At 50.5% G+C, this 569,997-nt stretch overlaps 12 protein-coding genes and 1 non-coding gene across 45 annotated transcripts; 3 read left to right on the forward strand and 10 right to left on the reverse strand.

Annotated features, from left to right (window-relative positions):
• The first annotated feature begins 8,694 nt into the window (after positions 1–8,694).
• Positions 8,695–30,114, forward strand: LOC102460612 (lysosomal dipeptide transporter MFSD1-like). The gene is made up of 13 exons (XM_075898981.2): positions 8,695–8,851; positions 14,713–14,813; positions 16,527–16,636; positions 16,732–16,787; positions 17,705–17,848; positions 19,238–19,396; positions 20,271–20,386; positions 21,012–21,112; positions 23,406–23,517; positions 24,188–24,325; positions 25,314–25,453; positions 27,003–27,114; positions 28,305–30,114. The coding sequence occupies exons 1-13, from the start codon at positions 8,833–8,835 to the stop codon at positions 28,413–28,415; spliced, it is 1,419 nt and encodes a 472-aa protein (XP_075755096.1). The 5' UTR covers positions 8,695–8,832; the 3' UTR covers positions 28,416–30,114.
• Positions 30,115–31,741: 1,627 nt separating this feature from the next.
• JPT2 (Jupiter microtubule associated homolog 2) lies at positions 31,742–40,254 on the reverse strand. 2 transcript variants are annotated; one of them, XM_089782180.1, is made up of 5 exons: positions 40,077–40,254; positions 38,658–38,831; positions 36,457–36,599; positions 36,164–36,212; positions 31,742–34,215 (listed from the first exon to the last, which is right to left on the reverse strand). In XM_089782180.1, the coding sequence occupies exons 1-5, from the start codon at positions 40,237–40,239 to the stop codon at positions 34,043–34,045; spliced, it is 702 nt and encodes a 233-aa protein (XP_089638306.1). In that variant the 5' UTR covers positions 40,240–40,254; the 3' UTR covers positions 31,742–34,042. The 2 variants fall into 2 exon arrangements, with proteins under 2 accessions (XP_089638306.1, XP_075755097.1); XM_075898982.2 differs by having other exon boundaries at positions 38,658–38,806; positions 40,077–40,236.
• A 12,872-nt stretch (positions 40,255–53,126) lies between these two features.
• CRAMP1 (cramped chromatin regulator 1) lies at positions 53,127–136,734 on the reverse strand. Of its 9 annotated transcripts, none has more exons than XM_075898992.2 (22): positions 136,324–136,734; positions 134,276–134,344; positions 133,470–133,819; positions 119,333–119,526; positions 118,398–118,551; positions 114,651–114,734; positions 112,728–112,776; positions 104,193–104,278; positions 102,920–103,043; positions 102,229–102,310; positions 96,360–97,622; positions 91,779–91,953; positions 89,640–89,821; positions 77,790–77,864; positions 73,774–73,855; positions 71,361–71,465; positions 69,732–69,910; positions 68,961–69,041; positions 66,538–66,775; positions 59,641–59,805; positions 58,795–58,940; positions 53,127–57,649 (listed from the first exon to the last, which is right to left on the reverse strand). In XM_075898992.2, the coding sequence occupies exons 2-22, from the start codon at positions 134,323–134,325 to the stop codon at positions 57,485–57,487; spliced, it is 4,029 nt and encodes a 1,342-aa protein (XP_075755107.2). In that variant the 5' UTR covers positions 134,326–134,344; positions 136,324–136,734; the 3' UTR covers positions 53,127–57,484. The 9 variants fall into 9 exon arrangements, with proteins under 9 accessions (XP_075755107.2, XP_075755106.2, XP_075755109.2 ...); XM_075898991.2 differs by having other exon boundaries at positions 134,276–134,347; XM_075898994.2 differs by lacking the exon at positions 134,276–134,344.
• Positions 136,735–136,977: 243 nt separating this feature from the next.
• Positions 136,978–351,120, forward strand: IFT140 (intraflagellar transport 140). 5 transcript variants are annotated; one of them, XM_075898985.2, is made up of 30 exons: positions 136,978–137,130; positions 162,578–162,757; positions 168,196–168,417; positions 177,231–177,352; positions 181,428–181,570; positions 194,940–195,115; positions 200,994–201,085; positions 207,932–208,038; positions 208,547–208,695; positions 213,283–213,486; positions 215,018–215,090; positions 219,190–219,281; positions 224,922–225,049; positions 234,619–234,736; positions 239,390–239,520; positions 245,641–245,794; positions 251,423–251,554; positions 255,283–255,482; positions 332,187–332,364; positions 341,467–341,657; positions 343,345–343,440; positions 343,918–344,050; positions 344,136–344,279; positions 344,670–344,798; positions 346,623–346,805; positions 347,244–347,450; positions 347,857–348,069; positions 348,152–348,318; positions 349,044–349,185; positions 350,647–351,120. In XM_075898985.2, exons 2-30 carry the CDS (start codon positions 162,611–162,613, stop codon positions 350,848–350,850), a joined length of 4,377 nt encoding a protein of 1,458 aa, XP_075755100.2. In that variant the 5' UTR covers positions 136,978–137,130; positions 162,578–162,610; the 3' UTR covers positions 350,851–351,120. The 5 variants fall into 5 exon arrangements, with proteins under 5 accessions (XP_075755100.2, XP_075755102.2, XP_075755099.2 ...); XM_075898987.2 differs by lacking the exon at positions 136,978–137,130 and adding an exon at positions 138,595–138,767; XM_075898984.2 differs by lacking the exon at positions 136,978–137,130 and adding an exon at positions 155,354–155,508.
• On the reverse strand, positions 257,625–307,636 carry TMEM204 (transmembrane protein 204). The gene is made up of 3 exons (XM_006130026.3): positions 306,471–307,636; positions 271,596–271,751; positions 257,625–259,119 (listed from the first exon to the last, which is right to left on the reverse strand). Exons 1-3 carry the CDS (start codon positions 306,748–306,750, stop codon positions 258,875–258,877), a joined length of 681 nt encoding a protein of 226 aa, XP_006130088.1. The 5' UTR covers positions 306,751–307,636; the 3' UTR covers positions 257,625–258,874.
• LOC112546937 (U2 spliceosomal RNA) lies at positions 273,681–273,879 on the forward strand. Its single transcript, XR_003090662.1, has one exon. It is a non-coding gene; the product is annotated as a U2 spliceosomal RNA (small nuclear RNA).
• On the reverse strand, positions 351,071–398,346 carry TELO2 (telomere maintenance 2). 4 transcript variants are annotated; one of them, XM_075898997.2, is made up of 21 exons: positions 398,217–398,346; positions 392,408–392,754; positions 390,561–390,838; positions 390,363–390,431; positions 387,843–387,990; positions 387,389–387,491; positions 386,400–386,468; positions 384,291–384,432; positions 382,452–382,588; positions 376,783–376,856; positions 375,594–375,701; positions 371,400–371,488; positions 370,506–370,597; positions 369,621–369,737; positions 368,985–369,056; positions 368,288–368,458; positions 367,530–367,621; positions 356,644–356,743; positions 355,957–356,021; positions 355,368–355,483; positions 351,071–352,932 (listed from the first exon to the last, which is right to left on the reverse strand). In XM_075898997.2, exons 2-21 carry the CDS (start codon positions 392,737–392,739, stop codon positions 352,844–352,846), a joined length of 2,463 nt encoding a protein of 820 aa, XP_075755112.2. In that variant the 5' UTR covers positions 392,740–392,754; positions 398,217–398,346; the 3' UTR covers positions 351,071–352,843. The 4 variants fall into 4 exon arrangements, with proteins under 4 accessions (XP_075755112.2, XP_075755110.2, XP_075755111.2 ...); XM_075898995.2 differs by having other exon boundaries at positions 375,594–375,704; XM_075898996.2 differs by having other exon boundaries at positions 375,594–375,704; positions 392,408–392,858; positions 398,217–398,307.
• A 14,856-nt stretch (positions 398,347–413,202) lies between these two features.
• On the reverse strand, positions 413,203–427,104 carry RNPS1 (RNA binding protein with serine rich domain 1). 2 transcript variants are annotated; one of them, XM_075898998.2, is made up of 8 exons: positions 426,954–427,104; positions 424,561–424,752; positions 424,094–424,249; positions 420,700–420,891; positions 418,976–419,078; positions 417,608–417,761; positions 416,731–416,872; positions 413,203–414,418 (listed from the first exon to the last, which is right to left on the reverse strand). In XM_075898998.2, exons 2-8 carry the CDS (start codon positions 424,629–424,631, stop codon positions 414,313–414,315), a joined length of 924 nt encoding a protein of 307 aa, XP_075755113.1. In that variant the 5' UTR covers positions 424,632–424,752; positions 426,954–427,104; the 3' UTR covers positions 413,203–414,312. The 2 variants fall into 2 exon arrangements, with proteins under 2 accessions (XP_075755113.1, XP_006121782.1); XM_006121720.5 differs by lacking the exon at positions 426,954–427,104 and adding an exon at positions 426,443–426,744.
• A 9,817-nt stretch (positions 427,105–436,921) lies between these two features.
• LOC106731912 (uncharacterized) lies at positions 436,922–483,071 on the reverse strand. 7 transcript variants are annotated; one of them, XM_075899002.2, is made up of 15 exons: positions 482,457–483,071; positions 473,795–473,858; positions 468,950–470,083; positions 464,899–465,115; positions 461,697–461,854; positions 460,324–460,425; positions 458,826–459,023; positions 457,558–458,108; positions 456,466–456,730; positions 445,409–445,607; positions 445,189–445,331; positions 443,804–443,917; positions 442,314–442,520; positions 438,331–438,424; positions 436,922–437,196 (listed from the first exon to the last, which is right to left on the reverse strand). In XM_075899002.2, exons 3-15 carry the CDS (start codon positions 469,827–469,829, stop codon positions 437,133–437,135), a joined length of 3,192 nt encoding a protein of 1,063 aa, XP_075755117.2. In that variant the 5' UTR covers positions 469,830–470,083; positions 473,795–473,858; positions 482,457–483,071; the 3' UTR covers positions 436,922–437,132. The 7 variants fall into 7 exon arrangements, with proteins under 7 accessions (XP_075755117.2, XP_075755118.2, XP_075755119.2 ...); XM_075899003.2 differs by lacking the exon at positions 482,457–483,071 and adding an exon at positions 481,937–482,443; XM_075899004.2 differs by lacking the exon at positions 482,457–483,071 and adding an exon at positions 476,420–480,632.
• Positions 483,072–486,186: 3,115 nt separating this feature from the next.
• On the reverse strand, positions 486,187–505,294 carry LOC149523532 (uncharacterized). 2 transcript variants are annotated; one of them, XM_089782193.1, is made up of 5 exons: positions 503,589–505,294; positions 495,542–495,590; positions 492,558–492,643; positions 489,951–490,001; positions 486,187–487,045 (listed from the first exon to the last, which is right to left on the reverse strand). In XM_089782193.1, exons 1-4 carry the CDS (start codon positions 503,955–503,957, stop codon positions 489,996–489,998), a joined length of 510 nt encoding a protein of 169 aa, XP_089638319.1. In that variant the 5' UTR covers positions 503,958–505,294; the 3' UTR covers positions 486,187–487,045; positions 489,951–489,995. The 2 variants fall into 2 exon arrangements, with proteins under 2 accessions (XP_089638319.1, XP_089638318.1); XM_089782192.1 differs by having other exon boundaries at positions 486,190–487,045; positions 492,558–492,648; positions 503,589–504,351.
• On the reverse strand, positions 504,381–516,373 carry C15H8orf33 (chromosome 15 C8orf33 homolog). 5 transcript variants are annotated; one of them, XM_075899013.2, is made up of 8 exons: positions 516,141–516,373; positions 513,091–513,154; positions 511,500–511,590; positions 509,612–509,749; positions 508,348–509,051; positions 507,311–507,401; positions 506,965–507,111; positions 504,381–506,815 (listed from the first exon to the last, which is right to left on the reverse strand). In XM_075899013.2, the coding sequence occupies exons 2-8, from the start codon at positions 513,097–513,099 to the stop codon at positions 506,601–506,603; spliced, it is 1,395 nt and encodes a 464-aa protein (XP_075755128.2). In that variant the 5' UTR covers positions 513,100–513,154; positions 516,141–516,373; the 3' UTR covers positions 504,381–506,600. The 5 variants fall into 5 exon arrangements, with proteins under 5 accessions (XP_075755128.2, XP_075755130.2, XP_075755129.2 ...); XM_075899015.2 differs by lacking the exon at positions 516,141–516,373 and adding an exon at positions 513,788–514,032; XM_075899014.2 differs by lacking the exon at positions 516,141–516,373 and adding an exon at positions 513,433–514,032.
• A 1,538-nt stretch (positions 516,374–517,911) lies between these two features.
• On the reverse strand, positions 517,912–535,762 carry AMDHD2 (amidohydrolase domain containing 2). 5 transcript variants are annotated; one of them, XM_075899010.2, is made up of 12 exons: positions 535,620–535,762; positions 532,151–532,296; positions 530,152–530,288; positions 529,144–529,283; positions 528,807–528,861; positions 526,510–526,722; positions 522,037–522,125; positions 521,547–521,691; positions 520,806–520,913; positions 520,272–520,340; positions 519,659–519,760; positions 517,912–519,402 (listed from the first exon to the last, which is right to left on the reverse strand). In XM_075899010.2, the coding sequence occupies exons 2-12, from the start codon at positions 532,231–532,233 to the stop codon at positions 519,314–519,316; spliced, it is 1,230 nt and encodes a 409-aa protein (XP_075755125.2). In that variant the 5' UTR covers positions 532,234–532,296; positions 535,620–535,762; the 3' UTR covers positions 517,912–519,313. The 5 variants fall into 5 exon arrangements, with proteins under 5 accessions (XP_075755125.2, XP_075755124.2, XP_075755127.2 ...); XM_075899009.2 differs by lacking the exon at positions 535,620–535,762 and adding an exon at positions 534,427–534,449; XM_075899012.2 differs by lacking the exon at positions 535,620–535,762 and adding an exon at positions 533,993–534,118.
• A 5,048-nt stretch (positions 535,763–540,810) lies between these two features.
• ATP6V0C (ATPase H+ transporting V0 subunit c) lies at positions 540,811–557,148 on the reverse strand. Its single transcript, XM_075899018.2, has 3 exons — positions 556,941–557,148; positions 543,306–543,489; positions 540,811–541,629 (listed from the first exon to the last, which is right to left on the reverse strand). Exons 1-3 carry the CDS (start codon positions 557,014–557,016, stop codon positions 541,425–541,427), a joined length of 465 nt encoding a protein of 154 aa, XP_075755133.1. The 5' UTR covers positions 557,017–557,148; the 3' UTR covers positions 540,811–541,424.
• Positions 557,149–569,997: the final 12,849 nt, after the last annotated feature.

Consider the following 569,997-nt stretch of genomic DNA (forward strand, 5'->3'; position numbering starts at 1 on the left):
CCAGCAGTCTTGCACGGCATGCACCGGTGACGCCATGAACCCAGTGGGGGCGGGGGTCAGGTGACGTCAGTGAGGAACACCGGGGGGCGGGGCCACCGGATGCAGCTGCACTCAACGGTAATTCAAACAGCGGCCAGACCCCACAGAAGGGGAGGAGGAGAGTTGAACGCAGCAAGGGGAGGAGGAAGGCGCCGCGCGGAGGGTCGCCACAAACTCCAAAACCAGATGGACTAGACACTGACTGGTGCTGGACCAGGTGCCTCAGCGGAGAGGAGGACGTGGCCCAAGACCGGGTCTGGAGACGATGGGACATCATTAGAAACCACAGGGGTTGGTGAGTTACGGGGAAGCTCCCCACCAACCAGACAGCAAAGCCTATTCGCTGCCTTTAGGGTCCTGGGTCGGGACCCGGAGCGGGGGCAGGCCCGGGACCCCCTCCATCTCCGCTAACGCCGGGCCAGGTGAGTCCCGCCAGACGCGGGGGACTCTGTTAGACTACTAGCGAACTGTTAACAGGAGGAGTTTGGAAAGGGGGGAAGCACGGGGTTTAGCAAGGGTTGTAAGGGTGGCCAACCACAGGTGCCCCTGATGATGATAGGGCTGTAAGCCTGAGGGGGAACCCGCCACGTAACACCAACCTAGTTCTCCCCTATCCCCCCCACAACTTGAGCACACTGCTTCTTGTTCTGTTCTCTGCCACCACTGAGAATAGCTTAGCTCCATCCTCCTTGGAACCCCACTCATGGCTCCCCTCATGGACTGGCTCCACCTACCACCCCATGCTGCTGCCTCTGATACAGAGGCAGCAGTGCAGGGTTGCAGGGGGCTTCCCATCAGTGGGGCCAGGAGTTCACTGGCTGCCGGCCCCGCACTCGGAGAGTATTTTATAACCATGTAACCAATAAAACTTTTTACAGCTACATGATTAGTAAAACAAATGTTATCTAACATCCCTATTAAAAGCTTCAGGGGATGGCCGAGTTAGTCTGTACAGGATAAACTTAAAGAACAACAAATGGTCTGGTAGCACTTTAAAGACTAACAAAACATGTAGATGGTATCATGGGCTTTTGTGGGCAAAGCCTACTTCTTCAGATGACCGGAGTTTTGGGTTTAGGATGTGCAGACCCAAAATAAATAGGGGAGAAGGAAAAAAAGAAGGAGGCGGGAAACAAGGAGCATAGCGTATGAACATATCAAAGAGAGAAACAAGTAGGCAGAATTGGTGAGCTATATGCACCTGAAGATTGGATAGTTAAAAAGAAGGGTTAGGGTCAAAGGATAGCAATTAGATAGAAAGGGTACTAACACTGTGCCCATGAAAGCTCATGTTACCATCTACATGTTTTGTTAGTTTATAAAGTGCTACCAGACCATTTGTTGTTCTTTAAGTTTATCCCTATTAAAGAACACCCTTATCAACTGTGAGGTAGGGTTGCCAAATGGTTTCACAAAAAATACCGAACCCAAAAAAAAACACTCCAGGAGAAAATTCTGTTGAGCAAAAAAAAAAAAAAAAGGACTAGACCCAAAATTCAGTCACAGTTCCGTTAATTCCCGGGCCACTCCCCCTTCCTTCCACCCCAGCATGTCCCAAAAGACCTTCCATCAGGCAGCCAAGCCAGGCCTCAGGAAGAATAGAAAATACTGGACATTTTAGATATCTGGCATTTTCTGAATTTTTTTAACCAGACGGAAGGCACAAATACCGGGCTGTCTGGTTCAATACCAAACACCTGGCAACCCTAGCTGGAGGATGTGGGAGGATTGCTTATTCCAATACCACCGAGGTATAAAACCAGGCATGGATTTTCCTGAGAAGACTGCATTTATAAACAACCTTCCCCCAGAAAATTTAAGGTGGTTCAACAGCTGTAGCTCTTGAATTTTCCTCCCTTTTAGCCATTCAGAGACAGACATGAACAGCGTGAATTACCAGGGAAAAGAGCTCATGGTAGTGTCAGGCCCAGACTATACTACTATTACATTACACTGGTGTACACTTCTACCACATGATTCTGTTCAATATCTTCATCAATATTTTAGATGATGGCATAAAGAGTATGTTTATAAATTTTGTAGATGATACCAAGCTGGGAGGGGTTGCAACTGCTTTGGAGGATAGGGTCATAATAATCAAAATGATCCAGACAAACAGGAGAAGGATCTGAGGTAAATACAATGATGTTTAGTAAGGACAAATACAAAGTACTCCACTTAGGAAGGAACAAACAGTTTCACACAGAATAGGAAGCGACTGTCTAGGAAGGAGTACAAAAGAAAGGAATTTAGGGTCATAGTGGATCACAAGCTAAATATGAATCAACAGTGTGACACTGTTGCAAAAAAAAAAGCAAACATGATTCTGGGATGCGTTAACAAGAGTTTTGTGAGCAAGCCACAAGAAGTCATTCTTCCACTCTACTCTGTGCTGATTAGGCCTCAGCTGGAATATTTATCCAATTCTGGGCACCACATTTCAGGAAACATGGAGAAATTGGAGAGGGTGCAGAGAGGAGCAACAACAATGATTAAATGTCTAGAACACATGAGCTATGAGGGAAGACTGAAAGAACTGGGTTTGTTTAGTTTGGAAAAGAGGACGGAGACAGGACTTGATAGCACTTTTAAGTATCTACAAAGGTGTCACAAGGAGGAGGGAGAAAAATTATTCTCTTTCACCCTTATGCATGGGTTCCATTGTTTGAGAACAAAAAAATGATCTTAACCAATTTTGGGGTGCTGAGTTCAAAAATTATATCCATTTTTGCCCATGATGTACAGATTTTCTGAAAACCGGAGTCTGCTTTTTAAAAAAATTCTATTATGTGTTATACATTATATGCTGTGACTTATTTTCAAGAACTTAAATGCAAAAGTACCAGAAATTGACTGAATTAGTCAAAATTAATGCTATCTAGCTTAATTTAATGTACACCAATACTGATAATGTTGGAGGCAATACTGAGTATCAACCAGAACATGCTAGAAATGAGCCACAACTTTTCACCCAAAGTGAATTGAATGACTTGGTGAGAGACCTGGATCTGCCTAAAGATTCTGCTGAGGTTTTGGGATCCAGTCTTCAAGCAAAGAATTTGCTTTCCCCTGGGACAAGTTTTGCTTGGTACAGGAACTGCGAGAAAAAGTTTGTTCCATACTTTTCTACTGATGGTCTGTCAGTATACTGCAATAACATTGCCGGATTAATAGAAAGCTTGGGGACAGCTTACCAACAAGGTGACTAAAGACTGTTTATTGACTCTTCAAAGACAAGCCTAAAAGGTGTTCTACTCCATAGTGGCAATCAATATGCCTCTGTGCCTATTGCCCATTCTGTTCACTTAAGAGAAACCTATAAAAATCTTGAGCTTCTCCTTGAAAAGGTGCGTTATCCAGAGTATGAATGGACTGTATGTGGAGATCTGAAGGTGCTGTGTATGCTGCTTGGTCATCAGGCTGGTTACACAAAAATGCCATGTTTTTTATGCAAATGGGATAGCAGAGCAAGAGATCTGCATTGGGTAAGGAAACAGTGGCCACCAAGAGAGAGTCTGACTCCTGGCTCCAAGAATATAATTAATGAAAAACTGATTGAGCCCAACAAGGTATGCTACCTCCACTCCACATCAAGCTAGATTTGATGAAACAATTTGTGAAAGCAATAAACAAGAACAGTGACTGTTTCAAGTACATTTGCAACAAGTTCCCAGCTTTGAGTTACCAAAAAGTTAAGGAGGGTGTCTTTGTGGGTCCTCAGATCAGGAAACTGATTCTTGACACTAACTTTAAAGAAACCATGAATGACACAGAGAAAGACACTTGGGTGGCCTTCACAGAATCATACAATACTAGGACTGGAAGGGACCTCAAGAGGTCATTGAGTCCAGTCCCCTGCCCTCATGGCAGGACCAAATACCGTCTAGACCATCCCTAATAGACATTTATCTAACCTACTCTTAATATCTCCAGAGATGGGGATTCCACAACTTCCCTGGGCAATTTATTCCAGTGTTTGACTACCCTGACAGTTAGGAACTTTTTCCTAATGTCCAACCTAAACCTCCCTTGCTGCAGTTTAAGCCCATTGTTTCTCGTTCTATTCTCAGAGGCCAAGATGAACACGTTTTCTCCCTCCCATTTTATAAATGTCTTATAAAACTTCTTAGGGAATAACAAAGATTCTGATTTTAAAAACATTGTTGGCAACATGCTAAACAAATTTGAAAGACTTGGATGCAACATGAGCTTGAAAGTTCATTTTTTGCACTCCCATCTGGATTATTTTCCTGAAAATCTTGGAAGTGTCAGTGAAGAGCAAGGGGGAAGATTTCATCAGGATATCAAGATGATGGAAAAGAGATATCAAGGATGCTGGGAGGTTAATATGATAGCTGATTACTGCTGGTCCCTGAAAAGAGAGACCGAGGGTGAAATGCATAAAAAGTTGTCAAAAAAGCATCGATTCAGTCGCATCTAATCATTTAAAATTACTCAGTTGTTAAAGTTCACACTTTGCCCCCTTTATTCTTTAAACAAGAACACACAACAGACCTTCTAAAAGAACTATAACTTACTATTTACCAAGTTTTTAATACATAAGGTGGAATAAAAAGCATGAAAAATTTCAATTTTTTTCTTTTTGATTTGTGAAAAATCCTTACGTGATAGAGCAAAATGGATGCCATTTTTTAAATCAGCATAGCAAAATTATGTAAAGTCACCAATTTTTATCAAAACAACTGAAACTCTGTTGAAATTTGCAGACCAGTGATAGGTCAAGAAGCAATGGGCTTAAATTGCAGAAAGGGAGGTTTAGGTTGGACATTAGGAAAAACTTCCTGTCAGGGTGGTTAAGCACTGCAATAAATTACCTAGGGAGGTTGTGGCATCTCCATAATTGGAGATACTTAAGAATAGGTTAGACAAACATCTATCAGAGAGGATCTAGATGGCACTTGGTCCTGCCATGAAGGCAGGGGACTGGACTTAATGACTTCTCGCAGTCCCTTCCAGTTCTAATATTCTATTATTCTATGAGGTTAGGTCAATGATAGATGCATTGGTTGATTTTATAACAAATGAATCTGTATCACCAAGCTCCTTCTGCTGACCTTAAGGCCTTTTAAAGTTGACCTCAGTACTCCAACTTGATGAGAGAAGTAGTGCCAAATTCAACTTTTTGGAGTGGAATTTGGTGCAAAAAAAGCACTATCCAAGTCAACATTCAGGAAAAGCCCCAGGAACTTTTGAATTTCATTTCCTGTTTGGCAGCATGGCAAGCCCTACAGCACACCTGACCATGAATGCCTAGCATCACAAATGAGCTCCAGCATGGAGCGTGCAGGAGATCCTGGATCTGATTGCTGTGTAGGGAGAGGAATCTGTGCAGGCAGAACACCGAAGTAGTGGAAGAAATTCTGATATCTATTCAAAAATCACACAGAGCATGGCAGAAAAGGATATAGCAGTGACACCCAACAGTGCCCCATGAAAATAAAGGAGCACAGGCAGGCAAACCAGAAGACAAAGGAGGCAAATGGTCAGTCCAGACATGATGCTTCTATGAGCAGCTGCATGGGATTTTAGGGGGGACCCTACCCCTGTCCCAAAGCTGTCAGTGGCTATCTCTCAAGCGACTCTTCAGGCAGTCCCAAGCAACAACAAGGAGGACATTGTAGATGAGGAAGAGGAGGAGGAGAAGAATGCTCACCAGGCAAGCAGAGGATCCAGTCTCACTGACAGTCAGGACCTTTTTCTAACTTTGGAGCCAATCCCTTCCCCGGAACTAATGTTGCCAGACCCTGATGGCAAGGAGGGCGTTTCTGGCGAGTTGAAATGTGTAATCATGCTACAGTGGTTAAATGTAATTGTGTTCAATCTTTTTTATCTGCCCTGAGCAGTTGGGATAACAGCAGGAGCTCCCTGGAAAAATTTGTAAGGCTGTGTCTACATTGGCACGATCTTGTGCAAGTACTCTGACATTCTAATGTATGAAATCAGTGCTTCTTGCGCAAGAACTCTGACGCTCCCGCTCAGGAATAAGCCCTCTTGTGCAACTGTTCTTGCTCAAGAAGCCAGTGTAGAGAGGCAACATGAAATTCTTGCACAAGAAAGCCCTATGGTTAAAATGGCCATCAGAGCTTTCTTGCGTAAGAGAGCATCTACACTGGCATGGATGCTCTTGCGCAAAAGCACATCTCTTGTGCAAAAGCACATGCCAGTGTAGACGCTCTCTTCTGGAAGAGTTTTTGCACAAGAACTCTTCCACAAAAGAGATCTTGCGCAAGATCATGCCAGTGTAGACGTAGCCTAAATGTATGCAGAGATGGATCGGGAATCCTCCCTACACATTTGTAGAAAGCTCTCATCAAGGTATTTTCAGTCCTTCTCAGGTTTCTGAGGGGGACTGCTTTATTCCGTCCCCTATGGGACACCTTGCCATGCCAAGCCACCAGTAAGTAATCTGGCATCACTGCAGCACAAAACATAGCAGCATAAAGTCCAGGTTCTGGTCACATTCATTCAGCATCCACTCCCTATCGCGCTCTGTGATTCAGAGAAGACTGATATTGTGTCTAATACCTTGGCTGAAATGGGTGAAGTTCTGCAATTTAAAGCACTGAGACAAACCAACTCCATGATGAAAGGAATACAGGAAAACTGTAATTTACAAAATGGGCCTAATCTGAAAAAAATTATTGTGAAAAGGACATTCGGAAGTTCTATATTTGTTATCTTTCAGTGTATTAGATCAAATCCATTCCCCCTACAAGATGTGTTTCTAATCGTCCATCCAAATTCAACCTAGTATCTGACAATCCAGCTGAATTCTTTTCTTCTCAAACGTACTCCTCATGAGTAAAGATTCTGTTGACCAATTTCCCTCCTTAGTGACTGTTATTCCCCCATTAAATTATATTCTCAGTCATACATGTGTAATCCCTTTAAAACTGTAAATGATTAGGAGTTAGTAACCAATTCTGTTGATGAGACAACAAACAACAACAACGACGACAAAAGGAAGAGCTGTAATAGAGATCTTTCTCCAAAAGCCGTGCTGCCTATGCTGGAATAACAGAAGTTAAAAGCAGTAAAAATTATTTTGTCACTAAACTCAGAAACACACAAAGACATATCAGTTAAATAAGAAGATATGTCTCTTTTCAGATTAGAGGAACATTTTAAAATAGAGAGTAATATACTGATTTTATTGGAGGTTTCATTGATAGAATATACTAATAAAAAATACTGCACCTACTCATCTTTTCCATACATCCACCACACTAGAAAGAAATCTGGTCGGTGAAGCTGTCACACTAGGTATCTTTGGCTACTTTTACCAGTCTGATGGATTTGTGTGCCTTCTTTAAAGCTTATATCAGATTGTTGATATTACATCAATTATTTGCCAGTTTCTTTATGGTGACTCTAGTGTTACTAAATGCTTCCTATTTTCTGGATTGCTTTGTTTCTTAGGTTCTCTTGATTTTTCCTTTTCTATTACACAATGGTAGTGACAAACAGCCTCTTTGATTTTCTCCAGGGGGTGAAAGTAACTTAAGTTTCTTACAGGGACTGTCAAATTGCACCCCCTGGGTGTTGGGGGGGGGGGGTACAACATGACAGTAATGATAAGAAATTTAAGTGTGGGGTGCTTAAGTCAGATAGATGTGGTGGGAGGGTAGCAGGAAACGGGGCTTTGGGGTGAGGGGCAGCTTAGGGCAGGAAGTGTGCAAGAGTCAGAGTTGGAGGTTGTGGCGGGTTCAAGAGTCAGGGTAGGGAATTGGGAGTGTGGGGCTGTAGGAGTCAGGGATGGGGTGTAGGGACTCAGGGCAGAGAGTTGAAGGGTTGGGAGTCAGGGCAGGGAGCGTGGGGGGCACATGAATCACAGCTGGGGAGTTCAGGAGTCAGAGCAGGTGGCTGGGAGTGTGGGGTGCTAGGCAGGGATGTGGGAGTAGTCAGGGGTTTAGTGCAGAGGGCTAGGTAGGTGCAGGGCGAAATTGGGGGGGTGGGAAGGGCACCATTTTGGTACTGGGGGGACATACGGGGATGCTGCTGCTTCTTCCCTTCCCCATTTCCGTGCTACCGGTGTGAGGCTCCCAGGAGATCACCCAGGTCGCCCTGCTTGGGGGAAGGGTGGGGGAGGGTCTGGGGTGGAAGGGGGTTGTCCCATCCTGCAATAGGGCGGGCCCATTGAAAGTGAGGGATGGGGATGGGGGGACAGGACCCAGTGAAAGTGGGAGATGGGGATGGAGGGCAGGGGGGACCCAGTGAAAGTGGGGTGTGGGGATTGGGGGCGGGGCCAGACCCAGTGAAAGTGGGGAGTGGGGGTTGGGGGCGGGGCCGGACCCAGTGAAAGTGGGGGGTGGGGATTGGGGGCGGGGCCAGACCCAGTGAAAGTGGGGTGTGGGGATTGGGGGCGGGGCCAGACCCAGTGAAAGTGGGGAGTGGGGGTTGGGGGCGGGGCCGGACCCAGTGAAAGTGGGGGGTGGGGATTGGGGGCGGGGCCAGACCCAGTGAAAGTGGGGGGTGGGGATTGGGGGCGGGGCCAGACCCAGTGAAAGTGGGGTGTGGGGATTGGGGGCGGGGCCAGACCCAGTGAAAGTGGGGAGTGGGGGTTGGGGGCGGGGCCGGACCCAGTGAAAGTGGGGGGTGGGGATTGGGGGCGGGGCAGCCTGGCAAGGCCCCTGAGGCGGCGCGGAGTCACGTGGGACCCCTTTCCCCGCCCGCCGCCCCACGCTTTGCGGCAGCTCGCCGCTCCCAGCGTGCCTTGCGCTGCCACAGCCGGCCTGCCCTCGCGGTGCGTGCTGGGAGCGCAGGGCCCGAGCCATGGTGACGGCGGAGAGAGGTGAGCGCCGGGGCGGGGGAAGGGAAAGAATGCATCACGCGACCAGTCCCTCTCACGTGACTGAGGCGTCACGTGGCTGTTTCCCAGGGAGCCCGGAGCCTTTGGCGCGTGCTGCGAATTCCCGGCTCTGCCCCCCCCCGGCCCAAACCGCCCCTCTGGGCGGGTGCCTGGTCCGCCCGCACGATTGGCCCCGCCCCCCAGTGTCCGCCGGGGGGCGGGGCCACGCAGCGGAAACCTGCGCCAGCGAGTGCACCTCGGCGCCTGGCAACGGCTCGCGGGCCCGTCGGCGGCTGGTGAATGGACGCGACCCAGACTCGGGCGGGGCCATTCTGCCCTAGTCCGACCCTGCGCAGCGCGGGCCAAGGACCCCCCGCCCCCTCTCGCCGGGAGCTCGCACACTGTGAAGGCCCCAAGAGGCAGAGACTCCAGCTGTGACCTGTGCCCCACGCCACGGAGCAAGGGAAAAACCGCCAGCGCCTCCGCCGACCTGCCCTGGACGGACACTCCTCCCCCACCCAAACACGGCGTCAGCTGAACCCTGAGCGTGTGGGCGACTCACCCCAGACACCCAGAAAGTTCCCTATAGCGACTCCTGTCATCCCTCCATTGGCCTGTTCCCACTGACAGTGAATGGTCAATTAGTTACCAAGAGCATGTTATTTCATCCAACCATCCCCTTATCATAGAACCACAGAGCTGGAAGAGACCTCACAAGGTCAAGTCCAGCCCCCTGCTCTAGGCAGGACCAATTCCAACTAAATCAACCCGGCCAGGGCTGTGTCAAGCCGAGACTTAAACACCTCTAGGGATGGAGACTCCACTGCTTCCCTAGGGAACCCATCCCAGTGCTTCACCACACTCCTAGTGAAATAGTTTTTCCTAATATCCAACCTGGACCTCTCCCACCACAACTTGAGACCTTTGCTCCTTGTTCTGCCATCTGTCACTACTGAGAACAGCCTCTCTCCATCCTCTTTGGAACCTCCCTTCAGGAAGTTGGAGGCTGCTATCAAATCCCCCCTCACTCTTTGCTTCTGCAGACTAAACAGATCCAAGTCCCTCAGCCTCTCCTCGTAGGTCATATGCTCCAGCCCCCTAATCATTTTGGTTGCCCTCTGCTGGACCCTCTCCAATGCGTCCGCATCCTTCTTGTAGTGGGGGGCCCAGAACTGGACACAATTCTCCAGATGTGGCCTCACCAAAGCCGAATAAAGGGGTAATAATGATCTCTCTGGATCTGCTGGCAATGCTCCTCTTAATGCATCCTAATATGCCATTAGCCTTCTTGGCTACAAGGGCACACTGTTGACTCATATCTAGCTTCTCATCCACTGTAACCCCCAGGTCCTTTTCTGCAGAACTACTACTTAGCTGGTTGGTCCCCAGCCTGTAACTATGCTTGGGATTCTTCCGTCCCAAGTGCAGGACTCTACACTTGTCTTTGTTGAATCTCATGAGATTTCTAGTGGCCCAATCTTCCAATTTGTCTAAGTCACTCTGAACCCTATCTCTGCCCTTAAACGTATCTACCTCTCCCCCCAGCTTAGTGTCATCTGCAAACTTGCTGAGGGTGCAATCCATCCCCTCATCCAGGTCATTAATAAAGATATTGAACAATACCGGCCCTAGAACCGAACCTTGGGGCACTCCACTAGAAACCGACCGCCATCCTGACATCGAACCGTTGATCACTACCTGCTGGGCCTGGCCTTCTAGCCATCTTTCTATCCATCTTACTGTCCATTTATCCAATCCACATTCCCTTAACTTTCTGGCAAGAATATTGTGGGAGACCGTATCAAAAGCCTTGCTAAAGTCAAGGTATATAACATCCACTGACTTTCCCATGAACACTGAGCCAGTTACCTCATCATAGAAGCTAATCAGATTGGTCAGGCACGACTTGCCCTTTGTGAATCCATGCTGACTATTCCTGATCACTTTCCTCTCATCCAAGTGTCTCAAAATGGATTCCTTTAGGATCCCTTCCATGATTTTTCCAAGAACCGAGGTAAAACTGACCGGCCTATAGTTCCCTGGATCGTCCTTCTTCCCTTTTTTGAAGATGGGCACTACATTTGCCTTTTTCCAATCATCCGGGATTGCTCCCGATCTCCACAACTTTTCAAAGATAATGGCCAAAGGCTCCTCAATGACATTTGCCAACTCCCTCAGTACCCTCAGGTGCATTAAGTCCGGACCCATGGATTTGTGTACGTTTAGCTTTTCTAAATAGTTCCTAACCTGTTCTTTACCCACCAAGGGCTGTCCATCTTCATCCCATCTTGCGTCACTTAGCACAGAAGTCCAGGAGCCGACCTTGTCTGTGAATACAGAGGCAAAGAAAGCATTGAGTACTTCAGCTTTCCCCGCATCATCTGTCACTAGGTTACCCCCTTCATCCACTAGGGGCTTGCACACCCTCTCTGATCACCTTCTTCTTGTTGACATGCCTGTAGAAACCTTTCTTGTTATCCTTCACATCCTTAGCCAGTCGCAACTCCATTTGCGCTTTTGTCTTCCTGATAACTCCCCTGCATTCTCGAACTATACATTTAAACTCCTCTCTAGTCATTTGTCCAAGTTTCCACTTTCTGTAAGCTTCCTTTTTGTGCTTAAGTTCACCAAGGATTTCCCCTGTATGCCAATCCGGTCTCCTACTAGGTTTGCCTCTCTTGCTACGCGTCGGGATGGTTTCTTTCTGTGCCTTCAATAAGGCTTCTTTAAAATACTGCCGGCTGTCCTGGACTCCTTTCCCCTTCATGTTAACATCCCAGGGAATTCTGCCCATCAGATCTCTGGGGGAGTCAAAATCTGCTTTTTTGAAGTCCAAGGTGTGTATTTTACTACTCTCTTTCCTTCCTTTGGTCAGGATCCTGAAATCTACCATCTCATGATCACTGCTTCCCAGGTTGTCACCCACCTCTACGTCCCCTATTAGTTCCTCCCTGTTTGTGAGGAGAAGGTCAAGCTGCGCACGGCCCCTGGTCGGTTCCTTCAGCACTTGTACCAAGAAGTTATCCCCAACATTCTCCAAAAACTTCCTGGATTGCCTGTGTACTGCCGTATTGGTTTCCCAACAGATGTCAGGGTGATTAAAGTCCCCCACGAGAACCAGGGCCTGCGATCTGGAAGCTTCGCTCAGTTGTCCGAAGAAAGCCTCATCTACCTCATCCACCTGGTTCGGTGGCCTGTAGCAAACACCAACCACAACATCACTGCTGTTTGCTCCTTTAAACCTGACCCATAGACTTTCAACAAGTTTTTCTCCCTCTTTATACTGGAGTTCAGAGCAATCATAGTGCTCTCTTACATATAATGCAACTCCTCCTCCTTTTCTCCCCTGCCTGTTGTTCCTGAACAGTCTATACCCTTCCATGACAGCGCTCCAGTCATGCGAGTCATCCCACCAAGTCTCTGTTATCCCAATTAAATCATATTTCTTGGTCTGGGCCAGGGCCTCCAGTTCTTCCTGTTTGTTGCCCAGGCTTCTCGCATTGGTGTACAAACACTTCAGGTAACCAGTTGATTGTCCTATCTTCTCCATTCGAAACTGGGGTCCTCCTTTCTCGCTCCTTGCTCTATGCATTTCTTCACGGTATCCGACTTTCCCATTCCCCTCAGGGTTTTGGTCACCATCCCCCGACGAACCTAGTTTAAAGCCCTCCTCACTAGGTTTGCAAGCCTGCCCGCGAAGATGCTCCTTCCTCTCTTCGTTAGGTGGATCCCATCTCTTCCTAACAATCCTTGCACCCGGAACAGTCCCATGGTCGAAGAAAGCAAAGCCCTCTCTGCGACACCATCTGCGCAACCACGCATTTACGTCCTCAATTCGACGATCCCTGCCCAGTCCTTTCCCTTCAACAGGGAGGATGGAGGAGAATACCACTTGCGCTCCAAATTCTTGGATCCTTCTTCCCAGCGCTACATAATCCGCAGCAACCCGCTCAAGGTCATTCTTGGCCGTATCATTAGTTCCTACATGGAGAAGCAGGAAGGGGTAGCGATCTGAAGGTTTGATCAGCTTGCTAAGCCTCTCAGTGACATCCCGAATGCGAGCTCCTGGCAAGCAGCACACCTCTCGAGATTCCAGGTCTGGATAGCAGAGGGATGGCTCAGTCCCTCTTAGGAGGGAGTCCCCGACCACCACCACCCGTCGTTTCCTTTTGGGGGTGGTGGCCGTGGAACCCCCATCCCTAGGACTACGCATCCCATGCCTTTCAGTAGATGGTGTTCCCTTCTGGTTTCTTCCTTGTGAGGTCCCTTCCAGAGCTTTCAGCACTGCAGAGCCTGTGGAGAGAGCTTGAAAGCGATTGCTTACCTCTATAGCATCGGGGGAATCCCGTGCTGGCCTTTTTCCCCTTCTAGAAGTTACATGCTGCCAGTTCTCTTCTTGGTCACGTACTGCCCTCTCTGGCTCCTCTGCCTGCCGTGCTTGAAGGATTAATTGCTGCCTTCTATCGAGGAAGTCTTCATCCTCTCTGATCAAGCGTAAGGTCGACACTTGGGCCTCCAGTCCTCTAATTTTTTCTTCCAAAATCTCGACCAGCTTGCACTTCGTGCAGTTGAAATCCATTCTCTCTTCCGGGAGGAAGACAAACATGGCACACGCCGTGCAGGTAACAACAGCAGACCCATCATCAACCATCGCTGCTGTCCTGTTCACAAGCTCCTTGGTTGCTTGCCCACTGCCTTATAAAGCCCCTCCCCCTACCAAGGCTCAGCCAATCATGCGCGTGTTTCGCTCGCTCCCTGCCCGTTACCGCTCGCTGCCACTTGGATAGGCTGTGTTTGAAACGGAATGTGTGAAGACCATCCTCCGCTTGTAGCAGGCCCCTCTGCCAGTGGAGAGGCAGGTAGAGGAGGGACCAGTTTGACTGGAAGAGGGTTGGGTAAGACTGTAAGAGCAGAAGGAGCAGTTTGGCTTCCAAACCCTTCCTGAGGCAGGAACTCAGTCACCCCACTTCTCATGCCTTTCACTGCAGATATCTGCCCCTGCCTTCCTCAGATTCCACTAAGATCAAGTCAAGCTGTTGCGAGAGAGCTGATGCTCAGTAGGGATGACAATGTGTAGTCGAGTACCTGATTAACAGATAAACCTATGTTTACTGGTTAATCTTATTGACTATATGCATACCCCCAGCCTTGCTGCCTCTGTAGTCTGCTTGTTTGTGCCATGGTATTGTGGGAGCTATAATTGTCTATTAATTCTGCAGGTGGGAGTCTTAACAGTTTGTGGATAAAATTAGAGCTTCTTGAGGTAGATTGGTACAGATATAGTAACTTACTTAAATTTCCAGATAATTTTACACATGCTTCACCATACTATCAATACTAAACAGAATTACATAAACCAGGTTTCAGTGACTAGTATGTCAGGTCTAGCATAGTCTAAAATGAATATTATTTGTCTAACACTATAGATGTGCACAATATTTTACTAAACAAATATAGAGAGATTTCCCTGCCCCAAAGAGCTGGTCTGTGCAACCCAACCTTTACCTTTTAGTGGAGACTCACTGAAATTAATTAGTCCTGGTACAGGAGTTTGGGTCCCCATCCATGCAGATCCAGTTGTGGGGAAAGGGCTTAAAAGAACAGGAGAAATCAACACAGGGATACAAAGTAACATCTCACAATTTGTAGTGCTAGTAGATATGTCTATGATTTAAAATAATATTTTAAGTTATTAATGGATCAAGCTGACACCAGTCTTGTCATTGAAAAACTTTTGAATTCTAAATATATTGTGTGTGTGTGTGTGTGTGTGTGTGTAAGTAAAAATCACAAGAATAGCCCCAACTTTGTCAATGTGAGGATATGTTATAACCTAGACAATAACAACTTTGTCCACTTTGCAGCTTATTACAGGTTCCTAGTGCTTTTCTTCAACTGCCTCTTGACTTTTGGCTCTTATTTCTGCTTTGATATTCCCAGTGTCCTTCAGGAGCAATTTCAAGGGGTAAGTAACTAAGTCACAAGGGGAAATATAATTTTTGCAAGGCCACCTTGACTGAAGTCAAAGTGGGGGCCTGAAAAGTGGTGTATAACTAAAAAAGCTGAGATTCCCCATCACAACAGAAAATTTTAAAACCTATTCTAATCCAAATAACCAAGAACCTGAGATGTTATGCTGTGAAAAGGTCTGTTGCCCATGATACACGCCTAGAAAGACGGATTCCCCATGTCCAGACTGTGAGAGTACAGCAGAGTAATATGTGTAAAGCAAATGCAAGCAGTTGAAGGAACAATTGCTATTGTTGGTGATTTATGTATATGTTACAGGTTAATATCTTTCCCATGCTCAGTCACTAAGTGGTATAGGTTGTTAGTATTAGTATCTGCAGGACCATAGATGTTCACAGTGCTTTGCAAATAATAGGTCTCTGTTGTAGATTTTAAAATATAAATTCCTGATTGTCAGGAAGCCTAGAAATCCATTTGCTGAAAAAAATGTAAATTCCATGTTTTTCACAGAGAACTTTTAGTATTTACATTTTGTGAAAAAATAAGAACATATATAGTGGGAATCTGATTATCCAATCTAATTGGTACCATGGCCAGACTGAATAATAAAAAATTCAGTTAATCTGGAGGAAGGGTGGGGCTTGGGTTGCCATCTTAAAACTTGCGAATACATCAGTAAACACTGTGTTTAGCTGGCACCTATAGATGTACTGTAAGTAGGGAAACTAAAATTCAGCGTTTAATTTTAAAGTATGGATTTTTATAGAGAGAATGTTGAGGGGTTTTATATCATGGAAAGATAGGATCCTTGCTGATGGAATATGTTCAGTCACTAGGAAAAGACTGGGTATACTCATGTGTACCATCTGTTGATAGATCCAAGATATATGATTAGCTAAAGTTCACTGACCTTCCTAGGTTATAGAACTGGGCATGTGACTTTCAGAAGACCTGCACAAAATTCTTACAAACTCAGATAGTAAAGACTTTGCAGGAGTCCCCAAACTAAGCCAGGTTCAGAGAAATTGTGTGCATACTATTGCTACTGTTTTGTGGTGATGGCATTGAACTAGGGTTTAGGAGAACTGGTTCTAATTCCTCAAACCTTTTTGTAGGTAGCAGCTGGAATGAGCTCATTATTGAAGCGTCATTAGTTTTATAAAAGCTGTTGCACAACACTTTCTGATACCTTTATTTAGTAACAGATATTTGAATTACAGATTATTAAAATAAACAGACCAAGTGCATTTTGCAATGCAGTATCCTCACCTTTATCTCTGATTTAGATCTAGTGGTGTATTTGTAAGAGGTGCTGAGCTTCCACGGGTCCTATCAAAGTCTACAAATGTCAAACCACAGTATTTCCAATGAGTTTCCCTGTTGTCATTGGGAGATAGCTAGGTTCTGCTGTAGTCTCTTATGATCTCTTGTAGATTGTTGCAGCTCCTTTGTCTTTGAGAACATTTTAATTACTGTCATATCCTCAAGATGGATAAGCTATACACACAAGGCCACTGAAAAGCTTTAAATTTCCTCTGTCAGGTTGGGAAGTGGAGGGGGGAAGTGAGTCTAGAAAAGAAGTCAAAACCAGGTTCTCATACCTATTGAGTCCCTCCACCAAAAAATGTTTTGGCTAATTATTGTATAATGCAAATGAGACCTCTATTACTGATGGAATATGGATTCTTTATGTTGACTTGTTACACAGAACCTAACCTGCCCCAATGGAACCCAGCATAATGGCACATTGGCTTGTGTAGAAGGTCTGGGGATGACTCCTGCAGAGTACAACCTGCTGTATGCAATTTATGCCTGGACGTGAGTCATCCTTCTTCTTTTTAGGGGTGGCATCATGTGCACTCGGCATAGGGGGTGAAGGGAGTAAAACCAAATGTTTATGGTATTCTCCATAGGAATGCACTGGTGGTGATTCTGGCTGGATTCCTGATTGATAAACTGGGAAATCGCTGTAAGTCCCAATTATTTCCTTATAGTGGCTCTTACTTCTTGCATAGAAGTTACCTTTCTACCTATTCCTTCAGTGGAAAGAGGCTGGCGTGCTGTTGTGTTCATTATGGTCCTGCGGCATGAAGCAATGGGATCAACCAAACGAGCAAACAAAAAATGGTTTTTCCTGTGGTATGGAGATAAGATGGGTATTAAAAGGCTGCTCCATAGAATTATAAGCATCAAGGATCTCTGCTGTAAAAATTTGCACAGTTCCTCCTTTGGCCTGATGCCTGATAGTGGATCACTAGAATTGAGTATGACGCACAAAAGTTGAGTAAATATTATCGCCTGACACATAATAAAAGGGAAGACAGGTAAGTTCAGAGCTGGCAGCGATCTGTTATCTAGAAGTGATGTGAATACCTGGTAGATTTGAATCCTTCTCCTCTACGTGGCCTTCCCTTTGGTATTTGTTACCATGATGTCTAAGCTCCACACCACAGTAAAGAATGCAGCTGTGGCCATTCCTCCGTGCGGTAGGCTAGCATTCTTGTCTCTGGTTTTGCAGATGAGGACATTGGCCAAGTAACTTCACCTCTATGCCAAAGTCAGTGGCAGAACTGCAGTAGGATTTAGGAGTATGGAGCTTATAGGTTTGTGGTTGAGTCACGTAACATTCCTCTGCCTTGGTCTCCACATGTCTAAAACATGGTAATATTTCTGTCCTCTGCAAAGTGACCTAAGACCCATCAATAAAAGGCACTATATATCAGTATAATAATGTCTCAGAGCTGATCTGATGGGAGACCCAAGGATTTACCTGTTCTGGGATAAAAAGTCAGAGCCCCTCTCAAATTTACCTATTGCACAATAGTTTTCTCTGTTCTGTTGCCTTTATTTCAATGCATCCCTTTGTTTTTCTGTTTCCCTCCCTAGTTGGTGTCTTTTTTTTCTCTTTCTTGACTGTCTTGGGATCGTGCATATTCGCTCTGGGCTCTCACTTCAAGGGAACTCCATACCTTCTGCCACTGATGCTGACGGGACGGTTGCTGTTTGGATCTGGAAATGGATCACTTACCAGTAAGGAATCTGATATCGCCTCTCCCAATTAGACCCCAGAAATGGGAGAGAGGACAAATGGGATTTTTGCCTCTGGGTCTTTGCTCCTGTAGTCAGACTTTCACCTGCTTTGTGCATCAGGAACCAGGCCTGAGTGGTGGTGATGAGGTGGAAGTATTGGGTCTGCTTGCTAAGAGTTGCAGAGCTTTCATCTGCCCTTCTAATGTTAAGAACTAGGGCCATCCAGCAATTAAAAAATTTAATTGTGCGATTAATTGTGTGCACCTCCCCTTTGAAATGCTGCCTCAGTGCTGCATGGAGCCTGGGATCAGATAGAGTTCCCAGCTGACCCTGGGCTCCATGCAGCACTGCCCCTTGGAAGCGCCACAGTGGCGCATCAAAGGGGCAGTGCAATATGGAGCCCAGGATCAGCTGGAGTGCTCGGCTAATCCCAGGCTCCGCGTTGCTCTGCCCCTTTGATGCGCCATCCCCAGCTGACCCCAAGCTCTATGGCTGCTCCTTTAAAACGCTGCCTCCGGTGTTTCGAAGGGGCAGCTGCTGTGGAGACTGGGGGCAGCTGGGGACTGCCCAGCTGATCTTGGGCTCCGCGCAGCAGCAGAACCCGGGGTCAATTGGGAGCACCCAGCTTATCCTGGGCTTCCTGTGGCAGTGGAACCCAGGATCAGCTGGAGAGTCCCCAGCTGGCCCCAGGTTCTGCTGCTGGGAGAAGCCCAGGATCAGCTGGAGTCCCCAGCTGGCCCTGGGCTCCGCACTGCATTTCTCCAGAACCTGGGATCAGCTGGGCTTCACTGCCCCTTTGAAACACGTGGAGGTGGGGTTTCTAAGTGGCAGCTGCTACACAGCTGATCCCTGGTTCAGCTGTGAGGCGGCTGCTCCTTTGAAATGCTGCTTCTGCGCGTTTCAAAGGGGCAGTGGAGCCCGGGGTCAGCTGGGGAGTCCCTAGCTGCTCCCAGGCTCCGTGTTGCACTGCAGCAGCACTTCAAAGGGGCAGTGCAGGATTAAGACCTGCAATTAATGAGTTAAAAAACTTAATGTGTTAATCCTGGACAGCGTTAATCGCAGGCGTTAATGCATGTCAATTGACAGCCCTATTAAGAACTATTGTTTTAACCAACCTTTGCCCCCTTCTGGGAGTAGCAGCTGCAATACCAATGCTACAAAGCCACTTAACCTCCGCCTGTTGCAGCAGTGGTAAGGACGATCCCGAAAGGATGCTAAATTAACACACTGTATCTCTGCCTCAGATATCCAAGAGTCTCTGACACTGTTACCGTCTGGCCCATAGAGCATGGATTGGGAAGTGCCCCTGGTTTGTGTGCATAATGCTCTGTTTGGTTTCCATGCACCTGTAAATTTAGCCCTTTCTCCTCTGTTTCCATTCCTTTCAAGTTGTGCAAAATCGCATCACTGCCTTCTGGTTCAAGGGGAAGGAACTAGCCTTGGCATTTGGACTGACCCTCTCCTTCTCCCGGCTTGGGAGTGTCCTCAACTTCTTCTTCACCCAGCAGTTTGAAATCCACTTTGGTATCCAATGGACTCTCTGGGGCGGTGAGCTTTTTCATCTGGCTTCTACTTCACCTGCCTGTAGGCCCAAGATAAAATAGCCAAATGATACAGTCTAACTCTGGTAAAGAATACAGATAGGTAAGAGAGTGAACCTGGTGAATGACAGATGGGCTGTGTGTTTACAGGTAGTGTTTCCTTGATCTCCTCTTCTTTGGGGATGCAGTAAAAGATGCTTCATTGCTGCTTGAAGCGTCCTTCTAAAACTGCTGCATTTGCATCTAGGTTTGTTTGCAGCCTTTTTGTGAAATTACAGTTCCTGCAGGCATTTGTGAGTAGTATTGTGTGTATGTATACTTCCTCTGAATCAGTAGAGTAAAACTGAATTACTTGCATATGTGTACACCCCCTCTGCCACGTTCTGGATTGGCTATTCACTCTGAGCGATTCCCACCAATTTGATGATAGTTTTGTCTGTATACAGATCTTAACCAGAGTCAAATGTACAGATTTAGGACTTAACTTTAAGAAAAAGTGTGTTTACGCTTGCATGTGTGCAGGGGATGTGGGATTTTCATGGCGGTGGTTTTGGTGCGTTTCTGCTCTTACCTGCATGTTGCTGGAGTGGTTTTTCCTTTTTGTATTGACAAATGGAATCCCTGTGTAGTGGATGTCGTGATCTAGGGTCATAATATTGCCTAGGTCAATGGTTCTCAAACTTTAGCAACGTAAGGACTCCTGGTTTGAGTTAAAATTTTACGTGGACACCCAAGCCAGCTTCTAATTTTCATCAGGGTCATTGCCATAAAAGGGTGGGGATGTAAGATGTCAATAAGCGGAAATATTATGACTCATGCAGAGGGCTCTGTTCAGCTTTTCCTATTCCAGGGAAATCCTAAAGTCTCTTCCATGTTTTCAGGTACCCTGCTGTGTATCTTGGGTTTTATTTCAGCCATCACAGTCAGTGTGCTGGACAAAGTGGGCATGAAGCAGCTTGGCTTGGATGGGGTTATCCAGCAAGAGTCCAAGAAAGTGGTATGTGGCATACAGACAGACTTTTCCTCCAAAACCTTGAGGGCGGGCATGGGCTAATGAAATGTTGTTGTCTCTGCTGAGTTTGTTTTGGGAGACTGAAGTTTGCAATAGCAGTAGCTGATCTTAGTCAGAAGAGGGAGCCAATCCATGTATCCAGGTCTTATATGGTAAGTCTCCATCTAAGTCTCTGAGAATTTTGCAGCTGCAAATGACAAGGGATCATGAAAATTAAACTAAACAGAATAAATGTCGCTAGTCTCAGAGACCAGAGCCAGCACTCTGAGCACAAGGGGTTAGCAAACATTCACCTGATTTCATTGGGCAAGTTGCTTGTGCGATTTACAGAATAATTTGGTGAGAACTGGTCCATCTTCCTGCCAACGCAGAGATAGTTTCTGTGCAAGACTCTCCACCCAGTACTTCATTCATACTGCCAGAAAAGGGTGGGATGTAGGTGTGGAGGGGGCAGAGCAAATGCTGGGACTTGGAGAGGTGAATGTGCAACCTTTCAGACTCCTGTCACCAGCTGACCCCTCTCATGGAATGGAAGAAGAAGAAGAAAACATCATTATGAAGTTGGAGGTAGTTTGTATCCTAATAATCTAGGGGGCTTTTCTCTTTGCAGCGTGTTCAGGATGTCCGGCGACTGCCACTTCGCTACTGGCTCCTAGTCCTCACAATCATGTTCTTCTACAATGGAGTCTTCCCTTTTGTGGCAGATGCCAGGTACTGACCCAAACGTTAGCCCTGGTGCTGGTCACTGTTCTGAGCACTGGAGCTTCGGTATGGAGATAACTATGTCCATGTGCCTCTCCACTGAGCTAGCAGGTTCAGGGGAAAGGAGAGGTTTCCAAGCAGCTTGTTCACTGTTGGCTTTGTTGAGCACGAAGCCAGAAAGGGAACAGAGCCCTCCCCCAGGCAAAGTGCTTAACATTGAGCTGTAGACTTCAGAGTCCTTTGGCCGTGTTATACAGCCATCTGTGAGATGATGATGTGAAGTATGGGAAACCTTAAGGGAACTTGGAGTCTTCCAAAAATTCAAAGATTAGAGAAGTTCAGAATCGGGTTTCCTGCAAATTAATTGTTCTCCCCTATCCTGGCTGGGATAATGCATCTGACTGGCACCTGAAAGACTCATGAAGTTCATCTAGAAGGAAGTGTCCGGTTTCTGGGGCCAGGGATTCTGTGCTACCTTACTCCGTTTGACTAAAACACTTATTGAAGTGGCAGGGTCAAAAGGAGGGAGGAATGGAGGGCTCCTGTGGGGTCAGATTCAAGGACACTGATGCTATAAAGTGTTTCCTGGCTAAACAACTCAGAACCGCTGCAGCCTTCCCAAGGTGCCTCCCAAGACTGCCACACGTGAGCAGCCACCTGGAAGGTGGCCAGCAAGCCAGTATCTTAAGGAATAGATTAAAACCACTGTGCATGGCAGTTCCTGCAGCACACTGCAGTTTCCCAAATGTACTGCAGTTAGAGTAGCAGCCTGGGTCGAGAGACCTGGCTTCTGTCATGGCTCTGCCACAGACTCTATGCGACCTTGGGGCAAGTGGTTTTCCTCTGTGTTCCCGATGTTGCAAATGACTCTACTGTTACTTTTCTCACAGGAGGCTTGCAGAACTTGACAATGGCAAAGTTTTTCCCAAGTTTTTGGATCCTTGGGAGTATTTTATATTTATAAATATAAACGGCTCAGCAGTTTGGTGTGGGGCGGTGTCCTTACAGGCTTGCTGCAGCATTTAACAAGCAACTTCCTAATATTAAAACCTAGTGAAAGCAAAATGCACAGTACTGGGATCTTTGGGGTTCTCTTGACAGTCCCTGAAATGGGCTCTCTGGCCAGCTGTCATCAGCTTGCCTTACCTAGAAATGGCCACCCCCCAAGGCCTGATTCCTGCAGTGCTATGTCCCCACATTCTGCCCTGGAGCAATGCTCCACATTGCCTCAGGGACAAGGAGTGAGTCATGTTTGAAATATCTCTTTTGGCAGATTAATTCCAGGCTTGTTTCCAAAACAAGAATGGTTCAGTGCCGCTAGTGTCATTGATTACCTGAGTCAATTTCAATAATTTTGCAGGGACAGCCTTTTGCTGCCCCAGAGCTACAAAATAAAATCAGCTCTTCTCAAAATAATTCTAGCCACTTAAAAGCAACCAGCTAAAATCTAAGTGACCAGAGGATTTCCAAATAAATTAAGTATAAGAGGGGTAGCCGTGTTAGTCTGGATCTGCAAATGTGACAAGGAGTCCTTATAGACTAACAGATGTATTGGAGCATAAGCTTTCGTGGGCAAAGACCCACTTCATCAGATGCATGACAAATAAATTAGTGTGTCTCAGCTGCTGAGCAGTGGCTTTCCACTAGCAACCTGAGCACCCTACAAGGATTTTAAAAACATTGGGTTTGCGCCATGTTTGTGCTTTAACACTATATGGAACTTGAAAGTCTTGTTTCCTGCTGTAGTGAGATTGGGACCTGTCTTCTCTGCTTTTATTATATATCCCCTTGGAGCAGCAGAGAACTGGAGTGGGAGATTTCCAAGTCCTTAATCAGAAGGTTGAAGTTAAGTGCTGATCCTTCTGTCCTCATTGTTTTGAGTGAATGTATCTAAAAAATTTACATCCATCTTGCCCTTTCTGTTTCAGGGCTATGAAATCTTCTCTCCCTCCATGGAGCCCAACTGGGAAAACACTGTTTATGGAATTTCCAAGATGTATATTTCCCTCCCCATCCTCTCAAAGTTTCAGGCCTCCTTTTATCCATCATAAAGGAAGGAAGGGCACAACCTTGCCCCCTCCCATCATAGCAGACTTGTCTGTTTAGACACCTCTTTAAAAAAAAAAAAAAAATGAGACTGCAGAACTATTGGCCAGACTAACTTGAGTTTATGCTTTGACAAGTTCTCCAGTTAAAAACGCTGGGTCCAGATGTCTGTGTTCAGACTTGCTTTGTGCTAATATAATTAGAACAGAATACTAATTGTGTAACTTTTTTTGGTCCCCCATAATTTTATTTTTAGCAAATTTATCCAGGATAAGTACGCTGGCTACAGTCAGCAGGAAGCCGCTTACGTTGCTGGGGCGGTGTATGACAGCTCCCTTGTTCTTTCTGCAGCAGTTGGCATATTAATTGTGAGTATCCAGTACTTAGCACATCATCAGCTACATGGTGGATTGTCTGCTGATGTCCCAGGGCTTTGTACAACTAATGTTTTGTGCATCTCTTACGGTGATTGGGTGCAAGAAATGGGGACCTGTTTAAAATCAGAGGTCTGGAGCTCTGGGTCGTTTGTGATGCCGGGGGTTAACAGTTCTGGAACTCTTCTGGATTAGGTCAGAAGTGAAATCAATTTTATTTCTGATCCCCTAGGTCCTGTTGTAGAATTACCATGAATATTCATGAGACGCCCAAGGTAAAGCAAGAGGGATGTTGCAGGTCACAATGGAGGGGCACAGCAGAGCTTTGGAAGAACCAACTCATTCTGTGTCTGATTTATCAGTCCCTCTCTCCCCCATAAGCACTACAATGCAACATGCTGGTTTAAAACTTAAACCTTGGAGTTTCAAATTTTCCTTTGTCCCAAATGCCATTACTTGCTGTCAGGCACAACAGTGTCTTCAGTCCCTCTCAGTACATGGGGGAAACTGGGAATACTTTGCAGGTGGTACTTTTCAGTAACATACTCTCCTAAATTAGTATTTACCAGCAGGCATTGCTCAGCTGTGTGCATTGAGAAGGAACAGTCTCGAGCCCTGTGGAAACAGTGGGGGTCTCACAGTAAATCTCCTGTTTGTCCATCAGGATTATGTAGGACTGAGAGGTGTGTTTGCAGTTGGGTGTGCGGTGCTGACGCTGCCAGTGTTTGCTCTCCTGGCATTTACGTTTGTTCCTCCGCTTGTCTCTACCGTCTGGCTGGGCATCACTTACTCCTTTGCTGCTGTAAGTATGGAGAAGCCACTGCATTAGTTGGTTGCTTTACAGTTCTGCTCCCTCCTCAGTTTTCTCCACACATTTCCATTTTACAATACCCAAGGCTATGTCTACATTGGCAAGATTTTGTGCAAATACTTTTAACACAAGAGTTTTTGCGTTAAAGTATTTGCTCAAGAGTGCGTCTACACTGGCATGTGCTTTTGCGCAAAAGCATCCGTGCCAGTGTAGACGCTCTCTTGCACAAGAAAGCTCTGGTGGCCATTTTAGCCATTGGGCTTTCTTGCGCAAGAAATTCATGTTGCCTGTCTACACTGGCCTCTTGCGCAAGAACAGTTGTGCAAAAGGGCTTATTCCTGAGCGGGAGCATCATAGTTCATGCGCAAGAGGCACTGATTTCTCGCATTAGAACGTCAGTGTTCTTGCGCAAGAACTCCTCGCCAGTGTAGACAGGCAGCATGTTTTTGCGCAAAATCATGCCAATGTAGACACAGCCAAGGGCTAAATATTGGCCATGTGTAATGGCTGCATTCTGAGGGCTTTGGATTACAAAGCCTAAAGGGTGTAGTCAGCCCCCCCCGATATTACCCAGAACAGCTCAAGGAACCCATTGTGGCATGGTCTGTGGGAAGCATCAGCTGTTAAGCAAGTATTGTCCTTTAATGACATCTTTTGAGCAGGGTCCACAGTACGTACCTGCCTATGTCAGTTATTTCAGCTCCTTTACTGAGCAGTTTAACTGAATTGTGTTTGCTTTAAGCTGACTGGAGTAGCTGGAGAGGAAAGATGTAGGCACTGCTATCACCCATTTATTGTTACCCTCTTGTGTGATAATGGTGGAAAGTGTAAACTCCTCCATAAGGCATCTAGATGTGTAATGGGACAATCAGCTAATGGCCTAAAGCTGGGCTGGAATTGTTAGAATCTGATAGAAGCTGTCTTGGCAGCAAATTTTTCCTATTTTAACATCAGCCCATTTTATTACTCCTTACAACAGGCGAGTCTGTGGCCATCCATACCTCTTGTGGTTCCCCAGGCAACATTAGGGACAGCTATGGGGCTTGCAACCTCTGTGCAGATGATTGGAATTGGCCTCTCCAATCTGATTGTTGGACACATTCTGGGAACCAAGTCCAGGTGAGAAGCAGGACCTTGTCTCCTCAGCAAAAGCCCACCATAAGTGTGATGGGGGCCGAACTGAGAGTGGAAAGCCAGTTTTGTTTGTGGCCTAAACCAAGCATGGTTTCAGGACCAGACGCCAACATCATGTGCTGCATTTTATCTAGATGTTACCTATGGAGCCCTGCAAATCCACAGATAACTGCTTCCTATCCATGGGTCATTTTTGTGGGTAGTGAAGCAGGTATGGATACAACCGCACAGGGCTGTACTGACTAGCAGCACCTGGCCTGCGTCATCCAGCTCTGACCGGCAGGGGTGGGGGCGGGGGGGGGGGGCAGCATGCTCAGGGCTGACAGCTAGCAGCCAGTGCAGGGGTGGACAATAAATTTTTGCAGGGGGGCCCACTCAATTTTGGTAAGTGATCATGAGTTGCAGTTTTATATCAATGGAAGGGGTGCAGGGCCTGGACCAAAGTTGGGGTGTAGAAGGGAGCTCTAGGCAGGGGACTGGAGTGTGAGTCAGTTTGGGTGCAGAAGGGGATTCTGAGCTGTGGCAGGGATACAGGGTCTGCGAGGGAGTTCTGACCTGGGGCAGGAGGCTGGGGCACAGAAAGGGGTGCAAAGTGCAGACTTCGGCCATGTCTAGGAGGCACTTACCATAGGCAGCTCTAGGCCTGCAGTGCAGAACTCAGGCAGGCTTCACACCGTAGTGGCCTTGTGCCACTCAGTGGCCAGCTCTCTGCTCAAAGTGGCAGAATCTCTGCATGCCCATTTGGGGGGGGAGAGAGAGACAGACAGTGGGTCTTTGGGTGCCTGGCTTCTGGCCAGTGGGAAGTGGGAGGATGGTGCTAGGGCCAGGGGCAGTGAGCAAACACCACTGCCTCATCCTTCTGCCCCTCCCCCCCCGCCCAAGAGGTGCACAGAAACTGTTAATGCTTCCAGGAACAGCATGGCTGGGGTCATCTGGGCATTGGGACTTCTAGCATCCCTAAAGCGCTTGGTGGGCCAGATCTGGCTTATGGGTCATATTTTGCCTATCTGAGTCAGTGTCTGGGACCTGGAGAATAGGGCAGGGCTGTCCAGCACCCACTTGCCATGCCCTTCACATTCAGCAGCTTTGGCATTTTATGCAGTGCTAGTGTGTCTACCAGGGCTCAGCCTGCCAGTGTTGGCTGTGCTCCCAGTCCTCCAGCTCATGGGTAGCAGGGTCACCCCCCCCTCCCCCCCCGATTCAACAAGCACTGCTGTTCCCTTGGTCCCCATCACCAACCCCATCTCCTTGAGATCCCATCCTTGCCCCTTACCCTCAGTCCCTGCCCTCATACTGCCTCTTCCCTGCAAGATCTTGTCCTCCCCTCCCCCCATCTCTGCTGCCTCCCTGCCCCCACTTGCTCATGTCTGCTAGCCCTTGTGAAATGCTTGTGGATGCAGATAAAAGGCTAACGGATTGCAGGTTGATCCTGGCAGATGAGGATGCATATATTTGTATCAGCAGAGGGCTCTGGTTAAATAGTGAGGAAACATTCTCACATGTTCTTTGATTATTCATCTTTTGGACTCAACAGTGAACTGAAGATCCCACTCTGGCGCTGGCAGCAGATGATGGTCTTCATGCTGGCAAACACCGTTGCATGTATTATGGCCTCTGTCTGCCTCAACGTGGTGGATAAGCAACAGGTAGCAATATACTTTCATTACCCTCCTACATCTAGGGCCGTGGTCCCCAACACGGCGCCCGCGGGGGCATTTCAATGCGCCCGCCAGGTGCTCGGGGCTGGCCTGGCCCTGGGCACATGGGCGCTTGCAGGGGGAGCACACTTGGCGGGGGGAGCACTCGGCGGCAGGGGGGCGCGCCAGCCCCAGGCGCGCAGCGGGGGGGAGCGCCGGCCCCGGGCACGCGGCGGGAGGGGGGGAGCGCCGGCCCCGCGGCACTCGGCGGGAGGGGAGGGAAGCGCCGGCCCCGGGCGCGTGGCCCTTGGACGGGGCCCCGCCCCTGGGCGTGCGGCTGGGGGGGGCCCACCCCGGGGCGTGCAGCAAGGGGGGGGGCCGGGCCACCCCCTGGGTGCGCAAGTGTCCCCGCCCCCTGGCGGGCAAACGGCCACGCCCCCTGGCGCCCGACAACCTCAGAAGGTTGGGGACCACTGATCTAGGGCAAGATGACTTGGACACTAGGAGCTAGGTCTAGACTGGCATGATTTTCTGCAAAAGCATTTTTTGCGGAAAAGCATCCGTGCAAATCTAGATGCACTTTTGCGCAGAAAAGCCCCGCTCGCCTTTTTCACGATCGGAGCTTTTTTGCGCAAAACAAATCTGAGCTGTCTACACTGGCCCTTTTGCCCAAAAGGACTTTTGCCCAAATGGGAGCAGCATAGTATTTCCGCAAGAAGCACTGATTTCTTACATGAGATCGTCAGAGTTCTTGCGGAAATTCAAGGGGCCAGTATAGACAACTGGCAAGTTTTTAAAAACTTGCCAGTCTAGACACAGCCTAGGTATCTTCTACAAGAAGTGCATTGGGCTAGGTCATAGGTGTAAACTTAGCTCTCAACATCTTGGTTTGGAAGGGACCTTGAGTAGTGCATAGTATAAATAAGAAAGGGGTTTCCACCCACACTGGAGAGTACTGTTGAAGTGGTCATCATAGAATCTATTTTGTTTTCCCTGAGTTGCCATTCTACCTTTTAAAAGGTAGGTGTGGCAATGGTGCAAACCACCAGTATCACATACGCCGGTGGCCTAATCCCACATTCCTTCCCCCTAAGGTGGGTTATACAAAATACTGAAGACTCAAATCTGCTGAGGTTCTCTAGAAGCAACACACATTCTCTAGTAAACCTACTTGTTTGTCTGTTTCTCTGAATTGCTAGGGTGGGACTCTGAACAGATCAACGAAGCGCTCATCTGCAGCAGAGGTCAGGCAGCCTGTGGACACAGCACCACTCCTGGATGAAGTGGGAGATGAAGGGTCCATCAACTAGGAAGCATAAGGAGAGCCGCTGGTGGATCCTCCAGTGACAGTATAGCGGTTCCTCTGATGGTGTAATTTGTTAGGATTTTTTTACAAGGATAACCTTGTAAAAACAAGCTAATGTATGAAGGAAATTATGCACATGAAGGGAAAGTTGTTCGTTCCTGGTGTCTGGAACAAATCTGCCATATGTGACTGAGTCAGTGCTTATGGTGCACTTTTTTAAATGGATATTACAGTATGTAGTCTAAACTCAATCCAGCTGCTGTTTGTTCTTAGCAACTATACACTATCTTATTCACTTAATACATTTATCATGATGGATCTCTGTATGGTATTTCACTAATATCACTGCACCTTCACAAAAAGCTCCTGCTGCAAGGGTGTGAATAGGTTGAGTACCCTTCCATTTCAGTGGTAACTGCTATTGATTGTCAGTGCCTTCTCAGATTCATTATGTGCAAAATAAGAGTGCCCCTGGGTCTTGCTTATTTTAAATTAGCATGACTACTTAGCAAAATAATATGTAGTTCCACTATTTTTTTTAATTAACTCCAAGTTGCAATATTCAGATAGTCATGTTACACCTTTAACTGTTTACTGAAAATAGTACAAACCCACCCTTAATCTGCTCTTAAACAAGCAACTGTCAAATGCACAGCGATCCTTGACTAAAATAATCAACTTTTACTGTGCAGTATGTTATTAAATAGAACTGAAAGCAAACACTAATTACTGCAGAGTAAACTTACTAATGTAAGAACATTATTTGATCTGAGGAAGTGGGTCTGGCCCATGAAAGCTCATCACCTAAAGACTAACAAGATGGTTTATTAAAGTGCTACATAGTCCTGTTTAATGTAAGAACAAAAAGTGCACTGAGTCCAATCAAGTACCCTTTTCTCATGTAATTGTTACAGGGGAGACACCCTCTAGTATAGCAAATTTTGTTGCATTGACATCTGAACTAGGATACATTTTTATGTAGCAATTCCATCCTGGCTTGTTAGTATGTGTAAGCTCATTTGAAGTTACTCTGGCTTAGGGGAAGGGTTGGACTTGAGGAACACAAGTGACTAAGGCAAGTGAAAGGCTTTTTATAAATGGAGAGGGAAAAGCTATAACGTGGCTCCACTTCTATCACCGATTAGCGGAAAAGTTTTGTTAAAAGCATTTGCGGAAAAACATGCCAGTGTAGACATAGCCCAAGGCTCCACACTGCAGAGATTTTTCCAGGATACCAGAGATATCCCATGTAGTAAGATGAAGGCCTAAACCATAAGCCCATGTAGCAGAGGCCTGGCACAAACAGGACTGAGTATGCAAAACACTAATTGGTTCTAGGTACCAACTGCAGAACAATCATTGGTACCAGCCATAAATGGAAAGCACATGTCACTAGCTCATTTAAAAAAAAAAAAAAAAAAAAAAAACCTTGGTACCCACTGCTCTCAGATACAGACCCAGGTTCAGGAAAGGATCTAAAATGACAGCACAATGGATAGAGTGATCTAATTACACCACAAGGTACTGGGTGATGGGAGTTCTCAGAGGCAGGGGCAGCAGAAGTCTTTGGGGGTAACCTAGGGGGCAGTGGAAGTTTCCCACCCATTGAGTCATTCCATTGCTATAGGGTTCATGTGTAGTGGTTCAGCAGAGTCTGACAACTATTACTGTACTTCACTTAATAAAACTGGCCTTGCACCTTTGATCCTTATCTGGTTTGTGGTCTTTGGGGACTCCCTGGGGGTCTGCTGTGGAGACTAAGTGTGCAAGTTGACATGCAAGCAGCCTTCTGGTAATCATCATCAACAGAGTCAGAGTCCTGTGAGGACACCTGGGAAGTAAATCCTGATCCCCTCCTGAATAACTGCATCCCAGAAAAGCTATGATGCATCCAAAGAATGCGTCTGCTTTTTCAGAACAAGTTCCAAAAAAAGCAGATGCATTCTTTCAGCATCCCTCTATTCCTCATTGCATGAGGAAGAAGGGATGTTCTGAAAGGCAGTTTTTCCAAAATTTGGCCCCATGTAGACCCGTCAAGTTTAGGAAAAGCCTCTCATCCCCACCCCCCAGAAATTGCAAACCACAATTTGCATCTTTCTGACTTTTCTCTAGTGTAGACATAGCCTTATTGATTGAGGGAGACAGTGAGTAACTTTTCCTTCTTTATTTATTCCTATAGCACAAGAACTAAGGCTCACCCAATGCAATAGGTAGCTGGTTTAAAATAAAAGGAAATATTTCTTCACGCACCAGTCAACCTGTGAAACTCCTTGGCAAATGTTGGGAAGACCAGGACTGTAATAGGGTTCAAAAAAGAAGAACTAGATAAATTAATGGAGGATAGGTCCATCAATGGCTATTAGCTAGGATGGGCAAGAATGGGTGACGGGATTGATCACTGAGGCTGCATCTACACTACGAGTTTTCTTGTCAAAAAATATGCTAATGAGGGACTCATCTGCACGAGTCAAGATCTCATTCACGTATTTTCTGCTAATCCATTTTTGTGCAAAAAAGTAGTGTGGACATTTCCTTTTGTGCAAAACCATCTTTTTCCGCAAGATCCGGTATCCTTGGCCACTGCAACAGGCACAGGTGGAGGAGGCCTGCATGTCCCCTGGCTCGGGGACAAACTCTGAAACATAGTAGAGAGCTGTCCTGTCTGTTCTCCGCCCCTGCCAGCCCACTGGCATTATAGTTGTCCCTGTCCCCATCCCCATCCCCATCCCCATCCCCGGTCCTTCCATAGAATAATTCCCTCTTCTCAGACTCCTCCCTTTCCATTTTATGAAAAGCAGTCAGATTCCACCCCCCCCATTCTCCTGCACGACCAAACCCAGCCCTTGCTTTAAGTTATGAGAGGTTGGTAGTACCATTTTAAGAGTTCTTGGACAGACTCAGATGGCCAGACAGATGCACAGTTTTATAATATGTAACTGTGGTCATGCATTTACCTTAGTCATTGATGGTAATGTATGGCTTACCTCCACTGTTTGTACTCAATTTTCTACCAGTGTATTAATTTTAATATTTAAATCTTATTTCATAAGTGCACAGTCTCTTACCTAAAAGGTGTTCCACCAAGCGATGAAGTAGTAGAGCTTGGTCTTACCAGCAGTATTTAGATGAAGTTCAGTTTGAAGTTGAAATATGGATCCCTCATTGTTTACAGCATTCCAGCTATGCACAAAGCAATACCTTTGAGAGAGTGCCTGCATTTTTCACCTTAAGTCACAATTTCTCTCAAACTGCCACGCTAACTAATTTACCTGGAGTTGGATGTGTCATGGTCTCAGAGTATCTAGTCTACAGAACAAAAACAGCTAAATATACAAGGAGAGTTTTATGCCCTTACATTTGTTCCAATAAAGAAAAGGCTACAAGTATGAATTTTCACAAATACGAATCAATGTGTAGAGACAAGTGTAGACACTCAGTAGCAAAGTAATTAAAGGCAACATCAGACAATTTTAAGGTTTATGGAAAAGGAGACAAGACAGCAGAAAAAAACTCATCTAAAAAGACACTGTTGGAAGCTGCTGCACTTTCATTCTTTATCCATTATAGAGGATGCTAGTGCAAATTTTGATTCCAGGCCTGCTCCAGGATAACTGCTTCTCTAACAAGGAGGCAAGCCTGCCACCCCATTTAAGAGGATAAAGCACCTTTACAGTTAGCTAGGGTAGGAAGGAGAAGTGTTTGAGAAACCTTATTGTATTACACAAGAAATGTTATAGAATTTGATCACAGGCTAAAGTGTTTTTTAGAGACCAAACAGTAACTTATTTACAGGAGTACCCAGCTACACACAGTGAAATAACAAAATACTGTGATTTATTGAGAAGTTCATGATTTATCAATTAACACAAAGTTCCATTCCCTTTCTGCCCCTGTTAAAAATGAAGTGTCCTTATCAACTCAGACTTGAGACACTGATCAAAGGATGTAATCCAATGAGGTAACTGCTAGCCAATACCATGAAGACAAGTCCACTGTAGTTTAGACTTCACTGGAAAGTGCTGTTCAAAACAAGCCTTGTACAAATCACACTGATACTTCAGCTCCAGTTAGTCTGTAAGATACCAAGCTTTGAGTCTAAGCTCACTGACTTGCCCAAACAAACCCTTCAAAACGAAGCCAGGGCAGAAGAGTGGGCTTGGGGAATGAATTCAGACACTCTACCACCACCAGCTGCTGGGTCTCCTGGACTGGATTGTGAATATACTCTAGCCCATAGATGGCCAACAGGCTGGGAGTTTGAAACCCGACTTATTAACTGAACCAGATAAGCAAGAGAGGAACAGCAGCTAGGAGCTGTTTTAGATTTGTATCCCCGCAATATAACAGATGTATTGGGATTAACCTCCCTCAGTATCGATCATCATTCTCTTACAACAGAGAGCCAAGCCTCTTGTGGGACAGAGGCACAGCAGGTATTAAGATTTCTGCCACATCCACCCTGTAAAAAGGGGATTTTCACTTCTGTAAGCTAAACAGCATCTTTGACAGGCACTTCAACAGTTACTATGACCTCTAACCTATTGTAGCACCTAGCCAAGACACAGAATAGTTTGTCACAAACAGTTTTCAATGAACCTGGGTTAGAACAGGGACTGGTACATGGAGCCATTCTGTAGAAAAGGACACTTGATCTTTGGTGTTCCTGAACTGCTCTGTGTAATCAGTGCTTTTTTTTAACCTATTACAAGTGACCAACAGCCTAAGCATCTAGTGTTATCAACTACTGACACTTTGGATATACTTGAGGAAAGTCCAGTCAGATTTAGCAACTGAAATTTGAGAACCCTCTTTCAACCACAGCCATCCCCCAACCCCACATACTCAATTATAGGAAACAATGTACATTTCTGGAAACAATTCATAACAGTCAGTGTGTCAGAAGAGTACTGCAATAATCCTTAGAGTGTCCCAAGCAGATGAACAGGACTAGAGCCTCAAGACAGCTATACCAGTATGTGTGGACAGTCCAAGTTGCTCATCCTTTACTACCAAGCAATAACTGAGGCAGTCAAAGGCAACCACGGCTAACAGAGGAGGTTTCACTAACAAAGTCAGCACAGAAACAAAAACACAAATCTACTGTACTATGGAGGATACAAGTGGAACAGTCCATTATTTCTGCAGGACAGCAGGAGGAAAAACCCTGCAAAAACTAAAGCATCTGTAACATGAGGCTGGTGATAGAACATTAAAGCTGGCTAACTAGAAATCTGAGGTGGCTGTCAAATCTAATTTTACACTACTGTAGTTTGTCAAAGTTCTTTAATTGTGTGTGCACCCAAGTCCAAATGCTTCGGTCCAAGAGTCTGAGCTACTAACCGGCTGCAAGCTTAACAGTATTTTTAAATGCTCACCATAAAGGGACACTCCTCTTGCATCTATTTGAGCTGTCCTGCAGAACTCTGCACTGTCTAGCACCTAAGTCTTTAGTTATTTCCATAAGCACCATAACTAAGAGGTTTTACAGTAGACTTGAACATCAGGGTGTTCTCGCTTTAGATTAGGTGAGTCAAAGTTCTCATCCTCCTGCCTAAAGCATCTGTCGCCAAACAAGTAATTGAAAACAAACTCAAGTTTCTGTGCTGACTCCATTAGTGAAAGTCAATGTTCCTAATAGAATGCAATGCTGGATTTGCCACCAGGGGGATTGAGGACTTTGTTGTGTGACCGTGGCCTTGGCCCCAGTCTGGGCTCATGATCATCTATCTTGGGGCCTGGCTCTTCTTTCCCAAGATCTCTCTTCTCACCTCTGTCTTCCATCTGTGGTTTGCTGATTTCTGTAGCTGTATGACAACAAGGGACGTTAGACCAGTTACACTGCCATGCAGTAACATTGCCTCATAAGAACAACTCACATTATGCTCTCACCAAGCAGCTAGTAATGGAGCAATAATGCATTCTGGGAAAATGAGTTACTCCTCAGCTACCATTGAGGAAGGCCAGAATGGCACATTATGAATGGGAGAGAAGGAGGAACAGCTTACCACATGCTGTATATCTTAATTGCAAATTTCTTCACTTAAAGATCATTCCACTCAAGATTCAGATACATTAGGGGGGTGTGTAGTCTACATGGCTTCGTCGACAGAACCATGTAGATGAGTTTACTAGACATAGCAAAATGAAGTGGCGATTTAAATAATTGCTGCTTCATTTACATGAAAATGACCGCCGTGCTGTGCCGATCAGCTGATTGTCGGCACAGCGCTGTAGTCTAGACAGGGATCAGCCGACCCCAGCACCCTTTGTCGTCAGATCCTGCAAGCATAAAGGATCTGACAACAAAGGGTGCTGCAGCGCTGTGCCAACAATCAGCTGATTGGCACAGCACGAGCCATTTTGATGTAAATGAAGCAGCGATTATTTAAATCGCCACTTCATTTTGCTATGTCTAGTAAACTCATCTACATGGCTCCGTTGACAGAGCCATGCAGTCTAGACACACCCTACCAGAACAACTGCTGCCTGAGACAAAGCTACAGAAATGGGAGTTACGTCTGAATTTCTTCAGTTAACTTGTCCTTGCTGCTTCAGAATAGCTCTCACATTTTAAAAATTTGGGCTTAAGTACAAAAAAAAAAAAGTCGCCTATACAAACAAGCAGCCCATCTAGGAGACACTTCCCATATCTAGATATCAGCCTAGCATAGGGCCCTCTTCCAATACTTTAGCTAAAGGGAAGCAGTTTAATAGAAGAGATTAGGTGGCTACTTCAGGGTCACATCCAATCCTATTTGCTATCATTGGAACTCATACTAAAAGTCGAACTGCCCAGTTTGAAGTTCTATAGCCATGACTGTTGCCCTGAAAACCAGCATTAGTCTTGTTTATTCTTCCTGTTTGCACAGAAATACTAGAACTGGAAGAGACCTTAAGAGGTCAACAAGTCCAGTCCCCTGCCCTCATGGCAGGATCCAGTACCATCTAGACCAAGGGTTCCCAACCTTTTTCGGTCCCTGTACCCCCTTGGCTTTTAGTAAACCTTCCCATACCCCCTATTCAATATGAAAGGAAATAAATTCTAGACTCTAGAATCCACAACTTTTTTCACTATCACTACTACTTTTGGAATATTTCAATTAGGATAATCAAGTTATTTACCAAATATTCCTCGTACCCCCTTGACAAGCTTCTCGTACCCCCTGGGGGTATGCGTACCCCAGGCTGGGAACCCCTGATCTAGACCCTACCTGATAGAGGTCTATCTAACCTGCTCTTAATATCTCCAGAGATGGAGATTCTACAACCTCCCTAGGCAACTTATTCTAGTGTTTAACCATCCTGACAGGAAGTTTTTACTAATGTCCAACCTAACCCTCCCTTGTTGCAGTTTAAACCCATTGCTTCTTGGTCTATCCTCGGAGGCAATGGAGAACAATTTTTCCTCCCTCCTCGTGACCCCCTTTTAGATACCTGAAAATGGTTATCATATCCCCTCTCAGTCTTCTTTCCAAACTAAACAAGCCCAATTCTTTCTTTCAGTCTTCCTTCATAGGTCATGTTTTCTAGACCTTTAATCATTCTTGTTGCTCTTTGCTGGACCTTCTCCAATTTCTCCACAACTTTCTTGAAATGTGGTGCCCAGAACTGGACACAATACTCTAACTGAGGCCTAATCAGTGCAGAGTAGAGCAGAAGAATTACTTCTCGTGTGTTGCTCATAAAACTCCTCATACACAGGCCAAATTATTCTGCACATCATCTCAGAGAAAAAGGTTTCTCTTGCCTTACCTTTCAGTTCTTTGGGTGCATCTCCTCCCTCTTGTAAGACAATGTGATCCTACAATAAAATCAAGACTGCTTTTTAGGGCTTCAGAGGATATAGATCAACTGCTACTCCACATCAAGATATTTGACTAGAAGAGGGTTGTGGAGGGAGAGCTGATTAATTTTGGGCTGTGAGGCATAATGTAGAATTAACATACTGCACAGCACAAAAGAGCCTTGTTCAGAACATTACTTCTACCCGAAGATAGTAAACTATTTTTCTCTAAACCATTTCATAGGCACCGCATTACAAATACCTTGGGTTTGTTTGGGTGTGCTCGGACAGGGCTGGTGGGTACTGGAGATCCAAAGATATCACTTGTCTTCCCACCAGGTGGATTCATGCGCTGACGAGACTGGACAGGGTTAGGATCCTCGAAAATACCACTTCCTTTTCCCCCTGCAAGATAACTAAGTTACTTGGAAAATGGTTTTAACATTTTGTACTGTGTCCTCCTAACTTTGTTCAGAACTTTTTTTAAAATCTGATCTTAAAGAGAGTCAAATAGCCAAGTTTGAGGTTTTCAGTATCACTAACTGAATCAGTACATTCAGTCCAGAAACCCTAGAACTTTGCTTACTATAATATCCTGAAGATACTTAAGACTTTTGTCACCATGACTCAGAAAACGTTTTGATTTACAGCTGAAGAAGTTTCTTTGTAGGTCATCATTTCAGCTGGAAAAGTCTCTTGCATGGACCCTCCAACTATTGGCCCCCAATACAACATGGTGGCCACATTAAGGAAGAGACCTCTAATTCTCTACTAGGATTGGACAACATGGTGATACCATGTCTATGCCATAACTTTGGCTAGAAAATTGCAGGCCTGAGTTCCTATTAGTAGTTAAGTGTATAATCTCGAGCACTTAAACCTCAATGGGTTATTAAACAGGAAGGGCTGAAAAGTGGCCTATGGTTTTAGGAATTTTTTGTAAAAGCCAAGAGATTTAGGGAAGTTCAATGTAGTAATCTAATTTTACATACTCTTCTAATTCAGGCTTTGTTCAATTCTGTGAAGTAACTTCACTTCAAATGGTATGTTTCTACAATTAACAGACCAATATGGCAGCTAAAAATAGCTATTTATGTAATGCCCCATATTTTCATACTGGCAAGCTTATCACCACTAAAAATATCCATATAACAAAAATTTACACTAAATGTGTAAGAATCATCATCCTTGAATATGTTTACACAGTACAATATCAGTTCCATTTCAAGCTTAAAAAAAGACTATGACAAGGTTTTTGCGACATGACATGTTGCTACCTAGAAACAAAAATAAAAAAGCGACTAAAGCTCACATTAGTTTTGGTCAATGTTTTAAATTTCCCCAATCCCTATATTTAGCAAGGTCAGACGGATGGGCTCATCTGGAGAAAAAGTACTGTATTTACAGCACAAATTCAGGTTACAGCTTAAACACAGCACTCATGATTGAGTGCTCTCTGATTCAGAGCAGATGGGTTTACTGCAGAAGTTCAAACAACTAGCAGCAATGTATAGTTTACAGGGACAGTAACTTTGAAAAAACTCTTACAAAGGACACCACAGGATTTGGTAACACTGGGTGGATAACCCAAACCAATTAGAACTTCTGAACACACTGCCTCTGCATTGGACACTGTCCAACCCTCTAGCAGTGATCTTATGGGGGATGTGTCAGAGAGCCCTGGATACTTAATGAATATGAATGCTTATGAAAATGCACAACTCGAAGATGCTTTATGCAAAATGCATTATGCAACATATCAATGTTAAGTTATAATCTGCAGAATCTATTTTTTGCATGTATCATTCTAACTTGTATGTGAAGTTAGGAGTATGAAGTGTGAATCTAGTTTTAATTCGGACTCTGCTAATTAGGGCCATTCAGGATACTTTAGGAACACAGTGGCTCAGTACTCAACCCAACAACCTGTGAATAGTCTTGTTTGTCCTGTGAGCCTAAACTGTGATTGGTCCCATGGTTGTGATCGTGACACCTACTACTGGACTTCATGTTGCATGTGGTACTTTTCCATGGGGATGGGGCATGCTAAATAAAGGGTCCTGGCCCAGGGGATTAAGAGGCAGTCTATTTAAGGCATGGAAAGTAGTCAGTTTGTGTTTTCAGCTGACCTCGGAAACTGCCTTGCCCACCCTAACATTTATTTGGGGTTTTGGTCCTCTGGGGTCTGCGTTTCTAGATATTGAGCTCTTATAGCAGATCCTCCCAGAGTTGAACTGATTCAGCATTAGGGGAGCACCAAACCCTAACTCTGCTTTGTCTAGGGGAGACCAGAGCTTCTGGCCCAGCAATATATAGTGGCAGGGAACCCCAGAGAGCAGGAAAGCAGGCATCAGTAGCTTGATCAGCATACTAGAGGATAACCCCAAGGGGATTTCTGTGATCCAACCCAGAATCAGCTACATCTCTTCTCAGTGGTTTCCCTGAGGAAACTGGTGTTCTCACCTGGAGGGTTTGTTCTTTTTGGAAAGTTCTGAGGTTCCTCAGCTGCTCCAAAGATGCTAGATGTCATCCTGTGTGGTCTGCTGGAAGATGAAACTTCTTCTGTGCTCCCAAACAGATTACTAGAGCCTCCTCCAGGGGGTTTCAATACTCTGTATTGCAGAATATTACCACATACTGACAGGTGTTAAGTCATTTGAAGTCTTCTGCATTCAATTTCAGGACAATGCAAAAGACTATTTTCATTTGGACTGTTTTCTTTGCAGCCATAAAAGATAAACACTTTTTAAAAAGGGAAAGCTTGCTTTCTGAAGAACCTGAATCTGCCATAGGCGCCAATACTGCAGATAGGCTGGAGCTGGTCTACTGGCTGGTAGCACAAGTCACCTAAAGGAACAAGTTTAACTCTCTGTACTGTTGTACTCATTGTAAAACCTTTAAGTGTTGTTCTTTTAAGTACATTAAGGAGGGGACAAAGCAGGACATGTTGGTTTTTACTCTTTGTAGGACTCAAGGAAGTAGTCCAAAACATTAGTGCCTTTGAAGTTAAATAATCTGAATGATGCGATGAAGTTTGAATACCCAGGCTCACTTCCAAGTAACTAGCTATTCTGTTCAAATACAACTGAAAATTATAACTGAACATTAAAGAGTTAGAGCTTGCTTCCTATAGAAGGTGGCAGGTCTGATCAGTCTGTTAATTTGTTGTATTATGCTGTATGTACTTCCACTGAGATGACTAGTAAGCAGTCAACCAAAAAACCCAAACCAAACCAAACATGTCAGCACATTTGGCTTTTAAGAGATAACCTTGAAAGGGAACAGCATTCAACGGCTGCAGCATTCAGGAGAATTGTATCGGCTCCATTTCCCTTGCGCACACTCCCGCAACACCGCAAGCTCTTTGAATGGGAGCTGCCCTCGCACGGGCTGTCGAGCATCCTGCGCTGGCAGGAGCCCGCAGCGTACGGAAGCGCTGGTTAGCGCGGGCCACGCGCTCCGACGCTGTGTGCGCAGCGGGCAGGTCGGCCCGAGCAGCGGCGGTACGCGAAGGGTCTGGCCGCTCGGGGCGTGTCGCTCCCTCCCCCACAGTCAACCCGCCACCCTGCAGTGGCTCCCGCGGGCCCGGGCTCTGCCTACAAACCGCGGGCAGGGCAGCCAATCCGGGGCCCCGGCTCGTGCCGCGAGGGGGCCGGGCCCGCCCGGATGTGAGGGGTCGATCAGCGGCCCGGGCCCAGCAGCGCGGTGCCGCCAGGGCCCCGAGGCAGAGCACGGTGCCGCCGCCCAGACGGCACGGGGGGGGGGCCCGCCCCGGCGGCTCTGAGGGGAAGGGCGGCGCCCCCGGAGCGCGCCCCGAACAAAGCCCCGCGCGGGGGAGGGGAGTCGGGGCCCAGCCCCGGCCTGAGGCGGCCGCCCGGGTACCTGGAGCTGGGCTTGGCGGGCTCGGCCTCCGGCCCCTGGAACATGACGGCGGCGGCCAAGGCCTCGCGCGCTGCTGACTCGATCCGGGGCCCCCGCGCGCTGGGTGAGCTTGGCCTGGCCACCCACACAACAGGTAGCGGCCCGACCCGCCCTGCAAGCCCATTGGATGGCGTACTCGCCAATCACGTCGTGTAGCCTATGACACGCAGCGCACTCCCACAAAGACCCGCCCAGTGGCCGGAGAGGGAAGCTTTAAAACGCCCGCTCCATGAGTCAGGCTACGCCCTGACCATTGGAGCAATCAGCTGCCATTCAGCAAACGCTTCGTGACCATTGGCCAAAAGGTAGAGGGAGGCGCAGTAGGGCAAGCCTTGCTCTTAAAGGGGACAACCTCTATGCCTAAGCCCCGCCCCCAGTCTGCGTCTTCCCCCCCGCCCCTCCCCCTTGTGGAGGTAGCGGCTCCTGCGCCAGGAGCACCCTGGGGCTGGCGCAGCGGCGCGGGCCGAGGGTCCCACCTGCCTCCCTGGCCTCAAACCTGACCCAGCCCCTTGGGCCTGGTCTCATGACTTGTTAAACGCGGGGTTGTCATCCCGCCCCAAGGCTGGGGGCGGGGCTTTTGAAAGTGGGGAGCACCTGGCAGCGCCCCAGGGCCAGACCCCTTCCACTTAGTGCTCCCAGGATCACTTTAAACCTCCCCACGAGCGATCTACCGCCCCCCCTTCTCCTCCTGTCCATCACTTGCTGGCCCCAGCCCTTACCTACACACTGTGATAAACCGTTTATTTTTAAATTGTGATATATAAAATTAAAATCACGTGTTTATAGTTATGAAATAAATGGTCTGTTTTTTATTCATGCTATTTACATCTAAAATGAAGCATTTATAATTATACATTTTGTGGGGACAGAGTTCTGCAGCTGGGGGCAGGGGAGAGGGACCAGGATTCTGCAGCAGGGGACAGGGTGCCAGTGGGGACAGAGTTCGGGAAGCAGGGATGGGAGTGGGGACAGAGCTTTGTAGCTGGGTACAGGAGAGTGGGGACAGAGTTCTGTAGCTGGCAACAGGGGAGTGGAGTCTGGGGAGCAGGGACAGGGTGCCAGTGGCAGCAGAGTCACCTCCATCTGCCTCCTCCCAGGATTCTCTCTCCCGCCCCCCCCGGGAAGCCAGCACATGCCTCCTCTGGGCCCCCCGCGGCGCAGGGAAACCCCAAGCGTGCATGACCTGGGGCTAACCCCCACCTCCGCGGCGGGGCTAAACCCCCGCGGGGGCCTGCACCAGGGGCAATCCCCACCCCTTCCACAGCAGGGGCAACCCCCGCAGGCGCCTGCCCTGGGGTCAAACCCCCCTCCCATAGCATGGCACAGCACGGCCAACTCTCTCCCATCCCGCAGCGCGGCCAAACCCCGGGCCCGACTCCCGCAGCCCAGGGACATCCCTGCGCCCAACTCACCCCTCCGCACTCCTCCTCTAGGGCCAACCCCCCCTCCCCCAGCACGCAACAGAGGTGTAGGAGGGGGAGCAGCCAGCACGCTTCCAGAACCCCCGGCAGTGATGCGAGCTTCAGAGAGGACTTCTGTCCACTCTGCGGGAAGCCAGCACTACACTAGAGGTAGGTAGTGGGGCTTCTCCGGGGTGGAGGGAAAAGGGGGGGGGGGGGAGTTGCCCGAACGCCTCGCGATTGACTGGTCGAGGCCTCACGATTGACCAGTCGATTGCGATCAACGGGTTGGTGACCACAGATGGACAAGAATGACTATCCTCACTGAAGCAAAGTAGCTCCCTTGGCTTTGCACTGCAGAGGCAACTACTGCGTCACTCTTGAAATTGTTGGGAATAGTGTAATGCTTTGCAAAGATGTAGTTAGAGGACCATGTGGCCACTCAACAGCTGTCACATAGGAAAACTCCCTTGAGAAAGGGCAGTAGCAGCACCTACAGCCTGTTAGAATGGACTCTTGGTGTCACTAGTAGCGGCTTGTTCTGCACCAAATAGCAATGTACTATGCCCTGAACAATGAGTTTGGAGATGCATTGTGCAGAGAGAGACTCGCCTTTAGAACAATCGGCCACTGAAATCAACAGTTGTTGAGATTTCCAGCAAGGTCGTGTCCTATCGATGTAGAAAACCAGTGCCCTGCGCACATCTAATATGTGAAGTGTAGCGTCATGTTGGGAGGAGGGTGGCTTAGGATAGAAGGTTGGGAGGATGATAAACTCAGCCTTTCACATCAACGAGCCTATTTTTGGCAAGAAGGATGGTTGAGGGTGGAGTATAATCCCGATTTGTAAATACTATATAGGGAAGTGTAGCACAGAGCATGGCAAGCTCCCCCACCCAGCATGCAGATATTATCGCTAACAAGAAGGCAACCTGTCTAGTTTATAGCAACAGAGGGCAGGCTGCCAAGAGCTCTAAGAGTGGTCGTGTTAGGGCATCCAAGACAAATTCTAAATTCCATGGATGAGACGGTTCTCTACGTGGTGGGTGGAGATTAGCCATCCCTTTCACGAACCTAATGATTAGGGGAACGAATACAGAATAGCCCTCTACTGGCTGTAAGAAAGCGCTGATTGCAGCAAGGTGAACCTTGAGAGAAACCAGCGCTAGGTTGGAATGTTTTAAATGCTGGATGTAGTCGAGAATGCGATGAATGGGAGCAGAAGTCAGATCTAGACTGTTATCAGTGCACCAGGAACGAAACATACGCCACTTGTGCAGGTAAGTAGTCCGAGTGGTGGATCTTCTACTCTGGAGCAGGACATGTTTAACATCCTGGGAACAGATCATTTCCGAGTCTCGGAACCACGATGTGAGGTGAAGGTGATCAGGTTTAGGGTGCTAGTGTTCCCTAGTCCTGGGTCAAAAGGTTGGGTAGGTGATAGGGTGGGTGAGGAGACATGCGAAAAAGATAAGGGAGCCATGTCTGATGCAGCCAAAAGGGAGCTATGAGAATTACTGTTGCATTGGCCCTGGAGATCTTTTAAGACTCTCGGTATCATAGGATTTGGGGGAAAGGCATAAAGCAGATGAGCACTCCAGTTGAGGAGGAATGAGTCGCCCAGGAATCTTTGTCCAATGCTTGCTCTCAGGGCCGGCCCGAGCCCTTTTGGCACCCTGCCCCCGGGGCGCACGGCGCATGCGCAGCCCCGCCCCCAGGGAGCATGGCACATGCGCGGCCTGGCCATCGCTGCTGGCGCACGCGCCGAGCCGTACAGGATCCCACGGCCATGGGGGGGAACGGCGCTGCTGGCATCCCGCGCCCCTTACAGCTGCCATCAGGTGTCCCCCATCGGTTGGCGTCCCGGGCAGCTGCCTGGCTCGCCCATGCTTCAGTCCGGCCCTGCTCACTCTGGAATAGTAGTACGGGCATTTCGTATTTTGATATGTGGTGAATAGATCTATAGTCGGGAACCCCCAGATACAGAAGACATCTTGCAGCACCCAATAACGTAGCTCCTACTCGTGGTTCGTAGCAAAATACCTGCTGAACGCATCGGCAGTGATATTGTCTTTGCCAGGTAGGTATGATGCTAAAATCGTTATGTCAAGGCGGATACACCAGTTCCATAGGCGTATTGCCTCTGCACAGAGGGAGCACGATCGATAGACGCCGTCATGTTGTCGGGAAGGAACCTGATGGTGCGGCCTCAGATAAGGGTAAGAAAATGCTTGCATGCATTGAAGACTGCTCTCAATTCTAGGGGGTTGATCCAGTGGGAGGTTTCTCCTATGGATCAGTGGCTCTGAACAAGATGACTGTTGAGATGTGCTCCCCAACCTACCTACCAAGGATGTGTCATTCATAATTTGCATTGTGGGTTGAGGTCAATGGAAAGGAATGCCTTTTAACATGTTGGCAGGGATGGTTCACCCACTCAAGGACTTCACTTTTGATAATACTGTGATTGTCCTGTGAACAACTTGTTTGCTAGGAATGTAGACTGAAACTATCCAGTGCTGAAGCCTGGCATGCACTACAACATATATGGTAGCTGCCATGTGCCCCATGCGTTGAAGGCAGGTAAATACGGAAATTGTGGGGCTCGTGGAGAGGACCTACCAGATCCTAAATAGCCCAAAATCTGTTTAAAGGCAGGTAACTCGGGCAGTAGTTGAATCTAGATGTGCACCGATGAATTACCAAGATTGTTGCAGTCTCATGGATGATTTTGGGAAATTGCTTATGAGGGCAAGGGCTTCAAAGACTGCCCACATCATGTTGGTAGATTGAAGCGCATCATCAAAAAATGGCTCCTTTATCAAATAGTTGTCGAAATAATGGAAGATAATGATCCTGGCTCGGAGGAGGTGGGCCGCTACGACCACAAGTGTCTTTGAAAACACTCTGGGTGCCAAAGACACGCTGAAAGGTAGAACTCAGTATTGAAAGTGTTTGGTTCGGACTACGAATCTCAGGAAGTGCCTGTGTGCTAGATGAACTGTGACATGGAAGTAGGTGTCCTGCAGGTTGAGGGACAGAAACCAATCTCCACTGTCAAGAGCTGGGATAATGGATACTAAGGTCACCATTTTGAATCTCTGTTTTCTAAGGTGTCAGTTGAATCAATGGAGATCTAGGAACAGTCTCCATCCACCCAACTTTTTCTGGGTAAGAAAATAATAGGAATAAAATCCCTTCCCCTTGTACTCTTCAGGTATTCTTTCCACTGTTCCAATGGTAAGGAGACATAGGACCTCGTCTCAATAGAGACTTGTGAGAAGGGTCCGTGAAGGAGGACTGGAAAGATGGAGAAGGAGGAGGGAACTGAAGGGGATCGAGTAACCCAATGTTATTAACTCAAGAACCCATCGATTGGTGATAATGGTGGCCCATTGTTTTTGGAATGGTTGTAATCAGTGATGGAATAACCGAGCCTCTTCGCATTGATGACCAGATAGCGGGACGGCTTGCAGACCCTCAACCAACACATCAAACTTGCTGCCGATTGTTCTGCTGGTTGAACGTCTTGTTCTGTGGGCGTTGTTTTTGCAGATGTTGTCTAGGACGGTGCTGGTCGGTGGCCCCTATATTGAGGGGCCAAGTAAGGAATGGGTCTGTGTCTCTGGTATGGAGTGCAGCGCTTGCATCTGTATGAGGGCATGTACATACTCAATGTTCTTAAAGTAGTTCTCAAGTCCTTACTGGTATGAAGGACCTCATCCGTTTTCTCTGCAAAGAAAAACCGTGAGGCAGTGTACCCTTTCTGCACTACAGATTTTAGGATTTGGCCTTTGTTGTCCGGAAGGTGTTCTATCAGTGTGGTCAATTTTGTGTAATTATCGAAATTATGGTTTGCGAGGAGGACCACAGTTAGCCATCCTCAGTGTTAAAGTAGCTGAGGAATATACTTTTCTACCAAAAAGGTCTAATTTTTTACTTCAGAGGGGTAGCCGAGTTAGTCTGTAACAGGAAAAACTTTAAAAAAGAACAAATAGTCTAGTAACACTTTATAGACTAACAAAACATGTAGATGGTATCATGAGCTATAGAAGTGGGTTGTGCCCACGAAAGCTCATCATACCATCTACAAGTTTTTCCTTTTTAATTTTTTACTGTCTTTCTCGCTGGTATTGTTCCTATATTGTGGGTTCTTGGCCCTCTGCTGTGCCGCATCAACCACGAGAGAGTTGGGTTGAGGGGGCGTGAAGAGGAAATCCATTCCCTTGGCAGGCACAAAATATTTCTTATCAGCCTTTTTGTTAGTTGCTGGTACTGAGGCTTGAGTCTGCCATATATCATCCACCCCTTCTAAGATTTGCCGTGCCCCTTGACGAGGCTCTTTGGACTTTTTTGGGATGGCTGTAGATTTTTTTTAAAGTCGGTGTTGTATCTCAGTGAACTGGACCTCCTGACAGTCCGCCACTTGTTGAAAAAGGTCCTGGAATTGACGGAGCTCATCGGATGGTGATGAGTCCCCAGGGATTACCACCTCTGTCAGATGAGGACGAGGATGGATCAGTTGGCGAAAGCTCCTGTAGCTGCTTATGGTCCGAGAGCTGACCTTCCTCAGACTCGATGTCCCCAAGACATCGTATACAAATAGGAGTGCCCATCCAACGCAGGCATGGGCTCCCTGCAGGAGTCACATTTTTTGAAACCTGTCAATCCCAGCATGGTTGCCTGTTTTCTTTCTATCCATATCTATCTATAAATAGTTGTTTTTTTTAAAACACTGTAAAACTGTTGACCTTACTGCTAAACTTAACTAAGAACTATTAAGAGAACAACAACTATCTAACAACTAAGAAGTAATTTAACATTTGACAGGATCTGAGGAGAAGAAGCTCACTCAGTCTGTGACCCAAGGATGGTTAGGAGGAACTGGCAGGAGCTGGACCGCCCACTCTAAGAAATGGGTGCATGAGTGATGCACAGGGCTTGACAAACTATGTAATCTACTCGACCATGGCAAGTAGATTACAACCCGGAAGAGCCAGGTTTGGGCATGCGCAGATCGCTGGACAGTGCGGCTGGCGGGCGGGGCTCGCTGCAGCTCGGTGAGCCCTGGTGATGTGCATGTGCGGTCTGGCAGACCACTGCTGAAAAATCTCTGATCTGCAGCACCAAGACAAGCCCGACACCTACAGTGGAGCACCCTTGGGGACACTACTTGAAGAAGAACCTGTTCTTTCTCCACCGAGGGCTGCCCACCTCCTTCCCATAGCAAAGGCACCAGAAAGGACTGAATATGTTGCATTCCAAAGAGAGAAGGCTGGGGTGCAACGGAACGTTCTGTAGAGAGGCACAGAAATCCTGGCTGCAGAAGTTGAGCAGAACTTTATTATAGTAAAATGTATTGAGGCAGCTTCACTTCTTAAAATATCACCCTATACAAACCAATACCAAGGTTTTACAAATACACAGGAGAACAATTTCTGAGTAAAGAAAGAGGCAGTTGCTCACCTCATTTAGTGGCTGGGCAAGTTTTGAAGAAGGGGAGGCCTTCAGGATGTCAGTTTATGCTTTGTTTTAGGCAGCTCTGCCAGAGACATGTCCCCTTTTGAATAGGTCTTAGAAGGATTTGAAGTTATCTCCTGTAGTACAGGGTGTGGGCATTATAGTCTCAGCTGGTGATGACAGGTGTGTAGGAAATATGCTATTGTCCTCTTGTACATTCTCCAAGCCCTCTGTCCTCTTGGGGTGTATCCAGAGCACAGTTCTTGCCTCTGGGGATCCATTGCCTGTGAAGTAGCAGATAGTTGCATTCTATTGAGGGCCCCTGGATCTCAGCCTGGCCAAACAGTAGGAAGGGGAATAGGCAGCATCCATGGGAAGGCTGCCAGACTTGTCCTGGCACCTGAAGTGGTTGAGGCTGTGTAATAGGTTTGAGGAGTGAATGATGGGGCGAGAAGCAGATCTTGTTGTCATCTTCATCACTTGAAAAGGGCAGGACAGGGCTAGTCAGTGTTATTAGTCTGCTAGGCCCTTGATACATAGGAGTATCGTTGGTACCGAAAAGCGGAGTGCTTGGTACTAAGGATATGGCAGAGGCCGCATGGGAAGTAAGTGGCCTCAGTACAGAGATGCTTGGTGCCGTTGTCGGTACCAGCACATAAGTTTGCAAGGAAGGTTCCTTTGGTGCTGGGGGTGCTTTTTACCATTAGGGCATTTTTGTGGAACATGAAGACCTGCAAGGCACCACAGCCACCTGATATTGGTATCGAGAGCCTGCAAGGGCGGCATTTTTTAAAATCTGGAGAGTCTGGCATGGTGGAAATCCCATGAGGGGAAAAGGGTTAACAAAAGACCTGGGGAATAAGGAAATTTTATCTGGAAATATGTAGCAAAGGAGAATTGCTGCATTCTGACATACACCAAAGGTGGCAGAGAAGGAATTGAGGGATGGTTGAGGATGTTTGTCTGTTACCCCTGGCAGAGGTGAAAGACAGCACGGTACGCACATCACCATGCAGAGTACCACTACTGGAAATCTTGATTATAAGTGCAGGAGACAAACTCCTACAGTGGAACACCCACAGGGACACTCCTCAAAGAAGAATTGATAGTCACTTTTGAGAGTGGAACTGCACATTAATATCATCTGGAATTGGCTCCATTTAATGCAAGCTAGATGCTGCCGCCCGTGGCTTCCTGGAAAGAGCTTCTCAAATCAGTAGACTCCATGCAAAACTAAGCAGTTCTTATCTTACTATATATTTTATAAATATGCATCTGTTTGTCCGAGAGTCCGTTTGTTCAAGAATTCCTCCTAAATGGTTAAGACCTAGGACCATCAAAGTTGGTATGCAGGTTCCTCTTATCATAATTTAAAGCAAGTCGACTAGTTGATAAGAACTTCCGCATTCCGCCTTTGAAATGTACAAGAGCCCCAACATTTCAAAGTTGGCCGCTGCTGTGTCCCTGTCCCCTCCCACAGAGCTGGAGCTGTGGGGAACCAGCTTTTAAGCTGGCTCCCTCCTGCACCCTCTTCCTCATCCCTCCCCCTTGCTGCCTCTTTGTGATAGAGGCAGCAAGGGGGGAGGGGGAAGCAACTAGCTGACTAGTGTGTTGACTATCCGCTCAGCTTTTGCTGATCGGATAGTCGACTAGTCGCTTACATCCCTAGGTAATTCTGGGTGCTCTGTGGTACAGTTACACCCACAAATGACCACGGGGAAGAGGGGTCCGCAAGTGCCCCAGCAAACAGCCACTGGCTGGCAACATGGCCCCCGCCACCTCCAGGGAGCAGCTGGCGGCCACCCCCCATCTTCCCTGAACCCCGCTCCTCCCAACCCCCCTGCCCTGACTCCTGTACCTCCACACCCTGCACCACTCAACCCCCAACCCTGACAATTGCACCCCCACCAGCCCTCTACCCTGAGCATCTCACTTCCCCAAGCCCCTGACTCCTGAACCCACCCCACGCCAGCAGCCCTCTGCCCTGAAGGACCTGAGCAATGCCAGATAAGTCTTCTAGTAACTTATAAAGAGTGCAAACTATGCCATTACATTTTTTCTCTTGTCTCTGGAACACTAAATGTGAGGGAAAACAGGGAGGAAGGAGAGAGAACATTGGATAAAGATTAACATTTATTAATAATTAGGGCTTGATGAGCTCATCTCTGGCCTCGGATTCAGAAATCATACAACCTTCATTCAAGTTTTGCCAAGAAGTAACATGGTCATACCAACATCCCTGGAAATGGAGTGGATTGTACCTCTCGTAGTTTTTAATACTGATGCAGTTTGTGGAGGTGATAGGCCTTAGAATCATAGAACCAGAGCTGGAAGAGACCTCAGAAGGTCATCAAGTCCAGCCCCCTGCTCTAGGCAGGACCAATCCCAACTAAATCAACTCGGCCAGGGCTTTGTCAAGCCCAGACTTAAACACCTCTAGGGATGGAGACATGCAGCGTGACCAAGCTGCTCATTGTACCTCCAATTTTAAGAAAACAGCAGAATGGTAGGATGCTCTGGGCTTCAGCAGACACAGCTTTAAAACAGAAGTAGCCAGACTGTCAGTTTCCAGAGGCTCTCTAGCCAGGCTCCAATGAGCTCATGAAAGTTCAGGAAGCCAAGGCTTGCACTGCATTTTTAACCAAAACCCCCACATTTGGCTGGATGTTAAATTACAGTAGTTTAAATGTAGTTGAGGACCTTTGTAAACAATATATTTCAAGAAATGAATTCATAAGCTGTCCAATTGCTACATTTATTTTGGAGGGAAGGAGAAAATGAACTACACACTCCCTATATCTGCAACAGCCTCTATCTCTGTCCCTCTTCCAGTCCTGACATTGTACTTCAGTCCTGACTTACTGCATCCCCTGCTCCTATCATGCTAGCCTCACGCAATGTAGGTGGTAAGGACAGAAATGAAGGAAGGCATGACAAGATTTGGTCTCATCTTTGACATAGGGAGTAAAGGAGTCAAGCCTGGGTCACAAGCAAGATGGTGGAGAAAACAACTGAGGTGGAAAAATGAGCTTAGGCTTGGCCGTACGTTGCTCTGGTAGAATGTACTTGATCAGCTTGTGGACTGATAGTCTTGCTAATGTATACCAGGGCTTGGTGCAGTCTAGTTCATGCTGAATGCAAATTGGATTGTAAATGCCTTTCTTCTGATTCCCCCAAAATACAAGAAGCCAGTGGTCTTATGGCCAAATTCAGACATGCCTTTTGTGATGTACATTAGATCCCCCATATACATTATAGTGATGCATAAAAGAGATTAAGCAAATTTGTGCTAAAATGGGTTGCACGGTGATCAACTTTCATCAGTTAGTTCTTACAGAGAAGAGGCCTTCCTACAAAACATAGGATCTTCCTTCCACTTGTCAGGTGAAAAAAGTGAAGTGAAACAGCAGAGGGGAACTCCAAGGCTACATCTACACTGGCCCCTTTTCCGGAAGGGGCATGTAAATTTCACTAGTCGTCGTAGGGAAATCCGCGGGGGATTTAAATATCCCCCGCGGCATTTAAATAAAAATGTCCGCCGCTTTTTTCCGGCTTTTAAAAAAGCCGGAAAAGAGCGTCTAGACTGGCCCCGATCCTCCGGAAAAAGTGCCCTTTTCCGGAGGCTCTTATTCTTACTTTGAAGTAAGAATAAGAGCCTCCGGAAAAGGGCACTTTTTCCCGGAGGATCGGGGCCAGTCTAGACGCTCTTTTCCGGCTTTTTTAAAAGCCGGAAAAAAGCGGCGGACATTTTTATTTAAATGCCGCGGGGGATATTTAAATCCCCCGCGGATTTCCCTACGACGACTAGTGAAATTTACATGCCCCTTCCGGGAAAAAGTGCCCTTTTCCGGAGGCTCTTATTCTTACTTCAAAGTAAGAATAAGAGCCTCCGGAAAAGGGCACTTTTTCCGGAGGATCGGGGCCAGTCTAGACGCTCTTTTCCGGCTTTTTTAAAAGCTGGAAAAAAGCGACGGACATTTTTATTTAAATGCCGCGGGGGATATTTAAATCCCCCGCGGATTTCCCTACGACGACTAGTGAAATTTACATGCCCCTTCCGGGAAAAAGTGCCCTTTTCCGGAGGCTCTTATTCTTACTTCAAAGTAAGAATAAGAGCCTCCGGAAAAGGGCACTTTTTCCGGAGGATCGGGGCCAGTCTAGACGCTCTTTTCCGGCTTTTTTAAAAGCCGGAAAAAAGCGGCGGACATTTTTATTTAAATGCCGCGGGGGATATTTAAATCCCCCGCGGATTTCCCTACGACGACTAGTGAAATTTACATGCCCCTTCCGGAAAAGGGGCCAGTGTAGACGTAGCCCAAGATTGAGTTACTGTAAAGAATAGTTTTAGAAGCACTCTGCTGCCTCCCCCCACAAATGTCAAGAGCAAATCCACTGAAAGATCCTCCTTACCTACTCACCCTAAATGCACACCAAAAAGGCATACCTAGAATTCCTTCAGTTGCAGCTTAGACTAAGTTTTTCTCTGGCCATTAGATGATCACAGGCTTAAAAGTTCAATCCTATCACTGCTTTTGTAAGCAGCATTTGACAGTGTTGGCAGGAGAATAACTGTCACAAGGAACCTTGTTTCATAAAATGTAATTGTATCTAGGCAATAAATCACAGGCAATTTTGTTGCTAAGATACTAGAAGAAGTTTTGATGAAAGCTTGTACCTGGGGATCACTTTAATGGAAGATCTTCCGTCCTCATCTTCCTGAGCACTGCCCTAGGCTTTTGTTATTTTTCTCCATTGTAAAACAACATTCAGGTTCACTTACTACACAGGCTTCATGGTTTATGACACACTACCTTAAAGATAGCTATCCCTCTTCTCTTCTTTCTCTGTAATACGTAATGGAGGGGCTTCTTTGGAAGAAAAAGAAGTATTAACAAAAAATACAAAATTATTAGGTTTTATTTATATTCTCTGCCACTCCTTCCCCCTGCCCCTCCTCAAAAAAAAATCAAATCTAGAGCTTTTGGAAGTTTTGTTCAGATGGCACAAAACCAAATACCTCAATTGCAGGACTCTAAACTGTAAAACTGAATAAGTACAGGCATGACATTAAGAATATAAGAATGACTAGGGTTAAGAGCAACAAGAAATGTGTTATAGGGAGTTTGAACTTTTTTGTAGAATGGAATGTATCTTAAGGTACTTTTATACTGGGACAGGCAGGAAAATTATTCCAAATTAACCACGTTAAACCACATTAAGACTCTACATGGACACTCGCCTGACATTAAAATCCTTTTAATTCAGTTCAACTTAATTCCTGTGAATTAACTAAACCAAATTAAGACCATTGTAATTCCAAATGAGTGCCTACACAACTGTTAATGTCACTGAATGAATGTACTTTAGATTTACAACTTTATTTAATCTGGATTAATTTACCTAAATTCCTCAGTCTAGATGAACCCTTAGTGATCCAGATACTTGACCTACTCCCTTTTCCAGCTGAACATTCCACCACCTCTCTCATTTATCCAGCTTTGTTTATCACCACAGGGCAACTACAACGATTGCTTATATGTAGGAAAAGTAATAGTATGAAGGTAACTTTCAACTATGATGTAGAGCAGCTGGAAAAAGGGGACAGGATTATGTGACCAGACGGCTCCTTGAAGCCTCTAGTTGTCCATATAACTCAGGTAAGGACCAATGTTGCTAAGACTGATGAGAGTGGGGAGGGGAGTTGTAAGATACTGATCTCACCCTGATCTTCTAGACAGAAGGGGTGAAAAATTGTAGCCACACCAAAATCAATAGGAATTTCACTTCAATGGAGCCAGGAATTCACCCCAAGAATTTAAATTTTGAGGACAAATCTCAATTACATTGTCTCCAATGGGTAGAGCCTATCTACCTTGCACGGATACAAAATTTGTATCTGCATCTGCAAAAATGAGCCACAGATATCTACTTTATATCTGCAGGTATCTTCACATTTGCAGGGTTCTAGACACAAAATTTGTAGCTGCATCCATATTCGCAAAAATGAGCTGTGGCTAGACATGGATATAAAGTGTGGCTATAACCCTAATAGGAGCACCAGTCACTACAAAGTAAATACTGTTAAAAACTCAAAAAACCTTAATAGACTACAAGGCAGAAACTGTACATGTAACAAATATCTGAACACCTGTTAGACCAAGTATTAGTATGTATTTATGCACAATAAAAACAGCTTTACAAGTTGAATTGGAAATTTAAACAGAAGTTTAACAGCTTTTGTATATTATATTAAATAAACAAAACACCTTTTTCCAAAATTGGTAAAGAATAAATAATATAATTTACAATATGATACAAAAAATAATCAGTAGGGACAGTCATTCTGCTTTATACATACACTATATATGTATATTTATAATCTATAAAACAAATTCACATCTCAAACAAGCCAAAAACCTTAGATGATATGGCTTAACTATTATTAAAAGAAACAGCAATAAATTTTGCTGCCAAACCAAAAGCTCTAAAGCCAGTTATCATGTTCCAGTAACAAATGATAACTTATTGCCGTAGTGCTTGCCAAGGTTTCACTTATTTAATATTTATAAACCATTGTGAACTCAGGAGATTTAAAGGTTGAAAAGGTTTAAAAAGTGCAGCACTTTCCTTATAAATGCATTGGAATTTTGAGTGTAAAAAAATGCAACAGTAATTTCCACTGCGGGATTGGCAGAGTCAGTAGAGGAGCTTTCCTGGCAGATTAGGTGTGGTCCAAGCTATATAATTTAATTTAGAAATATAAATAAGGAGGGTGCCAAGGAAAAGTTAAACGATGCCATTTTAAAAACCAATTAAAATTCCTATGCTTGGTGGATTTAGTGATAAAAGGACAGAATGAATTGTTTGGCTGAGCAGAATCTAACACTCTAGTAGCTGGCCCATCACTAAGTACACAACACGCAGAAAGAGGTGGCTGTAGTATTGCTTTATACCCAGATTACGATGACAAATTTATGTTTATATTCCCTTAGGGGAATATAAGGAAGCCAGTTACATCATTTCATGTACGCTCATAGACTTGGCACCCAAACAACTGAAGTTAAAAAGAAAGACCCTAAACGCTCAGTCAGAGCACAAGCTTTCTAGGAACTAACACAACAAAAAAATGGAGGTTTTCAATGTCCATTCTCACCTCCAGCCTCCTCACAGTGCCTTGTACAGGTCTGAAGATAAGTGTTACTTGCCTGAAACAATCCTGCTTGCAGTTGACTAGCAAGTCACTTGAACATCTGTTCTGGAGAAGATTATAGTCACCAAAGTTGTTCTGATACAGCACAATTCAAATTTTATTTTCCTACTTTGAACCTGAAGAAGTCCAGCATACTCTGGGGCATCTGCTAGCAATCTGCCAATTCCTACAGAAAGCCTTCTTCCACTGTGTGCTACAAAGCAATTTTGCCAAGTTACTAATGTCTGTATTGATCTGAATTTATCATTATATCCAAGTTTTTCATCAGGGAAAACTTTGAAACGAGAAACTTCGATTTAGTTGGGTTTTGCTATTATAATGTAATACACAGGGTATCCAACATTCCTGAATCAGAGATCAGATAGAGCAGGTGGGAATATTCTGTACACTGGAAATATCAGAAAGAGGGGAGGGAAGGAGGTGGCCATGGAGAAAGTAGAGGATGTTCAAATATGTGTTTATAAGAATTTTTTAAAAGGTTAACCAAATTTTTACCATAGAATTTCTGGGTGCTGAATGATGGCTCTGCCTATTCTATGCATCTGCCTCCCTACCTACCACCTAGCACTCCTGTTCTGTCTTGAGAAGGTCAGAATATTAAAATGTGCTGGCTTCATAGATTATAAGCAATACCCACTATATGAGCTTCTTTCTCTAATGGTTGTTTTTCTTGTAGCAAGGCATATGGGCTACAGACAGCTCCCTGCATTCTGGTGACAGACTCATAAACAGATCTGGGTGAAATCCTATTATCAATAGCTGTTTTGGGGACATGGAGGAAGACTGCAGTAATCAAATATATTTGCCAGCATAAGGCTAACCTCTCACCATTTAAGAAATGAAAACCAACTAGAGATTCAGATTTGTTGCATCTGACTAAAACTTGTCATGTGTCCTTCTAAATGTTACTATGTTTAGATAATCCATTATAATCCATCTATACTAGGAAGCCTCAGTTTTGCTAACATGGGTTAGCAGAAGTATTTCTGGAGAAAACAGACAGAACTACTAATGTGGGTAGTCAAAACTAGGAATTGGTGCTTTAAGAAAGACTGGACTGAAAGACATCTGAACTACAATAATCACTGGAAAGATTAAAACAGTATAATTAATGGAAATACTAGTTTCTACCAAGTGTGAACCCTTCAGAAATAAATATGCATGACTAAGTGTATGTTTGTCTGGAAACCTCAAATATGCTTGTATTCTAGAACTGTGAGAAGCCCTACAATTTGTAAATGGCTTCTGGAATACATATTCTGAGAGGATAGGTTCCAGGTGACCCAAAGCTAAAGCAGGGAATTAGCTTATTAATATGAAAACTGTCCCCTCTTAGCGTGCTGACCCATGGCTTGCTAGTAATGTAGATGTGAGTCCCTGAAGGAATACCCAGTTATACCAATGTTGTGTCTAACTGGGCAGGTGGCTCCCACATCCAAGAGGAGAATGAAGCAACCAGACACCAGGCATCCTGCAACATGAACCAAACAAGTGTCCTCCAAATCTTGCCACCCATTAGAGAAGGAGATAAACAATCCTGTTCTGGATCATCAAGTATGATCATCAGAAAACTGGTTAAATTTTATCTTAAAGCACAAGGCAAAGAATATACCAACCAATATAAAAAAAGTCTAATGGGGTAAGGGTAAAACGACAGGGAACACTGTATATCCAACCAGTGCTTTGTGGGCAACACTGTCACAAGACTCCCAGTCAAATGTTTTGTAGGAGTAAGTAAGTAAAGCCACATCCAGAGCATAGTGCATTTTAAGAAAAAGAAGCCCTCGTAATGGCCTTAAGGATAGACGGTTTGTGTGTTATTCATATACACACAGTGTGTGTGTGTGTGTGTCTGTGTGTTTGTGTAAAAAAATATAAAAGTTTGAGGTTTATATAGGACTGACTCCTACGACAGCTTCAGAGCTACTTAAAATAGTCAAGATGAATCTTTTTACTGGGGGGTACAGATAAATGCTTTAAACACAAGCAAGTAAAAGTATCCTTCTTAAGACTGATGGGAAAAGATCTGGAAGAAGGAAGTATCCTGAGCAATTAGAAGAAAAAGAAAAGCCAACTGTAAAGGAAGTAACGTTACTAGAACGCCTTTGGACGTGCTGAAATCAGGACCTGGGTCTTTCAGGCATTAAAATGCAATACAACAGAAACATATAACAGTGCCAGAGAGGGATGACAGTGAGAAACGATGTTCTGGGGTACTACCGAGCACCCAGAATTAGCTAGGCAAGGACAGAGTGGAGAGTTCAGTTGAAGTTGAGACTGGATACCTCTCCTCCTCATTTGCAAGGCAAGATGGATTTCAACAATCTGAGTTTTAAAATATTTGTACCTTTAAATGAACATTATTCTTTTGTATCTCACTGCCCATAAGAATCCTCAATGAGATGATTGATCTGGTTTATGTGGAGAAAGATGGGGATATATGGGTTTCCTAACAAAAAACTACCAAGACAAAGATTTAAGAGTGATTCCAGGGAGACTCCTTTCTGCAATGTTTCCTCTCTTGATAAGTAACCATCTCTTTAGGGAAAACACTCTCATAGGTGGTGGTGTGTGTGTGTGTCACTGTCCAATGCAATGAAAAATACTGTCAGCCTGCTAAAAAGAGTAGATACAATCAGAAGAATGGTGGCTGTGACAGAGTAGGATTTACAAAAAACAAAAAACAAGAATGCAGGCATCTACCTGTCTGGAATGTTCATAAAACAAGGAGTAGCCAAAGAAACAATGTATAAAATGGCAACACCAGCATTGCAGAATAATGGTGCCTTTCAGGGGAGTGCAAGAAACTTCAGTTTGACTGATATGACAATCGTGCAGAGCAGGATGTTTCAGAATGCGAATAGGAGGAGGATTTCGGTCTCCCTCCACCCCTCAGTCTCAACATGGATTGCAAATCATGGGAAGCTGATCATCATGCAAAAAACAAGATTCACATTGAAGAAGTTTCCAGCCATATTCTTGCCTAAGCTTCTTGCCTAGGCCATGCCAAAGTACAAATCCCGGACCATCTCAAACTCATTTATTCACCATCTCATATCACTGATGCAGACACATCACTCCCTGTAATAATGTTCCACATTGTTCCCCAACATATTGCACATTCTAGGACTTGTAGATATTTGTTCAGACCTCTAAAGACAACGCTGTTCTTCTAGAAAGGTGGGCACTGGTTGAGGGCATTTGGACATCATTTGCATATCCTCCACTTGCCTCCCAAATCCAGTACAATAAGTTCCACTAAGATGAACAGTCTCCACCAGCCTACTGGTCTCTTATGCTCACTGTGAGAGATCACCAATTGGGGGGCCACCGCCTCCTCCATCAAAGAGGATTTCCCTACGAGTTGGCTCAGGTATTGATAGCTCCTGGGCAAGATCGTTGAAACGAGAGATGTAATCTATGCTGTTCTCATTCATCATGCAAGCCAGCTGGGAATCCACAACCTAGAAGATGGATATGAAGAAAGAAACCCACAGGTCAGCAGAGGTTTGTCACATTCATCTAGGTTGGAGAGTAACACTTGTCTGTGACTGCTAAGGGGTCAGATGATACAAGCGGAGATCAGGGACACATAGGAAGATACAAGGTCTTCACCTCCATTTTATCTGTTCCAATGCAGCTCAACTTGGCAGTTACCTGCTGGCTCCATGAAATGAACTACTAGCCTCAATCCAATTTTAATGATGTGTCCACCTTACAAAAAATTCCAGAGTTATATGTTTGTGGCCACCTTAGCAAGAGCCTAAGAGGGAATGGGGCGTCCCAACGAAACCTTGACAACTGAACCTCTGGATCAGCAACAAGGGACAGTGGCAGAGCGATATGGGGGGGGGGGAGGTATGCCTTCACAGCTTCTGCCTGCACTGTACCTGTTCTCGACATAAACAAGATTTCCCTCTCCATAGCCCTTGATAACAGGCCTTTCAGAACCATATTTTCGTTAAGACTGTTATTAAACTGTGGTGGCTGGCTTCCTACCCCCCACCCCACCCTGTGACATCTTGCTTAAAGTAACAGCTCACATACTGCGTTAACCAGGTGACTGCACTAGGTCAGTTGCATTCTATTCTACAAGCTCTGTGTTAACATGCTTTGGAGGCTTGATTCACTCCAGCAAGAGCTGGCAAAACCTTTAGGGACAGAAAGTTGGACTGGAAGTTGCAGTGGCATAAGGTACTCAGTCCCTCACTTCCCTATCCAGAGCAGAGCATAGTTATAATAGTCAGGGATGTATACTGAGTCAGCATCAACCAGCTGCAGCTCTATGGACCTCAGTGGAGCACAGCTGGATGAGAGGAGTCGAGAGCATAGCATCTATAAAACAGACCTGATCTCCATCAGCCATCAAGGCAGGAGTCATAAGGTTGCTCACAAGAGTCCCACATGAACTGCTGTGTGGAACATACCACCAGGTCATTCTACATCTACTGTGTAAACTAGTTGCTCTGCTCTGTTGCATGTAAGCCTGGTGTCTTCTGTAAGTGTCCCAGGGAGTTATAATGAGTAACATGAACAATACTATTGAAAAGTGAAATTAAATGGTGATTGTTTAAGTGCAAACACAGACTGATGTGATCTGACCACATACCTCTGCTACGTCTGCCAGAGAGCGAGACACAAAAGAATCCCGTGAGTTTCCATCCAGCAGGCTGGGTCCCAATAAGGAAGTGCCACTGGCAGTACCAGCAGGAGTCGGCAACATTTTCCGGCCCTTTTCAGGGGAGATGAAACTTGCTACAGAAGGGAAATGCAAAGTCAGTGCATTGAAATTGTACATCTGAAGAGTAGGAGAAGGGGTACATGGAAACCTAGCACCAAGAGATCTAAGAGCATCTCTCTCCTCTACCTCCTCAAAATAATAAGTCACTAGCAGGAGCAGCATCAGCAGGCTGCCAAATGGAACCACCTCTGCCCAGAAGAGGGAAAACACACACGACACTGGAGACACTAGCCATACATAATTTTTAACTCAAAAACCCCCACAATTCTCTCACCTCATTAGAATTATGCACTATGTATACAACAACACTTATAAGCTTCAAACAGAAGACCTGGTGGCACCATTTTGCTGTTTTAGCAGAACACTGAAAATGTTTCAACCTAAAAGATGGGTCTGACTTGCAAAACCAAGCAGGCTACAAAAACGTTTCAGTTACTCGCTCCAGAGTGTATGCTGTGGCCCCATGCCAGCTGAGTAACTTCTGTTTCAGGAGCAGGGTTCCTAATTTGGGCTGCATGAAACTGAGGCCATCTAGGGATAACAGGTCTTTAGAGAGGAAGATGGAAAGCAAAGCAAAAAGTCTTCTGAAGACCTACTTAGTTTACTCTCTTCAAGGAATCATTCCAAGTCAAGGGACTGGGGGACAGATGAAGAGAAGCTCCTTAGAAAAGGAAGGACCTTTCCTCCTTCAAAGGTCTGTGTACTGACACTTACAAAACAGGCTGCTGAGAGATGAGTCGGTAGAGTCATTGGGGTACCACTGTGGATCATGGCTTGGAGAGGCAATCCAGTTCTGCTGAGGACTGCTGGAGGGGGATGGAAGACTTTTGGAGCTGTCACTACCATTCAGTTTTGCAGGGGAGAGAGAAACACCTTCACCTGTAAACCAATGCAATGAATCATTGACTGGGTCAGTTCTGTGAAGCTACTAGGACAACTTCAAGTACCTTGGAGTGTTCAACACATTCTCATGCAACTGGAGGTCAGGCACCACCTAATATACTTAGAAGCACTGCCACTGTACGGAGAATCAACCTACACCAAACTATTCTGAACTACAATGGCGCTACTCAGATGAGTAAGGGGAGCCCGGTTTAATCCTAAATCAACTAATTTTAAGGATACTGTCTGGCTGATAAAAGAATTTAGCTCTGGTGTATTGCAGTTTCCTGATGGAAGAGTGTGATCATAGAACACTAGAACTGGAAGGGACCTTGAGAGGCCATTAAATCCAGTTCCCTGCACTCATGGAAGAACCTGCACCATCTAGATCACCCCGACAGGTGTCTGTCCAAACTGCTCTTAAATCTCTCCAGTGATGGAGATTCCACAACCTCCCTAGGCAGTGTATTCCAGTGTTTAGGAAACACTTCCTAATTATCAGGGTGGTTAATGTCCATCCTAAGCCTCCCATGCTGCAATTTAAGCCCATTGCTTCTTGTTCTATCCTCAGAGGCCAAGGAGAACAAATTTCTCCCTCCTCGTAACACCCTTTTAGATACTTGAAAACTGCTATCATGTTTCCTTCTCAGTCTTCTTTTCTAAACTAAACAAGCCCAGTTCTTTTAGTCTTCCCTTATAACTCATGTTTTCTAGGCTGTTAATAACTTTTGTTGCTCTTCTCCAATGTTTTCACATCTCTCCTGAAATGTGGTGCCCAGAACTGGACACAATACCCCAACTCAGGCCTGATCAGCAGAGTAGAGTGCAAGAATTACTCGTCAGGTCTTGCTCATAACACTCCTGTTAATGCATTCCAGAATCATGTTTGCTTTTTTTGCAACAGTGTCACACTACTGGCTCATATTTAGCTTGTGGTCCACTATGATCCCTAAATCCCTCTCTGCAGGACTCCTTCCTAGACAATCGCTTCCCACTCTGTATGTGTGAAATGGATTATTCTTTCCTAAGAGGAGCACTTTGCATTTGTGCTTATTAAACTTCATCCTGTTTACCTCAGACCATTTCTCCATTTTGTCCAGATCCTTTTGAATTTTGACCCTATCCTCCAAAGCAGTTGCAACCCCTCCCAGCTCGGTATCTTCTGCAAACTTAATAAGCGTACTCTCTATGCCTTCATTTAAATTGCTGATGAAGATATTGAACAGAACCAGTCCCAAAACAGACCCCTGCAGAACTCCTCGTTATGCCCTTCCAGCACAATTGTGAACTGTTAATAACTACTCTGAGAACGGCTATCTAGCCAGTTATACACCCATCTTATAGTAGCCCCAACTAGACTGGGGAGGGATAGCTCAGTGGTTTGAGCATTGGCCTGCTAAACCCAGAGTTGTGAGCTCAATCCTTGAGGAGGGGATTTGGGGCAAAAATTTGCAGGGATGGTACTTGGTCCTGCTGTGAAAGCAGGGGACTGGACTCAATGACCTTTCAAGGTCCCTTCCAGTTCTAGGAGATAGGCAATCTCTATTATTATTATATTGCATTTCCCTAGCTTATTGATAAGAAGGTCATGCAAGACCATATCAAATGCCTTACTAAAAGTGTAGGTATACCACGTTCACCACTTCTCCCTTATCCACAAGAATTGTTATTCTATCAAAGAAAGCTATCAGATTGGTTTGACATGATTTTTTTCTTTACAAACCCATGCTGGATGTTACCTACCACCTTATTATCTTCTAGCTGTTTGCAAATGATTTCCTTAATTAGTTGCTCCATTATCTTTCCTGGCACAGAAGTTAAACTGACTGGTCTGTAGTTTCCTGGGTTGTTCTTAGTTCCCTTTTTATAGATGGGCACTATGCTTGCCCTTTTCCAGTCTTCTGTAAGATCTCCTGGTTAAGCCAAATTAGCCTCTTACTATACTTTCTATCTTTTCTACGCAGTGGAATAGTTTGCTTTTGGGCCCTTAATAATGTCCCTTTGAAAAACTGCAATTCTCTTCAGTTGTTTTTCCTCTTAGTCTTGCTTCCCATGGGACCTTACCTATTAGCTCTCTGGAGTTTACTAAAATCTACTTTCCTGAAATCCATCATCTCTATTTTGCTGTTCTCCCTTCTACCATTCTTTAGAATCATGAACTCCACGATTTCACCCAAGCTGCCTTCCACTTTCAAATTTTCAACCAGTTCCTCCCTATTTGTTAAAATCAAATCTAGAACAGCTTTCCCCCAGTAGCTTTCTCAACCTTCTGAAATAAAAAATTGTCTCCAATGCTGTCCAAGAACTTAATGAATAATCTGTGCCTGCTGTGTTAGTTTCCCAACATATGTCTAGATAGTTGAAGTGCCCCATCACCACCAATACATGTGCTTCAGACGATTTTGTTAGTTGTTTAAAAAAAGCCTCATCTACCTCTTCTGTCTGGGTAGGTGGTCTGTAGTAGATCCCTTGTTTTTTTAACCCTTTTAACCTAACCCAGAGATTCTCAACAAGTCTGTCTCCTTTGTCCATCTCCACTTCAGCCCAAGTGTATACATTTGTAATATAAGGCAACACCTCCTCCCTTTTTTCCTCTCCCTATCCTTCCTGAGCAAGTTGTACCCTTCTATACCAATATTGCAATTGTGTGTATTATCCCACCAAGTTTCTGTGATACCAGCTATGTCATAGTTGTGTTTGTTTATTAGCACTTCAAGTTCTTCCTGCTTCTTTCCCATACTCCTTGCATTTGTATACAGGCATCCAAGATACTGATTTGATTTTGCCCCCCAGTTCTGCCTTGCCCCCCTCCTTTATCTCTGCTATTATAGCCCATGCTCCCTCCCATTTCTAACCCATCTCCCAGGTCTCCATGTTTTTCACTTACCTGTGGGCTTTGGTCACCTGCCCACACTGAACCTAGTTTAAAGCCCTAGTTTAAACTGATAACCGAAGGTAGGGATCTGGAAGGCCTAATTTAGCTCACACTTAATTGGACCAGGTATGACAACATTTCTGTGGGAAAAGGAGATAAGATGAAACTACTGTCCATGCTCATTTAAAGAAACTGCAAGCAAACTGCAAATATAGTGCCTTTAGAGGACAATTGGTCAACTGGCTAAGTGACACAGATTCACCACAGTGTGAAAGATCATTTGATGCTGTATCCTACTATGGATAATTAGGTGTCTGGACACTATTATTGACTGCCAGGTAACAGGAGACCTAATCCTCTCCTACATGTCCAATATGAAAGGATTCTGATGTGCTTCTGGGCTAGCCAGACATCTGGAAAAGAACACTTAGTTGCTCAGAATTCAGATCCACAACTTAAAAAAAAAAATTATTCCCTAAGATTGACAATGATTTTTGAAAATGTATATTTTTTTGTGTAAAGAATAATTTTTAGATACTTACACTGTCACAACATAAAACAAATTCGCAAATGAGAAACAAAATAATTATTCTACCTAATGCAACACTTTAAAAGTGAATGACAAATCTGAACAAGTAGAGTTAATGTCAGATTTATTTATGAGCCAAGAACTGGGTAGGTGCTTAGTCCTGAGGGATATTGTGACTGATTTGTTTTACAACTGCTTTCCCCCCCGCCCATACATGCTGCAACTTCATAGTTTGCTTAGTAGAGCTCAGTTATATTATTAGGCTCCTTACAACCCAATTCTGGTATCTGCGATATCCAAAATTTGAGTTTTGTACTCCGACACTGACTTTTTGTGGGGTATTGGACAACTCAAATTAGTCTGAGAAAGAGTGATATGATGGGCCTTTATGTTCATTACACATCAACATTTCTAGATCAAATTTGCTCAGCTAACCAGCAAAAGGATGTTTTTAAACGGTCAATCCTACAAAGCCATCCTGGGAAATGGCTTTTTCTTTCTTCTGCAACCTTACTGATTCTAAAGATTCTATAGGTCAGACTATGCAATCCCATTGACCTTTACTAGCAAAGCAATTGATACAGTCTTGCATGACCTTCTCATTAATAAACTAGGAAAATACAACCTAGATGGGGCTACTATAAGCTGTGTGCATAACTGGTTGGATAACCATTCCAAGAGAGCAGTTATGGTTCCCAGGTCCCAGAGGGGCAGCCGTGTTAGTCTGTCAATGCCTGCAAAAACTAGGAGTTCTGTAGAACCTTAAAGACTAGCAGATTTATTTGGGTATAAGCTTTCCTGGGTAAAAAACACTTTGTCAGATGCACAATCATCCTGGAAGAACGTGATAAATGGGGTTCTTCAGGGATCAATTTTGGGACCAGTTCTGTTCTTTATCTTCATCAACAATTTAGATAATGGCATAGAGCAGTGGTCCTCAACCATTTGGGGTTGCCGGGCGCCAGGGGGCTCTCCCCCCCAAGCGCCGCGCGCCCGGCGCTGGCGCTCTCCCCCCCAAGCGCCGCGCGCCCGGCGCTGGCGCTCTCCCCCCCAAGCGCCGCGCGCCCGGCGCTGGCGCTCTCCCCCCCAAGCGCCGCGCGCCCGGCGCTGGCGCTCTCCCCCCCAAGCGCCGCGCGCCCGGGGCCGGCGCTCTCCCCCCCAAGCGCCGCGCGCCCGGGGCCGGCGCTGGCGCTCTCTCCCAAGCGCCGCGCGCCCGGGGCCGGCGCTCTCTCCCTCCCCTCCCCCAAGCGCCGTGTTGGGGACCACGGGCATAGAGAGTACATTTATAAAGTTTGCAGATGATTCCAATCTGGAAGTGGTTACAAATGCTTTGGAGGATAGGGTCACAATGAGCTGGACAAACTGGAGAAATGGTATGAGGTAGACAGGATGAAATTCAACAAGGACAAATGCAAAGTGCTACACTTGGGAGGGAACAATCAGTTTCACACATACAAAATGGGAAATGATTGTCTTGGAAGGAGAACTGCAGAAAGGGATGTAGGAGTCTAGTGGACCACAAGCTAAATATGAGTCAACAGTGTGACACTAGCAAAAAACCACAAACATAATTCTGGGATGTATTAAGAGGAGTGTTGTAAAGAAGACATGAGAAGTAATTCTTCCGCTCTACTCTATGCTGATTAGACCTCAACTGGAGTATTATGTCCAGCTCTGGGCACCACACTCCAGGAAAGATGTGGACAAAACGGAAAAGGTCCAGAGAAGAGCAACAAAAATTATTAAAGGTCCAGAAAAATGACCTATGAGGGATGACTGAAAGAACTGGATGTGTTTAGTCTTGAAAATAGAAGATGAAGGGGGACATGACATAGCTTTAAAATACCTAAAAGGTGTTTACAAGGAGGAGGGAGAAAAAATTCTCAACTTCTGACAATAGAATAAGAAGCAATGGGTTCAAATTGCAACAAGGGAGTTTCAGGTTGGACGTTAAGAAAACACTTCCTGTCAGGGTGGTTAAGCATTGGAATGAATTGCCTAGGAAGGCTGTGGAATCTCCATCATTAGAGATTTTTAAGAGCGGGTTAGACAGGCATCTGTCAAGGATGGTCTAGATGGAGCTTGGTCCTGCCATGAGGGCAGGGGACTAGACTTGATGACATCTCAAGATTCCTTTTAGTTCTAGGATTACTGATGAAGATGCCGATGCACAGAACCCAGTCAGTCTCAGATCTCAAGGTCAATTTGCAGGCCTGACAATTAAAACAATTTTTTTTCTGGCAAACTAAGCAAATTATGCCTGGAAATACTGAGACACAAACACAGAATCAGAAGTGCAGGACTAAAGGGACCTCAACAGATCATCTAATCAGTCCCCTGCCCTCAAGGCAAGGCTACATAATAACTAGACCACTCCTGGCAGGTGTCTGTCTAACATAAAACACCAGAACATTATTTTTATGGAGTAATATTTTAGAGCAAAACTTCACTTTAATGAACCTCTCTCAGTGCCCCCCCTTCCCCATATGTGAAATGGGGATAAATGTTCCCTTTATTACTTTTAAGAAATTCTTTACACATGGAAGTCCCTGTATAAAACTACTGGGGCCATGTCTCTATAGTGTTAAATGAAGGACAGGATGAGAATGCCAGGCCATAATGCTAACACTTATGTTGGCAAAACTTTTGTCGCTCAGCAGTGTGAAAACACACACCTCGGAGCACATAAGTTTTCCCAGCATAAGCGCTTGTGTGCACAGTGCTGTGTTTGCAGGAGATGCTCTTGTGCTGACACAGCCATCACCGCTCATTAAGCTGGCTTTTATTATGCTGTCTGGAGAGCTCTCTCCTATTAGCCTCAACACACCTACAAGAGTGTTCTTCAAGTGGCACAGTTGCATTGGTACAGCTGTGCTGGTATAAGCATAGACATCGTCTACGTTAAAAAATCATTTCCTATGAAAATCCTGGTATCACTGGCCAAAAGGCTGCCTTAAGGAATAATATGCAAAGGGCCATATTCCATCCTCATGTATGTGTACAGAGCTACCACTGAACTCAGCAGGGAGATGAGAGAAAAGATTTTGGTCCTTACTATTTAATAAGCTACTGCAGAATTGTTCAGTAAGTTCAGAAAGCTACCAAAGCTCTTAGCTAGGCCAGCAACACCTTAACTTAAATTAGCATATATTTAAAATGCACAGACTAAGAAAAAGGGGAACTACACAATCTAACTTCTCAAAGGATATCAAGTCCACGAAGATGTCTCCTAACAAGGGTTTTTCCTGATATTCAGAAGATGCTGCAGTTAATATCATTTTTCTAACTTTAGTAATGAGAACACTTTATCGTGATTTAGTCTTACTGTATTGACCAGAGCTGATAGCGATTTCAATGATAGAGTCACTTATTTGCGAGGCAGGCTCTCCCTGAGAAAGCACATCTTCAGGTGGTCCAGGCAGAGAGATATCCAGCAGAGCGGAGACGTTGGGAGGAGACAGATGGGTACTGGAGGCCTGTGATGGAAGAAGCGGTGGGGTAGAAAGACCATTCTGGAGAGGTGTCTTGGACAGTTCTGACAGAGAAAGGACTGATGTGTCCTGCTGTAAGAGTCAGAGAATGGACTAGTCATTAGTTTGCATACAACTTGGACACTTATAAAAGTTACAACAGCGAGATCATGCATTGCAGAGATCTTGAGCATTGGGTTGAAAGAAAAACAGCTGGATGCAAAGAAAGCAGGATAAAACCAAAGTAGAAGACTCCTAGAATACTAGGAAGATCTGCAGGTTCTATATTCTGGACATGGATCAAAGATTTAAAACCACACAGAAGGATAGCCCATAAGCACTCCCATCCCACTACACAGCCCATACCCTCCCTCGACAGCCTGACAAAGTTGGTCTTTGCATCACACCCAGATGCAACTGATTTCAAGTAGAGCACTTCCAAAACTTTTCTACAACTGTAACCAGCAAGAGAGTTAGTAAGAGGAGTCTGGTTATTCTACAAGACCATTCGTAACAACAGAATACCGAATCAGGCTTTGTCAGCTGAGAAATGCAGCTGCTTGAAGACCACCCCTGATTTAATAAGACTTATTTTTCTCGACATCTAGATCCAGCGTCAGAGTGGCTTCCCCTTAGTAACATACACCCAGACGGATGGGAATAATCATGTTAGTACAATAAGTAAGTGGAATAGAGCATAGCCTGATAAGTGGAAATAAAAAGATCCATGCCCTGAATTTCAAGTAGCAATTTTTCCCTAAGTACAAGCTCCTTTACTCATCCCACTGGTTTATATACATTGGGAGGACGACTTCCACAGCCAGGAGTGTCTAGTCCAATAGTGAGCCCTCCACCTTCTTCCTCTAAAATAACTGGAGTTCCACCATCAAGTGCTCCCATACATGTCCCTGAAAAGATCTCAATCTCATGCATTAGCCAGTCTGGTCTGAAGTTATGAAATTAACACGATAAAGTTCTTGCTTCTGCAGTTAGCCACGACAGACACAAAACAAAGTGCTGCTCTTAAAGAGATATTGGTCACTCAACTGGTACTATTATCAACATTGTCATGTTGTTGGATAAGATTGTTTCTCCAGTGATGCAGTGACGGCATTCCCAGAATGCCTACTTTACTACTGGGGGAGTTCTGTACCCCTGCATAATACAGAATTTCCGTAGAATTAATGTTCTGTGCAGAATTTCATTTCCCCCCATAGAACTGATGCTGCATAACTGCTGGCATCCACTATGGGCTGCTGTGTCGAGCAGAACCTGGCTCTCCAGCTCACAAATACAGAACACTTTCCATGGGAGAGGAGTTAGGACTGAAGGGTTCAGGGCAGCTGTGGTTCCCAGCATCTTCTGAAGAAGGTAGGTAGTGTGCAGGAACTCCATACAAGCCTAGGACCCAATATCAGGCTGTTTCTCTCTCTGGATTCCTGGGCTCTGGTGCGTAAGGGGTGAAGGTGTCTAGCTTGGAGAATGCCCTGTGGGTGGGCTCTGGGAAGTAAGGGATGTAGGTGTCTGAAACCAGAAGGACAGAGCTTTTCCCCAAGATGTGCCCATCTGCATGTGTGACACACCTAGACTGAGGGGCACACAACAAAACGTAACAGAAAAATAAGAATGGAGGGGTTGTAAGGATTTCTTTAACTGTCTACTTACTGGAGGAATATTTTGTATTTTGTTACAGGCATACTTAATGACTGGTAATATAAAAGACCAACTAGATTGATTATGTTGTTATTCTAACAAAATATGCAGAATTTTAAAATATTGTGCATAGCATTTTTAATTCTTTGGTGCAGAATTCCCCCGGGAGTTGAGTTATTTCAGTACCTGGAGTCTACTTTCCCTTCAGATGTTTAAAATAGACTGGAGCAGTATAAAGATACTTTTCTGCCTTGCTGAACTCCTCAACTGTACAGTCACTGTGTAAGCACGGCATTAAACAAGATCTATTTGCTCTTCAGAGATCAGTGCTTATCAGTTTCACTCAGCTCTTCTGCTCTCATAGCAGCATAAAATCACAATAGAAGCAGTTATCCACAGCAACCTGTGAGACTTCCATTCCAGCACAGTAACAATCAAGAAAGACCATTACCCTGAGGAGTGTAGGAAGAGCTATATAACCTGCAGGCTATTTCTACAAGAATAGTTAAAAAAAGGGACAAGAAGAAAAGCAGGCCTTGGAATATGAACCCTTAAATAATGCTTGTGTGAAGAATATCTCCGCTATAAGCTTCACCAGCTGCTCTTTCATCAGTTCATACTGTACCTGGAAGCCCTCAGGGACCACCTCCTGCTCATGCTGTGCGGGCAGATTAACGAAAGGAACCCGACACCCGTTACTTGAACCCTAGAAGTGCAACAGGGACTACGTGAGTCACACTTATACAGCAACTACAGCAAACGTAGCAAAGCTACAAGAGACAAACACATCTGTTCAGCCTTGCCACAATATGCCCCTAATCTTCACTTCTAAGATGGGATCTCAGGGATACAGCACTCTCACTATCTCCCTGGGATAGTGGTAAACACTGGCACCTGTTCTAGGTATGGATAAGGAAACAATAAGGGCTGTCACAACTCCCACTTACGAGGTGATCTCTCGATGCATCTGGAGCCAGAACACAGGCACTCACTCAGGAGATCCAACATTCAGTCACATTAGGAGAAAGCTGCTCTCTACCAGCACTTTCTTGCTTTGCCCACAATTCCGTACTCAATGCATCTTTCTCAAATGGTGCCTGGCCTCTTGGTTTTAGATTGCTGGAGTGAGTGACAATTCAAATTTCATGACTGCAAGCCTCCCTACAGGATGGAAACCTAATTTCCAACACAGCAGTGCCTATTTTCCCGAATTCTCTCCATCACATCCTGAACACCACCCACCCACCCTGGGTTAGCCGTGCGTTAAAAAGTGCATCCACCCAATAAGCCCCACGAGGAAGATGACCACAGATTCACAATTAATACAGGTGCTGGCTTTTTACACAAAACAACAAAGATGCTGTCATAGCTTTCAGTCTATTTGAGAGATACGAACCCCTACTGTGGTGATGGAGCCTCCATTTTCATCTGCCCCATCCAACTCCTGCCCCGTGACAACTGCAGCCACACAGTCTGGTGACAGCGGAGACACACCTGACAAGCCCTCAGAATCCAGAGCAGGCAGGGGGCTGCCAGGGATAATACCAGCACTTTTAGCTGCCAAGTCAATAGCACCTTTGGTAAGATAGAGAGAAAAAGATATTAGAGATTTTTTTCTTTCATTGACTGCCCATCTCAATTCCTCTCCAGAGAGTTTTATAGGAGGATCATTCCAGGTAGCTAAATCTTAACATAAGCATAGAGATGCAGGATTGCTAACACTAGGTCAGATCCTGAAGATGGGCTGGTGTCCATATTTAGGAGGGGCAGCATTTTTAGCAACATATTTATCATTTTTCTGCTCTCCCTCCTTAAAGGCATTCCTAGTGCATTGTACTGCATTTCAATGGAGTTTAAAAGAGGCATCCCTATTTTTCTCCACAAATGTTCCTAGTGGTATTTAAATGTCAGAAACTATTGGAGCATCTGATTTTAAATTCTGCAGTAATGCAGATGGTCATGTAATTTCTTGCACGTGCCTATTGTTTGAGAGAGGTGCTATAAAACCAACACAACAGTCTCATCTAGTATCTTGCTTCTGACTGCAGCTTAGGTTTGATATTTCTCTTGAAGGAAAAACCCATAATGCACCTGGCCAGCTTGGTTATTCTGCATGAGGGAGGAAGATTTCTCCATATTAGCTGATCAGCTTATTCTCTGAAGGATAAGGTTGTGCTTTGAATTTTAACTATCACAGGTCACAGTATTAGGGAACTGAAGCTTATCCAGCTGTTTCACAACACTTGACTGTCTTTCTGTGGCAGAGAATTCCCCAGTACAACTGCTCATAATACGGAACAGGATTCCTGGTTGCATTTCCTCACTTTACTAGTTCATTTAATTAAGTGACCTGTTCTTTTGTTCTGGGGTAGCGTAGAAAAGGAGGGATTGGTGATCTCCCCTCCCTGCCCAGTATTCCATATCCTCCAAGACAGGATTTACTAGGCTTCTATTAGTCAGAGGTCACAACACCTTTTACCAAAAGGGCTTAGAACAGAATGTAACATATACTTATGCAGAGCTGAACCTGAGCTACCACATTTGTATTTTAACTTTCCCCAAAGATCAGGGGGTTCATGATGTTGGGTCTGGTTCAAATCCATAGGTACATCCTCCTGCCAAGTGTTGGGATTTGGACATGGTATGTGATGCTAGTTTGAACTGTGTCATCACTGCCCACTCCCCTTCCCTATAGCAAAGGCACCAACAGCTTATACCTGAATGCAGTAAACCAGGGGTGGAGAACCTCACCGCATCTGTCCCCCGGCTTGCCTGGATCTGGCCCGTGAGGCTCAGGGATCCCCCTCCCACAGGACTGGAGCGTACAAAATATATTAGTCTGGGCCCCTCTAGGCTCTGGTGTGCGAGGGGAATGAGGGGAGTGTCTTTCTCCTTCTTAGTCAGGAGCTTCTCACTGGTATGCAGCCCCCGACTCATTTTTCTGTAGGCCAGCGGCCCTCAACTCACAAAAGGTTCCCACCCCTACAAAAAACAGAATACACCACTTTTTGGAGAGCAGACTTACTGGACAGATGGTTGGTAGCTTGTGCTGGAAGAACCTTGGGCACAATGGGTCGAGAAACGGCAGCTTTAGTCAGTGAAGACTGGATTGGCCGAAATGACCCTCTCCCTAAAGAGTGCAGAATTGAATAAATCTCAGAATCAGCCAAAACTGGACCTTCTCCTTAAACCAAACCAAAGCACAGTTAAGTGGGAGCAATACCAACAAGTAAGAGGCAGGGTAAATTCTAAGAAGCTTCCAAACTAAGTTAACACTGAAATTAGTGATGAAATAAAGACTTCAAATAGTAATAGCACAAATCATCAGCAATTCATTGCAAGACCAGGCAATGGCAATGCTGCATGTAGCCACAGTTACGTGCCATTATTTTCAATTAAAACAAGCTTGAGGTTCTAATGCTGATTTTGAGATGCCAATGGGATGCAAAGTAACTTGGGGCAATGGTCTAGGCAAGAAGAGGACAGAGGGAAAGGCCAAATGGCAGACAAAACACTGGTCTAGGGATGTTAAATTGTGAGTAATTGACTAATCAAATAGTTGATGCATTTTGCATCAACTATTTGATTGGCTGATAAGGCGCCTCCACCTTACGGCTGTTGCTACACTTCAAAGGCGAAAGTGTTGCATGGAGCCTGGGGTCAGGATCCATGCGGCATTTCAAAGCAGCAATGCCGCATGGAGCCCAGGATCAGCTGGGAAGTCCCCTGCTGATCCTGGGCTCCACACAGTGCTGCCACTTTGAAACACTTCATGCAGCCTGGGGACACCCCAGTTGGCTCTGGGCTGTACACACTGTTTCAAAGTGGCAGTGCCAGGGTCTGGCCCCAGGCTCCACCTGGGGCTGCTGCTTTGAAGTACTCCCACCTCTCCCCCCGCTTGCTGCCTCTTTCTGATAGAGGCAGCAAATTGGGGGGGGGGAGAGCGGCATGACTAGTCGACTATCCTATAAGCTCATGCTTATTGAATAGTCACAGAATCATAGAACACTACAACTGGAAGGGACCTGGAGAGCTCATTGAGTCTAGTCCCCTGCCCTCACGCCATGACCCAGTACAGTCTAGACCGTTCCTGATAGAAATCTATCTAACCTGCACTTAAATATCTCCAGAGATGGAGATTCCACAACCTCCCTAGTCAATTTATTCCAATGTTTAACCACCCTGACAGACAGGAAGTTTTTCCTAATGTCCAACCTAAACCTTCCTTGCTGCAGTTTAAGCCCGTTGCTTCTTGGCCTCTGAGGATAAGACAAGGAGAACAATTTTTCTCCCTACTCCTTCTAACACCCTTTTAGATACTTGAAAACTGCTATCATGTCCCCTCTCAGTCTTCTCCTTTCCAAACTAAACAAGCCCAATTCCTTCAGTCTTCCTTCATAGGTCATGTTCTTTAGACCTTTCATCATTCTTGTTGTTTTCTCTGGACCTTCTCAAATTTCTCCGCAACTTTCTTGAAATGTGGTGCCCAGAATTGGACACAATACTCCAATTGAGGCCAAAAAAGTGCAGAGTAAAGTGGAAGAATGACTTCGTGTGTCTTGCTCAACGCTCCTGTTAATGCATCCCAAATGTTTGCTTTTTTTGCAACAGCGTCACACTATTGGCTCATATTTAGCTCGTGGTCCACTATGACCCCTATATCCCTTTCTGCAGTACTCCTTCCTAGACGTTCTGTATGTGTGAAACTGATTGTTCCTTCATAAGTGGATCACTTTGCATTTGTCGTTATTAAACTTCATCCTATTTACCTCAGACCATTTCTTCAGTTTGTCCAGATCATTTTGAATTATGGCCCTGTCCTCCAAAGCAGATGCAACCCCTCCCAGCTTGGTATCATCCTCAAACTTAATAAGCGTACTCCCCATGCCAGTATCTAAATAGTTGATTAAGATATTGAATGGAACCAGTTCCGTAAGAGCCCCACTTGTTATGCCCTTCCAGCAGGATTGTGAACTGTTATTAACTACTCTCTGAGAACGGTTATCCAGCCAGTTATGTACCCATAACTGTCGACTAGTCCTTCACATCCCTACACTGGTCAATGAATGTTTTACCATATGAAATTCATAGAACACCCTGACACTAGAAAAAGTGTAACAAAGTTGTCTACAACTATTCTTTAAGGAAAAGAATTCCTGGCTCAGTATTTCAACCCATAAATTCTGTATCGTTAGGTAGAACTCCATGGAACTGGGTGTTGGAGAGAGGAAGAAAAACTGTGAATTTATTACACCCATTAGCCAGTCAACCCCATGGGACATGACTAAACTGGTGATGACTTGTGGTTTTGAAAAATCTTTTTTAATTATTCCCTTACTTCTCATCACATACAATGGTAGGAGAGCCTTTCTAATTCAGCAACATCAACATTATCCACTATGGATCTTCATTTTGTAATGCAGAAAGGGCAGACTTACCTGTTATGGAAGAGTTGGATAAGATAGAGAAGGAGCAGACATGCTGGGACGGATTTCCTGATGGCCTGGGGAGCAGTGTTCTCTGCATGGGTAGATAACAGATGAAAGTTCATTTAAAAACACAATAGGGTGAGTTGGTGCCCTTTGCAGCTGTGATGTCTTACAGAATAAGGAGCTGAATGTCCAGACAGCAGAGACTGTGAGGGCACCTGCCTGTTAGAAACCGCAAGAACCAGTCCCTCTTTTGTTTAAGGGGGAATGTAAGTTACACTTCGTTTTCAGCAACACTACATGACATTGAACTTTTATCTGGACAACATCCAGAGACAGAAATTAAACTGAGCTCCCCTCTCACTGAGGTGCAGCAGTCTCCTAGTCCCCATAGTATTTAACTGTAGTGCTGTCTTTAAGCATGGGCACAAGCTTTCATGTGGGACTTGATCCCCTGTCATGGCTATTAACTAAAAGATATTGAACAATGAAGGAAACCACATTCAGAAATTTTAAAGGATTAATTGTATAGAACAGAACAACTCCCTGATGCTGGTAAAATGGCAATTTCTTAGTCACAGGAGACCTCGAAGGCAGAGGGCAGATGCTCTCTTCTCGTCCCTTACATATAGCTAAGGAAACTAAAAATCCTCTGGTCACATGCTAGCATTTTATAAGACTTTTTCAAACAAATGCCAAATAATATTTCTATTTCCTTATACTTTGTTGTTCTTGCCAGCTATATCAGCCCTGAATCTAACCCCGCCCCTCCAAGCTGCACTTTTACAATAATTTTTCTTTTTGGGCTGGGATTTGCAGAGAGCTTTAAGGAGGCCAATGGTACCCACCTACCAGTGAAATTTGGAAGGAGCGGGACACCTTGAACCTTTCGGCCCCACTGTAAATTCCAACCTTCATTTTTAAATTAGCAACTCCTTTGAACTAATTTGTTTTTATATTGGTCTAAATTGCCTCTCCTGATTCTGTAGACATTTCAAAAACAGTCAGTGAGAAGACAAACTGAAAATCTTGTTGCAAAAAGGAATGAGACATCAGAATTCCAAATGTACACAAAAGATCCAAGTCTGCAGGTACAAAGCAGAATTCCAGCTAGGATATTTCATTTGTTCCAAATTTTCTTCCAGACAATATTTTTGCTTTCCCAACCTCCCTTCCATGTGGCTTCACTATACTGTACACTCACTATATTGTTACTGCAGTTGCTGTTGCAGGAATGTAACTAGTCTGGTTATTTAGGAGGCCAAATGAGAAAGTTACTTATCTTGTGCAGTAATGATGGTTCTTCAAGATGTATCCCCTTAGAGGTGCTCTACTGTAGGTATGTATGTGCCCCTATGCTTCTAATCAGAGATTCTTGTTATCAGTGTCTGTTTGGTCTGCACGTGCACTCTCCCCTCATGCTCTGCCTTAAGGCTAATTAGCACTGTGCAGATGAACCCCCTGAGGTCCTTCTCTATTCCAAAAGCAGAGGGGAGGAGAGCAGGTTGCTGAGCACCCATAGGGACACACATTGCAAAGAACCATAATTACTGCACAAGGTGAGAAACTTTCTCCTCGAGTGTCCCTATGGATATTCCACTCTAAGTGACACCTGAGCAGTATCCCCAGGGGAGGCTGAGGCTCTGTAGTAGAGCTTGTTATGGACAATATGAAGCCAAAGATGGTGTCAGCAAGAGTCTCCAGTAATCGCAGTGTTCTGTGAACATATGAGGAGATGCCCAAGTTGCTGCAGCTTTTGCTATCCAAAGTACTTACACTCACCTTAAATATATTTTGTCAGGGAAAATGCTGGGAGGCAAGATTTCCAATACCAGTATGGCCCAGTGGAAACCCTCCCCCGATTCTAGTTAATAGGGAAGTCACTGCTGAGACAGTGCCCACACCTGACATGCTGATGTATGTTTTAATTAAAAAATGGGAAAGTAACGTGAGTGCCCAAAAGTCACTCTGGAACAAAGGATTGCTTTAGTGCAAGCACCTCCCCCCCCCCCCCAAAAAAAAACCCCAAGCATATTTTGTTTACTGACAGTAGCTCCATGGTAATAAAAGGCAAACTGGTTATTAAATACACAGTCATTAACCTGGAGGAAGAGGTTAATCCAGGGGTCTCTGGATCATGAGTCAGCACAGCATGCTGAGGTTCACCCTATACAACATGGACCTAAATGAGTACAAAGGCTTCCCCAGACACATGAATATGTATGTGTACACACACGTAAACACACACACGTACACACACAGATAGTTATAGAGAGATGCTGATAACGATGTGTGTGTGAAATATGTATGTATGAATGGCAAAGAAATGAATGGAAAGCAGCTGATGGAAAAGACACTACCTATCTATATGTGGGATGCAAACAGCTGTAAGCAATTGAAAATGTGACACGTAAAAGCACATAGCAAAGGATCAGGTGCCAAAACCACCTGGAACAATTGAGCACGACAATATGAGATAGCCCTTATTACCAGGAGCCAGAGAAAGCAGGCCAACAAAAGTACTTCTCATTCGCCAGTTGATACAACTGGCTATTCTAAACACACTCCAGGAAAAAGGGAAATATAAGAATTAATTAATGTAGAGCACCAATTTATGCATGAAGGAATAGAGGAGACTTTGAGAAGCCAAATGGGAGTGTCTTTGTCCAGCATAGGGGGCAGTGGAAAGACCCACCAGTGATTAAGCTGTGTCCACTGTTATGAACACACGTGTTAGAGGTCCACTAAAGTCTGCAGGATACTAGTACCGTGCTTCATTAACAATAACCCTGGCGGGCATCTTTGCTACTAAACCAAGTCTTGTGGTCATACTGGGTAAAAATTTCTGAGGCAGGCTATTATATTCTGTTAAGAACCCCTATTCTAAATTTCAAGTCTGGAACAGGCACACAAACACCTATACCAAAGGCACAGTACATGAAAGTTACCTCCCTCCCCCCCACTTAGCCCATCGGAGGAAGGTCATCATAAAGATAACTACCTCGATAATTACATCCCAGAGAAAGGCCCTAAGAGTGAGGGGACAGGACATAACACAGTCAATGATGCTAAGAACAAATGCGCAATTATCATGTACCCTTACTGCCTGTGCTTTATCCTCTAGGTGCAACATCAATGGATCACATCCATGCAAAGATACCTTCCTGACACTAACAGACATATCACCACTTAACACATAATTAACAACTGATGTCTGCTTTGTTTAAGTACTTGTTTAACTTGATATAAGGTATTCTGTAAGCGGAATACACTATGTAACCTTTAGATTGCTTTTATTTTGCCTCACGGTTAGCACCTATCCATGGGGTCCAGGATCTCCCCCCTCCCACACACACACACACTTCATCCGCCCATCAGCATCTTATATAATCCATTGTAACCTATTGTCTGGCAGTGTTCACCAAGCCTAACAAGCAAAGTGACACTCCACCAGTGTGTGTGAGATAAACCCTCCTGCCTGCTTCATACACAGTGTCCAGATTCTGTTCCAACAGTCTCATTCGGCAGTTCACTCGAGGTCTGCTGTACCAGCTCCTTACGTAGAGCTGGGATGGTGTAAGGGAGAACACTCAAACATCCATCAACATCTGACAAACCGCATAAGGTAAACATAGCAGACGGTATACAGTGCAGACACAGCCTAAAAATGACTCCGATAAAGGCTTTCTAAAGATCTGTAATATCTGTAAACGGATGGCTAAATACTGCATCTCTAGCCGGGACGGGTAGGTAGGTAGGAAGGCAGGCTTGTGCAGCAGCACTACTGAGGAGACAGGACACGATACCAATGATCTCCAAGCAGAAACAGGGATGCACATACACCAACAGTGGAGTACCCAGAGGGACGTGACTTGAAGAATTCTTGTTCTACGACCCTTCTGTTTTATTTCCCCAGAGGACATGAGGGATGAAGCTAGAATTTTTAGAAAAAAATAGTCTATCAAATTCACTGATGGTTTACTCAGCAAGCAAACAAATTCCAAACTCAAGACAATTTCTCTGACCTGTACCACTAATGGCTTCCGCAGGTGCCTGTTCCGCAATCTCCTTGGTTTTGGCAAAAAGTAGTCTGACTGCATCTGGAGGAGGAGAGGAGAAAGAGGGAGAGAAGGAAACTTGTTACAGTGTTTTGACCACCCAGTCATGAAAAATTCCTCCCTAAACTCTGCTGATGAATAAACTATTTATTAAAGACACCAGAAACAAACAAACAAAAATACCAGCTCTTTATCAAAACACCCAAGTCAGAGGCTGGGAATGGGCAACAGGATAGATCTTGATGGTTACCTGTTCTGTTTATTCCCTCTGAAGTACCTGGCATTGGACACTGTCAGAAGACAGGATACTGAATCAGATGGACTTTTGGTCTGACCCAGTGTGGCTATTCTTCTGTTTCAAATCATCTTAAGGTTCTTCACGCCATAACTATTTGCAGATCATATACCTCCCCCATATTTGAGGAACATAGAATATACATTTTTTCAATAAATGTCTATTATTGTAACTGCAGCCTGCTCAAAATTAAGACTCCATAGTTCAGTGGAACTTGACCCTCATTGAATACGTTTGATTTCCTTAATCTAGAAATTAATACTTTAAGTTCATCTACCACTTCTCAGCATTGGGGCCACTTGGTCCAACAGAGAGTATTAGACTGGGAATCAGGAGATCTGGGTTTCATTCCTGAAATTGCTACACTGACCTGCTGTGTGACTGAGGGCAAGTCACCTCACTTCTACATGCTTCTGCTTCCGCTCCCCCTCCCATGGTTGATCTGTATTGTCCATTTACACTGTAATTAATTTGGGGCAGGCCCAGGCTCACCATATGTTTATACAAGGCCTAGCACAACGGGGCCCGGATGTCTTTTAGGGACTCAAGGAACTACTCCAGTAATGTTTTCTGCCAGTAACACTCATTTTATAAACTGACCAACACATTATTTTACCAGCTCTATGAGGAGGAAGCTCACTCCCAAAGGTAAAGATTTACTAACTACTCATCTACCATGGTTTGGGAGGAGGAAGTTACTTACCTGTAACTGGAGATTCTTGTAGATGTACCTGTATCACACTGTGGAATCAGGCATTTGGAGTAAGCATTTTAAAGTCGTGCCTGTGGGTCCATGCACACAAGCCTATTTGCCTCGTGCTTTTGTCTGAGGTGACAAAGGGCAGAGCAGATTATATCTCCAGTTCCTTCTCCAACGTGAGCGTTAGTAGAGGGGAAGGAGGGTGGAAAGTGGAAAACAGATGGACACCACACATCTCAAAGAAGCTCAGTTAGAGGTAAGTAATCTCCTCTTCAGGTGATGACCCAATGGCGGATGACTGACAAGTAGTACCTAAGTAAGAGGAGCTTGAGGACTGTAGGATCATGTGGAGAACCACCATGCCAATGGAGCATCTGCCACCAAGTCCTTCATCAACGTGGAGTGTGTGGAAAATGTGTGGACAGAACCCCACGTGGCTGCTCTAAATATGTCTGTGAGACATCCTCAAGGGATGCTGTGGTTGTTCCTTCAGCTCTAGTGGAGTGAGTTTGTACCCTCATGGGAGAAAGTAGATTCTACAGCTGATAGTAAAACTTAATGCGGCTGGAAATCCATCTGCAGATGGCCTGTCCCACGATTCTTCCTGCTACCCCAACAAACAGTCTAGGGGACTTCTTGACTATTTTTGTTCTCTGTAAGTAAAAGGTCAAAGCCTATCAGATGGTGAAGGGAGACAGCATTTGTGGGTTGTGGGCATAAAACAGATAGATGAATGTATTGGTTAATACAAAAATGAGAGACCACCTTTGGTGAAAATAAAATGTCAGGTGTAGGTTAAGGTTGACCTTATGGAATACTATACATAGCAGGTCTGTCATCATACTTTTGAGTTCATCAACCCTTCTCAGTAAAGTGATAGCACAAAGACAGGTGACCTTCATGGAGAGGAGGAACATTAAGCAGGATGCCACTGGTTCAAAGGGGTGGGTTGTTAATAATGAAAATGCCAGATTCAAGTTCCACTGAGGTGTGATAATTTGCAGAGTGGGAAGGTTCTGAGGAGGCCTTTCCAAAAATCTGTCAGGCAGTGGGTGTGTAAAAATGGAGTAACCGTCTGTTGGAGGATGGAGCACATCAACTGCCACTAGGCAGACTTACAAGCAGCTGAGAGTAAGAAGCAGATTAGAATGTAGCCCAGGATTAGGGGAATCTCAGCAGCTTTTGGAATCACCATCTTTATGCTGTGCCAAAGAAGAAAAACACTTTCACACTTTGCCTAGTAATGTTGTCTAATGGAGTCTTTTGTACTGTTAGAGAAAATGGCTTGCAGTGCTGAGGTATATAGCATACCGGAGAGAGGGCGACAGACCCTGCACCACAGGCTCTTGTGTAAGTTCCATGGCCATGGGATAAGAGGGATGGTCCTTTCATGGATTGAGAACTGGTTAAAAGACAGGAAACAAAGGGTAGGAATAAATGGTAAATTTTCAGAGTGGAGAGGGGTAACTAGTGGTGTCCCCCAAGGGTCAGTCCTGGGACCAATCCTTTTCAACTTATTCATAAATGATCTGGAGAAAGGGGTAAGCAGTGAGGTGGTAAAGCTTGCGGATGATACTAAACTGTTTAGGACAGTCAAGACAGAAGCAGACTGTGAGGGACTCCAAAAAGATCTCACCAAACTGAGTGATTGGGCAACAAAATGGCAAGTGAAATTTAATGTGGATAAGTGTAAAGTAATGCACATCGGGAAAAATAACCCCAACTAGACGTACAGTATGATGGGGGCTAATTTGGCTATGACAAATCAGGAAAGAGATCTTGGAGTTATCGTGGCTAGTTCTCTGAAAACTTCCACACAGTGTGCAGCAGCAGTCAAAAAGGCAAATAGGATGCTAGGAATTATTAAGAAAAGGATAGAAAATAAGACCCAGAATATCTTACTGCCCCTGTATAAAACTATGGTACGCCCACATTTTGAATATTGTGTACAGATGTGGTCTCCTCACCTCAAAAAATATATTTTGGCCTTGGAAAGGGTTCAGAAAAGGGCAGCTAAAATGATTAGGGGTTTGGAATGGGTCCCATATGAAGAGAGGTTAAAGCGACTGGGACTTTTCAGTTTGGAAAAGAGGAGACCGAGGGGGGATTTGACAGAGGTCTATAAAATCATGAGTGGTGTGGAGAGGGTGGATAAAGAAAAGTTATTTATTAGTTCCCTAAATAGAAGAACTAGAGGACACCAAATGAAATTAATGGGGAGCAGGTTTAAAACTAATAAAAGAAAGTTCTTCTTCACACAGCATGTAGTCAACCTGTAGAACTCCTTTCCAGAGAAGGCTGTAAAGGCTAGGACTATAACAGAGTTTAAAGAGAAGCTAGATAATTTCATGGAGGTTAGGTCCATAAAAGGCTACTAGCCAGGGGATAGAAATGGTGTCCTTGGCCTCTGTTTTTTAGAGGCTGGGAAAGGATGGCAGGAGACAAATCACTTGATCATTGGCTTTGGTCCACTCTCTCTGGGGCACCTGATGCTGGCCACTGTCAGCAGACAGGCTTCTGGGCTAGATGGACCTTTGGTCTGACCCCAGTACAGCCGTTCTTATGGGTACAGCTGAAGAAAAATGGAAACACTACCTACAGTGAGAGCATCTTCCAGGCTGCAGAGACAGCACTAGTGGTAATTGATGACCAAGAATGATCATGGGCAGGAGGCTCAGTTTGAAATTCTGGGCATAATCTGGTACTTGGATGAGGTGTGGAGAGACGGAGAAGTCACTGGCCTCTATTCTGAACTGTTAAAACTACAATTAAAGGCATTAGAGCTGCATCAAAAATGAGGAGACTGGAAGTTCCAACCCAGACTATGTGATGGTGAGAATCAACTGGTGATGTGGTCAATCTATCCTCCCTTTTATCGCCTCGAACAGAAGCATGAGATGAGTAAGGGTGCATGTGCAGACCAACAGACACTGCTTTCCTATTCTCTCATTCTGAGTGCATGTGTAACCCAAAGTGGAATACAACAGAGAATATCACTCAAAAAAGAGCAAGAAGTTATTGACACAACTAAACCTGATGGGACATTTCAGACATCAAACAAAGATTGATATCAATTAGTTTTTCCTACACATAAGACATAACTTTGGCTTCAACTGGTGAACTTTAATCAGCTAAGTGCCAGTAAGATGGCATTCTGGCTTTTAAGATGATGTAGCTTTGAAGCTACTCAATCACCTTAGAAGCTTCTTTCAGTGGAATATCAGGTCTGAACACTGCTAGAAGCATTTTTTTCTTAAGGAAGATGGTTCTTTTAAATATTCAAATCAGTTGTTTTTGGACCAGCAGGATTTTAAACTCTTACTAGCTGGGTCAGACTCCAGCATGCTATGCTTTTGGTCAGTGATCTCTGTAAGAGGCCATGCCTGCCTGAAGTGTGATTCTGCAAAGGTCTGTCTCAATTCCTCTTCTTCCAGGGCTCTTTAAACCCCCTGCACATTCACTCGTGGCTAACACCATCTTTGCATGGGATTGGTTCAATATGGGAAGGTTACTCACCTGGTACAGTAACTGGAGTTCTTTGAGATGATAGTCTCTGTGGGTGCTCCACTTTTAGGTGTGCCAGCACCACTGCACCTCTTGTCGAAGACTTTTGGACCGCAGTGCCCCGGTCGGCTGTGCATGCAGAACGCCAGCATGCAACATTTTTAAACGACTAGCCCACATGTGCAACCAACTGCCTCCTCAGTTCCTTCTCTGACCTGGATGTAGTTGGATTCTTAGCAGAGGGGAGGCGGGTGAGTAGTGGAGCACCCATGGGGACAACCATCTCGAAGAACTCCAGTTACTGCACCAGGTGGGTAACCTTCCCTTCTTCAAGGAGTGTCCTCGTGGGTGAGCCACCTTCAGGTGATTATGAAGCAGTAGTTGTGCTGGGTGGTGGGCCTTTTGGTGGATGTGTCTCGGTAACTGCAAGTATGTCCTGCCGACATGCATATCAGCATCTGCAAACAACTGGATGGTGTAGTGTTGTGTGAAGGTGTGTGCTGAGCCCCATGTGACTGCTTTGCAGATTTCTTCTGTTGGCACATCCCGGAAGAACGCTGTTGATGTGGCCATTGCGCTCTACGGTGGACGGAGGCTCCTTCTGGAATACAGTATAGGCTAGAGTATACAGCCCAAGATCCATTTGGACAGCTTCAAAACTGGGAACCCTTTAGACCTCTCTGTAGAGGACACAGAGTTGTGGAGTTTTGCAAAAGGATTCCATGCATTGTGAGTAGAAGGAGACAGCCCTTCAGATGTTGAGGGTGTATAATGCCCTTTCTCTGTGGTCCTTATGGGGTTCCGGGAAGAAAATTGGTAAGTATATGGGTTCATTACAGTGGAATGGGGTAAGTACTTTTGGGAGAAATTTGGGATGAGTACAAAGGACCTTATGAAATACTGTAACGGGGGTTAACTCACCCACTCTTTTTGCGGAGGTAATTGCAACCAAAAAAGCAATCTTCATTGATAGATGTAGAAGGGAACAGGTAGCTAGTGGTTTGAAGGTCTTGCCTATTAGCGCCCTAAGTACAAGGTTATGGTCCCACATGGGAGTTGGGTCTCTTCTTGGTGGGAACATACTGTGTTGGCCCTGGAGAAATCTTTTAATGGATGAGTGAGTAAAGGCGGAATGACCCTGTAGAGAAGGATGTAGAGCCGCGAGGGCAGCAAGGTGTACCTTAATGGAGCTTAGTGACAGTCCGGTTTAATGTAAGTGTAATAGGTAACTAAGTATATGCGAAACTCCAGCCTTTATTGGAGTGTGGTTCTGTTTTGAGCACCACACAGTAAAATGGTTCCATTTTTGTTTATATGTTTTCTTGGTTGCAGGTGGGAGTTCATCAGGATTTGCTGTACTGCCTTGGGATACTGCATTTCCACAGGGGTCAGCCAACTAACATCCACGTGTGAAGACGGATTGTGTGGACAGCTGAGTGGTGGATCTGCCACTTCTGTTGTGTGACCAGGAATTGGACTGGAGGACGTATGGCGGACATACAATCATCTGCAACAGGTAAGGATACCAGATTTATCTGGGCCAACTCATGGCTATGAGTTTGACTTTCAGGACAGTGTGCTGAATAAGTGGAAAAAGGTGGGAATGAAGGGAGGATGGGTGCTTCCCATTTTACACTGAACACATCCCCTAACGAGTGGGGGCTTATGCTTGCTCTGGTATGGGCACTGTGTGTTTTTGTGGGTGGGAAACAGGTCCACCACTGGGAATCCTGTTTCAGTATCGTGGGGTTGATTCCCACTTGTGATTCTCTGGGAAGTTTCTGCCAGGACATGGTCTTTGCCTGGAAGGTAGGTTGCAATCAGGCTTATGTTTCGCAGAACATGCCATTCCCACAATCAGACCATTTCCTGGAAGAGCTGGTAAGATCAGGATCCCCCCATCAACTGATATACATTGTGATGACATTGTCTGTAAGTATCTGTATTGTTTTGCTCTGAATTAGTGGGAGGAAATGTATGCAAGCAGTGTACTGCCCTGAGTCCGAGCAAGATGATGTGTTTGTGGGCCTCCTCCTTGTTCCATTCGGCTTGGATGACGTGCTTGCCCAAATGGGCTCCCCAACCTGTTAACGAGACATCCGTAGTGACTGCCAATGTTGCTGGGGGTTGCTAGAATGAGACCCCTTTGCACACATTGTGATGTAGTGCCCACCATGCAAGTGTGGTCTTTATTTTGCTTGGCATGGTAAGGCGTTTGTTTATATGGTGTATATACAGCCTATATACTGTCCTTAGCCAGGCCTGAAGTGGCCTCATGTGAAGTCGGGCATGCAACATCATGAATGTGGCTGCAGCCATATGTCCCGGGAGTTGTAGGCAGTGGCAGGCTGTTACACAGGGACTGGTCTGTGCCAAGGATACCAGGTCCTCGATTGCTATGAACCTGTGTTCCAGGAAGGCTAATGCCTTCTTGCAGTCCAAGTGCGCTCCGATGAATTCTAACGTTTGTCTCAAAGTCAACACGCACTTTGCTACATTTATCTGGAGGCTCAGAGTGACGAACAGTTTCTGGTGACTGTTACTGCCTGTTCCGTGTTGCTCACAGGCTGTCATGGAGGTATGGACATCACCATATTCCTATTTTCCTTAAGGTGGGCAGCCACCATCACCAGTATCTTTGAGAAGACATGGGGCTGTTGAGAACCCAAAGGCTAACACTTTGTATTGGAAGCATAGGTCCCTTATAGTGAACCGTGAGAATCGTCTATGGGATGGATGTATTGAAATATGAAAGTATGTGTCCTGAATGTCTAGCGTACACAACCAAACTCTTTTCAAAGGCAGGAATGATGGTGGCGATGGTTACAAAGATGTATTTTTAATATCTCTACCTCTAAACTTTACAACTTAGCAGAAAGACTTGTAGGATGCCACTATCTCTTCTTCAAAGCTCTTTCACTCTTCTGTTTATTTTTTTTCCCAACTTGTAAGCCTTACAATATTTGCAACAGTACCACCTTGCATGTGGAGACAGGTACCAAGGTGAAAATATAGAAAATGGGACTGCTGTCCTGACTTTGTAGTCCATATTTGTATCCAAATCAGTGAAAGCTTTTCTTTTTAATTTTAATCAAAATTGCCATGGAATTTCTAGTCTGCTGCACAAGTTGGTAAATTGGGGAAGGTTCAGAGAAAAGCCCCTAGATTGATTTAAGGTTTTTAAAAACATGCCTCACAGTGATAGACTTAAGGAATAGAATCCCTTCCTCATGTGTTCTGGTGATACCCCTGCTATGGCTCCTGGCTGTAAGAGGTGTTGCACCTCTTGTATGAACACATGCTCATAAGAGGGGTCCCTGAAAGGGGATGGGGAGAGGAGTTGGAGGTGGGGAATGGGAAGGGAATGGGATGGAGTAATCAGTTTTGATAATTTCCACCCTGCAGAATAAAATGCAGTTAGTCTGCTACCAAATGTTGTGGAGGATTTGGATTGCTGCATTGGAAATATTGGGGCTAATCCTTGACCAGACCTCGGTCTGCCTTGGGCGTTGGTGTCTGTTGTCATAATCAGGGCTTGCTGAGCGGCTCTTCCGGGGTGTAATCTACTCACCACGGGCGAGTAGATTACACTATTTGTCGAGCCCTGGTCATAATATCTTGGCTATTGGTTAAACGGAGTTGGCTTGTACCTCTGTGTGTATGACCTTCCCTGATTTCTTTTGTTCACAGGCACGTGTATGGAGTGACGCATTGGTGGATTCTGCATAGAGTTTGGGGAGGGCCTTGACTGACTCCTCCTCAAACAGGAGGCCCTCAACCATGGCTTGCACTTCCCTTGGGAACCCTGACAGATGGAGCCACGAGGCATGGCTCATTACGATTGCTGAGGCTAGAGACCTTGACGCTGTGTCCACAGAATTTAGAGTGGCCTGGAGAGCAGTTCTGGATATCAATGATTCTTCGTTGATATTTGCCTTAAACCAGCATTTCCCAAACTATGGGCCATGGCCCAGTACCAGGCCGCGGGAAAAAAAATACTGGGCCTCAGCGTGGCTGCCAGGAGGGGAGCGGGGTGGGCTGGGAGGAGGTGTGTGTATGGGGGAAACTGGCTGCCGGGAAGCAGGGTTGTCTGGCAGAGGCCAGGAAGGGGGCAGGTGGCCAGCGGAAGCAGGGCTGGATGGGGAGAAGGGGGTCTGGCCAGGGGAGATTGGGAGGAGAAGTGGGGGAGAATCAGCCGGCTGGGAGGGGAAGATGGGGGAGGAGGGACTGGCCGGTGGAAGCAGGGCTGGACAGGGGCAACAGGGCTGGACAGAGGAGATTGGGAGGAGAAGCAGGGGAGAAGCGAATAGGCCAGCGGGAAGCAGGACCGACCTGGGCACACGGGTGAGTCCGGCCCCGGTGATTCCATTTTGTGGCCCCCCCCCCCCCCGCCATGACCTCCCTTGAGTAGTTGTGAACTGCTTGGCTGGTAGACACACTCACGCAGCTTTAGCACATCTACCAGCCAGGCAGTTCACAGCTACGGACTGATACACCTAATAATAATAAAACGTACCTAATTAGAAAATCCCGACATTTTATATGTCCGGTATTTTCTCAATTTGTTTCCCCTACAGAATCCTCAAATTCCAGACTGTCCGGTACAAAAACAGACACCTGGCAACCCTACCCCTCCTTGCACCCTCCCTCCTAGCCAAATACCCTACCCCCAATCTGCTCCTGCTCCCGCCTCCTGGAGTGCCCATGCAGCGCCTTGTCCCCCAAGCCCAGGTCCAGGCTGGGCGGAGGATGCAGTCGGGTGAAACACTGAAAATTTATTCATTTTTAATTCTTTTTTTTTTATATGTGTTAATATTTTTGGGCTGCAAAAAACAGTACTGGAAAAAAAAAAAACAGGTTTCAACTAAAGTAAAAAGTTTGGGAAACCCTGGTCTAGCCAGCTTTCTGTCCATGTTACAGTCCATTTATCCAATCCATATTCCCTTAACTTGCTGGCAAAAATATTGTGGGTGACTGTATCAAAAGCTTTGCTAAAGCTGTCACTGGGGACTTTGGGAGGACCAGAAACAACTTATTTGACTATTCATTTGCTTAATGAATATACAAATATGCAAATGGATGTTACTGGTCCTCCAAAAGCTCGTGAATGGATTTACTGGTCCCTGTGTCAAAAAGTTTGGGAACCCCTGCCTTAAGTTGTTTTTGTCATCAGGAAGGCACTCAAAAACTGAAAGCTGATCAAATGTGTCTTGTGTATTTAGTGAGGAGGGCGAAATAGCTCACGATTCTGAGTTGAAGGCTGGTTGATGAGTACGCCCTTCTGCCCATCAGATCCAGCTTCTTCCCATCTTTGTCATAAGGGACTGTACGCATGGCCTACTGCTTGCCTCTCTGACTGACCACATCCACAACCAATGAGTTTGGTGTGGGGTGTGAGAAGAAGAAATCGTCGCCCTGTGGGGCTCCAGAGTACTTGCGGACTGATCTTTTGGAATTTGGGGAAACTGTTGTTGGCATTTGCCATATGGTTTTGGCAGGATCCAGGAGTGTTTCGCTCATCGGGATTGCTAGCTTATCCAGCATGCCTCTCCTCATGCTGGATATTTGCCAGCTTATGTTGAGTCTCAGGCTTAGCTGACCGGGATCTCTCCAGTGTGTCTGCCACACGTTAAAGTCACTGAAAGGATTTGAAATCACCCCGAGTTCGGTGGTGGGGACATAATTGTATCGTCTGGAGATGAGGGTTAAATGTGTGTAGGCAGGGGTGAATCAGCTGTTTGCTCTGCCCCCGTGATGTCCACCTCCTCTTCCTCCTCTGAGAAACATGACCGATCAGGTGACTGGGCAGGGGGGGACCTGTGGTTTAGGAGCTGTTGGTAGGTGCTGGGGTTGTTGTGTTCTATATGCTGCCCCCAGATCCCAGTACAGCAGTTGGGCAGTATGGGTAACAGTAGCCATTGTGGCTGTTGCCACTGCTGAATCTTCTGTGTGGGCTTAGGGGAGGAACTCCTAGGGATATGTATCTGGAACAATTTGTTGTCATCACTGTCATTCAGTAAAGGTGGTGCCAAAGCAGGCATTATAGAGAAACTGAACCTTGGAGTATTTGGGGTGCCATCTCTCCGAAAGAACGACATTTCCGGTACCGACGCTACAGTTACCTCTGCTGGGGTGGTAAATCGAGGTAGCGGAGGCGGGAAGAGCGGGATGGGCACTGTTGACATTTGCATCATTGGCACAGCAGTGAGGACTGCGGCAGTGACAGCTGTTTGCTATGTGCATTCACATGCTTGTTCGATGCCAGAAGCCCTGTAGGCGGCTGCATTGCAGTGCTCAGTGCTGGGGCTGAGCGTGGTCTTGCCAGTACCGTGTGTGCTTGCTGGTGCCAGCATAGAGCTTTTGTGCTTTGGCTCAGGGTGGACTTTCTCCTTGGGGTCGCAGCTTTTCTCGGTGCCGGCCCCATTTCCTGCCTGTTTCTCTGGTGCCATAGGTGGAATTGGCACAGACACAGACTTTTTATTTTAACAATGCTTCCTTGCTGGAGCGTCCGACCCCGAGAAAGAATGGGACCTCTTTTTGGGCATCTGAGCCCTTTCCTAGTCCCTGTCTATATGTGGTTTAATGACGAAGAATAATTTTTTTTTTTACTATAGTAATGAACTCAATTATGCTAATAAACTAATAACCAACTATAAACTCTAAGAAGTAATAAGGTAAAATTGAGGGCAACTGCTCTGCTGCGACTGAAGCCAGCGGCAGTCAGAAAAGAAAGGAGGGGGCGTTTGGCTAGCAGGATAGCCGTTTCAAATGTTGCACACCACGTGCACAGCCGACCGGGACATCGCTGTCAAAAGTCTCTGACAAGAGGCACAGCGGCGCTGGCACACCTAACGGGTGGCACACCCCTGAAGAAACAGTTCACAACAATCCTTCAAGTCCATTACCACAACACAAAAGTTCATCTTTAGCTAGCTCTGGGGCTCTTCTGTCCCAGTCTGCTCTCTCCCAAGTAACCACTCCCTACCCTTCCTCGCTGGAGCTCAGCGAGCTTCAATTCTCTCCTTCTCTGGATCAGAAAAATCATCAACAACCCCTCATTGGATTCAATTGGCTCTCCCCTGTTCACTCAGTTTCTTGCAGGCACCTCCTGCTCCCCATAACCTCTGCCACAGCTTCCTCTGACTGCTCCCTTACCTGTGTTGACTCATTTGTGGGTAGCCCAACTTCCCCTGCAGCTGTCTCCTCCCTTATAAAGCCAGATGCTGTCCCTTACGCCCAGCTGGGCAATAGGTAATCAGGTGCACTGGACCCTGTTTCCTCTTGAAGGTGCTAGTCATCTTGCAACTGTTTCACTTACACTGATTGTGTCCAAGTGTTGTCGGAAGGTCAGTTCTGCTTCCTTACTAGGCAAAAACAGCTTTCCATGTCGGCTATTGGGTGGTAGAGTCGTGGGAACTGCAAAGAGCCCACCGTCTGCATCAGCTCCTCCAGAACTCGAGGGACCAGCTGCCAAGAGAGGTCTAGAGAGGTTTCTCACACCTGGAAGATTTCAATTAATAATTTAATAAAATAAAAACTAAGCAAATTATATTCAGTAGATGGAGAACAGGACTGGGAGTCAAGATTATATTCCTGGTTCTGCTATTAACTCACTGTGTGGCCTGGGAAACTCACAACCTTTGTGTTTTAGTCTCCCCAGCCATACAAGAGGGATACATTTATCTACTTCACAGGGATATTACCACACATTCATTTGCTTTGAGTTCCTTAGATGAAAGGAGTTAACAAAAAGCAACACAAATACAGACACTGACATCTATGGATCTGATTCAGCGTTTCACACAACTCTGCTGAGAAGTGTATCTTTTTTTATCTCCTGAAACAGTTGAGTGCAGGTTTCCCCAATAGTAAATGTATTCATTAGCAAAAGAAATGTAATGTAAATATGGATTCAGTGTCCAAAAACTCTGTATGGTTTATTTCTGATTCAGATTGATACTGTATTTGTAAAATCTAAAGTATGAAAAATAATTGAGTAGCAAGGTAAATACAAAGGTTCAGTCCCCATGTAAGGTTCTGATGACAGTAAACTGAGACACCAATGCTCAGCTCACTATTCCCAGCAGTATGAGGCAAAACATTTTTGCATAATTGAATAAGGTTATCACGATTTAGCGAGATTTTTCATTTTTTTGAAAATTAAATTAAATGAAAAATATCTTCGTTTGGGCAACAATGCAGTGTCACAATCCAAGCAAACAGTCAATTTTGAAAACACACATGCTCTGCAATCCAATACTGCTAATGTGCTATGACCACTGGAAAGTGTGAAATTTATGTTGTGCATATCAAAGCAGGTCTCTATATAACAGATTATTATAATGCATAGCACATTACTTAAAGATGCTTTGAAAAAACATTAGTCCTGATTTACCTAGTTTGTAATGAATACATTTTCTACATTTAACAAATGCAGACACTCAGATATACATGAGATAAAAGCCTAAGGCCAGATTTTAAAAGATCAGCACCCAGTAAATTCAGCCCTTTTAAAAACATAGCTACACTTGTGGATGCTGAATTATCCTAATAAATCTATTTCAAAATTTTGAAGAGCTACTGAGCAATACTTTCCATTGACTACAATGAAATGTTTTTAAAAAGACCAAATCAATTCACAGTCATCTGGCTAAGGCCACACAATAAGTCAGTGGCAGTGATGGGATTGTGTTCAGTTAACTAGGTCACACAAACTTTTCTATAAAATCACCCAGAGGTTTTGGTTACAAACCACAAGAGGAAAGCCCAAATGTTTTATGATGCTATGAGTTACCTATTTTTATTTAGAGTTAAACAAAATTGGTGGCAAAGTATTTTCTCACATAAAGTAGGAAAAAGGGGTGTCAAATGTACTGCTACCAAATTTAAATTTGTTTAAACTTTCTAGTTCACCCTGTATCTCATCTACTGCTCTGCCCTCTTTTCCTGCCGTGTAAAATCCCTTCTCTCTTCATCCTGGCATCTTTTGCTGCTGCTGTGAAGCTGTCTGTTACTCAAGGCTTTCAATTTCTCAGTGTGCATAAGTTGGCTTTTAAATTTAGCTTTTGCAATAGAAAATACAACTCAATTTAGCTATAAAAAATCATTAGAAGCCAGAAAAACGCAATATAAAAAGCTCTGTGAGAAACAACAGCTAGGAGGCTCATTTCTAAAAATGTGACCATTTGTTTTCCAGCTGCCATTCTACTACAGACTTTTAATAGCACTTATGCATGGATGGGAGGGTGTTTAATTGTGACTGTAAGTGTATACTAACAAAGTTGAAATCCATACCACTGAAAATACAGTGGAAAATGTCACGGCAGTCTCTGGAAGTCCTGGAAACTTCGATAATCTTAGCCTTAATTATGGACGGTTTCCTTTGAAGGATGGAAAACTGGGGTAGTGACTTGGACCGAAGGTATGATCCACTGAAGTCACTCGCATGGGTGCTAACCTGAGGAGCTGGAACTAACACTGGGAGACAAGGTCTTGTTGCGAAGGGCAGTTTGGTTCCGGGTACAGCCTGGACTCCTGGTGCTGATGGCAATCACCTTCCCAGGAGGAGTCAGTGATTGCTCTTCGTGAGCAGGCTTTATAGGGGATGTGGCGACAGAGTTCATCTCAGGGATCTGAAAAACAAGTATAGTTGTTCAAAAGGCTGCCAGAGCGTCACAAAATTCTGTGTTTAACAAATCTGCTCCCTAGGAACTTAAAATCTTATCAATTATAGCGGGACTGATCATCAGGTTTCTGCACACCATATATGAAACTATTACTGTGTTAGAATTATGTTGGCATTTAATAGGCCAGCTCTTTGGGATCTTGTCAGTAAAGGACACAGTGGTGGAAGACGTTTTTGTAGCTTAAAGAAAGTGTCTGCTTTTAGGTTCAGTAGCAAATCCTGACAACTTAACGACATAATCTAGTTGCATCCTTTGGGTGCAAAGATATACAAACAACAAAATTTGATTGTAAAGTGAGCTATTCTGACTTAGCAGCAAAGGTGATCTGTTAGGAAAAGAAACGGGCAGCATTTCAGATGTCAGATTATATCATAATAAATACCAGACACAGATGACATGGCTCTCTGCAAACGTTCCAGGCATACACAGTTTATTTCACTATAAAAGTTGATGTTTGCTAGCAAAGGCTGTCTTTAAAGTCTGTATTGTAGCCACACGCATACAATTATCTCCCACATGTAAACATAATGCAATTTGTTACGGTTTGTTTTATGTTGATAATCTTCATTTAAAGGAAAAAAATCACAGCAGGTAACCATTCAGGCTTGGTTACATACAGTCTTGTGAAATGGGGCAATCAATGCATCTTTTGTTAAAGCAGATTTTTATCTTTCACCACAACAGCATGGATTAGCCACACAAGCCATGCTGAATTACAGTTTGAATCAGTGATGGCTCAGCTGCTCTTGAAATTCACAGCATCTCACCTGCTATTGGTAAGAAGCTGCTCTGGTGGGAGCCAGCTGAGGTGCTCCGCTATCGGCACTGTAGCGTGGCTTATTGTACACTCCCCCAGCCGGGCTCCTGCTGCAAGCTGGCACTGGCAGCCCCACACGTGTGAAGAGGGGCAGCTAAGGGGACACTCAAGGGGAAGTGACGCACTCCCAGCAGGGCTCCTGGTGCGGCTGTGCCTGCCCTGCTGCCCCTGTTTTGCTGGCCGTACTGTTTGTGGGGTGCACCGCTGCCAGCCTCCCCGGAGAAGGGGAAAGGAGCAGCAGGCCAGAAGGTCTCTTGGACCACCACAGTTTCCTACAGCAGTGCCAAGGCACAGCTGGCCCACAACTCCCTTGTGGCAGTGCAGTGAATAGGAGCAGCCACACAGGAACCTATCCACCAGCCAAGTAAGATAGCCCAGCAGCAACCAGACTGCCAGTCTCCCCCACTACACGACTCCCCCACCCATTTCCCTGACTCCTTTTGCCCCTCCCCACATACTCCTGCCCTATTTCCTTGTACCTCTCCTCACACCCCCCAGCTCCCTGACCTGACTCCTGCACCCCTCCCAACACACCTCAGCCTTCTCCCCTGAGCTCCTCACACACCCGACTCCTGCATCCCCACCTATACCCTCTACCCCTCGCCATCCACACACACTTAAATTTCTTACAGGTACTGTTGTATTGCAATCCCCCAATTCCTTGCTTTGAACCCCCCCCCCCCCCCAAAGGTGGGTAGCGACACAATAGTACTGTAAAAAATTGAAGTTACATTCATTCTGGTCACAGCTGACAAACTTGATCTCCAGTGGAACTCAAGTGCCTCCTAACAGAAATATTTTACCTTCTCTATAGCTATATGATGAGCTGCAACAGATTTAAAAGAAAAAAAAACTATAAGGAGTTTCCAGATATATAATCATGGTGATTCAAAAGTAGGCATTCTGTGAGATAATGTTTGTCATCTCCCCAAAATACAGTCAATATGAGAATGTTTACTTTTTACTGTCAGCCATCGTCCTCTAAACTGGCTCATGTCAAACAAAGAAATGGGTGCATCTAGCCTTTTAAGTTTTATTATTTGAAAGGCTTGCTGGTTTTTCCAGGATCATTCCCTACCTTGATAAAGATATGAATGAAGCTGAAATGTCAGGAATGTACTGACGCTTCAGAGGGGTAGCTGAGTTAGTCTGTACAGATACACTTAAAAAACAACAAAACAGTCTGGTAGCACTTTAAAGACTAACAAAACATGTGGATGGTATCATGAGTTTTCATGGGCACAGAAGAAGTGGGCTGTGCCCACGAAAGCTCATGATACCATCTACATGTTTTATTAGTCTTTAAAGTGCTACCAGACTATTTGTTGTTTTTAGGAATGTACTTGCAAGTTAATGTCTAAAGCTTCTCTTGGCTGTTTTTAAGAGGTTGTTCCTCTTTCTACTCTGCATCTTCTCAATTTCATAATGAATGTGGCTCTCCTAGATGTCACATGTCTCTAGGTGTGAAGCTTTTATCACTAACAGCTAGGAGAAGAGAGTGTAAGGTGCCAGACCACAGTCAAACCAAAATTAAAGGGCACTAGAAGAGATTAGGGGTTTGGAATGGTTGCCATATGAGGAGAGAATAAGACGACTGGGACTTTTCAATTTAGAAAAGAGACTAAGCGAGGACATGATTTTATAGACCTCTATCATGACTTATTTTTCCTTCTTTCTAGAATGGTCCTACCCTGTCATGAGTTGTCTTCTTGCTTCTAGTGTATTTGTGGAGTGTCTTCTTGTTACTCTTTACATCTTTATCTAGTTTGAAATTGTTTTGTGCTTTGGCCTTTCTAATTTTGCCCTTACATCCTTGTGTTGTTTAAATTCATCCTTTGTAATTTGACTTAGTTTCCATTTTTGTAGGACTCCATTTTTTAGATTATTCACAATTCCAGATTATTCAGAATGATTAGGGATTTGGAACAGGTCCCTTATAAAGAGATATAAAAAAAGGCTGGGACTTTTCATCTTAGAAAAGAGGAGACTAAGGGGGGATATGATAAAGGTCTATAAAATCATGACTGGTGGGGAAAAAGTGAATACGAAAAAGTTATTTACATGTTCCCAAACCAAAAGAACTAGGGGTCACCAAATGAAATTAAAGGGTAACTGATTCAAAACAAGCAAAAGTAAGTTTTTCTTCACACAGCGCAGTCAACCTGTGGAACTCCTTGCCAATGGTTGTTGAAGACCAGGACTCATGGAGGTTAGGTCCATCAATGGCTATTAGCCAGGATGGATAGGGGTATCATCGTTAGTCTCTGTTTGCCAGAAGCTGGGAATGGGCGATAGGGGAGGGATCATCTGATGATGCCCTGTTCTGTTCATTCCCCCTGGGACACCTGGCATTGGCCACTGTCAGAAGACAGGACACTGAGCTAGATGGACTTTTGGTCTGACTCGGTATGGCCGTTCTTATGTGATAGTATAAATCTACAGTCACAATTCCACCAGGAATCAGAGTTCAGGGAAGAGCTGCTCAGGAACACAATCAGCAAAAACCCTTCTGTCTAATGAGTTTTGGCTGATAGGATCAGGTCTGCACCATGGTGGAGAGGCTGGGATTCTCCTCCTCAGACTTAGGAAGTTAGAACCAGATGTGAGTTCTTAAAAAAAGAAGAGAACCAAGTCTCCACCAGCAAGCAAAGCTCAAAAGACTACCCACGATCCAGCACAAATGATGAACATGCTGTTTAATTTGAAATTACTATATAAACACTACCTCTAATGCAAGTCTACTCAGCCATACTTGTTGTGTTCCACTCCCTTCCTGTGCATCACCACAATCATTTATTAAGCTTCAATCAGCTGCATCAATGAAAAGAACAGGAGGGATGGTCATCAGATGGCAGACTTTGCCCTGTAAAATCTTTACCACTGGTGGATGACGGACAAGTAAGGAACACAGACTGATTCAAGCCCAACGTTAGAGCCACAGGCTGGCAGCTGAGAAAAATCTTTTTCACATGTAAACTGAGTATATTTATTCAAGAGTCACTGAGATACAAATACATACAGCCACTATAGGGAATCACTTGCAGGGTTCACTGCTAGACAAGTTGCTTTCTATATCAATTTGGAATCAGAAGCATTTATCATCATTTTTACCAAAGCAGCAGAACGGTGGATCTGCCTGGCTCAGCCACCCAAGAGAAATCAATTTAATTTCATATACTTGGAAAAGTCAAATTAACAATAGTAATCAAGGGTTTATAGGTCTTCCTAATGGATTAATCCTAAAATGACTTAGCTTGCCACTAATCTCATGACTTAGCTGCTACAACAGCCATAATAAATATTTATCAACTTCTGAAGCTGGACACATGGAATATACTGTTAAAAGTTAGAACAAGACAAAACCCAGTAGCTGCAGCATATAGTGGAAGGAGTCTAATGCTGTTGCAAGTTGACTGGGAAGGTTTTCAGATAGAAGTCTCTAAGATCTTCATAAGGCTTACCATGGAAACAATAGGAACGAGCAATTGTCTACAAAATCAAGTGTCATGCTTAGGCATCAAGGCTAGTTACTTACTGGTTTGGGGTTGACTTCAGTGGAGATGAGTTTTAAAAGGCAGTTGAGGAGTCTTTGCTTCTGAAAGGTGGAAGATATGGGTACAGCACTGGGTTCAGATGTTTCCTCCCTAGAATCCTGGGTTTCTGGCCCTAACACAGCTAGCCAGTCATATTCCAGCTGCAGTTTGTTTGGCTTGCCCATCATGAGGTAGACTTCAGCCAATGTAAGGCTCTCAGAGGTTCGCAGACTCCACCCCTCCTCTCTGACCTGTTGAGCAAGCCGGCTTGGGTCATCCTTGAGAGGCTTTGCCGAAGGTTGTCCCTGAGGTGGATGCAGAAATGAAGGGCTCAGCTTCTCTTGAGTCTCCTCCACTACTGCATCTTGTAAATCCTTAGTAAGACCATCATGTTGCAATCCCTGGTTGTGGCTAGCTTGAGTTTCAAAGCTGGGCAGGCTACTGCCAGGCGATGCTATTCCACCTCTTGTCAGCTGTGCAGAACAAGGATCAGCTGCCTCTGCACTCTCAGATGGAAAAGTCACTGGAGAGGCACTTTCAGCTGAGTCAACAGGGTCTTTCTCTTGCAGTTTGTCTGTGCAAAAACATTTCTCTGGGACAATCAGATCCTGACAGGACTTCATATACCGAGGGAATGGATCAAGCAGAGAGAGTTCCTCCAGGTCAGGGATCTTGCTGCAAACACAAGCTGGGCTGCATGACGGTAGCTTGGTTTCCTGGTCACTGGCTTGGGTCTCCTCACCCTCGGCACGGAAAGCCATGGGGATCAGCTTCTCCAGACTCCCTCCTGGGTCCTGAAGTCCAGAAGGTGATTTTTCAAGAGAGTTTGTGATACTGAAACAAAGAGGGCCTTCTGTCAAGCCATTCTCTGGGGAGACATCTCCGGAGCATGCAGACACTTCCGCCGTAGGCTGAGAGGTTCTGCCTGGCTCTGTAGTGCTCTCTGTCCTTGTGCCACTCTTCCCCTCAGATCCCCGAGGATACTTTAGCTGCCCTCTGGCTGTCCCCTGCCCACTCTGTATGCCTAGGATTTGGGCAGGAGGCAATAAGTGAGCATCTTTTGTGTTCTGTTTGCATTTGCCAGTTTCCTGCCAATGCACTGTGCAGAACGCCTTGGAGTGGACCACTCTGGACACCTCTGGGAGAAGGGTGAGTGTGCAGTTCTCCCCGGGGAAGAGATGAAGCATCATTTTTTCCTCTGAGAGATTGCTTCTTGCTTCTGAATCTCTGCAGTCCTGAAGCTGCCGTTCTTCTAGTGTTTTACGCTACATATATTTGGTCAGAGATTACAACCATTTTATGTTACACAGATTAGCTGCAGTATCAGCCGCACATACCACAAAATGAATATCTGGCAGCCCAATTTGTAGTTTAAGAAATTAATCGCTATCTATCTCTGATTGGAGAGCTGCTTATGTTCTGTAATAAAGATTTATACCTGTACATGTTGAGAAGGGACTATACCTAAAAGATCACAATTTTTCCATGAACAGCAAGATGATCCTATATTTTAGGACAAGGTCATCAGTTTCAGCTTTCTAATTTAAGGTCACAAGGGACAATTCTCATAGTTTAGTCTGACCTCTTCCATAACACAGGCTATTGGATTTACATGAACTAATTCTTGTTTGGATTAGAGCACATCTTGTAGAAAAACAGCCATTCTTGATCTAAAAATTGTCAATGATGGAGAACCTACCATAGTTTTTAGCAAGTTGGCCCAACAGTTAATTGCTCTCACTTTTAAAATGTTAAGCTTCAACTTTTAGCCACTGGATCTTGTTATACCCTTGACTATTAGACTGAAGAGCCCTCTATTATCTAATTTCTGTTATTCATGTAGGAAGTTACACAGTGTGATCAAATCACCTCTTACCTTCTCTTTGATAAGCTAAATATACCGGGTTCCTTAAGTCTATCACTGTGAGGCATGTTTTTAAAAACCTTAAATCAATCTAGGGGCTTTTCTCTGAACCTTCCCCAATTTACCAACTTGTGCAGCAGTCTAGAAATTCCATGGCAATTTTGATTAAAATTAAAAAGAAAAGCTTTCACTGATTTGGATACAAAAATGGACTACAAAGTCAGGACAGCAGTCCTATGTTCTATATTTTCACCTTGGTACCTGTCTCCACACACAAGCTGCTACTATGCAAATATTGTAAGGCTTTACAAGTTGAGAAAAAAATAAACAGAAGAGTGAAAGAACTATGAAGAAGTGATAGTGGCATCCTACAAGTCTTTCTGCTAAGTTGTAAAGTTGAGAGGTAGAGATATTAAAAATACATCTTTGTAACAAATTCTGGGGCTTTGTGATGGGATTAACAAGGGCCTGAGAAGTTAACTGATATCACCTGTGAGAGGGAGCGCCAGGGTCAGTTAAGAGCGAAGCTCAGCTGGGACTGCAACATAAATCCTGGAGGCTGAAAGTAGAAGGGCCGAGCAGAGGAAAAGAGGGGCAGGCCTACCTTGGGAAGTCCTCAGAGAAACATCCTGGAGCAAGGAGTCTGACAAGAGACTAGAAGGGACAAAGTAGCCACAGGGACTACAGTAAGCACCTCGGTAAATCCAGAAACTGGGAAGTCTAATTGAGGTTGCGTAGGAAGGTCTCCATGGAAACAGCAATGGGGATGGGGGCTGAGTTGATATGGACTGCTGGGTAGAGGGGGTACCCAGGCCACAACATGGTGTAGAGGACAGGCCTGGGCTTCCCTGACAACACTGGTATAGTGGCCCTCAGCCCCAAACTGGAGTTGAACACTGTTTAGAGAAGGCATTTGAACAGGGGTCTTGTTGGACTTTGCAACTCAAAGGGTGATCTCAATTTGCCAGAAGAGAGACTGCAGCAGAACAAGTGGAACAGGCCACCCTATGTCCTGAGAGCAACTCTCTCAGATCTAGACACGAAGAGGTGGCAGCAATTGGGAACCTCATTACAAGGCTTATACAAGAGAAAGTTACTCACCTTGTGCAGCAACAAGGCTTGTTTGATGTATTCCCCCCTCCCCTCCACTGATGCTCCCCTATAGGCAATCACATGTCCCTAATCGGTGATTATTTTAGATAGCAGTGTCTTTCTGGCCTGTACATGCTCTGTCTCTCATGGCCTGCTTCAAGGCTATCTAGTGCTGTGCAGCTGTGGACTGAGGTGCTCCTTCCGCATTTGTATCCTGGGCCTCTTGTGCTGTAGCACATAACAGCACTATGACGGTGGATACTGAGAAGGTTGTGACCTGCAATGTAACCGAGAGCAATGTCTCCTCTTGTATCCTACAGTATAGATTCCCAGGGAGCATAGCATGGCCTGGGAATCCTTTAGGACATGAAGAGAGGTGTCAGTCTTGTCAGCAAAGAGGTTGGGCCCTTTGAAGGAAAGATCTCAACTATAATCTGTACCTCTTTGAGCAACCTGCCTCATCATCACTTCTCTGGGGACTGAGCAGTTCACTGTATCTGTCATGTCCAGTACAGTCAGTAGTGCAGGTCTGGCCACTAACTCCCACAAATGCCTGAAAGTGCTCTTTTTGCACCTCTTGTTTGGTGAATGCACTGAGTTTTCCATAATTAATAAAATCGTATTTGGCCATGACAGCTTGGTAATGTGTGATCCTGAACTGCAATGTCACTTCCTTCCAAAGAGAGCTAGCCTTTTCCAATCTCAATTATATGGAGTTGGCTTGCGGTGATGTTGGCTGCTGCATGCATTAATTACTTCTACTATGATCGAAATGAGTTGAGGATTTGAAAACAGAAAGTCTGCCTCTTTGGGAGGGACATAATATTTTTTATCAGGGGGGTGGCCGTGTTAGTCTGGATCTGCAAAAGCGACAAGGAGTCCTGTGGCACCTTATAGACTAACAGATGTATTGGAGCATAAGCTTTCATGGATAAAGACCTACTTTGTCAGATGTAGCTGACGAAGTGGGGTTTGCCCACGAAAGCTTATGTTCCAATACATCTGTTAGTCTATAAGGTGCCACAGGACTCCTTGTCAATAATATTTTCTGTTGGCTCTCTCGGAGATTTGGGCAATGGAAGTTGGTGTCTGCAAAATGACTTTGGCGGGATCCACGCTGGTGAGGTGTATCTGCTTCCTCTTACAGGACAAATTACAGCTCATCTGCCACCCACTCAGTAAAATCTTGAAAATTCTTAAAATCAGCAGCTACTGACGGAAGGGATGAATTACAGCCTCATGTGGTGAAGATGAGATGTTTTCTGGAGAGGAAGCTTTTTCTTGTCTGTCAAAAGTTTCCTCCCCCTCTAGCTCAAGGGCTCTAGATAGAGAAGTTATAGGAAAGTGACTGGCTGACTCTCTTGAAGAGACAATGGACGCCCACAAAGGAACCCAGGACAGCCACTGCATCAGAGTGAGGAGGACCCAAGTATTGCGAGGATGGGCCGTGATGAGAGACCAGGGAAAAACATTCTCTTGGTCATGGGGAGGCTTGTCCCTGGGCAAAGGTAATGCTCACCAGGGTCTTGACAGTAAATAGCTCGGTGCCTGGGGTGACTCCAGACATCAAGATCTGCTCGGTCCCAGGGTCATGTACTGAGTAACAGGTACTGTGGACATCAGTGACCTCCTGGTCTCAAGGGTACCTGAACTCTTGAAGTGCTGTTGCCTCACTTGGTAATGTGGAGGACTATCCAAGTTGCCAGTAACGATGGTGGAATTCTCCAAGGATGGGAACTCTGCCACACTTAGTGCTGGTGCTTTACTCAGTGCTGCTCCCTAGGAAGTGGTGCAGACTTTGTTGATCTCTGGAGGGGGTGCTATGCTGCCCCAGAGATTGAGCCCCAGCATCTCTAGGCAGTTTGGATAATCTCATAACAAAGGTGCCCTGAGGCTTCTGGGCTTCAGAGACACTGGTAGTGAGGTGGCCAAGAACACGGGTATTGTTGATTTTCCTCCCATGATTCTACCCCATGGAAGCTGAAGGTTCCAGCGATGATGTGTGTCCTAGAGAAGATCCAGCTGGCAGCTGATATGCACTGTTCATCAGGAGGAGTTTTAATTTTGGCTGCTGGCTTTTTCAAGACCTCACCATGAGCTGCTGACAGAGGATGCACTTTTATGGGATGCATGATTCTTCCAGACACTTAAAAACAGTAAGAGTGCTCATTTCTGACTAGGATCACTTCTTTGCAGGAGGGGAACCTCCTGAAACTGGGGAGCTAGACATGTCCCCAGGATAGGCCTATCACTCTGGCAAAGTGAGGAATCCAAAAGCTGGTTCCTCTTCTTTCTTAAACAGAGAAGTTAGAAAGTTTAAACCACTACACACTGCTAAAAAAGACAGGAAACATAAAAGTTATTTTCGTTTGTTTTTTTTAAATCTCAGTGGGATAAATGGAAACTCTAGCTATTAAGGGAAACAAAGGCAGTAGCATAAATAATAATAGTTTTAACGACACAGAGAAAGACGTTCCAACCACACACTCTGAGACCAGAGGTGGCTGAGAAAGCACTTGGGATGGTATTTGCCTTTGCAATGCTAGACAGACTTTAGGCGGACCACGAGGAAGAATGCATGGACATTGATACCTTAAATCTACAATTGGGGCTCATATCCTTCTACAGTGGAGCACCTGTAAGGACACTACTTGAAGAATACAAGAACTATGTTACATGTGGATTCAGGATAGGACAGAAAAGTTGAAGGAAAAGGAGAATGCTACTAACTTGCCTACTACAGATTTTTTTCACCTCACTGGCTCAGATATTGTTCCCTTACCTTTAATAAAACACAGTAATGTTCCAGTAATGGAAATTTGAGAGAGACTGGGGAGGTTTGAATAGCAAGAGAATTGCCCCAAACAACATACACGAGCAGACAAACAATTCTGCTCTAAACAGGAAAAGGATACAATGCGCACTTCATGGAGAGCCCACTTCTGTTTCAGGAACTCAATGAGGCTGGAGACCTTCCGATGTAACTCCACTATCATTCTGCACAGGAGAGAAACAATGCAAGAAAACTGAGAACACAGCAGAAACTCAAAGCACAACCAGCTGCCAATACAAAATCAAGGAGAGAAATTGGACCGGCACAGCATAAACCCATCTAGATATTTGTATAAGTTTACAACAGGCTACACAAAAAGCATTAGCAAAGATAATACAAACTAACATTTCATACCGACAAAATAAGAAAGCAAACAAATGTTCAGTAATATTGGGTTGTGACACTTACATTTTTAGGTCTGATTTTATAAACAAATAATTTTTAAGTGAGCTGGGGCTACACAAGACATATCAGACTCCTGAAAGGGGTATAGTATTCTGGAAAGGTTGAGAACCACTGCACTACAGTCAAGCATTTTTGCAGACAAGCACAAATGCTTTCAGGATCAGCAGATTTAACCATGATGGCTCTGGACTGATTATTAGTAAATATTGTGATTTAACTCTTTGAAACCCTGTTGGCAGATAGAATGGTACCAGTAGAGGATAAATCCTCAACGGAGAGTGAATGAAGCTGGAAAAATTCCTTGTACCACACCCATGAATTTCCTCCCTTCATTCTCAACATATAAGACCCATCTTGCCCTTGGGTACCTGAGCCGTGGATTCTGGGCAAGGCTCTGTACCCGAGCCCATGCATGATTATTTCGTGGCTGTAACTCCACAGGGACCCTCAGAGGAAGACGCACTGGCTTCTGATCCTCCTCATCACTAATGCCTAAGGGAAGAAGGAGAGCAAAACAACAGATCAAAGCAGACAGATGTTCCTGACACGTGCAACTCTGTCAGAATTGAGCTAAATGTTCAGTCACATTAATTCAAAATTATACGTGGGGAAAGCATCATAAGAGCACCTGCAAGGCTCATATTCACCTGCAAAACCTTCTTCTTCAGATTACCTCCAGTTCTGATACACCACTTATCTTTGGACACTGAAATTGTATGACAGCTGACAGCTGATTAAGTAGTGTGATGTCAAAAAACAGATGGCTGAAAACTGACAAGTGTGATCGTTCAGATCTTTAAACTTGCATTTAATATTGCTCACGGATGAAAGCGTGCACTATAGTGAGGTAGAAAGAGTAAAGAATATATGAAATGTTCAATGCGAAGCAACATGCTGTTCATTTGCCGGCTCCGGGATGAAGACAGCCATCCACACAAAGAACAGCCTGAGTAAAAGTCAGCTTTGTGCCTTAAGACTGCACTAGATCCAAGGCCACGTGATCCAATGATAAAAAATCATTAGCTGACCCTTTCCCACAAGATGAGTCAGGGCCACTGCCCCCTGCCTGTGGGACTGGCACATTGGCAGCTCCATGCAGTGATCGCGTGTCCTTCTCCTATCAGCCACTGCCCCGTTGCGCTATGCGCACACTGTGGAACAAGAGGTGCTGCAACTCTTTGGTGCAGCCACTCTGCAGCACATCTAGTACAGCAGCTGGCAGGAGCAGGATACTCAAGCCATTTCACTGACCCTATGAGGAGAGGTAGCCTGACCTTGAGTGGGGCAGGTTGTTTTCTGATCTGACCAAAACCCGACACATAGTCTGGTCCTTTCAGGTTTATCAGGTTGCAGGGCTCTCAGCTGGAGATGCAAAACAAAGAGATTCTCTCCAAAACAGCAACTTCCTGTCCAGTTTCTCTATGCACTGCAAGCAGCCAGCATCAGATCTCATTATCTATGGAAGTGGATGTTTCTCAAAGCTGTATCACTGGTGAGGAAAATGAATGGGGCAGCTAGAGAACAGAAACATCCTGTATCCCAAAGGAACCTGAAATAGCATGAACTCCCTTGCCAGAGGGGTACATTCAAAAACTCCCCACTGCCACTCACTCTCCTGAGCATCTGCTGCAACATACATACCATCTGGGTCACAAAGTTTCTTCAATGCCCTGCACATTGGAGCTTTGATTCGAAGGTTTCTCCCTTTGTAGCGAACAGTTGTGGCCCTGAGTACATTTGAAAGAGAAATATTTATAGGCACCACGAGCAAAGCAACATCTATACAGTTCAGTGAAAAAGTTGGATACAAAGAATCCTCCATGACTGGGCAGGAATGCAAGGGGTTGCTGAGCAGGAATCGAGGCTTACAAGGGCATGACAAGGCCTTTGCCAGAAGTGACTCTTGTACCCCTGCACTACTAGACTCACAGGAAGCGCAATACACGAGGCTGCCCATTGAGTGAGGGACCCTATATGAGAAACAGGTTTTAATTCTGTGTCCCATTGGCCAGAGATGATCCTCAGAGCCAGCCTCTCTCATTCTGGGGTGGCCATACAAGACCACTGTTGTGTCTGACTCTTCCCCCCACCCTCCCACCCCAAACAATTGCACCACTATGCACAGAGCCTGCCGGAAGATTCTGAAGCATCTCAGAGGATTCTTTGCATGCTCTGAAATCTAAAGGCCATCCTCAAGCTCCTCCCTATCGTAAATGAAGCCGAGCTGCTTGTGCTGGTGTCTGTGAACAGTAAATATTTACAATATGGGCAGACTGTCTTTTGGCTCCAACACCACATCAATATGCATAAGTCTCTGGAGAGGTAAGATGGCAATGTCTGTTTCCCGAATGGGACAAGTGTTGCTTTTAAACCTCTTTCTCCACTCCCTGTAGGCTGACCAGTCCTCTGGTTACAGGCACATGATGCAGGGCTGACAGCCCTGAGCAGCAGATGGTAGTAACCAGAAGTGGAATCCAGATGTGGAAAGGCTGGCTGAACTGAAGACCCTGCAGACTGTGAGGGGAAGCAAAGGAGTGCTGGAGACTGCCCCTATAGCAAGAGCCACCTTCGAAAGATGGCCCTGCAGAGTGTTCCTAAACTAGGCTGCTAACATGGGGGCTGTGGAAACTAAGCAGGACTAGGGGTGATGCCACAGGTCAAATAATGAAGTAGATCCAGATGTCTGAACCGTTAAGCTGCAGGCCTCTCCAGATTCAGAAACTTCAGAGCTGACAGGGTAGATTTTCCTTTGACTCAGTTGTCAGAAGACAGGAGAACTCTTTTTGTACTGGCATCTGTTGATAGAACTTTGTGATAGAAAAGCGGTGATGACTGATTCCTCAAAAAACAAACCCTCTCAAATGAAATAAAAACCCTTTCTTGCTTGAAACAAAAGCTACTTGCTAAGCTGCAGAACAGTGCTTCCTATCCTCGGTCTGCTACAAAGCGGTCAGCCACGGGGCCTTCTCCAACACACAGGGGCTGCTATTCCTCCCACTGATGCACTGTACTTTAACTGCTATAAACAGAGCATTGCTGCCCTTTCTTAGATTAACCAAAACCTGGAATTGTTTGGAGCCTCCTCTTAATTCCAGAGCCTGTTTCTGGCAGGGACCGATCCCTGATGCCTCAGACCTGGCTGTTTCTGTCATGCAGCAGTTGAAGAATGAGATTCCTTCCTGACCTCTGCAGCAGAGATTGTGCCCCCCCACCCACAACTTGAGTTTTGATCCCCTTATCCTTGCTACAGATATTACTGATCATGAAGTTGAGGGGTCCTCTTGAAAAATCAACCTCCTGTAGATTTACATAAGAACGGCCAGGCTGGGTCCGACCAAAGGCCCATCCAGCCCAGTGTCCTGTCTGCCCACAGTGGCCAATGCCAGGTGCCCCAGAGGGAGGGAACCGAACAGGGAATGATCAAGCGATCTCCCTCCTGCCATCCATCTCCACCCTCTGACACACAGAGGCTGGGGACACCGTTCCTTACCCATCCTGGCTAATAGCCATCAATGGACTTAACCTCCATGAATGTATCTAGTTCTCTTAACCCCTGTTATAGTCCTAGCCTCCTCAGGCAAGGAGTTCCACAGATTGACTATGCACTGTGCAAAGAAGAATGTCGTTTTATTTGTTTTAAACATGCTGTCCATTAATTTCATTTGGTGGCCTCTAGTTCTTCTATTATGGGAACAAGTAAATAACTTTCCTTTCCTTATTCACTTTCTCCACACCACTCATGATTTTATAGACCTCTATCATATCCCCCCTTAGTCTACTCTTTTCCAAACTGAAAAGTCCCAGTCTCTTTAATCTCTCCTCATAAGAGACCTGTTCCAAACCCCTAATCATTAAATACAAACAAGGACAGAACTGGCATGAATGAACATCATTCACAAGGACTGAAATCATACTCTCTCTCACTGTCCTCTAGGAAGATAACAAACCCAGATGAGAATGCTTCTAACAGACTGTTTTGCCTGAGTTTAGCTAGCGAACATTTTGTTTTGGGCAAGCATAGAACCACCTCCTTGTGTCAGACTCATCAGATATGAGGAGTATGATGTGTATGATGTCAAGTACCCACTTTTCCACTACAGACTCAAGTTTCAAATTTCCACTGGTGTTTGAGGACCTACAAAGGTTTACAAATATTTGTGATAGTCACAGTCCTGCCAGGAATATCACAGCATTGAGAATTCTATCCTAAGCTATGCTGTGTGGAATGGGAAATGAGTTTGGAAAGATCTAGTCTGCAGTCAACAAAAAGTTCTCGAGATCTGTCATCTTTGTTCAATATTTATTATTTGTCCTTCCCTCAAAATAGCAATAACAAAAACTTAAATGAATTGCAAGGTTGTCTACTTTTATAGTAACTCTTACAAATGTCCTTGCATTCTGATACTTTGTAACCTTCTAAAGCACTAATTTATAGGAGATTCACAATGCTTCCAGCAACAGAAATACACCAAAGTCCTGTCTATGCTAGGTAAAAAGGTATCACAACTAGGAATGTTAGTGGCTAGCTGGATAACCATGTAACTGATAAGCAATTGCTTACCGGTTAACCGCAACAACCCCCACTCCGTGCACTCTGCATTTAAAACTTGAGCTGGCAGGCTAGCTCCGATATAGAGGCAGCAGCACCACGCGGCAGGGGAAAAGCCAGTCCGTGCAGGGAGCCGGTTTAAAAATCAGCTCCTGCCTGCCTCCCTGCACTGGTGCCTCTATCAGAGGCAGCAGCACAAAAGTGGCAGGCAGCAGCTGGCATGTGCAGAAAGCCAGCTTTTAAACCAGTTCCCCATGCATACCAGCTCCCACGGAACCGCCTCTCCCCACACGTAAATACTGACATTTTCAGTGGTTACATATTTACCTAAATAAACGCATTTTAACATCCCTAGTTTTTTGCAAAGGGAAATCATTCCTCACCAATCTACTAGAATTCTTTTTTTTTGGGAGAGGGCGTCAACAAAGTATGTGGAAAAAAGGGAACCAGTGGATATAGTGTATTTAGATTTTCAGAAAGTCTTTGACAAGGTCCCTCAGCAAAGGCTCTTAAGCAAAGTAAGCTGTTAAGCGATAAGAGGGAAGATCCTCTCGTGGATTGATAACTAGCTAAAAAGGAACAAAAGGTCAGTTTTCAGAATGGAGAAGTAACTAGTGATGTCCCTCAGGAGTCCATACATATTCATAAATAATCTGAAGATGGAGTAAACAGTGAAGTGGCAAAATTTGCAGATGATATGAAATTGCTCGATATTTAAGCCTAAAGCAGACTGTCGTGAGTTTCAAAACGATCTCACAAAACTAGGCGACTGGGCAACAAAATGGCAGATGAATTTTCATGTTGATAAATGCAAAGCAATGCATATTGGAAAATAAAATCCCAATTAAATTTATAAAATGATGGGAACTAAATCAGTTATCTCTCAAGAGAGATCTTGAAGTCATTGTGGATAGTTCTCTGAAAAACACTCACTCAATGTACAGCAGTCATCAAAAAAGCAAACAATGTTAGAAATAATTTGTAAAATAATAATAAAACAGAGAATATTATACTGCCTCTATTTAAATCCATGGTATGCCCACATCTTGAATACTGCATGTGGATGTGGCCACCTAATCTTAAAAAAAAAAAAAAAAAAAAAGATATTTTGGCATTGGAAAAAGTTCAGAAAAGGGCAACAAAAATTATGAGCGGGGAATGGCTGCTATATGAGAAGAGATTATGGAGACTGGGACTTTTCAGCTTGGAAAAAGAGATGACTAAGGGGGAGGGGGATAGGATAAATGTCTAGAAAATCATGACTGATGTGGAGATAGTGAATAAGGAAAAGTTATTTACTTGTTCCCATAATACAAGAACTAGGGGCCACCACATGAAATTAATAGGCAGCAGGTTTAAAAACAAACAATAGGAAGTATTTCTTCACATAAAGCACAATCATGTGGAATTCCTTGTCAAAGGACATTGTGAACACAAGGACTTTAATAGGGCACAAAAAAGAGCTAGATAAATACATGGAGGTCCATCAATGGCTATTAGCCCAGATGGGCAGAGATGGTGTCCCTGGCCTCGGTCTGTCAGAAGCCGAGAATGGGCAACAGGGAGTGGATCATCTGATGACTGCCTGTTCTGTTTCATCCCCTGTGGAGCACCTGGCATTGGTCTCCGTCAGAAGACTAGATACTGGGCTAGACAGAGCTTTGATCTGACCCAGTACAGCCTTTCTTATGCTTTTATGTACAGTGGAAAACCATCAGCAGCATCACATCTGCACTTACAACCTGATCCAACTAAACACAGTGGAAAGTCTCCAACTAAATTTAACAAATTATGGATGAGACTAAGATTTTTGTCACTGAATCAGTGACTTCCAGAGACATCAATGACATTTTCCACTTCAGTGTTGGTGTGGAAAGCGCTGCCTACAGCTGCCTACCCACTATGGATGACTCCTGGAAATACCAGCTGTAGTCCCAGAGTTCTGAGTAGCCACAAGCCACAGATCAGAGGCAGATGAGTATCCAAAAGTCACCTACTTCAGGACAGGCCCAAGAAGTAAAACAGAACTTCACTGGTTATCACCTAGAGCCCCCAGCACATCACTGAATCTACAAACTATCCAGGAAAACAATCCTTCACTAATCGACGTTTGGGGACAAGCCAGTCCACACCTACAGACAGCTCCTCAACCTGAAGCAAATACCAGCACATACATACACCACCACAGAAACCTCTCTCTGCAACAAACCCTGTTGCCAATACTGTCCACATCTATCTACACAAGTGACACCATAACACAACCTAACCACATGAGCCACACCATCAGGGGCTTATCCACCTGCACTTCTGCTAACGTGATCTATGCCATCAAGTGCCAGCAATGCCCCTCTGCCATGTATACTGGCCAAATCAAACAGTATCTGCGCAAAAGGATAAATGGACATAAATCAGAGATTAAGAAAGGTAACACACATAATCCTGTAGGAGAACACTTTAACCTCCCTGGACATTCAGTAATAGATTTAAAAGTAGCCATCCTTCTGGAAAAAAAAAAATCAAAACCCCATTACAAAGGGAAACAGCTGAACTCCAATTCATCTGCAAATTCAGTACAACTAAATTTAACACACACACACTACAAAGGCAATTTCCCCTCTCTTGATATTCACATCTCCTCATCAGCTTCTGTGAATGAGCCACATCCACCCAGACTTGGTTAGCCTCATTAACACTAGTCCTACATTTGATAAGTAAATTCTCTCATTATATTTTTATACCTTTGCCTCTAATTTCCACTCCAATTCATCTAATCAAGTGAGATTTACCATGAAAGCTTATGCCCTAAATAAATCTGAAAATCAGATGTAAAAGTGCAGAAATAACAGAGATAGGGCAAATAAATTAATAGAATAAATCAAGAATGAAGGAACTAAGATAAAGGAAAAACTTTTGGCAGCACTACTGTTGGAGGAACACATCAAATTACTCTTTGTATTTCATGGGCTACCACAGTTTAGAAGCAAGAAATCAAATTATGATCCACTAAAACTACGTATTTACCTAGGTAGCTAATTTCTAAAGATGAGACACCTGCAAATTCATCATGTCTGTACCACAGAGCTTACTCAACACAGCCTGTGGGCCCTGCTGTACTGGATACTATTTCATGACATGAGCACTGAAAATGTTTATTCTTCACCCCTCTTTAAAATGAAAGATGAGCTAGATGAGCTCTCCTCCAAGTTTACATGTCCTGCTGTGTCAGAATAATTCTTCTTACTCCCTTTTCAGTAAGGCACGAGATCTTAAAAAAAAAAAAAATCTAGGAAGGAGTCCAATAATCACTTATAGCAACTTTCAACTAGTGTAAAATTAAATATGGCTGAAGAAGCCCGCTTCCTAATTAAAACATATGGCACAGCAGGGATAGGGAGAGGAGTAGTTTAATTAATTGAAAACAACATGACAGATGAATGAGTATCAAAACAGCAACCGCCTGTAACTCAAGCAGTTAGCTTAAAAATATGCTCTTCCTGCTTTCTTCTTGATTTCTTTTAACCACTGTTGTTTCCAAACCTAACAAAGAATTGAATATTTAAAAACTGACATTCCACAAAGATTAAGAACCTTTAATACAGGCTGAACTTCTCCAATCTGGCACTGTCTAGTCAGGTAACATCTGTGGTCTGACATGATTTTAGACAGACGGGTGTCCAATAAACACAGGTGTGGCCAAGTTTCCTGTAGTCCCATAAAGTTTCTTTACAGCCACCAGTCCTGGTTTTCAGTGTTCTGAGTGGCTATTTAGCTCTAATTTACCCTTAAAAATATCTTCTAACATCCCAGTAAGCAGCAGAAGTGCTGGTAATGCTGCTAGACAATGTTAACCTCCTACAGTCAGGCAAATTCTGATTAGGCACCAGTTAGGTCCCAAGGGTGCCAGACTAGAGTGATTCAACCTGTATTCATTCACATCCACAGCATTTCCCATCTGCTGAAACAGAATTTGTGGTGTTTTGGGCTTTCTTCAGTATAGATTCCCATTTGACTCAGGTATTGACAAATTAATTGAGAGTTATCAAACATGACTTAAGTATATCGACTCTAATCCTACAATATATTCAAGCACTCAATGCCCAGCAAAATCAAAGGGAGCTGAATCTCAGCACTTTGCAACATTATTCCTACACCAAACAAAGCAACCCTCTGGGCTCGTCTACACTGGCCCCTTTTCCGGCAGGGGCATGTTAATTTCAGCTATCGTAGTAGGGAAATCCGCGGGGGATTTAAATATCCCCCACGGCATTTAAATAAAAATGTCCGCCGCTTTTTTCCGGCTTTTAGAAAAGCCGGAAAAGAGCGTCTACACTGGCCCCGATCCTCCGGAAAAAGCGCCCTTTTCCGGAGGCTCTTATTCCTACTTTGAAGGAATTTATTACATTGTAGGGGCTGTAATTTGATTTAATATTCTGAAAAATATGAAATAATTTTGTTTCATATTTTTCCCTCCCTTTTTCAGGGAGGCACCAAGGCAGGGTCCCCTAATGTGGATGCGCTATCTTGATTTAGAGCCCCAGGAGGCACTAGGGAAGAATAACTTTAGAATGGCCCTAGTGAGGAGCTATTTTGACATAGCAGCAATGGAGCATCCACACACACCCTCTTCCAAAAGAGCTTTTTCAGAAGGAGTAGGAATAAGAGCCTCCGGAAAAGGGCGCTTTTTCCGGAGGATCGGGGCCAGTGTAGACGCTCTTTTCCGGCTTTTCTAAAAGCCGGAAAAAAGCGGCGGACATTTTTATTTAAATGCCGTGGGGGATATTTAAATCCCCCGCAGATTTCCCTACTACGATAGCTGAAATTAACATGCCCCTGCCGGAAAAGGGGCCAGTATAGACGTAGCCTCTCTGTTTAACTCAGACTACAAGCAAAATTAAAAATGTCTTATTCATTCTATTAACATTATCTCTAATTATTTGAGTTCTCTGATTTGTCAGAGTCTCTATATGTATTACTATTGATGGCGTTTATTTTGTTTTAAATTTCTCTCAGTTTAGACACAGAACTTCCATTTACCCACGTATATAGCTCCTATTACCACACAATTTCTAACACATTTAACATCTGCACACTGCTCTGTGTGGGTACTTGACGCACACAGAAATTAGGGGTGCGTCTACACTGCACCGTTTTTCCTGAATAATGGACGTTATTATGCAAAAACAATACTAGTGTCCACACAGCAATTGCTTTATTTAGAAAGAAAATCGAAATAACGGAGGACTTTTCCCGATGTTGCCAAACCTCGTTCCACGAGGAATAACACCTTCTGAAAAAGCTCTTTTGGAAGAGGGTGTGTGTGGATGCTCCATTGCTGCTATGTCGAAATAGCTCCTCACTAGGGCCATTCTAAAGTTATTCTTCCCTAGTGCCTCCTGGGGCTCTAAATCAAGATAGCGCATCCACATTAGGGGACCCTGCCTTGGTGCCTCCCTGAAAAAGGGAGGGAAAAATATGAAACAAAATTATTTCATATTTTTCAGAATATTAAATCAAATTACAGCCCCTACAATGTAATAAATGCTCCATGCACTGGACCGTGAACTTAGCAATCAAGCTGCTTTATGGTCCAATTTTATTATTTGGGGAAAAAAAAAAATCTTACTTACCCAATTTGAATGAGCTCATTAAGTTTTGTTGCATTTTTATCATCCATACCTTTAAATGAAAAAGAAAACAAAATATAATATGTTACAATTAAATAACCGGACACAAATGATAATCATGCCTGTTCACCTTATAGTTTATGATTTTGTATTAATAAAAAGCATCTTCCCATTGTAACATAATAATACCAGAGATACAATGTAAAGTTCCTGAACAGGTTCTATTCATATGCTTCAGGACAGTACAATTCAGTTTAAGACACGTAGGGTTTATACACATTCTGCTGTATTAATTACATTTCAGTCACAGATTAAAAGACCAAAGTTCATCAGTTCTATGTTTCTGGGTGTGGATCTGATACTGCAGTATTGACAGCAAAGCTTTCTATTCTTCATGTTCTGAATCTGTTGCTAAGTAGCATAGCACTGTACAGAAGCCTGAAGCCTTCACAGGTTTGGATGCAGTAAAAGAAAAAACACACATACACCCACATCCTCTGCAATGTACTACACATTTTGGAATGCCCATTGTGATAACTTGATTTATATTCTCTAAAGGTAGCAAATCCTTGTTCTATTTGCTGAAGAATTGACCTTTCCCCAACACTGCTGGAAATTATTCCTGACATGCTTTCATCCTTCCATGGCACCTGCAATTTCTGGGATTTCCAAAGGAAAGGGAAATAAGCTGATTCCAGCAAGCAGCAGAGCAGACCTGGGAGGGGGAGCTTGCTACTCAGGTCTATTGGACAAGCAGAAAGAGAATTTTCATGGTGATAGTGAAGATGGTACATAAGAGGATGCAAAAATTATTAGATAATACTACAGATGTGTAGACAACATGCACAAGTCACCAAGATGACTAGGTGACACTACTTCCAGTCACTGCCAAGCTGAGGTCAGCTGATGCTCCTTGTCACAGAATGAGGAGAAGAGGGAGATACACTGTTGGTGTTTTCTACTGACAATGCAACCTGCCCTGCCTTTGTCATGAAGATCATCAACATTGCTCTTCAAGATGAATGAATACACTGAAGATCCTACCAGAACAACGTGAGTGTGAACAGTCCAAACTGTCCAATTCATGAGACAATACAGTAAAATCCCCAAGTGAGGAGAGAATATAGTAAAAAGCCCCCAGATGCAGCACTATACAGCAAGAATTTAAATGATCCACTGATGATGCCTTCTTGGTTGTTTATGTTATAAATAATCCAACCTTTACAAGGACATAAAAGTTAAGAATATGCTACATTTAATTCCCATATCCCACGAGCAAAGCCATACATGTAGATGCTGTACCATTCCTGTTAGGGCACTGGCCCCATACAAAATGCTTGGGACTAGACTGAATGAAACACTTGGACAAACTAGAGTAGATTGCAAAAGTTGGTTGATTTAGAAGGAATGTTACCGAACATAATGTAAGATTTATTAATTTTCAGTATTTTGTTATATAAATATTTAAGGCCTGATTCAGAGACTAGCACCATCCCAGACTGATTTTGAAGGAACAAATAATGGAAGATTCACATGATACAGTTTACATCTTCAATTATTTGATTTGCAGGAACAACCAGGTAGCCAGATGTATAAATTAAACATATTTCACCTACAAAACAGTAGATGGTTTTAAAAAAAAAAAAAATCAGGCCTGTGTTTTCTGTATTGTCTACAGAAAGAAGGCTAAATAGAGCTGTTAAAGAAAAAAGGAAATCCCATGTGACTGGACAAAAAAATTCTCATAGAAAAACAAACACACACTCCTTAAGAAAGCTTCATGGCAAACATCTGTACCCAGATATAATGGGCAGACATTCTGAAAGCCATCAAAGCACATCAGAGCCCTGAAGGAAGAACTCCATGATTCTACAATTGGAAAACACCCAACAATAAATTTCCATCGTAGAAGACATTTATACTCACAGCCCCCAATCTTCTTCCTTAGTTCCCCATAACAGACTAAGCCATAAAGCTCCAGGGAGGATTTTTTCAGGCCTTGAGAAAACACTGCAAAAGAAAAGAAGTGCCAAGTGAGATATACGAGACACAGAGGCTATGTCTAAACTACACGAGGGATGTAAATCAGATGTTTCGAAAGCGCAAATGAAGCAGGGATTTAAATATTTAAATCCCCACTTCATTTGCACTTTCGAAAAGTCTAATTTACATCCCTCTGCCGACAGGGGTGTAGTTTAGATGTAGCCAGAGAGAAAGAACCCTCACTGCAGATATGCCATGAGTCACAATATACCATGTATCTTTCCAACAAAAACACCCTCAATGAAAGGCACAAAAATCCACATATTTAATGAATACACAAAGATCTCTCTGCAGATAGCACTAAGTCCAATTTCACTGTAATGCCAAGTCACAGGAGTGTATACTTCAAAACTGTGGTTTTATGTCTGGGAAACCCAACATTTTTATATAGGATCAAAACAGATTTCACAGAATTTTAACAAACAGTCTTTCAGCAAAATAAGCTCATGTTAGCTGTGACAATTTGCTATTACTCCACAACTCTATCATCACATTATGGCTACAGTCAAATTCAGTTTCAAGACACACTGCTGTCTTCTGGAAAATCCAAACGTGTTCAGTGACTGACTGACTGACACACACACAATCTGTAATATACAAGTACATCTTGACATTTTATATATGTATATTTTCTAATTCTTGGGCAATATGCAGGATTTTTTCTTCCAAAAAGAAAATACATTAGTGTTTGCATTTTACTTGTATTGTGGTAGCATATATTCATGGCTGGTGGTAAAAATATCCTTTGGCATACAAGTCAGATAAAGAAATATTTACATCCTATGCTGCAGTAAGTACTGCATTTTTCTTTGATTTACAGCCTACCAATAACTCTAAAATTCAGCCATATGCATTTTCACCAGTACTCAAAAATTTAGCCACATGCTTCACAGATTCTTAAGCCTCTACCACAAGCAACTAAGATGGCTTTATGCCTTGTAGAGTTAGGGATATTACCTTCATTTATTCGTTTCTGCTTACCCAGCCCAAAACTGACCATCTATCTTGGAAGGACTTCTGAAGTTATATGGAGATAGGTTTCTTCCAATGCTGGATTTGCAGGGTCATTAAACTAAACTGTGGCCATCTTCTGTATATAGAGAGAACACTCAAAGAATATCTATGCTAACTGTGCTTTACAAATGGAAATCCTCTTCAACATCCTAATCTTAGGGAGAAGAACAATCAATTTTTAAAAGAGATTTTACTACGGAGCATTTATTTATATGTTTCTTCTGCTTTCCCCAGAAGCATGTTTTAACACATGCTATAGAACATTTGGAATTGGTCATCAGCACTGAAAGTCTTACGTTTCTCTCAGACAAGCACATTTCATTAGCAAGAGTGGTTATACTGGTAAAAATTAATGGGATGAACTAGAGATGTTAAATTTAGATTATTTGGCTAACTGAATTGTCAATGCAATTTGTATCAATTGTTCAATTTGTCAATAAGGGCACCTCCACCTTTGAAGTGTAGCAACAGTCCCAGGGCTGTTGCTACATTTTGAAGGCAAAAGCTCTGCGGGGAGCATGGAGCCAGCAGGGGGACTCAAGCAGTTCCCACTGACCCTATGCGTCACGCAGTGTTTCAAAGTGGTAGTGCAGCATGGAGCCCGGAGTCAGCAGGGGAGCTGACTCCAGGCTCTGTGCAGCACTACTGCTTTGAAGCACTCCTTCCTCTTTCCCCCCCTTGCTGCCTCTTTCAGATAGAGGCAGCGGTGGGGCAGGGGGAACCACTAGTCGACTAGCGTGCCGAGTATCCGCTAAGCATTTGCTTATCAGATAGTCGACTAGTCATTCACATCCTTAGGATGAACTGATTGCGGGGACTATCGCAAAAGTTAAAGAATTGTTTAAGGGCAAATGTATTTAGCCACCTTCTAGATAGAACAATACACAACTAGATTACAGGATCAGTTGGCTATGACAGCTAAGGGGACCTGTACTTGCTGCTCAACTTGCTAAGAGGCACTCCTGATTAGTTCTTTTGAATATTGGAAGATACTACATTTTAATGGAATTCACACACTGTGATACAGATTTTTTTTTATATCCATCATTTAGACAAGGTTATTTGCAGCAGTCCTGGATCCTGGTATTTGTCTACACTTACGTTTAAAGCACAGTCATAACAGCGCTCTACGTAAACCACCTCTGAGGGGCATAGCTAACAGCGCTGGGAGTGTGGCTCCCAGACTTGTGGCCTGGTTCACACTGGCTCTTTACAGTGCTGTAACTTGCTGTGCTCAGGGAGATATTTTTTCATACCCCTGAGCCAGAAAGTGACAACACTGCATAAAGTGTCAGTTTCACCTTTACAAAGTACATATAATTCAAGTGAATTCATAAAACATTCCCCTCAGCACAGCAAGTTACAGCACTGTAAAGAGCCAGTGTGAACCAGGCTACAATGCTGGGAGCCATGCTCCCAGTCTCCCAGCACTAGTCAAGATGACAGACTCGCTACTCATCTAGATGATGGACTTAAAAAAAAAAATCTAATTCCACTAAAATGTAGTATCTTCTAACACTCAGGACTTCAGCACTAATTACCATGACAAGCAGTTTCCCCACTACTGTCCAACAAGGAGGGAGAGAACATACAATGCTTAGGATTCTTGCATTGTTGATTCACTGAAATAAAGTAACTTAGAGGTATATTAAATGGATGAGTGCAAGAAAAGTTGAATTTTTCAGTAATATATTAACATGAGAGATGTAAAATCCCATTTAATCAATTAACAGGTGAAATGTAATGCTTAACTGGCCCCTGGCCCACAGTATGGCCCAGCAGCCTGGCACGGACCACTCCCCAAGGCATGCTGGGCCTGGCTAGGCTGGAGATGAAGGTCTGCTTCAGCCCAGCCAGGCCCACCACACTGCGGCTGCTCTACCCCAGGTCTGGTCGGGTCCACCTTACTATGGATGGGAGGCTGCTCCAGCTAGGCCACCAGTAACTAGTTATTGGTAAGCACCACTCTTAACAGGAGATGCTTTCCAGGTAATGGTTAACTGTTACCCAGGAGCAGCTGCCATGGGCACAGAGCTGCTCCAGCCCTGCATGTCGCTGGAGCACACTACCTCTGTTTAATCAGCTAACTGGTTAAACTTAACATTTAATTAGTTAACTAAACAGGATATTACATCCCTAGTTAACACGCAGACAATTTTCTTCTTACTGGATTTTGCTTGGCTCAAGAATTTGGGATTACTGATGTCATGTCTAGCTACAATGCTCTGCCTGGCTAACATCCATGTTGAACCCTTGGAATGGTGACATGCAGAATATGTTGGAAGATACAGCTCTTATCTTTTTGCTGTTTAAGGTCAATAGTTAGGTGGTCATTTATTATACTTGTGTGGGTTCAGTAACAGAGGAATGGTCTTATTTTGCAGATAGCTGTTGGAAAATATTTTGTTTTAAATTTGTGAGTGAGCCTACTTGTGGCCTTGACAAAAACAGTACAAAGTATTCAGTGATATCTTAAGAGTACATGATATTTATTTCTCTTCATCATTTCTTGTGCACTCAGACCATATAAAAAGACAGAACTCCAACTCCCACAAGAAGGAAGACTCATTCCAGAACCTCAGCTGGCCATGGAATCCACTTCCTCTGCATACTCACCATTATCAAAATCAATATATTTAGAGATCTTGTGCCAGGTGCGGTAGTAGAAGTGCCGGACCTGCTCTTTGTTCTTCACCATACTTGCTGGTTTGCCTTTCTTCTTGTACTTCAGGGCAATATTGTTCTGAATAGCTTCAAAGTCCTTCCCGTGCTGAAAAAGTACAAGATTCAGTAAAGCTCTATATTAAAGAATTGAGATTATGTTGCTGCTTTGCAGCAAAATTATATATACTTTATTTCTGACGGTTGGAATAGGGGCAACATATGTATTTTTCCCCACTGCAAACAATTTACATCACTGTTAAATTGTGTTTTTATAACAAACGTTTTATAAATGCAAATAAAATACAAAACATCATATGATTTAATTTTAGCTGCTTCTGTGTTTATTATGGAATGCTCACATCTACTAAGAAGTTCCTGCTGAGAATTTAACATTTTGCTTTTCCAGGTAGAATAAAGGTGGAATAAAATAGAGAAATGGCCCTAGCAATGTCAAGGAATGGTGCAACTTTGTCGATTATATCAGGAGGCAGACAACTTTATTTTGACAGACAACCTTAAACATGTGCATATTCTATGGACAAGGTAAGAGAATGAGGTTGGGGGGGTTGAATGCATATAGTAAACATATTTATTTTTCAGGTTCCATAGTGCCTGATACTTTTAAGTAGATAGCTTTGGTTCTCTCTCAGTGCAAGATAGATAGATTTGTCTTCTCAAGGTCCCTTCCAGTCCGATCTTTTTCACATGCATTATGCAGCCAGCATGCTCACCTGTATACACGATGTGTGTGCATACAAAATCAATCTGAAATATCATCCTCTACAAACTCCCAAATCAAGCTTTCATTTGAACAAAACTAAGCCAGTCAAGCATGAGCCCCATAAGAAGTACCCAGACCACCTGCCTGCCCTTCTTCTTCCACACACCTCATAAAGTCCTTCAAAGAAGGTATTCTTGTCCTCTGTGCTCCATGATTCCCATTGACGTCTGACCTTTTTTCCTTCCTCCTTCTCCCCACTTGAGGTCCCCAAATTTCTTGTGGCAGTCTTAGAAGTCCCAGCAGGAGTGCTGGGAGGAATTCCTGATGTACTACAGGATGAGGTCCCTCCATTATCTATACCTTTAGATAACAAAACAGAATTTAGAAGCATTGCAAGAGGTCACATATAAAGGGGAAAAATCATAGAGAATTAAAAAAAAAAAGTCCGATTTTTTGATTGTATGATGTTTTGCAAGGATTTCACCTATAACACACAAGGCGGATGAGTTGCTGAAAGTTATGAAAAGCAGCAGTACCTCTCAGTGGGAAGGTCAGCAGGCAAACATAAGGTAGGCTAGAGTGGGTCAATTATTCATTTCCAGAGATACAGAAGATAATCTCACCAATCTCTCTCCAGAGATATTATCAGAATGATGCAAGTTGCAGTCCCTATACTGGCAGTCCCTAAACTGGAATACAATAGAAGTACATATACACTGCATAGCCAAAAAAAATGTAAACACAATATTGAATGCTGCTGTGCACATGAGTAAACTATTGAACTAAGAGCTGCAAGAGCGGAACTTAAAACAAACTCAATTGATTAAAAAAGGGCACAAGTAAGCAACCACATTATTTAGTAGAGCGGAATTCTAAATAATTCCATCTTCTCTATACAGTCTCTTCTGAACTCTTCCATTGGAGTGAAGAGGAGGTGTGATTCAAAGCAGGGAAGTGTTTTTTTGAATGCAGTCCTCTTTTTACCTTCTGAATTAATTTTTTTTTAGATGTCCAACTATACCAGTTGTCACCAACCAGTAGATTGGGATCTACTGGTAGATCTTGGAGTCTCAGACAGGGGATCCGGACTGGTTTGGCCAAGAGGCTATCAAGTGCCTGCACATCAGCTGTCTTTCTCCCGTCCCCTCCCAACCCAAGACTGCTGCACACTTCTTGCCCTTTGCTTGGAGCTGTCCCCTCAGAAGCCTCCTGCTTGCTGTGCAGGGCAGGGCAGAAGAGGGGTGCTGATGTCAAGGTGTCCCCTTCCACTCTGTATTTTTTCTCACCAGAGCAGAGAGGGGACACAACAGGACTTGGGATGGCGTTTGCTGGCTGCTTTTGGGAGTGGTGCAGGGCCAGGGTTGGGGTGAGCCTGCCTTAGCCCCACTGCACCACCACCCAGGAGCCACCTGAGGTAAGCAGAGTCCAGCTGGAGCCCACATCCTGAAACCCTACCCCAGTCATGAACCTACTTCTGCACCCCAAGCCTTTGCCCTAGCCGAGTACCCGTGCATCCAAACACCCTCCCAGAGCCTGCACCCAGAACCTGAACCCCCTCCAGCATCCCAAGTGCCTGACCCAAGTTCAGCTCAGAGCCCCTCTTGCACTTGCAATCTCTTAATCCAAGACCAGAGCCTGCACCCCCACCCTCTGCCCCAGCCTGGTGAAAGTGAGGGAGGATGGGAGAAGGAGGAAGGGAGAATGGGGGAGGAAAGGAGGGAGGATGGAGTGAGCAGGGGCACAAAGGCGCACAAAGGAGGCTGCACACGGGTATTTGGGTGTGAGGGAGATCTTGGATTGCACTTAAATTCAAAAAGTGATCTCCTGCTTAAAAAGGTTGAAGATCCCTGATCTATACTCAATACCCATATCTCAAAAATCAATGGCCAGACACAGATTTATCAAGGGTTTTCTACAGGCCATACAGCATGTTTGGTATCTAAAACATTCATTTCATTACATGAAAAGCAAAATGAATGAAGTCTAAGCATCTAAAGACGCCAATAAAATGAAACTATTTTTCAGAAATTAAATCAGTTTTAATATAATACTTATTTGCATGAAACAACATGAAAGTGATTATTCTACTGAGGGTCTCTTTCCTATGCGCATTTAGAAACTTCATTCGTTTAGCTACTAAATAGTATGATATTTAATTCAAAGTTGCTTCACCCTTTCTTTCTCATATCATGTTTGGAATAGCTAGGCTCTCTGAAATTATAGGTTCTAGTCCTGGAAAGGTCAACACCTCCTTTTATCTTCGGAAAGCAGATACATTTCATATAGTATATCATGGGAGTTTCTCTTGGGTAAGACCTTTGAGACAGAAGGCCAAACAAAACTAGAGATGAAGGATAAAACACTCATGTTTTGGCTCCGTTTACTCATTTTGTTAGTCCAGGGATCCCTATACATTGTTAAGCCTGGTAGCACTGGTACATCAGACTTCAGTGACTGGTGCTTTGGCCCCCACTCCCAAGCTTCATTATGTTCCCTGTGGCTGCATCACTGAGCCTGACTCTATCAACTGTGCAAATTTAAACCACTCTAAATACTGGACTGTTGGTAAAACCTAGTACTTAGCTTGGTAAACAAATACATGGAAATGAAAAGGTCAGGACTCATTGGGCTGAATAGGACTAAATTTTTAGTATTCCATCTGGCCTTCAGAAAAGTGAACCAGTTCCCTCATGCGTGGCTTGAGTTTTATTTTCATAATGTTTGTGCTTTGATTGTTAGAACACAGATGTTCTACCTAGAAGCATGAAGACTGAAAACTTGCTAAAATATTGCCCTAAAAATTGAAGGACTGAAATGCAAAAGCCTAATATGCATGTTACCAACAATGGAACCCTGCCTACATCAGATAAAGTAGGTGAGTCAGAGAGAACCCTGGTATCTAACAAAGGCTAGTCACCACCAGCTTTTCCATCCAGGTTCTAAACAGCAGCTTAGTGTTCGGTCTCCAACAGCCCCAATGGCACCTTTTAGAAGTCAGAAAATTCACAGCTTCAGCAGATACCACATACAAAGGGCCACTCTCCAATAGAGACTCAGAGGGGTAGCCATATTAGTCTGTAACTTAAGCAATCCTGTGGTGCCTTAGAGACTAACAAATATATTATGAGTTTTCATGGGTAAAACCCACTCCAACTCATCTGATGAACTGGGTTTTACAAATATAGCATGAGCTTTTGTGGGTAAGTCTTTATGGTACCACAGAACTGCTTGTAAAATAGTTAATCTCCCCTATATCAGCCTAACGGACCATGCATTAGATTAGGCTCCACTTATCTGCATTCTCCAGGCCAATATTAAAAAGAGTAGAGTGAGCAAAATGACATTTTCACTTGTCAGCTGCCAACTTGAATGTCTACCATGTATCTGCTGGAAAGGAATGTGACGTTTACTGTTACTTGCATAGAACAAGGGCAAAATTAAGAGTTAAATATGCTCGTCTCCATTTCCTAAAGTATATCTATTGAATACCATCTTCTAAGGCATGTCAAAAGATTCTTTCTGAATAGTCTTTTTAGATGTTTTGTCCTTTTGCCATAGCAATCAGTAACACTAGGACTGCATTTAAAACTTTTTTCAAAAAGTACCTCTTAGCTGAAGGATTGCATTAGAAAGACTCGAAGGAAATTTCTTCTTGGCTCTAGGATTGAGTGTTAGCCATTGAATTAGTTTTTAACATTTGCACAGTTGCATAGCAAAATACTTCTCCCTAAGCATGTAAGTAATGTGTAACCGTTTGAGTTTCAGAAAGGTTACAACAGCACCCTGCTATGTGCATAGCAATATTTTTCTTGTTGAAGAGCAACCAAATGCAAGACATGTGTTCAAACCTTTTCCATCCCTGTTCTCTAAACAAATCCTATGGTTAAATAGCAGTCAACAATGGCCAGATACAACACAACACACTGCAGTCGACCCATCAAAAAGGCATGTACATTAGGAATTCAGCAAATCTTCCTGACCTCTGGGGAAACCCTCCAAAGCTGCAGCCTGGATCTGATTCGCTTTCTGCCCAGAGAGGGAAAAGCAGCTCCAGCTAGGAACAGGATAAAAGACAGGCATGGCTGATGCTTCAGTTTGAGTATTTGCCCGGTAATGGGAAAACCAGTTCATGGCCTGTTTGCCTTCTGCAGCAAATGGCATAGGCTTCTCACAAGTACAACTCCATGACAGCACTATCCCATGGAAATGTTCACACTGCATTTTTAATGCTGAAACCTGACACTTCAAGACAGTCAAATAGCCAATAAAGATGAAGCCTAATTGTGGGCTTCTTCCATCTCCCCTATAATACATAACCAAATTACGCAGCTGAACTTGTTCAAGTATGCCTAATTCCAACTGCTTACAGGGATCTATACACAAAGAATGTGTTTAGAAGCTTCAGAGGGGAGCAGAGTTAGTCTGTACAGGATAAACTTAAACAACAACAGTCTGGTAGCACTTTATAGACTAACAAAACATTTAGATGGTCTCGTGAGCTTTTGTGGGCACACCCAACTTCTTCATCTGAAGATGAAAACTCCGGTCATCTGAAGAAGTTGGCTGTGCCCACGAAAGCTAATGAAACCATCTACACGTTTTGTTAGTCTATAAAGTGCTACCAGACCATTCGTTGTTTTTTTTAAGTTTAATGTGTTGAGAAGCATTCTCTACCCAGCAGTACATATTTTAGTAAATGCAGAGACATACACAGTCTGACATGGTACATTTACACACACTGTACAGAAGTTTAAATAAATGTTGGTTGAGGCTCCCACCCACAGTATGTAAGTATTCACTTGTTCGCACATTAAAAGAAAGGGTTAAGAAGAGGTTTGCATTTAGACACACTAGGCATACAACTGAGTACTCATTTCTACTATGCAAAATTACTTGGAAAGTTTAAGATATGATAGAAGTATGGTTAAGCTTGTATGAACACTTCGACTATAAGGTCTTTCACTTACACACACCTCTTACAGGATTTTATAATATGGCTGGGGGAAATGTAATCAGACAGAAATACTTGGTATACAATGTTCAGCCTGGAAAAAACTTTTTTTGTTTTAAACAGGCAAAATTTAACACAGAATTTTACACACAAAGTTAGGATTTAGGGGCATACTGTGTGTTAACCAACCTGAGGCACAGTATATTTTTAAAATATTGTTAGATAGCATTCCTTATTATTATAATTAAGGATATTATTTATTCATGGATTCTCTGACTCCATGACTTCAGCTTCTGCAGTGACTGGTAGGGATGGATCCTGGACAGTGCACAGTACATCCGCAATTGTGGCAGGAGCAGAGGCTGTGCACCCCCATAGTTTTGGCTGGGGCTGTGTGTCCCTCATCCCCCTTGGCTTTGGTTGCCACCAGGCTTTGCCCCCACCTCTGCAAAGCTGCAGCAGGGCTGTGTACCCCCTAAGACAGAAGGCCTGGGGCTGTGAGTCTTCCTGTTTCCCATACAGTGGGGCTCAGGCTCTCAATCCCAACCCAAGGAATTCCACTTTACATTCCTTTCCCCTTAGACCCTTCTCCCCCCATTACATTTAGTACAAGTGCTGAACAGGTCACGGCTCCTGTGAAGTTTTGTTGATTGCTTGTCACCTGGCCGACTTACTAAAAATAACTGACAAAATCTTAACCACAGTTACAGTATTTAACACACAAGAGTTGTATCCTTACGTGGAAAAATACAGTTCCCATCAGTGCTCCCTCTAAGCTGTATAGCAGCCACGCCCCTTACTGGCAGACACCAAATGCAACTCAGCACTTTGGTACTGCTGTCTGACTGTCAAACTAAATTTGAAAGCCAATTTTCAAAGCTTAAGGATTTAAAAAAACCACAAAAACCAAGTTTTTCAAAAAGGTTTGCTGTTTGATTGAGTGCAGATCACAGTTAATCAGTGACTTAATGCATTGCTATAGCACATACAACTACGTCTACACTGCAGAGCTATTTCGGCATACCAGAAGTATCCAAAAATAGCTATTCCATTTCTATTGAAGCAGCCCGTTATTTTGAAATTGACATAACAGGCATCACTGAAACCTGGTGGAATGACATAGTAGTCATCACTGAAGCCTGGTGGAATGAGGAAAATCTGTGGGACACAATCATACCGGGATATAAAATATATCGAAAAGATAGAGCAGGCCAGTTGGGTGGCGGAGTGACACTGTATGTGAAAGATAATGTAATAAAATGAAATAAATGTAATAAAAATATTAAATGAATCAACATGTTCAATAGAATCGCTATGGATAGTAATTCCATGCTCCAATAATAAGAAATTAGCAGTAGGGATATATTACCGACCACCTGACCAGGATAGCGATACTGACATTGAAATGCTGAGGGAGATTAGAGAGGCTACCAAATTAAAGAACTCTGTAATAATGGGGGATTTTAATTATTCCCATATTGACTGGATACATGTCACCTCAGGAAGAGAAGCAGAGATAAAATTTCTCAACAGCTTAAATGACTGCTTCTTGGAGCAGCTGGTACAGGAACCCACAAGGGGAGAGGCAATTCTCGATTTAGTCCTGAGTGGAGTGCAGGATCAGGTCCAGGAGATAACCATTGCAGGACCGCTTGGGAATAGTGACCATAATATAATAACATTTAACATTCCTGTGGTGGGAAGAACACCTCAGCAGTCCAGCACTCTGGCATTTAATTTCAAAAAGGGGAATTACGCAAAAATGAGGAGGTTAGTTAAACAGAAATTAAAAGGCACAGTGACTAGAGCCAAATCCCTGCAAGCTGCATGGAAACTTTTTAAAGACACCATAATAGAGGCCCAACTTAAATGTATGCCCCAAATTAAAAAACATAGCAAGAGACCTAAAAAAGAGTCACCATGACTTAACCACTATGTAAAAGAAGCAGTGAGGGACAAAAAGGCATCTTTTAAGAAGTGGAAGTCCAATCCTAGTGAGATAAAGAGAAAGGAACATAAACACTGTCAAATCAAGTGTAAAAACATAATAAGAGCAAAAAAAGAAATAACAAAATGTTTTTTAAGTACATTAGAAGCAGGAAGCCTACTAAAAAAACCTGTGGGTCCCCTATACGATCAAGATATAAAAGGAGCAATCAAGGATGATATAGCCATTGCAGATAAACTAAATGACTTCTTGGCTTCAGTCTTCACGGCTGAGGACGTTAGGGAGATTCCCAAATCTGCACCGTCCTTTGTGGGTGATGAATCTGGGGAACTGTCCCGCATTGAAGTGTCATTTGAGGAGGTTTTGGAACAAATAGAAAAACTTAATGTTAACAAATCTCCGGGACTGGATGGCATTCACCCAAGGGTTCTAAAAGAACTCAAATGGAAAACTGCTAAACTATTATCTGTGGTTTGTAACCTATCCTTTAAATCGGCTTCCGTACCTAATGACTAGAAGGTAGCCAACGTGACACCAATATTTAAAAAAGGCTCTCGAGCCGATCCTGGCAATTACAGACCGGTAAGTCTAACTTCAGTACCGGGCAAATTAGTCGAAACAATAGTAAAGAATAAAATTGTGATGATCTGGAGAAAGGGGTAAGCAGCGAGGTGGTAAAGTTTGTGGACGATACCAAACTGTTTAGGATAGTCAACACAGAAGCAGACTGTGAGGGACTCCAAAAAGATCTCACCAAACTGAGTGATTGGGCAACAAAATGGCAAGTGAAATTTAATGTGGATAAATGTAAAGTAATGCACATCGGGAAGAATAACCCCAACTATACGTACAGTATGATGGGGGCTAATTTGGCTATGACAAATCAGGAAAGAGATCTTGGAGTTATCGTGGCTAGTTCTCTGAAAACTTCCACACAGTGTGCAGCGGCAATGAAAAAGGCAAATAGGATGCTAGGAATTATTAAGAAAGGGATAGAAAATAAAACACAGAATATCTTACTGCCCCTGTATAAAACTATGGTACACTCACATCTTGAATACTGTGTACAGATATGGTCTCCTCTCCTCAAAAAAATATATTTTGGCCTTGGAAAGGGTTCAGAAAAGGGAAACTAAAATGATTAGGGGGTTGGAACGGGTCCCATATGAAGAGAGGTTAAAGCGACTGGGACTTTTCAGTTTGGAAAAGAGGAGAGTGAGGGAGAATATAATAGAGGTATATAAAATCATGAGTGGTGTGGAGAAGGCGGATAAAGAAAAGTTATTTATTAGTTCCCATAATAGAAGAACTAGAGGACGCCAAATGAAATTAATGGGGAGCAGGTTTAAAACTAATAAAAGAAAGTTCTTCTTCACACAGCGTGTAGTCAACCTGTGGAACTCCTTTCCAGAGGAGGCTGTGAAGCCTAGGACTATAACAGAGTTTAAAGAGAAGCTAGATAATGTCATGGAGGTTAGGTCCATAAAAGGCTATTAGCCAGGGGATAGAAATGGTGCCCCTGGCCTCTGTCTGTCAGAGGCTGGCGAAGGATGGCAGGAGACAAATTGCTTGATCGTTGTCTTCGGTCCACCCTCTCTGGGGCACCTGGTGCTGGCCACTGTCGGGAGACAGGATACTGGGCTAGATGGACCTTTGGTCTGACCCAGTATGGCCGTTCTTATGTTTTTATGAAATAGATTTTGAAATAGTGGGCGGCTTATTCCAATGTCCCAGTAACCCTCGTTCCATGAGGGTTAAGAGGCATTTCCAAATAGCGAGTTATTTCAAAATTTGGCACTGCGTAGACCAATGCTACTCAACACACAGCCTATGGGCCGCATTCAGCCTGCGGCCTGTTTGTTTGCAGCCCCCGGTGTGAGCTCAACACGCAGCCTGCAAGTGAGATGCTTTGAACATGGCCTCCACTGGGAACACACTCCATAATGGCGAGTCAATATAATGGTTTTCGGTTACTATGCGTTTTAGTAGTTAGTAGGTAAATACTGCATTTTATTAATATCAGCAGAACTGACTTAAATGGGGCCTGCGTGTTGCGTAGTCTTGCCTTAATCGTTGTATTCATGCCTGTCAGTGTGAAAGAAGCTATTTGCATATATATTTGCAGGTACATGCAACCACACTTAAGTTGAGGACCTCGGGATGTGCTGCAAATATCACTGGGGCCCTCAAGGCTTCCAAAGTTGAGTAGCCCTGGTGTAGACAGTGCCAAATTATGAAATAAACTACTTTGAAATACACTTGAAATGCGCTATGCAAATTGTGTAGCGCAAGTTGCATAGCTTATTTCGAGCTAAGGATGCTGTCTAGACACACCCACATAGACCTGAGAATCAATTTGGGGTTCCTCTTTCTAGTGAATTTTACATGCTCAGCTACAGAAGAATATTTAACAAGATGGAGCATTTTAATTCAATTAACTCCTTCAGTTGAATAATTCTGACTCACTATAACTATTACTCGGAAAGCAAGAAACACCATTAATCCATTAGGACTGCAAGATTTGTGGCTAAATTTGGAATACTAGTGGTGCAGAATACTTCCAAACTTCTGGAAGAAGCTTCTATCTTGGGGTGACACATCAGAGGGCTATTTTCTCCTTACATATGTTCATTCTCTCAACAGACGAATGAAGTACGGGAAAGAAAAATCCATTAAGTTTGCCTCAAAATATAGCTGCAACAGTTAGCAGAAACCAAAATGCACTTCATATTTACTTTTGCCAAGATGGTCACAAAAGAGTTATATTATATAATCTGATACAAAGTAATTCATTAAGTACATTGTGTGTAAGCGAAAAAGTGGATAGGAAGGAGAAATTTCCAGCCAGTCCCCGAGTTGCGAACGATCAACTTATGGTTCACAGTTACGACCAAAACTGTTGTAAATGGCAGACCCCGAGTTACAAACGCGAACCACGTTTATGAACAGAGTGGTCGCATGTAACTCAATGGGGTCCGACTTATGAACAAACCAAGTTACGACCAATTGCTTGGTCCGTAACTGGTTGGTAAGTTGGAGAGAGGCTGTATTTCAAATTGCAGGCACTCAGGGTATGTCTACACTACAAAAAAATTTGTTTTCAGAAAAATTGAACTTTTTTCAGCATTGGTAATCCTCATTCTAGGAGGAAGAAGTCTTTTTCTGAAAGAGCTCTTTTGGAAAAAGGCATTTGTGGACGGGGAAGAGGGAGTTCTTTCGAAAGAAGAGGAAAAAGAAAAAAAGCACAGGTGCCCTAGTGGCCACTCTGTCCACAGTAATCGCAGTTTAAATGCGAGATAGCGTCCATTCAGCGTGGACGCTATCTTTCAAAAAAGCAGATCACTTTTTTGATGCACTTTTGCTGTGTGGACACTCTCTTTCAGAAGAAGTTTTTTCAGAAGATCTCTTCCAGAAAAGCTTCTTCCGAAAGAAGCCTATAGACAAGAGCTACAGCCCAAGAATCCAACTGGAAATATATTTCTATTTATTTTAAAGTCTAAAAAATTTCAACAAGATTTACCCTCTGCTAAATATGATCCAAGAAAGGATGGATAAAAGTTTCCTAAACTTCACAGATTCCTCTTCAAACTATAAAACTATTTTTAATCACTTTCAATTATAAATATAAGCTGAATATTTATATAACTGGTGTAATAAAATTACACACACAAACAGCACAAATTGCTACAAATAAAACTGTTTTGTTTTTACAACAGACACAAAAGCACATCACTTATGAGTAATTCATAACAAATAAACAATGACACCCAACCAATGCAGTGTGATGAGCTACTATTGAAAAGAAATTAAATGCACCATAGCTAATTTCCCTCCTGACACCTCCTTCTCCTCCACATCCTCAAGTGAGATTTCTACAGATTCTGGAAGGAGCTCCACTTTAAGAATATTCTGAAAAATAATCATGAGCGTATTATTGGAAAATCATAACACATGGTGGATTTCTGAGATGGTCCAATCCAAAGGTACCTGTAGAACAGCCAGAGCAGTCATCTGGCAGCAACATGTCAATGGAAAAGCTTGAGTTCTCACAACAGATCCAAAGAATTGAGGAAGTCTATATGAGTACTATGACAAAAGCGCAAGCTGATGACTAACATGCTCAGATCATAATTTGGGAGGTGATAGAAGGAAGAAGGATCTGGATATGGGATGAGAAATGAGATAAAGAAAACAGAGTTAAAAACTACTGCTCTAAAAGTCTCCTCCCTTCACTTTGTTTCCTGGAGGAACCTCACACAGTGTGGTATTTCACTTAGAATGTACACCCCTTTAAATTCTGATTACAAGACATTCCATTATCACAGAGAGGATTTAGACAAACCAGTAAAATGTTTCAGAGCCTACATCTTTGGATGTAAAGATTTCAAATTTGGAAGCATCCCACATTCCAAAGCTCCATTCTCTAACATTCTGACAGATACGCCAGCCATATCAGAACCACCACCTCCAATGCCTTCACAGCAAAACTAGCTAAGTGGAGTTCTAGCTGCTCTCAACTTGAAATGCATTATTGACCGTACTCAATGATTTAATATAATTCCTCAAAATACAGGCAGTCCCCGGGTTACGTACAAGATAGGGACTGTAGGTTTGTTCTTAAGTTGAATTTGTATGTAAGTCGGAACTGGCGTCCAGATTCAGCCGCTGCTGAAACTGACCAGCGACTGACTACAGGAAGCCCGAGGCAGAGTTGCTCTGCCCCGGGCTTCCTGGAATCAGCCGCTGATCAGTTTCAACAGCGGCTGAATTTGGATGCCTGGGACAGAGCAGCTGGGGCGCTGCCGGGTAGGTCCCCGCAGTGCCGCACCTCAGTGCTGCGGGGACCAACCCTGCAGCACCCCAGCTGCTCTACCCCAGGTGTCCCCTAGTCAGCCGCTGCTGAAACTGATCAGCGGTTGATTCCAGGAAGCCCGGGGCAGAGCAACTCTGCCTCGGGCTTCCTGTAGTCAGCCGCTGGTCAGTTTCAGCAGCGGCTGACTTGGGGACGCCTGGGTCAGAGAAGCTGGGGTGCTGCCGGGTTGGTCCCGTAGCGCTGAGGAGCGGCACTGCGGAACCAACCCGGCAGCGCCCCAGCTGCTCTACCCCAGGCGTCGTCGGCGAGAAAAGCCTGGTCTGCTGGGGGGGGGGGAGGGGGCGCACTAGCTGCGCTCCCCCCCCCCAGCAGACCAGGGAGACATGGGTGGCGGGACCGCTGAGACGCGCCGCGGTCCCACCCGCATCCTCCACGGCTTTGCTCCATGTCTCCCTGGTCTGCTGGGGAGCAGCTCCCCCCAGCAGACCAGGGAGACAGGGAGCAAAGCCTCGGAGGACGCCGGCAGCGGGACAGCCGCGGCGCGTCTGGGCTGTCCCGCTGCCCGCGTGCTCCGCGGCTTTGCTCCGTGTCTCCCTGGTCTGCTGGGGGGAACTCCCCCCCCCAGCAGACCAGGGAGACACAGAGCAGCTTTTCTTGCCCTGGAGGACGCGGGCGGTGGGACCGCGGCGCATCTGGGCACCCCGCCGCTCGCATCCTCCGGGGTGAGAAAAGCCCCATTCGTAACTGCGGATCCGACATAAGTCGGATCCGCGTAACTCGGGGACTGCCTGTATGGACAAAAATAAAGTCAGGTATGGCAATTTGTTTCTCTAATTACCAAAAAGATTGTAGTCATTGGATTATACTGTACACACTTTTCCTTTGTTAATTTCAGTATATGAATCTTAAAGCAAATGGAAGCTTCAAGGGGTAGCCAAATTAGTCTGAACACGATAAACTTAAAAAACAACAGTCTGGTAGCACTTTATAGACTAACAAAACATGTAGATGGTATCATGAGCTTTCATGGGCATAGCCCACTTCTTCAGATGACCAGAGTGTTGAGTTTAGGATTTCCAGACCTAAAATACATGTGGGGGGCAGGGGGGGGGGTGGAAGAGGATGGGGGCGTGAAACAAGAAGCAGAGGGTATGTAAATATCATACGGAAAACCAAACAGGCAAATAAATGGAGTTTGCTTGCTGGTTTAGGGCAAGGCTCTTTTAAAAATGTATGTATTTAATATACAGTACATCCAAATACATACAAACACATGCCTACCATGCTGATTATGGAACATATACACAACAGAGATAAAACACATTAATACCACTCACAATCCTTAAAATAATTAGCAGCATCTCAAGTGATTTTCTGTTTATTTTGTCGGTTTAAATACATTAGGTAGAGAATTATCTAGATTTCTCAATACTGGATACTACAACCCACACTGAAGATTTTGCTGGGGATTTAACTGAAATGTATTTACTAACCTATAAAAAAGTACTTTGTAAACTTTACAAAAATATTTGTCTCTCAACGTATTTAATGTTTTGTTTAAATACATCTAAAGGGACATGCTACCTTACAAAGTTGTATTTATTTTTAATACAAAGCTAATATTTGTTCTCAGCATTTTTACCTACTGTATACTATATGAAGATTCAGTACTTGGGAAAGAAGAGATACAGTGACCTCAAACATATTTAAGAAGTACTGAAGTATTTTTACGGATAGATGTAAAAATTTCTTACTGAAATAAAAGGTTTAAGAACTAGAAACATTACTTATCCTCAAAATAATGAAAAATATTTAAATATTGTTGCTCAAAGTATACTAAAATTATATCCAAGTATCACTCAACTACAGTCAGGTGTCCACCAGAAAGCAGTTTGCACATAACAGTACCAAGTCTCTCAAATATCCTTCTCCATCTATCTAAAGAAGCCATGGCTCTGATAAAATCATCCATGGAACATAACCCCTTCAATTAATTATTTTACTTAACATGTAAGTGTCCAGGACATTTCTGAACTGGTAACACATTAGCAAAGGATGCTGCACAGAACCTAGGGCAACATGGTTAGACACGTTTACAGTATGTACATTTCAGACATGTCTCACAAATCATCCTGTGGGAGATAGAGAGCAACCCCTCTCAGATATTCTCATGCTAACATCTAATATTCTGTTTCAGCCCAAAGCTAGTAATTCTGTGTATAATCCCTGATTACCCATCTTGCCACATGCTAATTTACTAGCCAAAATAGAGTATTTTTACTGAGGATTAGAAGATAATAAATACAAGAGTTACATATCCTCTTTGATATTAAATTGAGAGGAAAAATATTCATGCACACATCCAAAGTGCCTATTTTTGCAAGTGTAAACATGAGAGTGGGCAGCATTCAAGCTGAAGCCTTGGGACACAAAGAGGAATTCAGCTACTACAAGACAGACAACAAAACAAAACAACACACATCACAGAAGATGGCATCTGTAGGACAAAACGGTCAGAATTTGAAAATGCAAGTGACACCCTCCCCCCACCCTTGCCCTGTATATGTTTTAGGGGTGACAGTATACAGTACCTTTTCCTTTTGCAGTAGTGCTGCTGCTATTGCCAACAGAGCAGGATGCCTGAGAATCCTTCCTTAACCTCTTGCTCTGAGGTCTGACACTGGACCTCAGAAAATGATGCTGGTCCTGGCTGTGGGAGGGCTGAAGAGAGGACGGCTCTTGGTGTAAACTGGGGCTGGATGAGGGGTTATTAGTGTTGTTGTTAATAATCTTATCTTCTTTCTTTGTGCTGCTCCTGCTTGGAGCTGCCTCTCCTCTTCCTGCCCCTTCTTCTTCTTCCAGGGACTCCTCATCTCCTGCTCGCTTGCCTAGCTTTTTCACCCCTTCCTCCCCGCTGCTGTCTCCCAGCTTCACTGTCATCCTGTTGGGGAGGAGAGAAAGAAAAGAGGGGGGCACAAAGTCAAACCACAGACCCCACTAGAGAGGGAAGAAAATCCAAGGGCTGAGAGGGGAGAAGTTTAGCTGCAGAAATTCCTCTCAACATGGCCGCCGTTGTTTGTTACTAAATCCCCTTTCGTTTGCTGTCCCGACCCAACAACCTGTGCCGAGGGGTGGGAGGGGGAAAGCCCCATAAGAAACCTCCCAAATCACCCCAAAAGAGAGCCAGGCTCCCCCGGCAGACCCCTGGCACCTTGCTGAAGGGATTAGGAGCGCCTTTGGCAGGGAAATTGCCAAGCCAAACTCAGCGTTTGGAAGCGCTCGACAGGCGCAGACACACACACAGAGAAAACCAGCCACCAAAATACCCCAGCGGAACAGGGAGAGCTCAGAGCAGGGACGGGGCCCCTAAAAGTGACTCGCCCCCACCCCATCCTACCCATTGTGCTGTTCCTCTGGCCCAGGGGGGCTCTTCTTTCTCCTCACCATGGAGCCGAGGTGATCCGACCTGCTGAGGGGGGGAAATTCATATTCCTAGATGCAGCAGCAGCTTCTCCTCCTATCGTCTCTCACTCTCTCTCTCTCTGACTCTCTCTGGGGCTGGGACTGGCCAAGGCTACAAAGATTTCCAACTCCCCCCACCCACCTCCAAATTATTATGCACCTTTCTGCTTTATCCTAAACTGGAACTTTTTCCCCGGGAAGGTGGCAGATCGTCAAGTACACAATGAGCCCAACAGCTCTAGTATCTTTGCAAAGGAGCATCGCTTTGGGGCTGATCTCCTGTCAACGTTTGCATTTTTAAAAAAGGCACTCCAGGAGAGGATTTCGCTTTCCAAAGCCATGAACTTTGCTTGCTACGTCACCAACTTCCAGGATTTTACACTGATTGCAAACCCCCACCACAATAAAAAAAAGAAACACAAAATATCCAGATCCAAATATTTGGTGCCGTTTTTCAAACCCCTCACTCCCCGAAAAGCGTGCACCTCAAAGAGATTCTGCAACCGCTTTGCCAAGTAAAAAGTTTAAGCACATTATTTTGTTACAAGTCCACTTATGTGGGCTTTGCTGCCATCGAAATGCATATTATTTTATTATGGGACTGTAAATTTGACACTTGGACCCACAGTAGCTGTTAGCCTGACCACTGGCTTTGCTTCACAAAACTTATCAGTTATTTTTTTAAATTCAGTGGAAAATACCACGCTACGCACAAAAGGCTTCAGACTAATATTAATCACTGAGACGGTTAGCGGATGATTTAATTTCTACAACACGGAAAATATTACAGACACTATCTAAAAACAAGACAACACCTTTCAAGAACGACGCCATACTAAAAAAATGCAACAAGCTATCAACAGCAATGCAATTGTCTTATCTAACAAAACCAGAATTCACAATTCTGCTTCAATTAAGAAGAAAAACCAACTACCAACAAATGTATACAATTCCAAGTAACAACAGGACTAAAACATTTCTCACTCACTGAACTGAATAAAGAAAATGCAAACACGAATATAATGCATTTTTAAAAGGAGTCTGTCGACTTCATAACCTTTAGAAAGTAGGGTAATTTTGTTTTAAAGGGGCGACACTAAAGTACAGTTTTCTCTATGTATTAAATTAAGCATTTCTATTTACTAGTGTAAAATTATTTTACATCTGAGGTGAACTACTCATACAGGTCGTTAACCCCTTAATACACATTAAAATGTGATAAGCGATCCACTTGACAAACCACCCTAACTACGGGCAACAAGGCAATTCAGCTTTGTTCTGAAAAACTTTAACTACTAAAAGGACTAGGAGTGTATGATATTTAAGGGGAGTTTCAATCCCTTTGGTTGAAAGAGGGTAGTTTACAGGGCGTGATCACAAATTAACAGCATACATGCTTCGATAGCCATGACAACAGGAAAGAAAACGTACCATCCCCACGCAGAACAAAATCTGCCTAAGGAAGGACTGTGTAACGCCTACTGAATTATCAGGAAGAGCATATGTCACTGCAACCCTACTTTCTAAAATGTGATCTATAAAGTGTTTTAGTTAAAACCTCTGACGCTTACCATAACTGCAACTCTCCTCCCAACTCGCCCACCCAGCTGTTGTCGCGTAACTCTCTTCTCCGCATTACACCTGTTTCTTCTTTTTCTCTAAGACACCAACATCTTGACACCTTTATAGCTTTTGCTTCCCCACAGCTTCGTGCTCGGTAAAACCCCCACTCTCCTCTACAGACGCTTTTCTTCTTCCCCACAAGCTACTGACTAGACCAGCGCGTTGTAATAAGGCCCTGGTCCGCGGGTCGCCCGTCCGCCTCAGACTAGAGAACCAGCGGCAGATCCTGCAGGCACCACGGGGCAAAACGCCGCTCCACGCAGACGCCAAACAAAGGGGCAAAGTTTCGCCTCTTCCCCTGCTGCAGACCTGCCCCCGCCCCGAGCGCACTAGCGGCCCCTTCTCCCCACGGAGCGTTACCTGAAGCATCAACGCCCCGCTGCAGCCTCGGCGCCCCAGGTTTCCCGGCTGCGCTCCTGGCTCCTGCAGCCCCAGGTGCCGGCACTTGCGCCCCAAATCCGCCAGCTCGTGCAGCCGCCTCGCGACCCCCCAGCCCTTCGGTCCCAGTTGCCCCCGCCCCTGCGCTGCGTCTCGGCAGCCCCTGCCGCCCGGGCTCCCCACTTGGCGGCCTCTGCCCCGGCCGGCGCCCCGAGACCCCTCCCCTCAGCCTTGAGCGCGCCGCGCACGGGGCCTGGCAACGGGCCGCGGTCCCACTTGCTCGGAGCCCTGAGGCCGGCGGCAGCGGGGGAACCTGGCGAGCAGGCGCGGGCCCAGCTGAGCGCGCGTCAGCCCGCCCCCCAGACCCCAAACAAATCTCCCCATTGGCCGGCGGCTAACGGGCGCGAGGCGAGAGGATGGGCTGCGGCCGCAACGCCGGCCAACCAGAGAGCGGCGCGCGGACGGTGACGCAACCCCAACGCAAAGGGAGAGAAGGGATCTGGCCAGCCTAGGCTGGGATAGAGCGGGCGCTAATCGAGAGGCGTTGATTGGCCGAGAGTGGGCCAATGGTAATATTCGAGGGCGCGGCCTGAGCATGGGTCCAGGAAGCGGTGTGGCCTGAGTGACTGGCGCTTCCCAGCATGCAGCGTCGCGTGTGCCGCTGCTAGGTCCTGCGCCGTACAGCCAGCCGGGTATAGGCCGCGGGCTGTCACGTGACAGCGGGACCCAATCCTGGCCGGAAGCAGCCGTTGCCTCAGCCCTGGCCAGGAGAGAGGGCTGGAGACTGAGGTAGCGCGTGCTCCTGAGTCCCTGGCGGGCCCCGCCCCCGGGGATGTGGGAACGAGCCGCCTCCAGCCTTTGTGGGGCAAGGCGGGAGCGCCGCAGCCCGGGGCCGGGATCCTGTCGGTTCGATGCGGGGGGGGGGGGGGGTTGTGCGAAGCGTGTTGTGTTGTCACGTCTGCCTCCTGTGCGTGGCGTCACTGCAGTGAGCTCCCAGCCCGCCTCCCGCCGGGAGCCCCTCTCCTCAGGGGGCCGGGCCGGGGTGAGAGCGGCGAGTCCTATGGCCGCCCCCCTCCGCCGGGCCAGCGCTCAGTCCGCCCCCCTTGCCTGCGCACGGCAGGGTAGGGCCATAGGACTCGCCGCCCGGGCCAGCGCTCAGTCCGCCCCCCTTGCCTGCGCGCGGCAGGGCCGGGCCATAGGACTCGCCGCCCGGGCCAGCGCTCAGTCCGCCCCCCTTGCCTGCGCGCGGCAGGGCAGGGCCATAGGACTCGCCGCCCAGGCCAGCGCTCAGTCCCCCCCCCTCGCCTGCGCGGGGCAGGGCAGGGCCATAGGACTCGCCGCCCGGGCCAGCGCTCAGTCCCCCCCCCTTGCCTGCGCGGGGCAGGGCAGGGCCATAGGACTCGCCGCCCGGGCCAGCGCTCAGTCCGCCCCCCTTGCCTGCGCACGGCAGGGCCGGGCCATAGGACTCGCCGCCCGGGCCAGCGCTCAGTCCGCCCCCCTTGCCTGCGCGGGGCAGGGCAGGGCCATAGGACTCGCCGCCCAGGCCAGCGCGCAGTCCGCTCCCCCTTGCCTGCGCACGGCAGGGCAGGGCCATAGGACTCGCCGCCCGGGCCAGCGCTCAGTCCGCCCCCCCTTGCCTGCGCACGGCAGGGTAGGGCCATAGGACTCGCCGCCCGGGCCAGCGCTCAGTCCGCCCCCCTTGCCTGCGCGCGGCAGGGCAGGGCCATAGGACTCGCCGCCCGGGCCAGCGCGCAGTCCGCTCCCCCCCTTGCCTGCGCGCGGCAGGGCCGGGCCATAGGACTCGCCGCCCGGGCCAGCGCTCAGTCCGCCCCCCCTTGCCTGCGCACGGCAGGGTAGGGCCATAGGACTCGCCGCCCGGGCCAGCGCTCAGTCCGCTCCCCCTTGCCTGCGCACGGCAGGGTAGGGCCATAGGACTCGCCGCCCGGGCCAGCGCGCAGTCCGCTCCCCCTTGCCTGCGCACGACAGGGCAGGGCCATAGGACTTGCCGCCCAGGCCAGCGCTCAGTCCGCTCCCCCTTGCCTGCGCACGGCAGGGTAGGGCCATAGGACTCGCCGCCCGGGCCAGCGCGCAGTCCGCTCCCCCTTGCCTGCGCACGGCAGGGCAGGGCCATAGGACTCGCCGCCCAGGCCAGCGCTCAGTCTGCTCCCCCTTGCCTGCGCACGGCAGGGCAGGGCCATAGGACTCGCCGCCCCGGCCAGCGCTCAGTCCGCTCCCCCTTGCCTGCGCACGCTGCGCAGCGTTTCCAGGTGACCGGCGAGACGCCCAGGCATGACGTGACGTGACGTCACGGCCCGGGACTTTAAAAGTGTCTGGTGCCGCATGGGGTCGGCCTAGCTTCCAGTTCGGAGTCTGGGGACTTCTGGGGCCGAGCGCAGACTCCAGCCCCGCTAAGTGGAAGGCAGAAGGTACGGCAGGGCAGGGGGAAAACTAGGGGGAAGGTGTGTGGGGGAAGGGGCTTGTGCAGAGGGGAGAGGGAAGATACAAATGCCAGGGAGCCAAGTGCAGACAATGAGGAAAAGGGCAGAAGGGGAGGTGTCAGTGGGAGGGGGGAGAGGGTGATGCTAGGAGAGGAGAGGGTAAGGGCATTAGGGTCTGGAGGGGGAGGTGCTGGGAGAAGGCTTGGAAGGAGGGGTGGGCATGAAAAAGGTGGGGAGGGAGCAAGTCGTGTGAGGGCACAGAGGGGCTTGAGGGAAATGGGGGCAGAGAGTGGTGAGGGGGTGGGCATCAGGAAAAAAGGGGGCAGGGTCAATAAGGGAAGGGGGAGGCACCAGGAGGGTGCAGGGCTAAGGAAAGATGCAGATGCCAGGGGATTCTGGGGGTGAAGCAGAAGGACAGACACCTGCAGGGGAGGGACCAGCACCAGAAGAGAAAGGCAGGGCAGGTGTGTAGAGGGAGGTGTTAGAAGAGGGGATGAGGAAGGGTAGCTCACCTGATCAGAGTGGGACTACTCGAGGAGTGGGCACAGGAGGTGGAGGGGGGCAGGTCGCAGGAGGGCTGAGGGCAGTGAGAAGATGATGGAGCAAGGAGAGGAGACAGGGCAGCAGAGAGAAAAGATAAAGATTTTAAAATATTTATTAATAACTTGGTATGCTGCCCACGGCCAGTTTGCGCCCCGCGGTGCAGTTTGGGTTTCTGTGGGGATCAACACGTGGCTGGCAAATGGGAGCCAAAACAAAAAAGTAGTCAGTGTAATGATCTTCTGTTGATATGCTTTTTAGTAGTTAAATTCCTGGACTGTCATTGCTCATGAAAAGTGCTGTCACATGGGTAGAAATCGGGTAAATATTGCATTTTATTAATATCAGCAGAGCTGACTTAAATGGGGTCTGTGTGTTGTGAAGTCTTGCCTTAATCTTTGTATTCATGCCTGTCAGTGTGAGAGAAGCTGTTTGTATAGATTTGCTTGCATATGTAACCACACTTAAGTTGAGGCCCTCAGCATGTTCTGTAAGTATCAGTGTGGCCCCTGGGGCTTCCAAAGTTGTGTTGCCCTAGCTCATCCCTGACAGGTGTCTGTCTAACCTGGTCTTAAATATCTCCAGTGATGGAGATTCCGAAATCTCCCTAGGCAATTTATTCCAGTGTTTAACCACCCTGACAGACAGGAAGTTTTTCCTAATGTCCAACCTAAACCTCCCTTGCTGCAATTTAAGCCCATTGCTTCTCATCCTAACCTCAGAGGCGAAGGAGAACAATTTTTCTTCCTCCTCCTTATGATACTCTTTTAGATACTTGAAAGCTGCTCTCATGTCCCTTTTCAGTCTTCTCTTTTCCAAGGTAAACAAGGCCAGTTCCTTCAGCCTTGCCTCGTAGCTCATGTTCTCTAGACCGTTCAACATTTGTGTTGATCTTCTCTGGACTTTCTCCAGTTTCCCCATGTTTCCTGAAATGTGGCGTCCAGAACTAGACATGATACTCCAGCTGGGGACTAATGTAGATGGCTCATTCCCTCCCTAGGGGACATGAGACTGGGCGGGATAAGTTCCAATCCTCCTGTTTATTCTTTTTCTAAGCCAGGAGGGCACAGTAGTTCTGATGGGGGCTCTGCAGGAAGGCAGCTCGCACTGCCCCCTGCCTGAAACCTTGTGCAGGTGTTAAACAGCTGTCTAGCCCACCCTAGAGGTGACCGCATTTCAGCGTGTCTGAAGCAACACAGCACCAGCAATGGACAGGAGAATGGCTCCTGGGCATGGCTTGCTCATGACTGCTTCAGTCCCATTGGATGGACCTCTGTCTCTTTTCTTCCCCTCCCCCGCTTTGCAATGGGGCTGTAGACTGTGGGGGAAGAGGGGTGGAGGCAGGCAGAGGTGTCTCCCTGCAGCAGATGTAGACACTTCTCTGTATTAATCATTCTCTCATTGAAGTTTTTAGCTTTGTATTGAGTCCTTTTACATGGAAACTTTGTATTAAGTCTTGGTAGAATAGTCCCTAGGACAAGTGAGGCAGAGACTGTCCCTGTGGGGTGAATTAAGTGGGAATGTATAAGGCGGAAGGTGAGCACCTCTGGGCAGTTGCAAAGTTTGGAGAGGAGGTGGAAGCCAGATACAAGATCAGTAGGCCCATTGAAAGGAGACTGGATCTGTGGATGCCTTGGGGGTCAGCAGCAAGGGCCTGCTTTGGGAAGCCCCTTCTTTGGAGGTGAATGTGGCAGCATTGAGACACCACCCAGAAACCGGTGCCACAGACACTAACTGCAGATTCATGGGATGGCTCTCACAGATCTTGCACATGCATAAGATGATAGATCTGCAGGAGGATGGGCAGTGGCATAGCGAGGGGGCTGGAGAGGTCAATTGCCCTTGGGCACCATGCTAGTGAGGCTCCAGTTTAATCCCATTCTGCTCCCTCCATTATCCCTTCAGCTCACGTGCTCCTACTCCGCCTGCCACAGGCAGCTGGAGCCTCCTCCCTGCCTCTCTGCTCCAAGCCCAACCCTCCTCCATCTCAACTGGAGGGTTAGTGCATGCAGGAGCCCGGCCCCAAACTGTAGGGGGTAGGGGAAGATGCGGTAGAAGTTCCCCTCAGCTGTGCACCAGGTTTGGAGCCGTGCCACATGGCAGCAGGGGGGTGCAAATTTTTCCTTTGTCCCCGGGCGCATAACACCCTCACTATGCCTCTGCAGGCACATAAATGCCTGTGTGCTTGATATTTTTATCATTAAATGAGATCCTGAGTATGCCAGTGGATAGTTGGGGTTCCCCTATTCACCCCTTTGCTATAGTCCCTTGTTTCTAAAGCCCTGGTCACTAACTGGTAGAGCACAATCTGATGGTCAGTCGCGGCATCTCCATAGGTTAGTCTTAAGTTCCCTCTGCACTGTATGCCTGTGCGGCTGTGCACAATACGTTTTAGATCTGCCCTCCTCTTTTGTGTAGCAGTACCCATTCAACAGAAGGTGGTGGCTTGGAGGGATCTGCTGGGGCAGCATCAGAGGGCTGAACATCCCGGCCAGCTGGGCTGGATCAAAGAGGGGCAGTTGCCTGGCCAGCTGGCCATGGCAATCAGCCTGTTGAGGCTGGGCCACACTCCAGCTGGTCAAGCAACTGCCCCTCTTTGCTCCAGCCCAAAGAGTGGCTGCCACATACTCTCATTGTAAATGTCAGCTGTCAGTGATCTCGGGAATGTTCCTGAAGGTATCACAGATTGTGGTTCCCACAGTGATGGGAAAGAATATATTGAATTAAGTACATGCAGGCTATCTGGGAATGACCAAATCAAAAAGGGGAGCAAGAGAAGATATATTGTGGACACACAAGTAGTGACATTGAATAAATGCTTAGCAGGTGTGGAATGTGTCAAAAATACAGAGAGTTGCAGCAGAAAGATCCAGTGATACTGTACAAGTAACTTGCAATTTTATGGAGTAAAGTTTGAATTGGCATGTTCAGCCAGAGAAGACAGCGCCTTCTTATAATGGATTGCTTTACCTCATTTCCCAAAAGCAGACACAGATGAAGATACCAAAGCAGTTGTCAGGCCCATTAAATATGTATTTGCACATTGTGCAATTCCAAGAGCAGTAATAACTGACAAGAGGCTACAGTTGAAGAATAAGACATCTCTGTACTTTGCAAAAATGTACAACTTTCATCATGAGACACCAGTGCCAGATATCCTCAGGCAAATGGATTAGTTGCCTGTGGAATATGTACAGGCAGTCCCCGGGTTACATACAAGATAGGGACTATAGGTTTGTTCTTAAGTTGAATTTGTATGTAAGTCGGAACTGGCTCCAGATTCAGCCGCTGCTGCTGAAACTGACCAGGGGCTGACAACAGGAAGCTGGAGGCAGAATTGCTTTGCCCCCAGCTTCCTGGAATCAGCCACTGATCAGTTTCAACAGCGGCTGAATCTCGAGCCTGGGACAGAACAGCTGGGCTGCCAGGTAGGTCCCTGCAGGACCAACCTGGCAGCACCCCAGCTGCTCTACCCCAGGGTCCACAACAAAAGCCTGGTCTGCTGGGGGGGGGGGGGGTGCACTAGCTGCGCCCCCCCCCCCAGCACACCAGGGACACCGGGAGCAAAGCCGCAGCAGCGGCGGGGTGCCGCGCCTCTGAGGCTTTGCTCTGGCAAAGCCTCAGAGGCGCGGCACCCCGCCGTTGCTGCGGCTTTGCTCCCGGTGTCCCTGGTCTGCTGGAGATGGTCCCGCTGCGGCTTTGCTCCCGGTGTCCCTGGTCTGCTGGGGACCGTCTCCAGCAGACCAGGGACACCGGGAGCAACTTTTCTCGCCTCGGAGGTTGGAAAAAGTGATCTTGGGTGTAAAAAGGTTGGAGACCACTGTTCTAAAGGGCTGTGTCTACACTGGCATGAATTTCCAGAAATGCTTAAAACGGAATACTATTCCGTTTTCAGTTTTTCTGGAAAAGGAGCATCTACATTGGCAGGCTGCTTTTCCGGAAAAGCCCTTTTTCCGTAAAAGCGTCTGTGGCCAATGTAGACGCGCTTTTCCGGAAAAGAGCCCTGATCGCCATTTTCGCAATCGGGGCTTTTTTCCGGAAAAGACAACTGGGCTGTCTACACTGGCCCTTTTCCGGAACAGTGTTCCAGAATAAGGACTTATGCCTGAGCGGGAGTAGAATAGTTTTTCCGGAATAGTGGCTGATTTTGTACAGTAGAGCATCGTTGCTTTTCCGGAAATTCAAGGGCCAGTGTAGACAGCTCGCAGCTTATTCCGGAAAAGCGGCTGATTTTCCAGAATAAGTGGCCCAGTGTAGACACAGCCCAGGAGTATAAAATAGCAGTGCCTCTACCTGGCTGGCCCCTGTACACACTTAATGGTGTGCCATGGGAGCTTCCATGAATAAACTTATTCCAGTAATAATATGGATCTAACTCCAAAACAACAATTATAAATAATATGCATTTATCTAATTGATTAAATTAGAATTGACACACCTTTACCTGACAACTTAAGCTCTTAAAGAATAATAGAATCCTAAGGCTGGAAGAGACCTCAAGAGGTCATAGAGTCCAGCCCCTTGCCCAAAGCAGGACCAATCCCAACTAAATCAGCCCAGCCAGGGCTTTGTCAAACCGGGACTTAAAAACCTCTAGGGATGAAGATTTCACCTCCTCTGTGGGTAACCCATTCCATTACTTCACCATCCTCCTGGTGAAATAGATTTTCCTGATGTCCAGCCTAGACCTCCCCCACTGTAATTTGAGACCATTGCTCCTTGTTCTGCTATCCATCATTATTGAGAACTTGTGATTTGTCCTTTTCATATGTGTTCATTTTTTTTAATTGTATCCTTCGGTATATATGGTTGTGACTATTTTCTTCCACTATTTGATCTGAGGAAGTGGGTCTGGCCCACGAAAGCTCATCATCTAATAAACCATCTTGTTAGTCTTTAAAGTGCTGCATAGTCCTGTATTTTGTTTCAGCTACACCAGACTAACACGGCTGCATTTCAGTCACTATTGAGAATAGCTTCTCTCCATCCTCTTTGGAACCTCCCTTCAGGAAGTTGAAGGCTTCTATCAAATCCCCCCGCACTCTTCTCTTTTGTAGAGTAAATACAAGCCCAGACTCCTCAGCCTCTCCATGTAGGTCATGTGCTCCAGTCCCTCTGATCATTTGGGTTGCCCTCCGCTGCACCCTCTCCAATGTGTCTACATCCTTTGCATAGTGGGGGGCCCATAACTGAATGCAATACTCCAGATGTGGCCTCACCAATGCCGAATAAAGGGGAATAATCACTTTTCTAGATCTGCTGGAAATGCTCCTAATGGATCCTACTATGCCATTAGCCTTCTTGGCTACAAGGACACACTGTTGACTCATATCCAGCTTCTCATCCACTCTAATCCTCATTTCTTTGTCAGCTGAACGGCTATTAAGCCAGTCAGCCCCCAGACTGTAACAATCCTTGGGATTCTTTCATCCCAAGTGCAGGACTCTACACTTGTCCTTGTTGAACCTAATCAGATTTCTTTTGACCCAATCCTCCAATTTGTCTAGGTCATCTGGAGCCTATTCCTGCCCTCCAGTGTATCTACCTTTCCCCCAGCTTAGTGTCATCAACAAAGAAACAGGGTTTAACAGACTAAAATTGAATAAAATCATTTAACAAAATGCGCAGAAATAAATGAAACTTGTCTAATCGGCATTTACACCACCACAACCATGTATTCCACCCCAAAGTGTGCACTTCTCTGGATCTCAAGAGTCCTATGTGCATGTGTGGGCACGCTTGAAGGGCTGCAGCTGAAGTAGAGCACTGTGCACGTTGTGTGTGTGTCAGTCCAGGCAGGCAACAACTGCAAAATACCTCTGACACTGGAGCTGGCCCCACCAAATGCCAAGAGCTCTGGTTCACTGGGCAGATCACTCTGCCTCTCTTCAGACCCAGAGTCAGTCTGTCTTCTGTGTTCCATCCCAGGCAGCGCTTTCCTAACCAGCCACAGTTACTTATTGTTATTTCCAGTGCTGCTTTTTTTTTTTTTTTTAAAGTACTGGTACTATGGTTGCCAGATGGCAAAATTGTTGAGCAAAACAAACAAACAAAAACCGGGAAAAATCTGTCAAGCAAAAAAAAAAAAAAAAAAAGCACTGGGGCCGAAATGTGGTCGCGGCCCCTTTAATTGCTGCATGTCCCGAGCAGACTTCCATCCGGAAAGAGTGCTCCCAGAGTACTGGTGTGTACTGTCACAAAAAAAACACTGGTTATTTCTATGCAGGTTCGTCTCAGTCACAGGCACAGCCAGAGTCTCTCCCTTTCAGGGACAATCACCAACAACCTCTGAAGCAGCCTGCTAGATCAAAGCCCCAGCAGGCTCTCAGCAGCAGCTCCTGGAATGCAAAAATTCTATACACCAGCAGTGTGGTTTTTCTCTCCAGGTTGGAGCCCACCAACTCTCTCTTTCCTCTGCCTGAAAGAGCAACAGTTTCCCTCCTTTTTCCCCAAGGCATCAGGGGAGTTGTAGTCTCTAGGACTAGATGGCAGCAGCAAGGATCCTCCCAGTAAAAGTCAGAAAAAAACAACAAATGGTCTGGTAGCACTTTATAGATTAACAAAACATGTAGATGGTGGTATGAGCTTTCGTGGGCAAAGCATTTTTACAGCTGTAAAAGTCAGAGGCGCCTATAATAAAGGGAGTCTACATTTGTTTTAGTATAAATCATCTCAGTGCTCTTACTTTTAAGTAAACAGTGAGTTTTCAGCCTAACAGGCTGGCATGTGCATTATTTCTTTGGAGACAACAAATTTAATTTCTGTGAGTGTTGTGAGATGAATGGGACACTGCAGAGATCTCTGTGGACCTTGGGAATTAGGTTCATTAAAGTTTACCTGAAAGGTACAGTTAAGATTGGCAAGGAGTTTGTTGGTGAGGCAGACAAACAGGTGTGTCATTTTAAGCCCCAGCAAAGCTTTGCCTTGCTGAGGCAGGGGAAGGAGGATAACACAGTGGCTTGTGGTTCTCAGTGTCCTGAGCAGAATAGCATAGCAATTCCTTATGTGTTTAACTGATCAATACTGAAAATGGGTGCTGGTAGCAAAGAGACATATGGTACAGGTAGGACATATAGTACAGCCAGGCCTTATAGTCACTGATCCCTTTTAAGTGAGCGTTCATTCATACACTCTATTCAGGGGTGGCTCAAAGCGGGCTGCGGCAGCTGGTGCCCCAGGCAGAACGTGCGATCGGCGTCTGCACGGCCGTCAATGGCATAACGTCATCATGGGGTGCCCTATTGAAAATGGCGCACTAGGCGACGGCTGAGTCGGCCTGTTCTCATGGGTCGCCCCTGACTCCACTGCTTTGCTTGTTTCTCTCAGCAGAAAGGTAGTGTGGTCTAATGAATAGAACACAGGATGAGGAATCATGAGACTTCATAGCCTACGGTGCAGCCTTTAGCAAGTCACTTCACCTCTGTGTAAAGATACTTGCTTCCCTTTGTAAAGTGCTTTGACAAAAGATGTTATAATATTAGGAAAACTAATATTTGTATCGGGCCTCACTCTTGGTGATTACTGCCTAACACTATGGTGTGTCTCCAGTTTTTAAAAAATGATATAGGCCCTCTTTTCTTGTGTAAACTAGATGTCTATCTTTCTTAGTTGCTAATTCAGCTTCCTTTGACTTGCCTTAGGATGTTACCTTCCTGTGGGTGAGTGAGGGGTGTGGTCCCACCCCCTCCATTGAGTGACACAATGGGAGAGTAGACTAAGCTGGGGCCACATTGCCCCACTTCCCCTGCCACTGCCAGTGGGTGTGAGGGGCTAGTCCCTACAGATGCTCAGCACTGTTGGTCCTGCCAGCTACTGGTCACCCCTGTGCCTGTCCCACCCATGGCATTCCCTCTCATGCTCCCCCCGCCCATATTTGCCATTGATGTTATGTACCCACCTGCCACCATTCCATTTTTATCTCTGTAACTACCCTTTCTGCTATGAAATGAGAATATTTGGTAAATGTGAAAGGGCCATACTGTTTAGAACAAGTTATGTTCCAATTCATTGTTATCCTCTAATTATTTCCTTTGGAAGCAGCTCATGCAGTGTGAGCCATTGTATATGAGAGCTAGCAGGCTTTGGAGTGCAAGCTTTTTTCTCTTAAGAAAGAAAGAAAGAAGCATGGTTTGGAGCAGACCCCAATTCCCAGAACTGCCTGTTGTCCCTGAGGGAAGGGAAATGTACTATGGGGCTTTGTTTTTATAAAAAAGCTGTTTTACATAAGTATTTTGATATAAAAACAAACCCTTTTTGCTGTGAAAACCAAGCCTCCATCAGGTCCTAAACCTGTCTCTTAACCCAGGCAGAAACATTTGGCATTAATGGGAAGTTTCCATAATTTCTTTGCAACTGTCTTTCGGCGCTAAAGACCAAGATGCCAGTGCCAGCCATGCCAATCAGACCTACTTCAGTCATCATAGCACTGACAAAAACTGTGGTGCCAATGTCCATTTAGGCACATAGTCAATCCTCAGCACCAACAATGTCTTGAGCACTGAGTACGTCTTCAGAACTGATGTCCTTGTCACTGAGCAAGTCTCACACCCAGGAGTACTGGAACAATTTTTATAGTGGAAGTGCTGAGAGAAATTGAACTAAACTGTAAACCCTGTATATCAGTGGTCTCCAACCTTTGTAAGCACATGATCACTTTTTCAAATTTAAGTGCAATTCATGACCTACCTTAAAGAAAATGTAGAAACAACAGTTAGTTATATAAAGCTGAGATCAAGTGCTTAGCATACATAATTATCTATTTTCCCTACTTACTAAGTCTGTCTGATACTTGTGACTGCACACTATCTGCCTGTGTTTTGAAATTTGGGTTGTAATTTGAAATAGCTAGTTGGATACAGTCCTGTAGATGAGTATCTGAGGTGAGTGTGATTACTTGGATTTGATCATCTTCATTTAGGAATGCCTTCTCACACAGATACATGGAACCAATACATTACTTTTAAAACAGAGGACAATAGAAGGCGGCACTTATCTTGGTTTGAGTCCCCTAAAATTACTGTCCCATGATATCATTTTCAGCTCAATATCTCGGCATGGTAATTATCTCCGTGTCTGTTCCACTACTTTGTAAATCAAGCACCTCATGGAATGTCACAGCCAACCTACCAATGCCTGCTGGAAAGAACCCGGATCTGAAATAACCATGACAGTTGGCTCCAGGACATCTAATTCTTGAAGTTGCTTGTTGAATTCCCCTGCTAATTTGGCCAGTTGTATTTTCTCCAGACTCAGGGGCTGTCTAGACTGGCCAGTTTTTCCAGAAAATCAGCCGCTTTTCCGGAAAAACTTGCCAGCTGTCTACACTGGCTGCTTGAATTTCTGCAAAAGCACTGACTTCCTACTGTAAGAAATCAGTGCTTTTTGCGGAAATGCTATGCTGCTCCGGTTCGGGCAAAAGTCCCTTTTGCGCAAAACTTTTGCACAAAAGGGCCAGTGTAGACAGCTGAGATTTGTTTTGCGCAAAAAAGCCCCGATCGCGAAAATGGCAATCGGGGCTTTTTTGCGGAAAAGCGCGTCTAGATTGGCCACGGACACTTTTCCGCAAAAAATGTTTTTGCGGAAAAGCGTCCGTGCCAATCTAGACGCTCTTTTCCGAAAATGCTTTTAACGGAAAAGTTTTCCGTTAAAAGCATTTCCGGAAAATCATGCTGGTCTAGACGTAGCCAGAAAGTGCTGCATTTTTTCCTTTAACTAGGAGGACCACAGAATCAGTTTCAATTTGAATGCATTCACTGCACTGATCATGTGTGATAAGTCTCTATCCTTTCTCTGAAGTTGACAGTTCAGCTCATTCAATTTGGACATTATGTTTATAAGAAACCCAAAGTCTAGCAGCCATGCATCATTTGACAGCGCATTTCTTACTTTGTTCCTTGACTTTAGAAAAGTGGTGATTTCGGGCATTAAGTCCAAAACTCTTTGCTGGGTTTTCTCCCTGCTTAACTACCTCACATCCACATGGAGGTGCAGCTCACTGTAAAAGTAGCATCCACTTCATCAAGTAATGAATTAAACAAGCAGTTCTAGAGAGCTCTTGCTCAAATTAAGTTTACAATTCTGACAACAATTTTACATTACATGTGAGAAGTTTATAACTTTACTTGCTAGTGAATTATAGTGGCAATTCACAAGTGAAGGAAAATCTGGATTATTTCTGCAAAATGCAACAAAGCCCGCATTTGTGCCAAGCAAGGCAGGCACACCATCTATTATGATTGAAACAAGTTTCATGTCTGGAATGACTCTTTCAAGCATGTACTTTTTGAATTTGTTGTAGATATCTTCATCTCTTTTTCGCTCTTCAAGGGGTGTAGTAGGGCAGCTGCCCCACTCTGGCCAGAAGGGGGTAAAGCAGGCTGGAGGGAGCCTGTGCAGAGCATCAGCCAATGAGGAAAGGGCTCTTAGAAGGAGTCAATCATAGGGCAGCTTGCTGAGGCAGGCCTGATTACACCCAACGAACATAAGGCAGTTAAAGGAAAGTGGCTTGCCCCTGAGGCGAGGGGCTAAATTGGGGCCGCAGTGGCAGGTGAGACTGAAGATGGCTGATACCCTCAGAAGGGGCGTGAGAAACCAGAGTGTTAAGCACTGCCAGAGGGCAGCGTCCTGAAGAGGACACTGGGATCTGGGGAGCAATGAGGGTCCAGAGCAGAGCACAGAGTGACAATGGGTGAGACTCCAGCCAGAAGGACAGAGCTAATTTCCAGTGTGACCAACAGGAAGCACCATGGCAGTGAGTCTCAAGCCTGTTACAAAGGGCCAAAAGGAGTCAGATGGTCCTCTTCAGTTGTCGCATCCTTAAAAATCATGTTAACAAAATTGGGCTGTGTCATTCATGTTGACTGATTCATGGAACTGCAGAGACAAGCATTCACAGGCATTCAAATGCTGCTATAGTTGCTAAAAGATAGCTTTGGACAAAAGCTTCCACTCATGGAAGCATCAAATGATACGCTCTGGATTGCCGTCATTATTTCCTCTTTGTTTTTAAAGTCTTTAAATATGGAGTTTGGTATCATTGCTTCTTTAAACACTTCTCCATCCATAAACTTTTTTGTGTTTTGCCAGCAGATGGTAAACATGGAACGATGCTTTAGTAGAGGCCTTCCCTTTTACTGGTGGTTTAGTAAAAAATTTCTGTTGAGCTTTCAAAATGGCCTTCAGCTTTGTACAGCGCATGCTATGCAAGGTGAAACTGTCCTTGAATTTGCTATTTGCATTGTTTTGTGGTTTTCTAAATTTCTCTTTTTAATTATTGATCTACTTCTGTGAGGCTATGTCCACACTATCAGGTTATTTCAAAATAAGTTATTTTGAAATAACTCCTGCTTGTGAAGAGGAAAAAGCTTATTTTGAAATAGCTATTTCAAAATAACAAGCCCATTATTTCGAAATAACAGGCTTGGTAGTGTGAATGCTTACCTTGTTATTTCTAAATAAAGGGAATTATTTTGAAATAACTCTCCAGGGTAGACATGCTCTGACATAGAAGACACACTCTTATTTTCACTGTTGTAGACAAATTCACTTTCCCATTCTGAATGGAAGTTGTAAGCCTTTGCTTTCTTTTTATATGGCCTGGGTTTGTCACTCATTGTTAAAGCTAGGTAGGTAAGTATTAGAAAGAACAGGTGCACACTAGTTATGATTGTAATTCCAAACACTTCTGAGCAGTAGACATGCATGCCAAGCACAATAAGTTTTTTCAATTCTGCACTAGCTGCAACAAATAATAAATGCTGTTTTAAATGCCATTATGAGGTATCCAAATCCCCATTCCTTGGACACAACCATACCCCCACTGTCATCCTCCTCACGAGAATCACATCACTCTTTCCTTTCCCTAGTGATGTGGATGAGGAATACTCAATTCTGGCCTCTCATCTGAGACAACCACACAAATCCTCTTTTACACACTGCATGCAATCCACTGCTACGCTAGGATCCTGGTATGAACCGCTATGGATGTAACACCTTGTGCTGCTCTCTCAGTACTGGCCATATTGGGATGCTTAGGCCATATATACAGGCAGAGCACAGTTTGGGGGAACTGTTCCCACAGACCAGAGCTGAAGGCCATTTCCATCACCTTTTTCATTGGCCTCTTGTCCACTGCAGGCTGAGCCTCTCCTCATACTGGAGGAAGAGGAAGAGCAGGAGGAGGGCATTCCTCCACTTCTCCTCTTCCTCTCCTGATGAAGCTATCATTCCTCCATCTCCTACTGCAGCCGACTACTTCAGTAGGGGGACCATGTTTACCAAAGTAAGATCAGGACACCATGTAGGCTAGTCTGAGCTGCCTGGCTTCACTGCTTGCCTGAGCCCCCTTCCCTTCCCACTTTGCCTGCCCCAAGCCCACTGATGTTGCTGCTCCTCTGAGCCATGAGTAACTCTGGACTGGGGTTGGGACTTGACAGTCTGATTCCCCAAAACCACCCTAGGCTGACGGTCCAAGCCCCAAGTTGTCCTCAACTGACTGTATGAGCCCTGCACCACACAGGCCTCACGGCCTAAGCCTTATTTCCCAGTGCTTCATGTCTGATCAGAGCAGCTTGCAGTTAACAAAAGCAAACAGGACAATGACCATTTTCACCAAAAGTCAGGATATCTATGCCAGGACTTACAAAAGGAAACTGTCCTGGACAAAACAGGACCTAGGGTAATTTTTAAGAATTATTTCACATGATTGCGGACCCTCTTCAGTTTCCTTTAAAGGAGGTAATGGACCAACAAAAAAAACTGCTAAACATCCTGCACACATCCTCCTCCTCTAAATAGCCTTCCCTATAAAGGAGGCCCTATTTGATTCTGCAAAAACAGTCTGGCAGATCCCAGCATCTATTCCACTGACTTGGAAGTAAGTGGACAAAAATTTTAAGTTCATGCAAAAGAATTTACTCACCACCTTCCATTCCCTAGTTGTCAATGTCATGCAGGAGAAAGGATGTCAATACCAATCTTGACTTTTCTACCATGATAGACTTGAAATGACTGGACCAACTTAAGTGAGCTGGGATCTGGTGTGCCTGGAAAGTGCCGTACCTTAGGCAGAGGTCGGGCCTCGAGTGGAAGGGGGTAGGGCCTTGGGTAGAGTGGGTGGGGGTCAAAAAGCTAGCTTCTTTGAGCCAGTCATTCACCCACTACCCAAGCCCTCTACCACATCTGGAGCTCTTTGCTGGGACCACTGCTGCTGCCTCCCTCACTGCACAGATATGCAATTAACATGCTCATTGTTTTCAGTTAATTTCAGGCATTAATTGGGATGAACAGCTCTATTATGGTTGCAAAACTTACACTCCAGTTTCTTTGGACTTTGTGGCCATTGTGGCCCAATCCATCTCAACTGCTGTTATGAGGTGGGCATTATAACTGCAGCTCTTTGTCTTTCATAGAGATACTAACTATGGTAGAAGTAGTTTCAGATTATTTATGGTGTGACAGAATATATGCTTTATGAAACTTTGCTTATGAATGACGTAATAGGAATGTGCATTATGCAAAATAACTCATTGGAAAAGCTATAATCTACTGCATATGATTTCCCATTTGTATGCATATATCTTCTTTGTAGATCAAATTAGGAATATGGAGTATAAACCTGTGTTATGAATGTAGTCAGGCTAAGTGAGGACCATTAATGGTACTTCAGGGCTATAATAGCACAATAAGAAAGAGATTATGAAGTCTGGCCTTCCTGTGGATGGGTGCGTCAGCCTGTGAAGAGACATGCAGACAGGTGACCATGTCATTTGATACCGGAATCCTGCTTAAATCCTGCACTATTCCATGAGTAGCTGGGAGAGGGTGGACATCAAACTGAAATAATGGACTACTGCCTTATACAAATCTTGTTTAAGTGTGAGGAGTAAGGTAATCTAAGTTGTCAGATCTCCATGGCCATCCCATCCAACATGACTGCAGATACATCTAAGACTAAACTGGGAGAGGAATTGGGCCCAGACTGGAAAGCTTTCCAGTCTGTGAAAGAAGTAATTGAGGGTGAGATGTTATATGAAACAAGTTTCTTTAGTGTATTAAGCTTAGGTTGCATGTTGTTTTATTAGCAACCTACTTTGTTCTGTCTGCTATCTCTTATGATCACTTAAATCCTACCTTTTATATTTAATAAAATCACTTTTGTTTATTAAATCCAGTGTACATAATTGTTACCTGGGAGGGCACAAGTAGCTGTGCATTTCTCTTTTTACCCTGATAATGAGGGCAAATAACGAGGTTACCCTGTATAAAATATTATACAGGGTATAATGGATTTTTCTGAGGTTCAGATCCTATCGAGGCTGTGCCAGATGCTAAGCAATGTTCCCTCTAGTCTCTTCCATGTGTGTGCAGAATAAATTGTTTTATGTCTATGGAGACGTGCTAATGTGCATTGACATTAGAAACAAAAAACCCAGCTGTGGGTGCTGTGTTAATCAGGTGGGTGGCATCTGAATCTCTTCAGAGCGGTTGCACAAGCACATAATTTACAGGGAAAATGGGTGCTGAGGCAAGTCATGTTAGCTGAACCTTCCCTGACCTGATCTCCGCATCTGTATTATAATGCAGAAGACTGACACCTTATTTCTGTGTCAGTGCTGGAGAGCCTTTAGAACCTGGCTCAGCACGACAGAGTTGAAGGGCGCCCCTGAGGGCAAGAAGGTGGTCTCTGTGGTATTTCAGCACATCAGGTGAGTCTCAAGGGGTTCCCAGTGGACAAACCTGTCACACACATGATGAGAAAAAAGGGGGTTCAATGATATTTTTCCAGTTTTTTGTTCCTAAAATCTTTTTTCTCCTTGTTTTTACAATCCATTTGTTTACTGATGTAATAGTTTGTCTGTCTCTCTCTCTCTCAAAAAAAAAAATTATATATATATATATATATATTAACACAAAAATGAGAAGTAATAAATTGGAAGACTAATGGAGGAGAAATTGGTCTCTTTTGGTGAAGAGGAATGGAATCTGCTTACATGGAGTTATTTGTAGATTTAGGGCCTAAGTTAGGCTTTCGCACTTATGACTTTTTGAAGTTCATAACTTTAGATTAAGTGGCTAACACCATGCTTTAAAACCGAATTTCCTTACAAGTGAGTCCTTGAGGCATCAGAGCCAGAGAGGCCATCCCTTTGGTGTCTGTCCCATCCACCAGCCTCCCTCCCCATCCCTCTTTGGGGCCCCCCCAGGAGGCACGACCTGTAGTGCACTCTGCTCCACAGTAAGGATGTTAAATATTGGTTGACTACTTGACTAGTCAATAGGTACTTCCGCATTCCTCCTCTGAAATGTACATCTCTTGAAATGTACATCCTGTGTAGCCCAGGGCCAGCAGGACTCACTGACCCAGGCTCCATGCTGCGCTGTCAATTTGAAATGCCACACAGGGCTGGGGTCAGCTGGGGACTCCCGAGCTGATCCTAGGCACCCACTGGCATTTCAGCAGAACCCCACAATCAGCTCGGGAGTCCCCAGCTGACCTCAAGGTCCACTGTGGGATCAGCTGTGTGGCCCTGCCCCTTTGAAGTCCCCCTTCCCTTGCTGCCTCTTATCTGATAGAGGCAGCAAGGGGGAATCAACTAGTCAATTAGTTGACTAACTATCCAATAAGCATCAGAGAGGTAGCCATGTTAGTCTGAATCTGCAAGAACCAGGAGTCCTGTGGCACCTTATAGCCTAACAGATGTATGGGAGCAGATGCTTTCCTGGGCAAAGATGCATCTGACAGGTGGGTCTTTGCTCACCAAAGCTTCTGCCCATTACCTGTTAGTCTATAAGGTGCCACTGGCCTCCTTGTTCTAGCCAGGAGCATCTGCTCCTGGGACTGTGCACCAGTCCTTCACCGCCTTCCTCTGCAGCCCGGACCCGCTGGGCTCTCGGGCCCCTGCCCCAGGACTCAGCTCGGCGGGGCAGCCTGCTCTGGGGATCCTCTGTCCAGTCCCGAGAGAGCCGCGCGCGCTGCTCAGGGCCCCCGCCGCGCGGGGAGCCGCACGAGCCTCCAGAGGGGCGGGGCGTCGCGGAGCACGCCCTCCCCAACTCATGGATTTAAAGGGCCAGCCCCATGCCCGGCGGGCGGGTTCGGCGCTTTCTGTGGCCAGGGCTTCGCCGTTGTCGGGGTAACGCGAAGCTCGCACTGAGTGAGGGGGGGCCGCCCGCAGGCCGCTGCCGCTCGCGGGTAAGCGTGCGCAGGGCTGGGGGCGCGGCGCTCCGGGCCCGGGCGGGGGCCGGGTCTCTGGGGAGCGCTGGGCGGAGAGCGGCGCAGCGCCGGGCAGGCGGCCGGAGGAGGCCCAGGGCTGATCCGCGCTCCGGCACGCCCCGTGCGGCGAGGGGCCCGCGGACAGGCCGCCCCATCAGGTGGTGTCCAAGGGCCTGTGAAAGGCAGCGAGGAGCGCGGCTCGGGAGCCCCCAGCGAACCCGCGGCCTCTGAGCTCGCCGCCGGGCAGCCCTTGCTCTCGCTCGCCAGCGGATCCGATCTCATCCGTCTTCCTCCACCCTCGCGCGGGCCCGCTCCGTGTCTCTTCCCGTGTCCAGCCCCACTTTCCTAGTCCCCCAGCTACCCGCGAACTTGCCGCTCATGCCGGAGCTCTGATGGCAGCTGCATTAGCAGCAAATGGAACTGACCATTTCACCAGGGCTCAGTTATTCATAAGGAAAGAGCAGAGGCTTAGCTGGGAGCAGGTTTATTGCTGACAAGACGCAGACTAGTGCCCTGGCTCAATGGGCACAGGAATGCAAACTCCTGTGCGCCCCTGGCAATGGTAACAGCTCGATCACACATCAGTGCCTTGTCCCTGCCGCGAGAATAAGACTGCCCTCATAGAACTTCTCCTTTTATCTGCTGATACAGGGCCAGCTGGGCTCCATGTGGTGCTGCCTTTGCAAGGTCTCGTGGAGCCGGATGCCAGGCTGCCCATGGCATTTCAAAGCGGTAGCACTGCGCAGAGCCTGGGGACTCCCCAGCTGACCCTGGGCTCCATGCAGCGCTTCCATTTTGAACCAGGGTGGGGAGCACAGGGCCAGCAGGAGACTCCCCTGATAACCCTGGGCCAGAGGCATAACAAGGGTGTTATACGTTCAGGGACAAAGGCAAAATCTGCTCCTGCCACGCAGCAGGGCCCCAAACCTGGCGCATGCCTGAGCCCAACCCTGGGAGGACGGGGGAGCTTGTATCACCTGTTCCAGGAGCAGCCTGAGGCCGGCTGCGGTAGCTGGCGCCCCAGGTGGAGCGCGCCTGCAGAGATGTCAATGGCCTGACATCATCTGTGGGTGCCCCAGGCACCCTTGTGATGTCATCATTGGGTGACCTGGGCGTTGTCATCCTAGGTAGTGGCCAAGTCCACCTATAGCCACGGGCCACCCCTGGCCTGTTTCTCTGTCCCCTTCAGTTTGGGGCTGGGCCCCTGCACGTACTAACCTGCTGGCAGAGCTGTTGGAAGGTCGGGCTGGGGGCGGGGAGGAGGCTCCAGCCGGCAGTGGTGGGCAGAGGAGCAGGCAAGACGAGGGATGACAGGGGGAGGGAGGCTGAAGTGGCACCCAGGGGCAACTGCACCTCTCTTCACTGTGCCACTGCCATGGACTCCATGCTGCGCTGCCACAGCTGTTGCTACACTTCAAAGGTGGAGGCCCCCTTATTGACTAATTGAATAGTCAATGCAAATTGCATTGACTGTTTGATTAGCTAATTAATCAAAATTTTACATCCTTAGCACACACATAGTCTTGTTACCTTCCAGGACACAAGAATTAAATCATCACCTTAAAGATGATTTTATTAACCAAATAAAAAGCCAAAAAGATATCCTTAATAAAGCATAATTGGTTATTTGGTGTTATAGAGCAACTGAGAGAAACAAATTAAAACACGGAGAAAAAATTTATATTTTTGGGACAGTTCAGGTACAGTGAATGGGGGAGGGAAGGCACATGTAATTAACACAGAGAAATCTAACCAAAGAACCAAAACAAAGAAAAATACCTGATCATGACTGAACATATATTTCTTTCTCTACTCACGATCCATACTGATCTGCATTTCAAGGCCCAGTTCATTCCCATGTCCAATATTCCTTGTAGGCATGATAATTCTGATTACTACATATTGCTTCCTCCAGCTCTCAACTTGGAACTCATAGGAAGAGAAAGGGCAACAGGATTGAAATTTCAGCACCGTATCCCATTGGTTCTTCTGGCCCCCTGGCAACACCCTTCACTACCTGAGTTTAACCCTTTAGTCACTGAGTGCTGGCCAGAACTCCTCTTATCTATCACACATTTGCATTGAAGGAACCAAATCTGATGCTTAGTCATAATGAGAAAAGGGGGGTTTGATGTTATTTTTCCAGATTTTTTGTTTGTAAAATATTTTGTTTTTCTTTGTTTTACAGTTCCTTTGTTTAGTGACATGATAATTTGTTGCTATATATTTTAATAAATAATTTGAACACAAAAATAAGCAATAAATAAATTGGGAGACTAGCAGAGGGAGAAATTGTCTGGTCTCTTGATGAAGAGGAATGGAATCTGCTTGCATGAAGCTGATTGTAGGTTCACGGTCTAACTTAGACTTCACACTTATCCTTTCATTTTGAAGTTTACAACTTTAAGTGGGTAACACCATGTTTTAAAACTGAATTTATATGGACAATACCCTTTGAAATCTGGCTTTTAAATCTATGCCCTTTATCTGCAATGTGTTCATCTTTGACTTCTTTCACTTGTATAATATAACTTTGATTTCATACATTGTTTTTCATAATATTCCAAACACTTTTGGAGTTGGTTTAAAAATTAAAAATAATGCTACAGTGGGGAGAGACACGAAGAGACTTTATAGAAGGAATTGCAGAGTTTGAGGGAAGGGAAGTGCTCCAGAAAAGCATCTAGAAAAACATGTTTATTAGGGTGTTTGTTTGATTCACTGACAGGTATGTGACTGAGCAAGATGGGGAAACCTTGTACTCTTTGCTGAAGAAGTTGATTCGGCATGTACGGTAGCTGTTAATATCATAAATAGGATATAAACATCTTTAGGAATTGTGAGATCAGGACATAAGAACTGTAATCCTAACTGGCTGGCATGAATCTAAACCTGTGGGCTGCGTCTAGACTGGCAAGTCTTTCCGCAAAAGCAGCCGTTTTTGTGGAAAAACTTGTCAGCTGTCTACACTGACCGCTTGATTTTGCGCAAAAGCACTGACGTTCTACTGTCCGAAATTTAGTGCTTCTTGCGTAAATGCTTTGACGTTCCCATTCGGGCAAAAGCCCTTTTCCGGAAATGTTTTTGCGCAAGAGGGCCAGTGCAGACAGCTAAAAACTGTTTTGCGCAAAAAAGCCCCGATGGTGAAAATGGCGATCGGGGCTTTCTTGCGCAAAACCGCGTCTAGATTGGCACGGACGCTTTTTTGCAAAAAGTGCTTTTGCGGAAAAGTGTCTGTGCCAATCTAGACGCTCTTTCCTGCTAATGCTTTTAACAGAAAAACTTTTCCATTAAAAGCATTTGCGGAAAATCATGCCAGTCTAGACGTAGCCGTGGTGTCCAACCAGTTCTATAGCAAACTAACCACATTCAACCAGCCAAATAGCCACATGTGGCTAGCATGTTGGACACCATGAAAAAACAGTGCAGTTGTGGATGAGGACTGTTCAAATGACCTGTTGGTTTGTTATTGTACATTGCAATAATCTCAAACTTGCTAATCTGGATCTCAAAGAAACCCCCAAACCCACCAAAGCCCCCTAAAAAACAAAAAAAGCCCCAAAAAACAATTCTCCTTTTCAGAAGTTTTTTTCTTTTTTGAAAGATGTTATTACTTAAATTCCAATCTTATAATCTGTAGCATATGAGAGAACAAATTAACAAACATTTCTCCAAAACAGAACCCTATTGAAACAAAATGCTCCACTTGTGCACACAGTTATCTCCTGGATGAGAGAGAGATGTAGAAAATGTTACATAGTATACTGCATTACTAGAAGGCATGCAAATTGTAATGGCTGAGGGTGTTGAAAGAGCTTTATAGACTTATGGAGTACTGTACTTGAACAGTCCCTCTTTGAAGTCAAAAGTCTCAAAAAAAAGTACTTCATCTCCAAGTTATTGAAGCTCTTTTTGGGGCATCTTTGTGGTATTTCAGAGGTGTCCCTTTTGTATTTTGGGCTGATACTTAGGCCAGAGCTCTGAAGGCAATGATTAAAAAACTGTTTGGCTGTTACTTGCTTAACATATGTTTAAGAAAATGCATTGAGTCTAGTGTAGCTTGAGTTTGAGAGATTTTTTCAGATAAAGAAAGGCACGCTTGTAGATGTTGCATTTCATGATGGATTTAATCATCGTTGAACCTGAAGTATTTAACTTTCTAAGGAAAAACATTAAAAAAAAAAAAGAATGAATGAATGCAGCACCTTAGGGTATGTCGAGACTACATGCCTCTGTCAGCAGAGGCATGTAAACTAGGCTACCCGACATAATCAAAGAAACCGGGGATTTAAATATCCCCAGCTTCTTTAAAATAAACATGGCTACTGCGCTGTGCCGGCTCAGCTGATCGTCGGCACAGTGCGCGAGTCAAGACGCGGCTCGGTCGACAAGGAAAGCCTTTGTTGACTGCTCCATTATGCCTCGTGAAATGAGGTTTATAGAGGCATGAGGCATGTGGTCTAGACATACCCTTAGAGATCAACAACAAATGTAGATTGTTGTGCCCACAAACTTATGATATTACCTACATTTTTTATTAGTCTCTAAGGTGCTGCAGGACCTTTTGTTGGGGATTTTTTTTTTAAATTTGTTACAGACTAACACAGCTATCCCTCTGAGACTTTTTAAGGAGAGGGTCTCCTGCTTGAGGCTTTGCAAAAAATATGAAGTGCTGTGCCTGACCTTTCAGCAAGGAGACAAAGAAAAATGTAGTTTGCCAGAAAGCCGTAGTTATTTATTATTATAGATTATGTTTTAGGTATATTTTATAATTTTACAATAATTTGATGTGTAAAATTATTTGATCATATTAAATCATTTTAAAATTAATTTTACATCATTTTTAATTTAAATATAAATTTAAGGTACTTTTAAATTTGTAGGAGATACGTGTGTTTTTTTTTTTTAAATAAAAACAAGTATAGACCATGGTTAATCAAGTAGAACAGGCTTCTGTGAAAATTTCAGATACTTTGTAAGTGAGGGTCAGAAATGTCAAAACAAGAGAATAAAAATGGGAAACTGGCACTATAATTCAAATAAAAGCCATCCAAATGTAGGTAAATAGTTTTAAACAATCACAGCAGCAACACAATATTTCATTATCATTTGCTTGAGAGACTGGACCAGAAAACTGAACTAATGTGGAAGCTGCACAACTGTCCTCTCCCTGGTTAGAGAGGTATTGCTGAGTAGAGCCACTCTGGTTTTAGATCTCCTGACTCTACCTATCCTAAGATGGAATTTTGCAATTTTCCCACTTCTAATAAACTGTACCCCAGAGCGTGGTCTATATATCCAGCCTTCATTTTCAGAAAGTGTGACTGGGCTTGGCACCTGCAGTTCTTTTCTTATGGCATCTTACCAGTCATCTGAAAACAAAATGATGATTTATTTTAACATTAGCAACAAGGCATTTGGAGGAGGACATACAATCATAGAAGATTAGGGTTGGAAGAGATCTCAGGAGGTCATCTAGTCCAACCACTTGTTCAAAGCAGGTTCAAATACTAAATTCAAATACTTGTTCAAATACTAAATTATTTCAGCCTGGGCTTTGTCAAGCCTGGCCTTAAAAAGTTCCAAGGGTGGAGATTTCACCATCTCCCTGGACAAACCATTCCAGTGCTTCACAACCTTCCTAGTAAAATAGCTTTTTCTAACATCCAACCAAGATTTTCCTCACTGCAACATGAGACCATTGCTGCTCATTCTGTCATCTGCCACCATTGAGAATAGTGGAGAGTTGAAGGCTATTATCAAACTCATGAATGGTAGACTTTTAAAAATATCCCTCATCTCCCTTATCCCACAGATTCAGATAGCCCTTTGGGTACCTACCTTGCAGTCTGGTTACTTCTTTTGCTCTCCTCCCCATGCCCTCTTGACGGAGGCTGTATCTACAGTACCAAAACTATGCTGGCATAGCTCCCTAGTGTAGACACAGCTTACACAAAGGGCATGTCTAGACTACATCCCTCTTTCAAAAGAGGGCTGTAAATTAGACAGATCGAAATTGCAAATGAAGCCGGAATTTGAATTTCCTGTGCTTCTTTTGCATAATGGTGGCCTCAAAAATGGAGTACAGGATCTTTCAAAAATGTTGGGTTTTTTTTTTCGAAAGAACCGTGTCTAGATGGCGGTTTCACTTTTGAAAAGCCCTTTTTCGAAAGAACATGCGACTGCCATTATGCAAATGAACCGCAGGAAATTCAAATCCTAGCTTCATTTGCAATTTCGATCTGTCTAATTTACATCCCTCTTTCGAAAGAGGGATGTAGTCCAGACATGCCCTAAATGCAGTTTTCATTTAATTTCAGTTGATATCAGTGATTATTTTAAAGTCTTTTTCTTTAAATTTTCACAGTTGTCAAAATTATGTGAAAGGGGACATGTGCGTATCAGACAACTGTTTAATGATGCAGATGTTGAGATTCAAAAAGTTAAAACTTTATAAACATTAAAAGACAAATTATTAACATCACTTAGAGTCCTGTGTGGACATAACATTTATATCTGCATCTATATCCACAAATGAACTGCATCTGTGGATGCAGAAACCGGTGGATAAACATCACATATTGAACTATACAAAACAAATATCCTTCAGTCAAACTCTGACATTTCAAGCTGCATTCTTTTTGCTTTTCCTTTTTCAAATATTGTGTGTGTGTGTGTACAGGGAAATTTTGTTTACCAACATCTAGTGATAAAAATATAATCATTCCAGCCTAAATAACTGAACAGCTTTAAACCATAGAGACTAAATTATAATATACTGATTGTCACCTTGGGACGTGACATAGTGTTTCATCCATTCTGTATTGTAAATTTGGCAGGGAAATTTAAGATTACTTCACTTTGAAATAATGCAGGATACTAGCCTACATGGACCATTGAACTCTTTCTGAATGGAAATGTCTATGTTCCTAAAGACTGTACCAAAGTGTAATTTTCAAGCTAGTACAGTGAAGGAGGCAATATGGTTTTTAATCTTGCCCAGTTCTTAATTCAATCTCTTAGCAATATTTGTTTTTTCCTTGCATAGGTCTGGACGCCACCTAAGACTGTGTATATCACTATGGCTGTGTATGTTGATCACAGACTAGAAGCCCCTGATTCAGCTGGGTCCCCTTCTTACATAACTTGGCATCCTCTTCATCCACTTCTGGCTGTTGCTTCCATAAGCTCAACCTCTGGAGGCAGTGTAGATATCTATTTGGAACAGGTAAGCATTCAGAAACTTCTTCTTTGGTCTTGATGTTGCTTTGCTGTGATCTTTTGATCACTACACGTTGCACCTCCCTAAACCGAGACTCTCCAGACCGGCAATATCTGTGGTGCTGCTGGACCATGGATGTTTCTGGACCAAAGAGCCCCGCGCAGGGGAGGTCTAGTGGCACGGCCGAGAACCCTAGAGCAGAGAGATCCGGTATCTGGCAAGCCCAGCTGCAAGCGGGGGGGCGGCTGTGGGCTGGTGGCAGGGGATTTCCCCATGTCTGGCAAACTCCTTTGTTTAGGACCATTCAAACAAAAACAAGAACCAAAAAATTTTAGTTTGTGACCTATGCATGACTTGTACAATTAATATCCATGATTTAATCTTAGGAATGTTGCAGGATGTGGCTGCAGCGGCTGGGGAAACCCCAAGTGCTCCGTGGTACTACTGGGGGCAGCCCTTAGAGGCCAGCAGCTGCTCTGGCCATCCTGGGACCACAACCAGGAGCTTTTGAGCTGGGATTGCTCTGACCCCCAGGATTGCTGCTTGGGCAATCTCTAGAGTCAGACGCATCGGCTGCTGGTTGGGGAGGACCTGCTGCCAGCTGCCCAGGGCTGCTAGAGTAGTGGCCGGTGCAGCTGGCCCCAGGGCTGGGGCTGCTCCAGCAGCACCCGTGTGGCTGGCTGAAGGTCAGTTTCAGCAGCCGGTGCAGCTGTCCCAGAGGCCAACTATACTGGCCATTGCAGAAGTCACAAAGATTGTAGGAAGTCACATAATCTATGACTTCTGTGACAGACACAGAGCTCTATTGAAGGTTTATCAAATTAAGCAATTTTAGACTTTTCTGAAGTCAGCAACAAGTTCTTGAATTACTTGGATTTAAACAACAGAAACATCACCTCGAGTCTTACTGATTACTGGCTTTTTTATTTTTCTTTGAGCTGATTATCAACATACTGTTGATCTATAGTGGCTACTCAGTGGTCATACAATAAGAAATACAACTTTACCTGCCAAATGTACAGCAGTGTACCATGGATTTAACATTATTTCATGGCCCAAGATGACAGTCAGTATGTTATGACTTAGTCTCTATTGGATTTAAAAGTTTTAGGTTTAGTTATGCTTGGAAGGATTAGATATGTATCACTAAATGTTGGTAACCTCTGTTTTCCTATGTACACACAAACCAACGAAAATATTTCCATTGGCAACATTTGAAATTTACAAATAGGCGCAAGAAGACGACCTTGAGAAGTCATTAGTTTGATTTAAAGGGGAAAAATTACAGTGAAATTGATACATGTTTAGTTCTTCCGAACATGAAGCCAAACATTTACCTTTGGATATTCAGCACCAAGGAAATATTTATTGAGGTTTCAGCTTGAGTCAGTGTTCTTCATATTAGGAAATGTAAAAGACACCATAATTCCTTTACCCAGAGGCTGAACCAGCCTGCTAGAATCCAATTAGTTTATCATATAGGATCTGTCCATGTTATGGTTATTGCTTACTGCAGTTCTAGTATGTGGGTTTCAGCCCACAAAAGCTTACGCCCAAATCAATTTGTTAGTTTTTAAGGTGCTACAGGACTCCTCGTAGATGTAGCATGATTTCCCTATCGTGGACAGTGACTATTTTTCCCCATGAGAACTGTTGATAGACTTCTCAGCCGGAGCGTTCATAGCAGAGTTTGGTTGGCATGTTTCTTAGGAAGACTTCTGTCTGCACTGGTCATAGAGATGGTTCTGGAACCCAGCTTTGTTGAAAACTATTTAAAATATGGCAGTATTGCCAGAAGCTGGTAGTGAACAACAAGCGTGGTTCCTTTGATTGTTCTGTTCATTCCCTCTGAAGCACATGGTATTGGCTACTGTTAGAAGACAAGATACTAGGCTAGATGGACCATTGATCTAACTCAGTGTGGCTGGTCTTATGAAGTATGGATGGGGTATATATGATTTCAGATCCTTTACAAAGGTGGGTAAGTATATTTATCCACACTTTATGTAAAGAGAAGCTGATACACAGAGAGGTCCAAGGTTTCTCAACAAATCAGCCGCACAGGCAGGAATTGAATTCTCAGTCCTGACACTTTTTGTCACTTTTGCCACTAGAGTAGGCTATATCCTCAGTAGAAACATGTGAGTGTTTTGTTTTTCTCTATCAAAACTTTGCTGTGTTGCCATACTGGTCCCCGGATATGAGAGAAACAAGGTGGTGAGATATTGTATTTTATTGGGTTAGCTTCTGTTGGTGAAAGAGGCAAGCTTTCAAGCTACATATATTTTTTTTTCAGGTCTGGGAAACTTACACTGAGTATCACAGCTAAATACAACATAGATTTTCCCCCTCTTATGGCATTGAGACAACTCCTAGCCCCATTAAGTTCCTTAACAGAAGCAAGCTCTCTACAGACCAGAACCCACCAACTCAAAGTGCCATGAGACATAATGGATGCAAAATCTAGCAACATATCTCCATTGCTACAATAGTCAATATTCCCCACAACACACCTTTTGAGCTTCATGGATCCTATACATCAGGCCTGGGCAAAATACGTCCCCCCCAAAACACCAGATCCAGCTCGTGGCAGCGGGCAGCCCCATGCACCAGGCAGAAACTCGGCTACAGGGCTCTTTTTCTGTGTTAAAACTGGAGGGGAGGAGGGAGGTTTTTAGGAGCTGCCCCACCCCCAGCACATTCCCATTGGCCGGGATTTGGCAAAAACCAGCCACTGGGAGCTGTTTGTTAGAATAACAGGCAGCTAAGAAGAATCACCCCCCCATCTCCTGGGCTCAGTTATTCATGAAGCACATTGCCAGACAAGCAGGCTGGCTGGCTGGGAACATTTTAATCTCTGCAGGCAGGTAGGCTAGTTTGGCAGCTGACAATTAAGTCTCTTGGCCACAGCCTGCTTCTGGCACCTCAGCCCCTTCCTGCCCACTCCTTCCCCCCTCCCCCCACACTCAACATACCCAAATCCTCTGTTCCCCTCTTACAGTCACACCTCCTCCCAGATCTGGCCCCCAATCTCCTGCCCTAGGTCACAATCCACTCCTACCCTAGGTCACATCTCAAACCCCTGCCCTCCAGTCCCCTACCCTAGGACACAACCACCTGCTTCCTCCCAACTCCGTCCCAGACCCCACTCTCTCTCCTGCACCTCAGTCCCTTACCCTAAGCTCCCTTCTGCACCCAACCTCCATCACAGACCCTGCACTTCCTCCATTAATATCATGGAAGAGTGCAGCCCTCGTGACCACTTTCCAAAATCTTGGAGTGGTCCCCCGTCAAAAATTATTGCCCACCCCTGCTATACATATATATGAAAATATGTCGTTTACCTCATTCAGTGCATTAAATGCCACAATAAGAGCTATGTGGTGAAACCAGACAATCACTATGCTATTGAATAATTCTCTCACACAAAACTAAAGGATAAAAACACCATGTCACCTGTGGGCAAATACTTCTCACAAAACAATCACTCCATATCTTACCTATCAGTCCTCATCCTGGAAGGGAACCTGCACAACAGCTTCAAGAGACAAATCTGGGAACTTAAATTAATGACTGCAGGGTTCTAAGGCTGTGTCTCTCACTAGAGAGCTTACAGCTGGTACAGGACAGCGGCACTCCTATAAGATCTTTCTTGTAGCCGCTGTACGATGATGGGAAAGAGCTCTCTCGTCAGCATAAATTAATCCACCCCCTATAAGTGTCAGTAGCCATGTTGGTGGGAGAATATTCATCCCTCTAGCCTAGCGGGGCTCAGAGAGGGGCTTCTCCCTCTCAGGGTCAATGGGTGGCCACTCCGCCCCACTAGCTGATTCCCCTCTCAGTTCTATTGGGGAATCAACTGTTGCTGCTAGCCCTAGGGTAGTCCATAGCCCAGCACACAGTCTGTAATAAAAGTATTTAAGCACCGGCCCTCGTTCAGGACAGGGCAACAATAATCCATAAACCGTCCTTAGGTTTGTCCCTAGTTCAGGGTGGGGCGGCAGGCAAACAAACTAATAGTTCAAGGCCTGGACCCTGGTTCAGGGTGGGGCAGCAGGAAGATAGTTTTAAACCCAGGCCTTGGTTCAGGGTGGGGTGGTAGGCAAACAAACAAATAGTTCAAGTCCCATTCACAAAAACCCCAGCCGGGTCCCTTTGCTCAAGCAGAGGTTTGGCAGATACAGGCTGCTGATTGGGAACAGCCAAGGGGGGGATACAGCCACCCAAGAGTAGGGTGGCAAAGGGGGTGCAGGCCTACCCACTCCACTGTGTCCCAGCCAAGGGCCCTACCAACAGCAGCAGGGATCCATTTCGCAACATGCTGACCTGGTTTTAGCTCAGCCAAGAGAGGGGCAGCTATCACTGGGTTCTTTGTATTCTTCACCTTAAACTGTACATGGGTCCAGTGCAGATCCTCTGGGCACCGTCCTTCTGGAACCTCTGGCCAGGTAAACAGACCCTTCAGGCAGTCATCCAGTAGTGGGCCTGGCGACCCAGACCAGTCCTTGGCGTCCCTGGGATCCAGTTGCTCACTTAGGTGTGCAGGGGAGGCTTCTGGCTTCTCTGGTCACTGGGGCTTGGCTGGCCTCTCTGGCAGGCCTTTTACATCCTTGGCCCTGCCTCGGTCAGGTGCGTTGCTAGAGCCAGGGGCTGCCCACAAAGCTCAGGGAAGGGCTTCTCCTCCTAGGGGTCAATGGGCAGCCACTCTGCCCCACTACAATCTCTCTGAGTGACATCATTTATGTGACCAAAACTGGTAGTATAGACAAAATCTAAAGAACACAATCTTAATAAAGACACTGGATTGATGGCTTATTACAACAATCTGGAACTCACTAAACCACCTTTTTTGTCATATGACAGCAGGTGTGTTAATGGGCCACTTCAGCTTTATCAGTTTCTGTGAATATGTATTATGTACTTGTGCTAAACAATCTGTTCCCCCTTGAATTTGACTGTGACACTTTGATTATCTTTCCCACACCTGAAGAAGGATTCTGTAGCTTTAAAGCTTGTCTTTCAGGAACAGAAGTTGGCCTATAAAAATATTAATCACCCACCTTGGCTGTCGAAAGTATCATTTTGTACATTCAGTCTTGGTAGAAACTTTCTCAATCTCTAGAACATGAATGAAAGTTTCTTTAGTCTCAGTGACAGTTCCTCATATGTAATGAGAGAAGGTAAGGTTTAATACCAGTATTGTGTGTTCATAAATAATTGTGTTATCACTCATTTGTTTAAAAAAATTTTTATACACATGAGATACCTGTGGACAACATAGGAAATAAATGTCTTGTATGTCTACTTGAGATGTTGCAGTGTGCTCTTTGCTTATCTTGCCTCTATGGTAGAAAATATCTTATTTGTTGGAGGGCAGATGTGTTGAATTGTAAGAGGGTTTATCTCAAAGCCCTGTACTGAGATCTGTTTGTTCCTATTTGCAGGGAGAACATGTGCCTGATTTACACACTGAAAGGAATTTTCCGGCCACATCCCTTAGCTGGCACCCATCCAGACTGATCCTGGCAGTGGGCTGGGAGACTGGGGAAGTGGTGGTGCTTAACAAACAGGACAAAGAGTACCACACGGTACCCCCCAACCATAACGCTGAAATTACTGTCATAAACTGGAGTACAAATGGTACCCGCCTTGTGTCTGGTGATAAGGTAAGAAGCGAAGCTGGCTTGACATGTATAATGGATCCTGGAGATGGAGAAGGAGAGTGGGATTTAACAGTAATGGGAGGAGGGGGGAGAATTGTGAGGAAAAGATTAATTTCATCATAGTAAGTATTAGTTTGCATGCTTCTGAAACAGAAATGGGTTTATATCAGGATTTCCCAACTTTCTTTATTTATTGGCTTTTGTACAGCACTCTAAGCTATTTTAAAGATTAATAAATTTAACTTCACAACATATTCTATGGTGGTACTATCACCATTTTACAGATGGCAAAAAGAGGCACACAGCAGTGGAGCCATCCCAAAAGTTTGTGGCATAATTGGCAATAGAACCTTGATCTTCTTAGTCCTAGTCCAGTGCCTTTATCACAAATCCTGCCTCTTTCTTACCCCACTTTTATATAGTGACCCTCCCTCAAGCACAGCAAAAATCTTTGACTCTTTCTTTTATCAGTGCATTTTTAGTTGGTGCAAAGAGCAAAAAGACTCTAGAGGGGGAAATATGTTGTGGGAATATATTTAAAATACATTAAACTTCATTTCTTGCTGAGTTGGTTGCTCTTCTGTGTTAGTGAAATGAGGAATTACCTAGTGAATATTTTGTGCTCATCATTATATATAAGTACTGGATTCTGTTACTGTCAGTTCCTAAGCTAAAAAAGAAACATGCTGTTCCTTTTGTCTATTTTCTGTGACTTTTTTTGACATACCCGCTGGGATAAGACAGAGTTTCTCCAGAGATTTCAGCTTTGTTTTGAGATTTACTGTCACTATTATTCCATGAAAAAAATGTAGATCTAATTATTGGCTGTAAAACTTCTGTTACATTTGATGTCTTGTCAAAGAAACTCATAAAAGTCATAGTTGAATTGTCCAGTTGCTTATTGGATAATTGGGCAACAGTGGTTAAAATAAAGAAGAGAACATGATGTAGAGCACAGTGTAACTCAAGGAGGTTTAGTATTGAGAAACAGTAATAAGCATATCTAAGATAACTTTCATCCCAGTATCTTAGTACTATCCACTTTCAAATTCCTCCTGAAAATTCTCCATTGCCTTTGTGCCTACACAAAGGTTATGTCTAGACTACACTGAAGTTTCTAAAGAGGATATGCAAATTCCATAGGAATTTGCATATCTTCTTCTGATCTCACTTTCGAAAGTGGAGCTTTTGAAAGTGAAATTAGTCAGGACACGGGTTTTTTGGCAAGCCCCCCCCTTTTTTCGAAAAGCCGCATAAACCTCATTTTTTGAGGAAGAGCGGCTTTTCTAAAAGGGGAGGAGGTTGCTGAAAAAAACATGTCCCGACTACTTTCACTTTCGAAAGCTTCACTTTCAAAAGTAAGATAGGAAGAAGATATGCAAATTCCCATGGAATTTGCATATCCTCTTTTGAAACTTCAGTGTAGTCTAGACAAGCCCTAAACTTAACAGTGGTGATATTGCTGGTATGTAGAGGCCACTGCCCATCAAGCAGACCAATATTGTTTCATCATTTACTTGCACTACCCTATCTGGCTAGTTGTTGTTCTTTACATACAATCCTTCTAGAAAAGGACACAAATTGGCTTTCTTTCACTCTTGACAGTAAAGCTGCTTAATTACAAGGGTTAAATGTAGATGATTTACTTCACATGCATATTGCCAGAACTATAAGAGAATGTCCACAGAAAGCGGTAAGTGCTGTGTCTTGTTTGAAGATCATGAGACTTGATCACAGCCTAATCTTTAAGGAGCTTTTAGACTCTTTGTAACTGTAGTGTCCTCTGCAGGGAATGCCCAGCCCTCAGTAATTAAAATTTAGGCTCCAAGTGATGATCAGGACCACTTTATTAACATTTTAAGTATGAGAGATCTTGGATAACTTCAGGCTTTTGGTGGCTCAGCAGTATCAGAGGGTCTAGGTGCTTTATACAGGTATTAGGAGTGCAAGTGTCTTTATAAAGCAAATGGCTTTTACAGCAAAAGGCAAAAGCTTTGGGCTATTAGCAATGGTTCAGAGGATACCAAGATGTCAAATCTCATGGAGATAAATGTCACTGTGTCATCTCTAGTTGCCATGATGAAATCTGGCTAGTTCTACTCTTCTTCTGCAGCCACTTGCACTAGTGCATAGACACAGATTCTATGCATTTGCCGTTTCCAGCTTGATACACCCAGGCCTGAGTTTGGCAACAAACTTAAGACTAGCTTGGCCTTTGTGGAGTAAATATTTTTATTCAAGAGCTTCAGTCTTGCCTTCTAGTTCTCTTCTACAAATATCTTCTTTTAAGCAGAGGCTAATTACACAGTTTAGTTTCAAATCCCTGGCTTTGCTAGTAGTTGGGGAGCAAAGATTACCTTGACATTATGCGATGAAAAGTCACTTTTAAGTTTTCAGAACCATACTATATGCTGAATTCTAGCTGAGTTGTATATGGGAGAGATATATGGAAGTGCTGTGCTATGCTTCATACAAGTACTACTAATGTTTCATGTTTGTGAGAACTAAATTTATTTACAGTATATTAAAAAGAATAAATCCTAATAACCCTTTACTGTAATTTGTCCTAATATAATCTAAACTGCAATCTGATTTCACATTTTTATTCTGTTTTTATTCATTGCCTAGCACAGTATGCCCCCAGTTGCAATTGGGCACTCCAGTGCTACCCAACACACATAGTCTAAAAATTTTGGCTGCAAAGCTGGTACCATAAGTCAGCTTGTTGGGATTGTAAATGTACATGTCATGCTGCATTGTTACTTGCTTTTCTGTTTACTCCACTTTTCTTCTCAGAAAAAGATTGAAATGGATAGATATCCAGAACTGGAGTGCTTTAGACTGCAGAATTCTCAATTTCAGCTTTCTACCAATTTGTAAAACTGGGTCAGGGTTTTATGTTCAGCGCAATACCTCTCCTTATTATTTATTTTATGTGTGTGTGGGGTGAGATAGAGGGGGGAGATTGAAGCAGTTGTGTGTAGGTTGGACATAGAAGAGAGTAAATAAAAGCTTTGTTTTTCAAATAACTACATAATGTTGCCAGTAAACTGGTTTTAGATCAGGAGATTTCAAGCTTCATAGGCTAATAATTATTACTTCTCATGGTAACATGATAGCAATCTTTGCATATTTGATGACTGGGAAAAATGCCAGAAAGTAAAATATGGCTTTGGGTAGGGTGAGCAGGTATAACTTGGAAGTAATGGGAGTTAGAAAAGGAGGCTGTGTCTACACTGGGCCACTTATTCCGGAAAATCAGCCGCTTTTCCGGAATAAGCTGCGAGCTGTCTACACTGGCCCTTGAATTTCCGGAAAAGCAACGATGCTCTACTGTACAAAATCAGCCACTATTCCGGAAAAAACTATTCTGCTCCTGCTCAGGCATAAGTCCTTATTCCGGAACACTGTTCCAGAAAAGGGCCAGTGTAGACAGCCCAGTAGTCTTTTCCGGAAAAAAGCCCCAATCGCGAAAATGGCGATCGGGGCTCTTTTCCGGAAAAACGCGTCTACATTGGCCACAGACGCTTTTCTGGAAAAAGGGATTTTCCGGAAAAGCAGCCTGCCAATGTAGACGCTCCTTTTCCGGAAAAACTGAAAACAGAATAGTATTCCGTTTTAAGCATTTCTGGAAATTCATGCCAGTGTAGACACAGCCGGAGAGTTTAGACTGAACATCAGAAAAAAATGTATTGACAGAGAGTTCTATTATTCTGGAACAGTGTCTCAAGAGAAGGTCCATTCTTGAGACAGTTAAAATTGGACTGGACAAAATTATAGAAAATAGACTCTGAGAAACAAATTTTCATTGGCTCCTGTGTCATGGACTAGATAACTAATGGCCTAATGAGTGTGTTTCTTGTTTAACTTTTGTGACGGTGTAATACAGGAAATTCTGGGAGCATGCTGAGTGGGTCAGTTCAGGGTGAACTGCATTGAGACAAGTCTACTTACAGCCCAAGACTGGGGGTCCTCCATTATAAGGCACACTAAACCAGTAACAAAGGGCACTTGTGTTTACAACACTGGCTACAAGAAGTCACACAAACAGTCCTCTTACACATTCCAGTTCTCTATGCCACCACCAGTATCACTGCTTGTACAGATGAGAGGCTATGAAAACCAATCTCACTAAATCAAAACAGGTTCTTCTGATCTTAAAGGACCAGCCACATTACCAGGTCAATTTATAACTCAGATCTTACCCAAAAAAGCAAGTGGTAAGCCAATTAATGAAAGAAAAGATGAGAGTTAAAGTTGTTAAAGGAATCAAATTACATATACCAATTTCAGTTCTTGTTGCAGGCTTGTAGCAGAGTTGGAATACTCTGCTGTCTTAAATCAAGCCTCTGGAATGCATTCTCCATTAGGATGGGTCTTCAGTGCTTTCAGGCTTTAGTTCACAGCAAAGATGCTTCAGTGGTGATGAGCTGGATTGAAGACAAATGGAGGAACCTCCAGGCCCTTTTTATAACCTTGCCCATGCTGAGGGACTCCCGTTGTTCTTGATGTGTAAAAATATGTCCCAAGATGGAGTTTGTCATATGGGAAGGTCACCTGTCCATGGATGTTTTAGTCCTTTTTAGACATACGAACAGTACAAACAATTGATCAATCATAAGCTTTTCATAGACATCTTACTTGGTCCACTTTGTACAAAATTTGGTGAAAATATGTAACAATGGTTGCAACAATACACAACCCAATAATGCCACCCGAATCCAATAATTAGGGTTATGGTACCCCCAACTTCTAAGAAAGTCATTTAAAATTTCTTTCTGATCTTAAAAATGAATAAGTCCTCACTATACCCATGCATCCTCATCCAGATTTTTTTTTTAAATGTTGCAACATTTCTAAAATTCTCTCTTCTGTGCTGGTTGATCTACAAATAATGACACTCTGTTTCTCTGATCATAAGTGCTTTTGCTTTGCATGCCTACTCTGGCCTTGCAAATAGGTATTGGATTGAAATTAACAAGAATTCTAGAGTTGGATTCTTGTTCATTTTAGTAACCTGACTGCTCACAAAGAAGGAAAAATGGGATATGGGGTTCGAAGACAATGTATAAGTTCATGTGTGTGGTATATATGTGCAGAACAAAACAAGGTTGGTCCAGTATTAGGCTGTCTGCCTTAGTAATGTCCTTTTTATTAAGAATGGAAGTAATTAAGGTACTTTTCCAGGAAGCTTCATTTTAGATAAATAGTGAAATGCTATCATTTAAAAAAGTCATTTGAAGTTTTTGCCATCTGTGAAGTGGGGAAGGGTAATCTTTCCTACATATTAAAAAAATAAAGATGAAAGGTACTAAATAAAAGATAAATACCATGTTATTTATTCCAGGGTGGTCAAATATTGGAATAAATTGCCACGGGAGGTGGTGGAATCTCCCTCTCTGGAGATATTTAAGAACAGGTTAGACAGACATCTGTCAGGGATGGTGTAGACGGAGCTTGGTCCTGCCTTGAGGGCGGGGGGCTGGACTCGATGACCTCTTGAGGTCCCTTCCAGTCCTATTATTCTATGATTCTATGATTCTATAATGGACATTTTTTCTGATATTTAGCCTACATTTTTTCTTAATTCTCATTAGTCCCAAATTATACTTTCTCACCCTACCCAAAACCATGTACAGTATATTGCTGAAAGTGATTAAAATGTCAGTTGAGTAGTTTGTCTCCTGATTATTATCTGTTTGAAAAGAATGTCTATTAGGGTACGTCTACACTACAACGTTAATTCGAACTAACTTAGTTCGAATTAGTTAATTCGAACTAAGCTAATTCGAACTAATGGATCCACACTAAAAAACTAGTTCGAATTAGCGTTTTGCTAATTCGAACTAGCATGTCCACATTAAGAGGACCCTGAACCGGGGTTAAGGATGGCCGGAAGCAGTGCCGGCAGGGCATCAGAGGAGAACTTAGAGCGTGGAGATGCTGCCTCAGGCTAGCCCAGGGCTGCGCTTAAAGGGACCCGACCCCCACCCCGGACAGACAGTTCTCAGGGGTGCCCCGCTTGCAAAGCAGTCCTGGCTTGGAGTGCCCGGACTACTCACACTGGGCACATCACAGCTCTCGGCCATCAGCCCGGCTGCACTTGCCGCAGGCTGCCATCTGGGGAGAGCGGGCAATTGGGGGGCTGCAGGAGAGCTTCCACCCCCAGAAGCCCGCAGAGCCAGCCCAGTCCTCCCCATCGGGGGCTCGTACCCCATTCCTCCCTCACCTCCTTCCACTTACCCTTCCCTAGCCCCTCTTCTTGATGTACAAAATAAAGATAACGTGTGGTCAAAACTAGAAACTCTCTTTATTTAACAAAACTCGGGGAAACTGGGAAAAGGAGGTGGGAGAGGGGAAGAGAGAGGGTGGGAGAGGGGAGGGGGAAAACTGGGAGGAGGGAGCTGAAAGGGGGAAGCAAGGGAAAGGAGGGGGTGGGGAAACTCAAGGATCAGGGGAGGGGGTCTCGCCGGGCCAACCGCCTCCCAGCACGGCGAGGGAGGGGGCCTCGGCGTCCCCGGGGGGATGGGGTGGAGGGTGTGGAGGTTGAGGTGGGGGGTGTGGACATTGAGGAAGAGGTTGTGGGGGTTGAGGAGGAAGAGGTGGGAGGGGGGGCAGGAGTGGGAGGAGGGACAGCAGTTGGGGGGGCAGCAGGCGTAGGACCAGCACAGGGCACCATGCTCTGCAGCAGGAGCTGCAGGTTGGTGCTCAGCCCTCGGACCTCAGCCAGCAGCTCGTGGCGGAACTGCAGGTCTTCCCGCATCCAGGCCTGCACTGTGCGGTGCACGGCTCGCAGGGCCCCCAGGCGCTGGTCCTGGTACTCCTGCTCCGTGCTGGCGGTCCGGAGCAGGCCGTGGGTGCGGGAGCATGTCCCGGGCGGGGTGGTGCGCCCTGCACGAGCAGCTGGTGCAGCTGTAGAGAAAGAAGAGAAGTGGTCAGTTCTCCCTGGGGATGCAGAGGATGATGCCCAGCCCCCTCCCCAACTCCGCAACGTGAGGGTGACCATGTCCTGCACCGTCACAGCCGCTGTGCTTGTACAGAGGCCATGGTCAGGATGTCTGGCTCTCCCCGGGACTGGGAGCTGCCCCAAGACCGCACCCATGTCCCTGTGCCATGTATAGTGTGGCCGGGGTGGCGGGGGGAAGGGGAGATGTCCCCTGCATCCGTGTAGAGGGGACATGTGAAGGGAAAGCATCCTGCTGGGTCCTGCCCCGGGGTCGGGAGCATGTCACGTCTCTTTGCACAAGCATGTGCCTATTGGGCAATGGCCCCTGGGTGTCACGCAGCTGGAGCCACCTGCCCAAGGGTGGCATGGCACGTGCTCGCACGTGCACAGGTGTCTGCGTGATCCGTGGAAGGCATGGCCCACGTGCGCGGTCTCTGGTTTCCCTCCCACCTCCCCCCCCGAACTACTTAATTCAAACTACTTACCCGGTACGGTCTCCCTGGTCCACCCTGCTGGAACAGCTGGCGGTGGCCCCTCCGGTGCGCCCAGGTCAGGGCCCTCCGGTCCCGGCTCGCTGTCCCACGGGCTGGCACGGACCGCCCCTCCCCCCACGAGTTGCTGGAGGGCGGGGAAGTAGGGGCAGGTGTCATCTCCTGCAGCGGCGCCGCCCCTGGTGGCCCTGGTGTACCCCTTCCGTAGCTGCTTCAGTTTAATTCGCACCTGCTCTTGGGTGCGCCTGTGTCCCTTGCGGGCCATGGCGGCTGCTATGCGGCCGTAGATGGCCGTGTTCCTCCTCCTAGTGCGGAGATCTTGGAGATTGGGGGCCTGCCCCCAAATCTCAATGAGGTCCATGACCTCCGCACTAGTCCAGGGGGCCGTGCGCCGTCTACGGCCCCTGGCTGGCCCCTGGGTGCTCGGGGACTGGGCAGGGGACAGCTCGCTGCCACTGGCTGCCTGGCTCATGGTGGGGCCACTGGCTCAGGGGTAGACACTGCTGGCAGGGCTGTCTGTCTCCAGTGCCGTCTGGCCAGAGTCTACCCCTTTAAGGGCCCGGGGCTGGGGGAGAGGAGAGGAGTTTTCCTGGTTGTGCCCAGAGAGGCCACCAGGGGGAACCTGGGAAGGGCTAGCCTCCCACTAGTTCGAATTAAGGGTCTACACAGCCCTTAATTCGAACTAGTAAGTTCGAACTAGGCTTAGTCCTCGTGGAATGAGGATTACCTAGTTCGAACTAAGCGCTCCGTTAGTTCGAATTAAATTCAAACTAACAGAGCGCTAGTGTAGCGCCTAGGAAAGTTAGTTCGAACTAACGTCTGTTAGTTCGAACTAACTTTGTAGTGTAGACATACCCTTAGAGGTGTAAAGGGTTAATGGTTACCCCGTAAGCATACCACTTACTGGCATGATTACTAGGGTAACTGGTTAATCAGCAGGTTGTTCCGCTGGAGCAGCTCTTCCTTCCTTTCTCCTGCCTGCAGTGTGGTGTGGCAGGTTTGGCCCAGTCTGACTAGAGCAGTCCCTGTCCGTGGCACAATGCAGAAAGCCTGGCTGGGCTGGAGCAGCCCCCTGCCACAGAATCAGAGTGAATCAGTTAAACATTCCGTTTAGCCTATTCACTTTGGGTATGTCTACACTAGCTCGTTAGTTCAAGCTAGGCAGGCAAACAAGGGCAACCGGAGTTGCAAATGAAGCCTGGGATTTAAATATCTCGGGCTTCATTTGCATGTTCCCGGGCGCCGCCATTTTTAAATCCCCCTTAGTCCGAACTCCATGCTGAACTCCTTTAGTCCGAACTAACGAGCTAGTGTAGACGTACCCTTTTTAACTGGGGATCTTACATTCCTAATGTCTCTCTCTTTTGTTGTTCTTCTAGCTTGGAGGCCTGGTTCTATGGAGACTGGACCAGCGGGGTCGAGTTCAGGGCCCCCCTTTGTTGAAACATGAGTATGGAAAGCAACTTTCTCACTGTATCTTTCGACCTCCACCTCCTGGCGAGTAAGTAGAATGCCTCATTCAGAACTCTGCTAGACTTTGCCTCTCATTTTAGGGTTGCGGATTTCTTACTGTTAGGTTTGTTACACAGAGCTCTCATGGGAATTCAAGCACACACCTTGTAGGAGCTCTTCCTAATTGCACCAGTCATCAATAATGTTCATCTACCTTAGAAGTAAAACACAATTCTCTACTGCATGCTATATCCAGGGCCGTCCTTGGGATTTATGGGGCCCTAGGCTGGATTAGGCCCCACTGACCTCAGTGTGAGGAGGGAATACAGCTCCTATACAAAACCTGCTCAGAGGCCAGGCTGCTCCATACCAGCCTCCCCACTTGCCCACCTCACAGATGGCTCATATTAGCTACCACGGCTTGAATTAAAACTTTTGTATGAAATTGGGGAAAATTTAAAACCCGTTTACAAAGTTAAAAAATAAAAGCTATGAAAACATTAATATATTTGTATTTACGGTGTCATTATTCATTCCCTGAACTGAACCTGACCCACAGCCTGGTGGTTGTGGTTGGGGAAGATGGGGTGGGTGAACACTGGTGGAGGTGGAATGGTGCAGGGGCTCCCCCCACGAGTGCTGCTCAGGGAAAGGATAACTGTGGGGGGGGGGGAATGGGGCAAAGGAACCTCAGTCCCTAGTTCCTCGGTGAGGCCTGGGCCAAAGGGGCTCACCTGGAGTAGGGGGTATCCATGGGTCACGGTTCGTCCATAGAGTGCCGGTGTTAACTTCTGCCCAGCATGGTCCAGGATCCCCACCATGCTCCCTGGCCTCTGCAATCAAGTAGTGATGAGGCCAGAGTGGGTGCATGGGACGGAGGGGATCTGCATTGTAGTGCCCTCCACCAATGCTGCCCCAGGCCTGGCAAGAACACAGAGAGGAGGTAGGAGCCATGCCACAGGGGAGACCAGCTGCCTGCAGCAGCCAGAAATGGCTGAGCTGGCCGTCAAGCCTTCCTCTCCCCGCCCCACTTGCACCATCATGTGGTACGAGCCTCCAGGGGAGGGATGCAGTCAGAGAAGAGTTGCCAAGGCTCCTCTCTGCCCACCCTGCACTGTTGGTAAGAGAAGCAAGTGGGTGGGAAGAGGGGCAGAGAGAAGGCTAAAAGCAGTGCACACAGCTGCATTGGAGCACCTGAAAATTTGGTACCCCAAATTTGTTGCATATGCTTAGGGACAGCCTTGACTGTATCCCCCACTAGGAGCGCTCCTTACTCTCTCGCCAACCATACCCTCCCCACTTTCAGCCTAGCTCTCAGACCTAGCTCCCTCATTTCTCCCCGACTGCCACCCCATTTCACACACCTTCTGGCTTGTTTCGAGCACCCATTCCTGCTGGTTTCTTCCTCACTCTCTAGTCCCAGAGCTTCTTCATCCTCCTCATATTCAGACACCCTCTTGAACCCATTTCCTTGCCATCTTCCTTCTACTTACCTATGTTTCCTCTAATTTTTTTCCATCTGTCTGCAAAATACATTTTATGTGTATCAAGGCATATATGGATGTGAACCACCAATCGAAACAAAAAAACTTAAGATATCTACTATATATTTGAGAGGGTCTGTTTGTCTGTGAATGTGTCTGTCTGTCTGTCTGTTTGTTCAAAAACTCCAACTAAACAGTAAGAGGTAGGACCACCAAATTTGATATGCTGCTTTCTCTTACTATAACTTAAAGCGAGGTAAGGGTTTGACTGTGCTAGGACAATGGGATATGCCTGGAATGGGACTGTTTTCCATAACACAGAAATGGAGGGGCCTGCTAGCAGAGACAGTTACAAGGGGGCAACAAGAAGCAAGAGATGGGGACCCCATGCTGCCCTACACACACAGGGAGCCGCCATTTGGGATACCTGGCCAATGCCACAGCCAGTCCTGGAGAGCTGCCATCTAGGGCAGCACGGCCCCTGTCTGCTGCTGCGCCTCTCACACTGCCAGCCCGCTGTCCTTAGTCCCTCCTTACCCCCAAAACCTGACTCCAGGACCCCCTCACGCCCCCTGCCCTGAGCCTCCCAACATCCCCAAACTCCTGCACTCTCCAGCACCCTGCCCTGAAGGACTCAAGTAATGTCAGGTAAATCTTCTATAAAAATATATATAGAAAGGTACCAACTGAATAATTACTCCAGCCAGGCCAGGTTACTCCAGCCAGGCCAGGAATTCTGAGCTTTTTAGAATTCACTGCTCTTTTCAAGACCCTCACTAAAAGCTCCTGAGCTCTGCTGTCTTCCTTCCCCTGCTCTCCAAAGATGGGGTACATGGAGGAGAGAGGAGGAGAAACAAACTGTGTGCGTATGTGAGAGAGAGAGACAGACTGTGAGCTGGCTGCTGGGGAAATCTCAGAAACAATGCACTGCCTCTTTAAGAAATGCACTCATTCACCATTCAGTCCTAAGACCACAGCAGTTCCGAATGGTCCTCCTGAAACAGGTAGTCTCCTTTTCCTGCACTGCAGAGATGGGATTGAGAAGGGGGACATGCTTGACATCTGCATTCCCCTACCCCGCTCTGTACAGCTAGCAAGAAGCTCCAGGGAGGAGGAGCTGCAGGATGGAGCAATAAATGTAAAGAGGAACCTGAAAACATGCTCTGTGCACTATGCTAATGACAGAATACTAGAACTGGAAGGGACTTCGAGAGGTCATCAAGTCCAGTTCCCTGCCCTCATGGCAGGACCAAGCACTATCTAAAACTGTGGTGTCAAACACGCTAGCCACATGTGGCTATTTGGCCAATTCAATGTGGCTAGTTGGCTTGAACAATGTGTCTATTTGTGCGGTTGAGGGTGGCTAGTTTGCTATAGCAGTAGCCACTGTAGTTTTTACTGCTTCAGAACTGGTTGGACACCATAGATCTAGATCATCCCTGACAGGTCTCTCTATAACCTGCTCTTAAATATCTCCACTGTTGGAGATTCCACAACCTTCCTAAGCAATTTATTTCAGTATTTACCCATCATGATAGTTAAGAAGTTTTTCCTAATGTCTAACCTAAACCTCCCTTGCTGCAGTTTAAGCCCATTGCTTCTTGTCTTATCCTCAGAGGCCAAGGAGAACAGTTTTTCTCCCTCCTCCTTGTAACACCCTTTTAGGTACTTGAAAAATGCTATTCAGGGCCCCCTTCTCAGTCTTCTCTTTTCTAAACTAGACAAGCCCAGTTATTTCAGTCTTTCCTCATAGTTCATGGTTTCTAGACCTTTAAACATTTTTGTTGCTCTTCTCTGGACCTTCTCCAGTGTCCACATCTTTCTTGAAATGTAGTGCCCAGAAGTGGGCACAGCACTCCAGCGGAGGCCTAATCAGTGCAGAGTAGAACAGAAGAATGACTTCTTGTGTCTTGCTCACAACACTCCTATTAATGCATCCCGGAGTCATGTTTGCTTTTTTTTTTCCACACTATTGACTCGTATTTTAGGTTGTGGTCCACTATAACCCCTAGATCTGTTTCTGCCATACTCCTTCCTAGACAGTCAGTTGGGTGGTATGTGAATCTCTCCTGTGTGGCTGTCCAAGCATGCAGCTTACAGGGGTACAGGCCTTTTTCCTCCTCTTTCCTTCAGGCTGTCATCTTTCTTCTCCCACATCTGCACTCTTCTAAGCACTTTTCCCATTGCTATCTCTGAACCTTTCCTTTGGTTCCAGGTCCTTCTCCCAACTCCTGCTGCTGGCTTCCTTTCCTCTGCACAGATCCAGGTCCCCTTCCTCTCTTCCCTGCTGCTGCTAGCGCTCCGATCTCCAGTAAGCAACAATGCTGATATTTCAAAGCACTGGCAGCGAGACTGCCTTTGATTATGTTAACAGATGTGATTCATATTCAAAACTACCTAATACAATTATTTGAAATGTATATCTTTCTCTGGTATTAATGAAGCCCTGGAAAATGTAAAATAATACATACAAACACTAATTAAAACTCTTGTTTACAAAACATTTGGGGATTCCAATATCTTGACTAAGCAGAGTGTAAAAGATCATGAATAGTTGCCACGTTTTACTAATGGGAATCCCCTTCCATTTTTTCTGCTAAGAAGCAAGCTGGAAATTAAATGCCTTTTGGTTGCCTGCAGGGACCTGGTACAACTAGCCAGAGCAGCAGTGAGTGGTGATGAGAAGGCCCTGGATATGTTTAACTGGAGAAAAGGTGGAATGGGAGTGCCGCTGAAAGTGGGACCTCAGGAGGGGTTATCTTTCTTCATCGGTGTGACAGATGGTAAGAAAAACAAAAGCCCCAAATGAACAAAGCCTGCTTGGAAATCTAGTCTATTTAATGTTTTCAAAACTCTTCTGTGTGAGGTGGTCTTGTATTCGCTTGTGCTGTTGAACAGATTATTCAAAGAGGGGAAACAAAACACCTAGGGTGCGTCTAGACTGGCAAGATTTTGCGCAAAAGCGGATAATAGTTTGGAAGAGTGGCTGTAATGACTTAAGTGAAATATTTGATTCCTGGTAATGTGAGGAAGGGGGTATCAAAAGTTATTTTTCTATTTTGCATGAGGAATTCTCCTTTTAGAAAATATAGCTGGTAGCCTCAAGCACTGCTATAAACTCAATGGTTATTCCTTTGAAGGAATATCCTCCACCCCTTTGAGTGGACTTGTTCAGTCACATCCTAGGGTATTCCTTTTTCCTGGGTGTGTGTGGGATGCTGGAGTCAGAGTTCAGGGATGAGGAGGGGCTCAGGGTAGAGGCCTAAGGGTTTGGGGGTGCAGGAGTCAGGGTTTGAGGGAGTGGGGGAGCTGAAGTTAGGGTTGGGGAGTGAGGTAGGGCTTAGGACAAGGGTTTTTGTGTGTGGGAGTATGTTGGAGTGGGTGGGGGGAGGTAGAAGAGGCTCAGAGCAGGGAGTTAAGGATGTGGGGGGGATGCAGGACTCTAAAATATATAGTAGCTGATCTGAATAGGCAACACCACAGTCAATTCTAAGAACACGAAACAATAGATGATACTGACAGCAGTTCATTAATAGATCAAAACTTTGACATCCTTTTAGTAGAGAATAAACATCTTTGAACAGTGATGTGATTTAAATTCCATTTGCAGGGAAATTTACCTTTACACTGAGAATTGTCTTTAGAGCTTCTATTACAATGAATGATACATAACTTAACTTTCTGCAAGTGTTTGTGGTTTCTCACATTCTTTGTTTGCCTCTTTGTTATGCCATCTATGCTCCAAATCAGAGGCCAAATTCTGGTTGCCTGACTTTTAAATAATTTAATGGTTTAAAGCATATATATGTGCCATTTTATGTAGTCGTCTCTTATGGTTTCCATTATAGGTTAGTGTTTTGGTAGGAGTTAAAGCTAGAATTCAAAAATTATCCTTGCAAATAGATTCCTAGACCAAGAGCTATTGTTAAAAAAAAAAAAAAAAAAAGTTAAGAATTTGGTCACTTTTGGCATATCTTTGGCTATAATCATGTGGTGTGACTGCAGCTTGAATAGCTCTAGTTTTAACGATCTGAGGAAGTGGGTCTGGCCCACGAAAGCTCATCGCCTAATAAACCATCTTGTTAGTCTTTATAGTGCTACATAGTCCTGTTTTTCGTTTCTGGTACCTAGACGACTGCCTACTGAAAGAACCTACTCAAGCAAAAACAATACATACTACCCAAAGAACTATCACCCTCTTTCACACAAATAGAAATCTAATCTAACCCGCAGTACAACAGTTAGAGCACAGCTGGACTCAATAGAGGCCAAAGCATCATTACCAATGACCAGAGACACAGTACTGACCACTCTCATATCAGTGATTACAATCAGCCCATGGATATTAGTCAGTACCTGCCAACAACTAATGAGGCATTTAGTGGCCATCACCTTCCTAGTAAAACATTCTCAACTCTACGTGCATGGCCTACAGGTATGTCTGCGCTTGTTATACAGACCATAAAAGTACAGCCTGAAGAAGAACCTAATATTAAACACCAAAAGTCCACTAACAGTGGCAGACAAGTCCACGAAACATATGCTCTAGGATTTCATTTCAGGAGGATCCACCATCCATACTGATCACAGTGGATGCATCACTGATCAGGTGGGGAGCACACCTGAACCAACATACAATCCGAGGGAAGTGGTTGCCTGCAGAGGCACATTTACACATTGCCCTGCATGAATTACATGCTGTTCACAATGTGTGTATCTATTTCCTCCCAATAATAATGTACAAACAATAAAAGTTAATCCCGGGGGCATTCTGCCCCCACAAAAAAAATTTTCAGTGCATATTTTAAAATTCTGCAATTTTTGTCAAAATAACAGTACATAATCACACCAGTTTCAATTATTTTGGTAATCCATTAGAAAAATGATTGTCAACAATTTTGTCTGTAACAGTACACATACACAAATTCCTCTTGTACACACACAAATTCCTCTTGGAGTACAGAGGAATACAAGCCCCTATGACAACCCTGTTTCCTGTTTCTCTACCTCCCTTCCCCCCAGAGCCCAGCTGTAGCCCCTCACAACCTGTTTGAGATGTAAAAGCGGCAAGGAGTCCTGTGGCACCTTATAGACTAACTGAAGTGTAGGAGCATAAACTTTCGTGGGCAAAGACCCACTTCGTCAGATGCATGTAGTGGAAATTTCCAGAGGCAGGTATAAATATGCAGGCCGGGATCAGGCTGGAGATGACAAGGTGGATCCAATCAAGGAGTATGAGGCCCACTTCTAGTAGCTGATCTGGAGGTGTGAATTCCAAGAGAGGAGAATCTGCTTTTGTAGTTAGCAAGCCATTCACAGTCTTTGTTTAATCCAGAGTTGATTGTGTCAAACTTGAAGATGAATTGTAGCTCAGTAGTAGGGAGGCTAATGTAGGCATTCGAAGTTGCAAATGAAGCCTGGGATTTAAATATCTCGGGTTTTATTTGCATGTTCCTGTCTGGTTGCCATTTTTAAATGCCACTAGTCCGGACTAACTGCCCGCAGCTACATGCAGCAGTGAAATGGCCCTGTTCACCGGCAGCGCACGCATGCGCAGTGTGGGGCTGGCGAGTAGATTTCACCGCCATTTGTCAAGCCCTGCCTATAGATGAGGCTATTATGAAGGCTGTGGACAAGATCTGGCAGACTCCAGCATCAATAACCCCAGCTAATAAGTGGGTGGATGAAAAGTACTTTGTCCCATACAAAGACGCAGAATTTCTCTTTTCCCACCTGCAACCTAATTCATTAGTAGTGGATGCTGCTCAGCAGAGGTCAAAACTTAGCAGCACAAGAATAATTCTGCGGATAAGGAGAGTACCTTGACATCTTTGGGCGTAAGATGTACTTGTCATTGACCCTTTTCCTTAGAAGATCTAATTATGCAGCATTGGTTTCCAACCATAATTTCAATAACTATACTAAATTTACCTCCCTTATTGAGCATTTACCAGACTCAAAAAGATCTATACTGAAATCAATAGTATAAGAGGGATATGCTTCATCAAGAACCTCTCTCCAAATAGTCTTGGATATAGCTGACACAGCAGCCCGCGCCACGGCAACTTCCGTGTTCATGAGAAGGGCTTCCTGGCTTCGACTGCTGCAGTTCCTCATGAACTGCAGACAAAAGTGGAAGACCTCCCTTTTGATAAAGACAAATTATTTTCAGGGAAGACAGATGAGGCCTTACATTCCAGTAAGGATTCAAGAACTGCCCTTCGTACCTTGGGTATGTACACCCCACCGTACCGACATAGACGATACGTTCCATACCAATGGCACCGAGACTTTTCATACCCTAGATACCAACAATAGGGATTTGATCAATCCAGACCGAGGCAGTGACCTCAGAGGTGATGACCTCAGAACAACCGTAACCAGAGTCAGCAGACAAGCAAACAGCAAGTTTGACTTCCAGGTCGAGGGCTTGCAAGATCCCCCTTGTTGATTTACCACGATTGATCTACCCCAACTTTCCATCATCGTCTGAGACCATTTTACCACCACCGGGCTGCCATCATATCAGATTGCTGGGTTCTAGAGATCGTGTCATCAGGCTATGCCATACCCTTCGTAGCAATACCTCCCACCTCTCCACCATCCCCGTTCCTCCTTAGGGTAACCTTCTCGTGAGGATCTATTAAAAAAGGAGGTCCTCCGGCTCAGAGCAGTAGAGAAGGTGCCAGAAGAGTTCAAGGGCAGGGGTTTCTACTCCCACTACTTTCTCACAACAAAAAAGACAGGTGGCTGGAGACCTATTCTAAGACCTTTGCATATTGAACTGATACCTACAGTAGCAATGATTCAAGATGGTAACCCTAGCATCCATTTTCCCAGCATTAGGATAGGGAAACTGGTTTGTGGCCCTCAACCTGCAAGATGCCTACTTTCATATTTCCATACATCCAGCGCACAGATGATTTCTATGCTTTGTGGTCAGATCGGAATACTATCAGTACCATGTTCTACCTTTCGGCCTGTCGTTAGTGCTCAGAGTGTTTTCAAAGACACTCGCTGTTATAGTGGCATACCTACGTCGGCAACAGATTATGATTTTTCCCTACCTAGACGACTGTCTAATAAAAGGGCCAACAGATGAGGACACTCTCCATATGATATCCATTACCAGACGCACATTCGACTTCTTAGACCTCATTCTCAATGAACAGAAATCAACGCTTCTACCTACAAAAACCTTAAAGTTCATTGGAACCCACCTAGATGCCACCATGGCAAGGGTGTACTTACCACTGCAATGATTCTAAGCAATCCAAGACCTCGTATTTACTCTCACAAACAGCCCCAGAGCACCAATACTTACCTGTCTTCAGCTCATGGGTCATATGGCAGCTACAACTTACGTGGTTGCTCATGCGAGTCTTCATTTTCGCAGTCTTCAACTCCGGCTGGCCTCTGTTTACACCCACTGGATGCGGGATGTACACAGGCAAGTGTCCCTACCTATTGACATTATAATGTCTCTGAAGTGGTGGACCAATTGTGACGTTATTGGATTACCGAGCCGGGTAACTGCCGCACCCATGGGGGGGTTCACCCCAAAAGTGGTACAAAGGGGGCCATGTGAGGGGTCAAACAAAAGCTTACTTTCTTCTGATTGTGTACTTGCTCTTTATATATCTGTATAATGTCTGTGTGTGGAGTTACGGATCTGTGATCTGTATGGAGACTGGAAGTCTCTCTGAATGTGCTTGAGTAATGGGCTAGGAATTTTTGCCTATGGACATGCTAATGAGTGAAGCTCCAGGGAACAATGGGCCTCTGAAGGCCAAAGACACACCTGGCCACTGGCCATGTGACTCTAGCCAGCCTGGAAGAGACCAGGAAGGAGGTATAAATTTGCCATGTGGCCATCTCCATCTGGTACTCAGCTCAGCACTTCATCCCAGAGGCAGCAGTGCAGGGATTGAAGAGCTGGAAAGAACTGTGGACCCATCCTGACCTAGGATGTGCAACAAGAACTTTTAAGCCAGCAGTTATAACATCGTTGCTGCAAGCCTGCATCGAGAACTGGGAGATTCGATGCATGTAATGTATGATATTTTAGCAACCTCACTCTCATGCTTTTCTTTCTTGTAGTAATAAACCTTTAGATGGTAGATTCTAAAGGATTGGCTCAGCGTGATTTGTGGGTAAGGTCCAGAGGGTAAATTGACCAGGGATCTGTGGCTGGTTTCTTGGAACTGGACAGAACTTGTTCGGGGAAGGTGAGATTGGGTTCTAGACCCCTCACCTGTGTATAAGGCCCGGGGCCATCTGGGGCACGGATATTGCTGGGGTGTTGGAGGGGTTTTGCTCATGAGGCTTCAGGCAGGCAGCTGAAGCGCTCTGTGGGACTGGTGTGTGGCCTGTTTGGGAAGGTCTCCAGTATGGGGCTGTAAGGAGCCCCGAATTTGAGCAATTCGCCCTGAGTGGACGTCCTCAGCTGTGCCCAGACCCGGACCGGTCCGTCACACCGAACCAAACAACTTACTTGCAGGAGTCCCATTCGATCGGGATCAACCTACCACACATTATTACTGACGCCTTCCTCATGTGATGGGGAGTTCATATGGGAGACATGTCTGTCCAAGGTCTATGGATGACCAAGGAATCTACTTTGCATATCAATCTGTTGGTACTCAGGGCAGTTGCAAATATGAGCAGGCATTTTCTGCCACACATCCGAGGAACCACAGTTGAGGATACTTACTGACAATGTCTACATAGTATTCTATAAATCAACGGGGGGGCACTCGTTCTCGCTCCCTGTGCACTGAGGCAATTCGCCTATGGAACTGGTGCATCTGCAATGCTGTTACCTTGACAGCTTCCTACTTGCAACAGTGTGTTAGCGGACTCGCTTAACAAACATTTTGCCCCAGACCATGAATGGTAGCTTCATTGGCATGTCCTCCAGCCTATTTTCAATCATTGGGATCGTTCACAAATAGACCTCTTCACCTCACACGACAATACGAAATGCCAGCAATACTGTTCCAGGGCTGGCATAGGTAACGGATCTCTAGGGGGTGCCTTTCTCCTCCATTGGAGGGGCCCCCTCTTGTACGCCTTTCCTCCTACACCACTCATTCCAAGAGTTCTCAAGAAAATCAACAGAGACGGTACAACAGTAATTCTCATAGCCCCATTCTGGGCATGACAAACATAGTTTTCCTATCTTTATCAGATGTCTCCTCAACCACCTTATCACATTCTCACTTATCCCGATCTCCTAACCCAGAACAACAGGACCCTAATTCATCCTCAACCCCATACGCTATGGCTGTGTCTATGCTGGCATGATTTAGCACATACTTTTAATGGAAAAGTTTTTCCGTTAAAAGTATTTGCGCAAGAGAGCGTCTATACTGACATGTGCCTTTGTGCAAAATATTTGCTTTTGCGCAAAAGCATCCGTGCCAGTGTAGATGCACACCTGCACAAGAAAGCTCCGATGGCCATTTTAGCCATCGAGCTTTCTTGTGCAAGAAATTGATGTTACCTGTCTACACTGGCCTCTTGCGCAAGAACACTTGCGCAAGAGGACTTATCCCTGAGCGGGAGTGGCAGAGTATTTGCACAAGAAGCACTGATCTCATACAATAGAACATCAGTGTTCTTGCACAAATACTCACGGCCAGTGTAGACAGGCGGCAAGATTTTGCACAAAAGCGGCCACGTTTGCGCAATATCTTGCCAATGTAGACACAGCCTACGGTTGACAGCCTGGCTCATTGGTTCCAAGAAGGTGAACTCCACTGTTCGGACAAAGCGAGAAATGTCCTATTGCCATGGTCATCAACCCGTCGATCGGAATCGACGGGTCGATCGGGAGGACTCGACCAGTTGATCGTGAGGCATTCGGGGCCCCCCCCCCCAATTTTCCTCACCCCCTGGAAGCCCTACTACCTATCTCCAGCGACAATGGAGGTAGTGCCAGCTTCCCACAGGGTGGACAGAAGTCCGGCAGCTGCGCGCTACTTCTGGGGTTTCCGGAAGTGCGCTGCCTGCTCCCCTCCTCCAGGTCTGTGGTGCTCCGGGGACTTGCTGCGCAGGGAGAAGAGGTAGGAGTCCCGGGGGAAGACACACGCTGAGGCTTCCCTCCTCGGCGGGGGAAGAGGAGAGGAGTCCCAATGGGAGGTGTGTGCTAGGGTTCCCTCCTGGGGGGGGGAGGGGTTAGGAGTCTCCAGAAGAGGCACACGCTGGAGCTTCCCTCCTCTGCAGGGGATGGGGGAGGAGTCCCGGGGGGAGGCGCGCGATGTGGCTTCCTTCCTCCGTGGGAGAGGAGCTCGACCCCGAGGGGGCGCATGCGCAGGCTTCCCTGCTCCGTGGGAGGGGGGAGTCAGGCCCAGAGGAGGTGTGTGACGGGGCTTCCCTCCTCTGGGGGGTGGAATCCTGGGAGGAGGCTGGCGCAGGGGACTCTCTGCCCCCATTAACCCCCTGCCACAGAACCCTGTCCCTTGCCCTCCTGGCACCCTGTTCTCGCTCTCCCCCGCCCCCAGCCACAGAACTCTGTCCCCACTGGCACCCTGTTCCCTGCCACAGAAACCTGTCCCCTGCCCTCCTGGCACCCTGTTCCCTCTCCCCTGCCCCTAGCCACAGAACTCTGTCCCGACTGGCACCCTGTCTCCTGCCCCAGCACTCACTAGTACCCTTCTCCAGTACCATGTCCCCTGCTCCCACCAGCACAGCTGGGGCCACATTAGTTGGGGCCACATTAGTGCGGGGCGGCTGGGGCTAAAGGGTTAAGCCCCGTGCCCTGCTCCCGAGCGATCACTGCATTCCACAGCTCAATTGATGGTTCTTCAGTGTTTGCACATCCTACCATCAGGAGGTTCCTCAAGGCCTCTCCAATCTACCTGCGTGGAACCTGGAGCTGGTTCTCCACGCTCTAACCCGTGCTCTCTTTGAGCCAATAGCAGCTGCTCCACATTTAATGATGATACTCAAACTTACATTTCCGCTAGCCATCACCTCCGCCCGCAGAGTTGGAGAAATAGCAGCCCTAATGGCAGTGCCGCCATACACCATCTTCAGCAAAGACAAAGTCACACTGTATCCACATCCATCCTTCATTCCACAGGCTTGCTCAGACTTTCACATAAATGAGCCAATCATACTTCTGTCTTTCTACCCTAAGCCACACGCGAGTGTTCGTGAGGCCCTGCTTCATTTGCTAGATGTTCGTAGATCATTTGCCTTCTATTTAGAGAGAACTTGAACCTTTTGCAAAACAAACCGCCTACTAATTTCAGTAGCAGAACGCTGCAGAGGCCAACCCCTCTCATCACAAGGGATCTCAAACATTATTGTTACTTGCATTCAAAAGTGCTATGCTATACGGAATAAACCACTGCCAGAGACACTTAAGAGCTCATTCTACGAGAGCTATAGCAACCTCTACGGCCTTCCTTCATGGAGTTCCTCTTAAATATATTTGTCGAGCGGCCACACGGTCCACCAAAGATATTTTCATGAAACACTATGCAATTTCTCATAAGTTATCTACTGACACTACGGTAGCATCTGCAGTGCTCTCGACTGTCAATAAGTAGTGACTCTGTTACCTGCCTTCCTTATACTCGGGAACTGCTACACAGTCACCAACAGTGGAGCACCCACAGGGACACTACTCAAAGAAGAAGAGGAAGTTACTCACCTTGGTGCAGTAATGACAGTTCTTCGAGATGTGAGTCCCCAAGGGTGCTACACTACCCGCCCTCGTCCCCACTTTGGAGTTTCTTATTATATCTTGTAGGTACTGGGATGGATTCGAGGAACTGGTGGGAGCCAGACAACATGAGAGATCAAACGGCATGAGGCACGTGCCGCGCATGCATGGTCCAGCTGACCACTGCTCATGAAAACTCCCATCTGCAGTGCCGGAACGACCCAACACCAACAGTGGAGCATCCACGGGGACACACATCTTGAAGAGCCATCGTTACTGCACCAAGGTGAATAACTTCCTCCTTTCAGCACAGCAGGCAGAGAGCTTGGTGGGACAGATACAGCTCATGGGACATATCTTACCTGCCCTTGGTGTAGACCATGGAGTGCCTTTTGCAATAAAAATAAATGAGAAATTACTAATATTTCAAATATTTCTTTTTCTGATTGTGTTACTTCCCTTGAAAAGTTATATTGCAAACATTTCTAAAGCTTTCATCACCATACTAAAATAACTCGTAGATTATCGGACCTTAAGAGAGATCTTTGCTTTAGAGTAGATAAACCATTTTAATGCTTGAAATTTATCAACAACTTTCTCACTTTTATAATGGTGTTTTACACACACAGAATTGTTGTAATGACTCCATGCTGCAATTGCTGCACTTATTTAGACTCCTGACATGAGATTTCTAAAGTGTTTTATATCCAGGCTCTAATCTGTTCAAAGTACCCTGAGCTGTACCCTGAGAATGCACCCTTGTTGTATATTCTACTTTTTTTGCCAGCATCATTAATTTATTTACTACTTTGTCTCTTCCAGGCCATTAATAGAGAAGAGAACAGCATTCATCCCAATATATCTCCCCCTGAACAGCATCAACTCTCTGCTACCCTTTGTCTTGAGAGTCTAATCCAGTTCCTTTGTCCACTCAATTAGCTGAGCACTTGATAACTTTTTTCAGAAAAGTCTTTTGTGTGAAAACTTTCTTAAAATTCAATTAAAAGTCTTAACTAACCCTTTCCCTGGGTACTGGAGAGGACCTTGAAACAGTGGGTGGTCTTATGCATATGATAATTGGTGCTTTGTGTTGCAATAGCCAAGTGTGACAGAAGGACTGAAGGACACAGTTCAAAATGAGATCTAAAAAGTGACCATTTATTGTCATTAAAGACCACATGGAACTGTCAAAAGAATGTTGCTCACCCTAGTATCCTGGCCAAATTACTGTTGTGATAATTATATGCTCCCTAACTAAATTCCCCTTGCAGTTTCAGTAAAGTACGCTGTTCTCCATTTCATGGCTAAAGCCTTGAACCTGAACAAGCTCTGTGCAGATACTCTGTTTAGGTTAATGGGACTTCATGTGCAGGGCTCTGCCTACGTGAAGGGTAAGCAATAATTTTTGATAAGGGGCCACTCCAAGATTTTGGAAAGTGGTTGAGGGCCACACTCTTCCATGATATTAATGGAGGAGGTGCAGGCTCTGTGATGGTGGTTGGGTGCAGAAGGGAGCTTGGGGTAAGGGACTGGGGTGCAGGAGAGAGAGTGGGGTTTGGGAGGGAGTTGGGATGAAGCAGGCAGTTGTGACCTAGGGCAGGGGACTGGAATGTAGGGGTTTGAGATGTGACCTAGGGTAGGAGAGGATTGTGATCTGGGGCAGGAGATTGGGGGCCAGATCTGAAAGGGGATATGGGTGCAAGAGGGGGACAGAGGGTTTGGGTATGTTGAGTGGGGGGGCAGAGAGTTGGGGCAGGAAAGGGCTGGGGTGCCAGAAGCAGGCTGCGGCCAGGAGACTTACTTGTCAGTTGTCAAACTAGCCTGCCTGACTGCAGAGCTTAAAATGTTCCCAGCCAGCCAGCCTACTTGACTGGCCATGTGCTTCATGAATAACTGAGCCCAGGAGAGGAGGCATGAGTCTTCTTAGCTGCCTGTTATTCTAACACGCAGCTCCCATTGGCTGGTTTCTGCCAGAAAGCAGCCAATGGGAATATGCTGGGGGCAGGACAGCTCCTAAAACTTCCCCCATCCCCTCCAGGTTTAAAGCAGAAACAGAGCCCTGCAGCCACATTTCTGCCTGGTGCACAGGGCTGCGGACCAAGCTGGGGAGCCTGCCTCGGGCTCCCAACTGCCTCTGCTACCCGGATCCGGTGGCTTGGCAGGCTGGATCCGGCCCCACGGGCTCTATTTTGCCCAGGCCTGGCCTACATGCAAATCATTGTAGACTCTGATACTGAACTGTGGAAAGTGGTGGGTAAATGCAAAGTGTTAAGCTGTGGGGTAGTGAAGCCACAATAATGGTTTCATTAAAGAATTGAATGTAATAAAAGAGAAGAAAGGAAGTATCTGTTAAGTGTTAGTTTTATTCCAGAAAAAAAATGAAACACATTATTTTTTGTTAAACAGAGATTTTAATTTTCTGTGCCGTAGGAATTTGAAGGGAGTGGTGTATCTAATAGTAGCTTGGAAATAAAAACAAATTACTTTTGTAATTAGGACTCTGCTGTTTTACTTTTTTTTCAGAATTCCTTTGTATGGAGATTTACACTAAATTTATGGGGTAGATTACCGAGTATCTGTAGCTTACACAAAACTCCCTTTTTTATAATTTTCTGGTTTTGATTTTTTGGGAAAATGTGTATTATTTAATCATTGAGGGTGTGTCTACACAGCAACATTATTTCGAAACAACTAGCATTATTTCAAAATAACTTAGTCTGCGTCTACACAGCAGGCAATTATTTCAAAATGATGTCAAAATACTGTCAAGCTGGAGGACTTCTTACTCCAACGCCTGTAACGTTCGTAGTACGAAGAGTAAGGGAAGTCGGCAGAAGAGTGCTCTATTTTGAAATAAGTGCTGTGTAGATGCTCCCAATTTCAAAATAAGCTATTTCGACATAAGCTATACAATTGATGTAGTTCAATTTGTGTAGTTTATTTTGAGTTAAACTCGGCTGTGTAGATGCATCCTGATTTAATGTGCCCCACTATGAAAGTGCTACATTAATGATATACTGACATGGTTTGCTAAGCAATGATGGGTAATCCGTTAACCAGTTACCTGGTAAGCATCACCCCATTGAGTGATACTTACCAGGTAACAATTAACCATTTCCCTGAGAGCAACCAGCCCCACAGCTGGTGGCTGGGGCCAGAACCCAGCTCCGGCAGCGAGACCCACACGGTTGGTGGCTGGGGCAGAGCCAGCCCTGGAAGCCGGCAGCCAGCCCCAGCCACAGCATAGGGGCGAGGACCCGGAAGCCTGCCCCAACCCCAACATAGGATCCAGAAGCTTGTGGCCAGTGGCTGGCAGCCAGCCCAAGCTCTAGCATGGGGGCTGGTGGCCAGCAGCAAGCCACAGCGTGGTGGCCAGGAGTGGCTGCCTCGCAGACTGCCCTGCCCGGTATCCTACTTGGTCCGTTAACTGATTAAATGTTAGGTTAATCTAACGTTTAATTGGTTAACTGATTAATTGGGATTTTACATAAGAATGACCATACTGAGTCAGACCAAAGGTCCATCTAGCATACCTAATCTATACATGGCAGCAGATTTCTCAAATTCCAGTGACGCAATTAATGTTTCAGTATTAACTTAAGCGCTGCCTTATTGCAAGCTCCACACTAACTAACGGGAACTTTCTTTCCTATGTAGTGTCCTATGGGTTTCGCACTCAGCAGATTAAACAAGTTGTTGTAGCCTTATTTAATTTAAGGCTGGCATTTCTCCGTAGTTGAATGTTTGTTTGTTGAAGCCACTGTGTTATTTGCTGTCGTTCTTTTTGTAAGGCACTGTATTTGGTTTCTGTTTTTCATTTCCAGTTTATGTTGTTTCTTCAAAAACTAAGGAGAGTCACATAGAAAAACTCTTTTAATGTAAGTTAGGTTGTTCTGTTCTATTTTAATGAAATTGTCCTTCTACAAATACACAGTTATGGTCAACACCCAAACTTCTCTTTTTCTAACTAAATGAATATAAAATATTTAACTTTTTACTGTCGTCTTTCCACAACACATTGCTAATGTCCAACATTTCAAAAAATGTCATGCATTGGTAACTAGAACTATACAGACAAGAAAGACACATATGTTAAATGTAGATGACCTTTTAAGATTTTTTGTAGTTTTGCATTACTTTGAAGAAAAGAAATCAACTTTTTACATGTGTTGTTCTTATTTAAACTACTACACTGACTTAGCTCCAACAATGTATAAGAAGAGAAATAAAAATGTGGATGTCGATTTTAGCTGGGTGCATTTGCTAGCTTTTCCGCATTTGAGGAATATGTTGTTGAAGTGGAACAGAGTAACCTTAACCAAGATTAAACAATGTTTATTTTTGTTCTCTGTAGCCTTGACTCTGAATTATTTATGTTTGTGGGTTTGTCAGATCATTAACATTATTGATCATAAATTGTTGTGGTTTACAGGTGTATTGGAACAGAATAGCATGTAATTGGCTTGTATTTACTGCAGGGTCTGTGCATTACGTGAATGAAAAAGGAAAAACAAGCCATGCATTGAGCACTGACAGTCCAATCCAAAAGCTCTTGGTCATGGAGAAAAGTGATTTTTTGGTGGTAATAACAGAGAACCTCCTATTGTCCATGTACACAATCACTCTTGAAGGAGAAACAGAGGAAATCATGAAGGTAGGTGAGGTAGACTGCGGAGGGAGGGTGGTAAAAGTGTTGCTGAGATACATCATCAGTCTGTATAGATAAATAGCTCCTCTTTTACTTTTGCCAGCTTTCTGTTGTGTGACAAATTGATCAGGGATCACCGTTATCCTCTAGACAAAACCCCACTCTTTAAGGAAATACATATTGCTTCTAAGATGGAGCCAAGAATTGTGGTGTTTAATTCAGAAGTATGTTTTTTCTCTTGCATCCCTGATTTCTCTAGTCTAGCCTTCTTTGTCAGGGCCTGCTCACTCCTGTCCCTTTTTGAAGTGCACACACATCTCAGAAACCTTTATGCTGGTAAAACACTCAGTGCCTCTTAGGCTGTGTCCAGACTCAGGGTTTTTTTTCGAAAAAAGTAGCCTTTTTTCGAAAAAACTTCACCTGCGTCTAGACTACAGCCGCGTTCTTTCAAAATTAAATCGAAAGAACGCGGCTTTTCTTTCGACGGCAGTAAACCTCATTTCACGAGGAAGAACGCCTTTTTTCGAAAGTGCTCTTTCGAAAAAAGGCGTTCTTGAATGCCGACAGGGCTTTTTAGAAAGAGAGCATCCAGACTCACTCGCTGCTTTCTTTTAAAAAAGCGGCTTGCTTTTTCGAAATTTCCGCTTGCAGTCTAGACGCTCTTTTTCGAAAGTATCTTTTGAAAAAGCCTCTTTTGAAAGAGGCTTGCAGTCTAGACATAGCCTTATTTACAATATTGGTTCCCACCAACCTTGTACACTGCTCAACCCTTACACCTACAGTCTTAGGGAGTCCTCGGCTCTTGAGGCATGCAGGGAAAAACAGTCTCTCTCCCCCTTTCTCTGTCCACTTCCTCCCTCCACCTTTTTGTATCCTTTGTCTAGTGACATTAGTAGTCCAGTTCTCCTCCACCCATCCATTAGGCACAGCTCTTCTTAATGAGGTCTGTTCTCCAGTATTTAATTGGAGCTGCAGTGACCATGTTTACTGGCTCAGGGGCTGTTGCTTGGCACTCTACCATACCTTCCTTTTCTTCATTGTTGCCCCCACCTTAACCCATTCATCCCCATTTGTCTTCATAGACACTGAATATATCCTCCCTCTTTCTGCAGGTCATATATATTTGTATATACTTTGTGATGCAACAGCCAACAAACATTTTTAAAATACCAGTTTTTTCTGCTAGCAAGTTGTCAGGATGAATGACAGAGTTCAACCATTCTTTACTTTAATTTTTAGTACCATTTGAGCAAGGGTCTGATGGGGGAAGAAAAGGTGGTGGTGGTAGCGGTGGCAGCATTCTTAAAATGTCCAGTCCCAGCATCACTGGATGCTTCTATTTAAAAAGTTGTACTTAACATATAACTAACTTAACTATAATATTACTATAACAGTTATATTTTTGCCATTAGTCACTGGCATTATCATTCCATTATGAAGAATGAATTCAGTATCTACCTTTCTTAGAGCTTCTGTTTTTGTCTCCAGACTCAGGATGATGGTTGTAAAATGAGCATGAAACCCCAAAGGCTAGAAATATAAAAATAATAACATTCTGCAGAAATTGATGGAACCACTCATTAAGGGCTGCATAGGCTTTCACTCAAAAGTGGCTTTATTCAACCCCAACATCCAGCCTGGCCACAAGTTTAAAAATACAATGATGTTGATGTTACAGCTCCTTTTACCTCTCCTTTATTTAAAACAGATTAATTCTGAGTAATAATGGTCCTGAGAAAATGCCTCTTCCCCCTGCTTCCATATTTCCCGATGCCTGAACTTTGCTGGAGTTTGGAATCTTAATCTAAGCCTGAATTTTATTTCTTGTGTCTGTCTGTGGCTGAGGCTACTTTTTAACAAAGCTGCAAGACATATCTGTTTGCATATGTCTTTCCAGCTGATTAAGTCCTTATTTCCAAGCTGACTGGGAAAACTATTAACAGCAGTGGACTTTTGTCCTTTGATCTCATAGAATCACAGGACTGGAAGGGACCTCGAGAGGTCATTGAGTCCAGCCCCCCACCCTCCAGGCAGGACCAAGCTCCGTCTACACCATCCCTGACAGATGTCTATCTAACCTGTTCTTAAATATCTCCAGAGAGGGAGATTCCACCACCTCCCTTGGCAATTTATTCCAATATTCGACCACGCTGACAGTTAGGAATTTTTTCCTAGTGTCCAATCTAAACGTCCCTTGCTGCACTTTAAGCCCATTACTCCTTGTCCTGTCCTCAGAAACCAAGAGGAACAAATTTTCTCCTTCCTCCTTGTGACGCCCTTTTAGATATTTGAAAACCGCTATCATGTCCCCCCTTAATCCTCTTTTTTCCAAACTAAACAACCCAGTTCATGAAGCCTGGCTTCATAGGTCATGTTCTCTAGACCTTTAATCATTCTTGTCGCTCTTCTCTGTACCCTTTCCAATTTCTCCACATCTTTCTTGAAATGTGGCGCCCAGAACTGGACACAGTACTCCAGCTGAGGCCTAACTAGTGCAGAGTAGAGCGGCAGAATGACTTCACGAGTTTTACTTAAAACACACCTGTTGATACAACCTAGAATCATATTTGCTTTTTTTGCAACAGCATCACACTGTTGACTCATATTCAACTTGTGGTCCACTATGACCCCTAGATCCCTTTCCACCATGCTCCTTCCTAGACAGTCGCTTCCCATCTTGTATGTATGGAACTGATTGTTCCTTCCTAAGTGGAGCACTTTGCATTTCTCTTTATTAAACTTCATCCTGTTTACCTCTGACCATTTCTCTAACTTGCTAAGGTCATTTTGAATTATGTCCCTATCCTCCAAAGAAGTTGCAACCCCACCCAGTTTGGTATCATCTGCAAACTTAATAAGCGTACTCTCTATCCCAATATCTACATCATTGATGAAGATATTGAACAGTACGGGTCCCAAAACAGACCCTTGCGGAACTCCACTTGTTATCCCTTTCCAGCAGGATTTAGCACCGTTAACAACAACTCTCTGAGTACGGTTATCCAGCCAATTATGCACCCACCTTATCATGGCCCTATCTAAGTTATATTTGCCTAGTTTATCAATAAGAATATCATGCGAGACAGTATCAAATGCCTTACTAAAGTCTAGGTATATGACATCCACCGCTTGTCCCTTATCCACAAGTCTCGTTATCCTATCAAAGAAAGCTATCAGATTAGTTTGGCATGACTTGTTCTTCACAAACCCATGCTGGCTATCCCTATCACTTTATTACCTTCCAACTGTTTGCATATGATTTCCTTAATTACCTGCTCCATTATCTTCCCTGGGACAGACGTTAAACTGACTGGTCTGTAGTTTCCTGGGTTGTTCTTATTCCCCTTTTTATAGATGGACACAATATTTGCCCTTTTCCAGTCTTCTGGAATCTGTCTATGTACTTCATCTTGCTTTATGCTTTGGAAACACTCAGGGCACGTTTACACAACAACATTATTTCGAAATGATTAGTGTTATTTCGAAATAACTTAGTCCACATCTACACAGCAGGCAATTATTTTCTAAATAATGTTGGAACACTGTCAAGCTGTAGGACTTCTTACTCCGACGCCTGTAACCCCCATTGTATGAGGAGTAAGGGAAGTTAGAAGAAGAGTGCTCTATTTCAAAATAAGTGCTGTGTGGATACTCTCAATTTCAAAATACGCAATTTTGAAATTAGCTACGCAATTGATGTAGCTCAATTTGTGTAGCTTATTTCGAGTTAAGCCCTGCTGTGTAGGTGCACCCTCAGTTACTTCAGTGGTGGGTGCCAAAATGATAACTTTTAGCTAGGAGAGTTAAAGTTTAATTTAAAAACAAAATACCGCCTGCACCAAATTTCTAGTTTCTCTCCTTGTCTCTTACTTGTCATTGATAGATTGTTGCCCTGATCTCTCCTCCTCCTCTTAGTCCTTTTGCCATTTTTCCCATTAAGCATCAGTGAGGGACTCCATAATGAACAAGGGAGGAAGAGGCCAGGATGGGGCAAGAGGGGGAAGCACAAGGAAGGAGAACTGTTAAGGGAATTGGCTAGTCATTGCTGAAGGTTTTAAAAAGTGACTTTCAGTGGAAACCAGAATTGGATTTTGTGACCTTTTTTGTTGCCTTATGGATTAGTCTACATCAGTTTTGCTTCAATTCAAGTGATAAATATCATTGTACTTGTGCAACCCTGCCCTTCAGTGCAGCTGGTAGTATTTATCCTGTTTTCAAGTAAGAGTAATTTCAGAGGCTATGTCTCCACTGCAGCGCTATTTTGGGATACCAGAGTATCCCGAAATAGCTATCCTGAGTCTTCATGGCAAGTCCCATTAGTTTGGGCTCACTATTCCAATGTCGCTGTAAACCTCATTCTACAAGGAGTAAGTGACGTTTCGGAATAGCGCTTTATTTCAAAATTTGGCACTGTGTAGACAGCGCCAAATGACTAAATAAGTTATGTTGAAATAGCATTGAAATAAGATACTCAATTGCATAGCTCAAATTGTGTATCTTATTTCAAGTTACGGTGGTGCAGTGTATACATACCCAGACAGACCTGTAATGGTGGAGCTTACTCCTCTTTGAAAGACCAGGGGAAGATCCACCAGTACAAATAGCAGCCTAGCAGTCTAAACTGCAGTTGTTGTACCTATAGAGCTACAGTATACTTAATAATAATCCGTATCTTTATGTTAAAATACTGGTCTGCCATGTCTCGAATATGCAATTACCTGACTTCATTAGTTATATGTATTTTTCCTACCCTCCGTTTCATTTGAATTGTAATTACATTAGCACCAAAACAGTTCAGATCTCATTCTAGTGGACTTGTAATAGACAACCCTTTGTTTTCTATTTTACACTGTTAATTCTGAAGCCATTATAGTAGAATATATGTATAGCTGCTCTACATATTACAAAACTAGAACCATTAAAATGTACACTAGTCTACTTAAAAATAAAAAGTATATCAATTGGCTTGTGAAGGGTTCTGTTCTTACTAAGTAAAGATGATTGTACGGTCTCTGTTGTTGCATGTGATTCTGTATTGTGAATACCTGCAGTATGTACTATTTATCAAAGCACATATGACCACTTAGCAAGCCTGATCTTATGCAGAAATAAATGGTGTTGAAGTAGTAGTCCTGGTTTTTATATCCTATGTCACTGCCACAATTATGACCTTAAAATCGCTAGTCAGTGGAAACTAATGCACACAGTTGCAGTTGATTGAACCATTAGAGACTATTACTTTTAAAAAGCTATTTAAAAATAGCAGAATTCAGAAAGGGATTGAACTTTTCTGTGTATAACTAGTATATATAATAGTTAGCCCTGACCCTAACAAACGGTGGAATAGATACTAAATCTTATTCTTTAGAATTTAAGGCAGCCTTTAACTATTAGGGATTAGGAGGACATTTACTTTAAGGGGCAGATTATCCCACATCTACTTATTGAAAGATTTTTTTTCCATCTTTCTCTGAAGTATCTGGTGCTCCAGTGTTGAAGACAGGATATGGGCGGGACAAGATGGTCTTTGTTAGTCCATTATGAATAGTGATAGAAATGTAGCCGTGTTAGTCTAGTGTAGCTGAAACAAAATACAGGACTATGTAGCACTTTAAAGACTAACAAGATGGTTTAATAGGTGATGAGCTTTCGTGGGCCAGATCCCCTTTTCATATGTGTTCATTTTTTTAAATTGTATCCTTTGGTATATATGGTTGTGACAGTTTTCTTCCAGTATTTGATCTGAGGAAGTCCTGTTTTTTGTTTTAGTCCATTATGGTGATTCTTGTGATCCTGTTTTCCTACCCAGGTATGCAGTGCTGACATCTGCTGTTTTACAGTTATGTCTTTTCTAATTGATGCTTTTTTATTTTATTTTTAACAGGTGAAGTTGAGTGGAAAGATAGGTCACTCTGCAGACATTATTTTAATTAACCATAGCCTCCTTGTTACAGCAATGGGTGAAACAGTCCTCAGGTAAGAATTTGGCTTGAGACTTGACAGCTGAAAGAATCTTGTTCAGAAGCGGACCAAAGAGTCAGATAAATCTAGCATGCCTTTGCTTTCTTAATATTTATCTAAGATAAGAAAATTAATATTTTCTGCTTATATCTCATTGTTTCTCATCTCATTCTTCGAAGGAATGAGTTGAAGCCTGTCTAATATTGTTGAATGCCTAAGAATTTTCACATGCTTTCCTTTCTGAGGCTATGTCTAGACTATGGAGTTTTGGTATCCTGGAAAAACTCTCCTGCGTCCAGGGGACACATCTGCTTTTCTGACATTTTTTGCAGAAGAGCAGATGTGCTCTTTCAGAAGCCCTGTCTTCCTTGTTTCACATGCAGTGTAGACATAGCCTCACATGGGGATCCCTATTTTATCCTCTGAGCTCTTTCCTCTCCTTTGCTTCTTTCTCTGGAAGCATTTGCATTAAGTGGAAGAAGGACTCTTGTGCCCTCCTGTCAGGAATTCTCTCTTCTTGCCTAGGATAACTGGCAAAGTGCTGGGGTGCTTATGTACTTTTTCTTTGGAACAGGGGTGTTGCTCTGGTTTACTACTATCTTGAAATATTCTGTGTACTTTTATTTCTTTGTATATTAAATAGGTTTTCTTCTCCTTTGGGGTTTCTAACCTCATTGCAACTGGGTCCTCCTTTAATATCTGTATTACTTCTTTATATTTGCATTTCATTAATATCAGTGGAATGCTAAGAATTGCACGTATTTTCAGCAGCATAAGAGGTATGCTTTTCTTACATAAGAAAATAAGAACGGCCGTAGTGGGTCAGACCAAAGGTCCATCTAGCCCAGTATCCTGTCTACCGACAGTGGCCAGCACCAGGTGCCCCAGAGAGGGTGGACCGAAGACAATGATCAAGTGATTTGTCTCCTGCCATCCCTCTCCAGCCTCTGACAAACAGAGGCCAAGGACACCATTTTATCCCCTGGCTAATAGCCTTTTATGGACCTAACCTCCATGAAATTATCTAGCTTCTCTTTAAACTCTATTATAGTCCTAGCCTTCACAGCCTCCTCTGGCAAGGAGTTCCACAGGTTGACTACATGCTGTGTGAAGAACTTTCTTTTATTAGTTTTAAACCTGCTCCCCATTAATTTCATTTGGTGTCGTCTAGTTCTTCTATTTAGGGAACTAATAAATAACTTTTCTTTATCGGCCCTCTCCACACCACTCATGATTTTATAGACCTCTATCATATCCCCTCTCAGTCTCCTCTTTTCTAAACTGAAAAGTCCCAGTCGCTTTAACCTCTCCTCATATGGGACCCGTTCCAAACCCCTAATCATTTTAGTTGCCCTTTTCTGAACCCTTTCCAAGGCCAAAATATCTTTTTTGAGGTGAGGAGACCACATCTGTACAAAGTATTCAAGATGTGGGCGTACCATAGTTTTATACAGGGGCAGTAAGATATTCTATGTCTTATTTTCTATCCCTTTCCTAATAATTCTTAGCATCCTATTTGCCTTTTTGACCGCCACTGCACACTGTGTGGAAGTTTTCAGAGAACTGTCCACGATAACTCCAAGATCTCTTTCCTGATTTGTTGTAGCCAAATTAGCCCCCATCATACTGTACGTATAGTTGGGGTTATTTTTCCCGATGTGCATTACTTTACACTTATCCACATTAAATTTCATTTGCCATTTTGTTGCCCGATCACTCAGTTTGGTGAGATCTTCTTGGAGTCCCTCACAGTCTGCCTCTGTCTTGACTATCCTAAACAGTTTTGTATCATCTGCAAACTTTACTACCTCACTGCTTACCCCTTTCTCCAGATCATTTATGAATAGGTTGAAAAGGATTGGTCCCAGGACTGACCCTTGGGGGACACCACTAGTTACCCCTCTCCAATCTGAAAATTTACCATTTATTCCTACCCTTTGTTTCCTGTCTTTTAACCAGTTCTCAATCCAAGAAAGGACCTTCCCTCTTATCCCATGGCCATGTAACTTACACAAGAGCCTTTGGTGAGGGACCTTGTCAAAGGCTTTCTGAAAATCCAAGTATACTATATCTACTGGATCCCCCTTGTCCGCATGTTTGTTAACCCCTTCAAAGAACTCTAACAGATTAGTAAGACAGGATTTCTCTTTACAGAAACCATGTTGACTTTTGTCCAACAAATTATGTTCTTCTACATGCTTCACAATTTTATTCTTCACTATTGTTTCAACTAATTTGTCTGATACTGAAGTTAGACTTACCGGTCTGTAATTGCCAGGATCGCCTCTAGAGCCCTTTTTAAATATTGGTGTCACATTGGCTACCTTCCAGTCATTAGGTACGGAAGCCGATTTAAAGGATAGGTTACAAACCACAGATAATAGCTCAGCAATTTCCCATTTGAGTTCTTTTAGAACCCTTGGATGAATGCCATCCGGTCCCGGAGATTTGTTAACGTTACGTTTTTTCTATTTGTTCCAAAACCTCCTCTAATGATACTTCAGTCTGGGACAGTTCCTCAGATTCATCACCCATAAAGGACGGTGCAGATTCAGGAATCTCCCCAACGTCCTCAGCCATAAAGACTGAAGCAAAGAAATCATTTAGTTTCTCCGCAATGGCTTTATCGTCCTTGATTGCTCCTTTTATAGCTCGATCATCTAGGGGACCCACAGGTTTTTTAGCATGCTTCCTGCTTCTAATGTACTTAAAAAACATTTTGTTATTTCTTTTTGAGTTTTTGGCTAGCTGTTCCTCAAAATCTTTTTTTGCTTTTCTTATTACATTTTTACACTTGATTTGACAGTGTTTATGTTACTTTCTAGTTATCTCACTAGGATTGGACTTCCACTTCTTAAAAGATACCTTTTTGTCCCTCACTGCTTCTTTTACATGGTGGTTAAGCCACGGTGACTCTTTTTTAGGTCTCTTGCTATGTTTTTTAATTTGGGGCATACATTTAAGTTGGGCCTCTATTATGGTGTCTTTAAAAAGTTTCCATGCAGCTTTCAGGGATTTGGCTCTAGTCACTGTGCCTTTTAATTTCTGTTTAACTAACCTCCTCATTTTTGTGTAATTCCCCTTTTTGAAATTAAATGCCAGGGTGCTGGACTGCTGAGGTGTTCTTCCCAGCACAGGAATGTTGAATGTTATTATATTATGGTCACTATTCCCAAGCGGTCCTGTAACGGTTATATCCTGGACCTGATCCTGCACTCCACTCAGGACTAAATCGAGAATTGCCTCTCCCCTTGTGGGTTCCTGCACCAGCTGCTCCAAGAAGCAGTCATTTAAGCTGTTGAGAAATTTTATCTCCATTTCTCTTCCTGAGGTGACATGTATCCAGTCAATATGGGGGTAATTAAAATCCCCCATTATTATAGAGTTCTTTATTTTGGTAGCCTCTCTAATCTACCTTAGCATTTCAATGTCAGTATCGCTGTCCTGGTCAGGTGGTCGGTAATATATCTAATATATCTACTGCTAATTTCATATTATTGGAGCATGGCATTACTATCCATAGCGATTCTATTGAACATGTTGATTCACTTAATATTTTTATTTCATTTGATTCTACATTATCTTTCGCATACAGTGCCACTCCGCCACCCACCCGGCCTGCTCTATCCTTTCTATATATTTTATATCCCGGTATGATTGTGTCCCACAGATTTTCCTCATTCCACCAGGTTTCAGTGATGCCTATTATGTCAATCTTCTCATTTAATACGAGGTACTCTAGTTCACCCATCTTATTAGTCAGACTCCTAGCATTTGTGTACAAGCACTTTAAAAATTTGCCACTGCTTATTTATCTGCCCTTCCCTGATGCATTGGATTCCTTTTTATGCGGTTGTTTGTCTGCTCTGGCCCATGGTTTGCCCACTCCCCTCCTCTCTTTCTGACTACAGCTTAGAGAATCTCTATCAATGGATTCTCCTCTAAGAGAAGTCTCCCTCCGATTTACGTGCATCTCCGCACCAATCGGCTTTCCCCCATCTCTTAGTTAAAAACTGCTCTATGGCCTTTTTAATGTTTAGTGCCAGCAGTCTGGTTCCACTCTGGTTTAGGTGGAGCCCATCCTTCCTGTATAGGCTCCCTCTCTCCCAAAAGTGTCCCCAGTTCCTAATAAATCTAAACCCCTCTTCCCTACACCATCGTCTCATCCGTGCATTGAGACTCTGAAGCTCTGCCTGCCTACCTGGCCCTGCACGTGGAACTGGAAGCATTTCCGAGAATGCCACCAAAGAGGTCCTGGATTTCAGTCTCTTTCCTAGCAGCCTAAATTTGGCCTCCAGGACATCTCTCCTACCCTTCCCTATGTCATTGGTACCTACATGTACCACGACCACCGGCTCCTCCCCAGCACTGCACATAAGTCTGTCTAGATGCCTCGAGAGATCCGCAACTTTCGCACCAGGCAGGCAAGTGACCATATGGTTCTCCTGGTCATCACAAACCCAACTATCTAGGTTTCTAACGATCGAATCACCCACTATTAACACCTGCCTCTTCCTAACAGGCATTCCCTCCCCCTCAGAGGTATCCTCAGTGTGAGAGGATACCGCAACATCCTCTGGGAGGAGGATCCCAACTACAGGATGGTTTCCCTCTGCTCCCATTGAATGCTCTGTTCCCTTGAGACTTTCATCCTCCTTAAGAGCACTGGGGCTCTCAGACTGGAGGTGGGACAGTACTACAGTGTCCCGGAAAGTCTCATCAGCATAGCTCTCTACCTCCCTTAGCTCCTCCAGTTATGCCACCCTGGCCTCCAAAGCCTGAACTTGGTCTCTGAGGGTCAGGAGCTCCTTGCAACGGGTGCACACATGTGCCACAGGGCAGGTAATCATACATGTGACACTCGACACAATAAACAGGATAGCCCCCACTCTGCTGCTGGGCTTCTGTCTCCATTTTTCTAATAAATAAGTTTAAGTATAAACTGGGATTCTTTTTAAACCTCTGGAGTATAGATTATTCTAAGAGTTATGTTTTAAAGAAGGTCAGAAGTAACTAGTGCCCTCTAACCTCCCTCTCCAAACTCTCCTGTTAGCTGTTCCTGGTCGCAAGCTCCCTGGTCGCTGAGTCACAGGCTTATATAGCTCTGGTAGCCCCTCCCCCTGACTGAGGCTCAGCCAATTAACAGAGGCTTCAAGATTTCAAACCTTTTAGAAGCTCCTTCAAACAAACAAAGAAACCAAACAAACAGACAAACACAAGCTCAGCACACTGCAAATAACTCCCCCACACACAAACACACACTCCAGACAGCCACTTACCATAAGGGTCCCGTTTTTACTCCTCTTTTACCTGGAGAACTCCGTCTCCAAACTCTCCTGTTAGCTGTTCCTGTTCTTGAACAAAGGCTTGCTAGGATGATCAGCGATAGTCACCTGGTTGGCATTAGGGGAATGGTTGTAAAACCCCAGAATCATTTTCTAATGATCAGGGAATACATTTCACTTCAGTGCTTTATTCTAGAAAATTCTCCTTGAATCCCAAGTGCTGTTAGCAGTTAATGGTGATGGGGAGCATTTTAAAAAAGATGGTGACCCGTGAGATGGGATGTAAAGGGATTTCCAAGCCCCTCTGTGTAAATGAGGTTGAAAAGGGCTCAAGGACAGCAGGAGGCCATGCTGATTCCCTAGAGTTCCGCAGCTGCCGACAAGTTTGCTTGGCACACCTTGGCCTAGCTGTCGGCTGAGGGACAGTGGTTCAGGCCCAGCCTGGGGTGCAGCCTGGGCTAACAGTTTATAAGGCCCAGCCCTGGGTCAGGGCGGGGCAGACAGACGAATGTCTACCAAAAGCAATTCAACAGTTTAAACCTCCGGCCGGGTCCCAGCTGGGCAGGGTTGGGTCTCATCACTGGCGGAGAGCCGACAAGTGCAGGGGTTTTGCTCCACAGGGGGAATCTGCCACACAAGGGAAAGAGTGGCGGGGGGATGCAGGCCCATCTGCTCCACTGCATCCCAGCCCAGGGTCCTGACAGTGGCAGCGCATCAGCCACTGGATCGACAGGGATCTAGGCCACAACACGCTGACTAGGTCTGTGGGTCAGCGGGGACCCAAGCCGCAATGCACTGCCCAATTGACCCCCATCTCCTCAGCCACTCCAGGGTCAGCTATCCCTGGACCGCTTCCCCCTGGGGGCCTACCAGACTCAGGAGCTGCTCCTCAGGGCCAGCTAGCGACGGAGGGGCTGGCAGGGTGTACCAGCTCAGACAGGGACTTAGATGGACCAGACTAGTCGTTGGAGCCCAGCGGGAGTCCCAGAGGTCTCGGCATGTATTCAGGCTGTGGCAGTGGTGTCAGCAGCCCAAGCCAAGCCTCGGAGTCCAGCAGGGCTCCTGGCAACTCAACCCAGTCCTCTCATTGGGGCTGGCATGGCTGAACCCTTTGTTGTGGCCTGTTCAGCTCCTGGGCTCTGAGTGAGCTCTCAGCTCTTATACTCCTAGTCCCGCCCTCCGGCTTCCTGTGGGCAGGGCTAGGTGAGGCTCGACTCGTCCCCCCAAAGGGCTTTAGGGGGCCCTTCCCTCTAAGGCCATATTGCTCTCTCAGACTTATTACAGGCCATAGGTTTCTAAATCTTTTTCCCTGCATGATCTCAGAAAACAGAGTAAATAATAAGTTAAAGGAAAAAGAAGGATTGCAAGGAGATAATTTTTAAAAATGAGTGAAAGTTAATAAGCGGCTTCCACACATTCCATAGTTGGCTGCTGACAGTTTAATTATCAAATGAAATCATTTGGGCATTCCAGCAGTAGAAACTATGTGCCCTGTGTTGTATCCCATTGAATCTGTTCAGTGAGACCCCAGGAAGGACATCACCTTTTAAAAGCCCCTTGTTTTCTGTGCACTTAGGTTCTGGGATTTGGAGAGGAGTGAGAACTATGTGCTCTTTCTAGATGTGCAGCTTGGCTTTGAAGCAGGGGAATGTGTAAACTGTGTCTCATACTGCACTGTTAAAGGTAAGAAATCTGGTGGGAACTGTGATCCTAGTTCAGAAATCTTGTGAAATGTCTGCCTTCGGTGCACTGCAGCGATTCTTTCATAGTTGTAGTTCTCGTGTCAGTGTGTCCAGCGGGGTACTTCTCAATGCTAACAAATCTGCTGTGAGGACCCTACACTGTGAACACAAATATGTGAGCGTAGCTGTTTAAGGTTCTCTTTTGACACAGTTCCATCTTGTAACACAGAAGGAATCTCAAACCTCCTACAGCCATTTGATACTTGCAGTTTCTTCTCAGGGAGGTTCAGGACTGGATTGTTGGCTCTAGTCAGCACAGAGAGATATTGGCAGGGCTAAATGGGGATGCCTGCATACTCTCTGTCTTTAGTGTGACAAATCTTTTATTTTCATGAGTACAACTCTGTTGGATTACAAACAAAACCAGATTTTGGCTATTTTTACTACATTTGATGTTTCTGGTTTTTCTGAACTTGCTTTGAAATATAGAAAAACTTTATTAATTACAGGCATCCTAGCAGCTGGTACCAATAAAGGGAGAATAGCTATGTGGAGGACAGCATCAGCGTCCAATCAGAGCACACTGGCTTTGGAGGGCAAGGACAGATGGAAGCTTCAGACCCCTACAGAACTGGAGGGGAATATCACTCAGATAAAGGTAAATCAGAAGAGGATCACTTTCCCCTTTGGATTGCTTGCTGTCAGAGGAAGATATTGGTAAATCGTTCCAATATTTTGCATATTCCTTGTATCCTCTTGTTTCCAAATATTAGACCTGGGAAGAGAACAGTGTCAGACAAAGCGGCCTAAATATAATACTTTGCATTTCTTTGACACTTTCCATCTGAGGAGGTAGATTAAATAAATAAACAAACAGCATTTTATAAATAATAAATTAACACTGTTTTTTGTGAAGAAGGTAAATATTATTCTCTTTCTAAAGGGGATGCAAACTGAGGCCCAAATTTTTAGAAGTATTTAGGTATTGCTGTGTTCAGTATTACAATGCCTAACTGATTTAGCTAGATAACATTCTAAGAATGGATCTAGGCATTCAGGGAGTGAGAGGAAAGTGCACCGTTTGCTGCTGCATTCCTCACTCTGGCTGGGGAGTGCAGGGGGCAGATAAACCTGGACCTGCCCCAGCCTGGGGACATGCACCCTTCCCCTGGCTGTGCCTGCTGGAGCTGCAGTGGCCATGGAGAGGTGCTTCCCACCTGGCCCCAAACTGCTGTGGTCAGAGGAGGCTTAGGTAGTCCTCTGTCTCTGGGACAGCCTACATATTGAACCCTTCATCTCCAGCCCCACCCCAGAGTCATAATTTAAATGTAGAAAAATAAAAATTGAGTTAAGGGTCCAGTCAAGGCTGGGTCAATCTTCTAGTGTACAGTATTGTTTTGCTGTCCTATTTTAACTTGTGAGGAACAGGCCTCCACTCCCTTTTAATTTATTTATTTAAGAAAGTGAGGAGTCCACTCATGACTGATTTGCATCTTTGCAGGTGGCGGAGGTCTGAGATTTCTTTATTCTTGTTTCACTTTAGAATGGAAAACAGAGAAATAATAGCAATGATAGTGCATGCTGTGGGTATGAATCAGGTGATAAGAATGGCCATACTGGTCCGACCAAAGGGTCATCTAAACCATTATCATCAAGCCCAGTATCTAGTTGGGTCTCCCACGGTGGCTAATGCCAAGCACCCCAGAGGGAATGAACAGAACAGGGAATTCTCAAGTGGTCACCTGTTCCCAGCTTCTGACAAACAGAGGCCAGGGCCACCATCCCTACCCATCCTGGCTAATAGCCATTGATGGACCTGTCCCCCATTCATTTCTTTAGGGTTTGTTTTGAACCCTGTTAAAGTCCTGGTCTTCACAACACCCTCTGGGAAGTAGTTCCACAGGTTGACTGTGCGCTGTGTGAAGAAATACTACAGATTGAACCTCTGTTAACCAAGACTCCCTGGTCCAGCAACATTGGGACCACAGATATTCCAGGAGGGCTGGTGGCTGGGCTCCCTGCAGCTGGGCTGCCTGGCTCCCTGTAGCTGAGCTACCCTATGCGCCGCATCTGGGCTACTAGGTACAACGTAGCAGGGCTGCCCAGCATGGAAGGAGCCCGGCACATTGCAGTGGAGCTGCCTGGCAGGCCAAGAGCCTGGTGCACAGGGAGCTGAGTGGATCAGCCATGCGGTGGGCTGCCCCATTTAAACGCTGCCTCTGTGCCTTTCAAAGGGGCAGCCGTGGAGCCCGGGATCAGCTGGGGAATTCTGCATTCCTCCTCCTCAGCGAGGGCTCTTGTACATTTCAAAGGAGGAATGTGGAAGTGCCTGTCGACTAGTCGATGGAAATTCCATTGACTAGTCAATTAACCGCATTTTAACATCCTTAGTATAGACACCATATGATATTCTCTGGTCTTAGCTATCCCTTTCTTGATGATTCTTCTTTGAATGCTTGCTCATATCGATTCCATTCAGATGTGTGTGGGGTCACTGGAGACTTTTGCCTTGGCAGTACTGGCCATGGGTCCCCCTTGAGTGTTGCACTCATGGGGTACATCTACACTAGCTCATTAGTTTGAGCTAGGTAGGGTAATGAGGGCAAGCAGAGTTGCAAATGAAGCCCGGGATTTAAATATTCCACTCCTCGTGGAGTATTAATTTGAACTACCTCCTCCATGCCGCGTGTAGCTGCTGGCACGGAGTTCGAACTAAGGGGGATTTAAAAATGGCGGCGCCCAGGAACATGCAAATGAAGCCCGGGATATTTAAATCCCGGGCTTCATTTGCAACTCCACTTGCCCTCATTACCCTACCTAGCTCGAACTAACGAGCTAGTGTAGACATACCCGTGCTTTGGTGTCTGAGGCACCCCTGGCCCTACGCCCTCTCAGTTCCTTCTTACTACCCATGGTGGTTAGTTGGAGTGCCTTTTCTTGGTTAGCAAGGGCTAGTGGTTTTCATCTTTGGGCTTCATGCCTTAAGGCAGGGATGGGGAACCTACAGCCCATGGCTCGAGGAGTAACGGTAGTTCGGAATAGGAAGCCTAGTCCTAACTACCTAGTCCGTGCTGCGTGTAGCCGTGCGGCACAGAGTCCGCACTAACGGACATTTAAAAATGGCGGCGCCCGGCAAGATGCAAATGAAGCCCGGGAAATTCAAATCCTGGGCTTCATTTGCAACTCCGGTTGCCGACATTACCACCCTAGTTCGAACTAGGGTGGTAGTGTAGACATACCCCCACTGGGGACTCACTAGAGTCTGCTAGAGTTCTTTGAGAGGGTCAACAAATATGTGGATGGGGGGATCCAGTGGATATAGTATACTTAGATTTCCAGAAAGCCTTTGACAAGGATCCTCACCAAAGGCTCTTAAGTAAAGTAAGTTATCATGGGATAAGAGGGAAAGTCCTTTTGTGGATTGATAACTGGTTAAAAGACAGAAAACAAAGGGTAGGAATAAATGGTAAGTTTTCCCAGTGGAGAAAGGTAACTAGTGGAGTCCCCCAAGGATCTATCCTGGGACCTGTCCTTTTCAACTTAGTTATAAATGATCTAGAGAAAGGGGTAAACAGTGAGGTGGCAAAATTTGCAGATGATACCAGACTGCTCAAGTTAGTTAAGACCAAAGCAGACTGTGAAGAGCTTCAAAAAGATCTCACAAAACTAGGAGATTGGGCAACAAAATGGCAAATTAAATTTAATGTTGATAATTGTAAAGTAATGCCCATTGGAAAAAATAATCCCAACTATACATACAATTTGATGGGGACTAATTTAGCTACAAGTACTCGAGAGAGATCTTGGAGTCATAGTGGATAGTTCTCTGAAAACATCCACTCGATGTGCAATGGCAGTCAAAAAAGCACATAGAATCATTAAAAAAGGGATAGAGACTAAGACAGAGAATATCGTATTGCTGCTATACAAAACCATGGTATGCCCACAACTTGAATACTGCAGACAGATGTGGTCGCCTCATCTCAAAAAAAGATATATTGTCATTGGAAAAGGTTCAGACAAGGGCAACAAAAATTATTAGGGATTTGGAATGAGTCCCATATGAAGAGAGATTAAAAAGACTTGGACTTTTCATCTTAGAAAAGAGGAGACTAAGAGGGGATATGATAGAGGTCTATAAAATCATGACTGGTATAGAAAAAGTGAATAAGGAGAAGTTATTTACTCATTCCCCCAATATCAGAACTAGGATTCGCCAAAAAAAATTAATAGGCAGCAGGTTTAAAACAAACAAAAGGAAGTTTTTCTTCACTCAGCGCACAGTCAACCTGTGGAACGCCTTGCCAGAGGATATGGTGAAGGACTTTAACATGGTTCAAAAAAGAGCTAGATAGATTCATGGAGGTTAGGTCCTTCAAAGGCATTTATCCAGGATGGGTAGGAATGGTGTCCCGAGCCTCTGTTTCTCTGGAGGTGGGTGACAGGTGAGGATTACTTGTTGTGTTTCCTCCCTCTGGGGTATCTGGTATTGGCCACTGTCAGCAGACAGGATACTGGGCTGGATGGACCATTGGTCTGACCTAGTATAGCCATTCCTATGTACTACTTTGAACTACTTTGAATTCTTGCACACAGTGGGCATATGCATCTTCAACTTTACAAAATTGGGTGCTAAAAAGTCAGCCTTAATAAATTAGAACTTATTTCATAGTGGACATGGCCCAAGAAAGACCTTGCACATGCACATCTTGGTTTTCTAGACACAAAGTATTAGCTATCTTGCTGAGTACCTTATCTCTCTCTATCAGCACTAACTGCAAGATTGTGCAAAGGTGGGTGGGATGAAAAGACATAAGAGATTAAAATAGGCTCTTCCATGTGCCCTTCTTCTTGGTGTATGTTCAATATGTTACGGGTGGCATGTGACTATGATTCGTCACTGAATTTAGTCTGCTGGTTGGATCATTAGCTTCCCCAGTTTGGGCCAGGTACTGACAGGGAGTACAACATGAACACTGATCCATGCATGCCCCTCCATGTACTGAAGGCATATGGGTGAACATGTAATTATAGTATGCACTAAAGAAGTGTGAGTGGATATGCAACCTCCTGACTATGAGTTCAGAAACTAGGATCTCATGTTGAATTTATATTAATCTGTATGTTGCATATGCTGCCTCCCCTCCCCCGAACACTAGCTGTAACTGAAGCCCTTGTGAATTACGTTTCAAAAATCTCTAATGAAAGTGTTTTGGACTTTTCTCACTCTCTCTTCTGTGTGTAGTGGGGCTCCAGGAAAAACCTGCTGGCAGTGAACAACATCAGCTCTGTGGTGATCCTCCGAGAGCAGGCTATGTCATCTCATTTTCACCAGCAAGTGGCAGTAGTACAAGTGTCCCCAAATCTGTTTAATGTCACCTTCGTCAGTACAGAGAGCACACACAGCCTTCGCATTGATATGCATGTGAATGGAGTATTTGCCACTAAGGTAACTCACCGCCTCGCTGTCGTAGGCAGTTTCTTTTCTCACCAAAGACTCAATTACTTAACATTGTTTAATTATTTCAGACATGAAATCCAAGGTTTCCACTTAATTTATCTAACTCTTCTCACATATTCCCTTTGTTATATTTTAGTTGCTTATCTATTGTATAGTTGAGAGAATTTGTCTGTGCATGAGTCTGTCTGTCTGTGCAAGAGCTGTTCTTCCTCGTTTTTTTCAGGAAGAATGGCTCTTGTGTAAGAGAGGTTTTTTTGCACAAAAAGGAGCTGTCTAGCACAGCTCCTTTTTCCGCAAAAGCCTCTTGCGCAAAAGCGGCTGCTGATTAATTATGCAAACGAAGTGCAACGATATTCCACTCTGCGCTTCATTTGCATAAGCTTTTGCGGAAGAAGACTACAGTGTAGACGTAGCTATAGTCTGTTTGTTCAAGAACTCCTCCTTAACGGTAAGAGCTAGGACCACCAAATTTGGTCTGCAGTTTTCTCTTATCATGACATAAAGCAAGGGAAGGGTTTGGTTGTGCCAGGAAAACAAGATGTGTCTGGAATGGGATTGCTTCACATAAAACCATTCAGAAAAGAGACAGAATCACAAGGCAGGTGAAAGGGGCTGGCTGACGGCTTGTTCCTCCCTCCCATCTGGGACTGCCCCAGTCCCAAGTCTCCCACCTCCTGGTGCCCGTTAGGTAGGGTGGGGTGGGGGGTTGAAGCTCCACCACCTCCAGTTCATATGAGGACTTTGCTGACTGTACGCCCCTTCGCCAAGGAGCCAGGGGAAAGTGCACAGTTTGTTGCATTCCTCACTCTGATTGGTGGGCACAGGGGACAGACAAACCTGGACATGCCCCAGCTGGGGGACATGCACTCTTCCCCTGGCTGCGCCTACTGGAGCTCCAGTGGCCATGGAGAGGCACTTCTCACCTGGCCTCAATTCCTTTCTTCCTGGGGCAGCCTGCATACTGACCCCTCCTCCTCATCCTCACCCCAGCACATTGGTTGAAGTAAAGAAAACAAAAATTAATTGAGTTAAGGACCCGAGCAATTGAGATCTTATTTTGTGAAATAGAGAGCCATCTGCTGGCAAAAACTTGCAACATATCTACTGTATATTTGTGAGAGTAAAGCAAAAATTATTTGAGTTACGGGCTTGAGTAACACCAGGTAACTCTTCTAGTGCGATATATGTGTGTTAATGGAAAATAGCATCACAGTACAACAAACACATTCTAACTGAGCTGAGTTCTAGTCAGCACAATTATTCATGAATAGCTGTCTGGTTAATGACTTCTGGGCATTGGACAATCAAGCAAACATACAGATGGAGTATAAGGTGATGGCTGTGATAGAAAGTTTATTCCATTGTTTTTTCATGCTCAGAAATGAATATTGCATAGACTACATGAGATTTTAGCAGAATTAGTAGATTGGCACTAAATTTGGTTATAAATCATTGAGGGATTTCACGTATGTTTCCAGATGAAACTGAACAGTTTGTAACTTTTCTGTGGCTATTTCAGGATGCTGTAGTGTTCTGGAATGGGAAGCAAGTCACTGTCTTTGAATGCTCTGGAGCCTCTTTACGAAATGCAGGTAGGACTTCACAAGATGTAGCCCACTGGAGAGCATAATGGTGGATCCCTAAAATATACATTCACTGAACTCATGATAACTCTTAGGCTTTGATAATTATACTGCATTTCAGAACGTTACAAGAACTTCACAACACTCCTGTGAAGTGGGTGATATTCCAATTTTACAGAATAGGAAACTAAGGCATAAGAGGCGGACAGAGCCACAGTCATCTGAGTCAGTGACAAGAACAGAACTCAAATCCTGACTCCCAAACGTTTGTTCTAATCTTTAGCTGAAGCCCCTGAGTATAGAGTGAAATTTGATAGCTGAACCTCTCTACATTCTTATATATCTATGTATCATAAGTAGTATTAAGGCAGAGCAGGCAAGATCCAACCCACCAAGCCTTTGAATCCAGCCTGTCCTTCTGGGACTTTCAGGCAGGAAGCAGCCCCAGGCCACTCAAAGCATCTGGCTGCTCCTTGTGCCTATGCTCCATGTGCCTGTCTGCATTGCATGCTGGGGGGAGAGAAGGGGTTTCACACACTGCCGCCACCACCAGCACAGTCTCTAAGCCCTCTCCCCCAGCACACAGCACAGAGAGGCACATGGAGCAGCTAGCTGCTTTGTGGCAGGCAGCAGGCTTTCCTGAGGGTCCAACTGGGCTGCTGGCCGGAAGGCTCCTAGGTAAGTGCCTCCTGCCCAGAGCCTGCCTTTGGCATGCCACTTACTCCTGCATCCCAACTCCCTGCCCCAGGTCACCATGCAAACCCTCTGCACCTTCAGCTCCCTCTCCGTAACCTGCTCCTCCACCTCTACTCCACCCAGGCCAGAATCCTGTCCTACACCCACACCCCTTCCCAGACCCTACACCTCAATCCCCTGCTCCAAGTCTCAAAAAGTCCCTTTTTTCACCCAAACTCCCTCTCAGACCCTACATCCTCTCCTGCACTCCAGTCCCCTACCCTGAGCTCCCCTCTGCACCCAGCCTCCGTCCCAGACTTAACACCCCCCCACCATAGAAAAGTATGGCCCTTGATCACTTACTAAGATCTTGGAGTGGCCCTCCATCAAAAATTATTGCCCACCCCCTGTACTAAGGGAACTGAGCTGTAGTAGAAATTGATTTATACTTCCACTCTGTTAGGGGTCTTGGAAACATAGAAATGACAAGAGAGCTAGAATAGCTTGATTATACCTCAGAGATGCCTTCTTCACAGATTATAAACAAAACAAAAAATGCTAATTTAAATCAATTTAAAATGACACACACAAAACTCAAAGCCTCATGAAGTACTTTCCAGAGACAGTTCTTAATAAATCATAAATAAAATCCCTACCTAATTACATTTGCAAGTGCATTACAACTGTAGGACTTTATTTTTAATTATATTATAAAACAGTATTCGGTTTAAGGCTTGTGAGTGCTAGAAAACTGGAAACAGACTGGAGTGTCAGCGTTAACAAATAACGCCTGCTATCCATCACAAAACATTTCTGATCCCTTTATTTCTTTCATTTTTATAATTCCCTGAAAAGCTGCACTAAGAATGCATTGATCAGTTTAAAAAAAAAATACATAAAACCCACAAAATGGTTTCATTGCAAATTAATGTTCAAACATAGAAGTCCCCTGCCATGGTTACAGGACCAGCTGCCCTGCTTATTCCTTAATGGTCTCTATGAGTGCCTCAGGTGACAGACCTCAAGCCTTTACCTCCCCTGATGTAAAATTCAGCAATTCCTCTTTTAGACTGGGCCATGCCTACAGTATTCTGTGTATGAACTATACTTACCCTTTCTGTTTATTTCCTATACTGTGCTCACCACCATGCTATCTGAGCACCTTCTAAAGCTGGATATTCAACTGGGTTTGGAATCTATGGGTTCTCTCTTTGGAGTCTGTGACCAACAGCCTTCTTAAATGCCTACATGTTGTTTATTTTAATAGAAGGACAAAAGCATTTCAAGTAAAGGGATTTTAAAATGACAGTTTACATGCATGTCTTCATTCCGAAAGTCCTAGCATCCTGTGATGGTGCGATGGACCCGGCCGGGTCTGGGCACAGCTGAGGGCATCTGCTCAGGGTGAATTGCTGAAATTCGGAGTTCCGTACAGCCCCAGACTGGAGACCTTCCCAAACAGGCCACAAACCAGTCCCGCAGAGCACTTCAGCTGCCTGTCTGGCCAGCTAGAAGCCTCACGAGCAAAACCCCTCTGACACCCCAGCTCTCTCCGTGCTCCAAACAGCCCCGGGCCTACCACACAGGTGAGAGGTTATAGGGCCCAATCTCATCTACCCCGAGCGGGTTCTCCCGGTTCCAAGAAACTAGCCACAGGTCCCAATCAATTTACACTCTGGATCTTACCCATAAACCATGCTGAGCCAATCCTTTAGACTCTAAAATCTAAAAGTTTATTACTAAAAGAAAGAAAAGCATGAGATTAAGGTTGTTAAGATATCATGTATTACATGCATCAAATCTCCCAGTTTTCGATGCAGGCTCGCAGCAGAGATGTTATAACTGCTGACTTAAAAGTCTTTGGTGTACATCCTGTGTCAGGATGGGTTCACAGTTCTTTCCGGCTCGTGATTCCCTGCAAAGCTGCCTCTGGGGTCAGGAGCAAAACTGGATACCAAGATACAGCCTGCCGCATGGCCTTTTTATATCCCTTCCTGGTCTCTTCCAAGCTGGAGACAGTCACATGGTCAGTGGCCAGGTGTGTCTTTGGCCTTCAGAGGTCCATTGTTCCCTGGAGCTTTGCTCATTAGCATGTCCATGGGCTGAGCATTCCTCACCTGTTGCTCAGCCACAAATGGAGAAGTTTCCAGTATTGACACAGAATACATATTTATAACTCCACACACAGGTATTATACAAGTATGTGGTTAGCATATACAAAACCAGTAGAAGGAAAGCTTTCGTTTGACACCTCACATGTCCCCCTTTGTGTACACTTTGGGGCAAATACCCCTGCACGGGTGCAGCAGTGATCTGGCTGCTCCCTTTAAAATCCGGTAACGTGACAGATGGTGAGCTAGATAGATAGATCTAACTTCTTCAGACACCCTCAGGAGTTCTTTTTGTCAGTCTGTCCCCCACAAACTATTCCCCAACCACTACCTGCTTGCTGGAGAGAGATTTTTTTAAGTCTCTTTGACTTTTTCTGATTCCCGGGTGTGGATGATGCTATCAAAACTGGTTCTCTAAGTTGGCTGGAGCCAGAAGTTAGACTTTTGAAGGCCAGTACTTCTGACATTTTCTCTAAAGAATCTTCAGGTGTTTGCTGAGAAGTGGCTTATCTTGAGCTAGTCTTTCCTTCCTGCTTGTTTGTCCTTACAATCCTCCCTATTATTAAATTATACAATAACTATTCCAAGTGTCAGGTGAACGTGCAATATTCAGTTTGTTCCAGAGCCACTTCATTTCTGTGTTACCTTCATTTACAACTTCTCAATTGTAGTGAAATCATGGAAGGGTAAATCATCTGATCATAAAACTGGAGCTGGTCAATTTCCTCCTCTCTACCTCCTTCTTTCCACCCTTTGAAGTACCTCCTACCTGAATTACAATTTCATACTCGGGGGGTAGTTCCTGACAAAAAAAACAGCATAAAGAACAGATGAGGAGAAGGAGAGTGGTAAGTATTTTGGGCACTGCTATAGAGTAGTTGAAGAACAGTTTGTTGTGAATTGGAAATGACCTGTTTGTCATTTAATGAATTAGAGCTGAGGTCAGATTTACACTGCAGCTAAAGGTCGGCTTAACGTTCACAATTCCAGCTACAGAAAATAGTAGCTGGAGTCAATGTAGCTTAAACTGAGCTTTGACGCTGTCCTTACAGCAGCAAGTCAACAGGAGAAATGCTCACGTTAACTTCCCTTACTCCTCACAAGGAGTAGGAGTTTGGGCATCGATGGAGGTGGCTTCAATGTTCGATTTAGTGGGTCTTTACTAGACATGCTAAATCAAATGCCAGACAATGGACCGCTGCCACGTCGATCTTCTCTGTAGTCTAGAAATGGCCTTAGAGAGCTTTCTGGACAGAATGCTTTACTTTGATTGCATATAGCCATTTATTCTATTGATGGTGCTGTTCTTGTGAATGTTCCAGGCTCTTTCCTTTGTGATTCTCCAGTGCTGGCTATGCATGAAGAAAGCATTTACACAGTTGAGCCAAATCGGGTTCAGGTCCGCACCTGGCAAGTGAGTATTGCTGGCCCAAGGCTAGTGGAGCAGTGGGATAGTTAATAATACATTACTGAGGTGCTGGGTTCAAATTAGGATTCAAAGTCCATGGGAAGCTTACTTAGTGGATTTATCCTACTGCATGTAGTTGATCCACACTGTTTTTTCTTGTTTGGTTTCTCCTCCAGTGCCTGAGGCAAACCAAACCTAGATAGGGGTCACATATATTCTTATGGTTTAGGGTTCTGGCCCCACTGATTATTAAATAACTCCTTTCTTGTTCACCAGAGAAGGGCACTGACATGTCTGGTTGAGACTATTATCTCTCATCCTTCTTAGAGGTCAGGTGATATATCTATGACTGAAAAAATGCAGTTTGGGATTCAGTAAATGTAGCACCTCTGCCCATGGCATAGGAAGGAAAATGTGCTATTGAAAGTTTTGGCTGAACGACTTATGTCATTTTCTATATTATAAAACACCTAGCATATTTGAGCACTAATACAATCTAAATAATAAGAAACAAAACAACAATAGACAAAGGACTTTGTAAGGGCCAGATTTTTCAAAATGTGTCAAAATACGTGGGCACAAGCAGTTAAATGCACGTGTAAAATATAGTTGCAATCCTAGAATGGATACATATGCATGCAAATGGGCACAAGCTTCTGTAGTTAGAATTTCTGTGGATGTAACTGCATGTTTTGTGCAAACATGTACATGTTTATATCCCTGTGTAGATTTTGTGAGAACAATTTAGAAATTTGTTTTGCAAACTTTCATTCTAAAGTCTGTGGTGTTTTAAAAATCAGCCCCATGCCAGGTGATTTCTGGTGCACCTGGCATCTCTGCTGTCAGCCCTGTATCCGAGGATCCCAGGTGCAGGCTCTGTGCTTAGGGATCCCCACTGTGCCCAGTATCCCAGCTTCTTTGCCTGGGATCTGGGCATCTGTGCGTAGGGCTCTGTTGCCCCTGCACCAGGTCTCTGCTGCTGCCCAGCATCCCAGCTGGCAGTCCTGTGCCCAAGGCTCTGCTGCTGACCCTATTGTACTTGTTATGTGTTACAACTAGAAGATTTACCTGGAGTTGCTCGGGTCCTTAAATAAATGTTGTTCTTTAGGTGATGTCCCCGTGGGTGCTCCACATAAGATAATGGGTCATTCCTGGTGCCACAGAGTCAGCGTTTTTTTGCAGTAGGTAGCAGTCGGGCCACGTATGCTCACGCTGTTGGCTGCTTCACACGCGGCCCGACTCCGCCCTTCAATTCGTCTTCTACCACCCTCGGTTGTGGATGGAACCCTCCTGCTGCTTCAGGCTTCCTCTCCTCACAGGACTTTTCACTTTCCTCTGTTGATCTTTTGTCCTCCTGCAGCTATATTGACCTTTGCTACAGTCTTGCCACTTCAAAGAAAAAAAAAAGGGAACAGGACGAGCTGCTCCTTCAGCGAGGTACCGGCAGTGCCTCCGCTTTCAAGGAAGAAAAAGAAGAAACAAATTAACTGCTTGGATAACACACAAACACCAAGCCTTGCCACAGGCTGGCGGTTAGTTAAAGCAAGAATATCTGCCCCTACAGTGCAGCCCTCAACCACAAGTGTTAACAGTCTTTGCTATCCCATTCCTGGAGGAGTCGCACATGCCTCAGAAGTGCGACCATTGCCGCAGTTTAACAGCCAGGCCTAGAAAGGATCGGGAGCTCAGGCTCCGCTCGAGCAACTTAGAGGGAGGTCGCGGTATCACAAAGTTTGAGAACCCCTGCCATAACCAATTATTTTAATATAATTTTACTAACCAATCATAACAAAATTACCAACCATTCATACCCCACCACCTTAATTGATTTACACCTACCAAAATTATTTATAGAGCAGACAGAAACCAGACAGAGATCATACAGATAAACAGTAGGAAAGTGAGGGTATTTAACCGTAGAGTGCGGATTCCACAATCTCAACTATGGATAAGCAGTGTCTTGCCAGACAGAACGGTGTTACTTAAGTTTTCTTTACCCATCTTGAGATCTGTAGTGGCAGGCTATCAGGACAAAACCCTCTTCTCACAACCTGGTGTGACACTGTTTTAATGCGATTTAGATGGAATGTGAGTATGCGACTCTAGGCCTTACAGCTAATGACTGCTGCGCTTCAGTCTGTCTGCAGAGGAAAGCATTGGTTCAGGCCTACCACAGGCCTTCCAACATGGCTTCAGAAAAACCATATTGTTACAGTATGATGTACTTCCGAGGTAAATACAGTTTAAACTGGAACTCGTTTACCTGTTTTCTGCCAAACACGGGAAAATCATGATCTCACAGACCCAGGGTATGTGGCTTGTCTTTCATTTTGTTTTACGAAATGTATGACAGTTCCTCCATTTTTATTTTAACAGGAATCCCTATAATATCAAACATTGCAAACCAAACATACATTACAAGCCAACCATTTAACTATTTAGGATTTTACCCTTAACACCTTCGGCATCAAAGGGTTGTGATCTTTCCATACCTAGAGAATTGCCTAATAAAGGCCCACATGAGAATGGAGGCAACAGAAATGGTGTCAAAGACCAAAAGACTCTTCAATTACATGCATCTGATGAAGTGGGTCTTTGCCCACGAAAGCTTATGCTCCAACACTTCAGTTAGTCTATAAGGTGCCACAGGACTCCTTGCCACTTTTGCAGGTTCAGACTAACACGGCTCCCCCCGATACTTCAATTACTTAGGTCTCCTAATAAACAACCAGAAGTCAACTCTCAATCCGATTCAGAACTTGGAATTCATAGGGGCATGGCTTAGCTCAATATCAGCCAGAGCTTATTTACTGCAACAAAGATTTGATACACTACATGACCGAGTCACCATCTTACTGGCGAACCCCTCTAAAACTGTCCATACCTGCCTCCAGCTGATGGGCCACATGGTTGCCAGCACTTATGTGGTCCAGTATGCATGCCTACATTTCCATGCCTTCCAGTGTTCACTGGTGATGGTCTATAGACCATTGTGGCACCCATTGCATAAGCCGGTTATGGTGCTCAAGCAAAGACTGGTAGTCATCCACCCACAATTTGCTCTTTGGGGTCCCCTTTCTTCAACTGGGACCATCACTACAGATTACAATGGACACCTCACTGATAGGATGGGGTGCACATTTACACCAACAGTAGATACAGGGCAAATGATTACCCTATGAGGCCATGCTGCACATCAATCTATTCGAGCTCAGAACTGTCTAGAATGCATACAGATACTTTGCTTGATCATCACCAGTTGCACCGTTTGCATACTGGCGAACAATACTATCATCATGTTCTACATAAACAGACAGGGTGAAGCTCGCTCCTGATCCCTCTGTGCAGAGGGATTTTGGCTCTGGAACTGGTGTATTGAGCATGGGGTCTTTCTAAGAGCAGCATATTAACCAGGGGTCAACAACATCATGGTGGATGCTCTCAGCCGCAATTTTGACATAGACCACGAGTGGAAACTTCACCCAGAGGTGACAGACTCCATTTTTCACAGTTGGGACTTCTCAATGACAGATCGTGGGACTGGACAGGGGATAGCAGCGATGTATTCCTAATCCCATGAGAGAAACTGATTCACTATGCCTTCCCTCCCATACCATTGATTCACAGAATACTGCATAAGATCTGCTCAGACAGAGCTCGAGTCATCCTAGTGGCACCATCCTAGTCCAGACAGACATGTTTCCTGTACCTCCAGCGCATGTCCATCAAACCACTGTATCCTCTTCCACAAAGGCACAATCTTCTCTCCCACAATGTGGCCCCCATCCTAAGACCCTTCACCTTCAGGCTTGGCTCCTCTCTGGTTCCGCGGAGCTGAAGTGGGTTGCTCTGAGAAAGTAAGAACTGTCCTCCTACATAGCAAGAGGCAGTCTACAAGGAAAACTTTCCTGCAAAAACTCATCTTGGTGCCATCAGATGCACATCGACCCTGGAAAAGCTCCATTTCCTGTGGTACTCGATTACCTACATGTCTTGAAGAGTGGCGGCCTATCTATTTCCTCCGTTAAAGCACACTAGTGGCCATTGCAGCCTTCCATGACTGCATTGAGGGGTCATTGGTGTTCGCACATCTGGTCACTATGAGATTTCTTAGGGGACTCCAGAACCCTCCCTCCCCCCTCACAGGATCCCTCTGCCTTCATGGGACCTAAACTTGGTCCTTGAGACCCTTATGAGGCCTCCCTTCAAACCTATGGCCACATGCCCTCTCCTACTCCTCACAATGAAGGTGCTTTTTCTAGTGGCCTTCACCTCCACAAGAAGGGTCAGTGAGTTAGGAGCTCTAATGGTGGGTCTGCCATAAATGGTCTTTGCCAAAGACAAAGCGACTCTGAGACTGCATTGGACCTTTCTACCTAAAGTCAGTACCTGCTTCCACATCAATGAGCCCATAGTCCTACCTGCATTTTTTCCAACGCTATGTACATCTCCTACATGCGCCATGCTTCACACTCTGGATGTCAGAAGGGCTTTGGCTTTTTATATCAACAGGACTCAGACATTCTGCAAGTCCCCATGTCTGTTTGTCTCTATTGTAAACTACTCCAAGGGCAACCCAATTTCCACACAATGCATTTCCAAACTGACAGTAGGTTGCATGCTCCAGGGCCATTTCCTTCGAAACAAACCGCTAAGGACGGCGCTGAGAACACACTCCACCCATGCTACAGCAACATCCACAGCATTCCGCAGCAGTGTGCCTCTCAAAGACATTTACCAGGCAACTACGTGGTCATCCGACCGCACTTTTTCTAAGCATTACGCCATCATGCCTCCACTGGTGACAGATACAGCAGTGGCCATGGCAGTGTTATCTGCCACTATGAAGCAGTGACTCCGAGTCCCATGAGCCATCACAAGTACTGCTTTTTAGTCACCTTATATGAAGCACCCATGGGGACATTACCCAAAGAAGAAAAGGAAGTTACTCACCCTATGTAGTAATGACTGTTCTTCAAGGTGTGTGTCCCCGTGGGTGCTCCATGACCCTCCCTTGCTCCCCACTACTCTGAGTCTGCAATAGACGAGGAACAAAATGGGGAGGGTCAGGCCGCGTGCGAAATGGCCAGCTGCCAACAGCGCGAGCCACCTGCTGCGTATGTGTGGCCCAACTGCTAACTGCTACACAAAAGCTCCGACTCTGTGGCTCCTGGGATGACCTGTCACCTTACATGGAGCACCCACAGGGACACGCACCTTGAAGAACAGTCGTTACTACACAGGGTGAGTAACTTCCTTTTTTTCTTTATTTAAATCATTGTTCTGTGGTGAGGCTGAGGGGTTCAGTATGCAGGCTGCCCCAGAAAGAGAGAACAACCCCAGTGCTCTCTCACCACAGCAACTTGGAGCCAGGTGAGAAGCACCTGTCCATGACCACTACATCGTGCAGATCACAGGTTGGAAGACTTTGACAAAGGGATCCTCAGAAAGATCAGTTTTCCTTTGTTTTTTGTATAGTTGTTCCTAGATAGGGTAGTGTCAACAAATTGCTGTGATGCACTTATTACATTGGTGGTGGTGGTTGGGATAAAATGGAAGTGAGCTTGATGTACTAACTCAATTGAAAGAAAAACCTCCCTATTAGAAAGTTAACATTTAAAGTTGCTGCTGTCTCCCTCTCCTCAGGGTACTGTTAAACAGCTGCTGGTGTTCACTGAAGCAGAAGGAAATCCCTGCCTATTGGATGTCTGCGGGAATTTCCTGGCTGTGGGAACGGATCTTGCTCATTTTAAAATCTTTGATCTCTCTCGCAGGTATCAGTACGCATTTACAAGGGTCTCAGTCCATAGCTTAGGTTTCTATCTTTTTTTTTTTTTAATCCATATGGGAATTTTGTGCTGGTGAAAAATGCTAGACAGACAGCCCTAGAGACTGAATTCATGGGTACATCAAAGGCAGTAGAAGTGCAAGCTTTCTTGGGGCTATGTCTACACTGCACCTCTCTTGCACAAAAGCCTATGCAAATGAATATTAGCATATTGACATGCTTCATTTGCATAATTAATTAGGGGCTGTTTTGGCACAAGAGGCTTTTGCGCAAAAAGGAGCTGCGTAGATGGCTCCTTTTTGCGCAAAAACCCTCTCTTGCGTAAGAGCCGTTCTTCCTCATTTTTTCAGGAAGAACGGCTCTTGTGCAAGAGGGGTGTAGTGTAGACGTAGCCTGTGTGTCCATGCCCTGTAGAGGTTATCTTGGCCTATTCAGTCCTTGAATTCTTTAAAAACTATATTGCATCTCGACTTTTAGTATTTACAGAAAGAAGCTGAGGTTAGGAGACCCAGCCTTACCTAGTGAAGTTTATTGCCAGGTCAGTAGTATCTGATAAACCACTGTTATTTTATACACTGACCAGTCACTCTAGTGAGATGTCCTTTTTGTATTCTCACATTTCCAGGTCTGAGATTTGGGGTCAAAAGTAGTGGCTTCAGTGGTGTTACTGCTGCTTCTCCATGAGTTTGAATTCTCATTGAAGACTTGAACTCAACCCCTGAAAGCAAGAAATTCATGTATTCATGTAAACAACACCTATAGGCTACGTCTACACTGGCCCCTCTTCCGGAAGGGGCATGTAAATTTCAGCAGTCGTCGTAGGGAAATCCGCGGGGATTTAAATATCCCCCGCGGCATTTAAATAAAAATGTCCGCCGCTTTTTTCCGGTTTTTAAAAAAGCCGGAAAAGAGCGTCTAGACTGGCCCCGATCCTCCGGAAAAAGTGCCCTTTTCTGGAGGCTCTTATTCTTTGAAATAAGAATAAGAGCCTCCGGAAAAGGGCACTTTTTCCGGAGGATCGGGGCCAGTCTAGACGCTCTTTTCCGGCTTTTTTAAAAGCCGGAAAAAAGCGGCGGACATTTTTATTTAAATGCCGCGGGGGATATTTAAATCCCCCGCGGATTTCCCTACGACGACTCGTGAAATTTACATGCCCCTTCCGGAAGAGGGGCCAGTGTAGACGTAGCCATAGTGTATTCAGGGTTTTCTGATCTTCAGTGTTTGTGCCCATTAGCACTCCAGTAATCATGGTCATGATTTTGCTTGGTAGCAGAAAGTCCTCTACTTTTTTGGGGATAAATATAATGTTGTTAGTGGAGTGGAATTTGTAAGGCTTATTTCTTTTCTTCTAGAAGGAAGGGAAACTTGAAATAATTACCTTTTCCCCACAGTGATTCCCATCTGGGGTTGATACTCACGACATCATGGTTTGCCACTGTCATTCACTAGTCAAACCTTCTGAGCTACCTAATGGCTCATCGTGTAGCTTGATACTCTCTCATGTAAGAAGCCTGGCTTTAGGAACAGAAAAGGAAATTTCGCACCTCTCTCTGAGTTTTCAGAATGGAGAGAGGTAACTAGTCAGGATGTAAGCAACTAGTCGACCATCTGTTAAGCATAAGCTTATCAGATAGTCGAGTAGTGACTTGACTAGTTACTTCCCCCCCCACCCCACTTGCAAAGGGGGGAGCAGGAGCCAGTGCTGGGGGAAGCCATCTCCCCCCAGCACTGTCACATTGGAGGGGAGGGGGCAAGGGTGCAGCACAGAAATTGCGCGAGCGGGGACTGAAGCAGTTCCTGCTTGCACTGGTTCCCACTGCGGCCACTTCAGCCTCTGAAATGTACAAGAACTTTGCAGGGCTCTTGTATATTTCAAAAGTAGAAGTGTAGCAGGTAGCACGTGGTTCTTGTATATTTCAAAAGCAGAACCGCTCCCCCTGGTTCTCTCTGCAGCTGCTTCAAAGGCTGAAGCACCACAGTGGGAACATCGGGCCAGTGGGGACTGCTTGAGTCCCCGCTGGCCCCGTGATTCCTGTAACACCCTCCTCCTTGCTGCCTCTTTGAGAGGCAGCAAGGGGGGAGAACACGAGCCAGTGCTGGGGGGAGCTGGCTTAAAAGCTGGTTCCCCTCAGCACCGTCTCCAGGGTGCCACCTGCCCCCTCGCTCGCTGCCTCTATCAGAGGCAATTAGTAATAACAGTTACAAATAATATTCATCCAGTGTACTTAAATTAGACATAACACACCTTTACTTAGCAACTTAAAGAAACAGGGTTTAATAGACTCAGATTAAATATCACTCCTGAATTAAATCCACAGCATGCAGTTGAGTAAAATAAAGTACCCAATAAAGTATACAGTACTAAATGAAACTTTACTGGCATTTACACTGCCATGATCCCCCCCCCCCCACTCCGAGGATACACTGCTCTGGATTTCAGAACCCCAGACAGTTGTGTAGGCACACTTGAAGATCTGTAGCTTGAGTGGAGACATTGGGCAGATCACTCTGCCTCTCCTCAAACTCCTCAGTCTTTCTTCTAGTCTCCTTCCCATGTAGCACTTTCCTAAACAGCAGTCCCAGTTACTCACAGTTCCTTTACTGCAGGCCAATGAAGCTGCCAGGTGATATATGAACCTGATAGCAAAAATACTTGTAATGTGCTAGTCATAACTGAACTTTTCACAAGGTGTGCACAGACCCTCTCAATTGCAAAGGAGGGATGCCCCTGTGAAAAGCAATGATGTAGAGTCTAAAATATCACCCATTGGTCAAGAGATTCTGGTAAAACTAATTGAAGAGGTGCCATCTTCTGCTACTACAAGCGTGGGTACAATGGTCCCATGAAACTAGACTGTGTTGCAGAAGAGGATTTACAAGTCACCCACAAGTTCATTCAAGCAAGAAGGAAATTGGGCAACTTCAAAGAAGCCCAGTTAAGGAGCAAACTAGTGCTTCAAGAAAGACCACTAAGTCCTACTGACAGGTTGCTAATACCAAGAGGGTTTTGCCCCAAGGACTGGTTGAGCAGAGATAATGGGAGCTGGATCAAATAAAAGGCATTTATGCTCACAATCTCCTGGGCAGTGGTTCATAGGTCACCATTCTATACAAGACATTTTATAGTGCCTACCTTCATCACTTGCCCATCCAACCCTTAGATAATTTAAAAATCTGGGGGTTGAGTAATCAAAAATACCCAAATAAAGGATACTTGTCCATTCAGATTGAGTTCCTGCAGTCTATCATGGGAGTTCCCAAGAAGCTGGATACTTTAGTTCTAGTGTGTCCAGACCCCCGTGTCAAGAATAATGTCATAGTCTTGGTTGGAACCAAGAGCAGTCTGGTCCAGGGATATCCTTGCATCAGTACCTTGCCTATCCACCCAAAGATCTGTGAGGTTTATAAATGCTCCTAAGGAGACTCTCAATTTCTGGTAACGGTGCTAATAGGTATGGCAATATGTGGTACGCAAAGAAAAGAACTGTACACATACCACCTGGTACGTCCTGTCAAGTGACTGGGATCCCAAAGTTTCCTCTTCAGCCTACTGATCAGTGGATAAATTGGAGGAAATGTCTCTGCCTGCAGGATTTGTGGTCAGACCTGAGGTGCAAGCCACTACAATAGAGTCTGCTAGGAAGATCACAGTTACTGTTAGAAATTTTATCTACTCACAAAGTGATCATTTGGCTTGGGATAGTAATTGCCCAGTTGTTACCAGTTGATGTAGTACCTCAAATGCATGCTGCAGCTGTCAAGGGCAATACTAAAGTCTTGGTACCTGATTGTTTTGATTTTGGAGATTCCCCTATCTCTGAAGAATGGAAACAGCGCCTCTGCAGGAAAATGCTAGCACATGCTGACGTCTTCTCCCAAGATAAATGGGATATGGGCTGTGCGAAAAGTACTCTGCATGAGATCTATCTAACCTGATTCTCAACCTTTTCAAGAATGATCTTGCCACCTGGCTCCAGCTGATGTGGAGATGTTCAGTAACACCTACATGATTTGGTGGTTGGTGGAATAATTTCTGAGTCATGAAGCCCATATGCCTCTCCATTTATTGTGGTGAGGAAGAAGAATGGATCTGACAGAATGCGTAAAGATTAAGTGCACCGTCCCAGACCAATATACAATGCCGAGGATTGAGGATGTTCTTAACTGCTTACATAGACGTAAGTGGATATATTACCAAGTACCCATAAATAAGGGAGATAAAAACGACTGCTTTTATCTGTCCACTTGGATTTTACCAATTTGAGAGGATGCCCCAAGGCATTTGTACAGCTCCTGCTGTCTTTCAAAGATTAATGGAGCAAACAGTTGGAGACATGAAACTCCTGGAAGTCTTTGTCTATTTGGATAACCTAATTGTTTTTGGTCAGACTCTTGAAGAACATGAAGAGCAGTTGCTTAAAGTCCTTAATTGTTTAAAAGAGGAAGGTTAGAAACTCTCTTTGGACAAGTGTAAGGTTTGCCACTCTTTAGTCTCTTATCTGGGACAATGTCAGAGTAAGGTATTGCCACAGATCCATCAAAAATTGAAGCTGTCTCCACCTGTCCCAGGCCTCAGAACTTATCTGCCCTATGTTCATTTTTGGTTATTATAGATGCTTTGGGAAGGGATATTCCAGTATGATAAGACCACTCAATCAGTTGTTTCAGGGCTACTCACCATCACTTTACAAAAATGGCTCAAGACCTAAACCAACTGATAATATCTATTTCCATCCCTCTGAGCCGTTTGGGAAGCTGTGAAATAATCAGTGCAAGAAGTCCTGAGTTCAAATCCCAAACAAGCCTCCACTTGTAATGCTGGCAGACCCCAATCATCTGCAGGCAGAATTAAATCAGGGACCTCTGGAGCTTAATGCATGAGCGTAAGCTAAGTCTGAAGAGCAGACTCATTCTCTCTGTAAGTGGTCTCTTTGCCACTAGATGAATAGTACCACAACCAGCAGGGTGTGTGGGTTACACTGCTAAATGCAAAGTAATGCGTCCTGGAAAACATAATCCTAACTATACATATAAAATGATGGAAACTAAATTAACTGTTAGCAGTCAAAAGAGAGATCCCGGAGTCACTCTGGATAGTTCTTAAAACATCCAATCATTGTTCAGTGGTAGCCAATAAACCCAAAAGAATGTTGGGAATCATTAATACAGGGTTACAGAAAATATCACATAGTTTTTGTATAAATCCATGTTACACCCAGATCTTGAATACTCTGTGCAGATCTGGTCACCTGATCTCAAAAAAGATGTATTGGAATTGGAAAAGGTTCAGAAAAGTGAAACAAAAATTATTAGGCTGCTATCTGAGGAGAGATTAATAAGAGTGGGACTTTTCAACTTGGCAAAGAAATGACTAAGGGAGGATATGATAGAGGTCTATAAAATCATGATTGGTGTGGAGAAAATAAATAAGGAAAAGTTATTTATTCCTTTCCATAGCACAAGAACTAGAGGCCACCAAATGAAATTGATAGGTTGCAGATTTAAAACAAAAAGAAGTATTTCTTTACACAACACACAGTCAAATTGTGGAACTCCCTACCAGAGGATGTTATGAATACCAAGACTTTAATGGGGTTCAAAAAAGAACTAGATAAATTCACGGAGGATAAGTCCATCGATGGCTAGTAGCTAGGATGGGCAAGGATGGTGTCCCTAGCCTCTGATTGCCAGAACCTGGGAATGTGCGACAGGGGGTATAGATAACTTGATTCTGTTCTGTTAATTCATTCTTGGCATTGGCTACTGTCAGAAGACAGAATTCTGACCTAGATGGACCGTGGGTCTGATCCAGTATGGCCTTTCTTCTGTAACAAGCAATTCTTTTGGGAAGTGGGGGTGGAATCTGTGAAATTCTTTCTCAAGATGGTGGCTTCAATCTGTGAATCACTGTGGTTATATCTACACAGCAGCGTTACTTTGGAATAACCTCAGGCATTCCTGAGGCATATACCTCAGGCATATACCTACACAGCAAGTCCATTATTTCTAAATAAATTCATAAGAACATAAGAACGGCCACTGAGTCAGACCAAAGGACCATCCAGCCCAGTATCCTGTCTGCTTACAGTGGCCAATTCAAAATAACAGGCTTCTTACTCTGACTCCTGTAACCCTCATTGTATGAGGAGTAAAGGAAGTTGGGGGACGAGCGCTCTATTTCGAAATAACTGCTATGTAGACAGCACCAAAAGTCAAAATAAGCTATTTTGACTTAAGCTACACAATTAGCATAGCTCAAATTGTGTAGCTTATCTCGAGTTTAGCCCTGCTGTGTAGACATGCCCTTTGTGGATTGGGTCTTGAATGCAACTCTTTCTCTCCCGGTTTCCTTACTTGAAGAGTTTGGATATTTCTACTGCCAGCCTGTAAGTACAAGCATAAGAGGAATAGAAGGTGCTCAACTTTGGAATTCACTTCTATTGAATCAAAAGAGCCAAAGTTTGTTGACTTACGGGGCAGATATAAGGCTTATCTTTTCAAATGAACCTGTCCCGAGGTGAAGTGCTTGATTAAGTTCTGAAATGAGTGAGAGTTTCATTAATATTAGTCATATTGTTAAGTTGAAGTGTGCTTCTACTCTGACAAGAGACTGTCAGACGTACCTGTTGGGTATGTCTACACTGCAACACTAGCATTATTCCGAAATAACTTAGTCCGCATCAACACAGCAGGGAGTTATTTCAAAATAGCGTCAAAATACTGTCAAGCTGGAGGACTTCTTACTCCAACTCCTGTAGCCCTCATTGTACGAGGAATAAGGGAAGTCGGAGGAAGAGTGCTCTATTTTGAAATAAGTGCTATGCAGACACTTCCTATTTCGAAATAAGATACGCAATTGATATAGCTCAATTTGCGTAGCTTATTTCTAGTTAAGCCCTGCAGTGTAGATGCACCCCTTGATTCCACACTTAAGCTCCTTGGGTACGTCTACACTGGCATGCTTTTAAAAAAGTTTTCCATTAAAAGCATTTTCGGAAAAGCGCGTCTAGATTGGCAGGACGCTTTTCCGCAAAAGCACTTTTTGCGGAAAAGCGTCCGTGGCCAATCTAGACGCGCTTTTTTGCGGAAAACAAATCTCTGCTGTCTACACTGGCCCTTTTGTGCAAAAGTTTTTCGGAAAAAGACTTTTGCCCGAACGGGAGCAGCATAGTATTTCCGCAAAAGCACTGACAATCTTACTTGAGATCGTCAGTGCTTTTGCGGAAATTCAAACGGCCAGTGTAGACAGCTGGCAAGTTTTTTCCGGAAAAGCACCTGCTTTTCTGGAAAAAGTGGCCAGTCTAGACACAGCCAAAACTTCTGTATGTTCTGCTGATGGTTAGTGACAAACCCTGAAGAACCAAGAGGGCAAGTGAATTCTGTTTTTTTTTAATGTATTCTCAGCAGACTATTTTGCAAAAGTGAAGTCAGTCAAACCTGTGAATACCCATTAACAGCACTGGCATTGCACAGGTATCATGGAGGGCCTTATTTGTGCAGGGTGTCACTGTGACTTGCCATGCCTTTATTATTAATATTGATTTTGAAGAGTGAAAGAATCCATCCTAACTCTCAGATATCAGGCTGAATTTTTAGGGCTTAAAAAAAACTTGTTTATTGTAAAGTGAACGTATTTGCTCTGGAATTAACAAGAGACCATAAACTGTAGTACCCAAGAATGTTATTTTTCCATGTGAATTCAGAGGCAATGTCTTGTTTTCATTTCATAAATCTAAAAATAAATATTGTAACTTTTGTTAGCTATGACTGATAGAAAGTGTCCTCTCAGGCACAGAGTGAATGATATTACTGTGGCTGCTACAGTAGGAAGGATTGATTGGATATAGGGAGAAAAGTAGACACAAGTGTGAATGATTCAATCTCTTAGGGTATGTCTACACTACAGAGTTTTGTTGGAAAAATGTCAATTTTTCCGACAAAACTTGAGGAACATCCACACTGCAATTGCGTTCTTCCTCAAGAAAATCGAAAGAACAGAGGGGTTTTTCCGGCATTAGTAATCCTCATTCTACAAGGAAGAAGCCTTTTTGCAAAAGCACTCTTTCACAAAAAGGTGTGTATGGATGGGGAAGGGGGAGTTCTTTTGGAAGAAGATGAAAGAGGAAAAAGCACAGGTGCCCGCCCTGGTGGCCATTCTGTCCATTGCAATCACAGCTTAACATGTGAGAGAGCATCCATTCAATCTGGACACTCCCTTTCGAAAAAGTAGATTGTACTTTTTTTTTTTTTTTCAGTGTGGACATTCTCGTTCAGAAGAATTTTTTTCAGAAGATCTCTTCCAAAAAAAGCTTCTTCTGAAAGAAGCCTGCAGTCTAGATGTAGCTTTAGATTATATCTACATTAAGGCTATGTCTTTCTGGGATACCTCTGGTATCCCGGAAAAACTCTGCTGCATCCAGGGAATGCATCCGCTTTTTTGGATCAGTTCCTGAAAAAGTGGGTGCACTCTTTCAGAAGCCCTGTATTCCTCATTTTATGAGGAATAAGGGCTCTTCCGAAAGAGAAGGTTTTTCTCACCATTTGGCCCTGTGTAGATGGGCCAAATATCGGAAAAGCCTCTTCCAAAAAAAAATTGGAAAAAGGTACACAAATTGCGGTTAACAATTTGCATACCTTTTTCTGAAAATACCCTGCAGTGTAGACCTAGCCTAACTGGCAGCAGACTATGGGGCTGAGAATATAGTCCTATTTGGAGAGGGCTACATTAATATGAACTAGGATCCTTTCAGTTCGTGCCTGTATTCATGCTCCTGGAGTCCATACTGCAAGGCAGCATAGACAAGTCCTTAGGGTTGTGTCTAGACTGGCAAGTTTTTCTGCAAAATCAGCTGCTTTTGCGGAAAAACTTGCCAGCTATCTACACTGGCTGCTTGAATTTCCACAAGAACACTTACTTCCTACTGTAAGAAATCAGTGCTTCTTGCGGAAATACTGTGCTGCTCCCGTTCAGGCAAAAGCCCTCTTGTGCAAATCATTTGCGCAGGAGGGCCAGAGTAGACAGCACAGTACTATTTTGCGCAAAAGTGTGTCTAGATTGGCACGGACGCTTTTCCACAAAAAATGCTTTTGCAGAAAAGTGTCCGTGCCAATCTAGACGCTCTTTTCCGCAAATGCTTTTAACGAAAAGCTTTTCCGTTAAAAGCATTTGCGGAAAATCATGCCAGTCTAGACAGAGCCTAGGACTTTTCTACATGGAAGAACTGGCTAGCATTATAGTTATACTAGTAGAACGCCCCATGGGACAGGATAGTTATTCCACCTTAGAGATGCCAATGTCAGGTTTTTCTTGTTGATGTGGGAACACTGCACAACATTGAAGTTTACTCCTGCTGTGTTTAAGCCTCTAAAAGGGAAGCTAGAATCTGGGACCAAAGGTAGAAATTGTGAGAAGACCTCAAGGATTTGGATGCTCAGGCCTGTTTAATTTGGTTATTAAAGATCTTTTCTGAAGTTTGAAAAATATTTGTTACTGTTTTTTTCAAGCGCTAACATTTTTCTTGGCACAACATTAATCACTGTTGTCTGTCCCCACAGGGAGGCGAAAGTGCATTGCAGCAGTAAGAACTTGATTGAGCTCTTTTCTGGCCTGGGGGGCATTGCATCTGTTAAGTGCAATGCTAATGGCAACAAAGTCAGCATCCTCATCAACAAGGTGAGACAGGGCTCTCCACCCACCACACTAAGGTCTGTGAGTGATGCCAAATGCCAGACTAGCAATAATGTAGACAATGGGCTAACTTCTCTAATATAAACCCACACTTTCTATGCCCTTTTCAGGATTCAGAATTTCTGGTGTGAGCATTGATAGAAGCACTAAAATAAAGTTTGTATAGGTCCAAGGCCTCTAGTATCCTCTCTCTGACCACTGGAGATATTTGCTAACGGAAGTTGTGGATTGGCCATATGCCATTACAGGCAATCTCGTCATATCCTCCCCTCCATATATTTACCAAGTTCAGTCTTAAAATGGGTTAGGGGTTCCCCCCCCCCTCACTTCTCTCCTTGAAAAGCTTTTCTAGAACTTCATTCCTCTGATGGTTAGAAACCTTTATTTAGTTCAGCCTTTCTCAGATGTGGCCACCAAGGGCTTTTCTTGCAGCCACAGACTCCTAGGCTGGTATGGGGGGAGCAAAGCAGTGGTCCCTTCCCCTCCCTTGTGATCCTGGATGCACTGCCTTGGTGTTGGCTGCTGGGGCTACCAGCAGGGATTGGGCCCTCCTGCCCCTCCCCTGCCGGAGACACCTGGGGTACAACAATAGACAAACAGGTAGTGGGTGAGTTCCCCACCTTCCCACGAGCAGTGGAGCTCAGGCTTTGGACATCAGCCTTTGGATCTCAGAGGAGTAGGCTCTGGCTTTGGTCTCCAGCCTTGCACTCTGGGTGTCCACCTTTGGGCTCCATCCTCCAGCCACAGGGCTTCAGGCTGCAGCCCCTGCTGCCTGCCTTGGCCCATCTCTCCCCCTCCCTCCAGGGCTTAATATGTCCCCAGTCTTTCCGGGGCTGAGTAAGCCTGCTATGAGAAGTGATACCTGCGTGTTTGCTAACTTCGCTTTTCACAACAGGCTTAATAGCTAGCAATGCATTCGTTACAATGATTTGGACACAAATATATGGGCATATTTATTTTTCCCTAAAGCTAATTAAATATTTTAGGGAATGGTGTTGGAGCAACTACCAGCGAGAGTTGTTGGTCGCACTCTAAGGCCACCAAAACTTTGTCTTGAGAACCCCTGCTCTAATTTCAAGCCTACAAGTATTTAACTTATCATTCAAATTTTGTTGAATGATATTCTGGTCCTTCTCCATATAGGCAGTACCTTACAACTTTGTGTGTTTTTGCAAATTTTATTAGCACACTACTAAGTTCCCGCTGTGCTGCGTGGCAGCATGACTATGCAGCAGGAGACTTAAGAGGAGAGAGGTAAGGGGTAGGCAGGAACTCAAGAGGAGAGCAAACTGGGGCATGCAAAGCTGCTACAGCTCTCTCCCCTTGCCCTGGTGCTCCGTGCTGCTGTGGGGCAGAGAGACCCTCCTCCACTGAGAGCCGTGATGCCAGTGGGAGAGTAAGGTGCCTTCTCTTGGAGTGCTGTGCTGCTGGCAGAGAGAGCTAGGGGGAGTCCCCTAACTCAAACCCCAGGGCAGTCTGCCTATACCCTGATTCCCCCAGCCAGACTTGCACCCCCAGCCTCACTCCCAACTCTATGCCCTACTCTGAACCCCAACCCACACTCTGAACCCCTTAGCCCCATCCTGGTAATTTTGTTCTGCACACTAATGTGGAGGTGATTTGTCACATCACCTCCCCGTTGGTGAACATGACGAGATCCATTCCGTATACGAGAGGGGCACTGGCACAGTCCCACACTGTTTGCCAAAGCCATGAATGACAATGTTAAACAAGGCTCACTCCGGAGATACTCCTGGTAACCTTTCTCCAGCCTGACAGTTCACCCTTCAGCCGGACCAGCTGTAGCCTGCCCTTTCACCAGTCTCTTACCTACATTGGGAGTCTGGTGTTAATCCCCATCTTCTCCAAATTAATACTTTCTCGTGTGAAACTATATCAGAGGCTTTTCTTGACATCCAGGTAGATTAGATCTACTGCATTTTCTTTTGCTAGGACATTGGTTATCTCCTCAAAGAAGGAGATCAGGTTGGTCTGGAAGGAACTACCTTTTATAAAACAATGTTGTATTTTATCCCACTTGTTTGTCTCTAGGTTACTGGTGGGCAAGTACCAGCCCATGGGCCAGATCTGGTTCACCAGAGTTCTCCCCAAGAGGGCCGCTGTTGCTGTATTCTAAGGGGCTGTGTCTACACTGGCATGAATTTCCGGAAATGCTTAAAACAGAATACTATTCCGTTTTCAGTTTTTCCGGAAAAGGAGCGTCTACATTGGCAGGCTGCTTTTCCGGAAAAACCCTTTTTCTGGAAAAGCATCTGTGGCCAATGTAGACGCACTTTTCCAGAAAAGAGCCCCGATCACCATTTTCGCGATCGGGGCTTTTTTCCGGAAAAGACTACTGAGCTGTCTACACTGGCCCTTTTCCGGAACAGTGTTCCGGAATAAGGACTTATGCCCGAGCGGGAGCAGAATAGTTTTTCCGGAATAGCGGCTGATTTTGTACAGTAGAGCATCGTTGCTTTTCCGGAAATTCAAGGGCCAGTGTAGACAGCTCGCAGCTTATTCTGGAAAAGCGGCTGATTTTCCGGAATAAGTGGCCCAGTGTAGACACAGCCGGGATGTAAAAAGTGGTTTAAAAATGTACCCGTGGAACTACTAAAAATCATAATAGTTACATGGTTACACACACTGTGAGCTCTGCAGCATAACACAAATATGCTTTATACTGCAGAGCTGCAGTGAAGCCACCTCCCCAGGAGCGGAGCCAACAAGGGCTGCTGACCCCAACTCCCAGGGAGCCAGTCTGTTACCTGCGGGGGGAAGGTTGGGCGGGCCTGACACAGACAAGGGCTGCTCTGGCCTGCCTGCTGAAGCAGCCCCTGCTGAGGGTGGTTGGGGAGCTGCTCCAGCCCTTACTGGTTAATCAGAACTGCTAACTGGTCCTATATTTGCTAGTAACACTTGTCATCCAATCTATATCTTTGAAATGAAAGTCTCCCATAATCACAATTCCCAGGAGTTTTTATTTCATTAAAATTATTAAAGGCCTCTTTTAGGGATGTAAAATCCCGTTTAATTGGTTAACCAATGAAACATAATGTTTAACTGGTTAACCAATTAAAGGGGAACTGGTTGGGGGGCCCACCACGGCCGGGACTAGTGTGGTCCCTCCTCCCTGGACAGGGGCTGCTCCAGCTGGGCTGCAGTGCCCTCTGCTCATGATGGTCATTGCGAGGCTGAAGCTGCACGTGGGGTGCTGCTCCAGCCCCCACTGGTTAACCGGAACCAATAAGCCATTCGCTTCCCTAGTCTCTGTTCATATCCAAATCGTGTCCTGGGGGTTTGTAGCAGATCCAAGCACTATCCTAGTGCAACCTCTATTACTTTTCTCCCCAAATTGATTTTGACCTAAACAGATTTCATTTGATCCATTCCATCACTTCTAATTTCTTTACATTCTTCCTCATCATTAATATAGAATTCTACTCCATCACCTTATTCTGTCTTCCCTGAAGAGCGCATATTCTTCAAAATCTGTCTTCCAGTCACAGCTGCTGTCTGTCGTTTCCATTAACCCTGTGATATCTGATTTAATTTACTGCACCAGTACGTCTAGTGCTTTGCATTGATGAACAGACATCTTTCAGGTTTCTGCTTTATTTCAACCAGATTCCTCACCTGATTAGGTAACAGTCATTTTACTGTCAGCACTGTACATTTAACTGTTCCTGCAATTGTTATTGGCACTGTCTTTCCTTCTGTCATCTATTCTCCACCCTCTGTTGTTCCTTTCTCCATTTCTCCATTGCTGTATTCTCTTTTATTTGATTTTCTTCTCTCAGTGTTAGAATCAGGTTGGAGATTACGTGAGCATCTCCCATCTCCACAAATTCCTAGTTTAAAGCTCTTTTAATCAGTTGTCAACCAGCTCCATCCTATGAGAACAGTCCTCTGTCCGTGAATGCCTCCCAGTAGTGTAATATCCCAAAGTCCTATTTATAGCACCATTGCTTGATCCCATCTGTTGTTCATGATAATCTTGTCTTGTCTTTGCTCTTCTAGGGACAGATAGAATCCTTCTGGAGATCACCTGAGCCTCCATTTCTTTCAGCATATTCCCCAGCTTAGTATAGTTTTCCTTGACGTGTTTGAGTGGGAATCTAGCAGTATTATTTGTTCCCACACGAAAGACAATCATTGGAGTCTATTCTGCTCCCATTAGGATCCTCTTCTGTCTGAGGACCATATTCCATATCTTAACTCCTGGCAGGTAACAGCTTTCTGTTCTCCAGATCAGCTTTGGTGATCAGCCTCTCAGATCTAACTCTTCATCAGGTGGCACTTCCTAAATACAAAGCACCTTTCTGATACCCACTCTAGAATATTTTACATTCCCACAACTTCCATATCCAGTCATCTTCACTCTCTCTTCCATTCCTTGGTTCATGATCACTGCTGCCATTGTAGCCTTCTCTGCTGAACTACTGTGAAGGAGGCAAAAAAGAACCCTAGAAACCAACCAAACAAAACCAGTTTGTTTCAGTTTCCCTGCTGAGACTCCCTTGTTTCGGGAGTTGGCTGGCTCCTATGCTGCTGGCTGGGCTTTATAGGCAGCTGAATTTAACCGTGCTGGTCTCTTCTATTGATGGTTCCAACTCCTTCTCTTTTCCCCTTCCATAGGCTGATGAGAGTCTTGACTCTAAGATCTGTTTCTATGATGTTGAAATGGACACAGTCACACTCTTTGATTTCAAGGGTGGACGAGGGAACGGTGGACCTGTGTCCTTCTACACTGGACAAGAGCCTGGAAGGTAAGAAAACTTCGCTTTGGAAATTCTGGCTTGTGGCTTTATGGTAGGAGCAGAGCCGGATTAAGGGGGGGTTAGCCGGGCAGCTGCCCGGGACGCCAACCTATGAGGGGCACCTGATGGCAGCTCTAAGGGGTGCCGCGCGGGCCCCGGGCGCGTGGCGCCTGATGGTAGCTGTAAGGTGCGCAGCGCGCTGGGGCCACGCATGCGTCACGCGCCCGCTGCCCGGGATGCAGGAATGGCTCGAGCTGGCCTTGGGTAGGAAGCCTTTCTTTAATGCTGGAAGAATGCTGCACAAACTCGGGATTTCTCTGATTTCAGTATATTTTTAACTGATTTTACTTAAATTCGGGCAAAACCATATGTATCATAGAATCATAGAACTGGAAGAGACCTCAGAAGGCTATCAAGTCCAGCCCCCTGCTCTAGGCAGGACCAATTCCAACTAAATCAACCCGGCCAGGGCTTTGTCAAGCCGAGACTTAAACACCTCTAGGGATGGAGACTCCACTACTTCCCTAGGTAACCCATCCCAGTGCTTCACCACCCTCCTAGTGAAATAGTTTTTCCTAATATCCAACCTGGACCTCTCCCACCACAACTTGAGACCATTGCTCCTTGTTCTGCCATCTGTCACCACTGAGAACAGCCTCTCTCCATCCTCTTTGGAACCTCCCTTCAGGAAGTTGAAGGCTGCTATCAAATCCCCCCTCACTCTTCGCTTCTGCAGACTAAACAGACCCAAGTCCCTCAGCCTCTCCTCGTAGGTCATATGCTCCAGCCCCCTAATCATTTTGGTTGCCCTTCCCTGGACCCTCTCCAATGCGTCCACATCCTTTTTATAGTGGGGGGCCCAGAACTGGACACAATACTCCAGATGCGGCCTCACCAAAGCCGAATAAAGGGGAATGATGACATCTCTGGATCTGCTGGCAATGCTCCTCTTAATGCAACCTAATATGCCATTAGCCTTCTTGGCTACAAGGGCACACTGTTGACTCATATCTAGCTTCTCATCCACTGTAACCCCCAGGTCCTTTTCTGCAGAACTACTACTTAACCGGTTGGTCCCCAGCTTGTAACTATGCTTGGGATTCTTCCGTCCCAAGTGCAGGACTCTACACTTGTCCTTGTTGAACCTCATCAGATTTCTTGTGGCCCAATCCTCCAATTTGTCTAAGTCATTCTGTACCCTATCTCTGCCCTTAAGCGTATCTACCTCTCCCTCCAGCTTAGTGTCATCCGCAAACTTGCTGAGGGTGCAATCCATCCCCTCATCCAGATCATTAATAAAGATATTGAACAAAACCGGTCCTAGAACCGAACCTTGGGGCACTCCGCTAGAAACCGACCGCCATCCTGACATCGAGCCATTGAGATACATTTATTGAGGCTTGCTTTTACTGCCTTTGAGTGGGACATTTTGTTGCTAACCAGATCGATCCTTGTTATGGTTGACTAATGTTTAGAACATTCACGTTTTATTTTGACACAAGAATCGGACTTCTACATTCTTGTTGCCCAAGTTTACAGTGGTGAGGAGTGTTGTAAAGATTGCATGCACAGACGTTATAGTGATATTAGTGATTTGGGTCATACACATTGGATCCTCAGGATAGTTATGCTGAATCTGTAGGGGCTCATCCACTTCCCCAAGCAGACTCTAGAGCTGTGGTCACCAACCCGTCGATCGCGATCGACTGGTCGATCGGGAGGGCTCAACCAGTCAGTCGCGAGGCGTTCGGGGCCCCTCCAATTCCCCCCACCCCCAAGAAGCCCCACTACCTACCTCTCAAAATGGAGGTAGTGTAGGCTTCCTGCGGGGTAGAGTGAAGTCCAGCAGCTGCGCGCCACTTCCAGGGTTTCGGGAAGTGCGCTGCCAGCTCCCCTCCTCCAGCACTCTGGCGCGCTGGGAGGAGGTAGAAGTCCCGGAGGAAGGCGTGTGCTGGGGCTTGGGGGGGGAGGGGCAGGGAGGCACGCACCGGGGCCCCCTTCCTCTGCGGGGGAGGAGGTAAGAGTCCAGAGGGGAAGCGTGCGCCGGGGAGGAGGAAGGAGTCTCGGGGAGAAGTGTGCACTAGGGCTTCCTTCCTGGGGAGGGGGAGAGGGGAAGGAAGGCATGCTCCGGGGCTCCCCTTCTCTGTGGGGAAGGGGGGTCCCAGGAGGAGGCTCTTGCCGGATCTTCCTTCCTCTGGGGGGAGCGGGGAAGGCACGTGCAGAGGATTCCCTGCCCCAGCCAACACCCTGCCCCCTGTTCCCACTGGCACTCTGCTCCAACTGGCATCCTGGCTCCTGCCCCTGCCGGCACCCTGTCCCCACCCCGGCACCCTGTCCCTTGCCTCCACTGACACCCTGTCCTCTGCCCCAGGCCCTTGCCCCAGCACCCTGTCCCCTGCCCTGGCACCCAGTCTCCTGCCCCAGCACCTACAAGCACCCTGTCCTCTGCCCCAGCACCCATTGGTACCCTACCCAGCACCTTGTCCTGGTACCCCCTGGAACCCTTCACCAATACCATGTCCCCTGCTCCCACCAACACAGTTGGGGCCACATTAGTGAGTCTTGTGGGGGTTTTGGAGGAGTTTTTATTTTGCATCTCACTTGTGTGGCCCCAACTGACTTTTCTGTGAGACAGTGACCCCTGACTCAGAACAGGTTCCCTGCCCTTCTCAGAAATAAAGACAATGCAGAAACTTTTTGTGTTTGACATAGTATTTTATTTGAAAATGAAGCCTGGCCAACAAACCTCCAATTGGGGCCAAGCCCCCATCTGGTCTCAGCAACATAACACTCCTGCACTCCCCCTTCCCCCAGACCCTCCATCTGAACCTATCATACACTGGAAAACTCTGTCATGAGCCCCTCACATACCCTAATCCAAATTCCTGAACCCTCATATTCACAAGACTGTGGCTTGCTTAGTACCCCAACCCTACTTCTGACCCCAACACTGCCCGGCCTGAAGCCCCCTCCCCGAGCCAGCGTCCCCTTCTCCACCTCCTCCTGCATCCAGATTTCCTCCCAGAGCTTGCACCTCTCACCCCTTCCCACACTCAAATCCCTCATTCCCACCTAGAGCCTACACATCCTGCCTCAGCCCAGCGAGGGTCCGGCTAGACTGCAGGAGTTTTTCAGGATTCTGGAAATATCCCAGAAAAACACTTCTGCATCCAGGGATGCGTTTGTTCTTCTGCTTTTTTTAGTGGAAGAGCAAATGTGCTCTTTTGGTAACCCCTATACTCCTCTTTCCACGAGGAATAAGAGATCTTCCAAAAGAAGTGGTTTTTCTGACATTTGGTCCAGTCTAGATAGGCCAAATGTTGGAAAAATCTCTTCCTACAGAAGAATTGGAAAAAAAAAGCAGCAGTATAAGGGTTGGGGATAGCAAGTGGTGGAGAGGAGGAGGAGTATAGAGAGGAAGAGGCGGGGCTTCAAGAAAGGGGCGGGGCGGTAGATCTTGGCTTGTTCTGTCATTTAAAAAGTGATCTTGGGTGTTAAAAGGTTGGCGAACACTGGTCTAGAGGGTAGGAAAGGAACTTGCAGTGTTCCTTCTAAGCTGTGCGGCAGCATAGCTTCACAGGTGATTGATCAGCCCTGTGAAGCTGTGCTACCTTGCAGCTTATAGGGATCACTGGATTGCTCATCAAAATGTTTTCATTTCACTTCCATGAAATGCATGTCTTTATAGCTGTTTAGATTGGATGTTTTGATTTACAAACTATACCATGTAGTAATAAATAATAAGCTTGAAATTTGATCTCAAAGCAGTGGCATGTAGTGAACCAAGAATGAGGCTCAGAATATGGTGAAATCATACTGGTCCAAATTTCTATTTCTCCATACAGAAATATACCTTGTGGTTCTTTGTTTATGCCAAACTACTTTTGAAGGGCAGGCTTCTGCCTTAGCAATCCTTCCTGTAGATATTACAGACAGGCATGCAAGTATTGACATAAGCACTGAAAAATGAGAGGTTCCCAGGAGTGCCCAGTGTATTTGTGGGAGCAGAAAAGGCAGGTTTGGGGTCTGTTAGGTTTTGGTTAGTCATCCAGATAAAGACAGCAACAGGGCAAATTTGAAGATGGTAGAAGCTTTAAACTGTAGCATTCTGCTCCTAGGGCTGCCAGGTGTCCGGCATGGACCCAGACAGGCCGCTATTTTCGCCTCCTGTCCGGTAAAAAAAATTCAGAAAATACTGAACACCTGAAATGTCCTAAAATGTCCGGTATTTTCTGATTTTTTTTTCCCAGCCAGGAGGCAAAAATCCCGGGTGCTTGCCTGGTTTCGCAGGGGAGCTGTCTGGTCTGGAGCAGGAAGTCAAGGTGGCAGACGGCCGCCGGCACCCTGTTAGGGCCAAAAAGCCTCAAAAGCATTTCTTAAAGGGGCCATGCATTTTATTTTATTTTATTTTATTTTATTGCTTAATAACTCTCGGGGTCTTCTTTTTTTTATTATTTGCTCAACAACTTTGGTCTCTCCCTTCTTTTTTCCTCAGAATTTTTTCCCCGATGTTTTTTTTGGGGGGTAGGGGTATTCAATATTTTTGGTTAAACCATCTGGCAACCCAATCTGCTCAGCCTGGCAGAGGTTACTTTAAAACTGGGGGATCTGTGTCAGATGATGTGCAAGTGGAGAAAACACATTGGCATCATCTGCCATATATGCTTTTGGTGTGTAGAATCCTGAAATGAGTGTCAGCATCATATGATTAAAAAAGTAATAACAATAATAATAATTAATAATATAACTCACTCTGCTTTCCCTTTTCCATCCTCCTAAAGGCAACAAAATCTCTCCCAGTGGTTCTATTGCAGGTTTTTCAGGTGCAGCCCAGTGTGGCAGGAGCCATTCAGGTTTCAACCTTTTGTCAGGATTCTTTTGCAAGATTAAGAATGGCGAGTGCACCAAAAAATTGCAATCCTCCACCCCTCAGATTCACATATTTCAATGGTAAAATTTGATACATAAAGTTTAAAAGCTGTGGTAGTAATATCTAAAACCTCCCAATTTTGTACATAAACCATAATCTTGTTTTTAACTCTGGGGATTAATTGTCATGAGTTAGACCAGTGCTTCTCAACCTTTCTTTTTAATAAAGTACCCCTTTAAAAAAAATTATAAGCACCCCCTTTAAAAAAAAATAAAATGAAAAGTACCAGTAGTACCTACAGTTTTCAGACACACACAATTTTTTTCTACCATTGCAACACATTTGTTTAAACAACTTAATCGTAGCCAGGCAGATGATGAAATTTTTAGGTATAAAAAGTACAAAAATAATGAAACGCTGTAAAACTTACCACAAATATTCAGTTTTCTCCAAATTTCAGTTGTTGATGTACCCCCCAGACTTCTCTCGAGTACACTTAAGGGTACTCGCACCACTGGTTGAGAAACACTGAGTTAGACTGTGGAGAGAGGTGTTAAGGTGTCTTTTTGCTTTGTTCTAAATCCTTCACTTCCCCCTTTCATTCTGGTGGCACCAGTAGAGGAGAAAAATATTTCCTCAGCCAGTGCCCTTACCCCTTGCCGCATCCCAACCCTTTGCTTCCTCCCGGAGTGTGACGGACTGGGCCGGGTCTGGGCACAGCTGAGGGCGTCCACTCAGGGCGAATTGCTCAGATTCGGGGCACCTTACAGCCCCAGACTGGAGACCTTCCCAAACAGGCCACAAACCAGTCCCATAGAGCTCTTCAGCTGCCTGCCTGAAGCCTCACGAGCAAAACCCCTCTGACACCCCAGCAATATCTGTGCCCCAGATGGCCCCGGGCCTCATACACAGTTGGGGGGGACTTAGAACCCAATCCCACCTACCCTGAACAAGTTCTGTCTGGTTCCAAGAACCCCCAGCAGGAGCCATCATCCCCTTCTACACCTGAGTGCTCAATTTTGTGAGCATTCATAGCTCTCCATATAATTTCCATGCCGAGATGTGGCCCTCAGGCCAGAGTTTATTGTATCTTGAGCACAATATTAGAAAACTTTTAAACATTTATTTTATATATGTGATGATAGTTTGGGCTATCTCATGGTATGTTTCATTCCTTATTTATGGTAATGAATTGAATAAGTGGCCTGGGACATGTTCCACTGGTTTTTTACATATTTGTCCTCCCGTTGATCTTGCAGGAGTGCCACTGAGCATCCAGAACTGCACAATTGCATCCCTGTTAGTCACTTCTGGGACCAGAGTGAACCAAGACTTTTTGTGTGCGAAGCGCTCCTTGAATCAAACCTGCAGTTTCCAGACAAGCAGCAGATGACCGAGAGCTCAGAAAGCACAGTATGATTTTTCTCTTGCTCTGTTTTGATTTATTTTTATCCCAGAAATGAACTATTGGTTCTGGCCTTCACTTATCTGTTTAGGTACTATGACCCCGTGCACAGAAAGCAGTAGCCAAATAAACTTTTAAGTGCCCAGTACTTGTAACTTGTTTTGGCCTTAATACGTTTTTTTGTGAGCAGTAGGTTTTATGCTGCACATATTAGAACTCATTGTGAGGAAATAGGAACATCTCCTGGGCAGTTTCAAATGTTTTTTCTTTAAGCTATTGTGACAGTATCAGGTCATATGGCTACAGGTGAGTGGTAAAAGGCAAGTATAAGGTAAAAGCCCCAGATTAAACAGGTCCCTTTTCCATGGGTCAACTAAAAAGGGCTACTCCGGAGCAATCATATCACTTGGAGTCAACCAGGAACTTGCTAGAACCAATTAACACAGGCTAATCAGGAGCCAACTAAGAACCGGCTAGGACTGGTTAAAAAGATTTCCCTTGATTTCAGTGTGCACAAGGAGCAAGGGATGTTACATTTAATTTAATCAATTAATCGACAAGTGGATGGATTTTCGATTAGTCAATAAATGGGGAGTGATCTCTTAAGACATTTAAAAAGCAGAGATGCATCTGGGACTAGGTACCAGATCCTGGACCCCAGGGCTCACTCCTGGTCCCCACTAGCCGCCTGCCCCTCGCAGAGATGGTGCTAGGGGGAACTGGCTTTTAAGTCAGCTAGTCGAGGGACTAGTGGACTATCCGATAAGCTTTTGCGTAGATAAGAAGGCACTGCGGAAGGACTGGCAGTGACAAATGCTATCAGGTACCAGAGGAAGGTCCTGCAGGAAGGATAAAGAAGGTGCTGGGGAGAGGCTGTGGGGAAATGGCCCAGGAAATCATAGCTGTCACACAGCTGGTTCAGAAAACATTACAGACAGCTACTGTCCATAGGGTGCCTGGGCTGGGATCCGTATGGCCAACTCCTACTTGCCACAGGAAAGTAGATCTGGACAGTGAGATACGCTAGAGAGGAAGGACTATTTTGGAAGGGGCAGCAGAGATTATAGGGATTAATCCCCTCTCTTTTCCCCATGCTGAGCAGTGATGAGGATGGCTAAATAAACAGTAAGTTTGTGCTTCTGGGGGATGCTGAAAGCCCAGGATATTGTAGTTTTGTTTATTCCCACAGAAATTCGAAGAAACTGATTTTTATCATGAGATTCGTGGAGAGGGGGAGGATTTCTGGAGGATTTGCAGAAGGCTCCACTGCTGCTCTTTACTGCATATCTGTAGGGTGTTTCCACTAGTATTGGCTGAGTAAAAGCATGAAAAACGTGGCAAGTTACAAAGTAAGAAGGGAAGGGAAATGATTGTGAAGGAATCTAAATCATAGAATCATAGAACTGGAAGAGACCTCAGAAGGTCATCAAGTCCAGCCCCCTGCTCTAGGCAGGACCAATTCCAACTAAATCAACCCGGCCAGGGCTTTGTCAAGCCGAGACTTAAACACCTCTAGGGATGGAGACTCCACTACTTCCCTAGGGAACCCAGCCCAGTGCTTCACCACCCTCCTAGTGAAATAGTTTTTCCTAATATCCAACCTGGACCTCTCCCACCACAACTTGAGACCATTGTTCCTTGTTCTGCCATCTGTCACTACTGAGAACAGCCTTTCTCCATCCTCTTTGGAACCTCCCTTCAGGAAGTTGAAGGCTGCTATCAAATCCCCCCTCACTCTTAGCTTCTGCAGACTAAACAGACCCAAGTCCCTCAGCCTCTCCTCATAGGTCATGTGCTCCAGCCCTCTAATCATTTTGGTTGCCCTCCGCTGGACCCTCCCCAATGCGTCCACATCCTTTTTGTAGTGGGGGGCCCAGAACTGGACACAATACTCCAGATGCGGCCTCACCAAAGCCGAATAAAGGGGAATAATGACATCTCTGGATCTGCTGGCAATGCTCCTCTTAATGCAACCTAATATGCCATTAGCCTTCTTGACTACAAGGGCACACTGTTGACTCATATCTAGCTTCTCATCCACTGTAAGCCCCAGGTCCTTTTCTGCAGAACTACTACTTAACTGGTTGGCCCCCAGCCTGTAACTATGCTTGGGATTCTTCCGTCCCAAGTGCAGGACTCTACACTTGTCCTTGTTGAACCTCATCAGATTTCTTGTGGCCCAATCCTCCAATTTGTCTAAGTCATTCTGTACCCTATCTCTGCCCTTAAGCGTATCTACCTCTCCCCCCAGCTTAGTGTCATCCGCAAACTTGCTGAGGGTGCAATCCATCCCCTCATCCAGATCATTTATAAAGATATTGAACAAAACCATGGAAGGGATCCTTAAGGAATCCAAGTTTCCATCTGCCAATCACAGCACAAACTCCATCAAAGGGGGGGGCAGAGGGGAGGTGGGAAAAAAAAAGCCTCACTCTCAAACACAGGGGAAAATAAATAAATAAACAAAAAACAAAAAAGAACATACACCAACCCTCACTCACAAACACAAGCTCAGCACACAGCAAGAAAGCCCCAAAACACAACACCCACTTCCCTCAAGACTCCTGTATCTGCTTCTCCTCTACCTGGAGAACTCCCTCTCTAAAGCCTCACTCAAACAGGGAAAGGAAAAAAAAATAATAATAATTTAAAAAATCTCAGTCTCGCAGGTAGAAGTGTGTCTGAACCAATACAGGCAGTCCCCGGGTTACATACAAGATAGGGACTGTAGGTTTGTTCTTAAGTTGAATCTGTATGTAAGTCGGAACTGGCGTCCAGATTCAGCCGCTGCTGAAACTGACCGTCAGTTCTGACTTACATACAGATTCAACTGTCCCCAAGTCAGCTGCTGCTGAAACTGATCAGCAGCTGATTCCAGGAAGCCTGGGGCAGAGCAACTCTGCCTCAGGCTTCCTGTAGTCAGCGCTGGTCAGTTTCAGCAGCGGCTGACTTGGGGACGCCTGGGGCAGAGCAGCTGGGGTGCTGCTGGGTTGCTCCAGTAGCGCCGCTCCTCGGCGCTACTGGACCAACCCGGCAGCACCCCAGCTGCTCTGCCCCAGGCGTCCTGATTCAGCCACTGCTGAAACTGACCAGCAGCGGCTGAATCAGGACCTGGGGCAGAGCAGCTGGGGTGCTGCCGGGTTGGTCCAGTAGTGCCCAGAGCGGCGCTGCAGGACCAATTGGCAGCGCCCCAGCTGCTCTGCCCCAGGGTCCAAAACAAAAGCCTGGTCTGCTGGGGGGGGGGGGGCACACTAGCTGCGCCCCCCTCCGCCCCCCCAGCAGACCAGGGACACGGGGAGCAGAGCCGCAGCGGCCGCGGGGTGCCGCGCCTCTGAGGCTTTGCTCTGGCAAAGTCTCAGAGGCGCGGGACCCCGCCACTGTTGCGGCTTCAGTCCCGGTGCCTGTGGTCTGCTGGGGACGGTCCCCAGCAGACCACAGGCACTGGGACTGAAGCCGCAGCAGCAGCAGTTCCCCGCGCTTCTGAGGCTTTGCTCTGGCAAAGCCTCAGAAGCGCGGGAACCCGCCCGGTGCCCCTGGTCTGCTGGAGATGGTCTCCAGCAGACCAGGGGCACCGGAGCAGCTTACGAACGGGGCTTTCTCGCCCCGGAGCTCGCAGGTAGCAATCCACCACCTCGACCTCTGGGGTGAGAAAGCCCCGTTCGTAAGTGCGGATCCGACATAAGTCGGATCCGCGTAAGTCGGGGACTGCCTGTATCTGAAATTTGGAGCTATTCAAAATGCAAGCCTTGATCTGGATTAGAATTGTGCTAGTGAGGTCTGTTTATCAGTGGGTTAGACCCCAAATCCCAGCTCTGAAACACCATTCCATTGTGGAACATGGGTCCAAATTTTCTGTCTTGAGTCCTTCTCTAGTATCAAGGTACATTTAGTTAGAATGGTAGGAGCCCTTCAGTTAAAGTTGAACTGCAAAGTACCAAAAAAAAAAGTCCTCTGTACTGCTTCTTTGAGACAGCCTTGACATCTCTTGATTTTACTTCCCAAAAATGGCTCTTCTCTGCTTATTTTTTTAATTTATTTTTTAAAGTGGTGCATTAACATTAAATGTTGTTCATGTTTAATCTTACCAGAGAGCTAGTCAAATAAATCTAAGGCTTTTCCTTGCTAATGTGCTTGCAGCACTCCTGACCTCACTGCTCCACAATACTTCCTCCACCTTTGCTCTCAGGTGGGGGTCCCTACACTTTTCGCTTGGATTACTATGTAGGTCCATGTTGCCCCTTCCAGGATCCAGATCCATGCTTAATCCTGCCCTCTCCAGATCACAAAGATCAGGTCCTTGCATTTCTCTTACCTGGGTGATCTTTGGGAAAATCTTACCTGGGAGAATCTTTGGATTATTTTATTAGTGGGAAAATGATATGTGAAATTTAAATTGCAGTCTTGCGTGGCACTACAATAAATTCTAGACCTCTGGAGACCTTGACAAGGCCCCCCAGCAAAGAGAAAGACATGAAAACTTGATATTTCTAATATGAAGAAGCAGCAGAACAAAATGTTTGGCTTTTAAATAACTTTGAGTCTTTAAACATAAGGACGCAGAAAAGGGCCAAATAATTTACAATTTAAGGCCTCCTATTCATCAAAACATTTAAACCTGCCCTTAATTGTAAACATGGGAGTGGTTCCACTGACTTCTGTTGGAACTAGATGCTTCAAGTTAAGTATGTGCTTAAGTTCTTCGCTGAATTAGCAAATGTCTTTGATGTTGTAGTGATAACCCAAAGCGATCTCTGAGCTTCTGCCACTGCTGAGCAGCAATAGTAAACAAATAAATATCGTTCTTCAAATCTACAGGGAGGGTTATTGACATCCAGATATTGTTATACAGACAAAAGGTTAAATCAGTGGTCCCCAAACTTTCGTGGCTGCCGGGCGCCCAGGGGCGGAGCCGCTCACGCACCACATTTCTGGGGGTGGGGCCACGTATGCACTGCATACTCGGGGGTGGGGGCCGCCCATGCACCCTGAGCCCAGGGCTGGCACCACGCATGTGCTGCGCGCCCGGGGCAGGAGCTGCCCATGTGCCACACGCCCGGGGCCCGCACCATGCATGTGCCACGCGCCGGGGGTGGGGCCAGCCCAGATGTTTCGGCGGGCGCACATAAATGCCCCGGCGGGTGCCCGTGGGCACCATGTTGGGGACCACTGGGTTAAATGATCAGCATCCACACTATTTGGGTTGCTGAATGACAGTTAAAGCCTGAGAAAAGACAAAATACTTTGTTTGAGCTTTAAAAATGGCACTAAGAATAATTCTGGATTAAAAATAATAATGGTTAAAGTAGATGTGAGTGTTTCTTTAAGCTTTTCTTGGATCTTTAAAACAGCTACTTGTGGTGCAGGAGTGTGCTGGCAGGGGCTTCCCTTTTTAGGAAAGGAGGGCTAATTACTAAAAGGCAGAGGGAACTGGCCCTTTGCAGCAGGAACTAGTCTAACATGTACAATAATTTACTGGCCACTTTCTGTAGGGAGGAAGCCTGTAGCTCTGCCCTCACCAGCAGATGTGTATATGGAGTGTGTGTTCAAGTGAAAACTGCCATGTGAAAATAAAATAAAAAAGCTAAAAAGGGATACTGCGCCATGAAAACAAAATAATCCTTTCTTCCCCCTTTCAGCCAGATGTTTTGATTATATCATTCTTCAGTACTGAAGAACATGGCCTGTTGCTTCAAGACAGTTTTCCATTGCCTTCAACCTACCAGGCTCTTCTGGGCATCGAAGTGCCTCATTATTACTTTGCAAAAAAGGTGAGAGCTCACACAGAGGACATCCTTTGTTACTTCTTCCCCACCCACCTGCTGGCACCTTTCATTGCACATAAGGCCAAATTCAACCACATGGAGGCTGGCGTCACCAGGCACTGTGCCAACAAAAGTTGTGACAAAGACTCTGTCTACACTGGCACCAAACCTCAGCGCTCAGGTCAGCAGACTAACACTCCTGAGGCTCAGACTGTGAGGCTAAAAATTGCAATGTAGCCTTTTAGGCTGAGGCTGGAGTCTGAGCTCTGAGACCCTCCAAGCCTGCAGCCTGAGCCATGCTAGCCCGCATCAGCTGGCTTGGGCCTGAAGTTTTTTATTGCAACATTCCATGCATGTGCAAAAGGTGAGCGATATACAAGCAAAGGAGATGGGGCAGTTATCGGGTACAGTAAGTAATGAGAATGTGAAAGAATCCTGTTCCTACTTTAATTTATGCCTCCACCATCCCTGATACTCTTGTGTATAAAATTTAACTTTGGCATAAATGGGTGCTTAACTAGGAGCTGCAGACCGATTACATTAGGTCTGAATTTAGTCCCCACAAAGTATCAAAAGGGTGTAAGCTACTCTCAATTTCCACTAATTGGTGGAATGCCTAATTGGCGCAAATTCCCCTCACTCATCCTGTAATTTTTGGGAAGTTTGGATGTGGATCCAAATGTTGTGGTTAGTTTCTAATCTCTTAAAAATAGGGACTAAACAAGGGTATGTCTACACTACCCTCCTAGTTCGAACTAGCAGGGTAATGTAGGCATACCGCACTTGCAAATGAAGCCCGGGATTTGAATTTCCCGGGCTTCATTTGCATAAGCGGGGAGCCGCCATTTTTAAAACCCCGCTGGTTCGAACCCCGTGCAGCGCGGCTACACGCGGCACGAACTAGGTAGTTCGAACTAGGAAGCCTAGTTCGAACTACCGTTACTCCTCATAGTTCGAACTAGCGCGGTAGTGTAGACATACCCCAAGATACCTGCCTCTGGATTATCTCAAACTTTGGGGAGTTTAGATCCAGATCTGAGCTTTGCAACCCAGGCATGTTTCTAATAAACAGACTACAATAACCTTTCCTTGCAGATCTAGCTTTTATCTGGATTACATCGAATTGTTTTTCCTTTCCATGTATTGCAAGAGGAAAAAGCTGCTGCATTCCATTTCCACCTTAGGCATGTTTTTCTTCATGCTCCATGTGCATATTTTACTTTGATTTACACCTCTCTCTCTCTCTCTCTCTCTCTCTCTCTCTCTCTCTCTCTGTATTGTTTGTTGCTGCCATTAGTTGTTGTTTCGGAGAGGATATGTCTATAAGCCTGTTGTAAGTATCTATAACTGTCCCCATCCACAGTTTTCATTCATCTGCTTCTTTTCCCTCTCCAATTCATTCTTTTGATCAGTATCTTTCTCTCAAAGGTTAAATTGCTTGTTGTTTGTTTTCTGACACAGTGAGCATATCTTAGCTTTGTGAGCCAAGGGCTATTTTAAAAATGGGAAAGTCTATTTAACAGAACAAGCCTGGCTTAGGCCAAGCAGTAGTGCAGACTTAGGTCAACGTTGGGCAGCTTTCATTGACCACGTGATGTCAGCATCCACACCACAAGTTTGCTCCAGACAATGCAAGCGTCCTGCTGCATGGACATATAATAATGCCATGGGTGCCTCCATGAAAGATGTAGGGCTGTGCAGTTAGGGTGACTCAGTGTCTGTGAAAAACCCTGCGGGTTACTTAATTACTCCATGCTGAAGCCATGAAAACACAAGTCTGGCTCACACCTGGGATTGTCACCCGGGGGGAAGGTGGGAGGCTCCAGCTGAAGCTCAGCTGCTCCCTGGGCTCTGGCTAGCTGCTTTCCTGCTCTGAGCGGGGCTGCTCCCAGCATCCCTACTCCTCGCTCCCAGCTAGGCTGTGCCCTCCCAGATGGGCTGCCCCCTAGCACTCCTCTGTCTGGGCTGGGCTGCGTCCACTTGGCTCCCCACTGGGAGGGCTGCCCCCTGGGGCCCTTCTTGGGAGGGTTTCCCCTACCCGGCTCCACGTTCTGAGCCAGGCTGCAACGTTGACCAAACTCCACTCCCTGAAGGGACCCTGGGTAATGCCTAGACTCTGGAGTCCAATTCCCTGCAGGGATCCCAGCTACTCCAAGCTACTGATCCCTGCCAAGAACCCATGGGAGGGGGCAGTCGGGCTCTCAGCAGGGAGCTGCATGCAGAGCTGAGAGCCTGGGCACCCACCCTTCCCCTCTTAAGTCCGTAGAAGTGCTCTTGGTGAGGACTCACCCCGCCAACAGAAGGAGAGTAGTGTGCATGGGCGGCAGGTAATGTAGGCAAAGGAAGGCATTGTCTTCCCCAAACTGCCTACACGGGCCAGCCGTCTGGGTGGAGCTGGGACTGCACCGCATGGCTCCCTGGTGGCTGGGGAAGGCTGCAGTCATACCACACAGCTCCCCAGGAGCCAGGAAAGGCTGGGGCCATGTCACATGGCAGCCCCTGACCTCCACTGTTGGGAGGAAGAAAGGTTGTGAAAGGGTATGGATTTGGGGGTAGGAGTGTGGCATTGGGCGGAAGGGGCGGGTCTTCGGCTGCCTTCCCCAGCTGGGCTTTCACCCACTGCCCATGGTAGAATGGTCATAAACCACCACAGTAATTACTACAGTGACTCTGAGTTGACCTAACATAGGTTGACTCAAGTTTGTAGTGTAGACATGCCCTTATTTAGTCTGAGTTTCAGCCCATATGTCTCTTCTGCATTGTAATGTCTTTGCTTCTGATCCAGGAATTCCCCATATTGTATCTAACACTCGTTTGTACTATTGGTTTGTATTACTTAGTCTGTCTGATACATCAGGTGTTTTATTCATTTGTATGTGGCTTTACCTGTGCTCTGGCATAGTCTATAGATTAGCTCCCTGAGAAGTTAACATATGACTTTTCCCTACTCTTCTCTTGACAGTGAAAATGGCTTGAAGGGACTGCCCACATTAGTTAGAATGAGGCAGGTCAGCATCCACATTGGCTCAGACCAAATTGTTTCATTGCATTTGACCAGGGTAAAGTTCCTTCTTAAAGCCTAATGGTACTCGTTGATGCTGGTGACACAACGAAGGGACTCCTCTTTTTTTGTTCAGAAGAATAGTTACATTGCTCGCTGATAGCTCTGAGTAGAGTTGTAATTTTAATTTTACTGAGATTCAGGTCCATTTTTGTGGAATATGGTTTTGAATCTGATTACTAATAGTGGGATTCCTCAGATGAAGATGATTAAAAAATAAGAGGATCTGGATAGTTAATGTAAAAAAAAAATTCATCATTGGACAGAGACCAATCATAGAAAGTTTCATCCTGAAAGATTCAGAAATGTGGGAGTTGTTATAGAAACTATTGGTAAATCTTGATTGTAATGGTTATTTTTGGTCTTGCTCTAATAGTGTACAAGCCTCTTGTCTGTAACTGATGAAATACAAATGTTGCGCCTCATGATTTATGTGCTTTAGTAATTTTTAGAGACACTCTTTCCTATATTCACAGGCACTTTGAAAAGTTGTATAATATTAATTAATTTGACAGCTATAAGAGTTTGACCTCACTCTCATTTAAGTTGAAGGGAGTTTTGTTATTGACTTCAAGCTGTCATATGGTTAAAATCTTGCAGAAATCTGTATTTGTAGATCAAGGGAGTGTGTTGACACCTGTGTGGCATTTGAATGATGGAAGTTTCCTTGCAGCCAGGGGAAGCTGAGAAAGAAACTGAGAAGGAATCTGGCTCAGTCCAACTCTCACAGCTGGTTGCTAAAAGGCCCATGAGAGATTTCATTGGTCTGGAAGAGTGTGACAAAGCTACCCGTGAAGCCATGCTGAACTTCAGCTTCTATCTAACCATTGGGGACATGGATGAGGCCTTCAGAGCCATCAAACTCATCAAAAGGTGGGATCTCAACATTTTTAATGACTTGTGCAGTGCTGGGACTTATTTTTACTTACATTATGTGAAGTTTTGTTCCCTTTAGATGTCTTGAATTTTTCTTCCTTCTCTTTGCCCATGCGCTAATCAAGCTGAAACCTTTACTCTTTAGGTCATATATTAACTTTTTCTCTGCAGGCCAGTACTGTACCAGTCATGGTGGTGTCATTCATTGAGCTCAATGAAATGTTGGGACATACCTAGTGTATCTAGCAGTACAGCAGGTGGGATGTTCCTGACATGGTCATAGAAGTTCATTTGACTACTGCTGACCATGTGATATTGGGCATTTCCTCTTAGTGCCTATGATCATGTTACATTTAATGCTATTAATTGGTAGTCTTGACTCTATGTGTTTTCTCTCTGTGTGCTGTCCCAGACAGCTGGCCCGGCAGACCTGTAGCAAACCAGCCAATGATCACAAGATCCATTAATCTTAGGTGCACTAATGCATTTATGCCTGTTTCAATGGGCTAACTCAGTTAGTTGTGGGACTTTCCACTGTCCCCTAGGTCAGCCAAAGACACTCCCTCCGAGACTCCATTTTATGTACTTATACAAACAAGTTACATATTACCCCTGTGACACAGTTACTGTCTGCCGATGTTGTTTGTTACCACCCATTACCTTGTATATGGTGATTTGATCAAAGCATCTATATTCATCACACTGCCATCCTGCTCTTGTCTTTGAGAGGTCAGTATGTTCTCATTATCTTTTGAGGGGAAGAAGGGTGTTTGTACCATATTGACTATTGAGGTACCATCCTTCTGGAATGTGATTTTGTGTATCCTGTTTAACCTTTCTTAGGACTGTGGGAGTTTTTGCAATACCAGCCCTGTTCTTGCCAGGTTCTGAGAGCTTGGAAGCAGGCATACACTGACTTTTTGCCATTTTGCTCTGTATCAGCAAAATTTGACCTCTACTTTTGTTTAGGCTTTAGGCCTCACACCAGGCATTGGATACATGAGCTTATGTCTCAGGCTCCCTTCCTATAACAGGGAGATGTATTTAATATACCATAATATCATCTGTATCACCTGAATATCACGATTAATTACAAAATGGACATTAGGAAAATATTAATATGTGAGCTGAAATATGCAGTTGTTCAGGCATTTGGTACAGCTGCACAAGTCAGGGCTTAACTAAACATCTGTATTTCTTGATCTGTTTGAAAACCCTGGCCTTTGGATTCAGATGTGTGGGGTAAATGCACAGCTTATTATTTGTTATCTCAATACAATGCTAATTAAAGTCATACATTTTAAAATGTCACTGAAGGATAGCCATCACTTTTCAAGGACAGATTTGCAAAGAAAATATTCTGACCATGTGGATTCTTTCTTTTGTTAAAAAGACAAAACATGATTGATAATGATTGATCTTATTATTTACCGTTCAAATACAAAGTACAGTATATTGTCTAATGGGGATTGAACATTCACCATTTTATTTATACATTTAAAATAAACATGGTAATACTAAGTATTACAATGTTACTGACCACATGATTTTTAAATTTTAATGTACATATTATAATATAGATATTGCAATATTAGCTGAAATAATATGTCTTAAATATTCCAATACTTAATTTTTTAAAAACTGTGATTCATTATAGCACAATTATTTTTAGAAAATACCTTAGTTTTCTGTAAAATATGTCAGGGGAATGGAAACAAACTTCAGGTTTTTTTATAAACTGGTGTAAGAAGAAACTCATCAGCTATATAGAACTCTGCTTTGACTGTCTAGAGCAGTGTATTGGGGTGCAGAATTCTGCAGCATGGCAACTGGGGCCTGCGTTCCTTATTATATGAGAGATTTTATAATGTTTGTGGCTCAGTCACTCAGTCTTATCAGTGAGTATGATCATGGTAACATCTTTTACTAGAAATTTTTAAAACATTCCTCCTTGCTGCTCGTCCTTTTGTAGCTCTTTTATTTAGGGACTTCTCTACTGTAGTTTTTGGCTTGCTGGTTTGCTTCCTGATACCACATGAAAATTGTTGACATGAGCTGTATCATGTCACTTATGCACTAGAGGTCTGATCTTGCAAGGTGCAGAATACCTTCAGCTACCACCAATGTATTTGGTACTGAGGGGTCTGTCCTGCAAGAATCAATTCTTCAATGCCCAGTTCTCTAACTTGGATGCTCTGATCTGAGTTTGTGTGGCAGATATATTCCCAAGTCTGCTTCAGGTGCCAATGTGCCAATGTTGTTATCTCAATACTGTTGAGACTTAGGCGCCAAAGTTTGAAAATTGCAAGCCAAGTCTGCAGATTTACTGGGAAAAGGTAATTTGGGATTTTCATTTATAGTAGCCATTTCCAATAAAATAAGTTAATGGTATATTTGGGAGTATTGGGAGGTCATGGTAAAAGCTCTTCACATACACATTAACCCACAGAGTAAGTACATTTGAAGTACAGTGGGTAGGGAAGTACAATGAAGTACATTTTCAGCACAGTGGGTAGGGAGTTCTAGCTGTGTACCTCTCTTTCAGTGTTAATGGCACCTCTGCTTGCCTGCAAAATTAACTTAAACACTCCCAAAGCCCCTGCTTGTAAGAACAAAATAGCATCTGAAAACACACACTCATTTTTTTGCACTTCCATAATTTACAAATGTCTATAATTATACTACTTGCTTCTGGGATGATAGATTGTGTGCCATGCTTCAATGTGGAAGGAATGTTATGGCCAAATTAGATGTTCTTAAAAATTGGGTGGGTTTAGCGCATAGTAAAGGAAACATTACTTAAGCCTAAACTGAGCTGTTGTAAATGTTGACACCCATGACAAGTTTCCTGCTCTGTCAGACTGTCTTTCTATTGGATCCAAAGGCAGGTTGTGAACACAGCTGAGGCTTTGAGCATTTTGTGTTGTCATTAGGGAGCAGGATAACATCATTCAAAATAAGGACAGAATGTAAAGTCAGTTTTTGCCCTTTTCCCATTTTCAGTCCCCTCACCACACATTCTGTCTCTGCCATACTCCTGACAAGTTGTCAGGATGCTTGTTGTAGTGACGACCTAATGTTTTTCCACTGTACAGTAGAGGAAGAGAGGTGGTGTGTAACATATATATATATATATATATATATATATATATATATATATATATATATATATATATATATATATATATATATATATATATAATTATGTGTATTATACATATAGATTGATAGATGGAGCCCATCCACATAATAATTGAGGGCCTCTTTCAAAAAAAAGTGAGCTTTGTGATGTCCTTAAACACTTACTTTTAAATTACAGTGTATACTTAATAGAAAAGAATTCCAATGCAAGTCTCAGCAGAGGACACTTCCTTTTCAAGCACATACTCTCAGCATGGTGACTCAACATAGTCATTCTCCAGCCCCCGGCGGAAGTGAGCAGTCAGGGTGCGGCTAATGACAATGACCCGAGGTGCCATGCAGTCCTCCCGCCTGTGAAGGATGTTCCATATGAGGATGGCAGCTGACAGTGTGGCCAGGAGGCAGGCCCCAATGTTCAGATAGCAAGACCAGGACAGGTTGGTGTAGGGTCCGATACGATAGAAAGTTACCAATCCAATGACCAGAACAAAACCTGCAAGCAGAGAGAGATTTTTAAAATACGTAATTCTCTTGAATTTCTCGAGCAAGTTTTATCCTGAAGGATCCCACAATGTGTCAAAAATTATACACAGGGATCACTTTACCCAGAAACATTCAGCCCTTGTGGGGTGAAATCCAGGAGGTTTCCAGCAGAGCACAGAGACATTGTACAACAGGACAATATGAGAACAGAAAAAGATTTATCCAGATGAAATTACAAGTACAGTTTAGGAGAATGGAATGTAATATTCAAGCTTAATTTGGAGAGATGTCTGAGGTTAAACCTTTTAAAGGTATTAAATGTGTCATCAGAGGTACCAAATCTCTAATGTGGTGAGGGATGCTTGACCTTCTAGTTTTGCCCTAGGTCCTGCCCCCACTCCACCCCTTCTTCCAAACCCCCACTCCTGCCCTGCCTCTTCCTGCTCCATGCCACCACTCCTCCAAGTGTGCCCGGCACTTGCTGTTCCTCTCTGTCCCTCCCCCAGAACCTCCTGCCTGCCACAGAACAGCTGTTCCTCAGTGGGCAGGAGGTGGTACAAGGGGAGGAGCTGGCCGCTAGTATGTGCTCGGTACCCAACACTTTTCCCCATGGAAGCTTCAGCTCTGGAGCAGCCACACAGTCGGTGCCTACATGTGCAATGGATTCTTTAGCATCCATGTATCAGAATCTCAGTGTATATCTTGGCCAAAAGCCTGGGTACCTGGATGGTGCCCTCCACATCAGGCCTGTTTCATTGCATACTGATTTTAAATATCCTGTGCCCCACCGATCCTTTTTTGTATACTTCTTAGTTCTCATGTCCCAGTGATACTGTCGGTGACAAAGGCCTGTGATTTTTGTATGCCTCTTCCTACTGTTCTTACCAGTGGAGCAAGTTGGAATATCTATTAAAATATTTATAAAGCAACGTCCGTCATTCAAAACATTACATTAACTCAGAAATAAATGTTTAAAAGTAGTTAAAACAAACCCATATAAACTACAAGTAGGTAGAAAGTACATAATCAAAAGGATAAAAAATATGCCAAAGTGAAAGCGATGGAGAATATGTGAGCACTGCTGTTCGATTTGGTGGAGGGAAGGCTTCCTCACAGCGCCTAAAATAAAACTATTTTTGTTAGCAGGACTGTTTCCCTTCACAGGCCCTTTGCCTGAACCCTGATTCAGACCAGCAACTAATCACGTGACAGCCTTTTCTCCTCTTGCAGTTTTGTGCCAGGTTCTGAATGGGAGGGATTCTGGAGATGGAGAGCTCAGAAAATGACATTTACTTGGCAGAGAGCATAAGTGAGTCATGGGAGCTCTTGAAGAGTAAAAATTGTAGGATCTGGTCAGTACAATCTGGGGCAGGCTAGACAGGAACTGACATTTGAGAGCAGAGAAAAGTGTGAGGCAGAAGGAAGAGCAACAGTGCAGTTGCATGGTTTCCAATTGCTGTGAATTAGTTTAGGGGCGAGTGAGTTGAGAGAAGGCTAACATTACATTTTTATAGCAAGTATTATTTTACAGGATGAGTTACAGCATCGTTAGTCAATAGTAATCATGGCCAGGGTAGCCAGAAACTGATGTTAGGCTTATAAATATGAGAGTTGAGCAGAAGTGTGAAGAGAGATCATATTGTTCTGGAAAAGGCTTATCCATAGATTCTGTGGCATGCACTAGCTTTCATTGTCAGTGTGCAGAAGTCAAGACTTCTTTGTCCTGCAGTGAATACTATTTCAAAGATGGATATTTCTTGAAGCAAGGAGCCACAAAGTTTATTAGAGCAGTTTGATCCTGCACACTGCATATTTCTTGTTTGCTTATTATTATACCAATTAGCCAATTAGCCCATCGTAAGATGGGATTTTCAGGTCTCTCCTCCACATCGGTCTTCTCTCCTGAGCCTCCAGTCTCTTGCTCCGTCTCTCTCCCTCTCTCTCTCCTCCTCCTACTGCCTCCCTCCCTCTTTCTCTCAGCTCTCCTCTGCCTCCTGCCTCTCTCTCTGTCTCTCTCTTTCTCTTCTCCTCCCCGTCCTGCCTGTCACTCGGGGGACCGTGGCGCCCAAACAGCCATTTGGGCTCTGCACTCCTTGTGCTGCATGGGGAGCGCAGAGCCCAAACGGCCGCTTGCACCACTTGCTTCCACGTGGTGACCTGGCTGAGCGGCGCAGAAGTCAGCCAAGCGCCACGGCGGGAGGCGAAAGGGGGTGGGGCGGTGACGTTCATGGCCAGGGGGCGGGGCCTGGAGCTGCTGTCACACCGCACATCACTGCCCCGCCCCCCTTCCCCTCCCGCCGTGGCGCTCGGCTGACTTCTGCGCCGCTCAGCCGGGCCGCCGTGGGGGAGCAAGCGGCACAAGCAGCCGTTTGGGCCCCACACTCCCCATGCAGCACGGACCGCCCAGAGGGAACAACCAGCATTTCAGCAACAGCACCAGCATTTCAGCGTTACAGACTCTCAGACATTGGGCTACTATTTATTATACCAATGAGAATGTGCGCCAGCCAAGATTTGGCTGAAACATGGGTATGTGTATTCACTAAATCACAGTGCTAAATTCATCATGTTTACCTCCTTGTGGCAGCCTGGCCCTGTGATTATTCACTCTTGGGGAAGGATAGCTTTGTATTCTGCTGGGACTCTACCAGGGCATCATATCTGTAGGAAAGGCTATTCTGTCATCATTTGATGAGGTGTGTTCTAGGACGAGCCCAAAGGGCCTAGCTGGTATATGCATACTATGTGCTTTGGTGCTATGCCAAATAATGGTGCACCTTAATGTTGCAGTAACATGTATTCATTTGTTTAACCAAAGGGCATATTCTGGAATTTGATGCATCATTTGGCATACTAAAATAATTACAATAGAACATTCTCATAGTATCAGTGCCTTCTGCTTTTATTCATAAAAATGTTGCCTTCACAAATGAATTTGTTAGTGGCAGGAATCCTTTGACGATATTGAAAACTATTGACCTTTTTAATGAATATTGTTTTGTTTACCCCAGAACTTCCTTTAGAAGGAATTCAGTGAAAAGAGGAGGAGGGACTGGGATTCTGCCTTCACTTATTGTAGTGTGTAGTTTAGGGTTAACACTCTTGTCATCAGTGGAATAGGTTGATGCAAAACCAGTCTGAGAACAGTCTAACTCAGTATCAGTATTATTGAAAATGATCTTTTAATCAGATTTATTAAAATAGTTGTTTCAATATTGGAACTAAAACTATTCCCACTACTTAAAATGACTGTAGTACCTTTGCATTCTTTAAATATGTATTTCTTTCATACTGATCAACATTAAGTTTCAGTGTTTCAGTAAACACCTGACAGGTAACCGCTGATGTGTCCAGATTAAGGGTTTCAGAGGAGTAGCCGTGTTAGTCTGTAACTAAAATAACTTAAAAAACCAACAATGGTCCTGTAGCACCTTAGAGACTAACAAAAATATATAAATAGTATCATGAGCTTTCATGGACACAATCTTATTCTTCTTTCGTTATGCCCTGCGCTGCATGGAGCCAGGGGTCAGCGCCTTGTGGCCCTGCTTTGAAATGCCAAGGAGGTGTTTCAGAGGGTCAGTGCTGCACATCTGAGCCCTGGATCAGCTGTGCGGCACTGCCCCCTTTGAAACGCTGCTTTGAAGTACCCTCTCTTCCCCCCCCCCCCCCCCCACTCTTCTGATAGAGGCAGCAAGGGTCGGGAATCGACTAGTCGACTCGACTATCCAATAAGCATTTGCTTATTCGATAGTCGTCTAGTCCTTAACACCCTTAAGTGGAATGGTAATATAGTGGAAGGACTCTAAATCATGACACCTTTTGGATTGGCAGAAGGTCCTTGTTGAGGAGGATGGAGCTATCTCAGGAGTTACAATCCCTATCTCTCAGCATCCAGTCATGTAGGGGAAATTTGCACATTGTTGCATTTCTTCAGATGGAGAATCCAGCTCAGCAGAGCTGTGCATGAAGGCAAAGACACGGCCCTTTTCCTTCCAGGTAGTTTTTGCTGCATATGAATCATTCTTGTGTTCTTCTAAGCTCAGGGATTGTGAGCCTGAGCTGTCCCTGCACTGAGAGGTGTAAGCAGGAAGTGGAAGTTCCTTGCGCCCATCCACCCTTTAGGACTTCCCCAGGGAACAGTTTCACTGTCAAGAGCTGCAGGTGTAGATAAGTGGTTCACAACAGCTCAGTCTCTTACTTAGTAACATGTGATCCATTCCCAAAGAGAGAATACATTCAGGGTACACTCACACTACAGAAATCACTTGAGTGACATCGGCGTCAGCCTAGTCTAAGAGGATGTGACCTTGCTGCCATATAACAAGAATTCTGTGTGGTTAAATACTCCAGTGTTGTACTCAGTCACGGTTCATAGTACCACAGCAGCTGCATTACCTTTCCAATGCTTTCACCGGGTATTGGAAAAGAATGTGTGTATCCCTTATGGGAATTTTGTGTGGAAATGGTGTAAAGCTAGTAACTCGCCAAATGGAACTAGTAGCCACACTCCTTTTTTCTGTCTGTGGCCCTACAAGGACAAGATCTTCTATATTCTTCATTCCACAAAGCTGGATTGCAGGGAGGTTTGTGCACACCCTATAATGGTTTCACTGTACTACATGGTTCCATGATTTTCTATTGTTAGCACTTTAGTAGTTATTAATTATCTGTTTGCCTCAACTGAGAAACTTGAGGAGAAAAGTCACATTGGAGTCATGGATCATAACATGTTAAGACAATTCTTATGAGCCAGACATCTGGATAAGGATACATCTGTAGACCTCGATGCTGCGGATTTGCTGTTATTAATTTCTGATATTTGAGACCTGACCAAAGTCAGTGAAAGTCAGTGGACTGCTTTTGATCTCAGTGAGATTTGGGTCAAGTTCCTGGTAAAAACTCTGCCAGCCTGAGCAGTTCCTGCCAATTGATCTTGTTAAAAATTTTAACTATCATTACATATTTCAGTTTGAAGTATGGACTATGTTCCGGAGCTTTTCAAGACCTCTGGGTTCATCATTTCTGATATCAGTTTCATCTGATGTCCTGAAGAATAGTAATTCAGTGACTTTGGCTGTGACTAGGAAACGAAGTTTGTGAGACATATTATCTTATGAGACAGCTGTATATATACATTATACCCATGTACATATAAACTTATGCAGTGTAGTAGAAATTACAGATGAAAAGCTGTTATGTCATCTTGTCTGTTTACATCTGTAGTGCTATTATTCTCCACAGTGTGTTTTCTACATCGGTATATATTTATACTCTGCACATACTCCATGATTGCATAGCTGACTGGGACCTTGCTCGTCATGCACAGTATTTCAAACTTGGAGGTACATTCAACAGTGAGATGCATTCAGAAATCCTGGGGCTAAATATTCAATTCTGCGTACAGACCATGAGATATATTGCTTATTAGTACTTATGGAAATAAAATGATTCTGTTAATTCTGTTTTGCTTTGCAGCCTTTGCCCTGAAAAGCTTGCAATACAAAAACAATGTCTGAGATTACTGGGGGAGAGATGTAATGAGAAGTGTGAAGGATCAAGAGCATTGAACAGAAGTCATGTTCCATCATTGGGAGGGGGGGTTTAAAACAATTATTTACAGTGTTTCATTTCATTCTGTTACCTAGTCCTTTACTTGAAAGTATTGGGTCTAGGGATGTTAACTAGTGATTCATTTACTAGTCAAGCAGTTGATGGAATTTCCATTGACTACTTGACTAGTTGATAAGCACTTCCGCATGGAGCTTAGGATCAGCGGGGGACTCAGGCTATGTCTACACTGCAGGCTTCTTGTGCAAGAAGCTTTTTACGGAAGAAATCTTCTGCAAAAACTTCTTGCGCAAGACTGCACCCACACTTCAAAAGCGCATTGCAAAAGCAATGCGCTTTTGCGCAAGAGAGCGTGGATGGATGACTGCATGGATGATCTCTCGAAAGAAAGCTCTGATTGCTAGTCATAGAATGGCCACCAGGGCACTTGTGCTTTTTTAGATTGGCTCTTTTTGCACAAAAACCCCTTCTTGCCCGTCTAGAGACACCTTTTTCTGCAAGAGCTCTTGCGCAAAAAGGAGTTATTCCTCGTAGAAAGAGGAATACCTTCACTGCAAAAACCCTTCTGTTCTTTTGATTCTATTGATTTTACTTGTGCAAAAACGCCCTTGAGGTATGGACGCTCTGCGGGTTTTTATGCAAACACCCTGTAGTGTAGACGTAGCCTCAGAGTCCCATGTTGGCCCAGGCTCCATGCTGCTCTTCCTCTTTGAAATGCACAAGAGCCCCTGCTTGGGGATTCTTGCATATTTCAAAGTTGGCACGCCAGTCCCCAGCTGATCCTGGGCTGTAAGCAATGCTGCCGCTTTGAAATGCCGCATGATCCCAGGCTCCACCTGGCATTTCAAAGCAGCAGCGCCACACTGAGCCCAGTGTCAGCTGGGGAGTCCCCAGCTGATCCCAGGCTACAAGCCACTTTGAAATACCACACAGAGGTCCCAGGCTCCGCACGGCATTTCAAAGTGGCTTGAAGCCCAGGATCAGCTGGGGACTCCCCAGTTGACCCTGGGCTCCATGCGGCACTGCCACTTTTAAGTACCTCCCTCTTCTCCCCACCTCCTTGCTGCCTCTATCTGAGAGAGTGGGGGGAGTGACTAGTCGACTATCCTGTCGACTATCCGATAAGCATTTGCTTATCCGATAGTCGACTAGTCCTTTGTATCCCTAATTGGGGCATTTTAGAGAAGTCTGTTTTAAGAACGGTCTTAATTGAAGAGATATTAAGATGATGAGAGCCATATAAGTACTTAGATTGACATGGAGGGATCTGTCTGTCGTGGAGGGATCCCAGGAATAAGGCATGACACATAGGAAGGCATGGAGATGAGTGGAAGGACAAGAAGTGATCATTTAGCTACATGGTTGATGTCTTCAGCTTTGTTCTAGGATGGCTGTTCTGTTGTTCTGCACTGTATTGAGATGTCTGTAGATAAATGGTATATAAGTTAGAAATGGAGAATCCTGTTAGCTCATCCATTGTATCTCCCTGCCCATGCACAAATGTCCCTATAAATGGCAAGCCAAACAGAGAGACAGTGCTTATTATCTTCAGTATAAGGACTGGCCGTTATCTGGGTCGCAAGAATATCCAGAGTCACTGTAATTTAATAAGAAAAAAAATAAACTTCATGTTTACAGCTTAAGTCAATCCCTTACTATTTGGGAAAAATATGTAGCACTTTAAAGACTAACAAGATAGTTTAATAGGTGATGAGCTTTTGTGGGCCAGACCCACTTATTCAGATAATATTCTGAAAGACTATGATCTGAAGAAGTAGGTCTGGCCCACAAAAGCTCATCACCAATAAACTATCTTGTTAGTCTTTAAAGTGCTACATATTTTTTCCTTTTGTTTTACCAAGATCAGACTAACACGGCTACCTCTCTATTACTATTTGGAGTATGTGTATACTGCATTCTAAACTCAGGCTTTGACTCAGAGTTAAGCCGAACCTTGTCCTACTGTCAATGTACATAGCTTTCTGAATTAGATCAATAGGCCTTTAAGACCTGGGCCTGTAAGTCCTGTAGTGACTGGGGTCCAAACCCTGTCACTCTATGGTGTGGATGCAGTTCAAGCCACAGGCATGAGTCAGAAAGTCTGTGTTGTGTAGTATGGACACTTTAGCATGGTTCTGAGTTCTGGATCCAGCAATTGTAAACCCAGGTTTAAAATGCAGTGTGGATGCATGGAAACATGACTCCATAAGCCTGAGCCCCAGATATCTGGGTTTACAGTGTATTGTAGGCATACCCTTAGAGATCAGGATTAAACCTAATGTGGGGAGCTGATTATCACATATGTTCCTATGTGGGGTTTTTACATCTTCCTCTGAAGTGGCTTGTACTAGCCACTATGAGAGAGAGGATACTTGGCTAGCTAGATCTTGGGTTTGATCAAATATGGTAGTGCCTGTGTTCCAAGTAGGTTAATCTTCTATAGATTCCCCTTTGCCATCCATCATTCCAATTAGGGTTGTTACACTCTGCATTTTTGTAATCCACCCTTGCCTTCATCAAGTTGCATCTGTAACAATCTCTTGGAAAAAAAACTTCTAGGAAGAAATGTGAGTGTGACACAAAATTCTCTTTTCACCACATAACTTTTTCAAAGCAAACAACTTTTTCCCCTGTGAACTGGAAGGTATGAGGCTGTGTAGTTCTGGAGCTGTGTGAATCCTAGTGCAGCCACTGGAGCAACACCACTTCCTCTCTTCTTTCCTTCCTCCCTGCTTCCTAGGCTTTATTTTTTGTCAGAAGGTCATCCTTTCGCATGACTGTCAAATGCTCATGCAGGTGGCAGAAATAAAAAAGAAACAGGGCTATGATCCATCATAAGCACTGACAAGGTGTATATCCATCAGAGACGACTGTGTAGTCATTTAAGAAGCAGTGATTAGGGACATATGGAGTTGGACAACATTTGAAACTCACAGATTTCTGTAAGAACAGTGACTTTTCTTCAGACTACAGTAATTATAGGAAACCATAGCATAATACACATGCCGTGTTGCTAGGATGGTTTTCAGGGTGAAAACATCCAACACGTGTTCAGAGACAGATTGAAGACTTCTGTTCAAAAACATGAATAAAGGTCATAATCTGCCAGCAATCACCAGTGGTCCTTGGAGCCCTTGCTGGTGAACTGCAGGAGGAAAGATTGGGCAAGATCTTTTAATCCATCTCTGACTTGTACTGAATCTTCTTCAGTTTATCCATATTCTTCTTGTATTGTGGGCCACAGAACTAGACAGATTATTGCAGCAGTACCCCAGCACCCGGGCCAAATGCAGAGGTAAAATAAGTTGCTTTTTAAGATTCCCCTGTTTATGCATCCAAGGATCCTATTGGCTATTTTGGCCAGGGTATTGCACTGGGAGCTCATGTTCAGCTGTTTATCCACCTCAATTCCCACATCTTTTTCAGAGTCACTGCATCCCAAGGCAGAGCCTCCATTGTATAGGTATGGCCTACCTACATTCTTTGTTTCTAGATGTCAAGATTACATTTAGCTGTATTCAAACACACATTGTGTGCTTAGCTTAGCTGTAATCTGCAAAATTTTTCAGTGATGATTTTACATTTTCTTCCAGGTCATTAATACGAAGGTTAAATAGCATAAGGGCCAAGAACTGATCTCTGCAGGATCCCACTAGAAATACACCTATTCAATGAAGATTCTCCATTTACAATTACATTTTGAGTCCTATCAAGAGCTTTTAATCCGTTTAACGTGTGCCATGCTCATTTTAAAACTCTGAAATGAAAGTTTTAAATGGAAATATCATGCTCACCAAGTTAAATGCTATATTAAAAATGAAGAGGGCAGAGCTTCACAGTGTGAAACTCCATGGTCTGCATTTGACTATGTCTTGTCTAGAATGTTCTTATAAATACATGGTTCATGTCCACTATTCTCTTCTTATAAGTCTGCCCTTCTTTATCTACTTGCTAGTTTACACTGAAACTTTCTGGGGGAGGTTCTCAGTCTGGATTGTAGGATTGGCTATAAATTATTGCCTGCGGTTTCTGAGGAAGAAAGATCCCTGCTCCCATCTGAAAACAAACAAAACACCCCAGAGTGTAGATTCCAATCAACTGGCCTTTTGGTCCCACTCATACTATGAATGTGGACATTGGTTTAGAAAAAGAAGAAGTGGCACGTTGGTCACAATGCGGAATGTTGTGCTTAATCCAGGAGACTTTGCATATGAAATCTCTGTGCCAACTTGAGTTTCTTGACAGTAAAAGGAACACATCAGGGGCCATAGGTACACTCCTGACGCCTCCTTCCAGGAGCACGATTAACATGGCTAGTCGGGGTGACCTCCTTCCCGCCTGGCCACCGCTCATCACCCTTGAGAAAGGGAGTGAGCTCCTTGTAGGAAGCTGATGTCTGGATGGGGTCATGGAAGTTTCTCTCCCTCTTTACCTAAATGTGTTCATGGCAGAATATGGCCACTGTATGGCCTGGAGAGAATTATGTTACACATACGACTTTGAATGGGTCAAAATAACTCATTGCAAGACTGAGAAAAACATCCAGCTAACAATGAAGGTTCCTCTAATGGAGCGGTATATTTAATGACTGATCTTGTTCCCCTTTCCATCTTCCTATGAGGCTCATCTGCAAATAGGAGCCTTCTGATTCCAATAGTTGATGGTCTTTCTTTGTAACACTTTTTCTCGCTGCCAGATACCCTCTCTTCACACCTCTGAGTATAGACAGTTGAGTCCAGGAGTTCATTTGGTTTTTCTTTCACTGTTCTCATTAGTGTTTTGTTAATCATTCCGACTTTGGCTTTCCTCCCTTTCTCTCTCCCAGCACTGGGGATTTCAAGGTTCAGCTTGCATAACAGGTAATAGCAGGCATTTCCTTCTCCTGTGTCGGGATATCCTGGCGCCCTTCAGTCTCTCTCTGACTGTATTTAAAACAGACTCCAGCACAGGAAGAAAAAAAAGCCCAGTCTAAAATTAGCAGCCTTGATAGAAGAAAGGCACACGGCTGTCCACTGTACTGTTTGTCAATGAAACAACAAATCTAAACAGAGCCAGAATGCATTTCCTGTCTGTGGAAAACATGTATGCTGAGCTTAGGAGAGGAGGGGAGAGAAGCAGAGAAGGGCAGCCCTCACATCAAAGGCAAGAAAGAACTGGACAAAAGTTTACAAAGCAGCGTGCTGTGCAGCTGATCTCACAAGGAGAGGCTGTGTGCAGACCTTGCTGTGCTAAGGCTGGAGTTTTGGATCCTGGTAGTTGTACGAGTGCATAGGGTCCTCCTAGACTCGGAAACGTAATATATTACAGCCAAAACTAATATGGGTGCGTCTACACTGGCAAGTTTTTCCGCAAAAGCAGCTGCTTTTGCGGAAAAACTTGCCAGCTGTCTACACTGGCCACTTGAATTTCTGCAAGAACACTGATGATCTCATGTAAGATTGTCAGTGTTCTTGCGGAAATGCTCTGCTGCTCCCATTCGGGCAAAAGCCCTCTTGCGCAAATGCTTTTGCGCAAGAGGGCTAGTGTAGACAACGTGGTATTGTTTTGCGCAAAAAAGCCCCTATCGCGAAAATGGCAATCGGGGCTTTCTTGCACAAAACCGCGTCTAGATTGGCACGGATGTTTTTCCACAAAAAGTGCTTTTGCCGAAAAGCATCCATGCCAATCTAGACGCTCTTCTCTGCAAATGCTTTAACGGAAAAACTTTTCCATTAAAAGCATTTGCGGAAAATCATGCCAGTCTAGACGTAGCCATATGTGTCTGTGTGTATTGTACAACCTTTTCTCCTCCTTCGACATAGAATCCCATAGGCTTGAAGGGGAATCGCTGCTATCCTTCACCAGGGGCACTGCAAAGCAACTGAATTATTATTGCTACAGGAACCATCATTTTGAAGTGTCTGGACTAGTCTCTGACCTTACTTACAGTAATGAAAACCCAGAGTCACTGCAGGGGTCTCGATGGATTTACACTGGTTTAGAACTATTACTGTGGATTTAAACAGAAGTAAAAAATCAGACACATGACATCAGCATTTAATTATACACCGTGGACCCAATCCTGCAAGCCGTCTGTGCATGGAAGGCCTATTCAATGACTGTTATTTGCAAGGATGTCTTATAAGATTGGACACTTTGGCTACATCTATACTGCAAGGCTTTTCCCCAAAGGAAATGCAAATGGAGTGCTTATTTGCATATGTCATGCTCGCATTTTCATTTCCTCCTCAGATCTCTTTTGCACAAGAGGTTTTTGCGCAAAAAAGAGCTGGGTAAATGACTCCTTTTTATGCAAAAACCCCCTTTTGTACAAGAGCTGTTCTTCCTCAGAAAATGAGGAAGAACGGCTCTTCTGCAGAAAAGCCTTGCAGTATACATGTAGCCATAGTGTACTAAACATGGATTGACTGACTTGTGTAGTAAATTAAGGGGCTAATGTATAATGTTTGATTTGATGCCAGTGATTTCACTGTGGAGCAGAGATTAAACCATTTCCTCCTTTCCCCACTGGATTCTGTATACAGTTTTTATCCATGAGAATTACTATGGGAATTTCATTTATTCGGTGTTTCTAACGTGCTTCATTCTGCAGTTTGTAGGGATTTTTATGAGTCATAGCCACACATTACAATCTGGCAGATCTCCATGGACTAAAATTCAGTCAGGTAAAGGCATATAGTCACACTGAATATGACTGTCGATATTCATTCTGTCCTACCTTTATGCTTCTCTAGAGTTCCTCTAGTATTAGCCCTGTTACATCGTGAGATACTTGGCTTCCTTGTGTTTAGCGAGACCTACTTTGGAATTCAAACACTAATTGCTGTTCTGGTTTTTCTGAAGAATTAGTAAAGCAGAATACTCTGCCTTTTCTGATCTAGATAGACCTTACCATGTGCAAAAAGAGGTACTTACTGGCAAGTTGGAACACAGCAGCTATGGCTTCTTCCCACCACTGGGTATCCTGTGGAATAATAGGCAGTTCCACTAGACCCAAGACGAAAATGAGCTGACCAGCAGTCAAGGCGACAGTAGCAATAAGGTTACAGGCCCGCATCATGTCAAATTGCACTGTGGGGGACACACACAGAGAGAGGAAGAGCATCATCATAAAATGAAATCTTGGGGCTTGAGAATACCACACCAAGAAGCAGCCGAGTTGCCTGCCCCTGTAAAAATGCCTCCGAAGCTGCATGTTTGCTAATTACATCCTGACTTATGCAAACGCTTACTCTGATCTACATTCTTGATTAGGCTATCGAAGAACAAATTGCTTTTTAAGTTACAAAGAAATCTCATAATCTGTTCCAGGCAGACAGCCCTTGTACATAAAGCAGATAGTCAGTTTTCAGGAATAGCCTTCCAAAAAAGAATAAACATTTGTCGTTTTGGTTGCTCTGTCCATAATTATAAGCACCAACTTTTGGGGTACAGGCCATCTTTTTGTTCTGTGGCTGTACAGCCCCTAACATGGCATCAGTAAAGCACATCATAACTCCCAAGGCAAACTCACTGCTTTCAACTAAATTTCTTTCTCAGAGTGTAATAATGTTGCATTTGAAACCAGCTGATGAGCTAATGCCTGCATGGCCCTTGTTTAAGGAGGAGCTACAGGTAGTGCACTGTGGGAGGGATTCTCCGCTAATAAAATGTGCTCTTTGTCCTGGTCTGTCAGAGGCCAAGTTTATTAATTTACCGCAAAACTCCTCTCATTTTTGGATATTTGAGCCAGGGAGTCCATTGAGGGACTAAAGTTCAGTTATTTGTGGGGTTGTTGCAGTTTTCTTGCAGTACAGGATACAGAGTGTGCAGTCGTGTATTTGTGTATGCAGTTAGAACGATAGTTGTACTGTGCAGTATTGCAATATTTGTATATTACAACACACATCACAAATATAGAATTAATTATGGCTATAAATATTTGGAGGCCAGGATAGGCACTTGAGAAGAAATGAACACATTTCCTAGCTGATTACTGAACAGATTGTATTCCGCGCTGTATTTTACTACTTTTAGTCAGGTTGATGGTGTTTTTCTTCTTCTTTTCCTGTTAGCATGAAGGATGTCCTGTTTTCATCTTTTTCCTTCCTTTCTAGCTAAAGGTGGGCTTCATAAATGTCATGGTGCCAACACAGCGTCCCTTGATAATGCGCCACTGCTGCTCTGAAGTAGGAAGGGCTTACTGTGTAAATGGCCACACTTTGGAAAGGAAAATGTTTTCACTGGCAGCAAATGTGAATCTTCACCAGCATTGTCAAAGTTTTCATGGTTGGTTAGGAATGGACTGTGTGGGTACACTGGATGCTAGGATCTGAGATTTCCTATGTAATGAAAGTGCCATGGAGGAGTTAATTCTCAGCTATTGTTTCCCCCGTGTTACATTTCCCCAGACATTTTTGGTAACAAGATTTCACGGTTTTACAGTGGCTTGTTCCCAGGTCTCACCATTTATTTGTTGGGTTCTGACAAATATGAGATGTGTGGGGCCAACACTTCACATTACTCTGGAGTGAAACTAGGAAATTTGTTGAGAACTAACAATACTTAGTGGAGTCCAATGAAACATGAACCACTGTGAAAGTCATAAAATTGGGTTTAAAAATGAGTGCTTACCAAAATCTATTGTGAAGTATAGTGAAACCCTCACATGAATGCCCAAGAATAAAAGAAACTCTTCTAAAGACATAAAGATAACCTGCACAGTGAAAAGGGGTTTTGTGCCTCTCTGTTTATTAATGCTATACTAAAAAGGCATGAAAGTCTTTAACTCACAAAGGGAGAGGTTTTTTGGGTTGTGTCTTGTTTTTTTTCCTGCTAGTTTGTTTCTTGTCCACAGGCATCCGCTTCCTCCTTGCCCCAGGGGTGCTCAACCCCTGCCACATCCCAGGTCCCACCCCTATTCCATCCCTTTCCCCAAGCCTCTATCTCACCCCACCTCTTCCCACCCTGTTCTGCCTTCTACCCTGAGCACACCTGGTACCCTCTCCTCCCCCTCCCACCAGTGTTTCCTGCATACTCTTGAAGGCTAAGATCATGTGTAATGTCTGTTCTTATCAATTTAATATCTGATACATTCTCTATGGGTAAGTCTACATTGCAAAGTTAATTCAAAATAGCAGCCGTTATTTCAAATTAACTTCAATAGCGTCTATACATGCAAACCACTATTTTGAATTTAATTCAAAATAGCGGAGCGCTTAATTCAAATTTGGTAAACCTCATTCTACGAGGAGTAACGCCAAATTCGAAATAGCTATTTTGATTTAAGTGCTGTGTAGACACTTAATTCGAAATAGGAGGCCTCCAGCCCTTCCCAGGGAGCCCTGGTGGCCACTCTGGGCACAACCAGGAAAACTTACTCTCCTCTCCCCCAGCCCTGGAGCCATTCAAGGGATAGACTCTGACCACAGTGCCTGTGCCAGCTCCAAGCCTGGCAGCCCAGAGCCAGCAGTCACTGCCCTGACCCAGTGGCCCCAAAACATAAGCCAGCAAGCCACTGGCAGCCAGCCCTCCACCGCTCCCCAGGAGCAGTCTGCCAGCTCCCAGGAGCCTGCCAGGGGCTGGAGAAGGCAGGCGCCTTCCTGGTCCAGGGCAGAGATCATGGACCTTTTTCAGGTTTAGGGGGGATGCCCCCAACGTCCGTGATCTCAGCCCTAGATGGAGGAATGCGGCTGTCTATGGCAGGATAGCTGCCAGCCTGGCCACCAAAGGCCACATGTGAACCCAGGAGCAGGTTTGCATGAAAATCAAGTTGGTCTGGCGAGAGCCCCAACCCTGGGCCCTGAGTTTCCCCTCCCCCTTCTTCCCCTTGCTTCCCCCTTCCAGCTCCCTCCTCCCAGGTTTCCTCCTCCCCTTTCTCGCCCTCTCTCTTCCCCTCTCCCACCTCCTTTTCCCAGTATCCCCAGAGGTTCATCCTCCTCCCCTAGTTTTGTTCCATAAACCCAGTTTCTATTTTTGAACATAAGTGGTTTTTGTTTGACATCAGGAAGAGGCACTAGGGGGGGTAAGTGGAAGGACGTGAGGGAGGAATGGGGCATGAGCCCCCAGTGGGGAGGACTGGGGTGGCTCTGAGGGCTCCTCGGGGTGGACGCTCTCCTGCAGGGCCTCCTGGATCCTGATAGCCCCCCGATGGACTCCCCGGATGGCAGCCTGCAGCAAGTGAAGCCGAGCTGATGGCAATGACCGCACGAGATGCACCAACATGCCCAGGGGCAACTCTGGCTCCATGTGGCGGAGTGCTGTGGTGTCCCGAGTGCAGGCACTCAGGGCACTCCAAGACAGGACTGCTTTGCTGTCCCTCATCGAGGTAGATAAGCAAGCAGAGAACCCTGAGAACTGTCTGTCTGGAGTGGGGGTAGGGTCCCTTTAACCATGGAGCTGAGATAGCCTCAGGCAGCAGCCCCACACACTAAGTCCTAACCTGATGCCCTGCTGGCACTGGTTCCGGCCAGCCTTAACTTCGGTTCAGGGTCCACTCAGTGTGGACACACTATTTGGAAATAGCAAAACGCTATTTCGAAATAGTTTTTGTGTATAGATGCGTTATTTCGAATTAGCTTAATTTGAAATAACTATTTTGAATTAAGTTAACTCGAATTAACGCTGTAGTGTAGACATACCCTATGTGAGAACTGGATATGGAATGGATTTTTGCCCCAGGGGTTGGGAACAGGAGCTTGCTCCGTCTACTCCGTGCATCCGCCTGGTATTGCAGAACAGCTGATCACTGCAGGTGAAAGGTGCTGGGACGGAGGAGGAGGAGTTCATTGGCAGGGCATGTCAGCAGGCAGGAGATACTGGGGGGAGGAGCTGGCTGCAAAGCTCTTACTGTTTTTTTCTGTGAGTGCTCCAGGACTCCAGGAGAATCCACCGAGTTAGCGCCTGTGATCTTGCCTACCTTGTTTTTCCTGGAAGAATCCCTGGATGATTGGAAAACCAATAGCACAATTACTAAGGAAGAGAAAGCAACTGAGAAGCAAAGGGGATTTTAGTCGGAATATTTGAAATGCTTTTTGTTTTATGTTTTTATTAACATCTGTTTAACCCAAATGCCTCACATGTTTGCAAGAAATTCAGCACCCTGCAACTTCAGTAATAGTCTGAGAAAGCTCCCAGCCAATTCCCTTGTATGTCAGACCAAAGGTCCATTTAGCCCAGCATCCTGTCTGCCAACAGTGGCCAATGCCAGGTGCCCCCAAAGGGTATGAACAGAACACGGAATCATCAAGTGATCCCTCTCCTGTCACCCATTTCCAGCCTCTGACAGAGGTTAGGGATACTGTTCCTACCCATCCTGGCTAATAGCCATTGATGAACCTACCCTCCACGAATCTATCTAGCTCTTTTTTGAATCCTGTTAAAGTTCCAGCCTTCACCACATCCTCTGGCAAGGAGTTCCACAGGTTGACTATGTGCTGAGTGAAGAAAAACGTCCTTTTCTTTGTTTTAAACCTGTTACCTATTAATTTCATTTGGTGACCCCTAGTTCTTATGTCATGGGAACAAGTAAATAACTTTTTCTTATTCGCTTTTTCCAGACCAGTCATGATTTGATAGACCTCCATCATATCCCCGGGCTGTTTGAGCTGCTTGCTCCTGTGTGGCAGCCCGGCTGAGTGGCTGTCTATGAGCTTCAGCTGTCCCCTGCACCATTTCTCTTCACCCCAGCACTGATCCTGCAAATGTTCTCCACCTGCCCCGCCCACCCCCCAGCCAGGGTCTGTTCTCTGCCAGGGGCGGAGCCTGAAGCCGCTGTCACGCTGCATGTCACCACCCCACCCCCCTTCTCGTCCCGCCGTGGCACTCGGCTGACTTCTGTGCTACTCAGCCGGGCCGCTGCCGGGGAGCAAGCGACCGTTTGAGCTCCCCTGCAGTGGCCTGGCTGAGCGGCACAGAAGTGAGCCGAGTGCCATGGCGGGAGGCGAAGGAGGGTGGAGTGGTGACGTTCGCAGCCAGGGGGCAGGGCCTGGAGCTGCTGTCACGCCGCACGTCACCGCCCCGCCTCCCTTCTCATCCCGCCGTGGCACTCAGCTGACTTCTGGGCTGCTCAGCTGGGCCTCTGCAGGGGAGCAAGCAGCTGTTTGGGCTCCCCTGCAGCAGCCCAGCTGAGCGGCACAGAAGTCAGCCGAGTACCACGGCGGGAGGCAAAGGGGGGCAGAACGATGACGTTCACGTTCACGGCCACGGCGGAAGGCAGCAGCGCCCCCCAGACGGAACAGCCAGCATTTCAGCGTGACAGAGTCACAGACATTGGGATACTATGTATATGAAGTTGCCTGAAAGTGAGAACAGATGTTTGCATGGCACTATCGTAGTCAGTGTTGCAAGATGTTTACATGCCATAGATGCTAAAGATTTTGTATTATTTTAATGCAGTTTTTTTGTACATAATTCTACATTTGTAAGTTTGTCTTTCGTGATAAAGAGATTGCACTACTGTACATGCATGAGGTGAATTCAGAAATACTGTTTTTGTTTTTTACAGTGCAAATATTTGTAGCTAGCACACTTACTTAATAGGGTTGCCAGGTGTCCGGTATTCACCCGGAAAATCCGCTATTTGCAGACTCCATCCGGTAAAAAAAACAGAAAATACCAGACGTGAAATGTCCGGTATTTCCTGTTTCCCTCAGACGGAAGCCCAGCGGGGACAGTTTTCTCCTACCGCGTCTGGAGGGAGTGGGGGAGTGAGGGGTGTGGCAGAATCGTAGCGAAGGGGGGCAGATGGTGGCACTTGCCGGGCACCACACTAGGGAGGTGTCAGGCTGGGGTGGGAGCAGAGCGCACACTGCTCTGGCCCACGTGACCAGCAGAGACCCGGGAGCTGGCCATGTGATGCCTCCCTCTACACAATGTGAGCCGAAGCAACCGGGCCGGGCGGCAGGAGCAGCAACTTTAAAAGTACAGTAGACTTCCGATAATGCAGAACCTATGGGACCTAGGTGGTGCCGGATTATCAAATATGCTGGACTATCAGGAGGTACTGTAAGATGGTTATATATATATATATACACTGTATACATTATATACTGTATATAAAGTGTTCTTAACCCTTTTTATTGTACATACTGTATACAGTATACTGTAATGTTTTAGTTTTTTTAAGCCTTTTTTACCCTTTTTGCTCAGTTCAGCTGCTGCCGCTGTTACCTTGTGACTCATTTTTTGCCGAAGCTCACTCACTAGGCTCTTGCCATTTTGATGCTGGACTATCAGGAGTGCTGGACTATTGGAGTTTTACTGTAACATTAACTTACCCGGCCATCCCGTTCCTCTGGTGCCTGGCTCTGCGAGGACAGGGAGGGGGGTGCTCCCGGCACTGGGGATGCCTGGCTCAGGGGGAGGGGTGAGTGCACTGGGATGGGGGGGCGCTAGCGGGGCCTGGCTCTGGGGGAGGGGTGAGTGCATTGGGATGAGGGTACTGAGGGGGCCTGGCTCAGGGGGATGGGGTGGGTGCATTGGGGGTTACTGTATGGCCCCAAACTGGAGGCAGTGGTGCAACTTTTGCTTAACAACTTTGGTCTCCCCCTTCTTTTTCCTCGAAAGAATTTTTCCCAGCGTTTTTTTGGTGGGGAGGAAGGTGTTCGGTATTTTGTGTTAAACCATCTGGCAACTCTATTACTTAGCATTGCTCGGGCCCTTAAGGAGGGGCTCAGGGCAAGGGGATGAAAGTGTGGGAGGTGCAGGACTCTGGGTTGGGGGGATGAGGAGGGGCTTTAGGCAGGGGACTGTGTGTGTGTGCAACGCCCCAATCCTCAAGATTAATACCAGGGATGCTTGCTCTTTCCCTTCCTGTCCCTGTCAGGAAGCAAGAGCAAAGTGTACAATTCATCTGCCCCCTGCGCTCTCCAGCCATAGTGAAGAATGCAGCAAATTGTGCACTTTCCCCTTACTCCCTGACAAAAGGGAACAGCCAGCAATGTCCCAGTAGGAATCTGGGAGGGGGAGGGAGCTTCAGGCCCCCCTGTCCTCTGTAAAGGGGGCCTGAGGAATAGAAGGCATGGGGGGACCCAGCCAGCCAGTCCCTTTCACCTGCCTGGTGATTCTGTCTCTTTTCCATATAGTTTTATAAATCACATCCCATTTCCTAGCACAACCAAATCCTTACGTTGCTTTCAGTTATGATAAGAGGAAGCTCTATACTGAATGTGGTGGTCTTCACTATTACCATTTGGGAGGATTTCTTGAACAAATTGACAAATCCTTTCATTATATAATCTGTGTGCGCATAGATATTGACACTCTCTCGCTCTCGCTCTCGCTCTCTCTCTGTCTCTGTGATGGGGCCAGATCCGAAGGTTACAAAAAAGTAGTGGAGGGGGAGATATAGGAGATATATTGGCCTCAGACTGAGGAGAGCTCTGTTCCCAGGGTAACGGGGAGGGGCTGGTTTAGACCCAGCAGAAGCAGTCAAGGGTAGTTGAACACCAGGGGCTAATTGAGCAGGCCTGCAGAGTCAGGGAAGCCTGGGCTGATTAGGACACCTGGGGTTAATTAGTGAAACCAGTAGAGATTGGCTATAATAGGAGCTTGCCTGCCATTGGTGGTAGGCATGTGTAGCTGAGAGGATGGAGAAAAGCGCTGCTGGTAGGAGGAAAACAAGTGGACATTAGGAGGATGATCCAGAGAAAAGGAAGGAGCTGGGGAAAGTGTGGGGAAGTAGCCCAGAGGTTTTGGAGCTGTCTTTTAGCAGGTGTCAGGGACTCACATAGGCAGCTGCTACTACAGGGCCCTACTCTGAAACCCGGAGTGGAGGATGAGCCTGGGTTCTCCCCAACACCCACTTCCCCATTTCCACGTGGGGAAAAATGACTTTGGAGTTTATTCTCCCCTTTTACCATACACTGGCCAATGATGAAAAGAGTTCAACAAACAGCAAACTAGTGCCCTAGGCATGGTGCCTAAAACTGAGAGCTCCTGTGAGCCTCTGAGGCACGCAAATCTTCCTGAGGACCCACCAAGTTTACGTAGGAGCTTCGTCACAATACACACATACAATACAGCGCAAAGTGTGCAGCACTAATTTTATATTTATTTAATCGGATGTGTGTGTGTGTAATCAAAATTAATGTATTTGCAAATGTAGAAAACATCCAAAATATTTAAATAAATAGCATTCTATTTTTGTTTAACAGGGCGATTAATATTTTTAATTGCTTATCAGCCCTGCTCATAACTAAAGCAAAATAGCAGCCAATAGCCCCTATAAATGCTTTTGCTCTCTGTGGAGTTTGTAATAGCTTTCCATATAGAAATACCACTCTTTATAAACTGTTGTCTTCTCTGCCGCTGAATGGTCATTATAATATTAATTGGGCTTGATTCTGCCCAAAGTGATAATTCTTCTGTAACCCCAGACTCTTGGAAAGCCCATCAAGAGAGGAAGTTGTATTTGCAGAAAGCAGTCAGTCTCCCTTCTACAAGACAGTCAATATACCCCCAAAATTGGTGGATTCACATCACAGAAGAAGTCTGATTAAGCTACCATGAAGGAGTGTATCTCCTCACAGCCTCAATCAGTAGATTTTAAAAATGTCTTTCCCCCATCAGTGAACTGAAGGAGGGCAAGCCATAAGATTTTTTTTCTGTGTGTACACTCTGTCAGCCAAGAAATAGCTAGTTCACATCTTTCATAAAGTTTGGCTACTTTCAGTTCATATTCATTATAACCGTTCTGCTTCTGCTTTACGTTTTATAAGAGCCAAGACTCAGCAATAGTTCATTGCCACTGTAAACTCTGACAACTTCTCCAGGGAGGACTTTATAATAACCAGGAGTTTAGAACTTGTTGCTTTGTCTATTACAAATCATTCTGTCTTTTCTATTGTGTTTGCCACAGCTTTGATCCTACACATAGCCTCTTTGTGACTGTTACACACTCTCAGTTTTTGAGGAGGATTTGTATAGGCCATGATCCCTGAAACATGAGGTTTGTAGGACGTTAGTGTTCTCACAATTACCAGTGGCATTTTGGGCATCCCATCTCTCTTATTCTGAACTCATTGCTGTTATGACCCTGCCGTTGACATTACCTGTTGAAGAAATTTCCAATAGGGCAGTGGACTAAGAGCCACATCTGGAGTTCTAATAAAATACTAGACTGAAACCTAAATAGAAATTGGACTGGACATCATACAAATAGGGTTGCCAAATGGTTTAACCAAAAATACCAAACACCCTCTCCCCCCCAAAAAAACACCGGGGAAAAAATTCTGTTGAGAAAAAAGGGGAGACCAAAGTTGTTGAGGGGGGGAGAGGGAAAAGGACCCCGAGAGTTATTAAGCTTAAAAAAAATAAAATTAAAAAAAAACCAGCATGGCTCCTTTAAGAAATGCCCTTTGAGGCTTTTTGGCCCTAACAGGCAGCCGGCGGCCGTCTGCCACCTTGTCTCCCTGCTCCGGGCCGGACAGCTCCTCTGCGGAACCAGGTGAGCACCCGGGATATTCGCCTCCTGGCCGGGATAACAATCAGAAAGTCCCGGACGTTGTAGGACATTTCAGGTGTTTTCTGAATTTTTTTTTACTGGACAGGAGGCGAAAATAGCAGCCTGTGCGGGTCAGTGCCGGACACCTGGCAGCCCTAGGTACAGAGAGTTCATCCCGTCTCCAAGATCCTGTCTCCATAGCTCTCTGCATCCTGCTACCAGTTGAGTTGTGATTGATGGCAGTCCAGTGCTGCCCTGGGCAAGTGCTGAGAATCTCCCTGGTCCTCCCTTCTCCTGCATCCGCTGAGTCCCATTTAACAGCCACTGGCCCTTGGGCCAGCTCAGACTAAACTGAACTCCCTGAGGACAAGCGTTGAATGGCTCCAAACTCCGCACAAGAGGATCTCTGCTGAGCAATGCAGGGTATTCCCACACGTTTCTGTGACTGGGTCTCCCGTACACCAAAAAAGAGTAAGCCACTGGGCTGGTCAGAACTACTTTGTTTAAATTCAGAACACAGCAGGATCAGTTTAGCCTGTGTTTGGCACCCAGTCTCCAAGGATAAAACCAACTCAAATTCCTCATCGCCTCCCTCATTTTCCTAAGCAGATACATCCATCTGTATTAGAAATGTTTATTTGATTTTGCTATTTTTGAGCAGCAGTTTTGTTTGTTATATGACATCCCCAGAGATATTTGTGCTCTGCAAATGCTAGTCTTATTAGACAGTAATTTCACTGTGTTCTGAAATGAAGCAGAATGATCTGATTTAAAAATCAGACGGCTGATTTTTTCCTTGTGTAGTTTTTGTTTTGTTTTCTATATTGACTTACCAAAGTAAGAAAAATAATTTTAATGCAGATTCCAAGCTTTAAAATGAGGCCTAATTAAAAATATGTAAGGAACTGCTGATTTTAAAAAAATAATGTAAAGCCTTTCCCTGAAGACAGACACCTCCCACGTATTCACTTACGGTAAAAAAATATTTAGCAAAGCCTCAACCCAGCTTTTGTAACTTACTAAAGTATTGATTGTATGAAAAAGCTAACAAAGTGCAAGCTCCATTGACTGACTTGTTAAAACTCTTCCACTTCTCTGTCTGCATTGGATATGTGGGCATTCATCACTGGGTCTTGAGAAATCCACTTCTGGGCTTGGGTGTCATATGTATAGTAACAGGCTTTTATTAAGGAGTAGTCTAGTGTCACTATAGCTAAGATGGAATTGGTCATTCTGATCTTAAATCACTCTTTAGGCTGGTTTAAACTCAAACTATCTTCTGCGATGGAAATTTATCCTAAATGGTATCTGTTTCAAGATAACTTTTTATTTTTTGGTTAATATAATTTGAACCAAATCTAGTTCAGCTAGTTTTGAGGTCTGTGAACCTGAACAAATACATATACTTTTGCGTTTAAAATATTTTTGTTTAATCTGTTTTTGAGTAGCAAAAAAACCACCAAAAACTTGGCAGCAGCTTTCAATGAAGACTTCAATGATTGCTGAGTTTGGGATAAGAAGAGTCTTGAAAATGGTCCTGACTGTTTTTGAAAATCAACGAGTTTACCCTTGTATTGTTTTTTAAACTCATTTAAGCAATGTGTTGAATGTATACGTTGTGGCAGCGGTTCTCAAACTTTTTGGGCTCCGGAGCCCTTTACATGCATAAAAATGTATGCGGAGCCCCTGAGGTCCATTGATTGTATGTGTTGTACCTATCGATGTTTCCAGTTTGTCAGCCTCGCGGAGCCCCTGGAGATGGCTCCACGGAGCACAACTTGAGAAACACTGCATTGTGGTATCTCATTGCTAAGTGATTCCAGACCATTTTGACTGCTGCTGCACGTTTTCAGAGAACTAGCCACAATAACTCCAAGAGCTTTTTCTTGAGCAGTAACAACTAATTTAGACCCCATCATTTTATATGTATGATTGAGATTGTGTTCCAATGTGCATTACTTACATTTAAAACATTGAGGAGTCCTGTTGGCACCTTATAGACCAGTGTTTCTTAAACTGTGTTCCAGGGAACACTGGTGTGCTGCAAGGCAGTCGGAGGTGTGCCGCAGAGAACAACAGAGTTAAAAATGGCCGCCCTTAAAGGGGCAGGCGACTTTTTTTTTCTGCCCAATTACTTCACACACACCCTAGCCCCTCCCCTATTTTTTTTTTTTTTGGCTCAACAAAAAATCCTTGGTGTTCCTCATAAAAAAAATATTGTTTGGTGTTCCTTGGTCTCAAAAAGTTTAAGAAACACTGTTATAGACTAACAGATTTATTGGAGCACAAGCTTTCCTGGGCAAAGACCCACTTCGTCAGATGCAGCCCATGAAAGCTTATGCTCCAATAAATCTGTTAGTCTATAAGGTGCCACAGGACTTCTTGTCGCTTTTGCAGATTCAAACCAACACAGCTACCCCTCTGATATTTAAAACTTTGAATTTCATCTGTCATTTTGTTACCCAGTTGTCTAGTTTTTTGAGATCCCTTTGTAACACTTCACAGTCTGCTTTGGACTTAGCTATCTTGAGTCATTTTGTGTTATCTGCAAATTTTACCACCTCACTGTATAACCCTTTTTTGAGATCTTTTATGTTGAACATTACTGGTCCTAGTACAAATCCTTAGCCACGCTATTTGCCTCTTTCTGAAAACTGACAGTGTTTGTTGCCTTTTCTTTCCTAGCTTTTAACCAGTTACTGATCCATGAGATGACCTTCCCTCTTATTCCATGACAGCCTCCTTTGCTTAAGAGCCTTTGATAGGGGATCTTGTCAAAGGCTTTCTGACAATCTAAGTACACTCTATCTACTGGTTAGCATAGATTGGTAAGGCATGCTTTCCCTTTCCAACACCATGTTGACTCTTCCCTATCACGTATTGTTCATCTATGAGTCTGACAATTTTATTCTTTCCTGTAGTTTGCCTGGTACTGAAGTTAGGCTTTCTAGTCTGTAATTGCCAGGATCGTCTTTGGAGCCTTTTTTAAAAATTGGCATCATGTAAGCTATCCTCCAGTTCTCTGGTACAAAAGCTGAGTGAAATGATAAATTACATAGTGCAGTAATTTTGCAATATAGCATTTGAGTTCTTTCAGAACTCTTGGGTGACTACTATCTGGTCCTGGTGATTTCTTATTGGTTATCAGTTTTTTCCAAAACCTCTGACACCTCAGTCCGGGACAGTTCCTCAGATTTGTCACCTAAAAAGAATGGCTTGTGTTTGGGACTCTCCCTCACATCCTCAGCCGGGAAGTCTGATCAAAAGAATTAATTTAGTTTCTCATCATTGACCTTGTTTTCCTTGAATAGTCCTTTACTATTTTGATTGTCAAGGGACCCCGCTGGTTGTTTAGAAGCTACACGAATTGCATATCTTATTTAGAAACTATTTCAAAATAAGCTATTTTGAAATTTGGCGCATCTACACAGTGCCAAATTTCAAAATAACGCACTACTTCAAGCTATCCCTTATCCCTCGTGCAAGATGGCAAGATAGTGCTCCCATTACTTCGAAAAGTATTTCAAATAGCGAGCAGCTTGTGTAGCTATTTCGAGATAATAGCTGTTCAGTGTAGACATACGCATAGGCAATAATATGTGTAGCCATTTACTCCATTCATTCAAGTGGTACAGATATTTGTTGTGGGTCTGAAAGTCCAAATCTGAGTAGGGACCCAAACTTTGGGTCAGTAAAGATCCATAGGATAGAATTTTTTTAAAAATTGGTGCTAAATGGAGCTACCATAAGATGAGTGCACAACTGATTGGAAAACTGTTCCCAAGGAGTAGTTATCAATGGTTCACAATCATGTTGGAAGGTCATAATGAGAAGGGTTCTGCAAGGATCAATTTTGGATCTAGTTCTACTCAATATTTTCCTCAAAGATTTAAATAATGGCATAGAGAGTACATTTATAAAGTTTGCAGAGGGAAAGCTGGGAAGGGGTTGCAAGTTCCTTGGAGAATAGATTATCGTTCAAAATGATCTGGACAAACTGAAAAAATGGTCTAAGGCAAATAGGGACAGGGACACATGCAAAGTATTCCACTTAGGAAGGGACAGTCAACTGCATGCAGACAAAAAGGGAAATGTCTGCCAAGGCAAGAGTTCTGCAGAAAGACATGTAGGGGTTATAATGGATCACAAGCTAAATATGAGTCAACGTTGTAACATTGTTGCAAAAAAAGCAAACGTCATTCTGGGATATATTAGCTGGATTCTTGTAAATAAGAAAAGAGAAGTAATTCTTCAGCTCTGCTCTGCTCTGCTCTGATTGGACCTCAGCTAGAGTATTGTGTCCAGTTCTGGGCACAGCGTTTCAGAAAAGATTTGGGCTACGTCTACACTGGCCCCTTTTCCGGAAGGGGCATGTAAATTTCACTAGTCGTCGTAGGGAAATCCGCGGGGGATTTAAATATCCCCCGCGGCATTTAAATAAAAATGTCCGCCGCTTTTTTCCGGCTTTTAAAAAAGCCGGAAAAGAGCGTCTAGACTGGCCCCGATCCTCCGGAAAAAGTGCCCTTTTCCGGAGGCTCTTATTCTTACTTTGAAGTAGGAATAAGAGCCTCCGGAAAAGGGCACTTTTTCCGGAGGATCGGGGCCAGTCTAGACGCTCTTTTCCGGCTTTTTTAAAAGCCGGAAAAAAGCGGTGGACATTTTTATTTAAATGCCGCGGGGGATATTTAAATCCCCCGCGGATTTCCCTACGACGACTAGTGAAATTTACATGCCCCTTCCGGAAAAGGGGCCAGTGTAGACGTAGCCTTAGAGAAGATACACAGAAGAGCAGCACAAATGATTAAAGATCTAGAAAATATGACATATGGGGAAGATTGAAGAATTAGGTTGGTTTATTCTGGAAATAAGACTTGAGGGGACATGACAGCTTTCAAGTATAGGTTACACCACCCTAAACTGGGACCTCTGGTCTGGCAGAACCACAGTTGTTCCAGGACCAGAGAGCCCTGGTGGCTGAGAGTTAGGCAGCAGAAGGGCTGGCTGCTGGGAGCCCGATGAGGCTAGCAGCAGTGCAACGGGGGAGCCGGGGCTGCACTAGCAGAAGGGCTGGCAGGAGAGCCAGCCCTGGGGTTGAGTGGCAGCCCGGCAGGGAGCCACGTGAACTGGGAAACAAGGGCCATGTGGCAGCCTGGCAGGGTTTAGAGCTGCGCATGCCAGGGAGCTGGAGCTGGGGCCATGCAGCAGCCCAGTAGGGGAGCCAGATCCGGGGGGGAGTGACAGGGCTGTGGCAGTCTGGCATGGGGAGGCGCAGGGATGGCAGCCTGGCAGAGGAGCTGAGCTGGGGCTGCACAGCAGCTCACTGGGCGGGGACCGCTGGTAGGCATCCTGGCCCAGGCCATTAGCAGTGAGAGCCGAAAGCAGAGCCAGCGGCAGACTAGAAAGCCGGGTGACGGGTTCTCCTCTCGTCTGGCCAATTCCCTCATTTGGGACCGGGCAAGTCCCGAGGGTGCTGGACTAGGGAGATCCAGCCTGTAACCTAAAATGTTTTTAACAGGAGAAGGAAGAAAACTTGTTCCCCTCGGCCTCTGAGGAAGGACAAGGAGCAATGGGCTTAAACTGCAGCCAGGGAGGTTGAGGATGGACATGAGGAAAACGTCCTGCCTGGCCGAGTGGTTGAGCAGTGGAGTAAATTGCCCAGGGAGGTTGTAGAATCTCCGTCTCTGGAGATACTGAAGAGCAGGCTGTTGGGGATGGTCTAGCTCAGTGTACGCACACCCTTAGGGGTACGCAAGAGGAGGCTGGGGGCGCATCAACACACGTGAGATGTCTGGGATTTTGCCCTGAAAAGGGGGGCAGGGAGGGGGCGGAGGCACGTGCCTGTCAAATTGAATGTTTGGAGCCGTGCGCCCAGATGTTATCAGCCGCTCTGCGCATGCGCCCCAACGCTGGTGGGAAAAGCGTGTGGGCGGCAGCTGCAATGAGAACCAGGGCAGTTCCAAGTTGGGGGGCGGGTTTGGGTAGGGAAAATATCATTTCCACAGCCACCTCTCCTAGTTGGTTTCCTCTCGGGCAGCCTCCCCGGGGTGCTCGAGCAGGGAGGGTGGCTGAACCTGGAGAAGCGCATCCCCCACCCCGCCAACAGCTCAGTACAACCCATCCCCATCTCCACTTCCCCGTGGTTTTGCGCAGAGGAGCTAAAAGGCAGTCAAGCGGCATAAACTTTGCTCCAAAGGGTCCCCCCCACATCAATGGCGTAGTGAGGGGGCAGTTGCCCCTGGGGACCACGCTAAGGGGCACCAGGGTGAGGTGGGAGCACACAGCCCCACGCGGCGCGCCTGGCGCTGGCGGGCCATTTGCTTCCTGCAGACAAGCTGCTGAGGCAGGGCCAGGCTGCAGGAGCAGGCACTTCAAAAGTGGGGTTACCATACGTCCGGTGCCTGGCTCTGGGGGAGGGGAGAGACCTTGGGTTAGAGCGGGGGAGCTAGGGGTGCCTGGCTCTGCGGGAGGGGTGGCTGCATTGGCTTAGAGTAGGAGGTCTGGGGATACTTTATGCAAAAGGTTGAGAAACGCTGCTCTAGGCCAGTGTCCCTCTGAGGTGCGCGCCCGCATGGGCAGTCGGGCACACACCAAGAATTTGAGGCCTGTCCACCTCCTCAGGAGGTCATGCAATGCCTGCTCAGCTGCTTTGAAGGCCCCAGCCAGAGCTGGAGCCACGTGGCGAGTGGCAACTGTTCTGGCAGCCCCGGCCAGGGCCAGAGAGAGCCGCATGGTGGGCGGTGGCTGCTCCGGCCGCTGGACCTGCCACGGCTGCCTGCAGGTGCTGCCGCTGGATGTGACCTAGGAGCAGGATGTGGCAGTGGCCAAGGAGTTCGTGCTGTGCGACCAGCCAGAGACAGGTGAAAGCAGCCAGTGCCCAGCCCTTCCTCCGGAGGCAGCATGTTCACGCAGTGCTGCCCACTCTGGAGTGGGCCGTCAACTTCTGGTCTCACCCCTGGCTGCCCCCTGCCATAGACACTCCCCAGAGACAGCAGCCGCCAGCTCATCCTTTGCCCCAGGGCCAGGGAGACTGGGACATGGGGCTGGACTGGCAGTGAGTGGCCCAACACTCGGGGCTGGGAGATAAGAGGGAGCCTGGTAGCAAAAATAAATCATAATCAACAGACGTACTAAGCTCCTTGAGGGCAGGGACCCTGCTGCCTCTGTCTCTCCCCTGTGTCCTGTCTAGGCCTGGGTTTGCTTTGAAACTTACTCCCTAAAATGTGTTGAGCTGGCCCTCAAATGTTAATGGAAACAACATTTAAACACATGCCCACTTCTGTTAGTTCATCCCTTGTGCATCTTGTAACTCTGCTCTGCCAAGCCATTAGTTGGAGCTGAAGATGCCCAGTGCTAGTTGAGGGGAAGAATAGAGCTGCCTAAAAATTGATTGTGCTGGGGACAAAAGTCCCTGCACGCCGATCGTGCATTTTGCCTGGGGTGCCAGTTGCTGACAGCTCATCTAGGGCCGCTCCTGTTACTGGCGCTGTGTAGCAGCGCAGCACAGGTCTTTAAGAGAAACAGCTTGTTGTTCAAACTTTGCAGGTATCTGTGTGCATGTGTGTGGGGTTGATGTCTTTTTAACTTATCTGTAAGGGTGCGTTTACACAGCACCCTTACGTCAAAATAAGCTATGTAATTTACGCTACTCTGAAACGTCCTTTAATCCTCGTGCAATGAGGTTTGCAGGGATGTTGAAATAGAGAACCCATTATATTTCGATATAACGGGCTTGCGCTTAAAACGCGGAATAACTATTTCAGGATACCGGAGGTGTAGGCGTAGCCTAACTGATGGCATGACACAGCACATTGGCACTTAGGATCAGCCATAATAATAAGGATGCTTGGGTGAAAGTTCTAACTTGACTTAGCTCCTTTTATTCTTTGTGACTGGGAAAGGGCTGTTTTAGAATTCTTTCTTCCATGCTCCAATAATAAGAAATTAGCAGTAGGGATATATTACCAACCACCTGACCAGGACAGCGATACTGACATTGAAATGTTGAGGGAGATTAGAGAGGCTACCAAAATGAAGACCTCTGTAATACTGGGCGATTTTAATTACCCCCATATTGACTGGATGCATGTCACCTCAGGAAGAGAAGCAGAGATAAAATTTCTCAGTGGCTTAAATGACTGCTTCTTGGAGCAGCTGGTACAGGAGCCCACAAGGGGAGACGCAATTCTCGATTTAGTCCTGAGTGGAGAGCAGGATCAGGTCCAGGAGATAACCGTTACAGGACCGCTTGGGAATAGTGACCATAATATAATAACATTCAACATTCCTATGGTGGGAAGAACACCTCAGCAGTCCAGCACCCTGGCATTTAATTTCAAAAAGGGGAATTACACAAAAATGAGGTTAGTTAAACAGAAATTAAAAGGCACAGTGACTAGAGCCAAATCCCTGCAAGCTGCATGGAAACTTTTTAAAGACATCATAATAGAGGCCCAACTTAAATGTATGCCCCAAATTAAAAAACATAGCAAGAGACCTAAAAAAGAGTCATCTTGGCTTAACCACCATGTAAAAGAAGCAGTGAGGGACAAAAAGGCATCTTTTAAGAAGTGGAAGTCCAATCCTAGTGAGATAACTAGAAAGTAACATAAACAGTGTCAAATCAAGTTTAAAAATGTAATAAGAAAAGCAAAAAAAGATTTTGAGGAACAGCTAGCCAAAAACTCAAAAAGAAATAACAAAATGTTTTTTAAGTACATTAGAAGCAGGAAGCCTGCTAAAAAACCTGTGGGTCCCCTAGACGATCGAGCTATAAAAGGAGCAATCAAGGGTGAAAAAGCCATTGCAGAGAAACTAAATGATTTCTTTGCTTCAGTCTTTACGGCTGAGGACGTTGGGGAGATTCCTGAATCTGCACCGTCCTTTGTGGGTGATGAATCTGAGGAACTGTCCCCTCTGGGGCACCTGGTGCTGGCCACTGTGGGCAGACAGGCTACTGGGCTAGATGGACTTTTGGTCTGACCCAGTACGGCCGTTCTTATGTTCTTATAATATTTAATTATATATATAAATAATATATTTGGGTATGTCTACATTACCCCGCTAGTTCGAACTAGCGGGAGTAATGTAGTCATCCGCAATTGCAAATGAAGCCCGGGATTTGAATTTCCCGGGCTTCATTTGCATGAAGCCGGCCGGCGCCATTTTTAAATACCGGCTAGTTCGAACCCCGTGCCACGTTCAAACTAGCCGGCATTTAAAAATGGCGCCGGCCGGCTTCGTGCAAACGAAGCCCGGGAAATTCAAATCCCTGGCTTCATTTGCAACTGTGGATGACTACATTACCCCCGCTAGTTCGAACTAGCGGGGTAGTGTAGACATACCCTTTGTTAGTAACTGGTGGGTGCAACGGTGGTGCACAAGAGAAAACTCACTCCGCTCATGGATGGAATATATTAGAGGGAACACTGGTCTAGATGTTGCTTGGTTCTGCCATAAGGGCAGGAAACTGGACTTTATGACATCTTGAGGTCCTTCCAGTTCTCTGATTCCGTGATTCTTTAAAAGAATGTCAAGGTGTCAAAGTCAAATTCTCAGAAGTTAGGAAATGCCTTCCTTGTTCATATGCAACATGATACAGTCTTTCATTGAGTGATCACATACTTTTCCATAGGACCAATGCCTCATTCAGTGCACATATTAAACAGTGATTTGTGAATAAATTAAGTTGTGTAGTTGCCTCCTTTGGGGCAGAAGTTGGAAGATGTGTAGTAAATGACAAAAGAATTTGTGAAAGAGAAAGGATAGTCTCATGGTTATGCCATTTGAATGTTACCCTGGAAAACTGGGTTCTATCCCTTCTGTAATAGAGAATTCCTGTGAGATGCTGGCAAGTCACTTAGACCAAAACTTTCACAGTTGGCCTGCTTTGAAACGGGAGTAGATCAAAGCACAGTAGGGAACTGTTAACACTCAGCCTCTGTGGTCAGATGGACAAGTAACAAGCATATGGTATGGCTGTGAGAGCTAAATTTACACTCAGGTGCCACAGATTAAAGTTCTTCTTCGAGTGGCCTCGTGTGTGCATTTGCGGAAAATCATGCCAGTCTAGACATAGCCTACTAGTATGAACACAATGAATTCTGCTTGGTTTGAAAACCCAAGTAGGATTGGTTCTGGTTAGTATGTAGGAAACTTCTTGTGGGTTACACACACAAGATTAATCTTTTATTTTTATTATTTTGTCTCTTAGCTCCATGTTGTGCAGTATACTGTCTGATGGTAAAAGAAAAGTTGCTTGCACCTAAAAAATACTCTAACAGTTTATCCTTCTGTTCTATTTTCGTTTTAAAGAAAGAGGAAACAAGGCAGATCAATGCAACTATATTAATGAAATGTTAAAATAAAGAGTTGAGATGGAAACCTGCCCCCATTAAAATCAATTGGCATTTTACCATTGACGTTTCAATGGAGTTCAAATTTCACACTTTTTATATTTAATTTAGTAAATTTACAACATTCCTACCAGGGAAGCAGTATGAGATTTAACACATCTGGCAGTCATTTTTGGAATGGAGAGATGGGTAAACTGATCAGTTTCTACATAGAGAAGTAAGTATGGTTTGATGCCGAGAATTGAACTCTGAGAATGTTCCTTTATACAGTGAGCTTGTTTGAACTGTAAACTACAGCTTTTGATAATGTCAGGGTTACTGCATAAATATATATTCATTGGGGTAGTTTTGTGTATTTTAAGCATTTATGGAATGCACTGCATGTTTTTAAAATCCGCTTAGGGTGTCATTTTCTAAGGCTTCTAGATCACTTAATCTCGTTGAGAAATCCCATCCCTAAACTGAGAATTTAAATCCACACAATTCAGGAATATCTAGTTTTAAAATGTCAATAGTAATATTAAGTTGGCTCCATAGCACTAATGTGAATACATATATTTATTACACTAAGTTGGTTATCTTGAGTTAACATTATGAATATTGACTTTTATTGTTTCAACTTTAGCAAATCCTTGCTCACATCAGTTGTAATGACCTTAGTGTCTTGCATGATTAAGGACTACTCGCATGTGTAAGGGTTTACATGATTGGCTCCCTGATATTGCATGAACAATTTCCCTTATTTAGATATTAGCAGATTTACCCAGTATTGCCCGTTAGGGCCAAAACAGAGCACTATTCCACATTTCTTCATTGTATCTCCTTTCTGTAACATTTATTGAAAAGTAATCCTGCTCCAGGTTCATCCTATTTTTCTGGCTCATCTTGGTTCGATCTCTTTCGATATTCGCTCAGTTAAGTCAATTTTGAGGACTGTACTTGCTTTGGTGATTCTGTCTCTTTTCTGTTTGGTTTTGAGAAGCATTCCCATTTCAGGCACATCCCATTTTCGTGGCACAACCAAACTCTTACATTACTTTAAGTTTTGATAAGAGGAAGCTATAAACCAATTGGTGGGCCTCGCTCTTACTGTTTAGGAAGAGTTCTTGAACAAACAGACCAAAAAACAAACTCTCTGAAATATGTAGTAGATTAACTATATCTCAGAACTTGTATCTGAGCCCTGTCACTCCACTGCTGTTGATCCTATGAACTCATGATGTCTAAGTACAATATCTTCAGACAACCTTATAAATCTGAAGCTCCTGACATCTTTTTTTCTTATAACACATACTGACTTCACAAGGCACTGTGGTCCTTCTCTCTCCACCTGTATGCCTTCAAACACAATGCTATGCAGGGCAAGTAATAGATGTCTAAAATAGTCTTCAGTTGCTAGTCCATGTCTGGCTACTGTCCAAACATTAGAGACAAGCCTAATAGACACTGATTTTGTCTGAATTGTTGCCTCTGTAAACAAATTTCAGTTATTCCCACACCAAGCTGTGCCCTGACCTCATCCCCATATTTCATAGTGAAAATGTGCTTATGTAAATCATAGATTGAGTCTGGACAGGTGTTTATATTTAGTGCTTGGGAATGTCCCGTAGTTACACATGACATCGTGCCACTTCCCATCATTGAATATTAATTCTATAATTCTTACTTGCCTGTAAGAACGGCAGTAAAAAAGAGCTATCTTGATATGTGCATCTGTATGTATGAGATAAAGCTTCCCCGCTGGGGTTTTCTTTGTCTACTGAAGCTCTGAGGAACCAAACACTTTATGCTACTCTACACCCCACGCTATCCTTGGCTTTTGCAGTTCTGAGGGTCTCCTGTATCTATCTCATCTGTCTCAGAGTTTTCTCTAGCACCCCTCCCTGGAATTCTCAGCACCTATGAGATGTGATGCTTTTATAATATTTCTTCTGCAACAAAGTCGATGGTGCATTGCCTTGACCTGGGGACCAATAATAACTCTCTGGTGATGCACATGCTGCTAAATGTTGTGCATGTTTTTTTTATGCTACCACAATAAATTGCTGACATTAGCAGAACAGCAGCCTACTGAATTTTCATAGATTCCAAAGCTAGAAGGGACATTTGGATCCTCTAGTCTGAGCTTAAAACTTTCCCAAGTATCTCCTAGAGCAGAGCTTTACAATAAGTATCCAGTCTTGATTTCAGAATTGCCAGTGATGGAAAATCTAAGGCACTTAGTAAATTTTTTCAGTCATTAATTAACCTCAATGGTAAAAGTTTACACCATATATCCAGTCTGAATGTGTCTCCCTTCCACTTTCGGCTATTGGATAGTATTACACCTTTCTCTGCTACATTGACAAGCTCATTAGTAAATACTTGTTCCCATGTAAATGTCTGTAGACTGTTGGGGATGATGTGGGGGGGATCATGAGGGGTCAAACAACATAGGCGGAAGGGGAAGGGACTCGCTGGCAGGGATATTAGCAGGGGGATCGCACACCCACAGCAGGGGTCCAGCTCTCCCACACACTCTGCCCTGTACTCATGGGCAAGAAGCGGAAGGATGCGGCCAGGTCACGAGGCCAGTGGCCCCCGGGTCCACCCTCGCCAGTTAATCCTGTAGACCAGGGGTCTCCAACCTTTTTAAGCACAAGATCACTTTTTTGAATTTAAATACAATCCAAGATCTACCTCACACCCAAATACTCTTGCCAGGCCTCCTTTGTGCTCCTTCTCCGAGCCCCCCCCCCCACTGCATCCTCCCTCCCTCCCCCATCCTCCTTCACTTTCACCAGGCTGAGGCAGAGAGTTGGGGTGCAGGCTCTGGTCTTGGATTAAGGGATTTGGAGTCAAGAGGGGCTCTGAGCTGAGCTTGGGGCAGGCCGATGGGATGCCAGAGGAGGTTCTAGTTGCAGGCTCTGGGAGGGTGTCTGGATGCAGGGGTACTGAGGGCTGGGGTAGGGGCTTTGAGTGCAGGAGGGGATTCATGGCTGGGGTAGGGTTTCAGGATGTGGGCTCCAGCTGGACTCTGCTTTCCTCAGGTGGCTCCTGGGTTGGGGTGCAGTGGGGCTAAGGCAGGCTCACCCCAACCCTGGCCCTGCACCCTCCCAAAAGCAGCCAGCAAACGCCATCCCAAGTCCTGTTGTGCCCTCTGTACTCTGTGGAGATGGGATACAGAGTAGGAGGGGGCACCTTGACATGAGCACCCATCCTCGCTCTCCCCTGCCCTGCCCAGAAAGCAGGAGGCTCCTCAGGGGACAGCTCCAAGGCAAAGGGCAGGAGATGTGCAGCAGTGGGGGAGAGGGGGCAGCTAAAGTGCTATGCTTGAGAGCCTCTTGGCCACACCAGTCAGGATCCCCGTCAGAGGCGCCAGGATCGACCAGTAGATCCCGACCTATTGGTTGGTGACCACTGCTGCAGACTACGATCAAGTCATCCCTGAACATTGTCTTCGTTAAGCCAAAGAAGTTGAGGCCCTTGAGTTTCTCACGATAAAGCAAGTTTTCTCTCCTTTAACCCTTCTGGTGGGTCTCCTCTGAACTCATTTTATCAAAATCCTCCAAGGATTGTGGACCCCAGAATTGGACCCAGTCGTTAGGCAGCTTGCACACCAGTCTCCAGTACAGTGGTAAAATAAGCTATTTGCTCCTTTTTGAGAGTCTCCTGTTTATTCAGTCCAAGGTTGCAGTAGCCAAAGGTTTTCTTGATTATCCAACACTGCCCCCCAAATCATGTTCAGTTATTGCTTCCCAAGCTAGAGTCCTGTGTCCTGACATAATTACTTGCATTGCTGCTCATTATGTCCTGTGCTCATTTCTTGTGACTATTCCCAGTGGGTTAAAACTCTACACATGTAGAGCAGAAAGCACCCTTCATTCAGTAATTACTGACTTGATCTGCCAAATGCAGGTCTAGCCAGACAGATTTGCTGTTTCACAGAGTTCTTCTCTGTGACTATCTTCCTTTTATCCCCGATATTTTCCTCCTGGCCCCACTTTACTGCAGCATTTGTTACCTTTCCTTCTCTTGGAAATATTTTTTAATTATACAACATTCAAATCAAAGACCCTCCTAGTCTGTTCAGTGAACTAGACGTCCTCTTCCTCACTCTTTCTGGAGCTTTTTGAAAATGTCCCTCGGCAGAAACAATGTGACTCTCTATCCCATCGCTCTGGGAGCGTGAGTGCTGCTCTCAAAATCTCAGGGCAGTTACAAAGAAGTAGTGCAATGAAAGCACAAATACCAAGGAACTCAATACTAGGCAGAAGCATTTGGCCAAATTCTCCAATGAATTGGAGGTTGGAAGAGACCTCAGGAGGTCATTAAGTCCAGCCCCCTGCCCAAAGCAGGACCAACCCCAATGTCATAAATGGCTGTCAAGATCTGAGGGGGTAAGAATCCTAGAATACTAGAACTGGAAGGGACCTTGAGAGGTTATCAAGACCAGTCCCCTGCTCTCATGGCAGGACCAAGTATCATCTAGATCATCTCTGATAGATGTCTATCAAGCCTGCTCTTTAAAATCTCCACTGATGGAAATTCCACAGCCTCCTTAAGTAATTTATTCCAGTGATTAACCACCTTGATAGTTAGAAGTTTTTTTTGGTGTCCAAACTAAACCTCCCTTGCTGCAGTTTAAGCCCAATGCATTTTATCCTATCCTCAGAGGTCAAAGAGAACAATTTTTCTCCCTCCTCCTTGTAACACTCTTTTAGGGATTTAAAAACTGCTATCATGTCTCCTCTCAGTCTTCTCTTTTCCAGACGAAACAAGCCCAATTCTTTCAGTCTGCCTTCATAGGTCAAACATGACCTATGAAGGCAGACTGAGCAATAATTTTTGTTGCTCTTCTCTGGACCCTCTCTAATTCCTCCACATCTTTCTTGAAATGTGGTGCCCAGAATTGGACACAATACTCCAATTGAGGGCTAATCAGGGCAGAATAGAGCAGAAGAATTACTTCTCATGTCTTTCTCAGAACACTCTTGTTAATACATCCCAAAATGATGTTTGCTTTTTGCAACAGTGTCACTCTGTTAACTCATATTTAGCTTGTGGTGCACTATGACCCCTACATCCCTTTCTGCAGGACTCCTTCGTAGACAGTCACTTCCCATTCTGCATGTGTGAAACTGATTGTTCCTTCCTAAGTGGAGTACTTTGCATTTGTTCTTATTAAACTTCATACTATTTACCTCAGGCCATTTTTCTAGTTTGTCCAGATTATTTTGGACTAGCAGAAATACCTGGTGTCGCCCAGGGAAAATATAGTAAAAGGTATGATGAATGAACTACATCAATTACATTAACATAGCATATTGTATTGGAAATACTTTTCTCTTATATATTACTTTAAGAAATTAACATAGCTAGTGATGTGCTTAGAAAACGCATGTACATTTAACTTGTTTCTTGATAGCAAAAGGTGTGGTGAATGAACTACGTAAATTACTTTAACATAACATATTTTATTGGAAATACTTTTTCTTTTATCATAGGGAAAGGATCTCGTAGTTGCAGTTTATGTGACACGCTTAACAGAAGAGTCCAGCAAATGCCTATGATCAGGCGCTACAAAAAGCTAATTATCAGTGGGCCCAACTGGGGCTCTGGGGGAACCGATTTCAAGATATAACCAATCCAGTTATTTAAGTTAGGAAATCAGTAGTATTCATTCAAAATGTTGTGTTTCTAGCTCTTATCGTTTCGGAGATCTTTCGGGACAAACAAACAAACTTTCAAAAATATTTATAAGATTATGACCCTATCCTCCAAAGCAATTGCAACCCTTCCCATCTTGGTATCATCTGCAAACTTAATAAGTGTACTCTCTATGCCAATATCTACATTCCATCAAAGACGTAAGCTGCATCAGTGAAAAGCATTCCGAAACTCCACCCATAGTAGTGACAGCACACCACTGAAAATAACTAGCTTTCATGAAAACGGTGCATAGGCAAAGTGACCAAATTATCTGCTGATGTGTTCATTCTTGGAAGAAGCTCCAACTCACAGGCCTCCTCGGGGGCCTCCTGTATCCTAACCCTGATCCTTCTTCCCCATGTAGCACTGAGGGTATGTCTACACTACAGCGCTAATTCGAACTAACTTAGTTAGAATTAGTTCATTCGAACTAAGCTAATTCGAACTAGTGCATCTAGACCTAAAAACTAGTTCGAATGAGCATTTTGCTAATTCGAACTAGCATGTCCACATTGAGTGGACCCTGAACAGAAGTTAAGGATGGCTGGAAGCAGTGCTGGCAGGGCATCAGATTAGGACTTAGAGCGTGGAGCTGCTGTCTCAGGCTAGCCGAGGGCTGTGCTTAAAGGGTCCCGACCCCCACCCCGGACAGACAGTTCTCAGGGGTTCCCCGCTTGCAAAGCAGTCTTGGCTTGGAGTGCCCTGAGTGCCCACACTCGGCACATCACAGCACTCGGCCATCAGCCTGGCTGCACTTGCCGCAGGCTGCTAGCCGGGGGGCGGGGGGTTAATCAGGGAGCTGCAGGAGAGTTTCCACTCTGAGGAGCCCGCAGAGCCACCCCAGTCCTCCTCATCGGGGGCTTGTACCCCATTCCTTCCTCACCTCCTTCCACTTACCCATCCCTAGCCCCCCTTCCTGATGTACAAAATAAAGGACACATGTGGTCAAAAATAGAAACTCTCTTTATTGAACAAAACTTGGGGAGACTGGGAAAAGGATGTGGGAGAGGGGAAGAGAGAGGGTGGGAGAGGGGTGGGCAACTAAAATGATCAGGGGTTTGGAACAGGTCCCATATGAAGAGAGGCTAAAGAGACTGGGACTTTTCAGCTTAGAAAAGAGGAGACTGAGGGGGGATATGATAGAGGTCTATAAAATCATGAGTGGTGTGGAAAGGGTGCATAAAGAAAAGTTCTTCATTAGTTCCCATAATAGAAGGACTAGAGGACACCAAAGGAAAGGAATGGGTAGCAGGCTTCAAACTAATAACAGAAAGTTCTTCACAAAGCAAATAGTCAACCTGTGGAACTCCTTGCTGCAGGAGGCTGTGAAGGCTAGAACTATAACAGAGTTTATCTAACTTCTCTTTAAAGTCATGGAGGTTGGGTCCATGGAGTGGTATTAGCCAGGGGGTAGAAATGGTGTCCCTGGCCTCTGTTTGTGGAAGGCTGGAGATGGATGGCACGAGACAAATGGCTTGGTCACTGTCTTTGGTCCATCCCCTCCAGGATACCTAGTGTTGGCCACTGTCGGCAGACAGGCTACTGGGCTAGATGGACCTTTGGTCTGACCCAGTACGGCCATTCTAAGCTCAGGGCTCAGGGTCGGGGGTCTCACTGGACCACTTTGATTTTCATGCAAACCTGCTCCTGGGTGGCCAGGCTGGCAGCTCTCCTGCCCTAGATGGCCACTTTCCTGTGCCTAGTGCAGAGGTCGTGGATGAGGTCCACGATGTCCGCACTAGACCAGGCGGGCACCCACCTCTTGCGGACCTGGGCAGGCTCACGGGAGTCGCCAGCCTGGTCCCGGGAAGAGGCAGAGGGCTGGGTGGCAGTGGGTGGCTGGCTCGAGCTGTGCCAGGTGCAGGATCTGCTGGCTGGGTGCTGGCAGGCTTGCACCTGGCACGGGCACCATAGCCAGCCCGTGCCCCTTTAAGGGCTCTGGGGCCGGGAGGGGGGCAGAAGAGTTTCCCTGGTGGTGCCCAGAGTGGCCACCAGGGCAAGCTGGGGAGGGCTAGCCTCCCACTAGTTCGAATTAAGTGGCTACACAGCCCTTAATTTGAACTAGTTAATTCGAACTAGGCATTAGTCCTCGTGGAATGAGGATTATCTAGTTCGAATTAAACGCTCCGCTAGTTCGAATTAAGTTCGAACTAGCGGTTTGCATGTGTAGCGCCTGTCAAAGTTAATTAACTAACGTCTGTTAGTTCGAATTAACTTTGTAGTGTAGACATACCCTGAGATAGGACAGAGGCAGGAGACATCAGCTGCCCTCCTGGGGCCGATGTTTCCCTTACGATGCAGTCAGCTTTTCTCAAGCATAGTGCAGTGGTTCCCTTCCTGAGAAACTATACTGATTGTAGCCTTTTGGTAGAATGATATTCAGCATCATTTACTGTCCGTCAGTGCCTTGGACAAAACGCCATATATGCCTCAAGGGCTTGGCTTTCCCTCACATCACTGGATTTACACTTTAATGCCATGGTCACCAACCTGTTGATCAATCATGAGGGCTCAACCAGTCTATCGTGAGGCGTTCGGGCCCACCCCCAAGAAGCCCCACTACCTACCTCCAGCAACAATGGAGGCAGTGCCAGCTTCCCAGCTGCGCACCACTTGCGGAGGTTCTGGAAGTTTGCTGGCTGCTCCCCCCCCCACGTCTGTGGCGTGCCGGGAACTTGCGGGGGGTGGGGGTGTCCCCAGAGGAGGTGCCTGCTGGGGAGTGGGGAGTCAACCCCGGAGGAGCGTGCGCCAGGGCTTCCCTCCTCTGCGGGGCGAGGGAGAGGAGTCCTGGGAGGAGGCAGGTGTGGAGGACTCCCTGTCCCCTGCCACACCCTGTCCCCTGCTGTAGAACCCTGTCGCCTGCCCTACTGGCACCCTGTCCCCTCTCCCCTGTCCCCCACTGGCTCCCTGTCCCCTGCCCCTACTGGCACCCTGTCCCCTGCTGTAGAACCCTGTCCCTTGCCCTCCTGGCACCCTGTCCCCTCTCCCCTGTCCCCCACTGGCTCCCTGTCCCCTGCTGCAGCACCAGCACCCACTAGCGCCCTTCCCCAGTACCATGTCCTCTGCTCCCACCAGCACAGTTGGGGCCACATCAGTGAGGTTTCAGGGGACTTGGAGGAGGTTTTTTTTTGCTTCTTACTTGTGTGGCCCCAACTGACTTTTCTGTGGGTCAGTGACCCCTGACTCAGAACAGGTTCCCTGCCCTTCTCAGAAATAAAGACAATGCAGAAACTTTTTGTGTTTGACATAGTTTTTTATTTAAAAATGAAGCCTGGCCAACAAACCCCCAATTGGGGCCAAGCCCCCATCTGCCCACAGCATTTTAACACTCCTGCACCCCCACCCTGACCCTAGCTCTGAGCCTATCATACACTGGATTACTCCCCCTCCCCCGCCCTGAGCCCCTCACATACCCTCCATCTGACCCCAACACTCCCCAGCCTGGAGCCCCGTCCCCGAGCCAGCGTCCCCTTCTCCACCTCCTCCTGCATCCAAATTTCCTCCCAGAGCTTGCACCTCTCACCCCTTCCCACACCCAAATCCCTCATTCCCACCCCAGAGCCTACACATCCTGTCTCCACCCGCGAGGGTCCGGCTAGACTCCAGGAGTTTTTCCAGGATTCCAGAGATATCCCGGAAAAACTCTTCTGCATCCAGGGATGCGTTTGTTCTTCCGCTTTTTTTAGTGAAAGAGCAAATGTGCTCTTTCGGTAACCCCTATATTCCTCTTTCCACGAGGAATAAGAGAGCTTCTGAAAGAAGGGTTTTTATGACATTTGGTCCAGTCTAGACAGGCCAAATGTTGGAAAAACCTCTTCCTACAGAAGAATTGGGGGAAAAAAGCGGCAGTGTAGAGTGTGTAAGAGCTGGGGATAGCAACTGATGGAGAGGAGGAGACTAGAGAGGGCAGGGCTTCAAGGAACAGGTGAGGTCTTGGGGGAAGACTGGGGCAGTAGATCTTGGCTTGTTCTGACATTTAAAAAGTGATCTTGGGTGTAAAAAGATTGGAGACCACTGCTTTAATGGAATTGCCACAGATTGCCACAAATGTTTGCGAGTGTATAATTGGGTCCAAGGTGTGCTTGGATAGACTTTTGCCTTTCTCTTTGGACTCCTAGGGTATGTCTAGACTACATGCCTCTGCTGACAGAGGCATGTAAATTAGACATACCAACATAGTCAATGAAGCGAGGTTTAAATATCCCTCCCTTCATTAGAATACAAGTGGCCGCCGCATAGGGTTGCCAGGTGTCCAGTTTTCTACCGGACAGTCCAGTATTTGCACTGTCTATCTGGTAGAAAAATTCAGAAAGTACCGGACATGTGCAATGTCCGATATTTTCTGAATTCCTGGCTGGGTGCCGGACGGAAGCCTGGCGGGAGCAGGGGAGCAACTGGGAGGCGGGGCCATGGGTGGCGCTGGGGGCCCTGTGGTCGCATGCAAAAGCTGGGTGGGGCAGGGCCGGGGCCGGGACTCCCAGCCACTCCTTCCGCCCGGCTTTTGAACGTGACCAGAGGCTCCCAGGGCCGATCGCAGCCCCCCCTCCCAGCTGGGAGCCTCTGGTTGCGTGCAGAAGCCGGGTGGGGGGAGTGACTCCCGGCCCCTCCCCCATCCCCACTCGGCTTCTGCTTGCAACTAAAGGGAGCGCCTGCCGGGGGCACGGCCAGAAGGACTCTGGCTGTGGCCAGTGGCTGCACCCTCCCCCCCCCATCAGGTCTACTTCCCGCCCCCCTCCCATCTGGCCCCCGCATCCCTCCCGCCAGCTCTGCTTCCCGCCCTGCCCCCCTCCCAGCCAGCCCCTCCCCCCTCCCGGCCGGTTCCTCCCCGCCCCTGACCAAGTGTATCTGGTTTTTTGCGGGATCTACCTGGCAACCCTACTGCCGCATTGTGCCAGCTCAGCGGTTTGGTAGCACAAACCGGGAGTCAAGACGGAGATCGGTCGACAAGGAAAGCCTCGATCGGGGTTGGGGTTGGGGGCAGCGTGGCTGGCCCAGGGAAGAGAGGGGGGAGGCCAGGGTCAGGGGCAGCATGGCTGGCCCCAGGGAGGGAAGGGGGTGGGGGGCAGCGCAGCTGGCCCTGCCCCCCCCCCCCCCAGAGCTGCTTCCCATCCCCTCTTCCTCCCGGCCCCACTCTTCCTCCCAGCCAGTCCCTGCCACCCAGCCAGCCCCTCTTCCTTCCTCTCCCCTCCTGCTCAAGATCAAGTGTGTCCAATTTTTTGGGGAGGGTCTACCTGGCAACCCTATGAGTCAGACCCGGTGCAGGCACCAAGTGATGGGGACTGCTGGAACTTTGGGAACCAGAGACTGCAGGGTGAGGGTTTGTGGCCCAAAAGGAGGCTGAGAAACCTAAGAAAGACAGAGTAGGGGGAGCACCAGAAGGGTGACAGTCAGGGCGACCCTAGAACTCTGTTACAGACCAGTTGGCAGCTGCTGGAAGAGGAGGGAAAAATAGGGGGAAAGGGTCGGAGAGGAAGGGGCTTGTGCTCAGGAGAGGGGGGAGGTCAGGAGAAAAAAGGGGGAGGCACCAAGGGACAGGATGTAGGAGAGAGACAAATGCCAGGGGGCCAAATGGAGACAATGAGGAAAAGGGCAGGAGGAGAGGTGTCAGTGAGAGAGGGGGACAGGATGGTGCTAGGAGAGGAGAGGGGAAGGGCTTTGGGGGCTAGAGAGGAGAAGGGGAGGTGCTGGGAGAAGGCTTGAAAGAAGGGATGGGCATGAAGAAAGCGGGGATGGTGCAAGGCACGTGTGAGGGCATAGGGGCATGCGGGGACCGGGGGCAGAGGGTGGGCATCAGGGAAGAAGAAGGCAAAGAGGGCAGGGGCACTGAGGGAAGGGGGAGGCTCCAGGGCTAAGGGAAGGTGCAGGTGCCAGGGGATTCCGGGGGGTGAAGCAGAAGGGCAGACACCTGCAGGGGAGGGACCAGCGCCAGAGGAGAGAGGCAGGGCAGGTGTGTAGAGGGAGGTGTTAGGAGAGGGGATGAGGAGGGGTAGCTCACATGATCAGAGTGGGGCTACTGAAGGAGTGGGCACGGGGGGGAGAGAGAGGCTGGTGGAGGGAGGCAGGTCTCAGGAAGGCTGAGGGCAGTGAGAAGGGCAGGAGTCAGGACAGCAGAGGTGGTTGGGGGGCAGCAGGCACCAGGGGAGCTGATGGAGCAAGCGGAGGAGACAGGGCAGCAGAGGGGAAAGGTCGAGGTTTACAAATATTTATTAATAACTTGGGTGCCACAATGGCACATCCAAACAAGCCACAAACTCAGAACTGGTGCACAACACAAAATTCATTCTGCTCATGGGAGGAAACTCTTAGAGGGAACACTTCCCCCAGCCTCTCCACCCCCGAGTCAACGTCACACACATTGGGTTGTTGCAATTGCAGGATAGTTGCATGAGGGGGGTTTGGTGGGGGCCAAACTAATCCCTATGGGTAGGAGGATGGTGGGAAAAGTCCTTAAGGGGGGGGTCAGATGACACCTTTTATTTCTGGTCATGTGTCCATATTGCCCCGAAAGTGTTACCTCCAGAGGCGTGGCTAATGGGGGTCAGGGGGTGTGGCTAATGGGGGTCAAAGAGTACATTTTAAAAAAATTCTTTGGGTACACACCCTAATGAAATGTGCTGCACACGCCTATGCCTGGATTGTTAACCTGACTGAGTACAATGTCTCCAGAGATGTAATTACAGATGGGCATATTAATAATTAATTATCCGGATGATGGGATGGATTGTGCCCTCAGCAGGTTTGTGGAAGGTGGGGGCAGAGATACATATGCTGGATGATAAGGGATAGGATCCAAAGTGACCTAGACAAATTGGAGCATTGGGCCAAAAGAAACCTGACAAAGGTCAACAAGGACAAGTGCAGAGTCCTTCACTTAGAACAGAAGAATCCGACGCACTGCTACAGGCTGGGGACCGACTGGCTAAGCAGCAGTTCTGCAGAAAGGACCTGGGCTGTACAGTGGATAGGAAGCTGGATATGAAGCAACAAGGGCACATTGTTGACAAGAAAGGTAACAGCATATTGGGCTACATTAGTAGGAACGTTGCCAGCAGATTGGGGGAAGTGATTATTCCCCTCTATTTGGCACTGGTGAGGCCACATCTGGAGTATTTGCTTCTAGTTTTGGGGCCCCCACTACAGAAAGGATGTGGACACATTGAAGAGAGTCTAGGGGAGAGCAATGAAAATTCTTAAGAGGGTGGGGTGCATGACTTATGAGGAGAGGCTGAGGAAATTGGCGTTGTTTACTCTACAGAAGAGTGAGGGGGGATTTCACAGTGGCCTTCAGCTACCTGAAGAGAGGTTCCAAAGAAGATGGAGAGAGGCTGTTCACAGTGTTGACGGATAGCAGAACAAGGAGCAATGGTCTCAGGTTGCAGTGGGGGAGGTCTAGGTTGGATATTAGGACAAACTATTTCACTGGGAGGGTGGTGAAGCACTGGGATGGGTTCCCTAGGGAAGTGGTGGAATCTCCATCCCCAGAGGTTTTTAAGTCCCAGCTTGAGAAAGCCCTGGCTGGGATGATTTAGTTGGGGTTGGTCCTGCTTTGAGCAGGGGGTCAGACTGTATGACCTCATAAGGCCACTTCCTACCCTAATCTTCTGTTATTCTATTCTGTTATTTTTATAACTAGTTCTATGACATCATTAAGGATCAGAATATTTTTTTTAAATCATGTCTTCAAGTTTTTAACAGCTCAGGAGGTTTCCATTTGTGGGATATGTCTATACAGGCTCACACTTGGCACGTGCAAAAAAGTATGAATTTTTTTTTACTAAAAATAGCGTATGTGCGCAGCAAACCATTGTTATGGAAGACAAATGAAAGTCCTTCTTTGTTTTCTTATTTTAATTCTCAAAAAGCATAGATAAGGCCTAGTCAACAGTATACATTGTGGACTAAATGCCCCCAAAATTTAATTTTAAATAATAACTCTATATGCATTCTAAAACATTAAAAAACTCCTACTGAAAACACAGACCTCTCTGTGTTTCTTCTTTTAGTGATAACAGTACTTCATCCTTAACTACACTTTTCCAGGACCTTAAAACACTTCAACAAGCATGGATCAAACATGAATAGAACCTACAGACAGTCCTGTGAGAGAGGGGGTGTGATACCAGTGTTACAACTATTCACATTTCATTTCTGCGACCGGAATATCGAATTTAATTACTATTTAATTTGTCTTGAGAAATGAAGAGGTCCAGAGCACCTTTGTTTGTCACATTGATGCCAGCCCCACTACTCACAGGTAAGTGAACTGCTGACAACAGGAGTTGGCAGCGAAGCTCTGTCCGCAGCTTAGTTGTAGCAATTAGAGCAGAGTGAAATGTTGCCGACTGAGCCTGGTTCTACTCTCATGTTTTACGGGAAAGCAGGATCCAACTCTTAATGTTGTAAATATTATTAATGTGCTGCACTTTTGATTATTCAGATAATGCTGTTACTGTTTTACTGTTCTGCAAACTGGCTTGTAAATTCTGTCATTGCCAAAACTTTTAAATAGTTCCCACCACAGTTTATTCCAGAATATTCTGTTCATCTCATAGGGAGTCTGTGAATTTGCAAAACAACACAAATGTGGTATTTTATTTAATGATTTGAATGTTCCCCATGCAGAGTATTAACTGTCTATTCTTCCACCAAGAACAATAGATATTTCCTTTGCCACAACTCTTCTGCATTTTATATTTTTAAACCCACCCAGGATCTTACCTTTTTTCCTTCTTCTCAGCAAAAAACAAGTGAGGATGGAAACTGGTAATATTTATTGTCTGTGTCTGGAGACTTTGGCTATTTCTTTTTCAATTTTTGTTGTTAAAAGCTTTAAAAAACAGAAATAAAAACAAGCCCCACCACCGCTCCCTGGTCACGGTTTTCCTGGGTTTAGAAGGAAGGCTTGAGCCTGCAGCAAAACCTCAGTTGAGTAGGCACTGGGAGAAGCACTAAAGAAGCAACTAGAGATGTATCTCAAAGTCTAGACTGACGGTGTTCCTATTATATCTATCCCACATTTTGCAAGCCTTTGTTCCCCAGTCTCCTATGAGCTACATAATGAGATATATTGTACTTATTTTAGAGCCCATCACATTCTACTGACTCATTTATAACAGACCTCATTCTTGTTTATTTGGCACCTGATCTTGAGAGAGGAGCTGAGATCCCCACAACTCCCATTGACATCAGCAGGTGCTCAACACCTCTCCATTAGACTGTAAGCTCCTCAGGGCAGGGTCTGTGTCTGTACAGTGCCATGCACACTGGTAGTACTATAGAAATCAGAATCCAAAGTAAGCACAGAAGACAAAACCTGGGACTTACGTTTGACAGTGCTACGAGATTCCTGGAACCCGGCTGACTCTGAACCCCAGCCCAGGGATTCACACTCTCGCTCCTCCCCTTGCCCATGTCTGGTGCTTGTGCCTGCACCTCCTCTGCCCTTCTCTGCCAGCCAGCACATCTTCCATAGCCCCACAGTGCGCTTACGCCCATCCTCCAGGGTCTGGTACACCCAGTTGGGAGTAAATGCAGCTGCGTTGTTAAGAATAAGTGAGACCAGGGCTACCAACACAGCTGTGGCTACCAGTTTCTGGATAGTCATATCTGACTGTCGATCGCTGCCAGTCTCTATTTGCAGAAGATCCAAGGTCCTGATGAGCTGCAGCACATTGAAGTAGGACTTGAAGTAGGAGGCAGCTGCAGTATGGTGTTATGGGGGGCTAGAGAACATCACCGTTCATTCTCAAAGGTGACTCCTAAGGTCTGTCTGGCCGAGCAGGTAAGAACAGCATCAGGTAGGTAGAAGAATTCCATAAAATACAAAGACAAGGAGAGCTTGCTGGTCTCTGTCTTTCCAAGCTGTGCCTTATCCACCTTCCTGCGCCTGGATGAGCAAAGCCAGTCCTGTGGTGACCTGAAGAACAAGGAGGTCCATTGTTTGTGGGACAAGGCAAAGCCAGAGAGTATCCAGAGTCTTGAAAGTGAGAAAAGCTGGGTTGTTCCTGGGAAAACGGAGACTGAAATGCTTGCAAACACAGTGCCCCAATTCTTCAGAATGCAGCCGTAAGGGGAGAAAGAGACTCACAGGAGAGTCACGCAACAACAGCTCTGCAAGTTTTTTCAGCCGCAAAACTCAGAACATCCCACAAACAGAGGGAAACTTCATTCTAAAAGCCAAGCCGAATTTGAAATGAATGCCTTCATCTCCAAAGTGCTCTGGAAGTTTGAAGTACCCTGAGGAATCTGCTCCTCTCCGGTTTCTCTCACACTGTCAGAGCAGCGAGTGAAAGAGGCTTGAGAGTAGAAACTCTGCTCTGAGGAAGTGGTTTTTTCCCCTCCTCCTCTTTCTCTCAACAGAGAGGAAATGGTTGTTTTTGTGGCTGTTTTTGGTGAGCCTCAGGGCGTAGCCGACTGTAACAAACAGCCACTGCCACAGCAGTCAAACGTTTAACAGGATGTATTTCCTGAAAGGAAAAGACTATGGAGACTTCTGAAATCCTACTCGTCTCCCCCCACCACTTTTCACCTCCTTCCAGTGGCCCCCTTCTTCCTCCTCCTCCTTTTCTAGACAGAATAGTAACCAACCAACCAACCAGTCAGTCAGAGCAGCAGGATGCTGTGGGACAAAAGGGGTTTTGATCAGTTTGTGCATCTGAAGGGATTACAAGAAACAAATCAGTGATCACACCACACATCCCAAACAAACAACAAACCCATGAATTTAACCACAATATCCACTCTGCAGAGGCAAACACAGGGGAGCATTTGAGGACTTTCTTGGGTGTCCTATATTGAAAGCAAACTGCACGAGAATTTTACATGTAAAATAAAAGCAGCGTAGCTGTTGCCATGTCAGTTCCAGGATGTTAGAGACATGCAAACTGTGACGGTTACATAGCATAGAAATACTATGGCTCAGATGTTGCCCTTTTCCTATATGGAATTCTAAGGGAGATGCGCACCAGATGAGTGGAGGGACTCTAAGGCAGAGTTCTCAACCTGGGGTTTCAAACAAGTATGAGACTACATTGCCCTGTTGGGGAAAGAAGGGCACTAATGGACAGCTCTGAGGTGGTTCTCCAATGGTGGGGTTGCATTATTGAACAGTTTGAGAACCACTGCTCTGATGCATTCTGCCAGTGCTGGGCCCACACCTCAGTCCTGACTTGCTTTGCCTCCTTGTGGCTCTGCAACTCTGCTGGGAAATCTGGTGGCCCACCTTCAGTCCAACTGATGTAGTTAAAACCAATACAAACCCTACAAAAAGCAGTAGTCCTGTACCATCTTAGACTAACACATATATAATATAGAGAGAGAGAATATATCATGAGCTTGCATGGGCAAAACTCGCTTCCTCAGATCTGTGTGAAGATTCTTAGTTTAGTTTAAGAGCAGATATTTTTGGGGTGTAACTTAAATGTATCTGGGAATAGGGTTAAAGCTAAACCAAAATACGTGTACACACAGGAGTTTGCACCAACTTGACTAAAAACCAAAATAAATTAAAGCCAATGCAACATTACCAAGGAGGCAAGAATTTATGTGACATCTCCTTCAGTTACTGCACTGCAGCTCAGAGTGCTGTTGGCATGAGAAGTTATAACTATCTGCCGAACATTCCCTCACAGCCAATCCTTCTACATTATCTTAAGCTTCCCTTCCTAAGAAAGGATGCGCTTGTGTGTCCCTTAAATGCACAACAGTTGAAGACTTATAAATGTCTAAGAAAGAAGGAAATAAGGCTTATTGGCTTAAGCTCCAGGTACTTAAAATGCTTTATTGATTGAGCAGAATGAGCTAAAGGTATTTGCAGTGTTCATATGGCTGACTTTGGTTGTGGAATCAGAAAGCATGCTCTATCTGACATCAAAGGTATGTTTACACTGCAGTAAAAATCTTGTGGCACTAATCCAAGAACCTGCAATGGAACTGGGCATGTGGGTTCATGCTGTGGGGCCAAAATTTGCAATGTCAGTGTTTGGGCTCAGAGACGCCCGCTACGCAAGGTCTCCTCATAGGTCCGACTTTTGACCTGGCCAAAACATCTGCACTGCAGTCTGTAGTCCCATAGCCTGAGCCTCCTTCCATCCCTCTAAGCCTGAGTTAGCTGACCCACACACTTACACAGAATCATAGAACCGGAAGAGGCCTCTAGAGGTCACCGAGTTCAGTCTCCTGCACTCACGGTAGGACCAAGCACTGTCTAGATCATTCCTGACAGGTGTCTGTCCAACCTGCTCTTAAATATCTTGGCTGTGTCTAGACTGGCCACTTTTTCCGGAAATGCAGCCGCTTTTCCGGAAAAAGTTGCCAGCTGTCCACACTGGCCGCTTGAATTTCTGCAAAAGCACTGACGATCTCATGTAAGATTTTGCGGAAATACTGTGCTGCTCCCGTTCAGGCAAAAGTCTTTTTCCGAAAAACTTTTGTGCAGAAGGGCCAGTGTAGACAGCAGAGATTTGTTTTCCGCAAAAAAGCCCCAATCGCAAAATGGCGATCGGGGCTTTTTTGCGGAAAAGCGCGTCTAGATTGGCCACGGACACTTTTCCACAAAAAGTGCTTTTCCGGAAAAGCGTCCTGCCAATCTAGACGCGCTTTTCCGCAAATGCTTTTAATGGAAAACTTTTCCGTTAAAAGCATTTCCGGAAAATCATGCCAGTGTAGACGTAGCCCTTCAGTGATGAAAATTCTATGACCCCCCCCTAGGCAATTTATTCCAATGTTTAACCACCCTGACAGGAAGTTTTTTGTGGTGTCCAACGTAAACCTCCCTTGCTGCAATTTAAGCCCATTTCTTCTTGTCCTATCCTCAGAGGCCAAGGAGAACAATTTTTCTCCCTCCTCCTTGTAACATTCTTTTAGATACTTGAAAACTGCTATCATGTCCCCTCTCAGTCTTTTCTTAAACGAAACAAGCCCAGTTCTTTCAGTGTTCCCTCATAGCTCATATTCTCTAGACCTTTAATCATTTTTGTTACTCTTCTATGGACCTTTTCCAATTTCTCCACAACTTTCTTGAAATGTGGTGCCCAGAACTAGACACAGTACTCCAATTGAGGTGTAATCTTCTGCCGAGGAGAGCAGAAGAATGACTTCTCGTGTCTTGCTCACAACACTCCTGTTAATGCATCCAAGAATCATGTTTGCTTTTTTGCAAGTGTCACTCTGTTGACTCATGTTTAACTTGTCATCCACTATGACCCCTAAATCCCTTTCAACACTGCTTCTTCCTCAACAATCACTTCCCATTCTGTATGTGTAAAATGGATTGCTCCTTCCTAAGTGGAGCACTTCGCATTTGTCCTTATTAAACTTCATCCAGTTTAACTTGGACCATTTCGCTAGTTTGTCCAGATCTTTTTGAATGTTGACCCTATCCTCCAAAGCGCTTGCAACCCTCTCCTCTTGGGATCATCTGCAAATTTAATAATCCTACTCTCTATTCCAGCATCTAAATCATTGATGAAGATATTGAACAGAATCGGTCCCAAAATAGATCACTGCGGAACCCCACTTGTTATACCCTTCCAGCAGGATTGTGAACCGTTTATACCTACTCTCTGGGAATGGTTGCCCAGCCAGTTATGCACTCACCTTATAGTAGACCCATCTAGGTTGCATTTCCCTAGTTTATTGATAAGACGGTCATGCAAGACCATGTCAAATGCTGTATTGAAGTCTAGGTATACCATGTCCACCGCTTCTCCCTTATCCACAAGGCTTGATATCCTATCAAAGAAAGCTATCCGATTGGTTTGACATGATTTGTTCTTTACAAATCCATGCTGGCTGTTCCCTATCACCTTATTAACTTCCAGCTGTTTGCAGATGGATTCCTTAATTACTTGCTCCATTATCTTCCCTGGCACAGAAGTTAAACTGACTGTCCTGTAGTTTCCTGAGTTGTTCTTATTTCCCTTTTTTTATAGACGGGCACTAGATTTGCCCTTTTCCAGTCTTCTGGAATCTCTCCTGACTTCCATGACTTTTCACAGATGACAGCTAAAGGCTGAGCGATCTCCTCTGTCAGCTGCTTGAGTATTTGAGGATGCCTTCCATTAGGCCCTGGTGACTTGCAGGCATCTAACTTTTCTAAGTCATTTTTAACTTGTTCTTTTATTTTATTTTTACTTCTAAACCTACCCCATTTCCACTAGCATCCATGATGTTAGGCATCCTGTCACCATCCATCTTCTTGACGAAAACTGAAACGAAGACAGTAAGCACCTCTGCCATTTCTAAGTTTTCTGTTACTGTTTCTCCCTCTTCACTGAGCATTGGGCCTACCCTGTTCTTGGTCTTCCTCTTGCTTCTAATCATAGAATCCTAGAGCTGGAAGAGACCTCAGGAGGTCATCGAGTCCAGCCCCCTGCCCAAAGCAGGACCAGTCCCAACTAAATCATCCCAGCCAGGGCTTTGTCAAGCTGAGACTTAAAAACCTCTAAGGAGGGAAATTCCGTTCCCTAATATACTTGTAGAACATCTTCTTGTTACCCTTTGTGCCCCTAGCTAGATTGAGCTCGTTGTGTGCCTTTGCCTTTCTAAGCTTGTCCTGCATACCTGTTTTGTTTGCTTATATTCATCCTTTGTCATTTGACCTAGCTTCCACTTTTTATACAACTCCTTTTGGATTTTGAGATCATAAGCCCATCCATAGGACAGTTTGGAGTGACTGCCCTGGGCCCCGCACTCTAGGGAGCCCTGTGGCGCCCATTGCAGCCTGGCGGCTACCAGGGACCCTTGCACCAGCATCAAGTGCTGGGCTCCCCCCCTCCCCCCGCACTTACCATCAGTGGCAGGAGCCAGGGGAAGCAAAGTGACCTGGCCCTATCCTGCTCCACTTCCCCAGTGACACAGCTGAGAGCCAGGGGAAGGGCAGGGGAAGGGACTTGGGCTGGGTTGCTCTGCTTCCTGTCGCTGCGGTAAGTGCAAGGGAGCCAACCCCTGCCGCCAGCGCCAGGGCACCCTGGTAATATCCCAAGCCACATTGCTTCCCCTGAGCTCGGGGGAAGGGGCGCAGTGGATATGGAGCAGGAGCAGGAAGAGGTGGGGCAGAGGTAGAGCTTGGGAATGGAGCTGGCCAGAGGCGGGGCAGCAAGAGGCAGGTCAGAGTGGAGTAGGTGTAGGAAGAGATGGAGCCTGGGGCGGAAAGAGGGGGTGTCCTGGGACTTGTCCCACACCAAGTTACAGCTCTGCTGGTCCAGGCCAGCTGCGGCCATCCCATAGGTCTTTCACTGCAGTGTAGATATATCCAAGATGACCAACCAGGTTCTTATAGACTCCTATTTTCAGGAGTTTATAATTTCATTGTATTTCATGTGTCCTTTGTCTGCCAATTGTTAGTCATGTCTCATGTAAGTAATGCATTTAATTATAAAATCGCTGAATACAGTCAGCCCAACCATTTTAAGTCCCTCCACTTCTGCTCTTCTTCACACAGTTTCCGTTTTAGAACATCCTGTCATTCTTCTAAAGTAAAAGCCATTTAAAAACCTGCACATTGCTCCTGAAAGGTGCTCGACTTCGTTTTGCTGTGCAGAACAGGAGTGATAATACTGCCTGACCTCATACGGGTTATAGAATCACAGAGTACTAGAACTGGAATACACTCATTAATGAACGGGAGGCGTTCAGATACCGTGGGGATGGACGACAACCGTACACTATATACATGTTTGTTAGTCTCTAGGTGCCGCAGGACTACTCCTTGTTTTTAAAGTTACAGACTGATACAGCTACCCCTCTGGATGTATATATATTTTCTCATAGATTGGATAGTGCAGCAGCACTATAAGTGTCACCTCACTACTCAACTAATATAACAGAGTATGAAGAGCAATTCAGCACATTAATAACTTGCATTAATCATGGCATTTCAATTAGATAAGATTTCCTCACTTCCTGCCATAAATTGTTGTGCAGTGTTCCTGTCTGCAGTTAAATAGCTGGTGTGTTCCACCCAGAGAGACTTTATGTTCAGAGGTGAGTTAAATGATCCCTATTTATACTTGGCATGTCAGTTTGAGTTTATACAGCCATGTGGGACCCTTCTGAAGGAAGAGCAGTATGTAAATGTAAGTTAGTCTATTAAATGTATGTAAGCTCTCGAATGTCGCTGCCACAGGTGATGGGAGAGAGCTTTATTTATTCACCGCCCTGAGCAACATAAATCAACATATGCTGTAACAGAGACATAGCTTAAGTGACTAATGTGCTGAATTCCCCGCTCTGTTAATTTGGGACATTCGGCACCTGTCTTTTCCATGTATTTGGATACCATGTAAACCTGCTAAAAGATTTGGTTTTGGTCGTCAGAGCTTTGATTGTTCTATTCAAATAATCATAATATCCAAGTCTGTAAATGAGTAAAACTCCCCAAAGGAGCCCATTCATAGCCACAGGCAAGTGGGACCTGCAGAGGAGGGGTGCAGGAAGGAGGCACGAAGAGGCACCCTATTTAGCAGAGGCACAGGGGGTAGTGCGCCTCCTGAGTGCTACCACGGGTCACCTAAGTTCGGAGAAGCAAAATCACAGTTCTGCAAAGGCATTGAGTTCTGCTGGGCTTCTTCATTTGGAGACCAGAGCAGCTCAGAGTATGGAATACCTAGGACTGTAAATAGAGCAATAATAACTTGTGTTGATGACACAAAAAGAGTCTGTAATATTCCTCCATGAAAAATTCCACAGGATTTTCCCTTGTCTCTCTCGTGCTTGTCCAGGAATGCCCTCCCAAGCTGTTTTGACCCTTTTGGGCTCTTGTAGGTGTATAGAAGATGTGCTCCAGCTGCCAGACCCTTTCCTGTTCCTTCCAGCTTCCTTTTCAGAGTGGGAAGCAACGAGCCCCACAAATAATACAGATCATATAGAAACTGAAACTTGGATTAAAATAGGAAGCATCTTCGACAATGGCAGAATACTGCAGCAGCTCTTCAAACATGGACTCCCCAGGCAAGAGGGGTAAAGTGGAGGACTGCGTGTCCAGACTGAGTCTAGGAGCAAACTGTTTCTGTTGCCTGTTGCAGCACTTGTTACACCAGCAGCTCAGCACCTGAACGTTTTGTTGTCTATAAAAGATACGATGGTGGAGCATAAACGTTTAATTTGTGTGCATCTGGGATGGATGTATTCTTTAGGGATGTTAAAAATCGTGTACTAGAGTAACCGTGCAAGCGCTGAAAATCTCAGTGGCTACATGTGCTGTGGGCTCTGCAGCATAACGCTAAGCTAAGATTTATGCTGGAGAGCCCACAGTGAAGTCTCTCCGGGAGCGAAGCCTTCCCCCTGTCAGCCAGCCCTTGCCCGCCTGGTTTCCAGGGAGGAAGCTTCGCTGAAGCTGAAGCTGCCTCCCCGCAAGCCACCTGAGTGTAACTGAGACCATTAACTGACAATAGGGTTGCCAGATGGTTTAACAAAAAATACCGAATATCCTTCTCCCCCCCCCCCCTAAAAAAAACACTGGGAAAAAATTCTGTCGTGGGGGGAAAAAAAGGGATGGGGAGACCAAAGTTGTTAAGCCAAAAACAAAAAGCCCCCAGAACTGAATTGTCGAGCCAAAAAAAAAAATTTTTTTTTATTTTTTTTTTTTAAAAAGGAAGCTGCCCCTTTAAGATGGCACCATTTTTAAAACCCTGCAGCTCTGACCCGGTAAGCACAGGTAAGCCAGGGGGAGCTGGCAGGGGAGACCCATTTGAGGAGGACGCAGGAGTGGCTTCTCAAGCCTCACTTTTGGGGGGCAAGAGCCGCATGCGGCTTGCGAGCCGTGGGTTGGCCATGGCTGGTGTAGAGGGAGGCATCTCGTGGCCAGCTCCCGGGTCTCTGCTGGTCATGTGGGCCAGAACAGCATGCGCTCTGCTCCCACCCCAGCCTTGCAGCCCCCTAGCGTGGCGCCCAGCAAGTGCCCCCTCCTGGCCCCCTTCGCTATGACTCTGCCACGCTCCTCAATACCCCAGCCCCGCCAGATGCAGCAGGGGGAAATTGTCTCCACCGGGCTTCTGTCCAAGGGAAACAGGAAATACCGGACATTTCACATGTCCGGTATTTCCTGTGGTTTTTTTACCGGATGGAGCCTGCAAATACCAGACTGTCTGGGTGAATACTGGACACCTAGCAACCCTAACTGACAAGCATCAGCTTATTGGTGAAACGGTGAATCAGCTATAGTCTAACACCCTCATGTTCTTCAAGAGTTGCAAGGGCATGAGTGAGTTATGCACTTCAACCCAAGCATGGGCCCACACAATTGCTAGTCCAGCACGCACCATACAGTGTTGTCATATGCTTTTTCTTAGTGCCTATGGATCCAGTTGATCAAAGCACTTAAGCACATGCATAATTTTAAACATGGGAATAGTCCACCTTATGTGAGTATGACTGTTCACATGGACAGTGGGATTGCGGATCTTGTAGCCTTTCATCCTGCTGAATAGAGTTCATCCAGAAAAAGTCTTTTTTTTAAATATTTATAAGTGTCATTTAAAGATTTTTACCCTAAGTGAGAGATGTAAGAAGCGCAAAATATAAAGGTTGTGGTTAACTTCACCCCCAGCTGAAATGCATCCAACGTGCTGGGGCAATGTGGCGTCAGTATGGTATATTATTGCACAACAGGGGGAATACTAAGGTCCTGGTTTTTTAGAATTTTTTACATTTTGCATATCACTCTTAAGGATCAGCATTACATCTGCAGGAGTCCTAAAGCTAAGGTTGAAATGGTGACCGTCTCAGCAGTTCATAGCTAAGTATTGCAGCTGATTTGGATCACTATGATGGATCCTTGGTCAAGTGTCTGATTTTGCATGCCCTATCAGATGAGATACTTTTGAGTCAGAGTTAAGAATGGGTGTCTGCTTCCAGTTAGAGTTTCCTGCTGTTGTGAGTTAAAGCCACAGCACTTAGGTTACTCTAACATTGCTTTATTTTTGGTGTGGTTTTCAAATACTGTAATTCCAGACAAACACACGTCATGAAAAATAGCACTAAATGGTCTTAATTTTCCTTAGGAAACAGCACCTGCTTCATGCAATCCTTTTCCTCTTCATGAAAACACCCCAAAAGCAGCACGTAGGCAATGGATGGAGTTTAGGGAAAGGGTGAAGATTCAGTGTCTTACAGTTTTTGTGTAAGCAAGCCCAGATACTCTTTACGGTATGAAAAGCTTGATAGAGAATACTTCAACAGTAGAATTATACATCCATTGTATTCCCAGCTGGCTGACTTAGACAGTTCTGAACTCATGGGAACCTAAATAGATGGTGTCAGGCCTTCCTATGCTTTATGAAAATTGGCTTATGAACATGCATAACTCAAAGATTCTTTGGACAAAATGCCTCATGTAACATATCAGTTTTAAAGTCACAGCCTGCTGAATATGTGTGTCCTATTTTTGTGCATGCATCATTCTTGTATGAGAAGTCAGAAATATGAAGTGTGAATCTGGCTTTAATTCTGCATGTGCTAATGAGGGCCATTACTGATGCTTTAGAATCTTAATGACTCAATAGTCAAACCAGTAACCTGTGAATAGTCTTGTTGTCCTGTGATCCCAAACTGTGGTTGGTCCTAGAAAGACCAGGCCACCTGATGCAGAAACCCCTGTTGGATCTGGAACTTTTCCCCTCTAGGTGAGAGAAGTTTGAACTGAGCACAAAATAATTCCTGCCTTGGACAAAAGGGATATAAGAGGTGGGAGGAGAGGAACAAATTATAGGGGGAGTTGCCAGATGCCAGGAGACACCCCCTTTACCACTTGAGATGCCTGCTGGAAACATCTAAGAGTGAACGGGGGAAGGATTGGGACCGAAGTAGGAGGCAGCATAGCTTGTGAAAGAGATGTTTAGATCAATTTGCATGTAACAAGTTTCTTGATATATTAGAATTAGCTGGTATTCTTTTGTTTCTTTTTAACTTAGTAACCAGATTTGTGTGTCTACCTGTGGGTCTGTCTCTGAGTTTTTGTTCAAGATCGCCTCTTAAATGGTAAGAGCTAGGACCACCACATTTGGTCTGCAGCTTCCTCTTATCCTAACTTTAAAGCAAGGTCAGGGTTTGTGCCAAGGAAATGGGAAGCGCCAGGAATAGGACTGTTTTCCATTTCATGGAAAGGGAGGGGCACGGAGCAGAGGGACACGATACTGAGAGTGACCACTGGGGGCAGCAAGCCCTCAGGGGAGAGTCATACTGCAGAGAGGCCACCAGGAGAAGCTGCACCACCAAGAGAGTGGCCAGCTGGGGCCAGGGCTTGCCATCTTGTTTGTCATTAGACCAGGTAAATAGCCCCGCTGCCCTAAATCCCTCCCCCCATCCCTGGGCCTCAGTATCAAAGGGAGGCCTATGTCAGCCAGAGGGGCTGTGGGGAAACAGAAGTCCCCCGGCATCCAGGGAGGCTGGAGGAAGACAGAAGGCCACTGGCAGCTGGGGAAGGGGCTGGCAGGAGACAGAAAGCCCCTGGTGGCCGGGAACATTGGGGGGTAAAAAAGGCCCTTGGTGGCCAGAGGAGCTGGGGGAGAGAAGGTCCCACCAGAGTGGGGAGAGAGAAAACTCTTCTAGATGGGACCCCACCCCTGAGCCCCTTCTCACTCCCCCAAACTTCTCTCTCACCCTCCCACTCTCCCAGCCTTCTGCCATGCCCCCCCCCCATCCCCAGTGCCCTGCCCTGACTCCTGCACCCCCCACATTGCCAGCCCCCTGTCCTGAAGGACTCGGGCAATGCCAGGGAAGTCTTCTAGTACTTAATAAAAACACTGTTGTTTATTATCAGATAGTTTCTGAAAGGATCAAGAATGTGAGAGAAAAATTGGAACAATAATTGTGTAGTAAAACTTGTGCTCAGTAACATGGGGAGGGGAGATTAGTCATTGCAACACCCATACACTTCTGAGCCTGGGGGCCAGTCTGTAGCAGAGGCAGATCATCTCTGATTTACGAATGTGTTTTACGCTTCGGGATGCATCCCTTGAACTGAAAGCAGAGAGCACATTCTTACAGCTCTGATCACCCTCCCGCTCCATCTGGTCTTCATTAGTTTCCCAGCACTGGCTGATGAAGTACAGATGTGAGTTAGCTTTTCTGTGGAAAGCTAAGGCGACAGGAAATTCTCAAAATACAAGATGGGGGAAGGGTTGATTATTACAAGAATTTTATGTGTGACACCAAACGCAAGTCTGAATTGGAAAAGTCACTGCCTCGTGTAAACTATAATGACAGATTCATGTCTTCCATGCTGCAGTAACACAGGCCATCTTCACAGTGAGTCCAAGATACATTCCAAAACACTTGGGCTTATAGCGAAACAACTTAGAGCGGGGAATTTTTTTTCCATGGCTGACTTCCATTTGCACAAATTGTGTGTGGGGGAGGGAGGTTGCACAACTAAGAGCAGGGAATGGGAGGACTTATAACGCATCAGTTCCTACAAGCATCAGTGACTTTAGTGTGGAACAGATGTATACCGGGGCGACTTACAGCGGGGACGCCCTGTATTGTCAAGAGGTTAGCAGCACGTGTCTGTGCTTTGGACTGAATTCAAACACAGAATGTACTGTGTCCATTCTCCCCAGAGATGTTCCCTTTTCTTACCCTCGTCCATCTTGCTATGGTACATCCTTATATATTGATGGCTGGGCTGGGCACCTGTACCTGTGCTTCACTGCTCATTGAGGCAGAGAGATGAGATTGGGACAAGAGTGAGATTGCTGGGACGCAGGGACACAGAAGCTTCTGCTGGTTTGTTACAGATCACTGTGTTACTTCCAATGGTTAATTGATAGATGGGGCAGCCAGACCTGTTCGGGCTGGGAGCCTGCCAGTCCTCTGCCTGATCAGATACTTAGTACTTGCCAGGGAAGCCTGTAAGGAAGAACTTGGTGCTGTCTGAAGTGCTGTTGGTTACTCATTAGAGGGCACTGTTCTCTCTGTGGTGTAGGACCCTTTGGCTGCCAGAACTTCCATCTTTCTGATGAGAAGTAAAGCTAAAGTCTTGACCTTGGACTTCCATGGCCTGTTTGCAAGTGTTGTGGAAGGGTTAATCCCAAGCTCCTGGCCATATCTCAGTGTGGGAATTAGAATATCCCTCCCTGAAATGTTAGATGGAGACAATATTTCTCCCTTACTGTCCTAAACTAGTGTTGTGTTTTTCGGTGTTGTCAAACAACTCCAGTGTTCCAGCCTAGGTGTAGCTGTGTTTTCAGGGGTGGATAAAGAAATCCTGTGCATAGCTTGTATATCAGTTTATTTCCTGTGGTGGAAAGAGGCATTATTAGATGTAAGGCATTGATACAGATTTTTATCAATTTTTATGCACAAGAGGTAATTTTTACAAAAAAAAAAAAACCAAAAAAACCCCAAAGCACAAGTGCATCACCTGCATTGGGAATGGGCGTATCTTAGTTGATCTGTTAGGCAGAAGTTAAAACATTTGGTGATGTTAACTGTGAAATACAAGGGAAGTTAGTGAAACTTTTTTCTTATATGCCAAAACCACGATGCCCACAAATCTGTCAGGATGAGGACTTAGTTGCAGTTTTCATGGCCTATGGCGGTGTGTGATGCATACACTACGTGTTTAGCTCCTGATACTTTTGAGGCCACCAGGGACTTGATCGCCATGACGGTGCACTCCCCAACTTGGCAGGAATCAGCTGTGGGACCATCAGCGATGGGCAACCTAGACTAGAGAGTGGACCACATGAGTAGCCCTCCTTCATTTCTGAGGGCTGCAAGATTGTCGGAATCAAGATGGACTCCCAGGATAGGGTAGTTCCTTGAGTGTTTGTCCCTGTGCATTCCACTTCTGTGTGCACATGACTGGAAGATTTTTCCGCGAGCAGCTTGCAGTTGGGCTAGTCTGGGCACCCCCTGGAATGGCGCCTTCCTGGTGCCCAATATAGCACCCTGCCAACGCCTCTCCTCAGTTTCCTCCTACTGCTAGTGACTCTTACCTGGAACTTCCCTGTGCTCTTGCTCACAAGTGCAGCAGCTTCAGCCTGTTCCTCGGATAACTGGGTCCTGGGAATGGTAGAGGCAGGACACTCTATCCAGTTCATTCCCTCCTGCCTTCCTAGCCCTCTTGAGGGACCCTTCTGATTAGCTTCTCGTGCAGGAGGTACACATGCCCTTTGCATGGGCACAGTGGAGGAGGACCCCAGGGAGTGCAGGGCAAGGGGTTCTGCTCCCAATATTTCCTTATTCACGAGGCCAGGTGGGCTCAAGCCCGTTCTGGACTTATGGAACCTAAACACCTTTATCAGCAGGCTCAAGTTTTGCCTGGTCTCCCTTGCCACCATCATTCCTCTCTGGATTTGGAAGCGTGGTGCGCCCCTTGATTTGAAGGGTGCACACTTTCACATTTCTAATAGCCCAGCTTGCAGTTGGCTCCTCAAGTGTCTGATCAAAGACCAGCAGTTTATCAGTTTACGGTACTGGTGTGTGGCCCTTCCATGGCTCCCTGAGTGTTCACAGAATGCATGGCAGTTGTGGCTGAATCATCAGGAAGCAAAGGGTGCACATGTATCCATATCTGGAGGGCTGATAAAGGGCAGATCCAGGGAACAGGTTCTGGCACATGTGGTCTTGGCCAGTAACTTCTTCATGGACCTACGCCACCCTCTGAATGAACCCAAGTCCACCCTCATTCCAACCCGAAGAATAGAATTCATTGGGACTCTGTTGGACTCCACCATGGTGATGGCCTTCCTACCAGAGAGCTGCTTGCAGCTCATGTTATTCCTCATCCACCCCCCTCAGCAGTTCCCTACTGCCATGGGGTGAACCTGCGTGAGACTCTTGAGTCACATGGCAGCCTGCACCTATGTGGTGCAACATGCCTAGCGGTGACTATGGCTGGCGGAGGTCTACAGGCCCAGTAGACCCTCCACAGACAGACTGGTGCAGTTATTCAGGAGGCGCCATCGGGGTTTACTGCCGAGGTGTCCTTCCGGGTCTCTGTCTCCGCTGATGATGAGAACCAGAAGGCTGCTTGCGTGTGAGCTCGGTGATGGGCCGTGTCAACTTGTGCACTTAGTCTACACAGCAGACCCCAAGGGAGCCCCCAAAGACCACAAACCAGATAAGGATCGAAGGTGCCAGGCCAGGTTCATTGTTAAGTGAAGTACAGTAACAGTTGTCAGTAGACTCTACTGAGCCACTATGCACATGTACCTCGTACCAATGGAATGAGTCAATCAGTGGGAAATTTCTACTGCCCCCCGGTCATACAAAGACTGTCCCCCCAAGACACCACCTTATATACAGGTACAAACAAATCACACCTCACTGCTGATGTTGTCAGGTTACCACCCTCTGACACTACGTAGATACCACCCATCGCCTTGTATCTCATGGGTTTGATTAGATAATTTCTATTTATCATTTTAGATCCTTTCCTGAACCTGGGTCTGTATCTGTGAGCAGTGGGTACCAAGGTCTTTTTGAATGAGCTAGTGAGATCATGTGTTTTCCGCTTATGACCAGGACCAATGACTGTTCTGCAGTCAGTACCTAGCATCAATTGGTGTTTTGCATACTCAGTCCTGTTCATGCCAAGTTCTGTGGGCTGGGGCCTGCCTCTTGCTCACAGCTGAGCTTTGCTTTGTTAGCCATGGTTTGTCCATTGTTAGCTAGGCCTCAGGCCTCACATCAGGCCTGTGCTGCACGGGCTTATGTTTTAGGCCTCCATCTTACTACAGTGGGTAACCCTCCCAACCCCCTTCTTTGGTCCCTGTCCGTGACTGCAGCCTCGTGGTGAAAGCAGGAGTGCCCTTTCACCCACCACAGCCCACGCTCACCCTTGCCAGGATGGGGGTATCTAGGCACACTGTGGATTCAGGGCAGGTGGACTGATGCTGAACTCTCCCTTCACGTCATTATCAGGGAGCTGCAGGCAGTGCACCTGGTCTGCCAGGTGTTCCTTACCCAGCTGCAGGGCCAGTGTGTCTCAGTACTAGCAGACAATACCCCTGTGTTGGGAAGCCCTGCTCCTGAGAGATTTTGTATCGCCCATCGCATTCACTGGACAGTCCGTACCCATCCTTGGTGGAATGCCTCTGCCATTCATTCAGCACCCAGGAATGGGCAGACATCAGCCGGTCCATCACCCACAAGTGGGGTCCACATCCTCGCCAGGCAGACCTGCTTGTGACCAGGAGCAACAGCAAGTGCCACCTATTCTGCTCCTTTCAAAACCACAGCCCGGGGGCCCTAGCAGATGCTTTTCACTTACCCTGGTCAGGCTGACTGCTGTGCACCTTCCCCACTTCCCCTCATTCACAGGGTTCTGCTCAGTTTGCCAGGGCAAGGTGACCCTTATACTGGTGGCACCACATAGACCGGTAGCACCTTAGAAACTAACCAGTATATCTCTGTAGTATCCTGAGCTTTCATGGGTACAATCCACTTCTTCACCCACTAACATATTTACTCACCATTCATGAGTGACGAAGTGGGTTGTGCCCACGAAAGCTCAGGATACTATGTATGTATGTTTCTGGTGAGTCTCGAAGGTGCTCCAGGACCACTCGTTTAAGTTCTCTTCAGACTGACAGCATGTTTCTTGTTCCACTAGACAAACTAAGGCAGCAATTGTCAGCTGCTATCTGCATTCTACCACCCTCATAAAATGAATCCCAGGAACTGAAATAGTTCTCCTTTAATGAAGTACTCCTGCACAGTCTTTATTTCCTATGTTGATCATTCATTTTTTATATCCTTTGTTCTTTTTTTATCCAACCAAGTTGGATAAAATCGTTTAAAGTATTTTCTTCGTCTGTTGCTAGTTCTGGGTATAGACAATCATTCAGATAAAATAACCAAAGCATTTCCCAGCATTGGATTGAGGGCCAGACCTGTGTAAATTAGCATAGCTGTGACCAAGGGAGATACACTGAGTTACACTAGCTGGGGATCAGGCCTGGTAACTTTTCACTCTCCTCCCCCCAAATTATGTCTTTTTATGCCCCTTTTGGTGGCAGGGACTGGAAACGTCAATATAGTGGAAGACACGGTTGTTTTGCGTCATGTCCAGTCCTGGCAATGCAAATGCAATAAATCTGTATAAGCATCTAAACAAACATTTTATCACTTTAACTGAACCAAACCTCTCAATAATCAGAAATTTGCTTGTGACTTATTAATTTTGATTTTTTCTGTTTAGTTTTCTCAAAAGGTATCTCAGATATTTAATAGGACGTCAGCATGGAAATTTTGTACCTTTTGTGCATTACTTGTAACAGTCTTCCTATTGGCAAGATTAGGGGGAAAACGTTTTTCTGTTCTCTTTCAGTGTTTTCCACTGTGTGTGTGAGGGTAGATTGTATCTAGTCTGGTTTTTGCTGTTTCCTGTTTAGTCAGTTTCCCCATTTGTGTGTGTGTCTCCCTCAGCAACAGGGAAGAGAAAAACATTGTTATAAAAATAGAAGAATGTGATTGTGAAACCACAAAACGTGCAAAGAAGACGGAGATTCAAGGGCAGGACTTGCTGATGCATTTAATTTGTCTGTTTGAAATTGACTTTTACTTTAAGTTGTTACTTTTGTTAATTAGTTATGGAGTTTATGGCCAGAGAGAGCCCCCCCGATCATCTAGTCTGAACTTCCATCCTGTCTCACACATTAAACTCTAGAACCAAATGAGACTAAAGTATAACAGTCTGCAGGAGACTGGACTGTTTGGTGCCAGTACCTGAGGTAGGGATGTTACATTTAGATTAACTGGCTAATCGAATAGTTGATGCAGTTTGCATCGATTATTTGAGTAGCTGATAAGCCTCTGCCTCTGACTTCAAAGGCAAAAGTGCTGGGGGAAGCATGGGGCCAGCGGGGAACTCAAGCAGTTCCCTGCTGGTCCCGTGCTCCCCCGCAGTCTTTCAAAGTGGGAACGCTACATGGGGACTCAGAATCCCCAGCTAACCCCGGGCTCCACATGGCGCTGCTGCTTTAAAACGCTGCATATAACCTGGGACCAGCTGGGAGTCCAGTCCCCAGCTGGCCCCAGGCTGCACACGGCGTTTCAAAGCAGCAGACCCCAGGCTGCACGCGGCACTACCACTTTGAAATGCCATAAGCAGCCTGGGCCAGCTGCCTGGGCTGCACATGGAGTTTCAAAGCGGCAGCTCTGCGTGGAGCCTGGGTGCTGCCGCTTAGAAGCACTTCCTTTTCTGCCCCTCTCTCCTTGCTGCCTCTTTCTGATAGAGGCTGCAAGAGGGAGGAGAAGCGACTAGTTGACTAGTATGTCGACTATCCGATAAGACTTTGTTTATCAGATAGTTGATTCATCAACTAGTTGCTCACATCCTTAGCCTGAGGGCCTCCAGATAATCCCGCAAATGGCCTGTACACCAGGCTGCAGAGGAAAGCTAAAAAACTGCAAGTCACCACCAGTCTGACCTATGGGAAAATTACTTCTTGACCCCACAGATGATGGTCAGTTTGACTCTGAGCATGTGCGCAAGAAGCAGCCAGCTAAGCGTGAGAGAGAATACGTATTCCACCTCAGAGAGCGGACCACTCATCTCCAACAGTGGTCATTGCTGACCTTCAGAGGAAGAAGATGATTTGAAAAAAACAGAATACACTAGGGGGGATGGGAATCTTTTTCTGACCTCTGTACATGACCAGCTGAAGTCCTGAATGTTGAGCTTTAGGAGCATAAAACTGAAATATAAAGAAAGGACTTGTCCCCGCCATCACAACCAACCCTGACCTTCAGCTGGACTCAGAAGTTTGTCCAGCTCTCTCTTAAAGCTAGTAAATTGTTTGCCTCCCCGACTCCTCTTGGGAAGCTGTTCTAGAATCTCACCCTTCTGATGGTTAAACCCCTTCTTCTAATTTCCATCCTGAATGTGTTCATGGCCCGTTTGTATCCACTTGTTCTTGGGCCAGCATTATCCTTGAGCTTCAATAGCTCTGGCCTCTCCAGGGTGCCCCTCCACAGATATATTTAGAGTTTTGCTGTAGGACCTAGGTGTATTGCTTGGGACCAGGCCCTACTGTACTAGGTGCTGCACAGACTGACAACAGTCAGTTTTGCCTCTGGGATTTCTGTTAGTTTGGGGTTTTGTTTTAAATAGCCTTATGTGTAATCTGAGCTCCACAATGAAATATTTGTGTCCTGCTGTCTATCCCTAAATTTCAGTGCTGAATGTGAGAATAGCATCTGGCGAGAACTGTCATTCCCATAGGTCTGAGATTTCAGAGTGCTGACAGCGCATTTCAGATCAGTGTGTTAGCGATGGGGAATTCTCTCCGTGAGCACTATGGGATCAAAAGATTCTAGCGCTAACTGTCAGGGCATCTTTGGGATCTCTGGCTGAGTGTCAGTTAAGACCCAATAGTCAGCCAGGTATTTCCTATGCACCCCTGGCTATTGCATTTAGCTGATCGATATGACTGTTGGCTTGAACTGGGCATTCCCAGTGCAAAGGGTTCAGCACTAGAGCTACATTCAGTTCCTCAGACTCCCACCATCAGCCCACCCCGAGTCCCAATTGGCTGTTGTTTTCATGCACAGTGACCAGGTCCTGCTCGGTCTCCAGCCCCACGTGCAGGGTCTCAGGCCTGGGGTCCTGGCTGCCAGCCCCAGCTCTTTGGGGCAGTGAGGCGCGTGGACAGAGGTAAGCAGGGATGCAGCTCAGCACCCCCACTCCAGAAATCATTTCCAGTGCCACTTTGGATTCCCGCTCAGTTTTTCCATCCACGGGCAGAATACATTTTGTTCTGTGCACCAATGTGTGTGTAGATGTGCCCCACCAATAGAAACACCTGCTGCCAACTGTGGGTTCTGTGGGCACTCCACTAATCAGCTGGGTGGCACCTGATTCTCTCCTGGGCGGCTGCTCAAGCACTCAGCTTCCAGGAAGCTCTGTGTCACAACCCGTTTTGTTTCTCTGAAGTCCCCAAAGAGCAAATGTGCACAAGCTCCTCTTGTCGCACATCTGTTTGCCTCTGCATGGTAAGTGCAAAGTTGTAACAGCTGCTTCTTCTTTGGGCAGTGTCCCCGTGGGTGCTCCACTGTGGGTGTCGGGCTCGTCCTGGCACTGCAGATGGGAGATCTTTTAGCCGTTGTCTTCCACATACGCGGTGGCCATCTTGCAGCTTTTTGTGTCGTTTCTTGCCGTGTTGTCCGGCTCCCGCCAGTGCCTAACCCTAACCGTCTTCGGGCGCAGACGGAGAAACAGCTCCCTCTCATGTTAATCCTGTCAGGAATTGAGAGAGGAGAAAATTGTATATAGTTAGTTGTTATAGTAGTTTAGTACTTTATGGTTCATAGTTCAGTTAGCACGTTTAAAAAAAAATTTCTTCAACATGCCGGGATCACCAAGCTTTAAAAAATGCCTGACATGTCGAAAATCAGTGCCCGCGTCGGACGGGCACTCGTCATGTATCAGATGCCTCGGGGAGGGACACATTCCCCAAAAGTGCCCACATTGCTCAAAGCTGACAGCCAGGGCACGGTGCGACCGGGAAATGCAGCGCAAGATGCTTCTATTCGATAAAGCTCTTCAGCTGCAGGCGGAATCTTCAACCCAACCGCCGTCTCTCCCGACAATGGCTCATCGACCTTCTCTGGAGGCGATGCATACTGAGAAAAGCCGGTCACTGTCTCCCTCCCTACCAGCGCTTAGAGTGAACATGGGAGATGAGCTGGGCACCTCCAGAACGATGGTAACCCGCAGACCTCATAAGGTAAAAACGGTGCGCAGTACATCCGCACCAAGCCCAGCCAAAGTCCAAAAGTCAGCACCAAAGTCCAGCACCCAAGACCAAAGACCAAAGTCAGCACCGACGCCAGCACCCACCGCGGCACTGGCACCATCAGTACCTGCTCCCTCATCAGCCTCCAGCCTACTGGCACCGAGTATGCCAACCATGCCGGCACCAGGGGCCATATTGGAGCAGTCCGCACCACATACCTCAGCACCAATCCCATCAGCACCGAGCCAATTTGCACTGACGTGCACGGAACTAGCACTATCGGCACGGACGCACACGGCACTGGGGCCATCGGTGCCGACGCACGCAGCACTGGGACCATCTGCATCGGCGCATCATTCTCCGACGCCCCCATACTCGTGTTGAATAACAGCCCCTAGCGCTACACCACCCACGCCTTCCATGCACCATTCTCCCCCTTCCACTGGCAGAAGAAGGGCACCAAGTCCAGAACAGGGGATCTTTTCTCCCGAACCCCTTTCTCCATCTCCACCTCATCACACATCCAGGGGATTTCCACCCAGTATCTCCTCGACTGAGATACCATTACCATTATCGCTCACCTTCTCCAACCTGCTCATGAGGCAGATCTAGATCCCCTAGATCTCCCTCATACTCCAGGAGCTCTAGATACAGGGATGACCATACACATAGATACCACCAACCTTACTACAATGACCATTGGCATAGACATCATAGTTACCAAGAGCAATACTCCTATTCAACGCGCACCTCACCTTCACTTGCTCCTTCAGTCACGGTCCGCGACAGGAGCAGATCTCCCACCTTAGCTATAACCAGACCACCTACCCCAACAGGTGATCAGGCAATCACAGTCCAGCAATCTACTGAGGAGATAGCGCATACTTCAGACACAGAGGGATCGCACCACAGAACCCCTACAGACATAGCGTCTTCTTTATCTGATGATGCCATCTTCACTGGAGAGGCTTCACCTTCAGATGATCTGAAGGATTTCCAAGAGCTATTCAAGCACATTACCAACAGCCAAAACGTACAGTTGGCAGAGGTTCAGCAGAAACAACATCATCTGCTGAGAAATTTACATCCCTCCCATTCATCCAAGGTCATTCTCCCACTGGATGAGACGATACTCGAGATAGCCAATGATAAATGGCAAACTCCTGCCACAACGCCTCCGACCAATAAAAGGGCCAACAAAAAGTATTTTGTGCCAGCCAAGGGGATGGAATTTTTATATAACCATCCTCAGCCTAACTCCCTGGTCGTCGACACAGCACAACAGAGGGCCTAAGCACCCCAATATAAAACCACCACCAGAGATAAGGACAGTAATGGCCTAGATCTCTTAGGCAGAAAGGTGTATTCCTCTGCCACGCTAACACGCCGAATGGCCAACTATGCGGCCTTATTAGCAAATCATAATTTTGACAACTATGTGAAATTAGCTCCTCTACTCGAACACCTCCTAGAGACTAAGCATCAAGTGCTCAAAGCAATCATCCAGGAGGGATACACTGCCTCCCGTTCAGCACTTCACATTGCACTGGACACAGCAGATGCAGCAACACGGACGACAGCTACATCCGTTGTAAAGCGCAGGGCCTCATGGCTTCATATGGCGGCAGTGCCAAAGGAACTCCAATCAAAAGTCGAGGACTTGCCCTTTGACAGGCAAGCCCTCTTTGCAGACAAAACAGATCAAGTGCTTCACTCGGGCAAAGATTCATGCATGACTCTCAGGACCTTAGGCATGTATACGCCCCCATACCGACGAAGAAGATACATGCCTTATCAGAGACAAAGGCCCTTCTTGTACACAGCACCGCAACCACAACAATATGAACACCAGTGGCCCAGACAACAGCCTCAGAGACGACCGCTAAAATCCACCAGCCCAACAAACCAACCGACAACTAATCAGCAAGTTTGACGCGTGGATCGAGGGATTGCAAACCATTCAAATATCACCTGCTCCAAATGCCAATACTGCGCTTTTCCACCACTGCTTAAGGCCCTTTCAACAACATTGGGCGGCAATAACAACAGACCAATGGGTCATGCAGCTAATAACATTAGGCTATATAATCCCTTTTACGTATCTCCCCCCAACCACCCCTCCCCTCCCGTCCCTCTTCAGGGACCCATCTCACGAACTCCTCTTCAAACAGGAGGTAACTCACTCGATATTGGAGCAGTAGAGAGGGTACCAAAACCCTTTGAAGGGAGAGGGTTCTACTCCGACTATTTTCTAACACAGAAAAAATCTGGGGGTTGGAGGCCCATACTAGACCTTCGCCATCTCAACCAATGCCTACGCAAGCAACGTTTCAAGATGGTGACCATAACAACCATCATACCAGCACTTGAGCAACAAGACTGGTTTGCTTCCCTTGATTTACAGGACGCCTATTTACATGTGACAGTTCATCTGGCCCACAGGCGATACCTTCGGCCTTTCGTCAGCCTTCAGAGTTTTTTCCAAAACACTGGCGGTGGTAGTGGCCTTCCTACGTCGACTAGGGATCATCATTTTTCCCTATCTGGACGACTGCCTCCTCAGAACTCAATCGTTCGATGAAGTGTTAAGTGCTGTCAACTCAACAAGAACTCTCTTCGACACCTTGGGCCTTATCATCAATGCCCTGAAGTCATCCCTCATACCACATCAATCCATAGAGTTTATAGGTGCTTGTCTCGACTCTGTTACGGCACATGCCTACCTACCCAGCTCCAGATTTCACACTATCCAGGATCTTGTACAGATTCTTACTACCAGTCCCACAGTTTCCATACTTACCTGCCTACAGCTTATGGGACACATGGCAGTGACAACATATGTCGTAGCAAACGCATGACTACATTTCCAATGCCTTCAGCACTGGATATCTACAATATACGCACCTCACAGACACGACGTACACAGAATGGTTACCATACCAAGCACAGTCAAGCAATCCCTGAAGTAGTGGACCATTCCCCACAACATGTGGGCAGGTATACCGTTCCACCGACCCCAGCCAACCATCCAGATTACAACGGATGCATCCCTACTCATCTGGAGGGCCCATATGCAGGACAAACAAGTTCAAGGTTGTTGGTCAGCCCAAGAATCTCTCTACTACATAAATCTACTTGAAATACGAGCTGTATACAATGCCTGCAACCACTTTCTTCCCTGGATCCACGACCAGGGAGTGCGAATACTCACAGACAACAGAACAACAGTCTATTACATAAACAGGCAGGGAGGAGCCCAGTCCCGTTCCCTATGCAAGGAAGTTGTACGCTTGTGGAACTGGTGTAACCGACACAGTGTGTTACTGATGGCGGCATATCTCCCTGGAGAAGATAACACTACAGCGGACACGCTCAGCAGGCACTTTGCCCAACAGCACGAATGGGAACTACACCCTGAGGTTCTACAGAGTATATTCTCCTGCTGGGGTCAACCAGCGGTAGACCTCTTTGCCACACTATAATGAAGTGCGTTCATTATTGCTCCAGAGCGGGCATCAAAGGGGGATGCTTTCCTATACAACTGGAGTCAACAGCTTCTATACGCATTCCCTCCCATTCCCCTAATTCCCAAGGTCCTAGAGAAGGTGGCTATGGACAGAGCAAGACTAATTCTAATAGCACCATTCTGGCCGCACCAGACTTGGTTCCCTTACCTGTTCCGCATGTCTCCTCATCCTCTGTACCATCTTCCCAGTCGCCTCGATCTACTGACACAGGATCACAGGCAACTGCTTCATCCACAACCGGATCACCTCGCTCTGTCCGCGTGGCTCGTAACTGGTTCCAATGAAAAGAAATGAGCTATTCCAAAGCTGTTAAACATATTCTCTTACAAAGTAGAAAAGCTTCAACTCATAATACTTACCTTCAGAAATGGAGAAGGTTCCATGAATGGTGCTCACACACGGACCTGGACCCTAATGAAACACCCTTATATATCCATTTTGGAATATATTTTGCACCTCAAAAACCTCGGACTCTCTTTGTCATCTCTCAAAGTACATTTGGCAGCTATCACAGCTTTCCACCAGCCAATTGATGGCTATACGGTCTTCTCACATCCCACTATGAGAAGATTAATCAAAGGGCTGACCAACCTCTTTCCTGAGCACAAGCAACCTCCAGACCCGTGGAAACTAGAATTGGTCCTAGACACTCTGATGCAATCACCGTTCGAACATTTGGGCACATGTGACTTCAGCACCCTCACCATGAAGGTGGTGTTCCTCTTAGCAATCACCTCAGCACGCAGGGTAGGAGAACTGGCAGCCCTTTCGGCTTCACCTCCCTATACCATTTTTACAGAATAGGGAGTCATCCTATGACCCCAGCCATCGTTTTTACCCAAGATTAATTCCAGTTTCCATGTAAACGAACCCATTATCCTGCCCATGTTTTATCCAAAACCACACTCCTCCAAACGTCACGCAAGACTTCACTCCCTCGACATCCACAGGGCTTTGGCATTTTATATCGAGAGACCTTGCAATCTGTGCAAGTCCCAACACCTGCTAATCTCTCTAGCTGACCGCTCCAAAGGTCTCCCACTTTCAGCACAGCGAATATCAAAAATAATAGTATTCTGTATTGTAAGATGCTATGAATTAAGAAACATCGTGTTGCCACATACCATTAGAGCCCACTCTACCAGAGCAGTGGCGTCCTCAACAGCCTTTCTCAAAGGAGTTTCCATCAAGGATATTTGCCGAGTGGTCTTACCTTTGCAAACCATTACGTGCTACCAAAGATCATCATGTCTGACATGGCAGTAGCCACTGCAGTCCTTTCTTCAGTGGCAATGCACCAGCTCTGCACACACTGCCTTATTCTGGCTACTGCCGTGGAATCACCCACAGTGGAGCACCCATGGGGACACTGCCCAAAGAAAAAGAAGTTACTCACCTTGTGCAGTAACGATGGTTCTACAACATGTGTGTCCCCGTGAGTGCTCCACGACCCGCCCTCCTCCCCTCTTCGGAGTCTGTGATTGTGTCTTTCAGGCCTCGACAATCAGGAGGAACTGGCGGGAGCGAAAAGCTGCAAGATGGCTGCCGCTCATGCGCGGTCCGGCAGACAACGGCTAAAAGATCTCCGATCTGTGGTGCCGGGATGAGCCTGACACCCACAGTGGAGCACCCACGAGGACATGCACCTCGAAGAACCATCGTTACTGCACAAGGTGAGTAACTTCTTCTTCCCCCTCACTGCCACTTTCAAATTCTCTGCCTGACTCACTCTGGAGAAAGCTTTTCCCCAGCCAGTCCCACATCTGTTTCTGTCGCTCGGGGAGGTTCTTCATGCTAACAAATCCCCTTTGCCTTTTTGTTTCTTGTAGTGAGACAGTCTGGGAGAATATGGCCCGTATGTGTGTGAAGACGCAGAGGCTGGATGTTGCTAAAGTTTGCCTTGGAAACATGGGTCATGCAAGAGGAGCTAAGGCAGTAAGGGAGGCGGAACAAGAACCAGAGGTGGAAGCCAGAGTAGCCATGTTGGCGATTCAGCTGGGCATGCTGGTAGGACTTCTTGTGGTATCTGGCCTATTTTCTAGTAATAAGCAAAGTCCAGACTCAGCAGTCTGAGTAAGATGCGCACGCATCCTCGCGCGTGAAGGCGGTGTGACTAAGGAACTTGGTGTAACACTGATGTATTTTTGCAAACTCTGGGAATGGTGCAAAAATCTTGGAGAAAAGTAAATTTTCAAAAACAATGAGATCTGTGGCACCTTAACGACTAATCTGTTTATTTGGGTGTCAGCTTTTGTGGGTAAAAACCACTTCATCAAATGAGCCCAGTTGCTGAATGTGTCATAGGGTTGCCAGGTGTCCGGTATTTTCACCTCCTGGCAGGGGAAAAAAAATCAGAAAATACTGGACATTTTAGGTGTCCGGTATTTTCTGAATTTTTTTTACTAGACAGGAGGTAAAAATACCGGACTGTCCGGGTCACTACTGGACACCTGGCACCCTATCGGCGCATATATACCCCCACTGGCCCTACCTGCCCTCAGTTCCTCCTTACCACCCCGATGGTAGCTGGAGTGCTAAGACTGATAGTCCTTACCCCTAGTACTGTATATAGTTGTCTTATCTCTTGAGTGGTTTTTTCAATAGTTGTTTAGTAGTTTGTGTAAATAGTTTTGTAGATAAGGGGACCTCTTCCTGGCTGGGGAGGGGATACCAGGGCTGCAGGGATTCAAGCCCTGAGTGAAGTGCTTGAAACCTATGCCCTGTGGGGATCTGCATGACTCTTGCTTGAAGTGTCTCGGAGAGGCCCACCCGACAGAAAACTGTAACATTTGCAAGAGTTTCAAACCGAGGACTAAGCGTGAGAGAGACTCTAGACTCAAATTTATTTTCATGGAGTCCACCTTGCACCAGCCAGGCACCAGACCGCCTCTTTGAGGCACTGGTCACAGTCCCCAGCACTGAGGAGAGCTAAGGATGCCAGGGGAAGGTCCCCGGAGAGGCATGGCCACAAGGTGTGCTCTAAGGAGGGGCACTCAGCCTCAAAGGTGCTCCGGGATGTCCCGGTATCACCAAGGCAATGGCACAGCCCTTTGTGGGGAGAAAGTCCGGTATCGGCAGGGACTTTCAAGGAACTCCACCATCCGTCAACCCCGGAGACTTTCAATGCAGCACGGGAGCTCATTGAGCTAACCTCCCCGCAGGCTGAGGGCTCGGCACAGCAGGTGCCCAGACCTCCATCTCCAGCACGCACTGAAGGGCTTCCTAACATGCAGCCTCTGCAAGCAGCTCTGAGTCCATTTGAGCTGGCACCGAGGCTGGCATCAGGTCAGTGGGCGGCTCCAACACTGGTACCAATACCTGCACGCACTGCTTTCTTTGTGACGGTACTGCCCGGAACATTGTACCAGCACCTGCAGTCAGAGCTTACTTGGAAAGAATGGAACGTACCAGCACCTCTGTATGCAAATGCCCAACAGTCAGCTGGGCCGCGTGTCTTAAAGGGGCGAGTGTCTTAAAAGGGCAATGCTGGCCCCACCCCGTTTTGTTTTGTTTTTTTCCTTTTGCTCAACAACTTTTCCCTTGGAGTACTGGCACCTTTTATTTATTTATTTTATTTATTTATTTTTTAACAAAAAAGCGCTGCCTGCACCGGTACCAGAAGCTGTGAGATGGCCAACACCCATGCTCCCGTGGACTGCATTGAGAGGCCTGCCCAGTGCCATTGATGCCTCCACGGGCACAGGTCCCAGTGCACGGGGGAAACGGGCAGCCATGGCTCACCACCAGCGGGAGCACACGTCAACGGCTCTACCGTGGTCAGCCTCTGATTATTCATCAGAATCAGAAGCTGAATCAGTACGCTCAGGGAGAAGATCTTCATATAGGTCGAGGTCCTGGCACCACTCCCGTTCTGAACACAGGTCCTGGCACTGGAGCCCTTTGGATACTCACACTTGGCCACCCCAGTGGCAGCCACATCTCAGTGGCCATTTTGGACCCCATGGGCCGACCATCAAGCCCAAGATCCACCTCCCACATTGTTGATGTTGGGGTCATCGCATCAGGAGAGGCCCCTTCAGTGACCCCTCTCCACAAGGCCCCCCATCCCCTGGTTGGAGGCGAGCCATTCAGGGGACAAAGATCTTACTAGACCTCCTGTCATAGGGGAGGGCCCTAGGCCCATGGTGCTTATGTCTGAGGCAGACCAGCCGGAACCTCCAGTGACCGTGGGGGGCGGTCGAGCTCATCGTGAAGAATTCAAAGGAAGGGGTTTCTATTCCTGCTACTTCCTTATCCCCAAGGCAAAGGGGGGAATATGCCCTATTTTGGACCTAAGGGACCTGAACTCGTTTGTAAAGAAGACAAAGTTCAGGATGGTCACCCTAGCCTCTATTATTCCTTCCCTGCAGAAAGGAGACTGGTATTCTGCCCTTGACTTGAAGGGCGTATATTTTCATATTTCAGTGGTCCCCACCCACAGAAAGTTTCTCAGGTTTACAGTAGGTCAGGATCACTTCCAGTTTGCGGTCCTATCATTTGGCCTTGCTACAGCCCTGAGGGTCTTTACCAAATGCATGGCCATGGTAGCAGCTGTCCTGAGGTCCAGGTCTTTCCTTACCTGGACGATTGGCTGATAAGAGGGTCATCCCGAGAGCAAGTATTAAGCCACATTGCACTGACCAGGAGGTTGTTCTCTTATCTAGGACTCCTCATAAATAAAGAGAAAGCTCCCGCTCGACCCCACACAAGTGTAATAGAGTTTGTGGGGGCTCGCCTGGACTCTACTGTCGACAGGGGTGTCTCTGCCCAGAGTAAGGTTCTTGACCATGAGTGCAGTGATCGCAGACCTCCAGTGGTCCCCTATAACCAGTGCAAGAACATGTATGAAACTGCTGGGTCAAATGGCGGCTTGCACCTATGTGGTGAGTTACGCCAGACTGAAACTCCGACCCCTGCAGAAGTGGTTGTTGAGTGTCTACAACCTGCCATGAACACCACTGGATGTGGTGGTCACATTGCCATCCGCTAGACTGGTGGCAGCAGGAGGAGATAGGCTGTGCAGGGGTCCCGTTTGTCAAACAGAGCCCATCGGTGCAGCTGTTTATGGATGGGGGAGCCCATATGGGGACCCTCAGGACTCAAGGTATGTGGTCCCCCGGGAGAGTTCCTTTCACATAAAGGTCAAAGAGCTCAGGGCAGTCAGGTTGGTGCGCCAGGCCTTCCTTCTCCAACTGGAGAACAGAGTAGAGACGGTGCTGACAGACAACACCAATCTACTATATCATCTACCCATTCTCTGTGAGGTCTGCCTCACCTATTCGCATGATCCATTATGCTGAATACCAGGCTCTTAATTTTTCGCTTGTCATTCATTCTGCAGATATGCCCGAATAGCTGTAACTTCCATTGTATAACCTTCTGCAGTAAGTTCTCTTTTGGCTGTATCTTCCTATATAATTCCTCGTTGGTAACCTTCTGCATCCATCCTATTCTCAGTATCTTTCTATAACAACTCCTCTCGAATGCCAATATCCTTCTCTTCAAATCTTTCGTTATCACCCATGACTCACATCCATATAACATGCTGCTAAATACACACGTTTTCAAGACGCTCAGCTTCATTCCTAAGCTAATCCCTTTACTTTTCCAGATCTTATCTATCGCCTTCAAACTCGCTCTTGCTTTCACTGTTCTAGTCGCTATTTCCTTCTTACAGTCTAGATCATACGTCATGTTGCTCCCCAAATACGCAAACTTCTCTACATTCTCTAGTTTGGTCCCATCTACACTGATCTTCCTTCCTATTTCCTTATCTCCAAATACCATTGTTTTTGTTTTATCGATATTCATAATCAGTCCATACTGTTTCCCTTTATCATTTACCACCTGTACCATTCTCGGTAGCTTCTCTTCATCTTCCTCGATGATAACTATATCATCTGTGAACCTCAAGTCGTTAATTCTCATCCCGTGTACTGATATCCCTTCTACCTCTTCCTTGATCTTATCCATCGCTCTGTCTAGGTGCGTGATGAAGATACTTGGCAATATCTGATCTCCTTGTCTCGTACCTCTACTCGTTCTAAACCAACTTCCCAACTCTTCGCACGTTCTTACCGCTGCCTCCGCGTTATCACTGATATCCTTCAACAACCGTATCAGCCTGCTATCCACTCCGTATGACTCTAAAATGGCCCAAGTCACTTTCTGATCTATACTGTCAAATGCCTTCTGAAAATCGATGAATCAATTGTAGATGTTCTTGTTCTTTTACTGTGTATTATATCAACAAACAACCAAACAGGGTGGAGCTCATTCCTCTCCCCTTTGCAAGAAAGCCCTAGAGAGTTGTGCATCACCCAGAATATCCACCTAGAAGCAACCTACCTTCCGGGGTCCAGCAATGTTCTGCTGGACAAGCTCAGTCGGTCTTCCAGGGGGATGTCTTCCAGAGGTGAGGTTAGCCCCGTCTGGACCTGTTTGCCACCTGAAGGAATGTCCAATGCCAGAGTTACTGATTATTCATGGGCCAGGGTCTTGGGACTCAAGGGGATGCATTACATATCCAGTGGCTCTGGGAGCAACTGTATGCATTTCCCCCCTTCCCACTAATTCATGAGGCCCTCATCAGGATCAGGCGATTCGGGGCAGCCGTCATCATGATGGTGCTGGCGTGGCCTTGCCAACACTGGTTCATCACACTGTTAGATTTGGTGGTGGAAGACCTGGTGATGCTGCCGTTAGTCCCAGACTTGATCACCCAGGATTTGGGAGAAGGGAGGCTGTGCCACATGAATCTGGCAGCCCTCCACCTAGCAGCATGGAACCTGTGTGGTTGACGGGGTTAGCTCACAGGAGGTTCAGAAGGTGCTGCTAGAGACTAGAAAACATTCTACCAGGGCGCTGTATGAAGCCAAGTGGAGGGGTTTTGCCTTGTGGACAGAGCAAAGGGGGGCTAGACCCGATGAGTCCCACAATCCCCCTTATCTTGGGTTATCTACTACACCTTAGACACCAGGGCCTCGCTACATCCTCCCTGAAGGTGCATTTAGCAGCGATTGCAGCCTTTCACCCTGGGGAAGTCACAGGTCCATGTTCGCCAATACAATGGTAAAATGCTTCATGAAAGGGGTGGACAAGCGGTTTCCCTATATATGCCCCCTGGTGCCACCCTGGGATCTTAATCTAGTCCTGATGGGTCTCATGAAGGCACCCTTTGAGCCACTGGCCCCCTGCTCTTTGAGACACCTGTCATGGAAGGTGGCATTTTTGATTGCGATCACCTCAGCAAGGAGGGTCTCAGACTGTGTCCCCATCTGGCTTTTCTCCCTAAGGTGGTCGCTGATTTTCATATGTCACAAGATACCTGCTTGCCAGTTTTCTTCCCAAAGCCTCATGCCTCACCTAAGGAACAGGCTCTGGATGTTAGAAGGGCTGTAGTGTTCTGTATAGAGAGGACGAGAGAGTTCAGTAAATCTCCACAACTCTATTTCAGTAGCCAAGAGGATTAAGGGCTCACCCGTTTCGGCCCAGTGCCTATCCTCCTAGAGTATCGCCTGCATTAAGGAGCGCTGTGACAGCGGGTAGACAGAGCGCTCTACAAGGGCACAGGCCATGTCCACAGTGTACCTAGCACAGGTGCCTATCCTTCACATATGTAGGGTGACCATGTGTTCCTCCATACGTCTCTCCTCTGAGCACTACACAGTTACTCAGCAGGCCAGGGCAGATGTGCCTGTTGCGAGGGCTGTGCTACAGTCAGTTGCAATGTAGGTAACGTTAGGCTCTGACCCCACCTCCTAGGGTACTGCTAGGGAGTCACCTAATTGGAATGGACATGAGCAAGCACTCAGAAAATCGTTACTTACCTCGTAACTGTTGTTCTTTGAGATGCTCGTGTCCATTCCAACTTCCACCCGTCGTATGACTCCAACAAGAAGGAACTGAGGGGGTGGAGGGCCAGCAGGGGTATATATGTGCCGATATACCGGTGCCACTCCAGGGGGCTCCCTGGCTGGCCCTACGGATACTGCTAAGGGAAAAAGCTCCAGAATCCATGCACACAGTGCATGCACACCTAACTCGAATGGACATGAACACCACATCTCGAAGAACAACAGTTCTGAGGTAAGTAACTGGGTTTTATATTTTAAAAACTCCAGCAAAATTGGGACCTAATGTGGCTTTAAGATTCATGTTGTCATGTGGACTAAAAACCATCCAGAGAACTGTAAAGTGAGGGTAATGATAAGCAGCCACATACTAGTACCAGGTTAGCTTATTTAATGTCTCCATTAATGATCGCTACAAGGACTAACGTTTTAATAAAATTCACAGGCGATACTAAATTGAGGGCCAGTCAGGGTGCAGAAATAATAAATGGTCCGAGAAGTTTAAAACATGGGTAGAAAATGAAAAGAAGAGATAGCTTAGAAAAAATACAAGCTAACTAGGGATGTAAATGGTTAATCGGTTAACCAGTTAACTGGTAAGCCTCACTCTTAACAGGTAAGGCTTCCCAGTTCTGGTTAACCGGTAGGAGTTAGAGTAGCCCCCCACCCGCCTTGGGCATGGGGCTGCTCCAGGGCTGGATTACCCAATGGGCAGACTAAGCATGTGCTTAGGGTATAGTATTGTTTTCATTTTGAATTACATATGGTGGGGGCACCATAATCTTTTCAGTGCTTAGGACCTCTAGAGGTCTTAATCTGGCCCTGGGCTGCTCCAGTGGGGTGGGCCTGGGCTGTCCCCCGTTGAGGTTAAACACGGGCTCCCCAGGAACGGGGCCGGCAGGGGATGCCAGGCCTGCTCCTGGGGAGGCTTTGCTGCAGGCTTTTATAAGCTTTATACTGCAGAGCCCACAGTGTGTAACCACTAGCAGTTATATGGTTACATTTTAAATGATGTTTTATACCCCTAACGTTAATATATCTAGGAGAAGCCACACTCAGCGGGGAGTAGAAAGCTGGAAAGCAGCATAGCTGATGGAGTCCAGCAACCACAAATTAAATACAAAATTGCAGTGGGACACAAGTAACAAAACCTGACATGATTTGGGGTGCGGTTTTTAGAGGCACCCCATTGTGGAGCTTTGATGTCATGGTCTGTCTAAACACCTGGGCTACGTCTAGACTGGCATGATTTTCCGCAAATGCTTTTAACGGAAAAGTTTTCCGTTAAAAGCATTGCGGAAAAGAGCGTCTAGATTGGCATGGACGCTTTTCCGCAAAAGCACTTTTTGTGGAAAAGCGCCCGTGCCAATCTAGACGCGCTTTTGCGCAAAAAAGCCCCGATCGCCATTTTCGTGATCGGGACTTTTTTGCGCAAAACAAATCTGAGCTGTCTACACTGGCCCTTTTGCGCAAAAGGACTTTTGCCCGAACGGGAGCAGCATAGTATTTCCGCAAGAAGCACTGATTTCTTACATGAGCTCGTCAGTATTCTTGAGGAAATTCAAGCGGCCAGTGTAGACAGCTGGCAAGTTTTTCCGCAAAAGCAGCTGATTTTGCAGAAAAACTTGCCAGTCTAGAGACAGTCCTGTAGTGCACCAGCACCTGGAGTATTGCTTCCAAATGTAAATATCTCATTACTCGAAAAATGTGAACGAATAGGAGGAAGTTCAGAGAAAAGCAACTCAGACTGTTAGGATCCTGAAATGGATTCATGTAGAAGAGGCAAGAACTAAATATATGTAGAATGTGCTGAACAGCAGAATGTGCTAATAACCTACAATTATTTGAAGGGTATGAAGACCAAATAAGGTGGAAGAGTTGATATGAAAGCATAGAACTAGGAAAATACAGACTGGATATTTGGAAAAAAGCTTCCTGACTGTGAGATTTATTAAGCTCTGTGGAAGGGGGGGGAAAGCCACTTTGTTGAACATTAGTCTGGGGGTGGGAAAACACTGGCAAATGTTCTTAGAGAAACAATCCTACATCAGCAAGGAGCGGGTCTAGAATAGGACCTAACAGGCCTCTGCCATCTCTAGGGTCTATTCTTCTCTGAAAATAAATGGGAATCAGTAGGGGCTCATCTAGACTACACTAGAGTGTCGAAAGAGGATATGCAAATTCTGTGGGAATTTGCAAATCTTTTTCCGATCTCACTTTTGTAAGCGGAGCTTTCGAAAGTGAAAGTAGTTTAGCTGTGGCTTTTATGGCGAATCCCCCCCCCCCTTGTCGAAAAGCCGCGTAAACCTCATTTTTTGAGGAAGAGCAGCTTTTTGACCTGGGGGGAAGGGGATTCACCGAAAAAGCCGCATCTAAACTACTTTCACTTTTGAACGCTCTGCTTTCAAAAGTGAGATCAGAAGATATGCAAATTCCCATGGAATTTACATATCCTGTTTCCACACTCTAGCATAGTCTAGATGAGCCCTAGGAGATAGAAGTTGTTCCTTCTGTCTTGCCACAATGTGTCCCCACCACTGTACACCGAGCTCTGCTGGAAAGCAATTGTGTGGGGCAGGAAAAGACTTGCCATAGTGGGAGTCCATCTCAGAGATTAAAAATAGCAGCTTTAAATGTTTTCTTTGCTTGTGACACCCTGGGCCAAACCCTAAGGCTCTCGCTCTACATGAAGTCCGTGGGATGATCCATTAGTAATGGTCTAAGACTGTCTTCTGCGGAGTGTCAGGGTTCTCCAAGTGCTGTGTCCTTGTTGGTGAGAAAACAGCTACACTTGGCAAAGCTGCCCCAAGTGCCTTACCTGGGCCAAATAGTCGCCCTGGGCCCCGCCCAGAATGGCTATGCCAGCAAGTAGCCGCACTGTGAGCCATTTGATAACCTCCTGTATCAAATGGCTTAGTGTTGCTTCACAACCAGAATTTTATGACCGTTAGCTACTTATGTCTCTCCTGCTGCTGGTTAATATCACACAGTAAATGCTGGAGTCTATGTGCTGTTCCTTAATTTCCTGTAAACATCCAGTTTCTCAGTCACAATGCTTTTATTCCAAGCAACATATATTTAGGAGGTTAAAATCCTTCTGTCTTAACCCTTTGCATTATGCAGTGCAATCCTTAGTCTGGAGTAACTAATTGCTCAGAAGTCCACTACCTACCATGCATTACTGCTTAGATTTAGTCCCTGCAATGTGCTTCTCAAAGCCCGGTAATTATTCACTGTTGTTTGTTGACTCTTGCAGGAAGATGCAGAGCGGCTGTATAAGAACTGCAAGCGCTATGACCTCCTGAACAAGTTCTACCAGGCTTCTGACCAGTGGCAAAAAGCCATGGAAGTAGCTGAGACGCATGACCGGGTTCACCTCCGCACCACATACTACAACTATGCCAAACACCTGGAGGCCACTGCAGAGCGCAGTCTGGCGCTCAGCTAGTAAGCAGCTTCCTAGACACGCTTACTTCCAGGACACACAGAATCCAGAGCTTCAGCACACCCCTGCGGACAGCAGACGCCATTTGGGCAGGGATGTCTGAGGGGTGCTTGCTACTAATAGATAATCACTTTCTCCTTTTCTGCCCTCTTCCAATCTCAAAGCATTATTGAAACAAACCTGGCAATTGGAAAAGAGAAGCAGAGGGTCAGTTACTTGCCCAAGGTCACATGGAAAGTAGTGGAGTCATGAATAGAACTTGGATTTTCTGTCTCCCTGTTTTTTACCACGGTACTAGCCTTCCCCTTTGCACACTGTTGTACACATCAGCTCTGTTGTTAGAGAATTCTTGACCCACCTGAAACCTCGGGAATTAATTGTGGCTCACGTGTTGTGAACCTGATGCTTACATGGCTCCCAGAATTCTCTTCAGTGATTGCTAAGATGCTGGGAAAGTTGGCGGGGGAGTTGGGTTTTTTTAGAACATATTTAGTTTATGCATGACGCCCTTACGACGTCGGTCACTCTGGAGTAAAACAGGGTTTTGTGGGTGAGATGGGAGCAGAGGGCGGGAGTCAGTTAATGGAAAGAGGAGCGAGTTGCAGATAGGTGGGTTAGTACAGTTAAAGGAGCAACCTTCCAACTGGGAGGTAGAGGGAGAAATTGCGCTGGAGATGAGCAGCAATATGAAGACTTGTGGCTGAGGTGAGACAAGCTCTGTATTGAATACCCTCTGGCACAGCCTCCCACGCATTTCTGCTACAGCTGTGCTAGGTGTTTGTGGCCTTGGCCATAAGCACTTTATTGCCCTTCTGTAGCACTTCAGACTTCTGGCAGCTGGCTTGTTTTGAAGGCTTCAATGTGTATGTTAGCTCTTTGGCCCAAATAAACACTTTTTTCTGTACCCTTGTTAGCTCAATGATTTCCACACCTTTGGTCTTATCAGAGCAGCACCTTGTCCTGTGTTTTTCCTTGGCGTATTGGCAGGACCGTACCAAATTCACCGTTCATTTTGGTCACTTTTACAGTCAGACGATTTTTTAAAATAGTACATTTCATGATTTCAGCTCTTTATATGTGCAGTGTTCTGGTGCTGTAATTGTAGGGGACCTGAGACAAAAAGGAATTGTGGGAGAGCATTGCAAGGAAGGCTGCAGTACTCCCTCTCTTCTGCACTGCTGCTTGTGACAGCGCTGCATTCAGAAGTGGGCAGCTGGAGAACAGCAGCTGCTAGCCGGGAGCCCAGCTCTGGTCAGCCACTAACAGCAGCGCAGAAGTAAGGATGGTATGGCCTTCAGAGATGGGTGCCCAGATAACAGCAGCTCCTTTCTGACGCCCCAGCTCTGACAGCAGAGCAAAAGTGCTACCCCCTGCAACTCCCTTTTGGGTCAGGACCCCGAATCTGAGAAATGCTGGTTTTGCCTGTGAAATCTGTATAGTGCAGCATAAAAGCACACAAAAGAGCAGCTTTCACAGTCCAGGATGGATTTTTCACGGCTGTGAATTTGGCGGGGTGCTACCTGTTGGCACTTAGGGGTCAGCATTGTTCCTGCAGTTGATGAAAAGCACTCTATAAGGACAAAGAACTATGACTGGTATTAATTGTAGAGACTAAAGAACTAAAATAAAGCTGATTCATGTAGGAGTTGAGCACAGATAGCCATCTAATGTGCCCTTTCCCCCACACAGCTATGAGAGATCGGATACACATCGGTTTGAGGTGCCCAGGATGTTCTCTGAAGATTTACAAGCCTTGGAGACCTATGTCAACAAGATGAAGGATAAGTTAGTGCCTTGTTACATCCTTCCTTCCCTGAAGTGTGTGAAGGAGTGGGAGTTTCGGGTTTGAGATTGCTGGTTCAACTCTTTCCTGCCAAGTGTTCAGATTTTCCAGGTTACTTCAATAAAGAAACATGCGAGTAGGGAACATTTTTGCTAATTCATTGTACCCTGCAGTGCTGGAATTGTATTCATTTGCCTGCTTTGGTTATGAATCTGGTTCATTAGAAGGGACCGCATATACATGTTGAAGCGCTAGTGCTGCTGGTGCTGTGATGGAAAGAGCTGAGTAACACAGGCCAGAGACTTTCATCCAGTTTGCCCTGTACTGAGCGCCATGACTTGTTTGATTAAAGCGCATCTTCCAGAATAGCAACCAGTCTTGCTTTGAAGACTGCAAGAGACAGACAACCCACCCGTTCCCTGGGAGTGTGTGCCAATGATTAATCAGCAGCATCCTCATTTATTTGGTTTCTTTTCTAGGAGCTTGTGGAAGTGGTGGGCACAGTATCTGGAGAGCCAGTCAGATATGGAATCTGCACTCAGATACTATGAGTTAGCGCAGGATTATTTCTCCCTTGTTCGTATTTACTGCTTTCAGGGCAACATCCAGAAGGTAAGGAAGCCTGTTTCCTACTGCGCCCAGATCCATGTGCTTATGTTGAATCGAGTGTGACTGTGAAGTGTGGCTTTCTTTGCAGGCTGCTGAAATAGCCAACGAAACAGGAAACTGGGCGGCATCCTATCACCTGGCTCGCCAGTACGAGAGCCAGGATGAAATCAAGCAGGCCGTGCACTTCTACACTAGGGCCCAGGCATTTAACAACGCCATCCGCTTGTGTAAGGTACGAATGCCACGGGCTCACCACCAAGGGCACCTCTCGGGTCATGTACATCAGGCAATGCCTGGGAAAGGGGTCTCTAATGCAACATCACATACTGATGCCCCTTTTGAGCCCACGTATCCCCCCAACACCTCTCCTGAAATAAACAGATCCACAACACACAAAGCAGAAGTCCTGCCCCAAGAGGGCTGTGGCCCCACGAAAGGGAGGAGCAGCCAGTCCATGCAGTTCACTAGGCCTTTGCTGTTCCTTTAGCTTTGATATGGATGGTGGTCATGGGCGGCAGTATAAAACCACAGGGAGGTGGTTGCTGCACTATGGAGCCTGCTGTGTGGGACGTGAGTACAGAGAAGAGTGTTTGCGTAAAGCTGGCTCTTTACTTTTGAGTAGGAGAACAGTCTGGATGACCAGCTGATGAACCTGGCTCTGCTGAGTTCCCCAGAAGACATGATAGAGGCAGCCTGCTATTATGAAGAGAAGGGGGAACAAATGGACAGAGCAGTCATGTTGTACCACAAGGTAACTGATTCAGCAAAATATAAAGCTTTCAATGGAAACCCGTGGGTACCCAATGAGCTGCATCCATTCTGCCTGGTCACTGTCCTGATGAACAGCACCCCTTGCTAATCCCGTCCTGGGCCCCCTGGCCAGTGCCCATCACATAGACGTGTAGATGGAAAGGAATGTGAAGCGGCCAGCTAGGCCAGTTCCCTGTAATCAAGGCAGAACTGGACACATCATAACGAGCCCATCCCTGACTGACAGGTGTGCAGCCTCTTGTGAAACAGCTAGTGATGGAGCTTCCACAGCTTCCCTAGGCAGTTTAGCCCAGTGCTTAGCCTCTCGGACGGGTAGGTCCAACCCAGACCTCCCTGGCTGCAATTTAACCCCATTGCATCTTGCATCATTTTTGTGGCTGTGAATGTTCCAAATTGTCCACTTCTTTCCTGCCCTGTGGAGCCGAGAACTGGAGGCCGCCCTCCAGCTGAGGCGTCTCAGTGTGAAGAGCTCAAGAACGACTTCTACAATCTACGGGTACCTTTATGTTAATTAGGGAAAAGTGAGCGAGCAACCAGCAGTCAGTAGGGAAGGGCTGTGTCCCCACTGGCTGGGAGATGCTCGCTGCTCTGGCCTCTGGAGCTGCTGCTGTGGGAGAAGAGCCCCTCCCCTAGCCAGGCAGCTCCGTGTGCAGAGCTCTGAGCCCCTGGCTGGGCAGGGCTCATTCAGCAGCTGCAGGGCCGCGCCCCACGCATCTTAGGGGAAACCTTGGTGGGGAGCCATGGGGGGTTGGTGCATCAAATAATCCTGCTAAGAGTCATCTGGACTAGGCGTGGGAGGAGGTGAGCGTTCTGGCTGGGGATGCATGCTCCGCGGAGCGGGGGGACTGGAGAGCTGGGCATGGGAGGGTTTTGGAGGCACTGGCTCAGCTCAGGAGGCTCCCCAGAAGTGGAGATATGTCCCTGCTGCTCCTTCGTGGCGGCATGGCTGGGTGACTGTGCACAGCCTTTGCCCACAGGCACTGCTCCTGCAGCTCCCATTGGCCATGGATCCTGGCCAATGGGAGCGGCAGAGCCAGTGCTCCAGGCAAGGCGGGGATACTGCACAGAGATCCCGTGACTGTTCTTCTGCTTGGGAGCAGCAGACACATGTCCCTGCTTCAGGGGAGCCACACAGAGCCAGATAGGGAAGCCTGCCAGCCCCAAACCAACTGGACTCTCTACCTAACATTTCAAGCTCAGAAGTTTTGCTTTATAGAGATTTGTGGCTGATGACGTGCCGGGTGAAACCGCTGTTACCGCACTTAACTCTTCTTTGGACTTGTACCTTCCTGCCACATTTTTCCAATGCCACTAAATCAGCCCACTTTTCCTACAAATAGTCGGACTCCCAGCACTGCCAATCAGTGCTTTTTATTTATCAGTTAATAAGGGTTGCTACTCAGCTGTGCAGTTTTCTTTCCTCTATGCCTGCCAGAGCTGCGAAGACAAGTTCTGCACAGAGCTGTACTAGAGGCAGAATAGAGAGAAACCTGTCAGTCTCTGACCTGCTAGTGAGTCCCCACTTCCTGCATTTGTGCTCCAGTAGTACTGCAGCAGAATGGCAGGCATGTAAGGTTGCGGTACCTGGGAAGGGCTTAGTACGTGCACGTCGGCTTAGGTCCACTGGCCTTCGTAACCAATGGACACTTCATACAGAGAAGGATGGAGGCTTAGCAGCTGCTGATTCTGCCAGGTCTCTGCTGCAGAAACCTGATGACTCTTTCCTAATAGCTTCTTGCCTGGGACCCTACATAGAGCCTGTACAGGAGAGGGAAAATCTTAAGGGCTGTTCCTGGTTTTGCAGGCAGGACACTTTTCCAAAGCACTAGAACTGGCTTTTGCCACACAGCAATTTGGGGCCCTGCAGCTGATTGCCGAGGACCTGGATGAGAAGTCAGACCCGGCCCTGCTGGCACGCTGCTCTGACTTCTTCATGGAACATGCCCAGCACGAGAAGGCTGTGGAATTGCTGCTAGCAGCCAAAAAGGTAAAGCCTTTGCCTTGTTCCTGAGAATTCAGCAGCATGGGACCGTAGCAGTGCCGAGCTCAGAGGGAGCTGGGTTGCACCCTGTACCCTCACCACACTGCAGCGAAGCCCCAGCTGCAGAATTCTTATCGGGATTTTGAATTCCTCAGAATTCCTGGATGCAGGTTTTGGCCCAGCCCTGTCTGGAGCCACATTCAGGGTCAGTCCCCTCAAAGCTCAGGATCTTCAACTGCGGGGCTTGGCTCAGGGCCAGCGTGGGAGTTAAGATTCTGCAGCACAGCTGGGCTGAGTCCTGTCACTTGGTTCAGCTGCACCATTCACACGGTTGGACAAAAGCTCAAAAGTTGTAGCATGCGTAGAGACTCTGCTCCTAGCAAGCTACGTGTGGCTGGGGTCCTTCAGGCAGCAGCAATCCATGGTTCTCTCCTCCTTCACCAGTACCACGAAGCCCTGCAGCATTGCCTGAACCAGAACCTAACCATCACAGAGGAGATGGCTGAGAAGATGACTGTCTCCAAGGACTCAGAGGTGCTCTCCGAAGAGGCTAGAAAAGAGCTGCTGGAACAGATTGCCGACTGCTGCATGCGGCAAGGCAACTACCACATGGCAACCAAAAAATACACTCAAGCAGGAAACAAGCTGAAGGTGAGTCTACACAGGTGGGGCGAAGCTGCAGTATTAACATCTGAACCCCTTGGAGCCCCAAAGCAAGTGCAAAGGCGATGCCATGAGTTGGTTTAAGGCAAAAATACTCTTGCTAAATATTTGCTGCTGTTTCTCCCCTCCCCCAAGTTGCCTGGGATCCCTCTTCCACAGGGTTTGCTGTCAGCATGGGAGCTCCCTACTTTCCCTCCCAGGTCAGGACAGAAGTGCTCAGATGACTGGCTTCAGCCCGTGGATTCTGCTGTGGGAGTGTTTCGGCAGCAGCAGTGGAATTGTGCCTTAGTTTGCAGACAGGGGATCCAGGATTGCCTACCCAGCACTGCCTCGTTGCTTGCTTCCTCATGTTTCTGTGTTGCTAACAGTAATACTTCTTCCCACCTGTCTGCAGGCAATGAGAGCATTGTTGAAGTCTGGAGACACTGAGAAAATAGTGTTCTTTGCTGGTGTCTCCAGACAGAGGGAGATTTATATCATGGCAGCCAACTACCTACAGTCACTGGACTGGCGAAAGGACCCAGAGATTATGAAGAACATCATTAGCTTCTATACCAAAGGAAAGGCCCTCGACCTCTTAGCTGGCTTTTATGATGCCTGTGCTCAGGTATGTCCTGTCCATTCTTCGAGGAGTTGGGTTGGTGAACGCTGGCAACAGGACACAAATCTTATTTGTCTTTTTTCAATAGGTGGAGATCGACGAGTACCAGAACTATGAGAAAGCACAGGGAGCCCTGACTGAGGCATACAAGTGCCTGTCAAAGGCAAAGATGAGAAGCCCAGTAGAGCAGGAGAGCAAACTGGCACTTTTACAAAGCAAGATGGCTTTGGTCAAGCGATTCATCCAGGCTCGCAGGTGATTTGCAGTGCTCAGAGCACACAGAATGGATGTGGATACACCGTGGCTGTGTCTATACTGCATCCCTTTTCCAGAAAAGGGATGCCAATTAGACATATCGCAATTGCAAATGAAGCAGGGATTTAAATCTCCCCCACTTCATTAGCATAAAAATGGCTGCCGCTTTTTTCCAGCTCGGAGCTTTGCTGGAAAAAAGTGCCAGTCTAGACGCGGATCTTTCGGAAAATAAAGCCTTTTCCAAAAGATCCCTTATCCCTTTAGGAAAAGGCTTTATTTTCCAAAAGATCCGCGTCTAGACTGGCGCTTTTTTCTGGCAAAGCTCCGAGCCGGAAAAAAGCGGCAGCCATTTTTATGCTAATGAAGCAGGGGAGATTTAAATCCCCGCTTCAATTGCAATTGCGATATGTCAAATTTGCATCCCTTTTCCGGAAAAGGGATGCAGTCTAGACACAGCCTGTAGCTGAGGGAAGCAGCAGCACTGTCCTATGCAGGCAACACTTCTGAAAGCACCTTAACTTTTGAGTAAAAGGTGAAGGTAGCCTTGAGATGAGTGCCCTATCCCTATCCCCCTACTTGGAGCTGAGATACTATGAGGGTGGCCATCTTACAGAAGGGAGGCTTTGGGGTCTCCAAGTGGTTCAGCTAACAGCCAGATGCAGTAAAGGAGAATGCGCCTCCCTCCTGCATGAGCCGTTGACACTTTCAACCTGTTCTCTCACTAGAGTTTACCCTGAGGACCCTAACGAAGGAATCAAGCAGTGTGAGCTTCTCCTAGACGAGCCAGACCTTGATAATACCATCCGCTTAGGCGATGTCTTGGGTTTTCTGGTTGAACATTACTTACGGGTGGAGGAATTCCACATGGTAAGTTGGTCTTTGCGCATCATCCATGGTCGTGGTGCTGTTCAATACGTAAGGACAAAGGAGCCCTAAGGAGCTTAGTCTAAATGTTTGCATCCCTAGGGGTGGCTGCTCTCAGCCTTTCACAGGTGTAGATGTGCCATAGCAGAGCTCCCCGGGAGTGTTTCTGTTGGCCTTTGCCCTGTAAGAGCTGCGGTATCACTGCCAAACACTGTGTGGGGCTTTCAGCTTTGATCCTAGTGTAGGGAACTGCACAAGGAGCAAGCCAGAATCCAGTTTTAATCGGTGGTGGGAGAGTTTTTCTTTATAGGACTTGGAGAGAAAGTCACAGAGGTGACTCCTGGGGTAAGCATACTCATTGCCATGAATAGAGGGAGCAGCAGCAGGTCATTTCTCTGCAGTTGCTTGGTGCCTCTGGCAGCCACCGGGCCGGCCCAGAAAAAATGGGAATTCATTAACTTGTAGCTAGCGGGAGTGCTGAGACACTTGGGCAGAGCAGGACGTGCCCAACAGCACAATGCGGAATGGCTCAGGGTTACAGGCCTTGGCCAGCAAGAAACCTGCTGGTCTGGACCTGCCAGGTGCAGTGCATGGTGCTCTCCTGCTCTGTGCTGTCTTCACGAGGGCTGCATGGACAGTGTCTCAGCTCCCGGCTGACAGAGAGGAATCACGGCTGGGCTGGTCTGTTCACACCCGGCATGGCCACGGTCAGAAGACAGGACGCCAGTGTGGCTGTTACGTTCTTAGCTGGGGAATGATGGTTTGCCAGGGCGGACCACGTTGCTGAGCCTAGCCCAGCGCTGACTGACAAAGTGGGTTTTTGCCTATGGAAGCATATGCCACAGGACTCCTCATTGTGCTAGTCTCAGCTCACAGGCCTCCTAACAAGGTGACCATTTCAGTGTGATGCCTGAAATGTGACAGCAACACCTTGGCTGTGTCTAGGGTCTACACTGGCCGCTTGAATTTCCACAAAAGCACTGACCATCTCTTGTAAGATTGTCAGTGTTCTTGCGGAAATACTGTGCTGCTCCCGTTCGGGCAAAAGTCCTTTTGTGCAAAAGTGCCCGTGTCAATCTAGACGTGCTTTTCCGCAAAAAAGCCCCGATCACAAAAATGGCGATCGGGGCTTTTTTGCGGAAAAGCACGTCTAGATTGACACGGGCACTTTTCCACAAAAAGTGCTTTTGCACAAACGCGTCCCTGCCAATCTAGACGCTCTGTTCCAAAAATGCTTTTAACAGAAAACTTTTCCGTTAAAAGCATTTCCGGAAAATCCTGCCAGGCCAGACGCAGCCCCGCTGTGCTAATACCACTATTGGGCAAGCGGCGGGTAGGTGAGGTGCAGTTGTGAGCAAGCCCCGCCCTGGCCAGGCTGGAGGGCCAAGCGTCACAGTTCTGCTGTGCTGTGTGACTAACAAGAACCCATTCCATGTCTGACAAGAGCGCGTCTCTTGCCCGCAGGCCTATAGATACTTGGAGGAGATGCGGAAAAGAATTCCATGTGTAAACCTGACCTACTACGTCAATCAAGGGACCATTGAAGCAGTGCACAGAGGGCTGGGCATCCCCTTGAACCGGAACCCTGGCCCAGAACGCATTCGCCACAACAGTATGGAAGACAAGGAGGTGGAGGAGGACGTGGCTGATGAAGTGGATGGTCCTTGAGGGCTTTCTGCATAAGCTGGCACCATTCATGGGAGGCTGTGAGGAAGTCTTGCCATTGCTACAGCAGCCAGCTGCTGGTCTAGTCTTGTGTAGAGCTCAGTCAGACACGGCTGCAGTGCACTGCCTGATGCTGCAGCCTGCACGGTTCACACCATCTGCTGGAGCACCAGTTCCGAGCAGGACAGGCTGAGTCCCAGACCACGGCTCTGACTCTGTAATGTCCAGGGTTACATTATTTTTAATATTTCAATAAATTAAGGAAAAAAGGAATGTCTGAGTGTCAGTAAGGCAGCAGATATACCTGATGCCATAAGCACAGGAGCAGCAGCACCGTGACTGCTGAATTGAGCCCATCTATGTCTAAGGGAAGCAGTGTGGTTAAGACATTTTGCACTGATATGCCAGGGCCCCAGGTCTAGTCAAGGACAAGCTGTCAAAACTCAAGAGCACAAGGGCTTTGCAACCATTTTATGAGACACTGGGGCCAGCAGCATGAGTGACTGGGCCTTGTCAGCAGTCAAATCGTGTCCTGCGGACGGCTAACTCAGCCCTGATCACCCAGCCTGCTAGATCTTGTTTCATTTAGCAAAGTCTCCCCCGCCGCAGTGCTTGCAATCATGAAAGAAAATTTTGCCACCGCCCAGGCTGGCGTTTGAAGCCGGTCACTGAAACCAAACCCTGGCTTAAAAGAGGATAATGTTCAAGACCTTGGCTTGATTTTACCTGGGGAAAAAATCTTCCTCGTGAAGTGTCAGACCCATTCGTACCAGGCTTTGTTCTAAAAGGAGGCGGTGAATTCCCTGCCTGTGGAGTGGTGTGAGCGTTGCTACGCAGCACGACGCGGGGCTAACAGCGTCAGACTCTCCCCCCGACAGCTCCTGAGCTAGAGCCCAGGCTGTGCTTCTGGCAGCCGTGTCATGCTGGTGGGCGAGAGCTCACCTGGCAACACCATAAAACCGGTTTGGCACTTAACTGTGGGGCTATGTCTACACTGGCGGGGTCTTGCATAAGAACTCAGTGCGCAAGGGTTTTTCTGCAAGAACTCTTGCACAAGGTAACGTCCACACAGCCGCGTGCTTTTGCGCAAGAGCATCCGTGGCAGTGTGGATGCTCTCTGGTGCAAAAAAGCTCGGATGGCCATTTTAGCCATAGGGCTTTCTTGTGCAAGAAACCCCTGCCGGGCGTCTACACTGCCCTCTTGCCCAAGAGAGCTTTACACAGTCTTGCACAAGAAGCCCTCTCCTACCATGCTTTACTGTAAATCTTGCACAAGAGCAGGCGGGCAGCTGTTCTTGCACAAGAACCCACCCGTGTAGACATAGCCTGTCACTTGGGCCTTTTGTGGCCATGCTGCTGTTATCCCCAGAAGAGAAACAAGGTTTCCAGCAGCCACCTCGCCCCTTCCACGCTGCCGGTGCTGAAGGGGAGGGTCAGAGAGTGAAGTGTCACACTTACGGAGCGGGTTGGAACAGCATTCAGGTGTAACTCAGTGCAGTCCCCTGGTAAGAACAGGACATCCCAGCACCAGGTTTGCTGCCAGACTGCAGCTCGTGCAGGGCTCAGGGGCCTGGGCGTGCCCAGCTTCCCACCACATTCAGCCTATTCCCACTTGCTGAAAAGGGCCCTTGTAACGAGCACCACTCCCGGCACCAGGAGCCCCATGCCAGCTGCTTCCCTACAGGGGCCCCATCTCCTCCTGTTTTCCTGGAGAGGCTCTGATGGGAAGCCTTGGTGATATTTGTAGCTGAACACACATCTGCCAAGGCTACGAAGAGCTGGGCCAGAGTGTACAGGAGAGGGGGAGGTGTAGAGGACAACAGCACTAGGCCACTTCCCCCGCATGGTACCGGATCGCCCCCATTAGAGGTAAGAGGGCAGGTTGGCTCCCTGGCTTTTGCTCCTTACCCCTCTCTCCCGGCGCCAGCCCTGGCATTAGTGACCATGCAGCTGGCATGCAAGGCAAAGGGCAGCTCTTTTCTATTCCCCCACCACATCAGAGTTTCTTTAACAGGTTCTCCATTAGCAGCAGATTGTGGCAGGCCAGCCTCCTGCAGTCCCCATCCGGGTCCTTCTCAGCTACATCTGCAAAAGAGGACGATGCCGTTAGCTGACAGTGGGAGGAAGACACAGATGCTTTTTACAGTGGTTTCCTGACCTGCTGAAATCCAGGAACTGTGACAGGAAACTAAGCCGCTGGGCGAGCATGCAGCCCTTCTGGCACTGCCCAGAGCTAGGCCCAGCAGAGACGCACCGCTTGGCAAACATCTATGCTCGGCTTGCTTAGATCAAGCACAGATGTCAGCCCGCATTGCTTGCTCTCGCAGAGATTCTACCTAGTGCTTTCACGCTAGTGCTTCGAATGTTAGTTCCAACATGACTGCCATGGGGGTAGGGACGGAAGGGACTTGGGAACCTGACAGCAGGGAAAGGGTCAGGTTTTAAGGCAGCTTCTAAATCTTGTGTGCGCATATATATTAGCACAGTCACCAACAGATCACACCATCACATGCACAAATGGGTGTAGTGGAGACTAGAAGTAGCCCGAGTATTGTGTTGGACAAGTCCAAGCCATCAGAAAGCACCGTGAGCTGTGCGCACCACGGCACTCGCCAATTGGCCGAACGAGGAGCAATGGTCTCAAGCGGTCATGGGGGAGGTCAAGGTTGGCTAGACGGTAGGACCGTGGTGCAGCACTGGTACTAGGGAGGTGGTAGAATTGTCATCCCTAGAGGGTTCTACAGTCCTGGCTAGGATGGTTTAGCTTTGGGCAGGGGCTGGACTTGATGAGCTCCAGCCCTAGGATTCTATGAACACCATGAAACGGTTCTTTCAGAAGCCTGTAATGGGCTCAAAGTAAAAACTCAGGATGTTGGAGCAGGAGGGACCCTGGAAGAGCAGAGAGCCTGTGTGAGGATATCCTGTACGCACAAGCAGTGTGCTCAGAGTCCAGGACTGGCGGCCTAAGCACATGACTCACACGGATGGAGAAGGGTTATTTATAAACTCAGGGAGAGCTTCAGGCTGGGGTTTCCCAACTCTCTGTGGGGGAAGCAGCCAGAGGAGTGTACAGCCCCGGTGCTCTGAAGCTGGAGATGCCAGAGCATGGAGCTTGAGCTAACTATGCTGCAAGCGGGTAGGGCCACAGCCAGGAGCACGATGCTGCAGCTCACTGAAGTCCTGACATGAGAAGACAAACGTGCCCTGCAAACTGCTCCAGGCCTCAGGTGGGTGAAGGGGATTCCCTCCCAGGCCTCTGCAGCTGAGCCAAAGAAGGGCTCGTATCTGTCCGAGATGATGCTGAAACTGAAGTTGAAGGCCAGGCACAGCACCCAAGGGAGTGGCCCATTAAGTGCTGCTTAGAACGTTCGCTCTGCAGCGGGCGCTTTTCAGAAGTCTGCGCCTCCTCCAGCCCAGGGCAGCCCCTCCCTTTCAGGGCGGCCAGCAAGGCAGCATTTGCAAACAGGTGCTCCCCGGCAGAGGGCAGGGGACTTCTGCAGTACCCGACGGAGCCACTGGCTGCACATGCCAGTTCTCTCTGGGATGGAATCTGAATGGGAGGGCTGTGCAGACTTGGGTGCTCAATCTGCTGCTGCTACTATGCTCTTTGATCCTGCCCTCGTCACCGTGCTGTCTGCAGCGCCACCAACACGCTAGCTTCCTAGCACCGCACGAGACAGCCCCGCGATTGGCTGCAGACATGAAACGGAGAGGCTACTATCCCCGTCCTGCCAAGAAAGGCTACAGCACCCAGACCACGATGCTCCCTGTACTGAGCCTCGGACAGGCCTTTACAACATCCTGGAAAGACCCCTCGGGAGGGAGGCAGATTCCTGAGCACGCACCATGTCACATGGCCCAGGTGGCTTCTCTCTCCCTTTAAGGGCACAGAGCTATAGAACCCGCAGGGATCAGAGACCGGCTGTGTCGGTGTCACTTCCTGCCCAGCCCCCATGGGAAGCCAGGTTTTGAAACGTCAGGATGGTGAAGGAAACCAGAGAGGGCCGAAGAACAGCGAGGGCGGGATTAGCACAGAAACCGTCCAAACCTGGCCCAAGGCCGCGAGCGCACAGGCCCACTGCCTCGCGCAAGTTTCCAGCATGGCCCCTCCCAGGCCATGCAGCCCCCGCGCTCCGACAGGCGCTCGCTTCCGTCAACCCCAGGTCTGCTCCGTAGCCCTCAGAACCCTGGGCAGGGGCCAGGCCCTGCGGCTCAGCCTCAGCACCATGGAAACAGGGACAGGAGGAGGCACCCCATGTTCCTGGTTGTGCAAACCTTGCTTTCCAGGAGGGGCAGAGGGTCTGGCCTGCTAGGACCTGTAGTCTCTGGGAGTCATATTGCCAAGGGAAGCCACGGGGATGACAGCAGCCTATGGGCCATGTTTGGCCTTGGGCTGAGCGTCTGGATGCCTCTGCAGCACAGACTGGACTGATAATCTAGCTCCTTCTTAACCTAGGTGCAGCATGCACATCAGCAGCAAACCCCCTTCCGCCCTAGAGACATTACACCCTCCCCCGTACCTGCCAGCCAGGACTGGGTCTCCAGGAACTCGTCTGTCATGTCCTCCAGCAGGCGCTCACTAGGGACACTCAGCAGGGTGGAGGAAACTGCAGACAGGAGGCCCTGACGCACGTACCTGGTGAAGAAGCAACGACCCCGTGAGAGGCTGCAGCTTCCTTCTCTGCCCTTCAGCTACAGACCATATTAGCTGCGCTGTGTCACTGCCTCCAAGCGAGCAGGGATATAACCAGAGTCAGCTGACCGGGTCCCCCTGCTCAGCTCCATGCTTCCACCCAATAGAACGGGAGCCAGTCTCTTGCTCCCTGGGCCAGAAGAGGCTGGGGGTTACGAGATGGGTTCAAGACCCTGAGTTACTCTGCGCCCCTGGGAAACTCTTCCATGGTGAAGCTACTTCGTGGATCTCAGCCAGGACAACACCTGGACGTACTTTCACCCCAGGAAGGGGCCAGAGCTAAGCAGAGAATTGTGCATGAAGTCACCCACACAGGCTCCGTCAGGTAATGCTGTGCCAGAGAGAGACACGTCCCGGTAAGAGCACCTGGCCCTCATCCTCCCCTCAGCAAGCCAGCCCCCACACACACAACTCACGCGTCCGTGTGGAAGCGCAGGGCCCAGACGAACTCCAGCAGAGCCTTTCCCATGGCAGTGGCTGCCTGCGGGACATGAGTGAGGAGAACACAGTGACGAGGTAGCTTTTCCCACACTGACCCAAAGGGATGTGGACTTGGGCATGGCTGGGACCACACGCAATGGGTAAAAGACCTCGGTGGCCCTCTGGGGAACCCACTGCCTCTTAAAGCATCACACAAACTGGGGATTCCTGCCTTCGGGCCCTTGTGGGAAGTAGGGCTGGAAAAATCAGTTACTGGTTAAACATTTGGCTGCCCAGCAAAGCAGGATCCAGGCTGGGGACCACTCCAGCCCAACTCCCCCAGCCTCTGCCGGAGCAGCCTCTGCCTGTGGCAGGTGGGGAGCTGCTGCAGCTGGTTAACCTCGCACAGCCCGAGTGGGAAGCAGGACGGTGGGGCTTAACCCCATTGTGCAGCTGAGGAAACAGGCCGAAGAGATACACGCCCAAGGGACTGCTGGGTTCCTCGCTCTCAGCCCTGTTCCCCGACCAGCCCGCCCCCAGCATCTGCCAACTGCTCCCTGGGCTGGCGACACTCCTCCCCCAAGGCCAGTCCCCAATGGCTGCAACAGGCACCACGGCCAGTGGCGCCTCAGAGGCCATCTCAGGGCTCCCCCAGAGGGCAAGTGCTGCGTTATGGGCCTTACCACAGAGCGCACAGCGAAGTGCATCAGGGCTGCCAGAGTGTGCGCCAGCCTGCCCAGCACCAGGTGATCAGCTCCTAAAAGGTCAAAGGTCACCAGGGGCCTGCAAGGCAAGACACACAGTTCCTTGGGATGGCAACTTAGTGCCTTGTCGGACCTGCCAGGGCATGGCTGGAAGGTCAGCAGGAGACCCTGTGCCCAGCCAGTTACTGGCAACGTGAGCCCTAACTGGAGAATGCCTTCCACCACAGCAACTGGGCCCCTGCCATGCGCTCCAGAGTGCAGAGAACAGCACTGCTCACCAATGTTGCCTCTTTTTTTCCCCCTTCATACAGTTGTGGAATAAATTTTGTTTTATGCACCTTGGCATGTGCACCACCAGTAGAACCACAGGCTGCCAGCTGTGGGTGCTCTGCTAATCAGCTGGGCAGGACTGGAATCCCCTGGGTGGCTGCAGGGACTACTCACTGGCTGACATGGGGCATTGCTGATTTGGCCTGCTGGTGAAGTCTGGCTGAACTAAGGAGAAATACAGGCAAAGGCCACGCCCTGTTTCATCCAAAGGACTGAGGCAGCACGAATGCTGCCAGTAACAGGCCTCCCATCAGGCAGGCTTTGCCCGGGCCGTTACCTACACTCACGGTAGGTGGTAAGGACGCCCTCGACTGCTGCCTGGACTTATTCCACTGTGAATCTATGCACGCAGCAAGGTGGGGGAAGCAACACACTGGCCACAGGGGATCCAAGCCTGCAGCCTGCAGCCATGTAATAGCTTGTAGGAACATAGCCTAATAACCAGGCACTTGGGTCAAATACCCTTCCATTACTGAACAGTGCCTGGATGGCTGGTGTGCGCCAGAGCCCTCCTGTGGCCATTCAGAGGAAGCAACGCCTCCCTCGCCATGCACCACCTCTTCTCCAGACACAGCCCTGTCCCTCAGAGTCCTGGAGAAGGGGACAGTCGTCTCAGGCGTCCCCACAGCCCAGAGCTAGCTTGTTTTTATTACAGTAGCTTCAATCAGTGGAGCTATTTAAAGAGGCTCAAATCATTTACTGCGGGGGATGAATTAATATAGGTGAAGTAGATCAGAGTTTTCCAGAGGACTGGAAAAGGAAACACAGCGCACGTCTTTGAAAAGGGGAACAAAGAGGATCTCAGAGAAGTCCTGACGCTGGTCAGCCTCACTTCAATACTTTTAAAGACACCGGAAGGAAGTTTTAAACTATCAGGCTACGTCTACACTGGCAAGATTTTGCGCAAATACTTTTCACGCAAAAATTTTTGCATTCAAGTATTTGCGCAAGAGAGTGTCTACACTGGCATGTGCTTTTGCACAAGAGATGCGCTTCTGCACAGATGCATCCGTGCCAGTGTAGATGCTCTCTTGCGCAAGAAAGCTCCGATGGCCATTTTAACCATAGGGCTTTCTTGCGCAAGAAATTCATGTTGCCTCTCTACACTGGCCTCTTGCGCAAGAACAGTTGTGCAAAAGAGGGCTTATTCCTGAGCGGGAGCATCATAGTTCATGCGCAAGAGGCACTGATTTCACACATTAGAACGTCAGTGTTCTTGTGCAAGAACTCCCCGCCAGTGTAGACAGGCAGCATGTTTTTGCGCAAAAGCGCGCAAGATCATGCCAATGTAGACACAGCCTCAGTGTATAAGCAAGCAGAGAGCAATAGGGTTATACGTCAGAACCAAGTCAGTTAACATAGACTTGGTGAGAGCAAATCAGGTAAAACCAACCTACATTTCATGTGTCAGGGTTCCTGGCTCCTGGCTGGGAAGGGGGGGAGGGGAAGCAGGCAAGCTGCAGGTGTGTTAGATCTTGATTTTTAGGAAGGCTTTTGGCACAGTCCCACACAACATTTTCATACACAAATTAGGGAAATGTGCCACAGGAGCTGACTATAACGTGGGGGCACAACTGGCCAGTAGTTTGGCCAAGACTGTACTCAGTCGCAAGGCTCTGCTGCAGGTGCAGGGCTCTAACGGATGGCTTCATGACTGGCTTGGAGACTGGAGCGGAGAGCGCGGTTATAAACTAAGCAGGTGACACCAAGTACGGTTATAAACTAAGCAGGTGACACCAAGTTGCTTGCCTGCCATTTTTGCTGATAACCTGGGCATGCTCCCTGCTTAGAGACAGGGGACCGGTACCCAGCCCCGCGTATCGAGTGCTCCCTGCTTAGCGACGGGTGACCGGTACCCAGCCCCGCGTATCGAGTGCCCCCTGCTTAGCGACGGGGGACCGGTACCCAGCCCCGCGTATCGAGTGCCCCCTGCTTAGCGACGGGTGACCGGTACCCAGCCCCGCGTATCGAGTGCCCCCTGCTTAGCGACGGGTGACCGGTACCCAGCACCGCGTATCGAGTGCCCCCTGCTTAGCGACGGGGGACCGGTACCCAGCACCGCGTATCGAGTGCCCCCTGCTTAGCGACGGGTGACCGGTCCCCAGCCCCGCGTATCGAGTGCCCCCTGCTTAGCGACGGGTGACCGGTACCCAGCCCCGCGTATCGAGTGCCCCCTGCTTAGCGACGGGGGACCGGTACCCAGCCCCGCGTATCGAGTGCCCCCTGCTTAGCGACGGGTGACCGGTCCCCAGCCCCGCGTATCGAGTGCCCCCTGCTTAGCGACGGGTGACCGGTCCCCAGCCCCGCGTATCGAGTGCCCCCTGCTTAGCGACGGGTGACCGGTACCCAGCCCCGCGTATCGAGTGCCCCCTGCTTAGCGACGGGGGACCGGTACCCAGCCCCGCGTATCGAGTGCCCCCTGCTTAGCGACGGGGGACCGGTACCCAGCCCCGCGTATCGAGTGCCCCCTGCTTAGCGACGGGTGACCGGTCCCCAGCCCCGCGTATCGAGTGCCCCCTGCTTAGCGACGGGTGACCGGTACCCAGCCCCGCGTATCGAGTGCCCCCTGCTTAGCGACGGGTGACCGGTACCCAGCCCCGCGTATCGAGTGCCCCCTGCTTAGCGACGGGTGACCGGTACCCAGCCCCGCGTATCGAGTGCCCCTGCTTAGCGACGGGTGACCGGTCCCCAGCCCCGCGTATCGAGTGCCCCCTGCTTAGCGACGGGTGACCGGTACCCAGCCCCGCGTATCGAGTGCCCCCTGCTTAGCGACGGGTGACCGGTACCCAGCCCCGCGTATCGAGTGCCCCCTGCTTAGCGACGGGTGACCGGTCCCCAGCCCCGCGTATCGAGTGCCCCCTGCTTAGCGACGGGTGACCGGTACCCAGCCCCGCGTATCGAGTGCTCCCTGCTTAGCGACGGGTGACCGGTACCCAGCCCCGCGTATCGAGTGCCCCCTGCTTAGCGACGGGTGACCGGTACCCAGCCCCGCGTATCGAGTGCCCCCTGCTTAGCGACGGGTGACCGGTCCCCAGCCCCGCGTATCGAGTGCCCCCTGCTTAGCGACGGGTGACCGGTCCCCAGCCCCGCGTATCGAGTGCCCCCTGCTTAGCGACGGGTGACCGGTCCCCAGCCCCGCGTATCGAGTGCCCCCTGCTTAGCGACGGGTGACCGGTCCCCAGCCCCGCGTATCGAGTGCCCCCTGCTTAGCGACGGGTGACCGGTACCCAGCCCCGCGTATCGAGTGCCCCCTGCTTAGCGACGGGTGACCGGTCCCCAGCCCCGCGTATCGAGTGCCCCCTGCTTAGCGACGGGTGACCGGTCCCCAGCCCCGCGTATCGAGTGCCCCCTGCTTAGCGACGGGTGACCGGTCCCCAGCCCCGCGTATCGAGTGCCCCCTGCTTAGCGACGGGTGACCGGTACCCAGCCCCGCGTATCGAGTGCCCCCTGCTTAGCGACGGGTGACCGGTACCCAGCCCCGCGTATCGAGTGCCCCCTGCTTAGCGACGGGTGACCGGTCCCCAGCCCCGCGTATCGAGTGCCCCCTGCTTAGCGACGGGTGACCGGTCCCCAGCCCCGCGTATCGAGTGCCCCCTGCTTAGCGACGGGTGACCGGTCCCCAGCCCCGCGTATCGAGTGCCCCCTGCTTAGCGACGGGTGACCGGTCCCCAGCCCCGCGTATCGAGTGCCCCCTGCTTAGCGACGGGGGACCGGTACCCAGCCCCGCGTATCGAGTGCCCCCTGCTTAGCGACGGGGGACCGGTCCCCAGCCCCGCGTATCGAGTGCTCCCTGCTTAGCGACGGGTGACCGGTCCCCAGCCCCGCGTATCGAGTGCCCCCTGCTTAGCGACGGGTGACCGGTCCCCAGCCCCGCGTATCGAGTGCCCCCTGCTTAGCGACGGGTGACCGGTCCCCAGCCCCGCGTATCGAGTGCCCCCTGCTTAGCGACGGGTGACCGGTCCCCAGCCCCGCGTATCGAGTGCTCCCTGCTTAGCGACGGGTGACCGGTACCCAGCCCCGCGTATCGAGTGCCCCCTGCTTAGCGACGGGTGACCGGTCCCCAGCCCCGCGTATCGAGTGCCCCCTGCTTAGCGACGGGTGACCGGTCCCCAGCCCCGCGTATCGAGTGCCCCCTGCTTAGCGACGGGTGACCGGTCCCCAGCCCCGCGTATCGAGTGCCCCCTGCTTAGCGACGGGTGACCGGTCCCCAGCCCCGCGTATCGAGTGCCCCCTGCTTAGCGACGGGTGACCGGTCCCCAGCCCCGCGTATCGAGTGCCCCCTGCTTAGCGACGGGTGACCGGTACCCAGCCCCGCGTATCGAGTGCCCCCTGCTTAGCGACGGGTGACCGGTCCCCAGCCCCGCGTATCGAGTGCCCCCTGTTTAGCGACGGGTGACCGGTACCCAGCCCCGCGTATCGAGTGCCCCATGCTTAGCGACGGGTGACCGGTACCCAGCCCCGCGTATCGAGTGCCCCCTGCTTAGCGACGGGTGACCGGTACCCAGCCCCGCGTATCGAGTGCTCCCTGCTTAGCGACGGGTGACCGGTACCCAGCCCCGCGTATCGAGTGCCCCCTGCTTAGAGACGGGTGACCGGTACCCAGCCCCGCGTATCGAGTGCCTCCTGCTTAGCGACGGGTGACCGGTACCCAGCCCCGCGTATCGAGTGCTCCCTGCTTAGCGACGGGTGACCGGTACCCAGCCCCGCGTATCGAGTGCCCCCTGCTTAGCGACGGGGGACCGGTCCCCAGCCCCGCGTATCGAGTGCCCCCTGCTTAGCGACGGGTGACCGGTACCCAGCCCCACGTATCGAGTGCCCCCTGCTTAGCGACGGGTGACCGGTCCCCAGCCCCGCGTATCGAGTGCTCCCTGCTTAGCGACGGGTGACCGGTCCCCAGCCCCGCGTATCGAGTGCCCCCTGCTTAGCGACGGGTGACCGGTCCCCAGCCCCGCGTATCGAGTGCCCCCTGCTTAGCGACGGGTGACCGGTACCCAGCCCCGCGTATCGAGTGCTCCCTGCTTAGCGACGGGTGACCGGTCCCCAGCCCCGCGTATCGAGTGCTCCCTGCTTAGCGACGGGTGACCGGTCCCCAGCCCCGCGTATCGAGTGCCCCCTGCTTAGCGACGGGTGACCGGTCCCCAGCCCCGCGTATCGAGTGCCCCCTGCTTAGCGACGGGTGACCGGTCCCCAGCCCCGCGTATCGAGTGCCCCCTGCTTAGCGACGGGTGACCGGTCCCCAGCCCCGCGTATCGAGTGCCCCCTGCTTAGCGACGGGTGACCGGTACCCAGCCCCGCGTATCGAGTGCCCCCTGCTTAGCGACGGGTGACCGGTCCCCAGCCCCGCGTATCGAGTGCCCCCTGCTTAGCGACGGGTGACCGGTACCCAGCCCCGCGTATCGAGTGCCCCCTGCTTAGCGACGGGTGACCGGTCCCCAGCCCCGCGTATCGAGTGCCCCCTGCTTAGCGACGGGTGACCGGTCCCCAGCCCCGCGTATCGAGTGCCCCCTGCTTAGCGACGGGTGACCGGTCCCCAGCCCCGCGTATCGAGTGCCCCCTGCTTAGCGACGGGTGACCGGTACCCAGCCCCGCGTATCGAGTGCTCCCTGCTTAGCGACGGGTGACCGGTACCCAGCCCCGCGTATCGAGTGCTCCCTGCTTAGCGACGGGTGACCGGTACCCAGCCCCGCGTATCGAGTGCTCCCTGCTTAGCGACGGGTGACCGGTCCCCAGCCCCGCGTATCGAGTGCTCCCTGCTTAGCGACGGGTGACCGGTACCCAGCCCCGCGTATCGAGTGCCCCCTGCTTAGCGACGGGTGACCGGTCCCCAGCCCCGCGTATCGAGTGCTCCCTGCTTAGCGACGGGTGACCGGTCCCCAGCCCCGCGTATCGAGTGCTCCCTGCTTAGCGACGGGTGACCGGTACCCAGCCCCGCGTATCGAGTGCTCCCTGCTTAGCGACGGGTGACCGGTACCCAGCCCCGCGTATCGAGTGCTCCCTGCTTAGCGACGGGTGACCGGTACCCAGCCCCGCGTATCGAGTGCTCCCTGCTTAGCGACGGGTGACCGGTACCCAGCCCCGCGTATTGAGTGCCCCCTGCTTAGCGACGGGTGACCGGTCCCCAGCCCCGCGTATCGAGTGCCCCCTGCTTAGCGACGGGTGACCGGTCCCCAGCCCCGCGTATCGAGTGCCGCCTGCTTAGCGACGGGGGACCGGTACCCAGCCCCGCGTATCGAGTGCCGCCTGCTTAGCGACGGGGGACCGGTACCCAGCCCCGCGTATCGAGTGCTCCCTGCTTAGCGACGGGTGACCGGTCCCCAGCCCCGCGTATCGAGTGCCGCCTGCTTAGCGACGGGGGACCGGTACCCAGCCCCGCGTATCGAGTGCCGCCTGCTTAGCGACGGGGGACCGGTACCCAGCCCCGCGTATCGAGTGCCCCCTGCTTAGCGACGGGTGACCGGTACCCAGCCCCGCGTATCGAGTGCTCCCTGCTTAGCGACGGGTGACCGGTACCCAGCCCCGCGTATCGAGTGCTCCCTGCTTAGCGACGGGTGACCGGTACCCAGCCCCGCGTATCGAGTGCTCCCTGCTTAGCGACGGGTGACCGGTACCCAGCCCCGCGTATCGAGTGCCCCCTGCTTAGCGACGGGTGACCGGTCCCCAGCCCCGCGTATCGAGTGCCCCCTGCTTAGCGACGGGTGACCGGTCCCCAGCCCCGCGTATCGAGTGCCCCCTGCTTAGCGACGGGTGACCGGTACCCAGCCCCGCGTATCGAGTGCCCCCTGCTTAGCGACGGGTGACCGGTACCCAGCCCCGCGTATCGAGTGCCCCCTGCTTAGCGACGGGGGACCGGTCCCCAGCCCCGCGTATCGAAAACAGACATGAGGATCGGAAGGGTTCTCTCTGACGGGACCAGCCCTGTGCTGCTGGGAGCTCCACAGGCCCCTGTGCCAGTATTAGCCATGCAAGGAAACTGGGAAAACAGGAGCTCCTGCTGAAACCTGGATCTGGTGTTTGTTTCCTAGCCCCTGCTCAGCTGGACATGTCCTGAGCATGCTCACTGCAGCGCCGCCGAGAGCCCCACGGCAGCGCGATTTCCTATTTTCATCTTTGCTCAAACCTGTGACCAAAGGAGGGTTCTCTACTGTGTTCACCCCCCCTCCCAGGGATCCCCCCCACACTGGCCATTGTAGAGCCACGTCATTAGAAAGGGCTGCGGATGCAAGTGTTGGAGGGAAATAATCAGACAGACCCTGGCCCAGCAGAACCTCCTCAGGGGCTGGTCCTGACCCATGGCCCACAGAAGTCAGCAGGAATCTCTGCACTGAATTCAGGGAGCCGAGGCCCAGGCCCACTGCCTGTTACCGAGGGAGCAGGCGCAGTGCAGCCGAGGGAGCTGACAGCTCCAGTATTCATTAGGAGCCGATTTTTCAATTACTGCAGCTTAAAAAAAAAAGTGAGACACTTTGAGCGACAAGAATGATTAAAGGCCTAGAGAACATGACCTATGAAGCCAGGCTTCATGAACTGGGTTGTTTAGTTTGGAAAAAAGAAGATTAAGGGGGGACATGATAGCGGTTTTCAAATATCTAAAAGGGTGTCACAAGGAGGAAGGAGAAAATTTGTTCCTCTTGGTTTCTGAGGACAGGACAAGGAGTAATGGGCTTAAAGTGCAGCAGGGGAGGTTTAGATTGGACATTAGGAAAAAATTCCTAACTGTCAGGGTGGTCAAATATTGGAATAAATTGCCAAGGGAGGTGGTGGAATCTCCCTCTCTGGAGATATTTAAGAACAGGTTAGATAGACATCTGTCAGGGATGGTGTAGACGGAGCTTGGTCCTGCCTTGAGGGCGGGGGGCTGGACTCGATGACCTCTCGAGGTCCCTTCCAGTCCTATGATTCTATGATATCAACCATTACAGCACAGCTGCCCTGCTACTATGAACCTGAGAGGGGGGGAAGAAACCATCAGGTGTCTACTGAGCCGCGAGGATCCACTCTCCATTTTATCCTTCAATAAGCAGATGAAGACTAACTCAAGCAGGAATAATGAGGGGTCCTGTAGCACTGTACCGACCAACCAAAATATATCCAATCCTGAGTGTTCGTGGGTAAAACCCACGTCCTCGGGTGGATTTACCCACCAAAGCTCATGAATCAATATTTCTGTTAGTCTCTAAGGTGCCACAGGGCTACTCATTTTTAAAGTTACAGATTAACATGGCTACCCCGCTGAGGTTTTTCAAGTAGGAAAGTAAAAAGCATTTAAAAAAAAAGTAACCCTGTAGCCCAGGGGTGGCCAACCCATTACGGACAAAGAGCCAAAAATACAGGTGGATACAGCACAAAGAGCGGAGGGAAAAAAGTTGAGGAAAAAAAAACCCACTGCCCCTTTAAGAGCTGTGTCCCCCCCAAGCAGGCTTCCGTCGGCCTCAGCATCAGATCTCGCTGCCCCAGGCGGCGCCCTGACTAGGCAAGGAGAAAAGGTCAGAACGGGGGATCCAGAACAGCCACAGGTACGAGAGCCGCAATTTGTCCTTTGAAGAGCCGCACGCGGCTCGCAAGCCGTGGGTTGGCCACTCCAGCTGTAGCCATTCAAAATCTTAGCAGTCACATAAGCTGCAAGCTAAGCCTTATACTGCAGTGCCTGCCGCATGGCCAGCTCCCCAGGAGCAGGGCCGGCAGCCGGAGTGTAGAGTAAGCAGGGTCCCTCCGAGCACCAGCTCCGGCTCCGGCCCTGCTCCCAGAGAGGCTCCGCAGTACCAGCTTTGTACAGCAAAGGCTGCAGCGCGGGGCAGCAGAAGAGTTCACAGGCCCTGCCGTTCGAGCGGGGTGTGCTCTGCTGCAGCTAACAGCTGGCGCCACTTTGAAACCCTGTGTCCACTACCCTGCATGGGAGCGAACGTTGTCTTGCTGCCAAGCTCATGTGTGGCCATGGCGCCTTAGTGACCTTGCCCCCTACAACACCCCTCCCCCCGGCCATGTGTGGCCATGGCGCCTTAGTGACCTCGCCCCCTACAACACCCCTCCCCCCCGGCCATGTGTGGCCATGGCGCCTTAGTGACCTTGCCCCCTACAACACCCCTCCCCCCCGGCCATGTGTGGCCATGGCGCCTTAGTGACCTTGCCCTCTACAACACCCCTCCCCCCCGGCCATGTGTGGCCATGGCGCCTTAGTGACCTTGCCCCCTACAACACCCCTCGCCCCGGCCATGTGTGGCCATGGCGCCTTAGTGACCTTGCCCCCTACAACACCCCTCCCCCCCGGCCATGTGTGGCCATGGCGCCTTAGTGACCTTGCCCCCTACAACACCCCTCCCCCCCGGCCATGTGTGGCCATGGCGCCTTAGTGACCTTGCCCCCTACAACACCCCTCCCCCCGGCCATGTGTGGCCATGGCGCCTTAGTGACCTTGCCCCCTACAACACCCCTCCCCCCCGGCCATGTGTGGCCATGGCGCCTTAGTGACCTTGCCCCCTACAACACCCCTCCCCCCCGGCCATGTGTGGCCATGGCGCCTTAGTGACCTTGCCCCCTACAACACCCCTCCCCCCCGGCCATGTGTGGCCATGGCGCCTTAGTGACCTTGCCCCCTACAACACCCCTCCCCCCCGGCCATGTGTGGCCATGGCGCCTTAGTGACCTTGCCCCCTACAACACCCCTCCCCCCGGCCATGTGTGGCCATGGCGCCTTAGTGACCTTGCCCCCTACAACACCCCTCCCCCCCGGCCATGTGTGGCCATGGCGCCTTAGTGACCTTGCCCCCTACAACACCCCTCCCCCCCGGCCATGTGTGGCCATGGCGCCTTAGTGACCTTGCCCCCTACAACACCCCTCCCCCCCGGCCATGTGTGGCCATGGCGCCTTAGTGACCTTGCCCCCTACAACACCCCTCCCCCCCGGCCATGTGTGGCCATGGCGCCTTAGTGACCTTGCCCCCTACAACACCCCTCCCCCCCGGCCATGTGTGGCCATGGCGCCTTAGTGACCTTGCCCCCTACAACACCCCTCCCCCCCGGCCATGTGTGGCCATGGCGCCTTAGTGACCTTGCCCCCTACAACACCCCTCCCCCCCGGCCATGTGTGGCCATGGCGCCTTAGTGACCTTGCCCCCTACAACACCCCTCCCCCCCGGCCATGTGTGGCCATGGCGCCTTAGTGACCTTGCCCCCTACAACACCCCTCCCCCCGGCCATGTGTGGCCATGGCGCCTTAGTGACCTTGCCCCCTACAACACCCCTCCCCCCCGGCCATGTGTGGCCATGGCGCCTTAGTGACCTTGCCCCCTACAACACCCCTCCCCCCCGGCCATGTGTGGCCATGGCGCCTTAGTGACCTTGCCCCCTACAACACCCCTCCCCCCCGGCCATGTGTGGCCATGGCGCCTTAGTGACCTTGCCCCCTACAACACCCCTCCCCCCCGGCCATGTGTGGCCATGGCGCCTTAGTGACCTTGCCCCCTACAACACCCCTCCCCCCGGCCATGTGTGACCATGGCGCCTTAGGAAGCCAGGACCCACGGGACTTGCCATCTCACCTGTCAAAGCCCTGAAGCAGAGGGAAGAAGAAATGCCCAGCTAAGGAACTGAACCTGTTCGGGCCACAAGCCGGTTCCGCTAGACACCGACCCTGCCCAAAAGAGAAAGGGGGGTTAGAGAAGAAACGCCACCAGCAGCGAGAGCCTCCCTTGGCCACGCGGTCAGACCCAGAGAGGGAGCAGCAGCCATTAGCACCGAAAGGTCCTGTGTTCCTCAGTGCGGCTCTCCTAGATGCCTGAGCCAGCAATACGACATGCCGGAGTCGAGTGTCCCCATTTCCAGTCGCTGAGGAGTTCTGCGCAGCCTGTGGTCTGGGCGGGGAAGCAGAGGGAGTGAGGCTCACTCGCAGCACAGGACGGGAAAGGGCTGACCGACCGACTTCTTTCTGTGCAGTCAGAGGGAAGGCCTGGGAGCCAGAGAGCATGGAGGCGGCTGGAGGAAGGTCTGAGAGAAGGGAGGCAGAGCTACTGGCCTCTCATGCGGGTAGGCAGAGGGTAGCACTATGGCCTGCACCTCCAGAATGGAGACCGGCCGTTCCCAGTGAGTTCAGCCGGGGTCCGGCTGGGACGGGGCTAAGCAAGGGCTCTAAGGAGCTGCAGACACCCTCCCACTCGCTGTCTTTGTAAAAGAAGTTACCCGGCCTTTGCTGCTGCCGCCACTGGGCCTGGCCACACTCAGAGTTAGTCCCAGGGCAGCTCTCTGCGCCTTGGGGCGTGAGGCCACCCTGCATCTCCACAATCCTGCACCCTGGCCTCACCTTTGCCAAATAGCGCGTCTTGCTTTTGATCCTCTCGTCCACAGCCCTTCTCCAGTCCTGGGAGCTGCCAGTGGCAGGGAGCGCCTGGGGGCAGGGATGCTGGGCGCTGCAGGGCTTAGTTTTCCCAGAGACCTGGGGCTGAGAAAGTTCCTGTGCTGCCAAAGCGAGGACCTGGAGGATTGAAAGAGGCCCTATGAGAAGAGAATTCCTTCTCCCTAGCAAACAGCAACGTTCACCTGCACTAGGAGCAAGGCAGGAATGAGGAGAGAGGCAGGCACAAAAGAGCTCAGGAGCAAAAATGCTGAGGGTGGACCACACAAGTTCGAGGCCACCAGGTGCCGCTCGGCTGCTGCAGGGGGTACTTGGCGGAGGAGCTAGGCTGACAACAGACAGTGGCTCCTCCTCTAGGGACAGTCATGCAGTGGGGTGGCAGCATGGTCAGGAAGGGAGCCAGGCAGTAGACTGAAAAGGCACTTCCAGACAGGTGGTCACCATGCTGGCCACCGCACTGCCTCTTCCCTCCCATCCCATCTGCACAGCCTGCGGAGGGCAGGAAGGCAAGGGCAGTAACTGATGTTTCCCCCAAGCTGCTCCAGGCATGCAGGGACTTGCCCAGCCTATCTCCCAAAGACGGGTCAGGTGCAACAGGAGGAACCGTGAATGGGAAGGGGAGGAGCTAGAGAGGGAAGTTGCTTACATCTAGAATGTCCATGCGCTGCCGGAGACTGTAGTTCAGGGAGTACAACTGGGAAGTCAGATACTGCGTCACCTGCATCACGCCAGGGAACAACGAGCATGAACCAGTAATGGGGGAAGAACCCTGCCTCCTCCAAGCCCTCCCTGGGGCTGGAACTCTAAGCAAAGTCCTAACTCCTGTCAGCAATGGGGAGAGAAGAACCATCTGAGCAGGAGAAATCCAGGGACCCTCTGCCCAGAGGAAGTGACTCTGCCCTTCTGCAGCGCTGCCACCAGGGAGTCCAAGTGCTCTGCTTTGCCGTCAGTAACTGATCCCACCGCAGCACATCTCAGAGCAGACTTCGCCTTTCACAGCTGAGGCCCAGGACTTGCCCAAGGCTAGCTAACTTGCCCTCACATGCCTAGACACTTAATCATTTCAACTGTCCAACCCCCTAGCCCACAGTTTGCTGCTCAGTCATTAACCCTTAGCGCCCTGGCTTCCACCCTCCCAGCTCATGGACAGCTGGCGAGGAGGCAGGACAGCTCTGCACAAACTCAGCCTGCTCCCAAATGGCCAACCAGCCCGCCCCGACGGAAACCGTCTGCTATGCTAGCTGCAAGTGCGCAGATCCTCACGTCTGTGCCTGGGACTCACTGGCACTGGATCTGTGGTGGTGACAGCCACGAGGGCTCTCTGACGCAGCTCCGCAAAGCCATCCAGGGGGGTCTTTTCCTCCAGGTGCAGCAGGACTTTCGCCAGCTCTGTGCTCACCTGCACAAACGCAAAAGCAGAGAGGCCATCTGGGCTAGAGGTTCCTCCCTCCCGCAAAGGCTTACAGAGGAAGATGCAGACAGGAACTCTTCCTTTTGGCTGCCTCTGTGCGAGGAGTGGAGATGAAGGAGCAGGGCCTGACCATTACACACAGCAGGGGGGTGACACGCTAAGGCAACATGGAGACGGGACTGCTTAAAGCAGGGACGGGGGCGACATCCCTTTCCATCCCCCTTTGAAACGGGGCTTTTGGTGGCATGGAATGGAGAGGACGCCTCAGTAAAACTGACCAGGCATCTTTGCATTGTGCATCCCGCTGGCCTCACAACAGGGTCAGAACCAACAACGGCGACCAGAGACCTCTCTTGCTCACGGGAGAGAGGCCCATGTTTTGGCACTCAGTCCCTGCAGATGTCCCGGAGGAAAAGCCATTACATCAGTAACCCCTTAACCCATCTGCTCCCAGCCCACCCCGGCTCTGCAATTTGACTAGCCTGCCCCAATAACTCTGGACGAGGGGGCAGAGTGTGGAGCATACTGGGTCTGACGAAAACAAAGACGTCATTTCTGATTTGGATTGTTGCACTTGCTCGCCGAGGGCAAAGCATGCCGCTCACAGGGCCTGCACTGAGTCCCCACGAGACAGAGAAAGCAGGATGAGTCCTTCGGTTCTGTCTCTCTTCTGACGTTGCCATCTTGCCCCTCGTTACGCCCCTGCTGAGCCACCCCTCTGACAAAGGCCTGCTAGTAACAGCCCACCGGCCTTACCTCTCTGACAGTAGCTGAATTCCTTCGAATCAGACTCTCCAAAACCCTCATTGTAGCTTCCCACATGTCCAGGTCCTCAGATCCCGTTAGAACTGAAGGAAAACAAAGCCCAACCACGTTAGCTCTGCTGCCAGCTGTGAGCGCACTTCTGCTAGCACGAGTCCAGAGATCTCCCTTCCCTTCCCTTCCCTTCCCGCTCTTGAAGAGAAAGCTGCACCCGAGGCCAGGTGTGGAAGTTTACCGGATTGTGTAAGACGGGGGCACTCTCTAGACTGACCTCCCCTCCACAGGTACTGCAGCAGATCCCCCATTCCCTCCTGCCTCCCCCCACATCCGCCTCCATGGGAGTCAAAGGGGGGGAGGGATAGGCAGCTTCACGAGAAACATGCGCAGGGAACCAGCTTAAAAACCAGCTCCCCACGGGCACTGGCTCCCAACTCCTCCACCCTTGCTGACTCTATCAGAGGCAGCAATTGAGGGGCGGATGCATGAAGTCGTTAGGATTAATCGAGAAGCCCAGGCTTATCAGTTAATTGTTTAAATGACTATATGCTAACGTCCCTACTTATGAGAAGGGCTCAACAAATCGCTATTTCTTCTCGCCCACGGCAAGTCAATTTCAGCCGGTTGCCCCGTTCACCCCGTTCACCGGCGCCACACGCATGCACAGTGCCAGTCTGGCGCGTGCACGGTGTGGGGCTGGCAAGTAGATCTCACTGTGGTTTGTTGAGCCCTGCTTATGAGTGATCTGAAATAGCAGAAGTTTGTAGTGTCAACATGCCCTTCAAAAGTGGAACACCAAAAACTAGCCAGTAGCAGAACCCACCCGTGAGCAGCGTAAGAGAGGAACATTTCTAAATGAAGATCCAATAGACTCTACTCAGAATCTCCTACCCTCAATACAGTCTCGGATATAGACAGGGGCTTTCATCTTCTTCAGCTCTTTATCTTCTGACATGTCATAAGGGATGAGGTCATCATCACTGTGAAAGAAACAGGTACAAATTAGTCCATGTGGCTCCGACCTTGTCACCCTCTCCTCCCTCATGCCAAACTGACAGACAGGGCACTTCCCCTCTATCCTCACACCAAGGAGGATCCTCAGAACCTCCACCTACAAGGATCCAGCCAGCAAAAGGACACACTGGTTACCGAGCGATAGCAGAATCTTGAGCCTGAGTTCAGGAGACAGCATGTGCAAACCACAGCCTGCACCACTGGGTTTGTTACCATAAAAACATTCGTCTGTTACACTGGACATTTGGCAGCTCTTCATTCATAATGTGGGCTTTTCAGACAAGTACATGAAGGGCATTAAATACAGATTAATGTAAGGGATAAAAAGGTTCTCTGCACAGGATCTATTATTATTTCAGATCAATTTTTTGTCCCATAGTGTTAGTGCATTCACACCCAGCTAATGGGACTGCAATTGCATTCACAGCCACACAATATAGCCTATTGGATAAAGAAATCTGATTTTTAGCCTGGATTCAATTTTGAGCCATCAAAATATTTTCCCATCAGTACCCATGTGTATCAGACTCCTCTGCTGGAGACAGACACAAACTATTACTTTCAAGGAACTTGAATTTAAACTGTTTCAGGCACTAGCCAGCTGTCCATAGCAAGGTATGTCCATCCACCCAGGTATGAATATTCTGCAGGCGTCTTGGGGTAGTGAAGCAAGCAGTAGCTAAATTAGCTACCAAGATAAAACCCTACAAAACGCCATTCACCTTTGACAAGACTTTCCCTCCTCTGGCCTAGGCAACAGCTCATTTCAATGCCCATTTGAGACTAAAATGATTTCCGATCCATGCAGCACCACATTTTAAGGCACACTTGCAAGTTAGTGTGTAATTCCCTCAAGACTGTCTAGCCCAGCTGTGCAATTCTCAGTCTGTCCAAACTACGGTATTGGACACAGACTCCCTTCCGTAGCCTTGCAAGTCTGAACGCTCCCTTTGCTCAGCCAGTGCCAGATCCGACACCAACATGCCCCGCAATAGAGCGGTTCACACCAGACCCTCCGGTCCCCGAGCTGCTGATTAGAGAGACTCTGCACATGTGGATAGCTCACGCCCACCATGTCCCTCAGCTGAAGGAATCCGCCCACACTTCCATGACTGCGCTGCATGGAAGAAGTGCAGGGCTTTGGACTGCATGCACTCACACCCTGCCTCCTGTGATGAGCAAGCAGCGCGTCGGGCTCGTGGGGGGCTCTCGCTTCACTCCCATGCGAAGCGCTTCCCACTACGAAAAATAAACTAAAAAAGACTTCTTAGGGTTTATTTCTTGCTCACAGATGTTACCGGGGGTGCGTTCTTTCTGTAGCAGAGTCCAACAGACTGACTCTGAAGCATGATCTAGTGGTTAAATATGGGAAGATTCTATGTGCAGCATGGCCTCTGAGTCTCTTGTCAGTCATTTCCTCAAACCCTGCCTCGGTTTCCCCCGTCAGACACGGGTTTACCATGGATTGTGCGCTGTCAGAGCCCTCCCTTCCCCTTGCTCTCAACCCAGCTGCCCGAATGTCAGAGCCCATGGCTGTGCTCACCAGGTCCAGGGGGATGTTTTCCCATTGGAAACACCTATTTAAACATCCCTCATGAAACCCCTTCAGGGACGGCTTTGGTAAGACTGTTAAAGGAAGCACTTGCAAGCCCCATCCACGCACTAGCTACTACTGACAGCAGAGCTCTCACAGGACAAGGCTAAGGAGCATGGAGTCACTGAACTTGGAGTTCCTCTTCGGTGCCCGTAATTCAACTGCATCCTCCTCTCAGACTCTTCTGACCTGCACGGAGCCGTTCAGCACCCCCCTGCTTCCCCCCGTTTTCTTAGGGACAGGAAACGAAGGGGTGTCCGTTCGCGGATGCGGGGACTCTGACCAGGACCAGTGAAGACAGCGTAGGAAGCGCATGTGCCCCAGTTGGGGGTGGCGAGTGGCAGCCAGAACAATTGTCTCTACTAACACTCCAGGCTGCCATCTCCACACCGGCCAAAACAATCAATACGCAGCACCGGTCCGGCAGCGTCGCACGCGCAGGGCAGAGATACAGGACAAGCCCCATCGACGGAGAGAGCCAGCAGGGCAAGAGGCCACGTAATGAGCCCTTGGCCAACCATGGCCAACCGCTAACCCTGAAAAGGAAGTGCCCTCTATGACCCCTTGGGGGGCGGGCCCAGCTGCACCTAGCCCCACCCACAGGAAGTCAGAGGGCAGGTCTAGGACTATAAGAGCTGCGGGCTCAGTCAGGGCTGGGCAGCCGACCCAAGCAGACGCCTGGCCTTGGCTCCCGCAGAGAAGGGCTCAGCCGCGCTATCCCCGACCAGAGGACTGGGTCGGACCGCCAGGACCCTGGCCGCTTCCTGAACCCAGGCCAAACCCTCCAGGACTCTCACCGGGCCAGAGTCCACAGACACCCTGCCAGCCCCTCCGTCGCCTGCAGACCCCCCCCAGAGCAGCGCCAGAGTCTGGCAGGTCCTCGGGGAGCTGGGGAGCGGCCCAGGCACAGCCGACCTCAGGGCAGCTGATGAGATGGCGGTCGGGTGGGCAACGCATTGCAGCCTGGACCCCGCTGCCCCTCGACCTTGTCGGCATGTAATGGCCTGGATCCCCGCCAACCTGGTGGCTGCAAGGCCGCCACTATCAGGGCCCTGGGCCGGGATGCAGTGGAGTGGGTGGGCCTGCGTCCCCCCTGCCACCACCAAACCCCCTGCAATTGTCAGCTCTCCAGGAGCAAGGAGACCCGACCCTTGCTCAGCTGGAATCCAGACAGCGCTTTAAACTACCGTTCCCCTATTGCCTCACGCCCTGACCCAGGGCTGGGCTGCAGGAGCTGCCGAAGCATGCCATCCAATCCTGGGTCACCTGTTTCTTCTCTAGCACACAGCACGTAATTTTGAAATAAATTGCTATCCCGAAACATCCCTTACTCCTTGTGGAATGAGGTTTACAGGGATGTTGTAATAGTGAGCCCATTACATTTCGATATAATGGCTGTGCTCAAAAAAGATGCGGAATAGCTATTTCGGGAAAGCTTCAGTATCCCAAAATAGCGCTGCAGTGTAGACGTAGCCTTAGAGAGCAACTCCCCTGACCCAATAATCTGAGACTCAAGGGCTACGTCTACACTGGCAGGATTTTCCACAAATGCTTTTAATGGAAAAGATTTTCCGTTCAAAGCATTTGTGGAAAAGAGCATCTAGATTGGCAAAAGCACGTTTTGCGGAAAAGCGTCCGTGCCAATCTAGACGCGGTTTTACGCAAGAAAGCCCCGATCGCCATTTTTGCGCAGAACAATACCGCGTTGTCTACACTGGCCTTCTTGCGTGAAAGCATTTGCACAAGAGGGCTTTTGCCCGCACGGGAGCAGCAGAGCATTTCCGCAAGAACACGGACAATCTTACATGAGATCGGCAGTGTTCTTGCACAAATTCAAGTGGCCAGTGTAGACAACTGGAAAGTTTTTCCGCAAAAGCAGCTGCTTTTGCAGGAAAAACTTGCCAGTCTAGATGCAGCCACGTAGTAAATATATTACTGCCATATGACACGCTACAGCACTTTGAGTAGCAAAACGGGGAGCCTGAAACAAGGTCTGAAGGATGTAGTGGAATCTGCAAGTGAAATAAGCACAAGTAGCAAAGCCAACACCACAGGCAACAAAAATACACAGTAAAGCCCCATCTCGAGCACTGCCAGGGGCCTGACTACAAGCATCAGGTCCAGGTCAGAAAACAACTGGGCCCCCTCACACTCGAATCAATTCTACTGCTCCAGCCTGTGAGGCAGCACATGGAACTGCTGCGCACAGGCTTCACAGGGTAACCAGACAGGTTTGGGAAGGAGAGTTGGGTTGGGCAGGAAAACAACTTGAATTCCTTACACTTGGGTCTAATTTGGGTGGAAAATGAGGCATGAGAACACCGGTAGGTGCAATGACCCTTTCCACACAGGTCATTGGGATCTGCTTCCCCAGTTCAGACTGTGGAGTACAACCCCCTCCTTCCCCTCTTCAGAGTCTGTCATTTACTTTCCACTTCATAGCTGCTTTTCCTTCGTGGTTTAGTTCTTACACATACCTGTCGAGCTCCGAGTCAGACCTCTCCTCTGGCAATGCAGAGACTCCTGGGTGTGGGCTCCCACTTGGTTTTGACACAGCTTTTGGCGTAGCAGATGGACTATCATGCCTGCTGTCAGCAATGAGAAAGGGTCAAAGGAATAAAGCAACAAAGGTCTTAACGATCCATGATCACAAACAGGAGTCTAGATTTTCCAAGGGAAAGCCCCCAGCCCACACCTAGCTACAGCAGGCACTGGAATCTCAGTTCAGTGTGGGTTCACCTAGGATGGTCCACGAAGAGGAGAAAAAGCTCAAGGAGCTGTACAGCTGTGAGGAGACATGCTAGGGGGAGAGTGGAGATGGCAGACAGCCTGAGCTACTTCCCTGGACTGCCGCCTGAGCTAGTTTTGGTTCCGAACAAAGAGTAAGACCACTAATGGGCACTGGGTAAGGGCAAACACTGTCATCTCACCACAGAGGAAGTCTTGGCCTACAAAAACCACAAGCAACCAGGAGGCACCATTCAGCAGTGGTTAATGCACAAGACAACATACGAGATCTGGGCTTCCCACACTGTTCAACAGCAATTTTCTGTGTAGCCCTAGGCACATCACTTTCATCTCTCCACTTCAGTCCCTAGGTCTCTCGCAGGAGCACTGGAAGGCTTCACTTACTAACCTCTGTGAAATGCTTTGCAATCTCCTGACAGCAGAGGCCATGGAAAGTCGTAACACAGCCAGAGCTGTGATCTTTGGACAGAAGTGAATGCTAGATTTCAGTTAGCAGTGGACAGGCTGGGGATTTCTGGCTCCCAGGGTACTCCGAGGTACCCAAAGATTCCCAGCCTATTTGGAGCACTTCAGAGGCACGCAGAGTTACAAGAATCCCAAGGAAATGCAGCCATCAGACATGCTGCCATTGTACCTTTGAACTACAGACATGCTGGCTGCAGAGAGACAGCCAACGGCCATGCAGAGCTCAGGTGAACTTAGAGGATTCTAACAACAAATACGGACTTCCTGCCTTCAGAGCTGGGGTGGTCTGTCTGGCATTCCCCATCAGACAAGATGGAAGGGATTCGGAGTCAGAGGCAAGCCCTGACTTCATAAACTTCACTAGGAATGATTTGCCTGGTATCTGTGCTCAGGTACACAGGTGCACTAAGCAGATATACGGCGAGGACTGGCAGAAAGGTGAACTACTCTCACCGGACAGTGGGCTGCAGTGGGGCCGGCTGCTTCAGGAGAAACTTTAGTTCTCTGGTCTCATCATCATCTTCATACTAGACATGCAAAACAGGAAGTTAGTGTGCAGAGGAGGTTTCCATGTGGATTAAATACAAGACGTCCGCAGCAATTGAAGGCTACAGGAGCTCAGCATCTCTCAGTATTAGGTCTCAGTTTTCAAACAGGGAAGGATCAAATGATAAATTCCTGAGCAGATTTCCAGTCTCAGCCATAGCACCTTTCACACGGGGCTCAGGCTCTAGACGTTATGGCTTGGTCAGACGTGGGCTGGGATATTTATAATCTTTAAAGCAGGGGGGACCTAAGGCCTGGGGGAGTGGACATGGCCCCCAGCTTGCCTGGCTCAGGACTCGCCCCAGCATCGGGCAGCCTGTGCTGTGCTCTGGCCCTCCCCCCACACCACACCACAGGGCTGGAGCACACAATCTAGTACCTGGGCCCGCAAGGATCCAGCCTGCGAGGGGAATGTGGAGCGTGCCTGTCTCCTTCTCAGTCAGGGGCCGTGTCAGTGAGGCCTTCCCACTGGAGCGCGGCTCTCAACTGATTTTTCTGTGGGTCAGCAGCCCCCATCCCTGCGTTACAGCATCGAACAGCCCTGAATTCACACTGCAGCACTGCAGCGGACACTGGGCCAGCAGCCCCCAGCCCTGCATTACAGCATCGAACAGCCCTGAATTCACAGTGCAGCACTGCAGCGGACACTGGGCCAGCAGCCCCCAGCCCTGCGATACAGCATCGAACAGCCCTGAATTCACAGTGCAGCACTGCAGCGGACACTGAGCCAGCAGCCCCCAGCCCTGCGTTACAGCATCGAACAGCCCTGAATTCACAGTGCAGCACTGCAGCGGACACTGAGCCAGCAGCCCCCAGCCCTGCGTTACAGCATCAAACAGCCCTGAATTCACAGTGCAGCACTGCAGCGGACACTGTGCCAGCAGCCCCCAGCCCTGGGTTACAGCATCGAACAGCCCTGAATTCACACTGCAGCACTGCAGCGGACACTGGGCCAGCAGCCCCCAGCCCTGCATTACAGCATCGAACAGCCCTGAATTCACACTGCAGCACTGCAGCGGACACTGAGCCAGCAGCCCCCAGCCCTGCGTTACAGCATCAAAGAGCCCTGAATTCACAGTGCAGCACTGCAGCGGACACTGTGCCAGCAGCCCCCAGCCCTGGGTTACAGCATCGAACAGCCCTGAATTCACACTGCAGCACTGCAGCGGACACTGGGCCAGCAGCCCCCAGCCCTGCATTACAGCATCGAACAGCCCTGAATTCACAGTGCAGCACTGCAGCGGACACTGAGCCAGCAGCCCCCAGCCCTGCGTTACAGCATCGAACAGCCCTGAATTCACAGTGCAGCACTGCAGCGGACACTGAGCCAGCAGCCCCCAGCCCTGCGTTACAGCATCGAACAGCCCTGAATTCACACTGCAGCACTGCAGCGGACACTGGGCCAGCAGCCCCCAGCCCTGCGTTACAGCATCGAACAGCCCTGAATTCACACTGCAGCACTGCAGCGGACACTGGGCCAGCAGCCCCCAGCCCTGCGTTACAGCATCGAACAGCCCTGAATTCACAGTGCAGCACTGCAGCGGACACTGGGCCAGCAGCCCCCAGCCCTGCGTTACAGCATCGAACAGCCCTGAATTCACAGTGCAGCACTGCAGCGGACACTGGGCCAGCAGCCCCCAGCCCTGCGTTACAGCATCAAACAGCCCTGAATTCACAGTGCAGCACTGCAGCGGACACTGGGCCAGCAGCCCCCAGCCCTGCGTTACAGCATCGAACAGCCCTGAATTCACAGTGCAGCACTGCAGCGGACACTGAGCCAGCAGCCCCCAGCCCTGCGTTACAGCATCGAACAGCCCTGAATTCACAGTGCAGCACTGCAGCGGACACTGAGCCAGCAGCCCCCAGCCCTGCGTTACAGCATCGAACAGCCCTGAATTCACAGTGCAGCACTGCAGCGGACACTGAGCCAGCAGCCCCCAGCCCTGCGTTACAGCATCAAACAGCCCTGAATTCACAGTGCAGCACTGCAGCGGACACTGAGCCAGCAGCCCCCAGCCCTGCGTTACAGCATCAAACAGCCCTGAATTCACAGTGCAGCACTGCAGCGGACACTGTGCCAGCAGCCCCCAGCCCTGGGTTACAGCATCGAACAGCCCTGAATTCACACTGCAGCACTGCAGCGGACACTGGGCCAGCAGCCCCCAGCCCTGCATTACAGCATCGAACAGCCCTGAATTCACAGTGCAGCACTGCAGCGGACACTGAGCCAGCAGCCCCCAGCCCTGCGTTACAGCATCGAACAGCCCTGAATTCACAGTGCAGCACTGCAGCGGACACTGAGCCAGCAGCCCCCAGCCCTGCGTTACAGCATCGAACAGCCCTGAATTCACACTGCAGCGGACACTGGGCCAGCAGCCCCCAGCCCTGCGTTACAGCATCGAACAGCCCTGAATTCACAGTGCAGCACTGCAGCGGACACTGAGCCAGCAGCCCCCAGCCCTGCGTTACAGCATCGAACAGCCCTGAATTCACAGTGCAGCACTGCAGCGGACACTGGGCCAGCAGCCCCCAGCCCTGCATTACAGCATCGAACAGCCCTGAATTCACAGTGCAGCACTGCAGCGGACACTGAGCCAGCAGCCCCCAGCCCTGCATTACAGCATCGAACAGCCCTGAATTCACAGCGCAGCACTGCAGCGGACACTGAGCCAGCAGCCCCCAGCCCTGCATTACAGCATCGAACAGCCCTGAATTCACAGCGCAGCACTGCAGCGGACACTGAGCCAGCAGCCCCCAGCCCTGCGTTACAGCATCGAACAGCCCTGAATTCACAGCGCAGCACTGCAGCGGACACTGAGCCAGCAGCCCCCAGCCCTGCATTACAGCATCGAACAGCCCTGAATTCACAGCGCAGCACTGCAGCGGACACTGAGCCAGCAGCCCCCAGCCCTGCATTACAGCATCGAACAGCCCTGAATTCACAGCGCAGCACTGCAGCGGACACTGAGCCAGCAGCCCCCAGCCCTGCGTTACAGCATCGAACAGCCCTGAATTCACAGTGCAGCACTGCAGCGGACACTGGGCCAGCAGCCCCCAGCCCTGCGTTACAGCATCGAACAGCCCTGAATTCACAGTGCAGCACTGCAGCGGACACTGGGCCAGCAGCCCCCAGCCCTGCGTTACAGCATCAAACAGCCCTGAATTCACAGTGCAGCACTGCAGCGGACACTGAGCCAGCAGCCCCCAGCCCTGCGTTACAGCATCGAACAGCCCTGAATTCACACTGCAGCACTGCAGCGGACACTGGGCCAGCAGCCCCCAGCCCTGGGTTACAGCATCGAACAGCCCTGAATTCACACTGCAGCACTGCAGCGGACACTGGGCCAGCAGCCCCCAGCCCTGCATTACAGCATCGAACAGCCCTGAATTCACAGTGCAGCACTGCAGCGGACACTGGGCCAGCAGCCCCCAGCCCTGCGTTACAGCATCGAACAGCCCTGAATTCACAGTGCAGCACTGCAGCGGACACTGAGCCAGCAGCCCCCAGCCCTGCGTTACAGCATCGAACAGCCCTGAATTCACACTGCAGCACTGCAGCGGACACTGTGCCAGCAGCCCCCAGCCCTGGGTTACAGCATCGAACAGCCCTGAATTCACACTGCAGCACTGCAGCGGACACTGGGCCAGCAGCCCCCAGCCCTGCATTACAGCATCGAACAGCCCTGAATTCACAGTGCAGCACTGCAGCGGACACTGAGCCAGCAGCCCCCAGCCCTGCGTTACAGCATCGAACAGCCCTGAATTCACAGTGCAGCACTGCAGCGGACACTGAGCCAGCAGCCCCCAGCCCTGCGTTACAGCATCGAACAGCCCTGAATTCACACTGCAGCGGACACTGGGCCAGCAGCCCCCAGCCCTGCGTTACAGCATCGAACAGCCCTGAATTCACAGTGCAGCACTGCAGCGGACACTGAGCCAGCAGCCCCCAGCCCTGCGTTACAGCATCGAACAGCCCTGAATTCACAGCGCAGCACTGCAGCGGACACTGAGCCAGCAGCCCCCAGCCCTGCATTACAGCATCGAACAGCCCTGAATTCACAGCGCAGCACTGCAGCGGACACTGAGCCAGCAGCCCCCAGCCCTGCATTACAGCATCGAACAGCCCTGAATTCACAGCGCAGCACTGCAGCGGACACTGAGCCAGCAGCCCCCAGCCCTGCGTTACAGCATCGAACAGCCCTGAATTCACAGTGCAGCACTGCAGCGGACACTGAGCCAGCAGCCCCCAGCCCTGCATTACAGCATCGAACAGCCCTGAATTCACAGCGCAGCACTGCAGCGGACACTGAGCCAGCAGCCCCCAGCCCTGCATTACAGCATCGAACAGCCCTGAATTCACAGTGCAGCACTGCAGCGGACACTGAGCCAGCAGCCCCCAGCCCTGCATTACAGCATCGAACAGCCCTGAATTCACACTGCAGCACTGCAGCGGACACTGAGCCAGCAGCCCCCAGCCCTGCGTTACAGCATCGAACAGCCCTGAATTCACAGCGCAGCACTGCAGCGGACACTGAGCCAGCAGCCCCCAGCCCTGCATTACAGCATCGAACAGCCCTGAATTCACACTGCAGCACTGCAGCGGACACTGAGCCAGCAGCCCCCAGCCCTGCGTTACAGCATCGAACAGCCCTGAATTCACAGTGCAGCACTGCAGCGGACACTGAGCCAGCAGCCCCCAGCCCTGCGTTACAGCATCGAACAGCCCTGAATTCACAGTGCAGCACTGCAGCGGACACTGGGCCAGCAGCCCCCAGCCCTGCGTTACAGCATCGAACAGCCCTGAATTCACAGTGCAGCACTGCAGCGGACACTGGGCCAGCAGCCCCCAGCCCTGCGTTACAGCATCAAACAGCCCTGAATTCACAGTGCAGCACTGCAGCGGACACTGAGCCAGCAGCCCCCAGCCCTGCGTTACAGCATCGAACAGCCCTGAATTCACAGTGCAGCACTGCAGCGGACACTGAGCCAGCAGCCCCCAGCCCTGCGTTACAGCATCGAACAGCCCTGAATTCACAGCGCAGCACTGCAGCGGACACTGGGCCAGCAGCCCCCAGCCCTGCGTTACAGCATCGAACAGCCCTGAATTCACAGTGCAGCACTGCAGCGGACACTGGGCCAGCAGCCCTTGAGGTTCTCAAAGCCAGGGAGGGAGCTAAGCTACACAATTCCTATGGAAACGAACGGGGAGCAAGTGACCCAATCCCCTGCTCAGTCTTGAAAATCCCAACACCCCTCCTGGGTGCTCCACTCAGCTCCCCCGAAGGCAGTAGAAAGGCTCTCCTGGATGGCAATGACACACCATGTGGAAATCCAGCCAGAGTTCGAATGCGAAACCCTGTTGTCTCGTCAGAGTTCTCCAGGCGCCATGCGCACTCACGCTCTCCAATCACACCTCTCACCACACCCTCCATGCAAGCCCATGGATCGGAGGCGTTCTGCCCCCTTCCCGTCTAGCAAGCAGAGCTCAGCAATGACAGCCACAACCCAACCACTGCCTCAAAGGGGACGTTTCCCCTCGCCCTGCACTGCACAGACAGGCAGCACGGGAATCTCACCTGGAATTGCAGGCGGGGCCCATCAGTGGTTATTCTGGAACTGATGCTCTCTGCCACCACCATTCCCAGGCGCCGAACCCGGGGCAAGCTGCTGTCCAGGTGGCATTTCATGCCTCCCATCATGCTGGCAAGAAGCTCTGAAAGGACAAGCAGCACAGTGAGCACAGCATGTCTGGCCAATGCCCTATCCCCTAGGCCACTTCAGAACCCACCCCACCTCCCTACCTTCTTGGCATCTCTTATCCTATCCTGCCTTCCCATTGGAGAGCCAGGTCAAACCCTGGGGCAGCTCCCATCCCACCTCCCTACCTTCAGGGCATCCCTTCTCCTGCCTTCCTAATACCAGAGCCTGCTCCATCACTGGGGAAACTGGTGTTGGCTGTCTGGCTGCTCCAAGGCTGAATGGGACTCGAACCCACCACCCTGTGCGCCACCGGCAAATGCCCTATCCACTAGGCCACTCCAGAACCCATCCCACTACCCCTCCTGGGCAGCACACCCACTGAGAGTCCCCATCTTAGCTACAGCTCCAACTAGAGGCACAAAAGCTGACAAAGGCCCGGCGTGAGAGCACTTCTCTTTCTACTGAAGAGTTTCCTTCCCCATCCTGTCAGCAAGGCATGCACCAGGGCTAGGTTTTGAAGCCAAGCACAATGGTTAATCCCAGGCATAAATCCAAAGGCTTTAAAACTGCTTTGACAGGCAAAATTGGCCGGCTTCTTATGGAAGTTGCATCCACATGGAGCTCACAGAGGTAGGACTATTTCTCCCCACGTGCTTGAGCTGTGACAGGTAATTACCACTGGCATTCCTAAACCCATTGCTGGTGGCAGCATCTTCCACCTCCCCAGACAGGTTCTAAGAGGTGGCAGGTTGACCGTTAGTCACCAATAGAAGCTGACATCTAACACCAGCCAGTGAGAAACCGGATCATTCACTAACACGGGAGTATCTATACAAGGCCAGGAGTTAAGACTCTTGGGTTGGCTGGAATGAAACACACTTGCTTTCTAATAAATAGAACTTATGTTTTCAAAGTCTCCAATAGAAGGACTAGAGGACACCAAATGAAATTAATGGGTAGCAGGTTTAAAACTAATAAAAGGAAGTTCTTCTTCACACAGCGTGTTGTCAACCTGTGGAACTCCTCGCCAGAGGAGGCTGTGAAGGCTAGGACTATAATAGAGTTTAAAGAGAAGCTGGATAATTTCATGGAGGTTAGGTCCATAAAAGGCTATTAGCCAGGGGATAAAATGGTGTCCTTGGCCTCTGTTTGTCAGAGGCTGGAGAGGGATGGCAGGAGAGAAATCGCTTGATCATTGTCTTCGGTCCACCCCCTCTGGGGCACCTGGTGCTGGCCGCTGTCGGCAGACCGGATACTGGGCTAGATGGACCTTTGGTCTGACCCAGTGCGGCCGCTCTTATGTTCTCCATGAAAGTGCACCCAGCAGGTGCTGAATTACCCTTATTTAATATTCATTTTGTGGTAGCACCAGAAGCCTTGGGCTGAACCCAGACCCCATTGCTCAGGGCACTGTTCAGACACAGAGTGGAGAACGGCCCTGCCCTGCCTGCAGTGGTGTGATCAGACAAGAGGTACCAGCTGGATACAGGCACACGTCTGGGGAGCACCAGCCGACGGCGAGCAGGACGCTTTGATTACTGTGGCCCATAAGCAGGGTTGCCAGACTCTGCTGGTCCCCCCCCTGCCGATATTACTGAAGTGCCCACGTGAAGGGAGGGCAGGCTGACTGCACAAGCATTGACGGTGAGCGCTGGGCACTTCCTCTGAATCCAATGGAGGCCTCTGTTCTCGCTGCTCTTTTCCTCCTCCCTCACCTTGTCCGTTGTTCTCTATTTCAGGCTCTTTCAAGAGGGCGAGGCAGATCAGGATGGCCTTGCTAATATGCAGCTGTTGCTCAACGGGAGAGTGCTTCACAGCACTGCTGCTGCCCCAGGTCTCCAGAAGCTCTTTCAGCACCTGGATCACGAGTGTACAGCATTAGCCGGAGGGCATGGGGTAGGGCTGCATCAGAAAGTCACTCACAAACATGCCCACCCCTCTCCCAGCCAGCCGACCTAAGGAAACCCTACCCTCCACACAGCATAACCAGTCACGTACCTTGTGAGGGCCTCTTCCCATCTCCATACCTCTGCCATCAGAGCAGTTACTGGCATATCCAACAGCTCTAGGACAGGAGCTGGCCTCCAGTACTGCTGGCTGGAACCAGGGCACCATTTCGGGAGGGCAGGGAACAGCAGCCATGCACACCAGGACAGGGCTCCCTGTCTATCAGGGAGCGAGGGGAAAGTACACAGCTTCTGTGCATGCCTTTCACTTCTGGCTGGCAAAGGGAGAGGGCAGAGGAGTAATTCACAACATCCGCATACTTTCTCCTTGCTCCCTGACAGTCAGGGGAACAGGAAAAAAAAGCAAGTGGTGTCCAGGTATGCATGGCTGCTGCTCCCCCTGGCCTCCCAAACTAGCGCTCTGGGGCTGGAAGCTCCGGGTCAGCTCCAGGTTTTCAATGCAATAGGACAGTGACTAACAGAGTCGATGCAAAAGCCTGATTTTTACATTACATTCTATTTATTTTAGGCTTACCCCCACCCCCAAAACGCAGTGTTTCGTCCGCTCCCCTCCGTGTGCAGGGCAGAAGTAACTGAAGTGTTTGTAAAAGAACTTGAACACCCACATCCCTAAGTCAGTAGCAGGAGCCTCTCAGCCACCCACATTCTCCATCAAACACACAGGACTGACCCCTGATGTCCAAGCTCTGAACATCCCAGTCGCAGCCCAATGGAGTCAGGCTGCCATGGACCCGGCTACACAGAAACTGACCCAAGTCGCAGTTACGCAGCTCAGTGGAATAAACCAGTGTAAGAGAACGGCTGTTACAGAAGGGGAGCTGGTTACATTCATGGAGGGTAGGTCCATTAGTGGCTATTAGCCAGGCTGGGTAGGGCTGGTGTCCCTAGACTCTGTCAAAGGCTGGGAATGGGCAAGAGGGAGTGATCACTGGGTGGTTCCCTGTGCTGTTCACTCCCTCTGGGACACCAGGCATTGGCCACTGTGGGCAGACAGGACACTGTGTTTACATGGACTTCTGGTCTGACCCAGCCTGGCCATTCTGATGGGAAAGCCAGTCTCTCTGCTCCTCCCCTTGCATCACAGCAGAATGTCTCTGGATTCAGAGCCATTCACCAGTGCTTCAGGTGTGGCTTGAGAATGATTTGAAGCAATAAGGAATACGGCTTCCCCACAGCATTGTAGCTCGCTGCCTCCCCCGTGCTGGCTAAAATTGGTGTTAATGGATCTGCACTGTCTGAAGGAACACGTTTTAAAAAACTCTTAAATCGCGAATAGAAAGAAGAGCTAAGAGGAGCTTAGTATTACAAAGGCTTATCAGAAACACCAAGAAAACGACTGTTACGTTTCACTTAGCGGCTTCCCACTCAGACCTCAGAACAGGCTCTCTGCTCTACTGCCCTAGAAACCACGAGGAGGCTCTTACAAGCACACAGGGCTGGCTTTCAGGGGCCTATTTCCACCTGTCCCTGACTTGCTCTCTTTGGAGAAGTCATTTCAAATCACTTCTCCCCCTCCCCTTCTCCACAAAACGGAATGGGTCAAACTAGCCTCCCAACCAGGGGAGTGGTGCTGCTGGGAGACCACCGGTGTAGGGGTTACAGAAATACAACAGATCATTAGAAACTGTGGAAGGACTGTGGCCTGGTGAAGGGGGCACCCCCCAGTGGCCATTTTATTATTCTAGAGAGGAGACAGACAGGCAGCCACGCCTAGGAAGAGGACTTTTCTGCTAGGCTTTGAATGAGGCCATGCAGCTCTGCCCAGGACCACTGGGGGGGACATGCTCTAGCGCCCCTCGCGCAGCCCGGACCGGGGACAGGGAGTAAACGTTCAACCTCAATATACAGCTCCCTCACCTTGATCAATAAGGAACGTCGAAGGCCATCTAGGGCCAGGTAGCCAAGGAGGCTCTGGAGCACTGCAGTCTACAATGACAACATGGGGTTAGTCACACTGACAGGCAGCAAGGACCTTACACACACGCGCTCCCGCCTCATTCTGAGGGACTGGATCAGAGTTTTCAGGGCCCAAAGACTGCGCAGAGGTTAAGCAAGCCCACAGCGCTCAGAACAGTTAGAGCTGAACTTCCAGGCTGGGTATTTCAGATCAAACCATTTCAGTGACATCTGTGGCACCCAAGACAGGGCTTCTAGTAAAAACCCCAGTAGTGGCAGCCAATCCATGCACAGCAAGTCTCAGTTAACATACCGCTCCTATTATAGAACAGAAACATGGAGAAATCGGGAAATCTTGTCCTACCCTCCCCCATCCAGACTAGTCGATGCTCCAGAACATAAGGCATCACATTCTCCACCCTCCTGGGCTCATGCTCCCCTATTGCCCTCGTTCACCTCCACATCATTTCTCTCCAACCTCAGAGGATACAGATCATTCCAAACTGAGCACAGAGCTCTCCTCCAGCACACCAGCGTTCCCTGTAAGCGGAGCACTTGGGCAGCCACCCAGGAGAGATTTAAGTGCTGCCCAGCTGATTAGCAGAGCACCCACAGCTGGCAGCATGTTTTTCTAGTGATGGTGCACATCTGCATATACTTCAGTGCATATAACCGCATTTATTCCACACATGGCTAACAAAAATTAGAGGGAACACTGCAGTGCACTCCTCCTTCCTCTCCTCTTAGGTGTGTGTGGGGGGGGGGGGACACACTTGCTCCCAGTCTTCCCCCTGGATTCTAGATGGATCAGGGCCCACAGTAGTGGCAGCCAGGACCCTCAGACTCTTCTAAATCCTTGGCTTACTTGGGCAAGAATTCAGCACTTTGACAGATGTTGGCCTTCAGAGCCAGGAGGGTTTACTCCCCCTACTGCAACGCAGCGCCCTTACCTCACAGCCGTACTGCAGGAGTAGCAGCTTCTGGGTCAGCACAAACTGAGCTTTCTTGTTTTTCACAACCAGGTTCCCCAGTAATCGAGACAAGACATCCGCCCTAGCAAGACAGGTCAGCAGCCATCTGTCAGGGAGCCATTTCTCTGAACTGCTTCAGGCCAATTTCAATCAGATCATGATTTTGTAAGTTGCTGCCCATTTGAAACATGACCAAGCGTTGCAGATCAACCAAACCGCTTCCATGCCATGCTGCCACACATCTACAGAAGGGATTATTGTACCCTAGTGCTGTATGAAATGGTGCTCAAGGACTGACACGAAGGAATCACCAGCTAGTCCAGTCCCAACTCTCCCAGAAAGTGGTGCCATGTAAAAAGATGGCACATAGTCTAAGCGCCTTTAGCGTACAGGTGCAGTTAGAATCCTTCTCCCCCACATCTTGATTCCTTACCCCGGTGCTGTCTGAACAAAGCCGCAGACTGCAGCTTCCATCCAGCGATCTGGCACACGTTCCACCAGTCGCCAGCACACCCTCTGCCAGACGCAGTCCGCCTCGGTGAGCTCCACTAGACAGGGCACCAGCTTATTCAGAATTTCTCCTGCATTGGGAGAGAACAGAAGGAATCTTTGACTGGAGGGAGCTGGGGCAATAGCCCACTGCACAGTGATTTACAAAATCAGGCTGCTTCTGGAGAGACACACGTGAAGACAATGCCCCTTCCAAGAACATGAGAACGGCCACACGGGGTCAGACCCAAGGTCCACCCAGTCCAGAGTCCTGTCCCGGTGCCCCAGAGGGAGTGAACAGAAACGGGGAATCATCACGTGATCCCTCCCGTCACCCATTCCAGCCTCTGACAAATAGAGGCCAGGAACACCTCCCTGCCCATCCTGGCTAAATCGCTTCCACGTCTCTTCCTCACGGGGGGTAGGGATGTAAAGGGCGGGAGGGAGGGAGGGCAGACCCCAGGGATTCAGAAGAGCCGGAGGCTTCTGGCTGCTACTGCCCATTCCAATACAAGCTCTCCCCAGGGATACAACACACAATTCTTCTCCTGGGTGTGCCCTGCCTGCCGGTTCCTCTAGACTGTCACGTGTAGCCCTAGCAGCAGAGATACTGGCAGACAAGGTGGGAGCTCACGCCATGTGTCTCAACTGAGCACAGGTGAATCAGACTGGTTCCAGCTGTGTATTTGCCTGTGTGTTAAACAGTAGGAATGAGAACGATAAGGGTGTGATCAGTGTTTACACTTTATGAAATGTTTGTAAGAGGCTGCGTGCATTAATCGCATTTATGTCTGTATGCTTTAAGGCAGCATTTCTCCAAGTGGTCCATGGATCCACTCTGAGAAACCTGCTAACGGGCCGCTCTGGTTTGTTTATTTACCAGCTCCACAGCCACGGAGCCTCATTGGCTGCAAACAGCAAACCAGAGCCAAGGGAGCTGCGAAGCTGCATAGTCCGTAAATAAACTGGAGCGGCCAGTTAGCAGGTTTCACAGAGTGGATCCGCCGACCCCTTTGAGAAACACTGCTACAAAAGTAACACGTAAGTGCTTGCTCTACAACTGTAAATCACCAGAGAGAAGAGAAGAACTAACAAGTTTGAAATACTAGTTTTCCTACAGGAAATGTTTTCAGAGGACAAAACACTTTGCTGATTGCTCCCTCACAACCCCACCCCTCAGTAGGTATGTGAATGGTTAGCAGTTAACTGGTGGGGGACTAGTCCAGTCCAGCAGGGTCTGCAGTGGACAGGGGGTACTCCACTCACCCTGTATAAGTGATTAACCAGTTAAACATTATATCGGTGAATTGATTAAATGGAACTTTACATCTCTACCCCACGCGAAGAGGAAATATGCAAGTGATTTGCTCCCAAGAAATCATTGGGATTGATTCTGCAGAAGAGGGGAAAGGAATAAAAAACCCTAACAAGAAGGAATTGAATCTTTTGTGCAGCTTACGCTCTGAGGCGCAAGGGTTACTAAGCATGAGCAAAAGATTCTCAGGTCTTGGCCAGAGCTATCCCTAAAGGCTATACAGAGATTGCTTATTACAGAAGCTACTATTACATTCTAATCTCAAGTTTCAAGTTTGTGTGTATATATCCATTGACCTCTTTTAACCTTGTAAAAAATGTGTTTCCATTTTGTAGTGAATACATTTTTAGCTATAGCCAATCCTATAATAAATTATGAGCTGTCTTTGGTGTGAGACATTAGGTGCAAGTGAATGGGAGTAACCTAATTTGTTCGTCTTTAAAGTGCTACCAGACTATTTGTTGTTTTTTTAACTAAATACTGTTGTGATTTTTGAGGTAAGGAACCATCTATCACAAAAGAAAGCTTACCTAAGAGGCAAAACAGATGACAGCATGATGGAGGACTGTCTGTGGATCCAGTTACGGGTGTTCTAGCACTTGAGGAATTTACATTTGATAACTGGCTGGTGAAATCTAAGTATAGAACTCACAACTAATTTGGAGTTTGTGCCTTGCTTCTTATCAACCTGGCCTGTGGTTTGTACCCCTGCTCTCAAGTCACTGCAGGATAGCTTGGCAGTAGCTTCCAGGAATTCCTTGTTTGAAGTAGGACATTGGAACCCCTTTCCTAACCTCCCCATCTGTTTCATGCAGCCATCACCTGCTCCAAAACACTGTGAAACCAAAACAAAGGCTCATCACACACAGACACACACAGCCTGTTATTTAGGGCCTGTGATTTTTAACATACTAGTGATTACAATGCATTCTCAGAACCTTAAGCTGGCATCTCATTCCCTATGGGAGGAGAAGAGAACACACTCGAATCAGCCAGGAGGCAAGAGAGCTGGGTGGCAGATACACAGCTGTGCTGCCTCAGAGAGGAACGCAGACCTCTCTCTGATACTGACCACCCAATCACATTCTCAGTTCCTTAGTGGTGTGATTCTGTCATACCCTTTACCCCAAAGCCAGGCTTGGCACTCACTTTGTCTCCCATGCATGCACACCTTCCCCAGCACCTGTGACACGAAGGAGACAGAACAGTCCAAGCCACCTGTGGTAAAATGAGATACATGCTTAATGAAATACTTGCCATCAGCACCTTTCTGGGGGCAGCTTATCAGGAAGCCTCCCCTCGTGTTCTCACTCGCTCAGTACAGCAGCAGCTGGTCTGCAATCTCACCTCGCAGAGAGTCACAGATCCTCTGCAACACCTGGATAATTTCAGTAGCCAGCAGAGGGAAGTAGTTTTGTGGGAAGAATACAGGCAAATTATTCCCCTGGAGTTTGTTGCACAAGTGGTCAGGCAGACACACAACTTTGTTGAGGAGGGTCTCTTGGAATGTGGGTGAAGCAGCTTGTGCCTGCTGGTGACAGACCTCCCACATGAGAGCCGACATGCCTCCCAGCTGCAGAAACTGTTCCAGGATGCTAATGAGCTTCATCAAGCGAAAGCCAGGACTGGAAAAAAAAATGAATAGCCCCCCCCCCCCCACACACACACACAGTTAATGAACGAAGAGGATCATGCCACTGTCTGTGGTGATCCCATCAGCTACGGCATAGTGCCACAAAGCACCAGAAAGTAGCTGAAGGTTAGCAGTGAGTTAATCCTGCCCGTACAGCTCCTTCCCTCCCTGAATCTCATCGCTCTCCACACACGTTACCAAATTCAGCCTCACACCTCCCCAGGAAATGGGCAAGAACCATTTCAAAGTTCTCAAGGTACCACAGGAAGCCAATGGCAGAACTAGAAATAGAAGTCAGGTCTCCTGGTTCCCTTCGCAGTGTTTTAAACATATCACAACCCTCTATAAATATAGTATTATACCTTCTACTTTTGGACTCTAAGGGGCATGTAGATTAGGCTACCAGACTTAGTAAAATGAAGCGACGATTTAAATAATCACCGCTTCATTTAAATTTACATGACTGCCACGCTGAGCCGACAAACAGCTGATCAGCTGTTTGTCGGCTCAGCGCGATAGTCTGGACGCGCGGGTGTCGACATCAAAGGTATTTGTCGACCACCCAGGTATGCCTCCTGGGATGAGGCTTACCTGGGTGGTCGACAAATACCTTTGATGTGTTAAGGCCTCTCTATGCCCCAACTACATCTGAGCCTGGGGATTTGATTCAGCAATGTAAAACTTAGATTAATTAACTAGCCAAACAGTCAATGGGATTTCCATCAACTATTTGAACAGTCTAAAAGGGCGCCTCTGCCTTTGAACTGTAGCAAGAGCCCTACGAGGCTCTTGCTACCGTTCAAAAACGGAAGCCCCATAGGAGTGCACGGCCAGCAGGGTACTGGCTCCCTGCAGCACCTGAGCATTTAAAATGTACAAGAGACCCAGTGGGGCGCTTGTTCATTTCAAAAGGAAGCCCCACAGGGGGAGTCCCCTGCTTGTCCCATGCTCCCTGGGGGCTTCTGCTTTTGAAATGTACAAGAGCCCTGTTGGGTCTCTCATACATTTCAAGAGCAGAATTGCAGCAGAAGCAGCATGAGTGAAGAGTGCTTCAGTCCCCGCTTATGCCATTTCCCCCTGTGCCTCTACCTCCCCTGCCCCATGTGGGGTCAGTGCTGGGGGGGACGACCAGCTTTTCAGCCAGCTCCCCCCAGCATTAGCACCTGCACCCCTGCCTTGCTGCCTCGCTCTAAAAAAGGCAGCACGGGGGGGAAGCAACTAGTCACATCATTAGTCAACTATCTGATAAGCTTATGCTTATCAGATAATCTACTAGTTGCTTACTTCCCCTGATTCGAACACATTGTTCTGTCATATCCTTACAATTGCAATGTATGGTATAGGCAGGCCAGTGCCCATACTCAAAACCCAGACTGAAGCCCTGAAAATGTCCAGAAAGTTAGCATGCCTCAGAGACACGGCTACAAACAGAAGTCTTTTCTGAACTAAACCGAAGCCATGGTTGCCAGATCTTCTGACTAGCTTGGAATTTTAGTGCAAAGGACGTAACATGTTTGCAGGCTTTTAGAGTTAACACATATGGAAACAAAGCCAAGCATACCCAGTAGAAATGATGGAGTCCAGCAGAACCAGAAAGGCTTGATCCGCTGGCCCTTCCAAGAAAAAGCTATCCCATAATTCCTTTTGCTGATCAGATGTAAGTAGTTCCATCCAATCTGCACTCAGGTTACTAACAAGACTTCGCAGAAAGGCAGAAAAATGCAATTGGGTAAATTCCTCTCTCTCCTTTAGGGGGGCTTGGTTTTCCGTTCCACCTAGATAGCACTTAATTGTACCAAGCACCTCCGAGATCTGGACTCCATCCCTGGAAGAGGAAAGGGTGTTGATGGCTTCTCGTACGGCATGTCTGACTTCCAAGGGCTCAGGATCCATTTGGTAAAGCCTCTTCTGGAATGGATCAAAGGGGAAAATGAAGCAATGCCTGTTGATACCCACTGGCTCTGAAAGGGTACTCTTCTTAGCTTGCAAATAAGAGGAGATTTGCAGACTCACTAGTGGGTGAAGCAAAATACAGGACTATGTAGCACTGTGTCTTCCCCATCGCAAAAGTCCCACATAACTTGGCAGGATGGAAATGATAAATAATAATAATTCATTACTATAAGGTATTCGTATTGCAGTAGCACTTAAGAGTAGAGCTCTGAAAATCTGTAGACCCGCTTTATATCAGTGGATGTGGAGGTCTGGGAACCATTTTTGTGGACTGTGGATCAAATGTGCACGTATCCACACAGGAAATCCCGTCCTGGAACAAGGCCCCATGGCAGAAGGTGATGTACGCACATACAGGGCCTCAGGATGCAGTGTGTTGTTTGCACAGGCACCGAGCTCGGGGCCCTAGGATGCAGTGTGTTGTTTGCACAGGCACTGAGCTCGGGGCCCTAGGATGCAGTGTGTGGTTTGCACAGGCACCGAGCTCAGGGCCCTAGGATGCAGTGTGTGGTTTGCACAGGCACCGAGCTCGGGGCCCTAGGATGCAGTGTGTGGTTTGCACAGGCACCGAGCTCGGGGCCCTAGGATGCAGTGTGTGGTTTGCACAGGCACCGAGCTCGGGGCCCTAGGATGCAGTGTGTTGTTTGCACAGGCACCGAGCTCGGGGCCCTAGGATGCAGTGTGTTGTTTGCACAGGCACCGAGCTCGGGGCCCTAGGATGCAGTGTGTTGTTTGCACAGGCACCGAGCTCGGGGCCCTGTGATGCAGTGTGTTGTTTGCACAGGCACTGAGCTCGGGGCCCTGTGATGCTAGGTGCTGTACACACAGGGCTTTAGGACAGGAGGCACCAGCATGCACACACACGGCCTCGGCTCGCTGGGCACATGCATTAGGGACGTGAGCGGTTAACTGATGAGCACTACAGTTACTGAGGTAGGTTACCAGCTACAGTCACCAGGGGAGGTTGAAGCAGTTCACCAGCCGCAGCCAGTGTCCCTCTCTCAGCCGTGCTGCAGCCCGTTCACAGGTGACTAATCAGCCCCACCAGGCAGGGGCTCAGGGCTCGGTAAACACCCGTGAAGCAGTTTAGTGGGGACATGGCCACCGCCATTAGCCAGCTGAGGAATTACACCCCTGGTGCGCACCGCGCCTGGGACGGGGGAAACGGCTGGCAAAGCGCCAGCTCCCTCATAGGGCCTGTCCTTATGTACACCCCCCAACACACACACACTGCACACTACACCCACATGCACACACAGCACCTTGCACACACACAGCACGCTACACCCCCCCACACAGCACCCTGCACACACACAGCACGCTACACCCCCCACACACAGCACCCTGCACACACACAGCACGCTACACCCCTCCACACACAGCACCCTGCAAACACACAGCACGCTACACCCCCCCACACACAGCACCTTGCAAACACACAGCACGCTACACCCCCCCACACACAGCACCCTGCACACACACAGCACGCTACACCCCCCCACACACAGCACCCTGCACACACACAGCACGCTACACCCCCCCACACACAGCACCCTGCACACACACAGCACGCTACACCCCCCCACACAGCACCCTGCACACACACAGCACGCTACACCCCCCCAAACAGCACCCTGCACACACACAGCACGCTACACCCCCCCAAACAGCACCCTGCACACACACTGCACGCTACACCCCCCCACACACAGCACCCTGCACACACACTGCACGCTACACCCCCCCAAACAGCACCCTGCACACACACAGCACGCTACACCCCCCCACACACAGCACCCTGCACACACACCGCACGCTACACCCCCCCACACACAGCACCCTGCACACACACAGCACGCTACACCCCCCCAAACAGCACCCTGCACACACACAGCACGCTACACCCCCCCACACACAGCACCCTGCACACACACTGCACGCTACACCCCTCCACACACACACTGCACGCTACACCCACATGCACACACAGCACCTTGCACACACAAAGCACGCTACACCCCCCCACACAGCACCCTGCACACACACAGCACACTACACCCCCCCACACACAGCACCCTGCACACACACTACACGCTACACCCCCCCACACACAGCACCCTGCACACACACTGCACGCTACACCCCCCACACACAGCACCCTGCACACACACTGCACGCTACACCCCTCCACACACAGCACCCTGCAAACACACTGCACGCTACACCCCCCACACACAGCACCCTGCAAACACACTGCACGCTACACCCCCCACACACAGCACCCTGCACACACACTGCACGCTACACCCCCCCACACACAGCACCCTGCACACACACAGCACGCTACACCCCCCCACACACAGCACCCTGCACACACACTGCACGCTACACCCACCCAAAACACACACACTGCACACTACACCCACATGCACACACAGCACCTTGCACACACACTGCACGCTACACCTCCCCACACACACTGCACACTACACCCACATGCACACACAGCACCCTGCACACACACAGCACGCTACACCCCCACACACAGCACCCTGCACACACACTGCACGCTACACCCCCCCACACAGCACCCTGCACACACACTGCACACTACACCCCCCCCACACAGCACCCTGCACACACACTGCACGCTACACACACAGCACCCTGCACTCCCCCCCACACAGCACCTTGCACACACACAGCACGCTACACCCCCCCACACACACAGCACCCTGCACACACACCGCACGCTACACCACCCCACACACAGCACCCTGCACACACACTGCACGCTACACCACCCCACACACAGCACCTTGCACACACACAGCACGCTACACCCCCGCCACACAGCACCCTGCACACACACAGCACGCTACACCCCCCCACACAGCACCTTGCACACACACAGCACGCTACACCCCCCCACACACAGCACCCTGCACACACACAGCACCCTGCACACACACAGCACCTTGCACACACACTGCACACTACACCCACATGCACACACACAGCACGCTACACCCCCCCACACAGCACCCTGCACACACACTGCACGCTACACCCCCACACACAGCACCCTGCAAACACACTGCACGCTACACCCCCCCCACACAGCACGCTAGACCCCCCCACACACAGCACCTTGCACACACACAGCACGCTACACCTGCACACACACAGCACGCTACACCTGCACACACACACACACAGCACTCTGCAAACACACTGCACGCTACACCCCCCACACACAGCACCCTGCACACACACTGCACGCTACACCCCCCCACACAGCACGCTACACCCCCCACACACAGCACCCTGCACACACACAGCACGCTACACCCCCCCACACACAGCACCCTGCACACACACTGCACGCTACACCCCCCCACACACAGCACCCTGCACACACACTGCACGCTACACCCCCCCACACATAGCACGCTACACCCCCCCACACACAGCACCCTGCACACACACACAGCACGCTACACCCCCCCACACACAGCACCCTGCACACATACAGCACGCTACACCCCCCACACAGCACCTTGCACACACACTGCACGCTACACCCCCCACACACAAAGCACCCTGCACACACACTGCACGCTACACCCCCCCCACACAGCACCCTGCACACACACTGCACGCTACACCCCCTCACACACAGCACCCTGCACACACACTGCACGCTACACCCCCCCACACACAGCACCTTGCACACACACTGCACGCTACACCCCCTGTGACGGCGTGTTGGGGGTTCCCCGTCTCCTGCACCCCGAGATGGCACAAACAGACTGCACCAGCCAGTGGAATAGAGGAAGTTTATTGCCTCTCCAGGATACAGCATAGCACAGATGTAGTCTGGTCACAGAACTGGGCTAGGATGCCTCAGGCCCCCTTGAGTTGGGGGGAGACTGGGCCCCTAAACTCCAGCTCCTCTCCCTAGGCTGTCTCCTCCATGCTCTCCCACAGTAACAACTAAATTCCCTTGCAGCCCTGCCCCCCAGTCCAGGGCAGCATTCACCTTCCTTTGTTCCTCTCCATGGGGGGTGTCTGGCCACTGGTTCGACAAGTTTGGCCTTATCTCTGCCTAGCGAGATTTTCCCTGCTGGGTCTTGCTCCAGACAGCAGGGGTCACCACAGCCCAGCAAGTACCCCCACTACGTCACACCCCCCCACACACAGCACCTTGTACACACACAGCACGCTACACCCCCACACACAGCACCCTGCACACACACTGCACGCTACGCCCCCCCACACAGCACCTTGCACACACACTGCACGCTACACCCCCCCACACAGCACCTTGCACACACACTGCACGCTACGCCCCCCCCACACAGCACCCTGCACACACACTGCACGCTACGCCCCCCCACACACAGCACCCTGCACACACACTGCACGCTACGCCCCCCCACACACAGCACCCTGCACACACACTGCACGCTACACCCCCACACACACACAGCACCCTGCACATACTGCACGCTACACCCCACACACACAGCACCTTGCACACACACTGCACGCTACGCCCCCCCCACACACACAGCACGCTACACCCCCCACACACACAGCACCCTGCACACACACTGCACGCTACACCCCCCCACACACACAGCACCCTGCACACACACTGCATGCTACACCCCCCCCACACACACTGCACGCTGCACCCCCACACACACACACTGCACGCTGCACCCCCACACACACACACTGCACGCTGCACCCCCACACACACACTGCACGCTGCACCCCCCCACACACACACACTGCACGCTGCACCCCCCCACACACACACGCTGCACCCCCACCCCCACACACACACTGCACGCTGCACCCCCCCCCCCACACACACTGCACGCTGCACCCCCCCACACACACACTGCACGCTCCACCCCCACACACACACTGCACGCTGCACCCCCACACACACACACTGCACGCTCCACCCCCCCCACACACACACTGCACGCTGCACCCCCCCACACACACACTGCACGCTCCACCCCCACACACACACACTGCACGCTCCACCCCCACACACACACTGCACGCTGCACCCCCACACACACACACTGCACGCTCCCCCCCACACACACACTGCACGCTGCACCCCCACACACACACACTGCACGCTCCACCCCCACACACACACTGCACGCTGCACCCCCACACACACACACTGCACGCTCCACCCCCACACACACACTGCACGCTGCACCCCCCCACACACACACACTGCACGCTGCACCCCCCCACACACACACTGCACGCTGCACCCCCCCACACACACTGCACCCCCCCACACACACTGCACCCCCCCCCACACACACACACACTGCACACTACACCCCCAGTCCGCTCCGCCCCTCCCCCCGCGCACTCACCCGCGGGCTCTTCCCGCCGACACGGTCCCGGCCCCGCCGCAGATTCGCGTAGCGCGGCCCGTGGCGAATCCGCCGATCTGGCTCCGCAGGCTGGAGCTGGCCGGTCTGAAAGCGACCGCGCGCGGCAGGGAGCGGCCCCTCCCACCCCGCTCACCCACGTGGGCTTTCCCGCAGCGCGCGCTGCGACTGGCTCGGCCGCGTGCACTGAGCTCCCCCCGCCCCCAGGCGTGTGCGCGCTCCAGCCTTCGAGTGCAGGGTCTGAGCCTGCACCCCATGAGCCAGAGCCCCCCCCGGCCCCCCCAATCACCCTGCACCCCCCGGCCCCCCAATCACCCTGCACCCCCCGGCCCCCCAATCACCCTGCACCCCCCATCGCCCCCCCGAATCACCCTGCACCCCCCGGGCCCCCCGAATCACCCTGCACCCCCCATCGCCCCCCCGAATCACCCTGCACCCCCCGGCCCCCCAATCACCCTGCACCCCCCATCGCCCCCCCCGAATCACCCTGCACCCCCCATCGCCCCCCCAATCACCCTGCACCCCCCGGCCCCCAATCACCCTGCACCCCCCATCGCCCCCCGAATCACCCTGCACCCCCCGGCCCCCCAATCACCCTCCACCCCCCATCGCCCCCCCGAATCACCCTGCACCCCCCGGCTCCCCCAATCACCCTGCACCCCCCATCGCCCCCCGAATCACCCTGCACCCCCCGGGCCCCCCAATCACCCTGCACCCCCCATCGCCCCCCCGAATCACCCTGCACCCCCCGGCCCCCCAATCACCCTGCACCCCCCATCGCCCCCCCCCGAATCACCCTGCACCCCCCATCGCCCCCCAATCACCCTGCACCCCCCGGCCCCCAATCACCCTGCACCCCCCATCGCCCCCCCGAATCACCCTGCACCCCCCGGCCCCCCCAATCACCCTCCACCCCCCATCGCCCCCCGAATCACCCTGCACCCCCCGGCCCCCAATCACCCTGCACCCCCCATCGCCCCCCCGAATCACCCTGCACCCCCCGGCCCCCCCAATCACCCTCCACCCCCCATCGCCCCCCCGAATCACCCTGCACCCCCCGGCCCCCCAATCACCCTGCACCCCCCGGCCCCCCAATCACCCTGCATCCCCCATCGCCCCCCCCGAATCACCCTGCACCCCCCGGCCCCCCAATCACCCTGCACCCCCCGGCCCCCCAATCACCCTCCACCCCCAATCACCCTCCACCCCCCATCGCCCCCCTGAATCACCCTGCACCCCCCGGCCCCCCAATCACCCTCCACCCCCCATCGCCCCCCCGAATCACCCTGCACCCCCCAGCCCCCCAATCACCCTGCACCCCCCGCCCCCCCAATCACCCTGCATCCCCCATCGCCCCCCCGAATCACCCTGCACCCCCCGGCCCCCCAATCACCCTGCACCCCCCGGGCCCCCCCAATCACCCTCCACCCCCCATCGCCCCCCGAATCACCCTGCACCCCCAATCACCCTCCACCCCCATCGCCCCCCTGAATCACCCTGCACCCCCCGGGCCCCCCAATCACCCTTCGCCCCCCCGAATCACCCTGCACCCCCCGGCCCCCCAATCACCCTGCACCCCCCATCGCCCCCCGAATCACCCTGCACCCCCCGGCCCCCCAATCACCCTGCACCCCCCATCGCCCCCCACGAATCACCCTGCACCCCCCATCGCCCCCCCAATCACCCTGCACCCCCCGGCCCCCAATCACCCTGCACCCCCCATCGCCCCCCCGAATCACCCTGCACCCCCCGGCCCCCCCAATCCCCCTCCACCCCCCATCGCCCCCCCGAATCACCCTGCACCCCCCGGCCCCCCAATCACCCTGCACCCCCCGGCCTCCCAATCACCCTGCATCCCCCATCGCCCTCCCCGAATCACCCTGCACCCCCCAGCCCCCCAATCACCCTGCACCCCCCGGCCCCCCCAATCACCCTCCACCCCCCATCGCCCCCCCGAATCACCCTGCACCCCCAATCACCCTCCACCCCCCATCGCCCCCCTGAATCACCCTGCACCCCCCGGCCCCCCAATCACCCTCCACCCCCCCATCGCCCCCCCTAATCACCCTGCACCCCCCAGCCCCCCAATCACCCTGCACCCCCCGGCCCCCCAATCACCCTGCATCCCCCATCGCCCCCCCCGAATCACCCTGCACCCCCCGGCCCCCCAATCACCCTGCACCCCCCGGCCCCCCCAATCACCCTCCACCCCCCATCGCCCCCCGAATCACCCTGCACCCCCGGCTCCCCCAATCACCCTGCACCCCCCATCGCCCCCCCGAATCACCCTGCACCCCCCGGGCCCCCCAATCACCCTGCACCCCCCATCGCCCCCCCGAATCACCCTGCACCCCCCGGCCCCCCAATCACCCTGCACCCCCCATCGCCCCCCCCGAATCACCCTGCACCCCCCATCGCCCCCCCAATCACCCTGCACCCCCCGGCCCCCAATCACCCTGCACCCCCCATCGCCCCCCCGAATCACCCTGCACCCCCCGGCCCCCCCAATCACCCTCCACCCCCCATCGCCCCCCGAATCACCCTGCACCCCCCGGCCCCCAATCACCCTGCACCCCCCATCGCCCCCCCGAATCACCCTGCACCCCCCGGCCCCCCCAATCACCCTCCACCCCCCATCGCCCCCCCGAATCACCCTGCACCCCCCGGCCCCCCAATCACCCTGCACCCCCCGGCCCCCCAATCACCCTGCATCCCCCATCGCCCCCCCGAATCACCCTGCACCCCCCGGCCCCCCAATCACCCTGCACCCCCCGGCCCCCCCAATCACCCTCCACCCCCAATCACCCTCCACCCCCCATCGCCCCCCTGAATCACCCTGCACCCCCCGGCCCCCCAATCACCCTCCACCCCCCATCGCCCCCCCGAATCACCCTGCACCCCCCAGCCCCCCAATCACCCTGCACCCCCCGCTCCCCCAATCACCCTGCATCCCCCATCGCCCCCCCGAATCACCCTGCACCCCCCGGCCCCCCAATCACCCTGCACCCCCCGGGCCCCCCAATCACCCTCCACCCCCCATCGCCCCCCCGAATCACCCTGCACCCCCAATCACCCTCCACCCCCCATCGCCCCCCTGAATCACCCTGCACCCCCCGGGCCCCCCAATCACCCTTCGCCCCCCGAATCACCCTGCACCCCCCGGCCCCCCCAATCACCCTGCACCCCCCATCGCCCCCCGAATCACCCTGCACCCCCCGGCCCCCCAATCACCCTGCACCCCCCATCGCCCCCCACGAATCACCCTGCACCCCCCATCGCCCCCCCAATCACCCTGCACCCCCCGGCCCCCAATCACCCTGCACCCCCCATCGCCCCCCCGAATCACCCTGCACCCCCCGGCCCCCCAATCCCCCTCCACCCCCCATCGCCCCCCCGAATCACCCTGCACCCCCCGGCCCCCCAATCACCCTGCACCCCCCGGCCTCCCAATCACCCTGCATCCCCCATCGCCCTCCCCGAATCACCCTGCACCCCCCGGCCCCCCAATCACCCTGCACCCCCCGGCCCCCCCAATCACCCTCCACCCCCCATCGCCCCCCCGAATCACCCTGCACCCCCAATCACCCTCCACCCCCCATCGCCCCCCCCTGAATCACCCTGCACCCCCCGGCCCCCCCAATCACCCTCCACCCCCCCATCGCCCCCCCTAATCACCCTGCACCCCCCAGCCCCCCAATCACCCTGCACCCCCCGGCCCCCCAATCACCCTGCATCCCCCATCGCCCCCCCCGAATCACCCTGCACCCCCCGGCCCCCCAATCACCCTGCACCCCCCGGCCCCCCAATCACCCTCCACCCCCCATCGCCCCCCGAATCACCCTGCACCCCCAATCACCCTCCACCCCCCATCGCCCCCCTGAATCACCCTGCACCCCCCAGGCCCCCCAATCACCCTGCACCCCCCATCGCCCCCCCGAATCACCCTGCACCCCCCGGCCCCCCAATCACCCTCCACCCCCCATCGCCCCCCCGAATCACCCTGCACCCCCCGGCCCGCCCAATCACCCTCCACCCCCCATCGCCCCCCCCCCGAATCACCCTGCACCCCCTGGCCCCCCCAATCACCCTCCACCCCCCATCGCCCCCCCGAATCACCCTGCACCCCCCGGCCCCCCCAATCACCCTCCACCCCCCATCGCCCCCCCTGAATCACCCTGCACCCCCCGGTCCCCCAATCACCCTGCACCCCCCATGGCCCCCCTGAATCACCCTGCACCCCCCATCGCCCCCCCGCATCACCCTGCACCCCCCAATCACCCTGCACCCCCCGAGTCCCCCAATCACCCTGCACCCCCCATTGCCCCCCTGAATCACCCTGCACCCCCCGAGCCCCTCCCAATCACCCTGCACCCCCCATCGCCCCCCCGAATCACCCTGCACCCCCATGAGCCAGAGCCCCCTGGCCCCCCCAATCACCCTGCACCCCCTGAGCTCACATGAGCCAGAGCCCCCCTGAGCTCCCCGAATCACCCTGCACCCGCCCCTATCACCCTGCACCCCCTGAGCCCTGCACCCCATGAGCCAGAGCCCCCCTGAGCCCCCCGAATCACCCTGCACCCCCTGAGCCCTGAGCCTCCCTCCACATCACCCTGCACCCCCATGAGCCAGAACCCCCCTGAGTCCCCCGAATCACCCTGCACCCTCTGAGCCCCTCTGAGCCCCCCTCCACATCACCCTGCACCCCCATGAGCCAGAGCCCCCTGAGCCTCCCCTGAGCCCCCCTCCGAATCACCCTGCACCCCCCCATCGCCCAGAGCCCCTCTCACCCCCGTCCAAATCACCCTGCACCCCCATCGCCCTTAGCCCCTCTGAGCCTCCCTCCAAATCACCCTGCACCCCCATTCCCCAGAGCCCCTCTGAGCCCCCCTCCGAATCACCCTGCCCCTTCATTCCCCTGAGCCCTTCTGACCCCCCTCTGAATCACCCTGCACCCCCATCGCCCTTAGCCCCTCTGAGCCCCCCTCCAAATCACCCTGCACCCTCATCCCCCTGAGTGCCTCTGAGCCCCCCTCCGAATCACCCTGCACCCTCATCCCCCTGAGTGCCTCTGAGCCCCCCTCCAAATCACCCTGCACCCCCATCACCCTGACCCCTCTGAGCACCCCTTCAAATCACCTTGCACCCCATCCCCTGAGTGCCTCTGAGCACCCCTTCAAATCACCCTGCACCCCCATCACCCTGATACCCTCTGATCCCCCTCCAAATCACCCTGCACCCCTCATCACCCTGACCCCTCTGAGCCCCCCTCCAAATCACCCTGCACCCCCATCCCCCTGAGCCCCCCTCCAAATCACCCTGCACCCCCATCCCCCTGAGCCCCCCTCCAAATCACCCTGCACCCCCATCCCCCTGAGCCCCCCTCCAAATCACCCTGCACCCCCATCCCCCTGAGCCCCTATGACCCCCCTCCGAAACACCCTGCACCCCCATCGCCCTGAGGCCCTCTGAGCCCCTCCAAATCACCCTGCACCCCCATCACCCTGACCCCTCTGAGCACCCCTTCAAATCACCTTGCACCCCATCCCCTTGAGCCCCTCTGAGCCCCCCTCCACATCACCCTGCACCCCCATGACCCAGAGCCCCCCTGAGCCCTCCCGTATCACCCTGCAGCCCCTGAGCCCCTCTGAGCCCCCCTCCACATCACCCTGCACCCCCATGACCCAGAGCCCCCTGAGCCCTCCCGTATCACCCTGCACCCCCTGAGCCCCCTCCACATCACCCTGCACCCCCATGACCCAGAGCCCCCTGAGCCTCCCCTGAGCCCCCCTCCGAATCACCCTGCACCCCCCATCGCCCAGAGCCCCTCTGACCCCCCTCCAAATCACCCTGCACCCCCATCGCCCCTCTGAGCTCCCCTGAGCCTCCCTCCAAATCACCCTGCACCCCCATTCCCCAGAGCCCCTCTGAGCCCCCCTCCGAATCACCCTGCCCCTTCATTCCCCTGAGCCCTTCTGACCCCCCTCTGAATCACCCTGCACCCCCATCGCCCTTAGCCCCTCTGAGCCCCCCTCCAAATCACCCTGCACCCTCATCCCCCTGAGTGCCTCTGAGCCCCCCTCCAAATCACCCTGACCCCTCTGAGCACCCCTTCAAATCACCTTGCACCCCATCCCCTGAGTGCCTCTGAGCACCCCTTCAAATCACCCTGCACCCCCCATCACCCTGATACCCTCTGATCCCCCTCCAAATCACCCTGCACCCCTCATCACCCTGACCCCTCTGAGCCCCCCTCCAAATCACCCTGGCCCATTCCCCTGAGCCCCCTCCAAATCACCCTGCACCCCCCCATCACCCTGACCCCTCTGAGCCCCCCTCTGAATCACCCTGCACCCCCATCCCCCTGAGCCCCCCTCCAAATCACCCTGCACCCCCATCCCCCTGACCCCTCTGAGCCCCCTCCGAAACACCCTGCACCCCCATCGCCCTGAGGCCCTCTGAGCCCCTCCAAATCACCCTGCACCCACATCGCCCTGAGCCCCTCTGAGCCCCCTCCGAATCACCCTGCACCCTCATCCCCCTGAGCCCCTCTGACCCCCCTCCGAATCACCCTGCCCCCCATCGCTTTGAGCCCCCCTGAGCTCCCCTCCGAATCACCCAGCACCCCCATCACCCTAAGCCCCCTCCAAATCACCCTGAGCCCCCCTTCAAATCATAGAACCATAGAGCTGGAAGAGCCCTCAGGAGTCATCAAGTCCAGCCCCCTATCCAAGGCAGGACCAATCCCAACTAAATCAACCCTGCCAGGGCTTTGTCAAGCCGAGACTTAAACACCCCCAGGGATGGAGACTCCACCACCTCCCTAGGTAACCCATTCCAGTGCTTCACCACCCGCCTAGGGAGATCGTTTTTCCTGATAACCAACCTAGACCCCCCCCACTGTAACTTGAGCCCATTGCTCCTTGTTCTGCCACCTGTCACTATTGAGAACAGCCTCTCTCCAGCCTCTTTGGAACCCCCTTTCTGGTAGGTGCAGGCTGCTCTCAAATCCCCCCTCACTCTTCTCTTCTGCAGACTAAACAAACCCAAATCCCTCAGCCTCTCCTCATAGGTCAAGTGCTCCAGCCCCCTCATCATTTTGGTTGCCCTCCTCTGGACTCTCTCCAATGCGTCCGCATCCTTTCTATAGTGGGGGGCCCAGAACTGGACACAATACTCCAGATGTGGCCTCACCAGAGCCGAATAAATGGGAATAATCACTACTCTGGATCTGCTGGCAATGCCCTTCCTAATGCACCCTAATATTCCATTCTCCCGGATTGAAGTGTCATTAGAGGAGGTTTTGGAACAAATAGAAAAACGTAACGTTAACAAATCTCCGGGACTGGATGGCATTCATCCAAGGGTTCTAAAAGAACTCAAATGGGAAATTGCTGAGCTATTATCTGTGGTTTGTAACCTATCCTTTAAATCGGCTTCTGAACCTAATGACTGGAAGGTAGCCAACGTGACACCAATATTTAAAAAGGGCTCTAGAGGCGATCCTGGCAATTACAGATCGGTAAGTCTAACATCAGTATCAGGCAAATTAGTCGAAACAATAGTGAAGAATAAAATTGTGAGGCATGTAGAAGAACATAATTTATTGGACAAAAGTCAACATGGTTTCTGTAAAGGGAAATCCTGTTTTACTAATCTATTAGAGTTCTTTGAAGGGGTTAACAAACATGCGGACAAGGGGGATCCAGTAGATATAGTATACTTGGATTTTCAGAAAGCCTTTGACAAGCTCCCTCACCAAAGGCTCTTGTGTAAGTTACATGGCCATGGGATAAGAGGGAAGGTCCTTCCTTGGATTGAGAACTGGTTAAAAGGCAGGAAACAAAGGGTAGGAATAAATGGTAAATTTTCAGATTGGAGAGGGGTAACTAGTGGTGTCCCCCAAAGGTCAGTCCTGGGACCAATCCTTTTCAACCTATTCATAAATGATCTGGAGAAAGGGGTAAGCAGTGAGGTGGTAAAGTTTGTGGACGATACCAAACTGTTCAGGATAGTCAAGACAGAAGCAGACTGTGAGGGACTCCAAGAAGATCTCACCAAACTGAGTGATTGGGCAACAAAATGGCAAATGAAATTTAATGTGGATAAGTGTAAAGTAATGCACATTGGGAAAAATAACCCCAACTAGACGTACAGTATGATGGGGGCTAATTTGGCTACGACAAATCAGGAAAGAGATCTTGGAGTTATCCTGGACAGTTCTCTGAAAACTTCCACACAGTGTGCAGCGGCGGTCAAAAAGGCAAATAGGATGCTAGGAATTATTAGGAAAGGGATAGAAAATAAGACCCAGAATATCTTACTGCCCCTGTATAAAACTATGGTACGCCCACATCTTGAATACTAGATGTGGTCTCCTCACCTCAAAAAAGATATTTTGGCCTTGGAAAGGGTTCAGAAAAGGGCAACTAAAATGATTAGGGGTTTGGAACGGGTCCCATATGAGGAGAGGTTAAAGAGACTGGGACTTTTCAGTTTGGAAAAGAGGAGACTGAGGGGGATACGATAGAGGTCTATAAAATCATGAGTGGTGTGGAGAGGGCCGATAAAGAAAAGTTATTTATTAGTTCCCTAAATAGAAGAACTAGACGACACCAAATGAAATTAATGGGGAGCAGGTTTAAAACTAATAAAAGAAAGTTCTTCTTCACACAGCGTGTTGTCAACCTGTGGAACTCCTTGCCAGAGGAGGCTGTGAAGGCTAGGACTATAATAGAGTTTAAAGAGAAGCTAGATAATTTCATGGAGGTTAGGTCCATAAAAGGCTATTAGCCAGGGGATAAAATGGTGTCCTTGGCCTCTGTCTGTCAGAGGCTGGAGAGGGATGGCAGGAGACAAATCGCTTGATCATTGTCTTCGGTCCACCCCCTCTGGGGCAGCTGGTGCTGGCCACTGTCGGCAGACCGGATACTGGGCTAGATGGACCTTTGGTCTGACCCAGTACGGCCATTCTTATGTTCTTATGTTCTCCTTCTTGGCTACAAGGGCACACTGTCGACTCATATCCAGCTTCTCATCCGCTGTAATCCCCAGGTCCTTTTCTTCAGAACTGCTACTTAGCCAGTCAGTCCCCAGCCTGTAACAATTCTTGGGATTCTGCCATCCCTAGTGCAGGACTCCACACTTGTCCTTGTTGAACCTCGTCAGATTTCTTGTGGCCCAATCCTCTATCTGTCCAGATCACTCTGGACCCTTCCCTGCCCTCCAGCGTATCTACCTCTCCCCCATCTTAGTGTCATCCGCAAACTTGCTGAGGGAACAATCCATCCCCTCATCCAGGTCATTAGTAAAAATGTTGAACAAAACCGTTCTTAGAACAGATCCTTGGGGGTACTCCGCTAGAAACCGACCACCAACCTGACATTGAGCCGTTGATCACTACCCGCTGGGCCTGACAGTCTAGCCAGCTTTCTATCCATCTTACAGTCCATTTATCCAATCCACACTCCCTTAACTTGCTGGCAAGAATATTGTGGGAGACCGTTTCAAAAGCCTTGCTAAAGTCAAGGTATATCACATCCACTGACTTTCCAATATCCACAGAGCCATCATAGAAGCTAATCAGATTGGTCAGGCATGACTTACCTTTCGTGAATCCATGTTGACTATTCCTGATCACTTGCTCCTCTTCCAAGTGCTTCAAAATGGATTCCTTGAAGATCCCCTCCATGATTTTTCTGGGGACTGAGGTAAGGCTGACTGGTCTGTAGTTCCCTGGATTGTCCTTCTTCCCTTTTTTGAAGATGGGCGCTACATTTGCCTTTTTCCATTCATCCGGGATCTCTCCCGATCTCCATGAGCTTTCCAAGATAATGGCCAAAGGCTCCGCAAGGACATTTGCCAGCTCCCTCAGTACCCTCGGATGCATTAAATCCAGGCCCATGGATTTGTGTATGTCTAGCTTTTCTAAATAGTTCCTAGCCTGTTCTTTCTCCACCAAGGGCTGTCCACCTCCTTCCCATACCATATTGCCTAGTGCATTAGTCTGGGAGCTTGACCTTGTCCATGAAGACAGAGGTAAAGAAAGCATTGAGTACTTCAGCTTTTCCCACATCTGTCACTAGGTTACCGCCCTCATCCAGTGAGGGCCCCACACCCTCTCTGATCACCCTCTTATTGCTAACATGCCTGTAGAAACCTTTCTTGTTACCCTTCACATCCCTTGCTAGCTGCAATTCCAGCTGGGCTATCGCCTTCCTGATAACCCCCTGCATTCTTGAGCTAGACATTTATACCCCTCCCTAGTCATCTGTCCACATTTCCACTTCTTGTAAGCTTCCTTTCTGTGTTTAAGCTCACCAAGGATTTCTCCGGCAAGCCAATCTGGTCGCCTACTACGTTTGCTTTTCTTGCTGCGCATCGAGATGGTTTTTTTCCTGTGCCTTTAATAAGGCTTCTTTAAAATACTGCCAGCTCTCCTGGACTCCTTTCCCCTCATGGAAGCTTCCCAAGGAATCCTGCCCATCAGTTCTCTGAGGGAGTCAAAGTCTGCTTTTCTGAAGTCCAGGGTGTGTATTTTGCTTCTCTCCTTGCTTCCTTTGGTCAGGACCCTGAAATCTACCATCTCATGATCACTGCTTCCCAGGTTGTCACCCACCTCTACTTCCCCTACTAGTTCCTCCCTGTATGTGAGCAGCAGGTCAAGCTGCTCATGGCCCCTGGTTGGTTCCTTCAGCACCTGTGTCAAGACGTTATCCCCAACATTCTCCAAAAACTTCCTGGATTGCCTGTGTACTGCCGTATTGGTCTCTCAACAGATGTCAGGGTGATTAAGGTTCCCCATGAGAACCAGGGCCTGTGATCTGGAAGCTTCTCTCAGTTGTCCGAAGAAAACCTTGTCTACCACATCCACCTGATCTAGTGGTCTATAGCAGACACCAACCACAACATCACCCTGTTGCTTCCACCTCTAAACTTAACCCATAGACTCTCAACAGGCTTTTCTCCCTCTAAATACTGGAGCTCTGAGCAATCATACTGCTTTCTTACATACAATGCAACTCCTCTTCCTTTTCTCCCCCGCCTGTTCTTCCTGAACAGTTTATATCCTTCCACAACAGCGCTCCAGTCATGCCAGTCATCCCACCAAGTCTCTGTTATTCCAATCAAATCATAGTTCTTTGACTGGGCCAGGGCTTCTAATTCTTCCTGTTTGTTTCCCAGGCTATTGCAATTGTGTACAAACACCTTCGATAACCAGTTGATCACCCTGCCTTCTCCATCCGAATCAGGGGACCTCCTTTGTTGCTCGTTCCTCCTTGTGTTCCTTCCCGGTATCCGACTTCCTCACTTACCTCAGGGCTTTGGTCTCTGTCCCCCAACGAACCTAGTTTAAAGCCCTCCTCACTAGATTTGCAAGCCTGCCCCCGAAGATGCTCCTTCCTCTCTTGGTTAGGTGGATCCTATCTTTTCCTAACAATCCTTGTGCCCGGAACAGAGTCCCATGGTCGAAGAAACCAAAGCCCTTTCTGAGACACCACCTGCGCAACCTCGCATTTACGTCCTCAGTTCGACGATCCCTACCCAGATCTTTTCCCTCAACAGGGAGGATGGATGAGAACACCACTTGCGCTTCAAATTCCTTGATCCCTCTTCCCAGCGCTACGTAATCTGCAGTGACCTGCCCAAGGTCATTCTTGGCCGTATCATTAGTTCCCACATGGAGAGTCAGGAAGGGGGAGTGATCCGAAGGTTTAATCACTTTCAGAAGACTCTCGGTCACATCCTGAATGCGAGCTCCCGGTAAGCAGCTCACTTCTCGAGACTGCAGGTCTGGACGGCAGAGGGATGACTCAGTCCCTCTTAGGAGGGAGTCCCTGACCACCACCTGTCTTCTTCTTTTGGGGGGGGTGGTCGTGGGACCCCCATCCCTAGGACTACGCACCCCATGCCTTCCAGTAGATGGTGTTCCCTTCTGATTTCTTCCCCGAGAGGTCCCTGCCAAAGCATTCTCCCCCGCAGTGCCTGTGGAGAGGGCCTGAAAGCGGTTACTTACCTCTACAGGAATGGGGGATACCTGGGTTGGCCGCCTTCTCCTTCTAGAGGTTACGTGCTGCCAGTTCCCTTCCTTGTCCTGTGCTGCCCTGACTGGCTCTTCAGCCTGCTGTGCCTGCAGGATCGAACGCCGCCGTCTGGCGAGGGAGTCTGCATCCTCGCTGATGGGACAGAGGGTCCATACTTGGACCTCCAGTCCTGCAATGTTTTCTTCTAAAACAGTGACCAGCTTGTACTTAATGCAGAAGAAATCCCGTCTTTGTTCCGGGAGGAAGACAAACATGCACATGCTATGCAGGTAAAAACAGCAGCCCCATCACCATCCGTACCCGCCTTCCTTCGGAGAGATTCCTCAGTTATTCAATGCCTCCTTGAAGGGCAGGAGTGTAGCGAAAAGATGTGAAAGAATGGAGAGTGTATCTCGTCCCCTTCCTAACTCCCTCTCCAAACTCCTCGGTAGCAGCCCGTTAGAACCCCTCTGAGATCCCCTCCAAATCACCCTGAGCCCCATAGCCCCCCTCCAAATCACCTTGAGCCCCATAGCCCCCCTCCAAATCACCCAGAGCCCCCCTCCAAATCACCCTGAGCCCCATAGCCCCCCTCCAAATCACCCTGAGCCCCCCTCCAAATCACCCTGAGCCCCATAGCCCCCCTCCAAATCACCCTGAGCCCCATAGCCCCCCTCCAAATCACCCAGAGCCCCCCTCCAAATCACCCAGAGCCCCATAGCCCCCCTCCAAATCACCCAGAGCCCCCCTCCAAATCACCCTGAGCCCCATAGCCCCCCTCCAAGTCACCCAGAGCCCCATAGCCCCCCTCCAAATCACCCAGAGCCCCCCTCCAAATCACCTAGAGCCCCATAGCCCCCCTCCAAGTCACCCAGAGCCTCCCTCCAAATCACCCTGAGCCCCATAGCCCCCCTCCAAATCACCCAGAGCCCCCCTCCAAATCACCCTGAGCCCCATAGCCCCCCTGCAAATCACCCAGAGCCCCAGAGCCCCCCTCCAAGTCACAAGCTCCCCATCAGGCAGCGCGGTGGGGATCAGGCTTGGGGTGCAGGGACAATGGGACTCTGCAGGGGATCTGGATGGAGGATGGAGAGGTGGGGTCTGAGTGTGGCGGAGCTCAATAAGTGCATTCCAGAGGCTTGGGGCGGGGGAGCTGACAGCCACACTGGGCCCCTGAGCACAGTGCAGGGGAAGAAGTTGACTCGACTCCACACTCCCAAAAGGGGTAGGGCCTTCGGTGGAAGGGACGGGGCCAGGGCAGCCCCCTCACAACCCTCAATGATGCCCAGCCCCCTCCTCCCTCCCCGGTCCTTAGAGCCGCCAGGAGCGTGCCATGCAGCGCTCTAGCTGTGATTGACAGGGCCTGCGGCTCTGGGCATTCTCACTGACAGCCGGGTGCCAGAGCCCTTTAGAATTGCCAGGCCCTGGGGCATTTGCCTCCTTTGCCCTCTGTCAGCAGGCCTGGCTAGGGGAATGGGGCTTGATGAGGTGGGGTGGCTGGATCCATTTGCAGCTCCTTCCAGATCAGGGCATTGGGCCTTATGGGGCTCCCTGGAGGGGGCCAGGGGATAGGAGCGCAGCTACAAAAGTCCTTCCATTCCTGGCCTGTCTCTCACATGCAGAGGAATGGCCAGAACCCATCTTTAATGTCATGCAAGTCTGCCTGTTTGTGCTTGTCAAGGGGAGGGGTTGATGGGCCTGCTTACCTGGGGGAGCCCCACCTGCTGAGAGGGTGCTGCAGGCCAGGCTCCCACTCCTGCATCCCCTTTTCTGCTCCCTCCCCTCCCCCTCCCACCCCCCTTACCCCGCAGACACTCACTGTTACACGGAAACAGGAAAGAACAGGAAGCACTAGAACCCACGAAGTGGCCTTTAGCTACAGGCACTAGAGCCAAGCAGTAGCCCCCTTCAGTTAGCACGTTTTGGGCTTGCAGACGTGGGGATGGGGGGCAGCGGAACATCATCCCATATGCCCCCAAGCCTGTCTGTCTGAAGGGGGAGCTCATCCTCCAATAAATTACACCCATGCAGCTTTCCTTTGCTTGCCTGCTGCTTTCGCAGTGAAGCGTAGGAACGGAGGGTGGGGGGAAAAAGAGAGAGGTTTTCTGCAGGCTCAGAATCCCCCAGGATAACAGAGGCCAGGACCCATAGAGGAAACATTCTGACCAGGGGTTGTACGTGCACATGCCTTATGCGGATGGTTTGTAATACCAGGGCTGGATTGCCAGCAGCACACTTGCTTGTTGGCACTTGGTCAGGGCCGGAGGGAGTGCCTGGACTTCCTAGTGCGGTCTCTTCCTGCCTCTTTCCACTGCTCTCATAATGCAGTGCCTTGGAGCAGGCCATCACCCAGCATCAGGTACAGGACTCTCCCCTATTGGCGTTACTCCAGAGCAGCTGCAGATCTCGCTCTCCTAGAAAGGGACCGTCAGCCATACGTTGTTTGGCTCATTTCTTGTGAATTTAGGGTTTCATGCAAAGACACTGGCCTCTCAGCTCTGTTCCCTCCTACACTGCCCCACTGGTTGTCTCTCACTTCTGCCTTGGCAGGATGCGGAGGGATGTGAAGTTATTTTCAAAAGAGGTAAGAATTCTGATTACTTCAGCGAGTGAGAGGAATATGGGTCTCACTAGACTGACCCACAGTAACAAATGTAAGAGTGGTATCAGCCTCCTTTGAAACTAGCACCCATGGGCCACGCCCTCTGGTACAACTCCCTCTGGAGGAATTGCTGCTCAAGTCCTCCAGCCTGTAGCTGAAACAGCAAGGGAGTAGAAGGGAAGAAAACATATTGCAAGTTGCACTTCCTTTATTTTCACTGTGTGAATATACTGGCCTTATGACGTAATCACTGTCATCCGGCTCAATGCAACTCCACTACTGTTCCTCTTGATCAGCCAACTGCCACTGCCAGTAAGACAAATCTCATCCTTTCCAGGATTAAATCTTCAAATTTAAAATAAAAGGAGCGCTTTTATTTGCTGCCTCAATATACAATGTACAGGGAAGGAACCAATGCATATTCTTTAATCTAAACCCTATAGGTTTATTCAATATAGTCATTCTACACAAATACAAACACATGACCTAAGATGCTACAAAGTTACAAAAAAACAATTTTATAAATTGACTGTACAATCGACTGTAAATTACTTGCTTTTTGAAAGAAGAGATTGCCCAAATAATCCAAACAGCGACAGTCTCAAACCTCCCATTTTTCATTGCAGGAAAGTGGGGGACAGAGGAGGGGGGGGGGGGGACTGATACTATGTTTCCAGTTTGTATCGTGTTTTCTAAAAGGTGGAAACATTTACACCACTTAGTGGAGAGTTGTGTGTGAAATTTGTACCAAAACCCTTCAAGGAAGGGCAAGGGGATCCCTAAGAGAGGGCACTCACAAAACAGTCCTTCCATTCCTGGCCTGCAGTAGACGATATGCAAGGGGATTGGCCAAAAACCATCCTTGATATTGTGCATGTCTGCAGCACCGTGCTTGTTTGTGTTAAGAGAAATGTATGCGCTCACTTGCTGGAGGATGGGGCAGAATGACAACTGAGTATTTAAGTTTGAGGCAGATGTCTGTGTTTGGGTACCACCAGTTCTGAAGATCTGCACAGGTGCTTGGAAATAGACAGAACTTCTCCACCCCCCCTTTCTCTTAATAGCAGACAGTCTTACGATTTCCAAAACAGGTCAGTGTTTAGTTGTGTCTGCACAGAACATTAAGCCTTTGGAAATCATGGAAGAGCAGCCTGCCGATTGGGGGCACAAAGGCTACACCATCTACTTATTGGTGGCTTGTCTTGAAAACAATGAACCACATTTGCAGCCTTCAACCCAAAGCCACTTTTAATAAAGCTTTAACATTAAATGCCTGGAATTTAGAAGCTGCAAGGCATAAATTGCCCACTAGCCAGGAAACCCTCTCCTTTTCATTTGCTTCCATTGCTAGGATTCAATTTCCTCTCCCTTCCCCCTGCCCAATATAAAAAGGTACACTATTTAGTCTGGTGGGATTTAAGTTAAAAAATAAAAAGCTGTCCAGTCTTTTTTTGCTTTATCGTGAAGAGTTGGAGCTGGAGCGGCTGCGATGACGTCTTCGGCCTGGAGATCTAGATCGTGACCGTCGGCGAACAGGGGATCTGCGTCTTGGTGACCTGGACCTGCCAGAGAAAGGAGGAGAAAAGCCTCATTAGGAGACAAGGACAACAGGCTTAAGTGATTTGATACACGTCTAGTGTCTTTTATCCAGAAGGATCCCAAAACATTGTATACAAAGAGCTCTAGTGAAATGCATCCATCTCTGGGGTGGAAGGTGGCAGCTCAAGAGCACACAACTCAGCAAGAGGGAATATTTTGACCATGACAAGTCACCACAGAACAAACTGGATTTTGTTCTTTTAAATTCTCACCTAAAAGACTTTGCTTGGGTGATGCAAAGAGCACTTTGCTCTCTTTATATTTCACAGATAATCAAAGACTTAAGTTGAGCTTACTGGTATTGAACCTACGAATTCATGGAGTCTAGGTACTCCAGCACCACAGCCCCTCTGGCACAGAGCATTAAACTTGGCTCATTTTTCTTTACCATATTGCAAAACTGCCAGCATATTGTAACTTCAGAGAGGTTCTCCCTTATACAGAAAGAGGGACAGAGACTAAAGTACAGATAGAAGCCAGTAATATTAATTGACACCATAGGACCAATATTTGCATCTAATGGGAAGCACAAAACAAGATAACCATAAGAACACCCATATAGGGTCAGACCTTGAAGGGGGATAGGAAAAGGGAGGTGCTGAAGCAAAACTGTTCCAGAAACCACCATGGGCAGTAAGTAGGAACTCAAAGGTGACTCGTCTACTGGTGCATGAGGTCCTCCACCCTTACAAATACCCCTGAGGGGAATCTCCAACAACAACTCACATGGCACGTGCACACCTGACATAGAATGAACATGAGCAAGCACTTGAAGAAAAAAGGATAAAGGGTTTTTATTCTTTAGGATTCACTAAAACTTAACGAGACATTCCAAAATGCAGCTGTGCTTGAAGCTCAGGATGGCAACATATTAGCTAGCGTCCTCTGTTCACCCCTCAATCATCATATTGTATAGACCACTTTGTATAGCCCTTCTTGTTCTGTACAGCTGATAAGGATATCAGAGAGACCATTTAAAGAAGAACGTTAGGACAGGACTACACTACGGGGAAAAGTCAAAGCTGCCAGCGTAACTCAAGTCGACGTAGCTTAGGTCTACTTACTGTGGGGTCCACACCATGCTGGTCTCCGCTGACTCCCCTTACTCTTTTTGTGCCAATGGAGTATCAGAGTCAATGGGAGTGCAATCAAAAGTCGATTTAGTGGTCTTCAGACTGCAGCAGTGATCCCACTGGCAGTGGGGACAAGCCGTTTATTCTAACTTTACATGCTAAGAGCATAAGGGGCGTCTAACACATTGGAAAGCAATGGAGGTACGAATGAAGTCCAACTCAGCTCGAGCAGGTCTCTGCTCCCAGGGCAAGACAACAGACAGCTCACTTTGGGATGTAGAGAAAAGGTTTGTATCATCACTCTCCAGAATCCCAACTCCATACTAAAGTTTCAAATTTGTATTACGTGAAGAAAAATGCAGCTTTCCCCCTTTTAATAGTTTATTTTTAAAACAGAACAGTATTTGGTGGGGGGGGGGGGAGGATTGTTTGGTTTGGTTTTTTGGGTGAGCTGCTGCCTGACTGTCCTTCCGGCTCCAAATGAGGTAAGTAGCTAACTAGTCAGCTCATAACTTCAAAGTTCTACTGTCCAAAGACTAGGGAAGGATGGAGATTAAAGGAAGGAGGGAAAAACAAGTGCTCAAATCCAAGGGACATACGTGAGCAGAGTTTGGTGGATGGCAGATGTGCCGTGCATCTTATATTAACTAAGCTCTCTAAGCCTCTCAGGGTGTGCATACACTACTGCCTGGATCCGCAGGTAGCGACTGATCTGGGGCGAGGGCTCGATCTATTGAGCCAAGACCAACCACTGCTCACGCTTGCGTCAACTCCAGTATTCCAACAGAATGAGAAGCACAAGAGGAGTCTTCATGCTCTCCTGATGACACGCCGCAGTGAGGACATTGTGAAAAGATGCCCTGAGGTCTGCCCCCTCAGCGATGTAATTCAAATCCACGTCCCGCAATAATGTAGACAAGCCCTCGACTTCACAAGCTGTTCTGAGCAGGACCCAGTGAAGATCACCAATTGGGTGCCCTCCGAGTGGTAAAAGCAGCTTCTAACAGATCTTTAAGAGTGTGTGTTTCCTAGCCCGGGAGTGAAGACGATCAGTCTCCAGGTTTAATACGGCTTGCTGACATCAAGACCACGGAGGGGAAGTTTCCAGTGATGAAATCTGTGCAATGCACAAGATGCTTGGTGCCACAAATTAAACATTACCAAACCCATTTACTTACACGCTTCTACAAACTATGGCTCACCTTCTCCTCATGCGAGGGGGCGACCTACGCCACATTGGCGGCGGTGGCAGCATTCTCCTTGGGGGGCTAAAGCGCCTGGGCGGCGGCCTAGGCCGAGGTGCCAGCACAGCTGTAGCAGTGATCTCCTGACCATCAATCTGCCCTGTTTATAATTAAAAGGCAAAGTATGAGCTACACATTTCCAGGACCAGTGTGCTACTCACTGGGGATGTTGACTAGAGGGTATTGGTATAAGTGTGCAACTGTTGGAATTTGTAATGTTTACACCTTTAACACACAGCCAGCTTAAAGGAGGGCTCCCGCCTACTCTTCCCCTTCTGATAAAGAGGCAGCAAGGGGGGAGGTGTAGTCATTAGGATTAAGCGATAAGCCCAGGCTAATTGGTTAATCGTGTAACCAACTACACAATGAGATCCCTACTACACACAGTACAATTGTACCAGCTACAGACTTCCATCCTCACAAGGCTGTTGCTTTGGTATCTTTGGTGCATTTGTGATGTAGTGGTTAGGAGTAAGAATCAAGAGGCCTAGGTTCTTTTCCAAAATTTGCTTCTAACTCACCATCTCGCCTTGAGCAAATTTCATTTACAGTCAACTTAAAAATCACTTCTGATTAAAAACATGGACAGTTTAGAATTGGGGGGCAATTGATTTTGAGACAGTGCTTTCTAGGTCAGTTTAGCTGTTTCCCCGTATGATCAATTTCACAGTTTGAGAGAGTCTGTCACCCAGCAACAGAGACACAAAAGTTTTGTAAAGTGACAAAGGTTTGCCGGGCAACTCAGGGTCAATGATCCTTTGTATCAACCCTCCTACCACCCTCTATGGATTCCTATTGGCCCTGCTGGCTTCTTTGCACAACATCCAGTCCCTACCTCCATCCATGTGTTTCAGTGCCTTCTCAGCATCATCTGGATTCTCAAACTCTACATAGGCATAACCCTTGGAGAGGTGTGGATTTAGCCTGTCGACTGGCATGTCAATCATTTTAATTTTCCCATAAGTGGAAAATATTTCCATGATGTGATCCTGGAGAGAAACAGTGATTATTAAGATCGTGCCAATTCCAACATTATCAGATGGTATTGCTAGGAATGCTAAATTGGAGGCATACCCAATACAAGATCAAAAATCAATACCAACATCAAGGAAGCCAATCTTATTAACGATTGGAACATGGCTTGATGAACCGCGGCGAAAGCCGCTTGTCAGCCCTGCACTGCGCAAGAGCCGCATTGTGCATGCGCGTGCTGCTGGTAAACGGGGCGCCGGGCTGAAATCTACTCGCCACAGGCGAGTAGATTCAATAGACTGTTGAGTCCTGGATATGAATATCATTTGAATTCCCACCAGCCTGCGATGGCTGCCTCAGGATTCCCAAGACCTAGATCAGGGGTGGACAATAATTTTTGCCTGGGGGCCACTTCACAAATTTCTGAAGTAGTCCCGGGCCACCCCGGAAGGGGCAGGGCTTAAACCGGAAAGGGTGTGGTTACTCCACCCGCTTGGCAGGCCGAATCTGGGCCCTTTACCACCCCTGCCCTAGATAGAGGTCTACTCACTACCCACCTCAAAATAAGGGCCAGAGGATCTTGGCTTATCTTTCAGTCCTGAACAGTTCATGAAATCTGAAGTTTGTGTGGGAAATGGAGAAGAGAGGGGCTGCCTGGGGGGCAAACACTCAAGGCAACAGACGCAATTTCTCCTGCTTACAGTTACAATCACTTAGATAGCATCATATAGTTACATGCTTCCTCTACAAAGGCCTGAAAGGGACTGGCAAGGAGGACAGAATTGAGGACCACTTTCTGCAGATCAATCAAAGACATTCTCAGCTGGCCTCCAGTTGTGATTTTCAACATAGGGGTCAGCTCTACCGACCAAGACAAATGTAAGCCACAAAACACCCTGCTAGAGAAGCAGGAAACCAAGTCTAGGGTTTAAATCCAAATCTCCTGCTTAAGAGCAGGGGGCATTAGATCTAGGACACGGCATACATGTCTTTTTGAGAATCATCCCCTGGTATCTTGGCTTCAGCCATGTAGAAAATGATCAAGTGACACACAAGTTTCCTTACACACAGGTCTGCCAATGCACCTCAACCTTGCATATAGATAATGCAACAACTTCCAAAACTTAGTTGCAGCCTAGTAATAAACACGTTTCTAAAGATACTATTTAAAAAATTCAATCACTCTTCCAAAGATGTGAAAGTTCAAGACTATACCAGGGCAGGCCATTACCTTGGTCACATTTCTGGTGAGTCTCCCAACGTGCACTTTTGTAGGTCTGGGTGATGGACTCCGTCTCTTTCTTTCTTTTTCATCTCTCTTGGGTGGCTTAGACCTGAGTTGAATATCACAGAACTATCAAATCCCCTGGTAACTTACAAGCCAATCCCCATACCACAGAACATGACTTGTGAAGTATCTTTTCTGAATTGGATTTGTATCTTGTTTTGCCTCTGTGACTAATGAAGTCTCAAAATCTGCAGCAGTGGGGAGCTTAAAAATAGGCAAAACCCCTTTAATATAGATATATCCTGAATGTCAAGTCTGTTTTTCTCTGGTTTAGTTGGAGGAGCTTTTGGGGTCTAGAGCATGTGTACAGTGGTTCTCATATAGTAACTTGAGAGGGACTGGGATCTTGCTGGGTTCATAGTCAAAACTAGCAGTCACTTCCTAGACATCAAAAGCCTAACCCATCCTCTTAACCTGCTAATGTGGAAAGCCAGTTGTTTCCACCTCTACAATTACTCAGTCGCTGCAAAGATTGAAACACACTGAAAATTACTTACATCCCTGTAAACACGGACACAAAATTAACTTAGCTATTGTCATTACTCCCATTTGCAGGATCAAAGCCATAAATGGTGTGTTATGTAGGAACCATAACTTCTGATACACGTGCATACAGTGTGCAAGGGCTGGTCTACACTATGGTGGATATTCAAGCTAATTACACAGCTTCAGCTACTGGAGTAATAGAGCTGGAACTGACATGCTTAGATCTACTTACTGCAGTGTGCTGATGGGAGACGCTCTCCCATCAACTCCCCTTTGTGCTGCTTGTTCTGGCAGAGTACTGAGCTGATGCATGAGTGACTGGCAGTCAATCTGATAAATCATTAGATCGATCAGATCAACCCTAATACCCGCTTGGGGCTTTTTGCACTGTTCCAATACAAACAAATAAGCTCTGAGGATGGCCTAAGGGAAATATCACTAGACCACCAAAAGCACTACACTGATTACAACAGACTGAGTGGGAGAGGCAGAGTACCTGACATACATGAGGCCTTCTGTACAGACCCCAAACTTTCATACTTTTGCGATTTATTTCCAACCCTTCCCAGCCGCCACATCTATGGGAGTATATGAAATACTGTCCCTCTATTGTTTCCTCTGTGCAGGAAAAAGCCAAACTGGCTCCAAACAATTGTTCAGTACAGACCCTCCTTGGTGGGAGATCAGCTCTGTACTCAGAATGAACTGGACTAGAGGATTTCATAGGTAGCTATGATTCTGGGACTGTATTCACAGCACTATTTTCATATTTGTACCCAAAGTGAAGAATTCTAGAGAAACAAAGAAGCAGATTCTACTCAGTTCAACTTCTACCTTCAAGAAAACACAGGATCCTTGCGATTTTCCCAGTTTCAATCCATGCTGCTCCACTGGCTCTGGCTACAAGTCCCAGAGGATGTAGAGAAATACTCGTACATGCTCTGCCTTTTGGAAATCCCCCAAAGCCAGTTATGAATGAATGAAATCTTTAAACTCCTTCCTGAAGGACAGGTAGTTAGGCTACAAGTGTAGGGGGCATCCATGCTCAAATAGCTAGATTCTCTCTCTGGGATATGAATAAAACTGTTTTAAAACAGGGGTTACTGCTCTGTTCACACGTTTACACACTTCAAGGCAAATTCCCAGCCACCTGATAATTTAAGTGGTTGAATCAAACTCACTTGGAGCGGGAACGTCTCCTGTTGTCATGTCTGCGTCGAGAGGGGCTTGGGGATCCAGAGGAACTGCTGGAACTGGAGCTACGAGAGGTGCTGGAGCTTCCAGAGCGGCTTGATGCAGAGGAGGAACTGGAGCCACTACTGGATCCAGTGCTGGAGCTGGACCCTGAACTGGAAGTGGAGCTGGAGCGGGACCTTTGGGGCAAGAGGGGAATCAGTGCAGAAAACATGGGATGCAGCTATCCTCTCCCCTATCTCCAGGGAAGTACAAAACAAGAACTGGTGGTTGAAGTGACTATACAAAGCATACCTACTGATACAGCAAGAGGACCACCTTTTAGCATCACAATCCCAGCCACGGAGGCTTCTAATGTGGGGAACCACAAAGCAGATTTGTAGCATTTGTACAGGAGCACAACTCCCTACTACTTGGGTTATCACTGCAAAGCACTAGATGTAGGACAACCAACTGGCTACTCTGGAGCTGCATGTGGCTCGTCAAAAGGTATTATGTGCCTCCTGTCAGGAACCAACTTTGGGGGGAAAATGGCAAGTTCTCAGCACTCACAGGCAGCCCTTCTAGCTCCTACCTCTGCTGCCTCCCCCAGTGGCTCCCACCCACTGGTCACCCCCACCCTATCAGCAGCTCTCCCTCCTTCCCCAAGCCTGCTGCCCACTGTGGTCAGCTGTTTCTGCCATCAGCTGTTTTGGCACTTTGAGAAGGTTCTCGTGGGGAAGGAGCACTCAATCCCCTTCCTTCCCTACCTCCCTCCCCCCTCAACATGAAATAGCTGATTATGGTGGATAAGAGGCATTGAGAAAGGAATGAGAACCCTGCAATCAGCTGTTTTGCAGATAGGAGGCTCTGGGAGAGGCAGGATCCAGGACATGGCTCACTCAGGGGAGGTGAGCAGAAAGAGGTGAGGATGGAGCCTTGGTGAAAGGGTGGAGTGGGGGCTGGGCTAGAGGTGAACTAGGGCTCCAGTATTGCCTGGCCAGCACCTGTGTCTCCTTGAATAAAAGGACACAGTGACTAGCTGGTGTTGACATTTTTAATCAATTTTTTTCTTACGCCACCTAACAATGGAAAGAAAATGCACCAGATTAAAATTGAGGCTTCCACCTGGAGTGGGAGAATGACTACTTTTTCTTTTCACGGACTGGTAAGGGTACGTGCATCTCTGCTGGATGTGAGTATCTCAGCTCAAGTCTTCAAACCTGCAGCATCATTTTGCTTCTAGCCATACACATATAGCGAAAATTCCCCAAAGGCTCTTAACTCCTAACTGAAAACTGAAAAAAACCAGACAGACAAAGAAGCCCACTTCCTCACTAGATTTACCAACCGACTACAGACTGTAACATTAGTCTTCTGTTATGGGGCCTGACTTTCAGCTTATGCCTGGCCATACTCTGAAGATGAGTTTATAAAAATATGCCCCTCTGATGTGATTTCAATCCTGCTACCAGAAAACAAGAATCAACAGAAGAAAGTTTCTGGCCTGAAGCTTTCATGTTACACAACACAATGCAGAAACGCCGAGCTGGACAGTCTTTAGCAGTGGGAGTATTTAAGCATCACTTTGAATGAGCCGTGCACTGTACACAATAAAACTGAATTATCAGTATGTCCCCCCAACGTGTCCAACTGCTGTATGGGAAAAACTCCTCGATACTGCGCCACTAAAGGACAGAACTTGTGGACAAGAGGTCAAAACACCACTTCCCTTTACAGAAGCTCACTGCCATTGCAACGGATGAGGCTCCATCCACATGAGGGATCAGTGAATGGATTACAGGTTCAACCTCTCTAGTCCAGCACCCTCAGGACCTGACCAGTGTTGAACCAGAGAATTTGCTGGAGTATTCTGTGTGTGGGGGGGGGGGGGGGGGGGAGGAGGGGGGGGGAGATTCAATATTGTCTAGCAGAATTATCAGCACCTTCCACTGCTCACTGGGCTCTGAGAAGACATTGAGGGGTAAATTGGAGCTAAACAGCAGCACAGAACACTGGGAGCCAGGACTGGTGGCTGTACACAAACTTTATGGAACTGCAGGAAACCTGGCCACTCATGATATGTGGACGTATGACTAAAATCATGCCAGACCATGGACGTTGCTGGACCGCAGAGCAAAGGACCAGAGAGGTTCAACCTGTAATACGGTTTTGTGTCTGACAAGAGCTTTCCCAAATTTTGTACATTTCACTGTATTATTCATAGGAGCAACTGGACTCTAAAAATCTTAAACTTGATCAAGTTATGAAACTTGTCTTGCACATTTTGAATTTCATTCACTTAAATGCACTCAGACAATTTTAAAATCTAATTGAAGAAATGGATAATGATATCCCTGCTGATGCCATTTCATTGCACAATTCTATGGCTCTTGAGAGAAATTAAAGATTATTTCCTGGATTTTTTTGCTCCTGGAACTAGTAAAATTGTTTATGGAGAAGTAAAGAATACACCCTAGACCTTACAGATCACAGGTGGGTTCTAGATCTGGCATTTCTTGCAGACATGCTGCTGCATTTGGACAAATTAAATGTGGAATTACAACAAAAATTCCAGTTGCTGTCTGATCTAGTGCAAGCAAATTTACATTCTGCAGTTATTTTGCAGACAACTACTTGAGGGAGGGTTGACACACTTTCCCTCAATGTCACCACTTCAAGCTACATCACAAGAAGATGCAGCAGATCCCCTAAAAACAACTTGATTTGTGACAGTGATCAAAGATTTTAAGGATAGTTTTGAGGAAAAATTCCAAGATGTACAGTGGAGAAGATTGCAAATCAGATTTCTGATTGACCCTTTTAGTGCTGAAACTGACTGTCCTAAGTCCCCTTTAGTCATTGACAAAGCAACATTCCAGATAGAAACAACAGAACTTCTGAACAGATTTCCATCTGTCTTCTTTCAAAAGACAGAGGGGAGGGACCCTTACCTTCTGGAAATCTGTACCAAAGGATAAATACCCCAACATCAGAAGGGCAACCCTAAAAATAATCTCAATGTTTGTCTCAACCTACATTTGTGAATCTGTTTTCTCACCACTCAAACACGTGAAATCCAAACATTGATCCGTTTTGACAGAGCCATTTGAGAGGACTGATGCATGTGAGCACAACTGAACACAAACCAAACTCCAAGGGAAATGTTGAAAGCTACGACTGTCAGAAGGCCTAATAAGTAAGAGATCGAGACAAGTTATTATCGTTAACTATGCATTATATAGTTTGATAATGTTTATTATGCATTGATAATTAAAGGTGTGACTATACACACGATTATCATTACATATTACTGTGGCTCTTTGGCAATGTTCAATGGTAAATGCTGGTTCCTTCGCAGGCTCAGGTTGACCACCCCTACTCTAGAGAAACCCTGATTACCTGGTACTGCTGCTACCAGTGGAAGCGCTGCGCCTTTTGCGTGTTTTGTCCCGACCTCGATCCTTTTCACTTGATTCCTTGGTGGACACTTTATCCTTGGACCTGTCCTTGGATTTGTCTTCCGTCCGATCTTTGCGCTTGGTTGGAGAGGGAGCCCTTTAAGAATAAAAGTCAAAAGAAATTATTTCACCTTAAACAAAACAACACAAGGAACTTTAACCCACCTTAGGACAACCATTATTGCAGGGGTAGAGCACTAGGATTTTTTATTATTATTAAAACAAACACAGATCACAAAATTTCATGCCACAGAAATGCTAAGGAAGAAAGTCAAAGTTGTAACTTAAGAAAATTCTCATTGTGAGACAAGAGCTATATTTCCAATTCCGCATCCTCGCTGAAAACACCCTAGTATCCTACATGTCCCCAGAGGGGTTAGGCCTAGAAAATGCAGACAGAATTATTACCTAGTGCTGGATTTTTTATTATTTTCTTTGAATCCTAGCACACTCTTCTTTTTCATTCCTGAAAACTCCATTTTCCCTTCTGAGGCGTCCCAAGCAGCACTGGATGGGCCTCACTTATCTCAAATCTCACTTCTAACTCCTTGATTCTGAGAAACGATCCCTAATCGAGTGCAATAAACTCCAAAGAGCGGCCTAGTGACAAGATAAAAGGGTTTAGAAACAAGAAATTAATGTATTGGCAAAAATAGCAAACCTACTTTTCAATAAAGGCAGCACCAGGGGGGTCAGCTAATGAGATATTGACAATATTATTTTGTACAAACAGTACTGTAGTTACTCACACTGTTACATGGCAATTAGAGCCAAACACACCTGTGCCTGCTCACACTGAGATACACACTGTCCATCCTGCTGAAGACTTGGTATGGATTTTTCAAGGTGTCAGATGACAGTTTTGTAAGAGTACAAAGAGTACAAATTAGCAAGCTGAGATGTATGGCCGGTCAGGGAAAACTTGGATTTTCCTCTGCCAGGTGTATATGTATTGTCTAACTTTCCTTGTGATAATCATCCACCCCTCAGAGGACTTCCTCTACAGCCAATTGTTGCCACAATATATGTTGGTTAGCAAAGAGTTGTTTCCCAAAACAGCACAGGGCACTGTGTCACTCTACTTTCAGTGGATGCAAACTGCATCTATTGCTTTGCCGGCCTTGGAAGCAATGGACTGAGCTGAGTAACCGAAATCGGATGCACTACTGCAAAACTGCAAACTTTGTTTGAATCTGTCTTGGTTGAAGGCCTACATGGGTCCAGATTTCACCCACTCGTATAGATCTCTTTGTACTCTTGATGCAAATAAAGGACACAAATCAACATGCCATTAATTCCTATTAAAATATCAGTCATGAGCTGAACCCTATGTGCAAGTCATAAGTACTCTTATTCCATCTATAACAAAGCCAATATTTCTTCACATTTTAACTAAATTGGAAGATTGCGGACGATTTAATAAAGGTGCCAGAAGTATGTGACCTAAGAGCCATAACAGCAATTGCTAGGTTGCTCCTTTTTAGTTTATGCAGACTGCACAGCCAACCTAAGAGTCACCATTACAGTGTTTATAAGCTGTGCACACTAGCTCTCATTCTAGTCAATTCATTAAACATTTAGAAGGCAACCAGGATGGACATTATTTGCATTTTCAAAAGTGACTATGCACTGCCAGGCCCATAAGACAGGATACATAACGCTACTAACAAAAATGAAGTTGGATAATTAGACACACTCCATAAATATTAAAAATATGAGCTGGAAATATTTGGTAATAATAAACTATGTAATTTTCTGGATTTCATATTGTTTTGTGCTTTGAATCTGCAATTATCTTGTATTGATTTTCTAGGGCAGGACAATTTATCCATTTTCTCCCTGTGCCCCCCACTCATGGAAATAAATGTACCTTCATTTAACAGAACAAAGTTTGTCTTGCTGATTTAGAATCAACACACTGACTGCAAAGGTCTACTTACTGATGAGACAAAGCTCAAATCTCAGCATAGGAGCCAAGACTACATGCCCTTTCATCCAGTTATCACCTGTGGTCAGGCTGAGACTGTTTCTAGTAAACACTCACTGGAGATAATTCCGTCAGGAACAAGTTATGTATATGACCAACACATGGATGGGATTTGCAAGCAATATGCTTCTTCCCCTATTTGCTACCAAGAAAACCTCTTCACTAATAAATGAGTGTTTCTGAAACACCTAATTTCCAAGTGAAAAACACCAGCAAGGCGCACAGGGTAATTAATGTATCAGATCAGCACGTTCCCTGTCTCACTTCCCTGCTCCAAGGAGTCGGCACTGAAGCTCTACCTACTTCAACAGCTACATTTCAGCGGTGGGGGAGGCAAACAGCTCTGCCAACGACTTCCTGTATGATCTTAGGCAAGTCTCAGTCTCAGTGTCGCTGCGCTCCAGGTCCCCCTTGGAAAAGGGCGATGACACGGCCTTATAGAAGTGCCGAGAGGGGCGCGAGCTCGTGTCCAGTCTGTATCTCAGTCTGCACAAGGCTTGGGGCAGCGCCGCGGGGTCGCTGGTGAGCACGGCGCACGCGAGGAGGAGCGGGCGGCACAGGCCAGCCGCCCACGCGGAGCTGCGGAGGGAGCGGGCGCTGCTGCAGGGGATGCCGAGGCCCAGCGGGCGGCCCAGGGCCCTGCGGCCCACCCCCAGGCTGCCTCGGCAAAGGCCCCTCCCCCAGCGCGCTGCCCGGCCCCGCCGCCATACCGGCCCCGCCGCACCAGGCCCCTCCCTCGGCGCCCGCAGACCGAGCGCGGGGCCCCCGGCGCCGGCCCCCGGCCGGATGGCGCCAGATTCCGGCCCCCACTTACATCCTCGGCGCCCGCCAGCGCTCCCGACCCGTCGCGCTCGATCGACGCGACGCCGCGCCGAGCGGGAAGCGCCCCCGGGCGGCGCACGCAGATGGCGTCACCTGCCGGGGGGAGGGGCGGGGCAAAGGGCGGATTGGTCCGTGTCGCGCGCTCCTGGGTCGGCGCAGACTGGAGTCGGGGTTGCGTGCGCCTGCGCAGACAACAGCCCGTGGCTTCCCGCCCCCGCCCAACAGCCAAAGCCAGGGCCCACGTGTCCCTCCCAGCCTGGCACCACGTCCTGCCCGCGTGGGCCCGGGGGCGGCGCCTCTGGCTTAGGCCGCTGCTCTGGAGGCCCCGGGGGCGGGGCTGGAGGCAGCAGGGCGAGGTGGGAGCGCCCCTGCCTGGGGGGGCTGGGCCCCGGGCTGCTCTCCACGTGCAGAACCGCGCAGGGTGGGACTGAGCCAGGCTGCTGCCTCGCCTGCTAAGAGAGCCCTGGCAAGGGGGGGGGGGGGGAATGCAGGATTAACCTATCAGCCCGTGTTTCCAAACTGTGACCCCCCCCCCCGAGGGGCGTGAGCTACTGGGGGGGGTGCGGGATCACAAAGAGCCCTGGCAAGGGGGGGGGGGAAATGCAGGATTAACCCATCAGCCCGTGTTTCCAAACTGTGACCCCCCCCCCCCGAGGGGCGTGAGCAACTGGGGGGGGTGCGGGATCACAAAGAGCCCTCCACACAGCAAAAGCGATCTGCTTTTTGGAAAGCTAGTGTCCACGCTGTATCTCACGTTTAAGTTGTGATTACTATGGACAGTGACCACCAGGGCACCTGTGCGTTTTCCTTTTTCCTCTTCTTTCGAAACCCCCCCCCCCCACTTCCCCATCCACACACGCCTTTTTCTGAAAGAGCTCTTTTGGAAAAAGGCTTCTTGTAGAAAGAGGTTTACTGCTGTTGGAAAAACCCCTGTGGTTCCACTTTCTGTCGAAAGAATGCTATTGCAGTGTGGACATAAGTGTTAGTTTTCCGGAAAAACGACTGTTTTTCCGGAAAAACTCTGCAGAGTAGACATACCCTGGGTGCCAGGCCCATGGCTCCCATATGCATTCATTAGAGTCATATTCCAAAATAAGCAGTTACAAGACAGACTTGGGTTTCTGAACCTCCAAAGAAAGCATCAAAAACATGTCTAAAGCAAGATGTCCAGGTGTTAAAAGAATCTAATACACAAGTTAAAGAAACAGCTTCTATGTATCTGGTCATAATATTGAAATTATCCAAAAGTACAAAGTTTGATTTAAAGTCATAAAATACATATAGTACATCAGGGCTACGTCTACACTGGCAGCTACTTGCGCAAGAACTGTTTGATAGCCGGGGACTATCACATAGTCGTGTAACAGCTAAGGTTTCATGCTGTCGCATGACTAGTCAGTTGCCGGATCCAGCTTCCCAGAAAAGCTGCAGTGTGGGGGGTAGCGGCCCCTGTCCGCGGGGAGCTCGGCCCCTTCTGCGGACAGGGGCTGCTGCTGCAAAGCAAGGCACGTTTGGGACCTGGCTCAGCTCTCTAGATGGAGAATTCTTCACAGAGGCATCTGACAGGAAGACAGGAAAGTAGTAGGGACGTCAATGTGTAGTCAACTATATGATTAACCAATAATCTGTCAACTGCATGCACTTCTGCCCCCCTTGCTGCCTCTGGATCAGCTCCATGGTGCTGCCGGCCCTCCTCCCCCAGAGGCAGCAGTGGTAGGGTGAGGGGAGTAAGGGAGGCTGCTGCTACACAGCTTCTGTCCCCGGCAGGCTCAACCACTCCACGGACAGAGGCTGCAGCCTCTGTCCACAGCAGCCTGGGCCCACCGCAGGCAGAGCTGCTTTGCAGCAGCAGCCCCTGTCCGCAGAGGGGGCCGAGCTCCCCGCAGACAGGGGCTGCTACCCCCCGCACTGCAGCCTCTGCGGGGAGCAGGATCAGGTAACAGCATGAAATCTTAGCAGTTACATGACTATTCGATAGTTCCCGGCTGCAAGGTGGCAGCCAGTGCACTCCCAGCCCCACTGCCGGAGAGCTCCCTGCCACTCCACGCTGCTGCCTCTGTGAAGAATTCTCCATCTCAAGAGCTGAGCCAGGTCCCAAACCTGCCCTGCTAATCTGGGGAGCTAATGCTCGTTCCATCGCCCCCTTGCCCGTCCTCAAAACGTGCAGTGTATGGTAGATAGACCACTGTGCAGCAGTGCTGCTCTCTGCTGGCAGGGGAGACCTGTAGAATCTGATTCTCCCCTTGCTCACACCAGCGGAACTTGGGAGAGACTCCACTAAAGTAAAAGAATTTAAACCAGCACCAAGCTGCTGGAGTGAGCTCAGGCTCAGACTGGTAGCCTAGGGGAATAAAGGCTTATACATTTATCAGTTGCTGCAAACACATAAGGGAGCAGTAAACTTACCCAGATGTAAATTTTGCAGCTGGATAAGTACCCTGAAGTACCCTATCTGGGAATCTGGAATTTACCTCCTTGGATCACTACGGCTGCTAGATGACTTTAATAAAAATAGAGCCGCTGATGTTAAGTGTGCATGTCCAATAAACTTAAAAGGTCTTGCAATAAACGCCTCTGACGGACGAAAGGCAAGCTGTTGTGTTACAGCACCTTTCATCCCCAGGCCCAAAGTACTTCACAGAATATAGCTCCCAGGCCTGCAGATGGATGTGCCTGGAGGGAATTCTTACGTAGCTCTGGATGGGTACAGGGTTTGATTGCACATGCTTGATTGCATGACCAGCCCTTATCTGTTTCCAGCTGAAGTGGAGCTCTATGGGCAGCAGGGATGAACAGCCAGTGCGGGTCATGGGGCAAGGTGCATGTGGGGGTGGTTAGCTCTGTGCCCCAGAAGGGGTGGAGCCAGGGGCAGACAGGACAGATCCAAGCGCAGTCAGCCCTTTGCATCACCCAGACCATGGGAGAGATCTGGGGGCTTATTCCAGTATCTCATGCACAAGAGTTCACATCACAGAGCCATTTCCTTCTGTTCTCTGCCTCAGCACAAAGGCTGAGGCCCAAGTGGGCCATGGAGCGTAACCTAGCCCGAACTCTGAGGCGTAGGCTCACTTCACCCCTGAAGCATATCCAGAGGGCAGCATGGAAAGCACTCGCACTGCTGTTGGCAGCTGTCACAAACAAAGTCACTTGACGCTACAACAAACTAATGATGTCACCTTGAAGATTCCTGGTCTTATAGAGAGTACGCTTATTAAGTTTGCAGGTGATGCCAAACTGGGTGCGGTTGCAACTTCTTTGGAGGACAGGGACATAATTCAAAATGACCTTAGCAAGTTAGAGAAATGGTCAGAGGTAAACAGGATGAGGTTTAATAAAGAGAAATGCAAAGTGCTCCACTTAGGAAGGAACAATCAGTTCCATACATACAAGATGGGAAGCGACTGTCTAGGAAGGAGCATGGCGGAAAGGGATCTAGGGGTCTGTAAACAGGTTCGACCCTCAGAGTCCACTACGAGCTAATTGTGGTACCGAGAGTTCAGCCTGAGCAGTCACCATTAAGGCCGGTGGCCCCTTTTATTACGCACACTCGCGTTACACCCGAGCCGGATCGGCCTGCTGGCGGAGTAGGGGGGTTCGGGCCCGCCCCCTCTCCGAACCCCGGCCCAGGGCCCTAAAGGTAGGGACCCGTGGTCCCTCCCTCGCGGATGGGGGAACGCCCCAAAACACACCCGCTCACGGGCTCCACGACCCCGCCCTGGGCCGCTTCCTACTCCACCAGGCCTCCCGGCCCGTCTCCCTTGACCCCGCTTGCCTCACCTCTCCTTCCTTCTCCCCTCCTCCAGCTCCGTCTGCCGCGCCTCCCTGCACCGTGCCGACCCCGGGTTTAAATCCCCCGCCAGCTCCGTGCCCCCTGCGTCACTTCCCCTGCGACGCCTCCCAGCCATCCTTCCCCCGTGACATCATCCCCCTGCGCCTCGCCGGCCCCTCCCTCTTGGGCCCTGCCGGCCGGCACCCGCTGCCTCCCGACGCTCCCTGCGCCGGCTGCTGGCGTGTTCCTGCAGCCCGCCGCGGCGGGCTGGGCCGTGTTCCCCGCCCCCCGGTGTGGCTGCCCGGCGCCTCCCGGCGCGCTCTCAGTGCGGGGCGCGAGTGCCCCGTCACAGGGTCATAGTGGACCACAAGTTGAATATGAGTCAACAGTGTGATGCTGTTGCAAAAAAAGCAAATATGATTCTAGGTTGTATCAACAGGTGTGTTGTAAGCAAAACTCGTGAAGTCATTCTGCCGCTCTACTCTGCACTAGTTAGGCCTCAGCTGGAGTACTGTGTCCAGTTCTGGGCGCCACATTTCAAGAAAGATGTGGAGAAATTGGAAAGGGTGCAGAGAAGAGCGACAAGAATGATTAAAGGTTTAGAGAACATGACCTATGAAGCCAGGCTTCATGAACTGGGCTTGTTTAGTTTGGAAAAAAGAAGATTAAGGGGGGACATGATAGCGGTTTTCAAATATCTAAAAGGGTGTCACAAGGAGGAAGGAGAAAATTTGTTCCTCTTGGTTTCTGAGGACAGGACAAGGAGTAATGGGCTTAAAGTGCAGCAAGGGAGGTTTAGATTGGACATTAGGAAAAAATTCCTAACTGTCAGGATGGTCAAATATTGGAATAAATTGCCAAGGGAGGTGGTGGAATCTCCCTCTCTGGAGATATTTAAGAACAGGTTAGATAGACATCTGTCAGGGATGGTGTAGATGGAGTTTGGTCCTGCCTTGAGGGTGGGGGGCCGGACTCGATGACCTCTCGAGGCCCCTTCCAGTCCTATTATTCTATGATATGGTCCATGGGAAATCTACATGCTGGTGCAATAGCTCATACAGGCGCTGGTGAAACAAGAGTGCTCCAGAGGGGTCTCCACAGAATGGATGCCCCAGGATGAATCCTCCATAATGTGTTGGGGGGAAGAATGAGCCCTGCCCAGGTGCATTGGTTCCAGCCCTGGGGGAGAGGCCGGCATTTCTCCTGCGCTAAGGACGGGAGAGGTTGTTTCTTGCTCAAGCAGGGAGTCTGGGAATTGGTGCCCTAGTCAGGACCATGAGTTATTGTGCTGTGGCCAGTTCTTGCTGATTAACTGGAGTTCAACACACCAGCCAGCTGAGGCCTGTAGCAAGGGGAGTGTGCAGCATAGCTCTGCCCCTGGAGTTCAACACACCTGCCAGCTGAGGCCTGTAGCAAGGGGAGTGTGCAGCACAGCTCTGCCCCTGGAGTTCAACACACCTGCCAGCTGAGTCCGGTAGCAAGGGGAGTGTGCAGCACAGCTCTGCCCCTGGAGTTCAACACACCTGCCAGCTGAGTCCGGTAGCAAGGGGAGTGTGCAGCATAGCTCTGCCCCTGGAGTTCAACACACCTGCCAGCTGAGGCCTGTAGCAAGGGGAGTGTGCAGCATAGCTCTGCCCCTGGAGTTCAACACACCTGCCAGCTGAGTCCGGTAGCAAGGGGAGTGTGCAGCATAGCTCTGCCCCTGGAGTTCAACACACCTGCCAGCTGAGTCCTGTAGCAAGGGGAGTGTGCAGCACAGCTCTGCCCCTGGAGTTCAACACACCTGCCAGCTGAGTCCTGTAGCAAGGGGAGTGTGCAGCATAGCTCTGCCCCTGGAGTTCAACACACCTGCCAGCTGAGTCCTGTAGCAAGGGGAGTGTGCAGCATAGCTCTGCCCCTGGAGTTCAACACACCTGCCAGCTGAGTCCGGTAGCAAGGGGAGTGTGCAGCACAGCTCTGCCCCTGGAGTTCAACACACCTGCCAGCTGAGTCCTGTAGCAAGGGGAGTGTGCAGCACAGCTCTGCCCCTGGAGTTCAACACACCTGCCAGCTGAGTCCTGTAGCAAGGGGAGTGTGCAGCACAGCTCTGCCCCTGGAGTTCAACACACCTGCCAGCTGAGTCCTGTAGCAAGGGGAGTGTGCAGCATAGCTCTGCCCCTGGAGTTCAGGCCTTGTTGGCTAGAAGATACTTGACCACAGCAGCTGTTCCCCATCTAGAGCAGGTGGAGGTGTGAACTGGTGGTAGAGGGTGTCAGCCAGTCTGCTCGTCCCCTACTGCTAAAGAGCAGGAGAGCTGGAGGTACTGGGGCGAGATCCTGGTTTGACAAAGGCTGACCTGCTGGTCTGCAGCTAAGTACAGCACAGGAACAAGTCCTTGTACCTGGAGGGCTTTGGTTCCCCCTCAGCTTTCCAGCGAACAGGCCTAGTGCACACCACAGTGGGCGGCTGCAGTTTAGTTGTAACCAGCTCTGGATCAGACTCCATTGTGCATCGCTTGCATTAACATTATTCCCCTCTCACACAAAGGAGGGAGTAAAACTCAGAGGGACACCATGACTGCTCTGAAAGGAGAGTGAAGGCGACTCCATTTCTGCTTGTGGCTTTCCCTGGATAGCTGGTAATAACAACAACCTCTTTGCCTTAATCTGCGCTGGATAGCACCCGTGAAAAGAGCCGACGTGCGCTTTGTGGCTGCCATGGAAATGTCTATGGTGATGCAGTGGCTCTGATCTCTTGCCAGGACAGCCAGGCCTGGCCTCTCCGCTGAGTGGCTCTGCAGAAATGCTGCAGGGGGAGGGGTGATGGAAATGATGCTGAAACCCCCTTTGTGCTGCTAACAGCGAAGTGTCGACGTGTCGTTCTGGGAGCCGTCCATCCGTGCCCCCTGCCACTTGCTCTGCTGCCCCAGGTCCCATCCGCTGCCAGGCTGAGCCTGCTGTCACCAGTCAGGCAGCTACAACGTGGAACAGCACTTCACCCAAAACAGCATCAGTCGGTCTCATCCGAGCTCCCTGCAGGCCCGGATGAGCCGGCAGAACAGCCAGTCGCAGGGTGGGGGAGGCAGAGCTGGGCCAACGACAGCAGTGCCCGTAGCCCCTCCTTTCGTCCCCCCCCCCCCCGCCCCGGCCAGCCCCTCTGGGGTCAGAACCTCAGCGCTCCGCTTTTATGGCCTCGGTGGAAGACGCAGAGCTTAGGAGCTGGGCCTTGCCATCAGCAGGGAAGCCTCAGGGCAGGGAGCAGCTTGTTCTGCTACCGGCCCTTCCCAGCAGCGCCCCGGGCCTGAGCCAATGCCCACCCACGTCCCTGGAAAGAGGCCCCTTGAGGTCGGTGGACCTTGGAATTCTGCTGAGAGGAGAAGCTGGGTGCAGGGAGCGTCTCACAGCGACCTGGTCTCTCCAGTGAGAGCTGGAGGAGGCATGGGCAGCGTGTGGGAGCTGTCACCTGCCAGCTCGCAGTGAGGTTTACTGGAGCCCTGCAGAGGTGGGTGGGGGTCTCCACGGCCCAGATACAGATGCGGCTACAAACTGCGTCCGCCCAGCCCTCTAGTGATGACAAAGGGGAGCCAGGCAACCAGGCGTCCTGCAGCCAGCGTAGTTCCCTACCAGTGAGTAACATAAGCAGCTGCAGAAACATTGATTAGGTTTTAAGCCATAGCTCTTGGGGTGCAATTTGACCAATTCCAGCAAGCAGGGCACAAGATCTGAACCCTGCCCCGACAGCTCCAGGCTGGCATCCTAGTGTACGTGGGCCAGGCCGAGGGCTGACCTTTGAAAGTCAGGAGCGCTTTAAACAATAGTGCGTGGAGAGTATTGGTCTAGAGAAACCATGCCAAGAGCACTGGGAGCAAGCAGGTGCTGTACGTAACAATGCTAATGAGCAAAAATCACTGATGCAGCCATATATAGTTTGACTAGCAGGACTCATGTTCTTCCCACAACTCCAGGGGACCCAAGGGGAGCCATGTTCTTCTCCCAAGGGAACCACGGGGAACCACGTTCTTTCCCTGACCCCAGGGAACTCAAGGGAAGGTGGCGTGGGGGGGGCTGAGGGGTACAGAAGATGGCGTGGGGTATAGAAGATGGCGGGGCTGAGGGACGGGGATCAGGGATACCGAAGGTGGCCTGGGGCAGGGCTGAGAGACGGGGCTGAGGGATACGGAAGGTGGCCTGGGGCGGGGCTCAGGGGTACGGAAGGTGGCGTGGGGTGGAGCTGAGAGACGGGGCTGAGGGATACGGAAGGTGGCGTGGGGCGGGGCTGAGGGATATGGAAGGTGGCCTGGGGCGGGGCCAAGGGGTACCGAAGGTGGCCTGGGGCGGGGCTGAGGGATACGGAAGGTGGCCTGGGGTGGGGCTGAGGGATACGGAAGGTGGCCTGGGGCAGGGCTGAGGGATACCGAAGGTGGCCTGGGGTGGGGCTGAGGGATACGGAAGGTGGCCTGGGGCAGGGCTGAGGGATACCGAAGGTGGCCTGGGGCGGGGCTGAGGGATACGGAAGGTGGCCTGGGGCAGGGCTGAGGGATACCGAAGGTGGCCTGGGGCGGGGCTGAGGGATACGGAAGGTGGCGTGGGGCGGGGCCGAGGGGTACGGAAGGTGGCCTGGGGCGGGGCTGAGGGATACGGAAGGTGGCCTGGGGTAGGGCTGAGGGATACCGAAGGTGGCCTGGGGCGGGGCTGAGGGATACGGAAGGTGGCCTGGGGTAGGGCTGAGGGATACCGAAGGTGGCCTGGGGCGGGGCTGAGGGATACGGAAGGTGGCCTGGGGTGGGGCTGAGAGACGGGGCTGAGGGATACCGAAGGTGGCCTGGGGCGGGGCCGAGGGGTACGGAAGGTGGCCTGGGGCGGGGCTGAGAGACGGGGCTGAGGGATACGGAAGGTGGCCTGGGGCAGGGCCGAGGGGTACGGAAGGTGGCCTGGGGCGGGGCCGAGGGATACCGAAGGTGGCCTGGGGCGGGGCCGAGGGATACCGAAGGTGGCCTGGGGCGGGGCCGAGGGGTACCGAAGGTGGCCTGGGGTGGGGCCGAGGGGTACCGAAGGTGGCCTGGGGCGGGGCCGAGGGGTACATCACAGGAGGTGGAGTGGGACTGTTGCACAGAGCCGGGCGGGTGCATCGCGGGGTGAGAATTCTGACAGGGTTGTGTGAGTGCAGCAGATGAGTATGAAATACGGTAGCTCCCGGCCCTTGTTGAAGCCTCTGAGAGTGTTTGAGCTGTAGCTGGCTGAGGAGCCCGGCACATCTGCAGACGGTCAGGGAGCCCCAGCTGTCTGGTTCTGAGTTCTTCCCTGGGCAGAGGCAGAAGATCCCATTTCACCTGAGAAGGACCAGAGGAAATCTGCTGCATCGCCATCCTCCTCCCCCCGCACCAAGCAGCTGCCCTGCTGCCTCCTGGAGCTTCAGGCCTCTCTCGCATTGTTCAGCACTGAAGACATTGCTTGAGGCATTTAGGTTAGGGGCTAGACACAGTCCAGCCAGGCCCTCGTGGGGCAGAAATAACAGATTCGCAACCACTGAAGTTCTACCTGGCTCACCTTTGAAGCAAACTTTATGTATTAATCACATGCAAAACCATCCCCTCTTCATGTTAACCCCTTGAGGCTTGTAACCCTGTTCCCCCCGTCATCAGTGTGGCCGGGCCTTTGAAAGGCCTAGAGCAGAGGTGGGGAGCCAGTGGGTCCCGGCTTGCCTGGATCTGGTTCTTGAGGCTCAGGGTCCCCACCCAGAATTGGGGAACCTGTGCTGGCGCTCTGCGCTCCCCCCTGATCTCACCATGGGGCTGGAGCACACAAGATCTACTTGCCTGGGGATCAGCGGCCCTCTACTCAAAAAGGGTTCCCCACCCTAGCCTAGAGCATCTAACCTGGGACTGGAATGGAAAGGGTCCAGGAAGGTTGTTTATCCACTGGAATAGCAATTTTACTCACATGTATTGCACCAATCAAGCTGAACAAGAACTGGACTCAACTTTCAGGGTAAGCCAGTCTGTCCTTGCAATAGTCTTAGCCCCAGCTGACCAGAGCCTGCATCAATTCCTGCAGCTCTGCAAGCCGCCACCACTTAATTTACCAACCATTGGTCTTGGGAGAAGGCTAGGGAACAAACTTGCTTTCTGCTCACCCCATTCATAGCGGGCACAGCCATCCTGCCACAGCTCCAGGCCTTCCAAGCTCTCTGTCTGGCAAGAAGAAATCCTCAGAGCCCATTTCTTAAATCTTTTACTCTGCTGCAGACGAGTCTGTTTTAAAAATAACCAAGGCACTTTAAATTTAAAGGGACATTCTGACGGGAGAGTGGGTCTGTGCAACAGTCCTGGTGCAGAACAGAGCTTGTGCACCACTTCACCATGAGATGCACGCCCACCCACTCCTAGGAGAACGGATCTGGCCAATGAAGTTTTTCCTGGAAGAGTTAGAAGTCTGCTGCCATCTGGCTGCGGTCATTCATTTCAATGGTGGTGTAATTCAGGGAGTGTCTGAAAAAATGGGTCAAAATGCAAGAAGGTTAGTTGCTTTGCTCCTTCATAGAGGGTTGGTAAAGACACAGCCCCTAAACATGCAGCACAGTATAGTGAGGGTCTCGTGGTCAGCAATTCTGAGGCTCTGGCTTTAGAATTACTATAAAATTAAACCTACATTTTAAAAAACCCCGTTTTTGTGCTGACAACCTTCCAACTACTGACTAAATGCAACTAGTGTCCAGTCTACAGACAAGACTCAGGGGTATTGACTGTTTCCTTCAGCTTGTGGGCGTTAACACTGGGACCTACCGATGACAATGCATATAATTAGTTTCAAGAAATTCAACATGAGTGTGTGCCTGACTGATTTTTATAGGAATCCATTCTTAAGCTCCCACACCTAAAGTTCCTTTTAAATAAATGTTAAAGGGTTTTTCTACTCCCCCATGGAGATTTAAATACTGTTCTTAGCAGATGGAGAGAAAGTGAAATTGTTTAGATGGTGTTCTGTCAAATATACAAAGTAAAACTATTTGAACAAATGGGGAAGAGATGTTGAGAAAAGAACTTCTCTGTCCGAGTTACAAATAACGTTTAAAATAAAATATGTTCAAGGCTTTTCCTTTTTCACTGTGGACAACATTAGCAGAGCCATCCCAGTGCCTGCCTGTCTGCGATTCTGGGCTAGCAATGGGGAGAAGCCAGGGACAGGAACCAGTCGTTAGTCAGTTCCCCACATCTCCCCTCAGGCACCTCCTTCCCTATGCTGGGTGCCAAGAGCCCCCTACGCTCCTGCTAGGCCTCCAGCTCCCCTCTGGCCAAACCACAGAGGCGATCAGCACAAGCCTGCAGAGCAGCAGCAAAGGGGTGGGTCAGTACGGCACCAGGGTATTCTAGGCACTGACCAGATTCGGAATTCATGGGAAGCCTCCATTACACGATGACCTGAAACTGCAGGAGCTGCTCTGCTGCCCCAGGCAACTCCTGCCACTGAATGGAGGGGCAGCCTCTTGCGGAGCGCACAGGCCACTGGGTAGAGCAGTAAGCACCCCTCTGAGCGGGGTCGCTGCTGCATGATGGGGCAGGGAAAGAGTCACTCGTGGCACTCCCTGCTACATCAGGCAATGGGCAGACATGAGGGGGCCTTACCTTTTGAAGTAACAGATGGCTGCAAGGACCAGTGCGAGCGTGAGCAGCACCGATCCCAAGACAGAGAGGGCTATTTCCCAGGCGTGGAAGGAGGCTGTGGGAAAAGGGAAGGCACACGGGTGGAGACGAGGCTGAGCCATGCAAAGGGATTGCTCATGTAGCGGATGCTGTACTTAGCAAGGCTCCTTACAGTGTCCCCATTAGGGACCTGGACAGCCCGCAATGCCCCCGACTGGGCTCTGGAAAAAGCTCGCTGCAGTGCATTGTGGGCTGAACTGGAGCCTCTTGGAACTGCTGTCCGTCCTGGGCGGCGGGGAATGCTTCTGCAAGTGCAAGACGTGGCGCTGCAGCCCCACGGGGGCGCCTCCCTGCCCCCACTTGGAATCCCGAGGGCTACAGGGAAGGCCGGCTGTGCTGTCACCAGACAGGGCACCGTTCCAAGGTGCTCTTCAGAGGGCAGACGGCTGGATACAGGGGAGAGGACTGGCACGTCACTACCGCCGAGGGGAGAGGACTGGCACGTCACTGTTACCGAGGGGAGAGGACTGGCACGTCACTGCCGCCGAGGGGAGAGGACTGGCACGTCACTGCCGCCGAGGGGAGAGGACTGGCACGTCACTACCGCCGAGGGGAGAGGACTGGCACGTCACTGTAACCGAGGGGAGAGGACTGGCACGTCACTACCGCCGAGGGGAGAGGACTGGCACGTCACTGCCGCCGAGGGGAGAGGACTGGCACGTCACTGCCGCCGAGGGGAGAGGACTGGCACGTCACTGTTACCGAGGGGAGAGGACTGGCACGTCACTGTAACCGAGGGGAGAGGACTGGCACGTCACTACCGCCGAGGGGAGAGGACTGGCACGTCACTGTAACCGAGGGGAGAGGACTGGCACGTTACTGTTACCAAGGGGAGAGGACTGGCACGTCACTGCCGCCGAGGGGAGAGGACTGGCACGTCACTGTAACCGAGGGGAGAGGACTGGCACGTCACTGCCGCCGAGGGGAGAGGACTGGCACGTCACTACCGCCGAGGGGAGAGGACTGGCACGTCACTGTTACCGAGGGGAGAGGACTGGCACGTCACTGCCGCCGAGGGGAGAGGACTGGCACGTCACTGTTACCGAGGGGAGAGGACTGGCACGTCACTACCGCCGAGGGGAGAGGACTGGCACGTCACTGTAACCGAGGGGAGAGGACTGGCACGTTACTGTTACCAAGGGGAGAGGACTGGCACGTCACTGCCGCCGAGGGGAGAGGACTGGCACGTCACTGTTACCGAGGGGAGAGGACTGGCACGTCACTGCCGCCGAGGGGAGAGGACTGGCACGTCACTGTAACCGAGGGGAGAGGACTGGCACGTTACTGTTACCAAGGGGAGAGGACTGGCACGTCACTGCCGCCGAGGGGAGAGGACTGGCACGTCACTGTTACCGAGGGGAGAGGACTGGCACGTCACTGCCGCCGAGGGGAGAGGACTGGCACGTCACTGTAACCGAGGGGAGAGGACTGGCACGTCACTGCCGCCGAGGGGAGAGGACTGGCACGTCACTGCCGCCGAGGGGAGAGGACTGGCACGTCACTGTAACCGAGGGGAGAGGACTGGCACGTCACTACCGCCGAGGGGAGAGGACTGGCACGTCACTGCCGCCGAGGGGAGAGGACTGGCACGTCACTGCCGCCGAGGGGAGAGGACTGGCACGTCACTGTTACCGAGGGGAGAGGACTGGCACGTCACTGCCGCCGAGGGGAGAGGACTGGCACGTCACTGTTACCGAGGGGAGAGGACTGGCACGTCACTGTAACCGAGGGGAGAGGACTGGCACGTCACTACCGCCGAGGGGAGAGGACTGGCACGTCACTGTAACCGAGGGGAGAGGACTGGCACGTCACTGCCGCCGAGGGGAGAGGACTGGCACGTCACTGTAACCGAGGGGAGAGGACTGGCACGTCACTGCCGCCGAGGGGAGAGGACTGGCACGTCACTACCGCCGAGGGGAGAGGACTGGCACGTCACTGTTACCGAGGGGAGAGGACTGGCACGTCACTGCCGCCGAGGGGAGAGGACTGGCACGTCACTGTTACCGAGGGGAGAGGACTGGCACGTCACTACCGCCGAGGGGAGAGGACTGGCACGTCACTGTAACCGAGGGGAGAGGACTGGCACGTTACTGTTACCAAGGGGAGAGGACTGGCACGTCACTGCCGCCGAGGGGAGAGGACTGGCACGTCACTGTTACCGAGGGGAGAGGACTGGCACGTCACTGCCGCCGAGGGGAGAGGACTGGCACGTCACTGTAACCGAGGGGAGAGGACTGGCACGTCACTGCCGCCGAGGGGAGAGGACTGGCACGTCACTACTGCCGAGGGGAGAGGACTGGCACGTCACTGCCGCCGAGGGGAGAGGACTGGCACGTCACTGTTACCGACGGGAGAGGACTGGCACGTCACTGCCGCCGAGGGGAGAGGACTGGCACGTCACTGTTACCGAGGGGAGAGGACTGGCACGTCACTGCCGCCGAGGGGAGAGGACTGGCACGTCACTGTAACCGAGGGGAGAGGACTGGCACGTCACTGCCGCCGAGGGGAGAGGACTGGCACGTCACTGTAACCGAGGGGAGAGGACTGGCACGTCACTGCCGGCGAGGGGAGAGGACTAGCACGTCACTGTTACTGAGGGGAGAGGACTGGCACATCACTGCCGCCAAGGGGAGAGGACTGGCACGTCACTGCCGCCGAGGGGAGAGGACTGGCACGTCACTGTTACCGAGGGGAGAGGACTGGCACGTCACTACTGCCGAGGGGAGAGGACTGGCACGTCACTGTTACCGAGGGGAGAGGACTGGCACGTCACTACCGCCGAGGGGAGAGGACTGGCACGTCACTGCCGCCGAGGGGAGAGGACTGGCACGTCACTACTGCCGAGGGGAGAGGACTGGCACGTCACTGTTACCGAGGGGAGAGGACTGGCACGTCATTGCCGCCAAGGGGAGAGGACTGGCACGTCACTGTTACCGAGGGGAGAGGACTGGCACGTCACTGCCGCCGAGGGGAGAGGACTGGCACATCACTGTAACCGAGGGGAGAGGACTGGCACGTCACTGCCGCCGAGGGGAGAGGACTGGCACGTCACTGTAACCGAGGGGAGAGGACTGGCACGTCACTGTTACTGAGGGGAGAGGACTGGCACGTCACTGCCGCCGAGGGGAGAGGACTGGCACGTCACTGTAACCGAGGGGAGAGGACTGGCACGTCACTACCGCCGAGGGGAGAGGACTGGCACGTCACTGTTACCGAGGGGAGAGGACTGGCACGTCACTACCGCCGAGGGGAGAGGACTGGCACGTCACTGTTACCGAGGGGAGAGGACTGGCACGTCACTACCGCCGAGGGGAGAGGACTGGCACGTCACTGTTACCGAGGGGAGAGGACTGGCACGTCACTGTTACCGAGGGGAGAGGACTGGCACGTCACTACCGCCGAGGGGAGAGGACTGGCACGTCACTGTAACCGAGGGGAGAGGACTGGCACGTCACTACCGCCGAGGGGAGAGGACTGGCACGTCACTGTTACCGAGGGGAGAGGACTGGCACGTCACTACCGCCGAGGGGAGAGGACTGGCACGTCACTGTTACCGAGGGGAGAGGACTAGCACGTCACTGTTACCGAGGGGAGAGGACTGGCACGTCACTACCGCCAAGGGGAGAGGACTGGCACGTCACTGTTACCGAGGGGAGAGGACTGGCACGTCACTGTTACCGAGGGGAGAGGACTGGCACGTCACCTTTAACTGTACAGAAGCTGAATCATCTTACGTCTCTTTTGCCAGGCGGCGTTGGCTTTTACCAGACCATTCCATGCAGTTGAAGGTCTAGATGTCACCTGCTTTAGACCGTCCCCTCCGCGTGCAGTGGTGGAGAGCTGGGACCCTAGACTGCCCATTCAAGCCCGTGGGCACATCACTGTGCCAGTTTCCCTTTACTCACCACCACCCGGTGGTGTTGACACTGTGCCGGCGGGCGCACCGCACTTCCCCTTCGCCCTCAGGACTCTCCCCGCCACGGAGAAGGGATGGGGGCTGGTGGTGAAGTTCCTGTGCCAGTCTAGGATTAGATGCTGCTGCTCCAGCGACTTGGCCCACACCTGACCTGTGAGCTGCAACATGGAGTCGGTGCAGGTGAAATTAAGCTCTGCTGGGAGGCAAGGAAAAGAGATTCTGGTTCAGTTTGGATTGGATGCGCCTTCCTCCCCCCCCCCCCAAAACATGACTGTGCTCTTCAGCTCAAAAATTCATGAGATTTCAGCCCCGTCAAATCCAAACCAGTCTGCTGCAAAGCCGAATCCCCAATCCACCCATGCACTGTCTCCCACCAGCCCCTCTTGGATTTCAGTCTGGAGAGGTGCTAGGCCAGGCTGCCATCAGGTTCCCATTCCAAGCTCCAGTCTGTGCCCTCTCTGCTCGGTTCAGGGTGGAAAGGCCGGTAGGGAGACAGCCTGCCAGAGTGACACGTTTCCAAGCCTGCCAGAGTGACACGTTTCCAAGCCTGCCAGAGTGACACGTTTCCAAGCCTGCCAGAGTGACACGTTTCCAAGCCTGCCAGTCAGCAATTCCCTCCCCAAAGAGCAATACTTCTCACGTCTCCAGAGCTGGCCTGGCCTATGGATTCAGACCTGCTGAGTAGTGCTGGGGGCCCCGATCCCAGACGCCTTCATGCGGACCGACTGCCAGACAGCGCCGAGCACCTGCCAGCTGGAAATCAGGCCACCGAGATCTCTCCAGGAAGGCCCCAGAGTGACTTCTCTTCTGAACACTGAGGCCCGTGAATTTATGTCACAGACGTCTCAATGGGACACAGTCTCTAGGGTCACTTCTGCAAACCTGCTTATTTGGGGAGTGACTGGCCACAGCTGCTCCACACACCGCTCTCAGTCCCCCAGAGGGGCTGTACCGAAGCCAGGCTTCAGGGAGATGCTTTGGCCAAAGTTCAGAGAAGGCGTTTTGCAGAAGCCTGGTATCAAATACCTGCTCTAGGCCCAGAGCACAAGTAGCGGAGCGTGTGGGAGCCAGGTCCCTTTGCAGACCTCCTGCAAGGTGCTGGGCCTCTCCCTGTGCCTCCTGCAGCATGGCAGGAAGGAGGCTCGTTTTCCCACCCTCCACGCGGCACCGGCCGTTTCTCCGTCGGACCCTCCACCTCCTTCAGGGCAGACCTGGCCTCTTGCCACTTCCTCTGCTACCACAACCTCCTCCCCCCCACTGGCACTCTGGAATAGCCCCAGACTGCCAGGGCAAGAGGCCTCCAAGTGTCGCATGTGGCTTGGGGAGCAACCATTTCCTTTAGCACCAGGGGCTGCCGGCTCCTTGCTCTCACAACCCCTCCTCACGTCAGCCAGGGTATGCAGGCTGGGCTGCAGGGCTGGAGCAGAAGAGGAGCAATATAAAGCGGTTACTGGTGAAGGTGGTGGCTCTGGCACTGACCGTGGAGGTAGAATTGGGAGACGCCGCAGGCACAGGTCTCCTCCATGGATTTCGTTAGTGCCCCCTCCAGGCTGTGGAGAGCCCCCTCGGGGGCTGCCGTCCACACCGAGCAATCTAGGCGAGAGAGGGGAGATGTCACTCAAGGGAGCTGGCCCTGGCAATTAGTCTACAGCCGTTCCAGCTGGAAACACCCAGTCCTGTCTGACCGCAGGAGCGAGGCCGTGCTGGGGACTGGCTACTCCTTGGAGGGGCAGTCGTGGAAACAGCCGCAGCTGGAGGGCAAAGAGGACAAAATGGCAGAGCGGCAGCGAGGGAATTCCACCCAGTCAGTCCGGTGTTCGTGGAGGACTGGAGTGAGGGGGGTTTCTTCAGGCGAGACAGGACTCAGACGTTAGCTCCAGTCATGTGTCACCGCCACTGGCGAGGCTCATGCCAAACTCGTGAGGAGATACAGAGCTTCACTTCCTTTCCCCGAGGAGGTTTCTGGTTTACAGGAACATTGGCTATTTCATTTGGCCTGGAGGTGGGCCTCTTTCCTGGGTTTCCATACACGCCAGCCTTACCGAATGCTCCCTACCGCCTGGGAATTCGGGTGCCCATGGCAATGAAACAAGACAGGCAAGGGGATGAGGACTCCAGCCCCAAGCTCCCTCCGGGGAAAGCCACGCTCCGGCTGGCTGACGGACCACGCAAGTGGTCTGACCCCATGGCTGCAGTCCCACCTATTCCCCAAGCAGGTTCTGGCTGCGACCACGATGAGCCAGAGCCATGGCAACCCCTGAACACGTCCAGCTCCTGACAAATCTTGCCGCGAGGCTGTAGGACGCTGTCCTCTGCAAGCTGGAGGTGAGGGCAGAGCTGTCCCTTACGCATGGCGGACTGGGGTGGCTGCTCCAGGACCCGAGATTTGGAGAGCCCCTGGTTCAGTCTCCAGCAGCAGCAACAACCCAGCCCCACCCCACTCTGCCCCACTGGCTCCCAGCGTCACCCTCCACCGTGGCTGCCACCAGGATTGCACCTGCATAAAAAAATGCTCCGGGGGCCCACACTGGCCGATCTGTCCCGGGCCCCACCCCCGCGCGACGGCCCTGGGTTAGGGCTACATCGTACGCTTTGTTCCTGCACAGCAGTCGGGGTGTTTGTCCCGGTATCGCCAGCGAGATGGGGGGGCGGGTTTCCTGCCATTGCTGACAAGCAAGTGGCCTTTCCAGAGAGGCGTCTGGAGTTAAATACCTTGTTCTGCCTGCCAATGCCACCCCTCCAGTGCCAGCCTGACACTTGCAGGGCCGAACGGCACCCCCACCTCGGCATTCGCTCGCCACACCCTCTGGCCCGTGTGGGGAGGGACACTCAGCCCAGCCCACGCCCCAAGCCCCACCCCTTACTGGGTGTGAGCAGGCACAGGCCAAGAGCCACAGCAAACGACTTCAGGGGGCATCTGTTCTCCAAGCCAGGGCTGGGGTCCGAGACGGCGTACTCCAGCGCAGCACGTGCATCGCAGCAGGAGCAGCGGCTCAGCGACACCAGCCTGTCCCCAAGAGAAAGGAGTTAGCGCTCACTCACCCGGCTTCTCCCAGGCAGACGGGGAGCCAGGCGGTCCCTCACCTCTCCTCCGCGTAGGGCACAAAGTGCGAGGGGCCAAGGCGGCCCAGCTCTCCTCTGCCCGCGCCCGATTCCCACGTGTACACCAGGGCGTCGACCAGGTTCTCCAGCGTCACCGGCATGCCGGCAGGAATTGGCGCTTGGCCGCCGCGGTACACTGCCACCGCACGAGTCCCACCTCTGGCAGATGGGGCCTCCTGGGCTGAAAACAGAGGGGACAAGCTGGGAGCATCTGGACCCTTGAGACAGGGCAGTGACAAGCCAAGAGCAGCAAGAAGCAGATTTCATTGGTGCCTCCCTGCGAGGCCTCAGGGCCGCACACACGCAAGGCAGGCACAGCCAGGAACACTCTGCAGGGAGGCTGCAATGGAGCTTTCTTAGCATTCAGGCCAGCAGCAGATCCAAAGTGGAGGAGGACAAAACAGGCTGCTTGCTCCCTGCAGAGCCCCAACTCATCCTACCTCACCAGGCTGCTAGAGCCAGGCTGCCCTCTCCTGTACAGAGCCCCTAGCCAGCAAGCCGGATGTGGGAAAACCTTGGAGAGCTGCAGTACCAGCTCACCAATTTAACACCCCCTCCGGAAGAGAATGGAAAGGAGGGTGATTACAGACTGGTTGGAGCTGCAATGCAGCTCCTGCCAGCTGGAAGCACAGACTGCCCAGCAGCTCCGGGCACTCTGAGAAGCAGGAGTCTTTGCACAGCACAGTAGGAAAGTAAGGCAAGTGAGGAGGTATGCATGATTATCTGGCCTGCGTGTGCATTCGGTACAAGGAGCTCCTGGGTGAGGGCTTTGGAGGCCAGGGTGGCTGAATTGGAGGAGCTAAGAGAGGTAACAACAGAATTTAAAAGGGCTCTAGAGGCGCTCCCGGCAATTACAGACCAGTAAATCTAACGTCCGTTCCGGGCAAATTAGTTGAAACAATTGTAAAGAATAAAATTGTCAGACACATAGAAGAACATAATTTGTTGGGCAAAAGTCAACATGGGTTCTGTAAAGGGAAATCCTGCTTTACTAATCTATTAGCGTTCTTTGAAGGGGTTAACAAACATGTGGACAAGGGGGATCCAGTAGATATAATGTACTTAGATTTCCAGAAAGCCTTTGACAAGGTCCCTCACCAAAGGCTCTTACGTAAATTAAGTTGTCATGGGATAAGAGGGAAGATCCTTTCATGGACTGAGAACTGGTTAAAAGACAGGAAACAAAGGGTAGGAATAAATGGTAAATTTTCAGAATGTAGAGGGGGAACTAGTGGTGTCCCCCAAGGGTCAGTCCTAGGACCAATCCTATTCAACTTATTCATAAATGATCTGGAGAAAGGGGTAAACAGTGAGGTGGCAAAGTCTGCAGACGATACTAAACTGCTCAAGGGAGTTAAGACCAAAGCAGACTGTGAAGAACTTCAAAAAGATCTCAGCAAACTGAGTGATTGGGCAACAAAATGGCAAATGAAATGTAATGTGGATAAGTGTAAAGTAATGCGCATAGGGAAAAATAACCCCAACTATACGTACAGTATAATGGGGGCTAATTTAGCTACAACTAATCAGGAAAGAGATCTTGGGAGTCATCGTGGATAGTTCTCTGAAGACGTCCACTCAATGTGCAGCAGTAGTCAAAAAAGCAAATAGGATGTTAAGAATCATTACAAAAGAGATAGAGAATAAGATGGAGAATATCTTATTGCCCTTATATAAATCCATGGGACGCCCACATCTTGAATTCTGTGTACAGATGTGATCTCCTCATCTCAAAAAAGAAATACTGGCATTAGAAAAGGGTCAGAGAAGGGCAACCAAAATGATTAGGGGTTTGGAACAGGTCCCATATGAGGAGAGATTAAAGAGACTGGGACTTTTCAGCTAGAGGAGGCTAAGGGGGGATATGATAGAGGTATATAAAATCATGAGTGGTGTGGAGAAAGTGAATAAGGAAAAGTTATTTACTTGTTCCCATAATATAAGAACTAGGGGCCACCAAATGAAACTAATGGGCAGCAGGTTTAAAACAAATAAAAGGAAGTTCTTCTTCACGCAGCGCATAGTCAACCTATGGAACTCCTTGCCTGAGGAGGTTGTGAAGGCTAGAACTATAACAGGGTTTAAAAGAGAACTAGATAAATTCATGGAGGTGAAGTCCATTAATGGCTATTAGCCAGTACGGGAAATGAATGGTGTCCCTGGCCTCTGTTTGTCAGACGGGTGGAGATGGATGGCAGGAGAGAGATCACTTGATCATTACCCGTTTGATTCACTCCCTCTGGGGCACCTGGCATTGGCCACTCTCGGCCGACAGGACACTGGCTGGATGGACCTTTGGTCTGACCCAGAATGGCCGTTCACAGAGGTAAGTACATGAGGCTTTCTGGGACAGTGCAGAACTGTCCCACCTCCGGTCAGACAGCCTCAGCACTGTTAAGGAGGATGAAAGGCTCAGGGAAAGAGAACGGTCAACTGGAGCAGAGGGAAACCATCCCACAGTTGGGACTCTCCTTCCAGAAGATGTCGTGGTCTCCTCTCTCACTGAGGATACCTCTCCGGTGGAGGGAACTCCAGTCATTAGGAAAAGGCAGGTGTTAGTAGTGGGAGATTCGATCATTGGAAACAGAGAGAGCTGGGTTTGTGATGATTGGGAGAACTGTACGGTGACTTGCCTGCCTGGTGCGAAGGTTGCGGATCTCTCGAGACATCTAGATAGACTTCTGTGTAGTGCTGGGGAGGAGCCGGTAGTCGTGGTACATGAAGGTACCAATGACATAGGGAAGGGTAGGAAAGAGGTTCTAGAGGCCAAATTTAGGCTGCTAGAAAAGAGATTGAAATCCAGGACCTCTATGGTGGCATTCTCTGAAATGCTTCCAGTTCCACGCGCAGAACCAGGTAGGCAGGCAGAGCTTCAGAGTCTCAATGCGTGGATGAGATGATGGTGTAGAGAGGAAGGGTTTAGATTTATTAGGAACTGCGGAAACTTTTGGGACAGGGGGAACTTCTACAGGAAGGATGGGCTCCACCTAAACCAAAATGAAACCAGGCTGCTGGCACTTAACGTTAAAAAGGTTGTAGAGCAATTTTTAAACTAAGGGCTGGGAGAAAGCCGATGGGTGCGGAGGAGCACGTGGATCAGGCAGAGACATCTCTTAGGGGAGGGTCTATTAATAGAGATGCTCTATGTTCTAGTCAGGAGAAGAGGATGGAAGTCTGGGTCAGATCAGATGAGACACAACCAAATGAAAAAGAGTCTAACACATCAGGAAATGGCAGACATAAATAGTGACAAATGTTTAAAGTGCTTATACACAAATGCTAGAAATCTAAATAGTAAAGTGGGTGAACTGGAGTGCTTCTTATTAGAGGAGGATACTGATATAAGAGGCATCAAGGAAACCTGGTGGAGTGAGGACAATCAATGGGACACAATCATACCAGGGTACAAAATATATCAGAGGGCATGTCTAAACTACATCCCTCTTTCGAAAGAGGGATGTAAATTAGGCAGATCAAAAGTGCAAATGAAGCGGGGATTTAAATATTCCGCACTTCATTTGCATAATCGCATCACAGTGTTCTATTGAAAAAGGTATTTCGAAAGTGAAATCGCTGTCTCGATGCGGTTCTTTAAAAAACCCCTCTTTTTTTAAAGATCCTGTACTCCTCATTTTTTGATTCAGAAATAAAATGTCTAGATACCTTAAATGACTGCTTCTTGGAGCAGCTGGTTCTGGAACCCACAAGGGGAGAGGCAATTCTTGATTTAGTCCTACGTGTAGCACAGGATCTAGTTCAAGAGGTAAATATAACTGGACCACTTGGAAATAGCGACTATAATGTAATAAAATTTAACATCCCTGTAGTGGGAAAAACACATCAGCAGCCCAACACTGGCATTTAATTTCAGAAAGGGGAATTACACAAAAATTAGGAAGTCAGTTAAACAGAAATTAAAAAGTACAGTGACAAAAGTAAAATCTCTGCAGACTGCATGGAAACTTTTCAAAGATGCCATAATAGAGACCTAACTTAAATGTATACCCCAAATTAAAAAACACAGTAAGAGAACCAAAAAAGTGCCACCGTGGCTTAACAGACAGGTAAAAGAAGCAGTTAGAGATAAAAAGACATCTTTTAAAAGGTGGAAGTCAAATCCTAGTGAGGAAAATAGAAAGGACCATAAACTTTGTCAAATTAAGTGTAAAAATATAGTAAGAAAAGCCAAAAAGGAGTTTGAAGAACAGCCAGCCAAAAACTCAAAAAGTAATAGCAAAATGTTTTTTTAAGTACATCAGAAGCAGGAAGCTAACTAAACAACCAGTGGGGCCCTTGGATGATCAAGAGGCTAAAGGAGCACTCAAAGACGATAAAGTCATAGCAGAGAAGCCAAATGAATTCTTGGCTTCAGTATTCACGGCTGAGAATACTGGGGAGAGATTCCTAAACCTGAGCCATTCTTTTTGGGTGACAAATCTGAGGAACTGTCCCAGATTGAGGTGTCATTACAGGAGGTTTTGGAACAAATTAATACACTTAACAGTAACAAGTCACTGGGACCAGACGGCATTCACCCAAGAGTTCTGAAAGAACTCAAATGGGAAATTGCAGAAACTACTAACTGTGGTTTGTAACCTGTCCTTTAAATCGGCTTCCATACCTAATGATTGGAAGACAGATAACATAACGCCAATATTTAAAAGGGGCTCTAGAGGTGATCCTGGCAATTACAGTCAGGTAAGTCTAACGTCAGTATTGGGCAAATTAGTTGAAACTCTAGTAATGAATAAAATTGTCAGACACATAGAAGAACATAATTTGTTGGGGGAAAGTCAACATGGTTTCTGTAAAGGGAAATCCTGTCTTACTAATCTGCTAGAGTTCTTTGAAGGGGTCAACAAACATGTGGACTAGGGAGATCCAGTGGATATAGTATACTTAGATTTCCAGAAAGCCTTTGACAAGATCCCTCACTAAAGGCTCTTAAGTAAAGTAAGCTGTCATGGGACAAGAGGGAAGGTCCTTTCATGGATAGATAACTGGTTAAAAGACAGGAAACAAAGGGTAGAAATAAATGGTAAGTTTCCAAGTGAAGGGAGGTAATTAATGGGGTCCCCCAAAGGTCTGTCCAGGGACCCATCCTATTCAATTTATTTAGAAATGATCTAGAGAAAGGGGTAAACAGTGAGGTGGCAAAATGTGCAGATGATACTAAACTGCTCAAGGTAGTTAAGACCAAAGCAGACTGAAGAGCTTCAAAAAGATCTCCCCAAATTAAGTGACTGGGCAACAAAATGGCAAATGAAATTTAATGTGGATAATGTAAAGTAATGCACATTGGGAAAAATAATCCCAACTACACATACAATATGACAGGGACTAATTTGGCTACAACTACTCAAGAGAGAGCTCTTGGAGTCATTGGGGATAGTTCTCTGAAAACATCCACTCAGCGGCAACAGCAGTCAAAAAAGCACATAGAATGTTAGGAGTCATTAAAAAGGGATAGAGAAGAAGACAGAGAATATCTTATGGCCTCGGTACACCCACAACTCGAATACTGCGCACAGATGTTGTCGCCTCATCGCAAAAAAGTTAAATTGGCATTGAAAAAGGTTCAGAAAAGGGCAGCAAAAATGATTAGGGATTTGGAACGGGTCCCATATGATGTGAGATTAAAAAGACTTGGACTTTTCAGCTTAGAAAAGAAGAGACTAAGGGGGGGTATGATAGAGGTCTATACAATCATAACTGGTATAGAAAAAGTGATTAAGGAATTACTTATTCCCACAATATAAGAACTAGGGGTCACCCAATGAAATGAATAGGCAGCAGGTTTAAAACAAACAAAGGGAATTTTTTTTTCACTCAGCGCATAGTCAACCTGTGGAACTCCTTGCCAGAGGATGCAGTGAATTCTAGAACTTTAACAGGATACAAAAAAGAGCGAGATAGATTCATGGAGGTCAGGTCCATCAATGGCTATTAGCTAGGATGGGTAGGAATGGTGTCCCTAGCCTCTGTTTGTCTGGAGATGGGTAACAGGGGAGGGATCACATGATGATTCCATGTTCTGTTCACTCCCTCTGGGGCACCTGGTGCTGGCCACTGTGGGCAGACAGGATACTGGGCTAGATGGACCTTTGGTCTGACCCAGTCTGGCTGCTCTTATGTTCTTAATGCATATGACATGGAAAAAGCAACCGCTGCCTCTTCCCCATGCCAGGTCGGGGGCAGCGGCACTGCAGGGGGCTGGCTCATAGAGCTCCTTATACAAGTCTAAGCGAGTGTAGTGCCAACGAGAGAGTTAAGGGCATTCTGTTTCTCCACAGAACAAGTGTAGAATCAGGATGAACTTCCTCCTAACAGCCCGGGAGGGGCAAGAGGGGAATTCTGTCTCAGAGCCCATGGATCCCTGAAGCAGACGGCTCGGTGCCAGGCGGAGCAAAAGAGGAATTCTGTCCCCGGGGCCCATGGATCCCAGAGGAAAACGGCTCGGTGCCTTAAGGAGGAAGAGGGGAATTCTGTCCCCGGGGCCCATGGATCCCTGAGGAAAACGGCTCGGTGCCTTAAGGAGGAAGAGGGGAATTCTGTCCCCAGGGCCCATGGATCCCTGAGGCAGACGGCTCGGTGCCTTAAGGAGGAAGAGGGGAATTCTGTCCCCAGGGCCCATGGATCCCTGAGGCAGACGGCTCGGTGCCTTACGGGGGAAGAGGGGAATTCTGTCCCCGGGGCCCATGGATCCCTGAGGCAGACGGCTGGGTGCCTTAAGGAGGAAGAGGGGAATTCTGTCCCCAGGGCCCATGGATCCCTGAGGCAGACGGCTCGGTGCCTTACGGGGGAAGAGGGGAATTCTGTCCCGGGGCCCATGGATCCCTGAGGCAGACGGCTCGGTGCCTTACGGGGGAAGAGGGCAATTCTGTCCCCAGGGCCCATGGATCCCTGAGGCAGACGGCTCGGTGCCTTACGGGGGAAGAGGGAATTCTGTCCCCAGGGCCCATGGATCCCTGAGGCAGACGGCTCGGTGCCTTACGGGGGAAGAGGGGAATTCTGTCCCCAGGGCCCATGGATCCCTGAGGCAGACGGCTCGGTGCCTTACGGGGGAAGAAGGGAATTCTGTCCCCGGGGCCCATGGATCCCTGAGGCAGACGGCTCGGTGCCTTACGGGGGAAGAAGGGAATTCTGTCCCCAGGGCCCATGGATCCCTGAGGCAGACGGCTCGGTGCCTTACGGGGGAAGAGGGGAATTCTGTCCCCGGGGCCATGGATCCCTGAGGCAGACGCCTCGGTGCCTTACGGGGGAAGAGGGGAATTCTGTCCCCAGGGCCCATGGATCCCTGAGGCAGACGGCTCGGTGCCTTACGGGGGAAGAAGGGAATTCTGTCCCCAGGGCCCATGGATCCCTGAGGCAGACGGCTCGGTGCCTTACGGGGGAAGAGGGGAATTCTGTCCCCGGGGCCATGGATCCCTGAGGCAGACGGCTCGGTGCCTTACGGGGGAAGAGGGGAATTCTGTCCCCGGGGCCATGGATCCCTGAGGCAGACGGCTCGGTGCCTTACGGGGGAAGAGGGGAATTCTGTCCCCAGGGCCCATGGATCCCTGAGGCAGACGGCTCGGTGCCTTACGGGGGAAGAGGGGAATTCTGTCCCCAGGGCCCATGGATCCCTGAGGCAGACGGCTCGGTGCCTTACGGGGGAAGAGGGGAATTCTGTCCCCAGGGCCCATGGATCCCTGAGGCAGACGGCTCGGTGCCTTACGGGGGAAGAGGGAATTCTGTCCCCAGGGCCCATGGATCCCTGAGGCAGACGGCTCGGTGCCTTACGGGGGAAGAGGGGAATTCTGTCCCCAGGGCCCATGGATCCCTGAGGCAGACGGCTCGGTGCCTTACGGGGGAAGAGGGGAATTCTGTCCCCAGGGCCCATGGATCCCTGAGGAAAACGGCTCGGTGCCTTAAGGAGGAAGAGGGGAATTCTGTCCCCAGGGCCCATGGATCCCTGAGGCAGACGGCTCGGTGCCTTACGGGGGAAGAGGGGAATTCTGTCCCCAGGGCCCATGGATCCCTGAGGCAGACGGCTCGGTGCCTTAAGGAGGAAGAGGGGAATTCTGTCCCCAGGGCCCATGGATCCCTGAGGCAGACGGCTCGGTGCCTTAAGGAGGAAGAGGGGAATTCTGTCCCCGGGGCCCATGGATCCCTGAGGCAGACGGCTCGGTGCCTTACGGGGGAAGAGGGGAATTCTGTCCCCAGGGCCCATGGATCCCTGAGGCAGACGGCTCGGTGCCTTACGGGGGAAGAAGGGAATTCTGTCCCCAGGGCCCATGGATCCCTGAGGCAGACGGCTCGGTGCCTTACGGGGGAAGAGGGGAATTCTGTCCCCGGGGCCCATGGATCCCTGAGGTAGACGGCTCGGTGCCTTACGGGGGAAGAGGGGAATTCTGTCTCGGGGCCCATGGATCCCTGAGGCAGACGGCTCGGTGCCTTACGGGGGAAGAGGGGAATTCTGTCTCGGGGCCCATGGATCCCTGAGGCAGACGGCTCGGTGCCTTACGGGGGAAGAGGGGAATACTGTCCCCAGGGCCCATGGATCCCTGAGGCAGACGGCTCGGTGCCTTACGGGGGAAGAGGGGAATTCTGTCCCCAGGGCCCATGGATCCCTGAGGCAGACGGCTCGGTGCCTTAAGGAGGAAGAGGGGAATTCTGTCCCCAGGGCCCATGGATCCCTGAGGCAGACGGCTCGGTGCCTTAAGGAGGAAGAGGGGAATTCTGTCCCCAGGGCCCATGGATCCCTGAGGCAGACGGCTCGGTGCCTTACGGGGGAAGAGGGGAATTCTGTCCCCGGGGCCCATGGATCCCTGAGGCAGACGGCTCGGTGCCTTACGGGGGAAGAGGGGAATTCTGTCCCCAGGGCCCATGGATCCCTGAGGCAGACGGCTCGGTGCCTTACGGGGGAAGAGGGGAATTCTGTCCCCAGGGCCCATGGATCCCTGAGGCAGACGGCTCGGTGCCTTAAGGAGGAAGAGGGGAATTCTGTCCCCAGGGCCCATGGATCCCTGAGGCAGACGGCTCGGTGCCTTACGGGGGAAGAGGGGAATTCTGTCCCCAGGGCCCATGGATCCCTGAGGCAGACGGCTCGGTGCCTTACGGGGGAAGAAGGGAATTCTGTCCCCAGGGCCCATGGATCCCTGAGGCAGACGGCTCGGTGCCTTACGGGGGAAGAAGGGAATTCTGTCCCCAGGGCCCATGGATCCCTGAGGCAGACGGCTCGGTGCCTTACGGGGGAAGAGGGGAATTCTGTCCCCAGGGCCCATGGATCCCTGAGGCAGACGGCTCGGTGCCTTACGGGGGAAGAGGGGAATTCTGTCCCCAGGGCCCATGGATCCCTGAGGCAGACGGCTCGGTGCCTTACGGGGGAAGAGGGGAATTCTGTCCCCAGGGCCCATGGATCCCTGAGGAAAACGGCTCGGTGCCTTAAGGAGGAAGAGGGGAATTCTGTCCCCAGGGCCCATGGATCCCTGAGGCAGACGGCTCGGTGCCTTACGGGGGAAGAGGGGAATTCTGTCCCCAGGGCCCATGGATCCCTGAGGCAGACGGCTCGGTGCCTTACGGGGGAAGAGGGGAATTCTGTCCCCAGGGCCCATGGATCCCTGAGGCAGACGGCTCGGTGCCTTAAGGAGGAAGAGGGGAATTCTGTCCCCAGGGCCCATGGATCCCTGAGGCAGACGGCTCGGTGCCTTACGGGGGAAGAAGGGAATTCTGTCCCCAGGGCCCATGGATCCCTGAGGCAGACGGCTCGGTGCCTTAAGGAGGAAGAGGGGAATTCTGTCCCCAGGGCCCATGGATCCCTGAGGCAGACGGCTCGGTGCCTTAAGGAGGAAGAGGGGAATTCTGTCCCCGGGGCCCATGGATCCCTGAGGCAGACGGCTCGGTGCCTTACGGGGGAAGAGGGGAATTCTGTCCCGGGGCCCATGGATCCCTGAGGCAGACGGCTCGGTGCCTTACGGGGGAAGAGGGGAATTCTGTCCCCAGGGCCCATGGATCCCTGAGGCAGACGGCTCGGTGCCTTACGGGGGAAGAGGGGAATTCTGTCCCCAGGGCCCATGGATCCCTGAGGCAGACGGCTCGGTGCCTTAAGGAGGAAGAGGGGAATTCTGTCCCCAGGGCCCATGGATCCCTGAGGCAGACGGCTCGGTGCCTTACGGAGGAAGAGGGGAATTCTGTCCCCGGGGCCCATGGATCCCTGAGGCAGACGGCTCGGTGCCTTACGGGGGAAGAGGGGAATTCTGTCCCCGGGGCCCATGGATCCCTGAGGCAGACGGCTCGGTGCCTTACGGGGGAAGAGGGGAATTCTGTCCCCAGGGCCCATGGATCCCTGAGGCAGACGGCTCGGTGCCTTACGGGGGAAGAGGGGAATTCTGTCCCCTGGGCCCATGGATCCCTGAGGCAGACGGCTCGGTGCCATACGGGGGAAGAGGGGAATTCTGTCTTGGGGCCCATGGATCCCTGAGGCAGACGGCTCGGTGCCTTACGGGGGAAGAGGGGAATTCTGTCTCGGGGCCCATGGATCCCTGAGGCAGACGGCTCGGTGCCTTACGGGGAAGAGGGGAATTCTGTCTCGGGGCTCATGGATCCCTGAGGCAGACAGCTCGGTGCCTTACGGGGGAAGAGGGGAATTCTGTCCCTGGGGCCCATGGATCCCTGAGGCAGACAGCTCGGTGCCTTACGGGGGAAGAGGGGAATTCTGTCTCGGGGCCCATGGATCCCTGAGGAAAACGGCTCGGTGCCTTACGGGGGAAGAGGGGAATTCTGTCTCGGGGCCCATGGATCCCTGAGGCAGACGGCTCGGTAGGGAGAGTAGCTCCTGTCCATAAGGCACTGAACTGAACCCCTCAATCTGTTTTGCATCGGCTACCAAACAGCTCACTGAAAGCTCCTGCCCGCAGACCAAAGGCTTTGTAGCCCGTTTCCCTCCTTTCAGCCCCTTGTCTCCACCCAGCTGTCCCCCCAGAACCGGCCTTCTGGACTTCACCCGCCAAGAGAGCCCGATTCGAGGCTCAGCACCTGCGTGCAGTTGTCAGCCTTACCAGGGCCAGGCGCTTCCGCTGGTGCCAGCACAAACAGCCCCGTGGCCCCAATCGTGCCCTGCAGCGGGATGCGGGCGTAGGCGTTGCCATCCTGCCCAGAGTAGAACACCAGGGTGTAGCCTCTCAGGGGGGCTCCGGGTTTCCCCTTCAGCTCAACGAAGAGGGCAGTGCCATTGGCCAGGCTCAGCTCGTTGAGTAGCAAGGCCGGGGCCGGGGCGGAGGCGTTGGCACAGGCGTTCTCCCCAAATGGCGTTGTCACAGTCACCTTGCAGAGACAGAGACACCAGCCCATGAGGGCCAGGGGACCCTTCGACCCGCTTCCCGTTAGGTGGCTTGGATTTCCCCACCCCACAGCTGCAGCCTGACTCCCCACTGGAATGGGGCCCACAGCACAGGTGTGGCTTCTCCTCCCAGCATGGCAGCAGCAGGGCCTCCCCACAGCCAGGCCCGCCAATGGGGGGGGGACCAATTCAAAGGGGCCCAGAGCTCCCGGCCTCCTCCCCTTTGAATTGTCACCAGAGCAGCGTGCCAAGTGCTGCAGGTGGCTCTGAGGGCCTGGGGGTCGCGCCATGGTGTGGGCTGACTGCCCTTGGCCCCACTTGTGTCTGAGGCTGTGCCCCTCCCCACACACCTCTTGGCCTGGGGCCCATGGAGGTGGTCAGGCACCCCCATCCGAGATCTCTCGCAGCCACCATCGCATGCCAGTTGCATCGTGGGTGGGCGCCTGTCGGGGGTGGGATAATTATCTTTCCCACCCAGCAGAGCTCCTGTCTCCTGCCCTCCTGAGTCTTCTCGGGCTGGCAGATGGGTGGCTGCGCACAAATCCCTCTGTAAGGACACTGGACAGCGTCCCAGGGCGGCGAACATCCTCCCGGCGCAGGGACATGGCACCATGCGGGGCCAGAGAGGGAACCTCTGCCCTGGCTGCTCTACATTAACCCTTTGATTGGCAAAGGGCAGGGGTGGCGCCATCAGGTGGTAAGAAGAGGGAGTGGGCGTGAGCCAAACTCAGAGGGCCCAGGCGCTGTGCGAGGCCGCAGGGCTGCAGGGAACACAGCTGAGACCCGCCCACGCAGAGCGAATGCCTCTTACCTGGAAGCTGCTGTGGAGTCTGGGGCTCTGGCTGTTACACCGGCTCAGAGACTCGTCCTGGCTGCTGTGGGAGTTATCTTCATACAGGATGCTCTGCCCTGGGGTCAGCACTTTGAGCAGCTTGTCTGCCCTGTCCGACGCCCGGGACTTGTAGACCACTGCGTCCACCAGCCCTGCCTCGGTCACGGCCATGCCCATGCTGTAAGTTCGCGTGGTGCTGTGGTAGAGGGCCACGGCATCGCCCCCGTTCTGGATGGTGTTCGGAGGCAGAACAATCATGGGCCGTGGGGTCACCTCCGCGCCCCCCACCAGGAAGTAGCCCCGCGCGTCCGTACAGTAGCCCGTCAAGTTCTCCACCCTGTAGGCCTGGTTGGTTTTGCCGTTATAAAGGACCAGCCAATAACCCTGGAGGTCAAAGCGTGTTCGGCCGGTGGAGAGCAGCTCGACGTACTCCCTGTCCTCCCGGCTGCCCGGATTGTCCGGATTCACCTCGCTGATGAGCAGCGGGGCTGGGCGGGAAGGTGGCTCACTGGTCCCTTCCGACGAGGCACCTTTAAGAGGGGAGAAATAGCACCAGTCCGGCTTGCCTGGGGTGTCCCTGGCTGCAACCAGACGAGGTAAGGTACCAGGGCCTGCTGGCGCTGCACCTGGGCTGGGCATGGGTCCGTGGTGTCTCTACTTCACTTGAGGACACAGGCCATGTTCAGAGAGGAGTCTCTGGCCAGGGGGATTGGGGACGAGCTGCGGGTTAAACGTTCACATCGCTAGGGAGAGTCCAGGCTGCCTGGGTGAACGTGCTGGGTAAGAGCTCGGCCTCACCCCACCTGCACACTCCTCCTCTCCGATCCAGTCGGACTCCCCTGCGCCGGGTGCTGGACAAGCAAGGGACAGAGCACAGGCCCTGCCTTGCAGCAGCCGAGATTCCCCCTCGCCGCCCTGTGAGCCCCAGGCAGGTGTAACAAGCACCCTGGCCCTGAGGAGCATCGCTAAATGTTTGGCACCAGGGACCCCCACAGCGACGCCCTCACGCGTGAGCACGTGGGCGTGACGAGTCCAGGGCACACCTGGCCTCTGAGCGACACGCCTGCATTCTGCTCCAGCACACCCAAAAGAGACCTCCGACTTCCCTGCCCCCTCAGCCCCGGCGACCAGCGGCGCCAGGGCTTGCCAGCTAAGCCGAGGACATAGCACGGAGAGAATCCTTCTGGAGGAGCCAGAGAGAGCCCGCTCCAGCAGCCCGGTCTCTCCACTCAGCAAGATGCGGGTACCTGGAGGAGACGCTGTGACATTAGCATCTTTGGAACAGGCCTTTTCCATGGTGGCATTCCAGCTGCCGAACCCTGCTGCTCTGGGGCTCTCCAGGACGCTGGCGAAGGCCTGACCCAGGCTGCTCAGCTGCGCCGCTGACTTGGCAGTCAGGAGTCCGGTGAACACAAGCTCTGCACTCTGGCAGGTTGCAACAGGCTCTGAAGAGCAAAGCAGAGAGCTGCATCAGCCGAGCCACAACTGCCGTCCAGTGCATCGATTCCCTCCGCCCGCTCCCCTCCAGCGCATCGACGCCCTCCGTCCGCTCCCCTCTGGCGCGTCGACTCCCTCCGCCCGCTCCCCTCCAGCGCATCGACGCCCTCCGCCCGCTCCCCTCTGGCGCGTCGACTCCCTCCGCCCGCTCCCCTCCCCTCCGGCGCATCGACTCCCTCCGCCCCACTCCCCTCCAGTGCGTCGACTCCCTCCGCCCGCTCCCCTCCCCTCCGGCGCATCGACTCCCTCCGCCCCACTCCCCTCCAGTGCGTCGACTCCCTCCGCCCGCTCCCCTCCCCTCCGGCGCGTCGACGCCCTCTGCCCGCTCCCCTCTGGCGCATCGACTCCCTCCACCCCGCTCCCTTCCGGCGCGTCGACTCCCTCCGCCCGCTCCCCTCCAGTGGGTCGACTCCCTCCGCCCGCTCCCATCCGGCACGTCAACTCCCTCCATCCCGCTCCCTTCTGGCGCATCGACTCCCTCTGCCCGCTCCCCTCCGGGGCTAGCTTCCAGCTGCAGAATTTGGCAACAGAATCTGAAGGGAGCAAGCACCAAACAGGCTTCACAGACCTTCCGCCTGCCTGGAGCAGCGCTCTGTGCTGCAGCTCATGGGGCACCCAGACTAGCTGCTTCCTTTCACACCACGCCTGTCCTTGCACTTCAGCCCCTGCCAGCTGCCCAGCCGCAGTGTGGCTGGGCCCCCCCGCAGGTGAGCAAACTTCCCCTGGTCCAGGCTGTTGACAGACTTGTGGTCAGGTTCTGTGCGCCACGTGCTGCCTGGAGGGTCACTACACAGGGACTGCTGCTGCCACACAGCTGAACTTGGGCAGAGCCATAACCTGGTCCCCAGTGCACGTCAAGGAGGAAGCCTGAGAAAGAAAATCTAGCCTCTGTCAATTACCGTCCTGTTTACAGGACCGAGTTCACCTCCCTCCTGCAGCATCTGCGTGGCGGGCGTGGGGACCCATGCACTGGGACTTTCTCTCACTAGTGAACTGCTGGCAAAGCTACCTGAGGCCCCGGGTCTAGCCAGGTGACATGAGGAACCCCCACCGCACAGGTCTGGGGGACAGGAAAGGCTCAGGGATGGCCTAGCAGGGGCAGCAGTAGGTCAGGACTAAAATGCATTGGCAGAGCTATCTATGGGACTACGTGGCCCCAGCCATCACTTCAGCAGCAAATTCCCCCATGCCCACCAGTGAAGCCAGGTGCCACCCCTGGCCAGTCAGGGTCCAAGACCCCACACTCACCTTTCAAGTACACAACAGACGTGCCACAGCGACACAGCTTGTCAAGGGCCTGGGCTAGAGCCGTCTGTATCTCCCGGGCTCCCGGGAGCTGCCGGTGGCAATCTGAGAAACAGAGATTGGGTGAGAGCCGAAGGCATGAAGAGCCACACGTTCAAGGTTCTCACCAGCTGCCGGTGCATGTGTACCCGCTGCAGCCCTGCCCTCAGTCAGAGCCCCAGAGGGCCAGCGCGCCGCCTTGCATGGAGCACAGCCACACGGAGGCTCAGCCAGGAATCCGTTTGCCGAGGGGAGCGGGAGCGAGAAGCCCCTTTGAGGGATGAGGTCATGAAGAACAGACGCCAGCAGCAGCCATCTCCAGGTGAACCGCACCCGGTGTGAACGGCTGAACCCAGCCAGTGCGATCGCCCGGCTTCCAGACCCTGCTGCTTTCCTGCAGATCTCTGCCTGGAGAGACAGGCCTGGGGTCATCGCCCCCATCACGTGCCTCAAGGGCTGCCGGTCTGGGGCACGCATCAGGAAACCTCATTTCTAGCCCCAGCCTGGCAGTACCTCCGGGCACTAGCTTAAGCTAGGCGCTTCCCCACCCAAACCTTCTGTGAGCCCCATGGCAGGACTCCCTGCCTGTCCTGGAGGGGCTGCTTTTCAAAGAACCGGGGGATGGTGCCTGGCTGGTGCTGGGCAGGGTGTCCACCTAGGCTGGTATCCTAACGGTCCTTCCTGGCCTTGAAATCCTGAGACTTGCTGGACCTCAGTTTCTGCACCTGTGAAGTGGGGATAATGCTGCCTCCTCCCAGCCCAAGGGGTTTACCTTTGTAAAGGGCTTTGCAAGCTACACACAGACACAGGACGAGCTATTAGCCGCTGCAAGAGCGGACGCCTGCTCTGCCTCAGACCTTACGGGGGTGTCAGCTTTGGTCCTCTGGGAGGACACAGCGGGGCTCTGCCTTGCCAGCAGGGACGTGGCAGTGTGGGCATGAAATCCACCCTTGTGCAGACCGGGCTTACGCACCCGTGACGCCCAGGGGGCTCGGGGCATGTCAGTACCAGCGCTCCACACGGGGCGAGTGTCACCTTTGAGGCCAAACGTGGGACTCCACCATACTTCTTTTAACACCCCGGTTGGGGGGGGCAATGCCCCTCCCGCTCTCCCTGGGCTCCGAGCTGGGACAACGGGGAGAAGAGGAGCGGGGCGTGTGGTGATCACGATGCTGCGGGACGAGGCTGAATGCCTCGTGCTAAGCCCAGTGCTGGCGTCACAGGCGCCCTGGTAGCATGAGCCCCCCCAGGATGCAGGGGAGGAGCTGAAGTCTTGGGGGCTCTGGCAGGCTAGAAAGGAGACTGGTAGGGCTCTCCCTGGGGGAGCTAGGACCCACCTGCTACCCGGAGGCAGAGGGAGACGGCCTGGCTGAAGCGGCTGCTGGGACAGTCATTGAGCTGTCTGGGGGTGGGGCTGCCGAGGGTGAAGATGGAGGAGTCCCGGGTCACAGAGCAGCAGCTGCACCGGCTCACGGACACGTTGCCCGGCTGGTGGCTGCAGGGACAGAGACACAAATGAGAAGGAAGAACATGGGACCTGCAGCCCGGCTGCTGGCGCTTGGCTCTCTGGTACGGAGCCGCCCTGCTGCCGCCCACACCTGCTCTAGGGGCCAGGGGAGGCTGCCCCCCCCATGGCCCCCGCTCACTGGACCTCTCAAGCTGCAGCGAGTAGTGTCACCGGTGCAGCCTTCCCCTCCAGGGACGGGCGCTGGGAGCCTGAGCCAGTGTGCACCCTGCCCAGGGCGGAGCCACCTCCAGCCCGGGGGGGGGATCCCTGCCTCCAGCCCGGGGGGGGGGTCCCTGCCTCCAGCCCGGGGGGGTCCCCTGCCTCCAGCCCGGGGGGGGGGTCCCTGCCTCCAGCCCGGGGGGGTCCCCTGCCTCCAGCCCGGGGGGGGGGTCCCTGCCTCCAGCCCGGGGGGGTCCCCTGCCTCCAGCCCGGGGGGGGGGTCCCTGCCTCCAGCCCGGGGGGGTCCCCTGCCTCCAGCCCGGGGGGGGGGTCCCTGCCTCCAGCCCGGGGGGGTCCCCTGCCTCCAGCCCGGGGGGGGGGTCCCTGCCTCCAGCCCGGGGGGGTCCCCTGCCTCCAGCCCGGGGGGGGGGGTCCCTGCCTCCAGCCCGGGGGGGTCCCCTGCCTCCAGCCCGGGGGGGGGGTCCCTGCCTCCAGCCCGGGGGGGTCCCCTGCCTCCAGCCCGGGGGGGGGGTCTCTGCCTCCAGCCCGGGGGGGGGGTCTCTGCCTCCAGCCCGGGGGGGGGGGGTCCCTGCCTCCAGCCCGGGGGGGGGGGTCCCTGCCTCCAGCCTGGGGGGGGGGGTCCCTGCCTCCAGCCCGGGGGGTCCCTGCCTCCAGCCCGGGGGGGGGGTCCCTGCCTCCAGCCCGGGGGGGGGGGTCCCTGCCTCCAGCCCGGGGGGGGGGTCTCTGCCTCCAGCCCGGGGGGGGGGGTCCCTGCCTCCAGCCCGGGGGGTCCCTGCCTCCAGCCCGGGGGGGGGGGTCCCTGCCTCCAGCCCGGGGGGGGGGTCTCTGCCTCCAGCCCGGGGGGGGGTCCCTGCCTCCAGCCCGGAGGGGGGGGGTCCCTGCCTCCAGCCCGGGGGGTCCCCTGCCTCCAGCCCGGGGGGGGGGTCCCTGCCTCCAGCCCGGGGGGGTCCCCTGCCTCCAGCCCGGGGGGGGGGTCCCCTGCCTCCAGCCCGGGGGGGGGGTCCCTGCCTCCAGCCCGGGGGGGTCCCCTGCCTCCAGCCCGGGGGGGGGGGTCCCTGCCTCCAGCCCGGGGGGGTCCCCTGCCTCCAGCCCGGGGGGGGGGTCCCTGCCTCCAGCCCGGGGGGGTCCCCTGCCTCCAGCCCGGGGGGGGGGTCTCTGCCTCCAGCCCGGGGGGGGGGTCTCTGCCTCCAGCCCGGGGGGGGGGGGGTCCCTGCCTCCAGCCCGGGGGGGGGGGGTCCCTGCCTCCAGCCCGAGGGGGGGGTCCCTGCCTCCAGCCCGGGGGGGGGGGTCCCTGCCTCCAGCCCGGGGGGGGGGTCTCTGCCTCCAGCCCGGGGGGGGGGGTCCCTGCCTCCAGCCCGGGGGGTCCCTGCCTCCAGCCCGGGGGGGGGTCCCTGCCTCCAGCCCGGGGGGGGGTCCCTGCCTCCAGCCCGGGGGGTCCCCTGCCTCCAGCCCGGGGGGGGGTCCCTGCCTCCAGCCTGGGGGGGGTCCCTGCCTCCAGCCCGGGGGGGGGGGTCCCTGCCTCCAGCCCGGGGGGGGTCCCTGCCTCCAGCCCGGGGGGGGGGGTCCCTGCCTCCAGCCTGGGGGGGGTCCCTGCCTCCAGCCCGGGGGGGGGGGTCCCTGCCTCCAGCCTGGGGGGGTCCCTGCCTCCAGCCCGGGGGGGGGGTTCCTGCCTCCAGCCCGGGGGGGGGGGGTCCCTGCCTCCAGCCCGGAGGGGGGGTCCCTGCCTCCAGCCCGGGGGGGGGGGTCCCTGCCTCCAGCCCGGGGGGGGGTCCCTGCCTCCAGCCCGGGGGGGGGTCCCTGCCTCCAGCCGGGGGGGGTTCCTGCCTCCAGCCCGGGGGGGGGGGTCCCTGCCTCCAGCCAGGGGGGGGGTCCCTGCCTCCAGCCGGGGGGGGTCCCTGCCTCCAGCCCGGGGGGGGGGGTCCCTGCCTCCAGCCGGGGGGGGGGTCCCTGCCTCCAGCCGGGGGGGGTCCCTGCCTCCAGCCCAGGGGGGGTCCCCTGCCTCCAGCCGGGGGGGGTCCCTGCCTCCAGGGACTGAGACGGGAGCTCCTTGCGCCGGGTCTCAGAGTCCAGCCCAGGAGCTGGCGGGTGGCCAGGGTGGGAGACTGGGACCAAAGCAGCTACACATGAAGCCAGGCCCCAGGGCCCGAGGGTGGAGCCCAGCGCGTGAAGGGCTGCAGGGGTCCAGGCGCGTTGCTCTGAGGAGCAGGGCTCCCTTCTGGCCGGGGCAGACTCTGCTGCACGTGCGGGGGGGGGGGGGTCCGAGATGCACCCTGCCCGACCCGGGGGTCAGCGACAAGTAGCTGTGACTCAAGAGCCCTGGCTGGTTCCCTCTGGACCCCCCTCCTGGACAGAGGGACCGATCTCCACGGGCGCCAGGGCCTTCTCTTCAGCCAGCCAGGAGCACTCAGTCCCAGGTCCAGACGAGGCTTCTAACCCACCTGGCCAGGCCGTTCCCCAGCCGGTCCCCCCTCCACGCCACCGGCTGCCCATGCCTCTCCCGCAAGCAGGGGTGCCCGTCAGTTCAGTCCCTCCGTCGCCGCATTGGCGCTACTGACCGAGACGCCCACGTTTAGTGCTCCAGCGTCTCCTTCAGAACGAGGGCAGGGCAGAAAACGGGGCCAGTGGCTGAGCAGGGTCGAGATGGGCCGCTGAGTTCCAGTCCAGACTCGGGATCAAAGGGGAGACTGGCAAGTCAAGCAGCCGGAGAGAGGCCGGTGCGTGGTGAGGCCACCGTGGGGCTGAACGGAAAAGGGGCCTCTCCCAGGTGACGGAGACCTTCTCGGGGGTCTGCTCTTGCCCTAGAAGAGCCGAAACCAGCCCCAAAGCTCCTCCCCACTGAGCTGCCTTCTCACCTGTGAGTCTCGAGGGCAGGCCTCCCCGGGGTCAGGATCTCCAGGAGCTCTGGGTCTGCGCTCCCCTGGCGCACGTACACTAAAGCATCCAGCAGGTTGGTAGCAGATGCTGCTCCCCCCACGGGGAAGCTGCTGCTGTTTCCGGCATACAGGGCGATGGCTTGGGGGCCAGTGCCGAGGAGAGGGCTGCTGGAGTTTGGCGGGAATGGCAGGTCAGCTGCACCACAGGGAGGGTGGAGAAAGAGGGACAAGGAAGAAAAAAGATGCCCACAGGCAACAACTCAGCAGGGAATTCACAGAGCAGCAGATCACAGCCCTTAGCGCAGGGCGAGTGGATTTCAGAGTCTGGCCCCACCCTTTGCAGCTGCTACAAAGCGCTTTCTTTTGGGCTGCTGAGCCCAAAGGTGGGTTGTGGGGGGCAGTTTCTGCACAGCTGGTCTCTGCTTGCGTAAGGAGACAAACCTGCCCCGCGCTCTGCTCAGACAATCAACACGCTCAAAACAGAAAAAGAAGTTCTGATGTGATTTTATTCAGACTTGGCCTAACTCTCAATGAGATCTGCAGACCCAGGCAAGCCCGAAAGCTGAATATATGGTTCTTATCACACATAGTTGCTTAAGAAATTCCATCTGCACTCTGTGATTGCATATCAACATGTGAGGGTCTGGTAGAGGCAGAGGGTGATGCTAAGGGTCAAAGTTCAGCCTTCATTTTGATGCATTTCCTCATCCCCTGCTCCTCCTTATGGTGGTGATGACATTACTGTATTTCACTTGCGAGCTAATCCCCACTGCAGGAGGTAGAATGTTATAATATTCCTCTAGCACTTTCAACCAGCGACTCTTCGGCCACGTCTAGACTGCAAGCCTCTTTCGAGAGAGGCTTTTTCGGAAGATACTTTCAAAAAATCCTCTTTTGAAAAAGAGCGTCTAGACTGCAACTGGTACTTTCGAAAAAGCAAGCCGCTTTTTCGAAAGAGCGCACACAGGCAGTCTGGATGCTCTCTTTTGAAAAAGCACAGTGTGCATTATATAGCGCCTTTTTTCAAAAGAGCACTTTCGAAAAAAGGCGTTCTTCCTCATAAAACAGGGTTTTCCACAGTCGAAAAAACTGCCGCATTCTTTCGATTTACTTTCGAAGGAACGCAGCAGCAGTCTAGACGCAGGGGCAGTTTTTTTGAGAAAAGGCCACTTTTTTCGAAAAAACCCTGTAGTCTAGACACGCCCTCCAAGTGCAAGACATTAAGGCTGTGTTTAAACAACACCCCTCTGTTGGCAGAGGGATGTAAATGAAGCACTTTGAAAGTGCAAATGAAGCAGGGATTTAAATATTCCACGCTTCATTTGCATAATTGCATCATGGCGCTGTTTTGAACAAGCACCATTTCGAAACTGAAACCGTGGTTTAGACGTGGTTTTTTCCACAAAGGAGCACTTTTTCGAAAGAACCTATACTCACCCCATCTACACTGCAGTTTCAGTTTCAAAATGGCGCTTGTTCGAAACAGCACCATGACACGACTATGCAAATGAAGCGTGGGATATTTAAATCCCCGCTTGATTTGCACTTTCGAAGTGCTTCATTTGCAGCCCTCCGGCGACAGAGGGGTGTGGGTCAGACGCAGCCTGAGGAATGAAACCTCGGTGCTGGGAAAAGGCAGGGAAGTCCAGTCCCTGATTGGCAGCTGGGAACAAGCACCGGAGACTGGAGCTCTTGAGGGGGGCCACGGTGAGGCTCAGTGACAGAGCTGCCACACAATCCCTACTCCTGGGCTTTGCCTACTAAGTTGGGCGGCACCGTGGAATAAGGCCTGGCCACGGCTCTATTCTCCTAGTGGGGGCACTGGGGCCTAGACCCAGCCTACATTTCAAAGGAGGCTAGAGATCTGGGGCACCTCAACGTTGGTGTCTCCTTAGAGAGGCCTGATTTTGCTAAGTGTTCACTCTCTGCAACATCAGGTCCTTTAATGGTGCTTCACTGGGAGGGGCCCAGGAATGCAGGAACCCAATATCAGTTCTCTTTTGAAAATCTTATACCCCTACAAAATAAAAACTAGGAACCCCGTAAGACATATGGGCCAAAAGTGGCCAACGTCTCACCTGAAACAGACCCTCTCCACAGTATCTCCTACTGCTGTCCCGGGGAACTGGTTTCATAGTGACTCAAGAGTCCCTTGCTAATCTAACAGCAGTCAACGTATTCCAAGGGCCTCACACCCCACCGGGCTATCCCTGCTTAGCTTGAGTCAGCAGGAGTTCACAGCCAGAGGTAGCTGGAATCCCCTTCGCTTTTTCACAGTCCTCAAACTCCATGAAAGTGCAGGTGGTCCTGGTGTAAGTTTAAAGCACCATCTTTCTGAAGGAAAGCGGACACCGAGAACAGACTGCCAGCCGTCTGAAATTCAGCAAGAGAAGCAGAAATTATTTGGAATGACTAGTCTTAAAGAGAGGTGGGTGACCTAAAAACCTGTTTTACCTGCTGTTGCTGTAAGTAGGACAAAGTTACTATGGAAGAAGAGAGGTCCCTTGACCTTTTTCAGTCAACTCTGTGCACTTAGCAGCACTTTCAGTTTCCTCTTTACTCAGTTGCCACATTCGTGTGAGTCTGTCTGTCCGTTGTACGGAGACACAAATCTAAGTTAATATATGGCTTTGACTCTTGTGGTATCTAGCGTCTCACAGCCTTTGAGGTGCTTATCTGCACACCACATCCTCCCGGAAGGACAGGCCGTCACGAAGCCCTTCTCCGTGCCTCAGTGTCTCAACTGGAAGAGGCTTGTCCGGGTCACACAGGAAGTTTGTGGCAGAGAGGGAATTGAGTTCCAGGCCAGCAATCTAACCACTAAACCATCCTTCTTCCCAACACACACACCAGCCCACGAAGGCAGAACCACAGTGCTTGGGAGGAGGATTCAGGCAGAGGACCTGCGTCCCATTCTGCTCCTCTGCGATGCACAGGTATCCGAAGGGACGTCTCTTCTTCCACTGTAACTCTGCCCTTCTTACAGCAACATTCAACATGTCTCTAGAAAACGAGTCGTGCCAAATAGTCTCTACTTCTCTTGCCAGATTTCAAACAGCCAGAGTCCTCGTTTTCCTCCGATGTCGCCTAACTCTAAGGGCACCTCTATGCTGCACGAAATAGCCACGCTCCGTCTACACAAGCTGCCCGTTATTTCGAAATAACAGGCGCTCTATTTGGGCATCCCGGTAACCCTCATTCCACAAGGGATAAGGGAGGTCTCGAAATAGCACGTTACTCCAAAATCTGGCGCTGCGTAGACACGCCAAATTTCAAAATACGTTATTTTGACATAGAGTCAAAATACGATGAGCAGTTTGCAGCGCGCTCGTTGCACGTCGCATTTTGAGTTGAGGGTGCTGCGCAGATGCACCTAAGCGACTGGTCGGCTTTTTAAAAAGCAGCCAGCAACTAGCAGCTGCTCTGGCGGGGCCGCCTGGGCCGCAGACGGCAGCTCTGAAAAGTCTAACGCGGTCAGGTGTTTGTGAGCCCTCACTCCCGGAGCTGCCCGAGACCTCTGCTGAGTCAGTCTCCACCGGCCAGACTCCTCTGCTCAGAGGGCCCTTTAACAAGATACTGGCTCCCCACCCATTTCTCCACAGGAAATGCAGGAAGCCAGGAGAAGTCAGCACAAGCCTAGTCTGGTAACTTTACCGCTGGCTCACAGGCGTTCCGGCCCGGGTTTCAAGGGGGGCGGGATACGTGGGACTCGCTGCCATTATTAGATGACCTCCCAAGAAGAGGGCAGTCAGCCCTGCACTACAGATGGGCAAACTGAGGTACAGTGGTGCCCACTGTCCCCAGAACTGGGGCAGAGTCTAGCTCCCCCCCCCCCCCACCCCGGCACTGCTTCTCTGGAGAAAGCCAACGGCACCTCCTTCGACAGTGCCCAGAATGGGCTCCAACCTCGCTCGTGAGCCCGCTCTGGGCCTCCCCCGCTTGGGGCCCCCTCCCAGGGCGAGGACAGGACCGTGGGACTCTGCTGCCATCCCCCTGCCCCCGCCCTCAGGCGCGAAGAGTGGGATCCTACCTGGGGTTCTGGCTTGTGCAGGACCAATGAGGAATAAGCCGTCGGGAGAGGTCTTGCCATAGACGTCCATGCAGAAATACACCTCTCTGGTCCGCCCTTCGATCAGCACCAGCACCAGGTCCCTCAGGACAGTGGAGGGGGGTCCCTGGAGCTCAATGAACGCCGACTCCCCAGGCGAGCTGCCCGCGTGGACCTCGCTGATCAGCGCGGTCAGCAGGGAAGTGGGGATGCAGTGGTTCTCCTTGCCTGGGGTGGGCGTGGCCACTTGGAAGACCCACTGAGAACCTGCCCCAGGGCATCTTTCTATCGACTCGTCTGTGGTCCTGAAGGACGGGTCCTCCAGGAAAGCATCCCTGCTGGGGGTCAGCACGCTGAGCAGCGCATCTGCTCGGTCGCTCCTCCTCGACGTGTGGACCAAGGCATCCACCAGTCCCTCGCTGGTGACCCTCATGCCCTCCCGGCAGCTCCCCTCCCCGTGATACAGGGCAATGGCGTCAGGCCCGTTCTGGATTGTGTTCTTCGGCAAGATGACGGAGGGCCGGGGTTTCACCGTGGAAGACCCAACAAGAAAGAAGCCTTGATGATCGGTGACTGTGCCCTGGAGGTTGAGGACTTTGTAGGCTTGGTTGCCATTGCCATTGTAAAAGACCAGGCAGTAGCCATCCAAGGGGGCCGCTCGGCCGCTGGTGTGGTAGAGCTCCACAAACTCAGAGGTGTCTTCCCCCGGGTTGTCTGCGTTGAGCTCGTTTATCAGGAGGGAGTGCTCTGTCTTCTGCTCCCGGGGGCTCCGGAGGAGGTCCCGAGCCGCTGCCTCCCAAAGCAACATGCACAGCAGCACCCCGGTGGCCACCAGCCGCCTGGCTGCAGTGGCAGAGGCCATGAGCTCTCCCACGTCCTGAAATTCTGGGGTTTCTATTCCAGTTCAACCCAAGAGGGTGCACGCCGGAGCGAATGGGAGTCCCGTCAGCAGCTCCGTCTCCTTGCTCAGACTGGCGGGCGAGAGAAGCCCCTAGAACCGGGCACCCACAGGAGACCCGGCGCTCTTCTGGGAGCCCAAGAGCGCAGAGTGAAGGGGAAAGGCCACATCCAGCTGCTGGAGGGGTCAGGAGGAGGAGGGACACCTCCCACCTCTCCCTTTGAAAAGAGACACGGTTACATAGGAAGGAAGGAGCTTGAAAAAAACCACAGTGGAAGCTGAGGGCATTAAACAGCCATTTGTATCCAAAGCCCCTGCTACAAAGCGGCTCCCCTGGCCCCTAAAACAGCCCCCCCCCCCCGAGGCTCTCCTAGCAAAGGCGAGTATGGAACGCGGGCAAGGGACAGTGCGGGGACGCCCCTCCAGCCAGCGCCACTCCAGCTCTGGCCGCCCCTCAGCCTGAGGAGCGAAGCGGCTCCCAAGCCAGCCGGCCTTAGCTGTGTGGGCCCCGCACAGAGCTGTGCAGCTTGCCCGTGCTCCATGGCCGCGGGGCAGAACCGCAATATTTTAGAGACGTGATTTCATACCGGCCGGCAGGCACTACTGGGATATTGCAAAGCTACTGCACACGCGGCCCCCGGCGGGAGCCAAAGCAAAGAAGTCAGTGTCATGGTCTTCTCTTGAGATGCCTTTCGTAGTGACATCCTTGGCCTGTCTCTCTCATTCAAAGTGCTGCCCTGTGGGTGGAAATGGGGTAACTATTGCCTTGCATTGAGATCGGCAGCTCCTGAGATCAGGAGCTGATAGAGGAGGTATCTGAGCCTTTAGCTATGATCTTTGAAAAATCATGGCAGACAGGGGAGATTCCAGAAGACTGGAAAAGGGCAAATATTGTGCCCATCTATAAGAAGGGGAATAAGAACAACCCAGGAAACTACAGACCAGTCAGTTTAACGTCTGTCCCAGGGAAGATAATGGAGCAGGTAATTAAGGAAATCATATGCAAACACTTGGAAGGTAATAAAGTGATAGGGAATAGCCAGCATGGGTTTGTGAAGAACAAGTCATGCCAAACTAATCTGATAGCTTTCTTTGATAGGATAATGAGCCTTGTGGATGGGAGAAGCGGTGGATGTCATATACCTAGACTTTAGTAAGGCATTTGATACTGTCTCGCATGATATTCTTATTGATAAACTAGGCAAATATAACTTAGATAGGGCCACGATAAGGTGGGTGCATAATTGGCTGGATAACCGTAGTCAGAGAGTTGTTGTTAACGGTTCTAAATCCTGCTGGAAAGGGATAACAAGTGGAGTTCCGCAAGGGTCTGTTTTGGGACCCGTACTGTTCAATATCTTCATCAATGATGTAGATATTGGGATAGAGAGTACGCTTATTAAGTTTGCAGATGACACCAAACTGGGTGGGGTTGCAACTTCTTTGGAGGATAGGGACATAATTCAAAATGACCTTAGCAAGTTAGAGAAAGGGTCAGAGGTAAACAGGATGAGGTTTAATAAAGAGAAATGCAAAGTGCTCCACTTAGCAAGGAACAATCAGTTCCATACATACAAGATGGGAAGCGACTGTCTAGGAAGGAGCATGGCGGAAAGGGATCTAGGGGTCATAGTGGACCACAAGTTGAATATGAGTCAACAGTGTGATGCTGTTGCAAAAAAAGCTAATATGATTGTAGGTTGTATCAACAGGTGTGTTGTAAGCAAAACGCGTGAAGTCATTCTGCCGCTCTACTCTGCACTAGTTAGGCCTCAGCTGGAGTACTGTGTCCAGTTCTGGGCGCCACATTTCAAGAAAGATGTGGAGAAATTGGAAAGGGTACAGAGAAGAGCGACAAGAATGATTAAAGGTCTAGAGAACATGACCTATGAAGCCAGGCTTCATGAACTGGGCTTATTTAGTTTGGAAAAAAGAAGATTAAGGGGGGACATGATAGCGGTTTTCAAATATCTAAAAGGGTGTCACAAGGAGGAAGGAGAAAATTTGTTCCTCTTGGTTTCTGAGGACAGGACAAGGAGTAATGGGCTTAAAGTGCAGCAGGGGAGGTTTAGATTGGACATTAGGAAAAAATTCCTAACTGTCAGGATGGTCAAATATTGGAATAAATTGCCCAGGGAGGTGGTGGAATCTCCCTCTCTGGAGATATTTAAGAACAGGTTAGATAGACATCTGTCAGGGATGGTGTAGACGGAGCTTGGTCCTGCCTTGAGGGCGGGGGGCTGGACTCGATGACCTCTCGAGGTCCCTTCCAGTCCTATGATTCTATGATTCTATGACTTCAATAGGGCCTGCGTGTGGTGCAGTCTCGCCTCCATCTCTGTATCTGTGCCCGGCGGCGTGGAAGAAGCTATGTGCATAGATTTGCAACCACGCTCAAGCTGCGGCCCTCAGCACGTGCTGTGAGTATCACTGTGGCCACCGGGGCTTCCGGAGCTGAGTAGCCCTGGCGCAGAGCAAATGGCAAACTAAGGTCCTGGAACTAAGCCAGTGAATTCAGAGGCCAGCAGCGCATTGCAGGGCCTGGCACATGCCCGTGAAGTGCCCTTGAACGGCTCTTGCACACGCTCGGTGTTCCGCTCGAAGCTCGGGCCGGCGTGTCGCCGTTAGCCAGCTCCTCTCCGGGGACCGAGCCGCAGAGCTGGGGTACAAGGAAGCGGGAGGGCGGGCATTAAGACGCAGCGGTGCCCCACGTTTCTGGGAGCCGAGCACAGCTGTGTGTGGGTCAGGACAGCTCTGCTCACAAGCCCCAGTAATAATGTCTTCCCCAAAGCGCCTGTCACCGGCTACCCCCCGGCCCTCTGGGGCCCCTGCTGGAGAACTAGGCCCTGCCACACCCTGCCCCAAAAACGCGCAGAGGAGGGTCCTCCGAGCTGCCTCGAGGGGCGGTGTCAGGGCCCAGCGGCGGGGCCAGAGGGAGTTCGGTTCCCCGCTGGAGCTGGAGGAGTGTGGCGGGCGGGGGCGGGCATGGAGGGACAGGGCAGCGTTGCAGGAGCCAGGGAAAGTGAGAAGGAGCCCTGAGCTGGTTGCTAGGACTCCATTAGGACAAGGCCCTGAGCAGTGGTGCCGACAGCCCCTGTGGGCCCCTGGGCAAGGTGGAGGGGGGAGCTGGCTCTGTATTCCCAGAAGAGGCGGAGTCTCAGGCAGGAGGGGCGGGGCTTGGGCAGCCAGTCCTCCAGCCCTCAGAGCTCCCTGGGGCACACAGCGCGGTGCTCCAGCGGGGATTTAAAGAGCCCGGCGCGCCGGCTGCCACAGCAGCAGTGGTGGTGGCTGGCGCCCCAGGCGCCTTTGAACCGCCGGTCCCCGGGGGAAGCGGCCTGGAGGCTGAGGCAGCAGAAAGGGGAACTGATCTCTAGTGGCCCAGCAGGAGAGCTGCGGCCAGGAAGCCCCGTGAGGGCAAAGACGCTGTCCCCAGGGAGGGGGCCCTGCATGGCAGCTCTGTGGAGGAGGGGCATCCAGAGGGAGGGTGCTGTGCACACACTCGCCCAGGGCGCTGTCACCGTGCCTCAGCCACGGCGGGAGAGTCCTTCGCCGGCCAGGCCGTGCCCCGGCGAGCCCTGGCCCTGGCTCTCTGCAGTGAACAGGCCCAGAAGTCTCCCGACTGCGCTCAGTTCCTCTCCTTCCACCTCCTTCCACCACCCGGAGCAGCCTGGAGCCTGTCTGAGCCCCGGCCTAGGAGCCCAGCCTGACCCCCGGCCCCGCCCAGGGGACTCCCAAACTGGCCTGCCTCCCCCGCTTGGTCTCCAGCGCTCAGGAAGAGGGAGGGGCGGGGCCCGGCAGGCCCAGCTCATTTCCCTGCAGCTCAGGAGGGGGCTGGAAGAGTGAGGGCACCAGCTAGAGAGGCAGATGCCTCAGGCCCCCCCCCGCTACCTGCCACCATTCTCCCCAAAACGCAGGCTGCCCCATCTCACCTCCTTGCACCGTCCTGTGTCTTCAGCCCCCGTGAGCCCAGTGCTCTGTCTGTGACTGCAGCAACTGTGGGAGGGAAGGGAAAATGAATGTCTGTGCTACGTGCCACTTCCTTTCCTCGGTCAGGCTGCCCCATGCGGACCTGCTCCTAAAATGCCCCATGCGGACCCGCTCCTAAGCTCCCCGCGGACCCGCTCCTAAGCTGCCCGCGGACCCGCTCCTAAGCTGCCCGCGGACCCGCTCCTAAGCTGCCCGCGGACCCGCTCCTAAGCTGCCCGCGGACCCGCTCCTAAGCCGCCCCATGCGGACCCGCTCCTAAGCTCCCCATGCGGACCCGCTCCTAAGCTCCCCGCGGACCCGCTCCTAAGCTCCCCGCGGACCCGCTCCTAAGCTGCCCGCGGACCCGCTCCTAAGCCGCCCCATGCGGACCCGCTCCTAAGCTCCCCGCGGACCCGCTCCTAAGCTGCCCACGGACCCGCTCCTAAGCCGCCCCATGCGGACCCGCTCCTAAGCTCCCCGCGGACCCGCTCCTAAGCTGCCCACGGACCCGCTCCTAAGCCGCCCCATGCGGACCCGCTCCTAAGCTCCCCGCGGACCCGCTCCTAAGCTGCCCACGGACCCGCTCCTAAGCCGCCCCATGCGGACCCGCTCCTAAGCTCCCCACGGACCCGCTCCTAAGCTCCCCGCGGACCCGCTCCTAAGCTCCCCGCGGACCCGCTCCTAAGCTCCCCATGCGGACCCGCTCCTAAGCTCCCCGCGGACCCGCTCCTAAGCTCCCCACGGACCCGCTCCTAAGCTGCCTGCGGACCCGCCCCTAAGCACCCCATGCGGACCCGCTCCTAAGCTCCCCGCGGACCCGCTCCTAAGCTCCCCGCGGACCCGCTCCTAAGCTGCCCGCGGACCCGCTCCTAAGCTGCCCGGGACCCGCTCCTAAGCTGCCCACGGACCCGCTCCTAAGCTGCCCACGGACCCGCTCCTAAGCTGCCCGGGACCCGCTCCTAAGCTGCCCGGGACCCGCTCCTAAGCTGCCCGCAGACCCGCTCCTAAGCTCCCCGCAGACCCGCTCCTAAGCTGCCCGGGACCCGCTCCTAAGCTCCCCGCGGACCCGCTCCTAAGCTCCCCGCGGACCCGCTCCTAAGCTGCCTGCGGACCCGCTCCTAAGCTCCCCGCGGACCCGCTCCTAAGCTGCCTGCGGACCCGCCCCTAAGCACCCCATGCGGACCCGCTCCTAAGCTCCCCGCGGACCCGCTCCTAAGCTCCCCGCAGACCCGCTCCTAAGCTGCCCGGGACCCGCTCCTAAGCACCCCATGCGGACCCGCTCCTAAGCTCCCCGCGGACCCGCTCCTAAGCTCCCCGCGGACCCGCTCCTAAGCTCCCCGCGGACCCACTCCTAAGCTCCCCGCGGACCCGCTCCTAAGCTCCCCGCAGACCCGCTCCTAAGCTCCCCGCAGACCCGCTCCTAAGCTCCCCGCGGACCCGCTCCTAAGCTCCCCGCGGACCCGCTCCTAAGCTGCCTGCGGACCCGCCCCTAAGCTCCCCGCGGACCCGCTCCTAAGCTCCCCGCGGACCCGCTCCTAAGCTGCCCGCGGACCCGCTCCTAAGCTGCCTGCCTCGCTTGTACCGCGCCCCATCTCGCCTCGGCAGCCACCGCCAGCACAGCGGGGTCTTTTCCTGCACCCAGAGGGAGCCGCCAGTCCCAGCTGGTCTCCCGATGATGAGGCTCATGGGACAGGTGACCGATTCCCCACGGGAAAGACAACAGCATGGCCAGTTCTGAAACCAGCTCTAGAAATGGGAGGTGGGGAGGGACTGGCCAGGGGGGCACTTACCCAGGTCAGACATTCCCCGGCTTCAGGAGGCTGCTGTTAAAAGACACACCAGCTCCCCTGCCAGCCCGAGTACCAGGCCTGTCTAGCCACGGGCAGGTGGCACCAGGGATAACCAGCTGACGTCACGCACAGGCCTGGGAGCCAGACACTGCTCGCAGCTCCCATGGCCCGTGGGACCCTGGGAATGACAGCTCCCCCCGTTTGTACCCGAGGGAGCAGCACCACTGCCCCCGCCCTGTGTCCCAGGAGGGTCACTGCTCACAGGTCACTGGGCCCTGCAGGAGGAAGGCAGAGCAAGTGAAGGGCTCCAGGGCCACAGGGCACCCGGCACAGCCCCGCCCGGCCCCATGGCTCCAGCAGCACCGCACCCAGGGCTGCCAGGTGGTTTCCACCAGGCTGCGGGACACACTTGCCATGACATCGCCAGCTGCACCCCGGGGGAGTTCGAGCAGCCGGGCAGTTCTACTGTCGCCATTGGGTCCAGCGCTCCAGCACCCGCCTGTCGGGGCCCAACCGGGCCCCCGGCCGCCTTGGCACCGCTGGGGGGGGGCCGGGCACACGGGGTGCCACTGGCAGCTGAGGGAGGGGCTGGGGGGGAGCCCGGTGAGAGACCCCCCCCCGCAGAGAGCCTGGGCCGGGCAGGGAAAGGGGCCCAGGCTGCAGAGCAAAGCCCAGCGAGCCAGGGCGCCGGGCTCTGGGGGACCCGCCCGAAGGGGCAGCCGCCCACGCGGCCGGGACAAGCTGGGGCCCCGCTCTCGCCCTCCCGCCGGCCGCCCCGGGGGGCCCCGCGGCACCTACCTGCGCGGCGGGGACCGAGCTCGCCCAAGCGCCGCTTCCAACAATGGAGCCGAAAGGAAGCGGCCGGGCTCCCCCCGGCGGGCACCAGCACCGGCCCGCCCGCGTCTGCCCGGCTCGCAGCCCCGCCGGCCCGGTGCGGGGCTCCCCAAACGCAGCGCCGCGGGGATCGTTCCGGAGGGACCGAGCGCCCCCCCCCCCGGCTGTGCTCGGAGCTGGGCACGGGGAAAAGTCCAGGAAAGGGCGCCAGGGCTTGGGCCGCTGCCCTGCCGAGAGATCAGCAGACCCGGACTGTTCAGGGGAGAAGGGGGCGGGGATCGAGGTCTGGAGAAAGCGACTCAGGAAAAGTGACTGACTTGTCCCCACAAGACCAGAACGAGGGGCCCCCACGTGAAACGAATGGGCAGCAGGTTTAAAGCAAAGGAAAGGAAGTTCTTCTCCGGGCAGCGCACAGTCAACCTGTGGAACTCCCTGCCAGAGGAGGTGGAGAAGACCAGGGCTCAGAAGAGAACTAGACACATTCTTAGGGGACAGGTCCATCAAGGGCGGCCAGGCAGAACGGGAAGGAAAGGCGATCCTGCCTCTGGCTGTCAGGCACCGGGAATGGGTGACACAAGCACTCGATTGCTTATTCAGTCCTGGCATCAGCCACTGCTGGCAGACAGGAGACTGGGCCGGAAGGCCCCTTGTCCTGACTCAGTGTGGCCTCTTGTGTTCTTATAGACCTGGAAGGGACCTGAAGAGACAAGTCCTGGCCCCGCCCCCATGGCAAGTCCACGCCCCATTTAGACCATCCCTGACAGGCATCTGTCTGACCGGCTCTGAAATCTCTCCAGCCTCCATCACCCCCAGGCAACTATTCCAGGGCTTAGCCACCCCAACAGGAAGTTTCCCCTAATGTCCAGCCTCAGCCTCCCTTGCTGCAGTTTAACCCATCGCTTCTGGTCCTCTCCTTTGGCCTCCTCCTTGGAACACCCTTTTAGGTGCTTGACAGCTCAGTCTCCTTTCCAGACTAAACAAGCCCAGTTCTGTCAGTCTCCCTCCTAGGCCATGTTTTCTGGACATTTCATCATTTGTGTTGCTCTTTCTGGACCATCTCCAATGTCTCCGCATCTTTCCTGAAAGGTGGCACCCAGAGCTGGACACAACACTCCGGCTGAGGCCTGAGCAGTGCAGAGTAGAGCTGAAAACGGCTTCCTGCCGGGTCTTGCTTGCAACACTCCCGTTAACGCAGCCCAGAATCACGTTTGCTTTTTTTTGCATCAGTGTCACACTGCTGAGTCCTGTTTAACTGGGCTCCACTATGACCTGGTCATGGGGCCAGCACTCACTCCCACAGCGCCTCCTGCTGGTCATTCAGGGAATCAGCTCTCCTGCCTCAGAGCACCCTCTGCCTGTCCATGACCCAGGTCTTCTTTTGGTTCAGCCCTGTGTCCCTCCCTGGTCACAGTGCCCTTTCCTCCTCGTACTTCCCAAGGTCAGGGCCCTTCCTCTCCCAGGGAACCCCAATCCCCCTCACCCACCTTGCCTCAGTGACCCACTGCCAGTATTCAGCTAGTCCCACCTCGGGCAACCTGCCCCTTGAAGTGGCCACTCATCACTGGCAAGGGCTGTTGGCCTGCTGCCTTTGCCTACCCTGGCTGTGTCCCTGCAGCCTGGGCGAGCCAAGCCACCAGCTCCCCTGTCAGCCAGGTCCCTCCTGCTCCCCAGCCAGAGCAAGAGTGGCCGCGCTCCTCCCCCGAAGCCCTTATTTATACAGCCCCAGCTGGGCCCTCATTGGCTGAATCTGCCCCAGCAGTGGGCTCCACACTCTCCGCCTTCTCCCAGAGCTGGGTTTGAACCCTTAAAGGGCCAGTGTGGGGCAGCTGCCCTGTCACCGCCCCCAGATCCATTTCTGCAGCGCTCCTTCCTTGATAGTCATTTCCCATTCTGTGTGTGTGACACTGATTAAGTGGAGCACTTTGCATTTGTCCGGGTTGGATTTCATCCCATGTACGTCAGACCACTTCTCCAGTTTGTCCAGATCCCATCCCCCAAAGCAGTCGCTACCCTTCTCATGTTGGGATCACCTGCAAAGTTTATGAACAAACTCTCTGCGCCATCATCTAAATCGTCGCTGAAGATATTGAACTGAACCAGACTTAGAACTGAGCCCCACAGGGTCCCACGTGTCAGGTCTTTCCAACATGACTGTGAACATTGAGAACTACTCTCTAGGAACTGTGCTCCAACCAGTTATGCCCCCACCTTATAGTAGCTCCATCTAGGTTGTATTTCCCTAGATTATTCATTGGAAGGTCATGTGAGGCTATATCAAATGCTTTACTAAAGTCTAGGTATCCTACATCTACTGCTTCCTCCTTATCCATGAGACAGCTAATAGGTTTGTTTGACGTGATTTGTTCCATCTGTCAGGGATGATATAAACCGAGCTGGGTCCTGCCATGAGGGCAGGGGACTGGACTTGATGATCTCAAGGTCCCTTCCAGTTCTAGTGCAGCATCTCCCCGAGTTACGACCAAACACTTGGCTGGAACTTGATCCATTCATAACTCGGACCCCATTGAGTTACACGCGACTGCGCTGTTCTTAAGCACGGGTCGCATTCGTAACTCGGGGACCGCTCCATGGGAGCTTTGCTCGTAAGTGCGAACGGTCGCACCTCGGGGAGCGGCTGTATTCTGGGAGTCTATGAAAGCCACGCTGGCTGTTAATTATCACCTTATTATCGTCTAGCCGTTTGCAGATGGAGTCCTTAGTTACTTCCTCCATTATCTTTCCTGGCACAGAAGTTAACTGACTGGCCTGTAGGTTCCTGGGTTGTTATTTCCCTTTTATAGATGGGCGCTATGTTTGCCTGTTTTCAGTCTTCTGAAATCTCTCCCCACTTCCATGATTTTTCGCAGGTGACAGCTAGAGGCTCAGCTACCTCCTCGATCAGCTCCTTGTGTACTCTGGGATGCATCTCATCAGGCCCTGGGGACTGGAAGATGCCTAACTTCTCAAGCCGTCTTTAACTCGCTCTTTTGCTATTTCAGTTTCTGAACCTACCTCCTTCCCCCGGGCATTCACTATGGTCAGTGTCCACTCACCATCAGCCAGGCCTGCCAATCGGGGAGGGGCCAAGAAGGCAGTTACCCATGGGCCTGGTGACTCAAAGGGCTCCTGGCAGCGGTGGCGGCAGCTGGAGCACTGGACCCTTTAAATTGCCTTGCCACGCTGTGCGCTCCAGGCCGCCGTCAAGGCAGGGGAGGGAGAGGTGCCCAGTGCCTGGCTCCAGGAGGAGCTGAGGGCAGCCGGCAGCACCCCGCCCAAGGCCCCTCCTTTCTGGGGTGCGAGCGAGGCCCCGTGCACACCTTGCCGGGGGTCACAGGAGTTGTTGACTCCTCTGCCACCAACCTGCGTGGTGAGAAGCAGCCCAAAGAACGCACTGAGCTCCTCTGCCCTCTCCCCATTTGCTCTTGTCCCTGGGTGCCTGGGTCTTCCTCTGGTGCTGCGGTGAGCGTAGGACGCTGCCTTTGGCACAGTGACCCCGAGAGACTCGTTTACCGTCATTGTAACGAGTCGGAGGCTTGTTCTTTGGGCTTCTTTTCTAGCGCTCGTGAGCAGGCCAGCAAGTCCTCTGGGGCTGGGGTGCCTGGGCCCCAGGAATATTCCTGGCCCAAGGCCTGGCTCCAGCAAAGGTCGGGGCCCGGTCTCTCCTCTGGCTCTGCCTACTGCTCCCCCACCCCCTTTCCTGCGTGCATCCCCTGGCCTCCCTGCCCCCACCAGCCATGCAGCGTAGCCAGAATGGCTTCTGCCAGTGCAACCCACACACCTGTGGTTCACTGTCCCATGCGGTGGCACCTAGACCACAGCAACAGATGAGACCAAGAGACCTCTGCAGCAGGGGCGGGGAGCCAGCTGGCTTTGAGCTCAGGGGGTAGTTCTCCTATACCAAGCTCCCGAGGTCCCAGGTTCAACTCCCCCTGGTGGTGGTTATAGCAGCCCACCCCTGTGCTGCCCCCCCATGGGGGTGTCGCTGCCGAGGGCTGCCAGGTGTCCGGTAGTTCTTGTGCCCTCTGTCCGTAAAAAAAGTCAGAAAATACCAGACATGCAATGGGTGCTACTTTCTGTTCTTTCGGCTGAGCACTGGACAGAAGCAGGCGCAGGCGGTGAGAGCGGCTGGGGGGCGGGGCACAATCGGCGCTGGGAGCCTCTGGTTAGGTGCAGGGGCCGGGCGGGGGCGGGGCGCGGTCGGTGCTGGGAGCCTCTGGTTGGGTGCAGACGCCGGGCGGGGGCGGGGCACAATCGGCGCTGGGAGCCTCTGGTTGGGTGCAGGAGCCGGGCGGGGGCGGGGCGCGGTCGGCGCTGGGAGCCTCTGGTTGGGTGCAGACGCAGGGCGGGGGCAGGGCGAGGTCGGCGCTGGGAGCCTCTGGTTGGGTGCAGACGCCGGGCGGGGGCGGGGCACAATCGGCGCTGGGAGCCTCTGGTTGGGTGCAGACGCCGGGCGGGGGCGGGGCGCGGTCGGCGCTGGGAGCCTCTGGTTGGGTGCAGACGCCGGGCGGGGGCGGGGCACAATCGGCGCTGGGAGCCTCTGGTTGGGTGCAGACGCCGGGCGGGGGCGGGGCGCGGTCGGCGCTGGGAGCCTCTGGTTGGGTGCAGGAGCCAGGCGGGGGCAGGGCGCGGTCGGCGCTGGGAGCCTCTGGTTGGGTGCAGACGCCGGGCGGGGGCGGGGCGCGGTTGGCGCTGGGAGCCTCTGGTTGGGTGCAGGAGCCGGGCGGGGGCGGGGCGCGGTCGGCACTGGGAGCCTCTGGTTGGGTGCAGGAGCCGGGCGGGGGCGGGGCGCGGTCGGCACTGGGAGCCTCTGGTTGGGTGCAGACGCCGGGCGGGGGCGGGGCGCGGTCGGCACTGGGAGCATCTGGTTGGGTGCAGGAGCCGGGCGGGGGCGGGGCGCGGTCGGCACTGGGAGCCTCTGGTTGGGTGCAGACGCCGGGCGGGGGCGGGGCGCGGTCGGTGCTGGGAGCCTCTGGTTGGGTGCAGACGCCGGGCGGGGGCGGGGCGCGGTCGGCGCTGGGAGCCTCTGGTTGGGTGCAGACGCCGGGCGGGGGCGGGGCGCGGTCGGCACTGGGAGCCTCTGGTTGGGTGCAGACGCCGGGCGGGGGCGGGGCACGGTCGGCGCTGGGAGCCCTCAGCTGATGGCGCCGGAGGAGTGACGGGGGAGGGGGAAGGGGCGCTGTTTCAGCGCGTTGCGGCGCCGCAGCCCAGGAGAGGAGCCCTCGGCCGCTCTGTGGCTGCGTTTCGGCGCCTTCCAGGGGCTCTCGGCCAAACCGACTAGGGTGGAATTTCTGCTTCTTCCCACTGGGACACCCAAAGACCTGGCTGTGGGGGAGTCTCCTTCCTAGGTCACCCCCGCCCCCCCGCCCTGCCATGGCGTCGCCCCGGGGTCTGCCCCTCTCTGCTGTGGGTAGCGGCTCTGCTGCCTCCCCCTTTGTTCCCAGCTCGGTGGCTCTTGGGAGCAGCCCGTCCAGGTGCTCTCACCTTGGCACCGCCAGGTCCAGTCAGTTCCTTAGGGCTGTCACACGCCCCACGCTGTCCCCTTCGCTCCCTCGCTCTCTGGCCCGAGGAGGCTGGCGCTCCCGAAAGCACGAGCCTGGTTCCCTCCCAAACGTCTCGGTCTGTGCCGTGCCACCGGACGCCTCGTGGGATTTGCTGAACCAGATTCACCCAGCCCCCCTCTGAGACCTGCCAACACGTCTGCAAACCTGCTGGCTGGTCACGAGGGCGCCAACTGGCATGAAATCTGGGAAGCAGCTCGCTGAAGGAAACTCCCTTTCTGGTACGGGCGCATGTGTCATCCTTGCACAAGGCTGAAGTTCTGGGCTTAGTTACAGTAATCACCAGCAAGTGACATCCGGTCAGCCCTTGCAAAACACCTCCAGCAGCACGGCGACTTCCCCGCCGCGCTCCCCGTGCAGGCTCAGCAGGCCACCGAGCCAGCCGGGGGTGGCAGCGGTTTGGACATCGTGAAGGAAACCAAAGCAAACCATTTAGGACTCACCTAAGACGCGCTGTCTAGTAAAATCAGTGAGGGGCGGGGGGGAGTCACCGTAGGGCCAGCAAAGCCTTTTGTGTCAGCTGAGTGCTGGCAAATCTTCACTGTCTCAAGGAGAGTGACAAGCATTTCAGTTGGGACGTGTGGCCACAAAACCGGCAGGTTTCCTCGTTAGAAAGGAACGAGTGTCCCAAACCCGGGTGGCGAAACTCGCATCTTTGCAGAGTATTTCAGGCACCTGATTCAGCATTTTCACCCACCATGGTTCCGTTTACAGACCGTCGCCGGCAGTGTCCTTCCTGGCGACGCCACCCCCCGTGATCCCTATTTATAGCCAAGGTGCAGCCCCCTTGGGAAAGCTCAGCCATCGTCTGTGAATGTAGGCGCGGGACCTAAAGGTACAGGAGGGGCTGCAGCACCCCCAGCCCGGGCTCCCAGCCACTGCCCCATGCGCCTGGGGTCCCAGCTGCCAGCCCCATGTGCCGGGATTTTGCTCTTGGCTGGAGCAGGGAGTGGCCTGGGGCCAGGGGGCTGGATTTCAGCGCCCCCATGTTTTAAATGTTCCTGGGCGACTGTCTGCAGACCCCGCCCCCCGGGATCCCCAGACGCTGCAGACCCCGCCCCCCGGGATCCCCAGACGCTGCAGACCCCGCCCCCCGGGATCCCCAGACGCTGCAGACGGTGCAGGCCTCAGTGCTAGTCAGGGACGTCCCAGACGCAGCAGAGCCAGATACACGAAGGAATGTGACCTTTGTAGCCAGGAGTAGTGAGCACCGAGAACCAGGCTGCTCCCTGGCTCTTGTCCGTCCCTACCAGCTGAGGCAGCGGTGTGGAGCCAACAGCCGCCGCCTTGCAGAGTGCAGAGGAGCGCGAAGGGAGGCGCAGCGTGCACGGGCCACGCCAGGGACCACGCCAGGGACCACGGGTGGCCAGCTGACACCCACAGCCCAGTCTTGAGGGGCCAAGGCTCCTACGTGGGCTGGAGCGGGTGGCACGGACTCAACGCTGGGGGCACAAGAGGAACGTGCGTCCTAGGCCCTGCTTTAGGGCACACGACTGCCCCTCGGGTTCTTCGCGCGCGGGCTCAGGCCGCTCCCTGGCTGGCGTGTGCTCAGGTGTGCACTGCTGCTGGAAGGCGACGGCGTTCCACAATGGGCGCAGCCCCCTCGTCTGTCTGGCCACCGGGCTGCTGCCTTTGCTCCTGCGTCCTCGGCCCGCACACCGGTCCCCGTCTGCTGCCTTGCTGCCTCCCCGGCCTAGCGCAGCCCCTGCAGCAGGGGCCCGTCAGCTGTTCCCAGTCCCCTGTCCGGGCTGAAGCACGGGATCGCCTGGCGCGCCAGGGCTTCAAAGGGCGCGCGCCACGAGGAACGCAGCAAAGCCCAGCGAGCCAGGCGGGGCTGGTCACCATTGGTGGAGGCGGTGGGGTGGTGTCCTAAGGAGCCTCTCCCCTCCCCCCCGGGGGCAGAAAGCAGCCAGGGCGGGGAGGCTCCAACCACATTTGCTCTCAACACGCCGGCGGAGCGTCGCGGGACGGGACCTCGGGACAACGCGACGTGGCGAGACGGGCGAAAGCCCCTGAGATTTGCCACCACGGGGCTGGCGACGATCACTCCGCAGTGTCGCTCCGGTGCCGCCAGGCACCCGCCCCATGAGCACGGGCGCCAAATCCGCCCTGCCAGGGCACTTCCTAGGGCCTGACACAGGCTGGGCTCCGGGGGACACGCTGCTCTGGAGCAGCCCCCCGTCTCGCTCGACCTCAGCCCCACGCAGCACTCGAGCGCCCGGCGAGCCGCCTCCCTGGGGGTTCCGGCCTGCCCCCCACACCAGGGCACACTGCAGGCAAAGCGCCACGGGGGCTCTGGCCTGCTGGCTCTGGCTCGGTGTTCATTGGGAAGCATCCGTGGCCTTCCCACGGGCTGGGGGCGTTGCCAGCAACAGCTCCTGCGCCCTGCATCGGAGAGGCAGCCCCCATGGCCCTGGGGCCCTCTCTCCCCTTGGGGTCTAGGGTGTTTAGTCAAGAAGGGCTGCTCTAGCGGCCGCTCTCTGGCCTCTGCTCTCCAAGCCAGTCTAGCCCTGGGGATGGCGCCTTGGCGCGTGCACCGACAGCGCCCTGCAGATCCCGGCACCAGCGCGGAGGGAGCGTGTGGCTGGCGAGAGCGAGCGCCGCGGCGAGGCTCAGCGGCCCCGCTCCTGGACCCCCAGGGCACGTCGGGACTCGCTCCATCGCCCGGGCGACACCAGAGAACGGCAAAGAAGTGGGCAGAGAGCGCGCCAGTTCGGTTAGCCAGTCGGCAAGCGAGCGGCAGCCACAGCGCCGGCTTTATTGGCTGCACCCGTGACAGAGCCCAGCTAGGACTGCGCTGAGCGCCGGCTTGGCCCAGCACCTCGGGCCGGGCATCTGCGCTCAGCTTGGCAGAGCCACGTGGCAGGTGCCGGCGGCAGGGGCCTCCCCCGGCTGGGCAGGGCCATGCGCGTGCGGTGGCTGCGGGAGCCAGCCCGGCCCAACCCCCCAGGTCTAGGGACAGACTCGCCCTCCCTGCAGTCAACAGCAGCTTCCCAGCCCCCCAGGCCGACCATGCGCAGGCTTTTGGAGCGCGGCCCTCGCTCCCCCCTCCAGCAACGCCTGGCCCCACTCACGTGCCCAGAGTTCATCGGAAGGCTGGGGGGCAGGGCTGCAGGGCGGGAGTGAGGGGCACCGGTGGGATTGGAGGGGGGCAGGGGCTGTGGGGCAGGACTGAAGGGCACCAGTGGGGCTGAGGGGCAGGGCTATGGGGCGGGAGGGAGGGGCACTGGCAGGATGGGGGCAGAGCTGGGGGGTGGGAGCGAGGGGCACTGGCGGGACGGGGGCAGGGCGATGGGGCGGGAGGGAGGGGTACTGGCAGGACGGAGGCAGGGCTACGGGGCGGGCCCGAGGGGCACTGGCGGGACGGGGGCAGGGCTATGGGGCGGCAGCGAGGGGCACTGGCGGGATGGGGGCGGGGGCAGGGCTATGGGGCGGGAGCAAGGGGCACTGGCGGGACGGGGGCAGGGCTATGGGGCGGGAGGGAGGGGCACTGGCGGGACGGGGGCAGGGCTATGGGGCGGGAGGGAGGGGCACTGGCGGGATGGGGGCAGGGCTATGGGGTGGGAGCGACGGGCACTGGCGGGACGGGGGCAGGGGTACGGGGCGGGAGGGAGGGGCACTGGCGGGACGGGGGCAGGGCTATGGGACGGGAGGGAGGGGCACTGGCGGGACGGGGGCAGGGCTATGGGGCTGGAGGGAGGGGCACTGGCGGGACGGGGGCAGGGCTACGGGGCGGGAGGGAGGGGCACTGGTGGGACGGGGGCAGGGCTACGGGGCGGGAGGGAGGGGCACTGGTGGGACGGGGGCAGGGCTACGGGGCGGGAGGGAGGGGCACTGGTGGGACGGGGGCAGGGCTATGGGGCGGGCCCGAGGGGCACTGGCGGGACGGGGGCAGGGCTATGGGGTGGGAGGGAGGGGCACTGGCGGGACGGGGGCAGGGCTATTGGGCGGGAGGGAGGGGCACTGGCGGGACGGGGGCAGGGCTATGGGGTGGGAGGGAGGGGCACTGGCGGGACGGGGGCAGGGCTATGGGGCGGGAGGGAGGGGCACTGGCGGGACGGGGGCAGGGCTATGGGGTGGGAGCGACGGGCACTGGCGGGACGGGGGCAGGGGTACGGGGCGGGAGGGAGGGGCACTGGCGGGACAGGGGCAGGGCTATGAGGTGGGAGCGATGGGCACTGGCGGGACAGGGGCAGGGCTATGGGGCGGGAGGGAGGGGCACTGGCGGGACGGGGGCAGGGCTACGGGGCGGGCCCGAGGGGCACTGGCGGGACGGGGGCAGGGCTATGGGGCGGGAGGGAGGGGCACTGGCGGGACGGGGGCAGGGCTATGGGGCGGCAGCGAGGGGCCCAGCAGAGCTGTATGAGAGCCCAGGGCTGCTGGGAATCGTGCCCCAGAGGCAGGCCAGGAGGGCGCGTCTGCCTGTCCCATCGCTGCAGCGCCCCAGGGACCCTGCTCCCCGTCACACGGTGAAAGGAGCCCCAGCTGGGGCCTGTGGTCTGCCTGGCGGGACGTCAGGCCCACGGCCGACCCCCTCGCGCGCCGAGGCCAGGCCAGTGCTCGGCTGCAAGCCCAGGCAGCGCTTGGCGGGTGGAGACCCCGCGCTCAGGCCTGCCGGTCACACACTGCGGCGAGCAGAGGAACAGCCTGGATGGAGCTGACGGGTTTCTTTTCCCCGCGCAGCCCGGCTACACGGGGCCCGGGCCAAGCCGGCCTCGTGGCGGAAGGGGAAGTAGCGAATTTGGGAGCGGCCGAGGCTGCAGCTGGACGCAGGCTGGGAGTGGACGCTTGAGAGGCAGGAAATGGCTCTGCCTTGGCCTGCCGGGGCGCTGGGCTCCGCCGGTCACAACCCACCAAAGGACAGGACAGTGTGGAAGGGCAGCACCCTCTGCGCCGCTCCGGAGTCTCCTCTTCTCCACGGCCCGCAGGAGCCGGCGGAAACGGGGGGTCAGGGCCATGCCGGGGAGAACGGCAGCAGGAAGCAGCAAGTCTGGAAAGCGGAACACGGAGGAGACGCCCCTTTCGCCAGGCCCTGCCGGGAGGGAACAGCACAACCAGTGAGCGGCGCGGTGCCGTGGCCTGGCTCGTGCTGCCCATGCCGAGGGAGGGAGGGACCCGCCCGCTCGCGTGCAGCGTTTGTGACCAGGGAGTCACCCGCCTGCCACCAGGAGCCCCGTTTCCTGCCCACCAGGAGCCCCGTTTCCTGCCCACCAGGAGCCCCGTTTCCTGCCCACCAGGAGCCCCGTTCCCTGCCCGCCAGGAGCCCCGTTTCCTGCCCGCCAGTCCGGTATTCGCGCCCTCTGCCCGGTAAAAGAATCCAGACCACACCGGACACGTGCCGTGTGCAATGTGCAATGCCTGGCTGGGCGCCGGGCAGCGACTTTGGGCCTTCTGCACGCGACCACAGGCTCCCAGCGCCGCTCGGGGCCCCGCCTGGCTCCTGTTAGCAACGAGAGCAGCAGTCCCCGAACTTCCCAGCATCATGGCCACTTTGGATTTTTGAGACCCCCCCATAACAGCACAAGGAACTGACAAAAATAGCAGCAAAACGTAGGGGGAGATTTAAAGGGGAGCTGGGCCACCTCGCGCCCCCCTGGAATTTCCTCGCCCCCCCACTTTGGGAACCCACAACAGGAAGGCGCGCCTGCCGGGGGCTCAGCCCGCTGGACTCCGGCTCCAACTCCCTCCTCGGAGACCCCCCAACTACCCCCTCAGAGAGCCCACAACTGCCCTGCGAGCCCCCCCAACTCTCCCCTCGGAGACCCCCCCCCCTCCCCCTGAGCCCCCCCAACTCCCCCTCCCCCCCAACTCTCCCCCCCACCCCCCCCCCAACTGCCCTGCGAGCCCCCCCAACTCCCTCCTCGGAGACCCCCAACTGCCCCCCCCCCAACTCCCCCTCCCCTCAGAGCCCCCCCAACTGTCCCTGCCCCCAAGCCCCCTCACGGCTTGCCCCTCAGAGACCCTCCAACTGCTCTGCGAGCCCCCCAAGGCTCCCCCCTCAGAGACCCCACAACTGCCCTGCGAGCCCCCCCACGGCTCCCCCCTCAGAGCCCCCCACACAGCTTTCCCCTCGGAAACCCCACAACTGCCCTGCGAGCCCCCGACCCCCCCACGTGCCTCCTCTCAACCTCCCCCTACGAGCCCCCTCAATCCCCCACTTCATCCCAGACACCCCAATACCCTGCACAGTCGAGCAGTGAAGTGTCCCTGGTCTGTTTGCCAGAGGGGGTGGATCACCCGTGGGTTTTGCGCCCTCTGTCCGGTATAAAATTCAGAACACACCGGCCGTGGGTAATGGCCAGCGTTTTGTTTTTCCGGCCGGGCCCTGGCCGGAAGCCGGGTGGGGCCTGCTGTGGTTGTGTGCGGAAGCCGGGCGGTGCGGGGTTTGGTTTGCATGCCCGACACGCGTGTTCTTTTTTTGTTCTCAAACATTTTTAGCCTGCGTGTTCGGTATTTTTGGGAGAGCATCTGGCAGCCGGGGGCCGTGCTCCGGGCAGCCCCGGGAACGAGCTACGTTAGCACGAGGCGGGGCAGGAATGAAAGAGCTGGAATCGCCCCAGCTCTGGGCTTGGCCTGCCCCACTCTGCTCTCCAGTCGCCTGCGGGCAATTCCCAGCCTCCACTGGCACCAGCCAAGCCCACAGGGCCCGGCGTGCGAGGCGCTCTGCCTTCCCGGCCTGGGCCTCAGCTCAGCTCGAGCGGCCCCCCAGGACAGCCCCAAGGGGTACAGAGCACTGCTGAGCGGACCGGGGGGTCAGCAACAGGCCTCCCTCTCGTGTCATGGCGGCTGGGGCTGGGGCTGGGGGGCGGCTCTTCCTCCAGGAGAATCGCTCAGGGGGAGGCCCCCCATCTGCCAGCTTGGGGCGTAGCTCAGAGCGAAGGGGGGTCTATGGCCGCGGCTGAGCAACACCTCTGAGCACCGAGCCGCAAGCCCGGGTCTGCCACTGCCGCTGCTCCTAGGAGGAGCCCCGAAGGGGACGGGAAAGGGGACCCGCCTGCCCTGCCCCTGCCAGAGCCTGAGAGAGCTTTGGAAGCGCTGGCGGCGGAGGGGGGCAGCCTGGCCCTCGCGGGAGCGCAGGGGCAGGTGCTGAAAGGCTCCCTGGGACCACAGCGCTGGGCAGGAACCCGGCTGTCAGCCGCTGCCCCAGGGCCTGCTGAGTCCAGACACCGCCCGCCGCGGGTCACCACGCGTCTCCCCCGGCGGCTCTGCCCCCTCCTCCCCCGGTCCAGCTTTGCCCTGGGTCACCGAGTCTTCCGGACTTGTGGGAACGGGCCCGGCTGGGAGCCGCTCGCTGCGCTGCCCCTCCCCACAGGGAGCCGGGGCACGTGGAGGGAAGGGGCCTGAATGTCCCGTAGCCGCAGCCCTGCTCCCCCGCCGCGCCCTGTGCGCTGACACGTCCCGGGGGCCTTCGGGCGATTCTGGCAAGGGAGATCGGTCCCGAGGGAGCCGCCCTAGCGGGGCCTGGCCACCGGGCCCCTCCCCCGAGAGCCCCCCAGCCAGCAATAAGGTCCCTGCTACTAGCCAGCTCCCTCCAGCACCCCTGGGAGTCCTTGAGCCAAAGGAACACGACACCCCCTCTCCCAGCTGCAGGCAAAGCGCGTTTCCCTGGTCCCACAGCCACGGTCCCGTCACCCCCCGCGGGAACCCACTTCCCCAGGCTCTGGTGGAGGCTCCTGTCTCTGCCCTGTGCCGGGCTCAGGGCAGGCCACCAGACGTCCCGGAGGCGGCCCCCCAGGCCCGGCCCACAGCAGGGAGACTGGAGCCACGGCAGCTTTCAGCGGCCCGGAAGCAGCCGGTTCTAGCCCTGGCTCATGCGGGAACATGGCGGGTTGAGGTGGCAGCCGCGTCCGTTACGGCGAGTCACGGGCAGGAAGCACTTTGCTGAGCCGAGTGCTCGGAGCTCTGCGAAGGCCACTGGGCTAATGAGAAACACTCACCCGGAGCCCCTCTAGAGCTTGTCAGCCTCAGGCTGAGGAGCCATGTCAGACCTGCAGGAACAAACCACAGTGAGGGCAGGAGGCAATTGGCACCAGCGGGGAGTAGGAGAGACGTGCTGGACGCCCGGAGAGCCCCACCATGCACACCTTGGGTAGCCGCTTCCCGCCCGAGCCGAGGGGAGATTTTATCTGGTGATTTGCCCTAGTTCCTACCCGCAGGCTCAGGGCCCCTTGCAGTCATGGGCCTCAGTTCTGACCATCCTGGAGTGATTGACACCAGTGTAATGACTCAGGGTGCCGACTGCATTTACACTGGTGCCACAGATCAGAGGCAAGTCCTGGTACTGCACGTGCTGCAAGCAGCCACCCGCTCTACGTACATATGACATGCACTGAGGCTACGTCTACGCCGCAGGCTCTTTGCACAAGAACAGACGTTCCCGCGCAAAACCTTGCAGAGCGTCTACACTGCACGCGCGTTCGTGCTCAAGTAAATGTACAGTCCAGCGTGGGAAACAGGGCTTCTTGCGCAAGAGTTAGCCCTCTCCCCACGAGGAATAAGCCCTCTTGCGCAAGAGCTCTTCCACAAGAGGCCAGTGGAGACAGGCAGCAGGGGCTTCTTGTGCAAGAAAGCCCATTGGCTAAAATGGCCATCAGAGCTTTCTTGTGCAAGACAGTGTCCACACTGCCACGGGCGCTCTTGTGCAAAAGCACATGGCAGTGTGGATGCACTCTTGTGCAAGAGCTTTTTGTGCAAGAAGCCTGCAGTGTAGATGTAGCCTCAATGTATTTTGTTACAAGATGCACAGTTCACACCTTTGGAATGATGGACAGACACTGGCACACACAGTTAGAGCTGCGTGTACGCTAACGTCACATGGCTGGATCCCCACTGACGTCAGGAAACGATGCACACGTAGGTCTGGCCCAGGGCTTTATATATAGCCTAGAGATCAGATGCACGCACGATTCCATGCACAAGAAAAGCACGAACCCAACAGTCACTGCGAGAACTCTTGCATGCTCTTAATGCTCACTCAATGCTAATGGTGCAGCCCGAATGTAAGAGTGAACTGTAACCTCCCCCAGGCATCTCGGATGGTTTCACGGCTCACAGAGCAGAGTGCAGAGGGGTTTTTAATTTCCCCATAACCATTAGGAATATCTTGGTCTCTACTCCCCCGATTTGCTGGAGAGCCAGCTAGACCGGCCTGTGCCCCTGGCCGAGACCTGGGTTGCTGCTGTCACATCCCGCACTAGAGAGGTCAGGATGTTGAGTCTCAGGTCAGTTCTTTGAGGGCTAGGAAAGCTGCCACCGTGATTTGACCCTTGAGATGTCATTCTCCATTGGCCTCGGCTGTCCTCCCCCCACGTGGCTTTAGAATCAGCCTCTCTCGCTGCTCCCCAGCGTGGGCGCTGTGTCTCCAACACAGCACAGACACTGCAGCACTGCTGTGGGTACAGACTCGGGGTGTGTCTAGACTGCATGGCTCCGGCGCCGGAGCCACATAGATGAGCTTCTAGACATAGGGAAATGAAGTGGTGATTTCAATAACTGCCACTTCATTTCCATCAAAATGGCTCCGGGCTGTGCCGACAGCTGTTTGGGGGCACAGTGCGGTAGTCTGGACACTCCCTGGCCGACAAGGGAAGCCTCGTGGAATGAGGTTTACTGGGGCAGTTGACAAGGGCTTCCCTTGTCGACCGCGGAGCATCCAGACTGCAGCGCTGTGCCGCCACACAGCTGATCAGCACAGCGCGGAGCCATTTTGATGGAAACGAAGCGGCGATTATTTAAATCGCCACTTCATTTCCCTTTTTCGAGTCCACTAATCTACATGGCTCCGTCGACGGAGCCTCTGTGCTGGTTACATGCTGTAAATCCAGAGGGCGTTTGCTGGGCTGCGCTCGCTTTCCTGGCTTCAGAGGGGAGCCAAGTGAGTCTGTAACAGGAAAAAGGTAAAAAACAACCAAGAGTCTAGTAGCACCTTAAGGACCAACAAAGCCTGTCGATGGTTTTCCCTCCCGTGTGGTTAGTCTGGAAGGTGCGACTAGGCTAGTTGTTATTTTTTACGTTTTTTTCTAGCTTTTCTGGCATCTCCGAGGGTTGGTCCACACCCCTGCCGACGTCGATGTCTCCTACGTGGCTCAGGCGTGGACCCGCGCCAAACGACATGAGCCCTGGACACACCGGCCCTGCGTCAGCTCCTGCCTCTCCGGAGGCGGAGTAATGCTCCCTGCGGCCCAGCTCGCCTCCCCCAGGCAAAGGGGGAAGAGCCGTCAGCAGCAGAATGGGGAGTGAAGTGACACGTTCCTTGGTCTCGGTCCCGGCCTGGCTTTCTACCCCTGCCTGGCAGGTGTGGGCCAGACGCCCGTCCCACTTGCCTCAGGGAGCCTCCCTCACCACGGAGCGACCTCGTGACACGCCGTGTGGCGCTGCAACCCAACCGTCAGGCTGAGCCTCTGCCACTGCCCTGCCCCCGACTAGCGCCTGCTGGGGCTGCCACGCAGCCAGTCCTGGCCACTTCGTCTCCTTTCCGCTGGTCCCACAAAGCAGCGTCTGAGCGTGGCAGCCACGGGCAACCCACCAAACCGAGCGAGCTTTACCACTGAGCCTCGTAGCGGCTCCTGGGGCCGGGCTGCTGCTGGCGTCTTCTCACACTCGGGTCTGTGTTCACGGTCTCCTGCACGGCCTGTTCTGGAAGCAGGAGGCAGGGAAAGATCCAGCTCATAGACTCAGGCTTTAAGGCCAGAAGGGACCGTTATGATCATCTAGTCTGACCCCCTGCACAAGGCAGGCCACAGAATCTCACCCACCCACTACTCACCTATATCTCAGATACTAAAGTTCTCAAATGATGGTTCAAAGACCCCAAGATGCAGAGAATCCTCCCGCAAGTGACCCGTGCCCCATGCTACAGAGGAAGGCGAAAAACCTCCAGGGCCTCTGCCAATCTACCCCAGAGGAAAACTCCTTCCTGACCCCAAATATGGCGATCAGCTAAACCCTGAGCATGTGGGCAAGGCTCACCAGCCAGACACCCAGAAAAAAGTTCTCTATAGTAACTCCTATCATCCTACCATTGGCCTATTTCCCACTGATAATGAAAGGTCAATTAATTGCCAAGATCCTGTTATCTCATCAAACCATCCCCTTCATAAACCCGTCTAGTTTAATCTTGAAACCAGATAGATCTTTTGCCCCCACTACTTCCCTTGGAAGGCCATTCCAGAACCTCACTCCTCTAATGGTTAGAAACCTTCGTCTAATCTCAAGTCTAAACTTCCTACTAGCCAGCTTATATCCATTTGTTCTTGTGTCCACATTGGTATTGAGCTTAAATAATTCCTCTCCCTCCCTGGTATTTATCCCTCTAATCTATTTAAAGAGAGCAATCATGTCCCCCCTCAGCCTTCTTTTGGTTAAGGTAAACAAGCCAAGCTCCTTGAGTCTCCTTTCATAAGACAGGTTTTCCATTCCTCGGATCATCCTAGTGGCCCTTCTTTGTACCTGTTCCAGTTTGAATTCATCCTTCTTAAACATGGGAGACCAGAACTGCACACAGTATTCCAAATGGGGTCTCACCAATGCCTTGTATAATGGCACTAACACCTCCTTATCCCTACTGGAAATACCTCGCCTAATGCATCCCAAGACCGTATTAGCCTTTTTCACGGCCATGTCACAATGGTGGCTCATAGTCACCCTGTGATCGACCAGGACTCCGAGGTCCTTCTCCTCCTCCGTCACTTCCAACTGAGGTGTCCCCAGCTTATAACTACAATTCGTGTTATTAATCCCTAAATGCAGAACCGTACACTTCTCACTATTCCATTCCATCCTCTTGCTATCACTCCCATTTACAAGGTCATCCAGATGTCCCTGTGTGATACCCCGATCCCTTTCTGAACCAGCAATGCCTCCCGACTTCTATGGCTGATGAGCTCTGAGACCACCAGGTTAACCACTCCGGGGGCTAGCACTGGCGCGCCTGGCGTCCCTGCTGCCTGAGCCGAGCTCCGGCGAGCCCAGGGACCAGTCCTGGGGCTCCTTTATCAGTTCATTCAGTGACAGAGCAGCGGCCCTGGGGAGAGCCCTGCGCCACCCCTCTCCCCTCCGGCAGCACGGAAGGCTCTCCGCGGGTTCAGGCCCAATCACAGCCCACAGCCCCACTGGGCTCTCAGCTGCGTGGGAGCTACGGCTCGGCCCCCTCTCCTGGGCACTTTGGCCAGCACCGCCGCCCCACGGCACCCCTCTGCTGGCCTGTGCTGACCCCCCACAGCGAGGGAAGCACCCGAACTCGTTCCCAGGGCCGTGCCGAGCAACACGAAACAGACCCAGGCAAGGGACTTGGGCAAACCAAACTACTAAGCAGAGACGGTGGAGTTCCCCTCCTTCCCCATGTGCAGTCCGCACTGCCGGAGCCGATCGAATCAGGTTCACTGGACACACGCTGGGTCAGATTTGAGCTTTTCCTGCGGCGCCTGGGTGCATGGCTCATCGGCTAAGAAGGGAGGGAGCCCGGCTGGGGGAGTGCTTGCTAAGAACAAGATGGCAGGGGGCAGGAGGCGTCAGGAGGGGAAAGGTGAGTGAGGCAGAGTCACGCTGAATATGGGCGGCGTGGGGGGAGCTTGCTGCCCAAGGGCTGGTTCCTGCAAGGTAACCCAGCCAGTCCCTGCAATGCGCCGTGGCTGCATGCGCATCTGGCAACAGGGGTGAGAGACCAGGGCTGTGCGGGGGGCCTGTGCCAGCCAGTCGAGCTTTGCTGCGCGCCAGGCACCGGGCCCTCAGTGACGAGCAGGGCTGGCCCGAGCCCCTTTGGTGCCCTGGGCCCAGGCGCGCGGTGCTGCTCCCAGGGCAGGGCGCGTGCAGGGCCCCGCAGCCGTGGGGGGAAGGGCGCTGCTGGCCGGCGCCGCGGGGATGCAGACGGGCCGGTGCTGCGGGAGCCGGGCACGCGGCTCCTGATGGCAGCTGGAAGGGACACCGTGCGCCCCTTACAGCTGCCATCAGGCGACCTGCGCAGCTGCCCAGCTCGCCCTGGTGACGAGATTGGCATCAAAGCGTTGGGGACCCGAGGGGACGAGGTCTCCCAGGTGCCCCGGGGTCAGGGTGCCATGCCAACAGGTAACGGTCAGTTTCAGCGTGTTCCCAGGCACTGCCCAAGTCAGCTGCCGTACTGGCTCCCCAGAAGGCATCAGGAGAGGACGAGCCATGCGGAAAGGAAGTCAAGGGGCAGTGTGGACTACGCACTAAGAGTGCTGAGCGTGGCTGACCGACGTGGCTAGGCTGGCTGCAGCGTGGATGGTATTAAGGGAGGGAAGAGGAAGCCCAGCCTTAGTTTCAATGTGCAGGAAGCGAATGCTCCCACCCTTCGCCCACCCCGACAGGACGGAGCCAGGACGGCCCTACTCAAGTTCAGGCCTTTCCTTCCTCCGGATTTACTGTCTCCCCAGGGAAATCTCGGCTCACTGAGCTGCAGCAGGACTCTGGGCAGCCGGTGTGGTCGGGCTGCTGCTCCCGCTGCATGCGCAGATGAGAGGACTCCAGCCAGCGTGGCCATGCCCGTGACGTCACTGTGCAGCCAACTCACCAATTTCAGCCAGGATGTTCCCGGGGCCTCCAGGATGAGCTGCCTTGTCCTGTTCAGAAACACACAAACCGCACAACAAGACACATCAGCACGGCCGCCTTCTGGCCCACGCAGGGTTAACCCCCCCAGGCGAGTGCTGACCCCATTTTCGGTTCGCGAGAGGCGGTCTGGCTGCACAGGACTTCCTGGCCACAAGTAGGCTACGTCTAGACTACAGCCCGCTTTCGAAAGAGGGATGTAGATCAGACAGATCGAAATCGCAAACGAAGCCGGGATTTGAATTTCCCACGCTCCATTTGCATAATCGCGTCACGGCATTTTCAAAAAACGCTATGTCAAAAGTGAAACCGCCGTCCAGACGGGGTTCTTTCAAAAAGAAAGGCCTTTTTCGAAAGATCCTGCACTCCTCAAAACATGAGGTTTACAGCATCTTTCGAAATAGGGGTGTAGTTTAGCCGTACCCTAACAGTGCACACCAGGGGGCAGCTAGGCTGTGATAAAAACCCGCGGCTAATCGGGCTGCAAGGCGAGTCTGCGGGTGTTAGACAGCCAGGCCTCCTCTGGCGGCTTAGGGCAGGAAATGGGGGTCTGTCTACACTAGCCCCCTAGTTCGAACCAGGGTGGTTAATGTAGGCAATCGGAGTTGCAAATGAAGCCCGGGATTTGAATTTCCCGGGCTTCATTTGCATGTTGCCAGGCGCCGCCATTTTTAAATGTCCGCTAGTGCGGACTCCGTGCCCCGCGGCTACACGCGGCATGGACTAGGTAGTTCGGACTAGGCTTCCTATTCTGAACTACCGTTACTTGAGGAGTAATGGTAGTTTGGAATAGGAAGCCTAGTCCGAACTACCTAGTTCATCCACGTGTAGCCGCGGGGCACGGAGTCCGCACTAGCGGACATTTAAAAATGGCGGCGCCCGGCAACATGCAAATGAAGCCCGGGAAATTCAAATCCCGGGCTTCATTTGCAACTCCGGTTGACTACATTAACCACCCTGGTTCGAACTAGGGGGGTAGTGTAGACAGACCCTGGTTGCCCTGTGAGGAGAGGTTGAGACTGGTAAAGCCCTCAAATCCCAGGGACAGCTGCGTTCCAGCCTCAGGCGTTGATGGCAATATCCATGGCTCGTTTTTGTGGATAGAGATGCAGATGTGGATACAAATTCTGTATCCACACAGGGCTCTAAAGACTGGGACTTTTAAGCTTGGAAAAGACTTGACTAATGGGGGCTATGACAGAGGTCTATAAAATCAGGACAGGGCCAGAGAAAGTAAATAAGGAAAAGTTATGACTTGTTCCCATTAAACAAGAACTAGGTGTCACCAAATGAAATTAATAAGTAGCAGGTTTAAATCAAACAAAAGGAAGTACTTTTTCACACAACACACAGTCAACCTGTGGAACTCCCTGCCAGAGTATGTTGTAAAGGCCAAGACTATAACAGGGTTTAAAAAAGAACTAAACACATAACTGGAGGATAGGTCCATGGGTGGCTATTAGCCTGTTTGGGCAGAGATGGTGTCCCTGGCCTCAGTCAGAAGCTGGAAATAGGCGCCAAGGGATGGATCACTTGATAATTTACCTGTTCTGTTTATTCCCTGGCGCTGGCCACTGCTGGCAGACAGGACACTGGGCGGGATGGACCTTTGGTCTGACCCAGTGTGGCCGTGCTTGTGTTCTGATCTGTAGAATGGGTACAATGGATCCGCTGCCCATTGTAAAGTGCTTTCAGAGCTATGATAAAAGTGGTTGGTTTTAACTGGAGCAAGGACAATCTTTACTGGGTGGTCTGGATGGCATTGAGCCCACTGGTAATAGGCTGTGGAAATTCAATATAGCTTTGCCCTTCTGGACCAACTTCATCCTATCGTCTAGGGACGGCCTCTAGTCCTGCCACCTGCTTTTGGAGCCCTCTCAGTCGGTTGCTCTTTCGGTAAGAGCAGAGGGGAGGGAGGACTGCTTGCCATTCATGGCACACTCTAGCTGTGGCAGGAATCTCGTGTGAATCCCCCCCCTTCTGTTTGTTTCCAGGTGCTGCTGGGAGCTAGCTGGTTGTTTGATGCCTCAGCCCTGGAGTCTGTATTTGGCACTAGCACAGAAAACACGCACCGACAATCTGGGACTGAACTGTGGGGGGGGGGGGGAGTTCAATTTCCCACCCCTTCTAAATGTCTCAAAGGGGCTCCTGGAGTAGGTGTTGCTGTTGCTCCTGCCGGTCCCCACTGCCCATCTCCACCTGCATGGTAGGTCTCTGGAGCTCTCCCTCCCTCCCACTCACCCGTGGAAGCAGCCGCTAGGCGAGAACCTAGAGCGTCCCGACGTCGGGCGCAGAAGGCTGGCTCAGCCTGGATGAGCCCTGGGAGATGGCGAACAGAGAGAGGCAAAATGCAGCAGGTGGTATAATTACAACTGACCTTCTCCCCGTCATTGGCGGAGACGGGACATGACATTCAGGTGACCTTGTGGGTTCCCGGCTTCCAAGGGCGCCTGCATTTCAGTAGCAGTTGTGTGGAATATCACGTTGGATGGGACTGGTGTAGCCTGACACTCCTGCAGGGCCTGGCTGTAACTAGAGTGCCCACGCAGAGACATCAGCCTTCCCTGGAGGAGCCTTAGACTCCTCTCTGGTGCTCCCAGAACGCGTGCGGGCCAGCCCCGCCCTGCCCCTGGCGCTCGTCCGGCAGGCACAGAGACTGGAAGAGGCAGAAAGTGAGGGCTGGCTCCAGAGCAGCAGCAGATGCACTCAGGGGCTCTGCCAGTGACTTCACTAATGGGTCGCGACACTAACGTGGAGCCCTGTTTGGGACTTTAGAAACGCGCAGAAGGAGCAAACTCGGGAAGGAGGAGTCAGCGGGTCTTGCCAAGAGCAAAGATTTCACAGGAACATACAAGAAGCCAAAGTACCCGCCAAAGGGCCAGGTACACGGTCGGCGTTAAAGCCAGGACTCCAGGGCTGTGTCTAGACTGGCAAGTTTTTCCACAAAATCAGCTGCTTATGCAGAAAAACTTGCCAGCTGCCTACACTGGCCGCTTGAATTTCCGCAAGGACACTGCCGATCTCATGTAAGATCGTCAGTGTTCTTGCGGAAATACTGTGCTGCTCCCGTTCGGGCAAAAGCCCCCTTGCACAAATCATTTGCGCAGGAGGGCCAGTGTAGCCAGCACAGGACTGTTTTGTGCAAAAAAGCCCCGATGGCTAAAATGGCGATGGGGCGTTTTTGCGCAAAAGCGCGTCTAGATTGGCATGGACGCTTTTCTGGAAAAAGTGCTTTTGAGGAAAAGCGTCCTGCCAATCTAGATGCTCTTTTCCGAAAATGCTTTTAACAGAAAACTTTTCCGGAAAATCATGCCAGGCTAGACGTAGCCCAGGTGGAGGCAAATGCTGACTGAGGAAGAAGGGTGATGCCCGTCTAAAGGCACAGGCTCTGGCTCAGCCCCTGCTTGGAAAGAGCCTGCTCACATGTCTACTGCCTAAAGCAGCCCTCTCTAGCTCGGTGATGGCTCTCCCCTGCCCCTGCCCGTCTCCCTCTGGGACAGGGCGCTATTTCAAGGCCCTCTCGACTCCATCATCAGTTTTCACTGGCACTTCAGCTGCCTAGAGCCCAGAGCCAGATATACGACTAGCTGTAAATCTGTCACTGCGAGCGCTGACATAAACACTTCATTATTGCTGGGCGAGATTCCAGTCCGCTGCCCACCATTAGAGGGGAACTTGAAGCCTAGTTTGTCAAAACTGGGTTAATTTTCATTCGCTGGCTGAAACAACCTGCTATCTTGGTTTGACCTAGAATTCACCTTATATGTTCTTCCAGCCTGGAGCTTCTCTTCCCATCTGGCAGAAACAGCAAGGTCTACATGTTCAATACACCTGCTTAGTCCCTCATCGGCTCAGCCTACGAAACAAGCCTATTTTTGACAGCTACAGCTCTTGGGGTAGATCTAATTCCAGTATGAGTCCAATGATGAGACAAAAGACTAGCATAACCAAGGCAATGTCTCTTGGGAGCAAAATCTGGAAAGAAAGCTTGAGCTCTGTAGTTTCTTTTCTGGTGCACAACGGGGATAACTGAGACTCAGATTTTCAAATAGGCTCTTGGCTGGTAGATCTAGCAACTGGCCCTTCTACGTTCCCATCTTTGAAACATACTGCCCCCTATTTGACCATCAGACTTTGAATGTACGTCCTTTGCAGGCCACGCTGGCTTGTTCACTCTCTATTTTGCCTAATGGGGAGGTTGTTGAGTTTTATTCTGTAGACGAAGTCTATGCTACCTGACGTCAGTCATGAGAAGACAGACGTGTTGTTTTGATTTGCTATCCATGCAGCTAAAGGCGGCCAATTTCATAACAAGCAAAATAAAGTTAGCAGTGAGCCGTGACCAGGAGAAAACCAAAACGAGCAGCATTATTCACTGCTGGAAACCTGTGCCCTGCATTCGATAAGTGACCAGTGTTGGCGCTTGATTAAAAGTGTGAAGTCCGACAGCCCGTGGCACTGACGCCCTCTGGGTGTTCACCCAAAGGTCTGGCATGGACGGGACCAGTCTCATTACTAACGTTCTCCTTGGGCTCTGCAGAGATTGTGGCCAACTGGACCGAGACAGTAAACAGTCTCAGAAACACTGGCGGGTTGGACGCAAGAACCGCCAGTCACTCTCCACCTAGCGGCCTCTGGAGCAGGAACGCAGAGGCCAAAGGCTCCTTATCCCCTCTGTGGAACACAAGCACCCGCGTGGCTGGACTTTGGTTACTGCTGTTTACTTCCCTGGGAAAGAGTGTCGCAAACCAAAGAGCTGAGGGAAAGAGACACAAACTGTGGAGCTCCCCTCTCGTGCTAATGGCAAGGAGAGAACTATTACAGTGCACAGCAGGCACCCCTGGTTGTATTTATAGCATCGGCATGCTGGCATACAGACCCCCAAGGAGAGCAACCGCCACTCTGCCTCAGTGCTAATGCAACAGCCACAAGTTAGACATGAAGTTAAAATTCTTCCTCCAAATTAAAGCTGTATGAAAATGAAGGGAGGAAATTGGGGTGGGTGAATTTACTGGAAAGACCCCCCTGGAGCTGTGGGTCAGGCCAACAGTGCTGATATCCATGCCATGAGTCAGACTGCCCTCTCCCACAAGAAAACCCATGGATCCTGCATGTGGGGAGCAAAGATTCCCTTTGGGGCGTATCCAGAACACTATGACAACTGCTTACAGCAATGCCAATTTGTACCTAACAGGTTCTGTTCAAGAAATGCTTCTCAAGCTACAGTGATGCATGAACAGGAGTGTTGTGAGCCAGACACGAGAAGTCATTCTTCTGCTCTCCTCTGCTGTGATCAGGCCTCAGTTGGAGTACTGTGTCCAGTTCTGGGCACCGCATTTCAGGAAAGATGTGGGGAAATTGGAAAAGGTCCAGAGAAGAGCAACAAAATGATTAAAGGGCCAGAAAACATGACCTATGAGGGAAGAGAGAAGGATTTGGGTTTGTTTAGTTTGGAAAGGAGCAGACTGAGAGGGGAACATCAGCGCCGTTTTCAGGTATCTAAAAGGATGTTGCAAGGAAGAGGGAGAAAAATTGTTCTCCTTGACCTCTGAGGACAGGACAAGAAGCAACGGGCTTAAATTGCAGCACGGGAGGGAGGTTTAGGTTTGACATTAAAACCCTTCCTAACGGTCAAGGTGGTGAAGCACTGGAATACGTTGCGGGGAGGTTGTGGAATCTCCATCGCTGGAGATATTTCAGAGCAGATAGACATCTCTCGGGCATTATGCAGAAGGTGCTTGGTCCTGCCGTGAGGGCGGGGGACTGGACTTAATCTCTCAAAGCCCCTTCTAGTTCTATGATTCTATACAAGTGGCTTTGGTGCATCCACAGTGACTATTTTACAAATGGGATGATCAGCCACTTCACAGTTCTTACAACACTCAGGCTTTAGTAATGAAATGTTCCCCTTACTTAGAGCAGCTTCACTGGCTATGGCAATAGCAGAGTCATACGCTTTTACAAGTCCTCAATGTTACGACTGTGGCAATGGCCCAGACTTAAAGATCATCCATTATCAGATACCAGAAGTCAACAACAGCTGTTCTTGAAAGTTCCCAGCTTTCTTGGCATGCAAGACAGTCTGACAGGGGAGAAGGGACATCAGCAGAGAGAGCAGCTGAATACTGCCACCGGAGGGCCCAAGCTTTCCCACTGGCACTGCTAGAATCAGCCACATTGGAAACATGGAAATCTTGCCAGGAAGAGATGCATCCCCATCAAGCTGAGGCTTCTTGTGTCTGCGGAGGTGGCTGTTCCCGACATTAACACTGGAATTACACTGAAGGCTTCTGGCTAACCAAAAAAGCAACAGCCTGCTGGTTTTGGCCCTGTGCTCATTCCTTGTGAAGTCAACAGTAGTTTTGCCAGGTATGGCAGTTTAAGCTATTGACAAATGCTTATTCAGGTTGTAACTAGGGATGTAAAAATTAAAAAGCCCACTAACCATGTAACTGTTTCAATTGCACTGTTACACGGTTAAACGCTCCATCGGCCACTGGCCCCGGGGGCTCCTGGAGGTGGGGGGGAGATAGGGAAGTTTCTGCTATTTTAATGGACCATGCACGTCCCAAAACAAAAACATGGAGGTGATGTTCAGAGGCACACTAAACAGTTGTGTCAAGCGCCCCAAGACAGCCCCAAAAAGTGCTGATTTATGGCATTAAGATGGTAAAGAAAAATACTAGTTTTGGGACAAATGAAAGGAAGCCAGATACACAGTGTTTCTAAACTACAAAACCAGGATGACAGTATTTCTTTACACTCTCAATTGCTACAAACACGTCTATAAACAAATCCAATCCATCATTCCACTGGACAGGCCAGAGTACTTCAAATATAGATCTTTGCCATTTTCAATCTACAGACGAGGTAAAACCAATAGCATCGACTTCAAACCAATATAATATGCCAGGGAATTTGCTGTTATCTGAATGATTAGGTCTCTCGATACACGCTGCATGAAATAATCTCACATTTCGGATATCCTCAACCACTGCCTCTCTTCAGTCAGACTATTTTAATCCATAAATAGCCAATCTGTCTGCTGCTGACAACTGGGATTTAAAATAGGATTTCTTAGTCAGCTGCTCAGAGCCTAGCTAACTGAAAAGGCAGCCGCAGTGGTGACTCACAGCAAGGGAAGCCGGGAGCATCTCTTGCTGCTTTGACAAGAAATGGGATACAGAGATCAAGTGCCTGTCTACTCCTCGGGCACCAGGGACTCAGCTATTAGAAATATCCCCTCTCCCTCCCCCCCAAGGAAAGACTCTGTTATCTCACAAGCAGGGTATTGGCAATGGAAGACGTATGTCCCTCCCTCAACAGCTGCGAGCAGAGAGTAAGAGCTTTGCAAAACTGCCACAAAACTCTCTCAGCCCAAGCACAAAAACCTGACTTCGTGTGATGAGAACAATGATTTATAATGTATAAAGGTAAAGGATTTGTTCCCAATGCCTTCCAATAATTACTCGCCTACGGCAAGGTGCATTTTATACAACAGCATCTTTCATATTTTTACAAGTTAGGAGCCACTCCAAAGCAATAGGTATGATCACTGCACAGAAGGGCCAGGATATAATGGACATGATACCTGCACCAGGCAAGCATGGGTGTCAGCAGAGCATCTATATATGCTGGGCCAGATCCTCTGCTGGTTTAAATGGACACGAACACATTGAAGTCTAAGGAGTTTTGCAGACTTGTACCAGGTGAGGATCTGCTCCATTGTTTCTTAAAATAATAATAATAAAAAAAATCCTAGTTACTTCTATTGCTTAGCACATTCCAGACTAAAGTGGATTTACCAGCGTCATACACAGACACATGGGAAACATCTCTGGGCAATACTCACTGCATGGAGCACAGGGACAGCTGTTGGAGCTTGTTGAAAATAGCATAAGGGAGTGTTTGTGCATGTCCCCTCCAACCCACCACTCCTATTGAGTCCTATTGGAAATATATAAACCGAGTGCTGACACGGACATTCTTGGGTGGCCTCACTCCATTACCTGACCCCTGTGCTGGCTAGATGGATGCGTGGAATGTCCCGGCCCCTGGCCCATTTCACAAGCTGCGTCAGGTGCTTTGTGATGGTGATGGGCTTCTGCCTTTGCTGTTTTCGGCTCATGGTGGGTTTCCCTTTTTCTAGCATCTCTGTCATACAAGATGCTGGTTAGCTTCTCCAGGGATTTCTCCATCTCTTCTTCCGTGTATTCCAGATGTTTGCCGGGGCCACTGGAATAATAGGTAGCTGGTGCCGGGGTGCTTGGTGTTTCTGTAACTTTCTTTGCTGCCTCCAAATCGGGGTCACGTCTCATTAAAATAAGCACCAAGATAAGCAAGAAGAGGCACAAGTAGACAACCCACACTTCTTCCATCTCGGCACTTAGATACTAGAAGACAGGTGCCTTAGCTAGACCTTAGGGAGAAAGAGTGAGATGCCTACCACCACAAGGGTTCAATGCAAAAGACTCACTGTTTTCACTGTCCAAGGGAAAGTTCTATTAAGAAGATGATCCAATAATTAAAGCACCCTGCTAATTTACCTAGAAAAAAAATTCAAAAACAAACAGAAATGTAAAGTAACTTAGCTTAAAAAGCTTCCTTCAGATGGAAAATACCAAGAAAGAAAATAGCATAAGCAGTAAACAGACAATAAAACAGATACTTTCTTCAAGAGAGAAAAATAAAATTTCTTCTACCCCTTGAATAAAACAGTTTCAGTGGAAAGTTACAAGCTCATGTCTTGAAACAGCTCTTTAGAGTCCTGAAACATCCATTTTTTTATTGGTTTCAAATGTTTAGCAGAAGCCTCTTACAGGTGGGAATACCTTCAGGGGAAGAGTCTCTCAAAGAATCCTAGGGCAGGAACTTTGCAGCCAGAGTTTCTATGTGAAATCAAGTAGCCCAAGTCCAATTCTTCCTTAGTGTCTGAATATTAAGTCTTTTCTTTGATTATGTCTCAATCAAGTATTATTTCCTTTGCTCTTGTTTTAATTAAACATCAAGGCTTTTTTTGTTTGATTAAAAATAATTCAGGGTTCATTTTTCATTGAAGATACAAAATATTTTATCCCTCAGTGGTTGGTAAGTGCAGGTTCTTCTCCTCTCTTGACTGCTATTTAAAAAAAAAGATGAAATAAGCGTAGTGAATGCTACGCAAACTGTTACTTTAGATAAAGATCCAGGGGGCGGGGGTGTGACTTCAGGTGGCTTCTCTCTCCGCTGGCCCTGGGATGACGGAGGTGGTAGCTGGAACTCCAGATAATCCCAGCTGCACCCAGCTTTGCAGGGAGCCCAAGATCCTCTGCTGAGTGTTCTTCAATGTCTAAGCAGGGAGATGCTCTGCTGGCCTACCTGATCACTTCATGCACCGCAGTTCCCTCCTTCAACCAATCCGGGAAGAAGCAGAGGGACTGCCTGGCCAATCAGCTCTTAGCATTGGGTCTCACGCCCAAAATGGCACTGAGAAAAGGAGCTGTCAGCACTGGACCAATCAGGGAGCAGGGAAAGCTCTCGGGGACCTGACTGGAATGGGACTGCGTGCCAGACCCCTTGCTGGGATCTCATTACAGAGGAAAGTGCCAAGCCTGGAGGGGCGGGCTGAGCTCAGGCCTCAGCTGCCTTTGCCACACAACTCTCCTCAGCTCAACGACCGGCAAACCCAACTCAACTGCTTTGTTTCCAGCCCTGCTCCCTCAGCTGGAAGAGCACGCCGGCACTGCCGCCGGGCGCCGACTCAACACAGCGGCAGAGGCCCGCCCCCGGGTACCAGCAACTTCCTTGGGTGGCTTCTGGTGGGTGCAGAGCAGGGTGTGGCCGGGGTGAGTGGGGCCTGCAGCAGGGAGAGGAGGCTGGCCCGGGTCCTGAGCCCCCCTAGGGACCTCTCTGCTGGTGGCATCTGACTCCTATGATGAAAACCAACAGCGGGATCGCCATGGAGGAGAATTTGTCATTAGCTTGGACACATGCTGGGGCGGGGGGATCACAAATACCACGGCTTTCATTTATTATAGCGCAAGCTACTGCGCTGTACTTGGCATCCATGTCTGGTAGGTGCACGTCGAAAACATCCAGAATGCTCAGGAAATGGTATTTTATCATTAACAGCTCGATGAACTGTGATCGCCCGAAGATTTTTATTTCAGTCGGTCTCTGCTGGGCTCTTCCATGTTCTCTCACACCCACCCAAGCCCCGCCACGGAGCAGACTCGCTTCTGGGGAGAGAGAGCCAGGCACGGCCAGGCACTGGCTGCTCAAAAGGAAAGCTTCTTTTTCCAAGAGTGACTGTGCTTCCTGCACAGAGCTCCCACTCCCCATCTGGCCCGGAGAGCAACGAACCAAACTCAACTCCTGTCTTCTCTGGTGGTGCCAGGTGCTGCCCCATGAGCACTGGGCTGGCTTAGGTTCATCTGAAGGGTTCTTTTCTCAGGCTACACTCCAAGCGGCCCATGGTCTGTGGGTCCCCCACTCGGAGCAATGCTGAATCTTTGCACGCTGCAGGGGATGTGACACCAACACTGACCAGCATCTGTGAACCCTCGAGCCACATGATCCATTCATGCCGAACACAGAAAACAACCATTCCATTGTGTAATGCACCAGTGCTTCTTCCTGCTGCCTCCTTCATTCACGCCCAGAAACCTGGATCCTCTTGTTAACATGCTTCTTACTGTACCTGTCTCCTCCTTCCCACCAGAACTGATTTGCGGTATTAGAAACAAAGGCGGGGACAAAATCTCCCTTTCACCAAAAGATTATCCCATGAAATGGCCATGAAGATAAAAGAAACGCAAGTCCACCTCTTTCCAGCCCGATCACTGGCAAAGGCACTTCCTTCAGGGGGCTGAGGCCAGCCACAGACTGAGCTGTTCCGTACACTTGATGTAAGGCAAGCTTTCCACTGTGAACCTGTGCACGCTTCCCACCGCACGACCCTTTTCCCCGCTCACTCCCTTTCACCCCTTCAGACATACAGGCGTTGGGAACCAAGCAAAGACAAGAGACGCTCAGGGGCTTTCCTAAAAGAAGTTAAAGCGGAATTCCTCTTGGCAAGTGGGGAATACGAACGAGCTTGTGCCAGAGGCCTGGGAGGGCTCTGCACGGCTGGGAGGGTGAGAAGGGGATCCAGCAGCGCTTGGGCTTTTCCGGGAAGCCTCTGAACGCCTCCTGAAGATGTGGCTGCTCCTTCTGCGGGCGTTCTCCCGCACCTCCGTGACCTCAGCAGACTTGGCAGCTTCCAGAGGGGAAGAGAAAGACAGAAAGAAAACCATGAAGGCTTCTCAGGCACCAGAATCCCATTCTCTAGGGCAGCCAGGCCACGGAGGGATCAATACTCCTGCTCCCTTTTGTCAGGCCTGGCCCTTGCGTCAGCCTGCCTCTTACCTGCCTGCATGAGCTTCAGCTGCTTCTGCCTCTCCTCCTCCATCTTCTTCCTGTAGTCTCCGAACATGGCTCGCATGACCTGGCGCTTCTTCGCCAGCACGGCCTTGTCACTGCGCAGGGTCTTGATGGCACGGTAAGCTTCTTCAGCTGAAGCATTGCAAAAGGGAGACAAGCGCGCGCACACACACGCACACGCACACACACACATGCACGCACACACACACACACACGCACACACGCACACACGCACACACACAAAGTAAACGTCTTGCTTTGCTCTTTCCCTGCACCCCTGCTCCTGCCTCCCTTCCCCTCCCTCCCCCCCCTGGTTTACTCACTCACTCACCCTGCTTTGGAGTAGATTTGTGTGTCCTCAGGCCAAGCTCCAGCTGTTCCACACACCAGTCCACTTCTCTCCACAGCTGTTCATCTGACTGCTGCATAAAACAGAACACGGGAGAGGAGGGAAATAAACAGGCCAAAAATGAAAGCCGTGCCCACCTGGGGGCCCGACGCCTCTGCGACAGGGAAAGGACGGTGGGGCTTTTTGCCTCAGGCTGGTCTGGGGCAGTAGTTGCTGAGATTCATCTTCGGAGGTGAGTTTGTGGGTCTCAGTCCAGTTCCTAGTGGACAGCTGCCCACCTCACACAAACCCTGCAGCTGCCTCTCAGCCGAGAGCCCGACAACTGAACGGCCACAGACAATGACGCCTCCTCCCTCACACTCTGGGGCACAGACGCTGAGTGAGGGAGGAAACTCACACGGCAACTTCTTGTGTTGCAGCCTTCACGTTCCAGAGCTGCCAGCGTGGGACCACTCAGGACACCTCAATTCACTGACATTTTAAAGAAAAACGTAACGGAGACTAGAGACTTCAGCGCAGCATTAGCTGATGGCCAGGCGGACTTGAACGATCCCTTAACACAGGACTCACAGCGGTTGGTACCTTCAACCTCTTTCTGTGCCATGAACAACCTAGGGACAGGCACTGGGACACAGGAGGTCTCCAGGACTCTGTTCCTGGCTCTAGTCTTGGTCTTAGCCAGGTCAGTGACCCTCTCTGCACCTCAATCCCACCGTTGGTGCAGTGGGGTGCTGCAAGGCCTCGTTCTGTGTCTGCAAAGTGCTCCCAGGCGCCCAGGCATGGCTCTAGGGAAGGGCAAAGCAACATCAACTTGAGCCACCGAGTCCACCCCCACTGGTTAGGTTTCCGGCCACAATGAAACCCTAATGGGCTAAGCTGCATAAAACAGAACAGGGTTCAGATCCGGTCCCACCCGTGCCCCCCTCCAGAGTTAGACCCCCCCGCATACATTCCAAGGGCAGCCTGCAGCCTGCACAGTGAGTTAGGTTTGTTTATTAGCCAGGAATCCATTTTCGTACCTGCGAGGTCTTGTCCGTGTCTTCACAACCACTGGCTCCCACCTTCACCTTCCTGTTGACCTCAGCTTCTGCCATCTCCTTCTTACTATTGGACGGCTTCTTCTTCTTCTTCTTCTTCTTCTTGGGTGCTCCAGCTGCTGCTGCCTTCCCTGCTCCCACCTCATCGACAGGGGCAAGCTCTGGTTTTTGGGTCTCGGAAATGGGGATCTCTTTCCCTGATCCTCCACCCACACTGCCCATGGCCTCAGGCTTAGCAGGGTCTAACAAAGTTGAATGCTTCATTGGTCCTGCAGATGATATGTCACCTGATCTCATGTCTTCTGCTAGACTCTCCACTCTTTGGACTGGAACAACACATGGCATCATGGGGCCGTCTTTATCCGGGATGACAAAATTGAAAGCAAACTTGGGCTCTTGTCCAGGGGTGGATAAGTTCAACCCTCCACTCCAACCTTCCAGTTTTGAGGAACGTGCACGGGTGGGCCTCTGTTCGGAGCCACCTACCCCCTGGCCCTCTTCCAAAGTTGCGTCGGTTGCTTGTGGATCCCTCTCAGAAAGTGCAAAGTTGAACTGGAAGCTGTTATCAGATGGCGCAAACCAGTTAATTATTGATTCAGAGGTCTGTCCAGATCGCTTCCGATACACCACGCTCCCTGAAGCCTGCGCATTCCCTTGCTGTATCTGCGCTTTCCCAGGTTTCATGGCTAGAGAGAAGAGGAAGATTTGCATCTCTATCAATTCTCTGATTTCTTCCCATGCTGGTGCCACATTTAGAACCATTCACTTCTGTAAGAAACACCCAGCCCGTGTGTATGCAGAATGCGATCGTGAGCTTTGGTTCTGCTATTTCACTGGCACCAGCAAGGGACTGCGGGTTCAGCAGAGCTAGCTCGGTCTCCACTGCCACATGGGACTGCCGCACACACAGAGAGAATGGGGGACACACTCCCCCACGGATCCCATCCGCCCTGCTCAGGGCCACGGTAGGCCTTATTCCCGCTGCCACTAATAGCACTTCCCACATTACGCACTTCTCCTTAACACTGGGCCCCACCCCACAGCGACGCCACAAAGTTTCAGTCTTTACTTCAGCCCTGGGCTAACACGTGCTTCCAGGCCCCTGCACCCGAACGGCTTCTGACTGGCCCTGTAAAGAACAGGGCGGGGGGAGAAGGGTTACTCCTCATGGGAATGACTGGATGAGAAGCTTCAAGAAAGACCATTTGCTAACACCTGGACACCACATCAGAGGAACCAGCCTCACCTGCCTTCTCCACCCTCTTCCGCTCCTCGGCCATCTTCAGTCGGTAATCCCCGAACACGTGGCTCATCACCTGCCGCTTCTTCACAAAGGGAGCCTTGCGGGAGCGCAGGATCCTGAGGACGCGCTGCGTCTCCTCTGCTGCGTTCCACAAGCCGACCGACACAAAGAGAACAAACACATCACAGCGGGTCCCACACGCTACTTAGAGCAGAGCAAGGTCTCCAAGTGCCCAGTTGCTACTCTCTGGCTGCACGAAGACTGGAACGGCTGCCGGTCGCGGCCCTGGGACACCACCTACAGAATTAGCCCCTTCTCAGTGGCTTCAGGCTCTGTACAAATGGATGCAACACCATGCGATGCTTCCGGGGGAGGAAGCGAATTCCTATGTGCTCGTTGTTACTGCACACATCTCTATCCCACCTGTCCTTGGCAGGTGGCTCTATCTTCAGGGTACTTGTGTGACCAACAACACACGGAGCAATGCTCTCCTACAGAAAAGGCACAGCTCATGCTTCTGCATAAGCCAGTGGCTGCAGGGTCCAGGAAGGAATTTTGGATCCTCATGTGCACCATGACACACTCAGCCAGATGCCTCACAAAGTGGTCTCTGCCGGGGGCATGATATTGGGCACGGTGCTTGTCCTGAATAGCTGGGAATCGGGATGGGCACAGTTCCACTCCCGAAGTGTCCCTGAATACTCCTGAAGCCAGGATTCTAATGGGCAGCAAAGTTTCTCTTTGACGTGATTTCCTCTTTTCCCAGGTGTGGCAGGCTGGGGAAGGGTTAACCCTCCTTTGGGGCTGAGGAAGCCACGCCCTACTGGGCATGCTTCAGACGTGTACCTAGAAAAGGCTTCGCTCAGCTCAGCTGGGGCTGGCCATCAGGGAGGAGGGCTCCATGCCGCTGGCTCCAGCCAAGGGTCAGCTGAAGCTGGAGACGCTGCGAGCCAGGCAGGTGCCGAGAGCCAGGGAGGCCCTGCAGAGCTTGTGGTGGCTGCGGAACGCCCAGGGTGCAGCAATGGGAACGACAGCACAAAGCAGGGCTGGGGCACTGCGGCAGAGGCGTGGTTAGTGAACTGGAATTTTGAGTCAGCGTGATTTGGACAGAACCTCACCACCTGGGCTGCCACTCCCTTTCCCGTGCATGGGGGCTCCCTTCCCAACTGAGACCACTCTGCCACTAGACCTTACTGCCCGCTACGAGGAGTGCATCTATGGACTCTGGCCACTAGGCCTCACAGCCCTGACAACGGAGGCAAAGCTACTGTCTCTGGCTATTGAGCCACACTGCCCAGCTATTCAGGACAAGCACAACTGAAGAGAGGTGGGAGCACTGGGCTCTGCATTGGATGGGTCTCCCTCACCCTTGTCACACGGGCAACGAGGAACATGCTTAAAAAATAAAGCGACACCTATTTGAGGGGCATCCCTGTTGATCTGCGCAGCGGCAGCCACTGGACAGTGCAGGACTGCATCTCAGCTGAAGCATCAGCGGCAGAGTAAGAGTGATTGAAGCCCCCTGAGGGGTGAAACCGCTGTTGGAGCTGCAAGGCCTTGCAGAAAGCCTGAAGGAGAGGGTCGAAACATACGCGGAGGGGCACGGCTAAGGGGAAGGGAGGAATGAGGCAGAGGGGCTAAAAGGCCAATGAGGAGAGAAGAAACAATGCACGAGGAAGGAAAGCCCAGCTCACAGGAGTAAGCGAGGTGAGGCAGATAGAGTCTAAAGTGGAACAGACGTTAAATAAGGCCCAAAGGTTTCGCTACATTTCAAATTTAGAAGGAATCTCAATTACGATTCAATAGACAGAGCTATTAGAATGGCTTCTGGGTGAACTAAACCAGCACAGAGCTTAGACTTTAGGCAGAAAACGTGAGCGGGGCAACGTACCTTGTTCTGGGGTTGGACCGAGACGCAGGAGGCCTGTTTCCAGCTGCAAAATACACCACTCCAGCTCATCGCGGAATGTCCCTTGGGGAGCCTGGAATATCGGGAAGGGCACACCTAGTTATTCCTGAAGTGAGGGGTGCAGGTGCACCAACCTCACACCCTTCCAGTGGACCCCATAAATGGTTGTTCTAAAACGCTCTGGCCTGAGCTACGATAAGAGGGTCACAATGGTTCCATCTGGCCTTCAATATCCGGAACGCTGCACGTCAGTTGCAGAGCAATGGAGGATAAAAGGACTATGGGCCTGTATTAATCCAGGCTCAATGGTGGGGTGGTGGTGGTGGTTTGTGGTTAAGTTGTTTGACGCCTATTGATGAGGCCGCTAGATCACAGAAGTTAGTGACAGAAAAGATGTGTCAGCTGACTGTCATGCAGTGCATTTCCATGCGGTGAGGACTTTCCCAGTTTGATGCCCTATTTAATTTAAAGGTCCTACGTAATGGGGTTCCCACCAATCATCTTTGCAAAACAGTCTCCAGCCTAACAGATCTCTCAGTTAGGAGATTATCTCCTTTGTAATAACTTGTACCCCATCCCCACCCAACCTCTCTTGGTTGCATTACCTCATCTGTTTCTGATACAATAGAAAGGCTGGGTATGGCAAACAAAACCAAACAGATACACCTGAACATACATAAATGAGCTACACTGAACAAGCAGAGCACTCCCAAATCCCAAAAGAGGGGCAAGGTTTTCAAAACTGACTGATCATTTTGGGGGCTCAACCTGAGGTACCTCTAGGGGCCCTGAATTCAAGAGGGTGGGAACCCATCACTGTCTGAAAATCAGACCTCTTTAAGGTGTCTCAAGTTGGGCTCACAAAATCACTAGTTAGGTTTAAAACTCTGGCCCGGATTCTTCCTTCATTCCTACCAGAGTGATAAATCTTAGGGCTGACGCTACGTGATTTCCAAGCTTTCACACGATCACAGAGGCTTAGGCTTGGAAGAGACCTCGGGAACTCACCTAGTCCAACCCCGCGCTCAAAGCAGGCCCATGCCCAATTAATAAATTCCTCAAGATTATACCATAGGGAAAAGCTGAAATGAAAATAATTTGTGTAGGTTTAAAGGTGCTAGTTTTAAGAAGAATTGGAAATGATCTTGGTCCCTCTTTAATTTTCTGAAAGATTTTGAATTAGTTTCATTTTGCAATCACCACCTTTTTACCTGTAAGTGGGCAGGGGCTGGACTCGATGACTTCCGGAGGTCTCGTCCTGCCCTAGGAGTCTATGATACCTGAATGTCCTATTGGCAGCCAAGTACTGACCTTTGAAGAATCTGTTCCATTGCATTTATCACCACAAACACAAGAGAGCTTTTAAAAAAGCCCTGACAACACATCAAGCGATGGACACACAGCAGGCCTGCTCATGTGGTGAACGGGGGGAGCTTTAAGGAGGCAAGACAATGCATGGCAACCTCTGCACAGGGCAGCAGGAAGACACCTTGAAAGATCAGGGCAGTGGCAGCCTTAGTTGTATCAATCAACTTGCATGCGGAAAGCAGAGGAGAGTGCACCGAGCGATTACCTCTTCCATTAGGACAGCTGCCTGGCTGAGGCTCAGCTCTGGAATCCTACCTGGCTCCTACGACCTAGAAGCATGAGACAATGAGTGAGCGCGCATCAAAGCCGACACTGGCAGCGCCCACGGGAACGCTTCCAAGTAACATCTCGGGGGTGAAAGGAGCATGGCCGCTCTGCCTCAGAGCTCTTTTGGAAAGCTCCTTCCTGTGGGTGATTTCGAAGGGCGGGAGACAAGAAGGGGCTACATACATGTCCTGTGGAGCAGTGTTTCCCAACCTTAGTATATAGAACCCCTTTTAAACAAAATTGTAAGTACCCCCAGTACCTACAGGTTTCAGACACGCACCCTTTGTTCTACCGTTGCCACACATTTGTTTAAACAACTTCATCATAGCTGGGCAGGCGATGCCATTTTTGGGTGTAAAAAGTACAAAAATACTAAACACTTAAACGTTCCGTTTTCTCCAGATTTCAGTTGTGTTGACGTGCCCCCCCCAGCCGTCTCTCAAGTACCCCTAGGGTACTCGCACCACTGGTTGAGAAACACTGCTCTAGAGGCCACGCAGGAGCAAAGGGCTGAGCTTTCCACTGGTGCTCCATCGCCAAGACGCCAGCTCCTTCAGCCACCAACAGGAGTCACTGGGGGGATGCTCACTAGGGATGTAACAGTGCAGCCGATTAACCGATTAGCAAAAGCTTACAGGTTAATGCCATAGACGATGCACATTCCTTCCCCCGGGACAGTGTATGTTTTTAGCAGCCCGGCCCCGCTCCCTGCTGCGCCTAGATACTGGCCACGACCCGGAAGGGTTTCCCGAGGTTACTCGACCCTCCCGTTACCGACACGTCCCACCCCGACCCCTCGGGCAACGGCCACTGAGGCTGAAAGCGGGACCTGGCTCCTCTCCGCGCTGGGGCTGGGATCTGGGGGCAGGGCTGCAGAGGGATGGGGGGGCTGGGATCTGGGGGCGGGGCTGTAGAGGGCTGGGGGGGCTGGGGCTGGGATCTGGGGGCAGGACTGTAGAGGGATGGGGGGCTGGGGCTGGGATCTGGGGGCGGGGCTGCAGAGGGATGGGGGGGCTGGGATCTGGGGGCGGGGCTGTAGAGGGATGGGGGGCTGGGATCTGGGGGCGGGGCTGCAGAGGGCTGGGGGGGCTGGGATCTGGGGGCGGGGCTGCAGAGGGATGGGGGGCTGGGATCTGGGGGCGGGGCTGCAGAGGGCTGGGGGGGCTGGGATCTGGGGGGCAGAGCTGCAGAGGGATGGGGGGGCTGGGATCTGGGGGCAGGGCTGCAGAGGGCTGGGGGGGCTGGGATCTGGGGGCGGGGCTGCAGAGGGATCGGGGGGGGCTGCAGAGGGATGGGGGGGCTGGGATCTGGGGGCGGGGCTGCAGAGGGATCGGGGGGGGCTGCAGAGGGATGGGGGGGCTGGGATCTGGGGGCGGGGCTGCAGAGGGATCGGGGGGCTGCAGAGGGATGGGGGGGCTGGGGCTGGGATCTGGGGGCGGGGCTGCAGAGGGTTGGGGGGGCTGGGATCTGGGGGCGGGGCTGCAGAGGGATGGGGGGGCTGGGATCTGGGGGCGGGGCTGCAGAGGGATCGGGGGGGGCTGCAGAGGGATGGGGGGGCTGGGATCTGGGGGGGGGCTGCAGAGGGATGGGGGGGCTGGGATCTGGGGGCGGGGCTGCAGAGGGATGGGGGGCTGGGATCTGGGGGCGGGGCTGCAGAGGGCTGGGGGGGCTGGGATCTGGGGGCGGGGCTGCAGAGGGATCGGGGGGGGCTGCAGAGGGATGGGGGGGCTGGGATCTGGGGGCGGGGCTGCAGAGGGATCGGGGGGCTGCAGAGGGATGGGGGGGCTGGGGCTGGGATCTGGGGGCGGGGCTGCAGAGGGTTGGGGGGGCTGGGATCTGGGGGCGGGGCTGCAGAGGGATGGGGGGGCTGGGATCTGGGGGCGGGGCTGCAGAGGGATGGGGGGGCTGGGATCTGGGGGCGGGGCTGCAGAGGGATCGGGGGGGGGCTGCAGAGGGATGGGGGGGCTGGGATCTGGGGGCGGGGCTGCAGAGGGATGGGGGGGCTGGGATCTGGGGGCGGGGCTGCAGAGGGTTGGGGGGGCTGGGATCTGGGGGCGGGGCTGCAGAGGGATGGGGGGCTGGGATCTGGGGGCGGGGCTGCAGAGGGATGGGGGGGGCTGGGATCTGGGGGCGGGGCTGCAGAGGGATCGGGGGGCTGCAGAGGGATGGGGGGGCTGGGATCTGGGGGCGGGGCTGCAGAGGGATGGGGGGGGCTGGGATCTGGGGGCGGGGCTGCAGAGGGATCGGGGGGGGCTGCAGAGGGATGGGGGGCTGGGATCTGGGGGCGGGGCTGCAGAGGGATGGGGGGGCTGGGATCTGGGGGCGGGGCTGCAGAGGGATGGGGGGGCTGGGATCTGGGGGCGGGGCTGCAGAGGGATCGGGGGGGGCTGCAGAGGGATGGGGGGGCTGGGATCTGGGGGCGGGGCTGCAGAGGGATGGGGGGGGCTGGGATCTGGGGGGGGCTGGGGGCGGGGCTGCAGAGGGATGGGGGGGCTGGGATCTGGGGGCGGGGCTGCAGAGGGATCGGGGGGGGGCTGCAGAGGGATGGGGGGGCTGGGATCTGGGGGCGGGGCTGCAGAGGGCTGGGGGGGCTGGGATCTGGGGGCGGGGCTGCAGAGGGCTGGGGGGGCTGGGATCTGGGGGCGGGGCTGTAGAGGGATGGGGGGCTGGGATCTGGGGGCGGGGCTGCAGAGGGCTGGGGGGGCTGGGATCTGGGGGCGGGGCTGCAGAGGGCTGGGGGGGCTGGGATCTGGGGGGCGGGGCTGCAGAGGGCTGGGGGGGCTGGGATCTGGGGGCGGGGCTGTAGAGGGATGGGGGGCTGGGATCTGGGGGCGGGGCTGCAGAGGGCTGGGGGGGCTGGGATCTGGGGGCGGGGCTGCAGAGGGATCGGGGGGGGGGCTCTGCACCCGGTCGCCCCCCACGTGCTGCGCGCGCTGCTGGGCTCCAACCGGGACAGCCCCGCCCTCCCGCAACGACCGCGCGCCTCACCTCTCGGTCACGTGGGGTCGGTCCGGCCCCGAATTCCTTCCCCGCCGCGCTGCTGCCCCGCCCCCTGGTTCCGCCGCGCGCCGCGTCCGGGCGGAGCAGCCTCCGGCAGCGCTTCCCCCGCCCAACTCGGGAGCAGCCGCCGGGGCAGGAGCCGCCTCCCGTGGGGCCCGTAAGCGGAGCAAAAGGAGCTGCGCTAGGTGGGGTGCCGGCTTTCATATTGCACAACCCCCCGCCCCCTCCTTGCACTGCATCCCCCTCCTTCCACTGCATCCCCCTCTCTGCATTGCATGCTCCCCCTCTCTGCATCCCTCTCCTTTCACTGCATCCCCCTCTGCATTGCATGCTCCCCCCCTGCATCCCCCTCCTCCCACTGCATGCTCCTCCTCTCTGCATCCCCCTCCTTCCACTGCATCCCCCTCTCTGCATTGCATCCCCCTCCTTCCACTGCATCCCCCTCTCTGCATTGCATCCCCCTCCTTCCACTGCATCCCCCTCTCTGCATTGCATCCCCCTCCTTCCACTGCATCCCCCTCTCTGCATTGCATGCTCCCCCTCTCTGCATCCCCCTCTCTGCATTGCATGCTCCCCCTCTCTGCATCCCTCTCCTTTCACTGCATCCCACTCTGCATTGCATGCTCCCCCCCTGCATCCCCCTCCTCCCACTGCATGCTCCTCCTCTCTGCATCCCTCTCCTTCCATTGCATATCAACGCATCTGCATATCAACTGCTCAGTGTAACACCCACAAAGCTTTACACCTAGTTGGGAAGGAACTAGTCAAGCTGAATGGCCCAAGAAAATACACAACTCACTGTGGACCAAGGACAAGACTAGCCACACTTGATGGACTTTCCTGAGGACATTCTAGCTAGAATACGGGTACTGGGCTGAGATAGAGGACTCAGGAAAACGCACAAGGGCATGTCACAAGCTCGCATTACACTGGACTCCATTTCGATAGCTGTTTTCACACCAACTGAGCAAGGCACTTGGCTTGGAACACAGAGGTTCCCACTTTGTGGAAGAGACTCTAAAAGAGGGAACTGACCCTACCAAGATGCCTGCTTCTCCTCTTAGGAGAACACCCAGAAACATCTTAGAACAGACTGACGGGGAGAGTGCTGGTCCCAGACAGGGAGAGGAGTCCTGCCTGTGCTATCGAACCGCGTGAGCCACCAATCCAAATCATCTTTAGCTATAAGGGTTAGATTGTTTTGTTTAGGTAATCTTTGATCGGGCTGCTATCACTTCAGTTCTTAAAGTCTGACCTTTCTGTAGTTAGTTAGTTTCTATTTCACCTCAACAAGTGTCGTGTGAGAAGCGTTTCAGGAACAATCTCAACTCTTGTCAAGGGTTGTGCATATTCCTCCGCCCTGTGGGAGGGGCAGGCTAGCGAATCTACTAATCTTTACTGGTCAGGCTTCTCCACTAGGGAAGGACAGTATCAGTCCAGGGTCCTGGGTTGAGGGGATTTTGGCTGGAGCCTCTATTGTTGATTCATGCAGCGACTGGCCAAAATATTCATGCACACAGCAGGGTGCAGCCCCTGCCTGCATATGAGGCCAAGCCTGGAGGGCTCTGAAGCTTGTTACAGGCAGTGGGATCCAGATGGGCCCAGCAGGACCCGATTCCAGGCTGTACCCCACAGGGGGGGGGAAGGGCACCTGTCAGTGACCCCTGTATTGTAGCTGACCAGCTTGTTCCCAGCCTGCTACCACGCCCTTTCAGCCCACAGTGTGCTGTGTACGCACAGGAGAGGGTGCGCGGGAGCATTTCAACCATGTGTACAGACAGTTTTATTAATCCTGTGGGATCGCAGAGACACGCCTGTCTGCGTGTCCGACTCGCTGCGGCCTTCAGTGCGCGCTGATGAAGAAATGTTGAGAAAATTAAGCAAAATAGTCCCAAAATCAAGGTCTATTCAACCTTTTTTGGTCCTGGAATTGCCTCCATTTTCCTACAGAGGTTCCCTGGCTGCGAAGCGCCGCTGGTGAGGCTGGAACCCCAGTGGTGCCTGTGAGACATCTCCGGGGGCAGGGGCCTGCAGACCTCAGGCAGAGGTCTCTGAGGTGGGGCTCCCAACTCCAAGGAGCCCCTTTCTGATGTTTCCAGTGAACTTCTAAAAGAACCTCACTGAAACCTGCCAGTTTCCAAACTCCACGTTTGCTAAGGCCCAGCAACGGCTCAGGGATGGTCGGATCTGGCTACGAGGGGGCGGCTCAGATCCATTTTCTTGCAGTAGGTTCAGAATCAAGCTCAGCCTCCTCCAGCGAGCCGATCCCGCCAGCGAAGAGACGCAGTAGGAGAAGGAACAGCCATCTAATAGGGGCATAATGCCATGCAGAGCTTCCAGCGAGCATAGAAACGGAGAGAACCCTGCGGCCGGGGAATGGCGTCCCAGTTACGTCCCCCACAGCAAACACATGGCACCTCCTCACCGGGGCAAGGAAACCACCCTCCCCGCAAGCTGCGGTGAGCCCCGGGGCGAGGCCAGGCCTGAGGGACCCGCTTTGCATGCCTACATGGCTCAAGAGCACCGTGGCTTTCTGCTGCAGCGTGGCGTCCGTGCACCAAGCAGCAAGGCAGCCGAGGAGCCAGGAGCTCCTGCTTTTCACGGCTCTGCCAGGCAGGAGAAGAGGGGGCAGGGTCTCGTCCCAGGAGGCTCTGGGTTGGCCTAGCACCTGAGAGCACCCTGCTTTGGGGTGCGGGACAGCAGGGGTGCAACATGGACTCAGTCCCAGGCTCCCATTGGTGGGGAGAGATGGGCCCTCCGCAGGCCCCCAGCCGGCCTGTCACTGGGCTGTTCTAGGCAAGGGGCAGTGGACACTGGGGCATGAAGAGGCGCTGTGGGGGCAGCCAGAGGCCTCCTCTGGGAAGCGACGTCCGAGTTACGTGCTGGGCGTCTCGCTGACAGAACAGCCCGGAGCCGCGTCCTCTTCCTCTCCAGCAGGGCTCACCCAGTGCTCCCGAGAGGACGGAGACTCAGGTGGCTCCAGCAGGCTGCCCCAGTCGCCACGGCCCTCGGCTCTCCCTGCAGGCAGGGCTGCCAGGGTCACGCAGCTCATGGGCACTTCCAAGGGACGGGGGAAGAAAGGCCAAGGTCTTCGGGAGGAGAGGACAGTGCGGCAGCTGGTCGCGGGGGAGGGGCACGGCCAGGCTCCGGCATCTCCCCCCTCACATGGCGAAGCCGTCGTGGCTCCAGACCCTCTCGCCCGCGATGAACGTGGCGCGCACGTGCAGGCTGTCGTCCAGCAGCAGAAAATCTGCAGAGACAGACGCGAAGCCGCGGGAATCAGGGCCGTAGCGGTGACAGCGCCTGCTCCTGGAGGAGACGCCGGGGCCTGCAGTCAGGGGCAGAGCTGCCTCCCAAGGCTGCCATCGCCCGGCTGCTGCGACCGGCACGGGAGGGGTCCCGAGAGCCAGACAAGGGGGCCAAGGGAGCCACTGCCCCACCCAGGCGCCAGGCCACGCAGGAGGGCAGCATGTTCCTGCGCCGCGGGGAGCGGGGCGGGGAGCTACCTGCGTCGCTGTTGTAGCTCAGGGTCCCCTTGCGGCGCTCCATTCCCAGAAGCTGGGCAGGGTGCAGGGACGCTGCCTCCAGGGCTGTCTCCACGCTGCAGCCTGAGGGGAGAACAGCTTGTTACCGCAGCCGAGTCTCGCCCAGGCAGGTGCCAGCGCAGGGCCTGCCACCACCTGGCACTCCGATTCCGTTTCCGTTTCCGATTCCGATTGAAAGCTCGTGTCTGGTTCTTGTTCTCTCTTGTACTTGCCCAACAAGCCTCGGCGTTGGAATGTTTGCGCTTGCTTGCCAGGACACTGACCACCCCGGGCCTCTCTGCGTCCCCCGTTCCCACGTCTCTCTTCTGACCCCTCACGTTAGTACGACAGGTCCCGGCCCAGCCTGGGAGCCCCGGCCACGTGGCTCTTCAGGCCCCCCGGGCCGGTGCTTGGGGGAAGGGCCAGCGCGGCTGGGGGCGGACGACAGGGTAATTCAGCCCTGGTCCCCTTGCGCCTGTGGCTGCGGAGGAGCTGGCGAGGGTAAAGCCTGACCTCTCCCTGCTGCCTGGGGCGCTGCACTCCCAGCCCTGCTGCAGAGATCTCCCTCCTCCACCCCACAGAGGTGCAGGCTCACCCGTGGCTTCCTGGAAGTGCCGGACACAGGAGTCCATGGTCGCTACGCTGCCGCTCAGCGTCTTGGTCCCTGGCCAGGGAGAGAGGAAACTGGGCAAGGCTGTCTGGCAGCGAGGTGCGGCTACAGCCCTGCCCCACGCGTGGGACGAGCCTGGGGCCGTGGCGGGGCTCCGTGGCGGGGCTCCGTGGCCTGCAGGGGTCTTGTCACCGTCGCCCGCGCGCTGGGTTGCCCGAGTCTGCAGGTGTCCACCCACGTCAGTTTTCTGACCTGTTCTAACTGCGGCACCCCCATGCCGGCCTCCGCCCTCTGCTCTGGGGACCTCGCGTCCAGGGGCACCCGGCCGGGAGAGCTGGGGCTCGCAGAGGGGCTGGGCTCGCAGCGCGGGACCTCTGGCACTGGCAGAGGGTGCTGCTCACGCCACTGGCCTTTCCCCTGGTCAGGCCTCAGCCCGGTGCGGGGCAGACACAGCCGGGGGGCCGGGCTCTGCCCTCCGCAGCGTGTCCCAGGGGGCCGAGCGGCGTGTGCAGCGCTTACCTGCAATGTACGTGTTCAGCCCGTCCACCTCCACCACCTGCTGGCCCAGGGTGTGCCTGCCCGGGGCCAGGCCCATTCCCGCAATGGCGTCCGTCACCAGCACCAGGCCTACGGGAGACCAGAGGGGCCACGTTGGCGCCAGCCTGCGGCCCCGCTTGGCAGATCCTGGCCTGGCCTTTGGGGCAGGACCCAGCCTTGCGCCCTGGGGGCCAACGGCAGGAGCCAGGACCCTCCCGAGAGCAGCGGCAGGGCTGGCCAGCTCGGGCACACCCGGGCGGTGGCCTAGGCAGGCCAGGCGGGCAGGTCACCCAAGGTCTGGGCTGGCGAGTACATGGGAGTCCCAGGGACCATGCAGGTACAGGGGCCCTGACGTCCCTGCTTAGCCACAAACAGGTGCAGCGCGGGCAGGGCAGAGCCGCTCTCGGCCTCCCCCCGGCTGGAAGGCCACATCCCAGGGTAAGACCGTGGGACAATCTCAGGGCATCTCTGCCCTGCCCCCGCCGGGGTGCTGGCAGGGACCATTCCTGGGGAGCCCCGGGAGCACCCCCCACCGACCGCAGCAGGGATTTCGGCATCACTGCGTAGGAACCGGCACCGGGCCCAACCAGTGACGGCTCCCTCTCTCCGGGGCCCAGGCCAGCCCCGCCCTGAAGGGGAGCCGTCCCATGGCGCACCCCTGGCGGAGGCGGTCGGCCGGCAGACCCGGGCGCACAGCATCGGGCAGCCGGGCCCAGGACTCACCTTTGGGGTGTGCGCGATGCGCGATGCGCAGGGCCGCAGGGTTGGTGTGGATCCCGTCGGAGATCATGCCGTAGAACACCCTCCGCCTGGCAGGAATCTGGTCGCTTGTCAGCAGCCCCACGATGCCAGGGTCGCGGTGGTGGAACTGCGCAAGGGGGCGGAACGGGCGCGCGTCGCAGAGAAACCCGCAGCCTGCCAGCACCCAGGGCGGCCGGGGTCCCGGGGAGGGGCGCTCTCTCATCTTGCACCCTGTCCCGACTTCTCATGCTGCTGGGCCACTCTGCTGCCTGCTCGGGAGCCTGGCCTGGGGCCACGGAACCCAGGCCCACCCGGGGCCTCGCGCAGAGCACGGGGCCTGGGCCAGCCCTCGCCAGCCGGCCGGCACTGGGGCAAGAGGGGTTTTGCGCTCAGCGCCGCCAACCCAGGCGGACGCGCGCAGACGCCGAGTCCCGGGGAGCGCGGACTGGCCGGAGCCGGGGCGGGTACTCACAGGTAACATGGCGTTGAACAGGTGGGTGATGAAGGTGGCCCCGTGCCGCACGGCCTCCTCCGCCTGGGACAGATTGGCCACCGAATGGCCTGTAAAGAGAGCCCCGCTGACTCCTCCCGTTGCCCCCCGCCCCGCTGACTCCTCCCGTTGCCCCCCGCCCTCTCCACGCGCCCCGCTGACTCCTCCCATTGCCCTCTGCCCTGCTGACTCCTCCCATTGCCCCCCGCCCTCCCCACGCGCCCCGGGGCCCCGCCGACTCCTCCCATTGCCCCCCGCCCCGCTGACTCCTCCCGTTGCCCCCTGCCCCGCTGACTCCTCCCATTGCCCCCCACCCTCCCCACGCGCCCCGGGGCCCCGCTGACTCCTCCCGTTGCCCCCCGCCCCGCTGACTCCTCCCGTTGCCCCCCGCCCTCTCCACGCGCCCCGCTGACTCCTCCCATTGCCCCCTGCCCCGCTGACTCCTCCCGTTGCCCCCCGCCCTCCCCACGCGCCCCGGGGCCCGCCGACTCCTCACATTGCCCCCCGCCCCGGGGCCCCGCCGACTCCTCCCATTGCCCCCCGCCCTCCCCACGCGCCCTGGGGCCCTGCTGACTCCTCCCATTGCCCCCCGCCCTCCCCACGCGCCCTGGGGCCCCGCCGACTCCTCCCATTGCCCCCCGCCCCGGGGCCCCGCTGACTCCTCCCGTTGCCCCCCGCCCCGCTGACTCCTCCCGTTGCCCCCCGCCCTCTCCACGCGCCCCGCTGACTCCTCCCATTGCCCCCTGCCCCGCTGACTCCTCCCATTGCCCCCCGCCCTCTCCACGCGCCCCGGAGCCCCGCCGACTCCTCCCATTGCCCCCCGCCCCGGGGCCCCGCCGACTCCTCCCATTGCCCCCCGCCCTCCCCACGCGCCCCGGGGCCCTGCTGACTCCTCCCATTGCCCCCCGCCCCGGGGCCCCGCCGACTCCTCCCATTGCCCCCCGCCCTCCCCACGCGCCCTGGGGCCCTGCTGACTCCTCCCATTGCCCCCCGCCCTCCCCACGCGCCCTGGGGCCCCGCCGACTCCTCCCATTGCCCCCCGCCCCGGGGCCCCGCTGACTCCTCCCGTTGCCCCCCGCCCCGCTGACTCCTCCCGTTGCCCCCCGCCCTCTCCACGCGCCCCGCTGACTCCTCCCATTGCCCCCTGCCCCGCTGACTCCTCCCATTGCCCCCCGCCCTCTCCACGCGCCCCGGAGCCCCGCCGACTCCTCCCATTGCCCCCCGCCCCGGGGCCCCGCCGACTCCTCCCATTGCCCCCCGCCCTCCCCACGCGCCCCGGGGCCCTGCTGACTCCTCCCATTGCCCCCCGCCCCGGGGCCCCGCCGACTCCTCCCATTGCCCCCCGCCCTCCCCACGCGCCCTGGGGCCCTGCTGACTCCTCCCATTGCCCCCCGCCCTCCCCACGCGCCCCGCTGACTCCTCCCATTGCCCCCCGCCCCGGGGCCCCGCTGACTCCTCCCGTTGCCCCCCGCCCCGCTGACTCCTCCCGTTGCCCCCCGCCCTCCCCACGCGCCCCAGGGCCCCGCTGACTCCTCCCGTTGCCCCCCGCCCTCCCCACGCGCCCCAGGGCCCCGCCGACTCCTCCCATTGCCCCCCGCCCTCCCCACGCGCCCCGCCAACTCCTCCCATTGCCCCCGCCCTCCCCACGTGCCCTGCCGACTCCTCCCATTGCCCCCGCCCTCCCCACGCGCCCCAACTCCTCCCATTGCCCCCGCCCTCCCCACGCGCCCCGCCGACTCCTCCCATTGCCCCCGCCCTCCCCACGCGCCCCACCAACTCCTCCCATTGCCCCCCGCCCTCCCCACGCGCCCCGGGGCCCCGCTGACTCCTCCCATTGCCCCCCGCCCTCGGGCCGGTGTGCCAGCCCACTGCAAGTCTGCTGGCAATGCCCCTCCTGCCCCGGGCCAGCCTGGGAGCATGGGCGCGCCTGGATCCTGCTGCAGCCTCCCAGTGTGCCCAGGGCTCGCCGTGTCAGGCCTCAGCCACGAGAGGGGGAGGAGGGCGCTTTTGCGGGAGCAGTTTCTGTGGTGGGAGGGACGAGCGTTCACTTACAAAGCCCCTCGCCAGGCCCCAAGGGCTCCCCCGGGCGCTGCTGATACACCCCCCCCCGCCAGGCGCTGCTGGTTCACCCCCCCACCGCCAGGCGCTGCTGATACACCCCCCCCCCCGCCGGGCGCTGCTGATACACCCCCCCCCGCCGGGCGCTGCTGGTTCACCCCCCCCACCCCGGGCGCTGCTGGTTCACCCCCCCTGCCGGGCGCTGCTGGTCCCCACACCCCCCCCCGCCAGGCGCTGCTGATCCTCACACCCCCCTACCTCCGGGCACTGCTGGTTCACCCCCCCCCCCCGGGCGCTGCTGATCCACACCCCTCCTGCCGGGCGCTGCTGATACACACCCCCCAGGCGCTGCTGGTCCCCCCCCCCCAGGCGCTGCTGGTCCCCCCCCCCGGGCGCTGCTGATCCACATCCCTCCTGCCGGGCGCTGCTGATACACACCCCCCAGGCGCTGCTGGTCCCCCCCCCCCGGGCGCTGCTGATCCACATCCCTCCTGCCGGGCGCTGCTGATACACACCCCCCAGGCGCTGCTGGTCCCCCCCCCCGGGCGCTGCTGATCCACATCCCTCCTGCCGGGCGCTGCTGATACACACCCCCCAGGCGCTGCTGGTCCCCCCCCCCCCGGGCGCTGCTGGTCCAGCCACAGAACAAGCTGTCTCTCACCAGTGGAGATGGGGGCCGGAGCCCCCACTGAGGCAGCACCATGCCTGAGGGCCGCGAGCACCATGGGCCCTTGTAGGGGGATTTGCTGCACCAACGCTTCTGCCGCACGCTCCGCCTCAGCCCCCCGCCGCCCCCCGCCGCGCCCCCCCCACCCAGCCCCCCGCCCTCCCCCCACCCAGCGCCTCCCCCCACAGCCCCCCGCCGCCTCCCCCCAGAACCCAGCGCCTCCCCCCACCGACAGCCCCCCGCCGCCTCCCCCCAGAACCCAGCGCCTCCCCCCACCGACAGCCCCCCGCCGCCTCCCCCCAGAACCCAGCGCCTCCCCCCACCGACAGCCCCCCGCCGCCTCCCCCCAGAACCCAGCGCCTCCCCCCACCGACAGCCCCCCCCCCCGCCGCCTCCCCCCAGAACCCAGCGCCTCCCCCCACCGACAGCCCCCCGCCGCCTCCCCCCAGAACCCAGCGCCTCCCCCCACCGACAGCCCCCCGCCGCCTCCCCCCAGAACCCAGCGCCTCCCCCCACCGACAGCCCCCCGCCGCCTCCCCCCAGAACCCAGCGCCTCCCCCCACCGACAGCCCCCCGCCGCCTCCCCCCGAACCCAGCGCCTCCCCCCACCGACAGCCCCCCGCCGCCTCCCCCCAGAACCCAGCGCCTCCCCCCACCGACAGCCCCCCGCCGCCTCCCCCCGAACCCAGCGCCTCCCCCCACCGACAGCCCCCCGCCGCCTCCCCCCAGAACCCAGCGCCTCCCCCCACCGACAGCCCCCCGCCGCCTCCCCCCGAACCCAGCGCCTCCCCCCACCGACAGCCCCCCACCGCCTCCCCCCAGAACCCAGCGCCTCCCCCCACCGACAGCCCCCCACCGCCTCCCCCCAGAACCCAGCGCCTCCCCCCACCGACAGCCCCCCGCCGCCTCCCCCCAGAACCCAGCGCCTCCCCCCACCGACAGCCCCCCGCCGCCTCCCCCCAGAACCCAGCGCCTCCCCCCACCGACAGCCCCCCGCCGCCTCCCCCCAGAACCCAGCGCCTCCCCCCACCGACAGCCCCCCGCCGCCTCCCCCCAGAACCCAGCGCCTCCCCCCACCGACAGCCCCCCGCCGCCTCTCCCCGAACCCAGCGCCTCCCCCCACCGACAGCCCCCCACCCCGCCTCCCCCCAGAACCCAGCGCCTCCCCCCACCGACAGCCCCCCACCGCCTCCCCCCAGAACCCAGCGCCTCCCCCCACCGACAGCCCCCCACCGCCTCCCCCCAGAACCCAGCGCCTCCCCCCACCGACAGCCCCCCGCCGCCTCCCCCCAGAACCCAGCGCCTCCCCCCACCGACAACCCCCTGCCGCCTCCCCCAGAACCCAGCGCCTCCCCCCACCGACAGCCCCCCACCGCCTCCCCCCAGAACCCAGCGCCTCCCCCACCGACAGCCCCGCGCCGCCTCCCCCCAGAACCCAGCGCCTCCCCCCGCCGCCTCCCCCCGTATCCAGTGCTTCCCCCCCACCTACAGCCCCCCACCACATCCCCTCCGAACCCAGCACCTCCCACCTGCTGGCAGGCCCCACAGAGCAGCACCTCCCCCTCCTGCCTGCCCCGATCAGCTGGTTAGTGGGGGGGTGTGGGGGGAAGGCGAGGGCAGGGCCTGGCTCCACGGGAAGCGACTCTCCTGCGCCGCGCCAGGCAGGGGTCAGGCCCGAGCCAGCGAGGGAGCGGACAGCCGGCCCTGCCCACGCGGCCGCGCAGCCTCACCCAGCGAGACGCAGACGCCCCGTCGGGCGAGCTCCCGGATCACCTCGCTGCTCCGCCCCATCTCGGGGGCCAGGGTGACGATCCGCACGCAGTCCAGGGGCCCGTAGGTGGCCAGCACGTCCTGGAAGGCCCCCGCCTCGAAGGTGCTCAGGTGCTGCTCTGGGTGCGCCCCCTTCTTCTCCTTGCTTATGAACGGCCCCTCCAGGTGGACCCCTGCCCGCCAGCAGGGAAAACACCCACGGCTGCTTCTCCTCCGCACCCCAGGGGGGCCCAGAGCCAGCCCCTCCCCCCCCCCCGCCCCGGCCCGTCCCTGCCCCCCCCGCCCGCCCCGGGAGCGGAGAGGGGGAGTCTCTGGAACGTGCCCGGCCCCCGCCCGCCCCAGGAGGAGAGAGGGGGGAGTCCCTGGAACGTGCCCGGCCCCCGCCCGCCCCGGGAGTGGAGAGGGGGGAGTCCCTGGAGCGTGCCCGGCCCCCGCCCGCCCCAGGAGGAGAGAGGGGGGAGTCCCTGGAACGTGCCCGGCCCCCGCCCGCCCCGGGGGAGAGGGGGGAGGGGGAGGGGAGGGGGGGAGTCCCTGGAACGTGCCCGGCCCCCGCCCGCCCCAGGAGGGCAGAGGGGGGAGTCCCTGGAACGTGCCCGGCCCCCGCCCGCCCCGGGAGGAGAGAGGGGGGAGTCCCTGGAACGTGCCCGGCCCCCGCCCGCCCCGGGAGGAGAGAGGGGGGAGTCCCTGGAACGTGCCCGGCCCCCGCCCGCCCCAGGAGGGCAGAGGGGGGAGTCCCTGGAACGTGCCCGGCCCCCGCCCGCCCCAGGAGGGCAGAGGGGGGAGTCCCTGGAACGTGCCCGGCCCCCGCCCGCCCCGGGAGGGGAGAGGGGGGAGTCCCTGGAACGTGCCCGGCCCCCGCCCGCCCCGGGAGGGGAGAGGGGGGGAGTCCCTGGAACGTGCCCGGCCCCCGCCCGCCCCGGGAGGGGGAGGGGGAGTCCCTGGAACATGCCCGGCCCCCGCCCGCCCCGGGAGGGGAGGGGGAGTCCCTGGAACGTGCCCGGCCCCCGCCCGCCCCGGGAGGGGAGGGGGGAGTCCCTGGAACGTGCCCGGCCCCCGCCCGCCCCGGGAGGGCAGAGGGGGGAGTCCCTGGAACGTGCCCGGCCCCCGCCCGCCCCGGGAGGGTTGGGGGGAGTCCCTGGAACGTGCCCGGCCCCCGCCCGCCCCGGGAGGAGAGAGGGGGGAGTCCCTGGAACGTGCCCGGCCCCCGCCCGCCCCGGGAGGGGAGAGGGGGGAGTCCCTGGAACGTGCCCGGCCCCCGCCCGCCCCGGGACGTCCTGCCCGGCCCCCGGCCCCCGGGGGGAGGGGGGGAGTCCCTGGAACGTGCCCGGCCCCCGCCCGCCCCGGGAGGGGGGGGGGAGTCCCTGGAACATGCCCGGCCCCCGCCCGCCCCCCGGGCCCGCCCCGGGAGGGGAGAGGGGGGAGTCCCTGGAACGTGCCCGGCCCCCGCCCCCGCCCCCGCCCCCGGGAGGGCAGAGGGGGGAGTCCCTGGAACGTGCCCGGCCCCCGCCCGCCCCTGGGGAGGGGGGGGGGAGTCCCTGGAACGTGCCCGGCCCCCGCCCGCCCTGGGAGGGCAGAGGGGGAGTCCCTGGAACGTGCCCGGCCCCCGCCCGCCCTGGGAGGGCAGAGGGGGGAGGGGAGGGGGGGGGGGAGTCCCTGGAACGTGCCCGGCCCCCGCCCGCCCCGGGAGTGGAGAGGGGGGGGGGAGGGAGGGGGGGGAGTCCCTGGAACGTGCCCGGCCTGGCTCCCCGACCTCACCAGCTGCGGGCCCCTGGAATGGCTCTTCCCCCGACCCCTCCTCTGCCCGACTCCCCCTCTCCTCACAAGCTTGGCCCAAATGCCAGCGGCTCGGCCCGAGGAGCAGAGCGAGGTCCCTGCGGTGCAGCCCCCCCCAGCGGAGCCTCGCCCCACGGCTCCGGCCGAGGGCTCCCTGCCACCCCCGGACGCTGCTGCTCCCCTCCGCCGCGCGAGAGACGCCATCGTGGCCCCCGGCCCAGCCCAGCAGGGCAACCCGCCCCCCCCGGCCCCAGCCCGAGCCCCCGGCCCAGCCCAGCAGGGCGACCCGCCCCCCCCCGGCCCCAGCCCAGCAGGACGACACACCCCCCCCGGCCCCAGCCCCCGGCCCCAGCCCAGCAGGACGACCCGCCGCACCCACGCCCAGGAAGGGGAGCGCGACAGGCTGAGGGAGGGACTGGGCCGCCAGCGTCTGGAGATCTGGGAGCCAGGGCCCTGCCCCCCGCCCACGGCAGAGGGGCCTTACCCAGGATGCCAGCTCCGCCGGGCCCTCCGTTCCGCACGCTGATCTGAGGAAGGACCTAGACGGACGGGGCTTGTCAGAGCCTCGTGGACACCCCCCCGGCCGCAGCGCAAGAGGCAGCCCCCTGCCGGGACACAAGAGCTGCCTGGGCCGGGGGGTTCCTGCGGCGCCTGGCCTGCAGCCCGACACAGAAAGGGTTCGGCCCTGCGAGGGGGACGCCCTCTCGGGCCCACAAGCCCAGCCCCCCTGCCACATGCCTGGCCCGGGGACACGGCCGGCAGCCGCCCCAGGGACAAGCCTCCCCTCTGCCTAGCCCCGGCGCACGGGGGCAGCCTCTCACCTGGCGGTACACGGCCGGCGGGGAGGTCACCAGGGTCGGGCAGAAGGAGGTCACGCCGTGGGAGAGAATCTTCCGGCTCACCAGCGAGATCCCCGACTCGACGTCCTCCGTGGCCAGGGAGAAATCCACCCCGAAGCCCCCTGCGCCGCCAAGGAGACAAGGGGAGCCGGGCGCTCGGGGGGCAGGGGCGCGCCAGGGCCGATGGGAGGAGCGGCTGGAGATCAGCCGTGGGAGGCGCCAAGCCCAGGAGTGGGGCAGGGGGCAGGGCTGCGCAGCGAACCCCTGGGAACGGGGGGTGCACCTGTCGCCCTGGGGACTAGCCCCCAAGGGCAGACCCCTCCCCCCCGCACTGCCCCTGCCCAGGCACCGGCCCACCCTGCCTTCCGCCCTCCGCCTGCCAGCGCTACCGGCCTCTCCCCGGGGTGACCGTCCGCCTGTGCTGCCCCACGGCCCTGCTAGAGCTCGGGGACAAGAGCGCCGCCCCCCCCGACTGCCTGCCACTCCCCCGCCCGCCCCCCCGACTGCCTGCCACTCCCCCGCCCGCCCCCCCGCCCCCCACTGCCCCCTCCCCCCGGGCCACCCCGCCCCCTCCCCCGCGCCCGGCCCCCCTCCCCCCCTGCCCCCCCCCAGCCGCCCGACTGCCTGCCACTCCCCCGCAGGGCGCGACGCGTCCCCCCTCCCCCACAGGGCGCGACGCGGCTCCCCTCCCCCACAGGGCGCGGCGCGGCCCCCCTCCCCCACAGGGCGCGACGCGGCCCCCCTCCCCCACAGGGCGCGGCGCGGCCCCCTCCATCCCCAGCGCTTTGCTGGCAAACGCTGCCTTGTGCCCACAAAGCTGGGTCGCCGGACGAGGCCCGAGGGCTGCGCCAGGCCCAGGCTGCGCGACTCTTATCGGCAGACTCGGCTCATCCCCCAAGGTCCGCGCTCAGAGCAGGGCGCCGAGTCCAACGGGCAGCGGGCCGGCGCTGGACTCTCGGCTGCCTTGCGCCATGGCCCGGAGCGGCTCACCATTGATCTGCACGTCAATGAACCCGGGGGCCACGATGCTGCCCTTGCAATCCAGCTGGACGTCAGCAGACCCCTTCTCATCGAAGAACAGCTTCTCCGGGTCGAGGATCTTCCCCTCTCGCACCCACAGGTCCTCCCTGCGGGAAGAGCCGCACGCCAGAGGGCTGACCCGGGGGGTGAGGGTAACCAGCGAGGGCTGACCCGGGGGGGTGAGGGTAACCAGCGAGGGCTGACCCGGGGGGGTGAGGGTAACCAGCGAGGGCTGACCCGGGGGGGTGAGGGTAACCAGCGAGGGCTGACCCGGGGGGGGTGAGGGTAACCAGCGAGGGCTGACCCGGGGGGGGTGAGGGTAACCAGCGAGGGCTGACCCGGGGGGGGTGAGGGTAACCAGCGAGGGCTGACCCGGGGGGTGAGGGTAACCAGCGAGGGCTGACCCGGGGGGGGTGAGGGTAACCAGCGAGGGCTGACCCGGGGGGTGAGGTTAACCAGCGAGGGCTGACCCGGGGGGGTGAGGGTAACCAGCGAGGGCTGACCCGGGGGGGTGAGGGTAACCAGCGAGGGCTGACCCGGGGGGGTGAGGGTAACCAGCGAGGGCTGACCCGGGGGGGTGAGGGTAACCAGCGAGGGCTGACCCGGGGGGGTGAGGGTAACCAGCGAGGGCTGACCCGGGGGGGTGAGGGTAACCAGCGAGGGCTGACCCGGGGGGGTGAGGGTAACCAGCGAGGGCTGACCCGGGGGGGTGAGGGTAACCAGCGAGGGCTGACCCGGGGGGGTGAGGTTAACCAGCGAGGGCTGACCCGGGGGGGTGAGGTTAACCAGCGAGGGCTGACCCGGGGGGGTGAGGTTAACCAGCGAGGGCTGACCCGGGGGGGTGAGGTTAACCAGCGAGGGCTGACCCGGGGGGGTGAGGTTAACCAGCGAGGGCTGACCCGGGGGGTGAGGTTAACCAGCGAGGGCTGACCCGGGGGGTGAGGTTAACCAGCGAGGGCTGACCCGGGGGGTGAGGTTAACCAGCGAGGGCTGACCCGGGGGGTGAGGTTAACCAGCGAGGGCTGACCCGGGGGGTGAGGTTAACCAGCGAGGGCTGACCCGGGGGGGTGAGGTTAACCAGCGAGGGCTGACCCGGGGGGTGAGGTTAACCAGCGAGGGCTGACCCGGGGGGGTGAGGTTAACCAGCGAGGGCTGACCCGGGGGGTGAGGTTAACCAGCGAGGGCTGACCCGGGGGGGTGAGGTTAACCAGCGAGGGCTGACCCGGGGGGTGAGGTTAACCAGCGAGGGCTGACCCGGGGGGTGAGGTTAACCAGCGAGGGCTGACCCGGGGGGGGTGAGGTTAACCAGCGAGGGCTGACCCGGGGGGTGAGGTTAACCAGCGAGGGCTGACCCGGGGGGGTGAGGTTAACCAGCGAGGGCTGACCAGGGGGGTGAGGTTAACCAGCGAGGGCTGCCCCCAGCCCGGCCAGAGCAGCCCCCAGCCTCACTCCACCGTTAACCAGCCAGCTAACGAAATGGGGTTTCACATCTCTGTGCCATTCAGCCCCCCTGCCCCGCGGTGAGCTCAGGTAGCAGCCCTCAGGCCCCCCAGCGCAGGGCCTGGAGCCTGACCCAGCAGGGGCAAGAACCGAATGAACAGCAGGTACCCCCGCCCCAGGGAGCCGCATGGCACCCAAACACGAACCAAGGCCACAGCCTCCTTGGCCGAGCTCCAGGCCGGGCCCCTCCCTGCCCTCACACGGATGCGGGTAGAGGGGCGCATGGATCAGGCGGGCCTGGTAAGGGTCTGCCCCGTTCTGGTCAGTGCCCCTTGGACCCGCTGTGGGAACAACTGCAGCTCTCCAAGCCAGGTGGTGCCCCAGCCAGCGGCCCTGCACAGAGCTCTGTGTGCCACGCCAGGCACGCGCTGCTGGACCCCGTTCTCCCAAAGGGCTCCCAGTGCCCAGGCCTCACCTGCGGCGGCATCACAGCCCCACCAGGCGCATGCAGCCAGGCCCGTCGGCTCACCTTTGCAACTGGTGGCTCCGCAGAATCCGGCAGTTAGTGAACTGCAAGATTGGCGCGTCCGAGACAGACTTGTTGGACGGCATCGCTGGGCTGAGTGAAGGGGAGTGATGCAGATGATGGGACGTGTCCTGCAACCTCCCCGAGGCCTAGGCAGAAAAACAAGGAAGGAGAGAAAGAGGGTTAGGGCGCCAAGCTGGGCCGGGCGGGCGGAGGGGAAGGGGGTTAGGGCGCCAAGCTGGGCCGGGCGGGCGGAGGGGAAGGGGGTTAGGGCACCGAGCTGGGCCGGGCGGGCGGAGGGGAAGGGGGTTAGGGCACCGAGTTGGGCCGGGCGGCCGGAGGGGAAGGGGGTTAGGGCGCCGAGCTGGGCCGGGCGGCCGGAGGGGAAGGGGGTTAGGGCACCGAGCTGAGCCGGGCGGCCGGAGGGGAAGGGGGTTAGGGCGCCGAGCTGGGCCGGGCGGCCGGAGGGGAAGGGGGTTAGGGCGCCGAGCTGGGCCGGGCGGCCGGAGGGGAAGGGGGTTAGGGCGCCGAGCTGGGCCGGGCGGCCGGAGGGGAAGGGGGTTAGGGCGCCGAGCTGGGCCGGGCGGCCGGAGGGGAAGGGGGTTAGGGCGCCGAGCTGGGCCGGGCGGCCGGAGGGGAAGGGGGTTAGGGCACCGAGCTGGGCCGGGCGGGCGGAGGAGAAGGGGGTTAGGGCACCGAGCTGGGCCGGGCGGGCGGAGGGGAAGGGGGTTAGGGCACCGAGCTGGGCCGGGCGGGCGGAGGGGAAGGGGGTTAGGGCACCGAGCTGGGCCGGGCGGGCGGAGGGGAAGGGGGTTAGGGCACCGAGCTGGGCCGGGCGGGCGGAGGGGAAGGGGGTTAGGGCACCGAGCTGGGCCGGGCGGGCGGAGGGGAAGGGGGTTAGGGCACCGAGCTGGGCCGGGCGGGCGGAGGGGAAGGGGGTTAGGGCGCCGAGCTGGGCCGGGCGGCCAGAGGGGAAGGGGGTTAGGGCGCCGAGCTGGGCCGGGCGGCCGGAGGGGAAGGGGGTTAGGGCGCCGAGCTGGGCCGGGCGGGCGGAGGAGAAGGGGGTTAGGGCGCCGAGCTGGGCCGGGCGGGCGGAGGGGAAGGGGGTTAGGGCACCGAGCTGAGCCAGGAGGGTGGAGGGGAAGGGGGTTAGGGCACCGAGCTGGGCCGGGCGGGCGGAGGGGAAGCAGGTGCTGCTTTGCACAGAGAGAAGACGAGTGCGAATACGTTCGACAGGTGCCAACGACCGGGCAGGGGTCACACAGTCATAGAATCCTAGGACTGGAAGGGACCTCGAGAGGCATCGAGTCCAGTCCCCTGCTCTCATGGCAGGACCCAGCACTGTCTGGACCATGGGTTCCCAAACCGGGGGGGCGTGAAGAAATTCCAGGGAGGGGGTGCAAGGTAACCCAGCCCCCCTGGTTAATTCCCCTCCCCCAAGTTTTGCTGCAGGTTAGGGGGGCGTGAGGATTTCTCAAAGATCAAAAAGAGGGGGAGCTGCCGAAAAGTTTGGGAAGCACTGACCGGTCTAGACCATCCCTGCTAGACATTCATCTAACCAGCTCCTACATATCCCCAGAGACGGGGATTCCACCGCCTCCCTGGCAACGTATCCCAGCATTTAACCCCCTGACAGGCAGGAACTTTCTCCTAATGTCCAACCTAAACCTCCCTGGCTGCAGTTTCTGCTCATTGCTTCTCGTCCTGTCCCCAGAGGCCAGGAAGAACAAGTTGTCCCCAATACTTACTGCTATGGGACCTGCGGGTGCCACTGTGACTCCAAAAAATAACTGTGGGGCAGAAGGGCAGATGGCAGAAAAAAGGGAGGGGGAAGCAAGACCAGACCTCTTAATTTAGTGAGCATCACTTCTTTGCGCTCCTCTGTTTCACTGTACTGCCTGGACCCCGACTGTGCAAGCTGCTGCCCAGACCCTTACATCTGCACGGAGCTCTTCTGGAGTCCACAAGGCTCTGGGGGGCAGGGATCAGCGTGCGGGTCAATACCTGGCCCTGTCCAGGGAAGCTCATGACCCAGCCCGTGGGCCAAACCCAGGGCTGAACCATGGGCATGCACCACCAGAGGCGCATTGTGCGTGTGCCAAGAACGAGGCTCCAGGCTCCGTGTCACCCAGCTGGAACAGGGGGGCTGCCGTGCAGGATTCTGCATGGCTGGAGGATGGAAGTAACCTGATCTCGATCTCGGGGACACGGCACAAAGCGCCTGAGGGGACGGGGCTGCTCCAGGACTGCGGATTTATTTCGAGCATTTCCCCACTAACCCGTGTCCAGCGTGTGCAAGGCCACAGGCCCGTCACGGCCGCAGAGCAGCGCCTCTGGCCCAGCCGGGGCGGAGGGGAGCGACGACACTCCTTAAGCCGCCAACACAGGGGGGCTACGTCTACACTGGCAGGTTTTCCGCAAATGCTTTTAACGGAAAAGTTTTCCATTAGAAGCATTTGCAGATAAGAGCGTCTAGATTGGCAGGGACGTGTTTGTGAAAAGCACGTTTTGTGGAAGCGCGTCCGTGCCAATCTAGACGCGCTTTTCCGCAAAAAAGCCCCATCGCCATTTTCACCATCGGGGCTTTTTGCACAAGACAGTCCTGTGCTGGCTGCACTGGCCCTCCAGCGCAAATGATTTGCACAAGAGGCTGTTGCCCGACCGGGAGCAGCGCGGACTCGGACAGCAGGAAGCCAGGGCTCCGGTGGGAATCCCAGGGGCGGTGCAGGCAGCTGGCAAGCTTGGCCAGGAGCAGCTGCGTTTGGGAAACACCGGCCAGTCGGGACACAGCAGGTTGCAAGTTCCACAGGCCGGTTCCGAGCCCTGCGGGCAGCCCCAGACGAGCTGCAGCACCCGCCGCCGGCACAGCCACAGGGAGCTCCCGGGCCGCCGGCCAAGTCCCCGCGACCAGCCCTCGGGCCACGGGCCCCCCGCGCCGAGCCCAGACCCGCCAGGAGGCCGCAGAAACCGGCCGGGGGCGCCCCGACTCGCCGAGGGGCGGGGGCTCGGCCTCGCTGGCGGCTTGGGCGGGGGGCAAGGGGGGGGGGGGCAGGGACCCGGGGGGACAGGTCCCGGGGGGCGGGGCAAGGGGGGGGCAGGGACCCGGGGGGGGGGGCGAGCAGGGACCCGGGGGGACAGGTCCCAGGGGGGCGGGGCGAGGGGGGGGGACAGGGACCCGGGGGGGGGCGAGCAGGGACCCGGGGGGACAGGACCCAGGGGGGCGGGGCGGGGGGGGCAGGGACCCGGGGGGGGGCGAGCAGGGACCCGGGGGGACAGGTCCCAGGGGGGCGGGGCGGGGGGGGCAGGGACCCGGGGGGGGGCGAGCAGGGACCCGGGGGGACAGGTCCCAGGGGGGCGGGGCGGGGGGGGGGACAGGGACCCGGGGGGGGGCGAGCAGGGACCCGGGGGGACAGGTCCCAGGGGGGCGGGGCGGGGGGGGCAGGGACCCGGGCCCGGCCGCTCGGCTCCTTACCTGGCGACGCCGCCCCTGCCCAGACGCCGGGTCACGTGAGCTCGCGCAGCTGGTGGGAGGGGCCTGGGGCGGGGCGCCCGGCCGGAGCACGTGATCGGCCGCCAGGGGCTGCCATGATGGGAGGGGCGAGCAAAGGAGCCAGTCAGCCGCCGCCGCCATTTTGGGGAGGTCGCTCGCGCAAACCCCGAGGGAGCGAAGGGGGCGGAACATGGGAGAGGGGGAGGGTCGCTGGGGCCAGGTGTGGGGGTGGGTCGCTGGGGGCGGGTCGCTGGGGGCCAGGTGTGAGGGTGGGTCGCTGGGGGCCAGGTGTGAGGGTGGGTCGCTGGGGGCGGGTTGCTGGGGGCCAGGTGTGAGGGTGGGTCGCTGGGGGCCAGGTGTGAGGGTGGGTCGCTGGGGGCGGGTCGCTGGGGGCCAGGTGTGGGGGCGGGTCGCTGGGGGCCAGGTGTGGGGGTGGGTCGCTGGGGGAGGGTGCAGGGGGCCAGGTGTGAGGGTGGGTCGCTGGGGGCGGGTTGCAGGGGGCCAGGTGTGAGGGTGGGTCGCAGGGGGCCAGGTGTGGGGGTGGGTCGCTGGGGGCGGGTCGCTGGGGGCCAGGTGTGAGGGTGGGTCGCTGGGGGAGGGTCGCTGGGGGCCAGGTGTGAGGGTGGGTCGCTGGGGGAGGGTTGCAGGGGGCCAGGTGTGAGGGTGGGTCGCTGGGGGAGGGGGGGGTCGCTGGGGGCCAGGTGTGAGGGTGGGTGCTGGGGGCGGGTCGCTGGGGGCCAGGTGTGGGGGTGGGTCACTGGGGGCGGGTCGCAGGGGGCCAGGTGTGAGGGTGGGTTGCTGGGGGCGGGTCGCTGGGGGCCAGGTGTGGGGGTGGGTCGCTGGGGGCCAGGTGTGAGGGTGGGTCGCTGGGGGTGGGTCGCAGGGGGCCAGGTGTGGGGGTGGGTCGCTGGGGGAGGGTCGCAGGGGGCTAGGTGTGGTGGTGGGTCGCTGGGGGCGGGTCGCAGGGGGCCAGGTGTGGGGGTGGGTCGCTGGGGGCGGGTCGCTGAGGGCCAGGTGTGGGGGCGGGTCGCTGGGGGCCAGGTGTGGGGGTGGGTCGCTGGGGGCGGGTTGCTGGGGGCCAGGTGTGGGCGTGGGTCGCTGGGGGCGGGTCGCAGGGGGCCAGGTGTGGGGGTGGGTCGCTGGGGGCCAGGTGTGGGGGCGGGTCGCTGGGGGCCAGGTGTGGGGGTGGGTCGCAGTGTGGGGTATGGGCCTGGGCTGGAGTTTGGGCTCTGGGACTCTAGGTGTCAAGCTCCAGCCTGAACCCAAAGAGCAACGCTGCAATTTTTCTTGCTGCCGGGGCCAAGTGCAGCGGGTGCTGGTCTCCAGTGTAGACATGCCCCCGAGCCCTGAATATCTTAGGGGCAGCCAAACCGGAAGGTCTTCCCAGGCCCCTAGGTCATGCGCTGCAGGGGAGTGGCTTGTCTTGATATTGGTGTCCTGAACAGCACTGGGCACGTTGTGTGTGTTTGGCCCTGCATAACTAATCAGCTTTCGCTGCCCATCTGGGAAAGGCGACTGCCCAGCTGGAATGGACGTGACTTCTGCTGCCTGTTGCAACCCATTAGTAGCTGACAGATCTGGGGAACTATCCCTAAAGGATGCCATGAACTAGCACGGCCACGTCCCAGCTCCGTTCCTTCTAGGCTTGCCTCCCTGGTTTTGATGCAGTCTGAATTGGGGACAGGACTTGAAAACACAAAGTTCTTTTTCTTGGCAGCCCTTGCACTTGCTGAGTGTCTCAGTGGATTCGCTCTCTGCCGGTCACAATCAGCATTCACTGGACAAGACTGAGCGATGTTGCACAGCCAGACTCTAAGGGGGTTGGCAGCATTTAGTGCTGGTAAGTCTCCAAGCAGTGTGATGCAGAGCTCTTGGAAGAGGTTCCCAAGTACTCTTGGGCTGTGTCTACTTTGGCAAGATTTTGCGCAAAAGCAGCCGTGCTCTGCGCAAAATCTTGCCACCTGTCTACACTGGCGGAGGTACTTGCGCAAGAACACTGATGTTCTATTGTATGAGATCAGTGCTTCTTGCACAAATACTCTGACGCTCCCGCTCAGGGATAAGCCTCTTGCGCAGTTGGCCAGTGTAGACAGGCAATGTTAATTTCTTGCGCAAGAAAGCCCAGTGGTTAAAATGGCCATCGGAGCTTTCTTGCGCAAGACAGCATCTATGCTGGCACGGATGCTTTTGCACAAAAGCACATCTCTTGCACAAAGACATATGCCAGTGTAGACGCTCTCTTACATCTCAGTGTTACCTCGTTCTCTCCCCATGTTAGCCTCTGCTACCTTACACCTAGATTGTAAACCCTTTGGGGCAGGCGCTGTCTTTTCATTGTAGCACCTCGCACTATGGGGCCCTTCTTCCTGACTGGGATTGTTAGGAACAACCACTATAACAATAGCCTTGTAAAGCATCTTTATTCCTTTTTCTGAGCTCAGTAAACTAGAATAGGGACACGCTACCTTTGCCTTACAAATGCAGTCATGTTCCCAGGATCTGGCCTGGTCCCCTGCCCTCATCTCAAAGCCCTTTGCACTCATCCCCAGCGAGGTAGGCAGTTTGGTTCCATCAGTATGATGGCTGGCTAGAAGTCACAGGACAAGTCAGTAGGCCTGAATTCACCCAGAATGGCAGCAGTCAGCTCTTCTCTCCAGATTCATGTATGACTGCTCAGCTCCTGGGGTGATCAGGCCATGGATGTGTGGAGCAGCAAACAGGTGTGGTAAAGTTGCATTTCCAGAGCGCTGGGGCTATGTAGGGGGGCTGTTGGGAAGGGATTTTGCCTGAGCCACGTGGAGGAATCTCTTGGAAAAGGTTTTTTGATGGGATGATTAGGGCATTGCAGGCTTTGATGCTTCTCCAGGCTGAGCGCATTGCTAGCTCTCTGCAGGCACAGCCAGGGAAAACCATTGTTCTAATGTCAATCGAGTTCTGCCCAGGGATGCCTAGAACATCCCCTGACCATTCTGGATTGATCAGATAAAGTTTCAAAAGTTACCAGGTTACACCCAGAGAAATGCCTCCGAATTGAGTGGGGTGTTTTCCAGATAAAGTTTCTGAAAGTTTGGTATGAGAAGTACCAGAGAAGCGTTCTAGCCCAGCAGGACAGAAAAGACTAGCTTCACCAGCATTCCTGCCAGTTTACTTCAGAACCACCACTGCAGACATGTATTTTAAAAGGCACCCTGGCTAACACACTGAAGATGTTTTAACAAATGGAGAGGCTCAGGTGACTGGCTCATCACTCACTTCTAGAAAATATGCTACATGGGAAAATATGCTACTTCTTGGAAAGGCTGCAGCCTACAATCTGCAACTTGGGGCTGATTGCAAGCTTCTGCTGGGCCTACTCCTGGCTTGTACCAAACAGGATTCAAGGGGACTTTAAAGCAAAATGAGACAGTAGTTTCAAACACCATAGGACCACTAAGTGACTAGACTGCTGTGGTGGGGTATCTGCAGGACCACCCTGAGCCACAAGTGGGTGCTCAAGGCTGCTGGCACATTTGCCTCAAGCTAGCAGAGATACTCAGACCTCAGTAGTCCAGGCGCCACAGCCAAGCACCCTCACCCAAGAGCCAAAGCCCTGGCATTCCCAGCTGCATTTATCCCAGCCCAGCAGATTTGTGTTTAAAAGATTGTTTCATCTCACAGCAAGATGCCTTAACATGCCTGGCACTGCCCACTGGGGACCATGGTAAAGCCAGTCAGGCTGCCTCCAGCATCACCTGCTGCTCATGAGCTCCAGTGCATCACTGGGTACATTCTGCACCTGCTGCAGCAGAAAGCCTGTCCTCAGGGGAAGTCCCACTAAGGAAGGTTTAGCATAGGTTCAAGCCCTCCCCAGGAACATGTGCACTGTAGCACAGGGCTACTCAACACTGGCTCCTGGGTGCAGTTTGGGTTTACACAGGGCTCTACAACCCACACATGGGAGCCAATATAATGGTCTTCTGTTGATGTGCCTAGTAGTTAAATTCCTGGACTGTCATTGCTCATTAAAAGTGCAGAAGTTATTTGCATATATGCAGCCACACTTCAATTGTAGCCCTCAGCATGTGCTGTACCATTATGGCCTCCGGAGCAGAGCAGCACTAGCTGCTCAATAAGCTCCTTGGTGATTTCTGCATGGCAGGGAGTAGGGATGGAATAGTGTAGTCAATCGACCAGTAAGCAAAAGCTTAGGTTAATGCTATCGACTACATGTATATTCCTTCCCCTCCCCCCAGCACATTTTTTTAGGCTGCTGGCTAGCTTGTTGTCTCAGTCCTGGCTTGCAACAGGTCCAGGACCTCCTCCAGCTGTGGATCTGCATTTAAAGTGTATTAGGAGCCAGGCAGGCCAGCCAGCTCAGTTCCAGCTTATACTGGGTCCAGGAGCTCAGATCCCACTCCACCCTCTCAAGACAGGGGCTGCTGCCACCCTGTATCAAAGGCCATGTGCTGCTGAAACAGCCGGTCCACCAGGGAAGCTGTTTTTTAAACCTTCTCCCCTCGTGGACCACCTTCTGCCGGACACCCAGTGTTAGTGGCAGGGAACTCCTTGGGAGTGGAACTGGATTACACTGGCTGCCAGCCCCGCCCCAGGGACTAGTTAAGTAGCCAATACTAACTGGAGGTTACTCAACTACTCCTTTAACATCCCTAGCAGGGAGCTAAGGAGTTTGTTCAAGGGAGTTGGCCTCCTGCTACTAAGTGTTCCATTTTGAGCCCTCAAGCAGTGAATTCTGGTGCATTTCTAGGCTCTGGTTGCTTCCATGTAGCTTTTCTGCTGTAGTCCGCATACTGGGAAAGTAGAGGGGTGGTCAGTTGTGTATTGTCAGCCCCACACCCTTTCCAAAGGCTGTTCACCAAGTACTAATGCAGCCACAGCTGAGCCAACAGCAGCACCATAACTGACTTACATGCAGCAGGCTGGAAGGACCGAGGGCAGGCAGCATCTTGCCCAGTGCTAGCAGAGTATTGCTCTGGCAGCCATTAGGTCAAGAGCTCTCCTTGGTAGGACATGAAGCTTACAACCAGATGCAGCATTAGCTCCACTGCTCTATGAGCTAGTGCTCCATTGCTCTAGGCTCAGTTGTGGGGGAACCCTGCCTCCTCCCATGATCCTCAGGGACATCTAGGAGGCACAGTGCAGGCCTGTTTCAGATGTAAAATAAGCCACACTCTGCTACGGTAGTGGAGGAAGTTTTATTTGGAACCTTGTATAACTGCCGAACCCAGCACTGGGTGCATGACTGATGCTGCAGCATACATACTGGAAACACATGAGTGTTTGACATTTGCTGTATTAGTAACACAAACAATTCTCACTCCAATACCAGGACACTACAGCAATCTTTAGAATCAAGTTACAGCCAAGGAATTCTCTGCACTTACAATTAACCCCACAATGTAATAGTCTACCTACCTATGAATATATATAGCATGGGAAATTGAAAATTCTTGCTCCATAATGTATGAACATGTCAAGTCTTTTATAAATAAACATCCAGTGAAGAGAAGTTACATGGTCTAGTTCCTATTGATACATGAAGTCTTACTCTAATGGCAAGTGGCTGGGAAGATGCATGTAGGCCCCACCAAGCCCGCCCTGGGCTTGGGCAGCCCATCCAGTTCAATATTGAAGTACACAGGACAGACAAGTCACTAACACATTGCGCATTTACAGGAAACCCACTACCAAATTAAGACAACTGTACACATTGTGGAGACCATTTTCATTCTGGAGCTTGTTTGTTTTAAATGTGGTCGGTTGAATTCTTTACATCATACTCTGTGGTGTTTACTTTGTGGAAAGGATGAGGGCAACAATGAGGCCATAGAGACCCAAGACTTCAGCGAAGATCAAGATCAGGATCATTCCCACGAATAATCTGGGCTGCTGTGCTGTGCCCCGTACACCTGCATCGCCCACAATGCCAATGGCAAAGCCAGCTGCCAGGCCACTGAGCCCCACACTCAAGCCAGCGCCCAGCTGAAGGAAGCTCCTGTAGATCAAGGAGGAGACAGGTTTAGTGGTGAATGACAAGTCCCAAGTTCAAGGACTGGTCAAACGGCTGATTCTGCAGAGACTTGGCAGCTCCCCCATTAGCCCTTTGGAAGAGCAGCTCCTTCCCTGCCAAGGTGGAGATGGACCTTCCCAACTCGACACCTGCCAGTGGCGGGAGGTGACCCTAGGAGTAGTAAGACTGCCAACCACACTCATTAATTCGTTGTCTAAACGCACACCGACAGGGCACAAGCCCTGGCAGCATGTGACAGCTCCAGCAGTGTTCCAAATACTGGCAACATATGAAGCTATGCAAGACTCAAAGGGTCCATTCAAAATTCAAGCCTGTCTACAGCTGCGCATGTTTTCTGGGCAGTTCATTACTCAGGCATTCAGTCTTATAGCAATGGATGTGGTGGTAGCTGCGCAATGCAGGAAGGCCATTTGCTCCAAAGTCACTTGCCAGACTACATGGCGTGCCAGCTCCGTGTCTCACTTCTGCTGCTGACAGCACAGCGCAGTAACTCCTGCATTAGGATGCAGTCTTATTCCTAGCACCAAGAGGTTGAACACGACCACTCTGGACAGCGAGGGCATGTCTACACAGCAGGGCAAGAGTCAAAGTGGCTTACTTTGGCTTTTGGCACTGGCTACATAGCAGGAAGAGCACTCTCCCGCACTCCTCATGAAGTGAGGGTTCCAGGAGTCAGGGTAAGTTGTCCTGCAGCTTGACAGTGTTTTGAAATAATGCTGCTGTGTAGATGTGCATTGTTATTGCAAGCCACCACCAGCTATTCCGAAATAGCTCGATGTAAATGCAGGCTTAGTGCGCTAGCGCCTCTTTAGGAATCCAGGCATAGAGTACTCCGTTTAGCTTAGAGATGGTTTCCCAATCTGCTACTGAAGCAGAGCTGCCCTCGCCTAGAGGCCCTTCCTTCATTTCTAAGGACTGAAGAAACTTCTGCTTTGCTACCCACTTAGGATCAAGACATTTTATAGTGTCCCTTGCTAGGAGGGAAACAGGTGTTATTGCCATCCTAAGCCAGTCTGTTACTGTTGCAGGCTACCAATTCTTAGGCTAGTTCCAGCCTCTCAGGAAGCCTGAAAGACTGGATTTGAGTGCCCTGGTGCAGAGAGACAACTGTTGAGGTTAGTGTAGCTACAGGGTTAATTTACCTACACACTGAAGTACTCTGAAATAAGCAGCAAGATGAATTATTCATAAACATCTAATACCAAAGCTCAAGTTTTGAGTATGACCAGCCTGATTAAGTTCACACCTTGAAAGGGGTATGGATTAAGTCATCTGCTTAATCAGGGACCATTTACATTCAGTAGCTAATGACATTACGGGACAGCTTTAGATGCTGGTTATAGTACTATTTCCAACCAATGGCAAGGTGGTATGACCATGTAGTGAAACTCCAGCATAGCGAGTTCCTAGTAGGGCAGTGAAAAGGGGATTTGAACCTTAGCTCGTAATGCTGCAACAGCCAGGCCCATTCTAGAGCTATAAAATGCTCTATACGCCCTGCCCTCATCACCACAGTAGCCAAGCACTCCTTAGAAGTATCTTCTCTGCAGTAGGGTTTAAGTCCTACCAGCCATTTGACATGGGTCAAGAATTTCAGGTCAACACTCCCATCATTGCTATGGACGGGTGTAGCCACTTACTTGAATAGTGTGATGCCCGGTGCAAGGGAGTTGGCGATGAGGACTGCCACTACCAAGCCATAGATGGCTATGATCCCCGCCATGACAACAGGGATGATGGACTTCATGATCAGCTCCGGCCTCATGACAGACATGGCTGCGATACCTGTGCCGCTCTTGGCTGTTCCGTAAGCAGCGCCCAGGGCTGGAGGAGAGGAAGGGTTTTAGTGGGATCCCTCACACCATATGCACAGAGCAGGAGTCTCATGGACAGTATCCTAGTAAGTTGCACAGAACTTCACCATCAGCTTCAAATATCTCCAAATGAGGAAGCAAGAACGCACTGCTCTGGGATGGAGCCTGCTCCACCTACCCACCCCACACTGCAGTTAGCTTAGCATGCGCTGTGTCATCTGGACATTGCCATTTCCTAGCAATTAAATGGAATTAAGCTTCCCAGCAGCTACAGCAAGCCTGTGGCCAGCCAGCGGAATTGTGTTGAGCTGATGAGCAGCAGAGACTGTATGCTCACTGAAACGGGGTGAACTGTGTTAGGAAGCAGATAACAGGTGCTATATGTCTAGTGTAACTACTTAAGTGCACCAAGGGAAGCACCTCAGATCAACGCAAGAGGCATACTAGGAGTCCTGTGTCGTTTACAGCTTGAGAACTTGGGGACATCCTTCCTCTGTAGGGCTTTGGACTTCTATATTGGAGCCCCTGTAGAGAGGAGCAGTCCTCAAGTGACATGTCCAACCCACTCCATCTAGCTGCACTGAAATGTGCACACCACTTCCATTTCCAAGATCACACAATAGGGAGATCCAGGTCACCACTAAGGGGAAGTGTACTACAAGTAGGGACCCTGCTCTGAGAAGTGAAACTGCACCGCAACCATTACACAGGCTGATGCAACTGAAACAGCACTGCATGGAGGAAGCCACAAAAATCCTCAACTGAGAAACTTCTAGAGTAAGTCTGCCTTCGCACAGCAGGCCGTCTAGAGGCGTGTAGAATCCCATGCTATTCTCAGAACCCAGCTGCGGTGCAGGAACGTTTTACTGACTTCAGCTCCCTGACTGATGAGGTTACTTACAGCTCTCCCTTGCCGGGAACAGAAGTTTACACTGCTAAGCACCAGCAGTTATTCAATAGGAGCCTATAGCAAGCATGGGAAACATAGGGCCAGGGCTGGATGCGGCCCCATGGCTTTCCTGGATCTGGCCCGAGGCTCAGGGCCACCCCCAGCATTGGGGAGCCCACACAAATCTACTAGCCTGGGCCCTGGTGTGCGAGGGGAATGTCTTTCTGCTTCTCAGAGGCCACATCAGCGAGGAGTTTTTGCTTCTCACTTGTGCAGCTTGACTGATTCTGTGCGACCCAAGAACGGTTCCCCACCCCTGGCCTCCAGGGATAAGGCGCAGACGTGGGACATCCTGGTATTCAGAGCCTGGGTGAGGCCTCCCATTCTAGGCACCTTCAATGGCTCCTTCTGTTAAAGGACAGTAATGTAGGAGATTCCCAGGACAGATTTCTACCACAGAGCTTCTGAATAGAGGATTTCAAATGAAACACTTGTGCTTCTAGCTGGTACTTCAGTGAAATTTCAGGCTTCAATGCAGAAACGCAGTTAGGTAACAGCTATACTTTAAAGTGGTTCAATACTTCAAGCCAATGGGTTTACAAGAACATCCTCCACATTTGTAATTAGGAACAAGCTATTTGATTCCTTGTAATATTCCTTACAAGTCACAGAAAGATCAACTGAAGCCCCAGGCTGAATTTCTCTTGCTAAGCTGAGGTACACACGGTCTGTTACAAAACTAATCTTTTCAGAGTCAATGCAGTCTACAGTAATTTGGTTCATACCTTTTACAGTGATTTCTCTACTAGGGGTTTACTTGCAACGTCTACATTGCTGGGAGAAGGCACAAACTTAGGCGTTCAAACTCAGGAAGATGCTATATTCTGTAAGGGTTGGCTACCAAGCTGAAGTCTGGTTAAGAAAACTGGACAATGAGTCTGTTCAGCTTTTTCCTTCCAAATTCCCCATTGCTGCATTAATGGTTGCTAAACAGTAGCTGATATACTTAGAACAGCTCTAGAGGCAACTTCTCTAAGGCAAGTGTAACAGGAACCTCGAGTCTTGCCATGCAGCAAGTCCAAGATTGAAATACTTGCCTAGAAGTAGACTCTTGGAATTTGAGACATGCCATAGTCTCAGATTTGTAATAATGGTCCCAGCTGGCCTCTAAGGCAGTGATTGGGTCTGTCAGGAAGCTGCAGCACTTCTTGCACAAGATACAAAGAGGAGTAACAGAACTTAGCTCCCAGACATGTAAATTCTGACCTTGCCCTACCTGAGTTTTTTGCTTCAGATGTCAAATCACTGCTACATCACTAAGATTTCTAGTTGCCTTAGAAGGCAGAGAGCCTTAAAAATGAACATTTCTAGAACTATGCTGGGTTACAATTTTAGGCCACTGCCCCCACTGAATACTGACATTTAACTATTTTCTAGGAACATGGAGAAGGGGAACACTGACAGGGATCAAGTATTTTGGTACTTTCAGCCTGCAACTAGATCAGTGTCCCAAATGCTGTTTGGGGCTGTAGTTTTGGAAAGCAGCATTAGTTGTGAACAGGAACTAGTCCGTTTCTTGCCAGTGTAGCTATCAATTATAGGGGATTTGGAGCTAATCAGTCCCTTGCTGGGAAGAGGAACATTCTACCCAGTAGAGTAGTAAGCTTTGAGTATTTAGTGTATTCAAGCCTGGGCTCTGGTTTTGGAAAACTAAACAGAAAGTTGTGCCATCCCTGATAGCACCACTCTTACGCTCTCCATATTTGGACAGAACAATGGCCCCTTTAGCCCCCCAATATCTGGTCAGTGGCCAGTGCTGGGTGCTTCAGAGGGAATGACCAGAACTAGGTAGTCAATGATCCATCCATTCAGTTTCTGGGGCATTTAGGGCAGGTCTCCACTATAGGGTGGATTGATCCTGCAGCAACTTGTCTACCAGGAGTCCATTTAGGAGGTCTTGTGAAGACCCACTAAATTGGCTGCTGCTCCCTCTATTGAGCTGCTGAAATCAAGAGTACCATAGGAAGAGTTGATGGGAGAGTTTATTCTGTCAGGACAGCATGGTGTGAACCCTGCAGGGAGTAGCTCTAAGGTGTGTCAATTGGAGCAATGCTGCTAACACCTGACCCCCATTGTGTAGGCCTGTCCTTCGATAGAGCATGGGCTGTGTCACTGACCATCCTGGCTAACTGCTCATGGAGAGGTGCATCAACTGCAGATAAAGTCTGTTACACCTTTGGCTTTCAGACCTCCTGGCAGTAAGTGTCACATGCTGCCTGTGCATTGGCTGAATGCCTTTGTTTTAAGCCTGCTGCTTATCTCACTGAGCCAGATGTGTTGATGAAAGGGTGCCGGGTCCCTGCTCATCTTCTACCCACCATGTGAGATTAGACAGACAGACATTCCCATACCCCCTTCAGGGAATTCGAACAATTGCTGCTCTTCAGCTTAGGGACATAAGGGACTAGCTGATAAGCATGTGTTCTGGCTAGTCACTTCCCACACTTGCTGTCTATCAGGCAGGGGGAGCAGGAGCTGGCTCCCCCATCTCCACAGGGAGGACATGCAGCAGAAACTGGTGGCGCTTCTGCCTCAGACGTGGCAGGAGCTCTTGCTACGTTTCAAAAGCAGCAGCACTGCAAGGAGCACAGAAATGGGGGTACTCCAGTTCCCTGCTGACCTCGTGCTCCCTGCTTTCGAAATGTACAAGTCCTGCCAGCTCTTGCTACTTTTAAAGGTGGCTGCGCCCTCATCGACTAATGGAATGCACATTCCATCAACTATTCAGTTAGATTAATCACTAAATGCAACATCCATAAGTAGGAGAGCTAATCCAGAATAATTCTAGCAACATGCTGCTAGTGTGCAAGCCATACCCATCAGATGCTTGTGTGGTGTAGTATGACCTGCATGTGGTTTATACTAGGGATGCAATAGCAGTCGATTAAACAAGCAAAAGTTTAACAGTCAATGCTACAGACTACATGCATTTCTCCCCACCCCAGTACATTTTTTAGCAGGCTGGCCTGCAGCCTGGCTCAGTCCTGGCTCTGGAACCTACCCCCACTGCAGCTTTGCATTTCAGGTGTATTAGGAACCCGGCAGCCAGCCTGGCTCAGGGACCTCCGATGGCCCTCCCCTCCAGTCAGGCCCTGCTGCCACCCTGAGCTGTGCCTCAAACAGCACGGTGTGACAGGCAGCTGGTCCATAAGGGGAGGTGGTATTTAAACTGGTTGCCCTTGTGGACCAGCTCCCACTTGGCACATGCATAGAGTGGCAGGGGCTCCTCGGGAGGGGGGCCAGAGCGCACTGCCCCCCGAGACACCAGAAGAATCCATGAGGTTAACTGAATAGTCTATTACCCCATATTAAACACCTAGTTTATACATGTTTAGTTGCAGTAGTGCACTTTGCTAGATGTAGGCAGCTTGAGCCCCCTGCATTACTCTGTGGAGGACAGGCCTTTCAGGCTGACTAGCAGGGCATTTATCTGCCCAAGGAAAGGAATCTGGGACCCTAGCCCTTTACCAGTCGACTGCAGCAAAGACATTGTAGAGGTGCGATGCCATACAGACCCCTCCTACTCATCCAAGACTGAATAACTTCTGCCTGCACTAGGTGGGTCTCACTGCTTGGTATGAGCAGAGCCAGGAGGTCTGTATTTAAAGCTAGCCAGATAACCATCTCCTTCAGCAGTGACCCCAGTCCTGGACGTGGAAGTGGAAGTGCTTACTGTAAGCTGCTGTTCCCTGCCTGACTGGCAAGACGTGGGTTAGTTCCTTTAAACCTGCCAGTTCAGTTCCTCTACTAGGGTGCAGAGCCCCACGCAATGGGTTAATGCAGAGCTGCCACTACACACAACTGATTAAGGGGGAGTGGGTGGGGGACTGGACTGGCCCTGCCACTTGCTGGGGTTGGGCTGGAGGCCCTCACCACAGGCAGCTGCTCCAGCACTGCTGCTCCCAGGCCCCAGGAAAGGGCTGCTGTGGCCCCTGCCTGGGGCAGCCCTGCATCAGGAGCCCAGCAGGCCTAGAGCAGCCCTCTGCCTATGGCTGGTCTGCAGGTGGGGGTGCTCCCAGGTACTGGTTAATGCATCTCCCTTACAGGTGATGCTTACTGGATAACTGTCTGACCAGCTACCTGTCAACATCTCTACTTTCTACCCCTAACTCCTCCAGTCTTTGCATGAGACTGGAGGAACCCTTCCTAAACTAACAGAGTCTCTCCTATTGCTATGTAATAGGTTCACAAACAAAGGAAAGCAAGAACTATATACAAGAAAAATCTTTTGAATATGCACAGTTAGCTAGGTGAGAATGTGCTTAAGTAACCATTTAACTGCTGAAAAATTCAGCAGCTACATGCAGGGTGGCAGTCTGCTCCCACCTGGCCTCCCTGTCTCGGATACAAAGGAAGTATTATGGGGACAGCTGGCTCCCCAGGAGCTGGTGAGTGCTGTACAGCAGCCTACATGTAACTGTGCAGAAGGTAACTTTTAGAACAAGACCATGGTAAGTCTGTCTGGCTTGGACAGCCTGAGAGTGCTGCAGGAAAGTAGTACTGTAGAGGAAGAATTCAGTGGACAGCCAAACATGCCTTCCTGTTTCTGTAAATCTGAAATCTGAGAATATTTCCATACTTGAACAGTTTGGCAATGCTTCTCCTGGAAGCTAGTTTCACAGCTTTGTCAACTGCTTAGTCCAGGTTGCAGCTCCTGCCGACTTGAGGGGCTGGCAGAGTTGGCGTTCCAAAGCAGAACAAGGTTAGAAGCAAAACCAAAGGAAATCTTCAATTGGAATCCATACTTGTTGCTAAAGTCCTAGCTTAGTTTCTGGTACAAGTTATATTACTGCAAGTGACTAAGGGATTTCAGTGTGGCTAATAGATTTCAGTGTGGCTAATAGGGTGGAGGAGGTATTCAGCTGGGGAGCTGGCAAAGGACCAGACTAGAAAGCCATTGTGTGACTTGTTCGTATGCACTTTCAGTATGGTCTTGTGTGACTAAGCCTGCTGCTTAATGTCACCTTGCCCATGGGCAGTCTCCACAGCATGGGCCAGAAGCTGCATGTCTGTGGCCCATGGGTGCAGGAGAGATCAGGAGGCTGTGTGCGGTCTCCAGCATTGGCTATGCAGCTCCCACTGGCTGGCACCCATTAAGTTTTTACATTAAGTGACCTTATGTAAAAGGTTACCCCATTAAACTTGATTTAAACAGGCTACAGAACTCAGGGACCTCAGATGGCCCTCCCCTCCAGTCAGTAATAGCTTAATTCACAGCTGCAGTTCATCTCAGCTTGCTGACTACTCTATTGGGCAGAACATGGAAGCAGGTTGTGAATATGCTAGTAACTCATGGGGTCAGACTCTACTATATTACTCAACTACAACCCTAAGCAGTTCACTTTTGCCCACCAGTCAAGTCTCAAGTTCCTCATTTCTCTACCGTCTAAAGAAATCCTGAATTGACATGAGCCATGTGTTAATTAAGATTGCCCCATAAGCATGATCCCGCTCAGAGGGCAGGGCCAGGCTTATGTTCTACAATGGATTGTCACCAAGGCTCTGGAATGAAAGCTACATATGTAACTCACTCAAGGTAAGCTTGGATTGCAGTGTTTAGGATGTTAAAATTTGGGATTTTTAGAGTTGTGTAATTGCTGAACAGGCTCCCTGTTTCCCCTCAGCAAGATACAAGACCTTTCATCTAGGCTTGATGTACACTATGAAGTTTACCACCACAGTAGCTTGTCTGAACTAGAGGAAACCTATTCCTTCAACCTCAGTTTTCCTCCAGTAAGTTACACATTTGTTCTGTAAACTCACTTCTAATTCCAATGCCCATCAGTACAGAATCACCTTCCTTTGACTGGACTTTGCTTTCTGCAGGTTTGCCTGCTCTGTTTCACTGGAGATTCCTGCCCATAATTCTCCAAGTTACACCCACTCATTACCTCCACAGACTAATCAAGTTCAGCTGTACAGCAGGGATGTTACACTTAGATCAGCTAATCAAATAGTTGATACAAATTCGACTGACTATTTGAGTTGATCAGGGCACCTCCGCCTTTGACAGGTAGCAAAAGCCCCACCAGCTCTTGCTACATTCAAAGGCAGAGCATTGCAGGTAGCATGGGGCCAGCAGAGGACTGCTTAAGTCCCCCACTAGCCCCATGCTCCCCACATGCTTTTGAAGTGTACAAGAGCCCCGCTATTGCCACATTTCAGAGGTGGACACCACCAGTTCCCTGCTGTGCTCCTTTCACCCCACCCCCAGAGACAGTGCTGGGAGAACCTGTTTAAGCCAGATCCCCCTAGCACCAGCTCCTGCTCCCCCTCCCCGCTGGAGAGGCAGTGCCGGGGGAGGGAGAAGAGTGAATAATTAAGTCACTAGTTGACTATCCGATAAGCATATGCTTACTGGATAGTTTCTAGCTGCTTACATCCCTACTGTACAGGCAAAGAAGTTGCTCAGATACCAGAGATGGGTTGATGTGAATCACTCTTCAACGTGAAGTGAAACTGATCCTTTGTTTTCCACTGATGACTAATAAGGACTAGAGACAGGAGCAGAAAACATGAGATGGAAAGAGGAGGCTCCACTGGTTCACGTTGTCCAGCAATAGATTGTGGTTCACGTTGTCCAGCAATAGATTGTGGGTACAGAGAAGAGCGACAAGAATGATTAAAGGTTTAGAGAACATGACCTATGAAGCCAGGCTTCATGAACTGGGCTTGTTTAGTTTGGAAAAAAGAAGATTAAGGGGGGACATGATAGCGGCTTTCAAATATCTAAAAGGGTGTCACAAGGAGGAAGGAGAAAATTTGTTCCTCTTGGTTTCTGAGGACAGGACAAGGAGTAATGGGCTTAAAGTGCAGCAGGGGAGGTTTAGATTGGACATTAGGAAAAAATTCCTAACTGTCAGGGTGGTCAAATATTGGAATAAATTGCCAAGGGAGGTGGTGGAATCTCCCTCTCTGGAGATATTTAAGAACAGGTTAGATAGACATCTGTCAGGGATGGTGTAGACGGAGCTTGATCCTGCCTTGAGGGCAGGGGGCTGGACTCGATGACCTCTCGAGGTCCCTTCCAGTCCTATGATTCTATGATTCTATGACCCAGCTGAGGCTCAGAGCCTGGAAGCTGCAGCACCATAAGCTGCTGCTACAGAGGCTGAAGGTGAATAAAGATGGGGACAGCACCTCTGGGTGACTTTTCCAAAAGGGAACTGCAGACAGAGGTCAGACTGACCTTGTTTTAAGCAACCAACTAATAGGGACAGCAACGTTAGTCTGGCAGCCAGCCAATGGGATTAGTAAAACAAAGCTTCACCTTTGATGCTGGAATCCTTGTCTCCAGCTAGTCAGGGCACTGTCGGAGAAGTCTAGCCACCCCTCACTGGTTTAACCTTGCCTCCCTTTCCTGAAGTTCTGCTATGGAGTAGGAACATGCCCATCTGTTTCCTATGTTCAAAGCTTTAAAAGCAGCAACAGGTCAGAGGCTGGTTCTCTGAACGTTTGTTTCAGGCTGAGACAGCTAGCCTCAGAGCTCTGTGCATGTTCACAAGTGTTTCAGCGTGTTAGGCCAACATGCCCTCCTGTTAGAGACCTTGCCACACTCCTACAGTATACAATGCTGGATACCGTTCAAGGGACCAAGCACAAGTTTACAGGAACTGAGTTCCACTTTGTTCTGCCACTAACTCAACTCGCCCCTTTCTGGTCTGCTGGCAGAAGCCAACATCTAGTTTCAGACTGCCCACAGAGTCTGTATGGGGCACTGTCCTCCCATGGCCCAACAAGATGCCCATAACTCTGAAACGCAGCCTATACTCTTAAATATAGAAACTAAGTTCACAATAGAGGCAGCAGCATGGGGGGAGGAGGAAAGGGGTGCATGTAACCATGAAGTTTAACTAGTGAGCCCAGGCTCATCGGTTAACTGCATACACATGCACACTATCACATCCCTAGAATGCATCAGAGGCTGTGTCATTCTCGGATGCATTTTCACTGTATGGATGCACCACTCAGAAACTGCCCTGTTCCACTCTTCACCAGAAAGGCGTCAGCTGGAATACGGTGTCCAGTTCTGAGTGTCCACATCTTCCTTGAAGTGCCCAACTGGAGATATCCCAGAGAAGACCTCAAAAAATAAGATTTATAAAATCTAGCCTGTGAGGAAAAGTTAGACATGTTTAGTCTTAAGAAAACTAAAATGAGGGGGAATGTTAAGGCTCAAAAAGATAAACAGCAAGGAGTCCTGTGGCATCTTACAGACCACCACATTGCCAGAGGAGAATCTGTCAGTCTAAGATGCCACTGGACTCCTTGTTAGAGCTGAAACAGACTAACATGGCTACCTCTGAAACTTACCAGAGGTTAGTGATTGATTCTTCTCCATGTGCACCAAAGGTAGAGTAAGTAGTAAATCAACTTTACCCTAATTTTTACCTAAGTTGTCCTTGCTGCAGACAAAGCTTTTCCTAGTAAGAATAGTGACTAAATCCCCAGCTCTTGCTATTTTAACAAAGCAGTTAGGCAGACTGCCAGGGACTGTCCTACCCCAGTCCAGGTGACTGGACAGAATCTCTAAGGGCCGCTGCAGCCCTGCCAGTCCAGGGTTCCATGTTCATGTTGCCACCAAGATCTGTTCTAATGCAAGCCAGGCAACTCAGCCAGGCACAGCCATGGAGAGTTAGTCAATGTGATGGAGTAATTCCAAGGCAGTCTACAGATACTAGGACTGTAGTGAAAGAACCTAGCAGGGAAGATTTACCTGTAAGCAGGCCTGTGTTTGATAAAAGTTCTGCAGCAGTAATAAAAGGAACTAATTTGCACACGACTAATCCTCTGCTATTTGAGGTTGGAAGACTGATGGAAGAAATAATTTATGCTTGCAGCATAGCCCTCTAGGACAAATTCAGAGTTTAAGGCTATAATCTATATGCAGTTTGACTTCGTGTTAGTGTGATTTAGGAGTCTGACAGCAACACTCCAAGCATGAAGTCTCCACTGGTGTACATGCAAAGGCAGGCCACTTGGCCTAAATACCATGCCTCTTTGAGAGAGGATGTGCTGTAGGAGTCATAACATGGAAAGGATTATATAATTTGACCACTCAACAGCATCTGACATTTAGCCACCCCATGTTTTACAATGGAAATAGAAAAAAGCTATTTAAACCGCAAGCAATGATTGTGGTTTACTCACTTGATCAGAGTGAGTAAGTCTGAAGATTTCCAGATACATGAAGGTCACCGTCTGCCAGATGCTGCTAGTTGCCACTAAAGTCCTGCTAGCTATTTACTATAATCAGGAGCCAGTGTTCAAACCAAACACAAAGGACTATATGCAATACTGTTTCCACATCAAGCCTGCCAGGACAGAACAAGCCTTGAACATGTTTACTAAAGACAGAAGTCTCTGAAATACAAGTCTCACAATAAACAGTGCATAAGACTTTCAAGGTAGACTGACTTGAAAAGGTTAGTAAAACATGTCAAGTTTGCTGCACTGACTGAACCCAGACATTCTAGAAGAGTAGTTCCCAACTTTTCCCAAAAGGGGACCCATTTTGATAATTCAGAAAGACTTGGTGACCCACCTGGGGAGACACTTGGCGACCCTTCTGAAATATAATGGTGACCCATAGGTTGGGAAACCCTGTTTTAGAGCATTAAAGGTCCTGCCTCTCCTCCCCCCCCCCCCCCCCGCCCCCACAGACCTGCAAATGTCTCACTTCTAAAATCAGTCATCTTGAAACAATTAGTGCTCAGGCAAGAAGCACTGGAACATACTGTTGTGCTATCTCCCAGTTAGAAGTGCTACTGGACATTGTAGATATTAATGCTCTAGCCATGCATGTGCAGTAACAGATCATGTGAGACAAAGATATTGCCTCATTTTATCTTGACAGGAATGTCAGCAAGGCTCAGCTAATAGCCAGCCATTCAGAAGAAAGCCTGGAGCTAGAAAGGCAATGCTGTATTATTGAGTGATCTATGCCCAGCCCATAAATGGTTAGCTTTCCAGGTTAGTTTAGGGTAGTCCCTCCTTTAAGAAACTGGTCAACTCCTAACAGGAGTATGAAATGGCTGCCTTTAAGACAGTCACATAAAAGCTTGGTCAGATGCAACAGCATCATTAGACTTCACAGTAAATCATCCCTTTAATGTGTTGACAGGATCAGTTCACATCAAGACAGTGGCTAGTCCTCCCTCATTACCATTCTTTGTGCTCATACAGTTAGGAGCAGGCTGAGACCCAGTCATAGCAGGAAGGTGGTTTTGTAAAGGTGTGGCAGCTAGCAGTCAGGCTACCAACAGCAGGTATCATGTTACCTGAAGGGTGATGAGGCATGTTTTAGTAGAGCTGAAAAGTGAAGTGATCAGACACAAGGTGGGTGAAGTCATCTCTTTACTGAACCAACTTTTGCTGGTAAACTGTCAAGCTCTCCAACAGCCAGAAGAGCTCTGGGCAAGCTCAAGAGGCAGTAAAAGCCCTACCACAGACATCACCAGGGCAGTGGAGTCATTCTGTCAGGAGACAGTTACAACAACCTCCATTCTGGAGGGGTCTAACTCTAAACCTATTAAGACTGTTCTCTCAAGCACTTACAACTGAACGCTAATACAGCTTTTGGACACTGTGGTAAATTTGTTGTCTTAAGTGAAGCAGAGAAGGTAAGGAAACTCAAGTCTTAGAAGAGTGTTTCCTCTCAACCCACCAAGACCCCTATTTTGGCTTTTGCAGAAAAGTGTCCGTGCCAATCTAGACGCTCTGTTCCAAAAATGCTTAACCAAAAACTTGTTAAAAGCATTTGCAGAAAATCATGCCAGTCTAGATGTAGCCACGGTGTCTGGCAGCCAGATTATCCTGGAGTGTGGCTAACCAAGTAAGGTTGAGTTGATCACTGTATAATGTACTTTACAAAAGATCTGCAACAGATATCTTAGTGTTTTATTGATGTAAGTTGAGTTGAATATTGGGTTAGATAATTAAATGGCAGCATATGAAATTCAAGAGTTACAGCTTTAAGCATGAATGAACTATCAAAATACAGTCAGTATCCTCAAATGGTAGTGGTGAGTTTGCAAATAGGCAGAGTGCAAAATGCTAAGTTTCAATCAAGGGATTTTGTCTGTTTGCATACATTGAAATTTAGGTTTCCTGACATTTAACAGTAAAAATTTAATCCTAAACAGCTTAATTTTATCTCCCATCTACAACTGGCAACAGAGAGGCTTGTTTTTTCCTGATTGTGTAATTCTGTAAGAGATTAATTCAGCTGCCTAGTGAAGAAATAGTGCATACATTTTACACTGAGCAAGGATGTACATAATCACAAGTGTCAAACACAGGAGTGAAAAAGGCTAGTTATAGGTGGAAAGCAGTAATGCAATGTTTTATATACTATTTATCAGTGGCCTTTGCCATGTTTACAGATGCCTGAGTTTTCAAAGTCAAGTCAGTATGACACCAATGGACTCCTTTGTAGGACTAGGTGGCTAACAAACCCATGAATGATTCACTGCTTGAGTTTAGTATCAGGTGGTGATGAGTGGCTTCCTTAAAATGCTCCCATACATAAAATGGAAGGGAGGGTTCCACTTCGCTTTGGTCCATGAAAGGAAGAGTAAGGATGTTAAATATCGACTAATCGAACAGTCAATGCATTTTGCATCAATTATTTGATTAGTCAATAGGGCAATTCTAGGGCTGTTGCTACACTTCAAAAGTGAAAGCACAGTGTGGACTCCATCCAGCACTGCCCCTGACACCTGCTCCCTGAAGCATTTCAAAGCAGCAGCACTGCATGGAGCCCAGTGTTGGAGGAGTCTCCAGCTGATGCACTGCCACTTTGAACCACCACAGGCAGCCTCTTCCCCCATCTTACTGCCACTTTCTGATGGGGGGAGGGGGAAGCAAACAGTCCACTAGCATGTCAACTGGCATAGTCAACTAGTCCTTCACACCCCTAGAAAAGAGCAAGCAAAGCTGTCAGTATCGCTAGGATTCACAAGTCTAGTTCACTAGGACTAAGTCCAGGCTCACGCCAGGCTCACATTGACACCCCCATTAATGGCAGCAGGTACTAACAGGCTAACTGGCACCGCGAGGGCTGCGGGCTCACGGGCGGCTGAAGCGCAGTTAGTGGAGAGCCTCGTACTCAGCCCCCAGCGCCCCGCGGGGAAGCCGGGCAGGGGGCTCCCGGGCTCGGCCGCCCGCCCAGCAGTCACGTGGCCGGCCGGGACGCTCCGCCAGCGGAGCTCTCCAGTGACGTCAGCCAGACCCTCCGCGTCCCCCCCCCCCCCCGAGGCTCGCGAGCCCCGCTTGCCCGGATGGCGGCGGAGCGAACCGAAGAGCTTCGGGGCGGGGGGGGGCACCCAGCGAGGGGCCAGGCAGCTGCTCCGCGGGGAGCCCCGCCCGCCCCTTCAGACCCCCCCCGGCCGCGCGGCTGCCAGCCCCTTAGAGCCCCCCGCCCCCCAGAGCCCCCCCCCGCCGCCCCCCGGGCCCCCCCACTGCCAGCCCCCCGGGCCCCCCCACTGCCAGCCCCCCGGGCCCCCGCTCACCGCTGAAGACCATGGCGGCCGAGGCGCCCATGACGGCGAAGAAGGAGGCGTACTCGGGGGCGCTGCCCTCGGACATGGCGGGGCCGGGCCGGTGCGGTGCGCGCTGGGGGGGCAGGCGAGGCGCTCGCGGCTCCACGGACGGGCGCTGCCTGCGGACGCTGCGCTCTAAATACCCGACCACCGCAGGACAAAATGGCTGCCGTCGACCGGTCACGTGACCCGCCCCGCCGGCGTCCCCTCCTTCCCCCGCCCCTCGGGGATGAGACCACTCACAGTCGAGGGGGTTCGCGCCCCACTCGTGGTCATGCGGACGCTATTCCTTAGCCCAGTGCGCTGTCCCCCCTTACAAACCAAACGGGGGCCCATCCCTCGCTCTCCAAGCGGCCTGATGGGGGATTTGCGTATCTCCCTCCCCCCTCAAGGTTGCGCAGATGGTTTAGTCCACCCCCTCGTTCGCTTCCTCCAGGCTGAGGCTGGGCCGCGGCGGCCACAGCTGAGCGTGATTCAGCTTCATTTGCATAAGGGGCGTGTATCGAACAGCAGTCCCCGCCCCCTCGGGGCTGCCGGCGTGCGGGGCGATGCGGGGGCCTGGCCGCGTAGACGCAGCGTGCGCAGCCGGGGCCCCCTCTTCCCCCCGCATCCCCTGAGGCACCCTGCCAGCGGGGTCCATGCCTGCCCATCCCGGCTAGCAGCCACCCATGGACCTGCAGCTCTCATAGGCTGGCCCTCCACAGCATCCTGCTGCAAGGAGTTCCACAGGCCCACCTGCTGCATCTGAAGAACAATATTCCTTTGTTTGTTTTAAACAAAATTCCTGTCTGCATCCACATCTCTATCTGCACAAATGAGCCAGAGATTTTCGCAGGGACATCCAGGGCAACAAAGCCGATATCCGCAGATTTGCAGGGCTCTAGCCAGAGGGCCACACTGCAGGATGTCTGTGCCTTGGGTGAAGACAGGCTCCCTTTGGCTGGTTTTAACCTGCCATGGCCTCTCCTTCTTGTGCTGTGAGGAGGAGCAAATAGCACCTTCTGATCTACTTTCTCCACACCAGTGAGGATTTTATAGCTCTTCCCCCCCACCCCCACCCGGTGTCTCTTGTCCAAGCTGGACAGCCCAGTTGTGTTCACCTCTCCTGGTGAAAGCTGTTCCAGCCTCCTCTTTATTTTTGGTGCCTTTTTCTTGCAGACACACATTGCAGGGATGCAGCTGCAGTGGTACAACTGGGCCACTGTAAGGTCCTTGTATAGACACCCCTTAGCCTCTGTTTCCCTATCCATGAAGTAGGGATAAGAATCAGAGGGGCAGCCATATTGGTCTGTAACTGGAAAACGACTAGGGCACCTGAAAGACTAACGTGTTTATTTGGGCATAAGGTGCTGCAGGACTCCTCGTCATGTTTAGGGAGAAGCAGGAGGAGCACAGGACCTGGGGCAACATCCCCTAAGTGCCCCAGGTGTGGGGCCCATGGCAACCTCCCTTGCCACAGGCCCCACCTCCACGTCATCCTGTCCCCACTCCACCTCTTCCCTCAAGCCCCACGCCTGCGCCCCTTTCCCTCCCCTACTCTGGCCCCTCCACTGGGCAACACTAGCTGGCACAGGGCGGCAGCAGGGATCGGACCCCCCTCCACTCTGCCCCGCCCTGCTCTTTCCCAACCCACTGCGCCTCGCTTCTCCCTGGCAGCGGGAAGTGGAGCACCCAGGGCCGGGGGCTGTGGAGAAGTGGGACGCAGCAGGCTGGAAGAGGGCGGCGGGGTGGGCAACTGCCACTCCGGATCCCACCTCCGCGGTGAGTGCGGGAGGGGGTGGACCCCTGCTGCTGTCCTGCATCAGCCTCTCCTCACAGCCGACCCTCCAGCTCGCCTGGGACCCGGCCAGAGGATGGTCGAGGGCCCCCGCGAGGCTCTCCAAAGTGCAGGCTTGGGGCGCCCCCCAGCCATCCTATGGACAGGGAGCTCCGGGGATACACACAGCTATCGAGGCCGTTGGCCCCGCAAGGCTGCGGAGGCGCCCTCGGCTGCCTTTAGCTGGGGAATTCCCGCTCCTCTGGCTGCTGCCACCACAGTTTGCAACCTGGACTGTCCACTGCTGTGGAACTGCGGTGCGGCCATCTTGGGCTCCTTCTACTTCTGCTCTCACGCTGCTCTTCAGCTTCCTGCTGCTGCGGCTGTGTCGCTTCCCGCTGTCTCTCAGCGGCCTCCAGTCAGGGTCCAGCCACCACGGAGTCTGCTGGGTTTTACTTCACTTCTCCCAGCACAGACGGGGTAGGACCCATGCAGGGGCAGTGACACGCGGGCGCAGAGACATCTACCCGCCCTTTAACAATGGGAGCGTGCAGCAGAGCCTGCAATGCTATTTGTGTGGCTGAATACAAATGTGGGAATGAAGTTTTAAAATTACTCAAATCCCACTCACCTTGTAGCTCTTTAGCATCGTTCCTTTCATTTATCGACGCTGCGTATCCCACCACATTGCCCGCCCAACCCTTAAATAACGGTATTATAAGCGAGCCACGGCCATCTACCGGTGTGCTGTCCACACCTCCGCCTCTGGGAACTTCCCAGGGAAGGTGGGGCAGTTCACACCCTGCAGATGCACACCCTGCAGCCTGGCTCCTAAGTGTCCCACCTGCAGCACTGCCCACCTGGCCTGGCTCCTAAGTGTCCCACCTGCAGCACTGCCCACCTGGCCTGGCTCCTAAGTGTCCCACCTGCAGCACTGCCCACCTGGCCTGGCTCCTAAGTGTCCCACCTGCAGCACTGCCCACCTGGCCTGGCTCCTAAGTGTCCCACCTGCAGCACTGCCCACCCGGCCTGGCTCCTAAGTGTCCCACCTGCAGCACTGCCCACCTGGCCTGGCTCCTAAGTGTCCCACCTGCAGCACTGCCCACCCGGCCTGGCTCCTAAGTGTCCCACCTGCAGCACTGCCCACCTGGCCTGGCTCCTAAGTGTCCCACCTGCAGCACTGCCCACCTGGCCTGGCTCCTAAGTGTCCCACCTGCAGCACTGCCCACCTGGCCTAGATCCTAAGTGTCCCACCTGCAGCACTGCCCACCTGGCCTAGATCCTAAGTGTCCCACCTGCAGCACTGCCCACCCGGCCTGGCTCCTAAGTGTCCCACCTGCAGCACTGCCCACCCGGCCTAGATCCTAAGTGTCCCACCTGCAGCACTGCCCACCCGGCCTGGCTCCTAAGTGTCCCACCTGCAGCACTGCCCACCCGGCCTAGATCCTAAGTGTCCCACCTGCAGCACTGCCCACCTGGCCTGGCTCCTAAGTGTCCCACCTGCAGCACTGCCCACCCGGCCTGGCTCCTAAGTGTCCCACCTGCAGCACTGCCCACCCGGCCTGGCTCCTAAGTGTCCCACCTGCAGCACTGCCCACCTGGCCTGGCTCCTACGTGTCCCACCTGCAGCACTGCCCACCTGGCCTGGCTCCTAAGTGTCCCACCTGCAGCACTGCCCACCCAGCCTGGCTCCTAAGTGTCCCACCTGCAGCACTGCCCACCCGGCCTGGCTCTTACGTGTCCCACCTGCAGCACTGCCCACCTGGCCTGGCTCCTAAGTGTCCCACCTGCAGCACTGCCCACCCGGCCTGGCTCCTAAGTGTCCCACCTGCAGCACTGCCCACCCGGCCTGGCTCCTACGTGTCCCACCTGCAGCACTGCCCACCTGGCCTGGCTCCTAAGTGTCCCACCTGCAGCACTGCCCACCCGGCCTGGCTCCTAAGTGTCCCACCTGCAGCACTGCCCACCCGGCCTGGCTCCTAAGTGTCCCACCTGCAGCACTGCCCACCTGGCCTGGCTCCTAAGTGTCCCACCTGCAGCACTGCCCACCTGGCCTGGCTCCTAAGTGTCCCACCTGCAGCGCTGCCCACCCGGCCTGGCTCCTAAGTGTCCCACCTGCAGCACTGCCCACCTGGCCTGGCTCCTAAGTGTCCCACCTGCAGCGCTGCCCACCCGGCCTGGCTCCTAAGTGTCCCACCTGCAGCACTGCCCACCTGGCCTGGCTCCTAAGTGTCCCACCTGCAGCACTGCCCAACCGGCCTGGCTCCTAAGTGTCCCACCTGCAGCGCTGCCCACCTGGCCTGGCTCCTAAGTGTCCCACCTGCAGCACTGCCCACCTGGCCTGGCTCCTAAGTGTCCCACCTGCAGCACTGCCCACCCGGCCTGGCTCCTAAGTGTCCCACCTGCAGCACTGCCCACCCGGCCTGGCTCCTAAGTGTCCCACCTGCAGCACTGCCCACCCGGCCTGGCTCCTAAGTGTCCCACCTGCAGCACTGCCCACCTGGCCTGGCTCCTACGTGTCCCACCTGCAGCACTGCCCACCTGGCCTGGCTCCTACGTGTCCCACCTGCAGCACTGCCCACCTGGCCTGGCTCCTAAGTGTCCCACCTGCAGCACTGCCCACCCGGCCTGGCTCCTAAGTGTCCCACCTGCAGCACTGCCCACCTGGCCTGGCTCCTAAGTGTCCCACCTGCAGCACTGCCCACCTGGCCTGGCTCCTAAGTGTCCCACCTGCAGCACTGCCCACCTGGCCTGGCTCCTAAGTGTCCCACCTGCAGCACTGCCCACCCGGCCTGGCTCCTACGTGTCCCACCTGCAGCACTGCCCACCTGGCCTGGCTCCTACGTGTCCCACCTGCAGCACTGCCCACCTGGCCTGGCTCCTACGTGTCCCACCTGCAGCACTGCCCACCTGGCCTGGCTCCTAAGTGTCCCACCTGCAGCACTGCCCACCTGGCCTGGCTCCTAAGTGTCCCACCTGCAGCACTGCCCACCCGGCCTGGCTCCTAAGTGTCCCACCTGCAGCACTGCCCACCTGGCCTGGCTCCTAAGTGTCCCACCTGCAGCACTGCCCACCTGGCCTGGCTCCTAAGTGTCCCACCTGCAGCACTGCCCACCTGGCCTGGCTCCTAAGTGTCCCACCCTCCCTCCCCTCCAGCACCGCCCCACAGCACCCCCAAATGTACCCCCTCCCTCCCCTCCAGCACCGCCCCGCAGCACCCCCAAATGTACCCCCTCCCTCCCCTCCAGCACCGCCCCGCTGGCCTCCCCCAGATGTACCCCCTCCCTCCCCTCCAGCACCGCCCCACAGCACCCCCAAATGTACCCCCTCCCTCCCCTCCAGCACCGCCCCGCAGCACCCCCAAATGTACCCCCCCTCCCCTCCAGCACCTGCCCTGGCTCCTAAGTGTCCCACCTGCACCACTGCCCACCTGGCCTGGCTCCTAAGTGTCCCCCCTCCCCTCCAGCACCGCCCCGCAGCACCCCCAAATGTACCCCCCCTCCTCTCCCACCGCCCCGCAGCACCCCCAAATGTACCCCCTCCCTCCCCTCCAGCACCGCCCCACAGCACCCCCAAATGTACCCCCTCCCTCCCCTCCAGCACCGCCCCGCAGCACCCCCAAATGTACCCCCTCCCTCCCCTCCAGCACCGCCCCGCAGCACCCCCAAATGTACCCCCTCCCTCCCCTCCAGCACCGCCCCGCAGCACCCCCAAATGTACCCCCTCCCTCCCCTCCAGCACCGCCCCGCAGCACCCCCAAATGTACCCCCTCCCTCCCCTCCAGCACCGCCCCGCAGCACCCCCAAATGTACCCCCCCTCCCCTCCAGCACCGCCCCGCAGCACCCCCAAATGTACCCCCTCCCTCCCCTCCAGCACCGCCCCGCAGCACCCCCAAATGTACCCCCTCCCTCCCCTCCAGCACCGCCCCACAGCACCCCCAAATGTACCCCCTCTCCCCTCCAGCTGTGCCTCCTTTTGGGACAGGGAACTAGCCCGGGCGTGAGGCCAAGGAGAACAAACTGGAGGCCCCTCTATGTCCCAGAGCAAAGGCCGTTCACACCAGCGGGGTCCCGGCTGGGGGGGGCGCAGTTGGCAGCCCTGGATCCCGGCCCCCCCCCCCAGCCAGCACTGTCCCCAGCAAGGCGCCCAGGAGCGCCCTGGCCCGCACAGGACTCGCGTCACGGGGGACACTCGCAAGGCAGCTTTCCCATTAGGGGCCATGTGTCTCCGAGGGGTGCGCCAGCCCCTCGGCCCGGCTGCCCCGCTGCACCACGCGGGGCCCCGCAGGGTCTGTGCTGAGCTGGGCTCTGGCCGGTGGGGGGGAGGCTCTGCTGGCGGGGGGGCTCACTGCGAGCGCAGAGGGAGTGCGTCTCAGGGCGCTGAGCTCTAACTGTTAGGCCACGCTGCCTTAATACAACACTGGGAAGTCATGTGAGTCCAGACGGGGGTTTTATGTGACTGGGTTGTGCAGGCCGTGGCAGGAAGTGAAATATCTTCATGCTGCAAGTCCCGGGGAAGGCAGATGGGATTTTTTAATCATCCCCCGCAGCATTTGCAGCCACGTGTGAGTGCGTCAGAAGCAAGGGGCCGTGCCTGGAACAGGCCGATTCCCAAGGCTGCGCCCCGCAGGCTGAGCCGTCCTCGCGCCGGGAACGGAGACAAAACCGGACGATAGGCTGGGGCCGCAATTCGGAAGCATCCTCCGTGCGAGGTCACGCTGGCGGGAGCGGGGCCAGGCTGGGCCCAGAAGCACCATGGGAAGGGATGAGTGGCCGCCTGGAAGTGACACGGACCCTGCAGAGCCTTGCGCACGGAGGCTGGCTTGTGCCCTCCGGCTGTCGTCCTGCAACGCCAACAGGGCCAGCGGCTCTTAGCTCTTGGGGCTCCTCCTGTAATCAACCTGTGTGCAGGCGAAAGCTGGTGCCGCGCCCCTCAGGCAGCCTGCCCTGTTCCCAGCTAACCCCCAGCTCCCCGCCTTCCCGCCCGTGTCACGAGGCCGCCGGCTGCAGCGCTCGCAAAGGAGCCGTGTCACTGTTCCTGTTTCACCCACGGGGGAACGAGGACAGGAGTTACCAGCCGTGAGATCGCCTGCGCCCCAGCTCCCGGCCCTAGCCCCGGGCTCCGCTCATTAGCGAACCAACCGCGAACCACCCTCCTCCCGTCGCGCGGAGCGGACGGCCTCGCTGCCTCTGCCCCGGCGGCTCCGTGCACCCCGCGCGCCGCAGCGCAGCCCCCATTCTATACGGTGAACGCCATTCGAAACGCTGGAGTCCAAGCGGGTTTGGAGCGGAGACACCCCTCGGGGCTCTTCTGGGACGGCCTCGCAGCCCCCCTTTGAGAACCCCCGTTCCCCAGAGCTTCGGAGACACCCCTCGGGGCTCCCTCTGGGACGGCCTCGCAGCCCCCCTTTGAGAACCTCCATTCCCCAGAGCTTCGGAGACACCCCTCGGGGCTCCCTCTGGAACGGCCTCGCAGCCCCCCTTTGAGAACCCCCATTCCCCAGAGCTTCGGAGACACCCCTCGGGGCTCCCTCTGGGACGGCCTCGCAGCCCCCTTTGAGAACCCCCGTTCCCCAGAGCTTCGGAGACACCCCTCGGGGCTCCCTCTGGGACGGCCTCGCAGCCCCCCTTTGAGAACCTCCGTTCCCCAGAGCTTCGGAGACACCCCTCGGGGCTCCCTCTGGGACGGCCTCGCAGCCCCCCTTTGAGAACCCCCGTTCCCCAGAGCTTCGGAGACACCCCTCGGGGCTCCCTCTGGGACGGCCTCGCAGCCCCCCTTTGAGAACCCCCGTTCCCCAGAGCTTCGGAGACACCCCTCGGGGCTCCCTCTGGGACGGCCTCGCAGCCCCCCTTTGAGAACCCCCGTTCCCCAGAGCTTCGGAGACACCCCTCGGGGCTCCCTCTGGGACGGCCTCGCAGCCCCCTTTGAGAACCCCCGTTCCCCAGAGCTTCGGAGACACCCCTCGGGGCTCCCTCTGGGACGGCCTCGCAGCCCCCCTTTGAAAACCCCCGTTCCCCAGAGCTTCGGAGACACCCCTCGGGGCTCCCTCTGGGACGGCCTCGCAGCCCCCTTTGAGAACCCCCGTTCCCCAGAGCTTCGGAGACACCCCTCGGGGCTCCCTCTGGGACGGCCTCGCAGCCCCCTTTGAGAACCCCCGTTCCCCAGAGCTTCGGAGACACCCCTCGGGGCTCCCTCTGGGACGGCCTCGCAGCCCCCCTTTGAGAACCCCCGTTCCCCAGAGCTTCGGAGACACCCCTCGGGGCTCCCTCTGGGACGGCCTCGCAGCCCCCCTTTGAGAACCCCCGTTCCCCAGAGCTTCGGAGACACCCCTCGGGGCTCCCTCTGGGACGGCCTCGCAGCCCCCCTTTGAGAACCCCCGTTCCCCAGAGCTTCGGAGACACCCCTCGGGGCTCCCTCTGGGACGGCCTCGCAGCCCCCTTTGAGAACCCCCGTTCCCCAGAGCTTCGGAGACACCCCTCGGGGCTCCCTCTGGGACGGCCTCGCAGCCCCCCTTTGAGAACCCCCGTTCCCCAGAGCTTCGGAGACACCCCTCGGGGCTCCCTCTGGGACGGCCTCGCAGCCCCCTTTGAGAACCCCCGTTCCCCAGAGCTTCGGAGACACCCCTCGGGGCTCCCTCTGGGACGGCCTCGCAGCCCCCCTTTGAGAACCCCCGTTCCCCAGAGCTTCGGAGACACCCCTCGGGGCTCCCTCTGGGACGGCCTCGCAGCCCCCTTTGAGAACCCCCGTTCCCCAGAGCTTCGGAGACACCTCTCGGGGCTCCCTCTGGGACGGCCTCGCAGCCCCCCTTTGAGAACCTCCGTTCCCCAGAGCTTCGGAGACACCGCTCGGGGCTCCCTCTGGGACGGCCTCGCAGCCCCCTTTGAGAACCCCGTTCCCCAGAGCTTCGGAGACACCCCTCGGGGCTCCCTCTGGGACGGCCTCGCAGCCCCCCTTTGAGAACCCCCGTTCCCCGAGGCGTGCTGGCGCAGAGCCAGGGCCTGGGGAGCCACGCGTGGGGTCTTGGGGCTGCAGAGGCTGCTACTTGGCCTGAGAAGCGCTTGCCTTGCTGCTCGCCTGCATTTCACGTGCGGCCTCCGGCACGAGGCCGCCCAGCCGCACGCCCGGGGCTCTGGGGAGAACCTCGCGCCTGCTTGGCTTGCTAAGCCGCTTCGTGGGCCCGGGGCTGTTCTCTCCTGCTCGGGCAGCGCTCCCGGCTGCCACGGGGGCTGTGCCCGCGCCGGGGGCCGCAAGCCAGCGCGAGCTGCGGGGCGGGGCGCGGGGGAGAACGCCTGCAGGCCACGCGCCTCGTGGAAAGGGGCTGGCAGTGGGGGGTGAACGGGCCCAGCCGCCAAACAGCAAACCGCACCGAGAACTCAGCCAGTGGCTCCTCGTGCCCCGCCCTCCCGGCCGGGCTGGGACTGTCTGTCCCCGGCGCCGCGGCAGGACCGTCGCCAGCGAGCGCTGCACGTGCTGAGCCTCCCGCTCTCCTGAGCCCCTCGCCGGCCCCAGGCCCGCAGCTCGCGCACCCGGCGCTTCAGCCTGCGGAGGGAAAAGGGATCCGGCTTCCCGGGGCAGCGCCAGCCGCTGCGGCTCTAGACCCGCGGTTCTTCAGCTGGGTAAGACCGAGGGACACCAGACCATGGGTACGTCTACACTACAACGTTAATTCGGACTAACTTTGTAGTGTAGACATACCCCATGCTTCTATGGGGTCACCAAGGAGCTTTTCCTGAGCAAAAGAAAAGGGTTGGGGGGGAGTTATTGAGAGAAAAAGGCACCTGCCCTTTCACGGGCGCCATTCCGAACCGTGGAAGAACCAGCGCTCGAGACCCTGCCCTACAAGGCCCCCTGCAGTGGGGCTGGGCCACTGGCCTTGTCTATCGCTCGGGGGGATGGAACGGAGCCAGATCCGGATCAGGTTTGGGGTCTCCTAACTCCCTGGCTCTGGCCTTGTCTATCGCTCGGGGGGATGGAACGGAGCCAGATCCGGATCAGGTTTGGGGTCTCCTAACTCCCTGGCTCTGGCCTTGTCTATCGCTCGGGGGGATGGAACGGAGCCAGATCCGGATCAGGTTTGGGGTCTCCTAACTCCCTGGCTCTGGCCTTGTCTATCGCTCGGGGGGATGGAACGGAGCCAGATCCGGATCAGGTTTGGGGTCTCCTAACCCCCTGGCTCTGGCCTTGTCTATCGCTCGGGGGGATGGAAAGGAGCCAGATCCGGATCAGGTTTGGGGTCTCCTAACCCCCTGGCTCTGGCCTTGTCTATCGCTTGGGGGGATGGAACGGAGCCAGATCCGGATCAGGTTTGGGGTCTCCTAACTCCCTGGCTCTGGCCTTGTCTATCGCTCGGGGGGATGGAACGGAGCCAGATCCGGATCAGGTTTGGGGTCTCCTAACCCCCTGGCTCTGGCCTTGTCTATCGCTCGGGGGGATGGAACGGAGCCAGATCCGGATCAGGTTTGGGGTCTCCTAACCCCCTGGCTCTGGCCTTGTCTATCGCTTGGGGGGATGGAACGGAGCCAGATCCGGATCAGGTTTGGGGTCTCCTAACCCCCTGGCTCTGGCCTTGTCTATCGCTCGGGGGGATGGAACGGAGCCAGATCCGGATCAGGTTTGGGGTCTCCTAACCCCCTGGCTCTGGCCTTGTCTATCGCTCGGGGGGATGGAAAGGAGCCAGATCCGGATCAGGTTTGGGGTCTCCTAACCCCCTGGCTCTGGCCTTGTCTGTCGCTCGGGGGGATGGAACGGAGCCAGATCCGGATCAGGTTTGGGGTCTCCTAACCCCCTGGCTCTGGCCTTGTCTATCGCTTGGGGGGATGGAACGGAGCCAGATCCGGATCAGGTTTGGGGTATCCTAACCCCCTGGCTCTGGCCTTGTCTATCGCTCGGGGGGATGGAACGGAGCCAGATCCGGATCAGGTTTGGGGTCTCCTAACTCCCTGGCTCTGGCCTTGTCTATCGCTCGGGGGGATGGAACGGAGCCAGATCCGGATCAGGTTTGGGGTCTCCTAACCCCCTGGCTCTGGCCTTGTCTATCGCTTGGGGGGATGGAACGGAGCCAGATCCGGATCAGGTTTGGGGTCTCCTAACCCCCTGGCTCTGGCCTTGTCTATCGCTCGGGGGGGATGGAACGGAGCCAGATCCGGATCAGGTTTGGGGTCTCCTAACCCCCTGGCTCTGGCCTTGTCTATCGCTCGGGGGGGATGGAACGGAGCCAGATCCGGATCAGGTTTGGGGTCTCCTAACCCCCTGGCTCTGGCCTTGTCTATCACTCGGGGGGATGGAACGGAGCCAGATCCGGATCAGGTTTGGGGTCTCCTAACCCCCTGGCTCTGGCCTTGCAGCCCACACGCAGCATTGCAGCCACGGGGAGCCGAGGGGATTAGCTGATCTAGCAAAACCCTCAGGCCACATCTGACCGGGTCTGGAAAGCCGGCCTGTCTGCTTGGACCCCCAGCAAGGACCTAGTCCCGGGGGCCGCGTCAGCTCCTGGTGCTGGCAGGGGCAGGCCCCCTCCTCGGGAGCTAATTCCGGGCAGCGGGGTGGGAACATTTGCAAGAGGTTTTTGTTTTCTACTTCACCGAGCAAGTGAAAACGGCAGCAGGGGACGAGCTGCCGGGAGGGTTTCCTCTTGCCGCCCCCCGGCCTGGCTTGTGGAAAGTGGCCGTTGCGGCCGTTCCCAGATCTCCCCTCTCCGAGCTCTCGCTCCAAGGGCCTTCCTGAGCCAGGCGACAGCGGGAAACGGCGCCTCTGTGATCACGGCGGGGGGCTGGCGCCGAGCCCGCTCGGGGAGGGGAATGGCTCTTGGCTTGGCAGCCTGTTGGGTTTCATTTTCGTACGTGATTCTTCACTCTTTGCATCCAGCAGCCCCTCCCGCCTCTGCCGAGGCCAAGCCCCTTGCGCTAGGCGCTGTACAAACCAGCAGGAGGAGACGGCACCTGCCCCGACGAGCTCCCAGTCTCACTAGCCAAGTGAGACGGGGGGGAGGGAGGCTTTTATCCGACCCCTTTTGGGGACGGGGTCCTGGGGCGCAGGGCAACCCCGCCCACAGCAGCAGGAGGAACGTGTGCGCCGCAGGCTCCCCTCCCTAGGCCCCAGCGGAAAGGCCAGAAACGCCCCCTTCGCGGCCGCGCTTGTGCAGGCGGGGGGCCTGGAGGAAGCTCGCCTCTGATCCAGGCAGCAAGTGACCAGCGCGCTACTGTCCCGGCCACCAGCATTCGGTTCCTTCTCTCTCTGGGCCCCGGCCCCGGCCGTTTGAGCCATTCGTGCAAGCCCGGCCCTGTGCTGACGCACGCACACAGCACGTCCTGCACTAGCCTCGTGCACAGAGCAAGGCCTTGGCACGGCTGCTGTCTGCTCCAGACTGTGACCTTGCAGCCCAGGAGCCGGGCTTCGGAAACCGCTGGATCTGGCGTCCTTTCAGACAGCAGCTGACAACACTGAGGCAGGATGGTCTAGTGGTTAAGGCACTAGCGCAGGACTGGGGCTCGGTTCCTGTTCTGCCAAAGACTGCCTGTGCATCCTCAGGCAGATCACTTAGCCGCCCCGTGCCTCAGTTTCCCTGTATGTGTACGATCGGCAGCGTGGCCCTCCTGTGCCTGTGTGAGGACACACACTAACGATTGTGAGGCGTTCGGATACCACGGAAACGGGGCCTGACACGGCAACCTCATTGTGGGCTGCACCACAAAACCCGCCTCCTGGGGCCGCAGCCCTTGGCAGGATGGAAGTGGGGCCTCTGCTCCTCCACCACCATTGCCCTCGAGCTGATGGGCGGGGGGGGCTGCACCCTGCACCCTCCCTGTGGGGTCCAGTTCACCCCCCGAGAGGCGGCATCAGCCCGGCCATGACCCAGGGCTCTGAGCCCAGAGAAGGACACGCACCCGCTGCCGGGCTGCACCCTGATCTAAGGCCCCTGCACATGCAGGAGAACTCCAGCCTCCCTGATGTCGGCTGGTCAGGAGCATCCTGAGCTCAGGGCTTTGCTCAGGAGCAGCTCCCAGCCCCGTGGCAACGCCAGCCAGAGCCAAGGGGTTTGCCCAGGGCCGGCTCGAGCCATTCCTGCGCCCCAGGCAGCGGGTGCGTGATGCATGCGCAGCTCCGCCCCCAGGCGCACGGTGCATGCACAGCCCCGCCCCCTGCATGCTGTGCGCCTTACAGCTGCCATCAGCCACCCCCAATAGGTTGGCACCCTGGGCAGCTGCCTGGCTAGCGCCCCCCTTAATCTGGCCTGGGTTTGCCAGGATCAGGAATTGCACAGGCTGGTAGTG

Source organism: Pelodiscus sinensis, chromosome 15 (assembly GCF_052426305.1).
Source record: "Pelodiscus sinensis isolate ZL-2025 chromosome 15, ASM5242630v1, whole genome shotgun sequence".
NCBI classification, from domain to species: domain Eukaryota; kingdom Metazoa; phylum Chordata; order Testudines; family Trionychidae; genus Pelodiscus; species Pelodiscus sinensis.

Excerpts from the sequence above, each read along its gene's own strand:
- LOC102460612 (XM_075898981.2), top strand. Across the intron at positions 16,788-17,704 it reads TGATAAACTGGGAAATCGCT|TTGGTGTCTTTTTTTTCTCT; the intron begins GTAAGTCCCAAT and ends TTCCCTCCCTAG. Across the intron at positions 23,518-24,187 it reads CAGCAGTTGGCATATTAATT|GATTATGTAGGACTGAGAGG; the intron begins GTGAGTATCCAG and ends TTTGTCCATCAG.
- JPT2 (XM_089782180.1), bottom strand. The coding sequence starts at position 40,239 with ATGGGCTTGCAGGGCGGGTCGGGCCGCTACCTGTTGTGTGGGTGGCCA. Across the intron at positions 38,832-40,076 it reads CCCGCCAAGCCCAGCTCCAG|TATGTGGTAATATTCTGCAA; the intron begins GTACCCGGGCGG and ends AACACCTGTCAG. Across the intron at positions 36,213-36,456 it reads CACACCCAAACAAACCCAAG|GATCACATTGTCTTACAAGA; the intron begins GTATTTGTAATG and ends ATTTTATTGTAG.
- CRAMP1 (XM_075898989.2), bottom strand. The coding sequence starts at position 135,976 with ATGCGGAGAAGAGAGTTACGCGACAACAGCTGGGTGGGCGAGTTGGGA. Across the intron at positions 114,735-118,397 it reads ATATATTGATTTTGATAATG|TGTTTTCTCAAGGCCTGAAA; the intron begins GTGAGTATGCAG and ends TTTCTTTTGCAG. Across the intron at positions 91,954-96,359 it reads CTGAAGTCAACCCCAAACCA|ATCCCTGAGATGAACTCTGT; the intron begins GTAAGTAACTAG and ends CTTGTTTTTCAG.
- IFT140 (XM_075898984.2), top strand. The coding sequence starts at position 155,395 with ATGCCCGGCGGGCGGGTTCGGCGCTTTCTGTGGCCAGGGCTTCGCCGT. Across the intron at positions 155,509-162,577 it reads CAGGCCGCTGCCGCTCGCGG|GTCTGGACGCCACCTAAGAC; the intron begins GTAAGCGTGCGC and ends TTCCTTGCATAG. Across the intron at positions 168,418-177,230 it reads GCCTTGTGTCTGGTGATAAG|CTTGGAGGCCTGGTTCTATG; the intron begins GTAAGAAGCGAA and ends TTGTTCTTCTAG.
- TMEM204 (XM_006130026.3), bottom strand. The coding sequence starts at position 306,750 with ATGACTATCCAGAAACTGGTAGCCACAGCTGTGTTGGTAGCCCTGGTC. Across the intron at positions 271,752-306,470 it reads ATCTCGTAGCACTGTCAAAC|TGCAATTTGACATGATGCGG; the intron begins GTAAGTCCCAGG and ends TGTCCCCCACAG. Across the intron at positions 259,120-271,595 it reads TGCTGTGTTCCAACTTGCCA|GTTTTGTTCTGGTCATTGGA; the intron begins GTAAGTACCTCT and ends CTCTGCTTGCAG.
- TELO2 (XM_075898995.2), bottom strand. The coding sequence starts at position 392,739 with ATGGATCCTGAGCCCTTGGAAGTCAGACATGCCGTACGAGAAGCCATC. Across the intron at positions 376,857-382,451 it reads GGCCCCGCCTGCAATTCCAG|TATGAAGATGATGATGAGAC; the intron begins GTGAGATTCCCG and ends TTGCATGTCTAG. Across the intron at positions 367,622-368,287 it reads AGACGCGCTATTTGGCAAAG|GGTCGGTGTCTAGCGGAACC; the intron begins GTGAGGCCAGGG and ends TCTTTTGGGCAG.
- RNPS1 (XM_075898998.2), bottom strand. The coding sequence starts at position 424,631 with ATGGAGTTTTCAGGAATGAAAAAGAAGAGTGTGCTAGGATTCAAAGAA. Across the intron at positions 424,250-424,560 it reads AATAAAAAATCCAGCACTAG|GGCTCCCTCTCCAACCAAGC; the intron begins GTAATAATTCTG and ends TTATTCTTAAAG. Across the intron at positions 420,892-424,093 it reads ACTGGTAGCAGCAGTACCAG|GTCCCGCTCCAGCTCCACTT; the intron begins GTAATCAGGGTT and ends CTTGCCCCAAAG.
- LOC106731912 (XM_075899002.2), bottom strand. The coding sequence starts at position 469,829 with ATGGCCTCTGCCACTGCAGCCAGGCGGCTGGTGGCCACCGGGGTGCTG. Across the intron at positions 465,116-468,949 it reads TGCACAAGCCAGAACCCCAG|CTGACCTGCCATTCCCGCCA; the intron begins GTAGGATCCCAC and ends CCTGTGGTGCAG. Across the intron at positions 442,521-443,803 it reads CTCCCAATTCTACCTCCACG|CAGAGCTTAATTTCACCTGC; the intron begins GTCAGTGCCAGA and ends CTTGCCTCCCAG.
- LOC149523532 (XM_089782192.1), bottom strand. The coding sequence starts at position 503,957 with ATGGAAGAAGTGTGGGTTGTCTACTTGTGCCTCTTCTTGCTTATCTTG. Across the intron at positions 495,591-503,588 it reads CTAGCCAGCACAGGGGTCAG|GACAAGGCAGCTCATCCTGG; the intron begins GTAATGGAGTGA and ends GTTTCTGAACAG. Across the intron at positions 490,002-492,557 it reads AGCCGCTACGAGGCTCAGTG|GTCTGACATGGCTCCTCAGC; the intron begins GTAAAGCTCGCT and ends TTGTTCCTGCAG.
- C15H8orf33 (XM_075899013.2), bottom strand. Across the intron at positions 509,052-509,611 it reads GAAGAGGGTGGAGAAGGCAG|CCATGAAACCTGGGAAAGCG; the intron begins GTGAGGCTGGTT and ends TCTTCTCTCTAG. Across the intron at positions 506,816-506,964 it reads GCTGAAGCTCATGCAGGCAG|CTGCCAAGTCTGCTGAGGTC; the intron begins GTAAGAGGCAGG and ends CCCCTCTGGAAG.
- AMDHD2 (XM_075899010.2), bottom strand. The coding sequence starts at position 532,233 with ATGCCGTCCAACAAGTCTGTCTCGGACGCGCCAATCTTGCAGTTCACT. Across the intron at positions 529,284-530,151 it reads CATTGACGTGCAGATCAATG|GGGGCTTCGGGGTGGATTTC; the intron begins GTGAGCCGCTCC and ends TTGGCGGCGCAG. Across the intron at positions 528,862-529,143 it reads CGCCGGCCGTGTACCGCCAG|GTCCTTCCTCAGATCAGCGT; the intron begins GTGAGAGGCTGC and ends CCGTCCGTCTAG.
- ATP6V0C (XM_075899018.2), bottom strand. The coding sequence starts at position 557,016 with ATGTCCGAGGGCAGCGCCCCCGAGTACGCCTCCTTCTTCGCCGTCATG. Across the intron at positions 543,490-556,940 it reads GGCCGCCATGGTCTTCAGCG|CCCTGGGCGCTGCTTACGGA; the intron begins GTGAGCGGGGGC and ends CCTCTCCTCCAG. Across the intron at positions 541,630-543,305 it reads CCGGGCATCACACTATTCAA|GAGCTTCCTTCAGCTGGGCG; the intron begins GTAAGTGGCTAC and ends CTTGATCTACAG.